General features: G+C 36.2%; 24 protein-coding genes across 30 annotated transcripts in view; 10 read left to right on the forward strand and 14 right to left on the reverse strand.

The window, feature by feature from the left end:
* Positions 1-424: 424 nt before the first annotated feature.
* LOC137393864 (solute carrier organic anion transporter family member 5A1-like) lies at positions 425-8,525 on the reverse strand. The gene is made up of 11 exons (XM_068080575.1): positions 7,826-8,525; positions 6,921-7,216; positions 6,502-6,670; positions 5,213-5,293; positions 4,649-4,781; positions 4,383-4,560; positions 3,959-4,143; positions 2,481-2,545; positions 2,186-2,314; positions 1,105-1,217; positions 425-559 (listed from the first exon to the last, which is right to left on the reverse strand). Exons 1-11 carry the CDS (start codon positions 8,523-8,525, stop codon positions 494-496), a joined length of 2,115 nt encoding a protein of 704 aa, XP_067936676.1. The 3' UTR covers positions 425-493.
* Positions 8,526-11,517: 2,992 nt separating this feature from the next.
* LOC137394767 (ATPase inhibitor A, mitochondrial-like) lies at positions 11,518-25,892 on the reverse strand. The gene is made up of 4 exons (XM_068081529.1): positions 25,808-25,892; positions 22,743-22,803; positions 18,940-19,029; positions 11,518-11,901 (listed from the first exon to the last, which is right to left on the reverse strand). The coding sequence occupies exons 1-4, from the start codon at positions 25,846-25,848 to the stop codon at positions 11,749-11,751; spliced, it is 345 nt and encodes a 114-aa protein (XP_067937630.1). The 5' UTR covers positions 25,849-25,892; the 3' UTR covers positions 11,518-11,748.
* A 10,338-nt stretch (positions 25,893-36,230) lies between these two features.
* On the forward strand, positions 36,231-49,707 carry LOC137395110 (NADH:(hydroxy)cinnamate reductase subunit CrdA-like). The gene is made up of 5 exons (XM_068081908.1): positions 36,231-36,387; positions 47,233-47,418; positions 47,654-47,746; positions 48,832-48,975; positions 49,402-49,707. Exons 2-5 carry the CDS (start codon positions 47,292-47,294, stop codon positions 49,629-49,631), a joined length of 594 nt encoding a protein of 197 aa, XP_067938009.1. The 5' UTR covers positions 36,231-36,387; positions 47,233-47,291; the 3' UTR covers positions 49,632-49,707.
* LOC137395109 (exosome complex component RRP4-like) lies at positions 49,665-67,293 on the reverse strand. Its single transcript, XM_068081907.1, has 8 exons — positions 67,171-67,293; positions 60,794-60,954; positions 59,123-59,233; positions 58,311-58,446; positions 57,047-57,181; positions 54,753-54,926; positions 50,330-50,458; positions 49,665-49,839 (listed from the first exon to the last, which is right to left on the reverse strand). The coding sequence occupies exons 2-8, from the start codon at positions 60,910-60,912 to the stop codon at positions 49,762-49,764; spliced, it is 882 nt and encodes a 293-aa protein (XP_067938008.1). The 5' UTR covers positions 60,913-60,954; positions 67,171-67,293; the 3' UTR covers positions 49,665-49,761.
* A 733-nt stretch (positions 67,294-68,026) lies between these two features.
* On the forward strand, positions 68,027-77,678 carry LOC137392740 (transformer-2 protein homolog beta-like). 2 transcript variants are annotated; one of them, XM_068079062.1, is made up of 8 exons: positions 68,027-68,112; positions 71,087-71,181; positions 72,308-72,349; positions 72,937-73,117; positions 73,260-73,376; positions 73,533-73,651; positions 75,305-75,525; positions 77,070-77,678. In XM_068079062.1, exons 1-8 carry the CDS (start codon positions 68,098-68,100, stop codon positions 77,087-77,089), a joined length of 810 nt encoding a protein of 269 aa, XP_067935163.1. In that variant the 5' UTR covers positions 68,027-68,097; the 3' UTR covers positions 77,090-77,678. The 2 variants fall into 2 exon arrangements, with proteins under 2 accessions (XP_067935163.1, XP_067935164.1); XM_068079063.1 differs by having other exon boundaries at positions 75,311-75,525.
* A 148-nt stretch (positions 77,679-77,826) lies between these two features.
* Positions 77,827-86,461, reverse strand: LOC137392739 (sphingosine-1-phosphate lyase-like). Of its 2 annotated transcripts, XM_068079061.1 has the most exons (13): positions 86,443-86,461; positions 85,707-85,987; positions 85,380-85,529; positions 84,578-84,680; positions 83,683-83,802; positions 82,735-82,897; positions 82,057-82,208; positions 81,576-81,675; positions 81,334-81,448; positions 80,090-80,211; positions 79,857-79,959; positions 79,408-79,526; positions 77,827-78,192 (listed from the first exon to the last, which is right to left on the reverse strand). In XM_068079061.1, exons 2-13 carry the CDS (start codon positions 85,951-85,953, stop codon positions 78,076-78,078), a joined length of 1,611 nt encoding a protein of 536 aa, XP_067935162.1. In that variant the 5' UTR covers positions 85,954-85,987; positions 86,443-86,461; the 3' UTR covers positions 77,827-78,075. The 2 variants fall into 2 exon arrangements, with proteins under 2 accessions (XP_067935162.1, XP_067935161.1); XM_068079060.1 differs by lacking the exon at positions 86,443-86,461 and having other exon boundaries at positions 85,707-86,407.
* Positions 86,462-90,444: 3,983 nt separating this feature from the next.
* LOC137395040 (kinesin-like protein KIF2A) lies at positions 90,445-111,751 on the forward strand. Its single transcript, XM_068081826.1, has 18 exons — positions 90,445-90,571; positions 92,423-92,517; positions 94,298-94,375; positions 94,553-94,567; positions 94,741-94,792; positions 96,467-96,589; positions 96,979-97,135; positions 97,223-97,326; positions 99,744-99,906; positions 100,370-100,460; positions 102,231-102,386; positions 107,083-107,300; positions 107,465-107,622; positions 107,939-108,030; positions 110,321-110,512; positions 110,928-111,029; positions 111,168-111,294; positions 111,385-111,751. Exons 1-18 carry the CDS (start codon positions 90,508-90,510, stop codon positions 111,453-111,455), a joined length of 2,058 nt encoding a protein of 685 aa, XP_067937927.1. The 5' UTR covers positions 90,445-90,507; the 3' UTR covers positions 111,456-111,751.
* A 113-nt stretch (positions 111,752-111,864) lies between these two features.
* On the reverse strand, positions 111,865-120,697 carry LOC137395042 (cytotoxic granule associated RNA binding protein TIA1-like). Of its 2 annotated transcripts, XM_068081830.1 has the most exons (11): positions 120,364-120,697; positions 118,935-118,992; positions 118,529-118,616; positions 117,898-117,973; positions 116,028-116,133; positions 115,619-115,708; positions 114,757-114,841; positions 113,708-113,849; positions 112,853-113,031; positions 112,387-112,441; positions 111,865-112,112 (listed from the first exon to the last, which is right to left on the reverse strand). In XM_068081830.1, the coding sequence occupies exons 1-10, from the start codon at positions 120,589-120,591 to the stop codon at positions 112,414-112,416; spliced, it is 1,080 nt and encodes a 359-aa protein (XP_067937931.1). In that variant the 5' UTR covers positions 120,592-120,697; the 3' UTR covers positions 111,865-112,112; positions 112,387-112,413. The 2 variants fall into 2 exon arrangements, with proteins under 2 accessions (XP_067937931.1, XP_067937930.1); XM_068081829.1 differs by lacking the exon at positions 112,387-112,441.
* A 1,024-nt stretch (positions 120,698-121,721) lies between these two features.
* On the reverse strand, positions 121,722-159,615 carry LOC137393445 (mini-chromosome maintenance complex-binding protein-like). The gene is made up of 13 exons (XM_068079998.1): positions 159,520-159,615; positions 148,561-148,646; positions 142,507-142,680; positions 142,222-142,323; positions 141,423-141,585; positions 140,463-140,643; positions 138,286-138,416; positions 133,853-133,973; positions 133,604-133,724; positions 125,675-125,840; positions 122,886-123,019; positions 122,498-122,653; positions 121,722-122,100 (listed from the first exon to the last, which is right to left on the reverse strand). The coding sequence occupies exons 1-13, from the start codon at positions 159,575-159,577 to the stop codon at positions 121,912-121,914; spliced, it is 1,782 nt and encodes a 593-aa protein (XP_067936099.1). The 5' UTR covers positions 159,578-159,615; the 3' UTR covers positions 121,722-121,911.
* A 333-nt stretch (positions 159,616-159,948) lies between these two features.
* On the forward strand, positions 159,949-173,094 carry LOC137393865 (BTB/POZ domain-containing protein 16-like). Its single transcript, XM_068080576.1, has 16 exons — positions 159,949-160,043; positions 160,135-160,201; positions 160,282-160,450; positions 160,719-160,878; positions 160,971-161,122; positions 163,048-163,218; positions 164,326-164,481; positions 166,467-166,651; positions 167,401-167,531; positions 168,561-168,680; positions 168,920-169,008; positions 170,001-170,083; positions 170,763-170,840; positions 171,554-171,649; positions 172,166-172,354; positions 172,471-173,094. Exons 1-16 carry the CDS (start codon positions 159,949-159,951, stop codon positions 172,537-172,539), a joined length of 2,010 nt encoding a protein of 669 aa, XP_067936677.1. The 3' UTR covers positions 172,540-173,094.
* Positions 173,095-174,493: 1,399 nt separating this feature from the next.
* LOC137395024 (BCL2/adenovirus E1B 19 kDa protein-interacting protein 3-like) lies at positions 174,494-183,405 on the forward strand. The gene is made up of 5 exons (XM_068081810.1): positions 174,494-174,853; positions 175,173-175,296; positions 179,081-179,227; positions 180,356-180,514; positions 183,029-183,405. Exons 1-5 carry the CDS (start codon positions 174,796-174,798, stop codon positions 183,072-183,074), a joined length of 534 nt encoding a protein of 177 aa, XP_067937911.1. The 5' UTR covers positions 174,494-174,795; the 3' UTR covers positions 183,075-183,405.
* On the reverse strand, positions 183,396-200,790 carry LOC137395023 (eukaryotic translation initiation factor 3 subunit I-like). The gene is made up of 8 exons (XM_068081809.1): positions 200,662-200,790; positions 199,579-199,759; positions 198,927-198,992; positions 197,698-197,847; positions 196,837-197,084; positions 195,004-195,093; positions 192,789-192,955; positions 183,396-183,562 (listed from the first exon to the last, which is right to left on the reverse strand). The coding sequence occupies exons 1-8, from the start codon at positions 200,662-200,664 to the stop codon at positions 183,481-183,483; spliced, it is 987 nt and encodes a 328-aa protein (XP_067937910.1). The 5' UTR covers positions 200,665-200,790; the 3' UTR covers positions 183,396-183,480.
* Positions 200,791-204,991: 4,201 nt separating this feature from the next.
* Positions 204,992-225,119, reverse strand: LOC137395041 (solute carrier family 49 member A3-like). Of its 2 annotated transcripts, none has more exons than XM_068081828.1 (12): positions 225,041-225,119; positions 217,647-217,799; positions 216,793-216,951; positions 214,801-214,906; positions 213,333-213,446; positions 212,726-212,823; positions 210,312-210,446; positions 210,053-210,167; positions 208,351-208,505; positions 206,471-206,628; positions 205,932-206,032; positions 204,992-205,689 (listed from the first exon to the last, which is right to left on the reverse strand). In XM_068081828.1, the coding sequence occupies exons 2-12, from the start codon at positions 217,770-217,772 to the stop codon at positions 205,523-205,525; spliced, it is 1,434 nt and encodes a 477-aa protein (XP_067937929.1). In that variant the 5' UTR covers positions 217,773-217,799; positions 225,041-225,119; the 3' UTR covers positions 204,992-205,522. The 2 variants fall into 2 exon arrangements, with proteins under 2 accessions (XP_067937929.1, XP_067937928.1); XM_068081827.1 differs by having other exon boundaries at positions 224,982-225,109.
* Positions 225,120-225,266: 147 nt separating this feature from the next.
* On the forward strand, positions 225,267-250,666 carry LOC137395316 (glutathione hydrolase 1 proenzyme-like). 3 transcript variants are annotated; one of them, XM_068082214.1, is made up of 18 exons: positions 225,267-225,394; positions 227,638-227,731; positions 229,393-229,486; positions 230,134-230,169; positions 231,262-231,364; positions 232,097-232,248; positions 234,767-234,887; positions 236,216-236,283; positions 236,979-237,052; positions 237,707-237,921; positions 238,941-239,019; positions 241,389-241,519; positions 241,657-241,745; positions 243,430-243,582; positions 243,842-243,965; positions 247,408-247,534; positions 247,894-248,007; positions 250,328-250,666. In XM_068082214.1, exons 2-18 carry the CDS (start codon positions 227,692-227,694, stop codon positions 250,489-250,491), a joined length of 1,884 nt encoding a protein of 627 aa, XP_067938315.1. In that variant the 5' UTR covers positions 225,267-225,394; positions 227,638-227,691; the 3' UTR covers positions 250,492-250,666. The 3 variants fall into 3 exon arrangements, with proteins under 3 accessions (XP_067938315.1, XP_067938316.1, XP_067938317.1); XM_068082215.1 differs by lacking the exon at positions 230,134-230,169; XM_068082216.1 differs by lacking the exons at positions 225,267-225,394; positions 227,638-227,731; positions 229,393-229,486; positions 230,134-230,169; positions 231,262-231,364 and adding an exon at positions 231,677-231,700.
* On the reverse strand, positions 250,605-256,077 carry LOC137395317 (small ribosomal subunit protein uS10-like). The gene is made up of 4 exons (XM_068082217.1): positions 255,948-256,077; positions 252,868-252,979; positions 251,219-251,292; positions 250,605-250,845 (listed from the first exon to the last, which is right to left on the reverse strand). Exons 2-4 carry the CDS (start codon positions 252,968-252,970, stop codon positions 250,663-250,665), a joined length of 360 nt encoding a protein of 119 aa, XP_067938318.1. The 5' UTR covers positions 252,971-252,979; positions 255,948-256,077; the 3' UTR covers positions 250,605-250,662.
* Positions 256,078-258,699: 2,622 nt separating this feature from the next.
* On the reverse strand, positions 258,700-268,053 carry LOC137393746 (ras-related protein Rab-37-like). The gene is made up of 9 exons (XM_068080432.1): positions 267,921-268,053; positions 267,354-267,515; positions 266,861-266,971; positions 265,222-265,266; positions 264,505-264,571; positions 264,326-264,378; positions 264,047-264,169; positions 259,967-260,043; positions 258,700-259,684 (listed from the first exon to the last, which is right to left on the reverse strand). The coding sequence occupies exons 2-9, from the start codon at positions 267,474-267,476 to the stop codon at positions 259,594-259,596; spliced, it is 690 nt and encodes a 229-aa protein (XP_067936533.1). The 5' UTR covers positions 267,477-267,515; positions 267,921-268,053; the 3' UTR covers positions 258,700-259,593.
* Positions 268,054-268,388: 335 nt separating this feature from the next.
* LOC137393639 (cytoplasmic dynein 2 intermediate chain 2-like) lies at positions 268,389-279,447 on the reverse strand. The gene is made up of 12 exons (XM_068080279.1): positions 279,342-279,447; positions 278,299-278,359; positions 278,052-278,136; positions 276,277-276,415; positions 274,898-275,030; positions 274,455-274,636; positions 273,529-273,665; positions 271,498-271,577; positions 271,176-271,351; positions 270,533-270,690; positions 268,928-269,136; positions 268,389-268,760 (listed from the first exon to the last, which is right to left on the reverse strand). The coding sequence occupies exons 2-12, from the start codon at positions 278,355-278,357 to the stop codon at positions 268,628-268,630; spliced, it is 1,491 nt and encodes a 496-aa protein (XP_067936380.1). The 5' UTR covers positions 278,358-278,359; positions 279,342-279,447; the 3' UTR covers positions 268,389-268,627.
* An 8,617-nt stretch (positions 279,448-288,064) lies between these two features.
* Positions 288,065-288,829, reverse strand: LOC137393866 (uncharacterized). Its single transcript, XM_068080577.1, has one exon. The coding sequence runs from the start codon at positions 288,827-288,829 to the stop codon at positions 288,065-288,067; it is 765 nt and encodes a 254-aa protein (XP_067936678.1).
* Positions 288,830-294,151: 5,322 nt separating this feature from the next.
* Positions 294,152-415,945, reverse strand: LOC137393867 (uncharacterized). The gene is made up of 26 exons (XM_068080578.1): positions 415,868-415,945; positions 411,678-411,731; positions 410,494-410,579; positions 401,989-402,079; positions 384,336-384,545; positions 365,821-365,891; positions 362,704-362,859; positions 361,073-361,202; positions 357,307-357,353; positions 355,526-355,598; positions 342,151-342,295; positions 335,565-335,663; positions 332,991-333,087; positions 329,802-329,907; positions 326,781-326,926; positions 326,048-326,154; positions 323,730-323,798; positions 322,701-322,848; positions 321,493-321,623; positions 321,297-321,403; positions 318,652-318,795; positions 313,097-313,227; positions 312,951-313,010; positions 311,810-311,943; positions 311,502-311,609; positions 294,152-294,714 (listed from the first exon to the last, which is right to left on the reverse strand). The coding sequence occupies exons 1-26, from the start codon at positions 415,932-415,934 to the stop codon at positions 294,525-294,527; spliced, it is 2,907 nt and encodes a 968-aa protein (XP_067936679.1). The 5' UTR covers positions 415,935-415,945; the 3' UTR covers positions 294,152-294,524.
* Positions 415,946-419,233: 3,288 nt separating this feature from the next.
* LOC137393556 (proto-oncogene tyrosine-protein kinase Yrk-like) lies at positions 419,234-433,746 on the forward strand. The gene is made up of 12 exons (XM_068080158.1): positions 419,234-419,349; positions 419,761-419,967; positions 424,392-424,488; positions 425,006-425,104; positions 425,253-425,353; positions 426,726-426,875; positions 427,654-427,818; positions 428,112-428,233; positions 429,134-429,268; positions 430,361-430,514; positions 432,452-432,583; positions 432,788-433,746. The coding sequence occupies exons 2-12, from the start codon at positions 419,781-419,783 to the stop codon at positions 432,994-432,996; spliced, it is 1,551 nt and encodes a 516-aa protein (XP_067936259.1). The 5' UTR covers positions 419,234-419,349; positions 419,761-419,780; the 3' UTR covers positions 432,997-433,746.
* A 4,264-nt stretch (positions 433,747-438,010) lies between these two features.
* Positions 438,011-460,152, forward strand: LOC137395097 (asparagine--tRNA ligase, cytoplasmic-like). Its single transcript, XM_068081890.1, has 13 exons — positions 438,011-438,210; positions 445,529-445,683; positions 445,809-445,904; positions 445,984-446,104; positions 446,255-446,373; positions 446,451-446,537; positions 446,749-446,892; positions 447,344-447,499; positions 451,573-451,830; positions 452,552-452,665; positions 454,743-454,874; positions 455,025-455,156; positions 459,900-460,152. The coding sequence occupies exons 1-13, from the start codon at positions 438,156-438,158 to the stop codon at positions 460,029-460,031; spliced, it is 1,701 nt and encodes a 566-aa protein (XP_067937991.1). The 5' UTR covers positions 438,011-438,155; the 3' UTR covers positions 460,032-460,152.
* Positions 460,153-463,881: 3,729 nt separating this feature from the next.
* LOC137394869 (sodium- and chloride-dependent glycine transporter 1-like) lies at positions 463,882-490,683 on the forward strand. Its single transcript, XM_068081642.1, has 15 exons — positions 463,882-463,933; positions 469,059-469,233; positions 470,102-470,233; positions 471,114-471,257; positions 472,272-472,434; positions 474,644-474,776; positions 476,349-476,483; positions 477,000-477,103; positions 478,333-478,457; positions 478,643-478,755; positions 480,010-480,147; positions 484,660-484,759; positions 486,054-486,154; positions 487,294-487,476; positions 490,117-490,683. The coding sequence occupies exons 1-15, from the start codon at positions 463,889-463,891 to the stop codon at positions 490,270-490,272; spliced, it is 1,947 nt and encodes a 648-aa protein (XP_067937743.1). The 5' UTR covers positions 463,882-463,888; the 3' UTR covers positions 490,273-490,683.
* Positions 490,684-494,757: 4,074 nt separating this feature from the next.
* LOC137393751 (docking protein 1-like) lies at positions 494,758-496,871 on the forward strand. The gene is made up of 3 exons (XM_068080438.1): positions 494,758-494,925; positions 495,318-495,530; positions 496,160-496,871. The coding sequence occupies exons 1-3, from the start codon at positions 494,823-494,825 to the stop codon at positions 496,726-496,728; spliced, it is 885 nt and encodes a 294-aa protein (XP_067936539.1). The 5' UTR covers positions 494,758-494,822; the 3' UTR covers positions 496,729-496,871.
* Positions 496,872-507,148: 10,277 nt separating this feature from the next.
* The window catches only part of LOC137393253 (L-proline trans-4-hydroxylase-like), a 12,313-nt gene continuing 10,285 nt past the window's right edge, over positions 507,149-509,176 (reverse strand). Inside the window, exons 6-8 of the mRNA XM_068079714.1 lie at positions 508,842-509,008; positions 507,921-508,035; positions 507,149-507,641 (exon numbers count right to left, since the gene is read on the reverse strand). Coding sequence (XP_067935815.1) covers positions 507,522-507,641; positions 507,921-508,035; positions 508,842-509,008 — 402 coding nt within the window. The 3' untranslated portion in view covers positions 507,149-507,521. The remainder of the gene's footprint in view (positions 507,642-507,920; positions 508,036-508,841; positions 509,009-509,176) is intronic.

A 509,176-nucleotide genomic window follows, 5' to 3' on the forward strand; every position in this document is an offset into this window, starting at 1 on the left:
TAGTCTATGGTCCAAACAAAGTTAGTAACTGACTGTTACCTCTAGTCTATGGTCTAATCAAAGTTAGCCACAAACACTTACCTCTAGTCTATGATCTAATCAAAGTTTGTAACTGACAGTTACCTTTAGTATATGTTATAGTCAAGGTTAAGTGTTAAAAGTTCCTACCAGTATTTGTTTTGGTAGAATATCAGTTGCAACTGATGTTCCTAGCATGAGCAAGGTCATTCAAGTACTGCACAGACAGATTTATTATCGTTTGCAATATTTGTGTGAATAACTACAGATGTACACTGAAGAGCATTAGTATAACGAAATTTCTGATCAAGCTAAAATGTTTAGCATATTACGTGTATTTTAGGCAAAAAAGAATTCATTGGAATGCATTATTGCCAGAGCTTCGAACCACCAATCCTATCATATGCGTCAATCTTGGAAGCAATCCAAAAATGCCATCTACAGCGTATTCTCACTCGTTGTGTTACATTGACTACTACAATCTGTTGCCTTGCTCCTCAGCCGCTGCTTTTTGCTGAATGGTAGAAGAAACTTTGGGTAACTACAACAAAGGAAGACAAGACACTGTCATAAAATGTTTTATCAATTTTTATTTTGTCTAGACATAAAATAACTGCAAACTGTAAACTAATTATTCTGAAAGTAGTGTAAAAAGTAGGAGAAAAATAGGTTGTAAATACTTTGAATCCTGAAAGATTCGAGCATATATCTTTTGTGCAGTTACAGAGGGCCTTGACTTGCGAGGTTAACTCATATAGTCAGATCAGGCTGCATGACATTACACTGTTGTCAAAGCCTTTCAACTGAATCGAGCAGTCTAACATAGCCAGGGTACTTAAGATACAGGAGGGTATGTAAATGTATGCTATCAATACTAAAAGCCACAGTACATGACTCTAGGGTTGTATAAGCTGTTTGGAATGAGTAATAGCTAGTCTTGTTCTACTGATAATGCAGTCATACATATGATGAGTTCAGACATTAATCACCTACAGATTGCTTCACAATTTCCCTAAAAAAAGTGTCTTGTCAAACTTATGCATTCAAACAGGCAGCAATTGGACATGCTTTATGCTGTGTATCTACCTTCTCATCGTTTGCTTTTGGTGTTGAACTGCACTTGTTTTCCTGCCTATAGGCTATATACCAGGCCAGTATGTAAGTGAGCATGCCAATGAAGTGCAATCCAGCAGCAATTCCTGAGAAAATATGAGCAAGAAGAGTTCGTCAACTACTGCAGAAGTTAAGTACATTCACAGTTAGTTCTGAGGCAATCAGAGTGCGGTTTATTAGACCTGTGATGATCGCACTGCTGACTGGTACTAATGAATGTAAGCCTAGTAAATCGGTAAACAATAAACCTGCCCGGCAGCATGTAATTCTAATTGCTGTACGTATGTCTTATCATTCTAATTATTATTATATACAATATATTATTATAAATATAATATTATGATATATATTGTAATAATATTTATACATAGCATAAAAATGATAATATTAATATATAATATTATTACTATATTTACATTCTAATTATTTGTATATATAATACATATAATATATTATATATACAATATTGTATATATATTATATATAATATTATATGCATTATTAATTCTAACTGCTATATGTAATATCCATCAACATCTAAAAATACTTTTAAATGCTAGCATGGCACCAGCTTATCATTAACAGCTGCATGCCGGGCACCAAATTTATCTTTTACTTTGAGAAATGTAATAAAAAAAGCACCTATTATTAATCATTAGTAAAAATGAACCAAGTGGTGACAACCACCAGTCTGTTGATGAAACGTTGCAAGTTACGATACAGAAAATCAGCAGATGACTGCATCACTCTGAAACTTGTGTTGTAGAGATTTCGACATTGCACACAATGCTTCCTATCTAAGTCGGATAGGCGAGGCGGAATGGAAAAAGCCAACAACTCCTAATAAAATAAACTTGATAGAGTTAACCTTTTGCGGTGCAACACTTGTACTATGTGCATATACTAGATGATATACATAATGACGTGGCATTATACAGAGAAAGAGAGAAAGGTTGCAAAGTTATTGCATTATATAAACGGTATAAGTTCAAGGCTCATATTCATTTGTATTATACAGAAAGTAAGAGGAAGCCTATATTAATACAATACTTACCTATCAGTTTATATCTGAACCATTCTACGTCGTGTATCAGACAATTCTTTCTTTTTTTACACTCAAACTTCCACCATAAACATGTTGTATCAATCACCGAGCCAAACACAACAGGTGCAGGAAGTAATGCTGCAAGATATCTTATGCGTTAGCAAAGAAATATCGACTTTTCATAGACTGAAATTTCAAAATTAACAGTGCATAAATGATAATTGTAGACAAGTTGTTGTACAGCAGTACACACACTTACCACAGGGGAGTGTATATACTGTTATACAGCAGTACACACACTTACCACATGTTCTGATGAACACCATCTGTATTCCAAGGCTGAATGGCCTCAAGTCTTCATCGACACATCTATAAGAAGCCAGAACTAGACTTTTCAACAAAACCATTTCTGACATATTAGGTAACCCATAGCACCTGCAAGGCCTATTATAAGTTTTCCTTTCCATTAGAGACAATCCATAAACCAGGGGCTTTCAAGGTGGGCCAGCAGGTAGATGGCTCTTGTTGTGGTCGTGCATGTAATTTAAAAAGTTTCCATAAGGTTAGCTTCTATCATTGAACACTCCATTGTAAGCAAAAAGCCTGGAATGGCACCAAATATCTATAACTCTCGATCAACTTGTCTTGAATTACTGGCAGCTTCAATATGAAGATCTGCTGCTTACTCAAAGAGTCAGATAATAAATATACAGCACATTCCCTTTCAAGTTTATTGACCTTGACATATATATATATATATCAAGGATGAGCTATGTAGCTCAACTATAACTACATAGCTTATAGTTACATAAGCTATGTAGTATAACATATATATGCATGTATATATATATATATATATATATATATATATATATATATATATATATATATATATATATATATATATATATAAGTACGAAGACGGAAAAAGATTTTAGCAACAGTTTATGACTAAAAGTTTCATACTGCATGCAGTAATCATCAGATGCTAATGGAAGATGCAGTAATCATCAGATGCACATTAGCATCTGATGATTACTGCATGCAGTATGAAACTTTTAGTCATAAACTGTTGCTAAAATCTTTTTCCGTCTTCGTACTTATACAGGCTCGGTGGACCACCTTGAGCACTATATCAGTGAAGTCTCAACCATTATCTGTATATATATATATATATATATATATATATATATATATATATACCAAACTGTATGATTGACCTTGACATATATATACCAAACTGTATGATGATAATCATTATGTTTTTCGATGCTGCATATTTGACAGGCAAGAGTGGTTGTAGACCTTTAAATACTCTCAGTGTGCCGCTTGCTTAAAACAATGTTGGCGTGAGATGCTTTTGATCAGATGTACCAATCCTAAGTGTTCTTGTTTAACTTCTGACCATTTTACCCGAGCCTTCTCAAAGACTGAAAGATTTACATTCTCAGTGAACTGCGTTCTTCCCTAATATAAAAGTTAACATACTTCATGGCAAAAGTGGCCATATCATACCTCATGATAACAGTAATCTTACCTTGTGATAGCAGTATTCATACCTCATAATAATAGTATTCATACCTCATGGTAGCAGTATCCATACCACATGATAACAGCATGCATACCTCATGATAACAGTATTCATACTAAATGATAGCAGTATTCATATCTCATAATAATAGTATTCATACCTCATGGTAGCAGTATTCATACCACATGATAACAGCATGCATACCTCATGATAACAGTATTCATACTGAATGATACCTCATACATTCATACCTCATGATTACGGCAGTCATGGGAGTCTTTAGAGCAGCTACGAAGAAGCAGATGGCGAATACTAATACCATGAATGGAACAAGGGTACGACATATATTATCACAAGGCCCTCTCGTTGCATAGCTAGTGAGTCCCTGGCTCATCTTCTCCTCATATCCGACAGTTTCTTCAATGCATCTGCAACTCTGTACAAGAATGTCTTCAATATTTTATCATTTCTACAAAACAAACTCGTAACCAAGATGATTACAAAAATGTACATAACATATTTTAAAAGGCTGTAGATGGGTTTGTGGCTGACTGCTCGCTGCAATCAGTCATATTTGAGGCACTATTGAACATCTCAAGTATGTGATAAGATGTCTATGTTGGAACACATGATACAATTGTAACAGCTATAAGCAGCTATAACCTTTATACCAACCTCAGCAGTACTGTTTGCTGTAAATCTGCAGCCAGCATGACAGGCACTGAAGTAAGTTAAGGAGTTATGTCCACATACTGGATTATATACATAGTCAGTACATCTGCAGTCGGAGTTGCACCGCCTTGTCAGGTTTGCAGAATAAGATTCAACATTCAACTCTACTATTGACTCCCAACTGTAAAAGCAATTTCAGTGAACTTTTTTAATAAATGTAATACAGTGATATATTATAAGCGTTTTAAATAACAGGTAGAAAGACATACCTTAAGCCGCCTCTGCTTAGGCGATAGGGAGAAGTTATACCCGCAATTGCAGTATTATTACATCCGATAAAAAAAGCCAAAGAGAAACAGGCTAAGCCCAAGATACTTAGAATCACTGTCAGTCCAAGGGCACCTAAAAATAATACATTGTGATGTTTGTTACAAAGCTACCAAAGTTTTTGAATAACGACAAGGACTACTACAAAGATTGCTAAATAAGCTGCAATGAAAATCGATATACTGTATCCATATTGATAAACCTGCTCAATAAGCTCATGGTTTAAACTATCAGACTGACTGAGTACCACAAATGACTGGTAATAAACAGTTCTACAGTTTTAACATTAAAACACATCTATTACGATCTGCTGTTTTACTTCAGTAAAACAAACACAAGAACTACAAGAACACAAGAACAAGGGATAGGAAGTGGTGGAGAACCATGACCACCCATGTCCTCACAAGGCGTGATACTGAGAGAAAGAGAAAACAAACACAGAAATATAAAAATATTTATACAATATATGATATTAAAGGTGAGTGGGTATAGTAAAAATTCTTTACCTTTGATAGACAATCTCATCCTTTGAAGTATAACTCCGGAGCTGAGAATACCGAGGACAGCACCTGGAATGGCCAGCGACCCTGCAATGCCATACCTTATATTACAAATGGTTTGGTACATGCAACAGCTGAGCTGTATCGGCCATCGCTGTATGAAACTGAAACTATGCTACATACTGCTACAAGAAGCCTTAAGGAAATAGCAAAACCATTTCCATTATGATGTTAGTTAGGGATTTGAAAATTTGTCACAGATGGTGCATGCCTAGGAACTTCAGTTTGTTAAATTTTTAGAGCAATGAATATGTTCGGTACTAAAAATGCTACTACACGCTGTTATGCACAGCAGATGATATGTAATATACGTATAGAGTAAACGCCTGTGAATTTGCTTCTGGTCAGTTTCTTGGCTAATAAAGTGATAAAACAAGTTACCATTTACTAGAAAAGATTTATATATTATTACGGCTTGTTGACAGCAATTGTAATCATGATGCAGCTACGATAAAGCATTTGATAAATAGTTTACAGTGAATTTTAATTGCAACTTATAGAATTATGAAAATGAAAAAGTTATTTTATATTGCAGTCATTTTTATAAATTACTTGCTAATGTGTAATATGCTTTTTAATTAGATAGTTGCTGTGTTATTTATATGTATGTACACACATATAAAACTATAACATGAATTTGAAACAGCTTGAAACTGTAAATCGTTTAATATTCATTAAAGCAAAATGATGCTTTAACAAATGCAATACAATTGTTTATGCATCCAACTTTTCAATATTTTACATTTTATGATGAATAGCCCGAGATCAAGGCTGACTTATCAGCTACTAGGCTATTGTGTACTTTTACAAAAAAGTGACGCAATCACCGTTTTGAATAACAGAATAAAACCTAAAAGCAGCAATAACATTTATGAAATATTTAAAGATATTTTCCAGCCCCAATAATCAGAAGTCTAGTGGCTTGTTTGACTCATAGATACCTGTATAAAGGTCACAGATACCTGTATAAAGGTCACAGATACCTGTATAAAAGTCACAGATACCTGTATAAAGGTCACAGATACCTGTATAAAGGTCGCAGATACCGTATAAAGGTCACAGATACCTGTATAAAGGTTCACAGATACCTGTATAAAGGTCACAGATACCTGTATAAAGGTCGCAGATACCGTATAAAGGTCACAGATACCTGTATAAAGGTCACTGATACCTGTATAAAGGTTCACAGATACCTGTATAAAGGTCACAGATACCTGTATAAAGGTCACTGATACCTGTATAAAGGTTGGCCTCACTAGTCCTCAATTGGAACTGAGTTTCCAAGTATTTTGGCATGAATGTGAGGAAGCCAGTCACTATGATCATCTCAAGAACGGTGGTAACCATGAGCAGCATGTAGATTGGATTCCTTAACAGCTTCATCAGCGCCTTGGGAAATTCTAAAAAAACGTTTCACTATTGGGTGACGGCAGCATTCCTGTGGAAACAGCAAAGATATGTATATATCATCAATAAAGACAACCAAGGAACATACAGACAGATATCAGACTGATGCAGACTAAACATTCACTAAACTATTTTGTCATATTGTGCCACTCTGTCTACGATTGATTAAACTCTACTAGCCTGTGATTGTGTGTTTTCTTTTCAACACTGTGGATGCTCTCTCCGCCTTTCCGCGCTGAAGATTTACTTGTGTTGAGTTCCCAGCCACTCCGATGTCATCAAAACTTTCTAGTTCCATGTCATCATTCTTGGGCGGAGTAGAAAGTGATTTTGGAAAAGTGAAAAATGGCAGAGCCGAAAGCATAATCAAGCTGCCGAATATAAGAAAACCAACCCACCAGGCGCCGACCCACTGCGGGTCTGACGGCGTCAGGGTTGGGGCTATTTCAGAAAGGCTGGCAAAATCAACATAAATTTCGGTCAGGGCTGCGCCGGCACCGAATCCTAGCACCGGTCCGAGAGTAGAGGCAGCATAGACAAAAGCTACAAATAAGTAGAGTGTTCTAACTACCCACTTTGCTATATGCGAGTACAGTATACTAAGACTCATATTTTGCTTTGCATAAGCTGAAATCCCCCAGACTTCAAATCAATGAGGGAGTTGAAAGTACTTAGAGAGAATGTGGTAACTAGCCCAATACAATACAACGCTGTCATTCAAACTAGTTAATCTACTAAAGCTTAGCTGCAAATGAGAACAAGTTGCATTATGTAATATTATGTTATATTATGTTATATTATGTTATATTATGAACATGAATCTTTACTATATTCTTCTTTACTATAATAAGAACAGTGTTCATCCATCCGTCTGAAGCCGTGCTAGGAATGTTAGGAAAAAAGATTTCACCACATGGGAATCAAACCCAGATACTCGCATTCCCAACCAAGCGCGCTACCACTTCCCAACTCAATGGCCTGTCCATATCTATGAATAATTGTGTACATGGTTATTACACATGACAATCTCTCATGGCACATGGGACTGTCAGCGTACTAGAATATATAAGTATATATATATATATTATAATTATACAATATATATATATTATAACATGATAGTGTGCAGAGTTGATAACTCTGTATACTCACCGATGTACTGAGGAGACTTTTTCCTCGTAACGTGATTGTCAATATAGGATAGAGCGATAGTAAGAATAGGGGTGCTGCCAACTCCAATTACTGTTTGAGCAGCAATAAATATGACGATGTAGAGTTCTGACCCAGTTTTGATTAGATCAGTTTTGCACGCTTCTTCCAAAACTGGAGTAACCTTTGACGTTTGTAGACAGGTGTCGCCTATAGTGTCGTTACGTTTTTGAGGTAGAAATATAGAGTATGCCGGTACTATAAAGTGCGGTAGGGAAAATAAACAAGCACCCATACCTACTAGCAAACTTCCTAGACCGATTACTACCGGAATGTTTTTATTATTCCCTGCATAGCTAACAAATATCACCGCTATAGTCGCTCCTATCTCATAGGAGCCCACGATCAGTCCAGTTATCGAGCTGCTAAACTCAAACCTGCGCTCAATGCTCGTGATAATGCTCGGCAAATAGCTAGCAGATATAGAGCCATTTACACAGCTGAGAATGCATATAAGAATGGTGAAAAGTCGAATGTTAGCACAGGTTTGCATGCACCGAGGCTGACAAGCGCCTACTCCACAAATATATTGCATTCTATCATCTCCTAGGGACTGCTTGCTGCGAAGGGAATTCACACACTTTTTTGCTTCTTCTTTATCATTGGAAGAAAGTGCAGACAACTCATCAGAAGAGGCGTCCATTAAATTTGTCACTAAAATCAGTGATGTGGTGATAACGTTTTACAAATACCTTCAATACTGACACTGTAATTCCTCAAAATAGTCTAGCTAGCTTGACACCATTCTAATACATTGTTTAGAAATCTCAGTCTTCCTACCTTGATAGGCACGAGCAGGACTTGCTGTACTCCTGAATGATTTTATGATGTAAGTGTAACGCTCAAGGGTGGTTCACCATTGTTGCTAGAATTGCTATCATCATGTCGATTGCTATACATATGTAGAAACAAAATTTACCAAAAGGATGATATGATAGATATGGTAAGGATGGTAGAATGGTAAGGATGATAAGGTAAATATGGTAGCTGGGATAAAAATAACAAAAATGTAATTATTGCGTTGGTTTGAAGGAATCATAAAGCATTAAATGTTTGCTGAACTACTTGGAATATGCATTACAATTTGTTTTGTTCAACATGAATAAAAAACAAAGGTTTAACTACCAAATTATTTCAGACTTCAACCAATCCAAATAATTTCTGTATTGATGCTGACCTTGTGCTAATAGTCAGCAATGAGTTACTTTTCGTACTTAATGAATTACTCATGACAGTAAAATGAAAGAGGGAGGCCTGCAGTTTCTAAATGTTAAAAAAATCGTTCAGATTTTGTGTTAGGAATGAAATGAAAAATACCCGTAATTATTATTACATTACTTTCAAGTAAGTTTTATATTAGATAAAAAAGTATTTTGATAATTAAAATTTAGCCAAAATTAAATTTATGGTAATACATTGGAATATCAGACATATGAGCATCTTTGAACATACAACAATCAATTAAAAAGTAGCTGTGTATTGCATGTTAAAGATCTTTTGTTGGAGTTCACTAATATTAGTTACTAAATTCATAAAAGCAGCTGTTATCATCAAATATGTTACATTATGAAGATACAATATTAAATAAGGCTCTATGATTATTATGTTTCATAACTCAAAACCTCTAACTAGCTTACTTTTTAGCAATGCATTGTCATGATGTCAACCTGGGGAGAGATGTCCTTGAATGATGATAGGTGGGTGATGGCAGTAATTCTTAATAATAACGGTTTAAATAACAGTTTCAGATAGTACACAGATTGGCGAATAGGCTCTAGGAGAGTAATCAGCAAAGGCAATATATAAGGCAAAAAGCAGGAAATACTTACACAGCCCTGTATTAAAAAGGCCACTACTTTAAAAACAGGTTACAACGGGATTCTCTTGGAAAAATGTAAAAGCTGGTACTAAGATATTGATGTGTAGTAGTACTTATTAACGTCTAAAGTACTTATTAATGTCTAACCTGGATATTGTGGAGAACTCAACAGTACATCATCCCATAGATGACAGTAAAGATAAGGCACTGCTGAAGAGTCCAGTCATATTCCAGAGACGTTCCCTGGGCTGAGATGATTACCAAAACAGCACAGTTTTGACTGTCAGAAAATCGACTCAATGCACAAGTAGCTAGTAATATGTATGCAAGATTGATTTGTTGACAACAGGAGTCCTGAGGATTAATGCACACAACGTCACAACGTGAAGCGATCTCAATTCAAATATACTGTAAGGAAATGAATTTTCAGATTTCAGCATAAAAGAGATTTTCTTCATAAGGAAACTGCTCCAATGTATAAATTAATATATAAATATTAACGAGTTATATAATACATGGAAATACGGCTAACCTTGAGGCACGCTATTCTTGCATTTCAGCATCTACATGAATCAGGTGCAGCGATCTGAGATAGTGATAACTTTAGTCTGTTTTAGCAAAATCCATGTAACCTGTGAAACACCGTAGCGATTATACTATATAATGATTCCCAAATAACTTTTTGTCAAGCCGATAAATATTTTCCTTCAGATTCTTGAACTTCATTCATGTTTTAGCTGGCATCAACCCAAAAAAGTCTTTGCAAGTCAGTCACCCGATTTGCTACACAGTAAAATAAGCTTTTGCGTATACAACAGCACAATCTTACATTCAAAACATCATGAAAAATATGGCATGATACACACTATGAGAAAACACATTGAGCAAAGTGCCATAGATTAAAACATAATAGCAGCTCTATGATGAACCTTGCAGTCTGTCCAAAGGTGAAATAAAAGTTTGTGACTATTTACCTTTCATTGCGTTTGCTATGTTTGTTGTTTGTACTAACATGTCAACTTCTAATGGAACTGGTTAGTCACCAATGTTGTGACAGGTGTGCACTCAGTGATGAGTCAAGACTCCCATCTCACAGCTATTGTTAGATGCCAACCGTAGCAGGTTGTAGTAATAGTAGACATCTAGCCAGCAAATCAACAGAGTGCAAGGAGCAACTACCAATGACCCCCAACAATGTACTGCAATGGACAGATGCTAACACCTACAGTTGTAGGAATATACAAGCACATTAATAGAGCATTTCATGAGTACTTCTAGCCAAGCCTTGCATGTGGTGCAGCTGGAATGTGTCACGGCACCAAAAATTTAATTCGACACAAGACTTGCTATAGGCAGCAAAGGGTAAATATTTTTGTTCTTTCCTCCTTCAATTTGGACTACATCTTGTCAGCCGCAAGCCAGACCAGCACTCGAGTAGCAAACATTGGTGAACGTATGTGATACATGGTTTCCATAAATAGGCAATTTTTTTAATGTAATACAAAAATAATGAGCAATGTTTTAGGCAGTATAAATTTAATAGTAGTTTAATGATGAGAATTAGTGGAAGATAGTAGAATTAATGATATTATACATGTACACAAATGCCCACAACAAATATAAATACCTTAGAAATTCACTTATAGACAATTGCTGCAACCGATATTAACTTCCTTGGGATCGAGCAGTTCATATGGCTTGGAGAGGCTGAGAAATTTAACTCTTTCACAGGAAATAGGTTTTCATGCTCATAGTTACTAATTTCATTATCACTGTGCAGTAGCAAATACTTGAGGCATGAAAACAGAACAGAGAGTTCATTTGATAGCCTAACACATCCAGTGTTAGGGTCACATCCAGTGACCATGTATTTCTGAGAAATAACAGCACACAAAATTTGAACTCACTTTCAGTAAAAATATTACAGCGCTAGAGTGCACACTGAAACATGTACATGACAGGTGTCTGTAGCCTAAGCGACAAGGAAATGAAGACACTAGTGTGCTATTGTAACTGTTGGGTTAAGAATAAACTTGTGACAGAGGAATCAAATGTCTTTAGTTTCTTCCATGTCCTTCTTTAGTCTATCCAACTTTGTCTGCTGCCTCTTCAATTCTTCAGTTAGCCGACTGATCTCTGCTTGCTGATGGTGTACTGCATCCTCCACGTGGTTGTGAAGGGCCTTGAGCTGCTGTGCTTGCTGTTAACACAGTAATCAACATTACATCTTACACATTTCAAAAAAACGATGTATGCATGGTAAGTTTAGGACTGCTGACAACATCGGAAGTGAAATCACATCTTTGAGATTCTTCAATTAGTTATGGCAACTTAAAATTAACATAACTAATAATAATAATACAATAACTAACAATACTAACAGTAATAACATACTAACTAACCCATTTGTTACATGCAGAATTAACTACATGATTAGCAGAGATGTAACGCGATAGGTTTACAAATTTTATATATACCTAAATAACTTTTTCATATCTTGATTTGTGAAACCCAAATTTACATTGATCTTGCTGGGGTGATACATTTAAATGCTACCAACTACTCATATTTACTGTTACCTATGTAACAATACTTTTTATAAACAGCGTAGGCAACAAGCCCTAACTGAAAGGCAATTTATATATCCTGAAGATATTCCATAAATTTTTTTGTAGATTTCAGAAAGTATCGATATTTTTCTATCATTTGCAATTGCTTTTGATGTTTGAGGTAATCTGACAGCCAGAATTTTTAAGATTAAAATCAACAAAATGCGGTTAAAATGCTCAGAAGAAAAGTACATGCAAAATGGCTTCAATAGTTGTTACCACTGTGATAGTTGATATCAGCTATTGTGTTCGTGTTACAGCATCATGCGTCTGTCATGTTCATGTTCTGTCAGCATCATGTTCTGTCGGTTTCTTTGCAACTATAGATGTCATAATTGTACTTGGTTGGTTTTGTTGATTTTAATGTTGAAACATCCTGGCAGTCAAACCACGTCGAGCATCAAAAATAATCACAAATGATAGAAAAATACCTTCTGATGAAATTTAATACAATTTTGGGCAAACTCATTTTTAAGAATGGCGAAAATAAGTGATTCCAAATGTGCACTCCTTGTGATATTAACCGAGTTAAATAAAACCAAACTGACTTTACTGCCCCACGTGAAGTGAAATCAATACACATTTCAGCATCATTTGATAGAAAGTTTTCGCATTGTCCAACGACAAAGAACATAGCAATGGCCACACACTGATGCAGTGTGTATCTAGTGGCTGTCAATCTGGTCGTATAACTACTAGTTTACTAAATGATTACTTTTCCATAAACACTGATTGCTATTAGTTCAGCTGCACTATATACCTTAAACAGATGCTGCCTCATTCAATAGTTTTATAAATCACAAAACTTGCAGATAGTATTGCTCGTCTGTGATTAATAGTTTAGACAAACTTTTAGTTTGTTAAAAATATCTTTCTTGACAGCAATGCAGAGGTACTATTAGTATTATTGGCGTAAGTGCTAGAATATATTGTATTTTTCAATATTTTAAGCCAGAACCACTTTTTAAAGAGAACCTGTCATGATTGTGGAAAATCGATTATCAAAAATGTTACAATTACTTTATTATGTGAAACTATTGGGTATAAACCAATTTAGTTTATATTTCTAATAACACTTGCAATGCCAAATGCATCTTATTTTTAAATTGGGAATTGTCTACCCGTTCTGTCCTATATGTACAATGTAATTGAATTTAGGTGAGGCCACCTACATATATCAACAAAATTAGTTAATGCAATTGGAGCTTAATATTTGTTGAGTAAACATCTAAAAACTCTGATCTTCCATCTTCGTTTATGATTCAACATGCTTTCAATTTGTATCGACTGAAAAAGCGTTTTCTCAAGCAGTTTCAGTACATGCGGGTGAGGTTAAACTACAACGGTAAGATTCTTCATGAAATAATTCTAAAACCTTGGCAAGCAGGTAACACAAAGTTCTCGAAGAACTTTTTTTTACATAAAATAAGTTTTTCAGGCTATGTAACAAGTTACCAGGCTTTAATAATGAATAATAATAACTCCAAGAATCACAAGTACAAACATTCAGTTTTAGTTAAAAAATTTCGCCACATTGTCACGAAACAGATAAAATGTAATATAATTGCATAGAGTAAAACGCCTGCGAATTTATTTCTAGTTAGTTTCTTGGCAATTATATCAGCTAATGAAGTGTTAAGGCATATTCCTAGTGAAGGTGAAATACATTTTTTAATCAGATAGTTCGTGTACTACTTGATCTTCATGATGGCAAACAAGAATCCTATAGTACATTATAGTACATGCATTGTATATCCTATAGTACATGTATTGTATATCCTATAATACATGTATTGTATATCCTATAGTACATGTATTGTATATCCTATAGTACATGTATTGTATATCCTATAGTACATGTATTGTATATCCTATAGTACATGTATTGTATATCCTATAGTACATGTATTCACACTACAACATAAATTTGAAACGGTTCGCTTGTTTGAAAGTTGAAATAGCAAAAATTGTTTGCTATTCGTTAAAACAAAGTGATGCCTCAAGAGTCCAAATTTAATCTGGCATCATACAGAAGCTTCAGCTGACTGTTCCGCTGCAAAGCAGTTTTAAATGACCTTACAATAATCGTTAAATGACCATAACCTATTGTAACTTGAGAAAAAGGTAATGACCATAACCTATTGTAACTTGAGAAAAAGGTAATGACCATAACCTATTGTAACTTGAGAAAAAGGTAATGACCATAACCTATTGTAACTTGAGAAAAAGGTAATGACCATAACCTATTGTAACTTGAGAAAAAGGTAATGACCATAACCTATTGTAACTTGAGAAAAAGGTAATGACCATAACCTATTGTAACTTGAGAAAAAGGTGATGACCATAACCTATTGTAACTTGAGAAAAGGTAAAACGGTAACCAAGTAAAACGTAATAATCAAGCGAAACTGCTCCTGAAGAGAACAGCAGTAAAACTATAAAATTTGAGCAAATGATTTTTTCAAACTGTGTAGCAATTTCCAACGTGCAACATCCAAAATTATTCAAAATATTACAATTTTGTATGAAAGAATAAAAAGCTACGAAATAAAAAAGTAAAAATAATCTCTATAAATAAATCCATTATTGTCAGTGTGTGTCTGTCTGTTAGTCTGATTGAACATGCGTTTCCACATTTTCTGGCCGATTTCATCCAAACTTCACACTCATGTGCTCTGTACCTTTCGCCAGGTTGGTAAAAATATTTGGTATCAAAACTCCATCTGGTTCCTGAGAATCAGCACCTTAAACACCCACCTGCAGACTATCTGATCGAATATGAAATTTAATTTAAACTCTATGCCAAGTAAATATGGTAATCTATGTTGTGTATTTTGTTACTCACTCTACAATCAACAAACTTATGTATTGCAAAGCCTCACTTTTAATTACCTGTCTCTAAGATAAGGTGACAATAAAAACCATATTGATTATTACTTCAACAAGTCAATTTTACATACCATTTATATTTTTACCTAGTTCTTTATAATGCATTTGTTTAATATTATGTTTTTGGGCTCTGGAACAAATTAAAATGTATTATTATAAAAATACTAGCTGAATGCCTGGCACTGCATGGGTACTAAAAAAGTTTTTGCACAAAAAATTTATTTTTAATCAGCATATACAACATTTACCATTCTAACTTTTAAATGGTGTTTGTTTATTTCTGTGTACTGTGTTTATTTCTCTGCACTGTGTGTATTTCTGTGTAATTCATACTGTACCAACTTCAGTGCCTACTACAGCTCTATACTGATTACATTAGTCTTAGTGGTGATGCGAGTTATAGCAGTTTTCTTCATATACGGGCACACATTTTTCTTCTGGTATGGCTTCACGCATAACACTAGCTTAAAGATGTAGTTGCGTCAAAAAAGTCAATTTAATGAAATTAGGACCCATAAAAGGCTAAAACATCAGCTACAATTTGATGCCATTTTTGTCTTTGTAGACCAACCCTGTCCAGAGATATATGCGTTTGAAAGATGCCCTTTTTTAAAAAGCTCACGTTCTAGCGGGTGCCTATTTCGTGACGTCACAAGCAAGATATCTGAAACGAAACCACGAGCGATAAATATGAGGTCGCTTCGTTAGCCAATCATGAGCGCGAAATCTTTATATAGGCCGTAATAAATGTTATCACTCGTAAAACGCGTTGTCTGTGATCTCGAAGAATCTCATCGTTAGAGAATTCTCAACGTTACTGATTCAACGCGTTTCAACAATTACTAAGTTATACATAGTTTTGTATAGCGACTGCGACTCAGAGTTATTAGAGCAACTTTTAGTAAAAGATTGGAGTAGACAGCCTATGGCTGTTGACAGGCGTCAGCAGCGTTTTGCTGCAGAGGAAGACAGAATGGAGGTAAATTAACTTACAGTCTTCTATACTTGAGTAAATATAATATTTTTATAGTCATAAATACATTTACTAATTAATAAAATGATAATTCTTTGCTATCTCCAATCATCGTTTCATAGCTTATCTGCCGTTTTACCTAGCTTTAATATTTTTTTCGAATTTTCTTTGGTAAATTAGAGTCATGATTACCAATTATTTTCACTCGTAGGAAGTGGGTAAAATCGATTGATCATTGCAAATCTTTAATTTCCAGAACCAAAGCTTCGAATCGTTGGCTTGGCTTGCTTGTGCCTTTATTAAATGTTTATTCGTTTTTAAAATTACACTCGCAATCTATTTAACTCCCAATTTGGAAGCTGTCAATAGATACGCTTTAGAACGACATATCTATGAATGACATATATTTATTGCATTTTTTTACTGATTACAGAATGTTTATGTCGTCCCACCAGCCGAAGAAGCTTTGTCAGTGTGGAAACTGCCATAAAGTGGAAAGAGAGACTTGAATGCGTGCTGCATAAGCCATGATGTTTTGTTTGAGTTTGTTGCAGTAGATGAATTTGTCTTATTGTATCAGCTAATACTATCTGAGTGGCCACGACTTGATGAATATTTTTAATAAAAGTTTTATGCCGAGATGAAAATATTTTTGCTTGTAAAAATTATATAATAAAATAATATTGTTGATGATAATGCAAAACATGATTTGCAGAATATTGTAGTGAATTGGATATGGTATATGGATGTCCGCAGAACTGGAGAAGGTGAGTTCAAATCCAGTTTGCAGCAGACTTCTCATCCTTAAAACTCTATCCCTGTCTATATTCTTTTCAAAGACGTGGCTTGCTTATTTCACTTCGGTAGTATTCGGTAAGAATACTACTAGTAAGAAACTAGTACGTAGACGGTGTAGGCAATGATATACAGCCCTGCCCCAAGGATAGGCGACAGGCATAATGTGGGCGGGGCGTATAAGAGGCTGTATATCGTTAGTATAATGGGTAGCTGCTGATACAAAGACCGCGTTCTAGATAGTGACTTGACAGAATTACCGTAGACCGGTAGAATTGGTAGTCGGTACCCAAATGTTTACACAACATTTGGAGAAAGTGAGTAGAACAAATTTTCAATTTTCGTTATTTGAGGCCTTTGAAACCCGCATAATAATGCATCTGTAGCAGGATTTAAAATTTTATTCTAGCCAACATGAGCAAATACAAACTAAGATATATGCCAATAGAGCCGCGTAAGACTAGACCTTTATCGCAAATAGCCGATGTGAATACGAGAGATAGAGACAGGTTGCCTAACGCGTGACATCATTTTGGGCAAGTCTGGGCACGTTTTTGTGGCCTGAGCGTTTTTACGGCGATCGGATTTTTTCAGTTTTAATCTTCAAATATCTTGGCAATGCGATCGCGTAACACAACAAACAACATATCAACTGATAGAGAAAAAAATGCTTTCTTTTAAGATCAACTTAAATTTGACGCAACTACATCTTTAAGTGTTAAGCGTGAAGCCATAAAAGATCAGCAGATATAACGAGTATGTGCTCAATTTATTCCGTAGTATAGCCAGTTGGAAAGTGTGGTGTATTGGATGCCTGAGTGTAGAACTGGAAATTCCAAGTTCATATCTGGTGTGCAGCAGAGTTTTCATCCCTTAAACTTTCTCTCTACATCTGTACAGACATGAAGATTTATTTATTCACTCCAGCATATGACAGCGTCGACAGGGCAAATATCAGAATAGAATTACTTTGTATGTCAGGATTTCACTGCAGGCCTAAATACTAATTAAGCTCAAAAAATCCAACAGAGGTCCAACAATCGGGTTAAACCGCTACATTTTTCTTTCTGCACATCCCAACTGAGTAAAGAGGCCTACACTTCTATTATGATGCACATCATATTCTCTGGCTAAATGTGAGTACTTTGAGGAGATTCATACACTGATAATAGAATTGCTGTAGCGATTAAATGCGTAGAATTCAACAAAAAATAATTTATTTGAAGCTCAATTCTTTACAAATTTATGTTCATAAATCGTTTAAATTTTGGATCATTTTCATTACACCTCTAGCAATAATCAGAGGTGACTAAAATTTCATCTGGAAATATGAAGACACAATAGTGTTTAGACGAACTCTCATCTGACTGAACGCTCTCATCTGACTGAACGCTCTCATCTGACTGAACGCTCTCATCTGACTGAACGCTCTCATCTGACTGAACGCTCTCATCTGACTGAACGCTCTCATCTGACTGAACGCTCTCACCTGACTGAACGCTCTCATCTGACTGAACGCTCTCATCTGACTGAACGCTCTCATCTGACTGAACGCTCTCACCTGACTGAACGCTCTCACCTGACTGAACGCTCTCATCTGACTGAACGCTCTCATCTGACTGAACGCTCTCATCTGACTGAACGCTCTCATCTGACTGAACGCTCTCATCTGACTGAACGCTCTCATCTGACTGAACGCTCTCACCTGACTGAACGCTCTCACCTGACTGAACGCTCTCACCTGACTGAACGCTCTCATCTGACTGAACACTCTCATCTGACCAACTTTCATGTCCATAACTCCTATCACTGAACATATAGTCTACATTCTAATGATGTCTCTGAAAACATGTTATAGCCAAGTTTGAGACACACAAGGCTTCAGCATGTACCTGTAGAATCTACTGAATGTGGTATAAGATACAGTATATGTCAGCACAGCGTCCAAATATGTGTTCTTATTCTGACTTACTAGCTTTCTGAAATACTCTTCTTCCCTGGCAGCCTCTAGCTCTCCAAACGCACCTCCAGCCTTTCGAATGGAACCACCACCACCGCCTCCCTACAACACATACAAAAAATTACCAAACATCTGGCATGCAAATATAATAAACAGTTTCCTTGCCAGCAAGACATGTCAACAACCAAAGATAACCGGCCAACAAATATGTCATGAGTTCATCATTTCTAAAACCAATTAGCTCCACGATTGAACAACAAATACATAGAATAATGTTTCAATAACAAATGTGGGCATTAAGGACTGAGAATGAATGACTGCAGTATATAATATATATCATTCAGTCGTGAAAACAATAATAATATCACATGGCAAATAGAATCTAGCTTGCGGCAGAAGACCAGTCCAAGTGTATTTCACTACCTTACCTACTTACATGAGACTTATTTACTTACATGAGACTTATATACTTACATGAGACTTACCTACTTACATGAAACTTACCTACTTACACGAGACTTACCTATGACTTACTTACCTACTTACATGAGACTTATTTACTTACATGAGACTTACCTACTTACATGAGACTTACCCACGACTTACTTACCTACTTACATGAGACTTACTTACTTACATGAGACTTACCTACTTACATGAGACTTACCTACTTACATGAGACTTACCTATGTATATGAGACTTACCTACTTACATGAGACTTACCTATGTACATGAGACTTACCTACTTACATGAGACTTACCTATGTATATGAGACTTACCTACGTACATGAGACTTACCTACGTACATGAGACTTACCTACGTACATGAGACTTACCTACGTACATGAGACTTACCTACGTACATGAGACTTACCTACTTACATGAGACTTATTTACCTACATGAGACTTACCTATGACTTACTTACCTACTTACGTGAAACTGATGGTTTTCAACTCCCCACTCCAATCAATCAATGCAGACTAATATAGAAACATAATATACACACCTATCCATGAAAATTCACAATGGCCCCCTTAATATAAAATCTGCTTCATAATACCTAAATTTGATTACAGGTAAGTGTGGATGGTTTGCTGGAGTTCCTGTGACTAGCTTAATTTCCTGTAACCAGACATGGCTGCTGAATCTAGGTTTCTAGTTCCTTCTGGTGTACATCATTCCACATCACATGCGCAGAATTTTAGCATTTAGCATAGTTTATTATTTTTTACCAAATCAAACAGCACCGAATCGCAATTTTGGCTGACCCAGAAATATGAAATTTTCAATTGTGCATGATGTGCACATTTTTGGTATGCACACTCATATGAAGCGCTGCACACGAAAGCATAAAAATTTAACAGAGCCTCACGTAAAATTCTCCTGTTCAAAGCATATTAACACATTTGTTCAAAGTGGCAAGCTTAAGAATTAAAATATACGAGACTTGAACGCTTTATTCCTCCAAAAAACATTCGATGAATACAGGAGTGCGATTTTTTTACCGTAGTCGAAGGAGCGCTTGGTATTTGATGGTTATTTGAAACAATAGTCGAAAACCTCAAAATAATATACTTTATTTAGCAAAACAGCAAAAAGTAATAACTCACAAAACAATTGTTTAGTAAAATGCATTAGCAATAACAAAAATTGCTATTTGTACTGATAACTATTGAAAGATTGGAAATTATTCGTTAAAGGTTGACTTGCAACAAAATTCACATTACAGTTATTTGGTATCAAACGATTCACCATGTCTTACTCTGCTGTATTGTAGGTGCAAAATATGTGGGAATGTGATTATAAGCTTTTTTAAAGCTCAAAAACGAACAGTTAATCGCCGCCATCATGAAACCGCCGTAGATTGGAATCAGTTTATTTCTCTGACGTAGTCAATCCATTGGGTTATTGTTTCGACACGTGATTTTATCACGTGAATTGAATGGCCAATAAAAGGCTCAATATAAACCTTCTCTTAGCACTAGCTTATGACAAACACTTCGGGGTCTACCGAAAAGCCCATATCAAATATAGATGCTCGATACGTTACAGTTTTGTTTCAGCTTGATCTAATCATCTAGTCGTGATCTGATCATGTGACCCATATTTCCTGCCAAATAGCGCAAGCAATTTTTGCAGAGCTTTTCGACTATCAAAGGTGACCAAAAAGCTCATCATGTTTATCAGAGGATGATATGCATTCCTTCCAGTTGAGGTTAAAAACTTAAATAAATTTTTATGGTAGGTTTTGAGATATCATTGCTCAAAGTGACAGCATTACAATGATGATGAAATAGACGCATAAGGACAATAGACGTGGTTTTATTAAATGTGTGTATATTTGTGAAAATATTTCGACGAATAAGGTTGCATGAAAGTGTAAACAGAAACCATTCAGTAAACCGTAAGCAGATTCCAATCAACGGCGTTTTCATGATGACTGCGATTAACTGTTCGTTTTTGAGCTTTTAAGAGCTTGTAATCACATTTCCGCATATTTTGCACCTACAACACAGCAGAGTAAGACACGGTGAATCTTTTTTCACACGTGGTTCAACAAAAAGACAAACATTGATATTTGTATATATAAATAGAGAACCTCGTATTCAGTCAAATTTGGTACCAGAAAGCTAGTTGTGAGCTAACTGACGAGTGTTTTTTGTTTCAGTAGAGTTCAAGTTTGAGTATATTGACCCTCTTGTTACCAGACCTTTGGCTACATCGCTGCTGGAGATTCGGTTTTTGTAGCGTTTAAAGGTATTGTTTTGTTTTATTCATTACTATTTCAAACTAGAAGTTTATGTTGTAGGTTTCTAAAATATTTCTGCAATGTTCTAAAATGCTAATTTGCCATCTTGGAAGCCCAATACAGAGTACCAGTAAATAGCAGTGAATAGTCAAATAACAGTTTTGAAGTTTGTACGCATTTTAAATGTATCATGCTTGACATGAAAAATTTTCTATCATATTAATGTGATTTCATTTTGTACACCGTTGCTGAATTTGGCCGATGGCAGAAGTCATTCGCAGTCTCGAAGAACTGTAAAGTAATTATGATAACAATCGGCTTCAACAATGTCAACGAGGGTGCACAACACCAGTTACAAGCCTTAGCAAAGTTCTGCATAAAGTCATAAAGTCTAGAGTATGAAGTCATAAAGTCTAGAGTATACAGTCATAAAGTCTAGAGTATAAAGTCATAAAGTCTAGGGTATAAAGTCATAAAGTCTAGAGTATAAAGTCATAAAGTCTAGGGTATAAAGTCTAGAGTTTAAAGTCATAAAGTCTAGAGTATTAAGTCATAAAGTCTAGAGTATAAAGTCTAGGGTATAAAGTCTAGAGTATAAAGTCATAAAGTCTGGAGTATAAAGTCTAGAGTATAAAATCATAAAGTCTAGTGTATGAAGTCTACAGTATGAAGTCATAAAGTCTAGAGTATAAAGTCTGGAGTATAAAGTCATAAAGTATAAAGCCTAGAGTATAAAGTCATAAAATCTAGAGTATAAAGTCATAAAGTCTAGAGTATAAAGTCATAAAGTCTAGAGTATAAAGTCTAGATTATAAAGTCATAAAGTCTGGAGTATAAAGTCTGGAGTATAAAGTCTAGAGTATAAAGTCATAAAGTCTGGAGTATAAAGTCTGGAGTATAAAGTCATAAAGTCTAGAGTATAAAGTCATAGAGTCTAGGGTATAAAATCTAGCGCTACGATATTCATGATTAGATCACTCATTTTTTATATTCTAGCATCCAACAATTTTGCTAACTACTGCTTTATCACACTGATGAAAGGACTAAAAACAAAGATTTTACCTTGCCTTCACCAGATCCAAATTGGCCAGTTGACATCGCACGCATGGCGTGAGTGGTCATACTAAAATAAACCCCACACACGTTAGAGCAGATATTATATATTATGACAATATATATGACAATTATGACAATAGTACAGACAAGTTGAGATTTAAAGAAATGAAGGTGTCGGTTTTTATAAATATCTGCTTCTATTACAGCTATCAGCTAATACATTTTCAAATTAAAAACCTGGAACTTGTTTTAGGTTTTACACGGCAAAACGTAGAAAATAAACAATAAGAAAAATATTAGACTAGATTGTTCTTGTGCAAGAGGAATAACGGATATGAAATAGATAAAAAGTAGAATAATCAACATTCTTGTACTTTTTTGCTAGTCAATGTCTTTTGTCAGACAACGTCCAGATAGGAATTTGGATTTGTAAAGTTAACTGACATTACTTGATACAAATAGAAAGTCAATGTAAGGAAAGCATGATTCTCACTTTAAAAATAGCCAAGGTTTCAACGATCTTGTGATGTTAATGGCACGGTGGTCAAGGTTTCTTTAATTTGTCCTGGGAATGCTTGAACTGTATTTAATTTTAGTCAGCAAATATATTTTGTATTTGTTCGACAGAAACTGTGATTTCTAGCCAGATTTGTCTACCTCCCCATGAAAGTTGACAGCGGTACGAATACACAATTTTTCCTTCCTCTCATAACAACCTCAAGTTTGTTTTTCTAGCTTAAACTGAGATATTCAAGTTGTTGTAAATTCTTTGAAAGCTATCAATATGCCAAAGTACACCTTTAAAGATCAATGCATTAAAATTCAAATGTCATCATAATGCAACAGAAGGTCGGAAAGATGCAACAGACTATTAAAAAACACATACGAGTTATAGGACAACTTGCTTGAAGCACTTTTTAAAGCAAAGGAACACGTTTATAAACAGCGATTTAATGCCTTTTTGATTTCTAATATTTAAAAAGAAAATTAATTAGATAGCGGCGAGATCTATTAAGAAAACAGCCTAAATAAAAAGCACTAATCATCAAAGACAATAACAAAAAATTCTGCTGGCTCCTTTCCACAACTATAGTAGATAGTTCAAATACCCTTGTCAGCTATATTGACAGCACTGAACTAACAAAAAATGGTTTCAATTAGCACCATTATAAAAACAAGCTTGTTTTAAATTGGTTTTCGAAAGAAGATTTGATGATTGATGGAGATAATAGATATTTACTTGGCATTGTTGCTACCACAGGTTAAACATTTCGCTCTATTTTTACCAGGTCTTTACGACTCAACAAAATGTAGGCCTACTGTTGAAAAAAGTTGGAGGTAAATTACTGCAGCCAAAGCTTAAAATTGAGGTTTCAGCAAATTAAAATAGTTATAAACCCTATGTTAAGGTACGGCCACACGTAACGATTTTTTCGTTGGTTCCGACCGAAATTACGAAATGAACGAAAAACACAGAATTATTCAGCCGAAATTCACAGAATTGTCAGAGCTGTACATGCACACCGAAATCGTCGACGAAATGCTTTTAATTGGCTTAGCAAATTATTAGCAAGCACGATTCGAGCAACTTTCGAACCAACCATCATTAAAACATTATGTGACAGATTCGAGCTTGAAAAAATAGTAGACAACTCATCTTTAAAATACCTGGCCTGACAACTGCCTAAAGTTTGTTGGTTCAATGAAATAAGATGCAGACTTCAATATTGTTGTTAAAAACAGACAATTAACAGAAACTGAAGAAACTATAAGTGCATAATTAGCTATAAATAAACAACCACATTTTCAAATAAATTTTTGTTATTGAGAACAGGGTAGACACGAAAAAGACAAATAATTTAAATATTGATTTTTTTCGTAAAAAATCAGTTTTCTTGACTTTTTTATAATTTTGCAAAAATCAGTGTTCTTTGACAAGCAATCCATTTTTGATGAGTGTACAAAATTTGCAAACACTCTTCTGTCAAAAACTAACAAGTGTGACGAAGATAATTGACTGCAAGTGCAATACTTTGGCATGAATCTATAGAAGTATATGAGACTTGAAGGTAGGACATAGGAGTTTATTTAGTAAACTTCACAATAAGATTAATTGTGAGGTGGCAAATGTAACTAGTGGAGTGTTTTCTCAATATGGTGTTTAATAAATTACATTATCACATGAAACTATTTACTGCAAGCAGCTCAAGTGCAAATGCCGAAAGCATCTCTATCTGAGTCTTGTTCATTCAAAAACATGAAACAGGCTAGGTACTGAACAAACAGGTATACTGGTATTTATATTGCGCATGGTCAACTGCATCAATCACACAAGAAAAATGTGCTTAAATATGTCATATTGTCTTTTGTGAATTTGGCTCTCATTCGTACATGTGGTGAGAGAAGAGAGTCATGACATACAGCTTGCGCTACAAGCGGGCATTGTTACATAATTGTGGTTTGCCTTTGTTATGTGTTCATTACTGGCAGTAAGCCTTACTCTTATGTCATTGGCTGTGCCCCTTTTGTCTATCTTGTGTTGTTTGAGATTATGGTATGAGTAGGCACTCACTTCTTCACTCGCAATGGTACAATAAAGTCATATAGTGTACAGCACATTTCAGCACAGTACATTGTGTGACACTACTAGTAACTCTACTGCGCTAACTTACATGTATCTCCCGCTGTATAATTTTATATCACTGGTGAATGCAAGAAATATAGAATTTGTCAAATTAAAGCTAGTACGTCATCGTACTGAAAAGCGGGTTCATCACCAGCCAGATGTGCAATGTAATACACAGACAATTTCTACGAGCAGAAAATCATAAGCATTGAAAAAGATTGATAAAAATAAAAACATTCCATTTTTTCGCAAAAAAATAATAATTTTCCTATCTTGATTGAGAAACTCATCATATCTAATCAAACAGTAACTTATAGTATTTGCTCAAAGACCACCATCATCGACATTCATAAGGGTCGCCTTCAGCTAACAATTCACACACACTTATGACGTATTATCAACTATTACAATCATGCCTTAATTTGATGTAACTCAGAATAGATACCTTATTGATCGAAAACATCGAGATATTTTCAGCATGGCCATCTTGACTCGCAGAACAGAACTGCCTCAAAGCTCAATGGTGTGAGCTACCCGGTATGTATTAGCCTACGGTCTAACGGTTACCGCATAGTCGGAACGTCAGACCTAAGCTACATCGACGTCTGGTAACTGGACCTTTGGGCGACAGTCACTAGGGCGACAGACACTTAGGCGACACTTTCGGTTCGAAAGGCGACAACTTCAGACGGAAAGGCGACACGGCAGACAAACCGGCGACAATTCTAGACTAAAAGGCGACAAATTGGTTTGCTGTTTGGTTGAAGGCAAGGTAATATACTGACAAACTATGAGATGCTGTCGTTGTGTGCTATGCTTACGTATATTTTTGAAACGAAGCCTTGAAAGTGTTATTGTTTTTTTACAGACTTTTTTATAAATCGAAATTGCAACATGTATTTTTAAACGCCATTGGTGGGATTGGGATTTCTCTGATTATGCTAGCCCAGACAATTAACAAAATATTAAGGTTTTTTTTCTAAAAATGCATCTAGCTTATTTAATTAAAACACCAAAACTTGTTTTTGTATCAGCATGTTTGTTCAAAACTGTTCGAAAAGTCACGTTCTCGGCTGAATTGTCGACAATCTTGTCTCTGATTATTAAAACTTTAGAGTTATCCCATCTCTGATTGTTGAAACTTTAGAGTTATCTTACCTCGAGAAGAAATAGTTTTATGGTTTCGATCGTCAAAATTCACAGTAGCTGGGAGAAGAGTTTGCTTTTTGTGTGAGGTGAAAAGACAATTCCCTATTATTGTAATTTCTCATTTACTTGTGGAATTAATGATTTCCTTATCCTTGTTTCTTTACAATTATGATAATAATTCAATGTCATTATAATGCAGACTCAATAGGCTAAATTGCGGTTCACACTGATCTATGTTTGTTAAGATTTTATTTGAGTATGAAGAGTGAAGGCTTTTTTTGACATAGGTGTCTAAGATATATCCATATTTTACTAACTTCTGCAGCTTGTTGCAAGAAGACTAAACAGCATCACAGAAAGCTTATGGAGAAATGATCCATTCCAAAGCATAGAAATCAACTGGTCCTGATGCCATATTACCCTACAGTCACTTGAGATATTTGACCGAATTACCCTTGTCACAGATCCCGATGGCACACACAACCTGTAGTTTGAGACAATGAGGAGTGATCAACACCTCAAAGACCTTTTGATATATACTCAGTTGCAGGTTAATGCTGCCATGTACCACATCGTATACTATATTTTGCATTTTAACGCGCACTATGAATCTTTTTATATGCGACTATTTTAACAAAGGACAGACTTCAGAAAAGATGGGAATATATTACATAGACAGCCATTGGCTTGAACTTTAATAACAACTTTATTAAATAGTGGTGTAGGGAATTTCCTGCAATTATTTTTGTGTATGATTGGAAGTGCAAGTGCATTCGAGCACCTGCGAGTCACTGTGTACAATTATACTCCTGTAGTTCAAATTATCTTTTCATGTAAGTTTTAGAATTAGTAGAAAGTAATATTCAGTTGCCAATTTATAACCGTGAACCTGATCTTGTCATTCTAGATAGGAAAGAGAAGTTCTATCGCTAGATGGGTTTATCTACATAGTATCAATCAGTATAAAGTCATTGTAAAAAAAATTAATGCTGCAAACTATTGATATACGTATTTTTGAAAGTTATATATGATAAAAATCAGCTTTACTATTTGTATAAATATACCAAAAAGCAAATTTATTAAAATGTATAAAGCTAAACTCATATGTATGTATTTATTTTCATACTGCAATCAGAACAAGAATATACATTAATTTGAGATCTACTACTGAGGGTCCTAATACATGATGCATGAGCCAAAGATAGTATAATGACTCATCAACAGCGATATGCTAGTGACTCAAGAATGCATCGCTTCAAAGGGGTTGAAAAAGTTGGTACCTCTATGATGTCATAAATTAGGCGGTAAGGAATCTCAGACTCTTGCTACACTGATAAGCAACTTGCCAGTTTTTCCAAGCATTCAAGGAAGGAAGTGAAAAAGAAAATAGGTATTGGCTAAATGACTATTCAGCGTGTTGACAGACTCTAAAGTTAAATTTGTGGAAAAGGATGAACAGAAGAATAGTTGGGCGATTAATGACAGATTAATCTCAGCAGTTTTTTTAAATATTAACTATCTCAATTAAATAAATATTTGGTACATTCATTAATACAATAGGAAATTCTACTGTGTGTAAAAGAATAATGTAATCAGATTAATGAGGATATAAGCATGTAATAGATGCCAAGGAAATAAGGTGGAGCAATGCGTAAAAAGTATGCTAATGCAAGATTTCCAATCTGGGCATCAATAAAGTTGGTGTCTTGTTAGTGTTCACTACTAACTCACAACAACATAACAGGCCATAGCAGGACTTAATACGTGTATTTTGAATTAATCCTGCCCTCAGAATTGTCGCCTCAATGTCCAGAATTGTCGCCTGTTTGTCCGCTGTGTCGCCCTTCCGTCTGAAGTTGTCGCCTTTCGAACCGAAAGTGTCGCCTAAGTGTCTGTCGCCCTATTGACTGTCGCCCAACCGTCCATAATTCCGACGTCTAAGGTCATGGCAGTTGTTAGCGATGACTGCAGTTTGGAAATTGTCACAACGCTATAAGTTGAGGACGTAGTAGTACATGTACATACATAAGACTTTATTTACTGTTTTACGTTATTTTTTTGTTTATTTCACATAAAATAATAATTTTTATAATAGGTTTAAATGGATTTTTTAAATGTTTTATCGTCATAACCTACTTTTTTAATTTGTTATTTTCAAATGTGTCGTTTTTCTTTACGCACCTTTTATATTATTAGATTTCAGAATCTGCTAGCAGCCAAAGGTCGAGCGTGTAAAAACTTTTTACACGGACAGTCCTATGTGGCGTTATATTCAGTAAAAATTGCGTCTACATTCGGTCAGACAGTCACTAAATTCTATTACCTCTAAAATGGCCAAGGTCATTTATCCACGTAACAATTTGAGCGCCATCTTGGTCTATGCTACATGGGCACGCGCTCTTTTATAGTAACCTAGCAACATTGTACAACATTTAATCTCAATGAGCTTGTGGGTGCTTTTATTCATCTCCAATCTTAATCAACCTATATATCAAAGTCAAGATAAAGATCTACATGTTCATTTTGTTGTATATGCAGGTGTCTCTTGTGCGTCTGACTATGTTGCAGAAACTTGGGCTAAGAAAGCCAGATAGGCTTTGGGAGGCAAAGCCTCTCACACAGGCTGGCAAGATTATGTAGCTTTCTCAGCTTATTGATAAAGCTAAGGAATAGCTGACTAGATATGGAGAAGGGTGTATAAGGGAGCATTCTTCTTCCTGCTACAGGAGAGCGAAGTTGTGGTGAGTGAATACACAACACATTCAACCTATATATGAAAGTCAAGCCAGCTAAAGATTACAGATTCTAAGCTATAATTTTTTGTTGTAGATGGCTATTGGCATGGTTTCAACAATTGGCAGACAACTCTATATGGGCGCTATATAATTTGCAATTCTTATCAACAGATGTTTCCACTGGATTTAAGGGTATCATTGGCATCGCTCGAGTTACCAGCCCAGTGAACTTTAGCTTTAAAACTTATTGACTATCTAATAAGAGATCACAATAGTTGTTTACATCACCAAGAGCAGAAAACTGGCCAAAACTGTTGTATACATTTGACGAAAATCTTGCAACCTAAATTGCTTTGTTCTAAAAGTGGTTGGATTGGCCTCGAGCTTAGATTAGCTTTAGCTATTGCGCCAGTAGGTCGTAACACTCAATATATCTTGATTTGTGTTATATTTATGTGTTATTTGTTGATATAGACCAAAAGCAAACTATAAATCTTAACTACAGTATGCTTGACCGCAAAATTTATTTGTGATTTTGAAAATAAATGATCCATGCATAGAAAATGAGCCAGATGCTCAGATGCTAATACAATGTCTAATAGCATTATATATAAAAAGTATATAATAAATTAAACAACTAAACACCTTTGAACTGTACAAATTGTATGCATATATAAAGCAAACTATAAATCTTAATTACATTATGCTTGACTATTAAATATTTTGTGATTCAGAAAATAAATGATCTATGCATAAAAATTAATGAGCCAGATGCTTTGATGATCCTAATATAACGTCTAATAGCATTATAGTATATACAAATTATATAATAAATTGAACTACTACATGCCTGCAAACTGTACAATTTGTATGCATATATATATAAAGAAAAGTCTTAAAAATAAATACTAACTTAAACCGGCTATAGACAATTTATGTCACAGCGGCATAACAGTTTATTGTCCTCTAAATAATGTTTTTGTAGCATTATGTCTGATGTTCACTTTATGTAAATCTAGGTTTCTTAAGTTGGCAAAGTGGTGCTGTCTTAAATCAAAGTATGTTTCAACCACTAAAGCTAGTAGTGAGAAGTGATGATTATCAATTCCTACAGAAGTGTCAGTACAATGTTGCTTTAATTCAAATATATCATAGCGTGCAATCTCTTCTTTTACACACTTCAGGATCTTGGGATATTTCAAACATTGATTTGCTGATGTAGTCGCCATCAGATACTTTTTGGTGCATAGAACAGTTGATGACAGCCGATTAGCTTCCCATCACACTAATGTAATACAGCCCCAGTATGACTATCTATCTTATCTATGAGTAACTGATTGCATTAACTCATCTACTTAACACTATCTATTCAGTGCCTTTGCAAGTCATGTAGGTATTAGGGATTACGTGTATGTCACAATTTCTACTTCCATAACATTTCCATAATTCATTTCCATATTATTTCCATAACATTTCCATAATTCATTTCCATATTAGTTCCATAACATTTCCCTATTTTATTTCCATATTATTTCCATTTTCATAATTCATTTCCATATTATTTTCATTTCCATACCACTTGCGTAATTCATTTCCATATTATTTCCATTTCCATACCATTTCCATAATTAATTTCCATATTATTTCCATACCATTTCCATGATTAATTTCCATATTATTTCCATTTCCATAGAATTTCCATAATTCATTTCCATATTATTTCCATTTCCACAATTCATTTCCATATTGTTTCCATTTCCATAACATTTCCCTATTTTATTTCCATATTATTTTCATTTCCATAACATTTCCATCATTCATTTCCATATTATTTCCATAACATTACATAATTCATTTCCATAACATTTCCCTACTTCATTTCCATATTTCTAAAATAAAATTTCCATATCCATTTCCGTAAAATTATGGAAATATTTATGTTTATGGAAATAGATATGGAAAAGTAAACATTTTCATAATATGTTTAGCGATCCCTGGTAGATATTGAATTGCTTTAAATAATAAGCACATATTAGAGTGATAAACTATAATCATCATTTCTTTAATATGAGCATTAATTACTATCTTAACTGGAAATTCATGATCCTTGTTTAACCATTCTCATGGCTGATGTTATTGATCTAGTCAATCATTACGATTGATTAGCACAAAAAAGGGTCGTGGTCTAAACGCTCCTCGTTGGCACCGGAAACGCTCGTGTTGTTATCACCATTGAACTTAAAACCCCTGGAATGGCAATCACGTGACTTTTACGTTGATAATAATACGTAAACGTATGCGCCATATTGGAGAGCTAATCGAATGCTAGTTCCGTTTGTAAACAAACGGTGAAAAATGACAGAAATGTACATGTTGAATAGTTATTTTCCAGCTGGGTGTTAATGAAAGCTACTCCTACACAGCGTTTAGAGTGCCCTGATAGAAGAAAACCTATTTATAACATATGGAGTAGGATATACCAAATGATAAGTAGATGTATAATAGATTTTCGTGGACCATGTTACTCATACAAACTGTTGTATTACAAATGCATAAACCCAGCAAATGATATATTCAGGCAAATAACAACTGTTCCATTATATTAAAATTTATATTACATATGCATAAATGCATATGGAAAAACTTAGCACATGAAGTATTTCGATAAAAACAACACAGAGGTATGCTGTCAAAACAGAAACTGTTTTCAAGAGTTAAGTGATAATAGCTTATGAATGTATGATATGTATAATACAGTATCTGTAAAAGATGGAATGAACTACTGCAACAACTAAACGGAAATTAAAAACCGTTGTAATAGAGAACAATCAAAATAATGCAAACAAGGAAATGCAGGAATTAGTGTAATCAGATGATTAAACTTATACATACACGTTACAGAAACTGTAAAAGGAGATTTGTATAGAAGTGGATATTGAGCCAAGGTGCATCAGTTTCTTAGAACTAAATTAGATTAGGAATAACAGCACAACAACAGCTGCAGATGAATATTACAGTGATTATATTGTTACTGGCCTTTAAAAAGTACTACTTTAGTATTGTATGCCACAAAGATGCACCTTGCAGTTTGAGTGCAGGATTTTAGCATAATGATGCTGTCGGAGATCATAAAACGACTGAATAAAGTTTTTCATCAATGACGCAGTGGATGGATATGCCATCTGCCGTATCCGTAAGGTGTTTCCCAAAGCATAACACATCACTAGACCTTACACTACTAATAAAATACACCACACAATGGAGTGGATCTGGCTTTGTATGAATACGAAAGTATTAATCTGCAACTAGCAGGATCCTGATGACATCGTCTGATGGACGCACCAATCCTCCATTGTTTTGTAGCTTGAGTAGAGTATAGAGATGTCGGTACTGGATATTTGACTTAGTGGTAACCAGCAACTGACGGCCAATGTCACGACAGCACTTTAGTTAGCTTTTGCACAATGTAGCCAGCTATATAGACTATACTGCTACCTATAACAGAAATTTGACATCTGAAATCATTGAGTTCCACAAACTGATCAACTTCTGGAGTAGCCAGTATGATGAGAATCTCGTTTTGAGCAGTAACATTACCTGTCTTACTAGCATCTGATTCTGCACCACATTTGATGATAAGTTTGCGAAGGTAGCCTTAAACTGAGTAACAGTAGGATTATTATTCCAACCCCCTAAACAAAAGCATCAATTATAACAATTACATAAAATCAACAAAAATGAATGTCTTATTCACATAAACATAGTACCCTTAATAAACAACCATACAAGTAATAAAATAAATGAAAATAAAACCGCTCAAAATGCTACCATATCGCTATGTAAAATGAAAATGTAGCAATTTTCACTGGAAGTCATTCACACCCATCTTAGGCATAAAGCTTAATGGTTGACTTGCAACAAAATTCACATCACCGTTATTTGATATGCAAAGATTCACCATGTTTTACCCTGTTGTGTTGAAAATCGATGATTTTTTTTAAATCAAAAAAATCGATTTCTATTGTTTTATTTGATTTTTTTTATTTAAATCAATTTTTTTTGTTCCAAAAAGATGTTTTGTGTTCTAAATTGCAAGTTATTGCTATCAATTTGGAATTTATGATTTGCAGGAGTATTATGTAGTTTTATTACAACAACTAGGAAATGAAAAAAAACATTTACACAGTTAACATTTGATAAAAAGGACAGCATAATTTATGCGTTGGACATTAAATCCCAGAAACAAAGATGAAGAATCACAGAGAACAGATCACACAACTGCTAAGCTGCAGACATATTCATAGGCACTTGCTGTGGCAGCTGTCACTGTTTTGGGTGCTGTTTGAGGCTTCTAAATTTTTTTTAGATATAGCTACTTTAAGTTGAGCAACCTTGCAGCACTGTGCTTGACAATATGGTTTTAAATTTAATCATTGAAAAGTATCATTCAACATTGAAAAATATTACCTTTAAATGGCTTCAGTCGAACGTTTTAACCTGCTGTTAAAACATGGATCATTGAAATGTTCGTTGCAGATAAGTGCTCAAGGATCAGGCTTATTCACTCTTCTGCGGTTGCGATACCATTGTAAATAACGAGAGTTCTCAGTTGCTTTGTTTGGAAATCTAAAAATTAAAATGAAACTGTAGTAGTTAGTTAGCAGCAGTAGTAATAACAATAGTATTATTACTCTTATCTCCTTACTGCTAGCTAGATCCAGGTACAACAATAAATAATATTATAAGCATGACAAACACTTCCTTCAAATATAAATATTTAGAAATAACCTAATGGGTTGTAGTTCCAAAATATTAATATAGAAAAAATTCAAAATTTAAATAATAAAAAACCTTCGTTCTGAAGGAAGAACATTTCACTCACTAGCTTATAAATTTATCTAATCACCGACAAAATACAGTCAAACTCGTACACTCAGTAGTGACACTGATCGACTCTCACTCACCCAGTATTACCTCGTATTACCTCGTAGAATTCTTCACGCTAAACCACCTAGGGATGTAAGGGGCGTGCCTCAATTAGACCCAAATGGATTTTTTCTTTGTAAAACAATGTTCCAGTAATTGGTTTCATAATTAGAATCTATGAATTAATGTTACATAGAGGTCTGCAATTTAAGGTCTCGTATTGTCTTTGGTAAAAAGCTATTGTGGAAGAGTGACCTGTTTGTTTGTAGAGTGATTGGAACTTCGTGTCTTTGAGATCTAGTTTGTATAAAGTTTGTTGGTATGGTAATGAGCTTGTCATAAGATTCTGTGAGTGCAGGATGTATATCTTCTTTGCTTAGTACTCTCATAAGTAGCCTCATTCTTTGTTGTTGTCTTCTTTGTTGTAGTGGGATCACTCCTAGCTTGTTTATAGCCTCGCTTATGCCTCTTGTACCTTTCAGGTTTGCAATAAACCTGATAGCTTGGTTCTGTACAAGCTCTAAGTCTTTGATGTCACCTTTATGACTAGTGTAGTGACAGTGACTAGTGTAGTAGAACTAACTAGTGGCAGTACTAACTAGTAGTAGCACAACTATTAGTAGTCGTAGACTTGAGCAATAGTAACAGAACTAGTAGTAGAAGTGACTCACTTGTGAAATGTCATGCCTTTTCCTTTAAAAGTCCATTCTTGCGGTTTTTGCAGTTCATGGAATAGCAATAGCACTGTGCACCTACACCCTTATCTCTCGCACATAGATTATTAGTAGCAATCTCAGTAGTCTGTTCCTTTGATTGAGCGGTGTATTCGTGACCTTCCATAGCTGTTAAATCTGAAATTAGATTTCTTTCTCACATTGAACCACAGGTGTCCTTTAGCGGGGATATTGCCGAAGCCGAGACCGGGCCGTAGTCTACACACACAAAAACAACAAAGGTCCACGTAGTTATGAGCAAAAACAAAAGTATCCACTCAAATATCTCACCAATCCGATGAGCAGTACACACAAAAACTAAACCAATCGACTGAGCCACACATCATGTCAAAATACTCCAAGTTTCAAGTCATGTCGTACACAACTCACCTTATGGTTTGTCAAAACTTGTCCCAAAGTCCCTGTTAATTTGGGACTGTCCAATATGTTTTAGAAATGGTCGCCGCTAGCCTAACGTCCTGATTCAACATCTTAGTAACTATCGGGGTATTGCTGAGTGCTCCCGATCTTTTTGAGTCTCTCCTAAGCATGCAAGAACCAATCAAAATCGGGTTAACACTATTGTAAACAAAACTTAAGAGGGACTCAAAAGGATCGAGAGCACTTAGAAATGCCCCGATAGTTACTAAGATGTTGAATCAGGACGTTAGGCTAGGCTAGCGGCGACCATTTCTAAAACAGATATTGGACAGTCCCAAATTAATAGGGACTTTGGGACAAGTTTTGACAAACCATAAGGTGAGTTGTGTACGACATGACTTGAAACTTGGAATATTCTGACATGATGTATGGCTCAGTCGATTGGTTTAGTTTTTGTGTGTGCTGCTCATCGGATTGGTGAGATATTTTGGTGGATACTTTTGTTTTTGCTCATAACTACGTGGACCTTTGTTGTTTTTTGTGTGTGTAGACTACGGCCCGGTCTCGGCTTCGGCAATATTCCCTCTAAAGGACACCTGTGCATTAAACACAATGAAATTAACTTGAACATTAACTGATAATGGCGTCGACCGGATTTCCGTACTCGCGAATGACCTTTTGCCATTCCAGGGGTTTTAAGTTCAATGGTTATCACTTTAGGAGTCTAAGGAGATGTAACTTTATGGATAGGCCAATGCCATTCCAGGTACTGTACATTTAATTGTAATTCCAGGTAGTTAGTGTAATTCAGTGCCTTTTCAACTTGGTTAGCGCCAATCATAAACGTAGCCTGTTAGCAATACGTATAGTAAATGATCTAGCTCTACGGCTCTTTGTTCGGTTATTGTTGTTTTATTGGGTTTTTGTGGCTCAGGCTATTTTGGCGTCTGCGGTTAACGCAGATGCGGGTGGTTGCAAGGGTAACCGGTCCCAACATTTACAGTAAGTGGATAAAGCCAGTTAAGTGGATTGGGTAGAACTGTAAATGTTAGCCTATTGGCCAGTATTTGGTAGTATGTAACTGAAAGAAACGCGGAACCGGTCTATTACTACAACTTCGTGTAAGTAAATACCCTTATTAAAACAGTTATGACTCTAACTGCCTTTATGGCGCCAACTGCATTGCCCCTACATTGTACATTACACGTATAGGTATTAGATTTACTTTAACGAACTTGCTGTGAACATGCAGGTGTAGCCTTGGTTTCTCCATGACCACACAAATGTAAGCAGTTTTTTATGCAGACCTTTCATTCACGACTACAACTAAAAACCTTGTCCACTATGTTGCTGCGAAACAGCTTGCTTGGTTTACAGATGTATAAATAATGCTCGTCAGTAAAAGAAACAAAAAACAAACATGCGCATTCTAGGTACTGGTTCTATGGCCTTACAATATTTTGTTAGCCAATAACAACCTGGATCTGTAATTTTGAACAAATAATGCGCAAAATGTTAATGCCACGGGCTAGCCGGGTCACGAACTCAAGGATTTTCGCCACGCTCCTACAAAACAAAAACAACAAAAACAAAATAATCCTAATAGAGCTCCATCATTAAACCCCGCCCATATGATAGCCGTCGGCTATCCTTGGGGGCTGTATATCATTGCTATTATGAATGCAGTAATATTTTATATCATGTTAAAGATTGCAACAGCTAGGGGCTTTAATGAGCATTTTTAATATAGGCCATTGTCATTAGGCTATTACGCTGAATGAGTTATCACAACTTGAAGGTCTAGTAATCCATGTTGTATTGTTGTTCAATATTTGGTATTTGTTGTATTATTTACTTAGTTTGAGTTAGCCTTATTTCGTATCAATTATGCATAGACATCAATATTGTTTATATGTATTGCTGCTTTCTATGCTGGAGATAACCTGGGAGTTATGGGTAATAAAGTACTCTTCCGGTTTCTACTTGCTACTGTAAAACGTTAATATATTCAGTACTAATGACAATCTGATAATAGCTTATGATTAGGGTCGCATCTAATGAATACAACATGGTGGCAATGTTGTAACTCATGCCTTAGTTATTATGGAGGGAATCGTACCGCCATCACTGCTAATCTTCGATCTAATGACTTGTCTTCGGAATGGCGTCGCTGGAAGAGAGCGTTCACTGACTATCTGCTAGCAATAAACTTGGTTGATGCTTCAGAGTGTGCAGAGAGACGTAAATTAGCATTGTTTAGGCATGTGGGGGTGAAGATGTTCGTGAACTTTATGGTCAGATGGAGTTCATGGCTTTGGTTGATGGGGAAGATCAACCTACTAAAATAGATGAGGGTAAAACAGGTCGGAAATCGAATGATGTTCTGGCCAAGTTTCAGAAATACTGTAACCCTAGATCTAGTATTGTTGTCAGCAGATTTGAGTTTCATAAATATGAGCAAGATGGAACAGCTATAGATGTTTACTTGATGAAACTTAGACACCTGGCAATTGGTGCGAATTTGGTAATCAACGAGATTCACTTATCAGAGATAAACTTCTTTTTGGTCTGGATGATACCAAGGTGAGAGAAAGGCTTATGCAAGAATCCGATAGAACCTTTACTTTAGATTATGTTATCAAAGCTGTAAGAGTAAACGAGGTCTCCAAAGCTGGAACTACCACAATGAAATCAGACACACCTGAGATAAACGCTGTCCGTGCCAGGCTCACTTATGACAGTTATAGTAATAGATAGTCCTTTGGGGATAGTATCAAATGTTCCAAGTGTGGACAAATGCATGGATAAAGTAAATGTCCAGCATTTGAAACAAAATGCAATAAATGTGATCTTAGGAATCATTGGGCTAGTGTGTGTGTCGTTCTAAAAGTAAGCAAACTGTTCACGAGCTGCAGGACACACATTCAGAGGACAGTTCTAATGATGCAGCTGAGATTTACTTTGGGGAGATTTCTCAGGTTGATAATGTGTAAACAGGTTCTTGGTTAGCCAATATCAAAGTCCATACTGATACAAAAAGGAGTCAGTTAATCAGGTTCAAATTAGACACTGGAGCCTCACTCAGTGTTTTTGGACCTAGGCACTGTGTTGGTAGTCTCAACAAAACTACTAAGAAATTGTATGGACCTGGTCGTACACCACTACGTTGCTTAGGGGTGATGTCATGCAAGATGAGTGCTGGAAAAGAGACTATTTCTGAGGAAATTTATGTAATAGATAAGCAAACGGCACCATTATTAAGTAGAAAAGCTTGTGAAAGTCTAAAGCTGGTATCTGTAGACCATAGTCGGTGTGAGATTGGATCTGTGGAAGTAGATAGCTGTCTGTTTCGTGGACTGGGAAAGGTAGACCGAGAGTATAGTATCTGTTTAAAGTCCAATTCTACTCCTTTTGCCATTCATGTCCCCCCGACCTATCGCCTTTCCCCTCAGAGCTAAAGCTGATGAAGCATTAGAGAAAATGCTCGTTGACAAAGTTATAGCCCCTATAAAAGAACCTACCCCCTGGGTAGCACCAATGGTCGTAGTACCTAAGTCTAATCAAGAGTCAGTGAGAATATGTACTCACTACACTGCTTTGAATAAACATTTACTTCGGGAAGTACATCCGATGTCTACAGTAGAAGATAGCTTAGCTAATTTGGAACGAGGCACTGTGTTCTCAAAAATCGATGCAAACAGCGGATTTTGGCAAATCCCTCTGTCCAATGAGTCTAGTAAGCTTACCACATTTCTTACACATAAAGGCAGGTTTCGTTATATACGACTTCCTCAAGGCCTGAACAGTTCCCCAGAAATATTTCAAGCAGAGATGAACAGAATTTTGTCTGGAATTGAGGGTGTAATTATACACATGGATGATGTGCTGGTCTTTGGGAAAGACAAAAAAGATTATGACAATAGATTACAGGAAGTGCTTGGGCGGATTTTAGAATCTGGCATGACACTTAATAAGTCTAAGTGTCAGTTTGGGGTGCCACAGGTTCAATTTCTTGGTCATATAATTGATAAGACAGGAATTCATGCTGGTCCCAGGCTCCAAGGAATCATGGGCTTTCCCACCCCCAAAACAGTTACAGAGCTTAGAAGTTTTCTAGGTCTAGCAAATCAGTTCGCAAAATTTTCTAGTAAGTTAGCTGAAGTAAGTAAGCCCCTAAGAGATCTTCTTCATGCAGATGTTGCAAAAGGAGGATGGTATTGGGGAGATAGTCAAACCATGGCTTTTCAAAACGTGAAAGGCCTGTTTAAAAAACCACCGGTGCTTGCTACATATAGCTCTACAAGGCAGACTTTTGTGACAACGGATGCCTCTAATCATGGGGTAGGGGCAACTCTCAGTCAGATTCAAGAGGATGGAACAAGAAGGCTAATTGCTACGGCCAGCCGATCTCTTAGTGAAACTGAGCAGCGGTATGCTGCTATAGAGAAAGAAGCTCTCGGAGTTTGCTGGGCTATGGAGAAATTCTCGAAGTATATTCTGGGCATGAAACGGGTAACCATTGAAATGGATCACAAGTACCTCATTACACTATTTGGAGATAAGTTCTTAGCTAGACTCCCCGCACACATTCAGGGTGCCAAGCTTAGACTTCAGAGGTATGACTATGTAATTACTCATATCAATGGAAAGCATAACATATCTGCAGATGCTTTGTCGAGACATACCTGCACTAAACCAGATTTATTAGACACATCTAGAGTTGAAGAGATAGAACACTACAGTGCTGAAATAGTTCATCTCAATGGATTAGATCGACGTTTAGAAGCCATGTGTAAGGAACAACAAAATGATGAGGTGTTGCGTAAGGTCATATCATATGTAGAAGAAGGTTGGCCATCCTATCTTTCTTCTGTTGACACAGTTCTAAAGCCTTACATTGATCAACAAGCCTTTTTAAGCATCAACAAAGGATTCCTAATGTTCGGAACACGCATTGTTATATCCCTTGCCCAGACGTTGGAATGTGCTAGCAGGCTTGCATCAAGGCCATCTCGGTATCACCAAAAGTCAGTCTAGAGCCAGAAACTGTGTATGGTGGCCCAACATGTCAAAAGCTATTGAGACTATGATAAATCAATGTCTGAAGTGTAGAGAAGAAGCCGCTAAGCCTATCGAACCTCTTAGGCCCACAGCTACACCTGAAAGACCTTGGTAGGTGTTAGGTTCTGATCTCTTTCATTATAAAGGCCAAGTATATTTGATGTTAGTGGACTACTACTCAAGGTTTCCTGAAATAGCTTTGCTGGGAAATGATAGTTCCTCAAGAGGTGTCATGGCACATATGAAGAGCATGTTCTCCAGACACGGTGTTCCCGAGTGCCTTATTTCTGATAATGGCCCCCAATATTCGTCTACAGACTTTGCCCTGTTTGCTAAGGACTATGATTTTACACATGTGACTAGTAGTCCTCATTACCCTAGAGCTAACGGAGCCGCTAAATGAGCTATACAAACTATAAAACGTATGTTAAAGAAAGAGGATGACCCTTATTTGGCTATGTTAGCTTATAGATCTTCTCCACAACAAGGACATTACTCTCCAGCTGAGCTGCTAATGGGGAGAAAACTACATACAACAGTTGTTACTCATCCAAATACTCTGAAACCTTCACTGCCTGACCATGATGCCTTCAAAGCTAGCAATGATGCTTATAAGTTACACATAAAGGACAATCATGACAACACTAAAGTGAGACTGTTGAGGCCTCTTGAAAGGGGCAGTATAGTTTAAATTCGTGACAATAGACATGAGGGTGTAGTACAAAACCCTACCAATGACTGTATGAGGTCAGTGTCTGTGCAGTGTGACAACGGTCGAGTTTTAACATGTAACCGATCTGCTATTAAACCCTTATCTAATGATGAGCCTTGCACTGTTACATGTTCTGGTCGTCAATCTAAACCGCCTCGATATCTAGCTGATTATCAGTATAGCTAGGCTGTTTTGAGTATATACAACCAATTGGTGGTATGATTCAATGGAACACTTTTACACGTACTGTTCACTATGTTATGAACCTTTTATGCTAACTGTTACATTATAACTCAGTGTGTTAAATATTGGGTATGATGTAAGATGCCAAATGTTTCATTTGGTTCAGGGTTCTTTGTTTATGTTTCTGATAAATCTTTGGTTTTCTTGGTTTGCGCTACTTGTATTGATGGTATCGATATAATATTTTATTACCACTGTTGTATGTTCAGAAGCTTTAGTTTGAGCCGAGTATATAACTGATAGGGAGATGTTGCATTATTTACTTAGTTTGAGTTAGCCTTATTTCGTATCAATTATGCATAGACATCAATATTGTTTATATGTATTGCTGCTTTCTATGCTGGAGATAACCTGGGAGTTATGGGTAATTAAGTACTCTTCCGGTTTCTACTTGCTACTGTAAAACGTTAATATATTCAGTACTAATGACAATCCGATAATAGCTTATGATTAAGGTCGCATATAACGAATACAACAGTATTTACAGTGAATAACCAAAAACTTATGAGAAATACATCAAGCAAAAAATTTAAAAAAAGTTACACTGCCAATTAATACAATAGTGGCTTAAATTTTTCCCAAAATCTTTAAAATGATTGCATCTCTTTGTTTGTCCAGCAGTTGTGGGTGGGAAGAAAATTTGCATCATCTACTTGAAGCTAAACTTTTTCGCATTTTGCCATTTTCCTTTGTAAGAAAATTCTGTGTCTTTATACTTTTTCTCCGTACTTGACTGATAATAAACGGAATTCGTAGCTCAGCGTTTCTGCAATGTACAAAGCAGGGTAAGTTTTTCCTGAGACGTAACTACATATATTCAGCAATGCAAAAAAAAGTTAGGTCAGCAAACACTTTGAAAAGTATTGAACGTTCAGAAGATAAATCGTTCCATACGAAAGCAACAATCAGAATGCAGCCCGTTGAGCTAATGAAGCACATATTTTTGTTAATTAAATGTTAATTTTGTTTTTGCATGTATTATAATTATGGTTTGTTCATGTCATTTGTTCTTGAATATATATTTGTAGCATTTGATAGGTTATTATATAACTTTTAAGCATGCAAGTTTTTGCATGTAAAAAGCATGTATATAAGCATGTATAAATTCGGCTTACAATGGTGCGATGCTCATGTCTCCTCTATTGCATATGAAAAGCCAGTTTGGCTGCAAACTGTAGCAAACATCAATGAGTGCAATTAGTTTTAACGCAACATTGTTAAATATAGTTTTAAAGGGTTATAGGGTAGCCTCTGTACGCACAACCATGTTCGTATATACTGTTATTCGTAACACGAATGTTCGCAAACAAGGTAGCATCTGTACTTACCAAAGTTTGTAGAACACGCAAATCAGGTTCTGGAACGAATATTTGTTTTAAAGGATAATTGTTGATCGAATATTCATCAAAGATTATTAGGTAATAAATAATAACTTTCATAATATTTTAAATTTAAAAGTGAGTTTAGGAAGAAATTTTAAGATTAGTTATTAATAGTCTCTAGTCTTAATACTCATAGTAATGTGACCCGCAAGAATAGAGGCGTTTAATACATACATTAATGTCGTAAATAAGACCAGAGGATTTTACTACAGTAAAGCGCCACACTAAACTAATGGTGTTCGTACAGATAGTAATGTGATATAAAGGACTGCATGCATTTAATACAGATAGTAATGCGACATACAAGACTAGAGGTCTTTAATACAGATAGTAATGTGACACACAAAACTAGAGGTCTTTAATACAGATAGTAATGTTACACACAAAACTAGAGGTCTTTAATATAGATAGTAATGTTACACACAAAACTAGAGGTCTTTAATCATAGATATAGTAAACCCTAGATTGGCGAATAGCTATCATTACAATGGAGTAAAAGTCAGGCCTATAATTGGCTGTTGTTTTCACGACGTTACGTCGTAGTGATGTGCATCACAGCATCAGAGCCTTCTATTGAGCAATAAGTTTAGTAGTGGAAGCACGCTTGTCCAACTAGTTTTTAAGTCATAAACGTAACAATAAGACCAAATTCTTAGTGAAATGTCATCAGAAGAGACCAAAACACCCCAGGTATATCCTGAATTGCCCATAACAAGACAGAACTTCAACTCAAAACAAGAAGTTCTCAACAATATCATAAGCTATCTATGCAGATTAAAGACACCAAGCTGAAAGCTGCTAGTGGAAAATAATAGGAAAATCATCATCATTTCGTCATTGGTTTTGAGTCAGCAGCCAAATCTGTACATGACATTGCTCAATATCTTTTCAGCAACTACCCTTACATCAACTACTTCCTAACCTTTAAGATCAACCAGGATCACATTGAGTGATCCTGGTTGATTGGTGACCAGATTGATAGGCCGAATATGTATTGCTACAGAAAAGTGCCTACGTTCACACATGGAGAGCTATGGTATCACACAGAGAGCTTTTAAACAAGTAACATCACAGACAATAACATATATGTCTTATTACATAACCTCAATCAAGGTTTTACATGTACAGTGCATGCCAACAGTCTACTCAAAACTATAGTAAATCGCTATACTAAAATCAGAATACACTATGCCGCTTCAAAGCAGGAATCTAGTTCAACCAACCATAGACAAAAACTATCTGCTTCTAACTGCTTCCAACTACTTGTAACTGCTTCTAAATCTCATTTGATTCATTAGTTTGTTATTAGTTTAATTTCTATTTGGTCACTCTTTGTATTATCAATGATATAGAAGCTTCTAAATCATTGGTATTATTCATTACCGTGTGTGTAAGATTCTTGCCTTTCTCATCCAAAGGCATTACAGTCATACTTCGACTTACAAGCTTAATGCATTCAGAGACTGAGCTCATATGTCAATTTACTCGCATGTTGGTGCAATTTATTTATATATAAAACAATTAAATATATATTGATTGGTTACCATACTCTAAAAATGCAAATAAAACACTCAAAACAATATATTGTAACAGAAAGAACATGTTGGTTATTGTCCTAACTTACCACATGCTTTCAAAAAGCAACAAATAAAAAATAATGCAAGAAATGTGATAAATTAAAATGTAAAATTAAATACATACAATAGCAGCTAACGCTAGCATTTGCCAGAGAGGGAGAAATCAGTTATTCTTCATTACAACAGTTGACTTTGATAAATTTGGATTTTATCCAAGTCTTAAAAGACAAACTTAAAAGCAAACATATCTCAAAAGCAATATAGCTCAATCACGCATACATATTTTTCAATAATTTTCCGTTTAATATCAATTATCATTCGCTTTTTCTTTGCATTATCTATCCTTTTACTGGCAAACTTTCGGTCTACGCATGGTACTTTTAATTCGCATAATTCAGCACTGAAAATCGCGCACAAATAACATGGTACAAAAGTATAATCTGAGCAGTTGAAAAATACAGAGTGATGCTGCTCTCATAAAACACCTCCGACATACTTGGCAACTGATTCATGTGCTCGTATCTCAAACATGGCTCGTGTGTTAAAACTTGCTTAAAAGCTGGCTCGTACCTCAAGTTTCTCGTATGCTAGGGCACTCGTAAGTTGAAGTATTACTGTGTATAAGTTTTACATATTTTCAATAAAATATGCAGTCTCAGATGCACAAACTATGGAAAAAATGAGCAGTTTTTAGTGCTAAGTCAATAGGAGTTAATAGATCAGCTGATTCGCTTTGCACATCACCATGACGTTTCGTCATGCTAATTATAGGCCTCACTTGTTTTGATTATTCGCATATCTAGGGTTTACTATATCTATGTCTTTAATACAGATAGTAATGTGACATACAAGACTAGAGGTCTTTAATACATATAGTAATGTTACACACAAAACTAGAGGTCTTTAATACAGGTAGTAATGTTACACACAAAACTAGAGGTCTTTAATACAGATAGTAATGTGACACACAAAACTAGAGGTCTTTAATACAGATAGTAATGTTACACACAAAACTAGAGGTGTTTAATACAGGTAGTAATGTTACACACAAAACTAGAGGTTTTTAATACAGGTAGTAATGTTACACACAAAACTAGAGGTCTTTAATACAGATAGTAATGTGACACACAAAACTAGAGGTCTTTAATACAGATAGTAATGTGACACACAAAACTAGAGGTCTTTAATACAGGTAGTAATGTTACACACAAAACTAGAGGTCTTTAATACAGGTAGTAATGTTACACACAAAACTAGAGGTCTTTAATACAGATAGTAATGTGACACACAAAACTAGAGGTCTTTAATACAGATAGTAATGTTACACACAAAACTAGAAGTGTTTAATACAGGTAGTAATGTTACACACAAGATTAGAAGTAGTAATATTATTATATTGGAAGCACTGTATTAATTATTAATTTAGCGTGTGCAATCACGAACAGGGTACACAGTATACGGTAAGAGCAATGGGAATGGTGGGAATGGCGTAGCCTTGTTGTTGGATGCACTTGTCTACAAGCTTGCGGTTGCAATCTTCATGAGTTCAAATCCAGTATTAAGCGCATTTTTCATTCCCAGAGTTTAATCGCTATAGCTGGACAGATGATATCCTGTGATATTTATATAGATTGACCAACTGATGTGATTTTTCAGTAAAGCTAAAAATGACTCATTAACTTTCTTACATTAGCTCTAATCTAAAGCTTTCAACAAGTTTTCTCTCATTCATTTGGAACTGTATTTGTTAATCATATCGTAACTTGTATTGTGTATCGTAACTTGTATTGTGTGACTAAAGCGTGACTAAGCGACTGAAATTGCACATGTCGCACCTCTTCTCTCTGTAGCCGACTTATCATTTTCAAAGACTTGACACCTTTTGAATTCATTAGAGCAATGTTGGCATAATTTTTTGCATTGCAGTTTGCATTGAATAATGTTAAAATGTATTTTTTCGCAAATACATGGATAAATCTGCTGTGACTTGATCAAAAACAAAAAAATAATCAATAATGATGTGCCAGTCATTGGGCAAGTGCAATAATAGAGAAGATAGTATTGTATTTTTTCATAGAATTGCAAATTGTACAAGATTATGTAAAACTATCAACAGTCTTCATGTTTTCCATGTTTGCAATATATTTTTTTGTATTGCATTCTGTTTCATTTAATAGCTGTTTGCTGCGTTGCACAGTTTAAAAGACAGGATTTTATCAAGTGTTTTTGCTAGTTACTTTTTTGGAATGAATGATGTTGTATCAGTGCTTTACTGTCTGTTTACCAAATAATAGACAGATGATTCTAAACGTTTAGTTATTAATACCAAAGTAATGTAAACATAACACTCTTGTTATCAGATAGTAGCGCTGACAAGGGCCAAGGGTAGTAGTACTATAGTACTATACCCTTATTAGTGAAGTGTAGTATAGGATACTAGCTGTGCGTTAGTTCTGCAAACTATACTAGGTTCTGCAAACCTAGTAAAATCTACTTTACATAGGCTTAAAATCTGGCCAACTTTTTATGTGGTAATAATTCTGGATTGATCATGCCTTTTATATATACATGTATATTCCTTTTGAAGAGTAAAATGTGTAATATTCAGCTGCTTTACGTAATCAGGTATTAAACGTGTTACTGTTGTGTCATGAAAGAGCATCTAGCACATGCCTGGCTTAGTTTTCAATGAAAGCTAGATAACTAAATATTTCAAAGATTTGCCTGCTTATGAAAAATAGTCAGGTCTAGGTTCAGTTCCCAGAATGTTAAAAGCTCTCTACAATGCCACAAGGAGGCCATCATAAAAAGCTTGTATTTTTAAAATGTTATACGTTTGCTTTAATTCTAAGTTAGTGCAAATGTGTGCTAGAGCGTTTCTGTAATATACGCATTTCCAGTCAAGCAGAGCGATGTTTACCGCAATAGTTTGTATGGTTGTTATATTTAGAAATTAGTGACGCATGATTATTCCAAACTGATTTGCTGCAGTCACTGGCCTGCCTTCTTTGCTACTCACTGCTAAAGATCGCTACAAGTAAGGAAGTAACATGTCCGCTACTGGATTAAGAGCTTGCTTGCTATTAGGAAGTGCTCGAGAGCCGAGACTTGCTACTCGAGTTCTCACATTTGTGACATCAGAAATGAAGCGGAGAGGATGGGAATGTGATATTGTTGGTAAACATATAATAATTTCACTCCTTTTTGAATAAAGAGTTATTTTATTTATGCTCAAGTTTATTGCCAGCTTCACTTGAGGAAAAAACAAGCGGGTACTCACTATAACATCAAGATATGACTATAGAGTTATCAAGATAACTCTATGATGATAGAAGGGTGAGTTAAATCCCTAATTTGTGGTTGGCATTAGTTACTAATGACAGATGTGGTTATCGAACAATTTTTTTTACAGATCCACTTGAGGTGAATTTGCCAGTTTTACAAACACCCGTTTTCTTTTACAAGAACCCAGATGATGTTCCTCCAGTACTAAACGATATTGCAGGTTTGTGTACCATTTTGAATTTGAAGCAGAGTTCTGTGGTGTTAAAAGTAATTCTATATGGCACCGCAGAAGTTATGTAAAGCGTTTATCGGCCACAGTCTACGCTAGCGAAGATCTGTGAGAGTAACTGTGAGAAGAAGTTTACCTTCCACCATACAACACATGAGAATTACGAGTAACTCTTGTTTTGCGGCTTTGCCAACTATGAAAGCATGCAAATCTTGTGACACACAACAGCTTACGTAGCTAGAGCAGAGTTACTCCTTTTTGTGCTATTCAACTTGATTTTAATCAGTATAATATATTTATTAAATAAAATAATAAATCAAAGAATGCAAATACATGTTTGTAATAAATTTGTTGCAAGGCATCTGCTTACTCTTCAAGCGTCGAGACATAGTGAGAACCTTATAGCCATATTACCCGTAATTTAAGATAGCATGATGCAACGCTTTCGAATAAGCGCCTTTCATTTTAAAATACATGCTACATAGCAAATAAAGTAGTTAATAGCTGAAACGCTGTTTTGAAAAGTTGGTAAAGTTTAATGTGCTGTTTGACATGATGTATTTAAAAATTTAAGGAAAATTTATTTGGAAATTTTAACAATCCCTTTTTCCAATATTTTAGGTTACCTTTAATTTCATATTGCCCAATAAATTGCATACAAAAGAATGCAATTTTTTTTCAATTAGTATTGGAATCAGTTGACATATAACAAATAAAAAACTGTAACTGCAGCAACCAGTGATTGTAGATAAATCCTAGCTAGTTTAGGAATCTGTATAGACATCAGGATAATTCCTAATGTCCATACTGATTGTATGGACATCTGATAGACTTGTTGTTGGTGTGTGCTTGGTGTGTTGTTGATGCGTTGTTGGTGTGTGCTCGGTGTGTTGTTGATGCGTTTTTGGTGTATGCTCGGTGTGTTGTTGATGCGTTTTTGGTGGTGTTGATGGTATTGCTCATATTCTGCTAATTAAACTTGGCCAGCCTCACGCTATATGCTATACACATATACATATCTTGTATACATTGACGCTATATACATTTTCACTGCTCGTTCAATTCCGCTATTGTAGCCAAGATCAAGGCAGCAGATGCATTTGTGATCATAACATGCGAGTACAATAATTGTCTCCCTCCAGGACTGCTCAACACCATAGCCCATTTCTCTCCATTCGCGTATAGCAAAAGAACGAGCAGTATAATCTGTTATTCTGCAGGTAAGTTCTTAGTAGAAGTCCATCAAATTTGATGTGACAAATTTATGAAGATGCTAGAACATGCCGGAACATCTGGCATGGAATGTTTTTAGCAATACATTTATATTTGCTGTGTGGAAAGAATTAGGGAACTAGAGATTTCTCCCTAACTTTTTTTAAAGAATCGGTACACATTTTTGTATCTATCGTCATCTTCATGGATAGAAGACTCATGCAAGTGTACAAGTAAACAAGCAGATGTTGCTACTATGCATAAAGTGGTGATCCAGCTGGCTGGTGGTCTGTTTTACTTAAGGCAAGCAAGACTAGAGGTGTTTGATATGGATAGTATCTTCCAGTAGCGCAAAATAAAAAACAGACAAAAGCGCGTTTGCCGCAAGCTTAAACTAGTACATTAATTTTTATCGCAGGGAATTCTATTTTTAGGCATGTATGGTGGCATAAGAGCAGCGATGCAGGGCAGGTGCTTGCTGGGGGAGATAAATACTGTCAGCATACCAAATGTGTTTGGCATGCCAAAGGTTCAGGATACACTGACAGAGGATGGCAAACCGTTGGATGATCACCTTGTTAGCGGGGCTGAGAAACACCTCAATGAACTTGAGTGGTACACAAGAGCCCTGAAGGTGGCCAGAGATTCTGATGCCAGCCTATAAATTCTCTTTGCGTTTGTATCAACCAAATGTACATGAAAGTATATCACAAATATATTTGTAAAATCTATAATTAAAATTTTTGTCGTAGTCATTGTATAGTATAGTGCTGGCTGGTCCTCAATGCAAGTCTTCACATTTCACTATCCAATCTCTGCCTCGTTAAGCTTACGATATCTCTCTTCGCTTCGGGCTTCACCATCTCATACAACTGAAAATTAATGGGACGAGAATCACATAGTGTATGAAAAGTTGCAAGGTTTTTATCAGCAACATTGTCACGTGCAGACAGCGCGTACACATTGAATGATCTCTAGGACAACTGATTCCAGTGCTTTCCCAAGCAATACCAATTGATTATACACTCCCCATGCCAATTGACATCCTGGTTGCCCGCACACGGCCATTTGTGACAACTAAAAATGGTGGAATACACACAATTCTTGGACGTTTTTTCACTACAATGAATAGTTATAAAAATTAATACCTTTTAAATAATCACTCAATTTTGCAGTGAATTTGTGCAAAAGACATTGTTTTTCTAATTAGAATTGATTTTTACTGATACTTGTTGCTTTGCAAGATGGTTTGAATATGAGACATCACAGTCTATGGAAGACAAGCGCACCTCCATAAATTGCTAACACAAAAACTAAATATGTGCCGTATTAGGAAACCGTGACAAGCACAACAATATCTACCTGGTATTGTGAAGATGCTTCATAGGCATAGTAAATACTTGTATCATATAGCATCATCTTGTAGTGGGCAAGACAAAGTATCGAGTTCTTCATTCGCACAATAACCTCTCTATTCTGCTCACTCACTGGCTGAAAAACAAGCATAAAGGTTGCAAGTCATCATGTAACAAAATAACATCCGCTGCTGTCGACTGACTCATTGGTGAGAGTCTGCTCGTAGCTTCCTATCTACCATATACTGCCACCTAACCCTTTCGCCGGGTAAATGGCCCTGAACAATGGCCGAAAGTTGTGTAATTTTTTGTTGCCCATTCAATAATGTCGGTATTCTATGAACATGCATGGCTAATATTTACTGGATGGTTTTGTATGTGATGCTCTCTATTAAAGTAAGTTACCTTGTTTGGAACTTTTCATAAAACCCTGTTCAGACACAGTCCAATAATTGACCTGCATTGCTACACTATTGCAATTAACCATAAATGCAGTGTGGACAGTGGTTAGAGAACTCCAATCTCTGGAGTTCTCTCCAAATCCAAAGATTGGAGTTCTTCAACTACAGCATACTCGTTATACTTGTTAGATTCCGCTACAATAAATTCTACAAATTACTTCCACTTGGCTCAGTAGGAAGGAAAAAGTAATCGAAATATTCTATCGTGGTATGTATCAGCAGGTGGTGTGAAGTTGGACAAAGAGTGAGAGGAAAAATTGTAGAACGATTAAGGCTGGTCACCAATTAAGTCAGCTACATTTTTTCAACCATTAAAAGGCTATGTGATTATATATGCTTCATTTTCTGATCCCTCAGTAGTAACTGGTGTATTAGATCCAGTAGCATGAGTATTACTTGTATTGGAGTTGCTATTATGAGGCACTTTTTTCAGTATTCGCAACGAAAACACAAGCGAATATAGTATTATCATTGTCCGAGCTACCATAACCAAGACTTTTTTCCATAAACTCAAATCTTTAGGGTTTAAACCGCTACTATCATGTAAATTATTATTGTATTGATCAGTCAAACAATCGCTGCCCACCACAAGATCAAATAAAATTTTTGTTCTTTCATTTCAAAAGCCAAATCGCTTGCTGACTGGTTTTGCCATTTGACATCTTTGTAATAGAATCGCGATTTTGTATTTGTTTGGCTTGTAGCAAAAAGAAATACCTTTCAGATAATCATTTCATATGTCATTTATTAGTTGAAGATAAATATCTTAACGACAATATTTTGAAGGTAGCAGTGTTCATGTGCTTTTTTATTGTTGCTAGGCGATGGCTTTATTAACTTTTACCGAAAGTTATGTTTATGTCGTTTCCCCAGCAAAATGGATAACAGTCAACAAAACGAGCAACCTAGGAGGATAAATCAAAATGACTGTCCATGAAAAATTTGATGATTACAAGCTATTCGAATACATATTCTCTATAGTAAACATGAAAAAGTTTCAATCAATGGACATTTGCACTACAAAATATTGTGTTGAGCCCTGAAGAAATAAAGATTGAAACAAGTTTTCAGTTGCCCCTTGCTCAGTTACCGTAAAACCTCTAATTGAACTTAAAATTGTAAAACGTACATTCAATTGCACATAAAAAGCTAGTTTTGGCTGCAAACTGTAACACACATATCAATAAGTGCAATGAGCTTTACACAACATTGTTAAATGTACATGTAGATCTACTATATAAACGGCAAAAAAATCTGTCTGTGTGTGTAAGTCCACCTTATAGAGCAGTCTTTCCTTTTTCCGATTCGGTCGTACGAAGCCTACTGAATTAATATGAGTAGTAAATAAATCGATAAAATTAAATAAAATTTACTACTCATCAAATAAATTAATGAGTAGTAAATTTAATTAGTAAATTAATATTTACTGCCAACGGAAGGTCACGTGAGCGTTCGTCTTTTCCGGCCACCTAGACAATAGTTTTCGCTTCGAAAATTACCTACTAAATGTCTACTTCTAAAAGGTAAGTACTTCTCATTCAATGTTGTATCGTCTGTGAATTGCCACATCTGCACTACTTAAAAACATTGCATCTTCCACTGTTGATGATCGTAAACATGTTCATTTCCTTCCGCGGCTGAGTTACTTTCATTTTTTCCAGCTACTACAGAACTTGCACGGGTACTGCTACTGCATTTTACCTACTAAATTTCTACTTAAAAAAGGTAAATACTTCTCATTCAATGTTGTATTGTCTATGAATTGCCACACCTCCACTACTTGAAAACTTGGGATTTGCCACTGTTCGTGATAGTAAGCATGTTCATTTCCTTCCGCAGCTGAGTTACTAATTTTTCTCCAGCTTCTAGTAATGTAACTTACTACTACAGAGCTTGCACGGGTACTCCGAGCGTTGGAATAGGCGACCGTGAGAAGAAAGAGGGCAGCAGGTATCGACTTACTGTCACCCTACTTTAGCCATGGCCAGTTGTACGTTGCCTGCTCAAAAGTAGGCACAAGCCGAAAACTGTTCATACTCCCGACAGAAGAACAAAAAATGTCTATCCGCAAGTGTTGCGTTGAATTAACATTGTGTTATTGTTATGTCATGCTATGTTCTTCATGTTCTGCTATACCTATATATTATCCCCATGCAGCATTTTCTGACACATTTATCAGTAGGCCTATATATATATATATATTTTCATGCATTCGTTTTCTTTATTGTATCTCATAAAAAGGCTATCATGTTGGCATATGTTTTATTATTGTCAGGCGCTAATGCTGTATCTGCCTTAACATTGTACGGCCTGTGCTGTTATACATATAAATTTTATCAACACAGCCACATTACTGCTGCACTGTTTCCATATACCATGTCAAAACACAGGCTATAGACGAAGAACTGGTGAGCCATGATTAGTGTTTCCAGCATGTAGTCTCCATTTAATAAATGCAGGCGATAGCAAAATATTTTGTAGAATCTCTTGAAAGATGCGAAATTTTTCAATACTGCCAGTTTGAAGAACTTCAGTTTGCCTAGAAATGTCAATTTCATTATCAGTTCTCTGTACAAAAATAGGACAACTCCAATTTGAGTGGTTTGAGACTGATGCATTGTAGACTAGCTGTAAAACACATTGCAGATTTTCATTGTTCTCCCCAACATTATTGACATGTATAGCTGCATATGTGCATGCATAGTCTGAGCAGGCCAACAATTTCAGTAGACTTCATATTTGGAGTTTACAGTACGGCAGACAACGCTCAATAAACCTTGCTGTACGTGAATCTGTTTCCATGTACGGGTAATGCAGCCAGCAGTTCGGGTTTAGGCCATGGCATCACTCGGGGATGCGCGTGAGACCTTTTTCGCCCCGAGTGCGGCGGGAGTTTCCAGGCGTGGCGCTCCGGAAGAATGAGTTACCGAGTGCAAGGTGATTGATTGTGAGGCGATTGATTGCGAAGCGATTGATTGCGAAGCAATTGATTGCGAGTGCGAGGCTATTGATTGCGAAGAAATTGATTGTCAGTGCGAGGTGATTGATTGCGAGTGCGAGGCGATTGAGTGCGAGGCGATTGAGTGCGAGGCGATTGAGTGCAAGGGCATCGATTTTGAGGCGATTGACTGCGAGGCGTGTGCGAGGCGACTGATTGCGAGTGCAAGCGTGCGATTGTCAATTGCGAGGCGGGTAAAAACTGGTCGGCCGAGTCGGCGACAAAAGCACGCGATCCTTAACTGCAAATATAGACGGGTATGAACGGATGCACGAATCTAGACAGATGAATCTAGAATATTTACTAGATTTTACACGGATCTAGCTGTAGAACACATTGCAGATTTCCATTGTTCTCCCCAACATTATTGACATGTATGACTGTATATTTGTACGCATAGTCTAATCAGGGCAACAAGTTCAGTAGACTGCATATTTGGAGTTGTTTTACAGTATGAAAGGCAACCCTCAATAAACCTCTTGCTGTATGTGAATCTGCTCCCGTAGACGGGTAATGCAGCTAGTATAAAATAAAAGCATGTCTTCAAATTTAGAATGAAATAAAATTAAAATTGTCAACAAATCACAAAAATGGACACAGGCTATAATCTCATCGCAGGTCAATTGCAAACAATAGATATCAACTGGTAGAGATATTTCTCGGTTTCTCGATGCATATTTATTAAAAGAGCTTTGACAAGTTGGAGTTAAGTTAGCAGATTTATTGTATCCAAAAAGGTTTAATATGGCTCCACCGGAAAAAGAAAGCAAAATATAGGCGAAATTACCTTCGCCTGTAATAGGGCTGAATTTATCTTCCGAAAATTCTGACGAGCCATTTGAAAAATAGACCGCCAGCCTCTATTTGAACACTGCCTCCAATTGACTCCCACTAATAGAGGAAGGGTCGAAAAATTACCTTGCAAAATATTTCACTGTACAGCAAAATGTTGTGAGACAAGGATAACTTACGTCAAGTTGCTGTATAAAACCTCCCTCAGCGCTTTCACTAGTCTGGAGCGGGCAAATCCAAATATATCCATTATTGCCTAGTATCACTGTTGCACCACATGGTAGGTTATGAAAGTGGTTCTTGCATCTTTTTATAAGTGAGGGGCTAACTTTAACAAGTATCCCCTGTCCCAACTACAACAAGAGGCGGTCTTTACCTTAACATTTATCAGGCAAAATAATAAATTGGTTATTTTAGCTAGAGACGCCTTGATTCGGAATATGCAAGCTTATCCAGATTCTAAGCCGATCCACTGATTCTCACTGAAAACTAATCAGATCCAACCTTTCTGTGTCGCATAGTTGGCTGTTTCTTTTTTTACAGATAATATAAAGAAATTATACCTGTACTTGGTCTTTTTATATTTATGAAAAGAGATATATTTGAGTGCTAACAAATGGTAATAAATGGAAGTATTACTCTGCATTCCTAGCCTGTAATTTCCAAATGAGAATGTAAATGAGAATTATTATGACAACATTATTAATATCATGATCCATCTTATATCGTCTACTAAATTTATTAGCTATGCCGCTTACTTATGAGGAAATTATTTGGACAAAATCAAAATTAAGTAGATATTTATATCTGAGTAATAGCAACTCGCAGTTATATTAGTGTGCTAGGCTAATATACTATTCCTATAACCAATACTGATGTCACGATCAATGGCTGCTGTCGACTATTCTAAAGTTAATTATTTACAGCATAAGTTGTTCCTATTAAAAAATCACAGAGAACTTATAAATAGTAATTGGATTTACTTGACTCATTCCAACGAGAGGCGACTTGAAAATAATTAATTTACGAGCTACCTATGTATAACAAGGCAAAAATTGTAGCAAGTAGTTGTGATTTAGTGAAGGGGTTAGTACGGATGACCAAACTAATGCGCCATCTCGTAGTGTTCTTCAATTTGTCAAATCGATTTCATGCTTTCATTCAAGGCTTACTCGTTGTGTTAGAAATGAATTGGCAACAGCCAGTATAACCCTCTCATTTTCCCGGTGCTTCTTCTTTAAAGTCCACTGATGTTGGTATTAATCCACATGTTTCTACCTAGCTACTAAACCCAATGATATATGTCGATAGATTTCTGGTGCAACTAGCTATATGAAAGACACCGATCAGACAAGAGAATCTTTGCGCGGCTCTAATTCTTAGCTAGCCCTGATCTCTCTATACACAAATGTTTAGCAGTCCGAGGCAAACTCTGAACATGAACATACAAATTCATAGAGTAGCTGAAAGCAATAGGATGGTCAGAATGTAAAAGCAGTCTTTCGAAACATAAAACAAAATTTTTAACTAAATTTGGTGTTCTGATAAACATCTTTACCTTTTAACCTTATACAATATCTGACATGTACGATGTACTGCGGCTAAACTAGGAACCTGACACACTATCCATAATAGCAATAGATGTTATGCAGTGCAAGCTCCCTGAGCAAATCAGTCTAAGTAATACACATAGTCTGGTTTCTATTTCCTGAGCCACCTTGCTTGGCATGTAACGACTTAGTAGATGCAGAAAACCCTCTTAGACACAGCTCATCAAATGAATGACTTGTCACTGAGCTAAATAATTCAAATCTCTCTGCAATGAGCACGAACTGTACTCATGCTACCACAGAAATCAATGAGAGTGATATAAACGATATAGTGATATATATATGTGATATATAGGCATAATATAATAATCTCCTTTGGTTTTCCTCAGCAATGCTAATAATTATCATTGATGGTGCAAAAACCTGTGGAGTAGTAAAACAACATATTCGATAAAGTGTTAAATTGGTGTTAAAATTGGTTAGCTTTTAAGTAGTCCATATGTGGTCTACGATAATGATTATGTTCTATGAGGTAATTAATCTAGATTAATTGGAGCATCACATAAAAATATTTGCCATATTTATGAGCTATATTTAGATTTTAGGTGAATTTTTTAGGTGTAAGTCTTTCTAAATACTGTTTTTTAATCTGCAGCATTATCTAACCTACACAATAAAACCTTTTTGAATCTCTTGGCAAAAGAGTTATAAATGGTTGATAAAGGTTTAGTACTTTAGCAGACGGATAGCGATACTAGTACATCAATCTTTTATACTCAAACTTCATGCTTCTCTCGCCATTTTTGACTTTGTAATGCTGTCATTACTTCCCAGTAAACTTACAAACTAGATACCTACCATTCATTCTTTCTACCTTTTTATAGTAATTATACATACCGTAAGTACACACATATTAAACTTACTTTACCATACTTAAGGCTTCGAGTATGCAGAGAGAGTTGTCCGTCACTGAAGATTGACTGCACCTCAGCACTAATGAGGTCACCTTCAGATAAATATTCCCTCATCATTCGTTCATCCTCCTCGCTTCGTTTTCTCTATTTAAGACATAGATTGATGTAACACAATTAAATCACAAACATCTATCAATTCAGTGCAACATATCCAATTAGCACAAAACCTATGCCTAAGCAAATGGATGGTGGCTCAACTATCAGAAAGAGAGAACAGAGGGATCGGAGCAAGCACTGTGGAAAAGAACAAGAGATAGGAAATGGTGGAAAATTATGATTGCCAGAGTCCTCACAGGACATGGCACTTATAGAGAAAGAGGTAGTGCAAAACAAATTTGCATTTTGTTCAGTGATCAGCTGTGACACGGAAAGTCTCGTAAGAAATTGCTCTCTTTGAACTTGATATAGAACTCTAAACTACACAAGGCTTGGCGTAAACTGCCTTGTAATTCTGCTCTTACATTTCTAATGAAACAGATAATAATAATTATAAAAATGAATATAAAATCATCAAAAATTATTAATAAATATGTTGAGATTGTCTTCAAACTTTCTGTTCATCATAAGAAATATCAGCAGCAAAAGAACATTAAATAGTTGTCAAGTTTTCATAATGACAACAACGGCCAAAACTTCCATCGTTGTCGCCATAACAATTCTTTTTGAAATAATATCTTTTTGAAATGTAATATCAGCAAACACCTAGTTTTTTAAATGCAATGATGAACAAATTTTTAAGTCATCTCTTTGAGCATAATATGAACTTAAAGTTGGATCCCTGCAACCTCTTGGCTGATGGTCGTGTATATTTAGAGCAGAGTGTGCCATGAGGGAAGTAAGCGCAAGGCAGGACATTGAAAGTGATCTAACATCTAATGATGTTGCCTATCATTGCAAAGGGTACCAAAAGGTTGCAGCCAAAGTATTGCTGTCAAAGTGTGAGTATGTGAGAGAGGTTACTATTGTGAGAGTTCATATGACTCCAACTAGCCTGGCTAATATCTTCCGCTAATAACACCATTCTGAGGTGATTAGACTGGTTATAACACCATATGTAGGTTACTGGTAAAGAAATTCCCAAAGAAATACAGTTCTATATTTTAATAATGGACTCCTGCAAGTAATAAGCTAACATACATAATTCTTCTTTCACAAGTGTTCAAATAGTCATAAACTATAGCATATACGGTAACCGGGTACTTTACCAACTTACCAATTCTCCTCCTGGTAGGTTCACACATGAAAGCATCAAAGCTGAATCGAGCATGGCGTGAGCGTCTACTTTCCATCTTTTATTACCTACTTCTGTGATGCGTCCAATAACAACATCTCCCACCTCACCAACATACCTAATATATATGGTAGATATTGATTGAGAAACAGAGCACGGTATGAATAGACAGAGGTTTTGGAGGACTAGGTTTCCTCGACAGAGATATATAATGAGCCGGGCAGTGTCTCCCTAGGCCGCTTTGCTTGAAACAAAGTGCCGGGTTTAAACAAACGTAGGTAATTATCTTACAGCACCAGTAAGTTAAAACATGCTAGAGCCTTCAGTTTCTTGTCAAGTTTTAAAACTATAGCTCTAAGACATTCAAGGATAAGAATTACCAATTTCTGATAACGATGAGCTCATATATAACTTACAACATAACTCACAACTTATAACAACTTACAACTTACATATGACTCACATTTTTACTCATACACGGCTTATATATGACTCATATAATACCCATATACAAATCGTATATACCGTACCTCATATGACTAGTATATAAACTGGGCACTATTATATGAAGGAAAAAATTAAATGACGCAAGTTTAATAGCCCGAGGATCATTCCATCCATAGTAAACTCTTACTTGGAAAAAGAAACATTCCTGTCATAAAAATGTCAAGGAAAGTAGCCAATTTGTGAATCTCCATTGAATATAAAAACATTTATTACCTACAGTGACAATTCCATTTGATCCATCTTTACCATAGAACAGTTCAAAGAGCTATGTAGAATCAGCAACCAACCTGGTCTTCAGAGGACGAACATATATGAGCTTGTTGACTCTCTCAACTCTGCCAGCAACTGAAGCAAGGATTCGGCTGTCATCCGCATCATCAAAGTAGGTACCATGACCTCTAGCAATGGAATTTAAAAGATGCAGTACCATTAGGATTAAATCATATAAGTGCACAAAGTCAAATACAGTGAAACTCGGATAACTCAAACTTCAAGGGTCCGAGCAAAAGTGTTCGAATTATCAGAGCGTTCAAGTTATCAGAGCACTGTCACAAGTCCATGTATTTACTTATTTATTAGTAGATACATGTACATATACAATCTATAATATAAATCAAAAGCACAAATGGCTTGTTTCAAATTAAATGCTTCTAATGTAAAGTTTAAAACGTTTTTATCAAAAAGTATAGAGATTTTTCTATCACTTGAGATTGGTTCGTTGTTTGAGGTGATGTTATTGCCAGGACGTTTTTTAGATTGACATTGGCAAAACTTGATCGTTGTTGAAATGCTCAAAAGAAAAGACATCAGTACATATACAAACTATAATATAAAGCAAAAGCACAAATGGCTTGTTTCAAACTTAATGCTTCTAATGTAAAGTTTAAAACGTTATTATTAAAAAGTACAGAGATTTTTCTATCACTTGAGATTGGTTCGTTGTTTGAGGTGATGTTATTGCCAGGACGTTTTTTAGATTTACATTGGCAAAACTTGATCGTTGTTAAAATGCTCAAAAGAAAAGACATCTTTTTCTTTTGAGCGTTTTACCCACGATCAATTTTGCCGATTTTTCTTGAAGTTTATGCAAAGATTACCTCACTTTACCTCGCTTCTGAAGGGCGATCGCTACGCGGATGTTTGGTATAAATCAAATTTCACCAAACCTTTAGAAAAGTCGTTGACAAAAATATTTTGCCGATGGTGGTAATAACGACGCTTATGAATTACGAAAAGTTGAGGTTTACCTCTATGGCTTGGAATAAAGTGATTTTCTAAAGCGATAGCAACCGTTTCGGTAGTCGGTGGGCAAAAAACAGTTCGAATTAACAGTGTTGAGTTCGAGTTATATAGAGCCATTTATCATTGCGTGGGAACGGACCAAGCAAATCCATTCGAGTTAACCATGTGTTCGCTATATCCGAGGGCGAGTTATCCATGTTTCACTGTATCTCAACTAGTACACCTCAACTAGTATACCTCAGCTTGTACACCTCAACTTGTACACCTCAACTAGTATACCTCAGCTTGTACACCTCAACTAATACACTGCAGCTTAAATTGTTTTTAGATTACCTACGCATAGATTATACACAAAAGAGCACATGTGTGGCATTTGAATTCCTGAATTACAGTAATTTTTGCTTGGCTTGGGGTGCGCTTTTACCACAATTGTATTACTAGCTGCATAATCTCCAACATAACAGAGTCAGGCATACACATACTATTGCAAGTGCTTGGATAAAATCGTTCAATAAAAATTAAACATTTGAAAATTAAGACATTGGCAACAATATCAATCATACCTGATCAAGAATTGAACTTGTTTTGATCAAGTATAATAAATATTACGCAGGTGAAATACAACCGTGGTAAAAGTCTACAGTACTCGGTATTCCCAGGCAACTAGGCCTACTAACCAGAGTCATACCTTGAAATTATGAGCTCTTATTTCTTACCTCATGTAGCCCGACTCGTGAGACACGACATCCCCAGGATTGACTTGGTGCATCCGCTTATCCATTTGTGGGACGGCATCTTGCAATCTATTAGCCGCTAACCGTATGTCAAACTCCATGCAGAACTTTGCAACTTTAAGTTCAGACAAAAATATCTACAACTAAAATATGGTAGCCACATGAGAAAATGAAAAAGACAGCATTACCAAAAATACACAACAATAATTCTAGCAATCACATCAAAATTTTCCATATGCTGCCAAGCATATGGTATAATATAACATAACTTCTCAAGCGATGTCAAAGCAAATTGTAGAATTTGAGTGCAAAAGGCAATTTTCTGGGCTTCCTAAACAGCCTAAAGGAAAGGGAATTTTTGCCATATAGGAAATATACAACTAGCAACACTCAAAGTGTAGCTAAAAGGATCGAAATTAAAATCATTCTCTAAATGTTAACCACCATGGCAGATCTTTGACTAGCAAGTCTAGTCGTTATATCTTTGCAATTGTCCTTTAGTAAACATCTTATTAGCATCTTCATCCCAAATGATTTGTGCGTTACGGTCTCATGGTAAATCAAAATAAGTAAGGAGTCTTAGTACCCTTGGTGAGTACTAATAAGTAGAAGCAGGATGAGCTAAAAAAAGCTGATTGGAAAGACTTTGCCTGTTGGGGAACCTGAGAGGTGAGTCTTGGCTCTTGATTGAATTTTTGTGTTGATCTGACCGTATGTTAACACTGTCATTTGTTTAATGATTGGTCTTGCTGCAGACCTAGCTAGGTTTCTGGCTTCTTGTGGTTGCTGGGATGACTAATCGGAGCAATTTGGACCTGCACCCCTACATAGCTGCGTTTGGATGGAAATTTGGCTGAGGCTGGATGGAATGGAGGAGGAATTTTGAGAATCTACCCAATATATGGAATGGTATAGGTACTGAGCAGAACGACCAGTGATACCTCAAACAAGACGACAAGAATGTCTTATGAGAGTCTACACTATGTAGGGCATCTGGACATAGATGAATGCATTAAAAAACCAAAAAGGACTGTTTTCTGGTCAAGTATCAATAGTAAGATCAGACAGCTGATCTTCATCAGCATGGTATGCTTGAAGCATGCAAACAGGCAACAGATGATGGCCATTCAGCCTCATGAGGTACCCACACTGTTATGAAATAAAGTGGGAATGGAAATCCTGGAGTTTCAGAATTGCAACTATATAGTGAATGTTGAATTCTACTCCCATTATTATGAGCTTCAGATGATTCAAGGCAAAACTGCCAAGGATGTGATTAGGACACTAAAATCTACATGTATATCTGCAGTAAATGGCGCCAAAGATGTGATTAGCACACTGAAATCTATATTTGCAGTGAATGGCATTCCCATGGATGTTGTTAAAATTATGGACATTATGTTGAAACAGTCAATGAGTTTCTAAAGAAAGCAGTTAACTTCGATTTAAACATATACCAGTCGCTTTTAGCATATCGCCAGTTCCCAGTGGCTAGATTACCATACAGCTCTTCTGAGATGCTTAATAGCCACATCAGAGGATACCTTTCATAAACAGCAAAAATGATGAAACCTAGAGTTCTTGCTGCTCTGGAGTCTTTTCAACAACAACAAAATAAGCAAAAGTCATACATGGCAGGCATGCTATTCTTTAGAGCCGTTGAAAGAGGGTAGGGAGCTAGTTGGTATTCAATGCAAACCCCATTGAACAGAAGGTGAGGCGATTGACAAGACTCCAAAACCAAAAACATATATCATGAACACGCGTACAAGCCAGCTGAAGAGGGGCAGAACTCATTTACGTCTTCTGCTTTTAGACAACAAAGGGCGAGTCAGGACGTGACACAGGATGCCCTCTCAAATACTTCAAGATGCCATTCTTATGATGAAATGCAATCCTCACCACTGATGGGTGCGCTTACACCAAACCCATGGAGAAGTGTCTGAACGAATAATGGCACCCTTCCAAAAAGGTACAGTAGAACCTCAACTTACGAAAGACTCCGCATACAAAGTTTCCAAGTTACATAACATTTCAGTCGAAATATTGCTCCGACTTATAAAAAATGTTTCTAAATATAAAAGGCCGAAATGCCTTTCGTATTTAGAAAACCTAAAGGCGAAAAGGCCATTCTTGTTGGGCCTACTTGTTTCATTTTTTTAAAAAGCCAAAAAAAAACGGAGAAGCAAAAATAAATCAAATTCAATTTTACTGTGAGTGCTCATTTTGAATTTACTGTGTATGCTTTGAATTTAGTGTGTGTGTCGTCACTCACCCGTCGTCTCTCACCAGTCATTTTCTTACTCTCAACTGTTTACCGCCTACTCTCATTATTGAATAATTTAGAGTTATTATATATCACATAGATAGTAGGAGAAATTTAGTCTCTAGCAATTCAAGCTCAGTGTTTTCTGCATGACATAGTTTTTTTAAATTGCACTGATGTAAATAAATCTTTATACTCATGTTTTCAAAACATTTATTTGGAATAAAACAGAACCAAAACAACAATATAATGCCTACCTCTTCTGACAGCTGTCCTACTCCCCTCGGTCTTCGCTTAGCCTCAATTAGATGGCCAACCCCAAAGGTAAATAAACTATACAATTCGTAGTGTCTATTCATTATGTATTTCTTCTTGCATCTTTCATGTGTCCTTTTTCTATTTATTATTCAGTAATCTAATTATAACAGGTAATTGTTACAGGTTTTAACCATTATTTATAATTTAAACAAACATTGTGGGAATTTAGTGAGGGGTTGGAACAAATTCTAGGTTATTTATATGGTATAATTGTTCAAAGGTGTTCTAACGGCTTCTAGAATGAATTAAATTTGTTGATAGAGATCTTACTGGACAATGACTTTAAGATAGCCTAGCGGATTGCTAGCTTCACCTACTTTTTGTGAATAGTACCCTAGGAGACTTATATTTCGCTAGTATTTAGTTTCGTGAGTAGTATACAGAGTAAAATTTCGCTGCAATTTAATTTCGCTGCAATTTAATTTCGCAGCTCTGATGAGTGCGAAAATATAGTGATGTGAAAATAAATGCAGTGGAACTAACATAATTAGATTTCTCAGGTTCAGTTCAGTGATAAGAAAAAAAATTCAATTTGGGACTAGTTTGTAATTGTGAACCGCAGGTAGAATGGTGTGGGCAAGATCGATAATGCAATTTGATCGCTTGCTGCCATTTGTTTCTTGGACTATCAATGAACATAGCTATTTAATTACGCGTTTTCGTTCGTTCGTTATGATAGTTTAGTTTTGCACATGAAATTTTTGCGAGAGGATGACTTCGCGAAAACGCGAAAGTTAGATGAAGCGAATACATAAGTGTCCTAGGGTAGTTAGATGTCCTAGCAGTGCCTAGGTTTCTGGTTTTTAAGAGGACCTAGCTGCCAATAGCTAGCCTCATCTATCAGTGTAGTAGTTACTTGTTTGGTCTTGAGATGGCCTAACTGCTTAAACCTAGTCATATCTCCCTATTGTATGTAAGTTCCTTGTTTGAATTCCTTTTCTTCCATTTTCCAATTTGCCTATTTTTACAGAAAAGGGAGGATATTATAGATAATATAATTAAGAGCTATCATTAGGGCCAACTTTTTATTGACCTCAAAATCAGAAAAAATCGAATTTATTGTTTTGGAAAATTGACTGACTTTAAATTTAAAATACAGTACATACTTTTCTAATTAACAAATCAAGCTGTCTAAGCGTAGTTTGAAAACATAACATTAATACATGTAGCTACATATTGGATGCATTGTAATATACTTTCAATTAGAAATGTTTTCTGGTTTTAAATTTCTGTATTTGGTCAGAAGCTTTCCTAGCATTGAAAAGCTCCTTTCTATAGATGCTGATGTGGGTTGGCAATTTGGTAAAAGGCTGTATAGTAACGAAGATATATCTTTCCTTGACATAGACATTATGCTGACATATTCATTTTCTCGCAGCTGCTTGGCGATATATTCTCTTATCTTACATTTGTCGTCACCGAAATTCAAGGCTTTTACATCTTGGTAAGCTTGAGTAACAGTGTATTCTGAGCTCTCCATTTTGTGACTAGATTAGCTAGTCCTGCATATTGGAGCTGTATCTCCAACAGCTGTTGAGCTAACTTTAGATGCTGAACACTTGCTTTGGCTCTCTCTCAACCATAATTCCACTGCCATCAAAGCTCTTCACGATGGTGACAACTTGCGGCAATTGCTCTGCATAATAGTGTGCTGCATCCAACCAACTTGCCCATCTCGTAACAATGGGCTCAGGGGGACTACCAATTTCGGCAAAAAGAGCTTTACTTGTTTTATTTTTCACAGTAGCAGCTTCAACTTTTGCAATGAGTTCATCAACAACAATGAAATGGCCTCGGGCCTCCATAGAACAATTATGCAGCAAGTGTGCAATACAAGTGACATGAAAGAGGTGTGGATACAGCTGCTTGAGTGTTTTGCCTGCAGCCTGCATGTATCGGGCTGCATCCGATAAGAGCAAGCAAAAATCCTTCTGGTCAATACCTAGAGATCGAATAGCATCATCCACAGCATGACATATCAATTGACCATTTGCTGAGCATTGACGAAACTGGCAATCAAACATAAACGTAACCTGTGGTTGACTTAGAAGACCAAATAAAGATATTCAAATACTGCTTTCCTGATATGCCGCTTTCATCAATTAATATAAATATCTCTTTTCCACATAAACATTCTTTCAGTTTCTCTGCATCTGCACTAGCTAGTTCACCAACTTTGTTTCTACACATTGTTGCTGAAGGGAGACTGTGACCAATGTTTTCAAATAACTTACGCAGAGCTTCATTGTGTAGCTTGTGCAGGGGTATATTCGCAGACAAGAAAGCATGCATTACTTCCTCAGAAAAATCTGAAAGTGATGCTGGTAAGAACTTTTGGATTGACTGGTTTGGCTGTTCCACTTGTTTCTTATGCTTAGCTGTTTTCTAATAGCTTTCCGCAAAAAATCGTTTAGAAGACTTTAACACACAACTGCAAAGTTTACAATACAGCTCATTGCCTGGTGTCTTGGTGAACGCGGTAGGAAACTCTCTAACAATCTGAAGAACCTTCCCATGAGCTGATTGTTTAGCTTTTGGCATCTTTGCTAGTGTAAAACTGACTGCATACTAGTCATATAATTGGGCAGTGCACCCTATAAATACCAACCAGTGACTTGAGCAGGGTTTCATCATACCAAGCTGACTCATCCTATACATAACGAATAAAGCAAGAGGGAGAACCCCCCCCCCCTGAATTTCCTATTAGGAAAGGAGAATACCCAAATACCTTAGTAAGGAGAAATTCTGAATTCCCAGTATGCATAAATAGTGAGAATTGACTCCAGAATGCAGAAAATGAATTAAAAGATAAAAATTGACAACTTATTGACCTTATAACTTGGCTACTAATGTACCTACGATGCTCATCCATGGTATTTTTGTATTTCAAAGTGATTCAAACATGTAAAAAATTGACTTTGTTGATAAAAGTTTGCCCTAGTTATCATCCCAAAATGGTACTTGCACGCTACTTCCAGTTTGGATAACGGTTTTGTTACGTTATGCGCTAGAATACACATTTGAAAACTGGCGATAAAGATGAACTAACCCTCATACCTGAAGACCTAAACCGTAGTTAATTAGGGCTAGCCTGGCATTTAGGTTCAGTACAGACAGTCATAGCAAGTAAACAATACTAAATGTACTATAATATGACATTATGTGCCCATCCAGTGGGTCACATACATACCTGCCAACTCTCAAGCATTGGGCGTGAGACTCACGCAATTGACCCATGCCTCACGCATCTCACGCCCATGTAACGCAATTACCCCTTTTACCCAAGCAAACCTGCTTTTGTTGTCCCAATCTTCAAGTAGTAATCATATAGTTACTACTAATAAACATCTATGTATAAACATATTTGTGGCATTCTCATCTATCAATAACCTCTACATTCACGACATGTGGTTTCCATATGGAATTAGATTATCTTTCGCTGTGGTGTTTTTATAGCTATGAAAATTTACTCCACTTCTCAAATCCTCGCGTTTTCATTGCCCCCAAAATAGACTCTCACTCCTTTCCCACTCCAGGATTGGCAGGTCTGGTCACATAATCAAAGGCAACAGTATTATCTGTCAAATTTACTTCGAGATAAGAAAGAAAGTTGCTGTAGAAAGCAGACTAGTTTTTTTTGTACAACACGAAACCGAAAAACTTCATAAAAAACTGACAGCGACATAGCAGCGCTGGTGGTTCACCAATAACGTAGAGGTTTTTTAATTATAAATACTACTATTTATAATAGGAAAAATAATTTTAAATGTATTACATTTATAAAATTGTGGCAGTTGCTTTAAAAATTCATTGGGATCATCGAATAATTTGGTGATGTGATCTGCAATACGGTTGAGAAGCAAAATGTCACGCACTTTCTGACTCTCTTCGAGTTCAGCTCGGCGCGCCGCATGAAACGTAAAATGAACTAATTTTACTCGCTAGCCGTTGTTGTAGTTTCAAGTTATTAGTAATTATCTACTCGTGTTTGTAAGTACGTACCCTAGTATAAATTAGCCCAAAGCGGTGGTAGGATTTATACAGAGCTTTGAACCACTAGTAGTCTTTTATCTTAATCAATGATAGTAAACGAAGCAAGCAGTTTTTTTCACCAACTACTTGTGAATAATTTATCAAAAATGACACGACTGAAATAAGAAATGTTTATTAATACAAAAATGTACGATAAACTCATTGTGAAACAGGATACATGTACAATCAGGCCTGCCAACTCAAGAGTGGGGCAATGCGTGAGATTTGGTTTTGGGGCAATTGATGTATCAATGATAGTATATATGAAATTATGGAAATTGGGGCAAAAATCTCACGCATCTCTCACGCATTTTCGTTTTTTCTTTGGGGTGATTGCGTGAGTCTCACGCCCAATGCGTGAGAGTTGGCAGGTATGTGTATAATATTATATAGACAAGCTATTTTTTTAATTTAGGCAAGTTTTGGTATGAATCGCCACCTTGGCTACTTCTAATGCGAAACACTAGCGTAGAAGTTGCTTACTCATATTTTTGCTTATCGAAAATTCGTGACAAATCAATAGTCCTGTAACATAAATATGCACGTAACACGTCATCAATTATGATTAACAAACCGCGTCGTTCGTGTTTATTCTACACACTCAGACTGTATAAAAGCATTGTCCAGCGGCGCCATTTCTTGTTTTTGCCAATTACCTGATAAAAAAGCTATGAGTGACCGTGAGGTAGGGAGCTGTTTCGGTTGTCGAGTAATTATTATGTAAAATCGAATAGATCTATTTTGTGATTAAATCTTTCATTGTTTGATAGAATGTTGCAAAAAACAGTGCAATTTTTGGGGTTAAAACAAATTGGAAAAACTAACACTGATTTTTAACTTTGCGTTATTAAACAATGTTTATTATCTTATATTATTTTAATGAAATGCAGCTTTTAGGCCATGGCGAGAAAGCGTATCAAGTTGTAATATACTAATCAATACATACTAGGATGTAAATAATGATGATCACCGTACCCACCTGTAATGTCTATCGACAGTGCGTTAAAAGAATTTTGCAGTAGCTAGAAAGAACGCTCGTGTTTAATAACTTAGGAAATTATTTACTGTTAGTTTGTTTTGTATGCATTCAAGATACCATTTACCGCATCGTGTGAACATTGTGAATGTAAAAAAATGTTGTCGTTGTGTGGTCTTTTAATAAAATCATCGGAGACACAAAATTCAGTAAAAAAAAGTATTAGAGTGTCGTTTTCAAAGCTAAGAAATGAGGCAACCAAGTGAATAAAGTACAAACATTATGATTAAGCAAAACCTTAAGTTAACAAAATAATATAGGTAAACATGCATTAAGTAGGATAGTGTAATAAAACACTTTGTTATAAATATAACACTGCAGGTGATCTCGATTTATATTATTATACTTTTGTGATCTTAGATATACTAAGCAACAGATCAACAGGGCAAATTGATGTTTTTTATACCTATATTGCATGCCTCGTTCATTTTTGCTTCAGTTTTCCCTGTTTTACAATTTTAGTTAGTAGGTTTAGAAGAGAAATAAGACTTAACTGCATAATATTTTTATTAAACATTAGGAGTCTTCGTTATTCTAGCCGTCTGGCAGATTTCATTGAATATCAATTCCGGTCTGTATTTTTATTGCTTTTTGTCATTATTTAGGTGCGACGTTTGAGGAAAACTTTTGAATTTGTATATTTTCTATGGAGCTAATATTTTAATTATGTAGAAGCGTGTAAAGAGTTTTGCTAGCAACCCTTATGCTGATCATAGTTATAGCATTGGTTATAGCATCATATGCTCATCATAGTTACAGCATCGCTATTTGGCAATATATTTTTATGAATCGTTGTAAGACGTTCATAATCGACTCAAAATTTGTTACTGAGTGTGGTTAGCAAGAGTTACTTATTTGAACCATGCATTTTATTGGTAGTCTTTTCATGAGGGTGTGATGTAACCCTTACTAGCGTAAATAATCCGAGAACGTTTGCATCGACATCTTTTCCCGTTATCACTTATGGTTGAATTTACGTTCATGCTTACAGTAATTTTATGTTAAGGAGTGCACGTTTTCAATGGAAATTTAAGTTCATTTTTGTCCATTTTTTAAACTGCAAAGTCTATGCTGCACAAAAATTTTGCATGTGTTTAGAATAAAGTGAAAGATAATATATATATATTTATAATGCCCCAGATACCCCTATACTCTTGGTTTCTCTCTCTCAAGAGTAGCAAAAGAGAAAACAATATTTTTAAGACTAACTTTGAAACTGTAATTATTCAAATAGATTTTTAAAGAACTTGCGCCGGTTTGGCGCTTTGTTATATGGAATAATCAATTTTCGATGTAATGTAAAAATTGTAAACTTCTCCCTGTACCATTTTTAGTATAGCTGTTATATTTTCTTCCTACTGTGAGCAATTTTAATGAAATGCTTCCTTTTTGCTAACTAGTGGGAGTTTTGTAGGTGTCCTATCGTTCATCATAGGCGAGGCTCAATTGATGTCACAAATATTTTACTGGATTTTTGTCCAAATGTTTAGGTTTGTGTAAAATAGTCCCGCTGTAGCTGCATTAGAATATAAGCGAGTTTTTCATGACTACATTCATTGCCATTTTAAATACTATTCTAATCCAGAGAATGTGAGCCCTATCAATACGCAGCATTCTAGAATGCAAAACAGTCTGATGAAAATCTTTGTGATCGAATAAGATTTTCTATTCCATAACTTTGAAAACAACATTGCATAATATAGTTGAAAGACATGCTCATTGCCTTCTCTTAAAAAATGCAAAGAAGAGGCTGATACAATTATCTAATTATTCCTTATACATTGGTTTGATATCTGAGCATTCTTATTAGGTTGTAAGAGATAGTCTGATGAATTTCCAGCCTTTCTAATGTGTGCTCTAGGATAGTTGTATAGTTTTAGTTACGGGGATCATTGATCCCAGTCTCTTTATGCCTCTGAATCGTTTACAATGTCTTTCGGTTTTCGTGGTCACTCGGATATGTGATGGAAAGACACTTTTCCTGAAGGATGAAATAACATTGTCACCTAATTATATTTTTTCATATTTTTCCTAGTCTCACTAAAGTCAAAGCTAACAAAGACAGGCATATAAACAAGATAAGTGTCAAACATGACATCAACACAATTTCAGTCAATACATATCAGCAAATTTCTTTCTAACTTTTCCAGATTTTGACTGAACTAGTCCTGTTTAACTAAAGCATTAACCCGAATTTGTCATGTTCAAACTCGCAACAAATATGAGTCAGTCTTATGTTATGATATTTTAATAAGTTGAGAGGCAAATAATGTGTTAAAACATCAAATGTTTCAGAAATATAGAGAAACCTTGAGTGAGATTTATTACAAGACATTTATTTGTTCACTACTGTGAAATATTAAAGATGACGTCTGGTGTCATTGTTGCAGGAAAAAATGAAAACCTAACTTACTCACAATTTTGTCAGGTTTCTCATAATTATCAAGATGTGAACCAGAACGAGCATCTGTCTATGCCCATCACTGACACTGAGTTTTTTGAAGTTATTAAGAAATATTGTTATAAAATATATCAATGCAGCAATCATAGGATTTTACCCGTTTTTTTCAATTTCACAAATTACTATTCAGTCTTAATATGTCTAACCTATATGTGTTTGCAGGACAGAAGGTCTGTTAGCCGTTCTAGGTCGCGTTCATTATCTGCACGGCGTGAACGATCAGGTAGTCGAGGAAGAAGATCATATACTCGTTCAAGGTAACTTATCGTCTATGTATTATCCTGAAACTTATGAAACTCGGTGCTTAACGTTTATGAAATTTCATACGTAGTACGAAGCAAAAGCTTCACAAATTCTTTACATTATCTAGAATTTATGTTATAGGAGCGTCTACTGTAATTTCTAGTATTTTTCATCCTACATCCATAATGCAAATGTTAATTAAGATAAGTACCCCAAGTTATTCTATTTGTCACAAATTCCTGGGACATTATTTCAAACGATTAGTCAGACTGACAACTATCTCTAACATAAAACTTAATATAGTGTTACTGTGACACTCTAGACATCATTTTTCGGAAAACTTGCTAGTCATCAGATATACGCATTGTGCTACATCGTCCGCTTCAAGTTGTAGCAACCAATCTCAGGCTACTCCATTTGTTTTGAGTTTTTATCTTCCTGTTAGTGCCATCTAGTTTCAACCTGTGAAAAGTCATCCCACTACCCAATACTGTAATGCATTCCACATACAACCGACAAGTTTGTAGAGACTGGCTTATGGCCATGGCTAGGTAGGGTTTTTCACTGTTTCATATATTTTTGCTAATCAAGTGTGTAAGCAATGGAAAACAGCATATTTTTGAAAGGTTGCATGTTGCAACTTTCCAATATGAAGCTATTCTCATTTCTTGAAATGAAGTAAAGCAATGCTTAATATCATTGCTTTAAATGAAATGAAGTTTTATGCTTTGGAGGCATGGTGCACTGTGAGTTTCCACTCACTATTTGCAATAATTTGAAGAGTCTGAAATGGTTGTCTCTATGGTATAGAAAACCATTTACAAGGGAAGTTTGATATGTATCGGCAGTGCAAATATGTAAGGTGTTGCATTTGTAACTTGCTTGCATTGCAAGTGAGGCGTATATTAGAAGTGAGTCAACTGTAAAATGCATACAGCAATTTCCAAGTCAACAATAGATTACAAATTGTGGAATCACCCAATTACGTATAAAAAAAATCACTTGAAAAAACCTAAAAACGGGATGCTCCAAAACATTAACACATTCATTGTTTTCTTTCATAGTTTTTTTGTTCAAACAATATAAATAATAACTCTTTTGCTAATTTATTCATAGGAAGTCTTCCCCGTCTGTTTTTAGATCTCGAGAGAGATTGTCCCGAAGCCGATCGCCCAAAAGAAGGTATATTATCAAGTGATGTCTTACTCTTCAATCACTTTGTTTTCTAAGTTGAGTTTTGCGAAATGTTTATGCCGTATTCTAAAAAATACATTTAGTACTATACACCAGTTACCCTGATATATTTTATTATGGTATTAATATGACTCCTCCTAAAAGGGCTTATCCATGCTAATAGTAGTACCATACTATTTCATACGGTTATTCATGCTAATAGTAGTACCATACTATTTCATACGGTTATCCATGCTAATAGTAGTGCCATACTATTTCATACGGTTATCCATGCTAATAGTAGTACCATACTATTTCACACGGTTATTCATGCTAATAGTAGTACCATACTATTTCATACGTTATCCATGCTAATAGTAGTACCATACTATTTCATAGTTATCCATGCTAATAGTAGTACCATACTATTTCATACAGTTATCCATGTTAATAGTAGTACCATACTATTTCATACAGTTATCCATGCTAATAGTAGTACCATACTATTTCATACAGTTATCCATGCTAATAGTAGTACCATACTATTTCATACAGTTATCCATGCTAATAGTAGTACCATACTATTTGTTAAACAGCTACTCAAGAAGCAGAAGCCGAAGCTATGGCAAAAGTGGCAAGCGACGCTCAGGCAGAAACCATTCCCATTCACCTATGTCCAGCAGACGAAGGCATAGGGGCAACAGGGATGACCCTGACCCTAACAGGTGCATTGGAGTGTTTGGTCTTAGCTTAGACACTCGTGAACGGGAAGTAGAGGTGGGTGTCGGCACACTGAGCATATAGGTAGTTTGTACATTTCTACAAGTCAATCTAGGAATGCTTTGTTTGATTGTTACAGTTTACAATTGTTTTTTCAAAATCCACACATCGATTTCATGTGTTATTTGGGTCTCTACAGGATCATTTTTTGAAGTTTGGCAAGATACGACATTGTCAGCTGGTTATTGATAGACACTCTGGTCGATCACGCGGTTTTGCCTTTGTGCACTATGAAGAAGTGGAGGATGCAATTGAGGTAAGCTTGCATGGATGCATTCAACATTTTTCTCATGAAGTTGTTCATGATTATTACAAGTTTTCCGATTGCATTTTACAAAAATTATGAGTTGCTAATTTTGAAGTCAATTTTCTAAACAACTGAGCAATTGTTGTTTATTGATTATCATTTTAGGCCAAGGAACAAAGTGCAGGTGTAGAGATTGATGGTAAACCGATCCGAGTTGATTACTCCGTAACGGAGCGAGCTCACACACCGACTCCCGGTGTCTATCTCGGCAAACCGACATCGAGGTGAGGCGTTTTATGCAAAGCTCTTGCACTGGACGAAAGTAATTTAGTGATCCAAACTTAAAGGTTGACTTGCAATAGAATTCACATTACAGTTATTTGGTATCAAAAGATTCACCGTGTCTTACTCTGTTGTGTTGTAGGTGCCAAATATGTGGAAATGTGATTACAAGCTCTTACAAGCTCAAAAACGAAAAGCCGCCGTAGATTGGAATCTCTTTATTTTGATGACGTAGCCACGAAATTTGGTTATTGTCTTGTCACGTGATGTTCTCACGTGAATAGAAAGGCCAATAAAAAGCTCAATATAGAACCTATCGTAGCACTAGTTTATGACAAACACTTCGGGTTTTACCAAAGACCCCGTATCAAATATAGATGCTCGCTACTTTACAGTTTTGTTTTGGCCTGGCCTAATCAGCAAGTCATAATCTGATCATGTGACCCAATACTTCGCAAATAATTTCTGCAGCGCTTTTCGATTATCACAAGTGACCAACAGGCTCGTCATGATTACCAGACAATGATATGTACTCGTTCAAGCTAAGGCTTAAAAAAATTAAACGAATTTTTACAGTAAGTTATAGGATATCACTGCTAAAAGTGACAGCATTACGATGGCGATAAAACAGACGCGTAAAAACAATAGATATGGTTTTATAGAATGCGTGAAGTACATTTGTGAAAATATTTTGACGAATAAGATTGCATGAAAGTGTAAACAGAAACCATTTCTCACAACTACATCACATTTGAGCCGTTTTGGAAAGAGAATCCAAACCATCCCGGTCTCGTGTGGCTGCGATTTTCTGTTCCTTTTTGAGCTTTTAAGAGCTTGTTATCACATTTTCACATATTTTGCACCTACAACAACAGAGTAAGACATAGTGAATCTTTTCATATCAAATAACTGTAATGTGAATTTTGTTGCAAGTCAACCTTTAAAATTTTTTACTGGGTTAGCTATCTTAGCTGTGAGCTCATGTTTAGACATCACTTTAATTGTAGTCCCAATATTTCTGTATACCCAGGTAGTTGCTGATTAAAACATCCGGTCAAGAATAAATTCTTGTTTCATGTGTTTGTGTATACTGACTGATCAACTTCCTTATACTCTAGTCAGTTGTATTATGAAGGCTGGTTTATATTCCATCACAAATGCTTAGTCTGGTGGCCTAGTTGATAATTCAGTGGTTTCCTAATTGGTCAATTCGAATCGGTAAACAAAGGCTGTCGGGGAAAGAACATCTGTATTTGGTTGTCATATGTCACAACAAACAAGCAATGCACTGCGATTTCTAAATCCAATTCTTTGCCAACCCAGATTGTATCATCGTGATTATGTTTAATGGAGTCTTATGTGAAAAGCATTATAAAATGGGTTCAATCTAGCACCAATGTTTGGTTTGGAAGAATTAATTGGAAGCATGTGGCAGTCATTTGCTACATGCTTTTCGATTTGCAAAGCTCTCTTATTGGCTGGTTGGTTTTTCTGACCATGTGATGATTGTAATCATTTTATAGGCAATAATCATGGAATTGTCAATTCATGCATTTTTTTCAAAAACACATCTAAATGTAAGCCAGTCTTGTGAATTATTCTTTTTTTGATGAGTTAACTGCCTTTGGCACACAGTAACTGCATGTGGTATATAGAGACAGGCCAAGCAGAGGCTATGGTGGAGGCAGAGGCTACGGAGGTGGATATGGTGGCGGTGGCTATGGTAGCTACGGCGGCGGTGGAAGATACTCTGGAGGTTATGGAGGCAGACGGCGATCTCCGTCACCCTACCGCAGGCGTTCCTATGACAGACGTTCCCCATCTCCATACAGAGGCCGGCGATATTCCCGCTCAAGGAGTAGATCATACTCTCCCAGTAAGTGTTTTACTTACTGTCCTATGCAATCATCAGTTCTAATGTCACCACTTAGACATTGCAGACTTTTTAAACTGCATATTGCTGCTGTGAATTAGACACTTGTCTTAGATCATGAATTTAATTAACTGCTAACATGACAAAATTAAGACTGATTTCTTTTAATACAGTTGTTCTAGCTAAAAATATATAGGCTGTTTAGCCCAATTCGGTTAAGAGTGTAAAATGCTTACACACAGCACCACTAAATCTGATTTGATCTCTTGTGAGTTGTGATCTCTTTTCTCTTGTGAGTTGGCTTACTTTTAACTCCTATAATTTTATTGACCAACTTCGTCCGTGTAGTTATCCTACCATTAAAACCTATAGAGTTCAACAAACCATGGCGCGAAAAATTATGTCGTTTTGATGTTTGCTTTATGTGCCAAAATTTTTGTATTTTGACGCAAATGTTTCTACAAAAATACATCGTATTTAATTTTATTCGTTCCACTGCCAAAAAACTTGGCGATCAAAACTTGATGCAATTAACCCAAATTGTGGTCGTTAGGTTTTTGATCGTGGGGTGGCAATAATGATATATCTAGGTAAAATATAAACTATTTTATATTTTTTGTTATCACTTGTTATTTTTTACATTTTATTTTTATTAGCCCTTTCCCTTACAGTCCTGCAATGTTTCGGGAGGTTTCTTAAGACATATGTATAAAATTGAATATTTGTTGACGTTTTATGAGGAGAGAATAGTAAGTAGAGGTTTGATAGCGTGTAAATTCTTAAACAAGACAAAATATCATAAATGTTAGTTTTGTTTTTTATCCTTTTATTAACTTGGTCTTCTAAGTAGGTTCTACAAACTTAAAAAACAACTCAATGTTAAATGACAGCTTACAAACTTCCTAAATTCTTAATATAAATCCTTAAGCATATTACCAAATGGGGAAATTGAGAGTTGGCAATGGTTTACTATGTTAAACAACTTGATAATGTCGACTTTCAGTCCGTTAAGTCTAAACGTGTTAAGCAAGGCTGTAGTTTTCATATCTACTCACACCAGTGAGTTTCTCGACTAATGCCCATGTGCAGTTTAATAAATCCTGAACAAAAATTACTGGTGTTTTAACAGTTCAGGTTCGTCTGTCAGATTGTCAGGAATAAGCAACCCATTGAATCCCCGAGCAATTATAGAATCTTGTGTGTCAGCCTTTAACTTTGCTCTGGTTTTTTTAGGGCGATACTACTAAGCCATTGGTCCAGTTGTAAAGATTTCATGTCTGACACTCGCGTCAGCGTTCTTTTCTCCCAAGCCCGGCGTGAGGTATAAACCAATTAGCACATTTCATTTTCGTCACAAACATTCAAGACTTTCTCAAGCTCGCCTACCCTTGTGTATATGATATGTTCAAATTGTATTCTGTAATTCGCAACACAAATGTATTTTTACTTGGCTGAGCTCTATTATGATCTGTATTTGGTTTTCTCTCTGTACATACATAACAATGTAAATTCTCTCACATCTGACACATGTTCTCTTGTTATCTTAGCCAGAAATGACATGAAGTAAGAAACTAGAAGTTGAAGAATTTGTTGAGAATGAATTGAAGAGAGAAAATAATGAAAATTATATGAAGACAGAATTCTGAATAAGGGAGGCTCTGAAAGAGAGTTGGAAGAACTCTGGAGCGAAGACATTTTTGCGCATTGATGTATCGCTTCTGTGGCGAGGCAATGCAGGTGTTTGTAGAAGCACTGAATGCAATGTCTGAGAAAGTACTTTCTCTTCATCTTCTCCCTTATTTCCCATACAGTTGATCAACTGTTGAGATTTACTTACCCCTGTTAGAGCAACCTGGCAATATTGCGGTGAACCCAGACCAAATCAAATTTAGGTAGCTCAAATCCCGTTTGGTGTGCTTGCAGAGACTAGTAGAATCCTCATATGATAGTGGATATCTTAGTTTATAAAACAACAAATTCTAATGCATGCGCCTCGGTCATGTCGTTACGGTTAGCAACCACCAGCCCTTATATCTGCACCATTTTTAGCTAGGTAAGTATCTCTTATCTACATACAACACACAGACGAAAGAAGGTAAGCTAGCTAAACTAGGATGCATTTGCATATTTAAGCTGGACTATAATTTCAGCTCGATTAGCTACGTAGCTGTAGGAATATTTTCCTCGTATAAATGTAACAATAATCTTGGATAAACTGATTGTATGGTAAATGATTGTTATTTAGGCTTGTTGTGCACAGGTATAAAAAGTCATTCGTTTAGCAATAAGCAACAGGCCTAGCACTGAGGTATTCCACGATCTGCCAGTATTCGATGGAATGATATGAATCAATGAAATAAACAATACATATGATTACAAAAATCTAGATAAAGATCAATAATAAACTGGACAAATAGTTGGTCCTTTTTTCTGTTAGTTGATATGACAATCAATAATCTTTTGAGAGGAAAATAATTAATCTTAACCGGTAAAACCTTTTCATGAAGTGAAGTAGGACACATCAAAAAATTGGTGAACAACAAGATAAGACATTCACATGTAGACTTTGCTAAAGTATTCTTTGACAAAATCGTCAACGATCGTTTGGTCGGGTATCTTGGCAATCATTCCATACATGGCTGCTGCTTGACCAGCTTTTGGTTTAACATCCTAAAAGAAAGATTGTTGTCATAATGCCGCATTTAAAATAATGGCAGGCAGAGTTGAGCACTTCGTAGATCTAGTCATCAAAGCTTACATAAGGCAAGACCATTCTTTTTGGTCCAAAGCATTTGTATCCCTGGCCTCACTACACAAACTGAATCTATGCTGCGTTCTCAGTTTTCTTTGTAAATTGGACTCATTTTAAAATGAGGTCTGTCATTTTGAAGCTCACAAAAAAATGATGCTCATCTACAAAGTAAGCTTTTTCCCCACCAGGCAGCATTCATCGTTTGCTCACTTAACGATGTGATTGCACCATTGAGGTCATACAAATGAAATTAAGACCAATATATAAGACTAAAACATCAGCTACAATTTGATGTCATTTTTGTCTTTGTAGACTAGCCCTGTCCAGAGATGTAGCGTTGGAATGAGTCATTTTTTCAAACGCTCAGGTTCAAGTGGGCGCTTCATTAGTGACGTATATAGTGAGCGCAGATGAAAAGCGTCTATGCGATAAATACCGGTACATGATCTTTTATTTAGCCAATCATCAGCACAAAATTGTCGTGTAGGCAGTACTGACATCAAATTTTTAAAATTTGGTGCAACTAGATCGTGAAAGCTACCTAATTAAAAATGTGGCCATTATCTAATTGTAGGATATTAAATACCCTAGGACACTGATATTTCGCTAGTATTTAGTTTCGTGAGTAGTATACAGAGTAAAATTTCGCCTCAACTTAATTTCGCAGCTCTGATGAGTGCGAAAATATAGTGATGTGAAAATAAATGCAGTGGAACAAACATAATTAGATTTTTCAGGTTCAGTTCACCGATAAGAAAAATTTCGATTTGGGACTAGTTTGTAATTGTGAACCGCAGGTAGAATGGTGTTCGATGATAGTAATGCAATTCGATCGCTTGCTGCCATTTGTTTCTTGGACTATCAATGAACAAAGCTATTTAATTTCGTGTTTTCGTTCGTTATGATAGTTTAGTTTCGCACATGAAATTTTCGCAAGAGATGAAAATGCGAAAGTTAGATGAAGCGAATACATAAGTGTCCTAGGGTAATTTAGAATTATATCAATGGCTACTCAGTTTATAAGGATTGCTCTATTATAAAAACAAGTTCGGTTACATAATTCTATGTGCGATTCTAGACGTTCCTTAACAAGTAAGTCCGATATATCGCCTGTATCAAAGATTGTTACCTACCCAGCTAGCTTGGCATGCAGCTGAAAGGCTCTCTAGTAATGTCTTCTCTTGGCCAATATGCTGCGGTAAGATTGAGAAATGTATGCTATCTGGTAACTGTTGCCTTTCCATTCTCCATCCTATGGTTAAAAAAAGTTACAGTCGATTAGAACAACTACATCCAACTGATTCATACATTTTTATTTGTAAGGTTGAGGAATAACTGGAGACTACGTCATATTTTCTCCTGTCTTTAGCAAATGCTAGTAGCTCATCTGGAAAGCTTCAATGGTGTACAATTATACAAGTACAAGAATGTGTTACTGCCAATTGGCGTGATGATGAACGCTTTGGCAGACAATCTGTAAATGTAGGCATGATGCTGCTTTATTAACAAATCAGAATGACTTCTACATCGTACGCGTTGGTACAGTATATATTGTGTCATATATATACTGATTAATTAGTACCTTTCTTCTCCATCTCATCAGCAACTACCAAAATATGCAGTTGTTCTGTAGTCGATCTGATGGCGAAACAGTTCATTACTGGCCTTCCAATCACCTCTATTCCCTGAAAGACAAGTGGGAATTTCATAGGCCTCGAAGGAGCTCAATTAACAGTCCAATGAGAGTTCTATCAAACATTTTTTATTTGCTATGGTACAATACAGATTTGATAGAATGATTAATAATGCGCAAACCTTAATGCTATTTGCTCCATCTATCAAGATCTTCACAGTGTCTTGAAGCTTTTGAGCAATTTTCATGTAGCCATCTTGTCCAAGATGTTTAAGAGTCACCCAAGCGGCAGCCATTGCAGCCCCTGTATCCACGGAGGAAACAATAAGCATTGTAATATAACTTTTAGTGCACACCAGTAAGATACGCCGTTCAACAGCAGAATGGATTCACTAATAAAATTGCTTAGCTTTTTAAATATCAGCAACTATGAACAAGGATAAATTAGACAGGCACCATAATGGATGACTAGAGACGTGATGCATTTTTTTAATAACTCAAGCTGATACACATTTTTGCAAATATCGACATTTGCCATATAATAAAATAATTGAATGACGACAATAATAATTTGTATTTTCAGCCGAGTACAGACAAACTAGACTGTTTTGTAAACTTTTAATTTAACCGTGAAGGGCAATGGATACAGTAATAAGCTAAATCAGGCGTGCGGAAAGACGAGAGCGTATGACCAAGCCTCATGTGCATTGTGTAGGATTTGTAAAGAGCAATGAACTTTGGACTGGTTTATGAATTTGTGGCAAAGCAAAGGTTTGTAAACTTGACATATCACTTGTGGACTTTGGATTATTGCCCTATCTTAACTGAAAGTACAAAAAATGTGAGAAAACAACAATAGTGAGACTTGTACACATGTTCTAGTTTATAGCAATGGGTATCAGATCTGGCCTATTATTTAGACCCATTGTAAATAGAAGTTTTCACTTCTAGGTTTTAGTTGTGCTATAGGGTGCATTACTATTAATTAGGCGACGAATTGTGGTTTGCAGTTTGCCATGATAAAGCAACAGCTGCACATTTGCCAGACTATGTTTGTGTGCAAACACAAGTACAGATAACTTCATTTCTAGGACTAGTGGTCATATGGTAATACACATCAGTTATTCTGATAGCTATTACTATAACAGCAACTTAGCAGTGGTTTTGAGCGCAATGCAAATTGTCTTTAGTTTTCACTTTCTAATTATTGCTGCCATGCAGAGTAGGAGGCTTGAATGTGCAGTGATTAATAACAGGTTATCATTTAGTCTCAACTATTAACAGTAACAGCTGGAGACATGCAGTTTAGTTCATCAGGTATCCTAAAACTATTGAAGTTTGTCTCTAAAAGGCTCAAATATGGAACACCGTGAAGGTGGCAGACAGTTGGGAATGAACGCTAAGGAGTAGGTGTATATTCACTCACCACTTCGAGTACCAGCCATTGTGGTGGAACCAAAGAGACCTCCTGGCCAGGCATTGTAGGTAAAAAGCTGATGCTTTCTAATCTCTTCTGTTTTGTAGACAACAATGCTAGCACCCTATAAGTTACACATCATGGTTAGCAAGTATCCTTATAAATTGTAGGAGTACATTTTAAAGCGTTCATTATGTTGAGGAAACTATGCGACGCCTTACAACTTAGAGCAGTTGTACAATTAAACCCACCTTGGGAGTGTAGCCGAACTTATGGAGATCAGCAGACATTGAGGTCACTCCATCACATCGAAAGTCAAACCGTGGAATGTCCATTCCTAGCTTATCCAACCTGTAAAGAAGCAATGAGGCCAGTGTGCTATGAAAGGAAATATTTCCCATGCTAAGGGTAATCAGATGACACAAGTTTGTAATTGGAGAAAATTCTAAAACATTATTTATAGATGACTGTTTCAGCGCTCAGTTTGTTTCAGACTCTTTCCACATCCTAGTATATTCTACTGCTGGAATTGCACACCCCTGTCACTGGTCTGACTACATTTGTGAACTCTGGGCTGCTGTAGCCACTTAGTATATAGTAGTCATAATATACTCGTGTAGAGTTGTCACCCTTGCTTTGAATATTCACAAAGCGTTGGTAGTTAAGCCTATAATCCTCGTGTTGTGCTTATGAGAGAACTTGGTGACTATCGAAGAATAAAAAGAGACGAACCAAGGCAGCATAAATCCTCCGTAGCAAGCGTCTACATGAAAGGGAAGGTTGTGTTTGAGTGCAAGTTTTCCTATGGCCTCTATTGGGTCTATGATTCCATGAGGATATGAGGGGGCAGAAGCGGCTAGCATTATTGTGTTGCTTGTGATACCCTGGCAAAGAAACACTCAGTTAGAGACAAACCAAGTATCAGAAGAACATGCATTCATTCATGGTAGGGATATGGAGAGACTGCTGTGATGCAGGCTCTAATGTGTTTGAACACATGATTCCATGGCATTGGGCCTAGATTAATCATTTGGTGTTTGCTCAGAAGGTTTTTACAACACTTGCATCTCATTGGCTAATTAAAAAACTTTTGCACGTGCGTTTTTCAATCCCGAAGCGATATGTTGATCACTAAAACAATTTAGTAGCCAAGATACAAAGTAGCCAATACAGTGGCAAGTGTTCTAAAACATGAACTTCTCAAGGTCAATCCGTTGTCCAAATCATCGTTCTAACGTGACGTTAACAGTTTAGCTAATGACAATGTCGGACAGCGATTTTATAAATCACCGAAAATATTAACACATGCTATGTATACTGTATAGTGTTACTATATGAACACACGCAATAAAAATAAAGACACATTCCAACACTAATTACGAGATAAACAGCTGTTGTAAGACAGCAAACCTGCTCAAGCTTGTCAACATCTGCAGCGTACTTTGCGGTGAGCTCAGTGTGCACAACATTAAGGCCAAAGTACATGGCAGCCTTTTCAAAAGCAGGGTGTATCGAGATCGGTGCAAGAATCTCTGGGTTTTTTATATGAGGTTTGTATTTCCGAGCCATGTCTCTGTAAGAGGGTTGAATCATGCCCAGTAATTTGTTAACAGCTCTTACTGTACACGCTAAATACAAGCATTATGCATTTTTACAATTAGAGAACATGCGGCCAATTACTTATAGACATGGTTCTCATCTGACATGTCAATGACCTATATTAACGATCCTACATGCATAAAAATGCACAGAGAAAGTTCTTTTATGATCTGCACACGTACTTTTTGAAAATGCATCATTTTAGACTATTTGTCTGGTTGATTGCAAATCTATTGATTATACAAGAGCGCTACGCCCTTGTCTCCATTCTCTGCAATGACTTCCTATATGAAATACTTCAGAACACGGCTAATATAATACTGATAGACTCATGACTGCCTCATTAGCATTCAGTGCTTTTTTCTATTCATTTCAAGTTTAGTTTTACTACTAAGGTGAAAGATTATTTACTTTCAGTAAGTAATATCTGATTGAATTTACCAAGATGTTGTTCAACTAGGCATTTACCTAGTAGTGTCAAATTCCACTGTTTTATATAACACTTACACCAGGAAAGGAGATGGATACGATGAGTTGTAATCATAGATATAGTAATCATAGATATATAGGGTTTACTATATCTATGGTTGTAATAATGAAGCTGTAGCAGGAGGGTACTTGTGAACAGCAAATAGACTCGTGACACACCGAGTACAAATAAACTCTAGTTAAAACTGCATGAGATCTGTAATATACGGTGATATAAAGTCAGATACATCACGAATTAGCTAATGACAAGCAAAGATTAACTTGGCATACCTATAGGCTTTGACAGCCATGAGGACACTTTCTGTACCTCCGGATGTTAAGGATCCACATGCCCGACTATCAGCATTGAGCATTGATGCAGTCATAGAGATACACTCCAACTCAAACTTTCTGTAAAATTTAAATGAAATCCAAACATATTTGAAATTCAAAAATAAGCCTCACGACAGACTACCTTCCTTGAAAATGTGTTGGCTCAACTCTCCCATCCCTTCGGAATGTGTGTCACACGGAGACACTGTCCTCAGAAGTGTGATTATCATATATATTTCTTCCATCCAACAATAATAGAGCTCTCTATGTTAAGCGTGCTCACTTGAATCTGACCAGCAAAGTCTCAAGCCATTTACAGACTCAACAAGTCTCAAGCCATCTACAGACTCAACAAGTCTCAAGCCATCAACAGACTCTACAAGTCTCGAGCCATCTACAGACTCTACAAGTCTCAAGCCATCTACAGACTCAACAAGTCTCAAGCCATCAACAGACTCAACAAGTCTCAAACCATCTATACAGACTCAACAAGTCTCAAGCCATCTACAGACTCTACAAGTCTCAAGCCATCTACAGACTCAACAAGTCTCAAGCCATCAACAGACTCTACAAGTCTCGAGCCATCTACAGACTCTACAAGTCTCAAGCCATCTACAGACTCAACAAGTCTCAAGTCATCAACAGACTCAACAAGTCTCAAACCATCTATACAGACTCAACAAGTCTCAAGCCATCTACAGACTCTACAAGTCTCGTCATCTATAGACTCAACAAGTATCAAGCCATCTACAGACTCAACAAGTCTCAAGCCATCTACAGACTCAACAAGTCTCAAGCCATCTACAGACTTTACAAGTCTTAAGCCATCTACAGACTTTACAAGTCAACATACCTGAGCGATGGAAATGCTACGGGGTTCAAAGCATTTTCATTCATAAACATGGCCTGGGAAATCTCTACAAGCTGCTGATGGTTTGCGGAGACATCATGCTGCTCTGAAAAAGCATGAATCAGTTCACACACCCTGCAATGACTGGATTATACAAGCAAGTTTAGTTTGTTGAGATAAAGTCTAAGCCCAAAAATATATCTGATGAGTAGATCAATTTTTCTTGCTAAAATGAGTAATTTAATTAAATACTCTTCAGAATTTTTACGGAAGACCTCAGTTTCCTACTAAGCTTGCTTCGCCATGGTTAAATGTATCACATAACGAGAGCTTTTGAACATAACTAATCAGCAAAAATGAACTGATGATTTTATAAACATGTGACATGCAAGTAAAACTATGCTAAGGTAAGCTAGTAGTGAATATGAACAATACTCTCAGGAACAGTACTCACATGTACAGCTTTACACACAAACATATATATATATATAGCATGTTTTAAACTTCTGTTCCGTTAGAAAGAGCACTTCATGCAACACTGCAGTTGTTTCTTCCATGAACAGACACTCAATGGTCAATACCCCCATACTGTACTGTACTGACAGGTATGGTTGCACATGTACATGGGAACACAATGGGTCTCAATTTAATGCGGAGATCCCCTGTAAAGCTATTCTTTTACCATAAATTTCTCTGCATGTCAGATGAGATGAAAAGTAGTGGCAGTCGTCTGCTCCAAAAATGAGCACTTGCACCAAGCACTTGATTACACCATGACAGGTAGTGCAGGTAAATCATTGCTTACCTGAAAACATCATAATAGCTTCCTCTTGCAATTTTTGCATTTTCCCATCAGGGTCCAACATGTATTTATATGCAAAAACTTTATTGCCTATGTCTGCCTCACCCTCCTTCAACTCTTTCAATTCTTGCATCACTTGCTCATACGGAAGTCCTAAAAACAATTATGAATACATCATCTACCCCCGACTATGACAAAGAATCATACATAGAGGTACCCACAAATTTGTCTAAAAAGATAGAATGAAATGAAGGTATCCTAAATAATGCAAACAAACTAGGCACTAGCATTCATGACGGAAATTAAAACAATAAATTCTGGTGAGCTCACCCTTTTCTGGAATTGAAACTGTAACAGATCGCTTCACTGCGTCATCTGTAAACATCTTATTCACAAACCCAACAACCTCATCCTTTATGTATGCTGAAACGAGTGTGTTGACTCCGGGCAAACTGACAAACTTGTGTAGCAGTTGCGACACTACTGCCCGAGTGCCTCCATTTTGAAATTCAACCAACATATTCCATAACAGCAGAGCTAATGAAATAGTACCAATCACTTCAAGAAATGCCACCATTCTGGCAAATGTCAAAGATGTTGTTTGAAGAATCCTGCAATCATACATTAAAATTGCAGAAATAATCAATGATCTACCTAAAAGCCCCATACATTCAATTTCGTGCTGAACCATTAAGACTTGGTAAAAGGCATAACCCTAGCTATGATGTACAACAAATGAAACTCAATGTTTGCTGTGAACTTCTTTAAAATGCAATGTAACCAGTAGCAGATCATAATTGACAACTATGCAGATTATAGGAATATTTGTGTAAAGCAAAACTCTTTCAGCTACCAAAACAAGATTAGTGAAATGCACGACTGTTCTGCGGTACCATCTTTGAGTTAATTACAATATTTGAATGGTTTGTTACTAGACTACAGTAATTTATTTACAAACGTAAAAGTTTGGCGGTATTATTAAACGAGATTTCAAAACAAAAAATGATATAATTAAAAGTAACTGCGATAATGAACCCCCACAATTGTCACGAAGGTTGTGACTTACTACTGCCGAGAACCCAAAGAGAGTACAAGGGTGAATTCATTGGCTAGCCTGTGTGTTAAAGAAATAACCGAGGCAGCCGAGCGTTCAATCCAAGTGTTAAACGTCTAACGTAGCGCTCGAACATATGTTTACATTCGTGAGGTCAAGGGCAATAATTATTTTAGATTTCAGGATTATCTTCTCTGATATAATGTACATCCGAGTTACAGCGACTGCAATAATGGAGTTGCCCACTCACAACATCGCTGGCTCACCTTGGGCAGATAATTTCTTACTTTTTGGATGGAGTGTCTTTGATTTACTGTACATGTAGAGAGATAGATAGATATGAACTTCTTTATCACTGATCAATGTCATTTTAAGCAAATTGGACCATAAGATAAAAAATTTACACGTGTACATGTATTTATAACTGCTATATTCAATGATTTACTTTCCAAATTGTTCATTACTTTACATACTTGATACTGCATTCAGGATATACATTTACAAACAAATTGCTGTAAATGATGGACACTCAACACACTTGCTGAACCTTAGTATAACGTACAACTGGTAAGCATGTTATTTGACAAAAATAATATACTGCCTATTTAAACAATATGCTTTTTTTAGAAAGTGAATTAAATCAACACGGAGCAGCCCACGAATGTACTATTGTTTTGCATGACAATGATATAGAACATGTGGTAATTGGTTTGTTTGAGTATGAAAAATTTTAGATTAGCGTTTAGGTTAAAAGTGTATTTAGTACAAATCCAAGTCAAAGTTAATTAGGAGCATTTTGGGATATTTTTGATGCACCACAAACACTAATAGAAAAAGGTAACAATTATATGTGTTCTGTTTGTTAAATGAAACAGGCTAAGCATATTTATCTGTTTAATATGGTTTTGAGCATGTGTATTCCAATTTTTTAGTGAAAAACTTCAATTTTGCATTGTTACTCACCATTATTTTAAACTACCACTAGAAGCTATAAGTTGCTATAATTTTTGTGTTTGTTCAATATACCAAATACCATAAAACATGTAAGCCTTGAACTAAAACTCAACTTGCCAAACAACACAGAAGAGTGTGGGTATTTCACTCAATAAATGAAACAACACAGGAAGGTGCTGACATTGTATTTAGTAAAGCGAGATCAAGTAAAGATGCCAGGATTTACAAGTTTCCTTGCGAGTTTCCCTGTTAAGGCGGATTCACTTTTTAGCTTCTTCAGGTGGCACATCACATCCGCATTTCTATTTTTAAGATAAACTAATACCGCAGCAACTACATGGGTTAAATGAGTTTTTAATACAATTGTGTAGAATTTTAACTAAATAAGTTAACAGTATTTTGAGCTGCTCTAAATAGCTGATAAACTTTTGCAATACAGGAATGATCGCAACTAATGATAATTACCGGTATATAAAAATTACAGAATCTTAGAATTACAAGAGGTTATAAGAGGATTATTAGACATTTACATGTAGTTGTTTTAGACATGATTGAAATTTCATTATCCAGCTTCAAAAAACAAGTGTAAAAAACAAAATTGTGTAAAAACAATTTTACACTTATTTACTTTCATAGATATAATATAGTTTGCTAATCAAATCTGAGTCAATAAGTGAACTGTATGAATTAAAATCTAAAACTAAACTAAGTGCCTTCAGACTTGCTGCAGCTCAAAAAGCAGCCCTATTATGACGTTAAACAAATTTCTCTCTGGGTGATACAAAGACTGTAGCATATCATATAAATTCTTTCAAACGCCGCTTTTGCTCAGGGTGTGATCAAATTCTTAACAAAATTATGTCATCAAATTTTAAATCTCTTTTTGGTTTTGTTACAATCTTCACTTTACAAACACAGGCACATTTAAAAGCTTTTAGTTTCATTTACAGAAACGATAAAAAGTGATACAAGTAAATACATACATGTAGAGTATAAATTAAATGTGTGTCGCGGTATCATGCGTGCTGGAATCTTTATCAAAGATTAGTGATAACATTTTTCCTGCTAGTCATGCTTAGTAGGAAAGGAATGGTGGGAAGGAGCTCAAGAATGTTGCAAAATAGATAATGGGATTTCGATTGAGAAACAAATTATAATAGATATAAAACCACTAGCTAATAAAATAAAATTTAATTACTACACCATAACCGATAATGGCACGTGTATACATCAAAATAAATTTAATTAGTTCTACGTAGGCCTATATATAGTGGATATATATGTAAAATAATGCATTGCACCCATAGGCTTTTAATAAATATTTACTAAAATGAAAATAAATAAATTAAATTAAAAAAGTTGTTTTCTTTTTTCCTTTTTTTCTCACTAAAATAAAACAAGAAATTATTTTTAATTTACTATGATGATGCTTGCGCCAGTCTGTCTAATAAAATTCTAATTCTATTGCAAAATGAGAACTTGAATTGGTTCAAGCAAAAATGAGAAGCGACAGTACCTTTTCTGGTAGTATACGATTTATTAAAAAACATAATCTCTTATGTCAATGTCATATTGACCAGATTCAACCTTTTCAATAAACCTTTTATCTAACTTATATTGGTGAGCCTCGTGTGTATCTATAGCATGTTCTTTCATACAGCTAGCGACACTTTCTGATTGTCCTAGTCTGAAAATCCATTTAATGCCTCCGGATAGTTTCTAATATATCTATTAAAGACTTATTATATGGCCAAACCTGACAGCCGTATTCAAGAATTAGCCTCACAACCGTTTTTTATCAGCAATCAGTTTGGTCTGATAGGAAGTATTAAAAAGACTTCTTCTTATTAAGAACACGGCCTTGTTCCCTTTCCTGACAGCTTTTGATATATGTTCATGCCATTTGAAATTATTTTCTATAAAGACGCCTCTTACACTGTTGGATTGTGGGATAGGAGGGCTATTCAGCTCTAAAGTAAAACTGGGGAAGTACTTCCCAACCTCCATATGAACACATTTGGTAGAGTAAAAGTTGGACAGATCTCATTGGACAGACCAGTCACACAGTGCTGTTATGTTATCTTGTAGACCAGCAGCCCCTCATTCCGTAATATTCATGCCTAATAGGGTGTCAGCTGTATAAAGTCGGTAGAATGCGCCCTTAACAGCCAGGGGCATGTCACAAAAATCAAAAACAGCAGGGATGAAAAACAGCAGGGATGTTTCATCCAGTGATGTAGTGCTACCCTAACTCTCCCTAACTAAGTTATGGTTAGAAAATTTGCGTTTTCTAATTATAATTAGGGTTAAAAAAATTTAGACTTTGCCAATTCTCAAGGTATATTATAGCTCTATTTCATTGATTCAAGTACACTAATGTAATTATAGTTGACATTCAATGGTCGACGCTCATTTTTCATATCATATACATGTACATGATTTTGAAGCCCTGTAGGCTTTGGCAGACCCCACTGGGGGCCCCCAGCTGTTCTAACCGCCACTACGTGGCGACGGAGACGCGTTGCGACTCTTGGTTGCCTACATCCACTGATCTCAACTTTACAGCTATGGTTAAAAGACTCCATCACTGGTTTCATCTACGATGAAACCAGTGATGTAGTTTTTTAACCATAGCTGTAAAGTTTTTTAACCATAACTGTTTCATCTACGATGAAACATTCATTCTGATTTTTTTCCAGTTGAGAAATAGCTTCTCGAGGCGATTGTGTTAGAAACACTTCTATGTAAACATGTGAACTTGATTAAGTGTTTAAATTTGGAAAAGTTTTATTGTCTGTATAGGCTCAAATGAGTTATTCAACGTTCCAAGCTTTGTTTGCCGAGATAAGACAACTCCGTATTACAATGATTGAAATTGTAGTTCTTCGTAACCATGACATTATTTTTGTTGCCAACATTTTTTGGCATAAAACGTCATCAGATTTTTTGAGGGAAATTTGAAAAAAATCAGCCGTTGCGCCTTATTATTAGCAACAGAAATTTGCGACATAACAAATTGTTGCATAGCTTTTTTGCGGTAGACCATTCATTGATTCATTTTGTGAGCGAAAATATTTGAGTTTGGACGCCACTAGCTCCATACGTCGAGCTTAATTTTTCAATATGCCAATAGCAATACCCAGTCAGCTTGCAATAGGTTTGAGTGTTGACATACAAAGATCTGACGGTAAGTCATCTCCTGCTTCAAAATTTCATGTAAAATATACAGCCGCTCTTATTCATCGATGATGACTGCTTACATAGTTTTGTTTGTCGCGTTGTCATCAGACGGTCTTTTTTCCGTGTACCCTTATCTTGTACTGTCATATTATGATTATATCTTAATTTTAAAATAGTGTTTATTGCGTTACCTATCGATATCTTTAGGGGGTGTTTTTGTGTCCAAGTGTATTCAACCGACTGTGAATACTTTATAAGCTTTGCCACTTTTTGGCAAACCGAAAATTGATTATTCGTTCACCAAATATTAAAATGCTTAGTTCAATTAAGGTCTTTGTACTTCATGATCGACCTACTGCAGCGTATGCCCATTTAACTCCTGGAATAAGAACTCATAGGGATGGTGTGCTTAGTTGTTTTTTGTGTTCCTGAAGATGCTAGATGTCATTTATGTGATAAGTTAAATCGTGCAACCGATGAGTAAAAATATTTTACTGTTAAATTCTTTTTTGTATATAGTACTGTGTTATGCAGGCTTGTATTACGAAAGTGTATGGCAAGCTTTTTGTAAGGTTTGTGAATTCTTAGTATGACACCATTTAGAAATGTGTTTGTTGATTGGAGGCTCGCTGATACTAATCATGCATCCATTGGGTACGACAGAAAAGGGGTTGTAGACATCACTGTTTGGCTCATGGCTTATGAATCTAGTGCATCTTCACCACAGGTGTCCTTTAGCGGAGATATTGCCAAAGCTGAGACCGAGCCGTAGTCTACACACACAAAAAACAACAAAGGGCCTCGTAGTTATGAGCAAAAACAAAAGTATCCACCCAAATATCTCACCAATCCGATGAGCAGCACACACAAAAACTAAACCAATCGACTGAGCCACCCATCATGTCAAAATATTCCAAGTTTCAAGTCATGTCTTGCACAACTCATCTTATGGTTTGTCAAAACTTGTCCCAAAGTCCCTATTAATTTGAGACTGTCCAATAACTGTTTTAGAAATGGTCGCCGCTAGCCTAGCCAAACATCCTGATTCAACATCTTAGTAACTATCGGGGCATTGCTGAGTGCTCCCGATCCTTTTGAGTCTCTCTTGAGGATGCAAGAACCAATCAAAATTGGGTTAACACTATTGTAAACAAAACTTAATAGGGATTCAAAAGGATCGGCAGCACTCAGCAATGCCGCGATAGTTACTAAGATGTTGAATCAGGATGTTAGGCTAGGTTAGCGGCGACCATTTTTAAACAGATATTGGACAGTCTCAAATTAATAGGGACTTTGGGACAAGTTTTGACAAACCATAAGGTGAGTTGTGCAAGACATGACTTGAAACTTGGAATATTTTGACATGATGGGTGGCTCAGTCGATTGGTTTAGTTTTTGTGTGTGCTGCTCATCAAATTGGTGAGATATTTGGGTGGATACTTTTGTTTTTGCTCATAACTACGTGGACCTTTGTTGTTTTTTTTGTGTGTGTAGAATGCGGCCCGGTCTCGGCTTCGGCAATATCCCCGCTAAAGGACACCTGTGATCTTCACGGTAAAACTTGAAGCCGAATTTAGAGTTTTGAGAATTTCAAATGATATGAAAATATCTTTAGAGTGCTAGTATAGAATTTAATACCAACTATTTGTTAATATTACTCACATGTTTATCATTAAGATAGTTGACCTTCACCATAGATAAAAATAAACTTAACTTGCAATTTCAAAAAATTATGCTGGACATCCGCAACTATGCTATAATTTGACTTTCTTTTCATACTGATATGAGCAGTAGTAACTTTTGTATCAGTTAATTTTAATAATCTAAAATAGTTAAGAAAGACATGTTTGTGATATAGGAAGAGTTCATTCTGCAGTCATCAGTGGAGTGAGTGAGCAAAGTTCATCTGTCACAGTTGAGTGGTTTGAACACAATGAAACCAAAGGGAAGGAGGTATGCTGTCAGTTTATACCTATTCAGTATTCATCTTTTAAGAACAATTATCTTTGACTGATGCAATTAGTATGCTCATACAGTAGAATTAATTTATGTTGTAATTTATTGAAAAAGTTTACTCATCGGCAAATGTTTGTTGAAAATATTTCATTTGCTTCTTATTTTTCAGCTTAAAAATGATTAAAAAACTGGTATTTTAGCTCTAAAGCCCTGAATGCAATTAACTCTACAGTAGATTGTCTCAGTATAAAATTTCATAGTAGATCTTCACTATCGTAAGGATGACACAAACATTGGATTTCAGACATTGTTCACTTGTACTTATACATTTCACTTTAGTTGAACCGTAGAGATACAAGCTGTACACTTTTTGATCTTAAATGAAACATTAAGTCTAACTGATTCTTTAAGTCTGTTCTACGTCATTGGCTGTGCATAGTAATGCCAACTCCTAATACTAAGAATGTGGAATGCATCTGGCCAATTGATGTGTGAAATGTCATCGTACATCTTTTCACCTTATGAATCATCGGAGCAGGCAGTGCTCCATATATAACTGCTAACCCAATTTACTAGGGTAGACTATTGGCTCCGGCGATCAATAATGAATCATGATAAGAGCAACCCACCCTATACAGCACGGTTGCTCATAGCAACTCTTTGCTGCCCCTCAGGCATCGCTTAAATACTTCTTTCCTAAATCTATTCTATCTACTCTCCTTTTACTTTTGTTATTATGTGGCTACATCCAGAAAAGGTTATAACTGTTTGAATTGCTTCGTAGAACAGAACAAACAAGATTACAGGAAAGTTGCGGATAACATATTCTATGGTCATTAAGAATATAAATACACTCATACCTCGACATACGAGAGTATGTACCAACAAGCGGCAAAATCGAGTTACAACCAAAATTTTGAGCAAGTCTCTGCTTTGGTATGTGAGAGAAAATTGATTTACGAGTGGGTTCTCAATGCGGCTACCAAGCGGCCAAGTATGCAAGAGGCTGCTTTTGATAACGGCATCGCTTGGTCTTTCGCGTCCTATCGGTTTTAAAAAGGTCAGGTAAAAGTTTAGTGAAAGCAATAAACGCAAAGCCAGAAAAAGATAAAATAATTAAAACGAAAACAAAATTAGAGTCAAGTTAGTAAAAGATTAAAACTTAGGTTTACGTGTGCGTTTAGTAGGCTAAATGTGTCTTTATTGTCTAAATTCCAAGTGTATGTGATGTAGCGTCACAAAAGTCTAGTGTAACGAACGCGTTTGTGGTAATGTTGCATTTCATTGCAGAACATAACCGCTATATAGGTATTTGCTACTTCGTGTGCTTAGGTAGGAAATTACAACAATTAAAAACAAGTTTTTCCATCATAATATTTTGTTTTAGGTGGTTTTTTTCATAGCATAAAAACGGATTAATTTGTATTTAGTTACTTTGTATGAGAAACATTGCTTTAAGATACGAAAACATTGACATATAAGCTCAGTCCTGGAACACAGTGGGCTCGCCGTAAGTCGAGGTATGACTGTAATACGGATTCATATTACTATATGTTTATAAAGTTATTTACAATTATCAACTTATATGTTTATCCAGAAATAGACACTACGAGTTTTTTCAAAATCAAACACAGCTGCTGATGCTTTTGATTCAAGAAAGTACAACAAGATACAAGAAATCTTGACTGATATACCAACATGACTAACAAAACCAGTTAGCATGCAAATCACTGTTGTTGTTCGCGTTATATATCTTGTGCTTTATATGCCCTTTTAGCTGGATATTGAAGCAGTCTTGAGACTAAATCCACATCTACAGCAGCAATCCACAAAGGAAGCAGCACCAAGGTTAAAGGTAAAAAATATTCCAGTCTCACCACTGAATGCATCAAGCCAGCATAGCTACAACTTTTATTATGAAGAAAGTTTTATATTGCTGGGCTTATTCCCTTTTTGACTTTTTGACTACGTACTTCTTCATCACAAGTACGATGCAGTGCAGGTTTTCAGAATATCTGTTGAAACTTTATAGGGAGGGACGAGGAAGGTGAGTAGAACTGTGAACGCTTTCTACTTCACGCATCATATTGAATGTTGGGTTTTGGCTGTTTCCTGCTTGTGGAGTTGTGTGTTCCTGGTATTTGTCTCAACTTTCCGAATTGCCTGTCTTGTATTAAATTATTCTTCTCTATTGATGGTATGCTTCCTTCTCATTTTTAGAGACCAAAAAGTATTGCAGAGCCAGTGCCAACTCCTGCAACAGGAGGGAGAGGTGAGTTGTCATTCTTTGTTGGTACAATCGAGATTTCATTTTGTCGTGTTTAAGGGAGTACAGCGAAGACTGCAAATGGTGAATTACCTGCTACCCTTGGACTATGTGACCCAAATGTTGGACAAATAGATAAAATAATCAGAAATCGGCTACGCAAACATCTGCTTTGTCAGTGTGTGTGTGTGTGTGTCATCTCTTTACACTGATGATTGTAGGCTAAACAGCGTGTGTGTGCATGCCATCTCTTTACACGGATGATTGTAGGCTAAACAGTGTGTGTGTGCGTGCCATCTCTTTACACTGATAATTGTAGGCTAAACAGTGTGCGTGCATGCCATCTCTTTACACTGATGATTGTAGGCTAAACAGTGTGTGCATGTTAGTGCTGGGCACGGATAATAAAACTCGTTGGACTCGCGGGTTCATCTTCTCGAGTCTCGGGTAATAGAGATTTTGAGCATTTCGATCTTGCGGGTTCGGGTTTTGACTTGCGAGTTTGGGTTTTGTTACAGTACCGCGGACAAAAACTCAGTCCATTGCGCACTAAACAGTGTTTAATACCTGTTAACCCTTTGAACCCTGACCTTTTTTATCAATGCGTGTCAGTAACCCTGGGCAGTCTGTCCAACAATCCGAAGTTTTTAAACTTTTGGTATATGCATCTGAACGTGCTCATAATACAATGATATTTAGTAACACACTAGTAAAAAAAGTCGGGCAACCCACAGCAAATGTCATCAAACAGAAAAAACAGTACTTTACCATTATTCGGGCTAAGACTATAAAAGTTTGTACGATTTAAAAAACTCGTAAAAACATTTACAATAGCATCATATCCATTGAGCACATGTTCATCATTATTTTATGACTCAAAATATACTAGAAAATTGTAATTAGTATTATAAAGTTCGTTATTTGCATCACAATCATTCATGACCTACTAATAAACGGGTCGTGTCAATTTTTTCGCAATATCGTTCAAATAAAATTGGTTATTAAAACGAAGGAAGTAGGTAAAGATATTTGAAAACTCTTACGAATGGAAGCGAAATTTCTGGCCTAATATCTTGTGCAAAAAATAATTTAATTGGTTTACGCTGTTACTTAGAAACGGCTTTTGTAAACAAACCCATGGGAATGCCGAAATTCCGGCTGATAGAGATTCTGATTTCTGACACAGCCTGCGCCATGCCTGAAAACTGACTGTTGGGTTTGTAGGCTAAACAGTGTTTGCGTGGAGCCCTTTCTTTGGACTGATGATTGTAGGCTAAATTGTCTAATTTAATCCACTAACCTAAACCTCTACTACTATTATCTTTGGTGTCGAGGTCTTTCTTAATCTTCATCTGACTAACACTTTAAAATCTTGTGTTTTGGTATACATGTAATTACAGAAAATTCAGGTAAAGCAAACGATCAAGCGTAGTGTGTTAGTGTTACACTGTTGGATTCTTGTCTTTATTTCAGATGAGAATGGCGTTGCGTGTGATTCTTTTTTTGTTTTACCAATAATTTGATACTAGTTTAGCATGTGGGTACTAGTTTAGCATGGGTAGATGTCATACTTACTATTGCTTTACTGGTTATTGTTTTAGCAGAGCTAGATAGCAAGACCACCAGTATTGGCTGGTAGTAGTCTACTAACACGCATAGGCATACATATTTTCTTTGCAGTTCCGTCGGGTATCAATCGTAAAAGTTACATACCAGCGGGTAGACCAGCTAGTTCACACAGTGTAAGGAAGGAAACTGCTGAAGAGATACATGCACCTCCTACTGTCAAAAAGGATATTCCAGGTAGGTAATGGCATGTTCTATCATCTTGTGAAGGGCTTAGTATACATGGGAGGGTTGTATGCGCTCAGACAGCCGCAATCCTTGTAAGGCCGCAGCAAAGAAATGCACATTTATTAACGAGTACAGGATTGCTGGTAAATGGTGTTTCTCTATAAAGCGTGAAGTCTAGTGTAGATGAACATCGGTGTTTTCTATAGGAAATTAAAATACTTTGTTTCTATTTTTGAAGATGGCCGTATTGTTTTTTATCGTTCAAGATGGCCGTTTTTCCTTCCTTCAAGACAGCAGTTTCATTTTCTATCATTGATGTTAGCTCTTCCACTTTTTTTCCTTAAAGATGGTTGTTTCACTTTTGATCCCTGAAGATAATTGTTTCCCTCATCTTGTAGCTAAAAAAGTGAATTCTCGCAAGTCGAATGTTGTAAAAGAAATTGAAAAGATACAGGAGCAGCGAGTGCAGCGACGAGCTGCCGCTAGCAACAATGCTGCCGCATACTCGGGAGTTGATAAAAGTCATCCACATTGGCAGTTCCTCGACATGATAGAGTAAGCTGATACAGTACTAACTAGAGAGTTGTCTCAACCTGACTGTAGCACTGCTGCGCACTCAATGTTGCTTACCATGTTTTGTAGAGAATACCGAGACAGCCTTGAGTTTAACCCTCTGCGCATGGATGATGTGATCGAAGACCATCAGATTTGTGTTTGCGTGCGCAAACGACCGCTCAACAAAAAAGGTAAACTCATTTCTTTGTTGTCATACTATTCATGAATTTGATTAAAACATTTTGAGAGTAGTGATAATAGTAGTGAGTAGCTGGGCCCACACGCCATACCTATATGTATATGATAATAGTAGTGAGTAGCTGGGCCCACACGCCATACCTATATGTATATAATAATAGTAGTAAGTAGCTGGGCCCACACGCCATACCTATATGTATATGATAATAGTAGTAAGTAGCTGGGCCCACACGCCATACCTATATGTATATGATAATAGTAGTGAGTAGCTGGGCCCACATGCCATACCTATATGTATATAATAATAGTAGTGAGTAGCTGGGCCCACACGCCATACCTATATGTATATGATAATAATAGTAAGTAGCTGGGCCCACACGCCATACCTATATGTATATGATAATAATAGTGAGTAGCTGGGCCCACGCGCCATACCTATATGATAATAATAGTGAGTAGCTGGGCCCACGCGCCATACCTATATGTATATAATAATAATAGTGAGTAGCTGGGCCCACACGCCATACTTATATGTATATAATAATAATAGTGAGTAGCTGGGCCCACACGCCATACCCATATGATAATTGACAGCATGGGCCGAGGTCAGGGAACATTGTGTCAAACCCAGAAAAACCGTTTAACTTATAAATTCATATGCTTTTTATTACTTACAGTATTCCAATAGGAAATCTTGTTAAATAATTTATTTTGAATGCTGCTCAGAAAATCTAACAGATTGGTTGTGGAGTTGAGGAATGTGCCAAGTTGGTTACTGAAACCTTTCTTAGCTGTTCACTGGGTAATTACTGAATGTTATACTACAACACTGGTATACATAGTATCACTGATATCAACCAGTACAAAAAATATAGGTTCTTCCTTATATAATCTCATGTTATTAGTATAAGCGCCTCAATATTAAAGGTTGACTTGCAACAAAATTCACATTACAGTTATTTGATATCATAAGATTCACCATGTCTTACTCTGTTGTGTTGTAGGTGAAAAATATATGGGAATGTGATTACAAGCTCTTAAAAGCTAAAAAAACGAACAGTTAATCGCAGCCGCACGAGACCGCCGTAGTTTGGATTCGCTTTCCAAAACGGCTTAAATGGGACGTAGTTATTACAGGATGGTTTCTGTTTACACTTTCATGCAACCTCATTCGTCGAAATATTTTCACAAATATACTTCACGCATTCAATAAAACCATGTCTATTGTTCTTACGCGTCTGTTTTATCGTCATTGTAATGCTGTCACTTTTAGCACTGATATCTTATAACTTAACGTAAAAATTCGGTAAACTTTTCACCTTAGCTCGAAGGAGTACATATCATTGTCTGATAATCATGACGAGCCTGTTGGTTACCTGTGATAATCGAAAAGTACTGCAAAAATTATTTGCGAAGTATTGTGTCACGTGATCAGATTACGACTTGATGATTGAATAATGCCGAAACAAAACTGTAAAGTAGCGAGCATCTATATTTGATACGGGGTCTTCGGTAAAACCCGCCGAAGTGTTTGTCATAAACTAGTGCTACGATAAGTTTTATATTGAGCTTTTTATTAGCCTTTCAATTCACGTGAGAACATCACGTGACAAGACGATAACCAAACTGTAATGACTACGTCAGATAAATAAACAGATTCCGATCTACGGCGGCTTTTCGTTTTTGAGCTTTTAAGAGCTTATAATCACACTTGCACATATGTGGCACTTACAACACAACAGAGTAAGACATGGTGAATCTTTTGATACCAAATAACTGTAATGTGAATTTTGTTGCAAGTCAACCTTTAAAGTGAATGATTTACCTCGGTCTCGACTGCCCAAACATTCATGTCTGTATCAAAAGTCAGTTACATTGCATGAATTCTCTTTTTTTTGTCAAAAGCTACGACAATGAACATAAGCTGCCTTCTCCTTTTGCATTTTGCATATAACCCCAGGCATATCACGACAAGTTGTTTGTTTACAATTGATGTCGCAAATTTGTGGTATTAAAGCATATATAGTAATTATTGTCTTGAAAATTGTATGAATATAACGGTGCTTGCAAAATATTTTCAAGTATGAACCTAAAGTTCTTGAGAATACTGAGGGCTATTATTTCAAGTAATTAGTGATGCAATCTGTTAGAAAATAGTTCACACGCTCTCGTGCTAAAAACATAGAATACTGGTAGTTTTTCTTTCATTTGCAAATTTTGATGCAGGCCTCCAACACAAGAGTTGTGTTATTTTTAACAGTTTAGTGTTTTTATTTATGTACTGCCTTTGCTTAAATGTTAAATCATATTCTAAACCTTTTGTAAGCTGGTTGCTTGCCCAGAAAGAATTTCTCCTCAAGTTTTGACTGTTTGTGAATATGTCTTATCATGCATGAGTGATTTGACACAGAGGTGACCAGGCGAGATGTAGATGTTGCAACAATTCCTACTCGTCAGAATGTTATTATTCATGAACCAAAGCACAAAGTTGATTTGACGAAATTTCTTGAAAACCAGAAGTTTAGGTTTGACTACGCCTTTGATGAGAATGCTGACAATCAGATGGTTTACAGGTGAGACATCTGCTTGTGCTGCTTGGGTGTTCTTATAAGGGAGAGATAAGAGAGTAGTTGTGAGTGTAGAATCGGTCACACCGAGTCTTATCTGTCTTGTATTTTTACATCAAAGAGTTGTGCTCCTGTCACTCAGGGAACTCTGCAGCTTTTATATAGGCTCACAAGGCTCTATATACGTTCACGTTATACTTTATATGCTAATCTAGTGGAAGGAGAAGGCTCGTGGTTTGTCTTATTTCAAGCGCAATAGCTACAAGTGCTTTATAAGCCAGCAATATTATAGCAGTAGTATAACTAGTAACTGGTTGGTTGCGCTGTGTCTTTAGAAATACAGAATATTCTTCTCTATGCTATGGGTAAAGTAGATTTTCTTAGTTCATAGATTTTCAAAATTGTTCACAAATTTCTTCATAGTTTTTGTATTTTTGTGTTATATTTAATCTCCAGTGTGTTCTTGAAGGTACACAGCTCAGCCCCTCGTGCAGTGTATATTTGAAGGTGGCATGGCAACATGCTTTGCCTACGGTCAAACTGGCTCAGGCAAAACTCATGTGAGTTGTTTTATTTTGGCACCAAAACCTCATCTTGTTCAGTAAACTATCCATCATTTCAGCGTTCTCTTTAACATGAATAATGCTTCGTTCATCAGCTAATATGACACACTAGCATATATTGATGTTTTAATGGGTTTGATATCTGTTTGAACCTCTCATTAAAAATCTCTTTTATTTAGCCGCGCCATGCTACAGATACTCGAGCTAGTCTTACCATAAATGTGGACCGTTGCGGGCTAATAGACCTTAGCCTGTGGTCCATCACAGAAATTTTAGAAATGTGATTTTTTTTAATCGTTAATAAAAACAAAAATGACATATCTTCATCGGCAAAACTGACTTATAACCTTATGGCACCCACACCACTTTCGCTTGCCACACGGTGTTCACGTCACTAACTGGCATGCGCCACATGAGTACCTGTTCTCACATGCTAGTCATGTTCTCAGATGACTAGCATGTGCCACAGGACTGGCATGCACCACATGACTAGCATGTGAGAATATTGTTTTCTTGCTTCTCAATCTCTCTAGAAAATTCCATGTAACAGCAATGGTCTTCCTAAAACGGTATACAAAAACTAGGACGTGTTGTGAGTTTTACTAACTCTCCAGATTCATGTGAGTTTTAAAGGAGCCTTTCACGCTTTTTGAACATTTTTCAAATCATGTAGTTTAGTATTTAATCTACAATGTATATATTATTATGTATTATTATATTATCTATAATGTATATATTATTATGTATTATTATATTATCTATAATGTATGTATTATGTGCCTTTCCAGTATGACAATTGCTGTTATTAAATGAAGTACGCTTGAAATTTTTTTGTCAAAAACGTTATTTAAAATGGTTATGTTACAATTTAACTCATCCTAGTGGAGTAATGGCAAGGTTTTAATCTAATCGGAACTCGTGCAATTTCTGTGCACTGGTCATTAATCAGAAAAAAATAACTTTTAGTAAAATTAATTTATAATAATAATAGTCTTCTCATTACTATTCTTATTCCATTGAAACAACCCTAAGATATTTTACAAGGACTACAAGTATACACGCTAGATAATATTAAATTGAATTTAACTAAATTGAAATCCTATTAAATCCAAATTAAACAATTGAATTGAAATCCATGAATTGTATAGACCTTTGACATAATTGACACATTGTTTAGTTCCAGCATTGCAAATTTTTGCTCACCTGTTTGTGAGTTGTCGATGTCGTTACCAAACTGTTTATAAAGGCGCAGCCTTATTACTCAGTCTCTTGCGTTGTTAGTGTACAGAGTGTTTGCTCACCCGATACAAAGGTCAACCAAGTGTCACCAAGGTCAACCAAGTGCTACACGCATGGCTTTTGCTTTGCATGCTTTTTCAGTCACCTCTTTCTAACTTCATGCATTTTGGAAATTTATCATTGTACATTTTAAAACAAACCTTTTTACTGCAAACTGTCAAACTTGATGACTTGCTTTGTATACTGTGAAGGAAGTATGGCTTGTCATATTATTTACTTCTAACCTATGGTTGAGGTTGTCTAGACAATTTACTGATAAATGATGTTAAAGGCTTTATCAGTTGTCAAAAGTTCTCAGAAAAGTGCGAGATTTGACTTTTGCGTTGCAGGACAAGAAGTAAAAAAAATAAACTTACATTCAAAACTCTCGACTTTACCATGCACATAATGCTACTTTTTTACGGTGTTCTCTGCACTGCTTGGTCAGTAACAGTCAGTCTTCACGCTCTTCTTCTGATTGGTCTGTAGACGATGGGAGGAGAGTTTGTCAGCAAAGGTCAGCAGAATTGTGAAAAAGGAATTTATGCCCTGGCCGCTCGGGACGTCTTTAAACTGACTCAAACCAAGTACAAGTCTAAAAATCTTCTTGTTAGTGTCTCATTCTTTGAGATCTACAGTGGAAAGGTGGGTTACATTCTGGAAAGTCTGTTCTACTTAAACATGTAGACCTACAAATGGTGTGTTCACTGAATTTCCGTATGAAAGTACGCTATCTATTGTGCATGTACACGGATGAGAAGTTATTACTAAGATACCTAGAATGATCAAAATATCACATATTGGCATACAGTGGAACCTTGATTCTCGACCATCTCGGTTTTTGACCAAAAAATTTGAGATTTGTTCCTCTTGTATCTCAACCATAAATTTGGTTCTCGAACAAACCGGAATGTTTTGAATTAAATGTTCGGAACAGCTCCGGAAACGGCGTGTTTATACGTTTAACGACATTGTTATGAACCACTTTCGGAAGGTTCTCAAACAAAGGGAGAAGTTTCGCATCATTAATTCTTTACAAAGAGGAGCCATCTGGGAGGATGTCGCCTCTACCGAAGGGATTTTCTAGGGACACAACTCCTCCAGTCGAGTTACCCTAAATTGTTTTGGAGGGGGATTCTTCAAAGATCTTTACAGCAATGGCAAGTAAACGTGCCATTGCTGTTTCTATTTTCTTTTTCACACGATTTTTGATGTAACTGATCTGTTGCATTTTTTTGCTGTTTCATTATCAATTTCTGCGATTTTTGGTATTGTATCGTAACCTTTAATGTTTTTGATGTTTTAAGAGCAAAGCAGGGTTGGCAAAAATATCATGGCGCTGATACATATCATGATATCTATTGATATTTTTTAAACAAATGACATTTTTGAAACGAATTTGAAGCTACTTTGAACTTGCATGGTGTTTACATTGTGATTGATGTATTTTATAGGTTGCATGAGACCATACAACCTATAAAATGCTGCTACAAACCTATAACACAAAACCTTCTGCCAGGCATAGTGAATGGTGTATGGAAAGTTGTGAAATGTGGAAAAATGTAGAAGTTTACCTGTGAAACTAGCAAGAGATTCTGAAAGACAGAGTTATATCATCATATTTATAAATTTTATACTGAGCCAGAATCCTCTGAAGCTATTCATTACAAGATTTTTACAGAAAATGATGAGATGAGTTACTCTGTCATCTCAGTGAGTCAGTGTAATGCGATTACAATTCTGTTTCTGGGTGTCAGATTGTTTAATTCAAAATCATAGATTATGAAGTTCAAAGGGTTTTCAGCAGGCTTGTCTTCTAATAAGGCAATAAAATATAACAGTTTAACATGAGATGAGATTATCAAATTAGTGAGATAGTACTGGGATGAAGGAATACAATTTAGATCTGAAAAACTCTTCTCAACTCAAACACTAACCTTAGTCTTTGTTTGTCTGTGTTGAGTAAGCCTAATAGGCCCCTATGCAAGTATTTGATGACTTTGGGTGTTATTTAGCATTTCTAGGCTGTTAGCAATAGCTGTAAAGTGAAAACGAAATGATAAGATGAATATTTTTCAAAAATATCGATTTTTTTTGACCCAAAAATATATCTATCGGCGATATATATATCGATGATATATATCAAGCGATATATCAAACCGACCCTGGAGCAAAGCATATGAAATGTTTACTTTTTGTTTTCTTTTTTATCATCATAGATAGAAAATATTTTATTAAAGTTAAACACGATCTACAGTATATCTACCCGTTTTTATTTATAGTATACAGTACAGTTTATGGTGTAAAATGTTAAAAAATGCTTTACCGGAGTTGTTAAATCGACTTGGAACAGATAAAACATACATACATTAATTCTAATGGGAAAACTTGTTTCGGATCTCGAACAACTCAGTTTTCGAGCAACCTTCTGGAACGGATTGTGTTTTAGAACCGAGGTTCCACCGTATTATATTTGTCTATCATCAGTTACTACACTAGGCTGTTCCACCGTATTATATTTGTCTATCATCAGTTACTACACTAGGCCTATGTTCCACTGTATTATATTTGTCTATCATCAGTTACTACATTAGGCTGTTCCACTGTATTATATTTGTCTATCATCAGTTACTACATTAGGCCTACATGTTCCACCGTATTATATTTGTCTATCATCAGTTACTACACTAGGCTGTTCCACTGTATTATATTTGTCTATCATCAGTTACTACATTAGGCTGTTCCACTGTATTATATTTGTCTTTCATCAGTTACTACACTAGGCTGTTCCACTGTATTATATTTGTCTATCATCAGTTACTACACTAGGCTGTTCCACTGTATTATATTTGTCTATCATCAGTTACTACACTAGGCTGTTCCACTGTATTATATTTGTCTATCATCAGTTACTACACTAGACTGTTCCACTGTATTATATTTGTCTATCATCAGTTACTACACTAGGCTGTTCCACTGTATTATATTTGTCTATCATCAGTTACTACACTAGGCTGTTCCACTGTATTATATTTGTCTATCATCAGTTACTACACTAGGCTGTTCCACTGTATTATATTTGTCTATCATCAGTTACTACACTAGGCTGTTCCACTGTATTATATTTGTCTATCATCAGTTACTACACTAGGCTGTTCCACTGTATTATATTTGTCTATCATCAGTTACTACACTAGGCTGTTCTACTGTATTATATTTGTCTATCATCAGTTACTACACTAGGCTGTTCCACTGTATTATATTTGTCTATCATCAGTTACTACACTAGGCTGTTCCACTGTATTATATTTGTCTATCATCAGTTACTACACTAGGCTGTTCCACTGTATTATATTTGTCTATCATCAGTTACTACACTAGGCTGTTCCACTGTATTATATTTGTCTATCATCAGTTACTACACTAGGCTGTTCCACTGTATTATATTTGTCTATCATCAGTTACTACACTAGGCTGTTCCACTGTATTATATTTGTCTATCATCAGTTACTACACTAGGCTGTTCCACTGGATTATATTTGTCTATCATCAGTTACTACACTAGGCTGTTCCACTGTATTATATTTGTCTATCATCAGTTACTACACTAGGCTGTTCCACTGTATTATATTTGTCTATCATCAGTTACTACACTAGGCTGTTCCACTGTATTATATTTGTCTATCATCAGTTACTACACTAGGCTGTTCCACTGTATTATATTTGTCTATCATCAGTTACTACACTAGGCTGTTCCACTGTATTATATTTGTCTATCATCAGTTACTACACTAGGCTGTTCCACTGTATTATATTTGTCTATCATCAGTTACTACACTAGGCTGTTCCACTGTATTATATTTGTCTATCATCAGTTACTACACTAGGCTGTTCCACTGTATTATATTTGTCTATCATCAGTTACTACACTAGGCTGTTCCACTGTATTATATTTGTCTATCATCAGTTACTACACTAGGCTGTTCCACTGTATTATATTTGTCTATCATCAGTTACTACACTAGGCTGTTCCACTGTATTATATTTGTCTATCATCAGTTACTACACTAGGCTGTTCCACTGGATTTCATTCAAACACCATTAAAATATGAACTTGCGCAAAATTTAGTAAAGTTTATTAGAAAGTATTAATATCTTTCTATTATTTGTGATTGTTTTTGATGTTTATCTGATTGCAAGGATGTTCCAAGATTAAAATCAGCGGAACTTGATCATGGTTAAAATGTTCAGATCAAGTGAAAGTGTGAATATGACATCTATAGTTGCAAAGAGACAGAGTAGAGACGCGTAATGCTGCACCTTGAATGCAATAGCCAGTGTTGACTATAGCAACGATTATAACTAGTGATGTCATTACGCATGTATTTTTTCCTGAGCATTTTAATCGCGATGAAGTTTTGTGAATTTTAATGTCGAAACATTCCGGCAGTCAGATCACCTCAAACATCAAAAACAATCTCAAATGGTAGAAAAACACCTATACTTTTGATAAAATCTACCAAAATTTGATATAAGTTAAATATTTTAAATTCTATTGCTCTCATGCCATCTAGAAGTTATGCTCACATGATGATAATGCTCGTGCTGTTTCCTCAAGACAGCTTAGTCTTAGCACTAAGATTTTTGAATTGATAATTTTTTGCTTGCAGCTGCTACTCATATAAGCATTGTGTGTGCGGCCTTTTTGACAACACGGACATCTGCGCAAACCATATTATTATTATTCCTAGACAATATACCTAGGTAGTTATCAGTATTGCTGAGAGGAAGACCTTTGTAGGGATATATTGACACACACATGAGTATTAATTTATGTCTATAATTAATTTATGTCTTTAAACTGTTAACATAATATGTTGGGAATTGGTAGACTATGAAATTATGAAAATTTAAATGTTGGTAAGTTTTTAAAGCATTTAAAATTTTTAATTTGCAAATACTTATTATGTAATTTCACTTTAATAAAGATGCCATTTGACGCTATCAATGTTTCCATTTTTCCAACGATTGCGAAAGTTTGACCATTATTATGCCAATGTTCATACCCAAATCTGTCTGATTTCTATAAGTGGTGCATTAGTAGAGTTCTGTGTGAAATCAATTATCGCTAAAGCAGTGACCCTTTTTCCCTATCAAGACAAAGGTTACATTTTCAGTGCAGCAGAAGATGGTATGGTTTGACCATCAACCTGCACATTCTGTGGAAGTTAAACATGGCTTCATTTGGTCCAATAACATGTCAGTCTACTCACTGACTGTATTGGCAGAGGAAACACTTGCTATTCACTCGTTTGGATAACCTGAACAACGCTGTTCGTAGGTATTCGATTTGTTGAACAACAAGCTGAAACTGAGAATTCTTGAGGATGGTAAGAACCAAGTGCAGGTTGTGGGGCTCAAGGAGGAGTCCGTATCAAACTCAGAAGATGTCCTTAAGCTACTCAATCATGGTACTCAAGTTCGGACCTCTGGTCAGACTTCCGCCAACCAGCACTCCTCCAGATCTCATGCTATATTCCAGCTCATACTCCGCAAGAAGTGAGCTATTCTTATTTTTACCTTCGCTGTTCGTTACTCGTTGTGTCTAACGTTCCGCATCTTTGTTGATTTTAGTTTAATTTTGTTTGTTTTAGATTGGATTTTTAAGGAAATATTTTATTCGTGTTTGGCTGTGGTTATTGGTTGGTGTATGTTTTGGCTAGTGTGAGGAACCAGCCCCTGCATGGCAAGTTTTCTCTCATTGATTTGGCTGGTAATGAGAGAGGGGCGGACACTTCCTCTGCTGATAGGCAAACTCGCATGGAAGGGGCGGAGATTAACAAGAGTCTTTTGGCTTTGAAGGAGTGCATACGGGCTCTTGGTATGTTTTAACTTATTATAGAGAAGATAACAAGGTGGCCTGGTTATGCCTTGCTTGAACTTGACTAGTTTTTTGGTTTTTATTGCCACTTGTTTTTACAGGTCTCAAGTCTAGTTTATAAAACAAAATTTTGTGCGACACAAAAACACACTAAGACACTAAAAAACAGTTGCTCTCCAAATCTCATGATTTCAGAGTTATCCACTAACTTATGAGTGGGCAACTCCAAAGGAGATTGTTGAGAATTCACGTGATTTGTTTGTTATTGTCTTGTCAGTATTAATTCAACATGAAGCAATGTTGTGTGACATTGCAGGTAGGAAAGGTGCCCACTTGCCATTCAGAGCCAGTAAACTTACTCTTGTCCTCAGGGATTCATTTATCAGAGAAAATGCGAGGACCTGTATGGTGAGTGTAGCTTACCATCTAATCCAAAGTATTCAAATTAATCAAGCGCGCTTTCTCTCTGCTCTTATTCTGCACATCAAGAATTAGCTGCAGAAAACTATATGTAAAATTGACAATTTTTTGTGTCTCAATGAGGTTATTATTATTCTTGCCTTGCGGCTTGCCTTGTGTATTTCTTTGCTGAAGCCACCGAATCAGTAAGAATGAAATTAACAGTCGGATTCACAGATGCTTGACATTACCAGTGATTGTATGGCTGTTAGCTGTTCGTGAGGTCGTTTCATTTCACCTGCTAATAGAACCAAGTTTATTTTGTGTTACCTCACATCCTCGTCTTTTACAAACTACTGACTATTATAAATTGCCCTGATTGTGTACTGAGTCTAGGACTAGATAATGAGATAGTAATTTTGAGATAAGTTAAGAGGAGCGCATACCTAAAATGTCAACTTCAATTGAATTTCTTTCACTTTTTTCTAGACAGCTGTCTATGCTGCAAAGAAAATAATAATAAAAATATTGTATGTCTCAAATAAAGTTAAACAAAAATATACCTTTACTATAAATAGAACAATGTCTATTCGTCCATCTATTCGTTACCAGGGTTAGAAATTAAGATAAAGGATCTCCTTCAACGCGACTCCAACTCGTTACGTTCAGTTTCGTAGAGCAATACTCCAACACCTGCCCCCAATTGATCGCCTTTCAGTATTTCTGAATAATTGTGCACCTACTTATTCTGTGAGCATCCTCGACATACCTGACAATCTCTCATGGCGAACTAGACTGCTAGAGTACTAGTATGTTTAATTGAGATCTCCCTATATGTTGTTTTCTCTCCCAAGTGCCGCAAGAGAGAAAATGGTATTTTACAGACAACTATGAGACTCTCATTATTCAAATCAATTTGAGAACTTGCATCAACTTGACACTTTATTATATGGAATTTCTTATGCAATACGAAGCACCAACTCTACAGTTAACATAACTGTTATTTACATGATAGGAAGTACACTTTATATGAGCGTCCGCTGTAATTAGACTAAAGGGAAGTGTTGAGAGTATCTGCTAACTGACTCAGCTTAATTTAAACCCTATTCTGATATTTTTTTAATTCGCAGCTCTAAAGTGTACAGAGAAAAATAATTTTATATCTCAAATGTATTACATTAAGTGTAGGATGACAAGTTTTTACTAGTAAGTATTTATTTGGTTGTTTAGTACAATATCTTGTGTATACTTCACACATTACAGTCAGTGGTTGGCACCAGTGTCGTATAGTTTCACAGAGTCCCGTGACCAAAAACCGGAAACAAAAAGGCTTGATTCCAAACAAACCCGATCGACATACTGATCTCTAATGGAAGATTCTTACCTCGCTCTCAACATCTCACTCTTTTGCATTTACTTTACTTTATTACAAAAAATCATTTGTAGTTTTTTGTAGGGAATTTTGTCCTTTATCAAATGGTGTATAATACAACAATCAATTTCAGAGCGACTGCCAATGGGAGTAATTTTTGTTGGTTAGTGTTGCGGCCTTTTCATTATAACTTACAGAAAACAATAGTGGGTGCGGCTTGTTTGTTTGGAGCCGTGCCAGCTCCGTTATACGCAACTGTTAGCAGTGAAACTCTGTTAAGTTATACATCTCCCTACTGTCAGAGTCATATAGCTTTACAAAGTTTCGTGACCAAAACCGGAAACAAAAACGTCCGATTCCAAACAAGCCCAATCGACATACTGATCTCTAATGGAATATTCATACCTCGCTCTCAATACCTCTCTTTTCTGCATTTATTTTACGTTTTTACAAAAACATTACTAGTAGCTTTTTGTAGGAAATTTTGTTTTCTTTCCAATGGTTCATGATACAACAATCAATTTTAAAGCGACTGCTAATGGGAGTAGTTTTTTGTTGGTTAATGTTGCGGCCTCTCCATTATAACTTATATAAAAATAGTAGGCGTGGCCTGTTTGTTTGGAATCGAGCGAGCTCCTGTATACGCTTCTGTTGGTCGCAGGACTCTGTGAAACTATATGGCCCTGGTTGGCACCATTCATCTGTCTGCATTCTATTCTACTTTTTTAAAACTTACAGGACTTTTCTTCTGAACAATAAAAGTAGAGAAACACATTGTTTTGTGATGTATGCCTGAGACGGCATATACATGCCTCATGTTGATCCCTTGATTGTAAAGATTTCTGCTGATTTTAAACTGTCAACCTACATTAGTATTCCTGATGTTGAGGCATGACCTGTTACTAGCAATGTGTTATTCTAATACAGATATCAACGATTTCTCCTGGCAACCTTTCGTGCGAGCATACACTGAATACCCTACGTTACGCTGATCGAGTCAAGGAGTTGGGCACTGAGGGCTCCTCTGAACCGTCCAAGATCTTTGATGACTCTGCCTTTGCCGGTGGCAGTGTACAGTCTCCTCATAACAGCGACTTGGCACTCCTCAAGACCACTAATGTTAGTTGAGCTCGTCTTTTCCTTCCATTCTTGGGTTTAGTTATCGAGAAAGACTGTGTTATCTGAACAAGATAAACTTTCTATGCTGCTAGAATTGCGCTGTAGTAGCAATGATTAAACTGGAGACATGGTTGACCACCAGCTTGTTATTAACTACAGGAGGTTTTTAGTATGGGTCAACTAAACTTGACCTACATTTGCAATGCATTCCAGTCATTCGCTCCTGTATTCGATGATTTCATTATCTGATATGTTACTGTATTGTCAATGCATTTCACAGGTAGGGAGTGCTGGAAAAGGTCTGTATAAGTGTATATTAAAGGCTAAGGCTCATCTTATGTCGCTGAAACCTACGTCTTTACGTTAGCGCCATGGTTACTAGCTTATTATTGAAGTTCTGTGCTGACCCTTTTAGGAAGAAGAGGTTTCAGATGATCGTCTAAACTTCTTTGAGGTCATTACTCACATGCAAGAGCTTGAGGAAGAGATCATCGAAGATTACAAGTCTGCCAGTGAGGTAAGCAAATACTTCTTTAACATTTATTACTCATTTGCTGACAGTAGGCTTGTTTGTGACATTAGATGATAAGCTTTGTCATTCCTCGTCACTCACTTCTGAGATGTATCGACTTTACGTATTACCTTATTTGGGCAGCAATGGCAGAGTGAAGACAAGAAGCTATTAAAGACAACAGATAGAGTTGACTATGATGTAGAGTCATTTTCAGGTCACCTCAGTGAAATGCTAGATGCCAGAATCAAACAGCTCACTTCCCTCCGTAGTGAGTAACCATTGTTGTACTTGTGTTATCAATACTTTTATGAACTCATGCTCACAAGTACCAAATATACACCCGGTATTCGTGTTGCAGACAAAGTTGCAAGTTTCAGAGAAGATTTAGCCAACGAAGAATCAATCAGCAAGAAGTTCAACAAGAAGTGATGATGATGAAGGGTCAAATACTGGTCACGTCATGCACATCATTTCTTCAGTAGATGCGTGACAAACTTAATCATTTTTTGATTCACTTTTATTTGAGCGACTCACTTTCTACCGAAAATGGAATTATTTATTTTCGCAACTTTGCCAGCTCTTAAAATTTGTTGCAGTTTGGTTTTTACCCGCTCTACTTTACTATTTTGGCTCGTGCATGCATAGGTTCTTATTTAAATTTTTATGTGATGTCTTAAACTGTTATCTTCTTGTACATATTATAGTATTCTATACAACTGCTACAACTCTGCTTTTTGCTCAGACACAACGCAAGCGTGGCACAACTACAAACAATTTATTACGCATTTAGGGAATTCCATACTAATACTATAATCAAGGTATCATATTGATGTATAAATTGACAGCACAAAATACGAAAGTCACAAAAATATCTTGTGATAATAACACTAGTTTGTATGGAAATATATTATTATATAAATATAATCAGGCAGGTTTAGAATGCTGCCATTGCAAGCTATATTTAGAGTAGCGTACAAAAGACGCCCGAAGGAACAAGAGGTTACAAATGGCAGGCTCTTCTGGCTCGGCTGAACTCTCTATCAGTCTAGCTAAGATATCCAAAAGGCTTTACGCTTCCGGTCACCCCTATAAAGACAGAGAGTTACTAGTGTTTGTAGTACTAAAATATGCGTAGGACTTGGCAAGTCTATATAAGACCGCAATAAAAAGCAACAGGCTGAACAAGCAATTATCGTCCCTTTAGCGGAGTAGTGTAGGCAATGCACAGCTCAAACTATGATTAAATATTTGTAAAGAAATGCAAGCTCAATAGAAAATTGGATGGTTTTGTGTATCATCGTGAAGAACTTAAATAACAAACTTGGAAGCATTGGAGATATTATAGGAGGTCAAACCTTACCTCCCTGCTTCTAACTGTTTCAGAGATTTAATATCCATTGCCATACGGAAATGACCTGAAAGTAAATGTATGAGGTATTTATAAGACCCAAAATTTCAAACTGAATTTTATCAAATTTATTAATTGCTGAACTTTTTTTATAAAGGTTTATGGTTATTTATTTTAGCGGGCAGTCATACATACTAGCGCTAGAGTGATTATCAGTCTAGAATTTGAAATTATATTTTTTGTGGCAGGGCAGGCCCGGTTTGTTAACAGCTTCATTTAAGCACTGGAAAATCTGCTTGCCGAATTGAATTAAGCTGAATTAAATTTTATTATAGAATTCTGAAAACGCCTTAAAAGGTCTTGTGGTAGTTTTGAGCTGTGCATTGTGTGTCCTGTTATGACATAACCCAACTATGTTTCGTCTGTTCAATTAGAACCAATGAAGAACCCAGTTTACCCAAAATATAGGGTCACTTACCCAGCGTTGAGAGCTGCATAGTTATTCAGTGCTTGTAAGTGGTCTGCGCTTACTGCTGGATTGACTGGATTAAAGCTGTTGTAGCCCTGCATGCCAGTCGTGTTGGCTAGACCCGCACCTGCAAGGTTGTATGCATTCATACCAGCCAGTCCGGGGTATGTGCTCAGTTGACTTAGGAGCTAAAATGCAACCAAATATAATGGATTAGAGCTTGTAAAAGGCTTATGTGATGATATTTTCTGTAGTGAGAAACGAGTATTCTTTGCGAGTTTTTTCTGCGGCCAAAATTGTAAGTGAGAGAATACAACTTTATTTCGCGACAAACCAAGTAGAGTTGTAGATGAGTGAGGTACTTGCAGGTATATTTTATTTATTTTCTGCACTGTCTTACTTTTAATCTAAACTGAAAAATATTACTAATACAACTACTATTTGATACTAAATTACCATGATGGACAGAAAGTATATGCATGCTTAGTTATGTACGTGTCAAAACAATATTTCAAAACAAAATATGTAAATATATAACCACTAACAAAAGTAAAATTAAAACATCGTGCAGATTGTTTTGCAAAAAGTTCTCACGCTGTTGCCTCATTTTGAGGATTTTAGTGGGAAAATCTCTGATCTAATCTACACTGTAGCCATGCTAATACACTAGCTACTAGATTATAAATAATTTATCTAAGCTGAGCTGCTGCCATTAAGCAATAATTCTTCTATTGTGGTAGCATACTACAGGCGTAAAATGAATTTAAAATCTTCAGCGGTTCTTCTAATGAAGCGCTCCATTGTGAACCAAAACAGCATGCCGACGAGAAAGTGCTGTAAGTAGACCACGAGGAGTTATCTTACCTGTGGAGTGTAGTTCGGGATTGCGCTGGCACTGGTGGTCTCATTGGATTCTTTACCCCAAGAGCATTTGACAATGTATGAGCCAACTTCAGTGCCATTCACCTCTACTATGGCCTTACACGCTGACTCTTTGCTGTCAAACCTAAAGAACAACAAGTAATACCTGACAGCTACTTCGGTGGTAAGATTAACTCCAAACAGAGAGGGTTGCAGTGCTCCTGAGACTAAGGCAGCCAAGCATGAGATGGAATAGGGGCTGGGCTGAAAGAGCCCTCAAACTAGAACATTTGTCACAATAAGCTATCGATAGCCTTGAGGGAAACAAGTTTGTAATAACTTTCGAAGTAAAATGAAATATCTCAGTAGTGTTTAAGTCATTTAAAACAATTAAGCGCCATTTTTTAGCTGGACTGTCATGAAAAAGTATAAAAATATTCATTGAAACTTTTTTTTATTACATAATTTGGTAGACTAGTTTCAATGTTGAAAATGATATAATTTTGGCAACACACTGACTTTTCTTTTTCTAAAAAACACAAAGTGTGGCAACTAGGTTCGCTGTGATGACTGGCACTGCCAGCATCCAATTTTCTACCTTTCATAAATTTATCTACTACTTCATAAATTCTTATAACCCGAGTGTTAGCTCAGTGATAATTGACAGCAAAGTGTTAGCCTTCAGTATAACCGACCATTAAAATGAGACTAACAAATTGAATACGTATTCCCATTATTAAACACTTGTTGTATGGCCAGCAATATCTATTAACAAAAAATCTGCAGTTTAAAAAACAATTTTTCAATTGTTTTCTTCAAAAACTCAACATGGGTTCCAAAATTCAATTGTATACCTGTAAAGAGGTACGGTATTCAGCCTACCCTCACTATATCCTTGCTTTTTAGCGAGTTTTATTACCCATAATTATTACTCTACTAGATATGATTTGGGAACTTTTGAAAGCTGGTTGCAATTTTTGAAGAAAGTTCAAAATAGTCATTATTATAGTTTTATAGAATTGTATTAAATCTCATAAATGCCTATTACCAACCTCACAAAGGCAAATCCTTTATCCGCAAAGACTCGCACTTCCTGGATGTTGCCATACGGATGGAAGGTTTCTCGCATTAGCTCTTCTGCAAGTATATTAACTATTCGTCTTTCGTGTTGTAAAATCTGATGCACTCTATGCAATTCACACTACAGTCTCATCATAAAGACCTTGTCCCAGTGACGATATAATGCCTAACATAAGCTAACAGCGAGGTCTTCCTGTACTCCATTCATGAAATCAGAACATCTTAATTTTATTAGTCAGCAGCCTACATTCTCCTGCAAGTCTATGAGCTTAGCTAGTTGAAGTCTTCTCTATCGCTTCATCGCTTTCTATGAGAGTCTAAGAGCGCTGCATGCTTTACCATGAGACTAGAGCAAGAACTATGCTTTACCATGTGACTAGAGCAAGAACTATGAACACATCATTCTATCTATTCAGTTCTCATTTCAAAGAACAAAAATCTAAAAGATTTCTTTTAATGTTAGAAATCAATGTCTGAGAGCATCATGAAGTTGCCTAACACCGGTCTGGCTGGAGGTTAAGCCACTGTGTGACAGGTGTCAGTAAGTGGCTGCACAGCTGTGATTAAGAGGCTGCGTTGGTGACTGATTATCAAGCGAGCAAGCTTTGTGAGTAAGTTAGCATATATATTATTTTGATTATTGTTATGTTAGCATATATATTATTCTTATTATTGTTATGTTACCATATATCATCTTATTATTATTGTTATGCTAGCATATATATTATTCTTATTATTGTTATGTTACCATATATCATCTTATTATTATTGTTTTGTTAGCATATATAATATTGTTATTGTAGTAGTTGGAGGACGGAAATGCGAGCTGCTCACCAGAAAGGTGCTGCTGGATGCCTCCTATGTATACAGTGCAGTTTGTGGCACTCGACTGTTTAAATACCTCGTCGTAGTCAAGCTTTGTTGCTAAAACAGAAGCAAATATTTCACACTATTTGTTAGCATTGAAAACACTTTGATTTTATGTTAACTTTGTCGACTACACAAAAAGTAATCTACGGAGTAAATCTAGTAGGTAAATCTTTGGGATATGAAGAGAACCTGAATGCATTAAGTTGCCTCAGAATATAAAAATGTTTTACTCAGTTTTACTCTGATAATTTTTAACCAGATTTCATAGAATACCTTTCTATTCATTGATAAAGATTAGTAAATAAAGTTATATTTTGGGCTCGTTCTAGGTCAAGGTAGAAAAGTGGAGTCTGCACATGTGCATCCTACTCACTTGGTTTCTCTATGGCTGTCGGGGGCTTCCGTGATGCCCAATTAGTTCGTATTGCCCTGCTACCGATCCAGGCTCCATTCATCTCTGTGATTGCTTTTTGAGCATCCTAGAAAAAATATCTTTTTATGTTTTCATCTCAGCCATAGAAGCTTTAAGTATATCAGACTGTTCAGTAACTAAAAGTTATTACACAGAATCACCTGCTACCGCTAGTCACGGTTGCCACTGCATCAAGAACAGAACATAAGACGGCTAAGATCGCTTGAGGTTAGTTATTTGAACTTTTTAGTTTTTATCAACAAACTATATACTTTAGCTAAATGATCTTTACAAATGAAGTAATTAAATGAATTAAAGGAAATGATGTCAATCGAGAAGGATTTCATTGAAGCTCAATATTAATATCAAAGTTTCTGTCTTTCTATCTTTTCTCTTTCTATCTCCCTCACTCTCCCTCTCCTTCCCTGCCTTTTTCTCCCTCCCTCTCCTTCCCTGCCCCTCACTCTCCCTCTCCTTCCCTGCCTTTCTCTCCCCCCTCTCCTTCCCTGCCCCTCACCATCCCTCTCTCTCTCCCTTTCTCTCCCTCTTTTCTTCTCTCTCTTCTTCTTCTCTGCCTCCCTCACTCTCTCTTTTACTCTTTTTCCCTCTTCCCTCTTCCCCTCTCTCACTCCCTCTCCCTTCCTGCCTCTTTTCTTCTTTCTCACTCTCTCTCTCCCTTTTTCTTTCCCTCTCCCCCTTCTTTCCCTTTTTCTCTCTACTAAGCTTTTTTGTCTGAAACAATTTGTTATAGTGTCCCTCTACATACTGTAAGTAGGTATTTGGTGCCAAGAAACTTTGTAAAATTGATATTTTTGAGTAGAAACTTCTTCTGCAAGCCAAAACAACTCGACTAACCAATTCACTCCCGAGAGCAGCGCATTAAATAGTAGACAGCACTTGCTGCTTAAGCAGCCCCTCATGTTATTTCACAGTTTAAAAGAAACAGATTGCATGAATTAGTGAGTTGCGTGTGGACCAGTAGTGAAACCCTGCAGCTCGGCTTTAAAACAATAATATATAAACAATGTTAATAATTTAGCTGAGCGGAGATATTAGCCATTAACAACAAACAATCTAACAACTGAATGTTATGGTTGCTTTGCTACCCTTCGTGCACTAATATTCACCTATAATAAGGTCAGCATGGATGAGGTGGAAATTAGCTAATTGGACCAAATGAAAAAAATGCTTGCTTGTTTCACACCTTCTCTTCATTGATGATAATTCAAAACAAAACTCGGAGTCTATGAGAGGAAGGTGCTGTGCAGGTAGCGACTAACAGCACGCTGTGTAATATCGATAATGGCCGCTGGATGAAGGTTATATCTGAGTGGCCATTCTTCACATTCTCAATGCGTTTGATAATTTTATGGAATTTAGTGGTTTCTGAAATTTATAGTCAGGTTACGGCTGAAGAATTGTATTGAGAAGTTAGATTTACTCAGCCTACGAAGAGAACTGTAAAATCTATAGACTGAAGTTTGTATTTTACGCCTCAGACCAGTTCTGGAAGGATCTTGTGTAAATTCTTAATTCCATTATGTTGTGACAAAAAGGATACGCGTGTCATTTTTCTCAGATTGTTTGTTTTCCCTTCATCAGCTTGATTTTGTTTACTTTAGCAGTTATGTGTTCATATGTTTATAAAACTCTATCAGAGCATTGATCTAGCATTTGCCGATATGCCATCTTCCCTATATAACTAGAGATAGCTTTAAATCGATGCTTGACAAGTCGCTGCCTCTCTGACTTATTAGCTTATATAATGACAGTAAATGCCGATAGAGTTAAATGGAACACGCTGCCAGTGTCAGCTGTCAATTTACCATACCTCTTTATTCACAAATGTTACAAATCCATATCCTTTACTCTTGCCAGTTTGAGTGTCTTTGATGATCTTCACATCGCTGCAGACAGATAAATGGAACATGAATAATTAATCATTCTGCTGTATTTATGCTGTAACAGGGTATGAAATGCAGGATGTCTCTTTCTATCAAAAAGTCAATACAATTGATGTCATTTAGTAAAACTACTAGTGTCATCGATTTTCTTTTTGAGAACAAAAAGATACAAGTTTGCAATGTAACGCATGGTTTGTAAACCTGATATGAGCCGGAGCCTAATATAAGACCGGTGTTTGCACAGTCACACATACCCTATGTTTGGCCCAACGCTTCATCTCATATCAAAGAGATCTTCACAAAACGGACGACAATTCGCTCAGTTTTCTCGCACAAAATATTGACAATAATTAACTGCAGCAAAAAACATTGGCTGAAAAAAGGTAAAATATATGACTATGGGAAAGTGAAAATATATGATTATGGTAAAGGTAAAATATATGACTATGGGAAAGGTAAAATATGGGAAAGTGAAAATGAAAAATGTGAAACAAGCTAAAGCGCGAATTTATTTCATGAAAAATCTTAAATATTTAAGATTCTAAACACAAAACTTACGAGATCTCTCCGTAGCAATTAAAAGCTTCACGAATTTGTCGAACTTCCAGTTCTTGACTAATATCACCGACAAATATGTGGTGGTGATCTGCAACAAGTAGGGGAGTTTGAGTCTAGGTGAGTGAGACTGTTCCACAACTAGTTTGCTCACAGCAAATCAGCCACAATTTCTGTATTTCCGCATGAGTTTTACCCGCTATACTTGTATATATAGTTTGATGTACAAATATGCATCTTCATGTATATACTTGTATGTATTGATGCTTCCAGCCAATTTCCTAAATTCTTAAGATCATTGTTACCGAAGTTAGCTAGGTTTGAATTCTAAATAATACGTGATAGAATACGTGATGCCAACTATTATAGCGAATAGCATGTCAAGATAGAGAGGAGAGCAAGGATTTACCAGTAGTATCAACTTTCTTCAGCTCCTTGCCATACCCGGACCAATTCATTCTCATCGACTAAAATTGACAGAAACATTTAAGCAAGTTTCCTATTTAACATCAGTCCAGCAGAAGGAAGTAAACATAACTAAACTCAGATCTTGAAGATTAAAGGAAGTTCAACTCGTACAAATGAAGTCTGTTTAGGATGAGATCACTCATCGCCTGGCAACAGGTGCTCTCAATATTGCCCAATTCTACTGAAACAACGCGTATATTACATGAACAAATCGACGTTTGTTTCAATACCCCCACATGGTGAATGGCTTTGATAAAGAAACATTATTTTAGCTAATTGAAACCTGCCGTGCAAGACATTCATCTTCATTAATCCGCTTGAAACAAGTGACTCCTTCACACGCCCCGCGCTACCTTAACAAATAAGAAATGCAGGCTAGATTACGTACTGTGCCACTAAATAAATGCAAGGTATAGTCTTGGTCATGCTTTAACAACTTCTATAGCTAGCAGCATAAATTCAGTATAGAATAAACACAAAGTTTAAGAAAACATGCATATATCTAGAAATGAAGGTCAAATCTTTGGCCCGATAGCTAGGACGATTACAACATATCGAGATTCAAAATGTGTAAATGCTGTAAAACTACAAATACAAAAGTAGAGATGATTAATGAGGAAGATACAAAGGGAGAGCAGATCTTTTGTTAAACTGGAATAAATAGTTAAAATAACAAGCAATAGATAAACTGACAGCAAAATTGCTTTCTCTTGGCTCTAATTGGTTGGCTAAACTGAGTGTCCCGCCAAATGTACACAGGACGAACTTAAGGCTCGTTTCGTCTCTAATTTTACACAAAATATTTCAAAACAAAATTTTTCGTTCGGTCAAATCATTGATTGAGTCTATTGATCTAAAATCAATCCAGTTTAGAAAAAGCGTTTGAGGAGACGAAGAAAGAACATTGAGATTGTTACAGAACTTTCTGGGTTTACGAGCGGGTAGCAGCTGAATGTTAGGCAACCAATGTAGTATGAGCAACAGGTAGCAGAGCCTCATCATACAGAGAGGTAATAAGAGAAACAGAAAAATAAAGAAAATCACCTCCAGTTTCCTTCTGGCTGAATTCAAAAGCACATATCAGTTACATTCAGGAGAGAACTAGGACAAATCAGAATTTAAGTAATACAGAAATAGTAGACGGTAGCAGATGACGCGCTGCAATACAATGCTGAAATGCAGCAACCATGGTTCAATCGTGAGAGCAATTGTTGCGCAAGATACGAGCAGAGTTTTTCTATTATTCTGCACCTCAAGAACGTCTCAAATACATCAGTATTGCATCCTTGATATCTTATCTATTGACCATTTGAATAAAGCATGACAGTGAAAAATTCACACACGCAATAGTAATCAAACTAAAAACTTACCAAGAGACCATTGATGTTCGCGAGGTTCTGCAGGCTGCCCATACTCGTGAGGCTAGATAGATTATGGTCTATGAGGTTTGGCGTGGAAACCTGAGGCGCTCCTGTCAAGGCTCCATTATTGAGATTTGGTAGCATTGATGTTATACTGTTTTGTGTTTGCGCAGCAGGATTTTGCGGCATCGGATACAAGTATGGATACATTAGCGATGTGGTGTTCGGAGAAATCATTTTTGCTAGGTAAAGTCTTCTAGAATAACCAATATAAATACAAAACTCCCAACAAAGATTGAATGCTTTTTTGTAAGTGTAAGGAGCCTACTCGAACACAGGTCTGTAGATGTGTAAGCACTAGGCAAGCTTTGAGCTGCTTCTCCTATATAGCTAATAGCGCTGTATGGCTATCTGAGCTCCACCAATAAACTGGCCGCTTAGCTTCAAGTCTCCTTTGTGTGAATTTAGTCAATATTAGTATTTTTCTTGCTTCACTAAATTGATGCGATCAATTCATCTATCCTGTCATTGGTTTAGAACAAGGTATCGTTGTACGCTGAGAAAATTTGACAGCCATTCATTGCAGGTAAACATTATCTTAGTTCAATTCATCCTTGTTATCATAGCATAGAATGATTGCAAGCGCAGCTAGGATTTCTAAGGCATCGCTAATGGATTCTGCTCAGGCAGCTGAAAAGGCATTCAAACAATTAAAATGTTTTAGGTTGCTTTATGCTCTCAAAAATCACAGCAACTTTAAATAAAAAATGCTAGTTAAAACGGATGGCGTGAATTATTAGCACTTAAATTTACACTAAATATTATGCTCGTATAATGGTGTCCTTGACTACTAAAACCTCATAGCTCTTCGTGTTGACTTAAGTGCGCTGGGTGTGTAGGTGCATTTATAGGATGGCTTGGTCTTCAGCCCTCATTACAATAGACTATGCGTCAGTTCTTGGCACCATGCGATGTAGTTTCACCTGATCATTATACTTCAAGCTTTGCATCTTTAATTTTTAACTCCTTCCAACATGTATTTTTTAGGTTTCTTTTCCATAAGTGACATATTGTATATGAAGAAACAAAAATATAAAGAAACAGCAATGACTCTACAATCTATAACTAAGCAGGGAAATCTAATAAACAGAACATTGCGTGAACAGATTCCCCAGACAGGTAATATTTCATCTAAATTCTTTCAAAAGATAACTATTAAAGAAATTTTGACGGCCAATTCGTAAGACATTTGATGCATGAGTAGAAGCTGATATGAGAGACTTGCTTACAGACAAATAATAGGAGTTAATAGAATGGCTGTCTGTTGCTGACTTTAACCGTGTTAAGGTTAATAAGGTAGACAATGGTAAGTTGTGCAGGAAGCAGACTATAATGTGCGTACATAACCTGAGTATGAGTAATTGCATAACGAAATTAGGACAGGAATCAGAGAATTCTAGCCATGGTTAGACTTGAGGGGATTATCATCCACATAACACTGTGAAATATTGTAACAATATATAAAAAAACTAACAGACTTGTAAAGCAACAACAATATTAGCTATGAAGACGTAGTTTCCTCTGTACTTCCATCGACTTAGCCTTAGACCACAGGTCAAGATTTAGAGTTTTTTGCCCATATGAAATAGCCAATATTCGTGACAAAACAAGCAGACGCTGAAAGTCCTCTACTGTCATGTCATCCTTATTCTCTTGTCTGCATTTGACGAAATCTTCTTGGAGTTCCTGTCAATGCAAAGGAGGATCAAGTAAATGTGTGACTCAAGTGCATCACTTTAAATATCAAACTAATAAAGTTTGATTTGACTAGAGGCAAGTTATATTTGATATGCATTGGTTAATGTCAGTTTCGTAAAGGAAAAAGCCCTTCAATATTACAAAATATTTTTGAGCAGTCGTAGCACTGAAAGAGTTGTATATCTCTACAACTTCCTCTGATGTAACCTATAAACATAATAGTATCTATTAGGAGAGGTGCTTTGCTCATGCCTGCTATTTAATGCAACGTTACCAGAATATGCTGGACTACAGCACTTCATAGCTCATATCAAGGTCATTCAAAATAAAATAAGCAGAAAATTTATTTAAAGAAAGAGAAAAAGGACGCGCTGAGGAAAGCTACCTGTGCCATATTGAGTTCATACTCGATGTCTGGGAGGAGGGTGAGATAGAGGCGTATGCTGTCAAGCAGAACAGGACTGAGGAAGACTTTGATGGCTTCGTGTCTTTCTTCTATGCTCCTGTCTTTGCTCAACTCCAGGGGCACAGTAACATCAGACTGCATTAGATGGTTGTAAGACAGCCATTTTAGAAAATGCAAAACAACACTAAAGTGCAGTCTTACACCTTGACCACACGTCACATTCCTGCTATGCTGGCACACAGATAGACAGACATTTAAATAGATGAATACAATGTTTACATCATGATGTTACGCGATCATAAAAGCGGAAACACAGGCCTATGAATGTAGGAAAACAATAGAGTGCACCTTTGAGGTAGCGACTCACCGTGAGAAGTGATTTGCCCTCTGACATCGTAAGCACTCGCACGTCTGTCTCAAAATTCAGTGGATGAAACTTGAAATCATATGCAACAGTCTGCCACTGCATAAGATTGCCCAAGGCAGTGAGATTTGTCACCCCTGCAAACAAAAAGTGAACAGTGAGACACAATACATACACCGCCTTGTGTTTAGACTCCATATATTAAGGAGTGACAGAGAGACATTCGTCTAGAAGCAATATCAGTATGCTTATACATCAATATGATGACTTTTACTTATCAACAGAAAGACTCGGAGTTTTCTGCTTATGAACCCCACAGCATGTGCATACAACTTCCTATACACTTATTAAGTGCCAGAAAGGGCCACGCGACTAATCAAGCGTCCAGAGCTTTCCAACACCAGCTGAATATTGAAAGGCAGGTTACGATCAACAGAAGATGAACGTGTCTGGTTTACAATGCTGATCAATCAGTCATATAATATGAGGCAGACATTATTCAAGTTATACAAGGGCTGAAATAGGTCATGCGACAGAAGTGAGAGCCAATGACTCCTAAATACATAGTTGTAATTCTGCTGAAATAACAGACTTCAAATGGAGTTGTTTGAGGAAGCAGTTTTCACTCAAACTCATTAACAAATATAAACTATATAAGAAGGTTCTAGACTTTGCTAGTAAAACTTATGGCGGGACATGACCAAGCCATGTGGTTTTCAAATTTTTATTGTTCGACAAAAAGTTGATCGTAAGGAATTGACCTATATAGTTAGTGAATGTGGACATTACCCAGCATAAAAGTCACTGTTCGGCAAACTAACTGTGTGACACTTACCTATTCTTGAGAAACTTTGTAAACGAATGCTCTACACATATTGTTGTTAGTGCAGACAACTCCTTATTTATTCAATTCTATTTTATAATTTCCATGAAACACCAAATATTTAAATGCAAGCACTATTAGAGTAAATATCAGTCTAGAGAGATGGTGATAAAAAGCCTATTAAAAACACTATTAGGCATCTCAGCATAAGTAAGACACCACCAGATCAATTGTGTATAAATTTGATACAGAGACAAATACACCGAATAAAATATTTCTTTGTGAAAAACTGCAGCGTATGATTCTGAATAAGACAGGCTAAAAAACACTTTCACAATTATAGCATGGTCATGCAGCAAAACGCTAGCACATAACCATAACTGTTACGTACAACTTTTATCGTATTTGCTAGGTAAATCAGACACGCTGATTCCGATTTTGTACTCAAAATAAAGATTGGTCCACTAACTTTCAGAGTAATGAAGGCTTTTTTACAGCGTTTTAATATCGGTCTCGAAAACAACACAATCAGTACAACAAGCTCCGCCCATAAATACGTGACGTATGCTAGCTTTTCAGGAACGGAAGTTAAGGATGTTTAGTCAGATTTAGAATAATAAAGATGGGCGTCTTAAAACCCACTATTATCTAAATTCAGCCTTCAAAATAATCTCAGTCTTTTACGAAAGGTAGATGAGCTATTTAAAATCGCATATATAAAAATGAGCTCAAAAAAGCGCGATAACAATGCTAGCTTGTGATAAAATCGCACTTTTTTGAGCTCATTTTTCTCGGCGTTCAGCCTATTAAACATCCTGTAACAAGCTACGAGCAATTTTAAATAGTTTATCTACCTTTCATAAAAGACTGAGATTATTTTGAAGGCTGAATTCAAATAATAATAATGGGTTTTAAGACACCCATCTCTATCATTCTAAATCGGACTAAACATCTTTAACTTCCTTTCCTAAAAAGCTAGGTTACGTCACATATTTATGGGCGTAGCTTGTTGTGCCGATTGTGTTGTTTTCGAGACGGATATTGAAACGCTTTAAAAAAGCCTTCATGACTTTGAAGGTTAGTGGACCAATCTTTAGTTTGAGTACAAAATCGGAATCAGCGTGTCTGATTTACCTCGCGAATACGATAAAAGTTGTACGTGACGGTTATGGTTTAAAGTTCACGGTTGCGTTATAAGTCATTATGCGTAACGTAACAAGCTAGCCTCAGATGTAGGTCACGGCTCTTTTTATGATAAACTACTAGCTTTACTAGCTAAAGTTACTCAAAATCGGCGGGTAACTTTTATTACCCAGGTAACTTTTAGTACCCGTGCAACGTCAGTCATTCAGTGGTGAGTATATAAAATGACATCTGTTACTGACAATGACTGGTTAAATAGCCATTGTCAGTAACAGATGTAATACATATGTCTGTGTGTATATATGTCTGTGTGTATATAATATATATATGTCTGTGCATATATATATATATGTCTGTGTATATATATATGTCCGTGTATATATATATATATGTCTGTGAATATATATGCCTGCGTATGTATATATATATATATGTCTGTGTATAATTATGTCTGCGTATGTATATATGTCTGTGTGTATATATATATATGTCTGTGTGTATATATATATATATATATGTCTGTGTATGTATATATATGTCTGTGTATGTATATACATGTATATATGTCCGTGTATATATATATGTCTGTGTATATATATGTCTGTGTGTATATATGTCTGTGTGTGTATATATACGTATGTCTGTGTGTACTGTGTATATATGTCTGTGTGTGTATATATGTCTGTGTGTATATATATGTCTGTGTGTAACCAAACTCTGTCTGTCTACAGACTTGAAAGGACCATAAGTCATTCATAAATCAAATGAATGTCACTAACAAAAAGGAATACGGTTCAGAAACCATAAACAAGGAATGAGGACTCACCCTGCGTGTCGAGTTGACCCGGTGACATGGCTGTCTCATCGAGAATAAGTTGAGTTCTGGCAGGCAACTGCAGCACACCAGATACAAGACGGTTGGCTTCATGGTCTTTGGCCGGCACAAATGTCAGCTTGTTAAGATTGTCGAGTGTAAGGGGTAGATGGTACAACTGCACGAGAGGGATAGATTGTCGAGTGTAAGGGGTGGATGGTACAACTGCACGAGAGGGATAGATTGTCGAGTGTAAGGGGTAGATGGTACAACTGCACGAGAGAGATAGATTGTCGAGTGTAAGGGGTGGATGGTACAACTGCACGAGAGGGATAGATTGTCGAGTGTAAGGGGTAGATGGTACAACTGCACGAGAGAGATAGATTGTCGAGTGTAAGGGGTGGATGGTACAACTGCACGAGAGGATAGATTGTCAAGTGTAAGGGGTAGATGGTACAACTGCACGAGAGGGATAGAATGTCGAGTGTAAGGGGTGGATGGTACAACTGCACGAGAGGGATAGATTGTCGAGTGTAAGGGGTAGATGGTACAACTGCACGAGAGGGATAGAATGTCGAGTGTAAGGGGTGGATGGTACAACTGCACGAGAGGATAGATTGTCGAGTGTAAGGGGTAGATGGTACAACTGCACGAGAGGGATAGATTGTCGAGTGTAAGGGGTAGATGGTACAACTGCACGAGAGGGATAGAATGTCGAGTGTAAGGGGTAGATGGTACAACTGCACGAGAGGATAGATTGTCGAGTGTAAGGGGTAGATGGTACAACTGCACGAGAGGGATAGAATGTCGAGTGTAAGGGGTGGATGGTACAACTGCACGAGAGGGATAGATTGTCGAGTGTAAGGGGTGGATGGTACAACTGCACGAGAGGATAGATTGTCAAGTGTAAGGGGTAGATGGTACAACTGCACGAGAGAGATAGATTGTCGAGTGTAAGGGGTGGATGGTACAACTGCACGAGAGGGATAGATTGTCGAGTGTAAGGGGTAGATGATACAACTGCACGAGAGGGATAGAATGTCGAGTGTAAGGGGTGGATGGTACAACTGCACGAGAGGGATAGATTGTCGAGTGTAAGGGGTAGATGGTACAACTGCACGAGAGGGATAGAATGTCGAGTGTAAGGGGTGGATGGTACAACTGCACGAGAGGGATAGAATGTCGAGTGTAAGGGGTGGATGGTACAACTGCACGAGAGAGATAGATTGTCGAGTGTAAGGGGTAGATGGTACAACTGCACGAGAGGGATAGAATGTCGAGTGTAAGGGGTGGATGGTACAACTGCACGAGAGGGATAGATTGTCGAGTGTAAGGGGTGGATGGTACAACTGCACGAGAGGATAGATTGTCAAGTGTAAGGGGTAGATGGTACAACTGCACGAGAGAGATAGATTGTCGAGTGTAAGGGGTGGATGGTACAACTGCACGAGAGGGATAGATTGTCGAGTGTAAGGGGTAGATGGTACAACTGCACGAGAGGGATAGAATGTCGAGTGTAAGGGGTGGATGGTACAACTGCACGAGAGGGATAGATTGTCGAGTGTAAGGGGTGGATGGTACAACTGCACGAGAGGATAGATTGTCAAGTGTAAGGGGTAGATGGTACAACTGCACGAGAGAGATAGATTGTCGAGTGTAAGGGGTGGATGGTACAACTGCACGAGAGGGATAGATTGTCGAGTGTAAGGGGTAGATGATACAACTGCACGAGAGGGATAGAATGTCGAGTGTAAGGGGTGGATGGTACAACTGCACGAGAGGGATAGATTGTCGAGTGTAAGGGGTAGATGGTACAACTGCACGAGAGGGATAGAATGTCGAGTGTAAGGGGTGGATGGTACAACTGCACGAGAGGGATAGAATGTCGAGTGTAAGGGGTGGATGGTACAACTGCACGAGAGAGATAGATTGTCGAGTGTAAGGGGTAGATGGTACAACTGCACGAGAGGGATAGAATGTCGAGTGTAAGGGGTGGATGGTACAACTGCACAAGAGGGATAGATTGTCGAGTGTAAGGGGTAGATGGTACAACTGCACGAGAGAGATAGATTGTCGAGTGTAAGGGGTGGATGGTACAACTGCACGAGAGGATAGATTGTCAAGTGTAAGGGGTAGATGGTACAACTGCACGAGAGAGATAGATTGTCGAGTGTAAGGGGTGGATGGTACAACTGCACGAGAGGGATAGATTGTCGAGTGTAAGGGGTAGATGGTACAACTGCACGAGAGGGATAGAATGTCGAGTGTAAGGGGTGGATGGTACAACTGCACGAGAGAGATAGATTGTCGAGTGTAAGGGGTAGATGGTATAACTGCACGAGAGGGATAGAATGTCGAGTGTAAGGGGTGGATGGTACAACTGCACGAGAGGGATAGATTGTCGAGTGTAAGGGGTGGATGGTACAACTGCACGAGAGGGAATATGAAAGAGTGCACCAGCCCATAACATGCAGAATATTATCATCTACATCTATGTATCTGCTTCTGATGAGAAGGCAGCATCGATCAACAATAAAAAGAACAGTCCTTGATTCAGGTCAAGCGAGACAAGTTGCTGTGTTTAAGTTCTGAGACTCGTAATTAAACCATTGCCAAGCCAAGACCAATACTCATGAGAAAGCAACTCCAAGTCTCATGATATGAGTATATATGTACGCTGGCTTCTGAATACAAGGCTATGTGTGAGAGATTCTTTGATTATGGAACGTATATTGTAATAGAGGGCCTTCAGGAGAGCTCAGAGGCAATTGTTACAATATATTCTTCATGATGCAAGATTGACTTTGATTTCAGCTTGAAAAGGGCAGTGCCTCAGAACACAATGTACACGCACTCATATTTTCAAGAGTGTCAACATCACATATTTTGTAATAAAGTAGTATATAAACTTGGTATTTCAAGGTAACAATGGCATGCCAAGAATAGCAAACTATAGTTTCAGCCAATAAAAGACAATGCAACAAATCACGATGCCAATAAAAAGCAATGTAACAAATCGAAGCACAAATAAAAGGCAATGTAACAAATCGCAGAACCAATAAAAGGCAATGTAACAAATCACAGCACCAATAAAAGGCAATGTAACAAATTGCAGCACTAATAAAAGGCAGTGTAAAAAATCGCAGCACCAATAAGAGGCAATGTAACAAATCACAGCACCAATAACAGGCAATGTAACAAACCGCATTGTCAATACAGCTGTATAAGCTCATAGCACTTTGTTTTTTAGCTCAAGCGGCTCTCTGCATACAAATATATGTCATCTTTTCTATTCATTGCGCAACTGAGTAGAGCTGGACTGGTATGCATTAGAGTAAGAATATAATTCGTGACGAGGAATTTTCTCAGATGGATTCTTTTACTATAGTGGGATTCGCTCAACACTGCGACACTAACATACTGTTTACCAATACAGTAATACTTCAACTTACGAGTGCTCCAACATACAAGAATCTTGAGATACGAGCCAGCTTTTAAGCAAGTGTTAGCACTAACATACGAGCCATGCTTGAGATACGAGCACGTGAGTCACTTGCCAAGTATGCCGGAGGTGTTTTATAAGAACAGCATCACTCTGTATTTTTCAACTGCTCAGGTTATACTTTTGTATCGTGTTTTTTGTGCGCAATTTTCAGTGCAGAATTATGTGAATTAAAAGTACTGTGCGTTGACCGAAAGTTTGCCAGTAAAATGAAAAATAATGCAAAGAAAAAGCGAATAATAACAGTTGATATTAAACGGGAAATTATTGAAAAATATGTGAAATACATATGCGTGATTGAATAATGCTAGCTCAGCAACTTGACAGAAATGGGTCTATCCATAATCACCATTGTTACAATTAGAGCATAAATTTAATTATAAAAGATTGGTATTGCGTTTAAGATGATTTTAAATCAGATATTTTCTTAGAGCTCAACAAGCTCTTTCAAAAGATGTATAATATGTCACACCAAAGTTAATTTTTACTGAGAAACCTCTTAGTTATTGTGTCACTCGCGTTACATCAGAGAAATATGCATTTTGAAGAGCTAGTTGCTTATCCTTAAAACTCTCTGATTTGTTGGGAAGCAAAATTATAAAAACTTATTTGTCTTATTTTAAAGAAGCCTGCTGACATATGCACTAAAATTTTTCCAGATATTAGATGGTAGTGGTGAACTACATGCTTGTAAACATGTCACCGCTGTTACATCCGACTGTCACCATCGTTACGCTTCTTATATTCTGTAAACTTATAAGTATTTAAGTTCACTGTAATGAGATCAATAATGGTATTAAAGCTAATGATTACAATATATATATAGACAAGCCTTAACTTGAAATGTTTTTTATTGGTTTCAAAGTATAAAATATAATAATATAATAGTTATAATACATGACAAACATGATTAGGCTTAAATAACGTAAGATGAAAAAATGAATATTGATCATGTAATTGTGAGAATGTACTAACAAAATGTTTTAGATCATTCTGCATGCTCTAAATCTTCTGTAAAACATTACTGACCTCTTTTAGAGAGAGTAGGACAAGACAGTGACTTGGCTATATTATGAAATTCTACCCATGATATATTTTTTGTATTAACAACAAGTGTTTTTTGGCTTCACTCTTTAAAAAAACTGCACTTTAGCTTTGAGGGCATCTACTCTGTTTACCACTCCTACATAATGCCTAGAAGTTTATTTTTTCCAGGCAGCAACGTTAGCACAAAATCCCCTTCTTTCATTGTGCTTGCTAGTTGTTTGATGGGTTCGGAATTGCACTCACTTTCTGGGTCACTGATTGCATGGTCATCAGGATCTATGTAAAAGTTAAAACTTTCCAATGGCATACTTTTACTTTTCTATTTTGTTTTATTTTATCTTTCCTCATCTCTATTGCCATCTTCTGACAATGATAGTCCAACTGTCATTGCTAGTTTATGGACAATCTAGCGACATTTGCTTGGGCTGTTTAGAAGTGCTCGATCAATCTTTTTACAGCTTTATCTTCAGATTGTGGGTTGCCAAATTGGGAAGTGGTGGCTACAAAAAATGAATATAACTTTAATAACTTTTTTTACAAAATACATGAAACATTAACTTGAAACATCCATAATGTATGCATATGTAGTAAAGCATTAAGTTTTTTGAAGAAAATAAATGAATGTACATACCTGGCAATTTTACTTTCAAAAGTTTTTTCTCGATCTCTGTATTGCTCAACTCTAATTCTTGCTTTCTCTCGAGTTTCCTTCAATTGACCTTCTGTAAGTTGAGCTCTTAATTTTGTTCTGCTCTTTTGATTTTGATTAGAGCAGTCAAATATTGAGTCTATTGTTTTGAATATTGACGTATTTTTCACGATATTTACGCATCTGCTCTGCAGATGTTGTCTTACCCATGTTGAAAGCAGAAATGACCAGCAGACTTTCCACCTAACAATATTCTGTTTCAAGCACTTGTTACAAGTTGCTCCCATGAGTAGATTTGATGAAATTTTGAACCATTCTCAGTATCCGAGTCTCAAGTCTTAGTAATACATTTGTAAGATAGGAACCGTTTGCTAACTTGCTAGAAGCTTGTTAAGTTCCCACAATGGCTTAAATTTACAATATAATGAATAACTCATACATGAGAACATCAACAACACCACAAATTACTGTTAAATGTGAAATTCACTCAAATTAATCCTATAGTTAGATAAGTTGAGGGGTGTAACAATGGTGACAGTGTAACAGCGGTGACGCAAATTTCGGAAATATGTGCAATTTTTAGCAAAACTGAAATTAGTTATAGGTACAGCGTATAAAGTTAGCGTTGAAAACAAATTACTACTAATTTTGAACTAATAATACAGGTGTAGTAGAAACTTATTGATGTTTCCTGTCACCATTGTTACTCAAAACATGCCAACCTATAGAAGAGCCCCACACCAATAGATCAGTGCACCGATGGCCAATTTATACATTAACGGACAGCAAAGCCATTGTGAGATCCATTACAGCTAGATATTTGTGTTCAGAGTAATATGTATACCATGTACAAGCATCTCTATCTTGCCATTATGGCCATAAAGTATTTTGTGCATATACACTAACTTTAGCAAACTATTAAAACACGATAGAGGAGCACTACCCCCACAATTATTTTCCATCTTAGGGTTTGGTATGTATACTTCATATGTGAAGCATTATTTTAATGAAATTACTGTTTTGAAATTTTTCCAAAAAATCCATTTATTTATGGATAGGCCCAAATACATCCACAATTATCAAACAGAAGGATAATATTCAGGGCATTTAGTTCGCAAAAGGACTAACGATAGTTTATAAACGGCACAGCGATCTTCACGACCGCTTATGGAGAGACTGCTCAGACATTGGTTAAAAGATAAACAATTGGCCGGTGACAGCGTACTGAAACGATGCTATGTGAAAAGGCCGGGTGCTATCTATCAAAACTATAAAAATAGACATTCGGACAAGTTGGCTAGTGGTCGTGCATTAACCCTTTGTGACGACACCTGTGTTCGTCCTAACCGCAACATGTTGAAAGGGCGACAAAGGCAAACGTCCTTAGATAGGTTTATTTTAAAACGGCTGGCTGGTCGTGAAAACGAAACAAAGGAAAAATTAGCTAACCAGCGAGAAACTTCAAACTATGAACGCCGAAGAAATTTTAATTACGTTAAGTTGAAAATGAAAGTTTGCTTTTAGGTTTGCTTCTAAGTTTGTCTGTTAAGACATTGATAAAATCCAGATTTATCAAAGTCAACTGTCGTAATGAAGGATAACTTATATCTCCCTCCCTGGCAAATGCTAGCGTTAGCTGCTATTGTATGTATTTAATTTTACATTTTAATTAATCACATTTCCTTGCATTATTTTTAATTGTTGCTTTTTGAAATCAGGTGGTAAGTTAGGACAATAACCAACAAGTTCTTTCTGTTACAATATCTTGTTTTATTTGCATTTTTAGTGTATGGAAACCAATCAATATATATTTAATTGTTCTCTATATAAATAAATTGCACCAACATGCGAGCAAATTAACATACGAGCTCAGTCTCGGAACGCATTAAGCTCGTAGGTTGAAGCATGACTGTATATTCACTAAAAGATGACCACCCGGTCTGACCAGCCGCTTCAGCTGCCCAATCAACACAGAGGTGTATAGAAGGAGCGAATTGGGCATCAAAGAAAGCAGGTAAGGCAGCAATAGAATAAACATGGCTGCGGAACTGCTGAGACAGAAAACAGGAAAGCAAGAAGACAAATTTCCTAATTCAAATATTTTTGATTAAAGCACGGAACTATAAAAAATCCACTGCATCTCAAGGCATCCCTAAGAGCTGAAATTATAACTTGTGGCAGATATCAGAATTTTTAATCAATTGATAGAGTTATAGAAAGACTGGCTAGAAGTAAAGAAATGAATGTGTGACTCATGAACTTAGTCAACAGTGAATGAGGACAGTGAATGAGTCAACAGTGAATAGTTAACAGTGAATGAGTCAACAGTGAATGAGTAATAGGAAAGAATATCCAGGTAAGATTAGTTGGCAGCAAGGATGCCACAAGTAGTGACATCACCAAGTATTACGTAAGATGAACGATTGTTTACAAGATTCGCCTGTTCAATGGAGAGTGAAACAATATGCATGTTTTATCAAATGGCTGGTTGATACTGTATATGGAGGCAATGTAAGTTCTGGTCAAACGTGTATAAACATTTGAGCAAGTTGAAAGAAGCAACTAACGCTTGAAATGACATTAGGTTGATGATCACACGTAAAACAAAACTCTCAAGTCCAACATGCTGCAGACGGACAGTTTCACAGGAATACGGCTCTATAGGAACATCAACAGTAAAAGATGATTTAACTATAACATGATAAATTAGTCAAGGCTGATAAATGCTTTGAAGTCGACTCACATTAGGAACAAAGCTTTGCAGAAGCTCAACAAGAGATGACGTAAGAGGGCTGACAGCTGACGGCACCCTGGTTAGATTGAGTGTCAGCTTGCCGACAGCCACGCTGCCTTCCCTCTTGTACCTAGGAGTAAAAACAAAAGTGAGCAAGCAGACAGAAATAGTACAGAATCTGGCTCAGCGCCATTAGTATCAGCATCACCAAATACAGAACTATGTATATATAATAAGGTAAAAAAGAAGACAACTCACACGGATGAGAGGAGATGACAGAGGAGGTATTCGGCTGCCAAGCTGTCACCGCACAAGGCGTGCTCAAGAACTGACAAGAGGTCTTCTCTGATACTTTGACTTTCGCGCTGAATTTTCTCAGCTGAAAATGACAACAAGATGATTAAATTTGACTGACTCACATGTCAGAGATGTGAGGTGCCAGTGCTCTAAAGGCCTGTCTACACACACCAACATGTCAGAGATGTGAGTTGCCAGTGCTCTAAAGGCCTGTCTACACACCAACATGTCAGATATGTGAGGTGTCAGTTGCTCTAAAGGCCTGTCTACACACCAACATGTCAGAGATGTGAGGTGTCAGTTTCTCTAAAGGCCTGTCTACACACCAACATGTCAGAGATGTGAGTTGCCAGTGCTCTAAAGGCCTGTCTACACACCAACATGTCAGATATGTGAGGTGTCAGTTTCTCTAAAGGCCTGTCTACACACCAACATGTCAGAGATGTGAGTTGCCAGTGCTCTAAAGGCCTGTCTACACACCAACATGTCAGATATGTGAGGTGTCAGTTGCTCTAAAGGCCTGTCTACACACCAACATGTCAGAGATGTGAGGTGTCAGCTGCTCTAAAGGTACAGGTCTTGAGATACTGCTCTTGAGGTACAGTCATACCTCAACATACATTTCAATTTATACAGCCAGAATGTATGTCAAATAGATAGAACTGGCTTGTATCTCAAAGGTTTTTTGTATCTAAAGGCAGAAACTTGCTGCAATTTTGCTTGTATTTTGCTTTTCTCGACGTTGGGGAAATCGTATTTCGAGGTATGACTGTACAGCCATATTTCGACTTACGAGCTTAATGCGTTCTGAGACTGAGCTCGTATGTCAATTTACTCGCATGTTGGTACAATTTATTTATATATAGAACAATTAAATATATATTGATTGGTTTCCATACTCTAAAAAATGCAAATAAAACACTCAAAACAAAATATTGTAACAAAAAGAACATGTTGGTTATTGTCCTAACTTACCACATGCTTTCAAAAAGCAACAAATAAAAAATAATGCAAGGAAATGTAATTAATTAAAATGAAAAATTAAATACATACAATAGCAGCTAACGCTAGCATATGCCAGAGAGGGAGATATAAGTTATCCTTTATTACAACAGTTGACTTTGATAAATTTGAATTTTATCAGTCTTAAAAGACAAACTTAGAAGCAAACCTAAAAGCAAACTTTCATTTTTAACTTAACGTAATTAAAATTTCTTCGGCGTTCATAGTTTGAAGTTTCTCGCTAGTTAGCTAAATTTTCCTTTGTTTCGCTTTCACGACTAGCCGGCTGTTTTAAGATAAACCTATCTAAGGACGTTTGCCTTTGTTGCCCTTTCAACATGTCGCGATTAGGACGAACGCAGGTGTCGTCACAAAGGGTTAATGCACGACCACTAGCCAACTTGTCCGAATGTGTATTTTTATAGTTTTGATAGATAGCACCGGCCTTTTCACATAGCATCGTTTCAGTTACGCGATCACCGGCCAATTGTTTATCTTTTATCCAATGCCTGAGCGGTCTCTCCATCAGCGGTCGTGAAGATCGCTGCACCGTTTAGAGACTATGGTTAGTCCTTTTGCAAACTAAATGCCCTGAATATAATCCTTCTGTTTGATAATTGTGGATGTATTTCTGAGCTAGCTCAATCACGCATACACCTTTCACATATTTTTCAATAATTTTCCGTTTAATATCAATTGTTATCATTTGCTTTTTCTTTGCATTATCTTTCATTTTACTGGCAAACTTTCGGTCTACGCACAGTACTGCATTCACATATTTCCGCACTGAAAATCGTGCACAAAAAACACGGTAAAAAAGTATAACCTGAGCAGTTGAAAAATACAGAGTGATGCTGTTCACATAAAACACCTATGGCATACTTGGCAACTGACTCACGCGCTCGTATCTCAAACATGGCTTGTATGTTAGTGCTCACACTTGCTTACAAGCTGGCTCGTATCTAAAGTTTCTCGTACGTTGGAGCACTCGTAAGTTGAAGTATTACTGTACTGGACGATTCAGCACGCAGGTCTTGGCCTTCACACGGATGAGGTTAATTCGTACTGGTCGATCTATTTGTCAACACGATGGATTATTGACTAGGGCCAGTGTGCGTAGTCACAACAAATACCTACACTAAGCGCCGCGATACATTTCGTGTATTCAAGCATTAGACGGTTGAGAGTGAGTTGAGAGATATAGAGAGTTGAGAGATATAGTGAGTTGAGAGATATAGTGAATTGAGAGATATAGCGAGTTGAGAGATATAGTGAGTTGAGAGATATAGCGAGTTGAGAGATATAGTGAGTTGAGAGATATAGTGAGTTGAGAGATATAGCGAGTTGAGAGATATAGTGAGGTTGAGAGATATAGTGAGTTGAGAGATATAGTGAGTTGAGAGATATAGTGAGTTGAGAGATATAGCGAGCTGAGAGATAAAGTGAGGTTGAGAGATATAGTGAATTGAGAGATATAGTGAGGTTGAGAGATATAGTGAGGTTGAGAGATATAGAGAGTTGAGAAATATAGCGAGTTGAGAGATATAGTGAGTTGAGAGATATAGTGAGTTGAGAGATATAGTGAGTTGAGAGATATAGTGAGTTGAGAGATATAGCGAGCTGAGAGATAAAGTGAGGTTGAGAGATATAGTGAATTGAGAGATATAGTGAGGTTGAGAGATATAGTGAGGTTGAGAGATATAGAGAGTTGAGAGATATAGCGAGTTGAGAGCTATAGCGAGTTGAGAGATATAGCGAGTTGAGAGATATAGTGAGTTGAGAGATATAGTGAGTTGAGAGATATAGTGAATTGAGAGATATAGTGAGTTGAGAGATATAGTGAGTTGAGAGATAAAGTGAGGTTGAGAGATATAGTGAATTGAGAAATAAAGTGAGTTGAGAGATATAGTGAGTTGAGAGATATAGTGAATTGAGAGATATAGTGAGTTGAGAGATATAGTGAGTTGAGAGATATAGTGAATTGAGAGATATAGCGAGCTGAGAGATAAAGTGAGGTTGAGAGATATAGTGAATTGAGAAATAAAGTGAGTTGAGAGATATAGTGAGTTGAGAGATATAGTGAATTGAGAGATATAGTGAGTTGAGAGATAAAGTGAGTTGAGAGATATAGTGAGCTGAGAGATATAGTGAGTTGAGAGATATAGTGAGTTGAGAGATATAGTGAATTGAGAGATATAGTGAGTTGAGAGATATAGCGAGTTGAGAGCTATAGCGAGTTGAGAGATATAGTGAGTTGAGAGATATAGTGAGTTGAGAGATATAGTGAGTTGAGAGATATAGTGAGTTGAGAGATATAGTGAGTTGAGAGATATAGTGAGTTGAGAGATATAGTGAGTTGAGAGATATAGTGAGTTGAGAGATATAGTGAGGTTGAGAGATATAGTGAGTTGAGAGATATCGTGAGTTGAGAGATATAGTGAGCTGAGAGATATAGTGAGTTGAGAGATATAGTGAGTTGAGAGATATAGTGAGTTGGGAGATATAGTGAGGTTGAGAGATATAGTGAGTTGAGAGATATCGTGAGTTGAGAGATATAGTGAGCTGAGAGATATAGTGAGTTGAGAGATATAGTGAATTGAGAGATATAGTGAGTTGAGAGATAAAGTGAGTTGAGAGATATAGTGAGTTGAGAGATATAGCGAGTTGAGAGATATAGTGAGTTGAGAGATATAGTGAGTTGAGAGATATAGTGAGTTGAGAGATATAGTGAGTTGAGAGATATAGCGAGCTGAGAGATAAAGTGAGGTTGAGAGATATAGTGAATTGAGAGATATAGTGAGGTTGAGAGATATAGTGAGGTTGAGAGATATAGAGAGTTGAGAAATATAGCGAGTTGAGAGATATAGTGAGTTGAGAGATATAGTGAGTTGAGAGATATAGTGAGTTGAGAGATATAGTGAATTGAGAGATATAGTGAGTTGAGAGATAAAGTGAGTTGAGAGATATAGTGAGTTGAGAGATATAGTGAGTTGAGAGATATAGTGAGTTGAGAGATATAGTGAGTTGAGAGATATCGTGAGTTGAGAGATATAGTGAGCGATGGAAATACTCAGCACAACTTATTATAAACTACAACATCTAGAGTGGGAATTAATTAAATTTGTAGATTATTCGCCGACTCCTTTGTGTCATGTCGATATATTTGTATGCAGAGGTGCAGATTGTATGCAGATTGTAAGTCAGGTTTGATTGTGTACTAAATGAATGCGATGCACAACTGATGAAATGACTGATGACATGGCAAAAATTTTTTTTAACCGATCGCAGCCATTGCCATCACGGTCTGCAGCTAGTATCCTGCGTATCAACAAAGACATTAGACAAGTGATTACTATAGCAGTTAATCAGGAGGCCAGTAGACTACTACTTACTTAAAACAGACGTCGATGATGTGATGAGAGGATTGCTAGAAGCTATGTTGGAGACATGAACAGCGTGTAGCCTCGGAACTAATGACGGGGGTGGGTGGTGGGCTTTTAGCTCTTCAGCACTAAACATCTCACTGCCAGACAAAGTAGGAAGGTTACATAAATGACACATGAGACAAATCGGGAAAATTGGCGACCTGAGCATGCCTCAGCATTTCATAAACAAATATCTCTCAACCCTCAGACTACCAACAAACCTTAAATCTGAGAAAACTACCCTACAGGATGAAAACATTCGATGGCTATAAAAATTCGCGATTTCACGAACAGTCAATTCCGCGAATTATTAATTTCCGCGAACAATTAGTTCTATTTTTAATCACAAGAGAGAATAACTACTGCCTCAAATTAAAAACTAGCCTCTAAGCATAAATGCTAAACATAGTTGAGTTCCAAAACCTTTTTAAAATCATTGCCGGGCTTTGAACTAACCCCATTGCCAATGCATCACATTTCTTTACAAAATTATTCAAGGTTGTCACAAGATATGCAGAATGGCGTCATAGCAAAAATAGCCGCTAGGCAGAAGTACTAAACGTAGCCGAGTTCCAAAACTTCTTTAAAACCATTGCCGGGGCTTCGAGTTTTATTGCCATTGCATCAAACTTCTTTACAAAATTATTCAAGGTTTTCACAAGTTATTCGGCATGGCTTCATCATTGCAAAAACCTCTCCTACAGTCCTTTTACATTGAAATCAACTCCATCAATCCCTAATACCGAAGTTGAGGACGTTAACGATTCTGATCTGGACATTATGGTATGTATTTGATTTGCAGAGCAGATACATTTTTCCATAACTGCGTTAGTTAATTCCTTTGTTTAAAAACTGATCGCTTTTATTAAATACTTCAGCTATTGTTTTTGTACTCCCTTAACACTTATTAATATTTTTTTCATTTTTGTGTTTACTGCAGATTGAGAATGAAACAGCCTATTCCGATTATAAAAACTAGAGACAAATAGTAATATTCATCAAGGCAGGAATATTGGCAGAGAAGCAACCAGTCAACCTAGACCCTTCATCGACAACAACTCCTTGATATTGCTGCAGCAAACATGATTAAATTATATTTCATGTATATATATATTATAATTTATTAAAAATTTGAGCGTACAAATAAAATATTTCAAATACAAATAAAATTTTACAAATGATGAATAGAGTAAATATGAACAGTTTAGTCCATATGGCAGTTGTCTAGCAATAAAATTAAACTGGTACTCTTGATAAGTGAATACTAGCGTATAATGGTGCTCTCTGACTAATTATTTTGGTAATAGCAGCTCTATATCGCTGTCACTGTCTTGAGTAAATGTTAAAGACGATTCTCTCGCTACTACATGGCTGGTAAGGAAGTTATCAATTTCAACTCTTCTCGTGGCTTACTATTGCAAAGTTCTGCCGGTTGGCCAAAAATTTGTGCTCGGAAAGGCGTTTTTGTTCCTTTTTGAAACAGATATATTCTCCTCGTTAGCAGCTGCGGTCACTTCTACCTCAATTTCAAGACCTCCCTGAATGATTGGCGATCTTCTAAGAATGACATCTACCACCCTTGCAGTCATTATGCATCCGTGTATGATAAAAAATCTCTCTCTCACACTAAAACAAATAACGAAGCGGTAGAGATGGAAAAAATAAATATTGTGTTTTACCGAAGAACTGAAGTAAAATTCAACTAAATTAGTAAATGGTTTTGAAAAAAATTCATTACTTACCACAAGTTCTTGGTTCATCAGAGGCCTCCAAATCGATGACTATTCGTGAAAACCTCTGAACGCAGCAAAAAATGTATAGCTTCGCATGATCGACTCGTAGTTGTAAGCTAAATAGAAACCGAAACATGCGGTGTGCGCATGCGTAGGGTTAACTCTATTGCTAACCGCAATAGAGTTAACTTTTCCTAGAGAGTGACAGTGTTCAGTCACGAATAAATTAATCCGCGAATATGCTTGAAAAAGGCATTTGCGCGAAACTTAACTCAACGAATAAATTCATCCTGTAGGGTATAACAGGTTCCTTTATATCTTGTTGATAAACTCGCAGAAAGACAAATGTAAATATACCAATAGATGCAAATATAAGGAAGAAAATTGATGCCCAAGAAAAAAGCTACTGACTCAGATGAAACTAGCCCTAGAGAAGGGTCTGTAGAGATGATTCCATAGACTTCGATTATGCTGTTCAGTTTCATTTTGTTTGCAGCACCGTCATACAACTTGACCATGACCGCTGGGCCAGTCTCTCCCGGCAACGGAAAGTTCATAGACATTCTTGTAGGTAATGCAGTGTTCTGGGATTCTACGAAAGAATACAAACAAGTACAGGGCAGATAGCATGCCACCCGACCGGGTGTGGGCCAATAAATCCACAGGCTATGACATGCATGGTTTATGGAACTGTAGCAACGTTTTGAGAAATCTCACAGCCCTTTTAAATGCCATCAGTGGAAGCATGCAATTCTCAGTCACCATGGGAGTGATGACACCAATCCCAGCATCACACTACCTAGTTGACAGGACAAAGGACTGCTGCCTTGAAGTGGATAACCATGTGAAAAACAAAATGATATAATAATAATCTCGGTCTAAGGGCAATGACTGACATGAATTTTCATCAAATTCGACAGTAACTTTTGTCAATTTAATTTTTAGTTGATGTTAGATCTCATGATTAAACAGGAAGTAAGCAAACAGGAAGTAAGCAATACCACCTCGTAGGGGTCCAGTTATAAACAGGAAGTAAGCAATGCCACCTCGTAGGGGTCCAGTTATAAGCAGGAAGTAAGCAATGCCACCTCGTAGGGGTCCAGTTATAAACAGGAAGTAAGCAATGCCACCTCGTAGGGGTCCAGTTATAAAATTTCCTATCATGATACCTGTACCCATAGGTTATATGGTTAGCCTAAAGTATTGCTTCATCACAATAGATCGATGCCATACCTCAAAACATTTGTCATTAGAAACAATGTATGAATGTGCAAACATGCCCGCATCAATTCAAATAAAAATACTTGCAATTCTTATTGGTGCGCTTGGTTTGTTAAACAGGAAAAGACCAACTCAACCATTAACGAGTACCTGCTGCTCCCACGGTGTCTTCCGAGCGAATTCTCTTACTAGACTCCCATGTATCACCTCCTCCAACTTCCATCTCAACAGTCTCATCCTCTCGACCTCTCTTATAGTTGGCCGCTTTGGATGAACCTGCTGCTCGTGGGGAGAGACATGACGCCTTGTCCTTCTATAAACACCAGCGGCTGATAGTAGAGCGCAGTAAACAGGAGGGATTGGTAAAAGGGTCTTGCAAGGCACAAGTCACTCAGCTATCAGTGCTGAGCAGTTCAGAGCTATGCAACTGTGGATGCAAGGCAAGTGTTAAGGCTCATCTGCACTGCAACCTGGGTAATGCAATGACACCGTCTCATTATTACTCCAGGACGATTTGAACCATCCTAACCGTATGTTCAGCAATATTTACTCAGCCTAACGAGGTTGTCTTCCAACTATGCACGAGCCGAGCCGTAAAACAATATTGTCATCTAATGAGAATTGGGTGTTAAGAATAATGAAATGGCGAATTGCTTAAAAAGGAATCAGCTATCTACCATTTATAATGCACCAAAAGAACAGTAACCCTTAACATATTGTTGACCTTGTCCATTAACAGTGAGAGCACTTGGGTGTAGTTGTATGCAGTATGGGTTTACAAAACATACCACATAAGCTCTGCGTAGCTATCAATGCGATGCTGCGCCAGATCTGTGTACCAGCACAACTTGAACAACTGAAATACGGCTCTAATACGCCATTGTTACGTCGCAGCATATGCAGACCTAAATGAGAGGCGGAACGAACAGTTCAGGACCACATAGCTTACCTGTTTCACCCATGAGCATTCAGCAGGTACAGGCACACAATAGAACACTTCCCGATCTTTAGACCGTGCTCCTTGAAAGTTTGGGGTAAAATTTGATTCGTCCTGAATAACAAAACAGAAAATGTTAACTAATAACCCAGATGGCAATACTATATGGATTGAATACCTTGTAATAACATCCTGCTGATAAACACTGATTGCATGAAGCACAGCAGGAGATAGAAATAGGAATATTTTAACTGGTACATTAAAATTGTAGATAAAGCACACCAAAATAATACATACTGCTACATCTCTGTATCTTCCACAGCAAAGCTTTTTCTCTCCCGTCGACACATTTTCACTTTCAAATGTGTCATAATAGTGCTCAGGGTCAAACATATCCTGCACCATACACCGAAATCGTACCAAACTGTTTGGCTTCAAATCATGAATCGGAGTACAATTTAAACTTGGCACCTAAAATGAGAATTGACCAATACTCTGAGTGAGGATTTACAGCTATGAGTGGCGGACTCAAACATAAAATTATAGACTCGAATGAATGACGACTTTGCAAAAGGCAGTCATACAAGTTCAGCACTTTTTATTGAACTCTAGTTTGACATACAACCCTTGTAGACACCAGGCAAGCGGAATGAACCAGAGAAATGCAGAGTTATCAAATGATCTCATACATGGTTGAAAATTTTTAAAGCTTGACAACAAAATTCACATTACAGTTATTTGGTATCAAAAGATACACCATGTCTTACTCTGCTGTGTTGTAGGTGCCAAATGTGTGGAAATGTGATTACAAGCTCTTAAAAGCTCAAAAATGAACAGTTAATCGCAGCCATCACAAAAACGCCATAGATTGGGGTCCTTCTCCAAAACGGCTCAAATGGGATGTACTTGAACATGATGGCTTCTGTTTACACTTTCATGCAATCTCATTCGTCAAAATATTTTCACAAATATACTTCACGCATTCGATAAAACCATATCTATTGTTTTTACGCGTCTGTTTTATCATCATTGTAATGCTGTCACTTTGAGCACTGATATCTCAAAACCTACTGTAAAAACTCGTTTAATTTTTTAACCTTAGCTCGAAGGAGTGCATATCATCCTCTGATAAACATGACGAGCCTGTTGTCACCTGTGATGGAGGTGACGGTTGAAAAATACTGCAGAAATTGTTTGCACCATTTGACAGGAAGTATGGGTCACATGATCAGATTATGACTAGGTGATTACACCAGGCTGAAACGAAACTTTTAAGTAGCGAGCAACTATATGGGTCGCGATCACAGAAACCATGGTTAAGTCGCAAATCACGAAGTTGAGTTATTCGACTTTGAGGTTCCACCAACTGAATTTCTAATATTGGTAAGGATTTTTGCAACTGGATCAATCAGAGAGTGATCTTTCTGAATTTGAAGTCAGTTTAGCCAATAGAAGTATTTAACCATCCGAAAAAACCCCTTAAAGCCATTGCCATGCTAAACAGGAAGTACTGAAAAATGGCGTCCGATAAAAGAAATCGTTCCTTTTTTGCCAAGTTTAAAGATATCTCTGACATTTTGGACACTTATAATGAGTAGTTTGGTATTCCAATTGATTTCAAAAGCAGTGTAAGTAAAATGAATGACGATATTTTCCTAACGATTCTTATAAGATTATTACAATATTTAATTATTAGAATAATTATTCGATTTTATAAGATTAATATAAGATTTAATTATAAGAATAACTATTCGAATTTACAAAATCAAGTATATAATGACCGATGGTGTGCAATATGTTACTGTTATTATTTTTCTATAGATTTTGTTGATGATACTACGGATGTGCCCAATATCTGCGGTACTGCCAAGCCGTTTTTAATATCTTGCAAAGTTCAGTAATAAATTTTATTATAGATAAACAGCTATTTTTATGACAACCAGCTAAAATATGTTTGGATTTTTAAATTTAGCATAAGTTTTGGGATATAAATACAGAAATCTAGGTAAATATCACAACTTCTTGATATTGGTTGCTATGACGTTTTGAAATGTAAACAAAATTGTGCATTGGTTTTCGTTCCTCAAACTTTAACATCAGTTTTCTCAGAACTATGTTTTCGCAATAATGGTAAACATGCATTCAGTCTATTGACCATAAAATCTGCTGTAATTAAGCTAGAACCTAAATTTTTTTTCGAAATAACTGTGAGTGTTCTCCTTCTGCTAGTGTAGATAACTCCAAATCTCACACACCCGACTTAACCATGGTTTCTGAGATCATGACCCATATTTAATACGGGTTTTCCGGTAGAACACGAAGTGTTTGTCATAAACTAGTGCTACGAGAGGTTTTATATTGAGCCTTTTATTGACCTCTAAATTCATGTGATAACGTTACGTGTCAAAACAATAACCACAATGTTTGAGTATGTCATCGAAAGAAAGAGATACCAAACTACGGTGTGTTCATGATGGCTGCGATTAATTGTTCGTTTTTGAGCTTTTAAGAACGTGTAATCACATTTCCACATATTTTACCCTACAACACAGCAGAGTAAGACACAGTGAACCTTTTGATACCAAATAACTGTAATGTGAATTTTGTTGCAAGTCAACCTTTAAGCAAATACTAAAAAGGTACACCAGTAAACATGCACCATGACAATGTCTGTTCGACAAGCAGTTCAGATACGCTTGTTCAAACTTCAACGAGAAATACAGTAGACTCCTATACAATGCGAATAAGGCGTTCAAAGAATGTCCATGTTATATGTCCATGTTATAGGTCTTTTATTTTATATGAAATGTAGAATACTGTAAATACATGTCAATAGTCTAATCCTTTCCAAGATGGTCCCCAACCCTTTAACTATACAGTGAAAAAACTAGACATAACTTTTTAATTTCATGGCTGTACAGTAAATGTGGTATCATTGGCTTGTATCAACAACTTTCCCCATTTTATCACTTACACATGATTTCGGGTCCGTGATTACAGTAATTTTACATCAAGTTAGGGGAGCGCATACCTCCAATGTCTATTTAAACACATGATTTTCACTTTTATATTTACTAAAAATATTTACTATAATAAAAGCCGTGTCTATCTGTGAGTTTAAAACCAGGGTCAGAGGTTAGAATAAAAGGTCACATTCAACGAGACTCCAGCTTGTGACATTCAGCATGGTAGGTCAACATGTGAATGTAGTTATAGGAGTGTCTTGTGTATGTAGTTGTAGGAGTGTCTAGTGTATGTAGTTATAGGGGTGTCTTGTGTATGTAGTTGTAGGAGTGTCTAGTGTATGTAGTTATAGGAGTGTCTAGTGTATGTAGTTATAGGAGTGTCTACTGTATGTAGTTATAGGGGTGTCTACTGTATGTAGTTATAGGAGTGTGTACTGTATGTAGTTATAGGAGTGTCTACTGTATGTAGTTATAAGAGTGTCTACTGTATGTAGTTATAGGAGTGTCTACTGGATGTAGTTATAGGAGTGTCTACTGTATGTAGTTATAGGAGTGTCTACTGTATGTAGTTATAGGAGCGTCTTGTGTATGTAGTTGTAGGAGTGTCTAGTGTATGTAGTTATAGGAGTGTCTACTGGATGTAGTTATAGGAGTGTCTACTGTATGTAGTTATATGAGTGTCTACTGGATGTAGTTATAAGAGTGTCTACTGTATGTAGTTATAGGAGTGTCTACTGGATGTAGTTATAAGAGTGTCTACTGTATGTAGTTATAGGAGTGTTTACTGTATGTAGCTGTAGGAGTGTCTAGTGTATGTAGTTATAGGGGTGTCTACTGTATGTAGTTATAGGAGTGTGTACTGTATGTAGTTATAGGAGTGTCTACTGTATGTAGTTATAGGAGTGTCTACTGCATGTAGTTATAAGAGTGTCTACTGTATGTAGTTATAGGAGTGTCTTGTGTATGTAGTTGTAGGAGTGTCTAGTGTATGTAGTTATAGGGGTGTCTACTAGTGCTGGGCACGGGTAGTAATACTCGTTGAACTCGCGGGTTTATCTTCTCTCGAGTATCGGGTAATAGAGATTTCGGGTATTACGGTCCTTCGGGTTCGGGTTTTGACTTTCAAGTTCGGGTTTTGGAACACGGATCCGTCGGGTAGTGTTAACAAAAACTCGGTCTATTGCATCCTGCGCTGTTAGTCTCGGACGACAGGGCATCTCTGTGTCATTTTTGCTAAGGAGGCATGACAATGGAGTTAAACGAGTCTTTACTTTAATAGATAGAATAAAATATATCATACCTTATTTACTATGCCTATTAGAAATATTGTAGTCAAGCAGTGATTACTTGTCATTAAAAGGTGAGAAGAAATACTTACATCACATTTTATTTGCGCAATTAGCCAAATCGGCTTCGTAAACAATTCTATGCCATTTTTAATACGGCGCGTGTTCGCTATCACCGATAACACATAGGTCCTTAGTCTGTTTCCGCTATCGCCTTGTTAGAAACAGCTATCAGCGTTGATAGTAGCGGTGAAAATTTAATAACTCTGTTTAAATTGATTACCACAGCTAGCTATGATGGATTACATAATTCATTATAACCAAGTTTTACTAAGCCAACAAGCCTTACTAACGGAAAAAAGCCGATAATGTAAAGTTTTTTATGATATTTGGAGCACCATCTACAAAAAGTCAGAGGTACATAGAACATGCTTAAGTATTAAGCTACCATAGACCCTATCTTCTGCCACCTGTTGACACGAAAATGCCCTGTAGCCCCAGACTATCTTGACTGTTTAACAATCCACCTGTTAACGCTGCGAGTACGAATGTCAGTCAATAAAAACTGTGAAAAATGATAAATAAATTGAAAAGAAATATAATTGCTTTGTAAATTTGAAGATATATCTATTTAGAAAATTTAAATATAAAATCCATATCAATAAACCCGATACCCGAAAAACCCGTAGGCAAAAAATACCCGAGCCTAGCACTACTAGCTACCCGATACTCGAAAAACCCGAACAGAAGGGGACGGGTCTAAACCCGTTGACCAAGAAGTACTCGTGCCCAGCACTAGTGTCTACTGTATGTAGTTATAAGAGTGTCTACTGTATGTAGTTATAGGAGTGTCTACTGTATGTAGTTATAGGAGTGTCTACTGGATGTAGTTATAGGAGTGTCTACTGTATGTAGTTATAAGAGTGTCTACTGTATGTAGTTATAGGAGTGTCTACTGGATGTAGTTATAGGAGTGTCTACTGTATGTAGTTATAGGAGTGTCTACTGTATGTAGTTATAGGAGCGTCTACTGTATGTAGTTATAGGAGTGTCTACTGTATGTAGTTATAGGAGTGTCTACTGTATGTAGTTATAGGAGTGTCTACTGTATGTAGTTATAGGAGTGTCTACTGTATGTACTTATAAGAGTGTCTACTGTATGTAGTTATAGGAGTGTCTACTGGATGTAGTTATAGGAGTGTCTACTGTATGTAGTTATAGGAGTGTCTACTGGATGTAGTTATAGGAGTGTCTACTGTATGTAGTTATAGGAGTGTCTACTGTATGTAGTTATAGGAGCGTCTACTGTATGTAGTTATAGGAGTGTCTACTGTATGTAGTTATAGGAGTGTCTACTGTATGTAGTTATAGGAGTGTCTACTGTATGTAGTTATAGGAATGTCTACTGTATGTAGCTATAGGAGTGTGTACTGTATGTAGTTATAGGAGTGTGTACTGTATGTAGTTATACGTGTGTACTGTATGTAGTTATATGAGTGTGTACTGTATGTAGTTATAGGAGTGTCTACTGGATGTAGTTATAAGAGTGTCTACTGTATGTAGTTATAGGAGTGTCTACTGTATGTAGTTATAAGAGTGTCTACTGTATGTAGTTATAGGAGTGTCTACTGGATGTAGTTATAGGAGTGTCTACTGTATGTAGTTATAAGAGTGTCTACTGTATGTAGTTATAGGAGTGTCTACTGGATGTAGTTATAGGAGTGTCTACTGTATGTAGTTATAGGAGTGTCTACTGTATGTAGTTATAGGAGCGTCTACTGTATGTAGTTATAGGAGTGTCTACTGTATGTAGTTATAGGAGTGTCTACTGTATGTAGTTATAGGAGTGTCTAGTGTATGTAGTTATAGGAGTGTCTACTGTATGTAGTTATAAGAGTGTCTACTGTATGTAGTTATAGGAGTGTCTACTGTATGTAGTTATAGGAGTGTTTACTGTATGTAGTTTTGTGACTAAGTATGACCAAAAATGCTTGATCTAAACACGCAATGTATACATGCAAATAAGCAAAGATCTTTGTAGAACATCAATGCAACGTAGTAAATGTTTGTAGCTATACCACAAACATATCAATACAAACCCATTGTTTTGTGTCTTCAGATTCAAAGATCTTTTGATTGAAGAATGCTGAAACCTTATTGGCATATTCATCAGGAGACGACTGTTCTACAAGACATATATCACTGCTCACATGAGTTACTGAATCTAGGAAAAACTTGAATGGATAGCAAAATTGGGGCATTGACAGACGGTTTTTACATCTGGGACAATTTGAAGCAGCTAGGAAAATGTACTTACAACCCCTTACAAATACATATAGCTATATAGTCATCTATATAGCTTTAGTTTCGTCACTTATGCATTGGTAAAAATTTTGCATTTGCATTTTGGGAAGATACAACCCAGTATTACTACTACTCTTTGGACTGCGCGGAAATGATGCAATTCGTAACAGCATTTCTCAATGCATTTTATTTCTAAAAATGAAAACAGGTTCGGCAAGCCCAACTCTAAATAACGACAGAGTAAAATAGAAAAGCATTTCTAAGGTAAGCAAGTCTTTGTCAGAGGTGGGCACTCGAGTTAACGTGCTTTTCGAGCAAGCCTTAAGGCTCACTTCACAAATGAATTGAAAAGAATCGATTCTCTGGTATCTTTTTCTTACTGTAGAATTGGATTGACTCTGAGCATTCTACCAGTAAGAACTGAGTCTTAACTGTCACCATATAATAAAAGAAGTGACTCGACTCTCTATTTTTAATAAGCAAAACGACTTGCGTTAAAATGCACCAATCCTTCCTTTATAATTACTGCATTGATGGCAAATCCATCACTGAGAGTGATGTCCTAAGTAACACAATCTATTACGTGATGCGAGCCAAAGCAAAGATATCAGCGCAGTCCCGTGTTGCCACCCGCACACATTTTTAAAAGACTTTGACATCACTGCGTATATTTTATTGGTCAATAATGTGGACTACGCGCTAGCTTTACGGTTTGCCTGTGCACTGACAATAAGCTTATTTACAAACTTTATAGCTGCTCACGAATATCGTTCATTCTACCGAAAAGCCTTTATAACGAATCACCTTTGTATTTATAAAAAAACAACAATCACGAATCGCAGTGTTATTAGATACACCCAAAACTTTGCCACAATAAATTGAAGAAGTTGGGTTATCATTGTGTCAAAAATGAACCAATTGCATAGTTTTTCTTTACTCACAAAACAGCATAAAGTCGTGGTTTCAATTTTTGTTAATTTCCGGTTTAGGACGAATGAAAGAAATATTGTAAACAGCAACATAAACATATTTCTGCTAGTGAAATCCTTCAACACTGCACCAATGATATTTTTGGCTATAACATTTCTTTATTAGATAATGTGTGTCTGCATTTTGGTCAAACTGCAAAAATGATTTTGTTTGCAGTCGTTTTCACTAAACTACAAAATATTGAAGGTTGACTTGCAACAAAATTTACATTACAGTTATTTGGTATCAAAAGATTCACCATGTCTTACTCTGCTGTGTTGTAGGTGCCAAATATGTGGAAATGCAATTACAAGCTCTTAAAAGCTCAAAAATGAACAGTTGATCGGAGCCATCACGAAATCGCTGTAAATCGGAATCAGTTTATTTCTCTGACGTAGTCATTACATTTGGTTATTGTTTTGACAACTTACGTGATGTTCTCACGTAAATTGACAGGCCAATAAAAGGCTCAATATAAACTTCTCGTAGCACTAGTTTATGACAAACACTTTGGGTTTTACCGAAAACCCCGTATCAAATATTGATGCTCGCTACTTTGCAGTTTTGTTTTGGCCTAATCGTAATCTGATCATGTGACCCAAACTTCGCGAATAATTTCTGCAGCATGTTTCGATTATCACAGGTGACCAACAGGCTCGTCATGTTTATCAGACAATGATGTGTACTCCTTCGAGCTAAGGTTAATTTGATGAGAATTGAAATTAATTGAGTCATCTTTAAAGCCTTATAAACATCTTTGGTCTTTGTGCATTGTAACTCTGTTCTGCTGCAAGGTGTCTAGTGATAAGCATTTTATAAACATTGAAATATTTTTTTAAATACTGTCAGATATGCAGGTCTAATTGTGACGCTCTCTTACGTAGACATGCCTATTATTATCTGGTGCGTGAGGTGTGTGTATAACAAGTACGAAACTACATAGTTCGAGAGCAGTAAAATGAGGAAGGGGCACATAAAAGACACCTATGCTGACTATCAAAAGCACCTGTTCTCCAAGACACTTCACTGTCAGTAAAATTTCACACATCAACAATAGCAAATGGATGAAGCAACAAAAAATATAGGTTCTATAGCACACAACCACGAATATTATAAATATATAGGTACAAGGTAATTGATTGTTGAAAAACAACGCAGCCATATTGTTTATTGTTATGGATTTCCGGATTTAGCGAGTCAGTGAGATTCGATTCTGTGGCTTGGTGGCCGTGGACCCACAACTACTGGTTAGTTGCCCTGTCTCCCACAGTAGTCTGCTTTTGCACTAAGGCTAGCTTTCTTGCGAAGTCTCGCAAAAGCTAGGACAGATTTGTTGTGTTAGGATTTGGACACTCTTGAATTGGCAGAGCTAGGAAACGTTTCTGTTTTGTTTATGTCAAGACGTATATTTATTCACTCTTTTATTACATACCGTGTTTCGGAGATTTAATTGCTTTGCGATATTTTGCTTGACTTTCCTTTACGATATTTTGTAATAACGGTAACTCGGGTAAGCTAACTTTTATATGATATCTCTATATGGTACTTAATAATAATAATTTGACTTGTATTGATCTTGATCGTGGTGTTGTTCTTTGGTTATTGCTACTGAACCTTTAACGTAGGCTCGTAAGACAACCAGATTAAATAATCACTGGGAAAAGGACCCCAATTACCGAAGTGAGAATTGTCTGCTCCTAACCAGGGCGAATTCCATTTCATTGGTGGCAGCAGTGGGATTCCTTATTTCTCAGTGTTATAATCATTGTCTTTACAAAGTCGTTAGGTTATAACAGTAGCAATCTTTTAATGGCTGAACAATTCTTGCCCCATTCAATTAATACTTCTGTTAGTCCAACCCAATCCAATGTTTATGCGAATAACCCTTTTGTTGATTTGAATCACCAGCCAAATTCATTCACTAACCCTTTTGTTGAGTATCCCATACCACAGGAAGTTTCTACTAATCCCTTTATCACTCATTCGACTGAGCCATTTGTTAACACTAGTGGTGTGAAGAGCAATGATCGGAATGATGGTGAACATGTAAGGCAGAGTAGTAATGATGCAGAGGTATTCATTGATAAAGCTTACCGTAAGTACTGTGTTCAAGGTAGGTCTTTTAGTAAGTCAGTGCCTCCTCCAGTTCCTCCTAGGGTCCGGCCTTCTCACTCTACTGCTATTCCTAGAACTTTGATTAATGATATGTCACCCGTTCCATCCATCGATTTCAGCCCTTTAAACACAAAATCTCTTCACCTCAAATCTAACACTCCAGCTTCTCAGGCTCCCCTTTGGAACACCGAAGAGGTAAGCTCCAAGCAACTGTTAAAGGAACTGGTAGACCAATTCACTACAGCTGTCCAAGAATCACGGAATGCTAGCTCTATGACCTCTAAGGTTAAGCTACTGCCACCTCGATTCGATGGACATGGCGATGTACACCTGTTTATAAAGCAGTTTGTAGAGGTCGCTAAGCTGTGTGGGTGGGATGACCAAGTTGCCCTGGTGCAGCTGCGGAGTAGCCTAGAAAGAAAAGCTATGGATTGTGCCAGAGGAGATTCTCTCAAAGAGGTGTTTAGTAGGTTATTGGCGATGTTTGGTTTGACCCCTTTGCAGGCTCGAGAGAAGCTCCATAGTCTCGAGCGCAAACCCAGTGAAAGTTATCGTGCCTTTGGTGATCGTGTTGACCAGTTAAGTCAGTTGGCGTATGGTGGTCTTAGTCCTGAAGTAGAGAAGCAGTTGGCTCTTGAACATTTTGATCGTGCTATAGCTGACCCAACTCTCAGGCGGCACCTACTTGCAGTCAAGCCGGAAAAGTTAGAAGATGCCATACAAGCTGCTGAAGAGTATGATCGAGTTGGGCCTTCTCCTATGATGATACTAAATCAGCCAAGAGTAGCACCCGTTGTAAAAGATCAGGATCGAATGCCTCAGCATTGCAGTTGGCCTAATGACACAGAGAAGGTGTTAGGTCGTTTAAGTACACAGTTAGATTCTATATCCCGTCGTCTTGAAGCATTAGAAGGTCTTGCTATGCCTAAGCAGAGGAGTGGGAGAAACTGTTTTTACTGCCAAGAACCAGGTCATTTTAAGCGTAGTTGTCCACTCCTGAAGGCAGAATCTGGTGTATCAGGAAAGGCTGATGGATCCGCTACCACTAACAAAATGCAGGAAAACTAGAGACGTCCATTTCCTGGTCTACGGGAATGGGGGATGGACGTGATTTAAAGTCCCTAGAGTCTGAAGCTCCACTGCGTTGCAATGCTACTGATGACCCCATTCAAATCAATGTAGCTTCTTCCGTGTCATCTTTGTACTTGCCAGGCAAAGTGGAGCGCCTGTCTGTTTTATTTCTCATAGATAGTGGTTGTACTCTTAATTTGCTGGCTAGGAGGGTGTTTGAAAAGTTGTTGCCTGATTGTAGGCACAGGCTCGAGCCATTCCAACATCAGGTGGGAAAGCTGGCTGATGGATCAAGTTTGCAATTTCTCGGCCAACTTAACCTGACTGGCCGTTTACGGTCTGAGTTTGTTGAGTTATCTTTTGTCATAGCAGATATTGATTCAGACGCAATATTAGGAATGCCTTTTCTGCAAAGCCAAGACTGCCATGTTCGATTTGCAGACTCTATCCTGTCCATCAATGGACGCCAGTTGCCTTGTACGGATCGGCACGGAATCGAGTTGGCTAGCAAGGTGCAGGTCATTCATAATGTTATCATACCCCCTTACACAGAACAACTAGTTCCATGCAAATTGTCGAACCCTATTAGTTCTGACATTGGGATGGTGGAAAGCTGCAGCACTGCTGCGTCTTCGGAAATAGCATTGGCTGCGAGCATTCATTCAATAGATCGTGGAGGAAAAGTTTTGGCTAGGTGTGTAAATCCTTGTGGTTGGCCAATCTCACTGCGATCGGGTTCCCTCATTGGTCGCTGTAATAGTGTGGCGGGAGCGCAATTAGTGGAAGATGGCGAAGTTGTTCAAGTCCGCGAATGTGTTGCAGGCGTGCTACCTCATCAGGATGGTCGTGCGAGTTTACTGCCGGAGCACATAGAATCTTTGTACCAAGAGGCCACTGTTGCATGTTCTCAGCCTCACCAAAAGCAAGATATCCGAAAGTTGTTAGTCTCTTACAGTGATGTTTTTTCTACTGGAGATAATGATATGGGATTGACGAAATTAGTATCTCATTCAATACCAGTAAAAAGTGGTACGAAACCTATTAAACAGGCACCACGTCGTTTAGGGACGGAGAAGGAGACGGAGGTTGATAGGCAGATCCAAAAGCTGCAGCATCAGGACTTGATAGAACCAGGACAAGGAGCTTGGAGCTCACCTGTGGTCTTAGTCAAGAAGAAAGATGGCAGCTGGAGGTTCTGCATCGACTACCGCCGCTTGAATGCTGTCACTGTACATGATGCACATCCGCTCCCAAGGATTGACGAAAGCCTGGAAGCACTTGCAGGTAGCCAGTACTTCACTACATTAGATTTGATGAGTGGGTACTGGCAGGTACCATTAGAGGAAGATGCTAGGGATAAGGCTGCATTTTGCACTCGTAATGGCTTGTGGAGGTGGAAGGTTCTGCCTTTCGGGTTGACGGCGGCACCTGCCACTTTTCAACGGTTGATGGAGCGAGTCCTACATGGGTTGCACTGGAAGTCACTACTCCTTTACCTAGACGACATTATCGTCATAGGGAACAGCTTTGATAATCATTATCAAAACCTGAAGGAAGTATTAAGTCGACTTCGAGCAGCTGGGCTGAAGCTGAAACCGGCCAAATGCCATCTTTTTCAAACCAAAGTTGCGTATTTGGGTCACGTGGTAAGCTGTGATGGTGTGGCGACAGATCCTGATAAAACTGCTGCAGTAGCTAACTGGCCTGTCCCCCGGGATTTGTCAGAGCTACGAGCTTTTCTTGGGACTGTTGGCTACTATCGCCAGTACATACCAAGTTTTTCCAGCAAAGCCCGACCCTTGAATGTACTCACCTCCAAGCATGTCCAATTTAAATGGACTACGGAGTGTCAAGACGCTTTCCAATCCCTGAAGCATTCGCTCATGGTTTCACCTGTGTTAGGATACCCGGACCCTTCCCTCTCATACACTCTCGACACTGACGCGTCCCTCGATGGCGTAGGCGCGGTTCTGTCTCAGGTGCAAAATGGTCAAGAGAGGGTCATAAGCTACTATAGTCGAAGTTTGTCCGTACCTGAACGGAACTATTGTGTAACAAGGCGTGAGTTATTGGCCGTTGTGAAAGCTGTGACACACTTTCGGCCTTACCTATATGGTAAAGAATTCAGAATTAGGACTGACCATGCTTCATTGCTTTGGCTTTGTAGGAGGACCACTCCCTCTGCCCAAATTGCCAGATGGCTGGAAATCCTAAGTGAATTCAATTTTATCATAGAGTATCGGGCTGGAAGTAAACACGGAAATGCTGATGGACTGTCCAGGCAAACCTGTCACAACTGCAAACAGTGCGACAGAATCACACGCTTGAATGGAGGGCCTAGCATGGATACGTTATGTAATGAGATCAAACAGCAACAGTGTTATGGGAAACCGGTAACTTTTAAAATTACTGGTGAACGGCTGTACGCTTTTAATATAGAGTCGACTGGCAGTTCTGACTGCATATCTCCCTGCAGTTCTGTTAAAAATCATCTCGATGAGGTACCATCAGCTTTACCTGTTGACTTGATACCTCCTGTTGACCAGGGACTATCTAACCAACCAGGAAACCATGGTTGTAGTCATCAGGACTCTGCTGGAGGTGATGACCATGCGTCCACACTGGTGGAAAAACAGAAGTTGTCGGAGGATGTAGCAATAGTCTATGATGCTGTTCTCAATCAACAAGAGCTTGATCAATCGATTGTCAATTTGGGTAGTCCTGAGTTGAAGAAACTTAGCACGATGCTCTCCCTAATGAGAATAAGAGAGGACGGTGTATTAGTAATTCGACTCATTCATCGTAATAGACCACGGGAAACCATAGTTTGTCCAAAGGATATGAGACAGCAGGTTATGTGGTCTACTCACACCCTTGCTCATACAGGAGTTTGGAGAACTTTGCACCGGTTACGATTGACCTGGTACTGGCCAGGGATTACCGCTGATGTGAGACGAGTAGTGAAGAGTTGTGAAGTTTGCCAAATCGCAAAGACAGGTGGGCTCAATCCTTCCTCAAGCAATGGACCGCTTTGGGTAGGACGCCCTTGGCAAAAAGTGGCCGTCGACCTAGTTGGACCATTACCTTTAACTGCTAGAGGAAATAAATGGATTCTGGTACTCACCGATCACTTTACGCGATGGCAAGATGCGTTACCCATACCAGATGCAACTGCCCCTATGGTAGCGGAAGTCCTTGATAGCAGGGTGTTTTGTTATTTTGGGTTACCAGAAGAGATTCACAGTGATCGTGGATCTCAATTCGAGGGTGACCTAATGACAGAACTGTGCGAGTTGTGGCATGTCGCTAAAACACGTACAACCCCTTATCATCCGCAGTCCAATGGAGTAGTTGAGCGTGGTAATCGCACCTTGGGTGATGCCCTAAGAACCATGTTGTTGAGCTATGCGTATGACCAAAGTAGTTGGGATATCCTGCTCCCTCAGGTCATGAGAGCATTCCGTGCAACTCCTCAGACAAGCACTGAGGAGACTGCGAATTTCATGATGCTCGGCCGGGAATGCAGATTACCAGACCAACTGCTTTATGGTACTCATTCTCAACAACTATCAACAAGGACTGAATATGCTTTAGAGCTAAAAACTCGCCTTGAGTCGGTCCACAGTCTTTTACGGCAGCACCAGCAGCTGCCGATAAGATCTGCGGATCATCAGGAAGAGTCTAGGTTCAAGCCTGGTGACCTTGTTTTGATACAAAGTAAACGTAGGAGGAAGGGGTTAAATCCTAAACTCCAACCAAAATTTGAAGGGCCTTTCTCAGTCCAGGAGGTATTTGGGAATGGGACATGCAGGGTGAATGGACGCGGAACAGTTAATGCCTCTCGCTTGAAACTGTTTAGTCCGTGCTCCGCCTTAGCAGGTCAGCCTACCCTACCTTCTCAAGAGGCTGCAGTAGACAGAACGAGACCACGAGATCTAAGCTGTCCTGCTTCTCCTGGTGCAGATGCTTGGTCTGATGATGGTAGCTCATCTACTGGTGCCTCGTCGGACCGAAGTCGGCCACCTAGCACGTCTCCATTACCCAGTGGTAGGATGGGGCGTGTTCGCACGAGGCCTGCGAGGCTTCACGACTATGTCTTATTTTAAACTATTAGATGAATATTAACCTTATACTTAACATTATTAAATGTAAAGGGATCTGAGGAATATCATCAGTTTAAGACATACTGCAGGTAGCTTCCTGTACCCCTATGTATATCATAGATAGTTTTGCAAACTATTACTATGATATGCATCACAAATTGGCTTAGGGTGCAGGTGAAATTTTTGTTTGTTTGTATATTGTATGTTGTTGTTTCTTTGTGTGTGATAAATTTATTTATGTCAGGTTATCAATTGAACATGGATGTAGCTGAAGAGATCGAGCGGTTGCTGGACGAACCCGACAGTCGGGCTGTCGCTGACGCAAGCATGACAACCGGTGGTGACCCTTCTTCAAGCACGACTTGCCTCGGTTTGCCAGCAATAGCTATAGAAACCACAGCTCCACATAAATCTAAGAAAGCGGAGAAATTGACAGTCAAACAGTATATCGTGAAATCTACACACTTTAAGATCCATGCTGCAAAAAAAGACAATACTTGTTCTCTGTGCCAATATGATGGCAAGCCAGAAGACCTGCAGGGCCACGTCAGTGCCCACTTCATACGGCATTTCTGCCAATGCGGATATTCAGACCATTTGAAGGGTACGGTAAAGCAGCATATTCAGAAGGAGGCTACTAAGGAAAATGATCCGCATATGGGCTACCGCCATTGTTATGCTGTGGACATCATGTCATTTTCAAAATTCAAGGCCGAATTTAACCTGCCCAACGTAACATTCAATGGAGACCAGCTGCTTCCTACCAGGCCACAAGATGCTGTGGAGCTGAAGAAACGGAAACGCCCTATGGCTACCGAAAGTCTTTCGACGCCTATTACCTCCAGTGACAGGGACATTACTCTTCATTTGAAATGTGCTCGTCTGGAAGCCGAAAATGCTCAGCTTAAAGAGACATTGCTTAGAGTTCATCAACATCTGTCCGACCTGGAGCGGTCTCAGGGTAGTGTTTCTGCGGCTAAAACCATAATCGAGTCTCACTTAGACTAGCATCCGGGATCCTTGGTCTTTCGATGTTTCTTTTTGTCCTGCTATGCAACATCTAGGGACGGAGAATGTTATGGATTTCCGGATTTAGCGAGTCAGTGAGATTCGATTCTGTGGCTTGGTGGCCGTGGACCCACAACTACTGGTTAGTTGCCCTGTCTCCCACAGTAGTCTGCTTTTGCACTAAGGCTAGCTTTCTTGCGAAGTCTCGCAAAAGCTAGGACAGATTTGTTGTGTTAGGATTTGGACACTCTTGAATTGGCAGAGCTAGGAAACGTTTCTGTTTTGTTCATGTCAAGACGTATATTTATTCACTCTTTTATTACATACCGTGTTTCGGAGATTTAATTGCTTTGCGATATTTTGCTTGACTTTCCTTTACGATATTTTGTAATAACGGTAACTCGGGTAAGCTAACTTTTATATGATATCTCTATATGGTGCTTAATAATAATAATTTGACTTGTATTGATCTTGATCGTGGTGTTGTTCTTTGGTTATTGCTACTGAACCTTTAACGTAGGCTCGTAAGACAACCAGAGGGAAACAGTCCCAACATCGACAAGTCCGAACCTAGACAAGTCCCAATCTCGACAGAGGTTGGTCCGAATCTAGACAAAGGTTGGTCCGAACATCGACAAAGGCTGATGCAGTTTTACAATAATTTAATTTTTAACAAATAATAAATGTCTTTTTGCAGTTCTATCCTCACTTCAAAAAATAAAAATCAAAGCTACTCACTGAAGTTTAGATTTCAAATACCGGTAAAACATTTTGCTAGCTTAACAGTCAACCATATTTATGATCGTTACTTGTTTTAGCATTCGTTCTACACGTATATTTAGGTTGGGCGAAATATTGTTAGGCCTACATAAGCTGGGGAGTACTGCTTCAAATGGACCACAAGATATTTTTGCGCAAATAAATCTTTTACATATAAATCGCTCATTTATTATGAAAATAGTAGATGGTAAAATAGTAAAACTGCTGTCGAGATTGGACCAACCATTGTCGATATACAAACTCGTCGAGTTTCAAACCAGTCGAGGTTCGGACTATAAACCCAACCAGATTAAATAATCACTGGGAAAAGGACCCCAATTACCGAAGTGAGAATTGTCTGCTCCTAACCAGGGCGAATTCCATTTCATTATTAACGAATTGCACATAAGTACACGTTACTGTCATTTACAAGACATATCAAGTAGAAGATATTAGTTGTTCCTACTAAGAATATGTTATTTAGCTACTCCATCTATCTAAACTGCAAACTCATACGCTTCGTTATGAATTAACGCTGAATAGTTAAATATGAAATGGCAGACCATAGCTTATTTTCCCAAGTAATTCACCAACAACAATCGTAAAATGTCCCACACAATATGTGCAGCTTTCGCTTACCGAGTAAGCAAAGAGTATGTAATGCTAAGATATTGTTTAGAGACTGTCGTATAATATCAATATATTCAACCCCTAAACGTAGATACCAACTTAAATAGTTGTCGACGTATGTAAGTGGATCTCCTATCCAATCACCAATGCCCGGCATAGTTCTGTCTAGTAATTCGAATTTCGCAAGACAATACTTGTTGTCACGTTGCCTGTAAATATCTGTGGCGCGAACAGTCCAACGAGGTCTAGTTCTATTCTTTATATTACTATGGTGTCATGCTATTCTAAAGAGTTCAACAAGCGAACGTGAATCATAGTTGCCTCGCTAAATGTAAAAGACCAATTACATTGCCGTTGTCATAGTAATGAATACGCCCGTACTCTCTAAGTGCCGAGTTCGTTAGGCTTTTCATCTCCAGAGTCCATCGGTATCGGTATCGGTATAAATAGATCCTGCAGATATTCATATGAATATATGAATATCTGGACAACATCATTTGGACAAGTAACTGATTTAGGCTAACGGCAATGGCTTATAGTGAAATTGCTTCGTACAATCCACCAACAGCATTCTTACCAACTCCTGTAGTACAAGTTCCTCGTCCGGTTGTAGACCACGCAAAGTACGTACTGCATTTTCTTTAATGATCAGATATTGCCAGTAAACACTTCCAAGGTCGACATTCGGACACAAGGTTGTATATTTTGTTGTAGATATTTGGTAGATGCTCCGATAATTGCGTTAAAACCTGTACGAGCTGACGGTGTGCAAGAACAAACGGTGAGTGACTATTCACTATAATCGCATAGTTGATTTACATTATTTAATGTTTACTGCTTACGTCTAAGATATTTTTTTAGATAAAGTATTCTAAGCGGCACAGAACAAGATTGCAAGTTGGTAACACCAATCGCTGGCGCTTACCTCAATCTTTACTAAGTGATTTGCTAGGAATCTCTCAAGCTTCACGAGCTGTAAAGCAGCATGAAGCAAAGCCATTTAATACTTCGTATGTTAAAGTTTGTACAGGTAAACTTTTGACCATAATCTGTAAAAGATTTTTGGCAATATATTGCTGTGTTCCTGTTGTTATACTAGTAATAAACCTTACCTTGCCAATTTTAAGTTAAATCCTTAAGCCCTACATTTGATTCTATCATTACCCAGTATTATATTATATATTATTATCATATCATACATTATTATATATTATTATATGTTATATTATTTCATGTTATTATGTTATCGTTTTACATCTTAATGTCATAAATTATTGTTTTTTGGTACTATAATTCAGCTGAAGGTCGGCATAATTTCATGAATGAAAATGCCAATGAAGACATTCCACAATCTTTTAACAACACCAGCACTGATAGAATGCCATCACAGCCTCTACGATCAAGCTTTCATGGATCTCGGGCTAATAAATCAGCACTTGAGACACGCACAGCTCAAAGGTAGAATATTAGTTTGTGCATTATCACTCAGTGACCTTTTCAATAAAGGTTATGTTTGAATCTTCCAAATAAATGATTTTATATCTTTGTAGTGCACCGGTCTGCTCCCGACTTCCTAAATCAGCATCGTCTTCATTTTCAAAAATAAGCTCGTATATTCCGGACAGAGCTCGGCCGTCTACAACCCGAGACATCTTCTTTTATCACAGCAAACATGGTCGAGATCATCATCGATCGGCTCCAGGTGATGTGCTGTATTCTCCTATACACAAATGAAGCTTTTGTTTGTGTCCATTTTGTATATATGTACCTGCCTGATATCGTTGTCTTAGTGTTTATTTGAACATCAAATAAACACCTCCTTTATTACGGTAGTGTTTATTGGTGGTGTTCAAACAAAGGTGGTGCTCAAATAAAGGTTATACGATATATTAATAATATTATTCAAGGTAGACAATATCCTATTTACAGCTGGAACTTCAACTCCCTCTGATTTGAAGTCACTAAGGTTTACATCCTATCTATTGCTTTCAGATTTGTCCATAATGTGGTTTACAATCTAACCTGAAGTCTTTAAAGCGTTTTGATTAATGATGAGAATACTCTTCATGAACACCGTATGACAAAATAACAGCCATTGTTATGGCGTATTCTAACTTTGAAACATTAAAAGCGTCTTTAATAATTGAAAACGTTATGTCCATATTTCAATCCCAAAGCCTGACGGTTTTTTCTTTAAAACTTTGAAAGCGACACCATTGCAATAATTAACAGTACCACGCTCAAATTTTATAATCAAAGCAGTTCCTTGTTTAACTCTATCTGATGCTTTGACACATATGAAAAACGGTTTAGCAAAATGCTGAGGCCGATGGCATTAATGTCGATCCGTTCGAAGGAGAGTGCAAAATTTAGGCGACATTAGCATCGCTTTACCCGTAAAAGGATTAAAATTTTTCTTCCCAAAATTCTGATGAGCAAGTCAAATGAAGCGCCACCTTTTTTTGAACACCACCTCTAATTAAACGACACTATAGAAGAAGGGCTAAAAAATCGAGCGCCATGGCATTCAAATAGAAGTTTTATGGTAACTGTAGCGAATCAAGAAATTCAGTATGCTTACTTATTGAGCTTTTGCAATTTTGCTGTTAAGCAAAGAAAACCTGCATCATAAGAGTGTATTGTATGACTCTGTCTGTGTATTTTGTTTTTATATTTGATGGCTCACTAAAACTGCTTTATATACTGCTAATTAGAGCCAATTTAAAATAGAATAAGTTGTCTTGATGGACAGATACATATTTCAACAAGGCTAAACCTCAAACACAAAGCAGCAAAAACAGTAAACAGTAAAATATTGTCTTTTTTGCTAAAGAGTGTTTTATACATGAAGTAGGGCTATACTAAAACTTGGTGTGTGTACAACTTTTAAACAGTTTTTATTCTTGCTACTTGAAGTTCCACTCGACTAAAGCAATCCTCAGTTAATAAATACTAAGACGTACTAAGTGATTATTACTGCTTATGAGATTATAGCAATTGAAATCGTAACATGAAATGAAGAGATTATAGCCACCTACATAAAGAATATATTGAACTCAAGATTTGAACTAGTATCTGAACGCAAACATGAAAGCAAAGTTTACGTTACAAATTTTAATGGGATTACACGATATAGCAGCCTGTAATTTCTATTTCTATAACTTTGCAACAGTAATGTTCATATCATGTGACTTATCATTCATTGTCTGAGGATTGCTCTAGCAGAGTGAAACTGGAAGTATAAAAAATAAAACTTTGAAAGTTGCGCATGCACCGAATTTTAAATGAATAAACAGAAAGTGCCATCAGGTAACACTTATACGTACTCAACTAGTCTAGGTATGGTATCATAGACGTCATCAGCTTACAGCAGGAGTAGGCTATTACTAGCAAAATTGTATTGAAATGTAGCAAAATAGTCGTCGTAAATCATAAAAGAAATGGACCGTTATTGTTCCAATATAGTGATCTATGCGCACTCGTAGCATTACTTGGAGATTCAATATTTTTGCAAATTCTTTCTTGAAAAAGTACACATTATATAAATATTCGAAGATTTGTTCTATAATTTTTACTATTTCATTAGGCTTTGTTTGTATACTAATTTATACTGTCTGTATTTTACAGATGTTCTGCTACACTGTCTGGGTACTGACTTTGAGCTGCACAGTGCTGTAGTGAGCAAATCACGAGTTCTTTCGTCACTACTAGTAGAAGCTGAGGCTATGAAACCAGAACAGACTGTCTACTACAAGTCAGCAGCCAACTACACTCTTGACACTCTTGTTGACTCAGCAGGTAGGCAGGGCTTTCATCTTCCAAACTATTCTATGTCTAAATATTGAACCAATCTATACCTAACTGTATACAGACCTGCCCTATGTCTAAAATATTGAACTGATGTAAAACTGCGTACAGACTTGCCCTATGTCTAAATACTGAACTGATGTAAAACTGTATACAGACTGATCCCATATGTCTAAATATTGAACCGATGTATACCTAACTGTATACAGACCTGCCCTATGTCTGAAGATTAATCTGATATATAGCTGTGTATAGACATGTTCTCTGGTTTAATATTGAGCTAATCCATCGCTGTATACAAACTCGTTCTACCAATGTAAATGAGATTGCTCTATAGAAGTATACAGACCTGTTTTATAGATCTTTATAGGACTTATTTAGTGATGTTTAACCTTGTTCTATGGGTATATAAAAAACTGGTCTATAGCTGCGTGCAAACCTGACATAAACTGTATGCAAGTCTAATATGTAGACAAGTACAGTAGCATAAATACATGTTCTTCTTGCTGTACAGTGTATATGTAGCTGTTTAAAGATTGCATTAGATCGTTAGGTAGATACATGTAGACTCGTGCAACACTGGCCTGCATGAAAACTGTTGTTGGTACAAACATCCGCATCTCTCATACCTATAGATAAATGATAACTTAGCTGTACATTTTGCTTCGTACACCTTTTCTCCCACTTATCTTGCGCAACTGGTATTCAACTGGAGTAGTCTATTGTTGATCGGGCATATCAAACAAGAATATCATAGATTATTGTTATCAGTTGTTTGAAAACAATTCCATTAGATGAGTCTGCTAGATTATCAAAATATTAGATTATCCATTCAATAATAGTAGTGTTCAATTGGCTGATCAGTAATCATACTCTGTGTCTGATTTGGCTGTCTTCCTTACTGTAGGTAATATTAGATCAATCAGTTGTATGTTTCTAAAACAGCCTGCACGGTAGAGTATACCGAATGGTGCTGATGTAAGTAATAAACAGTCGTGCTTCATCTCGTTATGTCTGAGTGAAATGATAACTAGTAGGAGGACTAGTAGAGAGAGATAAGTGTAATGTTTCTATAATGAGTCACTGTATCCTTATCAGAACTGCCATATGCAAACGACGAAGGAGACTACGAGATCACAACTGACAGATCTGAGAGACGTGACATCAGCCACCCTGCGCACATATCTAAACTAAAGCGTGGTAGTGTTACTAACATCGTCTGGCAACCCAGCGACAATTTTATCAACAAAGATGGCAAGTACATCATATAAAGTTCTTATGTGCTTGGCATCTGTTTTTGAAAGGGCACATAAATCTAGATTATGCTTAAAAGATTTCATCCTAGTTTTGTCGAAGGCAAGGTGTTAAAAGAGATGGGACTAAATATACGTATGTAGGTGCATATTTAAATAAATACATTAAATGCCTGCAAACTATCAATTTAAATTCATCTTTTATATGTATTGGCAATGACAAGCTTTGTCTTCAACCCCTCTATATAAAACCAATATAGATGATCCAATGTACAGCTTGCCAATTTAGTTTTTTTAGTAAATTGTATTCAACTCGAGTCTACTGCCTTATGGCAAATGCAGGCATCCTTCACGCCAATAGAAACTTTCTTTTATTCTCACTGACAGTGTGTACAGTAAGCTATAGTTATATTTAGTTAATCAATAATCAATCAATATAATTTGATATAATCAGTGAGATATTCTAGGAGTCAAACAATATGAACTGTAAGTAATATAATGACAGTTAGCTAACATGACATTACTAAATTGGCCACAAGTATCACAGCAAACATTACAAACAGATGTGACAAAAAGGCTGCTAACGTGTCAGAGACTTTGTGATAAATGAGTGTAGCGCAAAGGTGTAAAATTCCAGTGCCTTCGCCTAATATGTGAATAATTGATCTCGCTAATAAACACATAGCGTTTTATATGTACATTATAAAGATAATGGTTGCTGACCAAAAATACACTTCGAATCTTTGATCAAAAACCCAAGTTATGGTTCAGGAGTTAGTTATCATAGCGAATAAATAGTTAACCTAGTAGTGTCAAATCTGATTAGAGAATGTGAGAATGTAAATAATAGATAGAACGAGAGCGATAGGAGCTGTTTAAATGCTAGCCTCAGCTCTGTAGAAGTTCATAAACTGATACTTGCGATAGAATGACCTTTGTCAAAACCATTTTCACATAGCACAATGAAGATTTTCAATGTTCAACAAACTTAGCGTCACTCTGTTGGAAAACCTTTAAAAGACGCAACTAAATGCTAAGAGAAGCTTCTAGATAAATGATCAACAAAACTATTTTTCATAAAAGATTGATGGCAACTTTCCTCACAGCCATCGGGCATCTCATCGGACAAGTTCTTTTGCCATTTATCGACTGTCTGAGCCACTGAAAATTCTTTAGTCAACTTATCGATACAGTTGCATTATTATTGGTTAATAATTTTGTTTGCTGCATCGCTATTGGTCGGTATCATAGCAAACACTAGCGGTATCGCTGTTTAGCATCCTCTTCACTGGCAGCGTTGCTTCTGCCCATGCACTATATATATATCTACTTTGTGTTATCTAAATAGACTGTGATATGTTATAACTGGATTAATATCCTAACCCATTCGCCTTAGGACCATGCAACATCATGTCATGCGTAGTGTTGCCAAATTTCTGCACCTCTGGCTGTCAAGTTATTTTCAGACATATCTCCTTGCTGTGTATAGCACAGGAGTAATTGCAGGCAATAGATCAAAGTAGAGATTAGCTGGCTGCGGTACAAGTACTCCGCACCCCACTCTATCACCAATTCCTTTATTTACACAAACTCAAGTTTTTTGTTTTAGGTGACATTTGATATTATTGTAAACTTTAGTTACCTTATTCTTTGTCGTTATAACACCTCCTTTATACCCTTCTATTGTTTCAATGCTCGTGGCCCTTTTACTATAATAGGTCTCGCATTTCTATATGTGGCTATTCTTTAGCATTGTCTTATGGGAAAGATATTATCCATAATTTAGACCACAAGAGTGACTATAGAATAATACGCGGGTGTATAGCTCTTTGGTATGTGCAGCCGTCAAGCATAAATGCGTATTACCTAAAAATGAAAACAACAATGCTATAAATCCATTGGGAAACCATCTAGGCAAGCTCTAATTTTACCCAACCGTCTCTAAAACTCTACAGAACTGTATACGAATGTCTTATTGTATTTCAGCGATTGCTATAGCTCTTGGGAACTTGTATCACACAAAATACCAAGTTGATGTTCACAGCTTACCTTCCGTACTGCTGGCTGCGTGTGAGCTGGACTTTGCGGAGCTAAGGCATTATTGCACCGTTGAAATGAAAAAGTGCATATCCTACAGCAATGTTTCAGCCATTTACACTTCTGCTGTCAAGGTTGGTTATGCCATATGCCACATTCATGGCTTCCCCATACAGTTTCTATTGCCTTATAATACTGTATTATATTGTTGATGGTGTTTATTGGAATAAGGCAGGGTTCATACGAACATGAATTATCTACATAAACTTGGAGCAAAACTCATTTGGGTCAAAACGCTGAATCCATAAAGGTTTTGTTGCGATTAAGCAATAGTTTGTTAAAAAAGAAGATGAATATGATTGGGTAGTTCTATGCTTTGTCTCTTAGGTAGTTCTATGTTTTGTCACCTTTTGAATAGAGCTAATTAGATTCTAAAGTGTTAGTCGTTCGCAGGAAAGTATCGATGTTCAAGTTTACGCAGAATATATCTCGAGTTTTTCTTATTGTTAGCTAGATCAATTAAATGTCGGAGCTAATGACATTTAATATTGGTCGGACGAAACGATCAAAGAAATTTTGGTGAGATGTGGCCGCCGAGATGAAGCTAATGCCTCATTTTATCTTTCATCTTCTTGGATATTCTCTGGATGAACTAGGCATGAGAGAGTTAATCTCTCTCTCTCACTAAACAATGCCCTAGACTGCAATGCTTGTAGCAGTATTCATGTCAGCTCTGAGCAGCTGCTAGCATGCTGTTTTGTGCTGTCGGTCTATGAACATTGGTGCTACTTGGGTATAGCTTTGCTTAGGGTCAGTGTTGGTGCATATGCCTGCCCTTTTGATGTAGTCAAGTATGTTAGACTCAGTGTCTGCCTGTTGGTAGAGTGGTCAGCAGAATTTGGTGAACTGCTGCAATCGTTGGTTGGAGCTCAACTTAGTGCCAGTCATGGTGACTAAAATACAACTGCGTGACATTCCCATGTCTCTCATGGAGTCTGTTCTCAAATCATCCAGGTGAGTATCACTCTCTCCTCTTTATCTTATTAAGTACAAGTTAATGATGCTTTGAAAACTGTTAACGTTAGTGCATTTTTATTAAACTGGCCATGCAGTGACATCATCAGACAGTTTCCACTGCAGTGTAATATTATAACAGGAAATGCATTAGCTCATATTGATCTTCCCAGCTTGTTCTATTATTTTTATGGCTGAGCAGCTGGTAAAATGAGTACCTAAAATTGGGATTAGGTAGCTTGTGAACCGTGACCAGCCTTCACACTTCAATGTTCTTGAGAATCTCAGTCTTGTTAGTCAGCACGGAGTTGTCCTACCAATGCAGAGTTTCATTAATGAATCAGCAAATTCTCAACATTCATCTCAATTTTGCCTTGCTGGTTTCAGTAAACATATAGTAACATTATTGTAAGATTTTAGTCCTTTGCAAGTAACTGTTGATAAAATTTGGTTTCTGCTCAGAGAATAGCCTTTGTAAAAGGAGCCAATCAGTTCCTACAGAACCAGTTGTATATTCCCATCAGCTCACAGCGAGCCTAACTATCATTTTATTAAAATTTTAGAGATGCTTTAGCTGGTCGAATGAAATGCCTACAGACAAGTATTGATTATTTCTAAGCTCGGTTATTATTTGGTGTTTTTGTGTAAAATGGTTATTATTTTATGCGCACAGCTCTAGTCTATCCCACACTTGTGTTTATGCGCTGCTCTCCAAATGTTTGCAGTCATCCTCTCTCCAGCATTATGTCTGCACAATAAGTTTCTCAATGCACTAAATGACAGCTGGTTTTGCTTGGCTGTATTTCATGGTCTATGTAAAATAGTTAGCACACTTAAGCATGGCCCCTAGTTATAGATATAGTATACCTGTATTATTATATTGCGTGTTGATATTATATTGCTTTTAAGTTAATGTTGAGTAAGTGCCTGAATTCTTCAACTTGCGAAGTTGCAGAGTGGACACACTAGTTGAACAGTAGATGTAGTTATAACTAGTAAACAGGATGAAATCAGTGGTTTTCTTTGCAGGTTATTCACATACTCAGAGTATCACTTGTATTTCTGCCTGTCGCAGTGGCTCTTTCTCAGACTAAACCCTCAAATTCAACTTCTGCCAACACCAACTAATGTAATCACCTACTTCAATAGGTGAGCATTGAGCACATTCTATGGGTTCTGTCTACTGTATCACACTCCGTTTAGCATTGTTATTATCTCTGTCTGTAAGGCCAATATTGTATTGACCGGCAGACACCTGCTGCTGCATGCCACATTATTTTCTATTATTGCTTCCTTTGAGACACATCAACTGTGTGATTATTCCTCAGGTTTGCTTAAAAAACTACTTTGCTCGTTCAAGTGAATATTCTTATTCATATCTTACCTAGTTTGCCGAAACAAAGTTCTTTCCTGGAGACTAGCGGCCAGAGCTATGTACAGCTGTTTGACAGTCTGCGACTGCATGGCATATCTGAGAGTGAGTACCCGTTTTAGGTTGGCATACTTGATAGTGAGTACCTATTTTAGGTTGGTATATCTGAGAGTGAGTATCTGTTTCAGTTTGACATATCTTAGAGTACCTGCATGGTACGCACAGTAGTAAAGATCAATGACAAATGTGAATTGCTGTTGTTATGGTTATTATTATGTTATCAACTTGGGTAATATGAAGTTTTAACGGTTTGGCCAACTCATTGTTACTGCAGAGTTTTTTGTCTTAGATTTCTGCAGAATTCTTTTGAAGATGGTTTGATATTCATCGCAAAAACAAGTCATACTACCAAAATAATTTTGATACCAAACTTGTTTAAATATTACAAACAACACAAACAGAATCTTTATTTATAGTCATGCTAAAAATATGATATAGTAAATATAACTTGGATTATCATGTTTCATGTGTTGTATGTAGCATGGCTGAGTGAAGGGTGAGAGATCTACAACAGACAAGAAAAAGGTTTCTCACATGCAAGCTAGAAAACATAAACAAGCTATCACAATTTAGCTTTCATCAAATATAGAAGCGCATATGCTAACAATAATAGCGCATATAAAAACAGTTCATTGTTCTAAATTTTTTAAATACATTGTCAACAACGCTTGAATATATATCATTGCACAAAAACAAACTGAACAGAGGCAATTGAGAAATGGGTATTAACATAAGCTATAATATGAAAAGGTTATTACTGTATAAAGTTGGTAAAATTCTAAACATCGCACATCCTTTCATGATGTTGCAGACTATGAAGGGGTGACTACAAAGCTCAGTGTCTATTGGAGACCTCATGTGTATTGTTTTGCCTTTTACATAAAATGCTGTTCTTCCAGTCGCACGTAGCAGCTCATATTAGTATAGATATACTTCAGACAACCAGCCCATCATAAAGTGTTTTTAATTGAATGCACATGGTAACCAATGGTTTACAACTCTGAGTTCCCTCAACACAGTGCGTATAACTGTTTCAGCTGCTCAGTTTGAAAACATCAGGAGGATGAACATGCTACCACAAGAGTCGCTGGTTTCATTGCTCTCCGAACACTACTCCGCTGTGAGTAAATCCATGCTCTGTTGCCTTCTTTACTCAGTGGACAGTGTTTAAAGACAGTCTGAACACGGAGGATGTTTTATATTTGCTGGTTCATTTGGTACTCAGGTGTCCCACCTGGTCAGATCACATCGTGGCTAAATGCTTTTTTTGTCTTTAGTACATGTATTTTTACTGTTTGTTTCTGAAAATTTCAGAGAAGCCTCTCATATTCCTAATGGCCAATCACAGTTCAGTTTACAACATGTTTCTGTTATCTCTGCCCACTTGTTTTTATTACCTCTGCCCACATGTTTTTATTACCTCTGCCCACATGTTCATTCTTAGTATAATATGACCCATTCACCTAGCATATATTACCCAACTCACTCTGTTTGTGACTTTAAAATACCATTTTCTGGCTTAGATACAATCTTAGAAAATTCTCCTGTTTGTCACTCTAAAACATACTTTTATGTAAGTTCACTAAAAATTACTGCATAGAATTGCATAGGAGTTGTTCTCTCTTACCCAATATTTGTAAGCATCTCTTTGTCGCTTCATGTTATCGATATGGCATGACCCTAATACAGCAGCTATATGAACATTGCTAGTAGTACAATAATCTAGTATACACTATACAATCTGGTGAACAATCTTTTTTACTCTCATTTATTTCAGAGTTATCAACTTTATTTTATAGCTACAGTCGGGAGGTGACATGGCCCTGATGAGGAACTTCAACAAAAGTGCAGTTAGACAAGGTTTTGTTATTGAGGAAGTAAGTTTTCATCTCTCGATGCCTTCTGGTTGAATATGTGATAATAGCAGGCCTAATCTGTTTTCACCTGCCTCCTAATAGATTTGCATATGCTGAGACATGCAGATGCAGAGACATGCTGAGACATGCGTATGTGCGATATGCAGGTTAACTGATGGAAACCTAATGATGTGTGTCTCTGTGTGTCGGACTGAACTTGGCCTTAGACATTTTTTTGTGTGCCTTGACTCAGTGGGTGCTGACCCATTCTGAAAGTTGTTTTAAACTGTGACCAATTGTGATGCATAACACTGTGTTTCTATGGACCATTAATGTTAATTAAAAATATTAAAAAGTGTTGTGTTAATTAGCGGCCATCGTACAGACAATTTGTTTCCAGCATACATAACAATTGCTTGAGGCATTTTTCAAAGATAAATAATATGGTATAAACAACAGCATGCAGATGAGTTATTAGATGCAAATATTGGCTACTAGCAAATCCTTAAATTGTCTCAGAGTATCAGCTATATTTTCAAGGCTGCTTCTCAGATTCTGAGCTAAGATCAAAACATGGTTAAGGGTGTTACCTTCTCATGAGAGTCTACTTTAAGTCTTTATTTACCTAAAGTGTAGTACTACAGAAGATCTGTTATAAACAGAAATGGCCCAGGCGATATCAATAGCCTCAATAGCATCTGATGCCCCTGTACTATTCATGTATACCTTTTTAGGAGTTGCCTTACCATTGTGAGATAATGGCTCTTCATGGATTCCATTTTCAATTGAAGACTACAAAGACAGGATCTACCTTCACATTCTACATGCAGGTATAAAAATTTAATGAGCATTCTTCCTCTACAGGCTATCATAAGGCTGGTGAGGCCTATCAAAGGGTTTATCAGTTGAGAATTTGCAGCTGTCTGAAGGTTTTCGAATCTTACACAATAAATGGATTGGCCTATTTTATTGAGTGAATTTGTAGTTTTAGTGGTTATTTGAAGATCAAACCTGAATAACATGAACTTCAGGAAATGCATCTATTAATCCAATCACTTGGTCATCAAATGTTAGAGTTGACCACCTTTACGCACTTTAAGTGACAGTGTATCTACTGGGGTGACACCATATCAATAGTTATAAAGTGACAGTGTATGTACTGGGGTGACACCATATCAGTAGTTATAGAGTGACAGTGTATGTAGTGGGGTGACGCCGTGAGACACCAACTAGCTATAATAGTCCTGATTTGCTCTCATTTAGAGGTTTTGTTAATGCCCCTTGTTTGTCTTTATTGATTGATATGCTTTCAGGCTGATTGTCAGCCTAATCAACTTTTTTTACAGCGATTAAAACCAACGGACCCAGTGCTGTCATTCAGACAGTGTGAGCGACAGACATTCTCGATGAGGCCTGACAGAGACGTGAGTTATTGCATTTCAGTTCAGACGTACTCGGAAGGTATTCAGCGACTGCATACGACTGGCATGGAAACTCAACGATTTAGTCTCTCTGGCAAGCATGTTCGCAGCAAGGTACGCACGCGTGTTAATTGCTTGTTTAGGCTGTGGGTGTAGCTTCTTTCTAACAGCACTTCTCTTCTCTGAGTTGTGAAATGACATCAAATAATCAAACTTGCCATCTTTTCTAGGTGTTATCTTTAAAGGACCTCCGGCCTCCACTCTATGTCACCTTTGCTATTCTCTTCCCTCAATCCTGACCTGCAGCCATTTTGTGTCAGCAACGTCGCTGCATCTATGCTGCCAGCATTGCTGCATCACCTGTATAGTCAGCAAAATGTATGAGAAGAAAAAGGAGTTCTCCGTTTTGCTACCTCACCACTTTGGTTTATTGAATTTTGCTCGAGTTGGATAAATGATTATTTTACTTTTGGCTTTATTTCCTGGCAGACTATGCTAGCAATCCAGTTCTGCCTAAACTTGCGTCACTTGCTCAATTTCAGCTGGTTTTTGAGTGACATCGCTTGATCCTCTTGCTCAACTGTAATATCAATATTTTTGTATTATTTTTATAGTAGGTCTATATCTGTTGTACTCAGAGCTGATCACATGAGTAGAACTAAACAATTGAAATCCTAACGACATTCCAAATAATCCTGAATGGAATTGCTTCAGTAGATTGAAAAGTAAAAAGCTGTACCTACTAACAAGACAGTAACTATTCTGTTGCTATTTTATGTTTTTGTGCCAAATTATTTTTACTAACTACTATTTGGATTTATGCAAAAGTGTCTTTTTGTGTATTTTAACCCACTTCGCTGGGCCTACTGGCTGCTGTATTTGATAATTTAATAAATGCATTGATCTAGGCTGCTAATTGAATATATTGCAAGTTTGTTCTGTAGCTATTTTACTTACCGAGTACTTAGCAACAAGTTACTATAACTTAGCAACAAGTTACTATAACTTAGCAACAAGTTACTATAACTTAGCAACAAGTTACTATAACTTAGCAACAAGTTACTATAACTTAGCAACAAGTTACTATAACTTAGCAACAAGTTACTATAACTTAGCAACAAGTTACTATAACTTAGCAACAAGTTACTATAACTTAGCAACAAGTTACTATAACTTAGCAACAAGTTACTATAACTTAGCAACAAGTTACTATAACTTAGCAACAAGTTACTATAACTTAGCAACAAGTTACTATAACTTAGCAACAAGTTACTATAACTTAGCAACAAGTTACTATAACTTAGGAAGCAACAAGTTACTATAACTTAGGAATCAACATTAAAATATCTACTATTGCATTCCTCTACATAATATAGTTAAGATTATAGGAATAATTTTCCATCGGTACTCTGAGCATTATCGGACCTCCACAATCTTTTTCAAGAGTTTTCTACACAAACTTTACGGTGTGACTCCAACACCTAGCTCTAATAGTATAGATATAGTATTTTTTATTTACGACTGTGCTGATAATTGAGAGCGTTGTTATTTGTGTTAAGGACTGCAGAATCATTCTGATACTCATCATCACCTGGCTTAAACTAGTCAACTCGTGAAATTTGATAACTTCTCAACAAAGTCTGCTTCTCATAATGCTATAAACATCTATTTGCACATGTTTTTATAGAATTTTGCTCGCTTGGCTCAATAGTTAGATTTTAGAAATCTACTTGACACTCTGCTATTTTTGACGGTCACACTGAGCTACAATGTAGTCACTCTCATAAATTTTCAATTAATGAGAGTGGTTACAACTGCTACAGAGTGTTTTTAATCACAAAACAAAATGGCAAGTTAGAGTAGAAAGAACACTTGAGCAAAAACTTTCTAACCACTGAAAGTCAGTAAGAAGTTTCGTTTGGGGCTCATTCTACACTATGTATGTTGATTTTGTTATGTTGCACGTTTTAGCTTTGTATGATTATAAAAATAGACGGGTTTGTGTGACGGGGTTTGCGTGCTTTACGTCGAGATTAATATTGAAACCGGCAAACCACAAATTTGTCGCAAGATAGAAGCTTTTGGACTTGTCTGCACAATGACCAAAGCATAGAAATACCAGCATATATCACAATACGCGCCTCTTTGCTTGTGTTGCAAAAAGTATCGAAATGTATAGGTGAATTGACGGCGGCATAATTGGCTAGTGTACGTCAAACCAAAACAACAACAAATCGACCCAAGTCACATTGCTAGTAGGACAGCTGTACGTCTCGGTTTAGTCGTAAGGCAAGCTTGCTGTTGGCAATATCCTCAAGTGTGTCTATGCACTTTTTTGCATTTGAGGACGACAAAATAGGTTAAACAATCAAATTTTACAAACCATTGGCACACGCTTTCTTTTTAATAATTGATCAATCTACACCAGGTTTATCCTGAAACGGATTTAACATAGAATATAGCTTGTGATACGGATAGTGAGCGCCATTTACTAATATTCTGTATTGAGAACAAGCTACAGACGTGACTAGACTAATTATTTACTCTCGTCAGAAATGGCGGATGATTGTTCCAGCAACCATAGTGGAGCCACATCTCCTCGGAGCTTAAATGGTAATTATGATTAGCATACTCGATTCAAGATTTACCCGCTTTCCAGCAAAAAACGTTGCTTACAATAGATTTTATAAAAGTCGTTTATACTACACCATATCTTACAATAGAAATCAGTTAAAGGAAAGGATGTTATTTGTTGTAGTCTTTTATCATTCTTGGTTGTCGTGTTTTTTTCGAGTTGCAGACAACAGAAAGTTTCTTTCTGATTAAAGATTCTGAGCTTGGAAACACAGAAATGACTAATATTGATCTTGAGAACTTCCCATACTGTTTGACTGCTGAATGTTTGTGCCATCTCATAATGATGTCATTATAGATTCGTGGGTTGAGCTAACCTCTAGCTTTGGAGAATCTTCCCCTACTCCAAGTCTTGTGAAGATGTTAGGTGATGCCCAAAAGGAGTCTGGCCAGGTTTCTCCAAAATCAACTGGAACAAATAGGTGATTTTTTTCTTTTGATTCATAACGAACCCGCTAAAATGAATGATAAGTGTTGTACTGGTTACAGTTTATAGTGATGCTCTCATCTAGAGGGGATTTTATGCTCAATATTTTTAAGGATTCTTATAGTAAGTAAAAAAATAGCAGCTTGTCAGCTAAAGAAATAGGCATATAACAACAATGCTGAAGACCTGGTCATTATCATTGTTGTTATATTATCATGTTTATTGCAAATGGGTCTATCCATAATCACCATTGTTACAGTTAGAGCAGAAATTTGATTATAAAATATTGGTATTGTATTTAAAATGATGTTAAATCAGATACTCTTTCAGAGCTCAACAAGCTCTTTCTAATGGTGTATAATATGTAACACTAAATTCAAGTTCATTTTTACGGAGAAAAATTTTAGTTAGTGTCACTCGCGTTACATCAAAAAAGTATGCATTTTGAAGAGCTAGTTGCTTATCCTTAAAACTCTCTGATTTGGTGGGAAGCACATTTATAAAAACCTTATTTTTTTATTTTAAAGAAGCTTGCTGACATATGCACTAAAATTTATACAGATATTAGATGGTAGTGGTGAACTACATGCTTGTAAACATGTCAACACTGTTACATCCAATTGTCACCATCGTTACGCTTATATTCTGTAAACTTGAAAGTATCTAAATTCACAGCAATGAGATCAATAATGGTATTAAAGTTAATGATTACAATATATATAAATAAGCATTAGCTTGAAATGTTTTTTGTTGGTTTCAAAGTATAAAATATAATAATAATATAATAGTAATAATACATGACAAACATGATTAAGCTTAAATAACGTAAGGTAAAAAAATGAACACTGATCATGTAATTGTGAGAATGTACTAACAAAATGTTTTAGATCATTCTGCATGCTCTGAATCTTCTGTGAAACATCACTGACCTCTTTTAGAGCGAGTAGGACAAGATAGTGACTTGGCTATGTAATGAAATTCTACCCATGATATATCTTTTGTGTTAACAAAAGTGTTTTTTTGGCCTCACTCTTTTAAAAAACTGCACTTCAGCTTCGAGGGCATCTACACTTTTTACCACTCTTACATAATGCCTAGAAGTTTTTTGTTCAGGCAGCAATGTTAGCACAAAATCACCTTCTTTCGATGTGCTTGCTAGTTGTTTGACGGGTTTGGAATCGGACTCACTTGTCAGGATCACTAATCGCATGGTCATCATGATCTATGTAAAAGTTAAAACTTTCCAATGGCATACTTTTGCTTTTCTATTTCTTTTTTCTATTTTATCTTTTCTCATTTTTATTGCCATCTTCTGACAATGTTAGTTCAACTGTCATGGCTAGTTTATGGACAGTGTGACGACCTTTTCTTTGACCTTTTCTTTGAAAGTACTCTGATCAATCTTTTCACAGTTTTACCTTCAGATTGTAGGTTGCCAAATTGGGAAGTGGCTGCTACAAAAATGAATTTAAACTTGACAACTTTTTTACAAAATGCTTGAAGCATTAACTTAAAACATTCATAATGTACGCAAATGTAGCAAAGCATTAAGTTTGTTGAAGACAAAAATGAATGTACATACCTGGTAATTCTACGTGCAGAAGTTTTTTGCGATCTCTGTTATGCTGAACTCTAATTCTTGCTTTTTCTCGGGTTTCCTCCAATTGATCTTCTGTAAGTTGAGTTCTACTCTTTTGATTCTGACTAGTTTGGGCAGTCAAATATTTAGTCTATCGTTTTGAATATTGACGTATTTTGTTACGATATTTACGCATCTGCTCAGCAGACGTTGTTTTGCCCATGTTGAAAGGAGAAATGACCAGCAGACTTTCCACCTAACAATATTTTGTTTCAAGCACTTGTTACAAGTTACTACCATGAGTAGATTTGATCAAATTTTAAATCATTCTCAGTATCGGAGTCACAAGTCTTAGCAATACATTTGTAAGGAAGCAATTGTTTACTAACTTTCTTGAAGAAGCTTGTTGAGTTCCCACAATGGCTTAAATTTACAATATAATTTATATATAACTCTACATGAGAACATCAACAACACCACAAATTACTGTTAAGTGTGAAATTCACTCAAATTTATCCTATAATCATGTAAGTTGAGGGGTGTAACAATGGTGACAGTGTAACAGCAAAACTGAAATTAGTTAAAGATACAGCATTGGTTAGCGTTGGGTTAGCGTTGAAACAAATTACTGCTAATTTTGAACAAATAATACAAGTGTAGTTGTAGCTGTTACGCTTTCTTTAGTTAAATTATTCTATTTTAAATAAAGACTTTGTAAAAATAATGGTTTCAAACAGCTATGAGTAAAAACGTATATAGACAGATGTGTAACTGTATGAGCTTACAGATATCGAATCTGCACAGAGAATCATGTCATATCTTTAGTTCTAAAAGTTATGGTTTTTTTTATAATTTAAAATACAGCATTACTGTGCTGTGTACTCTCTAGTCATCTGGTGAAACCATTAAGTAGCGCTGAGTGAACTGGGGAGTTCACAAAGGCTCTATTACATATTTATATTCCCATGTCTACACAGTATTTGCATCTATCACTAGATGAGTGCTCTATTAACACATGTTATATAACATCTTATTGTTCTGTATTGAAGTACTGGTGGCTCATACTGTACTTATAGCATTCCTCATCCCTCTTATCAACTCACATTCCTCTCTGGCACCTGATGGCTATAAAATTGTTACATAATTCATGAGTGCTCAATTGTTGTTTTTGTTTTATAAAATATGTTAAATAGGTTTTTGAATAACTGATATGTTTTGATGTCATAAAGTTTTGGTCATTTCCCTCGCTATCTCTCCCTGGTAGTGCATTCATTTTAAAGTGCAGCAACTGTTTGTAGACTTTAAGCTGTTTACTACTGCTCTTGTGCAGCCAGTGAGTTAAATTCCACGGAGTAAAATTGTTTCAAACATAATTTGGTAGTATCATAGTGTCTGACTCGCGTGGAGGCTGGAGTTGTAAAGACGCGTTTTTGAATCTAAAGATTTTGTTTAACTCGAACTGTTTGTACAACCGGTTTGTTATGTGCTAGCTGGGAATAATACTTGTATCACTCAACTGTTGCTCAGCAATGTAATAAATGTTTCCCTCAGTTATTGGGCCGTTAGTCTCTTTTCAGACTGTTGCAAGACTTGTCAGTATTTTTATTTGATTTACATGCTGCCAAATATTTAATAATTCTATAAGATGCGTAGTTAAGATACACAGATATGTTGTTATAGTACACAGATATGTAGTTATAGTACACAGATATGTTGTTATAGTACACAGATATGTTGTTATAGTACACAGATATGTAGTTATAGTACACAGATATGTTGTTATAGTACACAGATATGTTGTTATAGTACACAGATATGTAGTTATAGTACACAGATATGTAGTTATAGTACACAGGTATGTAGTTATAGTACACAGATATTTAGTTATAGTACACATATATTTAGTTATAGTACACCGATATGTAGCTATATTACACAGATATGTAGCTATATTACATAGATATGTAGCTATAGTACACAGATATGTAGCCATAATACATAGATGTGTAGTTATATTGCACAGATATGTATGTAGCCATAATACACAGATATGTAGCCATAATACATAGATGTGTAGCTATAGTACACAGATATTTAGCTATAGTACACAGATATTTAGCTATAGTACACAGATATGTAGCTACATTGCACAGATATGTAGCTATAGTACACAGATATAACAATAGTGTTATTGCTGCAGCTCCAAGAGCTCACTTGAGAGCCCACCACTCAGTGCGAACAGCGGATCTTATGGCAGGGATGCAACTCAGAGTCATACTGTACAAGTCGAGCAGTTGACGGAGAGGATTCGTGATTGGTCTAGTCGACCAGAGATTGTGCCTCCAAGGTGAGCTAACATAACCTAACAACGCTGCCAGTGTTTGGTGAATGCCAAGTGTAATCCCTTTACTATTTTAATGGCCCGAAAGAATGAGTCATAAAGGGCCAGTCAAATGCATTCGAAAGCAGCAATAGACAAAGTGCAGGAGACAAGCTGCCACACAAAATCCTTGGAGTGAAATAGGAGTTGGTCTGTCAGCTTCCCGCTTGTCATAAAACAATGATTGTGTGACCTCGCGCTATGCCTAGCCAATAACTAGTGCTTGTTTATATAAATTATTTATTACATATATTGGTGTCAATATTGTATTAATTAAATTGGTAATAGTTAACATAGTCGTAATGCTTAAAATGCATATCAAATATTATGCCTTTTTATATTATGGATTATGCCTTTTCGTTTATGTGGTTTGGGGATTCTGGCATCTTCAGTTGAAAAGTAGCAGTCCATGAGTAAGCTCCTCATTTGTATTCTCTGGTTTTTTTCTTGACTCGCCGAATAAAGTGTTTACTTGTTACAACCTCTCACTTTTCACATAAGGACCTGTTTCTGCTTGTCATTTGGCTTTTTTCGAGTCTGTGACTGGCACTTAAAAACTGAATAAGACTGCTTCACGGTTTACAGCAGTGTTTGACGCAATTGGCTGCTAGGACCGGTACGGCTGGCGCAATGATTCTCAGAGATTGCTTTTTCAAATAATTAAATTAAAAATAATAACAAAGTCTTTATTATAGCATATAGTTGCTCAATATTATAAAAATGGAATCATTGAAAGAAATCCAGTTTTATTCAAGCTTTGTAACATAGTAGAAATATCAAGGACAAAAAATTATGTATCTCTCATTTTATCTTTAGTACGTTCCAACCTGCAGGGTGCCAAAATTTTGTGATTCATCTGTGTACTAGTTACTCTGTGTACAGTGGAGGTTCTGACGTCATAGTATGTGCCTTTGTGTCTGACTTACTTCACGTAGTAGTTTATTGTAGGTATTAATATTTTAAACAAAACATATTTCCATCTACTACATAATTACGCAATCCTGTAACATGTGGTCACTCGCTTTGTTTTTATCAAAACGGTGAATAGCTTGGCTTCCTTCCATGTGTCTAGCAACCTTTGTTGTAAAATTCTAGTGACTACGGCTTGAAACATGATTATGAGCAGCCTATTAAGAAGAAAAAGCACCCATTGAGCGTGCGTAACACACGGGTAATGAAAGATGACTGGTTCAGCACAACGAGCATCTCCACACTCTTCATTACGCACTCAGCTTGCATTGTGATTGGACTCCTGTGAGTTTGCCTGTCTCCTAGCAACAATGTTTTTAAACATAGAATACCATATGTTAATTCATCAATATAGTGTCTAGTTGAATTGTACCATTCACCACCTGGGTGATAAATCACGCTCTGTAGCTAGGCATTACTTCTATGTTATATTTTTTTAAAGTCTGGTAGTCGATTTCACGTACATGTATATTGTTTCTAAAGGTGTGTCATGCGAAAGGTGTGAGTCAGTTTTTACCGTCTATTAAACACGTGCATTCAGATCATAAGTAGGTTTGGTAAGCGACTATCATTACCTTCAACTTTTGAAAACATTTGTTACCGTCTTCGACTATTATTCGGAAAAAATGGTCAATGATGACGTTGATGATAAACAGTTTTTCATAATTATCCAGTACGAGATCAGTTTGAAAAGCATGTTCTCCAGCTTAACAACAGAATAAAACTGTCATGGCCGATTGCCAAGGAGTTTTAAATAAAACGATATGAATTTTGAAGCGTGCCGTTCTTTAGCCTCGGATGCCAGCCAACCATCTAGAGTTTAATTACGTCACTGTAGAAAGCCTTAGTGAAACGGTAACCTTCAGAGTAGAGTGACGCTGCGTATACTCTAGCCTAGCCGATACATTTTGCTACGAATTGGATCTACTGATCAGAAACTTGCCGAATCATAAGTCGAGATTCCCCTTGCTTCTGTTCAATTTCTAGATGATTATTAGATTATGCTATCCAATCAGAAAAAGACCTTAATACAGAGCGACTGTAGTTTCATGTAATCATGTAGATCAGTTTTATTTTATCACATTTGACAGTATTTTTAGTCGTTGAAGTTTAATATCAAGTCTTGTCGTACAGAGTCCAATAGATCTCTGTTATCACAATCAACGCTTAAAACTCTTCCAGCTTTTTGAGTGCTCATAAACACTTTAGTTACAAATCATTATCGATAAAAAAGATACTACCTGCAGCAAGGTTATGTCAATATGTTATGTTAATATGTTATGTCAATATGTTATGTTAATATGTTATGTCAATATGTTATGTTAATATGTTATGTCAATATGTTATGTTAATATGTTATGTTAATATGTTATGTCAATATGTTATGTTAATATGTTATGTCAATATGTTATGTTAATATGTTATGTCAATATGTTATGTCAATATGTTATGTCAATATGTTATGTTAATATGTTATGTCAATATGTTATGTCAATATGTTATGTTAATATGTTGTCAATATGTTATGTTAATATGTCATGTTAATATGTTATGTCAATGGGCAACTTCCTGTAATATATCTGAAAATACTACAAGAAATGCCTTGAAGTTAATGATGTAATTAAAAGTAACTATTTCTCTTCATCGAGTTGTTAAATTTCTTGTTTTTAGTATTGGCCACTGAAATTTATTGCAGACCAGCTAATTGTCATAACGAATTACTTCTCCGCGCAATAACTTCTGGCACATATACATCTACTACATCAAAAAACCTCTTTTAGTGAGTTGAAATATTTATGAATAAATTTGCCAAACAATTAACAGGAAATGGATAATTGATGAAAAACAACTGTGTTATGTTATTGTTCAGTTGACTGTCCAATGATAACTTACGATTAGCACAGGTACAGTCAGTGAGCAACAGTATACAAAGGGAATTTGAAACTTACAAAGGGTTTGTAAAACTGCAATGCGTATGTGATCCTCAATATGCATCCAAAAGAGGCCCACATGAGGCATGATTGTGAAAGGGCATTGACCCGATGTTGATACTGTCAATCAGAATCCTCTTTTTTGCAACGTGAACATTCTTGTCTTTTTCCATCCATTCTATGTGTGGCAGAACCCTGTCATGCATGTTTTGTATTATAAGTAGCCTTTTTATGGTAAGTCTGGCCGACCACATACTGTCCTATTTGTGTCAATCAGTGGAATTACATCTTGACTGGTCTGGCCGAGTTTCACTGCGTGTCATCGATACAGCAATTCCAATTCTATGTAACTGGCATGTTTTTGTTAGTTGTTATTGAGTTAATTTTGTGTTTGCTAAAGTTTTTATGCTATGGTTAGTAGATATAACTTACTAATCATAGATCAAAGCATATCGGTACTATTTATGGCTCTGCTCAACCTCATATATGAAACTCCAGGACAAGGAATAATATTTATGACCAGAATGCCTCCGCGTGCTCTATACAATATACTGTGTTATATGGCACTGTTGGTCCTTGCACATCGCAGAGCAGCATCTACATTGTCTTTAAACAATTTCAATTTTGCTTCATGTTTGCCCGCAGGAGGGTAATGCATGTAGGTCAAGGAGATTAGATGTCAAATTAATCAATAGCTGTGATACCCCCTCCTTAGAATACATAGATTAGGGGATGTTGAAAACCATCCCTTGATATCATAATTGCTGTCACAAGATGATTTCTATTAATTAGAAAGCCAGCAGAATTATTATTAGCTGGACTTGTTTGTGTAGTCAAGTTGAATCTCAATTATATAATGTAATTTTAGAGTGGGATTTTATTGCAACAGAAGTCCGAGGGTGATCCGAGGCTAGGAGTATTTGTAGTGAAGAACGGTGAGAAACAAGTTCAAGGTCGGCACCTCTACTACCTGTATGATCAGTTACTACTGTACTAGTAGTCGTTAGTCATCAGCCACTACTTACATACAGGCAGCAATATATTCTCTTAAACAGCATGCTAATATCTTTTCCTAAGAAATGTTCATATATTTTGTACTGTTCATACGCATTACTATTTTACCCCAGCTTATTTAGGGTGTGCAATCATATTTATTGGACACCGTAATATTATTATCGCTACTGAAATTTTTATCACTGGTGAAGGTGGTCAACACATGAATAATACAGTTCGAGTAAAAACGCATATCGTGTATTTCATTGGATAGGACCTCATACAAGGATAGCAGTGAAAACAGGAAAACATCGCTCATTGGTTGCTTTAGTAGTCAAAGTCAAAATCGTAATAGGAGGAGTCAAATCTGTGCACTCTGACATAGCCATCTTCTGCTCCACTGCTGTACCTAAAACGATTCAATCAAAATTTTGCAAAATCCATCTATAGACCAGCCATCCAGCTACAGGCAATAAGAAACTATACGCATGAGTGTCTTACAGCGAGACAAACAACTTTTGTCAAAGGAATTTGACGACCCATGAAACCATTATGTGGGCCAACACTGTTGACATAACAATGGAGAGACAGACAAGGCTCCAAAGAGCAGCAGTGTTTGGCACATTGCGGGCTGCTACGTGACATCCACCACGACTAACTAACTGCCTTCTAGCACCATTTCCCAAACACTGCTATTAAAATAATTGTGTACATGTGCGAGGTAGCATACGTAAGAACTGCGTTGAAGTGATCTAGATAAGTGAGCCCTACATGGGGCCGACTCCTATTTTTTCTGACACCTGGCCTGCTGCCAATACAGCATCTATAAATGTTACCATCCCTAGAATTTCATCTTATAAGATGGGAACAGCACCTAACACCCCTGACCATGCATTCTATGTAATTTCACATAAATTCTGCAGTCTAGTATATGCTAGCCTACAAATATGTAGCAGGTGTTCAAGATGTGTGCTACAATTTCAAATGACCCTTCAATTGGGGTGTTGCAGACTCTAACGACTAACAGCTTTTTCACATAGAAGGTAATAGCAACAGCACAAGCTTGTCACAAGATAATCAATACAGTTGTGTGTCGACAGCAAACAGCTGCTAAAACCCTTGCCAAGACTGATACCTTGCTGCACGCTATATTCATGAATGTTAAAAAGCCCGATGGGTTGTTTGCTTTGGCTCCGTGTTTTCATGCATGTCTACAAAGATCTTAAGGTGAGATAATAGAAACATTGATAGTTGATCGGACAACTTTGTTTAATTTGGAGTAATGCATTTCTGAACATATTTGTTGATAATTTAGAGTACGTGCAGACCAATAGTAACACCTCTGCTCATACCTCATGTATTCGCAGACCAATAGTAACGCCTCTGCTCATACCTCATGTACTCGCAGACCAATAGTAACGCCTCTGCTCATACCTCATGTATTCGCAGACCAATAGTAACACCTCTGCTCATACCTCATGTATTCGCAGACCAATAGTAACACCTCTGCTCATACCTCATGTATTCGCAGACCAATAGTAACACCTCTGCTCATACCTCATGTATTCGCAGACCAATAGTAACACCTCTGCTCATACCTCATGTATTCGCAGACCAATAGTAACACCTCTGCTCATACCTCATGTATTCGCAGACCATTGTTTGTGACTGAAATATCGCTCAAGTAATAAATTGCTAAAACCAATAAAAAAGTGTGTGATCTGCCAACAATGACTTGTCCTGCATTATGTCCAAGCTAGCAAACATTCACATGAACTGTAAAACTTGATTTATATGTGTTGTAATGAATTTAGCGACAGCTGTTGCTTAGAACCAATTTGAAAACATCATAAGTGGCTGTTACAGGCCAGTATTCCAAAAGTTATGTTAATAACAAACAAAAAACTTTTGATCTGTCGATTTCTTGCAAGAACCAAAAAACCTAATCACACTAGACCTATAACGTTTGAAAAACTTTTAATATTAAATATAAATATTCTTCATTAATCTTTAATAAATAGACAAATCAACATTTGATACCCATTTCGATTATCTTGGTTTTTTTCAATTAGTTTCAATGAAACAAAATGGTTTGAACGTTTCTTCTTTCTATTGGGTGAATGTCTGTGAATCTTATTTAGTCAATCTCCATGCGTGTATACGATCCATAATGGTCATAGGAAAAGTTTACCAGAAGCCATGTAAATAGTGTTAAAGGTTGACTTGCAACAAAATTCACATTACCGTTATTTGATATCAAAAGATTCACCATGTCTTACTCCGCTGTGTTGTAGATGCAAAATATGTGGAAATGTGATTACAAGCTCTTAAAAGCTCAAAAACGAACAGTTAATCGCAGCCATCATCGTAGTTTGGAATCGCTTTATTTGGCTGACGTACACCAACAGTTTGGTTATTGTTTTGACACGTGATGTTATCACGTGAAATTAAAGGCCAATAAAAGGCTCAATATAAAACGTCTCGTAGCACTAGTTTATGACAAACACTTCGGGTTCTACCAAAAAGCCCATATAAAATATAAACAAATATAAATGTTTGCTACTTCACAGTATTGTTTCAGCCTTGTCTAATCATCTAGTCGTAATCTGATCATGTGACCCAGACTTTCTGCCAAATCGCGCGAACAGTTTCTGCAGTATTTTTCAACTATCGCAGGCGACCAACAGGCTCCTCATGTTCATCAGAGGATGATATGCACTTCTTCGAGCAAGGTTAAAAATTGAACTAATTTTTATGGTAGGTTTTGAGATATCAGTTTTCAAAGTGACAACATTACAATAATGATGAAACAGGCACGTAAAGACAATAAACATGGTTTTATTGAATGTGTGAAGTATATTTGTGAAAATATTTCGATGAATGAGGTTGCATGAAAGTGTAAACAGAAGCCATCTGGTTCAGCTACCTCCCATTTGAGCCGTTTTGGAAATGGATTTCAATCTACGAGGTTTTCGAGATAGCTGCGCGATTAACTGTTCGTTTTTAAGCTTTTATGAACTCGTAATCACATTTCCACATATTTTGCACCTGCAACACAGCAGAGTAAGACATGGTGAACTTTTTGATGCCAAATACCTGTAATGTGAATTTTGTTGTAAGTAAACCTTTAAATTTTTACGCTCTTTCTCAGCATGACACATTTTCGATACAAACCTTTACTTAAAATTTTATTAAAACACAAATAGATTAACATCTGATGTTAATATTTAATATGACGTAATATTGGACATATATAATATACATCATATGCCATACATATTATATATCATATATAATATATGATTGACACGACATAATATAACATGTGACATATTTTGATCAACATATGACGAAATAACTTGTAATATACGGTATCCTCAGTTTTCCAAATCATTACAGTAGTGTCAGTGAAATCATTGCAGTATTGTCAGTGAAATCATTGCAGTATTGTCAGTGAAATCATTGCAGTATTGTCAGCAAAATCATTGCAGTATTGTCAGTGAAATCATTGCAGTATTGTCAGTGAAATCATTACAGTATTGTCAGTGAAATCATTGCAGTATTGTCAGTGAAATCATTGCAGTATTGTCAGTGAAATCATTGCAGTATTGTCAGTGAAATCATTGCAGTATTGTCAGTAAAAATGGTAAAGCTAGTAAAGACTAATAAAACACATAGAAATATCAACTGATACAAAATATACATGCTAAGTTTAAATTTCACGTGATATAAGTTGTAAGTTACGCTGCATGTCTCTATCACTACCTCTCCATCTGAACCCATGCAATGTGAAGCCTACACATAAAGATGTCTTTAACATGAAGCAATATGAAAATGTTTTTACTGATTATTATTTTAATATGTTTTTTTACATAATCTTTGTTAAGTATTTATTAGTACATATGTACTTAATTTATTATCATTTGTTAGGATTATCTGGCTGTTAAACAAGTTAAATGAATTCCATACAGTGCATACAGTGACTTATACAAATAGTTAGTGCTTATGACAAATAGTTTTAACATCAGAACAAATAAACGTCGTGTATAAACGTTGTGTGTATGTGGATCACATTTGAAAGGCAGTCGTCGATGCTCAGCGAAATATTGGGAATGTTTGACAGCTGCAAACTTTCCCAACGTGTCCGCGCTGCTTTTTCGATGCCATCGATTCAGTTCACACAACGGACGATGAACACCGAAAGAAAAACGCTGACAAACGGCGGTACAGTATGAACCAGCCTTTAGAAATATCAAAAATTGTAATTAAAGATTGGGGTCAATATGTGAAAACACAGAAATGCATGTATTAAATATGCTCATAATGACAACAGCAATCATTCAGGGCAAAATATCGCCTCATCAAAATGGCCCTAGTGTTTAAACTAAAATAAAGCCAAAGATCATGGTATTAATAATACACAGACAGTGAATAGGCATCAATACTAGTTAGGTCAATGACACATCACAATGCGACTTCCCTGATAACTATACTAGTTGTGTCAGTCTATTGACATGCATCACCGCTGCTATGGGCTGTTTGGCAGGATCTATAAACTTTAGCAAAATCTTAATATTCGAGACGATGATTATTACTATCTATGATTATTACTACTATGATTATCACTCTTAACATAATCCAACGAATCTTGACCCCAACTATTATTAATTCTGGCATTAATTTGTTTAATTTCACTTTTTAGAGGTCTGTATTGTAATGTCACCTTTTAACCTGCAAGTACTTTAATAAAATGATGAGATTGGGCTAATACACCAAGCAGGAAATTGTGTAAGTTGAAGTATTGTATCAATTGACTGTTTCAGTACAGGTTTAAAGGTAGCTCTATTGCATAAATATAGCCAGAATTGTTGCACGACTGACAGCTCGCATAACCTCTGGAAAGCTATGAATATGAGAGTATGCCAGCACCAGAATTTGCTCAGAACAAGCTGTTTAACCCTGTTGGTGCTGAAACATTACTCGACAATTGAATTTGTCCATTCATTGCCAAGTGCAGCTGCATTTAGGAAAGCCCATTTAATTAAAAGTTAACTGACAGCACAATTTGTTATTGAATTAACAGCAGCTGATAACATTACAAATTGATGTTTGCATGATATTTTTGTGTAACTTGACTAAATACCACGTTTTATTAGCATTTTCAAGCCATGAAAATGGATAGAAAGTTTCGCGACTTTTGCAAGATATCAACCGGAACCAGCTGCAATGCTTTCTAATTACCATAAAACCTCTAATTGAATGCCACCTCTATTTGAAGGCCACCTCCATTTGACCGCCACTTTGACTATCTTTGATCTTTATGAACCCATAATGTCAAGTGATCAGTCAAAAAATGTCCACAAAATCATATTAATAATGAATTGTTTACATTAATAGCAATTAATTTTCTCGTCCAACTCCAAAGCTTCTCACTTTTTTTTTAAAACCTTGAAAACAACGCCATAGAAATTACTATTGTCTCAGGCTAATAGTAGCTTTTTGTTTAACACGGTCTTAATACTAATAATAATACTTAATAATAGTTTTGGGCCAAAGGTTACCTTTAGCGAGCGAACTTTTACGTGTTGCATTTGTGCTAAATGCAGCGCGTAAAAGTTTTGCTCTGCCAAACAATTGTTTGGACGTTAATATCGACTAGTTCAGCAGTGCAGAAGAAGAGTTGAGGCCAGAAGACATTGTGGAAGGTATTGGACAACTTGAAAATGTTCGTTCCATCGAAAGCAACAATCAGAACGCAGCTATCCGAGCAAACGATGGAAATAATATTGTTTAAAAAACCTTAATTCTTGTATCTGCGTGTAATATAAGTATGGTTCATTTATTTCACTTATTCCTGTATATATATTTGCATTATTTGATGGATTATCGCTATATAACTTATAAATATGCTGATTTATAGCATGTTATTTAATAACATCCTTGCGGCTATCTTAACACGGCTTACAACGGATCGATGCTTATAACTCCAATTCCATTGCACATAAAAGGCTAGTTTTGGCTGCAAACTGTAGCAAACATATCAATGAGGGCAATGAGCTGTTACACAACCTTAGTAAATATAGATTTAAAATAAAAATATGGCTTCAAATTTAGAATGAAATAAAATTTAAAATGCCAACAAATTGTAAAGAAGGACACAGGCTACCATATCATCGCAGGTCAATTGCAAGCAATAAATATCCACTGGTAGAGATATTTCTCAGTTTCTCTATACATATTTATTAAAGCACATAAATTACATAATTTTTTTATTATATATTTCAATACATCAGAGTTTTGGCTTTCGAATGAGCCTATATTTAATACACAAAGAATAATAGAACTATGAAAAACGGGGTGTCAAAAGTATGTCCTGCAAAAAAAAACACTTGGTTCAGGTACTCAAAATGTGGCATCATAATTCTCATTTAGCCTTAGGTCGTCAATCCCTTTCGCTGCCATTGAGGCTGCGTTTTTTCTGTGACATTCGGTACTGTTAAACCCGGAGAGCGCTAATAATAAACTAACATCCTAGATAATCAACAATGCCCGCGATCGTGCTAACGCCGACCAATACAAACACATGTTCTGGGTTAATTAATTATGCTTCAATAAATGTACTGTCGTTGATAAAGGTAATGAAATCACATCGATTAAATTATGACCTGCGGGTTGCGTGGCCCTAGGACTAAATGTCAATCGCACTTTCGCGAGATCACGCAATGCTTGAAATTAATTAGTCTCAGTCGTCACCCGTAACATCGTATTAAAAATAAAGAGCTAGTGCATAATATCATCGGGAAAATATAGTATGGTTCTTGGAGTCTGAGGTACTTATCATAGAAATAATATGTACATTGAGAACTAATGACACTGATTCCTTTATCATCTTCATTCGTTTTCTGGAGTTGTCCTACCTTCGCCTGCCACTAGCGTCATTATCGTCACTTTCGTAGTTGATAAATAAGCGGTAAGAGCACACAACAACGAATATGAGAATTGTGACGTCACAATTTTCGAGACTATGCCAGTAAACTTTTTCGCGGTAGAGCTCTGGGGAAAATCCTATAAACACCAACCAATGTCTGTCTCACCATGGCAAACAATAGCTCATTCGAAAGCCAAGACTCTGATGTATTGAAATGTATAATAAAAAAATTATGTAATTTATGTGCTTTAAGAGATATTTGAAAAGTTGGAGGTAAGTTAGCAGATTTATTGCATCCAAAAGAATTAACATCGCTCCAACAAAAAAGAGAGCAAAATATAGGCGACATTCACCCCGACCGTAATATGACTAAAATTATCTTCCAGATGTTCTGACGAGCCATTTGAAAAGTACACCGCCAGCCTCTAGTTGAATGCTGCCTCCAATTGACTGTCACTATAGAGGAAGGATTGAAAAATAGAGCGCCATGGCGTTCAATTAGAGGTTTTACGGTATATTAAAATTGCTTGTTGTATAACCTAGATCATCTAAAAACTGTTCAGAATCCTTATTCACGAAAGCAGTGCATGCGTTGAGAGGATTTCAACAAGTAAGCTTCCAGATAGAGCTAATTTTTACCGACTTAATTTTGCGATTTAAAAATTTTTTAAACTTTAACATTTTTTATTGGTGCAAAGAAAAATTTTTGCTAGCGCACTTCACAAGATTTACACATAAACCAGTTGGTGTATTTCTATAACCACTGCTAGAAAGTTAACACGGGACGTATAAATATCGAGCATACTTTTCCAGTATTTGTGGCATCATGCATTATAATTATCTGACATGTTGTGTAACCAAAACATGTAGTGTGGCGACTAGATGTGAAAAATCTGGCAAACAGAATCATCATTTAATCTCACATTGGTCAATTGTCAGCATTGACATCGTATAGCATTCGAATGTTTGGCTGAAAAAATAATTGCCTTATAGCACAGCTTGGAGCTCATATCGCAATTGTTCTATCTTTAAAACTGGTTTTATGCTTTACTAAAATCAAAATGAAAATATGATTATATTGTTACAAACATATGTAGTTTTAAATTGCTATTAGTTAACCTTTAAATCAATAAAGTTAGCTACTACAATTGTATTGTGTAGTTTTATCTGTTGAATAATAATAATAATTTATCTCAATTTAGACTCATGATTCAGCAGAATTTAAAGTTTGAGTAGTATTTTATTTGAAAGTTTAGTCAACTTCGGTCAAATAAAAAATGACTTCCTAAATGTTCCACAACACTTGATTAACGTTGAACTCAGCACAGTAACATTCTTCATGAAACAATCTCAGAAAACCAGTATCATGTTATTTTAGACGCATGCTTTCTCTTATACAAAATAGGAATTTTAGAGCATATAATCTTTTTGGCGGTCATTAGTAACGAGGAAAAAATGAAGATTAAATTCCTATGTCAAATGTTTGGTTTAGGTAATTTTTTCTTTTAGAGTCAAGAAGAACAGTCATCCCACGACATACGAGCATCTGAAAAACCGAGAAATTTGAGATACGAGCCAAATTTCAAGCAAGGTTTTGTCTTAAGATACGAGATAAGTTTGAGATATGAGCATATGAACATAGAGTTATCGATGCAGACGTTAGGTGACCGAGTATGCGTGAGGCCGTTTGCTAGAACAGTATCGCTCGGAATTTTTTGTCGAATCAGTTTGAAAACGTTTCAAAAAGGTTAGCTTAAAAGTAAATGTGAAAATGATTCAAAAAATGAGGCAAAAAGACGAAAACCAGAAGATAATACAAAATTAAAACGCAGCAAAATTGGAATTAAGTTTAGTGTAATATAAAACTCATTTTTAAATGCCTTTTTAGTAAGTTAAATTCATTTACGTTAAATTTAGAGTTTGTGCTATGTTAGTGTCTCAAAAGTGTACTGCACCAATTGTGTCACTGTCAAGTCTCTCACACCGCTGTTAGCCGCTACTATTTATTTCGAAATTAAGAGCTCCATGCAGTACTGTACATAATAATGTCACATTTTGTTGAAGATCATAACCACTAAAAAATTATTTGTTACTTTGTGAATGTAGGTGGTGAATTATTACAATTAAAAACCCGTTTTTCTATCGTAATATCCCATTTCAGGTGGCTTTTTTCAGAGGGTGGGGAACGGATTAATTTGTATTTAGTTACTTTATATAAAAGCAATTGCTTTGAGATACGAAAGAATTTACATGTGAACTCTGTGCCAGAAGACATTAAGCTCGTATATCAAGGTATGACTAGCACTTTTTATGAAGATAAATGCACACCGGTAAGCAGTTGATATGTATTCGTTTACTCAGCAACACATTGGCTAATTAAAATTATAGTGTAGAATATGTGAAGGAACACAATAGAAAGCGCATTTTTAACGAATTAAAATCTGTTTGCGACCATTATAACGTAGTTACAAAGGTAGTCAGCAAACTTTGCTTTTACGGAATGCAAGTAAAACATCAATCACTTGTTGTAATGTTATGTAAAGATCTATTGAGTGTTTCAGCTTCTAAATGGGCCAACAGCCAATATTGATTATACGATATGTTAGATTATTATTAGATAGAGAATATCCTATATTCTTTATTATACTTAATCTCTCATGAGGAGATAACTCCAAACTCGACAGAAACAGGCGTAATGTCTACTTACTCTTCTCCATTGGGATTGAAGGCAAGACTGTTGATTGGACCGAAATGTCCTTTCACTCTGCCAAACTCTTCTTCAAAAATGAGATGATAAAACCTCGCCTCAAATTTTCCACTCTGCTTTGCTGTCTGGGTGACCTCCATCGCTTCCTGACCACCTCCCAACACAACCTACGAGAGAGAGACAAGCTATTAAATGTATTCACAGGCTACAACTTCTTCACGTAAAATGAGATCATACAAGTAAAATGTATTATTACACAAGTCACACAAAAATTGTTGTTGTTGAAATTTTATAATACATTCCATCGAAGTAACCGGTAATTAAAAGTGGAATATTCAGCACGTGGCTTGAAATGAATTCTACCAACTGATAATTACATATGGATAAACAGCTATAAAATGTATTTCTGATCTGAACAAATGAGGAAAAAAGCGTTTCACACTTCTAAAAATTCAAGAACGATCATGAACAACTAGTAGGCAAAGTAGTAGGTGTGTGCAAAACCATTTAATTTAGAGTTTGACAGCTATAGAAAGCATGTCAATCACCCATAATTTGGTTCCTTCTACCATTATAAGATGAGAATTCTCATTTTTCGATTTAACCACATCTATTTATACATGACAGGAATCAAACCTAACTTGCCATCAAAATTATTGATTTAGAAAGCAGATCCTAACACACTTGCTAAACTGATCAACTGTGGTACAAGTTTCATGTTTGACCAAACTAGTAGAAAACCAGAAGAAATGAGAAAGTAGAACAGAGCTGTAGTCTTTTAGTGTGAATAACTAGAAGCGCGATTGCAACCTGCTATTCTAAAATAATACAAGTAGCAAGTCTATCCTAGCAATGAGCTCTACCTGAACTGAAAAAATATTCCCCATTGCTTAAAGTGGTTCAGTTTACCGTTCTTCTCAGCAGTGGTTCCATTCACATAATGGAGCTAGACATTCAACAATATTACTAGCCATTATATCACATACGTACCCTGTTAGCAAACCATGGTAGCCAGCACTCGGACAAATAAAATAGAATAACTCTTCTCATAAACATTTTGTTACTAGCAATTGTCTTTGAATTTAAAAAGGCAGCACCTTTCTTGAAACAACCCTAGAACTTTATAAAACAAGTCATATACTTCGTGAAACTTGTATAAAACAAGTTTCACGAAGTATATGACTGACGTATGTTAAGCTATAACATAAGTACACAACATGAAGTATAGAACTTGCGTTATCTTTTATATAAAATAAGATATTTGGATTAAATAACCATTTTACCATTTTACCATTTATCAACAACTAAAACAATAACGCTTGGATTCCAATGTTGACCATTCAGTTTCGCGCACAATTATTTTCGTAGGGTTGAGAAACAGTTACAATGTTATCAATATGTATAGATTGATCCACTGCAAATCTTTCGAGTCAATTTCTTTGCATTTTTATCACTTATTAAAAAGATGAAAGAAGTTGTGGTGTAATATTTGAATGTTGTTATAAATCTTTTTCAGGACATCAAGTTTGGTCATAACGGCTGCAATCACGATGCTTTTGCGTTTAAAACTTTAAACAGTTGAAAAACAATTTACGATGGACTTTGACAGCAGTATAGATATGGATATAGTATAGATATGGATATAGTATAGATATGGATATAGTATAGATATGGATATAGTATAGATATGGATATAGTATAGATATGGATATAGTATAGATATGGATATAGTATAGATATGGATATAGTATAGATATGGATATAGTATAGATATGGATATAGTATAGATATGGATATAGTATAGATATAGTATAGATATGGATATAGTATAGATATGTATTTATTAAAAGTAAAAAAGAACCATTGTTGTACTGATAGCTGTTATCAACTACTCATGATGGTCAAATAGGTTATTCAATCAGATTTCAAGCGCACTATATGACTTCTGTGATAGTATGTTAGAACTCTATAGTATTTATAAATATGTTACAAAGCTATAGAATGAATTTTACACAGTTTAAACTATTAATTTTTTTGCCATTCAATAAAACAAATCGATGCTTCCCCAAAGTTTAAAGAACCGAGTCTCGGCTGACCGTGTAACGAAAGGTGGGACTGTTGGTCTCGCAGCAAGATAGTTAATGAGCATGAGAAGCCTGACGAGTTGCTGAAGGTAGTAAAAGACATAAAACAAGATCATGAGCCACATACATACATGATCATGGATCGGAGATATTGCTGCAGAGTTGACAGGACGGGAGGTTTTGTAGGTCTTCATGTGGGTTAGAGTGGCAGCATCAAACAACTACAACAATTTGAAGTGGCAAGAGTTCAACGAGACCTTATCAGATGACGGGTTATTCCAGTCATTAAGTATTGCGTGCATGATTGAATTCTCTCAGATGGCATATTCTATGACGGATAGAATTCCCCATGTATTTATCAAACAACCCTACTGCGGTCAAACAGACTGAAATTTGCTCTTTCAAGACAAGAATACCGAAGGCTTGTGAGTCGCCTTTTAAAATACTTGTGGAAGTCAGTGATAACAAGGAATGACAAGCGAATGGTTCTATACTATTGCGTAGACATGTGTTCACTTTTTAAAGCAAACAAAGTATTACTACAAGTTCTGTGTGTAACAACAAGAAGCAGCCAGAGCGCTGGAGACATTGCGGAATGAACCAAGTAAACTAAAGTAAACTAAGTAGCTAAGAATTCTCATGAGAGAGAGAGAGAGAAAGAGTGCTCATAAGCCTGTGGTCTTTAAAAGCTAAACAGACTAGTATATGGTTTTCATAAAGTATAATTGCCACTCTGTGCTATTTAATTCAAAGAAATGTCTCATGGAAAATTATACAAATGTAGGCCTGATATTTATTGAATGGGTTTAAGTTTGGCTCGCACCAAACAGGGTTTGATTAAATTTGATATTAATCAAATTTAATATTAGAGATTAAATTTGAGATAAACAAATTAGAGAGATATTAATCGATAATACTTATGTAAATTATTAACATGTGTTCGTTTTTACATGGAATATTTCTTAATTCATCTTTAATTATCATGGCAAGCCTTTCTACTTTCACGCATCCTTTGTACTTTTCACCTCATGAGAACTGCTAAACATTTTTATAATTTTGGTTTCACATTGTTTAAACAGTTGATCCAAGGATGTTTGCTTGTTACTTTTTATGATTTCTTGCTTTAATTCTAGGGAAGTCATTGCCCGGTTCTCTTTTTACAACTACCACTTACACTAGTCTTCTTGGAGTTCAGATTTTAAAAATAAAAAAGGGGAAGACAGGAGGCATTATTTAATATTATTCGAAAAACATAGAACCAAACTATTTGAAGGAGACCTGCATACCTACAAACTGAGTTACAAAACTGTCAATTTGAAAACTTTGGATGGCGTATTCTAAAAATTACTTTGTGGAAAATCTAAGTTTTTTTAGTTTCAATCCTGAAGTAGCCAGTCATACGAATGGTTGATTATTTTCTGTATGGAATTCATGGAAATTTGCAAAGTTCGACTGTGGATAAAAATATTCTCTTATGTAAATGAGTTACGGCTGATGGAGATAGTGACACCAGTATTTATTTAAATGAAGATTGATTTAGGTAAGGAATGTAGTCTTTTAATCAACTTTAGCGTATTGTAGCGAATCATAATAATAGGATATGGCTGAAACCTGATGATTAGTAGCCATATCTGGCGAGGAAAATACACCATTTGTAGATTAAGAAGGTTCTTTGCTTGTTTTAAAGAGCAGTTAATGCAACAATATGCATTAAACTGCTCTTTAAAACATCCTAGTAGTAGCAGAATGTAGTCAATGTGTGCATCCTCTTACACATACACTACATTCTCATTGCAAACTATACAAGAATGTGTGACTAAACACATTCGTACTCAAGTCAAGGAACAAAACAAGTAATCTTATGAACACAAGCATATAAAATAAAGTTTTGCTTACAAAATATCACATAAATATAATAAACATACTAAACAAACTAAGCAATAGAATTACTTTCGGCAACTGACCTTAGCATATGTGTCTTTCGAAGAGGTAATTAGCATACTGCCATCTTTAGATAGTTGCAGATCATTAATCTTAGCCTTATGGTCCTCATACTTAGTGATGACTTCCTCACGCATCTTAACATCCCATTGCGTCAATTCTCCCCCATCATGACCAAATATTAGGAATTCATCGAGTGCTCCCCAAACAGCGGATGTGATTTTACTCTTAGACTTTGGTAGCTCCATCTTTGATAGAGGCTTTTGTTGGCCTAAAGAATGTGAAAAGAAGAAATAGGAAACTAAAGAATGAGATGAGAAGTAGCAAGCAAGAGAAAACCAGAGCAGATGCGGTTGGCATACCTATTTATATCATCAATCTATGGCATTGTAATCAAACATGTTTTCATTAAAGAAAGCTAAAATTCCAAATCACGTCATTCTGTGTCTACCAACCCTTATTTTTTAGGCAAACAAACAATGAATAAAGAAAACTATTTCTTCAAGTAAATATTTTAGGTCACACGGCTATGCAAGACTTGAAAAGTGATATTTTGTGATAAAATAGCTTTTAACGAGAAACACCCTTTTGAGTTAAATCTCTAATCACGCGTCGCAATGATCCTTTTGCTCGCTCTCATCCTGTAGTGACCAACCAATAAACAAAGCCATCTACATCTATGTACAGGAGAAACTTTGGCAGCCCTTTGCTAGGCCCAAGTATCACCTGGCTGTACACTTTTGACTAAGGATATGACAGCTTCCAGGTATTATTAGAATAATTTTCTTTACCAAATCAATATCAACAAACTACATGGAAATATCACAGCGCCAAACTACCGGAGGAAACAGGAATCTACAAGCAGAAGACTGGAAAAGACTCACTGATTTGAGAGCTGTCTCTGCAGTCATATATGACACACAAGCAGGGCTTGTTCATTGCCCGGTCAGTTGTGTACATAATCATATTGCCGCTGTAAGAAAATCCGACTGATCTCACGGCCGACTCTGTAGTGAGTGTGTCGATGCATTTACCTGCAAGCAACAAGTCTATTACTGAAACCTTCAATTGAACAGCTTTATCTTACATTTGAGTTAGTGTTTTCTTGTTTTACAAGTTGAAAATCGGATCAGGTCTGTCACATTTGTCTGACTTTGAATGTACAGGGTGAAGTTGGTAGTCAGAAATGAAGACGGTATAATGTGCAAACCAACAAACAAATTAATTCAAACGATGATATAATGCACTACACGATACAAGATTGGTAGAGATACTGAATTGATACACTTGCAGTTAGCTGAAATACTGCTAGAGTACCATTGAGCAAGCAAAATATATTAGATAAAAACAAATAAGTGAGGACATAACTTCTATTAAGCCCATAAAAAAGCAAATACATTTTGTTCAGTTACCGATTTTACAGATTACAGATTTTTAAAATTATGCATTACAGATTACAAAATCTTTTAAAATAGTCCTTCAGATGAAATTTTTTCTTAAATCGTGACAATAAATTTCAGTAGGAATAATTAATGCTTTAACACGTACCTAATATAATATATGATAGACTTCAGAAAAGAATAAAAGAAATAGGAGCAATGAATAACCACCTAATTAAATAAATATAATTAATAATATAGAACGTGTGTATGTTATTAACCGGATTGTAATGTACATTTTTTAAAACAATAATTATACAAGCTACCATATATGGCTATAGACATTGAACTACGGTGAAGCCAACGAAAAAGAGCGCACAACTCCAACAAAAAATCAAAAGCAGTCAATCGACCTGATTAGCTTTATAGTTTTAGGCTTTCTTATCCAAGCTATTAAATTACACCATTAATTTGTAACTATGATGTCCTAACCTTAGACCAAAATTCTTTCCATACGAGTCTGGTGAAGACAGTTCACAACTACCATTATTCAATTTCATGCCGAAACAATTCCGTTGAACTAGTAAATGATATCTGTGCATTGTTTTAAATGTTTACAAAACTGCTGCTACTGGTTTTGTGATAAGGAAGTGTACAACAGTTCAGCTGATTATCTCTTAGTGCGGAAGGTGATGAATCAGTTCATCCAAAGCAATCAGTTACGCTAGACAAACCTGTACTGCAGTCCCAGAGCTTGCACGTGTTGTCTGCAGCTCCTGATAAGAACCTTGCAGAATCCCCTGACCACAGGCTAAGGAATTCACTAAAAACACTGAGCACAAAAACATGGCCAACTGTAGCGCCCCATTTGTAAAAAGCAATAGATGCTTGATGCATGTACTTCTATCAGAGAGTTTGTAATAAACTTGTTCACCCAAGTGACTCGCGAGGTTAAAGAATTAGAACAACAAGTATGATGCGCCAAAAAAGTAGGAATAACCTAAAACTAAGTACCTAGCAAAAAAGCTCTGACTCAACTAAGCAGAAACATTTGACAATTGTAAAAGTGGAAACCGCGGGAAGCCTAAAGAAATACATAAAACTACTCAGTATCATAAAACTACTCCATATCTTAAAACTACTCCATATCATAAAACTACTCCATATCATAAAACTTACTCCATATCATAAAACCTTGCAGAATCCTCCATAGCAATTAAACAAATTAGTTATGATTCAATTTGACACAGCCTGAACAAATGTCAATCTTGGCAGCATCTTAGACTTTAAATGGAGGAGTAACGGATCAAACTCAGGCTGACACCAAAATATAAATAAACATGCTAATAAACTAAATAGAATTCCCCCAAAGACACTCAAGGATACAACTAACATCTATGTTCCAGACAGCTCCGTTGTGACCGTTAAATGTGCCAAGCCTCTCTCCATTAATAGAGAACCAGACATTTGGGGCATGGTCCTTGCCAGCACTGAAAAGCAAGTCGCCTTCCCTGTTGTATTTTATCTGCGTGATTGCACGCTCGTGCCCGTGAAGCATTATCGGCTTCTGAATGTTAAGAGAATTAATAGAATATAAAGAGATTAAACACCAGAGAATGAGATGTAACACAACCAAACATGATGATTAAACAAAGGATTACTGTCCTAGAGCTAGCATTACCTTCAATGATAATCGTAACTCGAGTACATGTATCTACAAATGAGAGGTCAATCGTTTTGTTAGCTATTGTATCTGAAATTATGGACTGCGTGGACTGTGGTGGAGTAAAAACAAGGATTATCATTGTAAAAATTAAAAATGGATGTCACCCAGAGACAACTGACTAAACCTGAGGCTAAACTACTGTGCTGTGAGTCATGTAAGCATAAAATCTTGGCATTTTGTGAGGAACTAAGGATCTATATTGCATGAACCAATGACTTGCAATGCAATGTTTTTAGTGTGTTTATCTAATGACATGAACTCAGCCTGCATTCAACAGAGTAACAACCAGTTTTGAAAGTATATTTTTAGGTTTCTACAAAATTTCAGATCTGAAAATTTGTTCACTTGAAGGATCTGCTAGCCTAGCACCGCATTAGGAGTTAAATCAAAACAAACAATATGACCAAAGCACTATCTAGTAAATGCAGATTACCGGGGATAAAATGCTATATCACAGATAACACAAAAAAGTAGCACTATTATTTAAAGTACATTTGCTATTTATTGCGCAGAGGGGAAGGTGAAACATATTTGACATCCTAGAATCCAATGATTCCAGTGTGAGCCGAAGGCTATCAGACATGCAGACATATAGATGTTAATTAGGCTCTGGAAGATTCTCAAATACCCTTGAAATACTCTTGATACAAGTACAATAACTGATCGTACGACTAGTGAAATAGAATGATAGTATTACCAAGTCATTAAAAAAGTGAAATGGTTAGAAAATCCTCTCCACATACCATGACTGTTTGACGTTGATGTCTGGATCTAAGCTTCACACTCTATTGCAACAAATCTTGTGAATAGAAAACTTGATAACAGTAGCCAGCAACCTAAAATTCATAGCTGACTCAAACAAGCTGACGTGAAAAGCAGTTTAAGCTAGAGATGCCCCGATTCTAAATTCACCAGCCGATTCAGATACCGATCCGATATACCGATCCTAATTGAAAAATAATCCGATTCAGATCTTTTGTGTTGCATAGATAGTTCTTCATTTTATTATGCAAATACAAACATAATGCAAAGAAAACATGAATATTCTTGTATTTATTTGTTTGCATTTATGGAAAAAATATATATACATATTCACATACCGACATACCGTGCATGTAGTAACAAAACAGTCCATGTTTCTTGTAATTTGTAAATAAAGGTAATTACTGTTTGTGGTACAGTTCTATCTGTGATAACGAAGTCCCTCTTCTATTGTTGGATGAACTGCTGTGCCTGTACAAGTTTAGAGCAAATCAATGTTTCTTTTAATTACCGTTAGTGATTCAATTATCTCAGTAAGACGTCTCTTTCTTCCATCATTATCAATGTAGCCAAGAGTACTGAAGGGGGATTGACTTGCCACAGATGTTGGAGGACAGGCTACATACCGATACGCCACTGGGGTTACCGTTTTTTGTACAATACAAACGATCTATTGTATCGTCAGGATCAAGAGAGTGATAGATAACTTTATGCGTCGACTGTTTAAATTACTTTCGTAATGCTAGTAAATAGAAATATTACACTGCGTTCTTTTCTCCCATTTTTGTTATCTTGTTCGTGATTGCCTGCAATAAATCCTATCGCTGTAATTGAGAAATACCACACTTTTTGTTTACGTTCTGGCTAAAAAGTTTCCTTCGCTGTGTTGATCAGGCTATAGACATGAAATAAATTGTGTGGCAGGCCTGATATTCATTAAGTAAAAGTGAGAAGCTCACAGTTGATGATGCTTTTTTATTAGTATAGCAAGCTAAAATACAGTTTTCTGCTAAATGGTTGATCTGTAAAAAGTATCGGAAGGTTCAGATTTTTTAAGAAAAGATCGGCCGATACCGATTCAGATACTTGACACCCATATCGGCACCGATACCGATACCAAAATCGGGGCAACTCTAGTTTAAGCTACTGAAACATCTACAGTGCACCTGGATGCACAAGCATGGGTCAGACCAGCAAGTCACCATCAATCTTTTTGTGCTGAGTTGAAGCAACATCTTCCAATCAAATGCACAATACATACTGAGTCAACTTTCAGAGAGTATATACTGTAAAACCTTTATTTTAACGATATGACGCTTTATTTTTTAACCCTTCTCTATTAATAGTGGCATTTAATTTGAGATGGCATTCAAATAAACGGTGGCGTGGTATTTTTCGACTTAGTCGCCAAAATTTTGGGAAGATAAATTGAACCCTTGTTGGCGAAACGATGTTGATGTCACCTATATTTTACACTCTTCTTTGGGAGATCAACATAAATGCAGTCAGCCTCAACATTTTTACTAAACTGTTTTTCATACACGTTGAACTATCAGACGGAATTAAACAAGGAACTACTTTGAGTATAAAATGTTAGCGCTGTGCTGTTATTAATTATTTTGATAGTATCACTTTCATACTCATAAAGAAAAAGCCGTAAAGCTTTGAAATTAGAAAACAGACACTATGCTTTTAGTTTTTAAAGACGTTTTTAACGTTTTAATGTTAGAATACGCCATAACAATGGCTGCTATTACGTTGTATGGTGTTCCTGAAGAGTATGATCATCGTTCATCAAAATGCTTTAGTCTTCAGGTAAGATTGTAAACCCCGTTATGAACAAATCTGAAAACGGTGGATTTGGTTTACACCTTATTGATTTCAAATCAGAGAGTAGTTCTGATGATTGTGACGTGACGATCAATCTTTTCAGGTACATCGTCACTAAAACCATGACATAAACAATGAAAAAGACTAATTGTTATTGAGGTAACCGAGTCATTATGAGAACTATTTTGTGAACACTTTTCAATTTATCACCTTCTATTATGGGTTCGAAAAATCAAAGAATGTTAAAGTGGCGAGAAAATGGAGGTGGCGGTCAATTAAATGGTGGCGTTGTATTTTTCAACACTTTTATAGTGGCATTTTATTAAAGGCGGCGTTCAAATAAGAGGTTTTATAGTAATTGTGAGGTAGCAACTGTAACAGGTAGTTTCCCTCACTACTCCATTTAATAAATGACATTATGACATCAAACTTTTTGGTACAATCAGCTCAAGTGCAAGCATTGAATGAGTATTCTTCACCTTTGGTTTCATTCCTGGAAAATGAGAAACCATTCAAGTCGTAGAGTTTTCTTAGTTGTTTAGCATTACTATGAATCACCACTGGTGGTGATCCCGATCGGACCATGAAATTTGTACGTTTGTGCGCTTTTTTATTTTCTACGAATGGTAAGCTACTCCAACAATTAATAAAGTTGTTAAAATAAGCAACTTAGCATCATCAAGTGAATAGAAGAATGTTTAACATGGCGTCCCTAAAATATGTATGCAATGATTAAAGCAGAGCTCAGTTTTTACAATTTATATCTCTCAAGCTTGCAACGATAGTGGCTTTGCAACAACTTCAAGAGAACTATCTAGCCGAGCAATAATCAGTTAGCGCTAGCCTTCTAATTACTAAAAATTAACCTACAATGTGTAATTTATAATGGGAATGCTTTAAGATGGTTGGAAATGACTTTGTAGCGCTTTTCGGCAGTAACTACGCAGGTTTGATATTTTTGTACTCAAATGAAGATGCAGCTTATGAGCTCTGAAACAATCAAGCTATAAAACTCAACAGTAGTATAAGCCTAGGAGTTCTATTCTGTGTAAAAATTGTTTTTGTCACTATAATTAACAAACTTGTTAGTTGATACAAAAGGCTATTTCGATTAAAACAGCCACTAATACTTTGGCAATGTGCAAAAAAATGATTCAAACCAGTCAGCATCAAATAAAAGCAAGCGTGAATTGGCTCAAAAACCTTGTGCAGTGCCCTTTCTCATAAAACTATATTGAGCTGGTGGTATATATGCGATGCCAAAAACTTGGATACAGGAAAAACACAAATAAAAAATATGGACCAAACGTATCAGTATTGGGAAACTTGATTCGATCAAACTTTGGAAAAAGTATCACGACTATTGCATTAACGTTGGTGTTGCAGCTAACTTTCAGACATTTAATACTCAGCAAGATTTTCTAATACGTGTAGATGTATTATGGGAGGGCCAGTCGTATAATTATCAATGTATATGTATTACGGGTTTCTTATAAAACGGATACAAAAGCACAATCGTGCTATCACTTGCACAAATAATTTATTTAAACACTTCTATCAAAATGTTGGCGATCAATCACTGCTGAACCTAACATTAACTTATAAATTATTAGACATGAAACGAAAATGATGGCTAGTCAACGTGAACGATAAAACAAGACCGCGCTCGAAACATGTCAATGAATTACAGACTGTGCGTGAAAACAACTAATTAAATTCGTGGATCGTAGGCTACAATTGTATTTCAACATTAAACCAACTAAAATGGAATCGCGTCGAATTTCCAGTGTGACGATTTAGCGTAGACATCCAACTCCTCGTATTTTCAAGTACGTGTTGGCATACATGCCTTCAAATAAGTACATGTACATGTATGTCACGAATAAAGCACCCGCTTGAATCTGAGCGTTTCAAAAAATGATCTCATTCAAACACTTCATCTTTGAACAGGGCTACTCTACAAAGACAAAAATGGCATCAAATTGTAGCTGGTGTTTTAGCCTTATATTAGTCTTAATTTCATTTGAATGGCACCAATGGTGCAATCACATCCTCAAGTCTATTCACTCAGTGGCTAACAATCCCAATACCTGTCCAATGTACATAGAGCCGTACTTGTTGGAAGGGGATGATCAACAACTTTAGATGATAATTAAGCTCTTGCTGGGATTACTTAGCCAAAATTTATGATTTTTTTAATGAATGAGTATAGGAGAAGTCCATTAAGCTGAATTTTAACTTTTTTGAATGATTACCATGCAAAATATGATTTATCAGTTCCTTTTTGGTTGTACACATAAAAGTTAATATAACTAATGAGCACTGCTTACAAAATTGTCCAGCATGTCTGCCACCTACATAATAGTGCTAATCAGAGCAATTTTCATCGAGCTACTTAAATGCCCCGAATCCAATACTCTGGAGAAACTGTATATATACTATATTCTATAATAATTGGGCTAATATTAAGCTAGTGGTACATCACAAGCAGAGCTTTATTGAACAGGGATAATGGTCTGTATTGTCAGCATGATGTAACCATGCATCAGATGAAAATCAAACAAAATAAAAACTAGGAAAACCCGATATATCTTGAGCCAAATGATGCTATAAAATATTTACAATTCAACCATAAATATGAATGATAACAAATCAGTTATATAAAAGTGAAAGATTGCCCTTTATGAGCAACTGATAGAATAACACCAAAATATATGAGTATGTTATAAATATAGTCTTATTTGCATGCGGAGAAGCATACAATAGCAGGGTTATCTACATGGGAAAATAGAACAATAAATTATTCTGTACTCGTGTGATGTATTATACTATGTATGTGATAGGGTCTGCATATAGAACATACTTGTGCGCAGTGCTATACTGCATTCTTTGGTCAGCGTATAGTATATAATATTTTGCTCTTCTGTTATAAAAAGGAAGCAAGAGCAAACTAGCATCCATTATAAAACGAGCAATCGAGGACTAGAAGGTGAAAAAGCTAACTCGTCAATATCAATTGGTACCAGAATTTGTAGCAGGATTGTCGGAAGAATTGAAATCTAAGATTCGCTCTGCAGCAGCCTCCTGTTCGGCTCTCATGCGTTTATAGCTGGCTTTGAAGAAGATGATGAATGCAGCGGCAGCAAGGAAGGCCATGGAAATAAAGAAGACGTTGGAGTCTACAAGACATCAAAAACTATTGAAAAAACTCGAGTCAAGCTGCTCACCTTCAAAATTATGGTTTCTGAAATTAATTGGCTGTTCTTTTTTACCAAACTGGTAATAATAATTGAGAAAAAAATAATGTCTCGCAAACTCCCAAACTTCATAGCGTCAAACTAAACTATATAGAAAATGTTCATACTTCATTGCATTACCCTATAGCCTTGCGACGTTAGATATTTAAGGTAAGAATACTCACATATGAAGTCCTGAGCAGCCACATTACCAGAGCAGGTCGCATTTGGTATGTTGACAGCTGTAGATTGCATTACTAGCAGGTAGATAATACTTTGAATCTGCCTGCAGTGTAATAAACATAGGCATACAACACAGTGAACTGCGTCATCAGTTCAAAACGTAAAGTAATAAGAGATTGATTGGCTCCACCAGCAATGATATGCCTCAAAGAATCATCCAGGATACAAACATTAAAAACCAATGCACTTACAAAAATGTCTTTAGTTATCAACTTGAAGACAATACTTGTAGAGATACCATCTAAAGATTAATAGCTAAAAATATACAAGCTGATCATCTATTTGGAGGTGTTGTCAAGATGATAAGCGGAAGGTATTCTGATTGGTTAACTGCGCTTGGCTATTTATATCAATGGTAGCTATGCCATGGCTATTCATTCCAACCATCAAACCTGTCAGAGTGAGTGAGAGGCATGCATCAGGTATGTACTTATCCTGATATGTACTTACCTTGATATGTACTTACCATGATTGTACTTACCCCGATATGATGATTAAAGCAGAGCTTGTAGCCTCTGCTACAGGATAAGTAACTTCTACTCCAAGTTCAAGACACAAAGGGTAGAGGCCAAACCCGAAGAACCCAAAGGCACCGACTGTAACAGCTACCAAAGCTTCCTGATGGGAATACCTGATGACCTGAACGACACAATAGCAGTCAGTTTTAAAAAGGGAACTCTAATTGTCCATCAGATAGGCTAAAAGGTCAAAAGGTCACTGTCTAGCTCACATCATGATAAGCTCATGAAATGAAGAAGTGATCAGTGCAAAAAGGACTTCTTTCACAAGAGATTGCTGCAGATGATGCATATGTGTATAATGTGATGCGATGAAAGCAAGTATGCGACCAAGCAGACGAGCAATCATAAAAGTGGACATTTTGATTACATGGCAGACTTACACTGGGAATAGGCAGATGTAGATCAGACCACTTACAAAACATTGCCTATTCATGTTTAATTTGGCTTGACTTTCACACACTTTGACTTTCGTTTCAAGGTATTCCGTATGTACACAGATTTTTATAACTTCTAGTGAGGTTTTACAGCAAGATCACTTATAAGTGTTTGCAATGGCAAATATGTAACCAAAAACATTAAATAAAAGTTGCTAGCTAAGCCTAGTAGGTAGTAACTTACAATAGTGAAAGCTAGCAGGAACTTACAATAGTGAAAGCTAGTAGTAACTTACAATAGTGAAAGCTAGTAGGAACTTACAATAGTGAAACCTGGTAGGAACTTACAATAGTAAAAGCTAGTAGGAACTTACAATAGTGAAAGCTGGTAGGAACTTACAATAGTGACACCTGGTAGGAACTTACAATAGTGACACCTGGTAGGAACTTACAATAGTAAAAGCTAGTAGGAACTTACAATAGTGAAAGCTGGTGGAAACTTACAATAGTGACACCTGGTAGGAACTTACAATAGTAAAAGCTGGTGGAAACTTACAAGAGTGACACCTGGTAGGAACTTACAATAGTAAAAGCTAGTAGGAACTTACAATAGTGAAAGCTGGTAGGAACTTACAATAGTGAAACCTGGTAGGAACTTACAATAGTAAAAGCTAGTAGGAACTTACAATAGTAAAAGCTAGTAGGAACTTACAATAGTGAAAGCTGGTAGGAACTTACAATAGTGAAAGCTGGTAGGAACTTACAATAGTAAAAGCTAGTAGGAACTTACAATAGTGAAAGCTGGTAGGAACTTACAATAGTAAAAGCTAGTAGGAACTTACAATAGTAAAAGCTAGTAGGAACTTACAATAGTGAAAGCTGGTAGGAACTTACAAGAGTGAAACCTGGTAGGAACTTACAATAGTAAAAGCTAGTAGGAACTTACAATAGTGAAAGCTGGTGGGAACTTACAATAGTAAAAGCTAGTAGGAACTTACAATAGTAAAAGCTAGTAGGAACTTACAAGAGTGAAAGCTAGTAGGAACTTACAATAGTGAAAGCTAGTAGGAACTTACAATAGTGAAAGCTGGTAGGAACTTACAATAGTGAAAGCTGGTAGGAACTTACAATAGTAAAAGCTAGTAGGAACTTACAATAGTGAAAGCTGGTAGGAACTTACAATAGTAAAAGCTAGTAGGAACTTACAATAGTAAAAGCTAGTAGGAACTTACAATAGTGAAAGCTGGTAGGAACTTACAAGAGTGAAACCTGGTAGGAACTTACAATAGTAAAAGCTAGTAGGAACTTACAATAGTGAAAGCTGGTGGGAACTTACAATAGTAAAAGCTAGTAGGAACTTACAATAGTAAAAGCTAGTAGGAACTTACAAGAGTGAAAGCTAGTAGGAACTTACAATAGTGAAAGCTGGTAGGAACTTACAAGAGTGAAACCTGGTAGGAACTTACAATAGTAAAAGCCGCAATACAAATAATGGCGCAGGTGAAAAATATTTTGCAAATCTCTTCAAACTTCTTAGTCTTGTCAGCGAGAGCTCCGGTGATGCCGGCTCCAGCCAGCCCAGCCCCTATGTTCACCGCGCTGCATATACCAGCAAACGTGTCTACCAAATATACAAGGTAAAACATCAACATACCGACTTGCATATAGCTGAGCAATAGAAATGACCTACACAAGCTTCCAATAAAACTGTAGTTCTAAGTTCTGTAGTTCTAACGCCAAGGAGTAGGTAGTAGAACTATTTAGCAGTGCGCATTTCACGAGAAAAACGTGCTCATTTCACCAGTCTATGGCATTGTTTAATTGCCAAAAAGGTTTGTGTAATTAACGTAGACAGTTTGAGGCGTAGACCGATTTACAGGTATGAAAATGTGGTACACAGTTTATCAGCCTACATTTTTGTCCAATTACCGAAGGTTTTTCAAATTATCTAGAACATCAGCCAGATTTCTTTACATCTTATCTACAAGATAGGGCGTTACTACAATGCCCCTTTATGACAAGAATAGCCTATTTCTTTATTTCACTCCAGTTTGCATAAAACTTCCAGACGCGTGAATGCCAACACTTGCTTTCTGTTACATATCGCTGTCAAAACCATTCTACATTCACAACACAACCAACTTTCAAACTGTATATTACACGGCAGCTTGCCGTTTTACTTTTAATATTGCATTTCAGAGATATAATAAACATATTTCATTATAGCTGTTGTTAGTTAAATTACGTACAATAGTTTAGGTCTACAGCTTGAATTAATATTTATTTTATTATTGTAAAACATAAGTTTGAGAAAATCAAATCATAAATCAATGACTTACTTTTTAACAACTTTGCTAGGGAGCGCATCACTTGATTAGCTATCAATGATCAAATCTTACAACGCAAAAGAGAGGAGACTAGACTGCGCGACCTTTAATAGATATTGTATACTTATACCAGATATTGTAATATAAACAATTTACCAATTACTCGTATACCTGGTTTCAACCCAACTTTACCTCAAAAATAAATTGTTAGTTACGCTTTTTTAGAGTCGTGCTCCCTCAAATTTATTTTATATCATCTCAAACAAGTCTCATTTACATTATACTCTGTCAATTCCTGCTGAGAACTACTTTTTTAACAACCAACAGTACCCTTTCTTTTATCTATAATTACTTTGGTCGTGGGCTGTATGACAGTGGAATTTCTAGTTACTAATATTGTTTTTGCAAGCAATAGCGAATTTTTTATAAAAATCACAAATTTGAAATTTAAATCAGTGACTGACGTAGCTAATCATCATGCGTTGCCAGTCAATCTTACAGTTTAACCGTAAAGTCTGGCTGGTGTAGAAAGAAACATATTCATATGAATGAACTGATGCAGTGTTTAAATTAGATGGTCACATACTTTAGTTCTAAGATCAAAGATCTTAATCAAGATCTTAACATCTTAACAAAGATCAGTAATGACAGCGACAGACATTAACCAATAGTTGCTCTGACACGCATGTATGTGGAATTAGTAAATAAGTCAGCGTTTGTCAACAACTGTAAAGCTCTCACAACCATTGTTTAACAATTCTTTGCGCTTAAAAAATATGTGAAATAGCAAATATTATGTATAATTACTATGCTAAGAATGTTGCCAACTGTAAGAACCAACCGGAATAGCCATAGGGACAAAGCATTTGTTGGAGGAGTGTGGTGATAGCCGTGTAGAGCGCGATTCCAGCTCCGCAGCATGCCACTACCATCCAATAGTCCTTAATTCTGACAATCTAAAGGAACAGCCAAATACAGACTTATAATAATAATCAATCATTGCTAGAAAGTAATGAAGGACCGTGTTGAAAAAAACAAAAAGATAACAAAAGCAAGGGAAGACAACAGCTGCACAATGTAGCAAATACTAACATACGCACCTGCTTGAGTCCAGCCACAAAGCTCATCGACTCTTCTCCAGCGCTGGCAGAGGGAGGTGTGCGTGGCTTGGATGATGTAACGACAACCAAAGCCAAGACTGCTGCCAAACCAGCTGGACCACAATTGACTGCAAGCTATAGAACACAATTAGTCTTCAGAGTTAATGAATTTCAGCGAATGTGAAAATGGGCAGAGTGGAGACACTGAGAGGCCTCTACCAGAGTAAATGCTTCAAACACTACATAAGATAAGACATCCTGTTAATGATTATGAGTAGGCTCATAATCATTAACAGGATGATGACAACTTGGCAGATTCTGCTCACCAGTTAAATATAATCAGTTTTTCATAGTTCAAACGTTAGACTCAAATCAATTAAATATATCGTGTTACATAAAAATCAAATAAGTAACTAAATCAGAGACCAAAATCTGAGGCCGCAAACAAACTGGACAACTTGCAAGGTTATTGTATTGCATGCCTTTGCCGGTCCAACGTTGCTACGCACAGGCAAGTGCAAACTTGCCTGAAGTAAGCATAGCAATAATAGTTTAAAAATAAAGTTTTAAATTAGCAAATGAAACATAATAAAACTAGAAATTCCATGGCACTGTAGTGCAGTAGGAGTACTGCAATGGTAGCTGCTATGGTAGCTGCAATGTACTGGGTGTTATTATGTACAACAAATAGCAATAATGAGAGGAAAAGATTATACAGTTAAACATTGATAACTCAAACTTCACAGGACCGAGTGAAAGTATTCAAGTTATCAGAGCGTTCAAGTTATCAGAGCACTGTCATAAGTCCATGTATTTATTAGTAGATACATGTACATATACAAACTATAATATAAATCAAAAGCGTGAATGTTTTGTTTCAAATTAAATGCTTCTAATGTAGAGTTTAAAAATTTTTTGTAAGAAAGTAGAGATTTTTCTATCACTTGAAATTTGTTTGTTGTTTTATGTGATGTGACTGCCAGGACTTTTTTAAATTAAAATTGGTAAAACTTGATCGCTGTTGAAATGCTCAGAAAAAAGACATATTTCTCATTTAACCAAGATCAATTTTGCCGATTTTACTTGAAGTTTATGCGAAGGTCACCTCGCTTTTCCTTGCCTTCAAAGGACCATCCCATCGCTAAGCGGATGTTTGGTAAAAATCAATTTTCACTAAACCTTTAGAAAATTCGTTGACAAAAATATTTTGCCGATGATGGTAATAACGAAGCCTACGAACTACTAAAAGTTGAGGTTTATCTCTATGGCTTGGAATAAAGTGAGTGGTAGCCGTTGGGCAAAAAACTGTTCGAGTTAACGAAGTTGAGGTCGAGTTATCTGAAGCAATTTATCATTGCATGGTAACGGACCAAACGAAACCGTTCGAGTTAACCATGTGTTCGAGCTATCCGAGGGCGAGTTATCCATGTTTGACTGTACCACATTTTCGTATCTGTAAATCGGTCTACGGTCTATGCCTCAAACGGTCTACCTTCATTACAGAAACCTTCGGCAATGGGACAATGCCATAGACAGGTGAAATGTGCACGTTTTTTTCGTGAAATACGCACGGCTTTATTGTTCGTTCTACTATCTGTCGCACGGCTTTATGGGAGTTTTGTTGGCTGGTCTTAATTTTGATTAAAAAGGCTTGTCAAATTTTAATGGCGATTTTAGGCCAAATTATTCTTTCTAGTTATGTATAATCTGATCAGATGGGTAAGTTTTAAGATATTGCCGGCACTTTTCAAAGGCTTGGTAACATGTTTAAATAGGTTTATGTGTTTTGTATCATTATTATACTTAAACGACTCCACAGAAAAATGGTTAAATTTTTTGATGGGATTTCAGAACAAGGGTTTGGGTATGGCCATTGACGGATAATTTTCCGGAGTTGTGTGCGCATATGCATTTATTATAAGACTCCCAAACACTCGCATGGCTCGTGTTTGGTCGTGAGATAATTTATAGCAGAAAATATGGCAAAGAATAATAATAATTTTTACTAAAATAAGGGTAGTTTTCGTCTGTCAGAAGCCAGTCAACAGTTGGAAAAAACATTGCGTCGCGTAGGTTTTAGACTCGCAGCTTTCAGAATGGTAAAACAACAGCTGCGACACTCAACTGCTCCCTGGCATATGGAATAATCGATCCGAATAATTGTATGCATGGTTATTACAGCTGACGATCTCTCACAGCACATTAGATGGCCGAGGTAGGGTTACTATTATTGATGTTACTACTGTTATATGCTGCTTATATGGTGCTCATTATTACTGTAATCACCAGCTGCTATAACAGAGCAATGGGTTAACACACTCTGGAGTTATTAGGAGTTAATACTACTATTATTGACAGTATTCTTATTCCTCAACAACATACAATAAGATATACAGAATAAGGAGGGGGCCTACCAAAGTTTGAAATTCTCTGGCGAGAACTGCGTCATTCTCTGTGGGACGGACAATTCCTGGTGAGAGAAGGCTGCCAACTAGAATCCCCAGAGGGTTAGCTAAAAAACCAACAAAGATAATTTGTCTCCTTTTAGGACTCGTCTTCTCTTTTTTGAGAGTGACCAACTACTACACATAATTTCACTCCAACCATGCATCCTCAGACAGTCAGTACTGTTCGATGATTCAAGTAATTCGAGAAATTTTACCAAAAAATATATCCACGAAATATTACTTATTAGAAAACTGACTTTGAAGTTATCCATCAGATGTATTTTTGCATCATTCTATAGATATAATGTCTAGTGCTATATACTGTTCAGGCATGTACTAATGTATTCAACTGGACTCGTTACATATATTCTATAGATATAATGTCTAGTGCTCTTGTCAGTGTTTGTCTTTAGTATTTCCAACCTAAATTGTTGAAACAATATCTGCACATGTTATCATCTTGGATCCATCTCTGTGTCTACTGAGAGCCACTCCCTCTTTACAACTGTTCACTAGTGAGGTTATTATTTGGCGCCATACAGTCACCAAATCGAGAGCAGCGCTGGTTGCTTACCCATAGAAGCGATAGTGTTTGCCAGGGCACGATGCTCCTCCGGAAACCAAAGAGCTGCAAGTTTTGTTGTAGCGAACATGTTGTAAGGTTGAGCAATGGCTGCTATACTCTGACCTAAATATAAGCCAATAGAAAAGATAATGTGAGACAAGAAAAAAAAGTGACTTCTAACAAGCAAATATAAAGAATGCAATGGTGATAACATTACATATAACATGGTGGTAACATTACATATAACATGGTGGTAACATTACATATAACATGGTGGTAACATTGCATATAACATGGTGGTAACATTACATATAACATGGTGATAACATTACATATAACATGGTGATAACATTACATATAACATGGTGGTAGCATTACATATAACATGGTGATAACATTACATATAACATGGTGGTAACATTACATATAACATGGTGATAACATTACATATAACATGGTGGCAGCATTACATATAACATGGTGATAACATTACATATAATATGGTGGTAACATTACATATAACATGGTGGTAGCATTGAATATAACATGGTGGCAGCATTACATATAACAAGGTGATAACATTGCATATAATATGGTGGTAACATTGCATATAATATGGTGGTAACATTGCATATAATATGGTGGTAACATTGCATATAACATGGTGGTAGCATCACATATAACATGGTGGCAGCATTACATATAACATGGTGGTAACATTGCATATAACATGGTGGTAGCATTACATATAACATGGTGGTAACATTACATATAACATGGAGGTAACATTGCATATAACACGGTGGTAACATTCCATATAACATGGTGATAACATTGCATATAACATGGTGGCAGCATTACATATAACATGGTGGTAACCTTACATATAATATGGTGGTAACATTACATATAACATGGTGATAGCATTACTTAAAATATGGGGGCAGCATCACATATAACATGGTGGCAGCATTACATATAACATGGTGGCAGCATTACATATAACATGGTGGCAGCATTACATATAACATGGTGGTAACATTACTTAAAATATGGGGGCAGCATCACATATAACATGGTGGCAGCATTACATATAACATGGTGGTAGCATTACATATAACATGGTGGCAGCATTACATATAACATGGTGGTAGCATTACATATAACATGGTGGTAACATTACATATAACATGGTGGCAGCATTACATATAACATGGTGGCAGCATTACATATAACATGGTGGTAGCATTACATATAACATGGTGGTAACATTACATATAACATGGTGGCAGCATTACATATAACATGGTGGTAGCATTACATATAACATGGCGCTAGCATTACATATAACATGAATATATAGATAGGCTCCAGATATGCCACAAGCTTTATCAATAGAACTAGAACTATGATAGAGTTGAAAATATAAAGAAGACATTCGACTACCAAAAGTTAAACCGTAAGATAAAATACGCACCGATGAACGTAACTACTATGAGTGTGTCAGGAGGAATTACTCCTGGATACGCGCTGAGCAGCTTGATAGCGGCTCCAACAAAGTTTAACCAGGCACCAGCTATGATCTGTAACAAGTTAGAGTACTAGCGGTGATTTGTTGTGGTGGTAGAATAGCATATGATGGGCTATAATAAGATCCTGAACGAGTGCTTCCTCTAATCTAGAATGTCTTAAAGAGCAGCCGAACCTTGGATATAGAAAATTATGTTTTGGTGCACTCATCCCTGTTTAAATCAGCTGAACTAGAAGATGGCAAATTGAACCCTTCATCAGATAACACAAAGTACTGATAAGGCAGATTATGTCATGTGACACAAGAGAAACTCAGCCAGTCTACACTATCACTCGCTGGTCAATGAAGTATACTAATCCTATTAGCAATGGTTAGCAGCACTTATTGTATGACAGCTGATTCACACCAAGTCCACACCCTTTCATGAAGCACACAATCTGCATACAGCACGATGTTGTATCTGAAACAGGGCCCTTTCAAGTTGGAACCAGGCGACAGACTATTAACCGTAACGAGTAGGTTTTGTTTCAAGGAACAAATTATTACATTTCGATACTTATAAGAAAGACTAAATAAGCATCTGCATGTCTATTGGCCATTCGGTAAAGCAGAGGTCCTCAAGCGCGTCACCACTCGTTAAGATGCGGGCAGACCAGTACTAGTTCCTCAGTACTAGGGTCTCAGGAAACAAATAGCACTCTGGTTCATAAGTCTAGACTGCTGTGCATTAACATAAAGCAAGGCTATCTCCCTTTCACACGACCTTCATGTATTATTATTTTACAATTGTCTTTATTCCTGTTGTATCTGCGTTGGCTGCAGCAGAACTATATTGTCTATGTTTCAATTTACCGTACAAGTACATGCTAGGTTATTGGATTAAGTGATGCGCATGGTTTAAATAGAGAGTGATATTTTATCAAAGGATGCCACACTGAAAAGTCGATTAATGAAAATATGCAGAAAAGTTCACCTAACCAACCTGGATACTATAAAGTTAGTTGTGCGCTATGCAGTTCTCAACTAGTAGGTACAACTACAGGCTATATTAATAATACATAAAGTATGTCAACACATTTTACCTTTAAAAGACACAAATGGTCAAATCATTAATTTTGGTCAATCAAATATTTTCAAACAATTTACCAATGTAACAATGCTGTTCAACTTAAACAACTGTGACCAGACACTTTCGAAGTAGATAGTTTAAGTCTTGCCAGCATGCATATCTACTGAGTAAAAGATTAGTCAATCGAAAATTGTTCCAAATGCGCAAAAAGCCAGTTAAAGCTTTCACCTTTACATCTCCTTTTCCGCAAGAGGTACAATAGAACTAGAGCACTGTGCTTATTGCAATAGTACAGAAGAAAATAGAGAAGTGGGTGGGCAACTACTAATTTATTGCTTCTTTAAAATTATTAATATCACAGAATTCACAGCTACTCAAGCCTAGGTTTTTGACTTCCAGTAAATATGATTGTCAGTAAAATTGAAAACCAAGGTTAAACAACTCCTGTGAAAATTTGATGAAATGAATTCCTATTATAAATTCTGTCACTACCAATTTCGGTGTCACTCGCGATGTCTTTAACATTACTGAAAACAAATAAAAATTTTATAAATATATGAAGGCTAGTATTTTCATAACTTTGTTCTGATAAGCACTTTTTTCCATGTGTATAAGACCACCTAGAATGAAAAAGTAGGTAACACATGCATATGTCAGACATTCTCTAAACTTAGCGAACCTTCTAGACATTATCCTTACGAAAGTATAATACCTCTTTCAAGGGTTTGCCCAGCACACGCAGCAGATAAGTTCTGTGTAGTAGATTAGTGCAAGTTATTAGACATGTAAATGGCCAACCAACACACGTTTAGTGAGGTGAGAGCCAAGATGACGTAGTCAAGACATGCACACATTCATGCTAAGCTCACCCCTGCACGAAGACCCAAATGGTCTAAGATGAAAGCGGACACCATGCCAAAGACGACTGAAGCTACCATATAGACCATGGCGAGGTAGTTGACAACATCAACACTAGTGTGGTAGAAAGTAGCGGAAAGATCGGCTATAGATGCGTAGGATATCCATATCTACAATATATTCAATGAAAGCCATGAAAACGCATATTAAATTTTTGAAGAGTTGAAAAGTTACTGACAAGCCTCTTCAGCTGATGAGAGACCACTCTATAATAAAGAGGCAACTCTATGATAAGGGACAACTCTATAAGGAGCAACTCTATGATAAGGGACAACTCTATAAGGAGCAACTCTATGATAAGGGACAACTCTATAAGGAGCAACTCTATGATAAGGGACAACTCTATAAGGAGCAACTCTATGAAAAGGGCAACTCTATAATCAGTGCCAACTCTATGGAAATGACAACTCTATGATAAGGGAGAACTTTATGATGAAAGAATATTCTAGGAAATTAAAACATCAGTCAGCCTTCTGAAGTAAGTTATACCGACTTTAATATTAGGGCAGCACGTACCATGTCATATTGCATAACAGTCTGAGACAATGCGAATGTAGTTAAATCGCAGGCCATTGAGTATATCTCACAGCTTGATAACCACATTTTCAATGCTTCCCTTGAAATCGTAGAAAAAGTGATAGTTACATCGCAGAATGGCAGTTATTTAGCAAACAATCTGTTTGCCATGATAGAGTTAAACCAGACATAATCATACGTTTGTCCAAATGTTCAGCTAAAATTTGATAGAACTGATAAAAGGAAAAACTGTAGAATTTCACTCTGCCATGACATTGAGAGAACCTACCATAGCATTGGAGCATTGGAGAAGCGAAAGCACAAAAAGTATAAACCATCGCCTTTTGTATAGTTTGAAAGTGGGTGGCTCATAGTTAGTAGAGAGGGCATCTTCATCCTCCTCGGGCTGACCCATTTTGTTTTTGACGGTCAAAAGGTTGCTCTATACAACAAAGAACAGGTAATTTAGTGATAATCCATAGTGCCACAGTAGTTTCCCTATTAGCCGAAATGTTCAAGTGTTTGTGGAAACACAGAATGTTATTATTCTCATAGCTCTTATATATCATTAAACTCATCCAACTAGTAATGCAGATAAAAAAGACTACAGTTGAGAAGTGAGCAGAATATTTGTTAGATGTGTCTGTGCTATATTTAGCTATTAGAAGATATCTGAGTTAAGTGTTAGGGATACACCTATGGCTGTGCATGGCTACAAAGCTTAGCCTAGTAACACCTACCGGTAACTTAAATAAAAACTAACTAACAGAAAGCACATGAACACAACACTCAGCGTGATGTCATTGTTTTATGTCAATGTCAAAAATGTCAGAGAAAAAATCGGAAGAAATCAATTGCAACTTTGAATCAATTAAACTATATAGACTTAGCCAGACTACTGACAATTAAACTATATAGACTTAGCCAGACTACTGACAATTAAACTATATAGACTTAGCCAGACTACTGACAATTAAACTATATAGACTTAGCCAGACTACTGACAATTAAACTATATAGACTTAGCCAGACTACTGACAATTAAACTATATCGACTTAGCCAGACTACTGACAATTAAACTATATAGACTTAGCCAGACTGACAATTAAATATAGTGCAGAATGTTGGCTTTATGGCTTTACCCCTACATCCTGATGTATTTAAGCAATCACGGTGATGTGACTAGAATGGACATTAAATCGTTACTCAATACAGTTATGGACACACACTTGCAGATTTGAACACCACTATCGTACAACTCCACACAAATACAGATATTGAGTGACACCAAAGTAGGGCGCCACAGAGACTTCAAAGTCTCATCTACACAGGTGTGCCCTGCCACCATTTGGTGATACCATCAGCCTAAATGTGTTTAACCTCATGACTCAAAACATTAGAAACCCTAGCCGAGACTCCTTCTATAACCTACAGACGATGCATAACTGCTGACTTCATAACTGCTAACAGTTTAAAAGACGATCAGGCTAAACATCAGGAATATACAAGGGGTGTTAAAAGGGTATTGGAATTGCTGTTTTAGTTATTGTTTTATTAAAGTAATTAAAGCAAAAAAGTCACAAAATTCTCAGTTAGTGATCTAAATATATGGATCACCCTCAAAATACTCTGTTACTGTCTATACATGTCTGCATCGCTTATACCACATGTCTATGCCATATCTTAAATCCTCTAGTCTTAGGTTGTTATGCACATAAGTTTTGCAAGTTTGAATAGCCAAAATGACCATGAAACAATCTCCTTTTGTTGTAGATTTGGTCTTCAGAAACAAATGGATGGTCCAAAACAATAACACAACTATGTTAACCACTCTTTGGTATTCTAGGCCCTTTGAGTGTGACGTTCTCATGTGCAAACACCATGAGTTTGCACGGTATTGTTCAGGTCTCCTGATTATCACATAATCCTTTGAAAATTTCAAAATCTTTATGTGTACATTAGCTGTAACAGTGGTACTTGCAGGTAGGTACTTGATGCACCAGTTCCCTAGAATCAAAGAACAGTACCAGCAAAGTCTTGACTAAAAGGCTACACATTCGAGCTTTTTTAAGGTGAGGAGACTGTCATTGACATGACTGCGTTTTCGTTTCAGGGTCATACCCGCACAACCATGATCGATAAATCAATAAAGTTAGGATCAGACTCTTGCATTTCTGGCCATTCCTTGCAGACCGTCACTTTACCATCCTTTTGATCGTCACTCAGCAGCTATAGAAAAAACATATCTGAGACATGTCTCATACTCAGATCTTCACTCAAAATGGCGTGAACTTATGCGATTGACCAACTACTACCATTTTTAAATGCCTCTCGCATAGGATCATCCGCTTCTTGCCATCACTGTCCTTCACCATAATAACCGAGCTCGCTAACAATGTAACTCAATGCCGTGGGCCACTGAAGTGTACTACACCTTAGAGATATCCTACTTTTAGTGTAAGTCTAGATGTATTGTTTAGTTCATTATTGTACTTTTTATTTGCTACTGTGCTTTTACTGCTCTTCGCTTAATAAAGATAGGCATTAGCCATTTATACAACAGGCCTTGTCTCTTAGCATGGGAATCTTAGCATATAAAAACCCTTGCGGTTGATAATCATAAAACTTAGGCAATATTAATTGTTAGGCATCAAACGGCACCAATGTCCCTTAACTAATTAAATGTGTTCTATCTCATACAATTATATATAAATGTGCTATTCTTACATTAAGTTTCACTCGCTAACAGTTTCAGTTATAGCCAATCATATTAATCTGTACAATCAACGTTATAACCAACTTGCTGTTCAGTTCAACTCATTATACAGCTAAATACATGTAAAATCAAGCCTGTAATATTATTTTGCAGAACCTGCATATTTTATTGACATATAACCATAAGAAATTACAGATGGCAACACCAAAATATAACTCAACAGGTTATGGGCCCAGGAGCTGCCTACATTTCGATGGAGAGATGCAATCATACAATATATATGAGACCAGAATTTTAAACTACCTCTACTCTTGTGACACTGAAATGCCTGAAGCAATTCTTTCACTGGGTGTAGATAAGCATATTCAGAAAACTTTGCCGATAAGAACAGAAGGGCATACGCAGAGCTAGTACAAGTGCTAGATGACAGATCTCTGCAACTCATCATGAATGACAATGACAATAAATCTTGTGACAATGGCTGTAAAGCTCGTGAAACCTTAAAACAACATTACGCTAGCACAGAAAAACTGAGAATTATGGCATTATATGAAAACTTACAACAATAGTAATGTGAGAAACTGAGAATGTAGCAGATTATTTGATGAGCTGAAAAAGCTGCCACTGAACTGTGATTGGCAGATGAGAATATATCAGACAATCTCACTATCGCTGTTACTAAAAGGGCTACCAAAACATTTCTATTTCGTTGTAGACAATGCTCTTTCGTTGTAGTACATACTCAAATTTGCACAGTAGAAACACAGAGGCTGTGCATGCCCCTGCACATAGCACAGCAATGGCTTCAAATAATTATACTATTTACAAACAACCGCATCATCAATCTGCAATGTCTGTTAAAAACAACCAGCAATGTTTGTCCTATGGATGTACTGACGGACACAAATCAAGGGAGTGTAGATTCGAATCAAAACTCCGCTGTACATACATAAACCAGGAAACATAGAAGACACTTGCTGTGCTAAAAGGAACAAGGGTTCATGGGCACCACCACAGCAGACTACAGCCAATGCTCTGGCCGACTACTCATTTACTACCAGACCAGCATGGCGAACGCGAGTACCCCATCTAATAGTAAAAATGTACACGACCAACTGCTAGTAGATTGTAGAGCTACATGTCCCATCATTAATCGCACCGACAGCTTTATATCTTTTGACAACAAATTCAATACTAAACAACATTACATTCAATTAGCAAATGGCTGCCAAAGCAATAAACTGACAACAGCTAAAGGTGTGGCTGAATTTCACATCACTGATTCAGATAGCAACATATGCAGAATAAAGCTGACTAACACCTTACTGGCACCCGAGTTTCCAACTAGTCTATTCTCGGGGCGTGCTGTCACTGACACTGAAGCTCACATTATATTCACCAAAGGACAGTATGTTTAATGTCACGTAATACAAAATTCAACATAATCAGACATAAGCAACTTTACTTCCTACCAACATGCAGCACCAACACGACATTATGTGTACGAGCCATAGATGAATGGCACAAAACACTAGGCAATATGAATATTGATGATATCATTCAGCTACAATCTGCGACTCATGGCACAACAGTTACCAACAGCAATGCAGGACGCAGTTGTACAACCTGCAAAAAAATCAAAATGTTTTGACAATCAGCTTCATATGCTGATCCACCAGTACAAGCTACAGAGCCTTTGGAGCAAGTACAAAATGAGTATGCGGACCCATAGATCTAGCATCACAGGCAGATCACAAATACATCAGTAATTTGGTCAATGAGTGTTCCAGCATGCTTTTCATATACTTTTTATGTATTAAGGACAAAGCTGCAGAGCGCTCAAAAAGTTCATAGCTGACGCCGCTCACATTGGCAAAGTAATTGAGTTACACAGCGATAACGGTGGAGAGTATGGGGGCAATACATTCGAATCGATTTTACACGACATCGGAATCAAACGCACAACCATCGCTCCATACTCACCATACCAAAATGGAAAATCAGAGTGCTCATGGCACAGCTTGCTGAACATGGCCCGATGCCTCTTTCTGACTCCAAATTACCCAAGTCATTTTGGTCATATGACGTACAATATGCACAATACTTTCGAAATTAATCAGACCAATGCCGAACTGAATCAACCACTTATGAATTATTCACCAACATAAAACCAAACATGAAGAACATTCACAAATTAGGTTCACCTTGCAGCCTACGTCGAAACTAACAAGCAAAACCTTGATCAACGTCGACAACCCGACACCTTTCTAGGCATGAATCCATTAAATCAAGGCCATTTCATTCTCAGTAGTAAGAATAACAGTATTCTCACATCATGCAATGAACACATTGACAACAAGCCGCTGCAAACTAGAAAACCAATGCATAGACTGACAACATCGAGGACACAATCCCTATCCTACCTCACAATAGTCAAAAGGCAAATCTTATACAATCACAAAAACAGGAACAGACAACATCTACACAAAATACCGGCACCTTACAATCGCCAAGACCTCAGAGGAATACCAGACAACCTAAATACCTGGGTGATTATCAGCTGTTCACACACGCCGATTAGGCCTGCGCTGTTTTGAAATTTTTACTCACTTCATATGAAGAAGCAACCAGTTCAGAAGATGCAGATAAATGGCAAGCAGCCATAGACAAGCGCTCTCTGACAGCAACACCTGGCAAATCATGACACTATCTGATGAACGAATTGAAATCAAAGATTGCTGGGTCTACGCGATGAAACAAGGCAAAGGTGGTGAAGAAGTACAGTACAAAGCACGGTGCGTAGCGCGTGGCTATTCCCAGATACAGAGCATTGACTATGATGACACGTATTCACCTATAACACGACTTACATCGAGACGCACACTTGCAGATCACCGCGAATGAGCAAATCCATCGTCATCAGCTAGATGTCTAGAGGGCGTACTTCCACGCTCTAATCAACTAAGAGATCTATCTTGAACAATCTCCAGGTTACAAACAAACATCACCTGATGGAAGCTACTAAAGATGCCCGCTCAAAAAACACTCTATGGGTTAAAGCAGAGCCGTAGTAATTAGCACACATCCTTGACAGACTTTCTCAAGTCACCAAAATTTACCTCGAACGACAACAACATCTGCGTTTACTCAAAGATTGTCAACAACAATGAAGTTATGACATTCTTCAGGATAGATGACATCATTATTGCGAGCAGTGATTTACAACAGATCACCGAAGTAAAACAAGCTCTACACAATCAATTTAGCATGGATGATCGCGGAGAATTGAAATGGTTCCTCTGCAAAGACTTCAAGCCCTTTTTGAACAGATATCAAATAAACCAAGAACATTACATTAACTCCATACTTACGAACTTCAACATGACCGAGTGCAATCCAGTAAGCAAACCAGCAGACAAAGGCACATAACTCCGAAAGCAACTGACGAGGAGTACCAAGCGTTTTTAGCTTCAATGTTCCTGTACAGACAAGTTATCGGTAGTCTCATCTAACTTATGACAACAAATAGACCAGACATCAGCTGGGTAACATCTAAATTATCTCAGTACCTCGACAAATCTAGTCTGCCAAACGTTACTGCTGCAAAACATCTATTTCGATATCTAGAATATACAGGATTCTACAGCATTACGTTTACGCCTTCAAATGAAACTTTCACATTATACATTGACTCTGACTAGGCAAGCGATACAACTGATCATTGATCAACTAGCGGTTTTATAGCTACACTAAGTGGAGTACCAATCAGTTAGAAGACTCGCAAACAGCCTACAATGGCTCTATCTTCTTGTGAGGCAGAATATATATGTCTCCGACAGAGAGCACAAAGGAAGCATTGTATCTGAGAAGCTTCTGTACATTACTAGGTATTCATACTTCAGGAGCTACACCGCTATACTGCAACAATCAAGGTGATCTGGCTCTCGCAAGCAACACTTGCAGTAAGCACAACCGTGCAAAACATATTGACATTCGCTACCACTTCAAAAACGAACGAGTTGATATCGATTATCGCCATGTACCATCTGCCAACAATCTTGCCAATATACTCATCAAATCGCTCCATGCTGCAACGCATTGTGAAGCGATATGTATGCTCCAGATTGAGGGGACATGTTAAGTATCAATCAAGACTGATATCACTTAACTAATTAACTGTATTCTGACTCATACATTTATATCTGCATGTACTATTTTTACATTACGTTTTCCTGCTGATACCTTCGGTTACAACCAATCATCTTAATTGTTACAATCATCATTATAATCAGCTTTTTGTTCTGTTCAACTCGTTATACAGCTAAATACATGTGAAATTAAACCTCAAATATTATCTTACAGAACTTGCATATTTTATTGAAAACTAACCATAGGAAATTTAAGATGGCAACGCCAAAGTAAAACTCAACATTAATTAGCACTTAATACCTGATGTGCTGGTACTCTTGTGGTTAGCTGTCTAACTTGGGCAACTTAGACTCTTGATGGCCATAATTGAGCATTATATACCTTAAATGAGCGCTTATAAAATTGTATCAATTTTATTAAAATACACCAGGCAATCCACTGCATAAGATATAACTCTACCTTGCTTGAATTGAGTGCAACATTGTGTCTATTCTTTATAAAACCCACACGACAACAGTAAAAGTGTAAAAACGCAAACACTAGTACATGCATTTACTTCACAACAGTTTGTTACGCACAATAAATAACTATTGTTTAAAACAAAACGCTTTAAAAATCTGACAACAAATGGCGTAAAAGTAAAATGAGTTTTACAAGTTTGTTTAATCTGATCTTCTGCCCATTTTCATTTATGTCAACAAAGTGAGATGACAATCCTCGCTATTGGTTAGATTTCGAACTGATTTTATTATACTTGCCTTATATAAAGGTTTAAACAACCAGAAAAATCTTAAACCATAAGAAACTATGTACGTACTAGTTTTGATGGTGGTAATAACAGCAATCTTATCTATAATGAACTCTGAAAAGTTCAATTATCTATGGATGTAGCACTGGGAACCAAGTTATGTTAACATGTGGCCCTCTCGGGCTTCACTACACGCCCGTTTTGGTTTTGAGCTTTAACTTCACTCGGTCAAGGCTTTGCCAAGATTCCCCTGGGTCAGGGTCAGAGCCATATAGCTTCACAAGGTGTGAAGATATACGGCGAGACTGATACGGCTCTGACCTGAGCGAGCTAGCGACATCCGTTGATTTCTGTAACAAGCTAGGCTATAAAATGGTCCGAACTTTGTTCGTCCTTCGAACGTCGTACATTATAATACGTTAGGTATTTGTTCTATTCTCATGTTAAATATGATTTAAAAGCACCATAATAATTGTATTAAATTATTGACGTATCAATTGAGAAATATGTGATATACGTAATTATTTCTCAATAATTATAGATATTGAACATCACATAAAAAATATGTGATATAATTATTTCTCAATAATTATATCACATATTTTTTTTATAATTATACAAATAATTGCAGATAAACATCTCACATCTACAATTATTTGTCAATCGGATTTGCGATTTTGAGCTGGGTAGATGTTCTTTTCAAAAAAATTGTTCAAATTAATTTCGTTTCATTATAAGTCGTCAGCTTTGCAATACAGTAAAATTTCTATCATTTTGGTTTAGCTTCCAAATTGCAGGAAATGGCCAGGCTGGCGTGGTTGTAAAGCAGTGTCTTTATATGCTGCTTTCAATTAAAACATAAATCATAATCTAGTGCTATTTAACATAGCATTTAATCTATACTGATTTTCAGTTGTAACATCTTTTTTCAATTTACATATTCTCGTTTTGTTTAGTACTGCACATACAAAGTGAAAATCACTTGTTTGTTGGTTTGCATGGATGTGTTATGTTAGTTGTGCCCGATTTCCTGAAATGTTTGACTTGCGCAAACTAATTTTAGTATAGAAGCAGGCCTGCCAACCCAATAGTGGGGCAATGCGTGAGATTTGGTTTTGGGGCAATTGACGTATCAATGATAATATATATAAAATTGTGGAAATTGGGGCAAAAATCTCACGCATTTCTCACGCATTTTCATTTTTTCTTTGGGGTGATTGCGTGGCTCTCAGGCCCAATGCGTGAGAGTTGGCAGGTATGTATAGAAGAGCCTCATCAATCATGCTTACAACATCATTCCAACCCTAATATCGAAATTTGTGACAATGAAGTTAGGCTGCAGTCATTAGTTCCTTCGATTGATAGAAACTATTTGACAGGACAAGCCTGCTATTTGTAGACTTTGGTATATGCACTTATTGGTCTGAAACATTAAATCGGTGGAAATCTGCAAACAAGAAATGTAGCCAAATGTTCTAAAGTCTGCTCATCTTGGCAATATTGTGTTGAGATAAATAAATTTAAGAAGATAATTTTGAGTACTGTATATATTATTTATGGAAAATACGATAATTAAAATCTTTGTAAGTCAATTAGCAATTACATAATTACAATTGATCAAAAAGAAAAACTTGAAAGCCATTTTTAGCATTTCCTTATTAAGGGAAGTTGTGTTTTTCAGTGCTGAAAGTGCTGTTTGGACTGTAGACTTTTCTTCAATATTCAATGTACTTCTAATATATCTACATAACAGCATTGTGTTGGTAAGCTAAGCTTAAAGATTTTGCAGAAAAATTAAGTTGGTAATATATATTACTTATTAGAAAACTGACTTCAAAGTTAGCAATCCGATGTATTTTTGCCTCAACAATGTTGAGCCTTCTCATTAGTTGCTAAAGATTACAGATTAATTGAGAAGTCTTAAAATGAACAAACTGTGCAATAAAATGAGTCGTGAAAGCATTTGAATTATAACCTCATGGCTAGGTCACAATTACTGCCCAATCATATAACATAGCCTGTGTTCCATCTCTACTTTGAAGAAATCTTTTGTGGAACTAAACTGATTTTGAATACCAATTGTACTAGTTCAGCTTTTAGGATTAAAAATGTCTGCATTTCCAGGTTGTGTAGGTTACATTTACTAAATTTAACTATTGTAGTAAGATAATAGTTGACATTTAGTGTGCATAGCAGCCGTGGTTAGTGCACTGGCATATAATCAGTAGGTTAGTGGTTCGAATCACAGAAGGACCACTGGTGATGTTAGGAAGGGCATCCAGCCACAATTGCTCCTGTGCCAAATCACATGCGCAGATGGTCACCGTATATTTATGTCAGGATTAATCTGGTTTGGAATAAAGTACCATGCAGCAGAGAGGGAATAAATCATGATAATGGAATTTAAAAAAAGTTAATAATGATACTATAACTATAGTAGTTGACCTTGTAAGGTTTTATCTCCCCATGTTATTCATACATTGTTTTAAATCAAGACATTTTTATTTTAATGGCTGGTTAGCAGAAAGAGTTGTTGTCTTAACTATTATGAGTAAATGTCTTTATTGGTTGATGCTGAGAATTCAATAATAAATTTGATTAATGATCACTTGTTTTAGCCTATAGTTTATTTAGCCTAATAGTTCTTGGTAAGCTTTTTTTTACAGGATCTGGCTGGCGACATTAGGGTACAATTGAATTGCACAAGCAAGCACTGCAGTATGGACGATGGTACAGATCAAGATCAAATTATTCAAAATGGTAGGTTAAAAAGTCAGGATCTACTTAAGCCTCTCACGTTTCTTATCAAACTCTTATATTTATGTAGCAATTATTTTGCTGCTTCAGATTTGCTGGTCTTTCTGCAATAGCAGTTTTCCTCAGTTTCCTCTGGGTGTCATTGCGTTAATGATTGCATGAATGTTATAACAAAACAAAGTCATGGACCTTCTGACATCTATATATAAATTTCAGTGTTTGTCTTTCTGTTAAACCCCGTTTCCAATTATAGCAGTTAAAATTTATCAATGAAAAATCTACATTGCACTGAATTTGATCCTGGGACCTCCGGATGTTGAGGCAGCGATCTTAACCATTAAGCTACACGAAATACAATGGATTCATTGGGCAAATAGTCGTTACATTGGTTAAGATACTCGCGCTTAAAGCGCTTGCTTTGGTTAATAACTAGCACTGTTGCCTGTTACAGTTGTTAAGCCAGCCCAAAATGCGGCCATTCTTTTAATAAAGATTTTAGTAAAGCTCTAGCTTTCCAGGTAAGTTATTCAAATTCATTAGGTAATTAGTCTATTACCTGCGGAACGCCGGGCATGTACATGTATTATTTTTGGTATTTTATGCATGTTTAACTAATAACCCTGTCAATGGCATCAATGTGGTTTTGATTATGTTGAGAAGATACTGTTCTCTGTGTATACTGTTCATTGCTTAACTTACTAATCTGGTTGTTGTACTTGAGGATGGTTATTCCTTTCTCATGGATAGTTATTCCTTTCTCATGGATAGTTATTCCTTTCTCATGGATAGTTATTCCTTTCTCATGGATAGTTATTCCTTTCTCATGGATAGTTATTCCTTTCTCATGGATAGTTATTCCTTTCTCATGGATAGTTATTCCTTTCTCATGGATAGTTATTCCTTTCTCATGGATAGTTATTCCTTTCTCATGGATAGTTATTCCTTTCTCATGGATAGTTATTCCTTTCTCATGGATAGTTATTCCTTTCTCATGGATAGTTATTCCTTTCTCATGGATAGTTATTCCTTTCTCATGGATAGTTATTCCTTTCTCATGGATAGTTATTCCTTTCTCATGGATGGTTATTCCTTTCTCATGGATAGTTATTCCTTTCTCATGGATAGTTATTCCTTTCTCAATGGTTTTTATTCCATTCTCTTGCATAGTTATTCTTTTTTTAATGGTGAATATTCCTGCATTTCTTTGAGCTAGTGATGGTGATTTTAAGTAATTAGTATATTTATGAAATTACAAACAATGGCTATATAAGTTAACTGTTTGTTTTGAGTTATGAATGGTAACTCCAACACTTTAATGCTCTCAAAACAGCAGAGTATGATCCCTTCTAAGAAATGGTTATTCTGTTCACATGGATAATTATTCCATTTTCAAGGACAGTTGTAACATTTTCAATGATGGTTTTTTCTTGCCACAGAATAGTTATTCCTTGCCGAGGGTAGGGTATTCTTTGATTAAGTGTGGTTAATTATTCTTTTTTCGAGGATAAATGTTTCTTGCTGAAGCAACTAAAGAATGGTTTGGAAGTCAAGTTGAGGTTTGTTCACTGATATTCATAGGAACTGTTAGTTATATGCAGCTCCTAGTTATAGTGATTGCTAGAAGAGAATCGAGCGCTCATAATGTTGTGTCATGCACATTTTAGATTCACTTGCTCAAAAAGACGAAGTTGATGAGGCAGCTCATTGCTCAAGAGAGGGTCAATCCGCTAACACTTCTCTGACTGGCCAAACTGATAGGTCAGGAAGAAGGCAGCATTTCTTTCACTCTTGTTCCATTTCACCTTTTAATTTGTCAAAAAGCTCTAATACGTACCTTTATTGTGAATAGCAACTCTGAGCACAGATGGTTTCTTTAATCTATGTGTATTGTTAACAACGGTAGACTTCAGCTTCCTCCGCGATGGGTCGAGATAGTACATGTGAACGCTAATCACTAAAATTTTGCACAAATCAAAAGTACTCTCGTTTCAAGTACGATTATTTAAGGAATAATCGTGGTGACTATGATGATCTATGTAATAATCACATGGCTCTAGGAGGCTTCTCAATGCAGTGTAAAACAGGCACCGTTACTGCGCGCAAGTGCTGCACCTGTATCCTTTCCGCAAAGCATTGGCTCCTATTGTAATTGTTACCTTACAGCGCCTGTTACCCAGACCAAAGACTTCCCACTACTTATGATTGTTTTCTATACCTCTCTATGGCTCTTAAAGCAGTATTTTAACAAATATAGGTAGCATCTTTATTAATACTTGAAAACCTTTTGTTGTTATTTACTATTGCTGAAGCATGTCGGTTTATTATCATGAAAATAGCGTTATCGCTCCCACAATTCTCTGCGCTTTTATGTTTATTTTCCTCTATGTGATTTTTTATATTTCTAGTGGAATAAAGTACATGGGCATGTTTCAAATGCCAAGGTAACTGGTAGTATCTTGCTATCTATGTTGTTACTTCTAACTTGCTATGAAGGTTTATGTTGTGACACAGGATGGATGCTGTTAGACCCATAACAGTGGTTGTTTACTGAAAGGATGGGGGTTGATAGCTGATTTGCCATTCAATACCATCAAAAACTCTTAATATAAGCTTCATGCTTTGCAGTTTCACACTAGGTTGGGTTGTCTTGTTGCTGTATTAGCTAAGCCATGGTGACCTCTGCTGCTTCGCTGGTTGCTCCCTTTGCTTACCACTTTTTAGAGTTTTTGTTTTGGCACAGCTGGTCAGGTCATCAATGGAACTCTGATGTCAAGCGCATAGATATGACCATTCCCTAATAATTAATGCAGGTTTTTGCCATAGCTGCAAAACCTTGGCTATTACGAGAAGACAAATTTCTATTCTTCTAGATTTATGCTAAGACTATTCCTTTAGGTAATATATAAACCAAACCATCTCATTATGTCATAGACTTTTCTGTCATCTTTAGCAACTAGCCCATCAAGTAATGGTGAGAGTGGGTGTGTCATTTGCTCGCGTTCTTTACCAAGAGAATTCAGGTAATGTGTGAAAGAGGGGATATCATCTAGGCAAGATGGCACTTTGGTACACTAAATGGTGCGTGTTTAAAGCATACAGCTAGGAAGTAAAATGAGTGCAGAACTTGTGGAGGGATTATTTCCATCGGTGTTATAGTATAATTATTCTTAGAGAAAAAAGGTCAAAGTCATAGTAAATGATGCTTTTAAATGTCTTGGACATTTCTAATAGGTATAATTAGATATACTGTATGAACTATAAAGCTGCCTAATACGGTACCAGTTTTTAACAAAATGTATTTTTTCTTGGTGCTTCAGCTTTCAGCCCAACTTTCACCATAATAGCTCGAGAAAACTCCTTTTCTGGCACTTATTATTTGTCTTTGTGTGCTAATTATTTGTATGCAACGTTTAACACCTTTTTTGGCATCTTCCTATTGGTTCTTTCTGCCGTCAGTTGAGACTTACAACGTGTAATTTACCTGTAAGACTGGCCTTAGTGGGTATGCCATAATCAGGTCTGTTGTCTTGCAGTCGGGATGTGAATGGAGTTCGTGTTGTTATTGGGACAGGAGTCCTAGTAGCAATACTGTCAGCAGTTGCTCTGGTTACAAGCTATGGTGTAGGAGAGAGTGAGGTGAGTAGTTAGGATTGTTAAACAGTGTCCTGCTAATCCACAGCAGTTGCTCTGTTTACAAGCTATGGTGTAGGAGAGAGTGAGGTGAGTAGTTGGGATTGTTCAACAGTGTCCTGCTGTTCCACAACAGTTGCTCTGGTTACAAGCTATGGTGTAGAAGAGAGTGAGGTGAGTAGTTAGGATTGTTCAACAGTGTCCTGCTAATCCACAGCAGTTGCTCTGTTTACAAGCTATGGTGTAGGAGAGAGTGAGGTGAGTAGTTAGGATTGTTCAACAGTGTCCTGCTGTTCCACAGCAGTTACTCTGGTTACAAGCTATGGTGTAGGAGAGAGTGAGGTGAGTAGTTGGGATTGTTAAACAGTGTCCTGCTGTTCCAGGTGACGCTTGGTCTTGGGTGCGTTTGCTCTTCGTTACTAGCTTAGTGTTACTGTATTTAATTACTGTATGATTTCTTAAGGGAATTTGGATATGTATTTGTAAATTTAAGAACAAGGGCTATCGTCATGAACTATGTGTCAGTTCTGAGTTCTAGATCGCAACTTCAACACTTCCATGCTCTCAAAATAAGCAAAGCTCATTTGTGTTAGCCATCGTCACTGTTCACACAACTCATCAATGTTTTATGAGACGATAAGAGGTTTGTGTTGATTCTGCTACTCAGTTGGAAGCTGTGTGCCGTCGTATGTTTTCAAAAACTTGATATGGTTGAAAAATGTAGTCTCGCTTGCGCAGGTAAAGCTGACGGGGTTGGTTTCCACAGACTCAGAAGTGTGTGCGGAAATGGGAGCTGACATCCTAAGGAAGGGAGGCTCTGCAGTTGACTCTATCGTGACCACAGTACTGTGTAATGGCCTTGTGAATATGCAGTCGTCTGGTATTGGGGGGTAAGAATATCCGTTAGTTTTTTAGCCATCAAAGGGTATGATCCTCTTGCTCCTGCATACTTCTGCATGTAGGTTTTGCAGCGTTAAGGTTTTGTTCATGTTGTAATCATGACTGTGTTATGCAAAATAGGCTGATTCAATGCATTAACCCTGAGCTTTTAAAGTCGTCTGCCTCCTTATGTGAATCTCTTAGAACAGTTGCCATTAAAAACAGTTAATGTACCAGCCAACAGCCACTCTGACTGACATATGTAATGGATTTATTCCTTATGGTGCCAATACAAAGGCAAACACTATTGCTGTATTCTAATGGAACACTCTTGAGGTAGCTACATATTAAAAATGTACTGGTATGTCATCTATCTAGTTTGCTCGTTGAACTGGTCATTATACTGGTGTGCTTGCTTATTGATATATTCCTAAGTTGCTGCTTTGTGTTCACATGCTCTCTGATGAGTCGCTGCTTCGTGTTTACATGCTCTCTGATGAGTCGCTGCTTCGTGTTCACATGCTCTCTGATGAGTCACTGCTTCGTGTTTACATGCTCTCTGATGAGCTGGTGAATGTTATGAGTTGTTAGATTACTATGTAAATAGAAATCTTGGAACAGAAAAGATTTGCTAGAGAAAACAAATACTTTCATGAGTAACAGCTAAATCAATGCCAGGGACTGCGAGTTGAGGTCGTTCTAGACATCTTACAAGAATTCTCACATTGCGATCGAACTAATATCCACATATAAAATAAATTGCAAGTCGAAGAATCATAGCTCTAAAGAATTATTATTATCAGGGTCTGTTCTATTCACTGGTAGAATATAATTATGTGATTATTACATTACTGATGGTACCATCATTACATACTGATGGTACACTCATTCTACCAATTATTACTTTGCTCCTAGGAGAATCTTTTAGAATAGTAAATAGCTTAGAATGCGCAATGCTTTGCAGTGCAGCTTGATGTGCTGTCAACAGCAAATCAGGGATCGCTAAACATATTATGGAAATGTTTATTCTTTATGGAAACGTTTTACATTTATGATGGTAGATGAATGACTAGTTTTAGGTTAAAAGTTGTGCTTAGCGAGCAAAACTTTTGTGCTTAGCATTTGTGGAAAAATCAATCCGTAAAGGTTTTGCTCTGCTAAAAAAATTGTTTGGACACTAATATCGACTAGTTCAGCAGTGCAGAAGAAGAGTTAAGGTCAGTAGACATTGTGGAAGGTATTGGGCAGCCAGAAGATGTTCGTTCCATCAAAAGCAACAATCAGAATGCAACTGGCCGAGCAAATAATGCAAATACTTTGGCTTCGAAAACGTTAATTTTTGTTTCTGCATGTAATATAATTATGGTTCGTTTATATCACTTGTTCATGAATACATGTTTGTAGCATTTGATAGATTATTGTTATATAACTTACAAATTCGCAGAATTATAGCATATAATTTGATAGCATCATTGCAGTAATCTGATCTTACAATGAATCGACTCTGGTAATTCCTCCTCTTGCAGATATAAAACTAGTTTTGGCTGCAAACTGTAGCAAACATATCAATGAGTGCAATGAGCTTTTAAGCAACATTTTTAAATATAGATATAAAATAAAAAGATGTCTTCAAATTTAGAATGAAATAAAAGTTTAAAGCTATAAATTGACTGTTTATATGTGCCAACACCTGCAATATGTACATAAATAACATACATGTATATAGAAGAAGCATCAAGCATAATTTGTTTGGCTATAACGCACTACGGTTGTGTGATTATGGACTATGGCTGTGTCATATATTATGGCTATGTCATTATGGAGTGTCTGTTAGGAGTTTGATGGAGTAATTGACACTGTACTTGGGTTGACTTCAATACTTCACTTATTTCTGAGTAACATGATTATAAGTTTGTTTTATTAGTTATTTTCTATACAAGTTTTTGTTCGAATGATTTGCTAGTGATAAGCATTGTTATTAAAATTTAGCTATTTCTCCTGTTTGTCTGACAATCATTTCCTGTCATACTTATTGCGTTATTTTAATGAAATGATAGCTAACCATTGCCCATTCATTTATACTGACTACTCTGCTACTTGTAGCATAGCTGGCTATATTCTATATTCTCTCGAGCTATTTGTTATTCATTTTTTCTCTAATTGTGTGAATATATGCAATGCTAGGTCATGAAAGGAGATTGCTGTAGTGATAAAGCTACAAAAATGGTTTGACACAAAATGAGAGTTATCTTCTTTTACCAGCTCTGTCATTTTATCACAAAATAGTTTGATCTTCCTTTGTATTGAAGTATTATGTCTATTTCACCGATAGAGTAGTAGGTTCCTGGTTAAATTTTTGATACTTCTAATTGCAAATGCATTTTATAATCTATCCACTCAGGCATGAGATAGTTTGTATGGAACAATACATCTCTTTTATTAAAACCTCATTAATCTTGGTTACTTTATGTTTCTGTACAGTTTTTCGTATACCGATATGTCCATCGATTCATCAATGATTTTATTCAGAGATGGCTTCATTATGATCAGAGACCACAAGCATAACCGGTCGATAGCGATAGACTTCCGAGCCAGCGCTCCAATGGCAGCCACACCTGACATGTACCACAACTCCTCACAACTGCAATATGTGAGTACAGCGCTTCAGTTATGCGTCATACTAGCTGTAGCGTCCAATGTTTGTTAGAGGAGACGATCCCGGCATTACATATAAGGGTACCTTAGATGACCCCTCATATACAGTGACTGCCAATTCAGCCATGCCTTGTATAGTTTTATGAACTGACTCATCTGATAGAATGCTCTTCATCAATGATGACAAAATGATGCTTGTATAAAAGTATAACAAGAATTATACTGGTCTGTTTGAAAGTATAAAGACTGCATTGATTAGACTGCTAGCTGTGCTGTTGGTACGGTGAGTTGTTTCGAGAGTCGCAAAAATGAAACGAAGCTCAACTCTCTCTATATGATATACAAATATACTTAGTCATACATATTTATATAATCATACATAGATAAAAAATCATACATGGATGTGTAGTTGTACTGACATACATAGTTGTACATGTGTACATAGCATTTGAAGATACAAACTTGGAATCATATATAGATATGTAGTCTTGCATGGATTCATAGTCAAGCATAGATACATAATTGTGTATTGATATATGGTTATACACAGATAAAACATAATACATGGGTACACACTCTTGTCATACGTGAATACATAGTGAAACATGAATATTAATCATACACGGACACAACGAACTTGTTTAAAGATGCGTAGTAGTATTTGGATTTATATATATGGTATACATGATTGTACACTGATAAGTGGTCATGCATAAATGCATAAATTTGTCTCTATATATCTATATATACATCTATCTACCTGAATATTTACACGATGAACAATGCTGTTTTGCTGCCTCCAAAAGCAACGATTATAGGGTTATGAATGAGTAACACTAGAATACAGCAGGTTGGATATACAGCTAAATATATATATATAAATATATATATATATTTATATAGATATAGGGTGTATAAGGACATATACACAGTTTATAAACTTAATCCAGAGTGTATAGCGTGTATACAGAGTGTATGGTTTGTATACAGACTGCATTTAAGCATATGGTACAAGTACAGATGTGTAGTTAGTGTGTAGAAGTATATAGAAAAGATATATAATAGAACTCTATAGAAAACTGTACAGTACATGTAAATTTGCTGGGATTATCTATGATTATATATTGAGTGTGTAGAAATGTACAGCAAAGGTATAAGAACATATAGCGATGTATATAGAAGAACGTTGTGTGTAGCCTATAGAGCAGTGTATAAGTGAATATTTACGCGTGTGGCTAGTATATAGGGAGAAGTATATTGTAAGTGTCTTGTATAACTGCAGTCAACTACCATGTTCTCTATTCAACTAATATCTGACTACAGGGCCCCCTTGCAGTAGCAGTACCTGGGCTAGTGGCTGGTCTAGCAAAAGCTCACACGTACCACGGAAAGTAAGTCTTCTGCTCTTCAATGCTCACATTGACTCTGTTACTCCTGTAGTCACATGTCAGTGATCTTATGGTGTTGGAGTGAATTATAGCCAATAGTAACACTGAATACTCTAGTGCCTTTCAGGAATTTGTGTCCAGTCATTACTAACTAATGCTAGTTGAATAAAGTAAACAAGCCTGGACACATTCTCTATGAATCCATGATGCCGATTTGGAGTTGTGCGCACGTTGAGTTACTGTGTGTTACTGTGTTTCAATAGACATTCGATAAGATTAAGGCGTACTCCGGTCTCATCAAATCGAAATAGGAATGGTTGAGTGTGAAAAATACTTGAAATGGAATAGCTCTGGAATGGAATGGAATTTTCTTGCATATTATTCGCAATAGCCGTTTTCATCTGTCACAAGCCTGAAAAATTCAGTAAATATTTCTGAGTGATAAAACTTGCTGGACTTTCAGACTTGCTGTCCCCATGTTGTGGATCACAGAAACATGCAGACCCATGTCATGGAGACATGGCACATGACTGTCATTAGCAGGTTATCACTAGATGCCTGATTCACCTAGATAGTATACAACTAAAAAAGTAACATACCATGATCTGTACATACCTTGACTAACATATCATGATCTGTTCTCATCGTATACTTGTTTTAACCATTACCAGCTAGCACTTTGTTCTCACATTTGGCAGGTTGGAATGGAAGACCCTGGTGAAACCTGTAGCTGAACTGGCACGTGATGGATTTCCTTTAACAAAAGCATTGAGTAAGTTCTTTGTTTTTTCAGCCCTGAGTTTTTGTTGAATCAAAGTGACTAGACAATGTGGCTAAACAATGTGACTAGACAATGTGACTAGGCAATGTGACTATACAATGTGACTAGACAATGTGACTATACAATGTGACTAGACAATGTGACTATACAATGTGACTAGACAATGTGACTAGACAAAGTGACTAGACAAAGTGACTAGACAATGTGACTAGACAATGTGACTAGACAATGTGACTAGACAATGTGACTAGACAATGTGACTAGACAATGTGACTAGACAATGTGACTGGACAATGTGACTGGACAATGTGACTAGACAATGTGACTAGACAATGTGACTAGACAATGTGACTAGACAATGTGACTAGACAATGTGACTAGACTGCTCATGGCATTATTATGTAACAGATCCAACAAATATTCTATCAACATACACTTGTTTTGTCAAAATCACATTATTGGGAGCAAACAACCTTGTAATGTGATGAGGTGTTGGTAGAAGGTCATGGAATGTTATACAAGCGCACAGTAATAATGCGTGTAAATAATGACAAAGTTCACCATCACAAGATCGGTGTTCTCAGGCCCTGTGTAGTCCTCTTTTGTATCTTCCTATGTTATTATCAAATGTTTATGGTATTGTAGGTACGTCCCTGGATAATGGTAGAGAGGGGCTAAAAAGCTACCTAAATACAAGCGATCAAACACTATATTCTATGCTAGTAAACCCAGCGACAGGCTTGTCTAGGGAGGTCGGGACAATTTTGAAAAGAGCAGATTATGCGGATGCACTGGAAATGATCGCTCAAGACCCTAAACTATTTTATGACTCTAGCATCAGTGAAGACATTATGAACTCGGTATGTACATGCATTATTTCCTTATTAGCTGCATTATGAACTCGGTATGTACATGCATTATTTCCTTATTAGCTGCATTATGAACTCGGTATGTACATGCATTATTTCCTTATTAGCTGCATTATAAACTCGGTATGTTCATGCATTATTTCCTTATTGGCTGCATAATGAACTCGGTATGTACATGCATTATTTCCTTATTAGCTGCATTATGAACTCGGTATGTACATGTACTATTTCCTTATTAGCTGCATTATGAACTCGGTATGTACATGCATTATTTCCTTATTAGCTGCATTATGAACTCGGTATGTACATGCATTATTTCCTTATTAGCTGCATTATGAACTCGGTATGTACATGCATTATTTCCTTATTAGCTGCATTATGAACTCGGTATGTACATGCATAATTTCCTTATTAGCTGCATTATGAACTCGGTATGTACATGCATTATTTCCTTATTAGCTGCATTATGAACTCGGTATGTACATGCATTATTTCCTTATTAGCTGCATTATAAACTCGGTATGTTCATGCATTATTTCCTTATTAGCTGCATTATGAACTAGGTATGTTCATGCATTATTTCCTTATTAGCTGATACTTGATGTCGTATAACACTTTAAAGCATCTGGAATGCTGGATGCTGCTCAAGGGCTGCTGTATGATACACAATAGTAGTGGATGCTGTGTCTGATCTAACCTAGTTTCAGCCATTATATTTGTCCTAAATACAAGTGAAGACAAAGTAATAAATGTAAAGGTATGCGAGCACTCGCCAAGTACATGTTATTAATGATTGCGTTAATGATTGTACTCATGAACATGGAAGGCTGGGTGCAGAATAAAATTTTTTCTGTGTGATATGCGATGAGCTGACAATTTTTAGAGGGTTATTAATCAACACATAAGATACAGTTATCCAGTATATATTAGTATATAGATTAGAGGTATATCTTTATTCACTATGTATTTGTGTTCTGCGTGTTGCCATGGTATTTGGTCTTCTGTTGCAGTTGGGTGGTGTTATGGCTGCTGAAGACCTGGTTTCTTACAAGGCTAGATTTTCTCCGGTACTGAAAATCTCATACCACGGTGAGTACTCTGTGCTCCCATTGCATGGTTAGGCATTGCGTGTTGTTCTACTGTATGTATGTAAATGTATTTTAATGCTTCATATTAACTACATGTTTACTCCTTATATTAACTACATGTTTACTCCTCATATTAACTACATGTTTACTCTTCATATTAACTACATGTTTACTCCTCATATTAACTACATGTTTACTCCTTTTATTAACTACATGTTTACTCATCATATTAACTACATGTTTACTCATCATATTAACTACATGTTTACTCTTCATATTAACTACATGTTTACTCCTCATATTAACTACATGTTTACTCTTCATATTAACTACATGTTTACTCATCATATTAACTACATGTTTACTCTTCATATTAACTACATGTTTACTCCTCATATTAACTACATGTTTACTCTTCATATTAACTACATGTTTACTCTTCATATTAACTACATGTTTACTCCTCATATTAACTACATGTTTACTCCTTTTATTAACTACATGTTTACTCATCATATTAACTACATGTTTACTCCTCATATTAACTACATGTTTACTCTTCATATTAACTACATGTTTACTCTTCATATTAACTACATGTTTACTCCTCATATTAACTACATGTTTACTCCTTTTATTAACTACATGTTTACTCATCATATTAACTACATGTTTACTCATCATATTAACTACATGTTTACTCTTCATATTAACTACATGTTTACTCCTCATATTAACTACATGTTTACTCTTCATATTAACTACATGTTTACTCTTCATATTAACTACATGTTTACTCCTCATATTAACTACATGTTTACTCCTTTTATTAACTACATGTTTACTCATCATATTAACTACATGTTTACTCATCATATTAACTACATGTTTACTCTTCATATTAACTACATGTTTACTCCTCATATTAACTACATGTTTACTCCTCATATTAACTACATGTTTACTCCTCATATTAACTACATGTTTACTCTTCATATTAACTACATGTTTACTCTTCATATTAACTACATGCTTACTCTTCATATTAACTACATGCTTACTCCTCATATTAACTACATGTTTACTCCTTATATTAACTACATGTTTACTCCTCATATTAACTACATGTTTACTCCTCATATTAACTACATGTTTACTCCTTATATTAACTACATGTTTACTCTTCATATTAACTACATGTTTACTCTTCATATTAACTACATGTTTACTCCTCATATTAACTACACGTTTACTCCTCATATTAACTACATGTTTACTCCTTATATTAACTACATGTTTACTCTTCATATTAACTACATGTTTACTCTTCATATTAACTACATGTTTACTCCTTATATTAACTACATGTTTACTCCTCATATTAACTACATGTTTACTCCTTTTATTAACTACATGTTTACTCATCATATTAACTACATGTTTACTCATCATATTAACTACATGTTTACTCCTCATATTAACTACATGTTTACTCTTCATATTAACTACATGTTTACTCATCATATTAACTACATGTTTACTCTTCATATTAACTACATGTTTACTCCTCATATTAACTACATGTTTACTCCTCATATTAACTACATGTTTACTCCTTTTATTAACTACATGTTTACTCTTCATATTAACTACATGTTTACTCCTTATATTAACTACATGTTTACTCCTCATATTAACTACATGTTTACTCCTCATATTAACTACATGTTTACTCCTTATATTAACTACATGTTTACTCCTCATATTAACTACATGTTTACTCCTCATATTAACTACATGTTTACTCCTTATATTAACTACATGTTTACTCTTCATATTAACTACATGTTTACTCCTCATATTAACTACATGTTTACTCTTCATATTAACTACATGTTTACTCTTCATATTAACTACATGTTTACTCCTCATATTAACTACATGTTTACTCCTTATATTAACTACATGTTTACTCCTCATATTAACTACATGTTTACTCCTCATATTAACTACATGTTTACTCCTTATATTAACTACATGTTTACTCTTCATATTAACTACATGTTTACTCTTCATATTAACTACATGTTTACTCCTCATATTAACTACATGTTTACTCCTCATATTAACTACATGTTTACTCCTTATATTAACTACATGTTTACTCATCATATTAACTACATGTTTACTCCTTATATTAACTACATGTTTACTCCTCATATTAACTACATGTTTACTCCTCATATTAACTACACGTTTACTCCTCATATTAACTACATGTCTATTCCCACAGCTTTAATGCTTGTATTGCTGTTTCACCCCTCCATTTAATCTAATGTAATATATAATGTAACATGTAATATATTGTAGAATCACTTCTGGAAACAGTTGGTCCTCCTGCTGGTGGTGTGATCCTCTTTCACATGCTCAAGATACTGGAGGGTTACAATTTCACTGCTGCTGACAGCGAATCTGATCTCATGTACCACAGAATGGTTGAGGTTGAAGTTGAATTTATTCGGTCACTTTAAATCGATCACTTTCAATAGGTCGCTTTAAATAGGTCACTTTAAATAGGTCATTTTTATTGTATTGCGAGCTGCATCATGTCTGTTATATTTTGTTATTGTTGTTTCAGGCGATGAAGTTTGGCTTTGCCGCTTTTCCAGGCAATGTTGACTTTAAAACATATGTTGAAAGCTACAATTTCACAGACACCTTACTCCAGTATGTATTCTTGTCATCGTGCCATGGTTTACACATTCTGTTATATTATCATGTGTTGTCATTGATTGTTTCTACTTACTCACATCACGTAAAACCTTTAAAAATGTGCGCAGTAAAAGGGATTCATGCGCAAGAACAAATACATAACGTAATATTATAATACAGTAGCTCCTACAATTAAATAATTTGTTCCGGGAACGTTTACGTTATTGTGATTTTACGTGATACGAACAGTAAAATTCATGTACATTGCCTAATTCGCTCTAAGATCTTCCTAAACATATTGATTTGGCCTTTCGAAATGGAAAAAACTAGACTTAACTTTTTAATTTATTGACTGCACAGTAGCTGTGGTATTATTGGTTTGTGTCAACCACTTTTTTCCTTTCTCTTATCACTTTCACTTGGTTTAGCGTCCATAATTATGGTAATTGTTCAATTAGTTATGGGAGCGCACATCTACCATGTCAATTTACATTGATTTTTTTCATTTTCTTTTTTAAACAGCAACGTCTGCAAAAGAACAATAACAGAAAATATTTTATATCTCTAAAATGAAGCAAAATAAAATAAATATTCACTATAATTAGAGCGGTGTCTGTCTGTCCATCTATTTTTTGCCAGGGTTTTGACGATATTCTAACTCATGACATTCAGTTTTGTATATCGCCACTCTAACACCTGCACCAATCAATTGCTTTCAAGTGTTTTTGAATAATTGCATACACACTTATTACACTTACATTATTCTCCGTGCTTTATTGACACCTAATCATCTCTTATGTTGACCTATACGGCAAGGGTACATGTCATGTATATATAATAGAAATAACCTTATACGCTGTTTTCTTTCCTATGTGCAGCAAGAAAGAAAACGCTATTTTAAGACTAACTACAAAGTTCTCGCTGTTCAAATCAAAATTCAAATAACTTCACGTTATATCAAATTTTTTACATAGTATGAAGCAATACCTTTACATAAATTCTTTACGTTATGTGGAATTTATGTTATAGGAGCGTCTATTGTATAATATAACACAGGTATATAGCAAACAGGTGACGGTATAAAAACCTTTTCAGACGAATAGTGAGTTAAGGTGATATTGAGAAATCAGCAGCTGGCTAGACCTACAGAGCTGTAGCCATAGAATGTGTAGTAATAAAGAGTCATAGAAGTGTGGCTGACACTGCAGACGATCATTTACAATTCCTTCGCAACTGTTTAAAGCTGTTGTCATTGTTTGATGCGACTCGCTCAAGAACAGCTAGCGATAACGCTCGACTCCCTCTATTATAGTCTATAGCAGTCTATGCTCATCAAAAAGCACTGGTCTTTGCTTAGCTAAGAGAATGAACTCTGATAGAATGGTGAGATTTATTATGTGTGGAAATTGTAAAAACTGTAGCTTCTGAGTTTCTCGTGATAGATGAAGAAACTAAAAAGGTGTTTACACTTGCGGCTATTCAGTAGCTTTTCACTACTTTTGGCTTGTTGGCGATGTGGAAGGCACCAGCTAATAGGGCTGGGTACTTTTCAAGTATCAGAACTAGCATATCTTCAACTCTAACACACTGAATCTGGAATATGGCTTCACAGTTGCTTCAATCCAGAAGTAGAGAAGTATGATTAGCATCTATTGTATTACTTTGATATGGCTCCATGAATATTTTTTGCTTATTACAGGTCAGGCCATTGTGCAGAGATACGGGACAGGATAACAGATAAAGTTACCCATGGGATCGAGTACTATGATCCAATTTACTCGGCAAGTTCACCCGCTGGGACGAGTGCTGCATCAGCTATAGATCAGAATGAGCTGTTTGTCTCGACCATATCGTAAGTCTATCCTTGCTGTCTCGTAATGTAAGCGTTCGCAGCAAATTTTAATACAAGTGCCGCCTCATTAGAGGTCTAGATTTACTAGTGTCAGTATTGAATGTTAGCTTTTCATCTAGTCTGAGGATTTCATTCAAAATATGTTTGATTCTCTTTTTGTGTTGATAATATTCATCCCAATCTAGATGTGACTGAGGCAGCAGCAGACACATCTGGTCAGTATTGCCGTGTGGTATCCAAGTATGTCACGCGTTTGTAGAACTCTTGGAGACGTATTTGGATCTGGTTTAGTTTCCAAGAAATATGGAATAGTCTTGAATAATATCATGGCAGCCTTTGATTATAATTTCACAGGCATCACACCGACCTTTCCTGTAAATAAGGTGAGCACTAGCAAACCATTTTCCATATCTGCACCACTGTAGTAACATTGTAGCACCACTGTAGTAACATTGTAGCACCACTGTAGTAACATTGTAGCACCACTGTTGTAACATTGTAGCACCACTGTAGTAACATTGTAGCACTGCTGTAGTAACATTGTAGCACCACTGTAGTAACATTGTAGTAACATTGTAGCACCACTGTAGTAACATTGTAGCACCACTGTAGTAACATTGTAGCACCGCTGTAGTAACATTGTAGCACCGCTGTAGTAACATTGTAGCACCACTGTAGTAACATTGGAGCACCACTGTAGTAACATTGTAGCACCACTGTAGTAACATTAGAGCAATTGTGAAGTTTTGTCATCTCATCATAGTCATTGATTTTAACTAGAACAGTGACTGACCCCATCACACTATTGATCTGTTGTTTATTCTTTATAAACTACCTTAGAAAGCTGACAGCTATTAATGATGTGCTCGTTTAACATTTCAAAGACCATCAAATGTCACGCAGAAAGAACTTAGTCATACCATCTTGGACATTTTGTCTGCTATGATTAAGATGTGCGTTTTTCGTTGTCTCACTCTAGCTGCAACATCTGCCTGTTGCTTGCTGAACTCCGTGTGCATCTACATATAACAATACATGAATAAAGCGAAGCCACGTACCGTTGTAGTAAATTGCTAATGTAACAGAAATATTAAAAGATAATATTCGTGACAAATTATGAATAAACGATGCCTTTTCTTTACAGTGTTTGTGTCAGCTTTGATGAAGATTCAAGTCTATCTATAAAATGTGAATTTCTGCCACCAAGTTGTTAGTTACTGTCTATAGTTCTTGTTGGTATCTTAATATTTATTTTATTGCAAAACTGTCTTTGATGTGTGGGTGCTGTACTATCTCCCCGACAAGAGTTCATGAGTACTATAAGTCATGCTGGTCTCTATCTGCACGAGCCAATTTCAGTCACAAATCTAGCAGAAAGGAATGGTGTAAGTTTTATGGAATCAAAAAGATGCATTCGACTCAAATGTTAATCGAACATTAGTATAGTTTCACTTAGTTTGCAGTATATATAGCATTGTATAGTTTGCAATTCTCAAGATGTGTTTTAAGATCAAACATAGCACCCCAAAAAACACCTGGTAGGGTATTTGTAATTAGAATTACAGTGTGGGTTTGTTTGAGCACATTAGGCTCAACATAATTTAGTGGAACAAAAATATTATTAATAGTCTAATGGTTGAGCGAAGACCTGCAAGTTTGGTAAAATTTTATTATACTAGGTGAATGCCCGGCGTTGCACTGGTAATATACAAATTTTTTAAGCAGAAAATTTATTTTTGATCAACGTGTACAACATTTACCGTTCTAACTTTTAAATGACGGTGTTTGTTTATTTTTATGTTTGTGCCCAGCCAATGCATAATTCAAATATTTGAAAGCTCGAGGCATAGCTAAAACAGATTGTCGAAAAAAATTTCTTACTTAAGCTACGCATCCGTACAAGATTTAAAACAGCTTATAAACAGTGGCAGGTAATATAGTTGCCATTGGCCAAGTTTCTTTATATAGTGGATTTGATTAACTTAAACTAGTAACTTAAGCTAGTCTAAATCTTTACTATAAGAGCCGTGTCCATCCGTTGGAATCAGCGTTAAGAAAAAACATTGCACCTCACAGAAATTGAACCCGCACAGTCGGATGCATGGATATGAAGCCAAGTGCACTACCACTAAATCATGTAACCACCTTGCCATGCTTCGACAGAATTGGAGTGTAAAAATGTATGTCTGGACGTGTATGCTTAACTTTCAGTGTGTGTATTTTAACCAATCGCCATAACTGATCACATGACAGACCAACAAACTAACACTTAGATATATACATGTATATAGATATAGGAAGCACCCAGTTCTGTGTATTATGAGAGAACTACATATAGAAGAGAAATGCTGTAGCTATGTCATGAGTAGTCTCCGAGCATCTCCGAGTAAATGTTCATTTATTTGTTTAGTAAAAAACTTATTATTCATTATCACTATTAATTTAAGTTTGACATAGTTTTAAATAATGCATTTTTTCTAATGCTACGTTTAACTATATGTAGTTGTCATAGTTTTGGGCTGTTGGACTTATTTAGTGCAAGATATTCCTTGACTTGGACTTGTGGAAAAGCTTTTTTATGCGGTAAATCTGGCCTGTCAACAGTTTGTTCATAGTGCCTTATTTCTCATTAGTGCACTTGCCATGTTATCATGAGAGCGTGATTTAAAAATCATTCCTCACATTTCTTGTGCTACTTGATGACAGCTATGATCAGGTTAACTTGTTAAAGGTTGACTTGCAACAAAATTCACATTACAGTCATTTGGTATCAAAAGATTCACCATGTCTTACTCTGCTGTGTTGTAGGTGCAAAATATGTGGAAGTGTAATTACAAGCTCTTAAAAGCTAAAAAACGAACAGTTAATCGCCGCCATCACAAAGCCGCAGTAGATTGGAATCAATTTACTTCTCTGACTTACTCAAACGGTTTGGTTATTGTTTTGACACATGATGTTCTCACGTGAATTGAAAGGCCAATAAAAGCCTCAATATAAAACTTCCCGTAGCACTAGTTTATGACAAACACTGGGTTTTACCAAAAAGCCTGTATCAAATATAGATGCTCGCTACTTTACAGTTTTGTTTTGGCTTGGCCTAATCGTTTAGTCGTAATCTGATCATGTGACCCTACTTCCTACCAAACAGCGCGAATAATTTCTGCAGCATTTTTTGACTATCACAGGTGACCAACAGGCTCATCATGTTTATCAGAGGCTGAGATGCACTCCTTCGAGCTAAGGTTAAAAAATTAAACGAATTTTTACAGTGGGTTTTGGGGTATCAGTGCTCAAAATTACACCATTACAATGATGGTGAAATAGACTTGTAAGGACAATAGACATGGTTTTATTGAATGCGTGAAGTATATTTGTGAAAATATTTCGACGAATGAGGTTGCATGAATGAGTAAACAGAAGCCATTTTGTTCAACTACGTCCCATTTGAGCCGTTTTGGAAAGGGTATCTAAATCTAATCTATGGCAGTTTGGTGATGGTGGTGATTAATTGTTCGTTTTTTCTTCATTGCACACCAAATGTGCCCCTCTGATTACATTGAACCATTGAAAAATCCTGTGCACAATTATAATCATAATTTCCCTCGGTGCAGGGCTTTTATATTTGCACATTGACACTCGGAGTCCTTTCTACTCAATAAATCACTGTTCGATCATTCTAAATATACTAGAACTCCACAGTCGGTGTGACAATGTTTCATTCGTAGAGAGATCTACGGTTCAACCAAATACATGTACATGTATAAAGATTTTTCAGTGTAACAAAACTTTATCCTATTTGATGAAAAAGAACTTGTGCTGTTCTAGGACAACATGGTGAAAGGTGGGCGGAGACCAAGGTCAAACATGTCACCCACTATATTCTACAACCAAGAGTTCAGGTGTGGCACACGGGGAGCAGTGGGTGCCTCCAGTGGCCTTAGGATTATTCCTAGTAAGCATGCTTTACTAAACCATATAGAGTTATGCACTATTGGCAGGAGCTAAGTTAGTATGAGCTGTTATAGTAGTCAGCATTACAGGTTGATGACTTTAATAAACCTTACGTCGTTTATAATACAAATATTCAATGTAAACTCACACTTTACATTTGCTGTGTGGCTGTAAAAATCAGATCATACATTTTATTATTGCAGGTTTTGGACTTGTTTTCTTCCTGTCTGTCGCCACCCCATTCATTCTGCATGTTTTATAACGCATTTCATTTCAGAATCTGTGATATAGCTGAAACACAATTGCAAGTTCTTTTAAACACACCAAGCCTCAGACTTCAATACTGTTTGTCAATTGCAGGTATATTGCAATATATTCTTGACATTTTGTCCTTTGAGAAAAGTGCGGAAGAGTCAATAAAGAAAAGACGACTTTCACATCACTTGATGCCAAACAATATTCTCTATTACGAAGGTGACTATGGTATATATTTTATTCTTGATAAAAACAACCTTTTTGTAGACAAGTCAAATCTCCACTTGTAATTAATTACCATAAACATTTTTTTTCTAATTTGAAACAATTCTGAATTAATCCTTCACGCACCAAGTTTCCCGAAGCATTATAGTTTTGTAAACCAGTAAAATGTAAACATTTCTCATTAACATAGATTGGTTCTGATGCTCAAAAAATTTTAAACAGGGCTCTACAAAAATGATTTTATGTTTGTGGACACAGTCAAAGGCCAGTGAAGTGGTTGTAATGGTAAAAAATAAGGCGATACTTTTGTTAGAATGGGAAAAAATTACATGTAGTACATGTATCTGGATTAATGCTTTATGAAAAATTTATGAAGCCATCTAATAGGTAGTTGTTGGAAGTGATGCCAAAAAAGTAACTTGATACTTGTGAATATAATAAAGGTAGATGTCACAATTAAACAAATGTAAACTCATATGTGCAATTGAACACAATGCTTATATCACCAAGGCTACACTTCCATATCCATTAATGTAAAATGACAAAATAAACCTATTAGTATTAGTGATTGTTGCTTCACTCATTTTATTTCGTTAATGCCTGTTAATAAAATTGAGTTGTTTACCTTATTTTACAATGTAATATGTAGCACATAGAAACGAAATAGAATTTGTCGTGATAAGAATACTACCGAATGGCTGGCATTGACCAGGTAATAGGTCTTTGCACAGAAAATTTATTTTTAGTTGACATAACAAGTTACCGTTTTAATTTTTAAACTTTAAATCATGAGAAAAGTGTTTTGTGCAGTCCTAATCAATTCTGAGAAAAAATAAAACAACTGCATAGGTGTTAAATGTGAAAGAATTAGCAAGTAATGGCTACACCAATGATATACAGCCCCCAGACATGGGGGGCTGTATATCATTGGCTACACAAAGTCTGTTTTGCTACGATTACAATGAAAAATTATTTGATAATGATGCAATTAATACAAACTGAGAAAAAATAAAAACCATGAATATGTTGAATTAATAATAATTAATGCATCGAAGTGTGTGTGCGCGCGCATAAAAGGGTTACTGCTGCAGCAGCAGCTATTTATCAAAGCCTTGAATACGACGATACTGGTACCTCTCCATACTGGTACAAAGGTAAAAATGAGATATCGGACTGTCTTTGTCTGATACTTATTCTGACTGTTCGAAGAGAGAATGTATAGGCTATTCCTACTTTACGAAATACAATTGCCTACATGAAAACTATTTAACCTTTACTTGAAAATTACAAATTTTAAAAAAAGTCACGAGTAATTGTAAAAATACCTTTTAGAAATTCCTAAGAAAAATGAACACCAAAGGTAATGTTAATTAGTAGTAAAAAGTGCATATTTAGCATGTGCAATAGCAATAAGGATAGAATTCAAAATGTAAAGAACAGCCTAGCGGATATGCACACCTATTATTAGATTTGTTAGTTGAATGTCGTTAGTTCCAAATCCAATATGTAGGTGATTTTTCTTTGTTAAAACCAGTTAGAGTAAAATCTATAGATAGATATAGGGTTTATTATATTTATGGCTAAAACTTATCGCTATATTGCTCACCTTATCACTATAACTGGACAGACCACTATAGCTATAACTGGACAGACAGGTGGCAGACAAACTAAGATTTATATACATGTATAGACTAGCCAAATACCTGGGTATTAAAAACAGTTTATAAGCAGTGGTGGTAATGTACATAGTTGCGCGCCGTTAGCCTGGCACATTGCCAATTTGGGTAAGCTAGTACATGTATCCATATTGCTACACTTACTAATAAGAGCAAGCGGTAGGTGATAGCGTAACGCAGAGTGTTATGCAAACTGAGTAACGGCCATAGACCTGTTAACTATACTTTTTTGCTACTTTATTTCTATGAACCCTTACAAACTACATTTCCATATACATGCATTTAGTATATATGTGATATATATGGTCTACGGTAACAGCTCATATCGTCCGAAGCAAACATTCCATCGTGCATAACTTTAATTGGGTAATCGTATGCTGAATGGAATCAAAGTTTCTATGATATGGATTGACAAGTTTTGAGATTTTATTACATGTATAGATACATAGTTGCTCAGACATGAGAAATCGGTGCATCAAAGTTCAACTTCATTACCTAGCGAGTTGGTAGCCATATATTAGATATGGCATTTAATGGGCTATGTGATTCTGATCAGCAAGTTTTAACTAAAGTTATCGGTACTTCAATACAGCAATTGTACTTATTTTGATAAACATTTGTTTGTTTTGTTCTTACAGAAAACTTTCCTGAAAAAATAGTACAAGCTCTACAGGCAAGGGAGCACACTATGGTGATGGCAGATCCATTAGGTGTCATATCTTCTGGATATAAAACAGATAAAGATCTGTTTGGACTAGGAGATCCAAGGAAATGGGGAAAAGCTGTAATAATACAACCATGATTATTTTACTTGGTTTTCTTTTGGAAATCTCATGTCTTTATCTTTTGCTACCTTATTTTTATGAACCTTTACAAACTACATTTCCATATACCCATTCCATATGACGAAAGATATTTCTCAACACAGCTTCTGTATTTTATTATACTCAAATAATAAAAAAAAATCCAGAAACTAAGCATCAGCGATGGTAACTTCAACCTCTACACCAGGCTCAATGCTGATGGAGGTGATTTGCTTAACTATCTCAGATGGAGAGACAAGATCAATCAACCGCTTGTGGATCTTCATCTGAAACCTATCCCAAGTTTTGGAACCCTCACCACAAGGAGTCTTTCTTGTGGTGATTCTCAATGTCTGAAATTCAAAATGTCACAAAATCGACCGTCATTCATCACTTTGAGTATGGAGCCATGATAACGGTATATACCAGAACAATTAGCAAAACAGAAACAACTCCGACATACTACAGTACTTCAGTGAATATTGACATTCATTCACCGTTATAAAGATAACTAACCAGAAATACAGAAAACCATCACTAATGATGATAAACTAAAACTATTACATTTAATGAATTGCACACATTTGGATGTTTGTATTTGATTTTCATGGCTATGATATCTACTGATGGAAATATATTTTTCTAGCAAAGATATATCGATAATCTGCGACAGATTATCGACATAGACCAAATGCAATTTAAGTTATGAATAACACGGCCAAATACCTTTGTGGGCATTCTCACTGGACCTTTAACCTTCAACTGCTTGTCCTTGGCACCCTTTATCAGATCACCGCACACTATAATACAAAGGTAATGCAGCATTAGAACAACAAATAACTGCAGCAACTACATGCATGAACCTGCGACCCATATGAGAGCACTACCAAGATAGCAAAGGTATGGTTGTTTTCAACCTAATATGCCGACAGCGAAAACAAATACAATGAATACAAGTCTTGCAATAAACGTGTTCCTGTCTCTTGAAATCTAAGCTAGCCCTGTAGTAGACAACAGTCATATTTTACACAAGTTTTAACAGCAAAGATATCTGTTTTAAAACCATGTTTAGCTCAGCCCTGACTCATCTAAAAAAAAGTAAATGGACACAAACGAATCAGGTTAAATACTCATGAATAAATAATTTAGAAACTTGGTGGTAAGCGTAGAGGTGGAACGAGACACGAGACGTCTCGAGTATCGACCTGTCTCGTCTCGTCTTAACTATTGCCAAACTCGAAACAGGAAATAGAACTAAAGCGCATGCGCACGGTTGTTAAAATATGGCTTCTTGCGGTAGCAACAACTCCCATATATTGTAATGGATTGCGGGCAACTGCCTTTAAAGTTATACCCGATCCGTTACTACCGGTTGCTATTGATTATGTTGGCCACTGAGTCTAATCATGTAGTCCGGACAACGGCCCTGTATATTTTAGTTCGGTTCTGTGTCCTTAAAACGGATACCGGGTCGTATCTAATTACTCTTCGGATAATCCAATTCAATAAATAAGACTTGCGGGTAAAATGTCTGTATTTTATCGTATCGTGTCTAATCACCAACTGCCCGTCATAAAATTCGGGCCTCTCTTACGTATATACTACCAATCGCGGGTAAAACTTGCCCGGACACGGAGAAACGAACGAAAGGCCGTGTCGACCATAGTCCGTGTTCGGTTAACAATGACGCTTTGTTAGCTCAATATAAGAAAATACATGTGCATGTATACAGTAATCAATATAATTTCTTGAGTACAATTCAAATATAATTCACATACTACAGTTAATACACAAACAAAACTTAAAATTAATGAAACGATAAGAATGAAAGTGTTATCGTGTGTTCTTTTAGTTGCGGTATTTCTTTGTAGAGCGACGGCTATCGGTTTCATTACACATTACATTAAAAAGTAAAAACTATTCAATAGATGGTAAAAATATACATGTACAAAGCAATATGTTTATAATAATTATGATCAATCAAGCTCAAAATTCTTAGAATATATAACTTCGGTATTTTAGAGCTGTTTGTGTCACTTGTTTACAAAAACTACATGCATATCACTATTAAAATGTTGTATTTGAATCGTCTACACCAGGTGAAAATTCAATTTCAAAATAGTTTTATTAATTTTATATATACCAAGTAGCTAGTACTTGTGTAGTAAAATCATCACCAAATGCTCATTATTTTACTGTCTCGTGTCTCGAATTTTTACAAGACAGTGTCTCGAGTCTCGAACTTAAAAAACCTGTCTCGTTCCACCTCTAGGTAAGCGTGCAGATAGTCTTGGCTACTGCTAAAAATAAGATACTTTCCTGACTCACGAGTTTCAATGATATGCACACTGATACTGGCACGCATGAACACCAACCTTTTTCTAAGCTTTTAACATTGCGACTGGTAAGGGTAATACGGATTCTATGAATCACTGGCTCCTCAGCAGGCGCTTTACCATCTTTCATTGCGTAAGACATGGTGGGGTTCTACAAAGGTATTTTTTCGTCAGGACAGAACCACAAGGTATATGTATGCACTGAATCTTGAAACAACATCGCTACGCATTACACCTTCCATGAAACACCCCGCGTTGTTACTTGATGAACAAGAGTGGTTTCCAATGAAAACGGCCAAAAAAAACTCTGCTTAGCAGTGCAAACAGTTAGATAAAACCTGGTTCTGTTAAATGTTGCGAGCGTACACAAAGTGTAAACTTTGTAAAAAATGAAGGATAGGACTGCACATAGAGCATGCTCATTTCAACTTTCGAATAAAGAGAACTGGTCTGTTTTGGTTGACATAAGTCTATCCAAAAGCATTTTTACACAGCCGCCCACAACCTGGGAAGGAGACAGCCAACTTAACATGATGTGACCCACAACCAATGTAAAAATAAGCAAAGCATGATTTATTCCACTGAGCACATGTTACACTTTTCAGCGCTTACCAATAGAGTAATCGACGATATATGATCACTTACAAATTATCTTATTTAATGCAAGCAATATCTTGCAGTGTCAATGGTCATTTTAAAAAAACTGCAGACTATTTGTGATTAATACAACCTTTGTTTTTATTGGAAAAGGTAAACGATTTAAAAACTCATGCAGTAGACGTATGGTGTTCTTTATAAAAACAACTCGATGTTCCAAATGTTAAAAGGAATCATAAATCATAAAACACTATTAATAGATTGAATTTCATGAGCAACACCTCTTCATTCAGCGATATAACAAATCTGTTGAATGAACAATTCAAAATTCATTTAAAACCGGTCCGGTGACTCAGTAGATGAGCATTGACCCCAGAGACTTATTCAAGCATTTATCCTAATCTATTGACATCCACACTAATGAAACAAACGTTACTAGCAATGTCTACATGCTTATTTGTTTCCATTGAAGTCAAACATTCCTTTAAGCTTCGGTAACGTAGGCATTTAATAATTTTGGCCACTGGGAAAATGTTGATCGTTTGTAAGTTACTTTTTACTCACTGCATTAATAAGTATCCTAGTTGGTTGAGGATTTTTGCACAAATGTTGTAACTGTCTACAACTAATGGCTGTAATTACGAAACTTTTTATACTTTTTCTGTTGCATCGTTTTACAGCATTCTAAACTCTTTTAATACCATGAAACAGCATATTGAAGCGATTCACAACTCGTTTGGTACATTATTAGTGCAAATATGGTAATAAATAGATAATTGACATTAGTTGTTACGCAGTATCGAAAAGTAACTTCTTTCGAGATAATATTAGTAACTCCAGCAGTTACGTCAATATGCTTTATGCTAGGCGTTGTCAAAACCGGAACAACCGATGCGGAAATATAAAGTAACTGAACATCAGGGTTGGCTTGGTTTAAACTGAGTGGTTTAAACCAGCTTGAAAAAAAAAACTGGTTTATATGGTTTTTCATTATTTTTTGTGTGAAAAACATAATATTTTAAGCTCCTAGTGGTTCATGTGCGGTAGAAATGCAATTATATGTAATTATCAGCTGTAGAAGTTTATTTAGGACACAGTAGTAAATTGACAGCAGAGCTCAAGTTGAAACTACATGAAATCCTAGCACAACACTGAATTAGTGAATTTCCTTTTCAATTGGTTTTATCAAGTGATATGACGATCGCTTTACTGATGAAATATAAAAACCATACGAAATATACTAATCCAATCATCGTCTCTAATAATGAATGAATACTTCCTCAAGTCTGGCCAATGAGAAAGGATTACTTATAAATAGAAATTAAAACAATAAGAGCCTTCTGGACAAAGCTTTAAGTTTGCAAACTAATATTTCATTTATTGGGCACAAGCTAAAGTCGTTGGATTGTTAGAATTCAGTTTATCAAGTTTGTTGTGTTTTGAAAAGTTTTGAAAGGGGAAGGTTTTACGGCAAAACGTAATAGGTGTGCTGTCGTACTGCGAGGTCACGCGGATAGGCTTAAAGCTCACGTAGCAAAATGTCAAGCTGAAAACACCAATTTAGACAGTGATGCTAATATTCAGGTGATAGAAGTTGAGTCATCTGCCACTGCTGCAAACACTAGCAATGCATCTGCATTATTGCTCTGCTCTACACTACCACACGACTAATCACTGGGATTAAAGTTCCTACTTATACATAGAGCTGTATGTAAAATATTCACTAGTGTGATAAGATTTCTGCTCTGTATTTCATCGATTATGTTGGATTTAAGACTCATTCTGAAATTTCCATGTTTTCTCTTTTTTTTCCCCATAAGAACTTCCACAGTACCATCTTTAACAGATGATTCCACATATGTATGTTCAGACCTGCCAACCCAAAAGTGGGGCAATGCGTGAGATTTGGTTTTGGGGCAATTGATGTATCAATGATAGTATATATAAAATTGTGGAAATTGGGGCAAAAACCTCACGCATTTTCATTTTTTCTTTGGGGTGATTGCGTGAGTCTCACGCCCAATGCGTGAGAGTTGGCAGGTATGTGTATGTTCAATACTCAATCATGCAGCTATAGTAAGTGATGTTAATTAGACTTAAAATTGCAAAAACCTTGGTAAAATTATAAAAACCGGTTTAAACCAAAAAAACCATGGTTTTTTCCAACCCTGCTGAACATGCACAATCGTACGCTTAGGTACTGTCTTTCATTTGATGTTTCATTACGAAAAACAAGCACACGTATATCTGAATAAAAACCAGTTTTACTGCCAGTTTTAATTGAAAACCCTATTACTTGCAACAAAAATCCTAATCGAAAATAAAACAACATAAAATGTTAAACCATACCAAACAAACTTCAACTAGCACATTTGCGTTCAGCCACGATTCATTTAAAATGTTTACGACAGGAGGGTCATCTATATAGATGATCGGAGTGATGTGTTATGAAATTTTTATAGAGTGAGGCACATTTGACAAAAATTTTAATAATAACATGTGCAACAACTGTTAAAAATTACCTTTCGTCCGGTCGACGTAATCAATAAGAACAGAGGTGAACCAGATCTTGCCTACAAGATGTAGGAAATTTAAACCACGTTTCTCTAGCTTACTTTAGCGGTGAAAAAGGAAATCGAACGTGAAATTGTGTTAAGGTGCGAGACATCTAAAGATTGTACAATGAGTTATGTTACTTAATGAGAAGACAACTCAAAATAACAAATTTAGCTTTTTTTCTCTTTGTTGTTGAATGTCCATTAATTTAAAATGTTTTGCTACAGATTTTATTATAAAAATTAAACACAGTTTAATAGATAACACTGCGTATAAGCTTTTCATAAAAATAAGCAATTCTTTGAGTGCACCAAATTATCTCCAATTGGGTAGTTTTTCACTAGTATAGCCAACGCTCTAGTAGCAAAAAGGTACTGCGTGTTATACCATAAGGTAGACAACTCTAAGCAACAATTCTCTGTAGCAATGGCTGCCCTAGCTAAAAACCCATCATGTTATCAACAGCAAAAATCAAAAGTTGGGCCTGTCAAAAGAGCAATGGCTCTTTTGACAGGCCCAACAACAGAGCTGGCAATGAGCCTACTTGTACGAACACTAATCTATTCTGGCAATCAACTAGTTGAATTTTGCGTCCACAGTCAATTCCACTTTTCATTATTAGAAATTTGGCTCTAAACTGACAAACGTGGTGCAAATCTCATGAATCTGTGAAAGTGGAAAAGGGGAGGGAATTATAAATATTTTTAATAGAACCTACTTGTTGTCAGTAATTCTTTTACCTGCTGAACTTCTTCTCAGCTTTTCATTTATATTTCTCTTGTATAAAACAAGCTCACTAATCATACTGTACTTCCTACCTTGGAGCACATCACGCTGTAATAAAATAAGTTGGCAATAAGTACAACATAAAGTTCCCACCATTGTCATCCTGGAACAGAGCTCTTGAGATGGAAATGGTGGCTCTGAAGAGGGCCGAGACGGGAGAGTGGAATGAAGGAAGTTACTATGGCGCCTTACAGTGCTTCGCGTTACGTGTTCACAACTCGAGTTGTACAACTCGAGTTGCCGTGTTGTACAGCTCGGCCTGGGTTTTTGATGAACTCGAGTTGTGTTACGCAAAACTAACACAGGTTCGTAAAGAAAGCATTATGCTTAGCTAACCTAAGCACAAGGGGTGATAATGAAGTCACCCATCTACATCAGCTTGAAGGTGGAAAATTTTGATGAATAAAGCCATTCAAGTGTTTGTATCAAAAGAATCAGAAGCCTTACTTGCTTGTCAGACATCTTCAAGCACTAGCCAGATATTGTAGTAGTGGACAAGGAGGGCAAGAGGAGTACTATAATAGATACAGCAGCGCCCAATGAATACAGCAGTCAACAAAGAGAAGGAGAAAGTGGAGAAATATCTCCCATTCGAAGAGGAGATTGAAAAGTGCTTGGATGCAAAAATGACTGCAACTCCAATAGTCATTAGAGCATTGGATTCAACTAAACCTGCACCTCAAATGTAGCCCAAATACCAGCAACAATTAACACAAGTGTCTTGAAGAAAAGTGTGTTACTGGAAATGGCTAAGATCTTGAGGTCAGTGGTCAAACTCCAAGGTCTCTAATAAAAGACCTGACTTGAGTAAACATTGCCACCAATTGAATTAACCGGAGTGAGGACACAATTTTTATATATTTGTGTACATATTCTGCGCTTAATCTACCTTTTGGCCCAATTATTGAGTAAACTTCTGTAATGCTGTGAAGCATCTGAGTGCAGTTATCACTCTCAGAGATTCAACACTAGGAACATGAGACTATATAATATACAGTAGACATAGAACACCTGCTTTCAGTGAGCGTACTTGTTGAGTTCCCGACTTTAAAAGAATCACTGCTGCCGTTAATTTTTGCATTGCATTTTTTAATTTGTGCTGGCTTTTAGTAGAATTTAAACAAATAGTTTACTTCCTATGAAAGCATCAAAATGTTTTCCTATTATGAAATTTCTACCACTTTTAAAAAACAAGACTCATACAATTAAATTTATTCGAAGTGCCACTCACTGGATCTGGTCTTGTATAATATCAACAAGATAACCTTTGTGTACTCCTTGTTCACTTACCTATATGTACCTATATTTCCCTTCCACAACAACCCACAAGTTCAAATTGGCAAAAATATTGACAAACTATAGGCTGATAATAACCTCAATAATTACAAAGTTATTCAAAGTTTTTATAAACCAATTATTCGGTTTGAGAATTGTAATCTATTTTAAGACTGTGTTTGCATTAAAATTATGTCCTGCAACTTCTGTAGTAGGAAGTTGTCCTACCTCCTAAGTCACTATCCATTTTATTGGCAATGAGCAGTCCTCTACTTATCAAGAATGGACACAGTTCAAAATGAATGAGCAGGTTACAATTTATCCAGGGTGTATGAGAAGAAAATGAAATGTGTAAGAAGTGCGCGAGTTTATAACAGGTGAGAGTTACTTGGTGAGAATATGTGAATAGTCATAAGACAAAACAGACTGCACAGGTGTTAATCCCATTTCTTGTGTGCTGTATGCATCGCTGTATGAGTAGGATTTGTTAAAAGTTCTGCTGCTCTTCTCATAAGAAACCGACTCCGGAAATACAGCCAGAGATCCGTAACGGGAACTCTTATTGTTTGTTAGCTGAAGAAATAAAGACATGCCGGAGTTGAGAAAGTATTACTATATTTAATTTTCTTACATAGTAAAAACTAAAACAGTGGAATATACCATCTATATATAACCTACACTAACAAATGTACTATGGTCTTATGAACAATAAGGTAACAGTCAGGGTGTCGCCAGCAACAGCTTCTCTAGTTATATTTATTTATTACTGGAATAATTGTTTTAATTCTGCTACTTTGTGCTGAAAAAACGTTTCAGAGTCTGTAATAACTTCAGGAGCTGAGGCTCTATCGAGTCTCCTAGGGCTATGTTTGGAAACTTTGAGTGATCGTCTAAACGTAGGAAAGTTTTGGTCAACGTATAAGTTGTGTTTGCTATTTGGCCATGACCTTGGTCTCACCTTGCTGGAGCGAGGTGATATGCCTGGACTAACATTCACACTATTGATCTCCTTTGTGTGCCAAGATGATTCCCTAGATACCGCTGGTGATGCCTGTCGGCTGGCTAATGGCAGCGTGTTGAGGCGAGTTCTCTCATAAAAATGTTTAGCTCTTTCTTCCTCGAGTTGTCTCACCTCGTCCGCATAATATTCCCGTTTGATGATTTTAGGTCTGTAGACCGGTCTGCTTTGAATCGCCTGCATCCGCAGAAGGTGGTGATTATATTTCCTCTCCCACAAGTAGCGATCCTTACTGCTTGCATTTTTGTTGACGGATTCTAGTTCTGGCTGAAAATGTGGTTTATGCCAGAGATTGCGACCTGCCATGACACGTCATACACAGCAGTTTGCTACATGCAAAAAGAATGCAAGTCAATTAAGGAATGGTTAGCTGTAGGGAGCACCACTCTATCCACTAATTCTGCAAGCTGTTATGTCTCTCTTTACTAGTTCATATACTATTAAATTACTATGTTAAAAATGTAAATGGTTTCAAATTCCAGAATCAGATATAATGAATCGTATCTTGGCACTGAGAAATGAGTCCTTTTTCATCAGCAACATTTCGACTTGCTTTTGAAGCTTTTTAGAAGATTTGTGCCATCAGATTCTGCTGGCGGTGCGTGAGACTTTTCGTGAAGTTGCCTGAAATATAACAGCCTTAAATCTGATCCATACACTAAAAAATAATATTGTTAGTCAGCTCAAAAAACTAGTAACTGAAAGGAGGAAGTTGTCACGTTACCAAAAGTTTACACTACAAAACTTGCATCAAATAATTTAACTTTCGTGCTATGACAGCAGGTGAGTAATAATATCAGCTATTCTAATCGATAAAACAGATGGTCGCAACTCTTCCTAACATCTGCCACCTAATCCACTGTCCCAAGTATTACCATAATATACTGGGTTACGTGATGAACTCACTTGGCTAGATAGAGAAACGCGCTGTCAACATTGGCTCCAGATTTTGCACTTGCTTCGGTGAAACCGGCTTTGTTTTCCTACAAAAGCAATTTCACACAAACCTACATGTAGCTTATACGGACCACTCGCAGGTACCCTTCATGACAATGGCTAATGGTTCAGAGACTGTCAAGCGCTGCTGATATATTGCTCAACTACCTTTCTCATTTCTTCTATCAACACTTTGTTTCTAAATAAATAATTAAAAAACAATTGTATATAATATTACCCTTCAACTGATGAACAAATATTTGTTTGCTAAAAACAAAAAGACCAAACCGATTTACTACAGAGAGTCAACACTTTTATCTTTCTATTTTAATTATTTTTCTGTAAAAAGCTTGAGTTTTAGCAAATATGTTTGTGTGGCTCAACTTTTCCCTGCCGCGAGTATCAAATGAAGTCATGATATTAAATGAAGCATCAAAGAAAGTGTTTGCAGGATGGATGTTTAGTCTCATTACAGTTAAGAGTAGATAATTCCCTTAAATGCAACTATTTATTTAATAGACAAGACTTGCAGCTTTAACATGGTTATCAGAATTGTAACAAAATTTTGGTTTGACAAACAATCCTTGGATATATCATGCAACCTAGTTACACTTGTACATAGTTGGTAAGGAGAGACAACACTAAATAGATATGCTACATCTATGTATTGTGCACCATACGTAGATGTAGGAAGATGAATAAAACAAACCCCTACTAACACAACAACTAAATTGTTGTTACTTGTGATGCATCATTTTAAAATATCTCACAAATATTGAGTTCAAAACTATTCAAAACTCCATTTGTATATATAAACTCATTTTGCGATTATAATATTTAAATAGTCGTAACTTGACAGTGTTAGACTTTTCCGTGGTAAGTTTTGTATTTTTTCACCTCTTGAAAAAACTAAGTCGAAATATACATAATCCTATGCTTTTTAGTCAGTCAGCACAACTCACAAAAATTTCAGGGAGTGAATAACTCCCTCTCTAGTGTGAAAGCTAGCCTATGCTAATAACTACTACAGCAGTTGCAGAGTAGCAGTACAAATCACAAAGAAGACTGACAACTAACATGATAAGATAACTCTGTGTTGCTAACCAACAATCAAGTCTTTTCATTATAGACAAGAGCCAACAAGGGTTATTAATTAAGGGATACAGGCAATCGTTATTCATGTCTTTTAGTTCGCCTTCATACAAGTTGTCTTCTCTGTGCTTGATGCATAAAGTCCTTCTGAGCCACCTCTAAAGACTGTCTTAAATTTGTCAAACAAGTAGGCTGAACCCTTGGTAGTATTACATACCCTGTTTTACACAATTTGTATAGTCATTCGAAACCACGATAACTTGGACTGTTTCGACCATCAATACCCCTTTTTGCATGATTCAACATTTTAAGTACGTGTACTGGCAAAACTCTCTCTGATTTATTTTAGTCAACAAAAACCACAAGTTAACACTTCATGTACTTTTCTGTACATATTAATAAAACCAAGATAGTGACAGGTTTGGTAAAATATGCGTATCGAGTTTGTTCAAAAAACTATTTTTCATAATACTTTTACGTCTGTTACGTTCTCATCTGCTATGGGCACATTCGTACCTGCAATCTATATTTTATATAAACGGTTTACTCCCTCTTGCTGAACATCTAAGCTGATATACTATTTTGATACCCACTCTAATCATTTTTCAAAAAAAACGATCGCCACAAAAAACCCAGTCATATTTAGCATCTGACGCACTTGGACTGTCTCTGCATGCGTGAAACTGAGGAGTGTTTGTCCAGAGCCACTCAACTGTGTACCAACTGATTACATCAGTAGAGAAATTTCCTCCAAGCTAAGTCTGCTTTATTTCTGCAGTAGTTTAATAGTCTGGAGATGTATAAAGCTTCACGATTTTGTACAAACTGTCATGGATCGACATCGTATGCTTTTTTCTATTGGTTTTATCAAGTCATTTTCTTCCCATTAAAAATAGAAGCCTCGTTTTCATGCTTTTGGGGTTCAGCATAAGTGGTCTCAAATCCTTTAGATGAGGGTTACAAAGTGAAAACTAACTTTCATACCTCAAACTGTTTTTGCAGCCAGAGATCAGGGCAATCAAGTGAGTCTCGGTGTTTTCTGTTAGGTTTCCACGGACTGCATTTTGCTATGTAATGCAGCAAAGCGTACGAGACCTTCTCAAAAGCCATTAATTTGCACGTAATTATTTTCGGTGCTGATCTAATGTATTTGCTCAACATATATTTTTTTCATTTTTCCTTTACAACACTTGACTGTATTCAATTCATGTCCAGGCATTTCTTAAAATTATCAACTACATCTGATACCTTGACACAATATTTAGAAATGTGTGATCAGCCCTACAATCAGCGCTGCTGGTCACTTGATGTCCAGACATTCCAGCTAGTCTTCCTGGTTGACTATGGTGTTATTCAACAGGTTTCAATTATTAGATCTTGTACCTGATTATGTTGTTCGCTATAACGAGGTTGGGCTCTGAACAAGTTGCCTACAGAAATCTATTACTGACACTGCACTTCCTTACTCCTTGAGTATCAAGTACTCAACCCCATTTTTCCTCATCTACAGCAGTTTGAGTATTGAGCTATGCAGTAAGATCAATGTGTCAACGCAATAGATATTTATGAACCTCCACAAATTAGCGTAGAATTGTAATTTGTTAAGGTGGTTGCAGTGATGAAGATGCTGAACAATTTTTTGTTGTAGTTGTTCCTATGTAAGGAAAGTTAACTGCTACATGACTCCATCAAATTCTGTCTCAACGAGTCATGTCTGCAACATGACTCGATTTGCAGACATGACTCGATTCTCAAATTTCTGTCTAAATCACCCACAATCTTCTAGATTACCAACAGGCCATTTTCTGGAACCAACTCCCTAATACTATAAAAACATAGAGAGGGTAGCCAGTTTAAAAAAAAACTTAAATTACATTTTTTAGCAAGTAAATAAAACCTAATTACTCATAAAAATTGATCTTGATGACGTGATGACGACAAGCCCGACGCCATGACTAGCCATGCTAATGCGTATTATGAACTTCATCACTCTTCCAGCTTTTCTCTTTTGTTTAATTACTATTGTTGATGAAAATCGATCGAAAAATCAAAAGTCAAATCAAACACTATTGCCACACCCTTCCCAGATTTCATCCATAATCTCTCTATCAGTTTATCTGTCACTCAAAATAACAGAGAACCTCTATCTTCTATAATGTCACAGGCTATCTTCACCAGTGTTCCAATTTAGAAAAGCTCAAATTTTAGCTTTACAGAACTATTAATGCAGTCTGAATCTCGGCAGTTTGTTACAACATCTCTATATGACAAAATATGCCTATTCTAATATGATTTGTGATGATTGTACGAAAGGTGACGGATGAGCTCAAAGTCTGTTTGTCTGGTGTACTTCAATTTGAACTTCGGGGAAACAGCTTGAAAAAAGGGTAAAATGCAACTAGAATAGGTGTTGCGAGAGCTGCTTATGTTGAAACAACCTATGATGGTTTACATTGCAGACAGATGGCCAGTAGATGAGCCTTCTGATTCTTACCCTTTGTGGACAGATTGTCATGACATACCAACTGGTAGCTTGTCATTTGTAACCATGCTCTAGTTTGTCCAAAAAAAAGACAAAAACCAGTGCTATTTTAGAAATGTGACTTTTACAAAGACGGCGTTAGCTCTGGCCACACAGCTGGTTAGAGAACAAGCTTTGAATAATTTGATCAGCAACATTGGACATTGAGTGTAGCCTGTGAGCGCAAGTGGGAAGAAAAGTGACTTCAAAGCTATTTGCTACGCAAAATTTATTCTACCGTACACCACTTGCTTTACAGTAAAAACTCTCAGTTGCCAAAACACTAAATACTTTTAAAGAGGTAAAGCTTTGGCTGTAAAATGACTTGCACGTATATCTATGACAGCATACCTTTCCACTTCTCATCTTAAACATGTATTGAGACTCTAGTGACAGCAGTGATATCAACTATGGCCACAATTTTACGCTGAACTAACCTGTGCAATTTTATTACCATCTTCCTCAGAGACCTCTCGAGATGAGTCAAGGTCAAGCTTGTTGCCAAGCAACATGATAATAACATCAGGCTTAGCGAGCTCTGACACTTCCGTTATCCAGTTCTGGGCAAAACAATGTTATGACACAGACCATGTGTCTGATGGCAGTGTGATAATACTACAGTTCTCATTGCATTTGATATTTAACTAATCAAGCAGAAGAATATACTGTAAGAGGTATAGAGGTTATATGACTATAAATATGAGGAGTTCAAATACCTTTATGTTGTCATAGCTCTTCCTATTGGTTATATCATAGACCAATAACAGAGCTGCAAAAGTGCAACACTCATCTAAGATATAAGATGTGATAATGGTTGCAGTTTGTTATAACAAAGGTTACTTTAAATGAGATCTACTGAATGACCTTGTCATAGAGGATGCGGTGACACACTGACCTTCAGCGTCTCTGTAATAGGCTCTAGTTATGCTTCGAAATCTCTCCTGTCCAGCTGTGTCCCAAATCTATAAAATTATGTAAGTTTAATCATGTACCAAGCGTTTACTGACTGCTATGTAGGAGGGTTTCTAACTGATGTTCTGCGATACAGACAAATATACAACTGTTGAGTCTTGAGTCACGCTTGTTTAAGATGCAAACTTCGAAGTCAGCAATTCTATTGGCTAATAGATTGAAATAAAGGCTATGATTTGCTGCTGCTCTTATATTGTATTTTACAGTCTGCTCAGGGGTCAGGTATCTCTTACACAACAGAAGACAAATTACATGCAATCATCAACATTTTACTGTTTATTGCTATTTCTGCTGCAGTCTTTTTAAGCTGCATAACAATTATTGTTATTATAATAATAATAATTATTATTATTATAGTAATGACAAGTAAGTCTTGATGACAGCAACGAAGGGGTAAGTATTGATGACAACAATGAACGGGTAAGTCTTGATGACTTAAAGACTATACAATAGTATTAACTCAATCTTACCAATGAGCTGCATGGTTTCACCGTTTATTTGGTTTTTCTTTTTAGTAAAACTGCTTTAGCTTACTATGAGCTTCTCTGATGAACAAACTTACAAATTCAACATGTAAAAATAAAAAAAACATGAGTAGAAATAGTTATGATAGCAAATAACTGAAATAAGTATTGCAAACCTGTAGTTTAACTTGTGAGTTGTCATCCACATCTACTATCTTGTTCTGTAAAAAACAATTAGAGGAGAGTTAGTCCATAGATATATATACCATAGACATATATATACCATAGACATATATATACCATAGATATATATACCATAGATATATATACCATAGATATATATACCATAGATATATATACCATAGATATATATACCATAGATATATATACCATAGATATATATACCATAGATATATATACCATAGATATATATACCATAGATATATATACCATAGATATATATATATAGGTTTATATACCATAGATATATATATATACCATAAATATATATATATAGGTTTATATATCTATGAGTTAGTCACAACAAAGGCTGGCTGATTAGAGCATGGCAGAAGTTAATAAGAATAAATGTCAGGCTGTCATAAAATTGTATGATTGCTTTTGATTGGCTAGTAATTAATACGATAAATAAAAACGTATTTACAGAGGAAATAGGCAAACAGCGATGAATATCGACGTGTGGGGAAACAGCTGCATGTTGATTCTTAAGTACGCAGAGAATGCCGAGTAGTACAACTGATGAAAATTATATTAAATCAATCGCCCTATCAAATTTTAATATGTACTGCAAACTCCACTGGGCATTCATCCAGTGACCAAGATTAGTGGCGATAAAATTATATTGGCTACTGTGCAGAGCAGATGAATCAATGTGTTCCCCTATCATATGCCTTGGCAAATTAACTAGACCTAGACCTATTAACTTTATAGTTAATACATGTAGGTCTATGCTTGTAACACATAGAGACCTGCTTTTTAGAGTTTCTAGACAGGAGTAAACAATCATCTTATTCTAACAGTTCCGTTTGATACGCATCATGTGAACCAAAATGAAAATTTACCATAAGACTTAAAATGAACAGCTGTATTTGAGTACCATCCTCAGAGCAGTCATAAATGAACAGCTTTATTCAAACAGCTGGAGGAGATGCAAGTCAAGAAGTAATAATAGTTGTATACTGCAGTCCTCTCAGCTGAATGCAATTGGCAAAATGCAATCTTTACTATAGTAAAAGCCGTGTCCATCCTTCCCTCTGTCTGAAGCTACGGTGAAAGGTTGCAATAAAGGAGAGGTACGATTGAAGATAATCTCTCATTCGTAAGAGATTTGAATGAGAGAAATTGGGCCTAGCAGCTCGACATTTTCATACATGGGCTAATCGTCCGCCTCCCAGCACTTGCGAATAGTTGGGCAGATACTTAGATATTCTCTGTACTTTATCGGCACACCTGATCATCCCCCCGTAACACACTAGACTGGCGGGGCACTAGTTTACATAAAAGCCTTTTGAACCTGTGTTTTACCTCGAATGTCTCAGTGATAAACACATAGAGCAAGGAGTAAGAACAGTTACGATTGTACGATTGGCAATGACAGCAGATGCAATGACAAAATAAGCCAGCTTCCCATCCTGTTTAGTATTCCATCGGGAATTTTTAGTTTTCTTGCCATTAAAAACAACAGACAAAGGGCTGGCACATAACTTCCACTCTGCTGTCTCTTTGCTCGGGGTACCTAGTAGATTCTATTGGCTACATAATAATTCTTTATAATGGCCTTCATGCAATACTCACAGCGTAACCGACTCCTACGGTCGCTGACAGTCCTCCGTCACAATATTTGTCTTGGTCAAACCTCATCAGTAGCGAGGTCTTGCCTGTCTCTGAATCACCCAGAATTATTACCTGGAAGTAGTAGAGCTTTGCTGACCAACAAGGATGAAAGACATATAATCAAGCACGATCAATGTATTTCCATGCTTCAAAAGGGCTCAGAGGTGCTCGCTGCCAACGAATTCGCACCCTACCATTTCAACAATTCGGAGTTACGTGGAGTATGTAGATTTTTCTCAGATTCACAATGTAGCCTTCAAAACAAAACTTGTTAAATTAGACTCACTTTCTCACAGCGAATAACTTTGCACAAATTTAGCGAAGTGGAATGATGTCAAATGCGTTAGGATTTTACCGCTTCTATGATTCAAAGGGGAAGCAAGTCCGAACCCATTCGAAGCATGTAAACACAATGTAAGACATGTTCAAGCAGGCACTGCATGTAGTCACGTACCTTTCGGTTGTTCAGCCCATTTCCTTCGTCTTCACTATCAGAGTCAGTGCAGGTCTTACAGTTGAGATTAGTGTGTTTTGTGTCAGCATCGAGTGTTTCTCTGGGAGTGTCACCATGATCCATTGAAAAAATTGTTGTTTGTTTCAGCAAAGTTAAGACTGTCTGCAACAAAGCGTGAGATTTCAAGTGTGGAAGCCAGCTTAGGCTTAGTTAATATTTTAAGGGCAACTTTGTGAAAACAAGCAAAGAGAGTTATTTTATTGTACATTATATGAATAGTTTAGGCCCTACTTATAAAAATGGTGAGCCAGGTAATTTTGTGGAATGAATTGTCAGCAGGAGCTTAGAATACTTGGAGTGGACACATTTCATGCTATTGAGAATGCATATTCTTCATGAAATAATTATAAATATATAATGTGAATGGTCTGACGCATACCTCAACAATAAACACACACACAAGCACGCACACACACCTTATGAATGGACAAGTGCATCTCGTGGAAATGTGCATACACTTATTATGTAAATACACGTGAAAATACCTTGCAAATAGGCTACACATACCTTTTGAAGGGTGAACTGTATCTCACATTGGCATCACTCATCAATGAATAGCTATGTCGGTCTGAGCAAACTTGCAAGAGTCTGGTCACAAATTACAGTCTTCAAATCAATAAAAATTAACAATTGAACAGCCGTGCCGCTGAGTAAGCGCCCGCCGTAGGATGACACGCTGATAAGAGGGGCAGCGGTCAGCTACTCGACAGCTCCTTTGAGTGTGGCGCAACAGATTATATGAAGCTTGACGAAGGGATAATTACTGCTTGAAATGCAATTAGCCACATTTACTATGGAAGAGGATCAATATCTATATATATGCAAAGTCAGGTCTTATATACAATGCTGATATGTTAATCAAAAGAGAAGCACGATGCATACTCATGGGGCATCTTGTTATTCAATCACATAACATGCCTGATATCATTGTCGATGTCGATTGCGAACAAATAAAATAACAAAATTAATGTGGAAATGCAACAAAATGGACGGTCTAGGTAAAATGCTGCAGTATATGAGAAAAAGAAACTTAAAAGTAAAGGCAGCTGTGTATCAAACTTGAAATAAGACAGATGACTAATATATAGCTGCAAGCCGTTCATCGAATAATCAATTATGTGAAGGGAGCCGCTCCTGTCCCACCAGTATGAAAGATTACAGGTTAATTACCCAATAGAGTTACAGTGTAAGGCCTAATTACTCTAGATCGACAACTATTCATGAGAAGAGACGTCAGCGAGCTTGTTCAGCAGTTCTCTCTCGGCAGCGGATTCGACGGTCAGCTCATCATTCAGTCTCCAAACTTTGATTACTCCGAGTGCATCCCCCGAGGCCATGAGATGTCTCCTTTAACAGATGACGTTGATATACAAATCCCGAATTGCCAGTCAGAAAAGGAAGTAGAGTTCAAGTGACATGTCAGGGGTAATAGCAAGCTGTAAACCAAACCTAAGGGTAGGATAACTCAAGAAGAAAGCACCGGGGCTGAATTGATTTTGAACATTAACTCTTACTGCTTAGAGTTGAACTCCATGGTGTAGATGGACTGCTTGGTAGGGCTGGCATCCAGTGACTCTACTGGGGTGGTCTCGCTCTTCCGCAGGTCATAGATGAGCAGTTGGCCATCTTGTGTGGTCACGGCTAGAACTAGCGGACGAATAGGAGACCAACGAGCGGCATACAGATAACCACACGCCGGTTCAATAACCACCAGAGGTTGAGTCTGTAATAGAGTGCAAGGGTAGAACAAGAGGCTAACACTACTATAATGGAATAAAAAAGTTGGGTAAAGGGCTAACACTCGACTCAACAAATATGTTTCCACATTGATGGAACATTGAAAAAATGATACGATATTTTTACTAGAAAAACCTGCTATGAGAAAATTTGCAGACCGTAGTAAAATTGTGACTGATGCATTTATTATCATAGATCTAGAGTCTAGACAATTTGAACCTTGCTGGCAAAAGCAGCAACAATATATGTACAAATGAGATCTTAAAATATAATTATTCACAGACCTGCAAAGAGCCTGATAGCACAACTTTTTAGTGATAACATTTGCAAATGGGAGAGTTTTGTTTTATTAATACAGGAGAGTATTGTGTACATTGATTATGATGAGGTGACCACAAGAGAGGATTTCATGCTGTACAATCTTCTTTATAAGATCTAAAATCGATAGCGTACTTACTAGAGCTAGAGCACTTGCATGCGCAGAGAGACACACAACATCGTGAGATGAAGACATGGAAGAATAGTTAAATAATGGAGGCTATTCTAATATAATGTATACAAAATATCTCCAGTTGCCCAAAAACATTATCTCCCAATATAATGATGCGAAATGCAACCATTTGGATATACCTATAAATTTCAGTAAGTGGTTTGTGAGATCGATACAAGTCATAATGGAACGATGGCTATGCTAGTAGCGGCATTACATTGCTAATTGAAATTTGATAACTTTCTGGTAGTAGCAACAGATCTGTGAAGATAGCTTATGGTTTGTAGTGTAAGTAAAAGACTTTGTATATATTGTAATATACATCGAGTTTAAATGAGAAAGGAGAAACAGTTGAAAGAAAATAAACATTAGATAATTTCTAGACCTATAGATCGTTTGATTTTAAGATATCCACTCGTTATGAATGAAAATGCTGCGCGCTAAGGCAATTTACAAAGTCAATTAATCGTTTGACATTTGACCTCTTCAGAGAGGTGAGCTGACTTCCACCATAGAGATGTTGAGAAGCTTATGCGACCTCTACCTTAGCAATCTTTTGAACCCATTTAAAAAATCATATATAAGCAGCAAAGGCTTCGACATGTTTTTTAGCCAGAAAGAATGTTTTGTTTATAAGCTTCAGCGAGTTACCAATATGATGTTTGAGATGCTTAACAGTTTAGCTTAATGACCCCCAGAGCAAAAACCTAAACATATTAGAACAGATTCTAGTTTATTTCACGCCACATTTTAGCTGTTAATTTGTTACATTTCGAAGTTAAATCTTCAATACCTCCAGCCTGCTAAACATAAACACTGTAAAAATGATGAAAGCTAGTAATAGATATAGTATAAAACAGCCATCCGAGGGCATAGTGTGCTCTGCACTCACCTGTAAAACACTGTGTAGCCGGAGGGTCGTATCTGAGCTGCAAGAGAGAAGAAGGTTTCGGTGGTGTGGAGAGCCAGCCATTGAGTAAACAGGCCCGTGGTGGGGAGAGAAGGTGAATTTGACAGGATCGACCAAAGGAGTTGACTGGCTGCCGTCACCTGCAATATCAGCTTCTGAAAATTAGCGTCTCTAAACTAAAAAATAGCGCAGAATAGTGAGAGTACATAAGCTCAAAGCATTTACACAGGCCGATATAATATCTGCATATCTATCGAAGCCTTGCGGATGATCCAAACTCTAGTCCAAAGCCAACTACAAATGGCTCAGTGCAAACAAGATTAAAAACAGATTTGGCTCTGATAATAGTGAATACTGAAGAGTTTAAAGATAAACTTGCACAAAACTTTAGTTGATTTTATCAAAAATTATCGGTATTTTTCAATCATTCGCGATTGTTTTTGATGTTGGAGTTTGATGTTTTAACCTTGATCAAGTTTAGTCAATTTTAATCTTTAAACATTCAGGCATTTAGATCACCTCAAACATCAAAAACAATTGAAAATGATGAGAAAATACCGATAATTTCTGATGAAATCTACCAAAATTTTGTGTAAATTCACATTTTACAATTTTAACCACTGACCTATATCTGTGTCTGTGGCAAAGGAACATTTAAACATGCCACCAGATTCAGCACCCATGTAGAACACATCCTCATCAATGGAGCTGAAGCTAAGAGAAGTGACACCCATTTCTTGGTGTTTTTTTGAAGACTTGATCTTGACAGACCGAGGCATGTGCTTTGCCAGCAACACGAAGCTGAAACAATGAAAGCACAAAAACCTGAAGCGAAGCTCTGAGAAAAAAGTTACCAAAATTAGTAAGTCTACACAGAGTAATGACAGAATAGTTAGAATTAAAATTGAGAAAGTTTTATGAGAAATGCTCATAATATAATTGCTTACCTCTGAGTAAGCACTAATTTATGCTTATCCGCATCCAGCTTCCAAATAAGAATTTTGCCATCCATTCCAACAGAGAGCACCTAAAAATAAGCTGGTGAAGGTGCAGTTCCAGGCAAAACAGGAAATAACACTGCAAACCTTAGAAGTGTAGTATTTGTACATTGAACACCGAGTGTAGTAGTACCATAGTAGTATACCATGGGAGCCGCAACTGTTAGCTATTCCTCTACACAACCAGATAGTACATGTCTAAGAAAACTGCAACAGTTAGAAGAACAGGGAAACCCAGAGGGGTAATAATAGGAAAATGATATGATGGGGAGATAATAAGAGGATAGGATGGGGAGATAATAAGATGGGGGAGATAATAAGGTGGGGGAGATAATAAGATGATAGGATGGGGAGATAACAAGACGATAGAATGGGGAGATAACAAGATGATAGGAAGGGGAGATAACAAAAGGATAGGATGGGAGATAATAAGATGGGGAGATATTAAGATGATAGGATGGGGAGATAACAAGATGATAGGATGGAGAGATAATAAGAGGATAGGATGGGGAGATAATAAGATGGGAGAGATAATAAGATGGGGAGATATTAAGATGATAGGATGGGGAGATAACAAGATGATAGGATGGGGAGATAAGATGATAGGAAGGGGAGATAACAAGATGATAGGATGGGGAGATAATAGGATGATAGGAAGGGGAGATAACAAGAGGATAGGATGGGGAGATAATAAGATGGGGGAGATAATAAGTTGGGGGAGATAACAAGTTGGGGGAGATAATAAGATGGGGAGATAACAAGACGATAGGATGGGGAGATAATAAGATGATAGGATGGGGAGATAACAAGAGGATAGGATGGGGAGATAAGATGATAGGAAGGGGAGATAACAAGATGATAGGATGGGGAGATAAGATGATAGGAAGGGGAGATAACAAGATGATAGGATGGGGAGATAAGATGATAGAATGGGGAGATAACAAGATGATAGGATGGGGAGATAATAGGATGATAGGAAGGGGAGATAACAAGAGGATAGGATGGGGAGATAATAAGATGGGAGAGATAATAAGTTGGGGGAGATAATAAGTTGGGGGAGATAATAAGATGGGGAGATAACAAGACGATAGGATGGGGAGATAATAAGATGATAGGATGGGGAGATAACAAGATGATAGGATGGGGAGATAAGATGATAGGAAGGGGAGATAACAAGATGATAGGATGGGGAGATAATAGGATGATAGGAAGGGGAGATAACAAGAGGATAGGATGGGGAGATAATAAGATGGGGGAGATAATAAGTTGGGGGAGATAATAAGTTGGGGGAGATAATAAGATGGGGAGATAACAAGACGATAGGATGGGGAGATAATAAGATGATAGGATGGAGAGATAACAAGAGGATAGGATGGGGAGATAAGATGATAGGAAGGGGAGATAACAAGATGATAGGATGGGGAGATAAGATGATAGGAAGGGGAGATAACAAGATGATAGGATGGGGAGATAAGATGATAGGAAGGGGAGATAACAAGATGATAGGATGGGGAGATAATAGGATGATAGGAAGGGGAGATAACAAGAGGATAGGATGGGGAGATAATAAGATGGGAGAGATAATAAGATGGGGAGATATTAAGATGATAGGATGGGGAGATAACAAGATGATAGGATGGGGAGATAAGATGATAGGAAGGGGAGATAACAAGATGATAGGATGGGGAGATAATAGGATGATAGGAAGGGGAGATAACAAGAGGATAGGATGGGGAGATAATAAGATGATAGAATGGGGAGATAATAAGATTGGAAAATATTAAGATGATAGGATGGGAGATAACAAGCTGGGGAGATAACAAGATGATAGGATGGGGAGATAATAAAATGATAGAATGGGGAGATAACAAGAGGATAAGATGGCAAGATAATAAGATGATAGGATGAGGAGATAATAAAATGGGGAGATAATAAAAGGTGACATGAGATCGATGATTTTCAAAAGTGAATTATGCCTACATTATATCTGACTCTTTTCCCTGGAGCTCTCTGCCAGAGAACCTTAGAGATGGGCTCATTATGAGACTCGTCTCCCTTGCCTGATGTTGCCACAAGCATGTCAGTATCTCTGCTGTAATCCCACACCATCACCTCCCCTATCAACAATATTCTATATATAACTGAAGGTTATGATAATTTTGAACGGACTCTGATAAAAGTTCTAGCTAGCAGATCAGTTGCGCACTCACTCAGTCTGTGGCCACTATAGCTCTTCCATAAAGTTACAATATAATTCCTACTCCACCATTTATAGTCGAAGTAGTCAATGCTGTACATTCAAAGGTTAAATAGGTCTATGAATTTTGTTAAAGCGACCGAGGGACAAATACCGCAAAGTAATTTCCTCACAGATTAACTTTTAATCAATTGGGATGTTTGTTTGTAGGAGAAGGGGTCAATGAGAAATACAGATTATTACCATCTTTGCTATGTAAGCCAACTATAAATGCGGTCAACTAAACACTTTATATATACACATGTACATGTATGTATTATTACCATACAATTTTCCACATCAAACCTTGATTGAAAAATCTAATACTAGTCAAGACATCAAATCCAACTACAGAATACTTATGAGTACTTTGTTATCAAGCATTTTTCCTTTCGCACTAAAATATTTTTTCTATTGATTAGTGTGATCCATATTATATCGTCTCCACAATGTCGCAAAAATCTGGTGCAGTTAAAACAAGTTTTTTATGGATAATTCTTTCAAACTGAATTAAGTTTAATCAAAACAAAACTAAAAACTAAGTAGTAATAAGCTTTACTAAAATAGATAAATTTGAATACAAAAAAGTTATCAGTTTCCACAATTCTTGCAATACAACCCTTTAAAATGCAACGGCAACTAACTTTCATGAAAAAGAGCAGGAACTTACCATTGAAGCTGCCCCCAGCGATGAGCGCTGGTTTCACAGGGTGAAAAGCCACAGTTAGTAGACAACTAGCTGTGTCTATGATTGTATCCGGTTTGTTCCCAGTAACCACTGACTTGTTAACATTCCAGGAGCACAGGCTAGCCTTATGCACACACCAATCCTCGTGATCAAACCTTCCAAATCTTCAGCTCATAGCTAAGGAACTTCAAACAGTTTCTAGGGTGAGTTTTCACTAAGATGAGCTACTTTGTCTAAGACTGTAGAGATCATTGTTTTGAGTTAGACATATGATTAAGACTCGGGAAGTAAAAAAGAGAACCAGCATGTTGCCAAAACCATTTTCTGGCAAAACTCTCATGTACATTTGTCACTAGAAGTCACTCTAACTAAACAACTGAATTAGCGTTTCCTGTCATGTCAAATATCTGCAGTCAAAAGGATACGAGGCAGCCACAACAGAGCCAGTAGAGTTCCAGGATAGACTTGTGACAGAAAGTAGGCCATTGTGCTCTTCATTGCAGAGTGTGTGTACCACGCTGCACTTTCCAGATTCCAGCTCGGCTGCCGACACATAACCTGCAAAAACCGATAAACCTGCGAACACAATTCAGCCAACATTGGAGATGAGCTCACACGGTTTGTTCATAGCTCAAACTTTACCGGTTTTATTTTACCGTTGATCGTCTCATAAACTTATTGGCACTTATTGCTGTTTTGCTCTGTCTGTCAATAAACATTGACATACTATCTAAGTCAAACATGTTTCCATGTGACGGATGATACGGATGTGGAGTTGTGCTCACTTTGAGTTACCGTGTGATAAGCGTTTTAATGGACATTTGCATGATGCGGATTAACGCCGGCACTTTGTTAAAAAAAGATTGTTATGCCAAAGATTATAGTGGTGAATTCAGAACAGCTAAAGAAAGAATGACTGAAGCCTAAGAAATGTTTAAAAAAGAATAGCTTGTGTGCTTGTGTTCCTTACACATCATTCGCAAGTACCATTCCCACCAGCACGAAACATTTGGGAAAAATTTGCGAGTAACAGAACTCACTTGACTTGCGGACTTTTGCTGTTTCCATCTTGTAGATGACACAAACATGCGGACTACCCACATCATGGAGACATGGTGATAGACAAACATGTGGACTACCCACATCATGGAGACATAGTGATAGACAAACATGCGGACTACCCACATCATGGAGACATAGTGATAGACAAACATGTGGACTACCCACATCATGAAGACATAGTGATAGACAAACATGCGGACTACCCACATCATGGAGACATAGTGATAGACAAATATGCAGATTATCCACATTATGGAGACATAATGATAGACAAACATGCGGACTACCCACATCATGGAGACATAGTGATAGACAAACATGCGGACTACCCACATCATGGAGACATAGTGATAGACAAACATGCGGACTACCCACATCATGGAGACATAGTGATAGACAAATATGCAGATTACCCACATTATGGAGACATAATGATAGACAAACATGCGGACTACCCACATCATGGAGACATAGTGATAGACAAACATGCGGACTACCCACATCATGGAGACATAGTGATAGACTAATTCCAAACAGATGCTGAACAGCTAATAATGCATTGTTATCTTTACCAAACTTACTCTAGAAACCAGCTAATTTTAGTTAACTTACATGGTTATTACTAAAAATATGGCAAAGAAAAAAACCTAATACGAGTTTGACCTCTAAACAAGCATTTGACCATATTTTTAGACCTCTCACTATTCTCTCAAACCTTTCACAATCATCTTCTATACATTACCATCAAATGCAGTGCTCTGAGTGTTTCTATTGAGAGCTTTAGAGATCATTGGTTCGACTTGCTTTAGGAATTGCAGGAGTGCATCGGAATCATCTTCTTCAATCAGTTGATAGCTCTTAGTATCTGTATCCGTCTGCGCCTAAAAGTACAGTCAAATGGCTACAAGTTAATACATCCTGAGATCTGCTTTGTATGTCAAAACCATATAGTGGAGCAAGTATTCCTATGAAAATACATTGTAATTCATTCCACAGCATAAAACCCTGCAATAACTCCTCAACAAACCTCCTGTTATTAGCTACACATAATATTAACACAAATGCATTTTATAAAACTATATAAATAGCTAAATGTAAGACAAGTTATATGTTGAAAACAGAATTAACTGAATAATCTTTACTATAATAAGAGTCGTGTTCGTCTGTTTGTCCGAAGCCACGCTAAGAGCGTTAAAAAAAGATCGCTTCACACGAGAGTCAACTCCGAATATTCAGACTTGCAGCCAGACACGCTACCAACTGCCCCACTGCATCACCTTGCTGTATCACGGTATGATTGTTAGATTATGAATGAGGGTAGGAAAAATGCCTCGCATGGGAATCGAAACCAGATATTCGTCTTAGCGGCTAGGCAGACCATCAACTGCACCACTCTACTGGCTTGCTGCATCGGGGAATAATTATACAGATACTAATGACGCACAATAATCTGTCACGGTGCACGGGACTCTTAGCGTACTAGAACTTAATAAAGTGATGTTTTTATTGTTACTTCACTTTCAAGACACACAAAAAGTGCAGACAACTCAGATTGACAACTCAGTGATAGACTTGCTCTAATTTAAACTAGGTGAAGTTTAAACGAATTTACCTGACCTATTTTTAGTATTCATTCTAGTTTGAACAATCTCTTTTTAATTTTCACACGCATCTTTGCTTGCACTTAAAGACTGCAATGCTTTGAAAAGCTTCAAACATATGTTGAAAATTACTTTGAGTGTAGAGTCAGCGATTTGTTGAAATTTTATGTCACATGTTGGAAAAATCACATGTTACTCCAATTGTACAGAATAGTTCTGACTGTAGAAAACATTGTTATTCATATTGCTAGGTAACAGACAAACATTCTCCAAAATAATCAGACAGTTAGGAAAAAGCTATTTTATTTCAAGAAGAAGCGATTATTGTATTGAGTGACAGCAACGGGAGTGAAGTGGGATTCTACCTCTTCCTCCTCAACGTATCTAAGCTTAAAAAGTTGTCCTAATAGATGCAAATTGATTGGATGGAGATTAGTGGATATTCATTACAAGTGGATATTCAAAACAAATCTTAGAATATAGATATACAAAGTCTGTGTCTGGGAATTGTCATCACACCAGTATCTTTTCAAAGTATAAGACAAAATTGTAAAGTATTGAGAGCTGAACTGAAAATTTTAAGAAGTTTAAATGCCGGAGTTTTAATATAACTTCATCAAAGTTTGGATTCTATAATTAATTAAAACTCAGCAACAGCAAAATCACTTATAAGCCGCAAGACATAAATCTGTAATGCACGCATCATAAAGCAGAGTTATCTATGATGTGTGTATTGCAAAGCAACAAATCCGCTATTCATGAACCAGAAAACACGATATTTGCTATGAACGTGTCACAAGTTGTTATGACTGCTATGCATATCCACAAAACATCACAACTCCATTGCCAATGCCACAAGACACTATTGCTGCCAGGTATATTCAACAAGAGATCGTATATGCACTCTCAGACTTACTTCTGCATTACGCCTTTTAAATGACTGTGCAGCAACATCGGAGGTTTTCAATAGACGTGTTTGTGTAGATGTGCTTGATGAATCTCTGCATAAAATACAAGCAAAATAACTTCATTAACTTTGAGAATAGCCATAAATGGTACTTGAAATTTTGAAAAAACACAAGTCTTACAACTATTATAATTCTTATGAACAAACTCTAGTGATACATGCATCACTAAACAAAAAAGTAACTATTAAGTGTTACCTTTCCTTCCTCCAAGATGAGTTAAAAACCACTTCGCCAACAATTTCATCAGCAAACATCTCTATAAAAGGATACCCAAACTCAAAGAAACTGAAAATATATTTGTATAAGTATTGGTATTATGTTATTTGAGTACAGCTAAAGCTTCACCTAGTAGAGAATTAGTTACATGTATATCTGAATTACTCAAGGTTGCAACAGGAAAATGAATTAATATTTCATAAAATAAATTCCTTCGTGAACACAAGTAAAGGTGCGCTTGAACATAAGAAATGCTTAATCCATGAGATGCCAATATCAATTATAGCTAACTGACAGCAACCATAAGGTACTTCCTAAGTAATACAATGCATGTATTCTACAAAGAGCTGTAAACTACTGTTAAAAACCACTGAATTGATAAACTCGTTAAACATTAATTTTCATTGCATCGCGTGCTCCAATAACGTCAAGTTAATTTTTAAAAAGACGTATCTTTGTGTTTACCAGTCGAGAAAAATAACTGTTTTTGGTCTTACAGCACAAACAAAAAAGACAAACATCTCGATTTAGCTACTTTGTATATTGTGATAACGCGACCAGACTGCTTGCATATCAAATGGTATTCAAATCTTTCACAGCGTGACATGGACTAATGAGTTGAGTCAGCCTATCGTTGCTTAACATGAAATATTTGAAAACCCGATATCATTGTTCTAATATTTTTTAATAATTGTATAGCCTGCTATATATTACATAACAATAGAAGCAAGGGTCGACTACGTTTTCTGAAATTGGGTATAGCTTGACTAAGCTAACGTTGAAATGAATAACAAACAGAAATGATATGAATATCTACAGAAGTGATATGATCCCAAAATCCGATTTTACAATTGCTAAAGTGTATACATGTACAGAAATTTATCGTTAAAAATTATCAGCAGCATAAACCACCACAAGTTAATCAATGGACAAAAACACACGCACACCCCGATACAATCATTGGGGCTAATGACCTAATCCTACAAGAATACCAATACGTGTATAATATAATTATAAAATACCTGTTTTGTTTTACTTTGCAGATCAGTATGTTCCAGGTAAATTAAGGCGTTAGCAAAACATAAACAATATCGTCGGTTTTGTATTCTAAATTTCAGTATACATGTGTGTAGATGCTTTCCAAATGAACACCTCCAGATAACATCTGTGGAAAATGTTGACATTGGATACACACAAAAATTCCCCATCTAACGTGTAAGAATTTAAAGACCGGGCGGAACTTGAACATTTACGAAGGGATACAGCGGTTTTAACACAGACTATATATGTACAATCACGTTTTACAAAGCAAGAGCAGTCTCCTTATAAAAAGTAAGACTCGCATTACGACGTATAGCGACGTATTACGACGTTCTATAGTCGTGGAACTCTGGCTAGCCGTTACCGTACTCCAACTTATAGAATTATCTCCCCCTAGAGTGATAACTGCGCCATCAACAACACGAGCGTTTTCGGTGCCAACAAGGAGCGTTTAGGCCACGCCCTTTTTTTTGTGTTAGTCAATCGTAGTGATTGACAGAACGATAACATCAGCCATGAGAATGATCATGAATTTCCACAGATGGCTGATGATGGCAGAAGAAATGATGATTATAGTTGATTACTCTAATATATGCTTATTATTTAAAGCAATTCAATACCTACATGCCTTGCAAAGGCACTGAATAGATAGTGTTAAGTAAGTGAGTTAATGCAATCAGTTACTCCAATGATATACAGCCCCCACACATGGGGGGCTGTATACCTTTGGTTACTCATAGATAAGATAGATAGTCATACTGGGGTTCTAGGTCTAGGTGTTTTAAGAACCTGTAAATCCCGAAATCGGGCAAAAGAAGGCCGTTGAGAACTTTATTTAAAAATAGTCAATAAAACATAAAATTATGGTAAGCCGCGCAAGTTGCGCGATGTTCTAGGTAAAAAACTATTCATATAAAACCCGGTGTTTGCACATACAGCTGAAGGAGCACCCCCCGTAACCAATCTTGTTTTCATTGGGGTTGTATTACATTGGTGTGATGGGAAGCTAATCGACTGCCATCAACTGAAAGTATTGACATTGTATGGTGATAGAGTGATTCATTGACACCATAGTTCACAAAGAGCCCTTGCATGTAATATTAGATTTCAATACATATCAATTAAATACATAGACTAGCTTGAAGCAAAGATGTCCACTAGTTAGTGGACATCTTTGCTTGATGTAAGCAAACAAAAAGTTTGAAAGTTAGAGTGACAAATGTTGTTATATGTTAGATAAAAATAAATTATACCTAATTATACTAAATTATAATTATTTAAAAATAAAATAGACTTTTTTATTATTTTATTTATTAAATAATTTTTTATTGTAATCATAGCTAAACAGATTATATTTAGCCATCACTTGCTAATTATTTCACATTTACATTTAAACACATTTGCAGTTTCATTTTTCTTCCTAATTCATTTCAACTAAAAACTTCTTCCATGATATGTAATTTAAAATTTGTAGTTGTTTGAAAAAGCTTGAAAACATTTACAGCTGTTTTATTTTCTCTTCTCTCTTCATTTATTTCAATTACACAAAACACTTCTCATAATATGTAGTTTGAAAGTTAAAGTGGCAAATGTTGTTATATGTTAAATAAAAATAAATTATAACGTACTTAATTATACTAAATTATAATTATATAAAAATAAAATAGACTCTTTTATTACCTTATTTATTAAATAATTTTTCATTGTGATCATAGCTAAACAGATTATATTTAGCCATTACTTGCTAATTATTTTACATTTAAACACATTTACATTTCTTTTCCTAATTTATTTCAACAAAACACTTCTTTCATGATATGAAATTTAAAAGTTGTAGATGTTTGAAAAAGCTTGAAAACCTTTACAGTTGTTTTCTTTTTCCTCTTAATTTATTTGAACTGCTTAAAAATATTTTCTCATGATATGAAGTTTAAAAGTTAGAATGGTAAATGTTATATAAAAATAAACTTTCTGTCCAAAGACTTTTTCATTACTCGAGCAACTCAGGTAGTACAGCTCATAGTTGATGGCAGTCGATTAGCTTCCCATCACACTAATGTAATACAACCCCAGTATGACTATCTATCTTATCTATGAGTAACTGATTGCATTAACTCACTTACTTTACACTATCTATTCAGTGCCTTTGCAAGTCAAGTAGGTATCAGGGATTACGTGTATGTCACAATTTTCATTTCCAGAATTCGTTTCCATATAATTTCCATTTCCATAAAATTTCCATAATTTATTTCCATGTTAATTCCATTTTCATAACATTTCCATAATTCATTTCCATATTATTTCCATTTCCATAATTCATTTCCATATTATTTCCATTTCCATAACATTTCCATATTATTTTCATTTCCATAATTTATTTCCATATTATTTCCATTTTCATAACATTTCCATAATTTGTTTCCATATTATTTCCATTTCCATAACATTTCCATAATTCATTTACATATTATTTCCATTTCCATAACATTTCCCTACTTCATTTCCATATTATTTCCATTTTCATAACATTTCCATAATTCATTTTCATATTATTTCCATTTCCATAAAATTTCCATAATTCATTTCCATATTAATTCCATTTCCATAACATTTCCATAAATCATTTCCATATTATTTCCATTTTCATAACATTTCTCTACTTCATTTCCATATTATTTCCATTTTCATAACCTTTCCCTACTTCATTTCCGTATTATTTCCAATTCAATATTACTTCCATTTCAATAACATTTCCATATTATTTCCATTTCAATAACATTTCCATATTTCTAAAATAAAATTTCCATATCCATCTCCCTAAAATTAAGGAAATATTTATGTTTATGGAAACAATGATATACAGGGGGATGTATATCATTGGCTGTATATCATTGCTGTATGGGGCTGTGGGGGGCCCGCATATCATTGAAGGAAATGGATATGAACAAGTAAACATTTTCATAATATGTTTAGCGATCCCTGGTAGGTATTGAATTGCTTTAAATAATAAGCATATATTAAAGTAATAAACTATAATCATCATTTCTTTAATATGAGCATTAATTACTATCTTAACTGGAAATTCATGATCCTTGTTTAACCCTTCTTATGGCTGCTGTTATTGATCTAGTCAATCACTACGACTGACTAGCACAAAAAAAGGGTGTGCCCTAAACGCTCCTTGTTGGCACCGGAAACGCTCGTGTAGTTATCACTCTAGGGGGAGATAACTCTATGCTCCAACTTACCTATGGTGTGAGCCGCAACGCAGCTGGTATTACTAAAACCAGAGTTGCTCACGCCCAATAGATGCAACAGCCATGTTATTCTGGGCAAATAAGCATAACAAGGCCGCGAGGCCTTGCAAACGTTGAAAATAAGTAATTACTAATAATTAATATTACTATATATATTATATGTACTATTATATATGGTATAATTAGATACCTTCGATCACTGAATTATACTACTCCTAAAATGGTCAAGGCCATTTATCTGCGCAACAATTTAAGCGCCATCTTGTTCCATGCTACATGGTCACGCTCCCTTTTATAGTAACCTAGCAACGTTGTACAACATTTAATCTTAATGAGCTTGTGGGTGCTTTTATCCATCCTCAATCTTAATCAACCTACATATCAGAGTCAAGATAAAGATCTACATAGTCATTCAACCTATATAACAAAGTCAAGCTAGCTAAAGATTCTAGGCTACAAGTTTTTGTTGTAGATAGCTATTGGCATGATTTCAACAATAGGCAGACAACTCTATATGGGCTCTACATAATTTGTATTTCTTATCAACAGATGTTTCCACTGGATTTAAGGGTATCATTGGCATCGCTTGGGTTACCAGCCCAGTGAACTTTAGCTTTAAAACTTATTGACTATCTAATAAGAGATCACAATAGTTGTTTACATCACCAAGAGCAGAAAACTGGCCAAAACTGTTGTATACATTTGACTAAAATTTTGCAGCCTACATTGCTTTGTTCGAAAAGTGGTTGAATTGGCCTTGAGCCTAGAATTGCTTTAGCTATTGCGTCGGTAGGTCCCAACACTCAATACATCTTGATTTGTGTTCCCACAACCAAACATGAGCAAAGCGATTGTTTGGGAGATTTATGGTAAATGCATATGTGCACACAACTCCCGAAAAATTATCCGTTAACGGCCGTGACCAAACCCTTGTACTGAAATCTCATCAACAAATTTAACCATTTTTGTCTAGAGTCGTTTAAGTATGATAATGATAAAAAACACATATAAACATATTAAAATATGTTACCAGGTCATTGAAAAGTTTCTGCAATATCCTAAAACGAACCCATCTGATCGGATTATACATAAATAAACAGATTAATTTGGCCTAAAATCGAAATAAAAACTTGACAAGCCTTTTTTAATCAAAATTAAGACCGGCTCATGAAACACCGATAAGGCCATGCGACAGAGAGTAGAACCATTAAGTCATGCGCATTTCACGAGAAAAAACGTGCACATTTCACCAGTCTATGACATTGTCCAATTGCCGAAGGTTTCTGTAATTAACGTAGAAGTGCTGAAAAGTAATTGTTTTTTTGCCGATTTTACTGGACTCTAACATTTTGGACACTTATAATGAGTACTTTGGTATTCCAACTGATGTCCAGAGCAGTGAAAGTAAAGGAAATGACGATGATGTTTTTCTAACGATTCTTTTTCTATTTCTATTGTACCGATTTCTATCGATACAACATATAATTAACGTAGAAGTACTGAAAAGTAGTCGTTTCTTTTTGCCGGTTCTACTAGACTCTGACATTTTGGACACTTATAATGAGTACTTTGATATTTCAACTGATGTCAAAAACAGTGAAAGTAAAGGAAATGACGATGATATTTTTCTATCGATTTTTATAAGATTAATACAATATTTAAGTGTAAAAATAATTATTCAATTTTATAAGATTTAGTTATAAAAATAATCATTCGAATATACAAGATCGAAGTGTATAGTGACCAATGTTGTGCAATATGTTACTGTTATTATTTTTCTAAAGATTTTGTTGATGGTACTACGGCTGCGCCCAATTTTGCAGTACTGCCAAGCCGTTTTTAATATCTGCAAAATTAAGTAATAGGCCTACATTTTCCTATAGATATACATCTATTTCTATGACAACCAGCTAAAATCTGTTTAGATTTTTAAATTCAGCATAATTTTTTAGATCTATATAAATACAGAAATCTAGATAAAGATCACAACTTCTTGATATTGGTTGCTAGAACCAATGATATACAGCCCCCAGCTATATATATATATATATATATATAAAATTGTTTCCTCACCCCGGATACCCCGTATGGGTGGTAAATTCTGCTCTAACTCGGGTCTCCTACCAGAGACCTGGGAGTTTGAGCACTCGTCTCAAGATCTTAGCTGTTCCCAATAGCGCACTTTTCTGCAACTCACCTGAGTTGATTGTTGTTGGTATTTGGGCAAGCCACATTTTATGCGCCGGTGTTATTGCGCCCAGTGCCCCAATCACTACTGGGATTACGGTTGTTCTTACATTCCAGCATTTTTCAATTTCTTCTCCAAGAGGGAGATATTTTTCTACCTTTTCTTTTTCTTTGCTGGCTATATTGTAGTCATTGGGTACTGCTATATCTATTATAGTAGCCCTCTTGTTCTCCTTGTCTACCACCACTATATCTGGTTGGTTTGCTAGGACATGCTTGTCAGTTTGGATGTAGAAGTCCCAGAGGATCTTAGCGCGGTCATTTTCATTGACCTTACCAGGAGCTTCCCACCAGTGTTGTGGTTTATTAAGGCCATACTCATCACATAGACTTCTATACACAATACCTGCGACATGATTATGCCGCTCAGTGTATGCGTTCCCTGCTAGCTGTCTGCATCCACTGATGATGTGTTGGATGGTCTCAGGTGCATCTTTGCACAGTCTGCATCTAGGATCGTCTCTAGCCTATATATCGTCTATATATATATATATATATATATACATATATATATATATATACATATATATATAATGTATATATATAGCAAATAGTTTGAGCACTCTTGAGGCGAGTGCTCAAACTCCCAGGTCTCTGGTAGGAGACCCGAGTTAGAGCAGAAATTATCACCCATATGGGTTAAACAGGGTGAGGATACAATATATATATATATATATATATATATACAGTTAAACATGGATAACTCGCCCACGGATAGCTCGAACACATGGTTAATTCGAACGGTTTCTTTGGTCCGTTCCCACGTAATGATAAATTGCTATAGATAACTCGAACTCAACACTGTTAACTCGAACTGTTTTTTGTCCAACGGCCACCGAAACGGTTGTTATCGCTTTAGAAAATCACTTTATTCCCAGCCATAGAGGTAAACCTCAACTTTTCGTAATTCATAAGCGTCGTTATTACCACCATCGGCAAAATATTTTTGTCAACGACTTTTCTAAAGGTTTGGTGAAATTTGATTTATACCATAAATCCGCATAGCGATCACCCTTCGGAAGCAAGGAAAGTGGTATTCGTTAAGAGCAACACTCCGAGGCAGTTCAATTAGAAGTTTTACGAGGTTTTAAGGTACATTGTATATCACTCTATCACTCACGCTTTTTGAATGGATACTTATTGAACGTACATGTATTCTGTGTTTAGGTCAAACGATGAATAGTTTTCCGACGTTGATTCCGTGTTGAATCAATGTCGGAATGTTGAATGTTTAAAACGTCTTAAAAATTGTTGTAATTAAACGCATATGTTGTCTTAGCTAAAAAAAACTATTCATCGTTTGACCTAAACACAGAATACGTGTGTACATTCAATAAGTATCCATTCAAAAAGCGTGAGTAATATACAATGTACCGTAAAACCTCGTAAAACTTCTAATTGAACTGCCTCGGAGTGTTGCTCTTAACGAATCCCAGGTAAAGTGAGGTAATCTTTGCATAAATTTCAAGAAAAATCGGTAAAATTGATCGTGGGTAAAACTCCCAAAAGAAAAAAATGTCTTTTCTTTTGAGCATTTCAACAACGATCAAGTTTTGCCAATGTCAATCTAAAAAAACGTCCTGGCAATAACATCACCTCAAACAACAAACCAATCTCAAGTGATAGAAAAATATTTATACTTTTTGATAAAAATGTTTTAAACTTTACATTAGAAGCATTTAATTTGAAACAAGCCAATTGTGCTTTTGATTTATATTATAGTTTGTATATGTACATGTAACTACCAATAAATAAGTAAATACATAAACTTGTGACAGTGCTCTGATAACTTGAGCGCTCTGATAATTCGAACACTTTCGCTCGGTCCCGTGAAGTTCGAGTTATCCATGTTTGACTGTATATATATATATATATATATGTATATGTATATATATATATATATATATATATATATATATATATATATATATATATATATATATATACTAGCTGTACTACCCGGCGTTGCTCGAGAACCAAAATTTTTTAAATAATTTTGGACATAAGTCATTTCCACACTACCCAGGAGGTATAGCGCATTACCCATTTTTTAAGGTGGCGAGTTCCCCAGTAGGCATATAAACCACCAAAAATGTATACATTTTTATGGTAGCTTTATGAATCTTCATATGCAGCACATAGGTGCTACCTAGATGTTGTCTCAGTGATTAGAAATCACTTTTTACATATTTGACTTTTTATCTTACATGCTTCTGAGTCAACCTTGCTCATAGTGTTCTATTGTTGTATTAATATTTTCCCTTCACTATTACTATATACCTTTTCCCTTCACATTTAGGACTTTGTTTTTCTATCCGTTATAATAAAAAAGTGTTCGCAAACAGATAAATGATAAAATTAGAGTTAAAATATGTTAAAACAAAGAGTTAAAAAAACATTAAAAAAATTTTAAGATATTCATATAAACAAAGAGAACTTCTTTAAATAGAAATGATTGAAGAAGTTATTTAAATTCAAAGAACTAACGTAAAAACCATGAATGAAATGAAAGTTTTGTAATATTTGTAGACATGTCATTTCCACACCACCCAAGAGGTAGACAAATGATCTACCCTAAGAGGTATTACCCATTTTTCTAAGGTGGCGGGTTCCCCAGTAGGCATATAGACCACCGAACATGTATACAATGTTTAATATCTCAAGAATTTTATTGTTGAAGTTTATTACATGACAATGGAAATATAAATTCTCCAAAACATTTCATGAGCAAGGCAGTTTGTGCCAATCTAAACAATTTACAGAAAAAATAAGACATCAGTAAAGGTGTTTAAACGTGAAATAATTAGCAAGCAATTGTTAAATGTAGTCTGTTCTACCACAATGATTGCAAAAAATATGAATTGATAGAAATATGATATACAAAATGAAAAACCAAAATATCATGAATAATAACAATGAAAAGTTACTGTTGCTGAGGAAGATGTCCTTGAAAATTTGACGAGCATACTGCTAGTGTATCACTGAAGCGCCTGAGGGTAAACAATGTTCTTTATCTGACTGAATGGCGAGAGAATGTATACACCGTTTTTACTGCCTACTCGGGATAGCGCAACATACAACTGTCCATGAGAAAAGCACGGTGTAAGGAGGTGAATGCCGACAGTTTTTAGTGTTTGACCTTGGGATTTGTTGATAGTCAACGCAAATGACAGTCTAACAGGAAACTGAATACGTTTAAATTAAAACGGCACATTTGTCGGAATTAGTGGTATTCTAGGGATAAAAACATTTTCACCTATCGCAGCTTCGGTAAGCACAGTAGCACAAATAAGATTTGGGGATAGATTTTCGATGATAAATCTTGTTCCATTAGAAAGTCTAGGTAAATCCAAATTTTGAAGAAGCATAACTGGGGCACCAACGCATAGTTGAAGATTATGAGGAGGTATACTGGCAGGCTGTAAGGAGTTCAAGAATTCTGTAGGATAATTGACAGCGTCATTCTCTTCAACAACACAGTCTATGCTGAGGAATGAAGTCGTAGTCCCAGGAATTTTTTCAAGAAGTAGTTGATTGATGTGGTCAACAGTGTCATTTTTAGGTGCCAGAATTACCCTTTCTTTCAGCCATTGGTGCTGAAGATAGTTTTCGTGAATATTTGGGTACACTTTTTGTAGTAAATTGTCTTCTGTGTCTACAATAAATCCGCAATTATCAGGTAGAGAGATTAGCCCATTGTTAACTGGTAGCTTTCCCTCACCGATATTTAAAAGTTGTGTAGAAAACTCTCCCAAAGCTTCATCCCCTCCCAGATGTACTCTCATATTTGTCGTTAATTTACAAACTTCTACACAGTGCCATATATAAAAATCCTTTAAGCAAGCTTTGAGTTCATCAGCTGGAGTTCCTCTAGGTATGACCGGTAGGATTTGACGAAAATCACCAGCAAGAAGTACACATTCACCACCCATAAGTTTGTCACTGTTATAAAGGCCTTTGGACATGCGATCCAGAGCTTCCAATGCTGCTTATGGGCCATTGTGCATTCATCTCAAACAATTAATTTTGTGGTCTGTAACAATTGAGCCAATCCAGTACCTTTACGGACGTTGCAAACAGGAGTCTCCAGGCGTCCTATATCTAATGGTAGTTTAAACATGGAATGAGACGTTCTTCCACCTTCCAGCAACGTAGCGGCTATACCTGAAGATGCGACTGCCAGTGTGACTTGTCGGTTAGATCTGATTTTAGCACGAAAAAGATTGAGCAAGAAAGTTTTACTAGTTCCACCGATAGCGTCCAAGAAAAAGATCGCTTCACGCTCCTCATCCACAACTTTTAAAATTTTTTCATAAACTAAATTCTGATCAAATGTAAGGTTTGATTCGGTGCTGCTAACAAATCTATCTAACTTTGCCAGGTCATAGTTGTTTTCTCGTAGCAATTCTGTCTGTGGAAGCAGGTCTAAATCTCTGCATGACGATGTGAATCCGAGTTGCTCTAGTCTCTTACCAGAAATGTTAATGACTTTGTCTTCTAACAAAATCAAAGCTTTGTTGAAAATTTCGGCTGTGAAATCTAAAGAGATCTGCGGTTGAAGTTGATTCAATTGTCTGCGTACATCATCACTCATGCTTTTTTATGATCTAGCCATAATTGTTTAGGATCAGAAGGATTGCAGCTAATAAGAAAAACAGCAAACAGATTACGCAACCGAGAAGGTGAATCTGAAACTGAAGCTTCCTGAAGAGTGTTGTGCCACTGTCTGTCATCTTCTAGAAATTCTCGTTTGAAACATGCCTCCTTAAATGTTGAGCAAACGATTCCATCGACAGTTCGAAGGGGATGAAACGAAGTAGGTCCTGTAACTTTGTGTAGTAAAATGCGCAAGTGAAAACATTCTACGTTTGTTGGATGAACGGTATGTACTCTTCCCAGCTCATCTGATGCACGTATGTGAGGCCAGTTTTCAACAACTTTTCCTTGTTTTCTAGATTGCCACTTTTTCTGTGATGTCTATGTGTAGTAAGAAGGCATTTGATGATATAGTAGAGTTTGAGCAAACTCATCGTTTTGGCATGCTTTAAAAAATTCTGTTAAAGTAGTCCTTGGTGGTTCCTGTGCACGTTGTTCGATGTTCTCCTCATTGAAGTATACTCGCTGTCCATTTTCCAGATGTACACTAGGGTGTGTTACTGCAGGATGTCTGTGATGAACTGGCAAACCTAAAATCCTCCAAACAGCCTCATTGCTGGAAATATATAACGATGCTGTACAGAGTTGGGTCCTCCTCGTTATCTGGAATTTCTGCAGATATTATTGAGTCGACCTGAAATGAGCGTATTTTTTTACCAGCTATAGAAGAAGATGACAATGAGGCAGACCTCGTTTTTGCCATTCAATTGGATAAAGGAAACATTGAGCATCGCCAAATTTTTTTCTCTTGGTTAGCAAGTTGAGCAGTAGTTTCACTTTTAGCCCAAACACTTTAGCTACAATGTCATGTCTGTCGTGAGCTGCTTGTCCATCTAGGAGAGCTTCTTTGATAACCGTCCATTTTGGATTGCATGTTAATGTTATAAACAGATCTGGCCTTCCATGTTGTCTGACATAGGTCATAGCATCTTGGACATACTCATGCATGTATCGAGGGCTTCCGGTGAAGGAAGAATGACTAATTGACCGATTTTCTGTGTATCATCGTTTAGCATAGCGTCTCTTAAGTGAATGTAACTGTCAGCTCTAAGTCTTCTTTGGTTATGTCTAATATAAGCCAATCTTTCACTTTCAATTTTTGCGTACATGTCTGTCAGAAATTGATGGAGCAGGTGTCTGCATCTGATTAAATGGTTTGATCCTGTGTTTCGTATCATTATCCTAAAAACATAAAAATCCATGGCAGATACTGTCTTCCTTTATGCTTCATTACCTGTGTTTGGGTCCACCTGCCTAATTGTAAGATGATATCCATCTTGTCCTTGCCAGTATATGATTGGGTACTGTAGCGCATCGTAGGATATATGCGTTTCAGAAACTCTTGTAAGTCCTGATTGTCACTTGTGCAACACGATATCTCTCTTATCAAAGTCCTGTCCTACAATAACAATCGCTGGTTGTCTAATTCGGGTGCATTATATCTTCGTTCATGTTCTCCAGCTGGCCGCCTATCTGCACAAATTACAATTTTCAAACTGTCATCTGTTAGACTTTCTATGGATATTTTAAATTCCTGAACGTAGTGCCGTAGTTGTTGTAGCGATGAAAAAAGTCTTGCAAATCATGGAAGATGCTATGCCTGACACCTGAGACAATTTCACATCTTTGATTTACTTCGTCATCAGAATTTCTCTTAAAGCTCCAAAAGATGTCATCTGAAAACAATTGTTATATTTGCGAATGTTAGATAGAAAGTGGCGAGAATATGCATTATCTCCAATCATTAAACTTTGCAACGGTTCAGGGTGTGCAGTAATGAGTGGTATTTTGACTTTTCCATTAGCGCAGCACATGCCTGGAGCTTCGTCCTTCCACTTGAGTGCTTGACAATGGTGACAAATTTTATTCATATTTCCTATCAAACAAAAAGACTCACTCTCATAATTAAAGGAGCAGTCATACAAAAATGCTGCATTAAACTTTTCTCTCTAAGATGGGCATCTTCTTGCGGCAATCCTCTTTCGATCACACTCTAGTCTTTGAGCCCGTTGTTCGTCAGTCTCTAAAGATCTTACAGTTTCAATCCGCCCTTGATTACACGCTTGTCTTTGTGCACGTTGTTCGTCAGTCTCCAAAGATCTTACAGTTGCAATTCTCTCTCGATCACACGCTTGTCTTTGTGCACGTTGTTCGTCAGTCTCCAAAGATCTTACAGTTGCAATCCTCTCTCGATCACACGCTTGTCTTTGTGCACGTTGTTCGTCAGTCTCCAAAAATCTTACAGTTTCAATCCGCCCTCGAATACACGCTTGTCTTTTTGCATGTTGTTCGTCGATCTCCAAAGATCATACAGTTGCAATTCGGTCTCGATCATACGCTTGTCTAGAATGTACATATATATATATATATATATACATATATATGTATTTGATTGCATATGTATTTGATGCATTGATTGAATGCATTGGGATTTACGAACATATAACACCACATCTTGTAACCAAGCGCCTAAAGATATGCTGGAACTGCTGTACTGATGGGTTGTGGTTCCAGCCTCTTGAAATAATAATAGATATCCTTTGATGCAATTGGGAATAAAATGGAAGTGGTGCTAAAATATGGACTGAATAATAATGATTAATCAGTTTTATCGATCATAGACTCATTGAAGTGGGGTACTACATAAAATTTCATTTTTGCTGGGCATCTCCTGGCGCCTGGAAACAGTCCACCAAGTATACCATCTTTCTGGCTCTTCCTCTTTTCTCAAAAACCTGATGATAAGAAAATTAGGTAATCAAATTATTAAAAAAACATATAGATTAGGATTTGTGGTCTTCTAGTCAGTTATAATTAGAGAACCTTTTATTGATAAAGAAAAAACTGAAAGTTTGACTTTCTACCTTTTAAACATTCTTATCTACTAACAGAAGTTTGCTTTATTGAAAAAACTTGCTCTAGTGATAATGATAAGGATTGCAGTTACTAACAAAGTTTGTTCCATGTAACTGGCACTCCTGATCTATGAGAACAGTGACTGTTGTTATTTGAATTTAGCAGCGCCAGTACTGACCTACTTTGTCTCCAACACCAGCCAAGATGAATCAACCAGCAGTACAAATTAATTCTAGTAAAAACAGTCAACGATAGTGATGTGTAAAATAATAAAAATCAGGTAAAGGTTCACTAAAGGCTGGCTGTGAGTAGTAGCAGAAGCAAGCTACTAACCAGCTATTAGCAAGCTACCAACCAGCTACTACTAGCAAGCTACTACTAACCAGCTATTAGCAAGCTACTACTAACCAGTTGCTAGCAATTAGCTACTACTAATCAGCTAGGAGCAAGCTTCTAACCATCTGCTAGCAAGCTACTAAACAACTACTACTAGCAAGCTAATACTAACCAGCTACTACCATGCTATTGCTAACCAGCTATTAGCAAGCCACTACTAACCAGTGGCTAGCAAGTTACTACTAACCAGTTGCTAGCAAGCTACTACTAACCAGCTACGAGCAAGCTACTACTAACCAGCTACGAGCAAGCTTCTAACCAGCTACTAGCAAGCTTCTAACCATCTGCTAGCAAGCTACTAACCAGCTGCTAGCAAGCTACTAAACAGCTGCTACTAACCAGCTACTAGCAAGCTTCTTCTAAACAGCTACTGCTGTACTAGTGCTACTAATGCAGGAATAAAACGCTAAACTCACCTGTGAAATGATATATCATTAACCCTCCGTGTTTTGGGGTTGTCGTAGCAATTAGTGGCAAAACACTGATTTCCAGCAGATAAATGAGTTTTTTTCTTGGAATAACTATGATCCATTTCACTAATTACAGCCGAAGCCCATGTAGCAGTAATCAAGATGGCACTTAAATCGTTGCACGGAAGTTCATTGGTTTAGATAGGCCAATGCCATTCCTGGGGTAGTATAATTCAGTGCCTTCGATGAACATGTTTATGTGGAAACTCAAGACATTAATCTAGACCAAGTTCTAATGCATTCATACGTACGCCATGAGTATTATAATATAAAACCAAAATATTTACTCTTCTACCAATATTAATGAGGATAAACGCATTACCCTGGTGCATTAGCTAGATGAAAATAAAGCATTAAGGACCTATTCATTTAAATACATGTATTTATACAGAACTAGGTGACAAAATAAACATGTAATTTTGAGAACTCTCCTCTGATTGAACCTCATTGGTGTAAGTTCTAGCGCCTGCCCTATGACCTGGATATTAGTCATATTTAATGTGTAGCTTCCAACCATTAACAAGCAACCAGAATAGGAAAATGTTAGGATTTAGTCAGTCTTGGATTCTAACACTGTCAAATTATATTATTTAAGTTCAATTTGGCAGTTTGGAACATCCATTTAAAATGACATCGGTGATCAGTCTTGTCATGTTAAAATCTTGTTTTATATTACATAGGTAGTAACATAGATATAGTAAACCCTTATATAGGGTTTACTATATCTATATATAGGGTTTACTATATCTATATATAAGGTTTACTATATTTATGGGTAGTAACAATTCACTTGAATGCCATACCAGTAGTCAGTAGTCAGTCTTCAGCTAACTAAAAAACATGCCATAGTGGGTAAAATTGGCCCAAATATATTTCAAAAACAAAAATATCTGTATTTGTTGGTGATAGTAGCATAATTAAACAGTAATAACAAATAAAATATATAGTAGACACACAAAATCTTTGCAGCCTTTGATAGTTAAATGTACAAGGAATTGAACAAAAGTGTCTTGTGCAAATTTACCACGGATGAAAGCGGATTGAACCGATGTAAAAACCATTATGAAAGTGACATAAAAAGCTTTGCTTATTTGAACTCAAATAGCCTACAAAAAGTAAGAAACCACTAAAATTTATCTTAAAATATCTCACAAAAACATATGTGCTAAAACAACGTAAAAAATTGCATTAGAGAGTATTTAAAATATGGTACTGTAAGTAAAGATTGATTCACTACTGTCCTTGTCATTATTTTATTCTCAATAAAGAGTCTACGAAATAGTTAAAAACATGCAGTTTTTTTAAGCTCTTCAAGAAGAGCTTGCTTTTGTGATGCTTGAAACCTATCAGCTTTGAGTGTCTCAAGGCGAGGCAGTATTTGGGTCATTGAGGGCCGTGCCAACAAGCTCTCGAAGAAACAATGCTCCAGCACAGCACGCAAACGTTCGTCAACATCTTCAGACAGGCTCAGCCTAAATTCATACCGAGTTTATGAGAAAGAATGCCAGTATGATAAATCAGGATGAACAAAATGATAGCTGATCAAATGCAGTTTCTTTAAAATTAGACAAACCATGCTTTGCTTACAAATAGTAGAGCAGGAACAAACTTATCTTTCAGTCTTTTCCTTCGGAGGGTGGGCTACTCAAACTAAGATGTTTTATAGTCAGAAATTTATGCTGAATTCAATTATAATGTTTCTACACCTATGTGTTTGCACATTTCTGAGCTAGATAGCACTTTCGAAATGGGAGGGGGCAACTCCAAGTTTGGTTGGAAAACCTTACATATCAGACAAAAAAAACTATTTTATAATTTCAAAAATTAATAAATGCTTTTATTTGAGATTAAGTGAGTCAATTCTCAGCATTCCTTAACCCGTGCCAAGGATGCAGCAAGACTGCTTGTTTCACTGTCTTGATTAGTCTGTGAATGAAACCCTATTCAGAGTGACTAAACTTCGATATGAGACAGCCAAACAGTATTCAAACAGATGTTTGATATTGGAAGAAGAGAGCATTCAATGTGAAATTGCTTAAAAGGTGCTAAGCATTGAGAACTTTGATGAGAGTTCAGACTTGTTGTCATTATGCCTGTTATAAAAAGTATTGTAACAAACTCATTATGGAAAGAGCTGAGAAAAGACATGAGAAGAGACAGAAAGAATGTGATACAGCAGAAGAGGTGAGATTAGATATTTATTTATAACTTTACAAATTCATGATGATTTCTCCATGATGATGGTACTTTGGTGGAAGAAAAAGAAAACATTTTCATTTTTGTCTGCACATTTTGTGAACAGCAAAACTAACTCTTTGCAGTTTACGTGACCAATAGCCTACAGTTTGGACATAAATTTATAGATAAATTACATGTATGATCCTTCCTTGGTTTTTTGCATATGACCACACAAACTACGCTAGATATGGCACGCTGTACTATGCAGAGATGACTAATCTTAAAGTATAGCGTAGTAAGGTGTATGAGGCTCTTATGAAGAAGGGGTATTTTACTTATCAATCACGACATCACTGTCCATTCAGCTCTATCGCTTGTGATCAATCTATTGAGCAAACAGTTAAAAGAGGCTCAGTCTCATGGTAGAATCATAGGGTTTACCACGAATCATCGGCCTCTCAATGCTGGACTATCTCACCCAGAACGAACAGCTGTACATACAGACACGAAGAAGATGCTAGTGCCTGGTGATTCAGATGCAGCAAGTTATGAGATGCGTGAAAAGGCATGGAAGGCTGATGAGGAAATGAGGGAAGTCATGAAAGACTCATAACAGCAAGAATAAATCCGTTTGCGTTTCAAACCACCAAGCTAGTACATATTACCAGTGGTGCAAAAGCCTCCATTGAAGTAAAGCAGGATCTTGAAATGGCAAATGTGATAGGAGAGAAACAGCTTTCAGAATTTGTCCAGAGGAGCTTAAGCACATAGAGATTAATTTCAATGCATCCATCAAGTCAGACAAGCTTAAAACCTTCCCCACATTACTATCAGCTAAGAAAAAAATCAAAAGAAAAAGTCTTAGAGTGTTCGCACAGACTGTTTGAGAATTTGTTAGTGATCAGCCAACAGCGTAACTCGGATTTGAGAAAAGTGTTATCATTCTCTCTTGGCAACGTCAGCTGGTCCCTGGCTAACTCTGATGGCTCTATATTGAAGACTGCCAAGTCGGCTCTGATGGCTGCTGTTGAGGAAGATGTTGATGATCAACCATCAATTTATGTTAACCAGGATCAGCTACCAGTCTTGACGCTGTTGTGGTTGATGCTATGGCCGAAATTCAGACCCTGAAAGCTCCTCCAACTTTTGGCATGGTTGCAAGTCAGCTTTTGCAAGGGATAGTTAGTACTGCAAACGTATATCACACATGTTGTGTAGATTTTGTTTGTGACACATACCCTGATATCAGCATTAAAGGAGGTGAGAGAAGTCATAGAAGTGTAAAAAGAAGGCAGAAGGTTGCTGTGTTTAGTCCGAACTAATCAGTGCCAAAAAGGTCTGAATTTTTAGCAGATGGCTCAAACAAGACTGCTTTAGTGAAATTTTTAAAGGATACATGGAGGAAGTCAACTGTGAAGCAGAAACTAGATCTTGTAGCAGCTTTTTCTCAAGAATGCCACATGATCAGCTAAGACCTTGATGGATCAATCGCTCTAAGCGAAATAGATAGTTTGACACCAGGCCATGAGGAAGCAGATACGCGCATGTTATCACATATCGCAAAAATAATGAAAGACAAACCCAGCTCAAAAGTTCTAGTCCAGGACACAGATGTTTTCCTTAGCTGTCTATCTCTAGTGAATGAGCTGCCATCACAAAAACTCATTTACTGCTGTGATAAGAAGCAGTTGAGATATGTAAACAGGCTGTCTGTCTACTGTCCTCACACCCGAAAGATGCAAAGCACTGCTCGGGCTCCATGCTCTAAGTGGATGCGACAGTGTAAGCGCATTCTATTTCAACGGGAAGATAACTTTCAAGCTGCTAAAGAACAATCTTGAATTCTGTAACACACTGAAATCATTGGGATCAGATTTTGAAGTGGATGGGGCAATAAGATAATCTATTGAGACATTCATATGCAGATTATATGGTGAAGAGACAAATTCCATCAATGAAGCAAGGTATAAGATCTTCTGCTCACCGTCTCGCACATCCCAACCAAACCTACCACCCACACTAGATGAGTTAAATCTCCATATATCTAAGGCTGCCAATCAGGCCGCGATATGGAGAAGAGCCAAGCAAATCATCATCCATGCCCCATCCCCCAGCAACATGGATGGTTTATGGAAGATGGAAAGCTTAAAGCCAGATGGATAACACAACAACCAGCACCTCCTGATGTGCTCGTGGACATGTTTTGTCAATGCAAAACTGGGTGCCAGGCTCGTCGCTGTCAGTGCAACAATACAGATCTCAAGTGTACAAACATGTGCAGAAGCAGCTGCTGTAGCAATAGAAATAAAGAGGGTGGAGATGAAAGTAGTGATGCAGAAGACTCAGATGACTGTGAATTAGAAGGTTAGTATTTGTAACGTTAGATCGTAACCAAAGGTGCACTTCATGTTTGATTAGAATACATAATTATGTGTCATACCGTATAAAAGACTGAATAATTGCGATTTCACTTGCATAATACAGTAAACAGTTCAACATAATAAGCATTAATGGTGAATATATGTATACTAAAATGTTATATATACATGGTCTGAGTCTTTAAAAATACTTTTCATTTTGTTTTCCAGATCTGTAATGATATATGAGTTGCGGAAAAACAAGGACAAACTGTAAAGCTGCCACAATATCAACCAAACTGGGAATACATAATATTATATAATACAATTCTAATATTATAATATTTGAAGAATAAATATTCTAATGTTATCAGAATTGATTCCAACTTAGGTTATTGCTAATTATTTAGTATCTATATGCTATTTTCATTATTACATTGTTGGTAGAAGCGCATGCAACATTACAGACATTTATTTAAAATAATATATTAATTAAATTACTCAAAAATGAACAATCTGAGAGGTGTAGAAACCATATATTTGAAATCAGCTCAAAATTCTGATCTAGATGCCACTCTTATCACATAGCCCACCTCCAAAAGAAATAAATCACTTTTTTGACAGCTTTTTGATGCCCTCCTGCTCTACTAAAACCACTGATATGAGTTAAACCTCTTGGATTTCCGCTATATAAGACTGGTGATGCAGTATGGCAAATGACTGCAAGTGAAAATGAGAAGTGAGACCTTATATGTGCATGGTGGGTTATCCATTGCGGGAAGATGTGGCAAAGGTTTTATTAGTGCCGGTAGAAGGAAATAATTAAAAGTCAGCAAGCTAGTCAGATTACTTGTGGTAGTGCGAGGCTGCCTCAGGAGAGGATATGGCTTTCTACCTTCAACAACCTGACTAGATAAGCTCGACTGTTATTTGCAATGTGATGTTACCATGGATATCTCCCATGCATACCATGTAGATGTTATGTATTTCTCCACTAGTCACATGTGGGTAGCTTCAACTATTTAAAGCAGCCTGTGTTTAAATAGCAAGTTTGCAGTGACTGCCTACCTGTTACAGTAATACTTCAACTTACGAGTGCTCCAACGTATGAGAAACTTGAGATACGAGCCAGCTTTTAAGCGAGTTTTAGCACTAACATACGAGCCATGTTTGAGATACGAGCACGTAAGTCAGTTGCCAAGTATGCCGGAGGTGTTTTATGAGAACAGCATCACTCTGTATTTTTTCAACTGCTCAGGTTATACTTTTGTATCGTGTTTTTTGTGTGCGATTTTCAGTGCAGAATTATGTGAATTAAAAGTACTCTGTGTTGACCAAAAGGTTGCCAGTAAAATGAAAGATAATGCAAAGAAAAAGCAAATGATAACAGTTGATACTAAACGGAAAATTATTGAAAAATATACAAAATGTGTATGCGTGATTGAGCTAGCTCAGCAATATGACAGAAATACATCCACAGTTATCAAACCGAAGGATTATATTCAGGGCATTAGTTTGCAAAAGGACTGGCCGTAGTTTCTAAACGGTGCAGCGATCTTCACGACCGCTGATGAAGAGGCTGCTTAGGCATTGGATAAACAATTGGCCGGTGACAGCGTAACTGAAACGATGCTATATGAAAAGGCCGGTGCTATCTAGCAAAACTATAAAAATAGACATTCGGACAAGTTGGCTAGTGGTCGTGCATTAACTTTTTGTGACGACACCTGCGTTAGTCCTAATCGCAACATGTTGAAAGGGCGACAAAGGCAAACGCCTTTAGATAGGATTATTTTAAAACGGCCGGCAAGTCGTGAAAGCGAAACAAAGGAAAAATTAACTAACCAGCGAGAAACTTCAAACTGCGAACGCCGAAGAAATTTTAATCACGTTAAGTTAAAAATGAAAGTTTGCTTTTAGGTTTGCTTCTACGTTTGTCTTTTAAGACATTGATAAAATCCAAATTTATCAAAGTCAACTGTTGTAATGAAGGATAACTTATATCTCCCTCTCTGGCAAATGCTAGCGTTAGCTGCTATTGTATGTATTTAATTTTACATTTTAATTAATCACATTTCTTTGCATTATTTTTTAATTGTTGCTTTTTGAAAGCATTTGGTAAATTAGGACAATAACCAACATGTTCTTTCTGTTACAATATCTTGTTTTGAGTGTTTTATTTGCATTTTTTAGAGTATGAAAACCAATCAATATATATTTAATGGTTCTATATATAAATAAATTGCACCAACATGCGAGTAAATTAACATACGAGCTCAGTCTCGGAACGCATTAAGCTCGTAAGTCGAAGTATGACTGTACTTAAATGGTATGCAGGTATGCACTTTCATGACAGCCGGCTAGCCAACTGAGTTCTGACCAACTGACATGCCCAATGCTGCTTTAATTACTATGCCTTCACTGCCTTGATAATAAACTGGATGCTCTCCCCACAAGTCACTGCCCATGAACACTGCCTCTATTAGAGTGATGGGGAGGCAAACGAACATGATGTAATGTACACTATGTCTTGAGTGAGCAGTTATATGATTCGCATCTAGTCTACTAATTACATCTATATATTTTGTAGAGACAAAAAGAGGACATGCAAGAGCAAGGACTCCAAAAATAAACGCCCATTTTATCATCCAAGTACAAAATTCAAAATACTGCTTTTGGTATGCTCTTGTGCTCAGCGGGCCACAAAAAATAAATCCTATACACAGGTGGAGATGTTTTTAAGGCTTTAAAAATCACTCATTTCAATCCTCTTCAAAAAATGACAAATTCTTGTGTATCATAGATCATGTAATGATCAATTCAATATTCAAGTCTGAAAAACCACAATTCAATTTACAATTTCTTCGCTATATTAACTACAACGAAATGGTTCAACTCAATTCACCCATAGACAAAGTCAATGCGTTATCAATTCTGACCAAAAAAATTGTTTTATGGCAATCTAAAATAACAATAAACCTTAATCACTAGCTTATTTACGCATATTAGCTCAGCCCTTTGACTTTGTGCATAAATATTAACTCTTTCACTAGGAATCTTTGACTTGTTTGTACAGAATCAAGTCAGGCCAAAAATATTTTGCTGACACACACTTGGTATTTTTGCTGTAAAAGCTAGAGTTTCCATCATAGAGCTTTAATTTATAGTTTGTTGGAATCAACAGCGAATTTCGAACAAGAACCAATAAATTTGGCAACCAGAAGCAATGTTTAAAATTTTTGGTAGTTTAGGGAAAGCAGCTGCAAAAAAGCTATCATTTTCAGTTTGACCAAAATGCAGACCCAAATTCTGTAATGTAAAAATATAATTGTAAGAAATATTTTAGGTGTAATGTTGAAAAATTTCACTAGCAGAAATATGTTGACGTCGCTGTTTACAATTTTATTTTTATCCATTCCAAAGCGAAAAAAAATGGAAACAGTGATTTTATGCTGTAATTTCTGAGTAAATGAAAAACAAACTGTTTTTTTTAGCTAAATGACAATCTAATATTCCAAATATATTGTGGTAAATTTTTGGGTAGATCTGTTAATTCGGTGAATCATGATCAATGTTTTGTATAAGTACTAAGGCATTATAAAGGCTTTCTGGCATAGTAAGTTATACGCGCAAGCCATTACAAAGGCTTTGTGTAGTGAAGGAATTAAGACGAGTACAGTAGCCGCTCCTATAACGTATACCTCATATAACCTAAATTCCAAATAATGTAAAGAATTTATGTAAAGTTTTTGCTTCGTACTACATAAAAAATTTCATATAACGTAAAGTGTCAGGTCGGGGCAAGTTCTCTAATTTGATTTGAATGGTAGCATATTTCGCCGCACCTGTGAGAAAAACCAACATACAATTACTAGTATATCTACTATATACACAACTTCTATGACATTCTAGTTTGTCATGGTAGATCGTCAGACGTGTCGACAATACAGAGTTTGTTAATAAATATTTTAAGGCGATCAATTGGTGCAGGTGTTACAGCGTTGGTCTACCAATCTGAATGTCGATAGTTATCCTTTAACCTAACCTTGACTCCTGGATACAGATAGATGACGAACAGATAGCCACCATTCTTTTTATAACAAAAATATATTTTTGTTTTGTTTTATTGTAGATGTATAAAATAATGGGAAAAAACAAACAAATCGTTGCGAATGGACGTCGATTGGTTTAATAAACTATAGATGTGCGCTTCCCATTAACTTAATGTAAAATTACTGCAGTCATGATTTATAAAAACAGTGAAAATTGATCAGAAAAAATAAAAAAGTTGTCGATGCAAACCAATAATACTACAGTTATGGCACAGTTATCAAATTAAAAAGCTAAATCTAGTTTTTCCTTTTTGTATGGCCAAAGGAGTGGGTTTGGAAAGATCTTGGAACGGATTAGACAATTTATATGTATTTTACTGTTCATATAACGTAAATTCCCTATAACGTAAATATTCCTGGAATGTAGGAGCATCTACTGTATTAAAAAAATACAAAACAATAAATATAAGCATGACAATTAAGCACAAAAAACAAACCTTTCTTGATGACTAGTGCATACACCATTTTGCCAGTATGCAGGCAAATCATAGAACTATGCTATATATTAGTACGTAGTCCATATTATCGACCAATAAAATATATGTAACGATATCAAGGTCTCGTGAAAACGGCTGTGGCTGGCAACTAGACTGTACTAACATCTCCGCTTCGGTATGCATCAAATAACAGACTGGTTTACTTAGGATATCACTGTCCTTGATGGATTTTCTGTCAACGCAGTGATAATCATAGAGGTGAGATAGCAATAAAAGAAAGCATTCTTGCATTTTGACTCGAATCGTTATAATTGTTGAAAATAGAGAATCGAGTCATTTCGTCTATGGAGACATTAAAGAACCGATTCAATTTAATTTTCATTGGTAGGATGTGCCAAGTCAAATAAATTCCACAGTAAGTAAAAGATACCAGAGAATCGATTAATTTTATTTGTGAGTTGAGCTTCAAGGCTTGCTTGAGCAAGCGCGTTGACTTGAGTGACTTGAGTGCACTCTTCTCTGTAACAGAAGAGTGCTACCAGAAAAAAAGGAGAATGTGCACTTATGCCTGGTATGATAATTAATTCTGGGAAGTATATAGTAATGGTGACGAAAATACAATTTATAGTGTACATTAATAGAGCAACGATGTCTGTGGAGTTGAAGTTCGCCACAATACTAAACTACATCCAAACCTCCACTTAGAACAACCTTAACCGAAACCAAGTTTAGATAAAGTTTGATATGAAAGACTGAAATTGTAATGATGTGTATAGATTTTTAACTCAGTTATTAAAAGCTACAGGAAGGCTAACATTGCTATTTAGATTATCTGTACTAACACGGGTTGACTATATAGCATAGCCATTCATGGTACAATAAGAGACAATAACGGAATAACTGACAATGAAGATAAAAATGCAAGAGACAGTATGGACAAATTTGAGACCTTGTTTAAATTATTGAAAATTCTTTTAGATTTGGTTAACCATTGCATTAGATAATTATTTCATTACCGACATTGAATGTAACAATTGTGTTTTAGGAACAATTTCAACAGGATATTAAAAAAACTAAAACTTAACTAGATCTAACTTCCACATTGTTGAGTTTTCCTATGAAGGTTTTAATCATAAATGTTTTTTTTTGTGATCCAACTTTAAAATAATTGTGCAAGAGATGGAGTAAAAATGGAGGGAACAAAAGTGACATTATCGGCTTGAGCGAAAATTTTAAGCATAATTAAGAAACAAAGGTAAGTCTCTAAAAGGATGTTTGGTAAAAGGATATTTAAGAACAATGCATGATATGTATTACAGTATTAGAGCTTATCTACCAAAGGCAATAATTCTCACTGATGTTTTCGATGACAATGTTAACAAGTCAAACATGGGTGTCTGTATGTGGTCCTTTCAAAACACTCACTTTATTTGCTAATTCCATTCATGATAAGCATACTTTGTGTTTTTCAAAGTTACTGGAAGCAATAAGCCTGTCACTGTGATAGTTTTTCTCAAATCTAATAAAAACCGAAACAATAATTGAAAACAACTTCGAATGTTGAATTGGCAAATATACAACTAGTCCAATTGTTTTTTAATGACAGCGAGTTTGAATATTGTAAACAACGACAACATCAGTTTTTCAATGCGACCATTTAAAGTGCTGCTTTTAGCTTTGATGCGAGCATTGTTACCATGAAATATCAGTATAGGTAGCTTAGGTATAGGTGATTAGAATGGTCTTGAGGAGAGTAACTTTTGGTGTCCAAGCATAAGGCGCGTAAAATTTTTAAGAATGATCACCAAGCCTCAGGTTGTTACAAGTAAAAATGGAAGTCATGGGAGCAGAGGGATCAAACAGAAAAAAACGTTGAATCGAAAAAGGAAGAGGCGAAAAAGCAGCCACAGAGTGACTTACGGAGCCAACCGTACATCGGAGTGGTATTACGGTTTAGATCACAACAGGTCTTTTAAAGTATTTGACTCATATTACGGACTTTTGATTTAAACAGAAAGCATAGAGTATCTGCAGATGCAAGTAAAGTGCAGTTGAAACTATTTTACTGCGGTTAAACGATATAGTAGAGTAGGAGGACATCAAAAAGCTGTCAAAAAAGTGATTTATTCCTTTTGGAGGTGGGCTATGGGATAAGAGTGGCATCTAGAACAGATTTTTGAGCTGATTTCAAATATCTGGTTTCTACACCTCTTAGATTGGTCATCTTTTTGAGCAATTTAATTAATATATTATTTTAATTAAATAAATGTTTGTAATGTTTCATGTGCTTCTATCAACAATGTAATAATGAAAATGGCAAATAAATACTAAATAACTAGCAATAACTTAAGTCGGAATCAATTCTGATAACATTAAAAATATTTATTCTTCAAATATTATAATATTAGAATTGTATTATATAATATTATGTATTCCCAGTTTGGGTGATATTGTGGCAGCTTTACAGTTGGTACTTGGTATTCCGCAACTCATATATCATTACAAATCTGCAAAACAAAATGAAAAGTATTTTTAAAGACTCAGACCATGTATATATAACATTTTAGTATACATATATTCATCATTAATGCTTATTATGTTGAACTGTTTACTGTATTATGCAAGTCAAATCGCAATTAGTAAGTCTTTTATACGGTGTGACACATGTATTCTAATCAAACATGAAGCACACCTTTGGTTACAATACCACTCGAATACTAACCTTCTAATTCACAGTCATCTAAGTCTTCTGCATCACTACTTTCATCTCCATCCTCTTTATTCCTATTGCTACAGCAGCTGCTTCTGCACATGTTTGTACACTTGAGATCTGTATTGTTGCACTGAAAGCGACGAGACTGGCACCCAGTTTTGCATCAACAAAACATGTCCACGAGCACATCAGGAGGTGCTGGTTGTTGTGTTATCTATCTAGCTTTAAGCTCTCCATCTTCCATAAACCATCCATGTTGCTGGGGGATGGGGCATTGATGATGATTTGCTTGGCTCTTCTCCATATCGCGGCCTGATAGGCAGCCTTAGATATATGGATATTTAACTCATCTAGTGTGGGTGGTAGGTTTAGTTGTGACGTGCGAGACGATGACTTCCTCCATGTATCCTTAAAAATTTCACTAGGGCAGTCTTGTTTGAGCCATCTGCTAAAAACTCAGGCCTTTTTGGCACTGATTAGTTCGGACTAAACACAGCAAACTTCTGCCTTCCTTTCACACTTCTATGACTTCTCTCACCTCCTTTAATGCTGATATCAGGGTATGTGTCACAAACAAATCTACACTACATGTATGATATACGTTTGCAATACTATCTGCTGCAAAAGCTGACTTGCAACCATGCCAAAAGTTGGAGGAGCTTTCAGGGTCTGAATTTCAGCTATAGCATCAACCACAACAGCGTCAAAGACTGTTAGCTGATCCTGGTTAACATATAGATTGATGGTTGATCATCAACATCTTCCTCAACAGCAGCCATCAGAGCCGACTTGGCAGTCTTCAATATAGAGCCATCAAAGTTAGCCAGGGACCAGCTGATGTTGCCCAGAGAGAATGATAACACTTTTCTCAAATCCAAGTTACGCTGTTGGCTGATCACTAACAAATTCTCAAACAGTCGGTGCGAACACTCTAAGACTTTTTCTTTTGATTTTTTTCTTAGCTGATGGTAATGTGGGGAAGGTTTTAAGCTTGTCTGACTTGATGGATGCATTGAAATCAATCTCTTGGGTACTTAATCTCTTCTAGACAAATTCTGAAAGCTGTTTCTTTCCTATCACATTTGCCATTTCAAGATCCTGCCTCACTTCAATGGAGGTTTTTGCACCACTGGTAATATGTACTAGCTTGGTGGTTTGAAGCGCAAACAGGTTTATTCTTGCTGTTATGAGTCTTTCATGACTTCCCTCATTTCCTCATCAGCCTTCCATGCCTTTTCACGCATCTCATAACTTGCGGCATCCGAATCACCAGGCACTAGCATCTTCTTCATGTCTGTATATACAGCTGTTCGTTCTGGGTGAGATAGAGTCCAGCATTGAGAGGCCGATGATTCCTGGTAAACCCTATGATTCCACCGTGAGACTTTGAGTCTCTTTTAACTGTTTGCTCAATAAATTGATCACAAGCGATAGAGCTGAATGGACGGTGATGTTGTGATTGATAAGTAAAATACCCCTTCTTCATAAGAGCCTCATACACCTTGCTATGCTATACTCTCAGATTAGTCATCTCTGCATAGTACAGCATGTCATATCTAGCGTAGTTTGTGTGGTCATATGCAAAAAACCAAGGAAGGATCATACATGTAATTTATCTATAATTTTATGTCCAAATTGTAGGCTATAACACGTCATGTAAACTGCAAAGAGTTAGTTTTGCTGCTCACAAAATGTGCAGACAAAAATGAAAAAGTTTTCTTTTTCTCCCACCAAAGTACCATCATCTTGGAGTAGTCATCATGAATTTGTAAAGTTATAAATATCTTATCTCACCTCTTCTGCTGTATCGCATTCTTTCTGTCTCTTCTCATGTCTTTTCTCAGCTCTTTCCATAACGAGTTTGTTACAATACTTTTTATAACAGGCATAATGATAACAAGTCTGAACTCTCATCGAAGTTCTGAATGCTTAGCACCTTTTGAGCAATTTCACATTGAATGCTCTCCTCTTCTAATATCAACCATCTGTTTGAATACTGAATGGCTGTCTCATATTGAAGTTTAGTCACTCTGACTAGGGTTTTATTCACGGACTAATCAAGACAGTGAAACAAGCGGTTTGCTGCATCTTTGGCATGGGTTAAGGAATGCTTAGAATTGACTCACTTAATCTCAAATAAGAGCATTTATTAATTTTTGAGATTATAAAATAGTTTTCTTTGTCTGATATGTAAGGTTTTCCAACCAAACTTGGAGTTGCCCCCTCCCATTTCGAAAGTGCTCCCTAGCTCAAAAATGTGCCAACACATAGATGTAGAAACATTATAATTGAATTCAGCATACATTTCTGACTATAAAACGTCTTAGTTTAAATAGCCCACCCTCCAAAGGAAAAGGCTGAAAGATAAGTTTATGTTCCTGCTCTACTAATAGTACGATTAAACAATTAGTCATTCACCTGGAGGTGAGATGTATTTGGTTGTCTCACCGAGTACACCTAACGGGTAGTCAAAATCTGAAAATGATATAGGGAGGTGTAAATAAGTCGATACCTTTGTTATTAGAGGAGTCACTGCTCAAAATTTCGCCGAAGGCTTAATAGATTTAAGATGCTGAAAGGCAGTGAAGTGTTTGGAATGTGCCACAGAAGGCTGCCCAACCAGTAGATAGAAGCTAAGCAATAAATTTGCGACTAGGGATGCTTTTAGCAGGCCTATTCATCCGAAAATATAGTAGATGACGGCTCGAACTCCTACTTGTGACTGAATACAAGTTACCAGCCAGGCTTAAGAAAATTACTATCACAGTGAAACATTTGTTATGTATTAGATGGCGTGTTGTATTTGCCAATACAGTGCAACCTCGGTTCTCGAACACAATCCGTTCCAGAAGGTTGGTCGAAAACGGAGTTGTTCGAGATCTGAAACAGGTTTTCTCATTAGAATTAATATGTATAAGTTTTAATTTGTTCCAAGTCGATTTAACAACCTCGGTAATTAATTTTTTAACATTTTACATCATAAACTGTACTGTATACTGCATACTATAAATAAAAACAGGTAGATGTAGATCCTGCTTAACTTTAATAAAAGATTTTTTATCTGAGGATTAAAAAAGAAAACAAAAAGTAAACACTTTATATGCTTTGCTCTTAGGACATCAAAAACATTAAAGGTTACGATACAATACAAAAAATCGCAGAAATTGATAAAACAGCAAAAAAATGCAACAGATCAGTTACATCAAAAATCGTGTGAAAGAAGAAAATAGAAATATCAATGGCAGGTTTACTTCAATCTTTGAAGATGAATCCTCCTCCAAAACAATTTATAGTAACTCGACTGGAGGAGTTGTGTCCCTAGAAAATCTCTTCGGTAGAGGCGACGTCCTCCCAGATGGCTTCTTTTTGTAAAGAATTAATGACGCGAAACTTCTCCCTTTTTTAGAACCTTCCGAAAGTGGCTCCTATCTACGTTAAACGTATAAACATGCTGTTTCCGGAACTGTTGCGAATGTTTAATTCAAATGCGCATGTTCCGGTTTGGTCGAGAACCGAATTTATGGTCGAAATCCGAGACAAACTAATCTTAAATTTTTTGGTCGAAAACCGAGCTGGTCGAGAAGCGATGCGTTCGAGAACTGAGGTTGCACTGTAGTTGATTACTAGGCGAGGTGAATTGAAGCACTAAACACTAATGATATATTTATACATGAGCATATTATTTTATTGGCAATAATTTCATTCCAAATAGAAATGTTTTTCAAATTATGCCATACAACAATAAAAAAAACAGAAAAAGAAAAAAAGGCAACAGTTAGCCAATGAGATCGAATTAATGGTTTGACAAATAGGGTTTAAAATACCTTTTTCTAAGAGAATGGATATTAGGTGGAAGATTGTTGAAGCAGCTGGCGATATTTTCAATATAATTGTTAAATGGGGTATGAAATTTGTTAACATTACATAAGTTGAAATGAGTTGAAAACCTGTAACTGTCATGTAAAAATGAAGACACAACCCATGAAAGATCTTGAAACCTTTAATTTAAGTAAAATAAACATTTAGCATAGGTAAAATAAGAGGCAAAGATTTGGAACGATCATTCATTGGAATAAGATATACTGGAATATGATGAAGATGTTGATTTTCAATTAGTCAAAATGTTCTTTTTTGTAACAAAAATAAATCATTTGTGATAAATCTTGGAGTTAGATTATAATAAATGTGTATACCATAAATAATATGGCAAAATATAAACCGATAAGATGCAATGACAGATTTTGGGTCAATGTATGGCCCGCAAAACTGAAGCATAATCAATAACTTAATAACCTTATTACAAATTGTGTCAACATGATTACTCCAAAAGAGTTCATCTTTCATAAAAAATTCTAGCGATGTTGTCCCACGTCAAGTGACAGATTGGCTGCTAAACTTAAGAGTAAAGCTATTTCAAAGGTTTTTATTTGTGTTTTAAAGAAAATGCGATTTGTGTAAATTGATTGTCATGCGATTTGAAGTACACCAGTGGCTGATAATTGTCATGGTGAGATTGCAGTTCACCTCAAGAAGTTGCATGTTTTTGTGATGACTCACATTTTTGGAATAAGCTGAGAAGATCATTTATATATATCTTTCTAGCTGTGCTACCCGGCATTGCCTGGATATCAAAAATCAGCTTATAAACAATGAGAATTAGTGAGAGTTGCCTGCCACATCCTAATAACCTGGCACATTGCCAATGGAAAATTTGAGTAAGATTACTAATAAGAGCTACAGCTTTTCATGACGTTCCGCCATCACATTACGTCGTGAGGGAGAGCCGTAGCGTATGTGCTCCCATATAGTGACATATATCACCTAATGAACACATCAAGCTCGTGTGGTTGAATTGGTAAGGTGGTTGGACTGGTGATCCGGAGGTTCCGAGATCAAATCTTCTGCGATACAGATTCTTTATTCCAAGAATTTAATAGCTATAGCTGGTACTACACACATACCAACATTGAGAAATATATATACAGTGCCCACTCAGGATACGATTTTGATTCGTTCCAGGGTTGGCATCGTATGATGAAAAAATTGTATGTAAGGGTATAGCAACCATAGTAATTGTATAATGCAAACATTCCCTGGTAAAAGTCGACAAAATTTCATGGAAGTGCCGTAAATATTAAAAATTAGTAACAAAATGGTATGTCAACCTTAATAACTATAGTTACCAACAGTAACTTTATTATATTTAGTGGTTATGATCTGCAATATAATGTAAAGTTATGATGTACCATGTATTACCAACTATTGCCAGCAAAAGTTACTGAGCATGGTGGTGAACCAAGATGTAATAAGATGTAATAATGTTATGGATCATATCAAATATACCAAAACATGACAGACCATGGAGAGAGAAAGATGGTCACGGTGGTGGACGGGGGAAGAACCATAGTGAGAAAAAAGTGAAAATGAAGCCGAAATGATGTTGCGATAGTGAGGGACGGCAGAAAAAATAACCTATAACATATAACCTATGTTTTGCTATACAGTCAGCAATTGGTCATCTAATTTCCTTAAAGATTGACTTGCAACAAAATTCACATTGCAGTTATTCGATATCAAAAGATTCACCATGTCTTACTCTGTTGTGTTGTAGGTGCAAAATATGTGGAAATGTGATTACAAGCTCTTAAAAGCTCAAAAATGAACAGTTAATCGCAGCCACACGAGACCGCCGTAGTTTGGATTCTCTTTCCAAAACGGCTCAAATGTGATGTAGCTGTGGTAGATGGTTTCTGTTTAGACTTTCATGCAACCTAATTTGTCGAAATATTTTCACAAATATACTTCACGCATTCAATAAAACCATGTCTATTGTTTTTATGAGTCTGTTTTATCGTCATTGTAATGCTGTCACTTTTAGCAGTGATATCTTATAACTTACCGTAAAAATTCGTTTAATTTTTTAGCTTTAGCTTGAAGGAGTACATATCATTGTCTGATAATTATGATGAGCCTGTTGGTCACTTGTGATAATCGAAAAATGATGCAGAAATTATTTGCGAAGAAATGGGTCACATGATCAGATTACGACTTGCCGATTAGACCAAGCCGAAACAAAACTGTAAAGTAGCGAGCATCTATATTTGATACGGGGTCTTCGGTAAAACCCATAGTGTTTGTCACAAACTAATGCTACGATAAGCTTTATATTGAGCTTTTTACTGGCCTTTCAATTCACGTGAGAACATCACGTGACAAGACAATAACCAAATTTCATGACTACGTCAGAGAAATAAAGAGATTCCAACCTACGGCGGCTTTTCATTTTTGAGCTTTTAAGAGCTTGTAATCACATTTCCACATATTTGTCACCTACAACACAACAGAGTAAAACATGGTGAATCTTTTGATACCAAATAACTGTAATGTGAATTTTGTTGCAAGTCAACCTTTAACTAATCTTCCTTTTACATGGAGTGGCACTATGTAAAAAAAGTTTTGTACCTGCCACCAGAGAGAATGAATGAACGAACTTGATCCAGAGACTGTGTTGCTGAATATGGGACTTCACCATACTGAAAGATTTCCCATACAGTGACACCGTATGCCCACCTAGAAGCACTCCAAAGATGTATTTTGAACTCATAGGCACAGATCAGACATGATAGGCCATAGCAACAATATGTAATCTAGTAAAATGACTAACATTAACCAAACACAAATGTGAAAACAAAGTATTGCTACTAAAACAAAGTATAAAGGCCAAAGGATAAACAGAAAACATGAAAATTGACTAACAACAGTCAACTCACACATCAGTCGCAGAAGTGAATGTATTCTCAGTGAAGACCTCGGGTGCCAACCATCTGAAGGGTAGACATTTTTGTGTGTTCACCCGATAGTATTCAGCATCCCCAATGTCTCGCGCCAAGCCAAAATCAGCAATCTATGTAAATGAATGCCAATAGAAGGATAATAACAATACAAAGAATAACACACTTGTCAATGCATATGGAATTTTCACTGTCACTACAGCTAACCAGTATAATTTTGTTTAAATTTTACTTATAGGTGATTTTGCTGTCCTAAGTTCGTACCATATTCAAGCTCTTAAAAGTATAATAATAAGATGTCCATTTCTGAAAATATCTTAATCGTAGGTTAACAGCAAGATAGTGATACATTATCTTGATAACATATTCAGTTGGTATGAGGAAATGAATGATTGTAAGTTTTAAATGAAGATACAGCACATTTTTGTTTTGTACACCATGTAGAAAATGGCATTACAATCAGTAAATCGTTATGTCGAAGATTTAGTCGCGTGATGGGGTGCTTACCAAAGCAGTTAACTTGTATATGCAAACATTTGAAGACTTAGAGTAAAAACACAAAACAGTGATTGATGACATAATAATATTAGCATAAAAGACGGGTTATCAAGTTTTACAACGAGTCTTTAATGCAACAACGAGTCTATAAATAGAAAGTTTTCGTAAAAACATTTAACATGTTAAACCAACAGTGCAAAGAAACAATGTTTCACTTTCTGATCCAATACTTTCTTACTAACTGCAGGAAAATATGATAAAATATTCAGAAGAGTTGCAAGGGTAAAACCAGTTCACTAATTTGTGGATTGATTAACAGATCACATTTTAGGGGTATTCCTAAGTATTTGAGATAATAAAGATGCTTGACATTTATTTTTTCTGTCTTTCCAACATTACTTAAAATTTACATCAACCTGTTACTGACAGTTTGTATCTCAAAATCTGGAATTTATTTGCAAAAGAATGTGCTGGCATTTTTTTAAACAATGGGAGTAAGTTAATTCAACAGTTTCATTGGGTGTCAGTAGTACCTCAAGTTATCACACAGTTATATAACCTAATTCCTAGTGCTCGAACAAAAAGTTCTCAGGAAAAACTGAAATCAACCTGAATGACAAACCTTGCATGATAGAGTCTCGTCTAAAAGGATATTTCGGCACGCCAAATCTCTGTGAACGATCTGAAAAAGAACACAGTTACGTCTGGAGACTAGAGAGGTGATAAAAGATGGAAGACCATTAATATGATACTGCTCAGAAATAAAACCTTTTTGCTGTGAAGAAATTGTACACCTTCTGCCGCTTCAACTGTCCAAGAGTAGAAAACACCTTTGGCTAGCTCATTATCTAGAGCTGGGATGGCCTGCATTCTCTCACTCAGCATATGCTTCAAGTCACCTACATAATAAATTTTAAATTATTTGCATTTTCAAATCATCATTTAATGCATTGACTTGTTTTCCATCCATTAATTAAATCACAACAAATATTTTTAGAACCAAAATTTCTGTAAACAAGTCTGACCCAATCAGCGAAATATACTTTCACCAAAATTGTCCAGCATTCTTAAAAACCCTTTACTTAAAGGTTGACTTGCAACAAAACTCACATTACAGTTATTTGGTATCAAAAGATTCACCATGTCTTACTCTGCTGTGTTGTAGGTGCAAAATATGTCGAAATGTGATTACAAGCTCTTAAAAGCTCAAAAACGAACAGTTAATCGCAGCTATCCTGAAGACGCCGTAGGTTGGAATCCCTTTCCAAAACGGCTCAAATGATACGTTGTTGAACACGATAACTTTGGTTTACAATTTCATGCAACCTCATTCGTCGAAATATTTTCAAAAATATACTTCACACATTCAATAAAACCATGCCTATTGTCCTTACATGTCTATTTCATCATCATTGTAATGCTGTTACTTTGAGCACTGATATCTTAAAACCTACTTTAAATATTCGTTTAATTTTTTAAACTTACCTCGAAGGAGTGCATATCATCCTCTGATAAAAATGAGGAGCCTGTTGGTCACCTGTGATAGTCGAAAAATGCTGCAGAAACTGTTCGTGCTATTTGGCAAAAAGTATGGGTCACATGATCAGATTACGACTAGAGGATTAGACCAGGGTGAAACGTAACTGTAAAGTAGCGAGTATCTATATTTGATACGGGCTTTCCGGTAGTACCTGAAGTGTTTGTCATAAATAGTGCTACGATACATTTTATATTGAGCCTTTTATTTCACGTGATAATATCACGTGTCAAAACAATAACCACAATGTTGGAGTAGATTTTCGAAATAAAGAGATTCCAACCTACGGCGTTTTCGTGATGGCGGCGACTAACTGTTTGTTTTTGAGCTTTTAAGAGCTTGTAACCACATTTCCACATAGTTTGCACCCACAACACAGCAGAGTAAGCCATGGTGAACTTTTTGATACCAAATAACTTTTATGTGAATTTTGTTGCAAGTAAACCTTTAAGGCACCTAATGTGTATCAGAATCTCTGTCCTACTTAATTTAGGTGATCAAAACTACATGTAATCTAATAAAGTTATTGCCATAAAAACTTTTGCAGAATACTATGTCACATATTACGATAACACATTCTAGATGTTCAGTCATCCAATGCCTCCTCAACTCTGTGAAGCCGGCACTTTCTGACATTGCAAAGTTCATTTGCTTGTTGCAAGGCAGCCAATAACAGTAGCTAAATAATTGTTTTAGAAATTCTTCATAAAATACAATCTATTTAAAATATATTCAAAATATTCTTTTTATTTGGGAGTTGGAGGCAAAAAATAGCAGTGAATCATGTGATTTAGAGTTGAATGACCCTGATTTTTTGTAGCGGGTCAAGTGATTTACGTGGCAATGAAAGTGATTCTTCTTATCATCACGATACACCTTTTGCAACTACTAGTAGTAGTAACAGTAATAACAACAATACTGCAATGTGGCCTACTAGTATTGCTTTTAATAATAACATGCTTTCTACAAGTACTTTTGATCCAATTGTGCCTTCTACAAGCGCTTTTGATCTCAATGGGCTTTTACGAGCTGTGTGATGGTTTCTGATTTACCTTCTTCTACCTCTTCTGCTGCAACTAGCAGTAGTTGCAACTACTACTGCTGCAACTAGCAGTAGTAAAGAAAAAGATGGAGGTAAAGGCAAAAGGCCTGCTGTTCCTACTGTTAGTACAAGAGCCAAACAACCTAAAGAAATTACTTAACAACTTAAAAAATCTACTGCACCAACTAAAAAACAAAATCACCTCCTGAAAGAACTACTAAAAGGAAAAACTGCCACTAGTTGACAAGTGATTTGAAGTCACCAATTGCTCCACAGATTCCAGTAACAACACTTGACTTTCAGCCTGCTAAAACCCCTTTCGGCCTAAAACCTCATGTAATTATTGACACAGAATTAGACCATGAAGGAACTTTTATCTTTAGATAGCATTGACTATCTTGTAAATCAACAATCTTGTAATCAACAACTACTCCGAGCTGAGAGACCAAATCAATAGGCCCTTTAGAAAAAAGTATTGGTTCGCTAGATGACAAAATGTTACAAAAGAGAAATTTTTGAAAACATTTGACATTATTTTTTCTGGCATTGATAGAAAGCCATCAATTCTTGATTACTGGTCTACTTGTACAATAGTCTACACTCAGTCTATCAAAGATTTGTGCCTCGTGAAAGATTCAGGATCATCTACATACTATTCAATGATGCATGCCATTGACTCTGTGGGGCAGTAAAAATAGAACCTTTTATCACTTCTCCGTTATTAAAAAAAACTTTCGAAAAGCCTTTTATTCTTTCCAAAAAACTCACTCGATGAAGTGGTGATTGGTTGGAAAAATAAATGAAAACACAAACTTTACAACGCCTCTAAGCCCAAAAAGCATCCTCCTAAAACTCTTGCCTAATGTGATTTCACCACAGGATATGCGATCAACACTCTCACATATTTTGGTGAGGATACCAGTTATTTCGCAAACCTAGATAGGAGTGCAGGGCAGCCTGAAATGATTTTTGAACACCTCCTTAAAGCCATCACATTTTTGCTTACAGGCACGACACTACATACAAACTTATCAAGTGTCTTCTCCGACGAAGCTTTCATTTTACCGGCATACTCAATCTAAACCGCATCAACTTCCTCCTCAAACTTGATGAACGTTCTTTGAACTACTGCCAGCAGCATTGGCACAACGAGCTGGGACAAATTTTTGCACTGGCGCAGTGTGACAAAAAGCATGTTGTGAGTTTTTTTCCTAAAATTGTTATTGGAGACGTTTTAGTGCACTGAAGAAATGGTGACAGAAGTATTCCTTCAGTAATCATTGACTACAACCTCTTGATGAACAGATGTGACAAGATTGACTAAATGGTCCACTACTATGGACATTACCTAGTGCTAGGCAAGGGTAATCAACTCATTGAACTCATGGATTTATCTTCTCTCGAGTCTTGGGTAATAGAGATTTTGAGCATGTCGATCTTGTGGGTTCGGGTTTTGACTTGCGAGTTCGGGTTTTGTCACACGGATCTGTAGAGTAGAGTGGACAAAAACTCGGTCTATTGCGCCCTGCGCTTTAAACGTGTTTAATAACCCACCTGTTAATCTTTTGAACCCTGGCCTTTTTTGTCAATGCGTGTCAGTAAATCTGGGAAATCTGTCCAACGATCCAAAGTTTTTAAACTTTTATTATATATATTTGAACGTGCTCATAATACAATGATATTTGGTAAAACACTAGTAAAAAGTCGGGCAAGCCACAGCAAATTCCATCAAACAGAACAAAACAGTACTTTACCATTATTCCGACTAAAAATATAAAAGTTTGTGCTACTTTAAAAACCCCTCAAACAACATATACAATAGCATCATACCCATTGAGCACATGTTCATCATTATTCTATGACTCAAAATATACTAGAAAATTGTAATTAGTATTATAAATTCTTTAATTGCATCACAATCATTCATGACCTACCAACAAACGAGTCGTGTCAATTTTTTGTGATATCGTTCAAATAAAATTTGTTATTAAAACAAAGGAAGCTGTAGGTAAAGATATTTGAAAACGGTTACAAATGGAAGTGAAATTTCTGGTCTAATATCTTGTGCAAAAATTAATTTGGTTGGTTTACGCTGTTACTTAGAAACGGCTTTTGTAAACAAAGCCATGTGAATGCCAGAATTCTGGCCAATAGAAATTCTGACACACCCTACGCAATGCCTGAACCGACAGTTGGGGTTCAAACTTCAAAGGGTTAAGGCTGCAAGCACAAATATAAGTTGTTAGAAAATAGTAAAAAAACAATAAATAAATTGAATAAAATTATAATTGCATTGTAAACTTTAAAATATGTCTGTGTTTGGAAATTTTAGACATAAAACCCATATCAACAAACCTGATACCCGAAAAACCCGTTGGCCAAAAAGTACTATTTGTGCAATGTACTACCATCTACCCGATACTCGAGAAACTCGAATGGAAGGGGACGGAGTCTAAACTCGTTGGCCAAAAGGTACTCGTGCCCAACATTAGTATTACCAACGAAAAAGCCAAAAGTGGTAGAAAATTCTTTTACCGAAGCTTCAAAATAGCCCAAGTCAATGCTTTTACTTTGTACAAACTTTTAAAGAACCTTCCCACTCTAAGCTCCAAAGAATACAAAAGAGCATTGATCACACAACTTCTTGAAAAAATGGCAACGCTGAATGAGCCACCTATTAATCACTGTACACCTAGACACCCCACTTCCGCGCTCGTTGGTTGAGAGGTTTCATAACAACAAACACCTGATAGATTACTGTAACGAGGACAGAAACTGTGTGGTATGCAGCGCACCCACAAAGCTATCAATTTCGTTTGCACAGGCTGCTTTGACACCAAACATTTACATCCGAAACGCTTTCAAAATTTATTAATTACACAGAGCTCCACTTTAAGTAGAAGGCATTGTTTATCATTCATACTAATCTTTTTACACTTGATTTCACACTATTTTTACATTTCACATTTGATTCTTTTTTCTTTTACGCCTCTGATTTTGCTTTTTTGTGTGGTTCTTTTCCTTTTACCTTTTCAAGATTGAGAGGCATTTTCCTTTGGTTTTACTCTTCAAGATGAGAGACACTCATAGATTTTGTTTTTCTTTTTTATTCATGGGCAGGTAGCAAGAATTGGTTCATCTTTTCTTTTATTTCACGTTCTTGGATTGAAAAGCAGATTGGCAGACCAAACCTGATGTGCTACTTCTCACCATTGATTTGCTACTAACCATTGATGATCACTATAGTTACTTATGATTTTTTTATGAAAATAAGCAAAAATAAAAAATCTAGCAAAAAACACATAAAAATCAGGCGAAATCCTACTCTTAACTCCACATAGTGGAGGATGGAAACATGGCCTCTGCAGTGCAAAATAATGAAGCTACCATGATGAAAAGGTTTCAGTGCGCACTATGATGAACATGGCTAACATGAGAGGTCATAACACATGTGTAACACTAATTTTTCTGCTCTTATAGCTGATAATCTTCTGTATTTTAGGAGCAATTTAAAAAAAAATTTCTCTAAACCATTTTTTCCCTACTTTTATGTCATGGAAGAATTTAGTAATGCTGACTATTTTATACACTGTAGAAAGGAAATTTTGTGCTGAATAAGATGCAATTTTCAATTTGAAAATACACCATTTACTTGTAAAGTTATGAATGATTATATATGACCACGTCAATTTTGAAAACTTTTTCGAAAAATTATATCCGACTTTAAAGAGATCACTTACGTACCGAAAGGACAAAACTCTGTTGCCAAGATTGGCATGCGATCAAAACAAACAGCTTGAATTGATACAATGTGATCATGATGACCAACCATGGCCATGCATGTTCCTTCAACAACTAGTTCTTTCAATGTGTCGAATGATGCATCATCTACAATCACAGATCTATATTACAAACATCTCCATATAAAGCTCACCTGATTCTATCTAGCTTTTTGATAATGGCAAATCTGAAATGTTTACGCACCTGATAGTGGCTGTATGCAAGAGTATCTCTAAATTAGTCACAACCTAACTAACAATGCACGGCGAATATTCTACAGCGCTAAGTACCTTTGCAACATCAGAGCATGCAAAACACTTATTATCCTGTATCAATCAAATAACATTTTTAATGCTATGCTAACATACTAGCCTTACAATTGTCATACAAAAATGTATTAACAAAAAGATAATTCTTGTACAGGAAATGCTCCTACAACATATATAATTCGTTCCAGGAACGTTTACATTATTGGTATTTTACGTTATACGAATGGTAAAATACACATAAATTGCCTAATCCATTCTCAGATTTTATCAAACTCACCAAACTTGGCCCTGCAAAAAGGAAGCAGCTATACGTAACGTTTCAGGTTAATGACTGTATAGTAACCATAGTATGAGTTTGTATTGACAACTTTTCTTATTTTACTTATCCCTTTACGGTAATTACGATAGTTTTAGGCTAAGTTGAGGGGAGCGCATACCATCAATGTTAATTTACATCGATTTTTAAAATTTTATATTTTAAGGCAGCAAGGTCTATTGTGCAAAGAAGAAACAACAATTATTTTATATGACTAAAATAAAGTAAAACAAAAATATATCTCTACCATAAAAAGAGCGTATGTTTTTTCGTCACATCTGTTACAGGTTTGAATAAAGGATAACTTTTGACGAGACTGCAACTCGTGACATTCAACTAGATATACCGACACTCTAACACCTGCACCAATCGATTGTCTTTAAGAATTTCTGAATAATCAAGCAGTTACTTATTTTTAGTGCTTTATGGACATAACTGATGATTTTTTATGGCGAACAGACTGCCAGGGTACTAATATATACATGTACACGAGAGAAAACCCCTATACGTTGTTTTCTATTCCAAGTGCAGCAAGAGAAAAAGTGACATTTTAAGGCTAACTACGAGATTCTTGTTATTCAAATCTAATTTTCAGAATTCTTTTTTCGTCTTGACACTTTACGTAATATGAAATTTTGCGTAGTATAAAGCAAAAATTTTATATAAATTCTTTACGTTAAGTGTAATTTACTTAAAAGGAGGTTTACATTATAGAAGTGTTTACTATACTACAAAAGTTGCTGATAGCTACACAAGCAATTATCATAAGAGAGAATTGAGGTTCTTTTAAATATATTGCAAATACTTTAATTAGCTTTACACAACTTAAATCTTGATCTTAGAGAAGCCCAATCTGTTTTACACTATCAAACTTTTCATGGTGCACAGGGGTGTTTGGTAGTTTGACCCTAATGATCAACAGCCATGAGATCAGGAGGATCAAGTCAGCAGAGTGGTCACTCATGCTCATGAATGACATGCTACACAAGGTTCCAATACATATGCCATTCATTGAACAAAAAAATGAAATCTGATTTTAAAGAAGGCTCCACACATTAAACTTATATTAATATCAACAAAGAATTCATAAACATACTACAACTTGAACATAAAATGGTACAATCCAGACTTTGACATATATATTACCAAAAAAGCTCATGTATCATAAGATGTCTACATCAGTAGTGTCTAACTACACTGCAAAGCCTGTGAAGTGAAACATGACATATTTATAACTGTGCTTGATGGAAAGTTATGGACTATACGATAAGACTAGCATGAAGTAATTTAATACACATTTGTGCTTATTAGATACCCTTTCAAGGTGTTATTCTTACAAAGAAGAATTTACAGAAGGGTCTCCATATAGTCAGAGAAGAATCTAAGTAGTTAATTTAGTTAACTGTTGCACCTAATGTACTGAAGATTCCTAAATTAATAAACTGTTAGTGTATTTTATAAGAATGGCCAGTTGTTTACAATGCAAAGTCCCTTTCATGAGGTTATTTGCATTTAAAAGTTTCCCAGTAAGTTTTTATAGTTTTTGTTTTAATTAAAAATTATGTTAAATTATTTTTTACTATGTAAACTGATATGAATAGTCAAACTACATATCACAACAGGCAATTTTTAACACAAGCCCAATATATCTCACAAAAACAAAACTTTTCAATGATTTCCATTTTTATTAGTCCAATGATATTGCATGATATTTTTCACAGAATACAGGTAATAAGAAAATGTCAAATTTTTATAGTTTTGCACATTACCAGACGTCGAAAAATGTTACAAAGGACCGATTTGTGAAGCATTGAAGTGCGGTAATCGAGCATCCCATAGGCCATCATCATTCATTCCAAGGTCAAACTGTAAATTTGGAACTGGGATGAAGCCATATTAGGCTCACTTAACCACAGCTTCCGGCATATTCGACGATTCCATACATAATCAGTAATTGAGAAAATCAGAATAGGAAGACGATGTAAAAAGACAAAAGCCTATATAGAAGATGGTAAGTGTCAAACCTCTGAGGAGTTTGGCAGCCACTTGAATCTGTTTATTCTGAAGAGTTAGCACAGCTCTGCGTACTACACCAAAATTTCCTTCACCAAGTAACTCATGAAGTTGTATTCTACAATGGAGGCATTAAAGTTTCATGTACAACCCAACAGTATCGGGCTTCAAGCTAATCACTATACCCCTATTACTACTTATTGATACCTCTTTCGTTGCACTCTAAGAAGCTCCAGTTGTGGTGGGACAGCAACATTAAACTTGCGAGATTTAAGGAGAACCTTGTCTGCATCTCCATCTAGCTTGGAGAACTTCACGCCGAATGATTCTTGAGCTGCCTATTCAAAAGACAATTTCTTATTAATCTATCACATTTGTACAGGTTTGTTTAAAAATATACATAAATAACCTAAGTACCAAACTTTTTGAAACAATCTGTCTGAAAAGTGACAAGGGAGGTCTATTAAATGCTAAAAATAAAACCATTAAAACTGAGCAACAATGTGAAATAGCAACAGACTTTTAAAACAGTGCAAAAAGTTTACTTTTACAAATTTAGATTTGGGAACAAATTAGAAAAATCGCAATTTGATAGCTCGTCGAAAAACCAGCCAAAAGCTTCTGCACACGCATAGAGTAACTCTACCACAATGTTTTTGCAACAGTAAAATGAGCAAGACTTCCTGTAAATGGATTAAAGAAAGAAAGTATAGCATCTTTTTGGGTTTGTACTGAAAACTTAGAGAATGAGCAATGTATGAGAAGAAAAAATGATGTTCATAAATTAATAAAATATGTTATAAATCAAAAAGCACAGTCTCTAATTGGCAAAAGTATCGAAAGTGATCAGGGAAAGTGAACTAATAAATGCAATGACAATAAGTCCTCTCGCTAATTCATGGTTCAGCTTTCGTGCCTTCAGTATTTTGCGGATTGAAAATATTCATCAAAAAATTGAAAATTAAAAAAAAACTAAAATGCATAAGCACCATTGTAATAGCAGTCATCACGGTTCGTTGTTTTCCAATTCCGTTTTGTGAAGTGCAAAAGTTCAACGTGCTTTTGACAAACTTTATCATGCCTCTGAATGCCATCAACCCTCAAAATTACCTAATGAGCTTAAGAAAAATAAGAAAATGCTTACAATCAATAAGAAAGGAATTCATTAAATATGAATTTATCGGTTGCTGTTTTGCGAATTTTTGATTTTTATGAAAAGCATCAGATCAGTCTTGTTTAACCGCAAAAATTTGAGATTACTAAAGTGCCTGCTGTTGAAATCTGTACAGGGACTGTGTTTCGGATGACTGAGAGGTGAAATCAGAAAGCCAAAAATCAACGATGTTGAGCTAGGGCAAAGGGTCAAGTACTTTACTCGCTAGTTTTACTAACAAATAAGAAATATGCTGATTTACCTCGACAATGATTCCTGGTTTAACACTGCTTGTTGTAGAGGACTCTGAAGTGATTCTCTTAGCACGATTGAAATGAGAAGCCTGAGGTCCTGAGTATGTAAATGCCGACACTGAAGAACCACTTCTAGGGGCATCATCAGATTGAAAACTGAAATTGATGTTAAAGACTTGGAAGACAATAGCAAACTATGTGTGTCTAAGATATTACTGGTCATGCAGATTTCACAATTCTAGATTTTCTATAATGATAGATTCATTCAGAAGATACAGATGTTGGCTTTAGCTAGAATTGTTCATATTATCATAAGCATTACCCAGCTAGAGTGAATGTCAAATATTTTTTGGGCCCACAAGACTTGACTCGAGCTAATCTATTGCCATATGATGCAAACCAATCAGCAATCCAAGACAAAATGTAATCAATCGACTCCAGCACCATCAATTTTCTTGTATGTCATATTGGAATGAGATCAACATAAGCAGTCTTGTCGGCTTCACGAAAGATAAAGCATTTTTAAAGCGAATGTGCACATATAACTTATGGTAACAATATTTAAAACAAGCAATAGGCAATTTTCCACAAATGTTTTCATTTTTAAACAAACTGAAATTAAATTATGATATTCATCATACATGTAAGTGTATCTAGAGAAAACTGCTCTTGAAAACTAAGAAAACTGCATTCACATATTTATGTTAGCTTTAAATTGGAAACTGTGGTTAGGCAAATTAGTTCAATCTATTATTTCAGTCTATTATTATTATTTCAGTCTATTACATTGAGTTATGTCTGTATTGATTCGCTAGAACTTAAAGCGTGAGAGTTATATCTAAACGGATCCAAAATTCCAAATAGTCTATTTCACTTATACATCCCCGCATGCTATGTACGGACTGTTCCGGACTCACTCACATACAACAGACACAATGATAGGCCTAGATAGGGTAGGTTTGACACAAACTTCTCACAGATGGGATGCAAATATATTACATCATTTTACCAAGACCAAACCTAGAGATAAAACTTACCTGACAAGCCGAGGAGAAAGAGAGCTGATAACCTCAGACTCGCTAATGGGCTCTAAGGGGCTGCTTACGCTGTAAGAATTTACATTATAGAAACTTGAATGGTGAGCATTGCGTGCATGATAGAATTGTCATGAACTCTCCATATATGAAACTCAGTCATAATCACAAGGTGAATCACAACTCATCATTTTAGCCATTGTTCAATCCTGAGTCAACTAGCTCATATACTGAGTTTTGATGCTCCAAATACATTTTAAGGAGTATACTGATTCCTTGAACACTTTGAAGCCTAACCTTAAAGTGAAACCACAGAACGGTAGTAAAGGTGAGCGCTGTAGAGACTGCGACAGCGAACACTAAAAACAATTGCTCTTGTGATAGTATGACATATTTAGGTCCATTGCGCTTACTACTGTTTGTCGTCCAATCGAGATGCTAGAATTTCAACTAGCTGAGAACAATAGAGAGCGAGTTAACCCTATCAAAAGTGATGATTATAAGGCGAGGAAATTTCAACAGTCAGCAGATTGTGATCTGCCTCGCGAATCGGCGTCAAACTCTCACTCATTGACTTTACGAAACAGTTGGCTTAAGAAACTGCCCCTTTGGTGCCGTAGTGGTGAACCTTGAGTCATAAACACGGTAATGCCTTGAGAATCGGTTTTCCTTCCAACCTTGACTGGTGCGACTGCAGCGTGTCAAAAATTGCGCATTAAAGATATGATTGCGTCAAAAAAGTCGATCAAATGAAATTAAGACCAATAAAACGCTAGAACATCAGCTACAATTTGATGTCATTTTTGTTTTTGTAGACTAACCCTGTCCAGAGATATAAGCGTTTGAATGAGATCATTTTTTGAAACACTCAGATTCGAGCGAGTGCTTTATTCGTGACGTAATGTGTGATACACGTGAAAAAAGTCCATGAGCAATAAATATAAGATCTCTTCTTTAGCCAATCATTAGCACGAAACTTTTATATACAATGTAGGTCATGATAAATGTTATCGCTCGTAAAACGCGTTGTCTGAGCAAAAATTATCGTTGCTAGAGATTTTACTCAATCGTGCATCGACATCGTCATTTACTGAACTATTTGACATCGTTAATTTACTGAATTACTGTATCTGTATTACCAGTTCCAGCGAAGGTGAGTCAGAGTTTTCTGAGCATCAGGTGGTAAAAGAATGGGGCAGACAGCTTATGGTTAGAGCTGACAGGCGTCAGCAGCGTTATGCCGCAGAGGAAGATAGAAGAATGGAGGTACATTTACTTTTAACTTTGAGTCTCTGATATACATACTAAACTAAAGGTAATAATTTTACTAATGAATACATTTACTAATTAATAAAATTATAATTTTTTGCTATCACCAATCATCGTTTCATAACTTTGTTTATTGTTTCACCTAGTTATAATATTTGCTTTAAATTTTCTTTGGCAGTTTTAGCTAGTAGATTAGATTTATGATTAGAGTTTACGCTTAATTCTCATTTGCAGAAAGTGAGGAAAATTGATTGATCAATGCTCATCTTTAACTCCCAGAAACAAAAGCATAAATACGCCAAGCCAACAATTCAAAGCTCTTCGAATTGTTGGCTTGGCGTATTTTTGCTTTTGTTAAACAATTGGTCATTTTGAAAATTACACTCGCAATCTATCCAACTCTGAAATTGAAAACTTTCAGTAGATACGCGTTAGAACGATATACATGTATATGAATGACATTTATTACATTTGTTTTATTGTTACAGGATGCTTATGTGGTTCACTAGCAGAGCAGTCGTTTGGGTCTGGAAACTGCCATACACGGAAAAGAGGGACACGAATGTGTACTGCACAAACCATGTTTGTTTTATTACTACAGTAGAGTAATTTGTCCTATTATATGAGCTGAAACTATGTGAGTGGCCACGACTTGGATGGATGTTTTTGATAAAATTTTTTTTGCCAAGATAAAAATTTTTTGGCTTGTAAAAATTATATAATAAAATAATAATGTTGAAGAGAACGCAAAAAGCGATTTGCAGAACATATTGAATACATCATAACCCCGTTGCCATCTGTGCTGACATCTTGTTTGATGGATAGAGGGTAATCAGAGCTGTATTGACAGGTACTTTTGCATAGCTCGACTTAATTCCAACAAACTAAATATGAAGAGCTCAAAAATATTTATGCTTCACGCTACTAAGTGAAAACAGCTGAGTCCACAATCCGCCAACCATGTGCAAGAATGGCTTTATTCCCACTTTAATGTTTAATGTCAATGGAAACAAGTCAATATAATAAGAAAAGTAAATAGGATTTCTTTATACCTGGCAGTGGCAAGATTTCTCATTGGCATATAACCGTCAACGTCTTCAGTTATAGAACTAAGTGAAGTAGACGGAAGCGTGGAATATGCAGCCGAATCTTGCATTTGCTATAATATAATATCAACAGTTTTATGACAACAAAGAACAGGTGAACATATAGATGCACTCATTTCATATTTACTGTTATATAAAATAACACTATTCAAAGGTGCATTTACACTAGTAGGCCAAGTGTGTAGACTTTTGCGATTACACTACGGGTGGTTAGTTATAGAAACTCATTACTTGGCATAAATGTGCTGAGCTATATATATGACCACTCTACACAGGTGCTTAGCCATAGTGCATTTACTTGATTGCAAAGTAACCAATAACCAAGTGGTTGATATTCAATGCAGGTTTTCAGTTACAGTTTGGCACGATAGTACAGCCTGACAAAATGTAGTTGTACACAATATTTATATTGGTTTCTGTCAGCTAATGGCTCGGGCTTTGAAATACTGACTTGTCAAAGAACAATGCTTGAAGATATACTCATTAAAAAAAAATCTTGTAGAAATGATATTATAGATTGATATTATAGATGATATCATTCATTGCTGCATATTGTGAATAATTCGAGTTAACATTCACATGCGACAGAATTAAGGACACCAAAATGGCAGAATAACGGTGACAATTTGATGTTTATAAATAAGAAAAATTGTTTTGTCATTCACACAAAACAACCTACCCTAAATACAGATACAATCACTGTATGGCGGTATTTTATATGAAACAAGATGGATGCCGAAGTTGCAACAAGGGTCAGAACAGTTGCAATTATAACAGGTATGTAAAAACTGGATTCTTCATCTGTGTAGCCAACAAATTCATGTTCTACAAAAGAGAATAGCACCAATTTTATGGCTTGAAACTACATCCACACAGCTACTTTTCTTAGAGCGACTGAGATAATTTTGCTTTACACCAGCAAAAAAGTATAAGCCAACGATTTGATTCCACAAAAATGTTCAATTTCTGGATGTCAAAGGGAACTAAATACAACAAAGAGCAGTAAACAACCATGTATATTTAAAACAATCGTATGAGATATGCAATGTGTTTTCATAAACCAATGATGTCTGAATCCAAATATTTTTTCGTAAAGGAGTAGTTGATCATCAAGAATGGCTGTCTACTTCTAGACCACAGGCTTTTGTTGTGACTTTTAATGACCGCAGGCTTGAGCACAATAATTCAATGCTCAAAAATGTTGTTTGGTGAGCATTAATCTTTACTCAAATTGGTTGGGTCTTCAAGGACTGACAAAGTGAGTGCCAAGGTTTCGAGCGCAAAAGAAGAAATGGCGAGTGATAAAGAAAAACTGAGAGATAGGAAAGAAGCACCAACAGGGGCTACAACAGTTCACCTTCTTGTTCTTTAGAAAGGAGGGGAGCATGAGAATTGTCCTATTAAATCACGAGAAGCTTGAAGAGGAGAATGTAGCAGTAATGAATAAAATAAAAAATGGTGCGGTAGATGAGCTGGGGGAAGATAATAACGAAGGTAGTGTTGTTCACTGTAATAAGTCGACAGTAACAAGCAATTCAAACATGATTGGTTGGTGCAGTTTCTAACTCCTACTGACATGCTGGTAGTGCCTGTTACCGCCCTATTTAGTTGACACTAACACGTACATGAATATCTATGTAGCATAGTTTAGTAAAACTATGCTGATGGGTGTGGTAATAATTCCGCTATGAGTTGAAGCTTTATGCAAAAACGCAGTGAGAAGAAAAAAAGTAGTGGGAACCAACTACAAGTAAATAAAAAAGCAGGTGATTAATTGAAATATGACAGTAAGAAAAGACAATGACTGGGCGGCCCATTATAAATTTGTGTTCAGCTCAACAAGACATCTGCTTGGCAAACATATATGTAAGCAAACTTTCTGCACTAAAGAGGTATTGTGTCTTTGTCAAGCGCCTTAGCAAAAATTATCTCAATTCAGGCCATTGACTTAGTCTGGTCTGACACATAGTACTCTGCTGTAAGGCTATGTGACCTAAAGCTGATGAAATCTCAAATAATAAAGACACAGTAACTTAAAACTACATTAATAAACCTACCCTCTAGAGGATGGGCTATTGATTAGAGGTAATAGGCCAGAGGATGACTTATTGGCATTACATATTTATAAGGTAAAGCAACAAAAATCTTTATTATTAAATACTATTATATTAATTTATCTTTTGCAATTAATTTTGGTTGGCACATTAATTTCTTTTATATAGTTTTATACAAGGCATTTGCCTTAATGGTATATACTAAAACCTTTATCATCGATTTTAGGCCTTAAAATGGATCAAACAAAATACAATGTGTTCTATGAAAAATATTTGCTCCTACATGAGACAGTTTCAACATGGAACGCAAATATTGGAATAGATTAACTTCATATGTTGAGGTTTGACTATACTTTTCCCAAGTCTTTTGAAGTATAGATTTGCTATTTTCATTTTAGACTATTAGTTTGGAAGCCATATTACTTTTGTAAACGTGTAGCAAGCTTCATTTGTGCACGAATATTAAGGTGTTAACACACTGGCTAGGTAATAGCACAATATATATTGTAGTGATAGATAGTATTTCATATTGTAAAGGTTTTGTGCGACTTTCACTTTCCTCCACTAGTACAAGACATGCACTAGTACTAGTGCATGAGTACAATACATATATTTCTGCTTAGTTCATCAAGGTGTACAGGAAAGAATCAAGTAACAGGCAATGAACAGGCCCAGAACAGCTCTGCTCTACTAGACAAATGTCCGGGCTTATATAGCTGCTAAATTCCACCCCTGTTCTGCTTGGTTAGACCCGACACGACTCGGTCCAGCTCGACTCGGTCTTCAGTCGGTACGGCTCTGGCTTGGCTATGCTTGACTCGGCTGTACATCGGCTTGGCTAAATGCAAGGGGACGCCATCCACCACAATATTACTCAGTGCAGAACTTGGATAACGAGAGGTAAACTATTGTACTAAGCACTGCTGAGTTTTATCTTAATCTTCGATGATGCAAACAACTCCGATTTCAAAAATATTCAGATGAAAACTTTCCATAGAAATACTTGCTAATATTGATACAGTGGACCCCCGCCATACGACATTAGTTTGTTCTGGTTTTGGAATCATACGGGTGAAAATGTCGTATGGAGGGATGTAAGAACTTATAGTGATTATCTAATGCAAACTCCCCGGTAAAATAAAAACAAAATTTTATATTCTCACTGCACAAATAAAAAATTAGTAACAAAATACTATAGTAACCTTGGTAACTATAGTTACCTATTCAGTGGTTATGACCTGCAATAAAATGCAAAATTATTATGTACAGTACAGTATGGAGTTATCGCCTTTGAAACAGATGTAGCTAACAGCAGTATGAAAGAGACTTGAACACGCAACGCGTTCAGTATACTAAATTTTTGTGACATTATGTAACATCATATAAACTTTGAATTTACTGCAAGCATGAACAAGCATAAAAGCCAACGAAGGCTAATGGAATTACTAGGAAGCCACCATTTTTTGCTCTAGGCATAATTTCTTGCTGGAAACCTTTTTCAGACTTTTTAGTAAACACATCTTAAATGTAATCGCGCAATTAATCTGTAATCGTAAATTACATCTTTATTGCACCATAATTATGGCTCTCTTGTCTAAACATGACATTTGGGTCTATCACCGGTTGACTACGTGGAAAGTACCTACCAGGTGCTATCATGAGTTCTTTCACAAACAGTCCAACAGCTGTTCGAAGCATGCAGGCTACAAGTGCACCACGCCGCCTGTCCACTATTGTCAGATCAGAGTGAAGCTAAAACAAAACTGACAGTTGTAAATGGTTAATGATTATGAAATAAGCGGAAGCGAACACTGCCAGAGAACCAACCTCAAGACTTTCCATTCGCCATGATCAAAATGGCAGTCATATTTTCACAGTAATTCCTTCAAGTCTAAATAAAAAACCAACTCGTAAAAGAAGGACAGCAAATACATTCAAATTTAATGCAAATTTCGGTATCGGCATCTTTACAAAACACCACGATGCAGTTAAAATGTGTATTTGGAAAGCGTCTAATAAAAATTATAACAAATATTATAAATGACAATATTATATAATATGATTATATCATATATTATGATGACAATACTGTGTAGTTAAAATAACGCAATGAAGTATTTAGAGCAAATATCATTCCTATGGGGAATGGTAATAGTTGCTACAAATTTGCCGTCGCAGTTTTTCATTTTTTGCTAAAAATTTTACGCTTGAGTCATTTATGAATTTTTGAAGTTGTCCAAGTCAACACAATGAAACGTTGCTTACGCTATGAACAGCAAATTTTCATAAGAAAAATGACAAAAATAATCAAATATATCTCAATCACATTTAAATTCTTGCAGATTGGAGTTTATATTTGTTTTGTGTTTACTTAGACGTAAAAACTGCCTAATGAGAGTTTGAAGAGAGATAAATAACAAAATCAGGTTCAAAATATTTGCACGCTAACCAAACAGTCGTAAAGCTAAGGCAACTTTCTGCAGCATATTGACAGCACTCTGCTCCAGCTAAATCCATAAAACCATTTGCAACATAAGAATTTGAGATGTTTGTCTTATATTAAATAGGATTTTAGACAATATAATATGTTTAGCGGTCATTAATAATGACAACAAAAAAGCTTAATATGCCGATCGATCGGCTGCGGCTAAATTATTTCTGAGAGTCAACAAGCAGTTAAAATGTAATACATGCATATAGAACAATCGTCTGAGTATTTTTTGTTGCAATTGTATCAGCTAATAACGTGATAAGGTAAGTTACCACTTACTGGAAGCCATTGAAGTAATGTTAGATTTTTTTTAGAACATCAAATTTGGTTCTAGCAGCTGCAATCAAAATGTGATGTTTCGCAAACAACTGATAAACGACGTATAATTTTAATTACAAAATAGAGCTATAAGGCAAAAGAATTTTTGGATTGTAGGTATCTTTAAAGATTGATTTGCAACAAAATTCACATTACAGTTATTTGGTATCAAAAGATTCACCATGGCTTACTCTGTTGTGTTGTAGGTACCAAATATGTGGAAATGTGACTACAAGCTCTTAAAAGCTCAAAAACGAAAAGCTGCCGTAGAATGGAATATATTCATTTCTCTGATGTAGTCATGAAATTTATTTATTGTCTTGTCGCGTGTTCTCACGTAAATTGAAAGGCCAATAAAAGCTCAATATAAAACTTATCGTAGCACTAGTTTATGACAAACACTTCGGGTTTTACTGAAGACCCCGTATCAAATATAGATGCGTGCTACTTTACAATTTTGTTTCGGTTTGGTCTAATCGGCAGTTATCGGTTTAGTCGTAATCTGATCATGTGACCTAGTACTTCGAAAATAATTTTTACAGCACTTTTCGATTATCACAAGTGGCCAACAGGCTCGTCATGATTATCAGACAATGATATGTACTCTTTCAAGCTAAGGCTAAAAATTAAACGAATTTTTATGGTAAGTTATAAGATATCAGTGCTAAAAGTGACAGCATCACAATGACGATAAAACAGACGCGTAAGATCAATAGACATGGTTTTATTGAATGCGTGAAGTATATTTGTGAAAATATTTCGACGAATAAGGTTGCATGAAAGTGTAAACAGAAACCATCTACCACAGCTACGTCACATTTGAGCCGTTTCTCGTGTGGCTGCGATTAACTGGTCGTTTTTTTAGCTTTTAAGAGCTTGTAATCACATTTCCACATATTTTGCACCTACAACAAAACAGAGTAAGACATGGTGAATCTTTTCATATCAAATAACTGTAATGTGAATTTTGTTGCTAGTCAACCTTTAAGAAATACTCGCAAAAGAAATGCGAAATATTTCTTCAATCAGATCATTTGTGTTTTACACAACTTTCATGATGGCAAAATATATTTTTATAGAAATTATAAATATGCGACAACATAAGTTTGAATTATTTTCAAGCAGTTAAATGTTTAATGCTGTTTGATAATGAGAAATGATGTTTCCGAAAGCTCTAAGTACTAAATATAATTTGGCACTCAACATAAGCCATGGCTGACATATTGGACTGAGGAATGGCTAAATTGAATTACTTTTCAAAAAATGTTGACAACTTTATTTTTTAGTAAAAACATCGGCGTGAAGGCGTGTTTACACTAATGATAGATTTGATTATGCACCTATGTTGACTGATACCAAGCCATTGGCAAGTAAGGATTAAAAAGACAAACCTCTTATACTCAACCATTTTGAAATATTAATAACTTATTTGCTATAGAGAAATTTGATGCCATAATTTGGAACTACTGAGTAGTAATTGTAATTTTCAACAAACACATGCATTGCATAAATATAGAATATTTTCATAATAAATAAAAACAAGTAGATGTGCCACCATGTACACATACAGCACATTGATTGGTCCTCATAGACGATTTTGTTGATCCAAACAGTCAGCTGTTAGTTTTTATTATACATATATCTCGTTGAAAATGTTAGCAAAAGCGTTGTGATGCTTCTTAGCTTTTCCTTACGCTTTTGCTGAATCATTGGCTTTTCCAACAGCTTTTTCTATCCATTAATTCTCTGATGAAATAAAATCAGTTGATATTTTGCCATTCAAACTGAACGCACCTCGAAACTTAAATTTATAACATCAGCGATTGTCAATTATTTCAGCTCAAAAAAAATCTTTTGCGGATTCTGAAGGATGTTGATAGTTTTTGAGCATAATTTATAATAGATTAAGTTGTAAATAATAGCCTCGCTTTTGTGTAATTGATTTGTTTAATTTACCAAGCCCCATTTCTCACACTCTTATACAAACTCCTGAGCTCAAATGGTATCGATATTCACACATACTTACTTTCCATGAGAGTACCTTAACTGGGCGTGAAGAAGCATGTGTTGTGTTAGTTCGTAGATTGAGGAAATTTGAATCAAGCAGGAGAGCTTTCGGAAACCTGTGAATGAGACAATGAAACATAATTATGTTAGATATATGATGAGCGATCAGATGTTACATGTGAAGAAAGCAAGCAAGTACATGATAGATGTAAATACATCAATGATCAGTTGTATTATTGACTGTGATGCTGGGAAACTGCTTTTTTGCGGTCTGCAATATATTTCACGGAAATCCTTTAAATGCAATTCAGAATGATATCCTTTATGGCAATTTAACACATAAAAAAGTATGTCAAGTGAAACAAAAACCATTGATAACCTATTTAACAGATACACTGCATCACAAAGTAGAAGGTTGGTAATACATAAAAGGTTAGATAAAAATGCCATAAACATCAATAAGACTAGCTGGAGTTTTTAATAAACTCAGGTTTAAAAAGGCGAGTGAGAAACTTCTGCCTCCTTCCCTATTACTGTCAATCTCCTACCCTCTGTCTCTTCCTTGGCTTGGAATTATCTCAGTTAAAAATAAGTGGCTATTACTAGGTAAAGCTGTCGTTACAAATCTGGACTACATTATCATTTGTGAAGTAATAATGTATATAAACTGCTCAAGACTGCTCTATGACTGAAAGTTTAAGCAGTTGAGAAATAGCATTGAAGGAGTTACCCGCAAGGCAATTGGCACAACTTTTGATGTAGGCTGAGTAGTTGAACAAGAACTAAGCTGTGAAACAAATCTTTATTCATTGCATTAACAAATAATTATCTAGCAACTGCAAACTTACCATTTATTTAGAAATTCATTTTTGTGTAAAACCTGTGTGAAAAAATAGTTTTATCTATGAACACAATTTTGGTTTGCAAACACATTGATTGTGCTTATACAAACATGCTGAACAGTAATGAACTGTACTTGGTGAGCAATTTTTTTGAAGACATTCAAGTTGTGTCCAATGATGCTGAAGCCTGATAAAGTTGATTCAAAAACCTGTGAATACAGCCATTCCCATATCCTATAGAAGTACTGGAACAACTAGCAAAATTTAATTGGTTCTTAGCAAAGATATCCAAAACCCAAGCAGCAAATGCAGTCTATGAGCAGAACTGTGACCATTACGAAAAAATGAATAGGCACTCATAACACTCAGGCCAATAAACACAATTTTAACTGTGCATTTTTAAGTACCCACTGATGCCCAGACGTAAAACGCTGTGGTTGCAGTAAATTTCATTAGCAATGCAGTAGCAAGCGTGTTACATCCATGCAGTATGCAGCATAAAATCAATACAACTATTTTCTAATTCGCAGTAAGAAGCCTTAGTGCAGTGAAGGTATTACTTATTGCACAATATACAGTGCAATATATGCTTGGAGTGTTGCTAGTGCGCACTTTGCAGTGTTACATGCAGTAGGAACTTGCGTTACACTGTACACACACGCACAGCACATTTTCGTGAAAACTCATCACAGAATCAAGTATCGATTTGATTTTGACGCAACCACAACGCAATTGCGAGATCTGAATGCTGCTCAAACTTTCTTATGAGATGGCATACAAATTGATCACAAGGAGCATGTTTTATATAGTTGAAATGATAATCTATGATGGTTTTAATATATAATGTTAATAGGAATACAAAACCAAAACTCCAATTTCATTGGAATGCTAAAAGGGCACAACTCCCTATTCCGAACACCTTTACTGTTGTTATAATTTTTCCTTAAAATTATTTGAACTGCACAAAGCATTTTTCTTGTGATATGAGCTTTAAAAATTAGAATGGTAAATGTTGTATATGTTAAGGCTTCTGCGCAAAAACTTTTTTTATTACCCGAGCACCACCGGGTATTCATCTAGTTTAACAATAAATTCAATATTGCCTCCTTACAATACTAAATTTACACTCAACATAATTTTCAGTTGAAATAGAAAATTTTTTAAAAATCTTAACCAATTAGTGAAACAAATTTATGTGTCACACAGACGAGTACCAAAAGTTGGAATCAAAAATTGAATAACTCAACGTCCACCTACCCACATAACTAAAAAAAATTTTCTTTGAATTCTTAATAAATGTTTCTTTTTTTGAGTTCTTTATCAATTTTACTTGAACATTTTTCTGTCAGACTCGGCACCCAGACTCGGAAAGTTTAATCAAAGCTTGAGGACTCATGGCAGTGGATAACGAACTGGAAATAGGAATACTTGCGTACAGAAAACAGTCTAAAATGTATCGAGTTGTAATCTATGGTTTTCATGGTATGAATACTTTTATAACCAATTGCACGGAAAACTCGTGAAAGATTTCATCAATTCTGCTGATCACTTGAGATCTGGTAGTTGGGAGGGGGGTGCCTCTGAGCAATACATGCATGTATCAACAGTGGATTACCAGTCAGTTCCTTGACTAGCTAAGCAATTTTTTATGTGCTATTATACAAAATCACTATCTGGTACATGTATGTAGTAAATGACAGCATACAAGGTACAATTGACACAAATTATATACTATCAGTAATAATATATACTTAAGAGGTGGGGGGTTGTCAGGTCCAAACTGGTTTTTTGGGTCACTGAACCCATGGCTAGACCATCCATTGTATAACAGAATACCAAACCATAAGTACCTGTAAATAGTAAAAATATAAGCTTAACGAGGCAAAAACTTGCATTATGTTTGGTAAAGCCTGTTTTGCTTTCACATTTCTGTGTCTAAGAGCTGATCCTTTAGCAAACTAAGTTTGAAGTGTGACAGAGAATTTATTACAACTTTACACAGTAATAACTTCTTCATGTTCAGATTTGTGCTAAAAACAATTGCAGATTTCTTTTGGTTTTTATTTTGCAATTTATGTGCAATGGAATGTTGAATTGCTGACAACTTCCAAATTTAATTACTCAGCAAACAATACTTCTTATAAGCCTGCATAGTAAAAACTAAAAAATTGGGTCGTTATAGTTCCAACGCAGCTGAAAACAAAATTTGTGTAAAGGTTTACTTGCAACAAAGTTCCCATTACAGTTGTTTGGTATCAAAAGATTCACCATGTCTTACTCTGCTGTGTTGTAGGTGCGAAATATGTGGACATGTGATTACAAGCTCTTAAAAGCTAAAACACGAACAGTTAATCGCAGCCATCGTGGAAACGCCGTAGATAGGAATCCCTATCCAAAACGGTTCAAATAAGACGTAACTGAACAAGATGGCCTTTGTTTACACTTTCATGCAACTTCATTCGTCGAAATATTTTCACAAATATACTTCTCGCATTCAATAAAATCATGTCTGTTGTCCTTACGCGTCTATTTAATCATCATCGTAATGCTGTCACATTGAGCACTGATATCTCAAAACCCATCGTAAAAATTCGTTCAACTTTTTAACCTTAGCTCGAAGGAGTGCATATCATCCTCTGATAAACATGATGAGCCTGTTGGTAACCTGTGATAGTCAAATAATGCTGCAGAAATTATTCGCGCTGTTTGGCAGGAAGTTTGGGTCACATGATCAGATTACGACTAGACGATTGTAAAGTAGCGAGCATCTATTTTTAATACGGGCTCTTCGGTGAAACCCGAAGTGTTTGTCATAAACTAGTGCTACAAGAAGTTTTATATTGAGCTCTTTATTGGCCTTGAAATTCACGTGATAACATCACGTGTCAAAACAATAACTAAATTGCTTGAGTACGTCAGAGAAATAAATTGATTCCAACCTACGACATTTTCGTGATGGCAGCGATTAACTATTCGTTTTTGAGCTTGTAAGAGCTTGGACTCACATTTCTACATATTTTGCACCTACTAGAAATTCTACTGTCATACAGCCTACGACCAAAGTGATATTGGAAAAAAGAAAGGGTACTGATGGTTGAAAAATGCAATATTAGCAGTCAAATGGCACTGTAGTGCAATAGGATAACTGCAATGGTAGCTGTAATGTACTGGGTGTGGGTGCTATTATATACAACAAACAGCAATAATGAAAGGAAAAGATTATATGTTTATATCTCCCCTGCAATAGGAGAAATGCAATATTGGCCAATATTAGAAGTAAAATGCACTGATATTATTAAAATAATCAATATTATTAATATAGTAATAATAGAAAACCAATGCACAATTTTGTTTACAATTCCAAACGTCATCGCTAACAATATCAAGAAGTTGTGATATTTATATAGACTTTTAGAAAATCTATTTAAAAAAGTGTTTGGTCATGACAAACAGCAATAATGAAAGGAAAAGATTATATGTTTATACCTCTCCCCCTGCAATAGGAGAAATGCAATATTAGAAGTAAAATGCACTGATATTATTAGAATAACCAATATTATTAATATAGTAATACAGTAATAATAGAAAATCAATGCACAATTTTGTTTACATTTTAAAACGTCATAGCTAACAATATCAAGAAGTTGAGATATTTATACAGATTTTTAGAAAATAACTGCCCATCATCGATGTTGTTAGTGTGATTATAACATTTCAATAGTCATCCAAACTTATAATTAAATATTGTAATAATCTCATAAGAATCGTTAGAAAAAAATATCATCGTCATTTCCTTTACTTTCACTGCTTTGGACATCAGTTAGAATACCTAAGTACTCAAAAGTTTCCAAAATGTCAGTTACTTTGAAATCGGCAAAAAAGAAACGATTTCTGTACTTCTACGTTAATTACAAAAACCTTCGGCAATGCTATAGACTGGTGAAATGTGCACGTTATTTTTTCGTGAAATGCGCACGACTTAATGGTTCTATTCTATGTCGCTCGGCGTTTCCTTTGCTGGTCTTAATTTTGATAAAAGTAAGGCTTGGCCAGTTTTAATAAAGATTTTTGGCCGAATTAATCTGTCTATTTATGTATAATCCGATCAGATGGGTTAGTTTTAAGATATTGCGGTAACCTTTCAAAGACTTGGTAACATATTTAAATAGGTTTATATGTGTTTTGTATCATTATTATACTTTAACGACTCTACAAAAAAATGGTTAAATTTGTTGATGAGATTTCGATACAAGGGTTTCCGACGTTGTTGATGAATAATTTTTGTAAGTTGTGTGCACATGCATTTATCAGAAAAACTCTCAAACTTCGCTCCGCTCGTTTGGTCATGTGAAAACTCTCAAACTTCGCTCCGCTCGTTTGGTCGTGGGACAAGGCACCAGAGTAAGATGTGGTGAACCTTTTAATACCAAATAACTGTAATGTGAATTTTGTTGCAAGTCAACCTTTAATGGGTTTGATGAAAACCAAAATTAAACTAATATTAAACTTTGCTCACTTTCAAGCTATTGCAACAGCAATATACATGTATTATGTTTCATATCCTTCGTTTTTCGTGACGTCATTCTATCGTCGTCTGCCATCTTTATGGACAACTTTTATTGTTCAAAACACGAAGCTTCTGCAATTAATTATTTCAAACAATGCTTTTGTTTGCAAATATTTTAGTATAAAAGCAACACCGAAAAATACTATTAATCAAGAAAATGACGATCATTTTCTACAAAGATGGTGGCCTTTCCGTGGACGAGCCCATGTGCAAACTGGGTGATGACGTCAAAAAAAAACAATGGATTGATAGACAACAGCAAGCACATGGCTTACGGTATTATGTATAAGCTAAACCTTAAGGTCACAAAGCCAATGGAACATTATAGCTTTGTTGGCTAAGCATCAAAAGCATGGTTACCGAAAGTCTCGACAACATGTTGGCAGACCAAGCCTGGGAAACGTGCAGTCTAGATTCACAGCTAGACATTTCTGCGAAACAATCCCAGACAAAAAGCGTAAAGTCTGTGCCTTTTATAACAAGAACGGGGGCGGCGAATACAATGGAACACCCATTTCAACATGGTGTAAGAGCAGTGGTGTTAGACTCTGCCCAAAGGAATGTTTTTAAGCATTTCATACATAGACAGCAGTAGTAACACATATGTAAATGAATATTTTTATACAAAATAATTTGTTAACAGAAATAAATTTCAGTTCAAGCTACATTGTATTATCAGGTTTATAGAATTCCGAATTTATTGAACTTTCTGAAAAAGCTAGACGGTTTTTAGTCATTTTGGAAAACTTTTACTCGAAGGAAGGGTTAAAATGTTCTGAGTCAGACGAATTACCATTATTATTATAGCTTATGGCTTGTTATTACTGTTAAAAATAAATACTCAATGTCACAACTGCTATTACCCAATCGATAATCATCAGAAGTCCATTGATCTAAATTTTGTGGAACCTACATAGATGTAATCCTTCTGATCATTGTCATCTTTTTCTCTCCCTCCCTCTCTCTCTCTCCATTTTATTACAGATCATAACCACTAGATAGGTAATTGTTACTTTGTGGGGCTAGATGGTGGATTAGAACACATTTTTTCATTGTAATATCCTGTTTTTGGGTGGTCTTTTTAGAAGTAGGAACAAATTAATATTGTGTTTAGTTATTTTACATAGGAAAAATTGCTTTCAGAGATTTGACATACAAGTTCGGTGCATGAAAGCTGTATAAGAAGATTCTCTCGTAGTCAGTTGACACGCCTCAGACCGCACTATAGCTTTGTTTTGATTGCGGCTTTACAGGACAATCTGTTGTTTGCCAACATGTTGTCTGGATGTTTCTCAAGAACATTCCGTTTCGCTACATCCTTGAATCCGAGTCTAAGCAATCCCCAATTTCTCATTCCCTCACAGAGCTATGAGTAGAGCAGTTGTCTGGGAAGCCTGTCTTTTTCCATGCTGTGTACATGGCCAAGCTAACGAGGGTTCCATTGAAGGCAGGCTAGCACTTCTAAGAACTTTTTTGTTTGTTACCTCGTTGTACCACTTTATCCTCGGACATATTCCGTTTCGCTACATCCTTGAACTCGATTCTAGGCCTTCCCAATTTCTGGTTCTCTCACAAAGCTGTGAGTAGAGCAGTTGTCTGGGGAGCCTGTCTTTTTCCATCCTGTGTACATGGCCAAGCCAACGAAGGTTCCATTGAAAGCAGGCTAGCACGTCTAAAAACTTCTTTGTTTGTAACCTTGTACATCTTTATTTTCGTAATGTCCCTCAGTGTACGCATGTAGTTTCTTTACCTGAGTTTTGTATACTATCCAGCTTTCTGATCTATAGAGTAAAGTTAATAGAATCACTGCTCTGTAAACTTTACACTTCACCTTTATGGAAACGCGGGTGTTGTTCCACAACCAGTCCTGGAATTTGCCAAAAGCACCGCTTGCTTTTCCCATTCTGTTATGAAGTTCTTTGTCAATCTTCGAGGAGCTTGAAACAGTGCTGCCTAAATAGATAAAGTCTGTTGTCTGAACAATCGGCTCTTGGTCTATGGTGATTTCTAAAGGCTCAGGAGGAGCTTGATTGGTTAATACATGCATTCTGTTTTCTTGATGTTGATCTTCAGGCTGAACATAGCTGCTGCCCATGAGAATCTATCCACCAGCAGGTGTATGTCAGTAGCACTAGGCGCCACCAAAGCACTGTCATCGGCAAAGAACATTTTTCACATGAGGTATCTGGTGGTGCGTGTTTTTGCCTTGAATTGGGATATAGTGAAAAGGTCAGCTTCATGCCATGTCTGTATGTTGTCTTTCATGAATATCTTTGAATGCGACTTAGAGCATTGCAGTGAGATAAAGTGAAAACAACGTTGGAACTAGGACACACCCTTGCTTCACACCACTTGTTATTGTAAATCCTTGAGAAGAGGCTTTACCTTGTACTACTTTAGCTTCCATACAATCAGGCCATTGTAGAATGCCTAAATACTATTTTTGTCAGCTGCCAGCTGTAAACCCTCTGCTTTCTTCTCCAACCATTTAGGCTTCATATCTCAAGTGTATATCTGATTACAACTTCTAGCCTTGGTAAGTCGTGCGGTGTTAGCACGAGTGCTTAGCTGTAAGTTTCATGATTTTGCCTTGTTGTGGTCTTCAAGCAGTGTGTTGAGATGAGCATCACTCTCGTCAAACCAGTCTTGATGTTTCCTCTCTGGTTTCCCCAAAACCTCAGCAGCTGTTGCGTATGCCAACTTCTTCAGCTTACCCTACTTATCTTCAATGCTTAGTCGTTAATCAGTAGTGTAGTTCATGATCTCATTCATCTGTTCCTGAAACCCTTGAAATACAACCTGGTTTCTTAGCTTCCTCACATTTAACTTAATAGGTGGCACCCCTTTAATGTTCCTTGTAGGTCTTTTCAGAGAGAGTGCAACTTTGGATAATGCCATGTTGTGGTTGGTTCCACATTCAACACATCGCATTGCTCTGGAGTCCATTATGTCTTTTAGATCTTTCTTCCTTGTTATCACATAGTCCAGCGGTGCCAATGCTTTGACCGAGGGTGCATCCATGTAGTTTGATGATGTTTCTTGTGCTTGAAGACAGTGTTTGTGACATAGACCTATTAACTATACAATGTATAGTTAATAGGCCTATGGTTTGTGATGACAAGACTGTGCTCCGAGCACAATGCCAGTAATAGTTCTCCGTTAGAGTTGGACTTTCCTTTTCCTTTTTTCCCAATTACTCCAGCCCAGTTTTCGGTTTCAGTCCCAACTCTAGCATCAAAGTTAATAGCTATAATCAGCTTATCTGTAGTGGGCACTTCTTTTAATGTTTCTCTAAGCTTGTTGTAGAACTCCTCCATTTCTTCATCAGTGTTGGTCATTGTTGGAGCGTAGGCACTCACTATTGTATAAGCAGATTACTAACAGTAATAACACAGACAGTAAAGTCTACAAAATAACTATCACATGGACTGATAGTATAAAGCGCGTATTCAATTATAAAATTTGTTGATAGATGCTTAAATAGAGAAGAAGATTGGGAGTCATGATTTTATCACCACATTCTTGGTACACAATGACAAGTTTTAATATTATCATTACAGCAAAATTCCCAATAGCCTAATAATGAAGCAACAAATTGATTCGACAAGTGAACTGCCAGTGAAAAAAAATCTGAGCAATATTAAACTTGTCAAGTTTAGATATAATTCGCTGATCCTATTTCTCTCGTGGACTATATCTCCAAGTTTGCTAATTATCTTTGTGAATATTATAAAACAACGTGATGGATTCATTTAGTCAATGTGACTCACTTGACTAAATGCTCCACAGCTGGATCAGCTTGATATACCATTGTGCATGATATATTGTAGTCACTAATCAACTCTTGATCTGATACTTTGCTAGCTATAAATTCAACATCCAGAATAGCCTCTGTTTGAAAGTTGCTCACAGGGTCTACAAAACAACAATAGAATTCACTTCAATGGGCAGTTTCATAACATATTGCACACCAAGTTTTAACAAGTTGACACCCTATGGCAAAAATGTGTGACTTTAACATGAGTAGAGCTTTGCGATAAGGAGATTTGATTGCTTGGTGGCTATTTTGAAGGTAGATATTTTAAAAATCACCACCATTTAAACAAATAATTATCACCAATCGTATAAATGATATCATCGTGTAACAGCAATTCATCTAATACCTGACAATTTTCAGAGTGAACGATACTGGAGCTAAAACATACAGGACTTCTAGTCTTATAATACAATCATTCAATGACTTTCCAAGCATACAGGCATTTATGAAATGTTTCTACTTATCAAGATAAAAAAAAACTATCTATTTCAAGTTCAAATATGCAAATACAGGCTGCACTCCTATAACGTAAATAATTTGTTCCAGGAACGTTTACGTTATAGAGATTTTACGTTATAAGAACAGTGAAATATAAGTAAATTGCCTAATCTGTTCCAATATTTTTTCAAACTCCCCATTGAACATACATACAAAAAGGAGAAAACTTGACTTAAACTTTTTTAATTAGTGGGCTATACCGTAACCGCAGCCATATTAGTTTATATCGACAATTTTTCTCCTTTTCATTATCAATCTCAATGGTTTTTTAAACCAAGATTGCGGTAATTCTACAATAAGTTGATGGGGCGCACATCTTCGACGTTTGTTTACAACGATTTGCCTATTTTTTTAAACAGCAAAGTATACTAAGCATAGTAAAAGCAATATTGAATTGTCTGGTGATTTTTGGAAATCATGAAGCTCTACATATGAGACAGTGAAACAGGTGTGAACTAAAGAGCCAAATGTAATGTTTTTAAATTGAAAATGGCGATCTTAGTTGGCAGTCAAAAGACGATCATTAACCACATCGTGTGATTTTAGAACGGTGTTTGTGCCAACATTCTTTATTGCCAAGTTGGCTTCTGACAACCTGAGTTTTGCTAAAATAGTTTTAAGGATGGCTCTTACAAAAACAAGCAGGTATATGTTTTTTGCCAAAATGTGAAAAATTAGCAATTAAAGGTTATCAGTAGAGTGTATTGCGAATGCGGAAGTTATTTCAGAAATGTGTTTGTATACAATCGCATAGCTAAAAGCATACATGTATATGCATATTATTCATGTCATCATAGAATAATGTATGAACTTAAAATTTGAGGTAAATGTTTTTTTTGCACAAGTAATTAGATTCTACATTATTTTATTGGCAAATTTACCAGTTACTAGCAGGAAGCTTGGCGAATCGCAAGATTTCTTTTATTTGTAATCATATAGCGGGCATGTGTGGTGTTTAAGAGTCTGGTTCTCAAGAACCAGATGATGTGTAGAAAGCAAATATTTTTGTTGACCTGGCTGAAGGCGCAAAGCAGAATAAGTTTGGATGAAATAGACCAAAAATTATATTATGGAAATGTACTCTACTAACAAACAAACAGACAGACATACACACAATGACAGAGTGGGATTTATTAATACAGATAACAGTGGCACATGGACATTTCTACTGTGCTATATAAGAACTATAATACAATTCAATCCTAGATATGTGCATATACAAGGGCTATAAATGTCTGTCATGATATACAAGGTTGTGATCAATTAATGACATCTTTAACCTTTGTTTTGTGTTTAAATTTATTATTGTGTTATTTTAAAATTATTATTTTGCACTTCAGTATTCATTTCAATTGTATTTGCTACTTTGACGAGAACTATAGCTACCCTATCACCTGGCAAAACCCAGTTTGGTGAAAATGAAGCCAGGATAACCATGATGCCGGTTTTCAACAGAATCATGGTGATCCTGGAGAAAACCAGCATCATCATGATTCTGGTAACGTTTGGGAAAAATATTGCACCTATTATTTAGCAACAAACTCCTATCGAAAATATTTATTGTATGTGGGATAATATTAGCCATACATCGATATAAAATCATGTAGTTTTTAAAACAAAAAGCAAAATGTGACATATAATATACATTAAACTTGGGAAAATTTCAGCCTGTGGGCCACATCTGGCCCTTTACATCCCTATTTGATCCGCAAGGCCAATTGTGAACAACATAAACAAGATAAACGTGTCTTAAACTTTTATTTGAAAATATTAAAGAATAGAAAAAGCATGATATTATTATGCTTTATTATTTATCTTGAGGTGTTGACTGATGTTCTAAAAATGAATCAACGAGATTGACCAACCAGAAGCTGAGATATAGCCAGCCAAGCACAGGTCTACCAAAAAACATAAGTGTTTTGGTAATCATCAATATACCGTACAGGATGAATTTATTCGCGGAGTTATATTTCGCGAAAATTGTCTTTTCATGCATATTCGCGGATGAATTTATTCGCGGCTGAAAAATGCCACTCTCTAGGAAAAGTTAACTCTATTACATCTAGCAATAGAGTTAACCTTACGCATGCGCCGCTACGCGCATTGCGCGTTTTGTTTTCTATTTAGCTTACAACTACGGGTGGATTGTGCTAAGCTATAAATTCTTTGTTGCGTTCAGAGGTTTTCACGAATATTCATAGATTTGGAGGCCTTTGATAAACCAACAATTTGTGGTAAGTAATGAGTTTTTTCAAAACCATTTACTAAATTAGTTGAATTTTACTTTGGTTCTTCGGTATAACGCAATATTTATTTTTTCCATCCTTATCGCTTCATTATTTGTTTTAGTGTGAGAGAGAGATTTTTCATCATACACGCAAGCACAATGACTGCAAGGGTGGTATGTCATTTTTAAAAGATCACCAATTATTCAGGGAGGTCTGGAAATTGAGGTAGAGGTGACCGCAGCTACTTACGAAGAGAATATATCTGTTTAAAAAAAAGGAACAAAAACGCCTTTACGAGCACAAATCTTTGGCCAACCGGCTGAACTTTGCAATAGTAAGCCACGAGGAGAGTTCTGATGATAACTTCCTTACCAGCTATGTAGTAGCGAGAGAATCGCCTTTAATATCTACCCAAGACAGTGACAGCGATATAGAGCTGCTATTACCAAAATAACTAACCAGATAGCACCATTACACGCTAGTATTCACTTATCAAGTGTATCAGTTTAATTTTATTGCTCTAGACAACCGCCATATAGACTAAACTGTTTATATTTACTCCATTCATCAATTGTAAAATTGTATTTGTTTTTGAAACATTTTATTTGTACACTCAAGTTTGTAATAAATTATAATATATCTATACATGAAATAAAATATATGATTTAATCATGTTTGCTGCAGCGATATCAAGGAGTTGTTGTCGATGAAGGGGTTGACTGGTTGCTTCTCTGCCTGGTTGCTTTGCTACTAGGTTGACTAGTTGCTTCTCTGCCAATATTTCTGCCACGGTGAATATCACTACTTGTCTCTAGTTTTCGTAATCGGAGTAGGTTGTTTCATTCTCAATCTGCAGTAAACACAAAAAAAAAAATTAATAAGTGTTAAGAAAGTACAAAAACAATAGCTGAAGTATTTAATGAAAGCGATCGGTTTTTAAACAAACGAATTAACTCCTGCAGTTAATTATAGAAAAAACGTATCTGCACTGCAAAACAAATACATACCATAATGTCCAGATCAGAATCATAATCGTCCTCAACTTCGGTATTAGAGATTGATGGAGCTGATTTCAATGTAAAAAGACTAGGAGAGATTTTTTGCGATGACGAAGCCATGCCGAATAACTTGTGAAAACCTTGAATAATTTTGTAAAGTTTGAAGCAATGGCAATAAAACTCGAAGCCCAGCGATGATTTTAAAGAAGTTTTGGAACTCGGCTACGTTTAGTACTTCTGCCTAGTGGCTATTTTTGCGATGACGCCATTCCGCATATCTTGTGACAACCTTGAATAATTTTGTAAAGAAATGTGATGTATTGGCAATGGTGTTAGTTCAAAGCCCAGGCAATGATTTTAAAAATGTTTTGAAACTCACCTACGTTTAGTATTTATATTAAAAACCAACCTAGCGGCTAGTTTTTAATTTGATGCAGTAGTTATTCTCCCTTGTGATTAAAAATAGAACTAATTATTCACGGGATTTTATAATTCGCGGAGTTGTCTGCTCGTGAAATCGTGAATTTTTATAACCAACGAATATTTTCATCCTGTACGGTATGACGTATAAAATTGACTTGTGTGTCATTGGTCAATTAAGCCAACAAATGCGCTCTCCTATAACAATCACGGCGTTTTAATTGGTTTAATCCCTGGAAGTATAGAACAATCAAATTGGGCCTAACAATCATTGCTTTGAGAATTCCAAACCAGTCCCTCTGACGTGCAGATTAGTTTTAGCATAAAATAATTACACGCATCTATTATTTCGCAACATTCCGTTATCTTGCTAGTTCAGCTCAGTTTTGTTGTTCTCCTACTTAGCTTCCCTATTCAGACTCATCTTTAGCGTTGTTAAAATTTTTTCAACTAATAGCAATGAACTAACCCAATAGTTTTTTTAACTAACTTTTAGCTAATAAGTGGAATCAATTACATCAATTTCGGTTATCATTTGGAATTTTCTACAAATTATATTAGTTACATCATTTATTTTATACGCAGCTATATTATTATTTTGTATAATTGCATTATGATTATTATACTAGTCATAAAAAATAATCATAGAAAAGATAATAGATCAATAGAAAAATAAAAGTTATCGTTTTCTTTTCTTACAGCAAGAGCAGCACGGTCAAGTTATTCTTTTTAAAATTATGGCTGTAGTGAACTTACAGTCTGTTAATAGTGACGATAATCATGAAAATCAACTGAATGCTGCAGTAGATACACAGTAGAAAAATGATGAATGAACAAAAATTCACATTTTCATTTCTTATTCTAAACGAACTGCAATCGCGGATGTCGCATATAGACTAGACAAGCGCCGTTCGTTGAACAGAGGATCTTCGGAGCATATTCGTGGAGCTCGAGTTAAAATTTGAAGCACAATAGTCAAAATCTGCTCTTCTGTTTTGAAAAATCATGGCGAGGGGTTGTGGGCAAATGCCTTTACCACACAATGTTTGCTTGATTTTCCTGAGAAACCAGAGCTAGTCTGTAAATTATTTACTATCGCGAGAAGCGTTTCACATCTCGTAGCCAAAACAAACATTATACGTAACGGCGGTAAGGGTGCGCAACTCCGGCACATGAACATTAAGTCGATTTCATACATCACAGTTTTCGGGATTTTCGAAGGGTTTTCCTCTGATTCTTTATTAGGTAGACCTGTGTTTGGTTAGCTATATCTCAGCTTCTGGTGGGTCAATCTCCTTGATTCTTTTTTTAGAACATCAGTCAACACCTCAAAATAACTAATAAAGCATAATAATATGGGTCGCAATCACAGAAACCATGGTTAAGTCGCAAATCACGAAGTTGAGTTATTCGACTTTAAAGTTCCACTAACTGAATTTATAATTTTGGTAAGGATTTTGATAACACATGCTTCTGGACTAATCAAAGAGTGATCTTTCTGAATCTGAAGTCAGTTTAGATAATAAATCACTATGTTTCCATGGTGCGCAGTACTGCGAAGCAGCCCCCCTCCGAAGTCGAGGGGATTGTACGTTTCCATGCTGCGCAGTGGTTTTCAGAATTTCAGCAAATTAGCCAGAGAAGAGAAATTGTATAAATCGAATCGCCTGATGGAGAAATAGAATCGATCACGGATACCGAACGTCATAAACGGTCTTTTTATGATTCTGTCGTCATTATACTTTTATTTACAATACACATTCACAAGGTTTTACAAACCTAACACACTTTTTACAAAGTAATATATTTTTAATAAGTATTTTTAAGTAATATATTATTTATACGTTAATTTAGGACTTGCCACCTATTTTTCGAAATGTGTTGGCATCGATAACAAAGTCCAGGAAAGTAATCACCTCATCATCCTCGTGAATGCAGACCATAATTAAATTTAAGTGAAAGAAGATCGGAAGAATAAAAAAACAAGATTAGCAGGACAACCTTTGTACTAGTTTATGGCCTTCGAAGAATCCGTATCCACGGCATGAGAGCTATGCGCAGCCACTGCGCAGTCGCTGTTTCTTTGCTGCGAATTTGCACTGGCTTCGCACTGATCAGTGCGCAGTGATTTCAGTGCGAAGACGCCGTTTCCATGATTCGGAGATAGCGCAACTCCGAAGCACTGCGCATCATGGAAACATAGTGCTTGTCTTAAAACCTCGGAAAAACCCCTTAAAACCGTTGCTATGCTAAACAGGAAGTACTGATAAATGGCGTCCGAAAAACGTAATCGTTTCTTTTTTGCCGATTTGAGGGATAATTCTGACATTTTGGACACTTATAATGAGTACTTTGGTATTCCAACTGATGCCAACAGCAGTGTAAGTAAAGGGAATGACCATGATATATTCTTAACCATTCATATAAGATTTTTACAATATTTAATTATAAGAATAATTATTCGATTTTATAAGATTTGATTATAAGAAAAATAATTCGAATTTGCAAGATCAAAGTATAAAGTGACCAATGATGTGCAATATGTTACTGCTATTATTATTTTTTAACATTTTGTTGATCATACTACGGTTGTGCTCAATATCGCGGCACTGCCAAGCCGTTTTTAATATCTGCAAAATTAGGTAATACATTTTCTTATAGATATACAGCCATTTCTATGACAACCAGCCAAAATCTGTTTAAATTTTTAAATTTTTTTGATACAAATACAGAAATCTAGATAAATATCACAACCTCTTAATATTGGTTGCTATGACGTTTTGAAATGCAAACAAAACTCTGCATCGGTTTTCGTTTCTCAGACTTTAACACCAGTTTTCTCGGAACTAGGTTTTCGCACTGATGGTAAACATGCCTTCAGTTTATTGACCATAAAATCTGTTGTAATTAAGATAGAATCAAAATTTTTTTTGCAAAATAATTGTGAGAATTTCCTCCTTCTGTTAATGCAGATAACTCTAAATCTTATAATCCCGACTTAACCATGGTTTCTGTGATCATGACACATATTATGCTTTCTCTATTCTTTAATTTTATTTTAAAAAGCATCACATTATTTTTGTAAGAACATATCGCATGCATGGGTGAAGATTATCTGCTAAGAGTGATGCTAGCTCGGCCACCCTCAAGATGTCGGCTCATGCTAAGGAAAAATTGATAACGAACGCCGTGGTTTCAACAAGAAATAGAGAGCAAATTACTTTTTTACAGATTTTTTAGAAAAGACATGTTTAATCTGTTTTACACAGGTCGCTGTGTTTAAAAATTACAAATTGAATCGCTACTACACGACCAATCATGAAAAAAAAATCTGAGTGATGAAAAGCGTGAAATGGAATCTGTGTTGCTAGCAAAACTACAAACCCTTAACAAAGACTTTTGACTAGCCTCTATACCCGCAGAGAGGCAGTTATCAGGACAAGCTATGTCATTCTGCACCAAACCACCAGGAAAAGTAAGCCATCTTTTTACGGAAAGTTTATTAAGGAGTGTTAATTGGACTCATCTGTACTAATATGCCTGAAGCAAAGGGAAGCATTTCAGGCCTGTATTCCCTGGGGCGGCTTAGGCAGCCCCAACTTTTTAGTGATTTTCAGCGGCTAAGTACTAAGAATTGCAGTCTAAGCTCAGTCGCTCGGAATTTCGAACAACTAATTTACTAGCAACTAGCATTTTAGCGTCTCCGCGGATCGTGGTGATCTCGCAAAATGAGTGATAAGGTGAGACTTTGTTAAGACTTGGAAACTAAAATCTATTGCTTATAATGGGGTGTGAAGACTCCTAAACTTGCATTTTCCTTACCATAACATAACCAAATCAAAACATCGATGAGGAACACTATGGGGCAGGCTTGTCTAAATAATCTTCTTATATTACACATATATTAAAATGTTGAAATATATACAGAATCACTTGTGAAATATTTCCACCATGGACACATCGACAGAACAAAAGCTATTGTAATAAAGTAATAGCTTTTGTTCGTCAATATCCTTTACAGAAATATGTAGGTTCATAAGTTTTATATCGTTCGTTGAATAAAGAAAATGTTTTGCCTACTATTAACCAAAAACAGTATAATTATGTAGATTTTGATGCTTAAAATTGATTGCATTTATGCATAATTCGAGGGTTTTTGATGCTTAAAAGGTCTAGAGCTTTGGGGCGGTGCTCCAAACCCCGTTAGGGGCTTATACACCGTCTCCCAAACCCCCAGGTGTTTATAACTAGACACCTAACATTTGCAGCCGACCAAACTTGCAACCAGGGAATACAGGCCTGGCGCATTTCAGTCTCCCGACGCATTGTAGCGAGACAGGTTGAGGAAATTGTAAAAACCTTTAAGCTTCAACTGAAGAACAAAGTGGCCTGCTGGATGAGAGCTGCGATGTCTGTGAGACTGCCCAGATGCTCATCTTACGTTAAATACCGAGGATTTCCAAATTACGGGGGAGTTGGCAGCCATGCAGTCGATGAAAGAAACAACAACCGGTAATGACTTGTTCAGCAAGGTAAAGTCATGTTTGGACATGTTAGAACTGAAATGGGACAAGCTTGCAGGAGTGACAACAGATGGTTTTCCAAATCTAACGGGAAAAATGTTGGACTTTTAAAGAGAATGCAGGAGTGACAAAAATTAACCATGTGCAAAAATGAACAATTTTGCGTTATTATATACATCAGGAAGTACGGTGTGAGACTGTTAAAAGTAGCACATTGATGTTGTAACTACAACAGTTAACTTCATCCGAGCAAGAGCATTAAATCACAGGCAGGTTTGTTACCTTTTTGAGATAAATGACATGGAATATAGCGACATAAATTATCACTGCACTATTAGGTGGCTAAGTCTTGGCAAGGTACTGAAAAGTATCTTGGACTTGAGAGACCGGATTCGGAATTCTGTGTCGAAAAAGGTAATGACATCCCAGAACTTTCGAATAAAGACTGAGTGCCAGACCTTGGAATTGCTGTGGATGTGACTGCACTAACAAACTAAATGTCAAAATGCAGTGCAAGGGCCTTTTTGTGCATGAGCAGTACAGTGCAGTAAAAGCTTTCAGGAAAAATGTGCATCCTCTCTTAAGCTAAGTCAAGGAGAGCATTCTGACCCCCTTGCTAACACTAATGGAAGCCAAAAGGCCAAGAATCACGTCAAAAAGTAATCATCTGTATTAGAAGCCCTGGATACAGAGTTCTCAAGACGGTTTTAAGATTTCAAAACTATTGAGAGTGAAAAGCATGTGGTTTCTTCTCCATTCAACTGCAGTGTGAATAATGCACCAAGTAAAGTTCAGATATAACTGATTGACCTGCAGTGTCACACACTTTTGGCAGAGCACTCTAGGTCAGCCTCACTGCTGGACTTCAAATCTTCCCTAAAAGAGAAGAACTTTCAAACCTGAGGAGGCATGCTAGAAAATTTTAGTTCTCTTTGGATCTATCTATCGCTGTGAACAGACATTCTCAGCGATGAAGTTCAACAAATCCAAATACCGGTCTTCTGATGGCCACCTTGCAGCTGTATTTCAGATAGCCACTTCAGAAATGTAGCCAGATTTCAATGCCCTTGTTCAAGCCCAGCACAGACTGGATCATTTTCAATGAAGAAGTAACCTTAGGTGGAACATTACAATTTATTTTGTGTTGTCTTGCTAGTTTTGTGTTGTCTTGCTAATTTTGTGTAAATTTGCCGAGTTGTTAGTGATTTCGGGAGATTACCAATTTAAAACGAGTTGCACCGATTCAGTAATTTAGCTTTAATAGTCGACTTACGTCCCAAATTTTCCATAACCTAATATAAATACTTACAGATAATTTTATTATTATCAGAAACAGCTATTCAAAATATTCAATTTAGAGCATTTTACAATGTAAAAAAGTGGGCAGCTTTCTGACAAAATCAGGTTTCTCATGTGGCCCCTAGTCAAAATCAATTACCCACCCCTAACATACATCCTTTCTACCTGCATTCTTGCCTTCATCTGTGTTGCAATACACTAAGTTTTATGCATGTTTGCTTTACAGTTATTACATGCACATGTATATTTCATTTATGCCAATTATGTAATAGACTTCACAATGTGTTAAAATAAAAGACCACGGTCCAAATACCAGTAAAGTTCATGCCAAAATTTAAAGTTGAAATGTATTAATTCTCACAAAAACACTAAACTAGGGTAGTATTATGTGCTATGCAGAGGTTGTACAGTGAATAAATATAATTGCAAAGGAGAACAATCAAAGATGAACTTTCATAAGGGCTTAGTAAACTTTATCAAAAAATATCAGTATTATTCATTGTTTGCGATTCGTTTCTATTTGAGGTGCTTATGTCCTGACATCCAGGATGTTTCAAGATTGAAATCGACAAAACTTGATCACGGTTAAACCGTTCAGATTAAAAAAAAGTGATTATATGATGCCTGTAGTTGCATGTAAGAAAAAAGAACAGCAAAATAGAAAAGCATAACACTGCAACTTGAACACAATAGCAGATATCAATAATGAGAGAGACAGGCAGCCAGTGACGTCATTTGGTGTGTATTTTTTTTTAGCGTTTCAACTGCAATTAAGTTTTGTCAATTTGAAGCATCCAAACATCCTGGCAAGCAGATCACCTCAAACATCGAAAAATATCGATACTCTCTGATAAAATTTCCTGTAAGTTCATCTTTATAGAACATCTTTCATATGTTGTTGCAATAATGAGCAATCAAAGCTTGAGAAAGGCATCCTTTATATAACATTCAGAAAATATACTGCAGAACAGGATGCACAGATAAAACAATAACCTGCACGCCAATCGTTAGGGTATAAATTGCTCATGACAAAAATCAAAATTAACTGTTTAAAATCAAGTTAATAAATATACGTTATGTTTTGTATTCAATGCCATTATGGACTAATTTTACAACATTAGTTTATACATCTTGCTTCATGTAAGACTTGTACTGATAATGTAGTTTTATTAAACTGAATTCTAAGCTAAAGAAATTAATTATGTTGGCACCAACAATAAAACTCTGTGATACTTCCTGGGCACCACCAAAGAAATTAAAGATTTTTGGGATTGATTCACCGTGTGTATATCTTTTTAGGCAACATTCATCATACCAGTCTAGCTGTGCAGGATGTCTAAAAGAGTTGTTCAATTTTTAGCTATTGCGCTTGGCCAAGCTCTGCAGCCTTATTTCCCTCATTCACTGCAACCAAACAAATTGAGTCACTCTCCCCAATAATGAGAGAATCATTGCTCTGCCACTGTGATTAATGTCTCGAAAAAAATCCAGTGTTCTGATCATGACTTTCTCTCGCAATAAACTTCGGCCATGCCCTCAGGAATTTTTACCTCTGAAGAAACTACAGAAATAGGTCAAAACAAATGTTTGACATCTGTGATACAAGTGTGGGGGTAGTATCCCATGTATGAAGCTTTTCGTAAACTACTCTTCAGTCATTTCTAGGATCAGAGCAATCAGACCTGCAGCACATTTCGAGGCTACCAGCTCTGTCCCAATATTTTCGACAGTTTCTGTGTCTTTATTGTAAAAAAAAACTGCCGCGTCTCTTTACTGCTCCACAAGAATCAAACCACTTAAGTCCGATGGCAAAAATAAATATTTGATAAAGTTATATGTATTGAGTTGTACTGTATTATATACATATAACTTTATCAAATATTTATTTTTGCCATCGGACTTAAGTGGTTTGATTCTTGTGGAGCAGTAAAGAGACGCGGCAGTTTTCTTTCTGTATTGGCTATTCTGTATCAGTTTTCTTTCTGTATTGGTACCGATAACGCTACCAAGATCGAGCCGAGACCCGATCCGACTCTTAGTAGAACCACCAGGTCGGCTGGTGAGTCGGCCTTGCGACCGAGGGACTGGGTTTACTGCATCACATGGACTATATAAAGAGGCGCCTAAGCCAGCGAAAGACAGTGAACCACTGGCAGTCTCTGCATACAATTCTTTTTAAGCGCACACATATAATACAGTACAACTCAATGTGTGCGCTTAAAAAGAATTGTATGCAGGGACTGCCAGTGGTTCACTGTCTTTCGCTGGCTTAGGCGCCTCTTTATATAGTCTATGTGATGCAGTAAACCCAGTCCCTCGGTCGCAAGGCCGACTCACCAGCCGACCTGGTGGTCCTACTAAGAGTCGGATCGGGTCTCGGCTCGATCTTGGTAGCGTTATCGGTCTGTCTTTCTATCATCTTCTCAGCCCTAGGGCAAGCGATCTGCCGCCACATCATGATCCTCTCAAATATACTCATTTTTAGCTCTAATCTTTCTCATTCTCTTCACCTCAACTTTTTGGTACTTTACAATGTCATCCATTCGTGAAAGATAGATGTTATTTAAGTCGACTTCACAACATAATTAAACTGGAATTAATGGCATTGGCTTCAAGAGGTCGGTACACACATTGATGAAGCGTCATGTTCACGCAAACATGTTGGCCTATATTATTGGAGAAAAAACTGATGAACTGTTATTAGACGAAAGAGTTGATTTTAAATTAACCTAATCTTGGTTTCATTTGTTTTTCATTTCCAGTACAGGCTTCAGTGCAGTTCCAGTGCAATGTTTTTCAAACGATGATGACAAGGCTTCCCTTGACCAATTATTTATATTTGGGCAAAATATTCTTACCTATAACAGATAAATTAAAGCATCTGGTGAAAGTTTAGCGGTCTAGGAAACATTTCAATTGGAAAAATATAAACACAGCATGTTAGTTATGCATTTCGTTAGTATGCGTATCCAGGCCTTTCTGCCGTCCCGCCCACAGGTTTGGTATAAAAAATAGCAATGTTTTATAAATTATAAATGAAAAATGTTTAACTGCTCAAAAGCGAATACATTTGCGACAAACTGCTTCAAACTAGCACAGATAGATTGTTGAAAGTCCAGTCGGAACAATTTGCACTTTATTGTTTGCACATTTTAGCATCTCATATAATGTCAAATAGTATAGCTGTGTCTATAAATGTATTTTAACAAGAAGCATTAACTGGATCGTGATAGTGTTGATTTTGGTCATTCTAATATGCACTAACACTGGAGTTAATTTTGTGTTATCATATACTAACGAAGATTCAAGTCTAAGAACTTTGAACAAGTTCGTTTATTTATAGATCCAATTTATAGACTTACCAACAACAATAGGTATTTCAGCTCTTTGGAAGCCAATACTGTTCACAGTTTCTTTTGATGCTTCTGGTACAGACTACAATATCACAAAAGTTAAGGACGTTTCTAAGTTTAGTTTTATAATTTAATTATTATTGGTGTCAAACTGAGAGACACGTATTATGGCTTGCATGATGATAGGTATTTTTATGTAAAGCACTGATCAATAATGAAAAAATTATTTATATAAAACTAAAATTTTCAACTGACACTTCAACCAATGAAAATTAGACACGTACAAAAACTATGAATGTATATACTCTCATAAAATCTTGTAAAATAAAAAAGTTTTCGACAAGTCTGTATTTCTAAAAACAAAAATTGACCAATCACGATCATTGATTCGGGAGTAATCACCAATCATAGTGCACTGTAGCATCTCACATTTTGAGAAAAATGGCTACGAAGTTGGGATTTTTCAATCTGGTTGAAACTTTCTAGGGCTAGTAGATAGTTGTGAATAATCAACAGAGAGAGTTTTTAGAGTGAGTTTACAGATTTACCCCTGCTGTTTGCGTGTGATTGTAAGCTATTTTTATACCGCATCATGCATCTTGCAATCGATGCACACAAAAGAGGAGCACAGGCCTAATATTCAACACACAATTAGCTATAGAGTAATACCTTGAGATATGAGTGTCCTGACATAAAGAGCAATTTGAGATACGAGGATAAGTTCGAGCAAACTTTTGCTTTGACATACGAGACAAATTTGAGATACAAGCATACGAGACAGTTCTTGATGCGGTTGCTAAGGGCCGAATATGCAAAGGGCCGCTTACAAAAACAGCATCGCTCGGTCTTTCTTATTGGATAAATTTGAAATGTTTCAAAAAGCCCGGCTAAAAGTGAAGGTGAAAGCAAGTCAAAATGTGAGACAAATAGAGTCTAGCTGGAAGAAGAAATGTAGAAAGATTCAAACTTTTCAATTGAGTGTATAGTGTGCTAAGTTCATATACGTTAAATTGAAAGTTGAAGTAGTGTTATGAAAATGGAGTATATCAAAGGTGGTGCTGTCAAGTCTCTCATTCACTGCAATTAGCAACTACTAACCGTCTTGGAGGTAGGTAATCCATACAGTACTGCCACATTTTATTGCAGATAATAACCAATAGATACATTGTAGGTATACGTTACTTTGAAATAGATGGTGAATTGAAACAAATAAAAACAGGTTTTTCCTTCGTAATATCTGGTTATTAGGTGGTTTTTCAAAGGAGAGGAACAAAATAATTTGGATTTAGTTGTTTTATATATAATTTGATTTGAGATACAAGTGAATTCACATAAAGGCTCAGATGTGAAAAGCAATAAGCTCGTATTTCAAGGTACTACGGTACCAAGGAAACACATAAGGTCAACAGTAACCATCTTAAATATGGTATTTTGAATAAGCCATGAACTATAAACTACTATGGAATCAAATAAATGACTTGAAGCTAAAATTGTTGAGGATGCATTTACTGATATACTTTGAACTATTGCATCATAATAGAACTTGTGTAACATTTTCTTTATAAACTTTCATCAGATTCTGTGTACGTGTAAATTTACCAGCACCAAATCAGATGAGAAAATTAAAAATCTGAAAAAGGTTTATTTAATAAATTCAAAACATGACAAGTTTCAATTTTTGCAAATTTTAGCCCAGCAGTTGTGAAAAATAATAACTTAATGCTGATGCATAACTTGATGTTTCCAAAAAATTGCTCTAGCCAAACAATACACATTTCAAGGGATGTTACCTGTTGAACTTCAGGAAATGTGCTAAAGGGAGTTTCATCAGAAAGCTCTACAAACAAAAGTACAACCTGTTATTGTGCGCTAACAACAACACCAAGCAATACTATAAAAATTTGAATGACTGCTATAGCCTAGATGATGGCTAGCAAGGATAGGCAACAGGAACACGCCGTAAAGTAACAAAGAACTAGATGCAATGTTTGTCCCAAGATTTGGCGGCAGAGTATTTCCAGCACACATTTTGGAGATAGTCAATGAAGATAGTACTGGTGAAAGACCCGAATTTTTAACAATTGTATTTCTTATCTTGTATATTTTATTGAATACCATAGAAAATTTGTTGTTAAAATCTCAAAGTTTGTATGTGTGTTTGTCCAGCTACAGCTATTAAAATCTTTAAATTAAAATTTCGCATTCTGATGGACTTGAACTGTCGGAGATTGCAACCACAAGTTATAATTCCCACGCACTCTACCACTGAGCTATACAATGTGATTGATCAAATATGTTATCATATACATGTATGCACACGGTGAATGATGTATTACTTGAAACTCTATGATTTTTATTAACTGTATGAAACACAACGCTTTTTCGTGTTTTTTTGAACTTCTATTTCAGGTTTTTTACAAGGTTAAATTGCTATATCGCAGTCAAGGGCAATTCTTTTCATGCGGACAATTGTATTATCTCCGTAGGAAAAGCCTCGACATTCTCCCTCCATTCGGCCAAACATAGGCAGGAAGATATCTCATTTCTACATTTATACTAGTATCGAGAGGTACCAGTATCGTCGTATTTCCAAGTTTTGATAAATAGCTTCTCATGATATGTACATGTAATTTGAAAATTAGAATGGCAAATGTTGTTATATGTTAAACACAAGCCAATTTTTTGTCCAAAGACTTTTTCACTACTCGGGCAACGCCGGGTAGTACAGATAGTCTATATGTAAATCTCCAAGTTTGTGTGTGTCTGTATGTGTGCAGTTTGGTTTTTCCAGCTATAGCTATTAACGTTTAGGAATGAAATGTCCATTTAATGCTGGATTTGATCTCGGAACCTCTCAATGACCAATATCATAGCTTAACAATTAAGCTACGCGAGATTGATAGATTCATTGTGCGATATATGTCGCTATGTGGGTGAAAATACACATAGCATTACGTTATGACACAAATAGCACTAAAGCTTGCTCTCAAGGCTCTTATTAGTAAGTTTGGCAACACTAACTTACTAAAATTGGGCATTGGCAATGTGACAGGCTAATGGCAAGTGGCAGGTAACTACATTACCTGTCATGGTTATAAGCTGATTTTTTAATATTCTTGCAACGCCCAGCGTTCCGCTAGTGAGACAAATAGTAGTTGTTCAAGTGTATTGGTTTGACTATTTGTATAAAATTGTCCCAGATATGGCAGCTACTAATATTGCTAGTAAACAAGCTACCCAGGTCATACATTAATACATAATCCTCAATCGCTGTAAAACACTTGACTTTTTCAGCAATGACTTTTCATTTAAAAGTAATGCTAGCCTCACTGCGAGTTTTTCAATTATTATTTATTCTAAAAGTCATTTCTTAAATTGTCTTAAATTTCAAGTTCTTGTTAACAGTAATTTAGAACAAAAATGAATGGACAGCTTCATCCTTTACTGCATTTGGATTGTTGCAGTAATAAACCATTAACTCTAGTTTTGTTTAAATAGCAATAATTTTCTCACTTCTTCCTTTAACGTCACTATCAATCGTAGAACCAATGACTAACGAATTAAAGTTATATACCGAAAAACCTGTAAAATTTGAATGCCATCTTCATTTGAACACCAACTTTATTAGAATCTCATTTTTATTTGAGCGGCACTTTGGGAGAAGGGTTGAAAAATTGAGCGCCACCCTTTAATTAAATGACTCTTTTTTTAAATGCCACTTCTATTTGATTGCCACTATATAACATTTTTAATTTTTACAAACCCATAATAGCAAGTGATCAGAAAATTGTCCACAAAACTGTACTGATAATGACTCGGTTACATGAATAACAATTAATTTGTTCATTGTTTCTGTTCGTATCGAAGTCTGTTTTTCAACATCAAGTCTTCACGGGTTTTTTCGATAAAACTGTGAATGCTACACCATATAAATAATTAGTAACTGTATTAGGCTAATAGCAACTCCTTTTTTTAATGCGGTCTTGACAGGTCAATATATGTAAAAAGAGTTTTTGTGTTAACGATGGAATCTGGGCTACTGCATTTTTTTCTAAGCTATTTTGATTACACACAGTTTCTCTTTATTCTAGATGTATTCTTACGTGTTCTAAAATGCATCGCATGAAAGATTTGCTCCGCTAAAAAATTGTTTGAATGTTAATTTCGATTAGCTCAGCTGTACAGAAGAGGAGTTGAGGTCAAAAAACACTGTGGAAGGTATTGAACAGCCAAAAGAATATGAAACGGTTTTAAACGATGACAACAACAATCAGAACGCAACTGGCTGAGCAAATGACGCTAATATTTTTGTTCTAAAAATATTAATTTTGACTTTAAAATGTTAAATTTTGTTTTTGAATGCATTATACATGTGGTTTGTTAATGTCACTTGTTCTTGAATTATATATTTATAACATTTAATAAATTATTATTACCAAATAACATATAAATTTGCAGATTTACAGCATAAATATTATTTGATGGCACCATTGCGGTAATATGAACTCGGCTTACAATGGATCGATGCTCGTAACTCCTCTTCTATCACACATAAAAAGCCTGTTTTGACTGCAAACTGTAGCAAACATATTAATGAGTGTAATGAGCTTTTATGCAACCTTGTTAAATTTAGTTATAAAATGTTTCTTCAAAGTTCAAATGAAACAAAAAATTTGAAAACTCCAACAAATTGCAAAGCAGGCTATAAGACCATTGTAATCTTATTGCAAGCATTAGATATCAACTGGTAGAGACATGTATCAGTTTCCTCATGCATATTTATTTAGAGATTTATGACAAGTTGGAGGTGAGTTATCAAATTTCTTCTACCCAAAGGCATAATGTCGCTCCGTCCGAAGAAGAGTGCGAAATATAGGCGACATTTGATTCGCCGGTAAATGTGTTAAACTTGTCTTCTCAATATTCTGATGAGGCGTTTGAAAAATACGATGCTACCCCTTTATTTAAAAGCCATATCTAATAAAGTGCCACTCTAAAGGAAGGGTTGAAAAATAAAGCACCATGAAGTTCAAATAAAAACTTTATGGTAAATAGTTATATACAAATAATGAATTAAAGTTCACAGTGAATATAATACTAAACACTAATTAGCACAATAAATTTTCACTTTCGCTTACTTTTCATTTCACTCATGCAATATCAAGCATTTATGAAACATGAAGAATGCTGAACTGAGAGGGAGAGCAAGCATCATATCTCTTTGGTGCATTGTGGGAAATATTTCGGCTAATAGCATATCAGCATCTTTGTTATTTCAATGTATTCGGCACACTAACTGCCAAATTCCAACTTCGAGATAAATTCTTGTTGATATCATATGACAAAATAATGCCGTATGGCGAGGGGGAAAATCATCGTGTTCCACATTATAAGGCGAAAAAACCGTGTAATAGGGACATCATAACCGGGGTGCACTGTATTATGGTACTGAACATTTCCTCATGGCCAGTTGTTAACCCTCAACTATCGCGGCACAAAACGTAAAACAGTCAGTCTGCTTTGCTAGCCTGATATATTACAAATAAGTAAACTTACCTTTAATTCCACTCCTTTCTACGTAGCATACCACACCATGGTCACTGTTATATGAGAAGGAAAGATTGTGGATAAGCATTTTTAGATAGCCAGTTTTGTCGAAGACTAGATCCATGTCCGTACTATTCAGCTACATACAAACATCAGTGAGTAACGGCAATCAGCCAATCCACAACTAAGCCTTATGAAGATGATAGCTAGTTTTATCATGGAAATCCCTCATGTAGTTTTAGACTAACTGTGAAACCTTTAAGGATTAGAGCAAGAGCGATTAAGAATGGGCGCAACTATTATTAATTGTCTATTAGCTCTCTATTGAATCTAATACACTGTAAATCTGTTGCATTAAAAATTTGCAATCAATTTGGTTGAACACATATCTTTGTATCATCCATTGATAAGGAATCAGTGTAAAATACGATTCTTAACATAAGAGGAAGCCTTATATAGTAATTTTGTTTATGGTAGAATTAGCCCTATCAAAGATTGTTCAGCGCTTAGAATTAGTGATATACAAAAATATCAACTCCTATATCTGCTAAGAAGCCATTCATAATAGTTTAAAAATGAAATTAAAATGAAATATATTTTAATACGGACTCGTACAAGCAGCAAACGTTGCTGCTGAGTTTAATGAACACTTGTCAATAGTGAGTAAAATCACATCAAACCTTATACTTGGCCGGATCTGTCAACTGACATGACTGGGCGGACTATACGCCCTTGCGCTTCTCAACAAATGATTTCTAGGTAAATTGCTGTCTCTCCTAGTTTGGGCTAAATTATAAATCGTCGTAAAGAGACCAAGTCATATATTTGGAACAGGTGGAATGCTAAACATTGTGTGAGAGAATAAATGTAAAAGATCAAAACAGATTTCTACCTAAAAACCTTTGATTGCCAACACACTTTCATCTTGGGTGAGATGTTCTACATAAACCTACATTTTGCATTTAGGTTGACCGCGTATAGTGCAACCATAATCTGATAGATCTCTAGCCTGTTCATATATAATTGATCTTTCATATCACTCATGTAAAGCTTGTCTGGAGTGTAGGTCACCCAATATACATTTTGTGTAGTCAACCATCATTGAGCCATTAGGTGATGCATTTATTCAGTAGATACATCATGTTGCAAGACTCACAGAAAATGCATGACATTCATACTGGATTGCTCTGGCTAAAAATGCATATACTCAATGTGTATATTCAAAAATGTAAAATGTAAAACTTGCGCATCAGATGTGAAATGTTTGTATTAGCCACATCCAGCGTCTAGCGGTACCTTTTTGTACATAATTTAATAACCAAAACAGGTGCAATCGTGGCTTGATTTTGGGAAGTTTTTCAATGTCATTTCAGATAGGAAGCACTTCTACTGAAGCTATTTTAAAAACATGTTTCTTAAAAAAAACCTTATTGTGAGCAATATATGGTTCTCATGCCTTTCATGTCCAGTGATTGGGTTGTTCTAAAGAATATAAAAGTGCCAAGTTTTTTATGACACGGCTTCAAGGCTTTTAGCATTAGCAATACTTAAGATGACTCAGTTGACAAGTGAGCTATTGATCTAAAAATAGCTGAGAACAAATATACCCATATACATGTAAGTTACTGTAGGATACATACATCTATACGCGAGCCATTGTTATACACAGCCCATCGTAGTGAGCTGTTGAGCAAATTAAATTCTGCAGTGTCCTCATTCCGCAATACACATCCTGCAGCAAGCGGCTGATTTACAACTGCTACTGTAGATGGACATCCAAAGTATCCGGAGGGATCCTAAAACCATTACCACATAATAGCAGTCTTATTAATGCATGAGCACGAGTTACTAACAAGTGAGCTGCGCAGGACTTCTCTCAAACTCAATCTATAGAATAGTAGCTGCGTTAGACAATAACACTATGCTTTGCTTATGCCCAGAGAGTCTGTAAATATACCTTCAGCTGTGATTGAGAAATATACACCCAATAGTATAAACATTTCACTTGAATAGTTCAGAAGACTTCAAGAAACTTACAAGGATAAGCTCATGCTAAAGTCGTACATGCTTTGCATTACATTTGGACACATTAGCAAAGTAAGATGACACATGAATGAAGGCTGGGGAATTGTCAATGCTTGCCACTGTTGCTCCTACTGCAAGCTATGGTACCAGTTACAACGAGTCCATGTTAAAAGGGGTGGGTTGAGAATTTTAATATCCTCAAACAGCAAAAACTGCCGTATACTTAGATTTATGACAAAATCAAATAAGCCTGGTTCCCATATACGTCGTAAAGCAACGGCGACAGCACTGCAGGCTATTAGCGATGAAATGGGAAACTACGCATCGGGTACCGCCGGTAGTTGCCGGCGGCAACGCAATAGTTTAGCGATGTTCACATTTTGCAAAAGGCCGCAGGCAAAACCTTCCGAAATGCACTGTACAGGTGAAGGTCACCATTATAGAAACGGCATGGCGAGCAAACATTTTATTTGATTACGCGATTATGTTTAGCGATGCAGCTTATGTGAACAGATGCCTCCGAGCCTAGCGTCGCAAGCGTTTTGCTGCGCAAGTTACCGCTGGAGTCTCGCAATCGATATGGGAACCAGGCTTTAAACATTTGATAACTCTGGTCTACACTTTCATGCAACACACTGTGGAAATGCTAATGGCCATGATGTGTCCTGTATGTGCACATACCAAAAAAAACTACGTTGTTTTTTTTCAAATTTTGTGCCACTAAAAGTGAAAACTTTTTCGTATGTCGTTTGTGTGATAGTTAAATAATTTTGATGAAAATAAAACATTAAATTAATTCAACTACATTCTTACTTCGACTTACGAGTGCTCCACATACGGTAAACTTGAGATACGAGTTAGCTGTTGAGCAAGTTTTAGCACTAACATACGAGGCACTTTTGGGATACGAGCACACGAGTCAATGGCCAAGTATGTCAGAGGTGTCTTATGAGAGCAGCATCACTCTGTAATTTCAACTGCTCAAGTTATACTTTTGCAACGCGTTTTTTGTGCGCATTTATCGATGCAGAATTGAGTGAATTTTAAGTACTGTGCAACGAGCGAAAGCATTCGGACAAGTTGGCTAGTGGTTGTGCATTAGCTCTTTGCGACATCTGTGTTTGTCCTTTTTGAAACATATTGAAAGGGCGACAAAAGCAAAGACCCTTAGATAGGTTTCCCTTAAAACGACCGGCTGATCGTGAGAACGAAACAAAGGAAAATTAGCTAAGCTGCAAGAAAAGATTTAAAACTACAAAAGCCAAAATTTTTTTAATTACCTCAAGTTTACAATAAAAGTTTACTTTATGTCTGTGCGTCAGAACTCAATTTTATCAAAGTCAAATTTATAATGAAGGGTAACTTTTCTCACCCTCCTTGGCAAATGCTAGCGTTAGCTGCTATTGTATCTATTTTATTTTACAATTTAATTAATCCCATTTCCTTGCATTAATTTTTATTCTTTACTTTTTGAAATTATGTGGTAAGTTAAGACAATTACCAACATGTTTTTTCTGTTACAATATCTAAGTGTTTCTGTTTGTGTTTTTCAGAGTATGAAAACCAATAAATATATACTTAATTGTTCTATGAATAAATAAATTGCACCAACGTGCAAGTAAATTGGCATACAAGCTCAGTCCCATATGCATTAAGCTAGTAAGTTGAGGTATTACTGGAAAAGTATATTTTGGGGCCACATTAGACATTTTCACTACAAATAAAATTATGCAAACATCAACTTGTCAAAGTTCTACAGGTTCTTAAAATGCAATAAACAAAAAATACAGATAAACAGCATGCTGGAGAAGAAATCACACAAAAGTTGTCCAAATGTGACAGTTTCAAACTGCTAAGACTTGCCGTTCTAGTACCTTTTGGCATTATAGTTTACAGATAATAAGTTACTATGTCAAATTCACAGCTGATTTTAACAGATTTTTAAACTTCACTTCATGCAAGGCATCCTGACCAAATTGACCATATTGCAGCGATCATACTTCCAATTTATAGAACAAAATATTTCTGTTTTGCTAATTACTGAAAATACCAAAACTCTAACAAAACAAGTTTATTTCAAAAATATGGAAATAGCAGCTTACAGTAAATACTTTGATTTAGTTACCAAGCAAAATGAGTGTTGATGAAAATAATGAGCGGATATCATTGGAAACAACTTTTGCTGACAACCTTTCACCAGAAGTTGCATTATGAATTAGACATTCATAACGTTTCGGGGCAAATCTAGCAAATTATCCATTACGTGTGTATTTAAACAACTTATATTTTCTGTATGTAAAACCTACTACTTATGACTTATAAAAATCAACTACCGCTATGAATTCTTATTAAAAAAAGAACAGAGAAATGACCCGATTGATTAGCACTTGATTAACCTAGTTTCCTACATATAATTTAATTTAGTACATTTGGTTTTATACATGTACAATAACCTAAAATATATATTGTTAACTTTTTGAGCTAAGCAACAAATTAGAATATATCTGTGAAGCTTCTTGTATACTTCCTAAACTGTCATGTTAGTAAAACATCCCACCCTATGTGGGAATGTCACACGATCCATAAAAACTACATAGAAGCATTTTGGTTTTTATCACACTTTATGACTGGTTGTCCCCATGGGTGAATCAAAACTTTTCATCGTGCCAATGACAGCAACTGAAGGTTAATGAATTGCTGACAATATAATAGATTAAAAAGGTAACACATACCGAGCTTCCATAATCACAGCTTTGCAAAAATCCTGCAACTTTTTCCAGATTTGGCTCAAACTTGACACTGGCTACAACATTCCATTCGATTGGTATGAAAACAAAGCAAAAATGATATGATTTAGATGTTTGCCACTGACAAAGGTGTCACCTCCATGTACTAAAATGTATCCTAAGCATGGAATGAGAGCATAATCTAGTTATTATCTTTATAATAACAGATAGATTAGCACAATGGTGGAAGCACATTGGTATGTGGTTTTACTTGCTTGGCTTAAAAACTACAAAATATAATGCATATCAAAACATTCGATGTACATTATCTTGAGAATTTATCTTTGTCATGGATTCAATAAATAGAAAGTACAGTGCACCATCATAATATGATTACCCTGATATACGGATTTTTCACCTTAGGAAATGGAACACGATGAACTTTTCACCTCACCATACAAATCTTATTCAACTATATGAATTCAACCAAATTATTGAATGAGTTTAAATTTGGCAGCCAGTGTGCTTATTACGTACGTCAATTTAACAAAGATACTGAAATACTGTTCGCTAAAAATATTTTCACAACACCCGACAAAGATGCGATGACCGATTTCTCTCAATTCAGCGATTCTTGTGGGTAAAACGGTAATATTTCCACTTTAAAACCAGTAAAGTTGGAGTTGTGATCCCTTTAAACAGAAGTCAGTAGTCAGAACCCTTTCCTTAACCTGCTAACAAAAACCCATTTCATTGCGAAAACAGAAGCATTTGGGGTTTTTGTCAAATTAGGTTGAAAAGGATTTTAAACAGGTCCGTTAAAAGTTATAGTGAAAACATAGACAGAAACTGATAAAAATTTAGTAAATTTGAAATTTAGTAAAATAGTTAAAAATACATACTAAAATTTAGCTTCAAATGTGTGATTAGTAAGCTTAACTTATTTGAGGTGAGGTCAAAGTTTATGCTATACATACGTCTGGCTTGAAGGCAAAAACTCCCTGCAGTACAACTGCACATGGTACATTAAAATGTTACATTGTATTGCAGATCATAACCAGTAAATACAATGTTACTGAAGGTAACTATAGTTACTATGGTTAACATACTATTTAGTTACTAACTTATAATATGTACAGCACTTATATAAAACTTTGACTATTTTTACTGGGGGATGTTTGCATTATATAATTACTATGGTTTCTATACCCCTACATACGACTTTTTCATCATACGATGCCAACCCTAAAAAATCATACACACAGTTCGTGCTCAGCTGCCGACAATACCACTCAGAGGAATGGTACCAAATAGTCCGCATTAAAGATGTGACTGCGTCAAAAAGGTCAATTTAATGAAATTAAGACGAATAAAAGGCTAAAACATCAGCTACAATTTCATGTCATTTTTGTCTTCGTGGACTAACCCTGTCCAGAAATAAATGCGTTTGAATGAGGCCATCTTTTAAAAAGCTCAGATTCCAGCTGGTGCTTCATTCGTGATGTAACGAGGGATACATGTGAAAAGAGTCCACGAGCGATAAATATAAGATCTTTTTTTGGCCAATCATCAGGGCGAAATCTTTATATAGGTCATTTTAAATGTTATCGCTCGTAAGACGAACGATAATGATGTCGAAGATTCTGAGATGTCGAAGATTCTTGTTGTTAGGAATATTACTCTACTACTAGTTAGTTGCGCGCATCGACTACTAGTAGATTCTAGTAGCTACATGCATCGACATATTTATTTTACATTATTTATCAGACAGGTTATGGTTAGAGCTGACAGGCGTCAGCAGCGTTATGCTGCAGAGGAAGATAGGAGAATGGAGGTAAATTTATCTTCAACTTTGAGTATCCTATACATATATTCTAAGCTAACGGTAATACTTTTAGTACTCATGAATACATCTACTAATAAGTAAAATTATAACTTTTTGCTATCACGAATCATCATTGCATAACTTTTTAATCGTTTCATAACTTTTTATCGTTTCACCTAGCTATAGCATTTTCTTTGGCATTTTTAGCTAGTAAATTAGATTTATGATTAGAATTTGTTTAGTGCGTGAAAAGTGAAGAAAATCAATTGATCAATGCTCATCTTCAACTCTCAGAAACAACGCTTCGAATTGTTGGCTTGGCGTATTTATGCTTTTGTTAAACATTTATTCATTTTGAAAATTACACTCGCAATCTATCTAACTCTCAAATTGAAAGCTTTCAGTAGGCACGCGTTAGAACGACATGTATATGTGAATGACATTTATTGCATTTGTTTTAATGTTGCAGGATGTTTATGTTTACAAGTCCACTAGCGGAGCAGTAGTGTCGGTCTGGAAACTGCCATAAATGGGAAAGAGAGACACGAATGTGTGCTGCACAAACCATAATATGTTTTGTTTGAGTTTGCTGCAGTAGTTAGCTGTAGTAGTTTGTCCTATTATATGAACTGAAACTATGTGAATGGCCACGACTCGGATGGATGTTTTTAATAAAAACTTTGTGCTGCGATGAAAATTTTTTGGCTTGTAAAAATTATATAATAAAACTAGAAATTCCACTGTCATACAGCCCACGACCAAAGTGATATTGGAAAAAAGAAAGGGTACTGATGGTTGAGAAATGCAATATTAGCAGTCAAATAGGATAACTGCAATGGTAGCTGTAATGTACTGGGTGTGGGTGTTATATACAACAAATAGCAATAATGAAAGGAAATGATTATATGTTTATATCTCTTCTCCTGCAAAAAGAGAAATGCAATATTGGCCAATATTAGAAGTAAAATGCACTGATATTATTAGAATAACCAATATTATTAATATAGTAATAATATAAAACCAATGCACAATTTTGTTTACATTTCAAAACGTCGTAGCTATCAATATCACGAAGTTGTCCCACGACCAAACAAGAGTGAAACGATTGATTGGGAGAATTATGATAAATGCACATGTGCACACAACTCCCGAAAAATTATCCGTTAACGGCCGTCACCAAACCCTTGCAACGAAATCCTATCAACAAATTTAACTATTTTTCAGTAAAGTCGTTTAAGTATAATAATGATACAAAACGCATATAAACACATTTAAATATGTTACCAAGCCTTTGAAAGGTTGACGCAAATACCTAAAACTAACCCATCTAATCGGATTATACATAAATAGACAGATTTATTAGGACGAAAATCGTCACAAAACGCTTGAAAAGCTTTGTTTAATAAAAGTTAAGACCGGAAATTGAAAAGTCGAGCGACAGAGAATAGAACGATAAAGTCTTGCCACAAATCGCCACAAAACGCTTGAACAGCTTGGTTTATTAATAGTTTCGACCGACCTACGAAACTCCAAAAAAGCCGTGCGACAGATAGTAGAACTATTTACTGTGTACTGTTTGTCTACTGTTAGAGGCGTAGACCGATTTACAGGTACGAAAATGTGGTACACAGTTTATCAGCCTACGGTTTTGTCCAATTACCGAAGGTTTTTCAAATTATCTAGAACATCAGCCAGATTTCTTTACATCTTATCTAAAAGGTAGGGCCGTTACTACAACTCCCTTTTATGACAAGAATATTTCTTTATTTCACTCCGGTTCGCATAAAACTTCCAGACGTGTAAATGCCAACGCTTGCTCTTTGTTACATATCGCTGTCAAAACCATTCTACATTCATCACAACACAACCAACTTTCAAACTGTATATTACACATCAGTTTGCCGTTTAACGTTTAATATTGCATTTAGATTTACATTTGCAGAGATATAATAAACATATTTCTTTATTGTTGGCATTGTTGTTGTTAGTTAAATTACGTACAGTAGGTTAGGTCTACGGCTTGAATTAATGTTTATTTTATTATTGTAAAACATAAGTTTGAGATAGTTAAATATTTATTTTATTAATATTTATTTCTGTTACATATCGCTGTCAAAACCGTTCTACATTCAACACAACCAACTTTCAAACTGTATATTACAATATATTTTACTTTTAACATTGCATTTCAGATATATAATAAACATATTTGATTATTGCTGTTGTTAGTTTAATTACTTACAGTAATTTAGGTCTACAGCTTGAATTAATGTTTATTTTAACCAACAGACAACTTTCAAATTGTATATTACACGGCAGCTTGCCATTTACTTTTAATATTGCATTTCAATATAATAAGAGATATAATAAACATATATCATTATTGCTGTTGTTATTTAAATTACGTACAGTAGTTTGAGTCTACAGCTTGAATTAATATTTATTTTATTATTGTAAAACATAAGTTTGAGATAGTTAATTATTTATTTTATTAATATTTATTTCTTTTACATTTCTGTTATTTAGGTTGCGCCTTTTTAGAGTCGTGCTCTCTCAAATTTATTTTATATCATCTCAAACAAGTCTCATTTACATTATACTCTGTCAATTCCTGCTGAGAACTACTTTTTCGACAACCATCAGTACCCTTTCTTTTTTCCATTACTACTTTGGTCGTGGGCTGTATGACAGTGGAATTTCTAGTGATATTTATATAGATTTTTAAAAAATCTGTACTACGTAGTCATTGTTCTGTAGTCATCCAAACTTATAATTAATTATTGTAATAATCTCATAAGAAAATGAAAAAATTGAAATCGGCAAAAATGAAACGATTTGTGTACTCCTATGTTAATTGCCGAAACCTTCGGCAATTCGACAATGCTATAGACTAGTGAAAAATGCACATTATTTTTTCGCGAAATGCGCACGACTTGATCGTTCTATTATCTGTCGACCGCCGTTTCAATTTCCGGTCTTAACTTTTATTAAACCAAGCTTTTCAAGTGATTTGTGACGATTTTCGTCCTAATAAATCTGTCTATTTGTGAATAATCTAATCAGATGGGTAAGTTTGCAAAGAATTTCGACAATTTACAAAGACTCGGTAACATATTTAAATAGGCCTATATGTGTTTTGTATCGTTATTATACTTTAACCAATCTACAAAACGATGGTTAAATTTGTTGATGAAATTTTCAAACAAAGGTTCGTCTCATTGTTGATGATGAATAATTTTCGTAAGTGGTGTGCACATGCATTTATTATAAAAACTCCCTAACTTCGCATCCGCTCATTTGGTCGTGGGATAATATTGTTGAAGACAATGCAAAACATCATTTGCAGAACATATTGAATACATTATAGCCCTGTTATCATCTGTGCTGAAATATTCTCTGGTAGATGGATTTATGAAGTGTAATCAGAGCTGTATTGACAGGTACTTTTGAATAGCTCGATTCAATTCCAACGGACCAAATATTAAGTTCAAAAAATTTTATGTTCCACCCTACTAAGAAAAACAGGTGAATCCACAAATCGCCAACCGGGTGCAAGAACGGTTTTATTAATCCTTTACCGGACTCGGTGAGTTAATTGATTTCAACGAACTTGACATTGTTTTACACTCACTATTTCGGTCAACTAATAAAACCATTTGTTTTGTACTTAAATTAACTAATATATAATGGACCAGTATAATTTTCTACAAATTGATACTAATAATGACTAGATAGGATAGACTATACATGACCTTTTGGAATGCAGTTGGTTTCGCCATATATTCGAACATATTATTTCCAAAGATTTATTTAGTAGCTGGTTTCCGGTGTACGTGTAGCAACTGAGAACTTAGTTGATACAAAGGCCGTGATGAAATAAGCTAACACGACGACCTAATTACCGTAGACCGGTAGAATTAGTAGTCAGTACTCAGATGTTTACACAGCATTTAGAAGAAGCTAATATGACAAGTTTTTAATTGTTTGAGACATTTATAATAATGTATCTGTAGCTGCATTTAAAGTTTTATTCTAGTCAACATGAGCAAATACAAAATAAAATATATGCCAATAGAGCCGCGTAGGACTAGACTTTTATCGCATTCTCTGTGAATACGAGAGATAAAAACAGGTTGTATCACGCGTTACATCATTTTGGGCAAGTCTTGGCATGTTTTTTTTGGCCTGAGCGTTTTTACCGCAATCAATTTTTTTCGATTTTAATCTTCAAATATCTTGACAATGAGATCGCCTAACACAGTGTCGTATAGTTTCACAGTCCCGTGACAGAAAACCAGAAATAAAAATGCTCGTTTCCAAACAAACCCGGTCGGCATACTGATCTCTAATGGAACTTTTGTACCTTGCTCTCAATACTTCACTTTTTTGCAAAGAAAGAGATCATGGATTTAGACCTGTACAATACCATTTAAATAAGCAAACATTTTGCTTTCTAAGCATGTACAAGAAGTGTGGTTTCCGACCATTTTCAATCTGATTAATACCTGTCTAAACAAGAACAGGCGCCAAAATAATTTGCAAGGCTCATTTGAGCTTTTGCCTCATAGACGCGATTGCGGTTTGTATATTAAAATGGTAACTTGCTGGGCAGTTAGGTGCACAAACCGATCTGAAGCTGGTTTGCAGTTTTTTTCGGTTCCCTCGAGACAGTTCATTAAGAAAAATATGGGTTCAAAATGTCAGTAGGTTGGACGCAAGCAGCAACCCAAGAGCCCCAAAACTTCTAGAGCCAGGCAACGCAACTGTAATCTGTGAGGTGAGTCTCCCTTTTCGTAATAATAAAAACAATAATAATTCTGATTTTTTTATACTACTTTTTTTTCTGGAACAGTAATGACATTTAGCTAGTTGGTGTTTTAGACTAGAGGGAAATTAAAGAAAGAAATGAGTTAAGTATCATTGATTTGGATGAATTGTAGATTAAAAACAAGTCTTTATCATCACCACCACTATGACCATGACATGGATCACATCAATATATGTTTCAAGAAGAAAATCAAGCAGCAGCCTTAGGCCTGCAATCATACTGCTTGTACATGTACTTACTGGCCTGATTTTATGTGCGTACCGAAAATTATATGATATACTAGAAATTCCACTGTCATACAGCCCACGACCAAAGTAGTAATGGAAAAAAGAAAGGGTACTGATGGTTGTCGAAAAAGTAGTTCTCAGCAGGAATTGACAGAGTATAATGTAAATGAGACTTGTTTGAGATGATATAAAATAAATTTGAGAGAGCACGACTCTAAAAAGGCGCAACCTAAATAACAGAAATGTAAAAGAAATAAATATTAATAAAATAAATAATTAACTATCTCAAACTTATGTTTTACAATAATAAAATAAATATTAATTCAAGCTGTAGACTCAAACTACTGTACGTAATTTAAATAACAACAGCAATAATGATATATGTTTATTATATCTCTTATTATATTGAAATGCAATATTAAAAGTAAATGGCAAGCTGCCGTGTAATATACAATTTGAAAGTTGTCTGTTGGTTAAAATAAACATTAATTCAAGCTGTAGACCTAAATTACTGTAAGTAATTAAACTAACAACAGCAATAATCAAATATGTTTATTATATATCTGAAATGCAATGTTAAAAGTAAAATATATTGTAATATACAGTTTGAAAGTTGGTTGTGTTGAATGTAGAACGGTTTTGACAGCGATATGTAACAGAAATAAATATTAATAAAATAAATATTTAACTATCTCAAACTTATGTTTTACAATAATAAAATAAACATTAATTCAAGCCGTAGACCTAACCTACTGTACGTAATTTAACTAACAACAACAATGCCAACAATAAAGAAATATGTTTATTATATCTCTGCAAATGTAAATCTAAATGCAATATTAAACGTTAAACGGCAAACTGATGTGTAATATACAGTTTGAAAGTTGGTTGTGTTGTGATGAATGTAGAATGGTTTTGACAGCGATATGTAACAAAGAGCAAGCGTTGGCATTTACACGTCTGGAAGTTTTATGCGAACCGGAGTGAAATAAAGAAATATTCTTGTCATAAAAGGGAGTTGTAGTAACGGCCCTACCTTTTAGATAAGATGTAAAGAAATCTGGCTGATGTTCTAGATAATTTGAAAAACCTTCGGTAATTGGACAAAACCGTAGGCTGATAAACTGTGTACCACATTTTCGTACCTGTAAATCGGTCTACGCCTCTAACAGTAGACAAACAGTACACAGTAAATAGTTCTACTATCTGTCGCACGGCTTTTTTGGAGTTTCGTAGGTCGGTCGAAACTATTAATAAACCAAGCTGTTCAAGCGTTTTGTGGCGATTTGTGGCAAGACTTTATCGTTCTATTCTCTGTCGCTCGACTTTTCAATTTCCGGTCTTAACTTTTATTAAACAAAGCTTTTCAAGCGTTTTGTGACGATTTTCGTCCTAATAAATCTGTCTATTTATGTATAATCCGATTAGATGGGTTAGTTTTAGGTATTTGCGTCAACCTTTCAAAGGCTTGGTAACATATTTAAATGTGTTTATATGCGTTTTGTATCATTATTATACTTAAACGACTTTACTGAAAAATAGTTAAATTTGTTGATAGGATTTCGTTGCAAGGGTTTGGTGACGGCCGTTAACGGATAATTTTTCGGGAGTTGTGTGCACATGTGCATTTATCATAATTCTCCCAATCAATCGTTTCACTCTTGTTTGGTCGTGGGATTATGTATGATATGTTTGATAAATATTTAACAGAAACATTTTGAAGAGCATTGGTTTACCCTGACTAAGACTGAGAAAAGACGTTTGAAACCCAGAGCTATCTCTACTGTATTTGCTCACAAAAGACCACACCCTCAGACAGAGAGAGTCAAGAGGCACAAGGCCATAGAAGGCTGACACCAAAGCAGTAGCAGCCATGCATCTCATGCAGTTGCTTCACCCACGACTAGCTGCCTTGATTTTCATGAGTCTGGCAATGTTGGACAGTTTGGTGAGGCTTGGTGGAATTTTAATCAAATTTCATGTTACATTTTAACCTGTTACAAAGATTTCCTCATATTGACTACAATTTATTGCCATGCTCTATTTTTTCACATGCAGCCAATTCAGCAAAGTGGTACGTATTTTAAGTGTGTAGCTGCTGTGTGCGTGTGTGGTAGATATGTTGTTGATAGGGTTGTTCATGAACTAAACAACAGTGATAGGCAATACATCATTTATTTGTATTTAGCTTGATTCAATTTATCCTTCAATTTCATTATTATCACAAATTCAAACTATACCCATTTATCCTTTCACATTTACATATGGGTGATTTTTCCAGGCATAGCCAAAAGATGGAAGCAGGCAGTCGGGTGTCATTTTACTGGTTGCTCAATGTCAGCTTTGGGCTTAAAGATCACCATAATAGATATCATTGCCAAGGCGAAAGCACTCGGACTGAATGTCATAGCAATCACCTCAGACATGGGTCCTGATAACCGGAGTATGTGGAGACAGTTTGGAGTCACCAGCAAAATTAACAGTCTAGTTACATCCGCGGTAATTGAAGGCAGTGCTACTGAGTTCATAGCTGATGTGCCGCATGTCATCAAAAACCTTGCCAACACTTTCCTGAATCACAGGCCAATAACTCTCTCTGCTACCACAGTCAACAAACATCATCTGCCTGCGAATACAGTGGAGATAGGTCACGTCGAGGACCTCGTTAGATTCCAGGAAGATAAAGATCTTAAACTGACACCTTACCTTAAAGTTAGGCGATCTGACTAACAGCACTCACTTTAGAAAGATGAGTGTTGGCAAGGCACTGCACATATTTAATAACTCAGTTGGTGCAGGCCTGCAGTATTTCGTCGAGAAGGAGGGACGACCTGTGTCATACCTGACCACAGCTTGGTTTGTCAAAGCCCTTGACAAATGGTTTGATCTGATGAGCAGCCGCCATCCTGTAATGGCTCTCTCCGCGAATAACCCTTCGATGTATACTGCTGCACTTGCATTTCTTAGTGATTTTCTCCCAACTGTCTAAACCTGTCAAATCGGACAGAAAGCAACATGGAAGCCAGTACAGGCAGGTATACAACTATCTACAACCGCTGTTTTGATGTAAATCACTCGTAGATTCTGGAAAGTTGCAGTTCCTGTTAACATCAGGGCTGACACAAGACTGTAGAAAATCTTTTCTCCGTTATCCGCAGTAAAAACCCTGTACCATCACCCCGTGACTTTAAATATGCTTTAAAAAATATTTGTATCGCTCAGTATTTAAAAGAAGTGAAAACTGGAGACTATGCGATTGATGAGCGTCAGTATTTAGCGGAGCTTCTGCCTGCTAACTTAATGCCTTCGGTCGATGAAGACCCTACCGTTGAGATTCCATCAGCATTCACAACTGGAAGTGTTTTATGAGAAGCTGAGCAGCAGTCTCTCTATTATCTCGGCGGACACTGCGTTCAATCGTTGATGAAACTGTGCAAGACCTGCACAGACCAACTCCGTGTTGCGGACAGCTGTCATCAAAACCAATCAAGGTTCACCCAGCTCAATAATTTTAAAGATGGTGCCCTTTTGAGTTCTTTGCTGAGCTTATGAAATGGGAGGTTGCTGTACGTGCCTATGAGGCAAAAATTCATCTGCCAAAAATAGCTGAAGCATTGACCAACCATTGCTTAGAACTCAGCGCCGGCTGCCGTGCACTGACATCGATAAGCTGCCAGCATCAGCTAGGGCATCGTCTGGCGAAGAAGTTCGTAATGGTACGTCTGCACTTAATGTGTAGAAAAGCCACTGAAGCGCTGAAAAAATGGATCGTCTGTGAGCTTTGGGAGTGCTTCAATGGCAATGCGAGATCTTGTGCGAAGAGTTGGCATCATCAGTTAACTCTTAGCTTAAAGCCTCTGTTGAGGAGCAGAACCGAAGAGCGCCCTCTAAGCCGAATGTTCTTTTCATTAATCGCCCTGTCTATATTTTCTTATGCTTAATATTTTTCAGCTTAATATATTGTCAAAATATTAGTAGTATCCAACTGCTCACATGAAACCAGTGTTGTGAATGCTTTTTAACAAAATTCCAAATTTTATTGCACTATTACTTTGTTTTTGTGGTTTGTCACTGCTACATAAATTATATTTTTATTTAGTCGCGTGCAGATGATCTTAATATCTGTAACTGCTTGCCTGAGCCTGGTTTTTGCATATGTATTGCGATACTACATGTATATACAATATGTTTTGCTTAATAGATCTTCAGCTGATAGTACCTTGGTGTTTGTGAGACGGAGAATTGAAGGAAATGTATCCACAAGCAATATTCAAATGAATATTGCTTGTGGATACATTTCCTTCAAGTTTACTATATTCAAATGAATATTGCTGCCAGCCACTATGTCATATCTGATTAGTCGCAGCATCCATGGTTTTTACACAAAAATTAAAACGTAATTCCTTTAGAAACCCAAACAGCAACTGGTTGCCGATACAAAACCTATCAGTACTCGAGCTGTAAATCAATTTAGGTAAGATGTTTTTCAATTTAGGCCTTGAAAGGGTTAGTTTCTTAAATAGAAAAAAATTATCAATAGCTTCTTGTAGGGAATTTTGTCCTCTTTCAAATGGTGTATAATGCAACCATCAATTTTAGAGCGACTGCCTATGGGAGTGATTTTTTGTGGTTAATGTTGCGGCCTCTCCATTATAACTTATATAAAAATAGTGGCCGGTTTGTTTGGAATCGAGCGAGCTCCCGTATGCGCTTCTGTTGGTTGCGGGACTCTGTGAAACTATACGGCTCTGGCCTAACACAAACAACATATCAACTGATAGACAAAAAAAATACTTTCTTTGAAAGTCAACTCAAATTTGACGTAACCACACCTTTAAGAATTGTGATCTAACCAAACTTTTGAGATTCTAAAAAATTAGTGAGTAACTATTTAGCTTATATAATGTTTAGCAAAATTGTTAACATAATAATGCATGTATAGCAAAAGTATCAACATGCTAAGAGCAAACTTAGGCTAAGAAAGTAGCCTGGTGAGAAAGGTTTGTTGGGTGAGCTTGGATATAGCTTTGCAGATGATTATTGGTTAACATCATTAGGAATAACCACGTAGACTACTGAATGATGACATGCAGCAGCCATCTGCACTCAAAACAAATGTCCAGTTTACAGCGATTGGTTAGAATAAGCGAGTCTGCAGCGCTTGAACTACTAGAAGCACGCTTAAAGCCTGGAACCCATATCGATTGCGAAACTCCTGTTGTAATATTACGCAGCAAAATGCTTGCGAAGCTAGGCTTGGTGGCTTATGTTTACATAAAGCTGCATCGCTAATAACGGCATAAAAATGTTTGCTCCCCATGCCGTTTCAATAATACTGACCAGCACCTGTACAGTGCATTTCGGGAAAGTTTTGCCTGCAGCTCTTCGTGAAATTTGAACAGCGGCAAACTCTTGCATTACCGCTGGCAACTGCTGGCGGTACCCGGCGCGCAGGTTCCTATTTCACTGCTAATAGCCTGCGGTGCTGCCGCCGGTACTTTGCGACGTATGTAATAGCGCGGTATGCTGCTCTAAGGTGGCTTTTAACTCCTTAAGATTTCTTGAGAGAGAGGGCCGGGTCTTATAAACATTTATTAGCAAAACTGTCATGAGTACTGACAGGCTAACAAGACTAACAATGATCACTATCTTAGTAAAAAGTCAGCATTCCTTTATATAGTGTTGGTAGCATAATACCCTACAGGATGAATTTATTCGCGTACCCTAGGACACTTATATTTCGCTAGTATTTAGTTTCGTGAGTAGCATACAGAGTAAAATTTCGCTGGAACTTAATTTCGCAGCTCTGATGAGTGCGAAAATATAGTGATGTGAAAATAAATGCAGTGGAACAAACATTAGATTCCTTAGGTCCAGTTCACTGGTACGAAATATTTTTCAATTTGGGAATACCGTACTGTTTGGAACCGCACCTCTATATAAGCTGCATGTGCTTTATTTTCCAAAAACGATAATAAAACAATACATAAGCTGCACCTTACTATAGGCCGCAGAACTAAGGACTGCTTTTTAACGTGGCAGCAACTAAGCCATTTAAAACGGAACAGTGCAGAACGGCACAGTTTCGTATTATCCGACGCTTTTTAACTTTGTGCCTAACGGGACAGTACCGTGAGGCATTGTTTCGTATTTTCTTTCACAGCTAGAAGTGCACTAATTGGAGATTCCCCGTTAGTGCGCCCTAGCGGTGAAAGAAAAAGCCACAAAATAAGCCACAGTGATTAGCCGCACCCTTGTAGGCCTACCTATAAGCCGCATGGCTCAAATCATCAGAAAAAAGTAGCGGCTAATCGTCCGAAAAGTACGGTAGTTTGTATTTGTGAACCGCAAGTAGAAATGTGTAGGCGAGATCAATAATGCAATTTGATCGCTTGCTGCAGTTTGTCTCCTGGACTATCAATAACGTCAAGGTCACTGCCGCAGTGACTGATGTTGTACTAATATTAGAATTCAAGTATTTATAGCACGCGGTGGCCATGGCCCCGGGTTGTTATTGCTTTTGGTTGGTAATAAAATTCATCACTACAATAATTATTATTCAATTTTATGACTTTCCCTACCAGACTGTCATCCTCATCAGTTACAAATTCAATGGCAAAACTAATATCATCACCTTCTTCATTTGTCTAGGCTTTTCCAAAAAAACTTATTATCTTAATTTGTTTTGCCAAGCTGCTCAGTCGGTGTATTAGCTATAATGAGTTTAGCAAAACTTGCCCAATGAGCCAATCACATACGAAAATTGTCTGCATTTCTAATATGACGATTTTATTGTGAATATCAATAAAGAAAGCCATTTATTTTTGCGTTTTCGCTCGTTCGTTGTGATAGTTTAGTTTCGCTCATGAAATTTTCGCGAAAGGCTGTTGCCGCGAAAACGCGAAAGTTAGATGCCGCGAATACATAAGTGTCCTAGGGTAGTTAGATTTCACGAAAATTGCCATTTCATGCATATTCACGGATTAATTTATTCGCGGCTGACCACTGTCACTCTCTATGAAGAGTTAACTCTATTGTGTTTAGCAATAGAGTTAATCCTACGCATGCGCACATTGCGTGTTTCGGTTTCTATTTAGCTTACAACTACGGGTCGATCGTGCTATGCTATAAATTTTTTGCTGCATTCTGAGGTTTTCACGAATATTCATAGATTTGGAGGCCTTTGATGAACCAACAACTTGTGGTGAGTAATGAGTTTTCTCAAAACCATTTACTAAATTAGTTGAACTTTACTTTAGTTTCGCGGTAAAACGCAATATTTATTTTTTCCATCTCTACCGCTTCGTCATTTGTTTTAGTGTGAGAGAGAGATTTTTCATCATACAAGGAAGCACCATGACTGCAAGGGTGGTAGATGTCATTCTTAGAAGATCACCAATCATTTAGGGAGGTCTTGAAATTGAGGTAGAAGTGACCGCAGCTGCTAACGAGAAAAATATATCTGTTTTAAAAAAGGAACAAAAACGCCTTTGCGAGCACAAATTTTTGGCCAACCGGCAGAACTTTGCAATAGTAAGCCATGAGGAGAGTTCTGATGATAACTTCCTTACCAGCCATGTAGTAGAGAGAGAATCGCCTTTAATATCTACCCAAGACAATGACAGCGGTATAGAGCTGCTATTACCAAAATAACTAGTCAGAGAGCACCATTACACGCTAGTATTCACTTATCAAGAGTACCAGTTTAATTTTATCGCTAGATAACCGCCATAATGACTAAACTGTTTATATTTACTCTATTTATCATTTGTAAAATTTTATTTGTATTTGAAATATTTTATTTGTACACTCAAATTTGTAATAAATTATAATATATCTATACATGAAATTCATTCTCAATCTGTAGTAAACACAAAAACGAAAAAATATTAAGAAGTGTTAAGGAAGTACAAAAACAATAGGTGAAGTATTTAATGAAAGAGATCAGTTTTTAAACAAAAGAATTAACTAACACAGTTGAGTATGGAAAAACGTATCTGCATTGCAAATCAAATACATACCATAATGTCCAGATCAGAATCATTATCGTCCTCAACTACGGTATTAGAGATTGATGGAGTTGATTTCAATGCCAAAAGACTGTAGGGGAGATTTTTGCGATGACGAAGCCATGCCGAATAACTTGTGAAAACCTTGAATAATTTTGTAAAGAAGTTCGATGCAATGGCAATAAAACTCGAAGCCTCGGCGATGATTTTAAAGAAGTTTTAGAACTCGGCTACGTTTAGTACTTTTGCCTAGCGGCTATTTTTGCAATGACACTATTTGTAAAGAAATATGATGCATTAGCAATGGGGTTAACTCAAAGCCTCAGCAATGATTTTAAAAAGGTTTTGGAACTCAACTACATTTAGTATTTATGCCTAGCGGCTAGTTTTTAATTTTGAGGCAGTAGTTAGTCTCTCTCGTGATTAAAAATAGAACTAATTTTTCGCGGAATTGACTGTTCGCAAAATTGTGAGTTTTTAAAACCATCGAATATTTTCATCCTGTAGGGTAGTCATTAATTATACTGTATAATGAGCCAAGCACAAGATACAAAAAGGACACAAATAATAAGTAATGCTATTACAATTTTGTTGCAGGCACAATGGTCAGACAAAAAAGGTTAACACTGACGCAGATGGCAACTGTCTGCTTTACAAGATGTGTCCAGGTGTAATGGTGGATTCAGTGCAGTTATTATGTAAATGAATGCCTTAAGAAATGAATGCTAATAAAACGTATGTAGATCGGTTACACAATCTTCTGAATGGAATAATAGCTGTCATATAGAGGAGATATAGCAATATTTCAATGCTGAGATAGACCCATCTCACACGCATATGGGAACTTTATCTACTAGAAGAAAGGCTTTAGCTACTAGAACAAAAACACATGGCCAGACTTCCCTAAAAACAGCGATTGCAGTCCGATATGCAGTGAAGATCATGACGTGTAACGATTATAAGCACAACTTTTCCAAACTATTGCAAGGTGGTGGCATGGTTGAGTGGTAGTGTGATTGGCTTAACATCTGTTCATCTGAGTGTACGGGTTCGATTCCGGAGAGATGCCATTTTCATTCTTAATGCTCAGACAGAAGAATGGAGTCGGCTCTTATAGTACAGACCAGGTGAATGACCAGCATTGCATGGGTATTAAAAACAACTTATAAACAGTGGCAGGTAATAAATTTGCTATTGAGTAAGTTAGCGCAGTGCATTTTTGATCAATTGATTTTGAATTGATTTTGATCAATTCCAGGGTTGGCATCATAATGTGAAAACATCATAAGTAGAGATATAGTACTTATATAATGCAAACATCTCCTGGTAAAAATCAACAGTTTTATATAAGTGCTGTATACATATTAAAAAATGGTAACAAAATATTATGTTTACTATAGTTACCTACAGTGACTTTATTGTATTTAGTGGTTACGAATCTGCATTGAAATGATACAATGCAATGCGCTGTGTAGTGCGTACTGTAGAGTTTTTACCTTCAAGACAGAAGACAGAGGTATGTATAACATAAACTTTAATTTTTAATAAAGTTAGCTTAATAAAAACACAAAATTAAAGCTAAGTTTTAGTTGTTAATTTATTTAACTGAATTTCAAATTTTTATCAATAAAATTTTATTACCTATTAGTTTCCGGCTTCTTTTTTAACATAATTTTAGCCAGTCTCCCTAAAACCTTTTTTAACCTAATTCGACAAGCAAGCCCGAATGATGTTGTTTTTATAATGAAGTAGATTTTTGTTAGCAGGTTAAGAGAAATCGTCTGACCATTGAATCCTTCTTTTTGAAGAGTTTATAAATCCAGTTTTGCTAGCGGTTTTAGAGGAAAAATATTACCGTTTTACACACGATAATTGCTGAACAGAGAGAAATCAATCATCGTGTCTTCTTCAGGCGTTGTGAAAATATTTTCGGCAAGCAGTATATCGGTGTCTTTGTTATTTTGACATACGTAATAAGCACACCGACTGCCAAAATTAAACTCGAGAGCAAATTTTGTTGAATTCATATGGTGAGGTAAAAAAATCATCATGTTCCACTTCGTAAGGTGAGAAAAATCGTATATCAGGATAATCGTATCCTGTGGGTTAACTGTATACGTATTGCTAAATTTGGTGATAAGAGTTGTGAGAGCAAGCTCTTGTGACGTTGCACGTAACACTGAGTCACTATGCGTGTTGTAACCCAAATAATGGCTATCTGCGCAATGACATTGTATCCCATGTAGCTTAATGGATTAGCAGTCACCTTGTGAATAGTAGGTTCCGAGATCAAATTAATCCTCTGCCACACAGATTTTTCATTGCTAAATTTTCATCGTTATAACTAGACATAGAGTGCACAAAAAATCAAAAATACAAACATTGAGTTATCAATGCAAACATAGTTATCGGTGATGGTGTCAATAGTAATTGAAAATGGCACCGGAAAAACCTGATACACTGTTCACAAGCATGTTGACACTGGGTAGCACTGCTAAAGTTTATATCAGCAAAAAAATATAGTCAAACATGGATAACTCGAAGTTCACGGGACCGAGCGAAAGTGTTCGAGTTATCAGAGCGTTCGAATTATCAGAGCACTATCACAAGTTCATGTATTTATTTATTTATTAGTAGATACATGTACATATACAAACTATAATATAAATCAAAAGCATAAATAGCTTGTTTCAAATTACATGCTTTAAATGTAAAGTTTAAAACTTTTTTATCGAAAAGTATAGAGACTTTTCTATCACTTGAGATTGGTTTGTTGTTTGAGGTGGTGTTATTGCCAGGACGTTTTTAGATTAAAATTGGCAAAACTTGATCGTTGTTGAAATGCTCAGAAGAAAATACATCTTTTTCTTTTGAGGGTTTTAACCAAGATCAATTTTGCCAAGTTTTTTGGAAGTTTGTGCGAAGCTACCTCACTTTTTCTTGCTTCCCAAGGGCCATCGCTAAGTGGATGTTTGGTATAAATCAAATTTCACCAAACCTTTAGAAAAGTCGTTGACAAAAATATTTTGCCGATGGTAGTAATAACAACGCCTATGAATTACAAAAAGTTGAGATTTTCCTCTATGGGTTGGGATAAAGTGATTTTTTAAAGCGATAACAACCGTCTCGGTAGGTGTTGGGCAAAAAACTGTTCGAGTTAACAGAGTTGAGGTCGAGTTGTCTAAAGCCATTTATCATTACGTGGGAACGGACCAAAGAAACCGTTCGAGTTAACCATGTGTTCGAGCTATCCAGGGGCGAGTTATCCATGTTTATGGTATAATGTATATGCTATTGGCTTTTTCAGAATTGTGCATTACGCAATTGTGGAACTAAAAGTTCAAATGACCGTTTGTCTATGGAGCTAGAGACAACAAAATTTGAAATCATACTTCCCAACAGGTGCTCAATAATTTCTGGAAATCAATTAATTTACACTTGCAGTACAGATCATTGATGTTTTTTATCTTATTTGCGGTAAACAATGAAGCGTTTAATTTTATGAGCGATTCAATGACGCAAAATATATATATGGAATACTTATGCAATTGAAATCAGTTTTAGCATTAAAAATCCTAAACAGTTTTGAGATATAAAAGTAGCAAGCTCCTTACATGACTCTAAATGCTTACCATATATGTAACACTGCGCAACACAATCATTTGCGAATTCGTCGAAGGTAGTATTATATACCCCAGGGTCACATAGTGAGGAATTATAGGTGCACATTATTCCATACCAGAGCGAAGTGCATTGCCGGTGAACACATTTATTGTTAGATACAGGAGTGTCCATACATTGTCTGTAGATCTCAGTGTCAATATCATCAAAAGGACAGCAGCCTAAAATCAAATGGAAGCAAGTTCAACATTCTGTAAGAAATTAGAAGTCATTTGCTTCGCCTATAAAAGTAATAGATATTTCTAGTATTCCAAAAGACAGTAGTTGTAGCTAGATTAAGTTGATTTGACAACCTGTATATCACTTGACAAGAAGATTCTGTTTTTTGCATATTTTGGTATTTGGTAGATTATGGCACGCGCACAAATTGAATACAATGCACACCTGAATTACGGTATCTCTGATTTTATGGTTTTTTGCCTTATGATGTGGAGCACTGGTTTTTGGTTCCCTCATTACGGCGTTTTTCGCCATACGACATCAACCGAAATGTTTCTCGAAATTAAAATTTTGCAGTCAGAGTGATGAATACATCGGAATCACAAAAAAAGTTTTTACTTTGGGATGTTTGCATTAAATAGTTACTATAGATTTTTATACCCTTCTATACGACATTTTTGCCTTACGATGCCAACACGGTAACAAAATAATGTTGTATCACGGGGGCCCACTTTTCAGTACATACAAATTCTCACTGAATTAGCACAATTTTCAAAGTCTCAGAGAAGGTGAGAGAGTGGCAGAGTTTAAACACTTGAGAATTTCTCAATAACAATTTATTCTCATTCGCCGTGCATTTACAACAAAGCTGGGCAATGATTTATTACCACATGTATGCTAATGCCCAAGGCTTTTGAAGAAATTTTGAATACAGTCTAATTTCTGTTGCACGAAAAATCATATCAAGAATATAATTATAGATGCGTTGTGATTCCTACTTATTCTGCACACATCTTCAAGGAAGGTAAATGTATTGTGTTATTCCTAATACTAGTTGATTGATGTATTTATTTTTGTAGTATTATATTTACTGTAAGCGGTGATGCACAACTTGAATTGAATTGGTCGGACAATAAGGAAAACTCTAAGTCAAACACGATGTAAAACGCAATGGCAAAACTAACCATAGCCAATACAATAGAAGAGATACTGTGAAACCTGTATTTGAACGTCGCCTTTATTTGAAAGCCAATTATAATTGAGTGTCACTGGGAGAAGGGTTGAGAAATAGAGCACCACCCTTTAGCTCAACGTCACTTCTACATGTATTTGAACGCCATTTCTATTTGAATGTCATTTCTATTTGTCCACAACTATTTGACATTTTAGATCTTCACAAACCTATAATAGCAAGTGATCGGTAGAAGTGTCCACAGAAATGTGCTACTAATGACTCCGTTACATCAATAACGATTTGGACAATGTTTCTGTTCATATTAAAGTTTGTTTACCAACTCCAAGTCATTAGGTTTTTTGTTGAAAACTTTGATTGCAATACCATAAAAATAATTGGTAATTTTGTCAGCCTTATAAGAGTTCTTTGTTTTTAATGCGGTCTTGAAACTTTGACGTATGTAAAAAAAAATTTGAACAATTATAATACTTTGGACAACTTGTGACAGGCGCGCATCTGACTGAAAGTTTATCATTTATTTCGACAAAAGTTTTTTTAGATAGCAACTTTTTTAGGCATAAAGGTTTGCGCCGCAAAAAATTGTTTGGACGCTAATATCGACCAGTTCAGCACTGCAGAAAAAAAGTTGAAGTCAGCAGACACCTTGAAGGTATTGAAGAGCTAGAAGAACATAAAATGATTCCATATGAAAGCAACAATCACGTGACCTGCATGCCAAGAAACGATGTAAATATTTGTTTCAAAAATCTCAACTTTTGTAAGAGAGTATAAAGTGGGGGACTCCAGGACAGACCCTGAGTTTGGTCCGGACAGACAAGATCTCCCAAAAATTTATAAGAAAAAAATCTTAGGAATTTCTGAAAAGTTAAAGTCACAAATGCTTGCCTCAATGTTTAAAGGATTCGTATAGGAGTATAAAGGAGCTGTACAAATACGGCAAGCACAACTAGCACTTAGGTCCTACAGTTGTGTGTCTTTTATGGCAGCCTGTACAGTGACTACCCAACAATTTTATCGTTTTTATTCATTTTGTATGTTATGTAAAATACAAAATACCTAATAAATGATTGACAAATATTTTAAGCTGATAACTCACATTCCAATCTATAGTAAACATTTCCCTTACAACAGTTTAAAACAATCAATTGATAAAAGTACATTAGTGGCAGTTGCCTAGCAACCACATTCCAATCTATTGATCAAGGCTTAAAGGATTCGTATAGTAAAGAGAAAGATTTTTTGTGTGATAAATATGGCACAAAATAACGATAAAATTGTTGGATACACCAAGACCGGTATCACAATGACAGTCACAGGGGTCTATAGACCACCTAAAGACGGAACTGTGAGATGGTTGAAGTCACAAGCTAAAGCTCTGGACTAACTGGAGTTAGTAGGTATAGCAAAGAACAGCTGCAGCGATTGGTAGAGAAACCTGAATTGACAGATATACCCGTTAGCGAGCTTAAAGATATTGCGAAGCAGTGGACAAGACGAGAAGAACTAATATCAGCGATCCGCAATAAGTTGAATAGGTTTAAAACCAAGCAGTTGCTCGATATTTATCCAGAAGGTAAAAGTTTGAAGCGAGCTAAATTGTTCGTGGCGTGTTAGACACCATTCCCAGCGAGAATTTAGCTAATCTTCCCAATGCTTTAGGATACCACAAAATGAAGAAAAGTGATTTACTGAACAAGATTGCTGGTGTAGCTATGGAAAAGGAATAATCCGTAAAAGGGTGGTTTAAGACTTTTTACATACCGGGGCTACCTAACCACAATGATGATGATGGTAAAAGGTTTGTTGGATCATTCTTAAGGTACTAAAAAAATACTGTAGCAAATATTGTTCGTCGACCAGAATTCAAAACAGGTGTTAAAATGCAACTAATTCTTAATATAGAGTTTGACAAAATTAATGAAAAGGCGAGAGAAACGCAAGTAATAACACCATATTTCAAATCAAAAAACCACATCATTCTAGAGTTTACAGACTTGGCTGATGTCTACAAAAGCATGGGTGAAGAAATTCAAGTTCAGATAGGGAAGTATAACAAGTACGGATACCGTCTAGATTTAAAATCGATCATTGTATTAGACATTTTGGTGGACAAATACGAGCCATTGGGTGATGGCTCTTGGATCCCATTACCATCCAAGTTAGCCAACAAGAATGCTATCGTTAATCCAAAGAATGAAAATGAACAATGCTTCAAATACGCGGTGACCATAGGACTAGACCCAGCGGATGTTCATCCGGAACGAATTACTCAAACGGTGAAAGACAACTCCAAAAAGCTATGTTGAAATGGTGTCAACTTTCCAGCTAAAAAGGAAGACGTGATTGCATTTGAAAAAGAAAAAAATGTATCAGTCAATGTTTTTGCTTGGGATAATGAGAAAAGAATTGTATATCCTAAATATTACAGCCAGAAAAAAGAATTAAAACGAGTCTTTGCGCAAGAAAAATATCTAAAGTTACTGCGAGAACAAGTGAAAGACTTGAATGAAAAACTGGAAACAGAAAAGCAACAAGTGAAAGACTTAGAATATGACCACCACTTTGTAGATCAAGAAGAAATTTGTCAACTGAAGCAAAATTTAATAGCAAAGCTTGAGAAAGATTTGCAAGAAAAGGAAGAACTAATACCAGAAGTAGAGAAAAAGTTAAAAGACTACAAGGAAAAGGAAGAAACCCTGAGAGTGGTGAACTTAATTTTTATATCTCATGATGGAAAACAGCACTATTGTTAGATAAAAAGCATGAGTAGACTGCTTAGCATGCAAAAAAGCAAGCGCAAAGAAGCCACGCACATTTGTTACAATTGCATGAACCTATGACAGACTAAGGAAGCTCTAATAAATCATCAAAGATGGTGCTTAGAAAATGATCAGGTTGTGCTCAGGTTTCCTAAAATAACTGAGAAAATTAAATTTAAAAATTATAAGCATTCTATGAGGGGTCCTTTTTCGATTTATGCGGATTTTGAGAGCTACTTGAAGCGTGTACATTCTTGTGAGCCATCACCGGATGAAAGTTATACAAATACTCAACAACATCATAAACCAATGGGTTTTAGCTTTAAGATCGTAAGGGTGGTAGGTAAGCATGATATGATTACGTATATCGCTAAGAATGAAGATCAAGTTGACAACATAGGACTGGTGTTTGTGAGAGAGGTGGAAAAAGAAGTCAGGAAATTATACCAAAAGCATAAATTTAAGAAGCTGATGATGTTTGGAGAGTTTGAAAAGCAATTGTACAAGGCTGCCACGCATTGTCACATTTGTGAAGGAGAGCTTAAAGATGAGAAAAATGAGCGAAAGAAATATCACAAGTGTGATAAAAATTTTGCCCACGATAGAGTTGTCAGAGATCATTGTCATCTTACCGGTAATTATCGAGGCGCGGCTAATAACAAATGCAATCTAGATTATCAGATACCCGAATTTTACCCGATCTTTTTTCACAATCTTTCTGGCTATGGCGCTCACCATTTCATCAAAAGTTTGTGAGCTGATGAAGGTGAAATTAGTTGGATTCCCACCAATGAAGAAAAGTACATATCTTTTTCTAAGAAAATATTAGTTGATGAATATCTAACTAAGGATGATAAGCATGAACTACAACAAGAACTGATTGTTGCGTTTATAAAGTGTTTAAACCCTAGATTACCGAATTGGAATGAGAAAGCGAAAAGATACATAGGAGTGGTGAAACAGCTGCATCATCTGTCAAATAACAATAAACATTACATGTTTTGGTTGACGTTAAATGGAATTATAAAAAGTGGTATATCAATTGCGAGACAAAAGGAAATAGTAAAAAAACTCCAACAAGACTTGTCGGATAAAGATGAAGATTATAAATTTTGGTCAAATGTAATTGAAGTCGTGTCTGGTGACAGAGAGCTTGAGGAGTCAGAAGAATTTTGGTCAGGCTTGGAAGAACATTTTGAAGCTAGCATACTGAAATTTAAAGAAGAAAAGAATGTTCAAGTTTATCGTCAACTGCGATTTTTGGATAGCTTTAAATTCATGAGCTCCTCGTTAGACAAATTGGCTGCCAACCTCCAACCAGAAGACCGTAAACAGCTCAAGAGTAAATTTTCCGGAGAAAAGCTAAAGCTAGTTTCTAGAAAAGGAGTATTTTCCATACGAATGGTTTGATAGCTTGTTTAAGCTAGATGATACACGTCTACCGCAAAAAGAAGAGTTCTGGTCGGAGCTGAATCTAAAAGAAATATCTGATGAGGATTATGAGCACGCGAATAAGGTATGGAAGGAATTTGACATGAAGACATTTAAGGAGTACCTTCAATTGTACTTGGAAACCGATGTGCTACATCTGGTTGATATCTTTGAACGCTTTCGAGACGTTTGTATGAAAGAATACGGTTTAGACCTTGTTTGGTATTATACAGCTCCAGGGTTGTCTTGGGATACAATGTTAAAAACCACAAAGTTAGAACTCGATCCGATAACTGATCCAGACAGGTTGTTGTTTTTTGAGCGATGCGTTAGAGGCGGTGTAAGCATGATCACTACTCGTTACGCTAAAGCGAACAACAAGTATATGAAAAATCATGACAAGAGCAAACCCGACAGTTTTATTGTGTATTTAGATGCCAACAATTTATACGGCTGGGCTATGAGTCAATTATTGCCAGTAGGTGATTTTAACCCTTTGACTAGGTATAAGCCCGCCCCCCAAAAACAACCGAAATTCATGTAATTTATTTTCGAAAATTCAATAAAATCGATATTTGATGAACATGCATAGCTCAAATCTTAAATTTATTTCTATGAACAAAATTTTTTGTACATATACATTCATTCACATGTCTACTACTCAAAAAAATTACAACCGTGTGCAATTGTCCCTGTATGAAATGCTTGGAAGCATTTTTTTTCGGTAGAGTCAAACGCTATAACGTAGCCGTGCGAGCCACCATAACGATCGTTTTCTCTGCATAATCCAAGTATATTAAAAGTCCAAAAAGTTCCCATCACTTCTATCGTTTGAAATATTTTTATTGTGATCAGACAAAAAATCACTAACGATCGCAGGATAAAATAATCTTTTATTTTACCGTTTTGAAAGTCGAGCCGATGTTGACTGGTTTTTCCAACTTTTAATCTTTTCCAAGGAATCGCGATTTGTTTAGCCTTTAGCACAAAGCAACGCCTCTCAGATAATCGTTTCCTATTGTAAATCATCGACCCATATATTGTTGATGATATTTAAAACTTACTAGTGTTCATATACTTTGTTTAACGTTACTAGGCGACAGCTTTATAAACGTCTACCGAAATAGACATAAATGTCGTTTCTCCACGCAACCGGTAAACGACATTCTGGTCGTTTCCCCTGCCAAAGGGTTAAGTGGATGACTGAAAAGGAGCTCTTGAACTGGGAAAACATGCCGTGCGTGTTGGAAGTTGACTTGGAGAATCCTAAAGAACTTCATGATTTACACAACGACTACCTGTTGTGTCCTGAGAAAAGGATGATAAACGGAGTGGAAAAACTTGTTCCAAATCTCGAAAATAAAGAACGGTACGTTGTACACTATTCAGCGCTCAAGCAAGCCTTGGATCACGGTCTCAAACTAAAAAAGGTTCATAGGGGTATTACCTTTAGAGAGAGTGATGATTTAGCTAAATATATTGATAAAAACACTAAACTCAGAGCGGCGGCTAAAAACGAGTTTGAGAAGGACTTTTTTAAGCTCATGAACAATTCCGTGTTCGGCAAGACCATGGAAAATATTCGAAAGCATCAAAATATTAACCCAGTATCTACCGAAGATCAAGCGCGGAAGTTTATCGCTCAGCCTAACTACCAAAGCCGTACAATAGTTAGTGAAAACTTAATCGTGGTTCACATGAAAACGACGAATCTGAATTTTGACAAGCCCGTTTATCTGGGAGCAGCGATTTTAGATATTAGTAAGACCTTGATGTACGACTTTCATTACAATTACATAAAACCCAAGTACGGGGACAGAGCCAAGCTGCTGTTTACAGACACAGACAGTCTGATGTACTCATTACAGACAAAAGACTTTTACGAAGATATTAAGGCGGATGTACGGGAAAGATTTGACACTAGCGGATACCTTGAAGACCATTCATCAGACATTGAGACTGGGGTGAACAAGAAAGTAATTGGGATGTTTAAGGATGAAGCCGGGGGTAAACAAATCACAGACTTTACGGGGCTCAGAGCCAAGTTGTACTCGTATGTATTAGAAGGATGTAACGATAAAAATTGTGTGATAGACGGCACAACTCACGTTTGTGAAAAGAAACGATGCAAGGGTGTTAAAAGAGCTGTTGTTGAAAACCGTATCACCTTTAACAATTATCTGAGTTTCATGAGGACTAAGAAAGAAGCCTATCGTACCATGACGGTGTTCCGTAGTCGCAAGCATAATATACACACGGAGAAAGTTAACAAAGTAGCACTATCAGCTGATGACGACAAGCGAGTGATCATGGATGATGGAATACATACACTGGCTTATGGACATAAGGATTTGGTAGAATAAATGGAAAAACTTGAACTTAGATTGCGAACATTATATCGTGACAAGAATGATGAACAATTGAAATGTTTGATAAGTTGTTATGAACTTTTTGAGTTAGTGCATCCTCCAACATATGATAAACCTAGCGACGTTTAAAAGGAAAGCCAATGGTTCAACGAGAAAAAGCATCATCATTAACAGAACTCGAAATTAAAGCGAAAGAACACGGAATTGAAGGATTTTCAAGAATGAAAAAAAAGTAACTGCAACAGCTGTTGAATAAACGATATCAATAGACAATATAGTATTACCGAATGAAAGCCTCTCCAATTTCCAGTTGATGGATGCTGTGAAAGCTTTAAAAGTTCACCATTTTCGAGGTGTTTTTATGCGAGATGCATTACCAAAAAAGTCTCGTTCTAAAGAATGTGGAATATTAAATTTAGATGGATCTGATGGTGATGGAAAGCACTGGGTAGCTTGGTATAAAAATGGTAAACAAAAGTTTTACTTTGGCAGCTTTGGGTTGAACCCTCCGGATGAAATTGTATCCTACTTAAAGAGTCCTATACGTTGGAACGCAGAACGAGTACAGCCTAGTGACCAGGTATTTTGCGGGCACTTGTGTTTGTACATTTTGAAGCAGCTGTCCAAAGGTAGACAACCACAAGAAGTGGTGAATGATATGTTTTAATAAATGACAGAAAACGGGGTGTACAAATTTGGTGGAGAATCAGGTCGGCGTAAGAGCGGTCTTAATATCTCTAATGTTGAAGCTAAGTTAGACAACTATTTACGTCATGATGGAGCTTCATCAGCAACTGGTACATTAGATATGGGAATTAACAAAGTGTCTAGGGTTGTTGATCCAGATGATGCCCAGGATGCAGCAACTAAAGCTTATGTTGATGACAAAGAGATTACACTTGAAGAATCTAAAGGAAAAGATTACATTTTAGCCAGTGGGGAAGACAAAAAAGTGGTTGAAACTGCTGCCAAACTAGCAGACATAGCAACTAGGGCTTATGTTAATACCGTCTGTGCATATCTTTATGAATCTAAAGATGAATCTAAAGGAATAGATTATATTTTAGCCAGTGGGGATTACAAAGAAGTGGTTAAAACTGATGTCAAACTAGCAGACATAGCAACTAAGGCTGATGTTGAAGCTAAGTTAGACAAATACTTACGTCGTGATGGAGCTTCATCAGCAACTGGTACATTAGACATGGGCAATAACAGAGTATCCAGAGTCGTTGACCCTGCTGATGATCAAGATGTAGCAACCAAAAAATATGTCGATGACAAAGAGATACGGTTGACAGAGTCTCGTGGCAAAGACTATATTTTGGTCAGTGGGGATGATAAAACCGTGGTTGAGACCACAGTTAAGTTGACAGATGTGGCTACAGCTGTTGAAACAATGATTGATGGAAAGGCTGACAAGATCACCGATTCGAGAGGAGCAGGACATTTTGTCTTAACTGGTTCTGATAGAGAAGTTGTTGCACAGGAAAAATACCACCAAATACACACGCTGCTGGCTAATCAGATCCAAGCTTTAGAAAATATAAAGCTATACGATTACAGTGCTATAATATGGGGGCAAAATCACGGTGAGGCAAACTTTTTCAGTCCCATAGAATTACGCGCTGATCGTAACCTGACAATCACACGAATTACTATAGGCATAAACTGGAAGCGTAATGCTTCTAATGTAACTAAAAGTTACAATAAATCGATACAGCTTGTAGTAGATAATAGTCCTGAAAACTACACTCTCAGTCCCCCTGCTAACACATATGTTGATGTAAATGTAAACAAAAGGATAACGGCCGGATCACATTACTCTGTGAACCTTATTAGCCCCGGTGGATATGGGTATTCATTTGGTCAAGAGCACAACTGTTATGGGGTGTGGTGTAAAATCTGGTATAAGTACAACTAAGTTTTATAAGCATACGCTTACAAAACTAATACAAAAAACTATTACAGTATTGCACCGAATATTGGAATATTTTTAAATGGGCTGTTTGGTCCTAACAGCAACCCACTACCAACCGGCGAAACTGCACTTCCTTTTCTTAAATACACACCATCACCAGCAGATGTCAGAGCGTGTGGAGGGCCAGTTGCTTTCCGTAGGTACAGACCTTCTCCATCTGTCTCCATGGTACATAGGTATCCACCTTTTTTTAGAAACAATCCGGATCCAGACTTACCAATTGCCTTTTGCACACCAGCGCTTGCTGCTCCAGAGAGGGCCCTTAACCCAAGGCATCCCAAAATTCCAGGTAAAAATCGAGTAGCGAGCCCCACCAAAGTGATAAGAAATCCACCTTCAATCTTTTTGTTAGCTTTGAGCTGAACAGGACTCATCGAGATTGTAACACTTTTTTTATTGGCTGCAGCCTTTTGCATGGTATTTATTTGTGTTTTAGTCAAGGCGATGACATCGTCTCCATCTACCAAGTCCTGATAGCTAAACCTAATTGTTATGCGATCATCACTGTCAGCAATGGCATTGCGGATCTTATCCTTTTGCGCTTGCGAAATGGTTATCTTAGTTTGTATGTATGGCATTTATTATATAGTTAAATTTCTCGCAGGTGGTATCGAATGGTTACACGCTCTCCGCGTAGGTTAAGCGTTTCACCATCCTGGTCAGTAATGGTGGTTGTGAGGCTCTGGATGCTTCTGACGTGTACGGGTAGGTACACAAGGTTGTAAGGTTTTTCAACTATTTTGTGGCCTGGGTCCACATTGGGGAAGAAGGAATAGATGACTGGCAGCTGACTACCATTTACGTAACTATCGCTGATAATGTCAGCATTTATGAGCAAACTGTTGACCTTTACAATGTCTACTACATTTTGTGACTCGGTGTAGGAAGCTTGATAGCTTCCAGCTGTGAACCCCAGTGCTTTAGGTAAACCACCTTACTCTGGAAAAGTTACTCGGTACCCATGCTTTATTTTTAAAATAGTTTTGAGTGTCACAGAATTGGCTTGTACAGTGATACCGTCTTTGTCATCACCTAAACGTTCAAGTTCCCTTTTAATAGCTGAGTTGATCTGCTCAATGTCATAAGATCCTGTCGGAAGACTAAATTTTCGTTGAGGCGCCCCAGTTTGAGATGTCCACCATATTTAGTGCCGGGTCTCATCAATGTTTGGAAATGAATAATACGTTTCAATGTTGTCAAGTGCCATTTCATATCGTTTTTTTGGATCAAGGTTTATGGGTGGGTTAAACGTCGTGGTTAATCGTGTTTTGTTATCACTCACAAAAAAGACATGGATGTCTTTGGAGCGGTGTTAGCACTGATTTCTTTCAGTAGATCTTCCATTTATTCTATAACAAAAAAATCATCAAAACCGCTTCTGTACTTGCCATTGGACATGTTACTGGATAGGTTAATGGTAACAAACCCGTGAGGTATTTTCCAAGCTTTAGAGCATAACCTCTTAAAATCATCTTTAGACATGTCCCCACCCACATGGTCATTGTAGATGTGGTTTATGTTTTTAGCATCTTGTGAAAATAGACAAAAAAAGTTGGCATTCTCTCTGATGGTTGCCGAGGAAGCTTAAAGTAGTTCTGAGAGAGGTAAAAGCAGTTAACGTTGCTGTTTTTTCCTCATGTGTAGTACTTTTCACATTGGTTCTGCGGTTCTAGCATCAAGTCATCAAAACACCATTAGACTGTTTGCTTCTAGGTCTATGTCTTTAGGGTCGGGAACATCATCAGCTGACTCACAAAACTGGCAAGTAATAGGATAGTTTTTTTATGTCCTTTAGCCATTGCCTCCATCACTTCTAAAGGCTCGCACCCAGACTTTATGATTTCATCACGATTTTAATACACACTAACGATGTCTTTTTTAGACAATCCAAGATCATGAGCCCGTTGTAAAATCTTATATTCAGGTTGAAAAAGGCTTTTGCCATATACATACAGCTGGTTGTAGTCTAACCATCCCGGTCTAGCCAGCAGATTTGTAAGCAATGTGGTTTTTCCGCATCCTGATTTGCCGACTATCACACCCCTTATACTCTTAGGTAGAAGCGAGTTGTTGTGTCGATTTAAAGATGATCTCCAAGATAGATCGTATACTTCCATTTACTATATAATAAATGTATTGCTTAAAGTGTAAACGTTCTACTAATATGCTTCAACAAGAGGAGGGTGTAACTAAAAACAGTCGCGCAATGCGATTTGGTAATTGTACCGTTTGCGGATCTAAAAGGACTCAGTTTATAAAACAAGGTAAGGGTGTATTTAATGATGCTATTAACAACCTTCCGTTTGAGATACATATGCCGGGTCACAACTTTCTCGGACCTGGTACTAAGTTAAACAAGCGGCTAAATCCTGATGGTACACCAAAGTCTTGGAGTCAGCCGGTAGATAGAGATGACGCTATTGCATACGAGCATGACCTTTGTTATGCAAAACACTGTGACACTAAAACTCGCAATGAGATTTGTGACAAGGAAATGCTCCAGGCGTTAGACGCCATTGTAGACCCTACTTTATCCGAGAGCTTTCATCGAAGTTTAGCTCGCACCGCCATTAGCGCTAAAAGAAGATTTGGCTGGGGACTTGAAAAAAAGATAAAATAAAATGGACTGATGAGTTAGCTGAACAATTACACAAGCCCGTTAGACATAACTTTGAAAGACATAGAGTTTATGTGGAAGGTATTGACGACACATGGGCGGTTGATCTGGTCGATATGAGTAGTTTATCAAAGTACAATGGTGGTGTTAAATTTTTATTGGCTGTGATTGACGTTTTTTCCAAGTACGTGTGGTTGATTCCGTTAAAAGACAAGACTGGTGAAGGAGTGGCGCAAGAGTTAAAAAAGATATTTATGCCAAGAAAACCTAAAAAGTTGTGGGGGGAAAAGGGCTTAGAATTCTACAATCAATGGGTGCAAAGTATAATTCCGTTGTATTACACCGAAAATGAAGGAAAGTCTGTGGTGGTAGAAAAATGGAATAGGACGATGAAAGAGAGAATGTAAAATATTTTTTCGCTAATAATACGAGAAGATATATCGACGTTTTACCTGAGCTAGTCAAAAACTATAACAACACCATTCATTCGTCTACAGGTATGACACCCGTGGAAGCCAGTAAGCAACAAAACGAAGATCTTGTCAGGATGAGGCTTTATCCGTTGTTGAAGCCTGCGAAAAAGCCAAAGCTAAAAGTGGGAGACACTGTTCGAATTACGAGGAAGAAAGGAACTTTTGAAAAAGGTTGCACACCTAGATGGACGGAAGAGTTATTCAAAATAATGAGTATTCAGGACACAAACCCAGTTACTTATAAAATTGCGGGGTTAGACGGTGAAGACATCAAGGGATCATTCTATGAGCCTGAACTACAAAAATCAACTCAAGATACTTTCCGTATCGGGCGAGTAATTCGTAAGCGTGGTAACAAGTCTTTAGTAAAATGGTTAGGATATCCTGAGAGCTTTAATTCATGGGTTGATACGGAGTCAATCATAAACCTAAAATTGTAAAACGCGATCACGTTCGTGTTTTCGGGTTATAATAAACATGAGCTTTTTAAAAATAAAAGATCCAAAGAAAAGAGACGCGATTGTTCGTGAATATCTAAAAACAAAACGTGACATCCAGGAAGCTAGTGAGTGAGCGATTAGGAAAAATTTCTACTCAAAGAAACTGGGAAGATGTTTTTAAACCCGTTGTAGACTCGCAACGGGTGGTTTCTGACAATCTTACAAATGTTGTTGATGCTGTCCGTGAAATACCTCGTGCGCCTCAAGTACCACAACTAATGTATGAAGACTTTGTACCAAGAGATACAAGACGACATCAGCTGTATGGATCGATGCCATCGTCTAGCTTTATGCAAGCTCTAGGATCTGACAAAGATCATGACACCGTTTTTGGAATTAGAATGGAAAAAGATGAACCATACATAGGACGATTACCGGTTGAGATTGACAACAATGATATAATAATTGAAGGAGACTGGTATAAGGGCACACCTGGTCTGTGGGAGCTAATACAGAGTAAAGATCCGCAAGACGATAATTACACAGCAAAAGACTTTATAGAGTATGCTAAAATCCTTTGGGCTACTGATGCTATGAAACGAGACAATGACCCCAGCGCTAGACATCCAAAGTCGAACAGAGGAGCTAAGTGGGCTAAAATTGTTAAACCAAACTGGGAAAACAAATCTTTTCAAGGTAGTGGTACGGTTTTTCTACCTCAAGACCCTACCGCTTTAATTGATAGGTTAGAACTGCTGCGAGCGAGCAGACAGGCTGGTAACACGGGTGTAATCAATGAGATGGTTAGCATCTTAGACGAACTCTTAAGACGTAAAATCATTAAAAAGAGCGAGTACAAAAAGCCATCTCTTGCCTTATAATAAAAAGATGATTATAATACGAAACCGTGGATGGCCTCTCAGACGAGGCATGGGAATGCATAATCATCCTCCTAGAGGCAAAGGGCTTTTTAGCAACATTGCCCAACTAATGGGTCAAGCTATCAGCAGCCAAACCGCAAAGACTTGCATCTAATGCCGCTAAAACGTTGTTAGAGACTACCGCTAAAAAGGCGGATGATGAAGCGGGTAAAAGGATTGTTGACGCTGTATCAAACACTATATCAAAGGTAAGACAAAGAAGCACACGACCGGAGTCCTAAAGCAAAATTAGAAAACATGATTGCCAGCTCAATTACTAAAGTCACACCTAATCCTTCATTAAACAACCTCATTTCTGGCTCCGGTAAAGGAAAAGATATAATCGCTATCGAAAAACTTGCCCGTAGACTTAATGGAAGTGGATTAAAGATTGTATAAAAAATGTATATAATAAATGGAGAATATATTAAACATCACAGCGCCTGTTGAGAGAGGCGAGCTTATTGAAGAATACGAATACCACGAGTACGAACCAATTACAGGAACTAACCTAGACAACCCTGGTGAAATCCGTATTAATATCGAAACTCAAGATATTTTTACGCATCCGAATGAGAGCTATATTCTTGTAGAAGGACGTCTCACAAAGAATGATGGAACCGCCTACGCAAATGCTGATGCGGTTGCATTAATCAACAATGGTATAATGCATCTATTTAGAGATGCTAGGTATGCTCTGTCTGGTCAAGAGATTGAGTCTGTGCTCTACCTCGGTCAATCAACAACTATGCTAGGTCTTTTAAAATACCCCGATGACTTTAGCAAGTCTCAGGGTCTCAACCAACTGTGGTTCAAAGACACGGATACAACCGCTGTCCTTGCTAATAATACTGGATTTGCAGCGCGGCAAAAATATATAGTACAATATCCAAATCCCAAGGGTACATTTCGCTTTAAAATTCCTCTAAAACATATTTTTGGGTTCGCTGAAGATTATGACAAGGTAGTCTATGGTTTTAAGCACACCCTTACGCTAACTAGAGACTCAAATGATAATGCGATATTTAGACATACTGCTGCAGATGCTGGTAAAGTTACGCTAAGCAAAATATCTTGGTTTATGCCTCATGTAATGCCAGCGGATGCTCAAAAGTTTCAACTCTATAAAACCATTGAAAGCAAGGCTCAGCTCGATGTAGGCTTCTGCATGAGACAATGTGACACCATTGCAGTTCCTCAGACCACTAATTTCACATGGAGGTTAGGGGTCAAGTCATCCTCTGAAAAGCCTCGGTATATAATTGTTGGTTTTCAGACCAATAAGAGCGGTGATCAAGAAACCAATCCCTCATTGTTTGACAACTTAAATGTTACAAATATGCATGTCATGCTAAACTCAACAAGATATCCCTTAATTGACTCAAACACTTCGTTTGAAAAGTATCAGTTTAGTCGTGTGTACGGTGATGCTGCAGCTTTCCGATCTAAATTCTATGATTTGGATGAGCTTGTAGGCAACTCCAACATTACACCTGCCGAATACGCTACATTACATACGCTGTTTGTGCTTGACGTTAGCAAGCAAAGTGAACGACTTAAAAACAGTGTCACTGACAATCTTATTAAAGCGCGGTTTGGAGCTAATGCTCCAGCTGACACACAGGCTTACGCTGTGGTAATATCCGATCGTCTAATAAAATTCATATCGGATGGAAATAAGATGTCTGTAGTCTCCTAAATTTGTAATATTTTTATACGCTACTGTGTATAAAAATTATAGTTCTGTAACATGATTTTTCATCAGTCGCGACATCTTTCTCTCCATTATTTCAACTTTTTCTTCATTTGTACGAAGACGTTTTTTTGAGTTTTAAAATCCTAAAGCCTACCAACATCAGCAGCTGAAGAGCGCTCATCGCTGTGTTCATGTATTGAATATCACTAGTGCTGGTTAACAGACTGTCTATGCTTTCCATCGGCAAGAACCCGCTTGTATTTGCCATTTATTTTACACGAAAAACGAACAGGTTTATGTCAGTTAGTTCTGCTAAGTATTCGAGGCTGAGAAAGGTGGTTTGTAAAAATCGCAGTGATATCTGTAGTGAGGCAAAACCATCTTTAAACTATTTTTGTCTCGTTGTGTTTTTGTAATGAAACATCACTGTAGCTGATCCATTACTGTTTCCTCGCACCGCCGCAATTTTATATTGACCCCTCAGAAAGTTTACGGGTTGCTTTGCGCTATCTAAAATCATAGCCTTTTTGGTATACATATCATAAGAGTAATATCTAGGAATAGGAGTTGTAATATCGCGGGGTAAATCACCTCCTACCGGACCTAAATATTCAGACGTTCCGCTTTTTGCCGCCGTTAAGGATGAATTAGCTGAGAAACCCTCGGTCACATCTGTTACAACTGAAGGGGTTTTCACGGTTGCTAAAAAGTCAACTGAGTTATTAGTAGTGTAAAATATCGACAACCCTGTACCAACAGCTATAAAAACGGCTGCAAGTAATCCTATAGCGATACACGCGGTTTTTTTATATTTGACATTTATTAAACATTTAGAGCTACTACAAGCTCAGCGCGGGTCATCTTATGATAATCGTTTATTCCTCGATCTTCAGCCATCCGTCTTAGTTCCTCCATTTGAATGCAAGGTAGAAATATGCATTGCTTATAAAATCTAGATTTTCCATAGGCGGTAGGAGTTATCAGCTGAAAATATTTTTCAATCATTTATTAGGTATTTTGTATTTTACATAACATACAAAATGAATAAAAACGATAAAATTGTTGGGTAGTCACTGTACAGGCTGCCATAAAAGACACACAACTGTAGGACCTAAGTGCTAGTTGTGCTTGCCGTATTTGTACAGCTCCTTTATAATACTAAAAAACTGTTGTAAAGGAAATGTTTACTATAGATTGGAATGTGGTTGCTAGGCAACTGTCACTAATGTACTTTTATCAATTGATCGAGGCTTAAAGGATTGGTATAGTAAAGAATAAGACACACAACTGTAGGACCTAAGTGCTAGTTGCGCTTGCTGTATTTGTACAGCTCCTTTATTATACTATACGAATCCTTTAAGCATTGAGGCAAGCATTTTTGACTAACTTTTCAGAAATTCTTAAGATTTTTTTCTTAGAATTTTTGGGAGATCTTGTCTGTCCGGACCAAATCCAGGGTCTGTCCAGGAGTCCCCCACTTTATACTCTCTTTTGTTTCTGCATGTATTATAATTATGGTTTGTTTATGGCACTTGTTCTTGAATATATGTTTGTAGCATTTAATAAGTTATTATTATAATTAAGTAACCAATAAAGTTAGGTTAAATATAATTTTTAGTATGTATTTTTAAATATTTTACAAAACTTCAACCTTGTCATAGGCTAACATTTTATTTCCTCTTTTGTTCCTAAAACTTTACCGCTCTAACTGGACACACGAACGACAAACAAACAATGAGATATAGCCTATATAAATAAGTAGAAAATATGCGCTATTCATACATACCAAGAGAAAGCTGGTGATCATCGCAATAAGGTGCATATTGAAGGCAAGAACTTTCCTTTGACACATTGAATGGCACTGCTCGATCATCTTCCTAAAATAGGACAGCAATGTAACATGAAGTTGAAGTTTTTTCTGTCAATGTTTCTACATACACCATCTACACAAATTTGGCATGCTCTGAAAATAACACAATTTAGTTAGCTCAGGATGTATTGGAATTCTAGAATCTATTGAGCATATGCCATATTAATGCTTATTGTTATTACAAGCATGGTAATAAAGATAGAGGCTAAATGATGGCCAACTCTATCATTCAGCCTTTTCATAATTACACCCACCTGAATGCCCGGCACTGCACAAGTAATAAAAACAACTTAAAAATACAGCAGATACTCTTATAACGTATACCTACTATAAATACATATAACGTATACCTTCACATAAATTCCAGATAACAATTTATGTCAAGTTTTTGCTTCGTACTAAATAAATTTTTTTCCATATAATGCAAAGTGTCAAGTCGAGTGAGTTTTCAAAATCGATTTGAATGTTAGTTCATCTCCCAGCACTTGCAAAAGAAAAACCGATGTGCGTTTATCATTATGTATAGCTATTATATATAACTTTCGTGAGCTTTTAGTTTGTCGAAATGGATCGTTAAATGTGTCGAAAGAAAAGAGAATAGGATAGCTGCGCAATTCTTCATAAATACACAAGCGATTGAGTGGTGCAGGTGTTGCAGTGTCTGTCTACCAGTCTTATTGTCACGAGTTGGAGTATCGTCGAAAATTATCTTTATCCTTACCTTGACCACAGGATAGTGATAGACGAGGAACATGTAGAACTGCTTTTTATAGTAAAAAGATTTTTTTGTTTTGCCCTAATGTTGACGTACAAAATTTTTTTTATTAGTTTTACTTTGCAGAATAAACTTTGCTGTTTAGAAAAATGAGCAAATCATTGTAAATGAACGTCGAAAATGTGCAGGTACTATCAGCTTGTTGTAAATTTACCGCAATCATGGTCTATAAAACCAGTGAGAATGATCATAAAAATGTGAAATGTTGTTGATGCAAACCTATGATTTTGCAGTTACGGCATAGCCTACAAATTGAAAGAGTTACATAAAGTTTTTTCTTTGTGCATGGCCAAAGGGATGCGTTTGGAAAGATCTTGGAATGGATTACGCAGTTTACATGTATTTTACTGTTCTTATAACGTAAATTCCCTATAGCGTACATTCCTGGAACAGATTATTTACGTTATAGGAGCGTCTACTGTATTTGTTCTTTCCAAAGTTTCCATCTTTATTCATTTCAAGCTTTCATTTTTGGCATTAGTTTCAGTTTATTCTTAGCAATAACTACTAGAGAGTTCTACAGATTACCGTAAGTCCTCATGCTCAAGCCGCGCGGCTTGTCGTTGGCCGCGGTTTCTGGTTCAAGGTCATAGACCACGGCTAAAGGCCATTCTTTTAAAACTTACGTGGGGCTCAGGGCGGCTTCTTGATAAATGCGGTCTCTGCTCAGCTCCCGCGCTATAACCATAAAATCGCATTCATGATACACTTTTATGTATGGGGTTTTTGGGGACCTACTCGTTCATTTTCATGGTCATGTTTGTAGAATACTTCAGACTAAAGAAGTATTTATCGCTCTAAGTCGAGATAACTTCGTGACACACGAGTGAGAGACAAGTGGTTGGGAGCGTGTTAATACTTGCTGACATCCAAGCAGAAACTATGGACCAAACTGGTTCCAAAATATGACCAAACGAAGATTTTATTTAGTTTGAATTCAAGACATTGAATTTCTTGGGTGTTTTTTTGGGTATTTTTTTTAAAATAAATTTAAATTCCACACGAAACTTCTATCTATGATGAGGTATGTTTAACTCACTACAGTCATAGGTTATTAACACCTTTTCATTCTTGACCGGCATCTTTCCATGAACATGAACCCTCTAATAGCGCAATAAAAATCTAGCTGAGACATGGCAAGTGAGTTCTTGATGCAAGTGTTCAGGAACTTTAATTCGAACTTGGAAGTAAAAGAAAATTCTTTTCACATGTACTGATGTAACCTGTTTTCTTATTCAAGAGGACGGGGGTATAGCGAAACCCGTTTCAACACTCTCGCTTCCGAAGGCGTCAAGGACGACAAAACCTCAGTCGTTAGCCATGGTCTGTGGGCATATGCGGCTTGTTGGTAAGGGCGGCTAGATACCACAGACGGCTTGTTGGAGGATTATGTTTTCCTTTGGGAGTCATCTGTGAGCACAAACCGCGCGGCTTGGGCATGAGATGAGGACTTACGGTATTTTAAGAATTGATGTGAATGTTTTTGTTTAATTTCTTGCATTAGTTACCTTCCTTCTTACTATCTTATGAAGGGGCTCTACTGGACGAGCGATACGACATCTGTTCAATCCTTAAAGTTAGTACCTTATTAATTAACAAACAATATGGTAGCAGTCAAAACCAAGATTAATCTAAATGAATAGACAGCTTATTAGCGAATGAATAGACAACCTATCGATGATGAGAGCAACCTGTTCAAACACAACTAGCAGTGCCAATCCGGCAGAGAGCACCACCACCAAGAATTTATCTATTAGGTAACTTTGACTTCCCTGATCCTGGTCACTAGAGAAGGTAAAGAGCCAAATGGCTGAGATACAGATATGCCAGTAGAATAAACAAACATCCTGACAGAACAGATGAATACCCTAAAGTATTCTCTCGGGGAACAGGCTGAAGATATTATTCTATCACATGGTTTTCTTGCAGATACATTACATCTTACTGGGAATGTTTGATCACGATTTCGATGTAAAAACTGATATTATCGTTGAAAGAGCCAGTTCAACAAACGTGTCATCTCTATTCTACATCAGTTCAACAAACTGATTTAAAATAGAGACGGCATAGATGTATTCATAGAACAGTATTCTATGGTGCTTTAAAGAAAGAACTGATCAGACTAATCGTCATTGGAGTAGATGATGGCCAACTCAGCGATCAACTAGTCTGAACCTGATCTCACTCTGGCTAACGCAGTTTAGATCAGCAGATGGTATGATGTTGCGAAAAAGGCAAAAACTAATGTGCGTCCTACTACAGATATAGTGGAGCATGAAGTTCAACCACAGCAAACTGAAAGCTAAAAGTAATCTACCGTACTTTTCGGTCTATTAGCCGCTACTTTTTTCTGATGTTTTTAGCCATGCGGCTTATACAAGGGTGCAGCTATTCTGCGGTTTTTCTTTCACCTCTAGGGTGCATTAATCGGCATTAGAATCAACGCTAAAGAAAATTTACGCAAATAAGCAGACGTTTCTTTTTTATTAAGCTAACAAATTTATCAGGATTATAAATAATGCATTATGGGACCCAAACGAAGAAGTTCGTATGAAGCAAGTTTCAAGCTGAAGGCCATCGATCTTGCTATTCATGAAGGAAACCGTGCGGCTGCACGCAAGTTTGACATCAATAAATGTATGGTGAGAGGCTGGAGAGGGCAGCTTGAAGAGCTCATGCAATGCCCAAAATCAAGGAAAGCTTTCAGAGGACATAAAAGCAGGTGGTCTGAACTCGAAAATGTCTTGGAGAACTAGGTAAACATTCAGAGAGCAGATGGCAGAGGTGTATCTACCGTTCAGATCCGACTTAAAGCCCAAACAATAGCGCGCGAAATGAATATTGAATATTTCAAAGCGGGGCCGTCATGGTGTTTCAGATTTATGAGACGTGAAAACCTGTCCATTAGGGCACGGACCACTCTCTGCCAGCAACTTCCCCCTGACCATCATGAAAAGATTACAAACTTTTACACATTCGTTGAAAGTAAGATACCAGGGCACTCCATTGGACTAGACGAGATCATAAACATGGATGAAGTACCACTTACATTTGATCTGCCTCTGACTAGGACGGTTAACAAAACTGGCGAATAATCTGTGTTGCTGAAAATAACTGGCCACGAGAGGGCACACTTCACATGTGTGCTGGCCTGCGCGGCGCCCGGACAAAAACTTCCGCCTATGATTTTCAAGCGCAAAACTATGCCTAAAGAACAGCTACCGAGAGGGATAGTAGTCAAAGTTAACGCAAAAGAATGGATGATTGAAGGGCTGATGAAGGAATGGTTAAGCGAGTGCTACAGCAAGCGCCTGAAAGGATTTTTTCACAAGAAAAAAGGGCTGCTTGTTTTGGATAGCATGAGGGTGCACATCACAAATTCAGTAAAAGAGATGTTCAAGAAAACAAACTCAATTCCAGCTGTAATTCCTGGAAGTACAACAAAGTATTTCCAGCCGCTTGACATGAGTGTGAATTGGGCATTTAAAGCAGCACTCCGGGTTGAGTGGGAGACTTGGATGACAAGCGGGGAGAAGTCATTTACAAAAACCGGCCGCATGTGAAAAGCATCATTTTCTGATGTCTGTCAGTGGATCCTAACAGCGTGGAGTTCTGTGAAAAATACCACCATCACCAACGGGTTTAGAAAGGCAGGACTGCTTCGTAAGCCTTCGGAGCCAACTTCACCGGAGAAAGATAGTGACACCGAGAGTGAGGCAGACATGGACAGATGTGATGAAGCGCTGATGAGATTGTTCAACTCCGACACTGAAGAAGAAGACTTCATGGGTTTCAGCGAAGATGATTAATGTGAAGTGGGTGAAATAAAGTTACCAGTAAGTAAATACGTACTGGTTATTTTCTAGTTCTGCGGCCTATACAAAGGTGTGGCCTATGTATTGTTTAATTATTGTATTTTTTAAATAGAGCGGGTGCGGCTTATATAAGAGTGGGACTAATAGCCCGAAAAGTACGGTAAGCAATTCGATGTCTAAACCAAATGTCTAAATGACAAACCAAATGCAAGAGGTGGAGGTGCAAATGTGCATAAGAAATCTGAAATATCCAGCCAGCAAGCCAAAATGTCCATGCAGTAAAAAGTTGAGACATTGAGAAAAAATTTGTAGCAACAAGCCAACTCAGGTCACTGCAATCGCTGAAAACGAGGGCAACACGTCATTCATTGATGAAGTGGAATCTCAGAAGTAGAATGAATGTATAGCCTTGAAAAGCAGATTTACAGATCAGATTCGGTAATAACACAAAACGCCTCATAGTTCAAACTTGAGTCTGATGAAAAAACAATTTATGGAATGCAGTCGTATCATGATGACCAAAGAAATCTGCAACTATCAGACAAGAAACTGTTCGGTCAAGGTAACACAGCTTAGCCTGCCCAAGGTAAAGCGAAAGCAAAGCTCAGTATCAACAATAAATCTACTTATGAGCGAGTTTATGGGGGTGAAAAATCAGAATACAGATGTTTCGAGTAAAAGTGCATGTACGAAAATTAAAATTTTTTGAGTCATCAACAAGCAAAGCATGCATCCAGTAAAAAATATTTTGCAATTACCCAACGCCACATGTATCAGAGTTAAAACTATTCCTTGGATCAATGAATCAACTAGGTAAATTTCCTAGAATTCCTAGCTAAATGAAACTCCTAGGATTTCCGACTTGTATAACCAAACCACTACATGCATTACTGAGTCGGAGGAAAAATGGACCTGGGATATCAACATGACACAAGCTATGAAAAACATAAAACAGAAACTCTCCAGAGCCACCTGTCATGGATGGTAGGATGTGAAAAAACCTAATCATCACCATCATGTATGCTGCCTCAAACCAAGGACTAGAAGGCATACCATTTTAGATACACACTGATGAGTCATGCCATCACATCATGTCTAAACCGAAAAGTCTTAATGATACAGAATCTAAATGGCCGCCTATCGAACTAGAAGCATTGGCTATAGCATGAGCATGCTCCATGTTTGAAATGTATATTTTGAGACATTCAAAAGTAGCAAGCAAAACAGATCACAAAACACTCATACCAGGCGCACTCGTAACATTTCTTATCCGGGTGCCCTACCACTGAGCTAGAACGGCATATTGATCGAAGACGTCTTCATATACTGCATATCCCATGCGCATGCTAATTATTTTAGCCTTGTGTTCACGCATTACGATGCCTCTGTTGAGAAGTATTTTGGGACCTAAGTCTATGCGACACAATGCTTTGTTTTTTTCCTTACAGCTAACTTACAGTATTTCGCCGGCGATATCGACAATAATTCATTTCGAAGGTAAAATTTGGCGATTTGTGTACTGATTATATACGTTATTAAAAGATATACATCGCTGAACTTGCTATGGCAAGTTATCCGTATCTGTTATACGGTATATCCGGTACCCGTTGAAATAAAAACTTTTTGCAATGATAAAACTAATGCTAAAAATTTAAGGTTCTCTAACATACATACTGAAACTTCTTTCAAGTATGTGTTTAGTAGACTAAATTCAATTAAGTTAGATTCAGCGTTTATGTTAGACATCTGTCTCAAAAGTAAAAACTCTCCACGTAGTACATCGTAGTATTATACTATCTTGGGCCCGCAGATCATAACTACAAAATGCACTTAAGTCATTGTAGCTACCTATAGTTACTAAGGTTAACATAGTATTTTGGTACTATTTTAAATGATGATGATTTTTACTACTAGGTGATTGCATTAGACTTATGACTATTAACCCTTTGGCTGGGGAAACGACAAAAATGTCATTTATCGGTTGCATGGGGAAACGCCTTTCATGCAGCTGTCGTTAGACGTTTATAAAGCGGTCGCCTAGTAACATTAAACAAAGGATATGAACGCTAGTAAAATTTAAATATCATCAACAAGATATTAGTTGATAGTTTACAATATGAAACGATTATCTCAGAGGCGTTGCCATGTTCTAAAAGCTAAAGAAATCGCGCCTCCTTGAGAAAAATGGAAGTCGGAAAAACCAGCCAACATCGGCTCGACATTCAAAGTGGTAAAATAAAAATTTATTTGATCATCCGATCGTTAGTAGTTTTTTATCTGATCAGTATAAAAAATAATTCGGACGATAACAGTGATGTAAACTTTTGAGCCTTACGAACTTTTGGGCCTACAGAGAAAACGCTACGATGTAGCATTGATGACTCTTCCTTTCGGTAGAGTCCAACGCTATGATGTAGCGTTGGACTCTACCGAAAGGAATGCTTTCATTTCATACAGGGACAACTGTACATAGTTGTAGCTTTTTTGTAGTAATACATATGTAAATGAATGTTTATGAACAAAATATTTTTTTAATAGAAATAAATTTCAGTTTGTAAAAATACCGGTTTTATTGAGTTTTCAAAAATAAATTACATGACTTTCGGGTGTTTTTGCGGGGCTTTAACACAGCCAAAGGGTTAATGACTATGGGTTTCTATACTACTCTACGTATGTCTATAGCCAACAATATTAGCCTACATGCCAATTTTTGCATTTCAACACTGAAACGAACTGAAATCATATAATTGTATACCAAATAATTTTTGATTGTAATCGTAGCGAATAAGACTATATTTAGCCATTACTTTCTGATGATTTCACATTTACATTTAAACACCTTTACCTTTTTATTTTTCTTTCTAACTTATTTCAATGAAACACTTCTTTCAAGTTATGAAATTTTAAATTCACAGTTGTTTGAAAACCTTGAGTCGTTTTATTTATTTTTAATTTAGTTGTCCTGCACAAAACTTTTTCCTCCTGATATGAACTTTGAAAGTTACAGTTGTTTGACAAAGTTTGAAAACCTTCACAGCTGTTTGTATTTTTTCTCTTAATTTATTTCAACTACACAAAAGGCCACAAAACACTTATATCATGATATGTAGTTTGAAAGTTAGAATGGCAAATGTTGTTATATGTTTAATACAGATCAATTTTCTGTCCAAAGACTTTTTTATTACCCGAGCAACGCCGGTTAGTACAGCTAGTATAGTTATAAAATGAAAATGTACTTTCAAATTGAAAATGAGATAAAAAACTTGAAAGCTCCAACAAATGGCAACACAGGCTATAAGATCATCATTGGTTAATTGTAAGCAATATATATATATAAGCTGGTAGAGACATGTATCAGCTTTTTCGTGCATATTTATTTTTAAAAAATCTACAAATTGAAGGTAAGTTAGCAAATTTCTTGCCACAAAAAGGGTTAATATCGCACTTCCCAAAAGAGAGCACAAAATATAGGCTACATTCAATTTGCCCATGAAAGGATTAAATTTATCTTTTAACCATCCTGACGAGGTATTTGAAAAATACCGCGCTACCCTTTATTTGAACGTCACCTCTAATAAAGCGCCACTCTAAGTGATGGGTTGAAAAATACAGCGCGTTAGTGTTCAAATAAAGGTTTTACAATAAACGCCAGTACTCCACCAGTTGAATGTATTATGTATTATCAACATCACAATAAGAGAATTTAAAAATAAAATTTCCTTGTATCAAGCACATTTAATTTAGTTATCTAGGGTGTTACGAAAATGATAGCTTTGGAGGTTAGCGACCTTAATTCCTCGGTGTGCTGGAATAGTGGTAGTGAACACTTACCAAGTGGCCAGTGTTAACCAGCATGTCCGTCCATGAGAAATATTCCGAGAGCTGTCTGTAGCAAAACACTATGTCATCGCTATATGCTACAACAATGCATATTACATGTGACAAAAGAAAATTATGCTTTGGAAATGTGAACAGCCATATACCATGCTTTGTTGAACACGGCAGTCTTAAATTTAATACAGATCTTTCTTAAAACTTCACAAAAAACTCCATCGGAGGAGTTTTATTAGCTTTGTGAAGCTTTTTTTCCTTTCAATTAATACAGAATCTTCAGCTAAAATAGTCTTCTAATCAGTCTATAAACAATATCAAATATAGAAGTTGAATGAGTTTCTATATGGATCATTTAGATTTGGTTACAACGACATAGATACAGTTCCTGGCACACAGTTGATCTCTCTAAGGTGGATACATTAGAAGATAACAAGGGACAAGCATGCAATAGACTGATACATTACCAGCACAGATCAACAAAAATTGCAATCCAACTCTAGAGGCCAATTTTATCAAAATTCAAGAAAACCAGCTCTGAAGCATTGATGACTAGTTAACAAATGGAAGCTGTTGGAACTCAAGCAGGTGAGTAGCAGTATGGCAGGTAAAACTGCTTAGTTTTATACATGATAAAACTGAGAAGCAAAAAACTAAGTGAAAATGGGAATTTTTGTAATTCAACAACTTGGGCACAGCTTTGGCATTGCCATTATAATTACTTCAGGCTGCATCAACAAATAGAGCAAGATATTGTACAGCCAAATAGAAAGATCAAACGTGTGAAGAATTATGTACCAGCAAACAAATTAAGACAAATATGTTAATATAAACCAAATCGAAGTTGTGTTCAAGTCATTTTTAGAAATGTCGAGACTTACCAGGAATTATGCCTTCCACATATGCTGAGTGGCAGAGCCTTGTATGTTTTATTTTGTTCTTTGAAAAAATAATTTGTGGGTGTGCATTAACTTCAAGCAATTAATTCAAATTTTTTGAGTAAGTTCAAATAGAACTACTTGAATCAATATGAACAAGCTTTATGTCAAAAGCAAAATGAATTTGCCAATTATCTTCATTTATTTGTCAAAAATGTTAACATGTCATATAAGAGTTATCAAACTTACAATTTTATTTCAACAAAGAATGTTCAGACATCTCTAATGTGTTAATTACTTTCTCACCTATTTTGAAGGGCTCGTAAGGTTCTGCATGAATAACATCGGAATGAAAGTCACCTATAAAATATACAACAATAAATAATGAACACCTAGCTTCTTAACCAATCAGTTTGCATGAATTCAAATGCTCCATATTTAAGCTATTTAGCTTTTTGGTGGGTTGCTAACAAAGTGGCTACTTGAGTGTGCGAGTGCATTCAAGCTACAACTAACAATTAGAAACAACTTCATCCATGAGAATAACATATATTGCAACAGATTATACCGCATAGAGCCTACATGAAAAAACACTTGCATATATCAAATTACGGGTGAAATGTCTGAGCTCTTCCTATAACTTGGTAAATTTATAGTGACAGGAAAACTTGAACCTACCAAGTTAATCCTTGGCAATTTTTATATGTCGAAACTCAAAATATTACAGAAAAGATTTATTTATTTCCACTTTTTCAAAGCTATAACTAAACTAAAAGCAAAGAATAAGTTAACAAAGTGGGTCAGTAAATAGTCGTTTTTATTGTCATACTACCTTTACATTACAGGTCAATTGAGTTGCTTTGGCAATACAGAAAACAGGCAGTGCATACATGTAAGCCAAAGTTGCAGTAAATATGTGAAGCTCTACACTCTACAGACTATACACAAACTTTAGCCTAAATAAACTTTTTAAAGCAGCACAACTAGTGTGTATATACATAACTAGCTGTAGTACCAGCCGTTGCCCGGGTAATGAAAAAGTCTTTCGACAAAAAATTGATTTGTATTTAACATGTACAGTGCACCCTCGAGATACGATTACCCTGATATACGATTTTTTCACCTTACGAAGTCAAACATTGTGATATCTTCACCTCGCTATACGAATTTTATTTCACCATACAAATTTGAGAAAAGTTTCGCCTGAGTTAAAATTTGGCCGTCAGTGTGCTCATAACACACGTCGAAATAAAAAAAGACACCGAAATATAGTTTGCTGAAAACATTCTTAGAACGTTTAAAAGAGACACGATGATCGACTTCTCTCATGCCCGCGTGGAAAATTTCATGTAAAATACACAATCGAGAGCAAATATTCATTTGTAGCGTTATTATAGCTTTTACTATAAACTTTTAAGTCAGCATACGTATATAACTACAACTATCTACATTTAATTCGTTATCTATGGAATCTGAGACCGATACAAACGTTACAAAACAAAGGAAAAATTATTTCTATGTCAACAAAGTTGGACGTCGTAAATAAGAAGAAGGGACCCATATTATTAACACTGTCAAGGAATATGATCGCAACCAATCAGCATTTGCAATTATTATTAAAACAAGAACTCCATTAAAGCAAGCACAAGAAAGAGCTTTCGACTGAAGATTTGAATGAGCTAGGTCATGCACGCAATCAGCATTCAAAAGGAGCAACCATTTAGTAAAGGCGAGGATGTAGAAGATACAGAAAATCCCACTTTCGCAGAAATATTTCAAGTGTATTTCAAGTAATTTACTGATGTGGACTGGTACATTAAAACAATGCATGTATAATATATATTATTCATCTCTTGTGTGGCATGTTTTTCATATTTTATTTGTTTCCTTTTGATTTTATGTTATATTTTCTTGTTTAACCATGTCTTTGCATATGGGCTTGTTATCTTCTACGTGAATACAATTCATCGTATGTATGTAACTCATAAAACTAGCTACTCAAGATAGTTGACGCATCCACATTACTTTCTGAAACTTGGTAAAGCCCTGTCTCCCCAATAGGGTATAAATACGTACAAACTTTGTATGTATGGTTACATTGATTCTTGTGCACATTTCATACAAGACAAACCATTGTACCACATTCTCTGGATCCTTTTACAAGCGCTAGCTAGCAATTTTCTGCATTGCATCATCAATTTTTCTGTAGAAAAAGTAGAAAAATTGGACAGGAATGGACAACTTCTTTTAGCCTGCTAAAAAATTCCAATTCATTACGTTTTAAATTTATTTACAAGTGTACAGCACCATAATTAGCATTGATATGTTTTTGCCTCCTTTCTGCTTTACCCGCTACACGTACCAGCTAAAGCCACGTTACTCCAAAGGTATGTACGTCCAGTATAGAAAATATAATTTTATTTTTCTTTTCGGTAGCCATTAAATGGTCAAGTGAGCGAGAGGTCGCTTTCTATAACTGCATCGCTCGGCCTTATTGAATTAGGTTGAAAAAGGTTTCAACCAGATAGGCTAAAGTTGATAGTGAAAGTGTTGATAGGAACTGCTGAAGGATAAAATTTCGTGATAAAAATTTGAAATTCAGTAAAATAATTCAAAATACATACTAAAACTTAGTTTTAAGTGTAGGCTTAGCAAGCTAAACTTACTTGAAGTGAATTCAAAGTTTATGTTATGCGTACCTTTTGAAGGCAAGAACTCCTTACCGTACGTACTACATTTGGTACACACATTATAATTTTGCGTTTTATTGCAGATCATAACCATTAAAATACACTAAATACAATACAGTTACTGTAGGTAACTATAATTACTAAAGTTAACATACTATTTTGTTGCTAATTGTCAATATGTACACATTTCTATAAAAAAAATTGATGATTTTTACCAGTGGGTGTTTGCATTGTATAATTACAATGGTCTCTATACCCCGATATACGCTTTTTTCACCATACGATGCCAACCCTGGAACGAATTAACATCGTATCTCGAGGGTGCACTGTAATAACATTTGCCATTTCAACTTTCAAACTACATATCATGAGAGAAGTGTTTTGTATAGTTAAATTACCGTAAAACCTGTAATTGAACACCATGGCACTCTATTTTTCAGTTTTTCCTCTATAGTCGGTCAATTGGAGGCGGCATTCAAATGGAAACTGGCGGTCTATTTTTCAAATGGCTCATCAGATTTTTTGGAAGATAAATTTAGCCCTAATTTTGGGTAAGCGAATGTCACCTATATTCTGCTCTTTTTTTGGTAGAGCAATATTAAATCTTTTGAATGCAATAAATTTGCTAACCCACCTCTAACTTGTCAATGATCACTCAATAAATGTGCATCGAGAAACTGAGAAATATCTCTACCAGTTGAAATCTATTGCTCGCAACTGACCTGTGATGATATTATAGCTTGTGTCTTTTTTTGCAATTTGTTAGCATTTTCAATTTTTATTTTATTCTAAATTCGAAGACATATTTTTATTTTATATCTATATTTAACACTGTTGAACAAAAGCTCATTGCACTCACTGATGTTTGCTACAGTTTACAGCCAAAACTAGCTTTTTGCGTGCAATAGAAGTGGAGTTATGAGCATCGATCCTTTGTAAGCCGTGTTGAGATAGCCGCAAGGATGCTATTAAATAACATGGTATAAATCTACATATTTACAAGTTATATAATGATAATCAATCATATGATACAAATATGTATCAGCGTTGGCATTTGTCCAGGCAAAAACTGTTTTTCCCAGGGCAGCGGGCAAAACTGGTAAAAAAAGGGAACTGGTAAAAACCGAGAACAACTGGGAAATATTATAACGCCAAAACTTTTAATCTAAATATTTTGCTAAACAATGAAATTTAATAAAAATGGAAAATTGGACCAAACAGTTGTGCGACTCCATATTTATATAAATCAATAGCAATGGAAATAAAATAGTGTTTAAAATTGGGAAAAATTAGAAAAAAATCAACACCCAAGATACGGGCCAACGTTAAAGGTTGACTTGCAACAAAGTTCACATTACAGTTATTTGGTATCATAAGCTTCACCATGTCTTACTCTGATGTGTTGTAAGTGCCAAATATGTGGAAATGTGATTACAAGCTCTTAAAAGCTCAAAAACGAACAGGAAATCGCTGCCATCACGAAACTGCCGTAGATTGGAAACTTGAATTTCGTTGCAAGTCAACCTTTAAATAAATTATAACTATCATTGGAAAAAACGAAGGACAGTCAGGCCTGCCAACTCTCACGAATTGGGCGTGAGACTCGCGCAATCACACCAAAGAAAAAATAAAAATGCGTGAAAAATGCTTGAGATGTTTGCCTCAATTACCACACATTTTATATATACTATCATTGATACATCAATTGCACCAAATCTCAAACATTGTCCCACTCTTGAGTTGGCAGGCCTGGAAGGACTACAAGTTTTTTCTTAGAAGCAGAAACCAGAACCAATTATCTTTTACCTGATAGTGCTAGGCTATTTAGATCGAAAAGATTAACAATTGAAATCCATAGCACTACAATCTGCATTGTTATTTCAAGTTAAAATGTTAGGCAATATTAACTTAAGAGCTCGGCTCCTTGTAGCCCGCGAACAATGGCACGTGTTGCCGTACTTGTAAAGTCCTTGTCAAACAATTTTTATCTACCTATATGTAACATTGTTCATTCTCGAGTATAAGAAGATTCTTAACCTGCAGCTATAGTTCTTATCATTCTCGTCTGCTCAACTCAGCTATGATTGCTAGACGGGCGGATAGGGAATATCTCCAACTATGTCGGTGACATGGAGCGAATATCTCGTTTATTCAAAGCGAGACTGATTACGTATTAGGACTTGAGTAGAACATAGAAAAGTATAGACAATCATGTAAACATTACATCGTTTGATAGCAAGCCTCACTTTAGGTGGCGGCGTACGTTCAATAAATTGCATGCACTTGCATTAAGCTGAATTTTTTTTACAATTTTTGAAGTTTAGAACCATTACTAAAAAAATATTGGTTAGAGGACTTTTATATTAGTTTAAATTAATAAAGAAGTTTAAATTCTAATAACAATTAAAACCAATTTTTATTCAAAAAACGGAATTCAACAACTATTCGATATACAATTTAGAGTTTTTTTGAACATTTAGGAAAAGAAAACTTTCAATATATAAAAATCACCAACGAACCAAAAAATGGACAAGTATAATTTTTGTGCTCAAGTAACCATAGCTACATTTTGAAGTGGTTTTTTGGAAGGTGAAAGTTGGTGTTTCCGTAATTTGCTATCAATTGGAGGCGTGGCATTATAGCCGCCACCGCTAATGAGCTATGGCGTCATTGTCTAAACTTTTTTAATCGTAAACTCAGATTCGGACGGTATCAAAGCAGTATAGCTTCACAAACTACATAGGGTATATGTAAAGCTATTCGGCTCTGGACGGTACGTATTGAAATCATAGACCTATTAACTATACATATTAACTACCTAGATATTAAAGTATAGTTAATAGGTCTATAATTGAAATACTTATAGGTACTTGTTAGTAATCTTTTATTTTGCTGATAACAAAATAACAAGAAGCTTTTATTTGCAGGCGTCTTATTAAATAAAATGAAAATTGTAGAAGTATTCTGAATGCAAGATAGTAATAAACAGTTTGTTTAGTTTGAGATTGTGTAAAAATTAAGAGAAAATTCACATGAGAGGATGACTTCAAATAAGTTATGTAGGATAACTTATACATGTTCAAAAATAAATTAATTGATGCTATTTACAGTACAAGGGTTTATGTCTGAAGACTAGATTATTTAAGAGACTAGACTAGATTAGATTATTTATGAGTATTGATTGTAGCAAGATTAATAGTTAGTTTATAATTGGATGACTGTAATATGGTCTCTGTATCATCTGTCTGTGTGAAATATACTTTTTAAGCATTTTGCTGGTGCAAAACTCTGAACTGAACGTTTTGCTTACGTTTTTTTATCGTGTACCGTTATAGACCATTGGTCAGTAACATTTGCATATCTATTGCATATCATTGTTTTATCGAACATTGGTACATACTTCGATCGTATTCGGTGGAAAAAATATTGTAGATAATTTGTAAAGAATATAATTAAACTGTAGTGAATTTTGTAATGAAAGTGCAATAATTGTATCCAATTGTACTGATACTTTATTATCATGGTCGCTTTTGATTTGTAGGTTCACTATTTTGATTGTATTTTCACTATTTTGTTATAGTTTCATCGCGCACATGAAGTACATGAATACGGAATTCCATTTCAAGCACTTTTGGAGCAGTCATTCGCTAACTTGATTTGGTGGTGTGTCACGTCGACCAAAATATGCGATGACTCGTCGAGACACAAATGTCGAATAATCTCATTAGTTGAACTTGTAGCTCGCAAGGCGGGTTAGAATTATCTCAATAGCCAACTGATCTGGCAAGAAACTTCCTGGTATATACCCAAACATTGTAAAGCGGTAGTGCGTATTGGTTGGTAACGCTGCTTTTGTAAATTCTCGTGCTACACAACTATAATTATAACTAGTCTTTGATTTCAAGTGTGCCATTTATTTGTGCTTGAGCAAATTATTAACATTGTTGTGGCTTAATATTTGTAGCTATTAAAAAGTGCTTCAAGCTCAACTGAAGTGTATAGGTAACTTGTCACTTGAATTTTTTTTCAGTTGCCCGTCTTTTTAATTACGTATTTTACGTGTTCGCATCTTATATTATTAATATCGATTTCCTTATTCCATATTGGTCATATTTTCAATTATGGCGTGAATTCTTAATAGGTATGTTTTGATAGATGCATCTCATTACCTTTTTGTTTTGCATCATGTAGTATGTAGTTTTTGGATTTGTGTTATTCTCAACATTTTACTTGATGATTAGCGATGGCAACACTTGTTTAATCGCGGTATTTTTTGAGCCGCGTGGGTCTAGTACTAGGTTTTGGCTTTGCTTCACACTTGTGTATTTCACAATTGCAAAGCAGAATTTGAGAATTGAAGATTTTTATATCTCAAGTTGTATGATGTATAATAGTGCTTAATAATTTCATTCGCTATTTCTATTCAGTGAAACAATGCTGCCTACATTGTTTTTTATGGGGTAGGAAAACGTTCAACATAGCATTTGCAGTATGCTAACTCGAACTCAACAAAATTACATTTAATATTCGCATAATAATTGTTAATGGAGTGTAATATAAGTATACTATTCATTAGTAAATCTAATCCCATTAAAGGTTTGTGTTAGTGCAATGATTTAAAAGTTGTCTTAAGTTTTTGTGCGTGCATCCTCACGTTTTTGTTTAATCCGATGATTCTGCACAGTTACTAACTAAACATTTGCTTATTGCGGAGTTGGGAGTGTGACTTTTTTACTATCCACGGTTACTTTTTACCTGCTGTTTGTTCTGAAATCTAAAAGGCCAAGTTTTGCGTTACGCATGGACTATGCAAATATGCTCTTTAGTTCCACTCACTATGCAGCTGTATAGTTGAAACCTAATCTGCTATTGATTTTTCAGCAAGGTGTTTTTGTCAGTCAATAGAAGGTCATTAACAGCATTGTTTGAGATGGTCTTTTTATTCGTACTGTTGTTTCTAACTAGTCACAACTATATTTTTACACCCCATTAACACAGCAGTAAGGCTTCATTCCTTAAGAGATGATGTTTAGTAAAATGGTTCCGCTTCGTTAACTCGCAGAATGGTATATTTAAAAAAAAATTCACAATAATTATCATATTCCATGTAAATGTTTGATACACCTTTATATTCTGCTGAGTTTTTAGCGATAAACCATTTCTGCTTTCAGAGGCTGGTTCGTAGGGAGTTTTTCTGGCCATGGTGTGACAGAGCTTCTTTATAGGCTGCACCATAATTGAGACGGACTCGTATTTCTTCTTTTCTATTGCCATAATTTTTTTTTCTGGTAAGTCTCTTCATGTATCACTGCAAGCGTTTCTGTAAATAGCACGCTCTATTATGTTGACAACCACTGCTCTGTTTTGCATTTTGCTGGATTGTCTCACCTGTTAGTTACATTCGCTCAAGCCAACTAGGCTAGAGTTGTTTAGGGATGTTATTTATTAACATAATGTAAGCTTTATTGTGACGCGTTATAGATGCAAAACAACTATTATGGGTATGGAAATAAGAGTTGTTATATTGTGTGATGCACTCCTTTTTGCTAATGACGTCTCCTAGCTGTGTACATGAATTGTTTGAAGTGCCAGATGAAAAGTCTAGCTCTACTAAATGTCACGTTGTAAGTGCACTATACATCAACATTACGAATGGGTTCTCACTTGTTGCAGTTCATACCATATTGTTCTTGCTGTAGAAAACTATTTAACCACAGACATGGGTAACTGTGTAACCAAACAAGATAAAAAAGAGAATGCAGCGGGTGGAACCGAAACCGGCTTCACTGACATATCTCCTAGTTCTAATCAAGTGGATGGAACTGTGCGAACAACTTTGAACACACAGATGTCATCAGCTCCTCCTCCTGTCTCGCCACCCCCTCATTCCCCGAGACCTACACCATGTAAGAGTTTTTTTCTATCTGAGTTCATTGAGTCCTGTTTAGGGCAGCATAACTGATTAGGCATAACATGAGGCAAAACCTTATGTTAGGACAGCTATGGATGGGTAAAATACAACTCAATGCATGCTTGTTCAATAAGCCTGATATCTACTGTATAGTCGACAAGCTATGTTAGTAGTAACTTAGATCTCTAAAGGCAGTGTAGATAGCTGAGATGGGCGGTTGCTGAGGCTGTTGGGGCATAGCACTGTAGCTGGAATAGTGATGAAACCCGCTGTGTGCATTTTGACTAGTAACGAGGAAGTAGCGCAGTCAGTCAACTTGAATAGATTAGGCTATTGACACAGCAATCTGGTCTCCCACCTATTGTACTTTGACAACTTCCTTCGCTGCTGAGTGCTTGGCGTAAGATTGTGTCTAAAAACTAATTGATAGCATTCTGCTGCAGCTCACATCGCTTCTCAGGATGGTTTCTGCTTGATGTAATAGGGCAGTGATGATAATGTGTTGACTTGCTTTCAGCCATGCATTTAATGCAGCTGTGGCATGAGTGTTTTGCAATCTTTGCACAGATAACTTTTTCAGATTTTGGTTAATGTCCTAACCTAAGTTATATTTTTCTTTGGTTTGCCATCTTGACATTGATATGTTTATGTGCTGCTCACTACAAATGATTACAAACACCTACGAAATTCCTCAAACATGTGAAGAACTAAAAACTGAGTTGCTTTTATATAATTAACGCTGTGTGTTTTTGTGATATTCAAATAATTTTAATGAAAACGAAAATCTAATCAGGAATAAACTTTGGCAAGTTTTGAGCTATCACCATAGCTACATCATGTTGTTCATATTGATAAGCAATGGATACTGAATAGACATAAATACTTTAACAATTCGTACCTGGCAAATCATGGTTGATAATAACACACTCATAATTATATTGCTGGTAAGGTGTACTTTCATGACAATTATTAGGCTATCTTAAACAAAGATCTACAAAGGCCTCAAACAAAAAAAATCGTGCATTGCGTGTATCGCAAAGCTTTTTAGTTAGTCAAGTGGATAGTTGGCCATGTAGCCAGACTAAAATTAGTTCACTTTGGTCATTGACCTGCAGTGTTAAACATTTCCCAAAGAAGTTACTCCTGATTAAAATAATGGTGTTTCCCCAGTAGCCAGTTTTTGTAAAACGAGTAGAATTTGCAGCTGTCACACCTGACATGACTGAAATCTTGCAAAGTGGTTGTTCGTATGCAAAGGAATAGCGGAGCTCTCTGTTGGGTTGGTTACAGCTCGGATGGCGTTTTGTTGGTGTGTAAGGCCAATTTGTGTTGGATTAAAAACATACATGTAAAAGTATCAATGTCAAAAAGCGCTGTCACAAATATAGAAAAACCATAAATAGAAAAGCATTTTTTATGCATATTAGTTGTGCTGGTGCTTTTTCAATTTTATATTTTTGATGGTCTTTGTGACTTTTACAAAAGCAGTCTTTGTAAAAGCATAAATCATGCGGTGAGTTATTGCTAAAAGTCATCGTGCTGCAAGCTGCCTGGTGATGAGTTCATATTATGTACTGTTGGAAGCAATATGCAATGTAAAAAGATTTGCACAAAATTTAGTGAACGATTTTTAATTGTCTTGATTATGCTATAAATATAAAAAACGGAGCACAAAGGCCTATCAACGTCTGCGGCGATTATGTATGCTATATTTGTGTCTAGCTTTGCAATATTTTGCCATAGTTGCAAAAAGATATCCTTATTTTATTTTCTACCCTGTTTTATTTGCTACGTTGTTCCATTGCAAGTGTTAGCCACTATCTTGCCAATTATATGAACGAGACTTGGCTGTTGGTTCAATATACGCTCACATAAGTATGGCATAGTTAGTCATAGTTGCATGAAGTTGAGGAAGGAAAGGTGAGTTTTTATCATGATAGTATTTGTAGATTTAGCTTTTCATTGTCACCCTGAAATATCAAATCAGTAGTGAGTCGGAATTCAGCGGAGAAGACTTTCTAATTGAGCAGACTTTTTTGACAGGTTAAAATACCATTACATAGTTTTTTTAGAATATTGAATACTGTTACATGCCACCATTAAGAGCGATGCTGTAACTTTCAGCGAAAAAATCATTTGCGTTGTTTAAATCATGAATCATTGCGCATGTTCATAACAAACGATAGAAATGATTCTCGTTGCTGTTTAGTCTGTGAAATTATTGATTGGCTGTCATCAGCAGACTGCTTTTTCCAACTAGTCGGGCATGTGACTATAAATTATGTGACCTTTCTAGCATTTTGTAAGGAGGCCTTCGCCTCGCAAAATAATTGTCTTGGTGTAGGCATGAGTTGGCTATAAAATGTTGGAGACTGAAAAAAATGTTTAATATGTGGTGCCACCAAGAAAAATCAAATAAATAAAAATTTATTAGTGTAAGGTAAAAAGTATACAATAAAGACATGAAACTGGTAAGTTTAGGTATACATCTGATTTATTTTGACACATTATATTCTATTATAATTTTAAACTTGGATGGCTTTATGTTTTTATTCTACTTCTAATTAGAACTGTTGGTGTTTTAGGAAAACTTGGATTGATTTGGTGGCTAATTTACCGGAGAACAATGTCCTCCATTTGTAGTAAATAATTAGCCTGGATATCACTTTACTTGGAATTTTTAATAAAAACATACTAAATACATCTGTTCAGCGTTAGGCTATCGTCAGTCGCGACTAGAATCAGTAGTTGTGATAGCAAGTCTGATCTTGATAACGTCTTTGGTTAGGTCGTTATGACATTTATGGCAGCATTGTGGTTGGCAACTGTATGAAAACTGGTAGGGAGACATGGAGGCATTATAAAAAAGCTGTTGGTAACCCAGAGGCACTTGACTGGCGGTGACTCCTAACTAATTCCTCATTTATGGTTCTCATTTTTGTTTTGGCATTCAACAAAAAATATCATTTTGTTGATGATTACTAATGCCAATAAAAGGTTACCGTACGTACGTACATACATACAACACTCGTTATACATCCCATCACTCCCTGCAGATGTGTCAACCAGTGTAAAGCCTAATACACTTTACAATACAAATAGCCTCATTGTGAACGCAACTTCTTTAAGGTAACTACTCTTTTTTTTTAAACAAAATTTGAATCTGAGTGGGCATCAAAAAATGTAGCTATTCATTTCTTCTTTAGTTTGGGCCGCTGCGTAGCGGATAGCGCAGTATCAGGCTGTGATATATAATTGATATCTACCAATTAATCATTTGGAGTTGATGGTGTGTGTCCTTGGTTGCCACTATCGCTATATAATGATAGGTTTTGTGTGATGGTTGGTCAAAGTGAGCAGGGCACCAGCGAGGCATGGCACTCACTAGCTTCACGATGAGCCGTAAGCAAGCAAGGTTACATTCACCGATTAGGGCCGATGGGCCTTCTAAAGGAATACATACGCTTAGAAAATATTTTCACAAACAACTTTCTTCGTTGCATAATTATAAAAAGAACGTGCAGCAGCAACCTTCTGTTGATTACACCAGCGCAGAGGTATATTCCGCAACATACAAGAGACTCGAGGTTGTGCAACGTATGTATTGGCACTGTTGTTGTAGTTTATCTTATTCGGTCGTACCAAAGTTGTATGTTGTATCTGCTGTTGTTTCATTTGATTTCGTTTTTGTTTTCAGGCTGTAAGTTAAATTCTGTTGCCTACTTAAATTAGTTCGTTATTCACTCGCGCAACAAGTGCGCCCAAATCCATTAAAACGCTTTGCCTCTATCTATCTCCTGCTGGTTATCTGTTAAACTCATTTGTTTGAATTGCTTATCAGTTATCACTCTCAGTCGAGCAGCCTAGCAGCAGCTTGGCACTAGTGCGCTTGCTCTGAGTAGGTGTGCCTTTTAAAATTGTAAAATAACCTTATGTTCATGTTTCAAAGTCAGAAGCATAAAAAATTGTCTCATTGAATATAAAATTTTGCTGTCATTTTATATTCCATGAAAGTATCTTTAGCCAAAGACTCACTGCTTGCATTTAAACAAAAGCGCAATTTCATTGGATCTGTTTCAGTGGTTCTTGTTAACTGACCTAGTTTATGCCATCCCTTTTGTTTTCCTTTACATTGCGGAATTGCCATCGACAAGTTATCAATTTGATTCTTTTAAATAAGATCAGTCAGTTCATTTGAACTCTCAACTAATCTAGCCCAGATGTATGCTAATAATTGAATGAGTTTAAAAAGAAGCTGATTTGTTGTTCGTTCAGCCAATGAGCTAGAGCATTTAAGCATTTGTCCACGGATGAGCAGCAAAATGTCAACAAATTTGGCAGCATGCTGCAGCAGACTTGGCAGGCGGACATGACCTGACCTCAGCAGCCTGTTGTTCATTAGAAGGCTTTATATTTTAGCTGCCAAAATCGTCTCAGCCTTGTATGATTTCCAAGCAAGAACTGATGAAGATCTGTCCTTTAACAAGGGTGACCGTATGATGATCGTAAATGACAGGTCAGTTTGTAGTGCCGGCATATCAGATACAGCATCATAGACACCTTCAGCGTGAGTGATTGCGGTACAGCTGTTGTACGATTATATATCTGAATAAGAAAGTATTGTAATGGGCCTTTGATAAAACTGCAAGTGTTTTTAGAACCAGTTCAATTGGCTCTTTAACAGTCTATGTTGTAAAGATCTGTCCAACTGGCCTCTAAAAAACAATGTCAAAGAACCGTTCGATTGGCCTAATAAGCTAGAAATTTAGATAAATTATTTCCTTGTAATGCATTGCAACCATCCATAGCCAAGCTCTTTAATTTCTTACAAACTTGGTAAAGTTCGCAATTACTTGTTATTATTTACAATTATTTGTTGTTATTTACAATTATTTGTTGTTATTTACAATTATTTGTTGTCATTTTACAATTTTTGGTAGGACGATCATATAGGCTATATTTACTCTAAGAATCATCACTACAATATCTTTAAATTCGTAGACCTAACACTGATAGACATTTATGCTTGACAGTGACCAGGACTGGTGGTATGTGGAACATCTGACTACTAAGCTGCAAGGCTACATTCCAAACAACTACGTGGCTGTGGAAAGCTCTTTGGAAAGTTATGAGTAAGTGTTATTGCACAGCCATGACTCTGGGGTAACGCTGCTAGTATCGAGTACATGAAAATGTGCATGTTGCAGTCAAAGAATGATTCTCGATGTTGTTCTGACGAAATATCCCTGTTATTGCTTGACATTTCAAATGGTCTTTTAGTTGGTTCATGAAGATTAACCGAAAAGATGCGGAAAAATTGGTGCTCAATGATGCAAATCCATTTGGAACATTTCTCATCCGATCCAGTGAGACCGCTGAAGGTAAGCGCCTATGTTATAGGGTCAGCGTAAAGCACTAAGGTGTCTGCATCTAGCCACACGGGTCTCCTTTTTCTACCCGCTCATTATCATAGTCAATGTTCACAATTACCTCTAACCCCGGCCATCAAAGTTTATTATTTCTGTCATTCTTGACAAGGAGACCTCAGTTTGAGAAATGGCATTTGGTAATTGATAACAACTGCAGGTCTTATCATATCCTCTCTCCTTTCACACAACTTGAGCTATTGTTTCCTATAGTCTCCATGAACATTCACTGCTGGCTCTGTGTGCTTCGCTGCAAACACTTCTAGGTGCATTATAACAGCATGGTCTATGAGCTATGTGACCAGGCGATGCCACTTCCTTACCTTGCTAAGTTATTCCAAAAAGCTCTGATGTTGGTTTTTAATGCCAACTTTTAACAGCCAAGTATGTTTGTTATTAATTTATGTTAGTTTATATTTAAATGAACTTGTATTTAAGGAATGTTCTTTAAAACATTGCAGTTACACAATTTCCATGGCTGAGATGGATTTTTTCCTTAAAAGCTTTAATTTGTATTTCTTTAATCTGAAGGTGCTACATTGCAGTTATCCCTAAGTAGATAGCCTCCTTATGATGGCATGTACATGTAGTTACAGTAAGTTTTCATTCTTTACAAAACTGGCATTGTTGCAATAAAAATAGAGCGGTCTATAACCAATCTGTAAATGTTGTGTGATTTTGCAAAGCTTTAGCATGACTGTCGACCACTTCTTCTTTTTAGAAGACACCAATAAAGACTGTATGTATTCTTGTCAATTCCGCTACATGATTACTCACTTTTTTCTTGTCGAAAGATTTTTATATGAATTTTCTAAGCAGTGCTCGTTGATGTTAGCTTTTTCTGATCCAATCATGATCCTCGAGACTATTATCGCACTCGCAGCTTTTACTTATGTGTGGCAGAATGACCGGATTTGTTGCTGGCTGCATGAAATTGGGAGTCGGAAGATCGTGTTGCATCGCGGAAATCACTTCATAGTCAGTTTTTCAGCAATCTAAAAGTTTCTCGGTTGTAATTTTAGCATTAGTAGTTTTGACTCGTCGAGTGATATAACCCGGTCAGTCACCATCAACCTACTCAACTATTATGGTTTTCTTTTTTGTCACATCAGCCCAGCCACAACTTAACAACTTTCTGCGTCTCATTTGTTTGGGCAATTGCTCAGCTTTTGTAACTGGCATATCTTATTCAATGAACATTACACGAATGGCTGCATCACTTTGAAATTGTTTGGTGTCACTTCCTGTATTGCACAATCTTATTTCTTTGACAAACTTTTCTTGAACTATTTTGAAAGTGGTGAGTCAGTGCATTTTTTCCTTTTAGGGCAGTACTCCCTGTCAGTCAAATATAATGATCCAGCCAGAGGACCAATTGTCAAGCACTATCGAATCAGAAATATGGATAATGGTGGTTTTTATATTAGTACAAGAATCACTTTCAAGACTCTGGATCAGCTTGTCAAGCATTACTTGGGTAACAAACATACGTATATATGTGTGTATATTGCCTGAGAAATGCTACGGTACATAAAATTGTACCTCAACCATGGTGAAATCTCTCCTATAAGTAGCATTGAAATTATGGTCTGGAGTGATTATTCAATTACTCATTGTCCTGTCTTGCTCATTGTTTTTGTGGCTTCCTACGTTATGTATCTATCTTACGCATATTCCTCTATTAGCCCGGCTAGGCTTATTACCGAATTCAAATTTGACGCCCTCACATTTCCCTGGTAAGTGACCGCATCTGTTGGACCTGTCAATCTGAGGGCTTGAAGTGGAAGTAAAACCTCTTGTCAATGATTCACCAATCCATTAGTCTTTCGGGTCCTGGTTCTACCTCCAGACGTAAAATGTGCATGAGAAACATATTTGTGACTGGCACATGTTAGATTGGTCAAGGCTGTTGCAAAACTGAAGTTGGTGAATCTGAGGGCCATTCAAGTGTAAATTATGGATGATGATACCAGTTTATGGGCTCTTCCTGAAGCTTTTAATCTGGCAAAGACCTGTTTTCATCTAGCGCCAGAACCGCAACTATAAAAAGCTTCTATGCTCTCAAGTACCATGTATTACAAAGTGTACATTATCTATTAAAATACAACCGAACATAGGCAAAAGTTCTATTCGCATTTGTGATATTAACCCATCTATCTACTGTTATAAGCCAACCAATAGTTTTATTTGCTGTTGTAACGTTAAGCCATAGATTTACAGTTACAGTATAAATATTAGATATTATCGTATTAAAGGAAATGCTGATGGGCTGTGTTGCAAGTTGAGTAAGTCCTGTCCAGCGAATGCCCCCATACTCAAAGACCTCTCTCACGCGACTAAAGATGACTGGGAGATTCCTCGCTCTTCCCTCAGGATGGAAGATCGTCTTGGTGCTGGCCAGTTTGGTGAAGTCTGGAAAGGTAGACTTCCATTTCTCTGTTAATTTTTTTAGTTTTGTCTTATTTGCATATCAATGTGCAGAAATCAAAATGCTAATTTTATCAACACATTGTTATCGGCAGTCTCTGAGTCATACCTCACAGTTCTTTTGGTTACTTTGGTATGTAAAGACACGTATTCAATTTGAAATTATGTTAACCATTTTTGTGTCAAAAGGCATCTGGCTTTCATAGCAACGGTGAAAGCTGACAGGGTTTACGCCTTTAGTTCTGGAGGAAATCTATAAATGCTAATGGCAGTTTGCACTCTATAGGTACTTGGAATAACTCTACTGATGTCGCAGTGAAGACATTAAAACCTGGTACCATGTCTCCTCAGGCTTTCCTCACCGAAGCTGCTATAATGAAAACATGTCGACACAACAAGCTTGTGCAGGTGAATATTCATCATAGCTAAGTTTTCCAAATTCTTGCAAAATAAATTTTTCAATAGGATTGTACCAGATTGGCTCTCTTGATTTCTTCGTCATAGCAAAAGGCATGCTGTGTGTCATCTGTGTGATTCATTAAACCCATATATAGATTTGCCTGACGAATGCATGTTTTCATAAAATGTAATAAATCACTAGTTGGTGTATCCAGTCAAGTGAATCGAGTAGAGGCATCACTATCTAGTAAGAACCCGGAAACATCTATCAGGAGAATGGGATGAGGCAGCCATGATTAGCCCACCAGCTATTTTAATCTTTTGTGCATTATACCCTTGAAGTTGTAGAAAAACAACTCACCATTGTAGTTGACTTGGGATTAGCCTTTGGAATGCTTTATAGCTTTGCTTTTCACAAGTCTAACGATATTAGTCATGCATTTTTGTTGAAGGGTTGCGGACACAATTGTGAACATGCCAAACCTTATATTATTACTTTTTCATATGGTTAACGCATCAAAAATTTAGCGTGTTACCCAATGCCTTAGATTTAGTAGTATTTCTTATTAACTTTTGTAAAAGACAAAAATTTTATCAGTTTTCTCATCTCAGATGTTTCACTTTCATGCTAACTCTTCTCCATTATCTCATGGCAACTGAATCTGCGGTAGTCTAATTACAGATTCATTGACGAGTTTCAATTTTTGAATATTTCCATTCATTTGCTTAGTTCTCTCCTTGAAATAATCATAATAGTAATGACAGCTAAATAACAGTGATACCCTCAAGAAAGATGTTTGCTGTTCATATAAACTGCCTGGCAATACAATAAATTTTTCGATAAGTAATCATTTACATGCAAAGATGTCTTGACGAGACTGTGTCAAGAGGGAGTTGTCTTCTTTGTAGCTGTATGCTGTCTGCTCCTTAGAGGAACCCATCTACATTATCACAGAGCTCATGCGCAACGGGGCCTTGCTTGGCTACCTCAGAGAAAATGGTCATAAGATACCTTTGCATCAGCTTATTGATTTCGCAGCTCAGGTATGTCTCATTGGCTGAGTGCCTTACCTGCGTGAAGTAATTCGGCGTAGATGAAATGACGTTCTCTTCATTATTGTGTATCTTCAAAATATCTATTTGTGCTCCTAGTCAACAAATTTGAGGTAAAACGTTAAGTTTTACCAAAGGGTTTTTCATAGATTAGTTTAATTATTAAAAAGTAAAACAGTGCCTTTTAATATTTTTTCAAGTTTATTCTTAGTACTGTTATCTAAATTATCTAATTATCTAAAATATCAGTCATTTAACTATCTGAGAAACTTTTACTTTTAATGACAAAAAATGACATGTTCACATTACCCAGTGCACCTGTCCACATTACCCACCGATGGTGGGTAATGTGGACAATTTTGGGGTTTACGAAATGGTGGATTCTGGAAAAAGTATTGCTTGTATTACAAAACATGAAATTAAGAAAAGAGAGCCAACAAACCCTGCAAGCTAAAGATATAATTTAGAGTATTCTAAAGTAAATAGAATAGTGGTAACTGTAACGAAAAGAAAAACTGTCCATATTACCCACTTCTCCCCTACTGTTATCCAAAGCAGCACAAAACTGACAAAACTTCATTTTTTCTTCCTAATTTTTACTATAATAAGAGCCGCATGCGTCTGTCTGTCCGAAGCCACTTTAAGCCACTACAATTGATAGGAAAAAACATTACCTTGCACAGAAATCAAACTTTGAATAACATGAAACATTTCTGAATAATTGTGCAGTTACTTATTCTCTATATACGTACTTCATCGGCACACTTACAATCACTTATAGCGCACCAGATTACCAGCTAGTATGGACTTGAAGCTGAAGGCTACAATTTAAAGCTTGAGAACCTCTGACCTAAAAGTAAATGAGTGTAAAGGAATTTTATGATCAGTTTCACAGCAACTGAACCAAGACACACTGGCAACTATCGACTGTCTTTTTGACGTTTTCTGATAACTGAATTGACATGTTCCCAAAACATGTCATTGATGCACATTACATGTATGCATCACTTTCAAAAGAGATCTTTACATGTGTTTTATCTCGACTTTACTTCGGTGATTGACTGTTACTGATTCTTGTCGTAGGTGGCAAGTGGGATGGCTTACCTCGAGCAGGAGCACTACATCCACCGTGATCTGGCGGCAAGAAATGTGCTCGTTGGTGACAACAATATTGTGAAGATTGCTGACTTTGGTATGGCTCGACTCATTCAGGATGATGAGTACAATGCACAACAAGGTTGGTCTGCACTCTATTATATGCTGCTCGTTATAAAGGAAATCGAAATATATCTAGAATAGCTTTTGGGAGATATAACTTTAAATTGATGTTGTTTTTGGCATCTTTCATCATCCATAGAGTTATTCTCTGAGCATCACTTGGATAAGCATAGTTTTAGAAAGTAATTCTTCTAAATCGTATTCTCTAGTTCATGAAGTAAAGTAGTTGAATCGGCATTTTGAGAATCACCACTTTTACAATAGTTTGCTGAAAACACTCTCTGTTATTTATCCATTTCATCATCTTACAGTCTATTACTTGTGTACGCTACATATTAGCAGGCATGCGCTTACTACAAAACAATTCAAGGTGCTTTTAAAAACTTAGAATTTTCCCACGACCAAACACGATCGAAGCGAGTGTTTGAGAGCTTTATGATAAATGCATATGTGAACACAACTCCCGAAAAGTATCCTCCCAACAGCCATTTCCAAATCCTTGTACCGAAATCTCATCAAAAAATTTAACCCTTTTTCTGTTGACTCCTTCAAGTATAACAATGATACAAAACACATATAAACCTATTTAAATATGTTACCAAGTTGTTGAAGTGTCGACAATATCCTAAAACTTACCCATCTGATCGGATTATACATAACTAGAAAGATTAATTTGTCCTAAAATTGCCATTTTAACCTGACAAGCCTTTCTAATCAAAATTAAGACCGGCCAACAAAACGCCCATAAAGCCGTGCGACAGATAGTAGAACCATAAAGCCGTGCGCATCTCACAAGAAAAACGTGGTTATTTCACCAATCTATGGCCGAAATTATCGGATTATTAGAATATCGTTTGTTGGTCTCTCTCGGAAGAGTATAGTTCATATTGGAAAAAGTTCATTTCCTGTTACAACGGTAAAATATTGAGAATAGTAACTTTGAGATCTTGAGATTAGATTTTACTGAACTATACTTTTCCCTATTATTAGGGAAACTGAAAAATTTCCGTACCTTCAGTAAAATCCAATTTCAAGATCTTAAAGTTACTATTCATCGGCTCACACAAACCAACTCTCAATATCTTACCGTTGTAACAGAAAACAAACTTTTTCCAATATGAACTAAACTCTTCCCTCTCTCGAGTTCGAAACATTAATGACTTACTTGTTAACAACATTGCTAGGGAGCGCATCACTCGATTAGCTATCAATGACCAAATCTTACAACGTAAAAGCGAGGAGACTTGACTGCGCAACCTTTAACAGAACACTGCACTTATCTAACAAAACTATTTCTATTTTTTTCTATATGAATTTTTTCTAAACACTTTATATGTCTCCTTTTCTATAATTCGATTATTATATATTTCCTTTGTTATTCGTTCATATACAAAATACTCTACATATATAGGGCCTACATATAAATCTATTTACAACATTATTCTATATCATATACCATTATTCCATTGCTATTACTTTATATACAACTTTACATCCCCCATATACTTTACATTCACAACATTCCTAACATTTTTCTATACTAACACATCTAAAGTAGAACTTTTTCACCTTTATATATCTGTTTATATTACACTACCAAATACAACTGTACTATCAACAATTAACCAATTACTCATATATGTACCTAGTTTCAACTCAACTTTACCTCCAAAATAAATTGTTAGTTGCACCTTTTTGGAGTTGTGCACCCTCAAATTTATTTTATATCATCTGGAACAGCTCTCATTTACACTATACTCTGTCAATTCCTGCTGACTACTTTTTTAACCCTTTTTTGTCCAATATCACTTTGGTCGTGGGCTATATGACAGGGGAAATTCTAGTTATTTAATACTACATTTTTAGATTAGGAATCAATTTTTATATTATGACCCAACTGCAAGGTCGCCTGACTGGTGAGCTTAAAGATTAGTTTATTGGTTGTTTTTCTGACAGGGTCGAAATTTCCAATCAAGTGGACTGCTCCGGAGGCAGCTATGATGAGCAAATTCACTATCAAGTCTGATGTGTGGTCATTCGGAATACTTCTTGTCGAGATCATAACCTATGGACAGATACCTTATCCAGGTAAAAGAGAACCTTTCTATTCTTTCAGCAAATACTCCATTCATGGCCATTACTTTACTGTTTTTGTACTGTTGTTAACAAGTTGTGCGAATTGAAAGATTTAAGCTGGGACCGTCCAAATAGTTTTTAACCATGATTGTATGTGGAAATGGCCACTCTTTTTTAATTTTATGACAGATGTGTTCAAAACAAGAATTGTTGCAGGCATGGCTAACCGTGAGGTATTGGATCAGATTGACAGAGGCTATCGTCATCCTAAGCCTAAGGATTGCCCTGACCAATTATATGACATCATGAAACAGTGCTGGGACAAAGATGCGCAAAATCGACCGACTTTCGATTATCTTCATGGTTTTCTCGACGACTTCTTCGCTGCCACTGAAAGCAAATACAACGAGACAGATGGAATGTGAAAATCCCAACTTCAGCATATTTCTTGTCATTTTTCTTACCCACAATTCCTTTACAAATGTTTTTCATTAGTGATATTATCTACTAACCGTATTAGTAAAGCTTTATTATTACTGTTACTAGCAGCCCGCCCTGTTTTTTGTTAGAAACATGTTTAGCAGCAGCCGAGCAAGCGCATAGCTGTTACAGAAATATTGTGCGAGCAGAACATGTATTTGGTAAACTGTTGTTCAACACAGATATTATCCTATTTTGCATAAGTACTTCAGCATGGCCGTTCTGTTATCACGCTTTCTGCTTAAATTGACATCCGGAACTCAAATTCTAATCATCCATTTGCTGTAGATTGTACGAGATAACTTGACATTTTTAGAATAGAAAAGGAGTTGCTTATGTACTGATGCCAAAATCTGACAATCCTGTCCACATGGAATTATATATCATGTTGGTTAAATGCACACAGATATTTATTATACTCTCTCGCATTATTATATATTGTTAACAATTCTTTTTATATTTTCATTTTACATTTCATGAACAATATCAGCTTTTGTATTAAGCTAGTTCTGAATAACTGTCTTCATTTCTTCGTATATGCTAGAGATTTTATAATAGTTACTACTTATAAAGGAAAGACAGATTTTATAAGAGTGGTGATTCTTTAATGGTTGAAGATATTATGTACAAGTCTCTATGAGTCTATAGGATGTTGCCTGAAACCAATTGAATATAATCAAAGACGCCATTGTTGACGTCAAATTAGCAGGTTTTGCTGCAACCATGAAGTGATGAAACCAGCCCTCTCATTCTCTACTGATACAGAACCATCTAACTAGGACTTGACATTCTGGCCGTCTATATCTAAAGATTTGCACATGCTACATGGTCTTTAAAAATGTGTGGCTGACAATTAATGTAAATTAGATGTTGAAAATATGTAAAAGTAACAAGTGACCCCACATAGACTACGTAGACCGAGTCTTTTTGAGGCATATGTTCAGTAAGGTAGAAAAAAAATTGACAGAATGAAGTTAGGTGAAATAAACAGACTTGTAAAGCGCATATTTCCGTTTATGTCTATGAGAACAAAAGGGAAGACATGAAAATAATAGGCTGGTTAAAAGACCATGTATAGTTCAGACATTCAATAGAGGGTTTAGAGAGGGATGAGGTGTATTTACACATGTACTGAAGAGCTCAGAGCCTGCTAAATAGCTATAGTAGCGTGAGTTTAGCAAGATGTTAAAATTGGGTCAACTATGAGTTGAGTTGGTTTGCATTTCTGGTGCAGGTACTGCACTCAATCTGATCAAGTAATGGGTTCTATATTAAACCTACTACAACATTAAAAGGAGAGGAGAGAAAAACTATCAAGTAATGAGTAAGTAAAAGTTCTGATATTTTTGGGAGTTGTCAGCATTCATATTATTTCTTTTAGGAAATTTTTATAATAGCATCATCATCGAAGCTTCCATTTTGGATGAATCCAACATTTCCATTCCGCTCTATTTTTTACATATATTTCACAAGAATTTCTGCAATACTTGCCAGGAGTTCATGCAAAAACCCTTTTGTTATTTTAACTAGCTATGATATGCTTGATAATAAGTACAGGTTTTCCTAAGCATACACATGTGCCTCTTTTAACCATGTAGAGACAATATACCGTATTATATATATTATATATAATATATATTCAATATATATATATATATTGAATTAAACTGTTTGTTCAGTAAAACTTTAAATCAGTCTGCATATTATAGCTATGGTCCGCACCTACTTTCTTCATACTTGTCTTGATGGCACTTATATCTCCTAATTTTAATGTACCGGTAATAGAAAATATTTTTGAATTCTACTAATGATAATTTATACTATTTGGCTCTGTGTTTATCGGTCATGGCTGGTATCTATTTCATTCACACGCACCACAACCAATAAATACTAGTTATAACTTTTTTCAACAATATTCTGAGGCAGCATTGCATATTCAAATTAGTAATATGGTTCCAAGTTCATTCCTACACACTTATTAGTATACTAGTGCTGCTCTAATTACGGTATGCGGTATGTTCTTAGCAGTAGAACGTTAGGCAGAGCTTTCACAATGCATGAGACGCTTAGTATTCTTGTCCATTCAGGTTAAGGTGTAAATTTATGTATGAGATTGTGTGTGAATAGATATGAAGGCTATAGTTTCTACTATATCGGTAAGCGTGTCTCAATGGGTCAGCATACATAGGGGAGCTCTACACTACCTTTAGCTGACCAAGTTGATTGACACTTGCTTAAGGGATAACTTCAATCCATAAGCAAGTCAAATCCATAAGAAGTGGTTCAGGTGTCCCATAGCAGCGACTCTTTACTACATGTACACAAGTTGGAAGAAACAAGGGTAGATAATTCCAAATACCACCCCCAAGGGTTTGCACTAAGCAACTGTTGCTGTAGTAACAACATACAACAAGTAACCAGCTACCTTAGTCTATTAATTGCTTACTTGCTGTAGAATTTATATTCAACATAGCACACAAATGGCACAAGAAGCAAGGGTAGATAACTCCAGATGAATACAAAAGCCGCACTTACTAGGTGTTGTTGTAGCAACAACTAGTACAGCTACAGAGCAACAAGTAGCCAGCTAATTAGGCAGCATGTTGCTCATTCCATTAACAGCTTGCTTGCTGTGAAAATAATATTCAACATGGCATATTCATACAAATGTTTACATTATTACACCTATTACAAGAACCTAGACTAGGTGTGTGAACAGATAACTCCGCTATCGGAAGATTATGATCAATCTGTTAATTTACCATCTCACTATCACAAGGCCAATATAAAAACTATGAAATCGAGAGTAGTTACAATAATATTATTTTGAACAAATAAAAACAAACAAAGTACAGGATGACATACAACACTGAATTACTAAATTATTGATCTTCTTTACTATAAGAAGAGCCGTGTCAGTCCGAAGCCACTATTGGAGGTTCGTAGAATGGATTGCGGTGTATAGGATTTGAACTCATGACTTTAGGCTTTGTAGCCCAACATTCTTACATTTCAGTTAATTGTCCGTCTTGCGCTGGGTAATCATTCTGTGGATACTTATTCTCCGTACTTTATCGGCACGTTTGATGGTCTCCCCTAGCACACTGGACTGTCAGGGTACTAGTATTTATAATAATGATTTGGCATTACTGGTAAAGATGAAGATAGTAACATCAAATTAATTTGTTTGGCAGTTCTGAATACATTTGTTTCTCCAATTTCATAGTTGATGTCCAAAGACAACTTTGATTTAGTGTTATTCTAGAATAGTTCAAGTACATCTTGATGATTGGTCCATTATTTCTGCCTTCTGATTGGTCAATTACAAGTCTAGTCTATCAAAATTACCAAACGATACACAAAAAGATTAACTATTTTATAAAAACCTGACAAATAAATATTAAAATATGCATTAGGAAAACTAGGCTTTCCCACTCATTAATTTCCAAAACTGAGGCCAATCTTGAACAATATATGCACGTGAAAAATAATTATCGTAATGTATTATTTTCTTGGCTTGAAGTTCTTCAATCCTTTTTGGTGTATTTTCAAGGCATTGATAACACATTACCAAATAAATCCTGTTCCCTCTCAGTGACTGGTCTAATTACATTGTATTAGCTTTTTTCCACTCAACAGATAATCACACATAGACACTGTGTTTATATTGATGATTAATTTCTTCTTCCAATTCATTTTCATCTCAGCTATAACAGGTGTGACATGTAGCTGAATAAATAGTGAAGGTGATTTGAGTCTTTAATTCAGAAAGTGATTCTTTTGCCAGCATGACTTTTATATTAGGTTTATGTTATGGTTATACATGTATTATAAAAATATATAATATTATAAATATTATATATTTTCAAGACATATAAAGTGCACACACTGCTCTGTTGCTTTTACTATCTTTGACAGCTGTATCTGACTGAAGTGTGCCCAGAGGAGTCACTTCAGATGGGCCTTCAGACATATCTTCAGATACAGCTGTCAAAGATGCCAGGAAGCGTGCTCCTCATACACCACAGAAATGTCTCTACACAGTGCTCCACACACCATCCAGACACCCGCTTATTGATACTGAGAAAGCAGTGAAAGCCAAGACCCCCCCAACTATAAAACCTAAATCCCTTTATGGCTTACCTCTCCTCCATTCTCTCCAGACTCATCATCGAAGTGAGACTGATGAGTTAATTGTCATGTCTCTACTCCTCCCTTTTCATTGCCCCCCCCCCTCCCCTCCCTTGAATATAACTAGTTCAGCCAAATATGTGGCTGAAGTAAATGCATTTGCTGTCTAATAATTTAAAACGTTTTTACGAAGAAGCACGTTGGGCATGTTTTACAGTTAGAGTAAAAAAAGATTGCAGAATGGATGAAAAGTGAAAAATAGAAACAAACTGAACAAAAGTTGAATATAATGCAAGAAAAGCCTATAAAAAGGAATGGGTCCAACTATTTTGGACAGGCTACCACAGAACTCCCATTCACGGACGCTATCCCACTACTGCACCATGCGGAAGCTTTTGCCTGCTGTGTTTCCACCCTGGGCCGTTTTGCTTCTCCTTAGAACAACCTGGTAACTTCGAGCTCCCCCAAAGTAACCATATTGACACCGTGCTTAGTGCGGACGCCCGATCGACACGGGTAGGCCTGCAGCAGAGCCCCTGCCCTCAAACCGTCCACCAAACCTAGCCTCCAAGTAGCTGGATTACAGGAGTACGCCACCACTCCCAGCTGGCAAGTGCAGCATTTCGAAGCCTATTTGTATAAAACGTTTTTCTTTTGACCAATCATTTAGTTTGAGTTCACAACGTTATCCAATAGCGGAATAGTAGGTCTTGGTTGGTTGGCAAAACATAGCCTGCGCGACTACAATGAAGATATTTTGATAAATAAGTTTGGTGACTCCAAACATGCTTATTATGGTTCAAAGTATTTTTTCTTGTTTCCTGCGTGTATATAAATGAACGTTGCATCAGCGAAATTAAATTCTTTTGTATGAATCGCACGAGCTAATAATTCAGTTTTATATTCAAATCATAAATATTTTGTTTACAAATATACAATTTAGGGTGTTGCATAATATTTTGCGTATTTTGTAATGGCTGAAAGTGGTGCTGTCACTGACGGTTTGAAGGACTTAACATTGACATGCAGTAAGTCAATTTATGTTACCATAAATAAGACGGCGTATTTGTCGTAGCATAACGACTAATCGACGCTCACAATTAGAGTGTTATTTTGTTTATAGTGTTTTATTGTGATCGTTACGATCATATGGTACATTTCAATGGCTTTCCGAGAGTTGTACTATCGATTGCGGTAACAATTATTTGTCTACGCGTTGATTACATAGATCTTACGAAATAAATAGATTAACAAGTTAAATAGTAATTTGTATCGAACCATTTTTTGTTAAATATAAAAAGGTCAACTGACAAACCGTCTATACATTCTCAACACGTATCGATAGCAAAATTGTTGATGTTTTTGTAACTGCAGCAGCTAACCTGTCTTATGGAGAATGCATTTCATATATGTTAACTATGGCATTGATTTGAGATTGACTGTTTGTTTCCTTTTTGTAAACAGCCTATTGCAATGCTTACATTACATTATGCTTGATGCAATGACTTGGTGTTAGACTATGTACATGGACTATTGAGTTGCGTTTTGAATTTGAATAAAAGTACTAGTGATCTGTTGCTTACTGAGTGTTTGATAAACATACCACATCTTATGGTCTATTAGTTCACCAACCAATGTTCACATCTAATTAGTGGTTTACTGTTATTTGTTGCTGTCTTAACAACTAGCTGTAAAGTGAGGAGTTGGGTAAGTGTCAAACAATAAAAATAGTAATAATTATGCACAACATGAGGCTACGCAGTTAATACAACATGAAACTAATCATTCAAGTTTTAATTCAAGAATAATAGAATTTCTGTAGTCAAGAATGTGATTATGTAAATTGTGCAGACATTTATTTTTAAACTTTTGATTAAAAAGTTTTAAAATATCGCTGAGACATCGCTTTTAATCGAATTATTGAATTGACTTTACTTGATAGAAACTATTTTAAACTAATTGTGTCGAAGATATACAGGGTTTTGTTGTATACTGCGTTCAGCAACCATTGATCGTCGCATGGCCTAAAACTTTCTTTCTGGGTGATTGGTTTGACAAAAAATACAAATGGTTAAAAATGGAAAACACCAATGAAAGTGACTTCTTTGTTAGCTTAGTCAAAAAAAATCTCATAAATGCAAATTACAAGCATTAAATACTATCTCATTGCAGATATGAACTTGTAGAACTAGCTAGCTAAAAAGGACTTTCTAGTAGGCTGAAATTATTCACACTTTACCCAGTGACGTAGTTACCGTAGTTATAAATGGCGTTTTGGACATTCACATCATGAGCATCAGACATTAGGCAAGTAGGTACTGAAGAATAATGGCTATAAGGTATGAAATGTGTTACTACAATGACATGAAGTCGCACTCAAACTTCACCGCTAAAAGGTTTTTAAAAAGTAAGGCTCTGTTTCAAAGTGCTGAAAATTTTGCAAATTTGTGCTCGCTAACCAAAAAATAAAAGTGAAATATTGCTAATTTTTATGCATAAAACCCCAAATGGAAATCTTGTTTTTGCTTTTAAAATTGTTAAATTTGTTTCCTAAAAATTTTAGTTCAAGGACACTGGCTTTACACAACCAATTTTCCTACAAGGAAATGCATGGATAATGGAAAATATATTTGTAGCTTAGTCAATTGACTGATAATAATATTTATCTAGGTTTTCTTGAAAATGAAATTCTAGGAAATAAGCTGTTTTCATCCTCTGCAGTAGCCCAACTCATAATTTTAAAATTGATTGGTTAGTGACTTCATAAAGACAGTAGAACGACTACAGCTAATAGATTGCCAGTTCATATAGTAGTAGTGTAGTAATCAACAACTGTAGCTAAGTATTAGTCAGGTAAACAAAGGTAACTGTATGGTCACACAAAAATCTAAATACAGTCAAACATGGATAACTCGCCCACGGATAGCTCGAACACATGGTTAATTCGAACGATTTCTTTGGTCCGTTCCCACGTAATGATAAATTGCTATAGATAACTCGAACTCAACACTGTTAACTCGAACTGTTTTTTGCCCAACGGCTACCGAAACGGTTGTTATCGCTTTAGAAAATCACTTTATTCCAAGCCATAAGGTAAACCTCAACTTTTTGTAATTCATAAGCATCGTTATTACCACCATCGGCAAAATATTTTTGTCAACGACTTTTCTAAAGGTTTGGTGAAATTTGATTTATACCAAACATCCGCTTAGCGATCGCCCTTCGGAAGCAAGGTAAAGTGAAGTAATCTTTGCATAAACTTCGAGAAAAATCGGCAAAATTGATCGTGGGTAAAACGCTCAAAAGAAAAAGATGTCTTTTCTTTGGAGCATTTCAACAACGACCAAGTTTTGCCAATGTTAATCCAGAAAACGTCCTGGCAATAACATCACCTCAAACAACAAACCAATCTCAAGTGATAGAAAAATCTCTATTCTTTTTGATAAAAACGTTTTAAACTTTACATTAGAAGCATTTAATTTGAAACAAGCCATTTGTGCTTTTGATTTATATTATAGTTTGTATAAGTACATGTATTTACTAATAAATAAGTAAATACATGGACTTGTGACAGTGCTCTGATAACGTGAACGCTCTGATAATTCGAACACTTTCGCTCGGTCCCGTGAAGTTCGAGTTATCCATGTTTGACTGTAGTTATTTTTAGAGAGATAAAATTGTTGTTTACATTATTGTTATTATGATTACTTTACTAGTATTAGTAAATGTACAAATAAAGAAAACCATGCAATTTTTATCAACAGTAATATAGGATTTTGCATGCTTTTGCTGCGTTAGAACAAAGGAATTATGCTAGAAAACGGAAAACAAAAATTGCGTCAGCGAATCTCAGCTCAGGTAAATGTGATTAGGTCATCAGCATGCATTTTAAATGCCTTAAAAATTGATTTTGGTTATATACTGTCAGGTCTAGCTATTTTAATGCTAACTCATTTGGGATTGATCACTCGCTTGCTGTGTAAGAAGTGACTCAAATTTCTATGTTGATTAGCAAATGTTTTTTGGGTGAAGAAACAGTTGAAAATATTTTTATTAATTTTTATTAACTGCGACACATTACAGTACTAAATACCGCTAAACTTCTAATTGAATGCCATGGTGCTCTATTTTTCAATCCTTCCTCTAATAATAGTGGTGGTCAATTAGAAGTGGCGTTCAAATAAAGGCTGGTGTTGTATTTTTCAAATGGCTTGTCAGAATTTTGGGAAGATAAATTAAGCCCTATTACGGGTGAAGCGAATATTGCCTATTTTTTGCCCTCTCTTTTCAATGGAGCGATATTAAATTTTTCGGATGCAATAAATCTACCAACTCACCTCCAACTTGTTAAAGATCGCTTGATAAATATGCATTGAAAAATCGAAAAATATCTCTTCCAGTAGATATCTATTGCTAGCAATTAACTTATGATGATATTATAGCCTGCGTCCTGCTTTGCAATTTATTCGAGCTTTCAATTTTTATTTCATTCCAAATTTGAAAACATATTTTATTTTATAACAATGTTTACCAATGTTGCATAAAAGACCATTGCACTCATTGATGTTTGCTGCAGCTTGCAGCCAAAATTATCTTTTTATGTGCAATAGAAGAGGAGTTACGAGCATCGATCAATTGTAAGATCAGATTACCGCAATGATTCTATTAAATAGTATGCTATAAATCTGCAAATTTATAACATATATAATGATAATCTATCGAGCGCTACAAAGATATATTCATGAAAAAGTGACATAAACGAACCATACTTATATTTCATGCGGATGCAAAAATTAACGTTTTTAAAATCAAAATATTTGCATCATTTGCTCGATTAGCTGCGTTCTGATTGTTGCGTTCGATAGAACGAACATCTTCTGGTTGTCCAATTTCTTTCACAATATGTTCTGACCTCAGCTCTTTTTCTGCACGGCATAACTTGTCGATATTAGCGTCCAAACAATTTTTGGCAGAGTAAAACTTTTACGCTTTGCATTTAGCAAAAATGCAAGGCGTAAAAGTTTTGCTCGCTAAACGTAACCTTTGTACTGTCGTAAATGTAAACGATTTTTACATACATGTACTTTGAAGTATAAAGACTGCGTTAAACTTGTAAGGAACTACTATTAGCCAGTTATTAGACAGTTATTAATTATTTCTATGGTGTTGCTTTCAAAGTTTTAATGAAAAAAAGCTAAAAGCTTTGGAGTTGGACAACGAAAGAATTGATTATCATTAAGGTAAGCGGTTTATTAGTACGATGTTGTCGACACTTTTCTACTGATCCCTTGATATTATTGGTTCATACATATCAAAGATTCTCAACGTGGCGTTCAAATGGAGGTGGGGTTTAAATAGAGAGTGGCGCTCTATTTGTCAACCCTTCTCTCATTATCTCATAGTGGCGGTCAAATAGCAAATAGAGGTGGTGGTCAAATAGAGGTGGCAGTCAAATAGAGGTGGGGTTCAATCAAGGGTTTTACGGTATATGTGTGGCACTTACAATGATCAGCATGACAGAGTGTGAACGAATGCATAACATATCCTTTTCATATTAATGTTCAAAACAACTGACCATTGATTTAGTATCCATATATATATATATACAGTCAAACATGGATAACTCGGCCACGGATAGCTCGAAAACATGGTTAATTCGAACAGTTTCTTTGGTCCGTTCCCACGTAATGATAAATTGCTATAGATAACTCGAACTCAACACTGTTAATTCGAACTGTTTTTTTGCCCAACGGCTACCGAAACGGTTGTTATCGCTTTAGAAAATCACTTTATTCAAAGCCATAGAAGTAAACCTCATATTTTCGTAATTCATAAGCGTTGTTATTACCACCATCGGCAAAATAATTTTGTCAACGACTTTTCTAAAGGTTTGGTCAAATTTGATTTATACTGCTATACGATTAATAGCACGGGCTTGCCGGGTCACGCGCGCAAGGATTTTCGCCACGCACATACAAAACAAAAACAGCATGTTGTTTTGTATGTGCGTGGCGAAAATCTTTGAGTGCGTGACCCGGCTAGCTCGTGACGAATAGTTTTTTGACGTTGATTCCGTGTTGAATCAACGTCGGAATGTTGAATGTTTAAAACGTCTTAAGAATTGTTTTTATTAAACGTATACGTGTCTTAGCTAAAAAAAACTATTCATCGTTTGACCTAAACACAGAATACGCGTGTACATTCAATAAGTATCCATTCAAAAAGCGTGAGTGATATACAATGTACCGTTAAACCTCGTAAAACTTTTAATTGAACTGCCTCGGAGTGTTGCTGTTAACGAATCCCAGGTAAAGTAAGGGATTTTTCTTTGGTAACTTTTTCTTGAAGTTGCATAAACTTCAAGAAAAGTCGGCAAAATTGATTGTGGGTAAAACGCTCAAAAGAAAAAGATGTCTTTTCTTTTGAGCATTTCAACAACGATCAAGTTTTGCCAATGTCAATCTAAAAAAACGTCCTGGCAATAACATCACCTCAAACATAAAACCAATCTCAAGTGATAGAAAAATCTCTATACTTTTTGATAAAAACGTTTTAAACTTTACATTAGAAGCATTTAATTTGAAACAAGCCATTTGTGCTTTTGATTTATAGTATAGTTTGCATATGTACATGTATCTACTAATAAATAAGTAAATACATGGACTTGTGACAGTGCTCTGATAACTTGAACGCTCTGATAATTCAAACACTTTTGCTCGGTCCCTTGAAGTTCGAGTTATCCATGTTTGACTGTATATATATATATGTCAATGAGACATTTATTTTAAGAGTTTTTTATGTTTTCTTGACGCTGTTTTCATTTGGGGGAGTTGCTCTTTGGCTCATGAACAGGGTACACTGTGGGGGAGTGTAGCGTGTTCATGTTGTATATTTCACACTGGGCTAATTCGTTTAAAATAAGAACTAATTTGCATCAAAGCCATCATTAAAAGACATCCATATTTCAAATATTAAGGTTATTTTAAATTTGTTATTCAGATTCACATTACTATTTGAATTATCATGAAGAGTATGTTCAGTGCATGTACCTCATAGATAGGCTGCAAGGGAATGTAATTCTCATAGATTGATGCAGTATCAATCTCCATCAGTGGCTAACCTAAAACAAGCCTGGACAAAGTTTGAAAACAAATGTCTGCCTAATTTACATAATCAAATTTTTTTACTACAGAAGTTCTATTACTCCAATCAAAACTTGAATGATTTGTTTCATGTTGTATTAACTGCGTAGCCTCATGTTGTGCAGAATTATTATAGTTTTTATTATTTGATACTTACCCAATGCCTCATTCTATAGCTAGTTGTTCTACACAGCAATAAATAACAGTAAACCATTAACAGTTAACACTAGAAGACCATAAGAGAGGTTAGTTGCTGCCAGTTGCAACAACAACAACAATTTTGCTATCGATACCTGTTGAGAATGTATAGACAGTTTGACCTCTAGATCCAGCAAAAAATGGTTTTATACTAATTAGTATTTAATCTGTTAATCTGTTTATTCTAAGATCAATGCGTGATAAAGATCTACGCGTAAGATCTAAGTGAGACAAAGATCTATGCGTAAGATCTATGCGTGATAAAGATCTATGCGTAAGATCTATGCGTAATAAAGATCTATGCGTAAGATTTATGTGTGATAAAGATCTATGCGTAAGATCTATGTGTGATAAAGATCTACGCGTAAGATCTAAGTGAGACAAAGATCTATGCGTAAGATCTATGCGTGATAAAGATCTATGCGTAAGATCTATGCGTAATAAAGATCTATGCGTAAGATCTATGTGTGATAAAGATCTATGCGTAAGATCTATGTGTGATAAAGATCTATGCGTAAGATCTATGCGTGATAAAGATCTATGCGTAAGATCTATGTGTGATAAAGATCTATGCGTAAGATCTATGCGTGATAAAGACCTATGCGTAAGATCTATGCGTGATAAAGATCTATGCGTAAGATCTATGTGTGATAAAGATCTATGCGTAAGATCTATGTGTGATAAACTTGTTGCATGTTTTATCAATAATAGAGTGTCCCTCATCGAATGATTTTGAAAAATATTACCATTACTGTAGGACTTATCAGTTTGTGCATCAAAAGATCTCTTGCCACAAATTAACCCACCCATATAGCTATTGCCACTTACTACATGTGTAAATAGCAAATTCATTCCAAGTACTTTTCACCACATTATGCTTAAGTCATCATAATGCTATTCTATTGACACTCGGGCTAAGTATATTAGCTGGGCGTTTTTGCTTTACCATATTCTATCTGAGTTTGTTATAATAAATATGAGTATAAGTCTACTGTTTATTTTGTAGTTTACACTTCTGAAAAGAAAGGTAATGATGACACTGGAGATGGTACAAAGGAAAATCCCTTCAAAACTGTAAAAAGGGGTGTTCGAGAGTCGCTGGACAAGAATGGGGAAGTTTACAGTGATGCCAAGCCAACAGAAAACGGAGATGCTCCAGCTGTACGATACTAGCAATAGTTCAATTTTCTTTTTGAAATATTAGTTTTGCTACTTTATTGAATGGTTTAATGGTGGATTGAATAATATTGGTCTGTATAATTTACTGTACATGTATTCTCACTCAGGAGGAGTATGAACTAGTCGCGAAGGCACAGATTAAAAAATTGACAAAAATCTGCGCAAGGGAGAAGGCGAAAGAAGCTGAAGCCGATATGCGTGCTGTAAGTGTCTGCTATTTTAGTGAATTTTAGTTTGTTATTTTGTCTCTGCGTTACTGTTGTTTATTCGCTGCCTTTGCAGCAAGAAAGTGCAAAACGCCATGAACAGAATCTTGAGGCTGCGAGATCAATTACAATTACTGAAGACACGTCGTTGCCTGAAGCCGTTAAGATCAAAATTCGGGATGCTGAGCAGTATCGGGGTAAGATTTGTTGCTTGGTCATTATGCCATCATAAATGAGACATTTACATTTATCCAATTGCATAAGAAGTAACAAAGGTTTTCTACACACTCTAATATGCATTTTTTAAACCATTGTTAAACCTGATTTATAAAAATACTTGTTTACAGGAAAGAGGATTGCGGTAGAAGCCTGGGTACACAGGCTAAGACGTCAAGGCAAAAGTCTTATGTTTCTTGTTCTCAGAGATGGGTCAGGGTACCTGCAGGCAGTTTGCAGCAACGCTATGGTTCGTATATTTCCTTTTCATTTTGATTTCACTTATTCTATATTGAAGCAGACTGTAACTTTTCAAGTTTATTGCAGTGCCAGACATATGATGCTGTCAGGCTGACCACGGAATGCTCAGTAAGGGTGTGTGGCACACTGGAAGAAGTACCAGCAGGTCAGAAGGTCAGTGTCTCTCGTATTTACCTTTTGCTCCTTAGAGTTTGCTAGAAAGGTCATTCCTTTTGTGTCGCTATGAAAGCGTAGGAATAATTTTATTGTTTTTGTTTAAGAATTGATGAAAATGGATTACCGGTATAGTTATAAACAAATATTTAGGATATTGAAGCTACCTGTAATATCCCCTTATCTCCACAATGTTCTGTTGGATTTGCAGGCTCCAGGAAACCATGAGCTGAAGGCTGACTACTGGGAGATGATAGGGGACTGCCCACCAGGTGGCGCTGACAGTCTTTTTAATGAGGAAGCCAGTGTGGATATGCAGCTCACCAACAGGCACATAATGATCAGAGGAGAGAATGTATGTCAGACATTTGGGCCAGAGAACTTGCTTTTTACGTTTGTGTACATTTCAAAGTAAATGTGATTGACTACATATGTGCGACATATCTACTTGTAAGGTTGAACCTCTTACAAGTAAAATGAGTCGCTCTTAAGATTGGGTGTCGCGGTTATACCTGCCATAGCTCAAGCAATGGCTGACAACAGTCGCTATCGTAGTAACATAGATCGGTCTCTTTTAGAACTGCAAGGAAAATATTTGTGATGGAATATAACAATGATTGCTATTAGCCGGATATTATATATTTTTTTCTGTCCAAGTAAGTGTATTCTCTAGACTGTATAACTTACAGTGATCTCTGTGTGATATCTTATGACAATGCCTAATAACAGTTTTTCTCTTCACCGCCGATACAAGCTTTATACAGCCATGTGCAAACTTGGATATGCATGCAGAGCATTGTTTGTAGACATCAAAGATATTGAAGATGCGTTCAGTAGCCACTCAGTGCCTACGGCAGCACTACTTCAGCAAGGGCTATTTTGAAGTCTGCCCACCAACACTTGTGCAAACCATGTGCGAAGGAGGCTCAACTCTTTTCAACCTCGACTACTTTGGCGAGCCTGTGAGTTTTCTTAAGCGCATCACTACTTGGCAATCTCATATAGATTTGGTTTTTGTGTCGATCTTCTCCCCCTTTCATTCTCTCCTAGGCTATCTCCTTATGCTAGTCTCACTCTTTGTATTATCTCTCGTTAGAGTAGTATGTCTGCTTCAGGGGCCAAACCATGTCAATGGCTTAAAAAACCTTGATGATCTTACGCAATAACTTACCTAGTAACTTACCTAGTAAATTGTTGTGTAAGGTTAAGTTAATAGGTAAGTTAATAGGTAGGTTACCTAGTAACTTGCCTAATAACTTAGCTAGTAAGTTACCAATGACAACACTCGCCTCTACTATGCAGCTAGTAGCCGCTCATATTTCACTCGACTTCACTCAAAGCAGATAGAAATTTTTAGAAAAATTTAAAGACTTTTACGTAGGATTTGTGTTTCACTTTGAAACCTGCTTTTCATGCTTTTGTGAATATTGTTGGATGATGCACAATATTCCATGGGTAATATACAATTCACAGAAAGAACCAGCATGAAGTTGAATCTGTCGTGTGCCAGACTCTGTTAAAGATTAATTTGCACAAATCTCTAGTAAATTTTATCAGAAAGTATTAGTATTTTTCTTGACGTTTGACGTGATCTGATTGCCAGGATGTTTAAACCTGACCCTAAAAACCTGATTATAAAACCTGATCACGATTAAAACATTGAAATCAATCCAAAGTGCGATTATGACGTCTATAATTTCAAAGAGACCGACAGAATAGAGACCCGTAATACCGTAACACGAACACAATAGTCGTTATCAACTATCACAACGATAACAACTATTGATGCCATTTTGCATGTACTTTTCTTCTGAGCATTTTAACCACATTTTGTTGATTTTAATCTTGAAACTTCTTGGAAATTTGATCACCTCAAACATTAAAAACAATCGCAAATGATATATAACTATTGATACTTTCTGATAAAATCTACGAAAATTTTGTCTAAGTTCATCTTCAAACCATTGCTTACTACAAGCCGCGTAGCGCGGTTCGACACATCATTTGTGTATGGCAAAGAGCTGCGCGTGACGGCTTTCGCAGGTAGGCTTAGTAGAAGACGATTCTGGTCGGTGAGTAGTTAATTAATTAGCCTATAATATCTTTAATTAAACGAAAGGAAACAATATGGTGGTCCCGTTGAGTGGAAGACATGTTACAGCCTACTTTAAGCTGAGTTTTACTTTGTCAAATCGTTTTTTTATCGCAATTTTCACTTTACGATGACCAGCCTTGTCAGACGCATTACAGCCACCAATGTTTCACAAAACCAGATCAATCGACTTTTGATGATGCTCTATTTACTAATAGTGCTAGTGGCAGTAATTATTTTATTTTTTAACAGTTATAATAATAACAATTATAATAATAATAGTTATAATAATATTTCTATAACCCGCAGTAATAGTGATAACTCTTACTACTCGAAGCATGCAAAAGCATACTCACTGTAGTATGGAGAGGGAGTGGAAATGTTTTGAAGCTCATTCTTCATCACACTGGACCTTTATGGCATTGACTGATGTAAAATTTTCTTCTGATTAATTTGGTATCAAAATATTTTTCATAGACATTGTGTATCAAAAGTTATGACAACTTATGTATATGCACCATTGCCAAATATTAAACCAGAACTGCCACGAACAACTGTTATCGTTTTTTCTAGGTAAATCAGACACGCCGATTCTGATTTTGTACTTAAATAAAGATTGGTCCACTAACCTTCAAAGTCATGAAGGCTTTTTTACAGCGTTTTAATATCGGTCTCGAAAACAACACGATCGGCGCAACAAGCTCCGCCCATAAATACGTGACGTATGCTAGCTTTTCAGGAACGGAAGTTGGGGGATGTTTAGTCCGATTTAGAATGATACAGATGGGTGTCTTAAAACCCATTATTGTCTAAAGTCAGCCTTCAAAATAATCTCAGTCTTTTATGAAAGGTAGATAAACTATTTAAACTTGCTCATAGATTGTTACAGGATGTTTAATAGGCCGAATGCTGAGAAAAATGAGATCAAAAAAGCGCGATTTTATCACAGGGTAGCGTTGTTACCGCGCTTTTTTGAACTCATTTTTCTCGGCGTTCAGCTTATTAAACATCTTTTAACAATCTATTAGCAATTTTAAATAGTTTATCTACCTTTCATAAAAGACAGATTATTTTGAAGGCTGTATTTAGACAGTAATGGGTTGTAAGACACCCATCTGTATCATTCTAAATCGGACTAAACATCCCCCAACTTCCGTTCCTGAAAAGCTAGCATACGTCACGTAATTATGGGCGGAGCTTGTTGTGCCAATTGTGTTGTTTTCGAGACCAACATTGAAACGCTGTGAAAAAGCCTTCATTACTCTGAAAGTTGGTGGACCAATCTTTATTTTTAGTACAAAATCGGAATCAGTGTGTCTGATTTACCTAGAAAAAACCAATAAAAGTTGTTCGTGGCAATTATGGTTTAAATTTTACTGAATATTTAATTGCGTCTGAGTAAAGAATTAATTGGTTAGGAAGAGTTAATACTTACATCTTGTGTGAGAGCAGAATGGAGCTTTTGGCATGTGCAAGTCTTTACATTCCATCTTGTTAGGCTTTAGCCCTAGTATGAGAAAAGATGTTTTTTATTGTGTCTGTTTTGAAGAGATATTCAAATACCTACTCGTACTATTTTTGTGATGAATTGCTTTCAATGCTCTGCTAAGATGGCAGTATTCCTCTTTTTTCATGCCAACCAGTTTTCACATAATCAACTTCGTTATATTTCATTTATCCAGTTTTCTTTGCTCCAGACTTGCCTTTGGTTTGTATAGCACCAGAAACCTGGTATTTGTTAGGAACTGAACTCTCATATTCTTGGTAAATATTTTCATCCACGAAAAGCCTACTTGAAACATCTCACCACATGTTATCAAACGCTTAGATATTGAGGTGTGAGAGACTTATCAGATCAACTTCGCTCAGTGTCAGACTCCAGCGATATTTATTACTTCCTCTCGTGTCAGGCTATCGCATCCTGTTTCATGCTTGATCTGTCTTATTGTCGCCCATATACACAGTTTTACACGTGTCACCAGTTTGACTTTTAATACTAAATCTTTTTATAAGGTATATACACTGGTGAATATTATAAATGAAATGGCGTGTGGGAAGAAACTATATTGTAGTGGTAACCAGTAGTAACCATGTCAACAAATACACAAATTGTGACCATGTCATCACAAGCTTATTTATTAAGCCGAATGGCGCAGGCCTGGCATACATGCGACTATCAATCTGTCTGTAGTAGAATTATAGGCTCATCCTGAAGTAGTATTTAACAATTATAGGCTATAGTTTGATAGCAGGTCTATTATATATAGAGTCATCTATAATAGTTGTTAGTTGTCAGCTTTCGCTGACTAATTTGACCTTTTCATTGCCTTTCCTTTGACAAATGAACTCGGAATTGACCAATTACCTTTTAACGCTCCTTCCTTTTTTTTTGTTTATTCTGATCTCAAATTATTTTTGTATTCGATAGTTTTTCTAATGAGGTGATTTAAAGTCTCATGAAGACCTCATGTAACAGTAACACAAAGCAGGATAAAATCTTTATTTTATAGATAGAAAATAGTACCATAGTTGTTCCATATAAAACAGCTAGAATCTATTTTTTGGTGATTTTTAGTTTTGTGTTCGCCATTAAATATTTGAAATCTGACTAAACTTTTTCCAAAAAAAAACACAAATTCTCATCTTTTACTCGTCGAATCATATGAGTGCTGTCTTTGCACGCGACAGCCAACAGTAAAGATCTGATGATTTCATAATTGCAAGTGATCACTTGTATAGGGATAGCTTGGCTTATAAGGGATGGTAATATATTCTCTAAGCAGACATTGACGGCCTTCAGGTTGGACTGATGTTTTGAATGTTGGTGTTAGATAATAGTCAATTGGCTGATGTATGTGCTGGTCTTTAAGCACTTCGCTGTTTATTAATCATCATGTACTCCTACCATCTCTATATGAAGTGTCATTCGTTAATGTTTGACAGGCTTATCTGACTCAATCCTCTCAGCTCTACCTGGAGACAGTCATGCCAAGTATGGGTGATGTCTTCTGCATAGCGCAGTCGTATCGTGCAGAGAAGTCACGAACTCGTCGTCATCTTGCCGAATACACCCAAGTGGAGGGTGAATGTCCATTCATAACTTTTCCTGAGCTCCTTGATGCTATTGAAGATCTTGTGTGTGACACAGTAGACCGAATTCTCAAATCTCCTTACAGTCAGCTGCTATATGACCTTAACCCGGTGAGTTGCAGCGCTGCTGCTTTGGCTAGGGAGTGTGCATTTTGGCCAGTTATACCAACTGTTTCACAATGCCATGATTGTTCCTAGATGTCGTTTAATTTTTATCGATTTGTTGTCGTTGGATTGACGACGGTTCATCGTCATTGCTTCCCATTTTTATTAGTTTGGATGCTGTAGGATTCCTTACGTGTACTCAAAAAGGCTACAGGGTGATTAAATATCGAAAAATATCTTTCTTTGACTGTGGTATGTGTTGAGTCATCTTTTCTGCCTCTGCTTATTCATAAGTTTGGAGTTATCTTCTATGTGACGCTCTCAATAAACATGTCGATTAGACACTGTAATCAAAGAAGGAATCCAACAAAACTATTTTTCGCAGTAAAAATGCATCTGTTCTACAGCGAGTGTTCAGTTATTTTATCCGAGCGGATATTTATGAAGGTAATTATCTCAGGCTAGGATTTGTAATGGTGCTTCGAAATGCATCTTAAATGCTGTCAGGGAAGCTTGCAAGACTCGATATCGTCTACCTGCATTTACTCCAATCAAAGCATAACTACTGTAATTCTTCTACAATTCTTTGGGGTGTGATTTGGAAGCCAAACACATCCAATTGTTTACCATTACAAACAGGGAATCCCAAGTAGCCTTGTTAATGACCTCTACAGATATTTGTAAATTCTAACGGCCAAGGTGGTTGAAGAAATTTTCTTTCTTCTAGGACTTCAAGCCTCCAAAAAGACCTTTTAGACGAATGGCTTATGCTGATGCAATAGTCTATCTTAAAGAGCATGACATCAGGAAGGATGATGGCACCTTCTATGAATTTGGAGAGGCGAGTTGTTAACATGGTACTTCCTCTCGGCTTTTCAAAATGATAAGTATTTGTTGTCAGCTGTATGTTGCCTGTTAACCCTTTGGCTGGATTAAAGCCCCACAAAAACACCCGAAATTTGTGTAATTTATTTTTGAAAATTCAATAAAATCGGTATTTTATGAACATGCATAGCTCAAACTGAAATTTATTTCTATGAACAAAATCTTTTTTACACAAACATTCATTTACATATTTAGTACTGTAAAAATAACTACAACCATGTACAACTGTCTCTGTATGAAATGCTTGGAAGCATTCCTTACGGTAGAGTCCAACGCTATAACGTAGCCATGCGAGCTACCATAACGATTGTTTTTTTTCTGTATATTCCAAGTATATTAAAAGTCCAAAGAGTTTACAATACTTCTAACATCTGAATTATTTTTATTCTGATCAGACAAAAGATCACTAACGATCGCAGGATCAAATACATTTTTATTTTACCATTTTAAACGTCGAGCCGGTTTTGGCTGGTTTTTCCAACTTTTATTCTTTTCCAAGGAGGAGCCATTTCTTTAGCTTTTAGCACAAAGCAACGCTTCTCAGATAATGGTTTCATATGGTAATTCATCGACTAATATCTTGTTGATGATATTTAAAACTTACTAGCGTTCATATTCTTTGTTTAACATTACTAGGCGACAGTTTTATAAACGTCTACCGAAAGCGACATAAATGTCGTTTCCCCACGCAACCGATAAACGACATTTTTGTCATTTCTCCAGCCGAAGGGTTAATCATATAATTTTCATTCCTAGCTTGTGTAAGATATGTAATCCACAGACGAACATCATGCTATCTACTGCGCAAGTCTTGTTGATTATGTTCTCATACTCTGTGGTAACCTGTTCGCAGCTATCTTGATTGGGCATATGGGACACATTAATTTGAAATTAGAGATGCCCTGATTCTAAATTCACCAGCCAATTCAGATACCGATCCAATATACCGATTATTATTAAAAAATAATTTGGTTCAGATCATTTGTGTTGCATAAATAGTTGTTCATTTTATTATAGAAAATATAAATATTAATGTATTTGTGTGTATTTATTTATAAAAAAAAGAGATCTATACATTCACATACTGACATACCGTGCATGTAGTAACAAAACACAAAACAAAACAAGCATGTAGTACAAGAAACACACTATGTTTCTTGTAATTTGTATTTAAAAATAGTAATTACTGTTAGTGGTACAGCTCTCTGTGATAATGAAGTCTCTCTTCTATTGCTGAAGGAACTGCTGCGCCTGTACAAGTTTAGGGCAAATCAATGTTTCTTTTAATTACTGTTAGTAATGCAATTCTCTCAGTGAAAAATCTTCTATCGCTCTAAATGTAGCCAGTCATACTGAAAAGGGACTCACTTGCCAAAGAGGATGGAGGACAGGCTAAATGTGTATATAAATACAATAAAAGAGAAAAAAAATTACATTCACAACGCAAATAAACCCAATGAGAACAACCCAACAAACAGCTATGTATCGTCAGGATCAAGAATGAGATAGATAACTTTATGCATCGTCTACTCAAATTACTTTCATAATGATAGTAAATAGAAATATTACACTGCATTCTTGTTTCCCTTTGTTATCTTGTTCGTGATTGGCTTCAATAAATCCCATCGCTGTAATTGGGAAATACTACGCTTTGTGATCACGTCCTGACTAAAGCAAAAAGGTTCCTCAGCTGTGTTGATGTTGATCAGGCTATAGACATGAAATAAATAGTGTGACAGGCTCGGGATTCATTAGGTAAAAGTAAGAAACTTGCAGCTGATGATCTTTATTAGTGTAACAGGCTAAAATATTGTTTTCGGCTAAATATTTCGGCTAAATATGGTGAAAAGTGTCGGAAGTTTCGGATTTTCTCAGAGTAGATTAACCGATACTGATTCAGATGCTAAACACCCATATCGGCACCGATACAGATTCCGATACCAAAATTGGGACAACTCTATTTGAAATCAAAAAAAGATAGTAGTTTTTTAAGCTGTTTGTTTATAGCTCACAAACATTTATGTCTGTGTCAGGATATCCCAGAGGCTCCTGAACGAAAGATGACCGACCAGATAAATGAGCCAATCCTTCTCACAAGATTTCCGGCACCGATAAAATCTTTCTATATGCCAAGGTGTAAGGACGACACAAGAGTTACAGAGTCGGTAAGGTGCTACATATTGTGTAGAATGACCTGTAGGGGCTCAGAGGAAAGCGTCGTTACAAATGATGCTTAAGAGATTTGTAGCAGTATTCAAATGCCCTCTGTCATCAGGCCAGCCGTAACACTGCTCACGGATCTGTCCCCATTGCAGGTTGACCTACTCATGCCTGGTGTCGGTGAGATTGTCGGAGGTTCCATGAGGTCTCACAATATGGATGAGCTACTCGCTGGCTATAAGCGAGAGGGCATTGACCCAACCCCTTACTACTGGTACACTGACCAGGTATGGTTGGCTATGTCATCGTAACAACTTGATACACTCTGGTGTCTCAAGGCTGGTTCTCCAAAGCTAGTATACTAAGTTAGCTCTTTTTACTGATGTAATTCAACCTTTGTCTTTTCTGTATAGAATCACAGATAATCAGTCATATCGTGTTCGGAGCTGTATCAACTGATCATTCAGAGCAATGTTATCACCTGATCAGAAAAGTTGTTGAATTTGACAAGATTGCTTGTATTTACGTTTTACTTTATTGGCTCATTGTGATACGATAACCAATCAGAAAATACATCAACACCCAGCGAGCGTGGTTTCATGTCATCCTGTACAACAATCAGTTTTACTTTTAAACCCGTTCATTGGTTTTTGTTAAATCTTTTGCCCATTTGTTTTTACAAACAGTCATCGTAATTCTAATTATTCAAACAAAGTTAATCACCTGCTTACAGCTAATCTTGAAATCAAAGTAAATTCTCTTGAGCAGAGTGTTGATATGCTACAAGAAGTTGATCAAACTTAGCGGTTAATTGGTTAACTCGTCAGTCTTTACTATAATAAGACCTGTGTCCGTCCTTTCATCTGTCCTTTCATCTGTCGGAAGCCATGGTTAGAGATTACAATAAACGGAATTACAACTCGAGGCAATCAGCTTAGTAGACTGACACTGTGACACCTGCTCTGATCGACTGCGTTGCGGCGTGTCAGAACACAGTAGACGCTCCTGCAATGTGAATAATCCATTCCGGGGACGTTTACGTTATACAAACAGTAAAATAAATGTAAATTGCTTAATCCGTTCCAAGATCATCCAAATTCACCCTTTTGGCCCTTCATAAAGGAAAAAACTAGACTCAACTTTCTTCATTTAAAGACTACAATAACTGTAGTATTATTGGTATAAAAATTGTATCAACAACTCCTCTCCTTTTTATTATCACTTTCACTCGGTTTTTGGTCCATGATTCCAGCGATTTTACGATAAGCCAAGGGGAAGGCACACCTTCGTGTCGATTTACATAGATTTTTTCTTTTTTTTTAGACAGCAAAGCCTCTTCTAAAAAGAAAGATTACTTACAAATATTTTATGTCTAAAATTAAGGGTAACAAAAATATCTTTGCTATAATAAAAATGGTGTCTGTCTGTTCGTCTCTTTGTCACCAGGGTTCGAGGTTAGGAAAAATGATAGCTTTCAACCAGACTCCAATTAGTGACATTCAGCTTAGTATACCAACACAGTAATACATGCACCAATCGATCGCCTTTAAGTATTTTTGAATAATTACGCAGCTGACAATCTATCACGGTGGACTAGACCGCTACGGTACTAGTCCCACGACCAAACAAGAGCGAAGCGATTGATTGGGAGATTTATAATAAATGCACATGTGCACACAACTCCCGAAAAATTATCCGTTATTGGCCGTCACCAAACCCTTGTAGCGAAATCCTATCAACAAATTTAACTATTTTTCAGTAAAGTCGTTTAAGTATAATAATAATACAAAACGCATATAAATCTATTTAAATATGTTACCAAGCCTTTGAGAGGTTACCGCAAATTCCTAAAACTAACCCATCTGATCGGATTATACATAAATAGACAGATTAATTCTGCCAAAAATCGCCACAAAACGCTTGATCAGCTTGGTTTATTAATAGGTTCGACCAACCTACGAAACGCCAATAAAGCCGTGCAGTAGATAGTAGAACTATTTAGCAGTGCGCAATTCAGCACGAGAAAAACATGCTCATTTCACCAGTCTATGGCATTGTTTAATTGCCAAGAAGGTTTGTGTACTGTTTGAGGCGTAGACCGATTTACAGGTACGAAAATGTGGTACACAGTTTACGAGCCTACGTTTTTGTCCAATTACCGAAGGTCTTTCAAATTGTCTAAAACATCAGCCAGATTTCTTTACATCTTATCTACAAGATAGGGCGTTACTACAACGCCCTTTTATAACAAGAACATTTCTTTATTTCACTCCAGTTTGCATAAAACTTCCAGACGCGTAAATGCCAACGCTTGCTTTCTGTTACATGTCGCTGTCAAAACCATTCTACATTCACAACACAACCAACTTCCAAACTGTATATTACACATCAGCTTGCCGTTTAACTTTTAATATTACATTTCAGAGATATAATAAACATATTTCTTTATTGTTGTTGTTAGTTAAATTACGTACAGTAGGTTAGGTCTACAGCTTGAATTAATATTTATTTTATTATTGTAAAACATAAGTTTGAGATAGTTAAATATTTATTTTATTAACATTTATTTCTGTTACATATCGTTGTCAAAACCGTTCTGCATTCAACACAACCGATTTTCAAACTGTATATTACAATATATTTTACTTTTAATATTGCATTTCAGAGATATAATAAACATATTTCATTATTGCTGTTGTTAGTTAAATTACGTACAGTAGTTTAGGTCTACAGCCTGAATTAATATTTATTTTAACCAACAACCAACTTTCAAATTGTATATTACACAGCAGCTTGCCATTTTACTTTTAATATTGCATTTCAATATAATAAGAGATATAATAAACATATTTCATTATTGCTGTTGTTAGTTAAATTATGTACAGTAGTTTAGGTCTACAGCTTGAATTAATATTTATTTTATTATTGTAAAACATAAGTTTGAGATAGTTAAATATTTATTTTATTAATATTTATTTCTGTTACATATCGCTGTCAAAACCGTTCTACATTCAACACAACCAACTTTCAAACTGTATATTACAATATATTTTACTTTTAATGTTGCATTTCAGAGACATAATAAACATATTTCATTATTGCTGTTGTTAGTTTAATTACTTACAGTAGTTTAGGTCTACAACTTGTATTAATATTTATTTTAACCAACAACCAACTTTCAAATTGTATATTACACAGCAGCTTGCCATTTTACTTTTAATATAGCATTTCAATATAATAAGAGATATAATAAACATATTTCATTATTGCTGTTGTTAGTTAAATTACGTACAGTAGTTTAGGTCTACAGCTTGAATTAATATTTATTTTATTATTGTAAAACATAAGTTTGAGATAGTTAAATATTTATTTTATTAATATTTATTTCTGTTACATATCGCTGTCAAAACCGTTCTACATTCATCACAACCAACTTTCAAACTGTATATTACAATATATTTTACTTTTAATATTGCATTTCAGAGATATAATAAACATATTTCATTATTGCTGTTGTTATTTAAATTACGTACAGTAGTTTAGGTCTACAGCTTGAATAAATATTTATTTTATTGTTGTAAAACATAAGTTTGAGATAGTAGTAGATTAGGTCTGATTTTTATACAACCTTTTGTTTTGCATAATTGACCTTTTGAATTTAATTTCAAAACTATTTGACAACTACCATGGACATACAACCTCCCAGAACATTACGTCGTCGCCTTTTTAGAGTCGTGCTCCCTCAAATTTATTTTATATCATCTCAAACAAGTCTCATTTACATTATACTCTGTCAATTCCTGCTGAGAACTACTTTTTCAGCAACCAACAGTACCCTTTCTTTTTTCCATTATTACTTTGGTCGCGGGCTGTATGACAATGGAATTTCTAGTAAATATAATAGAGATAACCCTACAATACGAAGCGCAAACTCTACAGTTAACATAACTGTTATTTACATGATAAGAAGTAGACTTTATATGAGTGTCCGCTGTAATTCAACTACAGCGAATTGTTTAGACTTTATATGAGTGTCCGCTGTAATTCAACTACAGTGAAGTGTTTAGACTTTATATGAGCGTTCGCTGTAATTAAACTACAGCGAATTGTTTAGACTTTATATGAGTGTCCGCTGTAATTCAACTACAGTGAATTGTTTAGTCTTTATATGAGCGTCCGCTGTAATTAAACTACAGTGAAGTGTTTAGACTTTCTATGAGTGTCCGCTGTAATTAAACTACAGCGAATTGTTTAGACTTTATATGAGTGTCCGCTGTAATTCAACTACAGTGAAGTGTTTAGACTTTATATGAGCGTTCGCTGTAATTAAACTACAGTGAATTGTTTAGTCTTTATATGAGCGTCCGCTGTAATTAAACTACAGTGAAGTGTTTAGACTTTCTATGAGTGTCCGCTGTAATTAAACTACAGTGAAGTGTTTAGACCTTATATGAGCGTTCGCTGTAACTCAACTACAGTGAAGTGTTTAGACTTTATATGAGTGTCCGCTGTAATTAAACTACAGTGAAGTGTTTAGACTTTATATGAGCGTCCGCTGTAATTAAACTACAGTGAAGTGTTTAGACTTTATATGAGCGTTCGCTGTAATTCAACTACAGTGAAGTGTTTAGACTTTATATGAGTGTCCGCTGTAATTCAACTACAGTGAAGTGTTTAGACTTTATATCAGCGTCCGCTGTAATTCAACTACAGTGAAGTGTTTAGACTTTATATGAGCGTCCGCTGTAATTAAACTACAGTGAAGTGTTTAGACTTTATATGAGTGTCCGCTGTAATTGTGCAAGACTGGAAAAACAACAGACCAATCACAAACAAGAGTACCTGATCTTTAATGTGTTACCATTTTGTCCTTAATTTCAGATTTTTCTAGCAATGTAACGCTTATTGTGTGTGCATGAAATGGGGGCCATAGGTTTTGACTGACCTTAGGCTATACCAAAGGAGGTTGTTGAGGGGCTAGTCAAAGGCCCCTTATAAATAGTGCTTATACTGACTACTTCCTTCTGCAGAGAAAGTATGGAACATGCCCTCATGGAGGTTACGGAATGGGCTTGGAACGCTTCCTCACATGGATTCTCAACCGCAACCATATACGAGACGTGTGTCTGTACCCTCGGTTTATCGAAAGATGTACTCCTTAACCAACCATCTGCAAAGCATCTTTCATTTGCTTACATCATTTCTGTCCAACAGTGCTTATATTGTGCACATGCCTAGCACTACACGTATCTCTGTTCATCAATAAATGTCAGGCTATCGGGACCTTCTCAGTTTTCTATTTGCACCAAAAGGTGCTTATTTGTGAATTTAATTTTTACAACATACGCAATAGAATAGTGTGAGTTGAACATGTCCTACTGCAATATGTGTTACTGTTCCATGCCGTGAGACGTGCTTAAAACACAACTAGTTTCTGACCGAAATGAAACCACCTGTTAAGAGTTGTTATTGGTTTTATGGTACAACTCAGCAAGTCTCTTTATTATTGTAGAGTGTAATTACAGGCACTTCATTTGAAGCACCCACTCAGCTTCAATACTTCCTTTTGTGAACCTTCCATCAATATGTGTAACCTGAAAACCTATCGTTATCAAAGGCTATCTGTGGAATGAAATTGCAATTGATAAAGAATTTGGTTTGGCTTTCACTCATTCAAGGAAATTGAAGGTCATGGCACCACAGAATAAGTGCGTTTCTTATCACACGAATGAGCTACAATGACAGGAAGTAACATTGTATATTGCTATAAGAAGTTCCATTCAAATGACGCTGTGATTTCGAGTATTCATGAGAGGGGAGAATATATTTTCCTTAAAGTGGGCTTACAAATATAGAAGCATTAACGTGGTGTCTAGGAATATGGCTAGGAATGTCTGCAAATGTAGTGTAGCTTAGCGTTATTCCATAATCATTTTAACTTGCTCGAGTCCAACAGTAGAAATGTGGTTACATAATTAAACCGGATCGATAGTAGGAATTGTATGCGTGTGGTTACTGAACAACATCCGCACCTGTAACAGTTGACTTGCATTGGTATGATTTCACTAAGTTTAGCAATTCTAACAAAATGAATCAATTATTTAGGAAGACATAACATTTATGTCTCTAGTTAAGTTTGTGTATAATTAGAAGTAAATTATATCAACAAGATGGTGTTGGCAGTTTACTGTAAAATTGCGTGTAGCACATGTCTTTCATACATGGGAATTTTCCATGTATGCCTGTCGATATCTAATATTGATGTTTTTTTAATTAGCAAGTAACTTCTTCAGAGTTGCCTGCAGTCATGCTCAATTCCAATATCAAATCTATGCTTTATCTTGTTGTAGTAAAGTTGAAGCTGTCAAGCAATTGCATTATGACAATAAAGAATGATATCAAGGTTTAAAATGAAGCAAACAATACTTCAAAGTCTGGACCCGAGAACTCAAAAATACGTTTTTCCACCTGATCCTAACGAATGAGGAAACTCATGGCTTCATGGGGCATATACATACTATCAGCACAATTCTCAACTTTTAAATTGATTGGCGTATTAGTTCTAGAGAAACTGTCAAAATACTGGGGACATTTCTAACTGACAAGAAAGAATAAATTGCTGTCGTCAGAACATTGGGTTCTGATGGTGTTACTGGTTGAAATTCTTAGTAATGAAGATAACAAATAGACGAACTAACTAAAAGCAAACTAACGCTTCTCTCCAGCAACAAGAGTTTTACAATAGAACTATTTGATTTTCTATTCATAAAATATACGCATTCTATTAAACTCGGTGTACATCAACCATAATGCTTCTTCAGTTACTTCTAAAACATCACTTCTTTGAAAGAGCGTGGAAAAATACTATTTACTATATTTGATTTCCGGTTTTTTCATTGAGTTCTACAAGCTTGAAGCTTCCATATAATATTCAGTTTAAAGGAATTGTGTTATTCTAAGTATTCTCACAGTAGATTGAAAGTAACTAACACAGTCTAGGGTCAGGGGTCTTATTTGTGTATAAAAGGTTAGGCTTGAAAGTTTTAACCAAAAACTTCGAGAGAACGCCACATTGTACAGCTGAACAATATGCCTTTTGATCACTCGAATGCCAGGCAGATGTAGACCATAGAACTGCAGCAGAACTTAAGAACATTCCAGCACTGTTAAGCTGTATTGGCATGCCGCTGATGAGCTGTTCGCTTGAACTCTTAAACAGACTCCGAGTGCACTACCTACTTGAGTAAATACATCTCATCTCTGTAATAGTTGGTGCCAAGTTAGAGATATGCAACCTACAGGCTGTATTTACGCAGCTGGAACTAGCCATTGCCTCTTGCAGTCTTTCACCAATTTTAAATTCGATACGTCTTAAATTACAGCAGCTGCGTGCTATAACTGTGCAATGATACTATCATACAATTTTACCAGAGTTGACTATACAAAACTAAATTTACATTTCACATTTATGAATCGTCGCTAATAGAATTATATACGGAATTTACTTTCTAGTATTATGTTTCATCAAAAAGGTTTTTAAATAAGTTAGTTACCATACTAAGTAAGTTATGGGTGTATCTACTCGGTATTTATCACATCTGATCATGGTTGAAATATCAAGCTTCTGCATTATAGCAGGCTTTGAAATTGGATATTTTATTAAAAACATTCTGTTGTTTTAAAAGTTTGTTAGCCAGTTCTGGCTCTTTTTTAGCCTTTTACCTTTTCTGTATTACATGAGCCCACTGCTCCCATGGCAACAGGTGTGATGCTAGGCCTCGCTCTTCTATATTTGGTATCAAACTGATATTGGAATGTATTGTTTAAAAACTATTGTTTTGTAGAAATGTGAATTTATTTCAAACTTTCCAGAAATCCTTGCTCATTAGCAGTTTCTTGCATCCGTCAAGTAAAATATTCAAGGTAGCCAAGATGGTTATCTCTCTACTTCCTGTTATATTGTCAGCCATTATAAGTTACTCCTTCTTTGTTATAATCCTTCCAGATCGAGATGATTTATAACGGATACAGAGTTCAGTAAATTCATATTTAATCCGCTTCTCCAGGAAGGTCTGCATGCAGTTTTCAGCTGCCTAACCCATTATTCTAGTCAATATTCTGAAGAGTTAGGGAGCTGTAACCAATGACTTTTTCTCCGAGTTCCTTTCGCTTCTCTATTGCATCAGAGTAGGCAGTTTTATAGCTGAGATCTGCTGTTAATGCAGAGCTATTTCATAGACTTATTTCTCTTAGTAGAGTAACTGCTGATCAATTTAGCTGCATAGCATGTGCTCCTCATTCTTACCATAGATTTACAAGCAAGTTCGGCTGAAACAGCTAAAACATAGGGGAAGATCTTTAGTTATTTGCTTGTTCATGAAGTCACTGGAAAATGGCACCTGATTTTTTCAGCATCACAAGCCATGCCATTGACAAGTAACTTGGCACTTACAGCTATAACACTGCGTCTGATACATTTCTCAGATGTCTTTCTCAACTTCTATCAACTGAGCATAACTTTTTCAAATCAACATTAAGAGAAAACAAGCCAGCGTATTTACTACCCGCCTAAAAAGAACAGAGCAATCTTCAATTTTATCCGAAGCCAAAATTCTTGTCTCCATCAAGTGCTAATATCGTGCCTTTGGCTGAACTACAGTCTTACAGACTTCTGGGTATCCATTCCTTTATTTTAGTCTTTTAATTTCTTGCTAAAAATAATTTAATAAAGGATAATTGATTTAATTCCTGCTGGCTCAACCAATTTTCAAATATCCTCTCTTACCAGTCTTTCAAATTCCATTGCCCAAACAATAAATTGGTAAAACAGTTAGTTTTATGTTAACACCCATTATAAATCAGGCACAAAGCCAAGTTATTGACTGAGTTATCCCTTGCCTTTAGTATTATCCATGTGAATGGCTGAGAGCATAATTGAATGATCGGCTAATAGGAGCCGAGTGTAGCGCAATAGACTGCCTTTAGGATAGAAGAGTACTGGCCGCTGAACGATACAGTCATGACTGATGCTAATGAAACCCTCTACCCTCCCATCCCGGCGCAGGTAAGATAATCATTCATCACGATTAGGCAGAATTGAGCGAAGACGCAAGTTTTAAACATCAAGCAAAGTTTTCGAAGGAATTGTGCAAAAAAGGTCATATCAAATTGTTGCCTGCTTGATTGTTGTATCAGTTCGTTCTCTGGTCACTACATATTTCTGAAACCTTTTATATATATTATAGGATATGCAACATCCTCGTCTATTTTTATATGTCAAGGTCATAGTTTTTCAACATTTATTTAAGAAAAAACTACTCAGAGCGATACTGCTTTTAGCATACCACCTTATATATTTATCATTTTTAAGTAAAGTATGCATTTTTTCAACAGAATTCGTAAATGAGATATCTTACCTGCTGCTAGTGACAGCAGCACTTTTATCTAAACTTTGATAGCTTGACCAAGGGAAAAACCCTGAGTAGCTCCCCTTAAGGCTCTATCAAGTTTATCTTGAAAAATACGCAAGAGCATACATGGCAGCGATTTGTGTAAAATGTAAATAAGATTTTATAAAAGATAGAGAAACATGCTTGCTGTTAGTGTTTATAACAAGACTACCTTTCTTGCTTCTCCAGCTGAATATCATACTCTCTACTAGCTTAATGTTAAAATTTCTTTCAGCCTAATGAAAAATATATAATATACATTGATATTTTTGTGCGGAGAAGTCACCGTTTGTATGCCATGTACCAATCCAGGCAGCAAAAGTCACCCGTGTTACGCCGTTTTCCTATTTTGGCTTGAACTGTATAGTAGAGGCGCAAGAAAAATGGCATTAGATTCTCCTCTGATAAATTTAAAATTGTTTTCACCATGCACTTAGCTCTCTAAATCACTGCTTGCAGTTATTAATAACACCAGTATGTTGCTGCTAATGCTGTCAGTATGCCCACACTCTAAAATGTAACTTACCTTTTAAAAGGGTGGTGGTAGGTTAGACATTTAATATCATAGGTACTGGGAAACTAACGATTTACTTCTATAAACCCCTTTGAGTTTAACACAACTCTGATTTTGCCATCACATCAATTTGGTAGCATAAAGTAATTATCATAGAATGGATGAATGAAAGGCACCTATATCAGTGTTATAGCATCGTGTATTTCTCTCTTTATTTCTCTCTCTCACACCTCAGTGACTACTCGCAGTAAAAACACACTTGAAACAGTTATCAACTTGCATGGCACGAGATTTGGATAAACTAGCTCAGCGGGTTCGCCCTTTAAATAAAAATATAACCTTTCCTAAGGGACTACTCTTCGTAGAGGGGCTTTAGTGGCATCCAATACATTGACCTAGTGATCACTCTAAGTTGTGCACTGCTAGCCATCGTATCGGTAAAAGTGGTTTGTTAATTACACATCTATTGTAATTACTTGCAGGCTGGCTTGGGAAATTTCCATTGATAAGTATATTTACCATTAGCTGACTCTAAGTATAATATATTCAATCAATACGTTGAACAATCGCCGTCGACACTATGCAAGCAGATTTGTTTATATTCATGAATAATGCTTTATAAAGCTTTTTTTTGAAAGTATATCAAGCGTAGACGCAGTTAAAATAATTATGAGTACAATATATTGCGGAAATCTATTTGTGTATCTACGGAGCTGTCGAGAATATTCTATTTACAGACAGCTTCAAAGGCCCGTAAGGGTACTGTGGAAAAGTTTCGCACTAGTAATATTAGCTGTACAAATATGAATTTGAATATATTTGTATAGTAATTTCAGAAGGAGTGTTTGCTGTCTATGAACAATCAGGTTGAAGTCTTCACTAGACAACCATATAGGCTCAGGTATACAATCAATAAATTAATAGAGTTAACCATATAGACTCAGGTGTACAATTAGTATAATAATAGAGGTAATCATACAGACTCCGGTGTACAATCAGTACAATAATAGAGTTAACCATATAGACTCAGGTATACAATCAATACATTAATAGAGTTAACCATATAGACTCAGGTGTACAATCAGTATAATAATAGAGTTAACTATATAGACTCAGGTATACAATCAATACATTAATAGAGTTAACCATATAGACTCAGGTGTACAATCAGTATAATAATAGAGTTAACCCTATAGACTTAGGTGTACAATCAGTATAATAATATAGTTAACCCTATAGACTCAGGTGTACAATCACTACAATAGTAGAGTTAACCATATAGACTCAGGTGTACAATCAGTACAATAGTAGAGTTAACCATATAGACTCAGGTGTACAATCAGTACATTAGTAGAGTTAACCATATAGACTCAGGTGTACAATTAGTACATTAGTAGAGTTAACCATATAGACTCAGGTGTACAATCAGTATAATAATAGAGTTAACCCTATAGACTTAGGTGTACAATCAGTACATTAGTAGAGTTAACCATATAGACTCAGGTGTACAATCACTACAATAGTAGAGTTAACCATATAGACTCAGGTGTACAATCAGTACATCAGTAGAGTTAACCATATAGACTCAGGTGTACAATCAGTACATTAGTAGAGTTAACCATATAGACTCAGGTGTACAATTAGTATAATAATAGTGGTAATCATACAGACTCAGGTGTACAATCAGTACAATAATAGAGTTAACCATATAGACTCAGGTATACAATCAATACATTAATAGAGTTAACCATATAGACTCAGGTGTACAATCAGTATAATAATAGAGTTAACTATATAGACTCAGGTATACAATCAATACATTAATAGAGTTAACCATATAGACTCAGGTGTACAATCAGTATAATAATAGAGTTAACCCTATAGACTCAGGTGTACAATCAGTACATTAGTAGAGTTAACCATATAGACTCAGGTGTACAATCAGTACAATAATAGAGTTAACCATATAGACTCAGGTATACAATCAATACATTAATAGAGTTAACCATATAGACTCAGGTGTACAATCAGTATAATAATAGAGTTAACTATATAGACTCAGGTATACAATCAATACATTAATAGAGTTAACCATATAGACTCAGGTGTACAATCAGTATAATAATAGAGTTAACCCTATAGACTCAGGTGTACAATCAGTACAATAGTAGAGTTAACTATATAGACTCAGGTGTACAATCAATACATTAGTAGAGTTAACCATATAGACTCAGGTGTACAATCAGTACATTAGTAGAGTTAACCATATAGACTAAGGTGTACAGTTGATATGTGAATATAGCTGAAACTCATAGCATATTACTTCTTCTAAGAGATACGTATTAGCAAAAAAAACTTTTCTTGACTTTTGCTAGCAAATTGCTAGAAGTTGTAAGTTATCCTAGCATTTACTATAGCATCATTAATGACTCATGTAGCTTCCAATGCAATGCAGTTGGAGTTTTGCCATGTTTTTGTGGTAGCACAACTCTCACTCAAAAACTGCATTAGCTCTGTAAAATGAAGGAGTTGATTTTAACCTTTTTAACTGACAACATGACAACACTAACAATATTACTCTCACCTTGACAACAATGTGACAGTGATACGTGATTACTATCAGCAACAGTACACGAACGAGTCCTCTTACAGAAATACGTGCAGGCCTTAGATTTCTACTGATCCAATCACATCCGTTCAAACTAGCCTCCGGTGTTATCCTTTGTACTCTCTTTATATAAAAAATTAAATTAGCTATAGGGCCTATCCTATGAACCTTTGTAAAAATGCAATATAAAAAACTATGATTCTTGTCTTTATTAATAGTAGAGCATTTACACATTATTTAAAATATATGTCTTTTTTTGCATCATTTTACTCAGTGATTTAAGGTTAAGCCCAAACAGAACATTATACTACATCTCAATGCTGCAGATGCTGCTCACTATATGCGAACACCAAACTAAACATGCAGGTATGGATAATTCACACCTGCATGTTCATCTTGGTGTTCGATATCGTCTGTGGTGCTGCTAAGATGGCCGGTAGCACTAGATAACGCAGTCATTTGGCCTCCTATGTTTGGCTGTCTGCAGATGGTCCTCAGTGACACCAAATTAAAAAAAATTTTTTGTCATTCTATACCAATTACATGTATATGTTTATTTTGCTGAAACATCCATCCAAATTGAGCTCATAAAAGCTAGGCTCTGTTTATTGTGCGATATCAGGGCAGCATCACAGGTCAGCACTCAATTTCTGAAAAAATTATATACAGAAATTCAAAAGTATGCAAACAATGAAAGTTCCTTATACCCAGCTCTGTGCAATACTAGTATTAGTATCCCCATATCCTAAACATCCTAGCTCTATGCACTACTAGTGTTAGTATCCCCATATCCTAAACATCCTAGCTCATACGTTTGCAATTCATTAGCTACGAGGAATGAGAAGCCTTAAAACTGACTTCTATTCACTAGCTCAAAACCAGATTGACAAATATGATTTGCTATTGTTATACAGTTGTATGCTTTGACAGTGTCTCCACAATTAGATTCAAGTTTAGATGCTCATGTTTATGATTGCAATTGTCTTCTCTGATTAGGAAAAACCTTAACAATAAGGCCGGTTGCAGACTCCGCTAACACTGACCAGTACAGGTCACTGTTAGCGGAGTCAAGCTAACACTGACCAGTACAGGTCACTGTTAGCGGAGTCAATCTAAACGTCACTTTCCACAGAGGTCAAACTTTAGTTGAATTTATAATCACCAACTTTATGTTTAGGATTATCTTTCCTCTGACTTAGTTGGCAAGCTGCCAAGCTTAGTTTACCCATGATAAGGCGTAGTGACAGTCTAGTATCAGATAGAAAAACTCTCACGTTATTTTCTCATTCAGCACACGGGTCATTCCACTCTAGTAACTAGTAAGTACTATTCTTCAAACATTTAAAAAGTTAAGCGGCTACTGTTGGCACAGGTGATAGCATGCTGGTCATTCTCATAAACATTCCCAGAATACTGCTCAATGATCCGGTTCGTTGTGGGCTCTTACTGCCAGTGCTTGCTGCCAGAGCCTCTTGCGCATAGCGAGCAGCCAACAGGTGTCACCAGTCATAGGCTAAGTGTTTATTTAAATGCTGATAGCCGGAGAGGCAGTTAGTTGTGTGACAGTTTGGTAGGTGAGCGGAGCTTGAAAATATCTTCTTGTCATCTTGGTTATCAGGAGGGAAAGGACCTAGAGATGGTTAACAGCGACGATGTAGAAGAAGGCTCGGTGGAAGCGCAGGAACGAGGCAACTGGACTGGCAAATGTGACTTTTTTATGTCATGTTTGTCATACGCTGTCGGGCTTGGCAACCTCTGGCGGTTTCCGTATCTGTGCTATAAAAATGGAGGAGGTAAGACAACCACCTCTGCCCACTTTTTTAATCTGTAGCTTGTTGTATTGTAACACAATAAGATATTATGAAGAATGCTCAGCGTATAGTTATTGATACGAGAGTTTTGCTGATAGCTGGGGATTTGGAAACTATAACAAAACTTATCCATTTTTTATAGGAAGTCATTACAGCTGATTTATTGAAGCTCTGCTAGGCACCTAAATAGCTGCCTGATGCCTCCCCTCACCAGCTGCATGTTATAACGTTATAACGATGCCTTGAAATCAATATAAAACCTACCTAAGATTACCGGTAGATGATCACTTGAACATGTTAGATATCTTAGCACGTCTCAGCATATTAGCATACATAAACTTCAATAAAAGTGTTTACTCTCTGATCTCTTTTTATCAAATTGTTAGAGACGGTAGCGATTGGTACAGCAAGCAAGAGCTGAACAAATTCTCTATATTTGAAACATATCTTCTCTTGCTCGCTGTCTGTTCATCTATCACTCTGTCCAGCGGTACACTCTGTCCTACAGTACACTCTGTCCGACAGTACACCCTGTCCTACAGTACACCCTATCCGACAGTACACTCTGTCCTACAGTACACTCTGTCCTACAGTACACTCTGTGTTACAGTAGTCTATCCTACAGTACACTCTGTCCGACAGTATACTCTGTCCTACAGTACACTCTGTCCTACAGTACACTCTGTCCGACAGCACACCCTGTCCTACATAACACTCTGTCCTACAGTATACTCTGTCCTACAGTACACTCTGTCCTACAGTACACTCTGTCCTACAGTACACTCTGTTCTACCGTATCTTCTGTCCTACAGTACACTCTGTCCTACAGTACATGTACACTGTTTTCTAGGAGCGTTCCTCATTCCTTACTGCTTGATGATGGTCTTTGCTGGCATGCCTCTATTTTTCATGGAGTTGTCATTCGGTCAGTTTGCAGCTACTGGGGTCATCAACATTTGGTCCATCAACCCTCTCTTCAAAGGTAAGTACCCGGATACACTTGTATTCACTGCGTAACCAGTGACATACCCCTTCACTTTCCTTTGCTCCTTTCCCTAACTAAGGGATGCCAATAAGATTTTACAGCCAATATTTTAAATTTGCAGCCAATCGCTTACAACAAGACTAATCAATAATCAATTATTTATAAAATTTCTACTGATATTAACAACCTCTCTTGAGTAGGCAACTGTTTAGTGAAAGTAAGGAATTGTAGCACAGCCTTTCCGCTTGTATCAGACAACTATTTGCAATAGTTTAGCTATTTATTTTTCTTTCAAAATGGTTTACGGTTGTTGAGTTCACCAAAAAACCTTTACATTGTCCAGTCATTGTTTGAATTTCAATATCATCCATTACGTATTTCTGTATGCATATGTAATGGGACGTAGACATACAGTCCTGTCTTCCCAGGAAACTAGTCAGCGGGCTATAAAAAACAATTGTATATTATGGCAGCTGTTAACCTGCTCCTGACATCAAAGCTCTTTGAAAAGAATATAAACTCAAGTGTCACCATATTCCATCTCTACATTTCTATTTCAGTTTTTGCGGCTACTGATTTGTCCATAAGCAGTAGATTGAATTACTTCACTCATTTGGGCTGCAGGCTGTTTTATCATTGCCGCTGCCTTTGAAGTAAAAGTTTATAAAAAAGTATAAGACTTCGATAGCCCTTGATCATAGATGATCGTTCCTTAAGTTGTCTCTCATGCTAAATACGCTCCCAATGCATAGAAATCTCAGGCTACATTGAAAACTTGTAGAACAGGCATCTAAAATTTCTCTGTTTACAAGCTGTTTACAAACATTGAATGTTAAGAGGTCATTATAGCTTGTGATCCTACTCGTAATGCTTTTAGGAATTGGCTATGCCATGTTCACCGTCTCATTCATGGTTGGAATTTACTATACCATGGTAATCGCGTGGGCGTTCTACTTCACCTTTGCCTCATTCGCCAAAGATGTGCCTTGGAAAACTTGTGACAACGAGTGGAACACAATCGGTAGGTGAATGACCCTGAGCCGCAGACACAGCTGAAGTAGAGAGCTATGGCATACATCCTGTCTATGCTTACCCAGTTAAATCATACAGCGTGTAATGATGCCGAAACCATGGCCAAAAAAGGCAGCGAAGGCCAAACAAGAGCACTAATACATAGCATTCAGTGTTAAATTTGCAGAAACATCCTTAGGTAACCGGTACTGTAATTAGATTGCCAGACTAATGAGCTAGTTAGCCTGTGAGTGTTAGAGCGCGTAGGCGGGTGGGGGTTATGCATAAAGCTGTCGCTTATTCTATATTTAGCCTCAAGAATTTACTTGACTGCGAATAGGGGCGGGCTGGTAGGTCTGTTTGGAACCCAGTGAAATTATGTATCAAGCCAAATTCATCAAGGATATTTCACATTATGCAAACTCATTCACTCTGCGACTGCTTGTCTTCGATACAGCAAAAAGGCACCTTAAAATACATGTAGTTGACATTGATAATAAATGCATTATGATCCAGTTATATAGCATACGCGTATTTGTTAATAGCACCTTTGTACATAGTTGTATAAGAATAACAAAAGAGTAACAGGGATATCATTCTTGTGCTCAGCGCTGATTGAGTTTGCACTGGCTCAACACTTGTGCGTTACGATACGCAAGACCTTTGCCAAGTTTCTTTTGTAACGTAGCTTAGTGTAGGAGCAGCATTATGCATATTGGAAAACATCTTATACTCTTTGACTGTTAGCGGTGAATGGAATTTTGGGTGAAAACAGCATAAATCAGACCTACATAACGAAAGCTGTTTAACTAGATACAAGGAGAAGCATGAATGAAATATTTGCCTTTGATTTTCTGAATTTGAATCCCCTAGACATCTGTAAACACGCTGTATTCTATGGCAGTTCTAGGTTTGACTATTTTATTTCTTGTGTTTTCATGAGAGGCTTGGCCTTCGGTCTAGGTGCTCACTAATGTGATCCGGTAGTGAAATGTTTACATATTTACACTCCATTGGTTAATAGCATGCAGTCAGCCCGAGCAGTTTCGCAACTGTTCATCATACAATGGCACGTGGTTCAACTCAACCTGCTGGACTGCGCTCAAGGATGGCGAAGATGTCTACCAGGAATATACTCTCAAAGCCAATGCTACAGGGAGACGTTCTGCCAGCTATGAATATTTCCAGTAAGTTCGCTACAGTACAAGTTGAGGAACCTTTTTACAAGAGCTCTCATTGGTCGATTTAACAAAGTCAACTTAATTATGCCTCACGAAAGAGTTTTGCGATGTTAGCCTTTTCCATGATATTGTAAATGAATACAAACAAGGAAAGTGCGCACCAAGTCTCTAGTTAATTGTGTTTCATGGGTGCAGCTGGCAGCTATCCAAATCTAATTCAATTCAGTAAGTCACGGAAAAGTGTTTTCCGCTAGCAAGCTTGATCAGTAGTGATGGCTTGGAAGTAGTGCAATGGATATTACTAATATCATAGTAGTGTACTATTTATATATATAGTTGGACCACACCTAGTATCATAGTGAAAACAGTGACTTGAAGTATAAGAGCTCACCATGATCAGTATGGTAGCAAGAGATGGTGGGCATGTCAAAGATTTGGTTATGTGATGGTGTACCGACGACTGCAACAAAGTTTATAACCAAGTGCAGTTTACAGTGTGGCTGAAGAATAATCAACACGCCAGTTTTAGTGTTAAGGGATCATTGCAGAGTTCCACATCTTTTAACATTTAAATAGCTTCAGCTTTCATTCATTTTTTTCTTTCCAATGGATAAGAGTATGCCAAGTAGCGCGCGTGATTTGCTTCTGAACAGAGACTTGTGATGTTACGTATAAACACACTTCTATGACGCATATCAGTCTTACAGCATTTGGACAGGCTGACTGGTCTTCATGTAACCCTAAATAAACTCCTGATGTAACATTGTCTTGTGTATAGTTAAGCCTGGTTCCCATATACGCCGCAAGCCCCGGCGACGGCACCGCAGGGTTATCAGCAGTGAAATGTGAAACTAAGCGCCGAGTACCGCCGGTAGTTGCCGGCGGTCAACGCAAGAGTTCAGCGCTGTTCAACTTCCGCGAAGAGCCGCAGGCGAAGCCTACTCAAAATGTACTGTACACGTGAAGGTCAGCACTTTCGGGACAGCAGCGTTATGGGAACATTAGCTGCCAAGCCTAACCTCGCAAGTGTTGTGCTGCGCAAGATTACCGCCGGGGTCTCGCATTCGATGTGGGAATCAGGCTTTAGCGTGCTATCTTGACTAGCAGAGTTAGTGAACACTGCTAGTCAGAACTATATATCACACTATATCAGCGTAGCAGGCCTTATCAATAATAAACATTCTCATGAAATCTGAGCAAATGAATTTTAACATTGTCATAGGCAGCTATATAAAGCATAAAATAGTATGAATGATAAAAGTTGGTTAACTGAATGGAAGAATATAAGGTTTAACAAAGACCTCCACAAAGTTGTCACGATACGTACATTACAAGAAATGATATCTTAGATCTATTAGATCTATGAAACAATAAACGTTAACGACAGACTAGTTGCACCATACCAGGTGACTCTAGCCATAGTCTACCAGGATGTTGGCTTTTAAAATTAAACAGAAATACATCCAGTCTGCTTTTAAGATTTGTAATATTCCTTGTATTCCTTGAGAATAGGTGGGTGTGCAACAGCTCCGCATATTGTATGGATGCCTGACTGTAGTTAACGGTCAGGCAAGGCGAAGGAGTGTTAAACTGCTAGCTCAAATGAGATGACTTTTTTTCATTGCTGTTCTAAAGTCGGCAGTTCTAGTGAACCAGCTGCGAAAGCTGACATTTACCTTAACTTTTGCCCTTCTTCTAATCCTCTGTAATGCCCTATTGCACCCTTTACACCGCATTATTCTTATACCGAATGTAGCAAATAGGTCGATATGTCCTGGACTTCACTTAGTCATTATCACAGCCCTTGACACTTTGCACAACATAAACAGATGTTGACAATATTAAAAATATTTTATGGGACTGGCAAAATGGGGAACATGTTGACTAATTCTTCTCTCATTTGTGACTTTAATCCCGCTTATCGGTTGTTTGTATGATTCTCAGTGTCCAAAGGTTCATTTAACAGCAGGAAGTTATTTGTAGTCGCTAAAACATTCAGCGTGATAGTCACTTAATTATTACTGAATATTCACAGGAAGTGAGAGCAACTCAGTTCTGACACATACAAACTTGTTTCGGTTATGCTTTTCCTGCTGGGGACTCTCCATTTATTTTATGTTTTTGTCTGAAATATAATGACCATATTTGTTTAGGCATTTTCAGGTCACTATAAATCTTGCTCGTTCTTGTTTAATGCAGCCGTCGTGTTTTACAGCAATCGTGTCCTGGCTATCTCGGACAACATAGATGAGATGGGGTACCCTCAGTGGGAGCACGTCTTATGCCTCCTCCTCTCCTGGTCTATTGTTTTTCTCTGCCTCATCAAGGGAATCAAATCATCCGGAAAGGTAGCCACTACTTGTGCTTCTGGTCTGTCTTGCCATAGAGTTGGTACTGTTAATATTTATGGAGTTATGCTTCTTGTCAATTTATTATAGTTTTACACTTATTAATAGTATGTTTCTCTGCTGCTAGCAGTGATTATAGAATAAGGATACACAGTAAACTAAGATGCTGTGAGTTCCTCGGCTCACAAACCTATGTGAACATTTAATTTCAGAAAACATAATTTAAATGTAGCAAGCTAAAAGAATTTTCTCTAGTAGATAAGTAGTAATCGTGCAGGTATAATGGACGCCATTTGAGAAGAATGATTTCTTACAAGCACTGTAATACTAATACTAATACTAATTCTGTAATACTAACTTCTTTTTTGCCTTACAGAGTCAAAAGAAAACTGTTTACGACATCAAATTATCAAAGCTCAATGTTTTATGTTTAATTTACATTGATGTACTCATCAAGCTAGCTTCTGTTTATATGATTATGCTGGGAGCAAAACCAGCATAATCATATGACCAGCAAGCCCAGTGTAGAAAGTATACAAGAGAGAACAACTTCATCAGCTTTATTAACTCCATAAAAATGAATATATATGGATTTATCTAACACACAGAGCTAGGAGTGGTTACTCGACTTTTGACTGTTTGCATTTTACAGTTGAGTGATTGACTATTGCCTTTAGTTATGTATTAACTTCCGTTTATTATGTGTACCTTATGCCCGAGGCATAATGCATACTTGATTAACACATAAGTATCTGAAATGCAGGCCATTGAAATCACCCCGATTGAACTTTACAAAAAATATTTTCGCATTTGTTTAGACTCATCGGGCTATTAAAAGAATACTTTAAATAACCTACTTCTCTGATTATTTTTACGGTTAGTTAATAGATTGATTATTATTTGCTAATGTTGTTAAACCAACCATTTTTGAACTAAGCAGCTCTATGTAACCTGTATAGGTGCGCTGGTTAAAGGGGTGTATGTGCAAGAACTTCCCAAGTGCTTCACTCAATTGCTTTTAGTGTTGTTTCGCTATACTAAATTTTTGAGCTAACTTACTCATCATCATCACCAAGACGCTAGCCGATGGGAGACAGCTATCAAATGAAGGCGCTGGCGCTTTCAGCTTTTTGGCAAGATTTCTGTCACCTAGCATACTTTGTTGTACAATCGGTCATTACCTCCAGCCACCAAACCGTTTTCAGTCATTCTATATCTTGTGATTTTCCAGCAACATGTTACTATTTGGTTATATAGACTCAGATGTACAGTCAGTACATTAATAGAGTTAACCATATAAACCCAGGTGTACAATTAGTACATTAATAGAGTTAACCATATAAACCCTGGTGTACAATTAGTACATTACTAGAGTTAATCATATAGACTTTGTTGTACAGTCAGTACATTAATAGAGTTAACAACGTAAACTCAGGTGTACAATCAGTACATTTATAGAATTAACCATACGGACTCAGGCACACAATCAGTGCAATAATAGAGATACCGATATAAACTCGGATGCACAATTAGCGCTAGCTGTTTATACTTCATACTACAATTCTCTTGCAGGCTGTCTACTTCACGGCCTTGTTCCCTTACGTGGTGCTCATAATTCTCCTGGGCAAAGCTGCCACGCTTGATGGAGCGATCAATGGCATCAAGTTTTATGTAACTCCCAAATGGGAGCGGCTCGGCACCGCTGCCGTAAGTTGTACTCTTGCTCTCAATGCTCTGAGCAGCTTGCTAATGGATGTCTTCACTCCTTTAATAGTCCTAATTTCGGATCAGTCAGCGATACACTGGCGCCTGCTGAACTTTGCCTAGAGGTTATTGGAGCCATGATAAAATAAAATGTGGGTCATTTTTAAGACCTCCCTACTTGTATAGTAAAAGTTTAGATCGGTGGTAAAAAATTTAACAAGTGTTGGCAATAAATGTCTACATTTACAACTCAAAGCCATCAAACATGCTCTGTTTTTATTGAAATCTCTTATGTACATGCACGGTGAACTTACTTGCTTTCATAGGTCATGTTATAGGTCATTTTATAGGTCATTTTATAGGCCGTTTTTAAGTTTTCTTGTTCCTAGAGAATGAGCTGGCTTCAAAACGCTGACAGAGAGTATTTGACCAGCCAGCTTCCTTTCAAACATACCCATTCACAAATAAATGTATTCACGTTGAGTCTCCTATGTAACTGTAGCATATATTCTTACACAGGTTTGGGGAGATGCTGCTGTACAAATATTCTTCTCTCTCTCACCTTGTTGGGGAGGACTCATCACTCTGGCCTCATACAATAAATTCGATAACAATGCTCTGCGGTAAGTTGTTCCTCCTTAGGGTTTGACAACCGCAAGCATTATCCGCTACGCCCCTTCTTCTCCAATGGAACTGCACCACACTTGCTCTTAAGTATGTTTAGAAGTGTCAGGGCGTAATACTCGCAATAGCAGTTGATGACCTCATCTTGGGATAATTTAAGCTGTGGAAGTCGTGAGTTCATGCCGCGTCTGGAGTCTACTTTTCTAATCGTAAATTGTAATGGGCATGCTCCACTTTTCAACTACAACTGTAATGTTGGGTGACATTTTTACAGCTCTGAAACAAAGTTTACAAAGTGACATAATTTTTAGCAACTAGATTAATAAGGATAGAAAAAGGAGTTGTCACCCCATGTAGCACCCTAATCCACACCTCCTGCTTGCCAACTTCGTTTGCTAAGTCACTACAACTTACATGGTCATCTTTTGGAGGTGACTGGAAAGATGTCATTGTCCTTGACCTTTTGACCTGCTGACCCGTTAGCGCACTCTTCAAACAAATTGTTTGCTATTAACGCTGCTGGTGAAAGTTGTTTTGATAATAAGACTTTTCTGTTGGCAGTATAGACTTCCAGGTTGTTTCAAATTTTACTGCTGTATTCAAATGCTTCACATGAAATCTTTGTACTATATTTTCTCTCTTAGAGTTTTAAATAAATTAATAAGTATTTTAATTCTTACAATTTGCCTTTTCACTTGCAGCTCTTGTCAGTTTTGTTTTGTGACAGATTGTTCACATTCTTGATAGCTTGGTGATTGGTCACTTGTTTAAAAAATCAAAACTTTAATAAAATAAGGCAATGGAGTGGAAAATCGCAAATAACTTGCAAAAACAACTAAAGTTTACACCAAAATTGTTGTTGGTTTCTCCAAGGACTATTTAAAACGTTGTAACTCCAAGTTGATTTGTTTGAGCCAGCCCGTGAAGACTAATGGGGAAAGACAACTCTGTATTATTTTAAATGGTGTCTGAAAACATCTTTGAGATCTAGTAGCAGTATTTCATCAGAGTTGAATATTAGCTATACTAGTAAATGAAATAAAACTAAAGTATAATAACAATATAATTTGTTGCAAGTGCCATACTAGTCAGCTTGTACTAAGCGTCAGACAAGATTGAATATTTTGTAAATAAGCTCCATCCTCCACGCAATTGACAAAAACACTTTACTATGCAAATCTTTAAATGGGAACGTTTTGTGAGTTTACATCAAAGTTTATTTATGCAGAGACTCTGTGGTGGTAACGCTGTCTAACTGCGGCACCTCCTTCTTCGCTGGCTTCGTAATCTTTGCTATTATTGGTTTCATGGCTGAGCAGCTAAACATGGACATAGAAGACGCAGCGGTTGGAGGTAAGACCAATATTAATTCTCATATTTTCTGTATTTTCTGTCAGATTTCAGCTTTGAAAAGTCTTTAAAAGCTGCCATGAGGTAAAAATTAACAGTAGGACAAAGCAAGGGATACATAGGTTTATAGTGAGGTAATGTTGGAAGAGCTGCTACAGTTGTATCTAATCATATCATGATTGTTGCAGGTGCTGGCCTGGCTTTCGTTGCGTATCCTGAAGTTGTCGCCCAACTTCCAATTTCTCCTCTTTGGTCTATTCTCTTTTTTCTCATGCTCATCACACTCGGCTTAGGAACTCAGGTAATTTTAAAGTACTCACGCTACACGTAAAGAAAAGTCTGAATGTGAATATGATTTATATAGACTTCGTCAAAGACCTGTTTAGATTAAGTGGCTTTTGCACGAATAACTTCACACCTCTTTTACCAATCACAGACCGCTCCTAGCAATTCTCTCCACAAATATTGGCCACCATATATAAATACATATGCATGTCTAAATGTAGATATAGACTGTACAGTCGTTTGTTTGTCTCTTATTATAGCAACAATCACCATCATACTAGATTTGAACTTTTGACTTTCAAATCCCTAGTCTACTAACAAACGCACCTAACCACAAGGCTAAGCCGTTCTTACCATTCCCATCACTATTACCATAAACTGTATATCCTTTTCACGATTGTACAAGCTAAATGTGAACTTTTTATTATTAATTAAGATTACCTTGTGCATTTGTTGTTTTTTTGAAATATTTTTCTAACCAAATTTTTTTACCATTACCCATTTTTTCAATTTGTAATTTTCAAATGTGCTGTTTCTATTTCAAAAGTGCCATTAAACTCATATTTCTGGTTTTGGTAAATCTGTAAAAACTAAATGCTTTTTACGAACAAACCAACTGTATTATCTGGAATAAAAATTGTCCCTAAATTTTCTCTGCATTCAATCAAACAAAAAAAGTCTGATATCTCATTTTTACGTTTGCACCAGAATTGAGAGGTACCTGTATTGTCCATCAAAACTTTGAATACAACGAGCTTCTGCTGCAACAGTAACCTTTTTGATACACACACACTTCCATTTACTCATTGTTTATTTTTTCTCTTAATTTGTTTGAACTTTTATTCAAAAACACTTTTCTAATGTTATGAAGTTTGAAAGTTTTAATGGTAGACGTTGTATATGTTAAATAAAAAATGTTTTCTGCACAAATACCTTTTTATTACCCGAGCAACGCCGGGCATTCATTAGCATCATTAGCAGATATAAACAATAAGTATATTTGGGATTTGTCTCCCTTGCCTGCTCTGAGAGGCACTGGTGAGGCTTCGATAGCCAAAACAGTGCTGTCTGTAGCATGAGTATATATAAATATATATATACAAATAAAATATATATAGAAATATATATAAATGAAGTATATATAAAATATACTATAATTTAAACATACAGAGGGAAAATTTGGACAATTTCTAACCAACCTAATCTATCTTTAAAAATATATATAAAAAAATACATATATATATTTAATGTGTATCTCACTTTGTTCTAGATGACGACAGTCAACACTGTGCATACAACTATCCTAGATTTGTTCTCTGACAAGTTCAGGAAAGGCCACAGACCAAAGATAGTTCTTGCCTGCGTCTGTTTTATAAGCTTCCTACTCGGATTAACTATGACTTGCAACGTGAGTAGATACGGCGTTCTCCTCACTGACTCAACACTTTCACAACTATTGAACTGGATTTAAAAATTATCTTGCGAAACTGTTGGTAGATTTTATCAGAAAGTATCGATATTTTTCTATCATTTACGATTGTTTTTGATTTTGAGATGATCTGACTGCCAGAATGTTTTAAGATTAAAATTGACAAAATTTGATCACGGTTAAAATACTCAGAAGAAAAAGGCATGCTCAGGCTTCCACAAAAATGAAGTCAGTAGTCGTGCCAACTGTTCATAAGTAATAAACATACGGTCTCATCGGTAGAGGGTATTTATATGTTTACACAACATACAGAGGAAAAAGTCGGACAATTTCTAATCAACCTAACATATCTTTAAATTATTTGAAACATCAATAGAATGTATCTGATGCTATATTTGTGAAGTTTTATTTTAACAATTCAGAGCAAATACAAAATAAGATATATGTCAATAGAGACGCGTGACTGAATGCTATAGCCGATGTCATAACGAGAAGAACAAACAGGAAACGCGACTACTGACATAATTTTAGAGAAGTTTGGGCTTCTTCTTCTTCTGAGGGTTTTAACTGTAATAAAGTTTTGTTAATTTAATCATGAAACATCCTGGCAGCCAGATCACCTCAAACATCAAAAACAATCGAAAATAATAAAAACATAAAAACATATCAATCCTTTCTGAAAAAATAAACTAAAGTTTTGTGCAAGTTCATCTTTGAAGATAAGCTTCACCTGTATTAGGATTTCCATTTTAATCATTCATGCGGACAAGAGCGGGTGGTACACTACCATACCCTCTACTTTTTGGTAGAGTAGAATGTGAAACCAGCCTATTTCTAATAGTTATCTCCCTCCTGAGGGTTGAATCTGTAGTCTTGATAATGCTCTCAATAAATCTGTAACTGTTTCCTTAGACTTAACGATGATGTATAAATAATCTGGTGCCTTCGCTCTCTATGCCAGTTTGTAAGCTGATCTCTAGTAGTTTGGAATTTTAATCGGATAGCTAAGATAAGCTGTAGTGAGTTCTGCTGGGCGCAGAAGGCAGCATCGTGATCTACCCAGGGTCAGCCTGCTTCTCTCACCTAAATAAACTTTCACATGCTTCTAAACAACCCATCATTTAATTATCTTGAATAATGTCCGCCTAAACCCATCAGATGCCATCAGTTCTCTCTGTGGATGATGTAAATTACGTATTTTGACAACTGTTTAAATTTTCATGGCCTGCATAACTTCCCATGGGGACCAAAAGAGTTTTTTGTCATTGACACCAGTGTTGCAAAAGTTAATTTGTTCATTATGACTTGTTTGATCTTGGAATTCCTTGCTGGCCATAACCTCGGTTTTACAGCGTTGGCAGCGTTAAACTCTGTTTACTGACCTCCTGTCGCAATGGGACCACTCGTTACCGTATTTCAATAGCAAAGAGTTTTGCAAATAGCTGTCAGTATGCAATGCTGACCTACATTCCATTTGTATTGACAGTTTTTTAAGAATCCGGGTCAGTTTTGTGCCAATTTATTTTGGGAATGGAAAATGCCTTTGGATACTTGCAGCTAATAATAGAAACTCTCTGAAAGGACTCTAATGGCTTATTTATTGCTTGAAATTTCAGCTCTCTCACCCAGTCAGCCTTTTCTGTCTCATAGACCTTATCCTCAGCAACATATTTATAGTGATATATAATCATGTAGGCTACCGTATATACACGTATATATATTATATTTACATATATATACTATATATACGTATAAAATAGCTGAAAGATACAGTAAGTGCAACTATTTTCAATAACTACTATATACAGTCAAACTCGGATAACTCGAACACTTGGTTAACTCGAACGGATTTGTTTGGTCAGTTCCCACGCAATAATAAATTGCTTTAAATAACTCGACCTTAACATCATTAACTTGAACAATTTTTTGCCCAACGGCTACCGAGACAGTTGTTAATCACTTTAGAACATCACTTTATTCAAAGCCATAGAGATAAATATCAGTTTTTAGTAGCTCTCAGGCGGGGTTATTACCATCATCAGCAAAATATTTTCGTTAGCGACTTTTCTGAAGGTTTGCAAAAATCAAATGTTACCAAACATCCACTTTGCGATGGCCCTTTGCAAACAAGGAAAAGCGAGGTAACTTTCGGATAAACTCAGAGTAAAATCGGCAAAATTGATCTTGGTTAAAACGCTCAGGAAAAAAAGATGCCTTTTTTCTTAGTGTTTTAACCGCAATCATGTTTGGCCAATTTTAACATGAGGACATCCTGGCAGTCACATCACCTAAAACAACAAACAAATCTCAAGTGATAGAAAAATATTTATATTTTTTGATAAAAAGTTTTAAAAATTTGCATGAGAGGCCCTTTAACTTGCAACAAGCAATCTATGCTTTTGATTTATATATAGTTTGTATATGTACATGTATCTACTGATAAATACATGCACTTGTGACAGTGCTCTGATAACTTAAACGCTCTGATAACTCCCGTGAAGTTTGAGTTATCTGAGTTTGACTGTATATACGTAGATATGTATACGCATATATATATTATATATATAAATTATATATATATTATATATACACGTATATATGTTTCGCGCTTGCTGCTCGTCAGGCTGTGATGAGTCACAGCCTGACGAGCAGCAAGTGTGAAACGTATATAAGTATATACGTTGTATATATACGTATATATATACGTATATATATATACATATATATGTTGTATATATATACATACATGCATATATATTTATATACGTATATATATATGTATATATATACGTTGTATATATATATGTATATATACGTTGTATATATATATATGTATATATATACGTTGCATATATGTATATATATATATATATATATATATATATATGTACTGTCTATATCTTTAATGAAAAGATGCTTTTTGCTAGATAATTGGTTGTTGGTGTGTTGTAGGGTGGCATGTACATGCTAGATAATTGGTTGTTGATGTGTAGTAGGGTGGCATGTACACGCTAGATAATTGGTTGTTGATGTGTTGTAGGGTGGCATGTACATGCTAGATAATTGGTTGTTGATGTGTTGTAGGGTGGCATGTACATGCTAGATAATTGGTTGTTGATGTGTTGTAGGGTGGCATGTACATGCTAGATAATTGGTTGTTGATGTGTTGTAGGGTGGCATGTACATGCTAGATAATTGGTTGTTGTTGTGTTGTAGGGTGGCATGTACACGCTAGATAATTGGTTGTTGATGTGTTGTAGGGTGGCATGTACACGTTAGATAATTGGTTGTTGATGTGTTGTAGGGTGGCATGTACATGCTAGATAATTGGTTGTTGATGTGTTGTAGGGTGGCATGTACACGTTAGATAATTGGTTGTTGATGTGTTGTAGGGTGGCATGTACATGCTAGATAATTGGTTGTTGTTGTGTTGTAGGGTGGCATGTACATGCTAGATAATTGGTTGTTGATGTGTTGTAGGGTGGCATGTACACGCTAGATAATTGGTTGTTGATGTGTTGTAGGGTGGCATGTACATGCTAGATAATTGGTTGTTGATGTGTTGTAGGGTGGCATGTACATGCTAGATAATTGGTTGTTGTTGTGTTGTAGGGTGGCATGTACATGCTAGATAATTGGTTGTTGATGTGTTGTAGGGTGGCATGTACATGCTAGATAATTGGTTGTTGTTGTGTTGTAGGGTGGCATGTACACGCTAGATAATTGGTTGTTGATGTGTTGTAGGGTGGCATGTACACGTTAGATAATTGGTTGTTGATGTGTTGTAGGGTGGCATGTACATGCTAGATAATTGGTTGTTGATGTGTTGTAGGGTGGCATGTACACGCTAGATAATTGGTTGTTGATGTGTTGTAGGGTGGCATGTACATGCTAGATAATTGGTTGTTGATGTGTTGTAGGGTGGCATGTACATGCTAGATAATTGGTTGTTGTTGTGTTGTAGGGTGGCATGTACATGCTAGATAATTGGTTGTTGATGTGTTGTAGGGTGGCATGTACATGCTAGATAATTGGTTGTTGATGTGTTGTAGGGTGGCATGTACACGCTAGATAATTGGTTGTTGATGTGTTGTAGGGTGGCATGTACACGTTAGATAATTGGTTGTTGATGTGTTGTAGGGTAGCATGTACATGCTAGATAATTGGTTGTTGTTGTGTTGTAGGGTGGCATGTACATGCTAGATAATTGGTTGTTGATGTGTTGTAGGGTAGCATGTACATGCTAGATAATTGGTTGTTGATGTGTTGTAGGGTGGCATGTACATGCTAGATAATTGGTTGTTGTTGTGTTGTAGGGTGGCATGTACATGCTAGATAATTGGTTGTTGTTGTGTTGTAGGGTGGCATGTACATGCTAGATAATTGGTTGTTGTTGTGTTGTAGGGTGGCATGTACGTGCTAGATAATTGTTGTTGATGTGTTGTAGGGTGGCATGTACATGCTAGATAATTGGTTGTTGGTGTGTTGTAGGGTGGCATGTACATGCTGCAGCTTATGGATACGTACGCAGCCACATACTCCGTCCTTGTTATTGGCCTCTGCGAGTGTGTCGCCATCGCCTGGATTTATGGTTCGTGTTTCGATACTCGTTGAAAGATATTCAAAATTTTGTTTAATTTACTAAATGAATGCAATCATACAACTGTGCTTTGAATGCCCATGCTTTGTAAAATTGAGTTTATATTAGGCAATTATTAGGCACGTGTAAGCACTTGTAAGCACTTGTCAAGCCTAAACTCAAATTAAAACCAAATCAACTAGAACCTCATTAATTCCATTAGCTGTGCTCATCATGATTGCCAGAGATCTGTTTGCGCTAAGTTTGACTGTCAATTTACCAATAGGAAATTATGGTTGTTCTCTAGTGATCACACAGTTTTCGTGTACGTACATGTCAAGTACATGTCAGTACATGTCAGTACATGTCAAGACCTGCTTATTGTTTATCTTTACAACAGAACAAATATGCCAAGCATTAATTTTGTATGATGAATTCTATCAACCAGCATATTTGTTGCTATTATGATTGATATCCGACAAACTACTGATGTAAACAACAAAATTGCTTGTCCATATACATGTATGTCGCATTTGTCTCCAACTTGACTGCAACAGTTACGCATTCAAGTCAAGTACTAGTTTTAACGCAAACCTACCTTTGCTTTTACATGTAAAAGAACACAGTCTATACAATATCAACAGAAGTATGGCATCTTGTAGTAGATTACTATGTCTGTGAGATGATATAAGATTTTCCCAACATGCTGATCTAGTCCTGGCTGTGCGAGCAGCAACTCATTGAAAAATATAATAATAACAGTGTCCTTGAATAGTGCTAGAGAACTGAACATAAACTAGCAAAGAGCAGGAATGTGTCTTCAGAAAATCATACAGCCCAGCTTCTAGCAATCCTTTTGTTTAATGGGTGTTATCACCATAAAGTAGTAGTAGCAGCAGTCAAATATAGAGTTGTTTGAAATAAAATCATCAAGAGACCCTGACTAAGGCAAACTTATGAAATTAATATAGGTGAACATGGTTCTGACTTACAGCAACTGAACATTGAAAGCTCAAAAGAATACAGGCTGCTGTCTGTATTCCATATCCAAGAATCCATCTCTGATTGCTGCTTTGAATCGTCCGCAGTTATTTAATTATTCAGCAGATTTAATGGAATCTCATAACTTAATTGACGAGAGATGACAACTCCTGAGTGACAGTTTCCTGTTTGTTCTGCTAAAATAACACACAGAATCAAAGTATTTGTATAGCAATTTAGATGTGGTGAAAGTTGAGAATTTAATGAGCATTAAAATGGTAATCTGAGTGTTTCTAAATTTGAAAAAATTGACTTTTAATTGTAGGCTGGCAGCGATTTGGAGATGACATCAAGTTGATGCTCGGACGGAGTCCTGCTTTATGGTGGAGAGTGATGTGGCAGGGAGTTACTCCACTTCTCATGTTTGTAAGCTGAGCATGTTTATACATTATATAGGTTTCCATATTACAAACACATAACATATTGCAACATTGAGTTGTCTTCTCAGAGTTGAACAACTCTACTCTTTGCACTATGAAAATCATTTGATACTAAGATTTTTAAAGTGCAAATTTTAATGTTTTTCTCCCATTTTTACTTGGTCTGACTCACTCTGTTTTATGGTCATACATTGATGAGACACTTTCACCCTGCCTCTGATGCTTGCGCTATTTTAATTTAACTCTCCTGACAAACATTCTTTGCACGAAAAACTAAAAATAAATAACATTTTTGTAAGCGGTAAGCAATGATGTGTTCAATTCATTCTTCCATGGATAGCTGAGCTAAAATTTAATATAGAATTTCAAAGGCTAATGAGATGTATAATAGCATTGAAGTGTTTCATTGTTTTGTATCTTTATACAAACCATATCGAGCAAACCTATAAAATATGTTAAAAACCACTATTGACTAATAGCAGAGTACAGCACAAACTGTTGCATAAAAATTTATTCAGCACAATTTTAAATTACCACAAAAAATTTTACCTCCAGTTAAGTTTACTATTTTATAAAATAGTGAGCAGGAAATAGAAAATTGACCTATATCCCAATTTTTACAAATGCTTATCCCTTCGCTCTAGATTAGATCTAATTATTCAGCTTGTTAACCTGAACCCAGTGCATGTGCCAATACAAAGTATGACTTTACTTTGGCCATAGTTCTAGAAAACTAGATTTAATGTCATTTGTCGGATCCCTAGATTCAGCGGATTATAGTTTGGCAATTTTCCTTGCTAGAGATCAATCACTAACGGAAAGTTCAATTTTACTCAACATGTAGAATATCAGTCATTAGTCATAAAGCTTTTTTTTTTATGGACAGTTGTGCTTTGCTTCAAGATAAACCTTATACAACAATTTAGACATTTTTTTATAAACTCTAAACTTTTTGCTTTCACATTAAGACCTGCTAAGAGCGGTGGTGAAAATGTGTGACACGCGTCTATTAATTATTGCTCAACTGACTTGCACAATCCTCTTAAAGAGTCTCATAGATTTTATATAATTGCTTGAGATTCTTCACTGAAAAAGTTTGACTTCATCAGACTTTGCCTTTTGTAGTTCATCCTAATCTTCACATTTGTTGACTTTGAGCCAACTAAATACGATGGAAAAGTTTTGAAGACTTGGGCTGATGTGCTTGGCTGGTGTTTATCTCTCTTCTGCATGTCACCCATTCTTGTTGTCGCTGTCTACACATTCGTTATAACAAAGAGAGCTAATCCTGAAGCAAGCATTCGTCAGGTTAGTGGCATTCAATAGTTATTACGTCTAGAACTATGGGTTGTAAGACTGTTATATATATTATATACATATATAATATATATTATATATTATATGCATGTATGTAATACTCATGCTACAGACAGTACTGTTTCAGCTATTTAAGCCTTATCGGTGCATCTCAGAGCTGGCAAGGGAAATAACTCTCATTGCCAATGAAGGTTGACTTTCTGCCATGAAACAACTACGCTGCCTCAAAAAAGCCAATGAGCGACACAAGAGTACTAATTACTTTATTAGCAATAGTTTCATATTGCAAAACCATAATCATCAGATAAAATTGCTAACACTAAAACATCGCGTAATTTTTACATTGTATTTTATTATTGAGCACTTTTACACAAGAGACTGCAAACACTGCCTCTATTATATATATTTATTATATATGTTATATATATGTAATATATACATTTTATATGTAATATATATACACATGTATATGTCTATTATAGATATATTATATATGTAACATATATGATATATATAATCATGTATATGTTTATACATATAAAAAAGTACATCGTAAAACAGTTGTATATCTACTAAAAAGCGGGCAGTCAGGCAAACAGGCGAACTTACAAGCGCCCTCTGGCAGCAAGAGAAACTCTGACAACATCAAAACAGTTTGAGAGTTGATATGAGGGCATTGACTGTTCTGAATCATTACAAAGCCTTCCAGCAGGGAGTCAGTGTTTTATGGATTTATTTCTTTAAATGGATTAGGGAGATCGTATTAGGATAGCTTCAAAAGTTTTACTACTTCAATTTCTCTCCCAAGATATTCTACATAAGATGGTTTCCTGAATGTACCTGTGTACCAGGGGACTCACTGGGTTGGCCAATGTACCTGTGTACCAGGGGACTCACTGGGTTGGCCAATGTACCTGTGTACCAGGGGACTCACTGGGTTGGCCAACCAAGCTAGTTATTAGTCATCACCTGTTTCAAATAATGTATTTTTGCATTCGGAAGAAAATGCTAATGATGTGGTTTAGTAGCTTCCATGCTGGAGGTACTTTGTATAAACAGAGGGTGTCTATTACTTGCTTTTAAGCAAATGTTCTTTTAGCGTGAACAGAGTGGGCCAAATAGAGTTCTCACGCTGGAGGCTGGTAGTTTGAGTCTTGGTTGCTCCTAGTTTAGGCCAAAAGTCTTTTCTGATTCTCAAAAGAAGTTGAGGATCTCTGCGATCAGAGACTTGATCAAGTAAATTAGAAATCTGTAGCGCCTTGACGACCTCATTACGCAAAACTTCACCGTACAATAAACAACTAAAAAAACTCACTTTACATGAAATTTGAGAGTGCTAATCTGCCCTCAAAGCTGGTTCACACTGTGTCCCCATTTGTTAGGCTGTCCTCTGTACGTAAACTGATGACATTGCCAAGGTAATGTGGATATGTCAGGAAACACTTGCAGCTGTCAAGATTTATTGATATTTCACCGAGCATTCACAGTAGTCTGCGCAATGTGTACCACTTCAGCGACTGCGATTGGCCGCTACGGATCGCTCAATCTATATTTCTCTTCATGATAGTTGCTGCGGGACTAAAATTTCATTATTTCGGCGGCCATATTGTGTAATAAAAACGCTATGCTGCGGGCTCTTCGCTGATATAAACACAGATGAGTTTGTGATAGTGTGAACAGTGTTATCACAGACGAGCACCGTTGTATTGCGAGATTAACGCCATTCGTACTGCAATATAGCAAAAACCAGTCGTTAGCTTACAAGAGTTAACAGTAGCTTGTAAAGTTTTCTGATACTCGAGTGCTGCAGCCGCTACGTTGACTAGCTTTCAGTGCATGTAGACATGACTTGTAGCAAATACTGTAGCATTGTTAGATCTTCTGCGTGAACCCGTTCATAAACTCAACATAACAGAAGTTTGCAGAATATTTCCACGGCTCAAACACTCAGTATTTATATAAAACATCAAGCTTATCTATAATTTTTAGTTTCAGGTATTTGGGTGATAGGTTGATATGAACTGCACCTACAGTGGTGTGGATGTCGCATCTAACTTATATTTCGCCTTCTCATGCTATCCATATCCTGTGTTTATATTCACGGAACACACCTGCTCTGTAACGATTACGGTTAACTTGCACATATATTCTGAAGAGATGACCATCTGCTGTCTCGGTGTCTTCTATAGGCATTTCCTGTACTGTGACAAGATTTTCCCAAAAGCAATGGCATGCATTAATAATGTACTCTGATCCCACAGTTAGTTGAACTTTAGCAGAAAATGGAAATGACTAGTCATAAGGCTGTAGCTGCTTACCCTCCTACTAGCTTTAAACTATTAACTTTCTTAAAACTTTGACTACTAATCGAGACCTCAAGTCAATTACCCCTGCTAACCGATTATTAATATGGTGCTTCATAAAATTTATTGCTTTCCTAAACAATATTCATAGGATGATACAAAGTGTTTTAAAATAAGTGTAAATGTTTGTAGGATTATATGGTGCATGTAGAAATAAAAAGAGATAATTAATAAAGATTCTATTAAACTCAGTAAAATAAACAAATGGTCTAAAATAACAATTGTTTAGCCATCGTTTGATCAGAAACTTCTGTGATTTCTATCGCAGTGTTTGAAGATAGCTACAACTCCTACACCCGAGTGGGGGCCATCCAATTCAAAAGCAGCACAAGGCTACCCCTATACAGTTCCCATGGTGATTATGAACTCACAACAACCACCAGGACAACCTGCTGAAGTAGGGCTACTCAACAGCAGTCATTAACACATCCTCTTGACAACTTGTAGCGTGTGATATATTTGACACCTTTGAACAGGTGCTGCTCATTGTGGTATCGTTAGGAATTTGGAAGCAGAATTTTCCATGACAATCCAAGCATTTTATTTAATGATGACATCTAGTTATTTCTTTATTAAATCTTATTAACTTTTTAGGTTTGTATAGCAAATATCTATCATATTAAGAAAGAAATTCATTACCAATTATGGTTAATAATGCAGAAATTTTTATATTATTAAATTTATTTTTGCTTGTCTTGTTTAATGCATTTTGAGAGTTGGAATATATTATAGTATACTATAGTGATAATTAATGAAATGAATTGTTCACAAGTAATCGTCATTAATTTATTATTGTGTGCTAAGGCGTTGAATAAAAGTCAATGCTTGCAGAGTCTGGAGTAGACTTGTCCTTCTCAGTCTCATATATGTGGCTAGTAAACTTTTTGTACTAGAAATATGAACGCTCTATGTGCCCTGCATGACTTGGTCAGTCTATTATTGCATTTCAACAGCAAATGTCATGTTAGTTGCCAACATATATACATGTAATTGCCTGTAGTCACCAGGTCTGATGGATTGCCTAGTTTCCTTCAATACATTGAGACATTATAGCTAGTTTCTCAGCTGCATGATCACATATCCTTTTAGCTTATGTCATCTTAAGAAAAGTTACATGGCTAGTGAGCACTGCTAGGCTGTTGGCTCACTGAATGACGTTAAAGTGAAATAAAATATGGTAATCAAGGCCAGTGACAGCTACTCTGTGCTAGTCACAGGGAAACCATGGATACTCGCTGGTGCCATTCATCACCTTGCTAACAGTCAACTAACAATCAACAACATTGACTGCCACACACATAGACATTTAACTGCAATACCTAAATTCAGCGTATGACATCGAATCCAATAATTATATTTTTATCCCATTTCACCTCCTTATCTGTCACAATAAAGAAGACTCTATGAGATGTTTATTGAGAACATGACTCGAGCAGTCATGTAGCCTCTCACAGTCCTTAGAGTCCAGTTTTTAAACTTTATGCTAACAGCATATCTATAGTTTCAAACTATACGTATAGTCACTGAGTAGGGACAACATCCCACGTGCAAGTTTGATCCCATAATGCAGTGTACACTAGACATCGCAATTCCTATTCGTGATTTGGAATATTTATGAGCTCGTAAAGCAAATAGTTGAATTGTGCGCATTGGTTGTTACCAAGTTTAATAAAATCATGTTCTTGAAAAACTGCTACTTTATAAATTTGAAGATTTTTTTCTTTGTCGAGAGAACTTTAATATCAGTTCAGTAAACGGATTCATCTGCCCCGCCTATATTTACCTGGTTTATAAGCACTGTGAGTATTGCATCACGATTTTACTAAACAATATGATGGACATCGGCTCAAACCCGTGACCTGGTAGTCTTACTTTTGTCATCATTTTTTAGTTGTAACAAATTGTTGTATCACTCGGTTTTTATACAAAATCACTATTATATTGTGCAGTCCTTTGGGTTAAACAACCCGGTGGAAATATTTAGATAAAAAACTTAACTTTGGAAAGAATTTAGTGTTTTCATGCCTTTTATTTGAAGAGTTTTGTTATTTGGACAACATCCGTTTGAGAACACACCAATCATCTTCGCCAATCCACATTATACGGTAAAATATTGTTGTGCAAAAGCATTTTTTTCTTCCAATACGCATAACTTTATTCCCTATTATTTTATTGTCTCATGGTCTAATTTGCTTTGAACGACCTTGACCTTGACCAGTGATAATATAGTTCATATCTATCTATCTGTCTGTCCATCCGTCCGTCCGTCTATCTATCTATCTATCTATCTATCTATCTATCTATCTAACTATTTATCTAACTATCTAACTATCTATCTATCTATGTATCTATGTATCTATGTATCTATGTATCTATCTATCTGTTAATCTGTTGGTCTATTTATATATCCAAAGTGTATATAGGGTCCTCGAGCAGTCTGCTATCAGTCAATAAATTACAACATAGTTTGTTATTGTACCTATCATATCAACCGTACGATATTTCTGCAACATAATCAAAAACTCCACCTCAAAGCAACAATTTCTATGATACAACTCATAAGTTACGATATAAGGAAATGCTAGAGGATACAAACATCATTGGAATGCATAACATCCTTGTTCAATAGTTACTACGTGCCACTTGACAAAATGACTATAAGTAACTTGTCTGGTGAATCCGGGCGCTTTTGTATTTCTGTAGGACTGTTGATCTGTTTGTGTCATTATATGTCATGTCCATGATGGCATGCAGCTCAATTTTCTGAAAGAATGATCTTGCTAAAAGGAAAAATTGCGAAACTGATTGGTCTAAAATGTTTCACAAGATCGACATTTGTCAATTAGCTCCATGACGTCTTATTCTATGCATTGATGACGTAGTAATAGCAGTGGCCTTGTCTGAGCTATATTAAAGTCACTACTGCAGCATGAACTGCAAAATTATAAAATGTGTATTTTTTTTCTAACGTATATATTCGCTTTTCTAACTTTTAATTTCTCCATTTAAAAAAATAATTTGGTATCTGAAATAATTGATCACTGCATTTAGCCAAACCAACAACATCACCACAAACCAATACTTACTGCAACCTTTAGAAATGAGTTTTTAGAGTCAACTTTGTTCCTGAGCAACATTTCCTAATCAGGATCAATCCTTAAAGATGTATAGCAACAGTTGTATTCACCAAATTTCTATTACATTGCAAGTTTGTACTAGTCTGATATCAATCTGCTGCCATATGTTCACTAGCCTTCTGGAGTATTAACTTTTTACCACTAAATTTTATTGATACTGAACATGCCTACATAGCGTTTAGCAATGCATATTCGGACGTATTTGAATGCAATGCATATATTGTGAATCAGATGTTGCTATACAAGGGAAGAAAACTTAGAATTTGACAAATGCTAGCATACTAATCCATACTAACAATTGTCGTAGCTGTTTTTGTTTGCAGTGTGTACTTGGTAGAATTTTTTTTATGCTTCTCTAGTAAGCAGGTGTCAAAAATCTTTTTTGTAGCACATTTTGGGTTCAAAATAAAAATGATTCTTTATCGGAGTAACTGAACCATCAGATATTTGTGTCAACATCTTCACTAGGAGAATAGAGCATACGGACTATCAGTTGATTCAAGGGGAGAAAAGAACAAACCTAACAGTCATAAGTTCATAACCCCTATTTATATGGCAGACATAAAATAAATATTTGGGTTCACAGAGTCTTTTGATGGCTGAAAACTTAAAAAATGCTGGTGATTAAAACTACTTAACATGCAAATGACAAAATTGACATGCAGATAGCAAACTTGACATGCAGATAGCAAACTTGACATGCAGATAGCAAACTTGACATGCAGATAGCAAACTTAATATGCAGATAGCAAACTTGACATGCAGATTACACAAATATGATGCTTTTAGCAAACTTAACACAGAGATAGCAAACTTAACAGTCATATAGCAAACTTAACATGCAGATAGCAAACTTAAGATGCAGATAGCAAACTTAACTTGCAGATAGCAAACATGTGATGCAACATGCATTAAACACAGTTACGGAGATTACTTGAAAATCTTATTACATGTTCGAGAAACCTTGAATAGATGCTTGAAACTAGCCTTAGATTGGTTAAACATTCATGAGTCATCTTCATTTCTTTCAAGGTTATTTTAAGCTATTAATTAGTGCTCAGGCTATTTGTGTCAGAACTCGTTTCCTGTTCTGCACATAAAATCAGTTTTTTATTCAATAGTATAGGAAATCTTATAACCACAGCCTGAAGAAGTAGTTGTCCCTATAACTAGCGTTCTGAGCCATATTTTATTATACCATAGGATGAGATGAACTTAGCAGCCGTTCTAAGCGAGACACTTAGTTTTTACAGCGTATTATCCTATGTACACGTTGGTGTATGTAAACAAATACTTTTAGTAACGATTATTCACACATTCTAAAAAAATATGCCAGCAAACTCAGTAAATTAATTTCGAAAACATTTTAATCATTAAAATGAATCTTATATGATTTGTTGAAGTTTTCGTGCGTCCGATATGACTAAGAGAAAACAGAATGAACATTACAATAGCTCACACTTGACATGATGTAAACAAGCTACTGTAAGCTGCTGCTAACTTGCTATAATGACAATTTTAACGTCAAGCTTACGCTTCAGCGCGCCTCCTATGATAAACAACTACAACGCTAAGAGCCTAACTAATTGGTGACATAATATTCTATTTATAGCGCAAGGGTAAGCCGAGCTATTAGGCGTGTAACTACAGTACAGTGTAACCGTTAGAGAGCTATGAATCAGAGGTAGATCCTTCGGTCATGCGCAGTGTATCATGGCAACTGGTTACGTTACAAGAGTATGACACGCATGAACAATATCTATGCAAATCTCACCATTCTGATAGCAGTTGAGAGTCAAGCACTATCTACATCAGACGCATAAGTTACTACAGCAATATGTTACTACAGCAAGCTTTTAATCGTACTGCAACTTTGAAGACCGCGAAACAGCTGAGGAGGAAGATAGAGAACGAGGATGTATACAGCCAGACAAAGAGAGGTTAGTTTACTATACTTTTCACAGTTTTTGCTCTGAGATGACTTTAGTTGCCTGTTGGCCTTCTCAGTAGCCGTCTCAGAAATCACATCAATCGTGTGCCATGTCATTGATTTATACTAGTTTATATTATTATATATTGTATTGTTACTTTATATTATTATATTTTCTTTGAAATGTGATAAAATTTCAAGGCACTGTTTATCTCTGAAACGCCTGAAAACATTGCTGGCTTCTTGCCACAAATTCATTCTATTTTGATTGGTTCAAGGAAACAAAAAGTAACTTTACTTTTATCTCTTGTTGCCTCCCCAAAGCTTCCAATGAACTTATATTTCAAAATTTTAAAGTTTCAAGTTGATTTTTATCCATTTGTTTTGCTCTGTTTGTTGTAGCTCATGTCTTTCCAATCGTCGTTGTCGAAAACGAACAGGCACGCAGATGTGAGCTGGCAGGGCTATACGAACTGTCCGTGAACAGCTGTGACATTTCCATACAAAACATAGAGAAGAAGCAGGTGCTCTATTCCTGGCCATACCAGTACATACGCCGCTATGGTCGGACTTCAAAAAACTTCCAATTTGAAGCCGGCAGAAAATGCGCATCAGGTAAGACGCTCAGCCAGCTGATTAACTGACTAGAGTTTGGCTGATAATTGGCAGCACAAACCTGGATTAGTCTTCGCGAGCAAGCATTTTATTTGCTGATAAAATGTTGGCAACCTCTCAAAAATTAAATAGAGCTTCTTCCAAGCCGATGAAGTTGTAATGCAGCATATTAAATAGAGCTTCTTCCAAGTCGATGAAGTTGTAATGCAGCATTCAGCAAATCAGTGGTTGAGTACTGTGAATAGCTTCAGATCTTGAATGTTTCCAGGTATCAAGTAGGTAAGGACTTAGGCAATGATGAAATCGGTACTCATACACATGAAGCCTTGAAGAAGTGAGTGACTTTGGTGGTTATGACTGGAACATATGTTCGTAATTCATGAATTGCGAACATATTTGCAGTCTTCAGAGTTGTTGTTGTGTAGAAAACTGGTCAGCTCTACTTGTGTAGTGATGAGAATTAATGGAGTGCAATATGTGAATAATAACATGACATGTTTGGTTTCTCGCGATGCATAGCTGGTGTCACTCATCGATACGCTCCTGATTAATATTAATGATCGTGCGTAGCTAGTTGCTAGGTCAACTAGTTAAGTACGTATATAATAGCTGGCTTTCGTCTTTTCCAGGTGCTGGTCTCTTTTCTCTAATCACTGATGACGGAGTTGGAGAGCAAATCTTTACGCAAGTCAGAAAAAGATTTGACATTATCCGCGAGAAGCTGGCCAACCACACGGCTGGTAGCTCATTCGACGAAGGCTCGTCAGAGGACGAGACATCCACTCCAGACCTACCTCCCAGAAACTATAAAGACGAAACTTTGAAATCTCTTTTCAGGCGTAACAAGGGAACTAAGAGCTTAGACTCTTGTGACACCGAGACATCTCGTCCCGTGTCAAGTAGCACGGGCATGCGGCCTCGGCTCCCTAGACAGACCAACTGCTATGAGGAGATAGCTATAGAGGAAGAGACACCTTTAGAAGCACAAACTAAGTCACCATCTTTTTTTAACAACTTTATCATACAGAAACAGGGAAGCAAAACCAAAGCGCAGCATTCGCTGTCGAGCGCGAGCTCGTCAAGTGAAGAGAGTATGACAGATGACACCATTTACTCAGTTCTCTGTGACGAATCAAATAACAGAAGATCAGCAATCGGACAAAATTACAGCGTAGTAGATCGCAACTCTCTGCGATAACCTGTAAAGACATATTTTTGGTTTTTGTATTGACAGATGATATTTTATTTATACACGCAACAATCATTCATTTTGATAAAACTTTATTCTTGTACATAAATGCCTAGCATTATATGCAATACAAACTCCTACCCTTTCCTTCACTTGAAATCTGCAATAGAACAAGTAATGTTTATATGTCACATTTGCTCCAAAGATCTGTTTTCTCAGAGCGGCAGCCATTGCTGCAGCAATATCTACTTCAACTCCAGACCAAGATATCGGTATGATTATAGCTGAGCTATGAGTGTCAGTCAGCAGGGAGATACTTGTTGCTTTAGGTGTAACCTGTAGCCAATAGTAAAACTGTGATGAGATGAACAGGATAGATATTTAGGTTTAGGCTTGCTTAATAACTTTTTTAAGCGAGCCTCAACCTTGGTCAGTTCCTGATAGACAGCGAGTCAGTTCTTGATCGACACCAAGCCAGCTCTTGATTCACAGCGAGTCAGTTCATGATTGACAGCATGTCAGCTCATGATCGACAGCAAGTCAGTTCGCCATTGACAGCAAGTCAGTTTTATATTGACAGTGTATCAGCCATGATGAGCACACATCGAAGTGTTACAACTAACTCTATGTTTTATAAGGCAATGATATATTTTGGTAATGCCTGGCTCAAGGGCCGAATTTTGTTGTTAAAAAAATTTGGTTTCGCATCGTTAGGTGTTATCAGGTCACCATGGAGACAACTAACATGGCAGTCAGAATTACAGCCATCCCTAAAACCTTCACGGGTATCAGAGACTAGGCATATTTACAAGTCTAAACAAAACATATTTAGTCAGATTTCCTGTGTGAACTAGGAAGTACCTAAACCTGCATACATGATAAAAGTATATTATATTGTGTAGGCGTAGAGAGTACAGGAGTAGAGTGTAGGCTAACAGAAACAGTGGTTACACCTCCACTCTCCACTATAAACTTGCGGAAGTTGGTTAAATGAGATGGTGATTCAGTCCCATAGAATGAACACATCTATCGTTTCATAAACAACTTATGATGCGTGCAATAACTCACAAGCATGGCTTCCAGTTTTAACGTCATATGATGATAGCATATGCGAGTCTGAGACCTTTCTTAGCCCTAGCCGTATGTACCGAAATCACTTTGACGAAAAATGTTAGGCACTTCCAGACTTATACAAGGAACTCTGAGTATACATATGGGATAGACTGGGCTCCACAACTCACTGAGTTGAGACAGTCTCTTCGAAGTATAGCCCTGCTGACTGGTGACCTAGGAATGCTAGCAAGTTTGCTGTTTTAATGAAGCTCTCCGCTACCTCGGGCTACCTTGGGCTACATTACATACCTAGTTAGATTGTGTACATAAACAATGCTGCTTTCAGCCTACTGCAGAGATAGTCTTAGCTCACAAATGTCCTGAGCTATTAGAGAACTATGTAGAGCTTCACGATGTAGCGATTCAATCAGTTGGTAGGGATTTTTAAATCGTCTACCTTAAAAATTTAAAGAGATCTCGTCAATCGTATAAAGTATATAATCGTCTAATGGCGATTTATCACACACCTGATGATTTTCAGAATGAGCGATACTGCAACTAGAATGCATCTACCTTCCAGTCTTATGATAAGCTCATTGTATGACCTTCACCGCACACAAGCATTCAAGAAATAAATGTTTCACAAATACAAAACAGTTTCTTTTTTAAGTTATAATATTGTGATACTTAGCGACTTGTCTATTTGCAATTTCGAATCGAACCATCCTATGTTTTTTGGAAGCCGTTAAGCTCTAAAAATATGGCAGCAATATCTATTCGACTGACATCTAAAAATATGGCAGCGATATCTATTCAACTGACAGCTAAAAATATGACAGCGATATCTATTCGACTGACATCTAAAAATATAGCAGCGATATCTATTTGATTGACATCTACACTAAAAATATGGCAGCGAGATCTATTCGACTGACATCTAAATAGCTAAAATCTGATATATACTAAATATACTTTTAGTTGATGAGCACTGGGTCAGGAGGCTCCCTTTTCATCTCTCATTTGCCTCTATGAAATACAGTCGCTGTCAACAATATGAATAATGGTTGCTCCTAACTAAGGAAAAGAGGAAGTGGTAAGCTCACACCCAAAGATTTTCCAAAAAAAAATTTAAATCCTGCTCGACTATTTTGTGAACGCAATAATTGTAAACCTCGGCATCTGACATGCAGGCTCATCTGTGATCGCAAACTGGACTAGCCAATGGGCTGTCGTCGAAGGAATGCTGTACTGCCTGCCTAAAACAGTATTCACAAATAGTACCATTTTTACATATATGACTTGGAAGTGAGCCAGATTGAACCAGTGAGGGTAGTATGTGAAAAAAACATTTCTGTAGGGAAGTGCCTTTCAAGCCTGCCCAAGAAGAGGGTTACCAGCAGTGGACTGCCTGTGGCAAAAAGAGATTTGTGCTGTTTCTCCTTAGTTTATAAGTAACTATTGGGAGCGAGTGTCCTTGCCAGGACACGATACCCGGAATGGAGGCTTTGGTCAGGCAATTCGATCCTAGTGAGGCCAATGGTCTTTCAAGCACTATACATTACGGTATGGGAATGCCCTGAGAGTTACTCATAAGCACCTGGCGGCAAAAAATACGAGTGGCTTTTAAAACTTTTTTGAAACAGGACTTTATTTGACGATGTACAGCCAAATTCAAGTCACTCGTGTCACTGTTGACTATTGAACATAGAGCTCGCTATTTGGTTTTGAACATAAACTATGCCAATAATAAATAGATTTAATACCAGAATGATTTATTAGTTTTCCTGTTAGCTTATAACCACACGGCGACGCTTCTGGAGGAGGTCAGAGGAATTCTATAATATTCTAGGTGATCGTCATCTGACAAAGAACCATTTTTATCCTGTCAACATTAATGGCACTGATTTGTGGAGCTGTTCACAAGAGCCAATCGTTACATGGGTGCTGGAGAAGCTTGAAGGCCAGGCATCACAGCTGTTGCATGTTCGCGTCATCTCAAATATATTATTATTGACCGTTCTTGTGATGATTGTGACAAAATGCTTAATCTAGGACCATTAGAATTATGTATCGTATGTTTATATAGGTTTGTGTATTGTAAGTTACCCTATTATGTGTGGTAAAATTAGTATTTCAAAATGTAGCTTAATTATTATTATGCATAATATAATTGTTATTATTATGTAAAGTAAAGTTATTATTGTATATACATAGTATATTCGTTATTATGTTAATTAACAAGTGTATTTTCATTCTACGAACATAATATTTGTTGCTGTATTCAGGTTTATACTATGGAACATTTATGATACTATACAATAAATAATTTCTATGACAACAAAAAGTTAGCCTAAATGCTAGTGATATGGTTGTATATCGAATAGACACAGTACTTTCAAGTATTTGACTCATCACAGATCATGTATGTCCGGAAGGTTCTATAGCTAGTGGGTGCTGTAGGAGTTAATAGACTCAGGGAGCCTCATATAAGTGTACCATAGTGCAAGTGACTCGTCACACACCAGGTGCGCGCGTAGGCTTTGAATAATACTAAAACTGGTTTGTTTACAAACAAATTTGTATGCTTGTATGTAAATTTTGTAACTTTGTATGCAAATGTTTGCTCTACCCAATGTGTGTTGTGCCACCTATGCAAGGGCTCTGACCAATGTGTGTTGTGACACCTATGCAAGTGCTCTGACCAATGTGTGTTGTGACACCTATGCAAGTGCTCTACCCAATGTGTGTTGTGACACCTATGCAAGTGCTCTACCCAATGTGTGTTGTGACACCTATGCAAGTGCTCTGACCAATGTGTGTTGTGACACCTATGCAAGTGCTCTACCCAATGTGTGTTGTGACACCTATGCAAGTGCTCTACCCAATGTGTGTTGTGACACCTATGCAAGTGCTCTACCCAATGTGTGTTGTGACACCTATGCAAGGGCTCTGACCAATGTGTGTTGTGACACCTATGCAAGGGCTCTACCCAATGTGTGTTGTGACACCTATGCAAGTGCTCTGACCAATGTGTGTTGTGACACCTATGCAAGTACTCTACCCAATGTGTGTTGTGACACCTATGCAAGTGCTCTGACCAATGTGTGTTGTGACACCTATGCAAGTACTCTACCCAATGTGTGTTGTGACACCTATGCAAGTGCTCTACCCAATGTGTGTTGTGACACCTATGCAAGTGCTCTACCCAATGTGTGTTGTGACACCTATGCAAGGGCTCTGACCAATGTGTGTTGTGACACCTATGCAAGGGCTCTACCCAATGTGTGTTGTGACACCTATGCAAGTGCTCTACCCAATGTGTGTTGTGACACCTATGCAAGTGCTTTACCCAGTGTGTGTTGTGACACCTATGCAAGTGCTCTGTCCAATGTGTGTTGTGACACCTATGCAAGTGCTCTGTCCAATATGTGTTGTGACACCTACGTAAGTACATTGACCAATGTGTGTTGTGACACTTATGCAAGAACTCTACCCAATGTGTGTTGTGACACCTATGCAAAGTGCTCTACCCAATGGGTGCTGTATAACCTTTGCAAGTGTTCTGACCAAAGCATGTTAAATCTCGACACAATCTCGAATGAATCATCAAGGGGAGATGAATCATCAAGGGGAGATGAATCATCAAGGGGAGATGAATCATCAAGGGGAGATGAATCATCAAGGGGAGATGAATCATCAAGGGGAGAGCGTGCTGCCCATCCTCATTTACTAGAGTTTATCAAGCATATCAAATTCATAAGCTATTCATCTGGAACTTTCTACTCTTTACAAATGAGACAAACGATGACTGCTAGTACAAGTAATTGTTAGTATAAATTGATTCTATAAATTCAGCATATTATCCTCTAATGTTTATAATATGACTCACTAGCGTGTGCTAATACGGTTTATGGCATGACTCATTATGACTCATGAGTTGTACCGCTGCCTCTGTATTAAAATGGGCACGATTAATTCTATGAGTAACATTCATTGAGGTTGCCTCTATTGCCGAATCTGCATAAATCATCAAAGTTATTTTCACTAACCTCTGTGTGAACTGAACTGCGACAAAAGCAAATACCTTGATGCTTGAATGATCAATAGGTTTTGGAGCAGTTAATAAAAATGCCTGGCAAATAAATGGAACTACTGCTAAATAATCTAACCATAAATTTGTTGATTTTAAATTTATTCGGATTTAAAACAATTCATATGCAGCTGTAAACTAGCGAACAAATGACAGTGGTGGGCTATCTTCACAACTCCATCATTTCTAAGTGTGACTACAAGATTGTATAACTCTTCTAAAAGTCTTGTAGATTACCGGATTATAGATTAATACTAGCTGTGCTACCCAACATTGCCCGGGTAATAAAAAAGCCTTTGGACAGAAAATGGATTTTTATTTAACATATAACAACATTTGCCATTCTAACTATCAAACTACATATCATGCTAAAAGCGTTTTGTCTGATAAACTATGAGAAGTAGTGAGAGTTTTTGCTGTTGGCCTGCGCGCTATTATAGCTAGTACGTTTAATAATGTGAGCGAACAGCTTCTCGTGATATTATGCTATGACCCTGTCGTACGCAAAGCAGTTAGGTATTTGCTCTCATATAATGACTTATATTGGCTTGTTAGCAATTCGATTCCTGTAGTCTAGTGGTTAGGGTATCAGACTGGTGAATGGCAGGGTCAGACAATCGAATCTTCTTCGGTACGGAAACTTTATTCCAAAATTTTAAGACCTATAGCCGGAAAATCAATCCTACAAACATATCCATGAACATACTTTGAGAAATATACAATACTAGCTGTGCCACCCAGCGTTGCTCGGGTAATAGAATGCTTTGGACAGAAAGTTGGTTTGTGTTTAATGTATAACAACATTTGCCATTCTAACTTTCAAACTACATATCATGAGAAAAGTGTTTTGTCTTATAAACAATAAAAAGTAGTGAGAGTTGCTCGCTATTAGCCAGTTTAATAATGTGAGCGAACAGCTTCTCGTGATGTTATGCTATGACCCGCGTCATATCATAGTAATATAGTAGGCCTTAGCTTATTTTAATCAGAGACAATATTAATTTCTCTGATTGGTATGAGTAATCACCAGGCCATTCCAATTGGTGAAGATTGACATCTGCTACTGTGGTTATTATGTACCAGTTTCAGTACTAAAAATTTGGTAATAATATATAATAACTGTTATCTGTTATTCAATCTTTACTATGTATTTTGAATAGATTATTCAATAATCTATTGTAATCAATAATTCTTGATTTTGTCTTTTCATTTTGTCCTCCTTTCAGCATGTCAAGGAAAACATTGTTTTTATGATTACCGATGCCAATAAAAAGTTATACACATGCATACATATTCTGTTGTTCTTTCACCAACATATATTAATCTCAAGGGTCGATATGTAGCATAATTATTGTTATGCATATTATTATTGTTGTATGTAGTACATGTGCGAGCTGTACCAGACTGTCAGTTTGTCTCGGTAACACGGCGAAAAATGTCAGGGTGGGCTAGTTGTAGCATCTTTGACTGTTAACCATGATGTTGGTGGTTCCAGTCCTGCTTAATGCCAATCTGAAAAAAAGCTCTCAGCGAGCTTTCAACTTTAAATTGCTGGGTCTTTTAGATCTAGATCGTAATTTGGAGACCCCATATACTACACTGCCATAGTGAGAATGTTAAAGATCCACCTCTGTCTTCCACACACTGGGCAAGTGAAATGGCTACCTGGCTCTGTCAGTCTGGACGTATTACGAAATACTTCCCTTAAAGTTCATCTGACAGTTCCAGAAACGGTAGATACTGAGAACTGCGTCACCTCTTCTCTACTATACTGCCTAATCCAAGCATCGCTAAGATGCAAGTCATTGTCGACAGACAGTCAGATGTAGAACATGTAATATCATGTGTAGATTAAGGAAATAGTGAGTCGAAAACGAAGAAGTGATTCTTGTTTGCATAATCACACTGCAGCAGATGTTTCTCATAAGTTGAGTAGGCTTGACAAATATCACTGACAAAAAAGAATGAATTTAAATTAATTAATTTCACCTGAATATGTCTGTAGTTTGTGAATAAAACACCCCAGTGAGTCAATGAAATATTAATAATTGAAAAGAGCTGTAGATATTGGCCAATGCACTAGGGCTTGTATGAGCCAACTGATTAAACTACCAACTCATGATGAAAAGCATACCAGAGAGGTTGTAATCAACTAGATTATAATTGATCTGGTATGATTATATTGATTTGTGCTCTAATACTGATTCACAAGGCAGTCTGTGCATCTGATAAACATTCTTGTTGAGCCAATGCAAATACTAAATACACATCATAACATTCATCTATTTGAGATGTATAAAAAAAGTAGAGGTTTATTAAAAAAGTAGAGATGTATAAGAGAAGTAGAGATGTATAAGAGAAGTAGAGATGTATAAGAGAAGTAGAGATGTATAAGATAAGTAGAGATGTATAAGAGAAGTAGAGAAGTATAAGAGAAGTAGAGATGTATAAGAGAAGTAGAGATGTATAAGAGGAGTAGAGATGTATAAGAGAAGTAGAGAAGTATAAGAGAAGTAGAGATGTATAAGAGAAGTAGAGATGTATAAGAGGAGTAGAGATGTATAAGAGAAGTAGAGATGTATAAGAGAAGTAGAGATGTATAAGAGAAGTAGAGATGTATAAGAGGAGTAGAGATGTATAAGAGGAGTAGAGATGTATAAGAGAAGTAGAGAAGTATAAGAGAAGTAGAGATGTATAAGAGAAGTAGAGATGTATAAGAGGAGTAGAGATGTATAAGAGAAGTAGAGATGTATAAGAGAAGTAGAGATGTATAAGAGAAGTAGAGAAGTATAAGATAAGTAGAGATGTATAAGAGAAGTAGAGATGTATAAGATAAGTAGAGATGTATAAGAAAAGTAGAGAAGTATAAGAGAAGTAGAGATGTATAAGAGAAGTAGAGATGTATAAGAGAAGTAGAGATGTATATGAAAAGTAGAGATGTATAAGAGAAGTATAAGAGAAGTAGAGATGTATAAGAGAAGTAGAGATGTATAAGAGAAGTAGAGATGTATATGAAAAGTAGAGATGTATAAGAGAAGTATAAGAGAAGTAGAGATGTATAAGAGAAGTAGAGATGTATAAGAGAAGTAGAGATGTATAAGAGAAGTAGAGATGTATAAGAGAAGTAGAGATGTATAAGAGGAGTAGAGATGTATAAGAGAAGTAGAGATGTATAAGAGGAGTAGAGATGTATAAGAGAAGTAGAGATGTATAAGAGAAGTAGAGAAGTATAAGAGAAGTAGAGATGTATAAGAGGAGTAGAGATGTATAAGAGAAGTAGAGATGTATAAGAGGAGTAGAGATGTATAAGAGAAGTAGAGATGTATAAGAGGAGTAGAGATGTATAAGAGAAGTAGAGATGTATAAGAGGAGTAGAGATGTATAAGAGAAGTAGAGATGTATAAGAGAAGTAGAGATGTATAAGAGAAGTAGAGATGTATAAGAGAAGTAGAGATGTATAAGAGGAGTAGAGATGTATATGAGAAGTAGAGATGTATAAGAGAAGTAGAGATGTATAAGAGGAGTAGAGATGTATAAGAGAAGTAGAGATGTATAAGAGGAGTAGAGATGTATAAGAGAAGTAGAGATGTATAAGAGAAGTAGAGATGTATAAGAGAAGTAGAGATGTATAAGAGAAGTAGAGATGTATAAGAGAAGTAGAGATGTATAAGAGGAGTAGAGATGTATAAGAGAAGTAGAGATGTATAAGAGAAGTAGAGATGTATAAGAGAAGTAGAGATGTATAAGAGGAGTAGAGATGTATAAGAGAAGTAGAGATGTATAAGAGAAGTAGAGATGTATAAGAGAAGTAGAGATGTATAAGAGAAGTAGAGATGTATAAGAGGAGTAGAGATGTATAAGAAAAGTAGAGATGTATAAGAGAAGTAGAGATGTATAAGAGAAGTAGAGATGTATAAGAGAAGTAGAGATGTATAAGAGAAGTAGAGATGTATAAGAGAAGTAGAGATGTATAAGAGAAGTAGAGATGTATAAGAGAAGTAGAGATGTATAAGAGAAGTAGAGATGTATAAGAGGAGTAGAGATGTATAAGAGAAGTAGAGATGTATAAGAGAAGTAGAGATGTATAAGAAAAGTAGAGATGTATAAGAGAAGTAGAGATGTATAAGAAAAGTAGAGATGTATACGAGAAGTAGAGAAGTATAAGAGAAGTAGAGATGTATAAGAGAAGTAGAGAAGTATAAGAGAAGTAGAGATGTATAAGAGAAGTAGAGATGTATAAGAAAAGTAGAGATGTATAAGAGAAGTAGAGAAGTATAAGAGAAGTAGAGATGTATAAGAGAAGTAGAGATGTATAAGAGGAGTAGAGATGTATAAGAGGAGTAGAGATGTATAAGAGAAGTAGAGATGTATAAGAGAAGTATAAGAGAAGTAGAGATGTATAAGAGGAGTAGAGATGTATAAGAGAAGTAGAGATGTATAAGAGAAGTAGAGATGTATAAGAGAAGTAGAGATGTATAAGAGAAGTAGAGATGTATAAGAGGAGTAGAGATGTATAAGAGGAGTAGAGATGTATAAGAGAAGTAGAGATGTATAAGAGAAGTATAAGAGAAGTAGAGATGTATAAGAGGAGTAGAGATGTATAAGAGAAGTAGAGATGTATAAGAGAAGTAGAGATGTATAAGAGGAGTAGAGATGTATAAGAGAAGTAGAGAAGTATAAGAGAAGTAGAGATGTATAAGAGGAGTAGAGATGTATAAGAGAAGTAGAGATGTATAAGAGAAGTAGAGATGTATAAGAGAAGTAGAGATGTATAAGAGGAGTAGAGATGTATAAGAGGAGTAGAGATGTATAAGAGAAGTAGAGAAGTATAAGAGAAGTAGAGATGTATAAGAGAAGTAGAGATGTATAAGAGAAGTAGAGATGTATAAGAGGAGTAGAGATGTATAAGAGAAGTAGAGATGTATAAGAGAAGTAGAGATGTATAAGAGAAGTAGAGATGTATAAGAGAAGACTCTGTACATTTATAAGGAAGACAAGCATTCACGCTTTATTAACTGTTACAAAACCAACTCACTTGAGTCTATCAACCAGCTAGTTATCATTATGTTCTTGATGTGTAATCATGTAGATTTCCTCATAGAAGTTTTGCAGACTCATGATGGTTTATTAGGATTTGCATCTATTTTAAGCCAACATTTATACCCATCACTCTGCAATTGTTATGATTTTCCTGAATAACCTCGTAAATCTGTCTGTCAGAAAATAGCTAGTGCACAAGAAAGCAAATGTCACCTTGACCCATTAAGCTCACCATCTCGACACACCAAAAAGGGAGCATAGTGCTAATCACTTATGTATGTGCTGTGTTTATTAAAAATGAATTTGCATGAAAAGGCTAGTATAACATATTGAATACTATGTATGTATTTACTGTATTCATAGGATGACAAGTTGTGCAAAAAGCCAAACCAGTTTTTAGCCCTACATCTATTGGTTAGCATATACAGTGGGTATGTGAGGCACCAAATACCTCTCACTAAAGAGCTATCATAGAGCTAAAATAGAGCTATCTTAGAGCTAATCTAGAGCTATTAGAGTGCGATTGTAGAACTATCTTAGAGCTATCATAGAGCTATTCTAGAGCTACCATAAAGTTATTATAGAGCTATTCCAGAGCTTTCATAGGGCTATCCTAAACTTATCTTCGAGTTTCTGGCAAGCTATTATCAACTTCAGGTCCTGCAAAGAAGTTTCTGTTTCTTTGAATCTCTTTAGCCATGGCTGCAACTTGACTCTGTTTTATCACTGCATTAGGTAACTAAAATACAAAGGGATATAGTTCTAGTTACTAAGCAGTAGCAGCACTCTGCATAAGTAAAGTAAAAGAATTGATATCAGAGTACCAAAATATTTACATTATTAAATGCTAAATACTATTTTCCAAGAAAAACTAATATGACCTTTGCTATTCCCTTGCATGATACTTCCAGCTTACATTTTTGAATAGAATAACAAGGGTGGATAGTGGTAAGTGTATTTAGCCTCTCATTGAGAGGCAGCATGCGTGAGATATACCGGTGAGTAAGAGAAGACAAACCATGTGCAGAGGAGTGTACTGTGGATGATGATGCTTTATGACTGGGTTGTTACTTTTAGTGTTATAAGCTATCAGATATGCCCATCGTCGTCTGTCGCTGTGATTCTGCTCACTCCTGTAAAATTATATATTCAGTAAGGAGATCAAATTACAGAGATGGACAATGGTCTATGTACGAATGGATGAGTTTCGTGACATGAATGGACTATGATCCACATAATAAAGATAGACCGTGATTCCCATTTCATGATGGGCCATTGTCCACATAGCGTCTAAAGGTTATAAAGTTCTTGTAGTTCTTGTACCATACTTGACAGGTGTATACAAATGTGTCACGCGGCTATTATATGTTAGCAATAACTATACACATTGAGAGTTGTTATGGCCACAGTCTACAACTAAAATGTCCATTTACTGAGTATCAAGTCAGCATATAACATTGGGTGTGACCCAAACTCAAGCAAGCCTTACAGTTTTAGACCAGCTCACAAGCCAACAACAATTTTTCAAGCAAACAAATGTTCAAAAGACGTTGATGTTCATAATCAGGATTTCAGTTCACCTTGCCAACCTGCAGTATACACTCACTCTGTAGATACAATACACACAAAAACACTCTTCAGGCAAGATAGATATTATCTTGTAAACTTTATTGTGAGTTGTCACGCCATGTCAAAAAAAAAGATGAACCAATTTCCATGTTGACCTTTGCATTGGCTTATTATGTTTCAAGAGCTCAGTACAAATGTTAAAATGTAAAAAAAAAGAATGTTTTAAAAAATCGTTTTAAAAACTGTTAAAAACTCTGTTTTTAAAAAAGTAAGTGGCTACAAACATGCTGACTTCAGTAAACAGCAAGCTGTCAGGTGAGGACAATTTCAAATAAATCTTATGCAGGGTCAATTCTAGATAGCTCTTCACCTATGCAGTATGTTTGAATGGAAGAAGAGGCCGTCTCCAGCTTTCATCTCTACGTGATGAAGTCCAAGGGCATCTTGCAGCTGCTCAACTCTCTCCATGTCAGCTCCTGCCTGGTCACCCACCCGCACATGCTCTATTCTGCCTGCCTTGTGTGATTTGGGAATTACCTGGGGGCAGCGAATACCACTCATCATGTACTATATTATATGCTCTAAATATAATGCGTTTGTGAGTGCTTGAAACGACATGTTTTATGGCTACAGTGATTGTTACTGTTAATGAGTTTATTATGGAGTTGAGTCTTTTTATTGGGCTGTTCCAACTGAAATCAAGGT

Source organism: Watersipora subatra, chromosome 4, assembly GCF_963576615.1.
Source record: "Watersipora subatra chromosome 4, tzWatSuba1.1, whole genome shotgun sequence".
Lineage (NCBI taxonomy): Eukaryota > Metazoa > Bryozoa > Gymnolaemata > Cheilostomatida > Watersiporidae > Watersipora > Watersipora subatra.

What these genes read in the sequence shown, in the direction of transcription:
- LOC137393864 (XM_068080575.1), bottom strand. Translation starts at nt 8,525, where the DNA reads ATGGACGCCTCTTCTGATGAGTTGTCTGCACTTTCTTCCAATGATAAA. An exon ending in GATGAGATTGTCTATCAAAG is followed by an intron (nt 4,782 to 5,212) that starts GTAAAGAATTTT and finishes TATTATTTTTAG; the next exon opens with GTGCCCTTGGACTGACAGTG. An exon ending in CAGCAAACAGTACTGCTGAG is followed by an intron (nt 4,144 to 4,382) that starts GTTGGTATAAAG and finishes ATTCTTGTACAG; the next exon opens with AGTTGCAGATGCATTGAAGA.
- LOC137394767 (XM_068081529.1), bottom strand. Translation starts at nt 25,848, where the DNA reads ATGGCCATGCTGAAAATATCTCGATGTTTTCGATCAATAAG. An exon ending in TTGGATCTGGTGAAGGCAAG is followed by an intron (nt 19,030 to 22,742) that starts GTAAAATCTTTG and finishes TATGTGTTGTAG; the next exon opens with GGAGGCGGTGGTGGTGGTTC. An exon ending in AAGAGTATTTCAGAAAGCTA is followed by an intron (nt 11,902 to 18,939) that starts GTAAGTCAGAAT and finishes CTGTGTTAACAG; the next exon opens with CAAGCACAGCAGCTCAAGGC.
- LOC137395110 (XM_068081908.1), top strand. Translation starts at nt 47,292, where the DNA reads ATGTCCGCTACTGGATTAAGAGCTTGCTTGCTATTAGGAAGTGCTCGA. An exon ending in ATGGGAATGTGATATTGTTG is followed by an intron (nt 47,419 to 47,653) that starts GTAAACATATAA and finishes TTTTTTTTACAG; the next exon opens with ATCCACTTGAGGTGAATTTG. An exon ending in TATAATCTGTTATTCTGCAG is followed by an intron (nt 48,976 to 49,401) that starts GTAAGTTCTTAG and finishes TTCTATTTTTAG; the next exon opens with GCATGTATGGTGGCATAAGA.
- LOC137395109 (XM_068081907.1), bottom strand. Translation starts at nt 60,912, where the DNA reads ATGGAGTTTGACATACGGTTAGCGGCTAATAGATTGCAAGATGCCGTC. An exon ending in GTTCGTCCTCTGAAGACCAG is followed by an intron (nt 58,447 to 59,122) that starts GTTGGTTGCTGA and finishes CATATATATTAG; the next exon opens with GTATGTTGGTGAGGTGGGAG. An exon ending in ACCTACCAGGAGGAGAATTG is followed by an intron (nt 57,182 to 58,310) that starts GTAAGTTGGTAA and finishes TGTCTTAAATAG; the next exon opens with AGAAAACGAAGCGAGGAGGA.
- LOC137392740 (XM_068079062.1), top strand. An exon ending in AGATCATATACTCGTTCAAG is followed by an intron (nt 71,182 to 72,307) that starts GTAACTTATCGT and finishes GTCTGTTTTTAG; the next exon opens with ATCTCGAGAGAGATTGTCCC. An exon ending in AGCCGATCGCCCAAAAGAAG is followed by an intron (nt 72,350 to 72,936) that starts GTATATTATCAA and finishes TTTGTTAAACAG; the next exon opens with CTACTCAAGAAGCAGAAGCC.
- LOC137392739 (XM_068079060.1), bottom strand. Translation starts at nt 86,067, where the DNA reads ATGGTTCAGCACGAAATTGAATGTATGGGGCTTTTAGGTAGATCATTG. An exon ending in AGTTTCAATTCCAGAAAAGG is followed by an intron (nt 85,530 to 85,706) that starts GTGAGCTCACCA and finishes AATTGTTTTTAG; the next exon opens with GACTTCCGTATGAGCAAGTG. An exon ending in AGTTCGGCTACACTCCCAAG is followed by an intron (nt 81,449 to 81,575) that starts GTGGGTTTAATT and finishes TGTAACTTATAG; the next exon opens with GGTGCTAGCATTGTTGTCTA.
- LOC137395040 (XM_068081826.1), top strand. Translation starts at nt 90,508, where the DNA reads ATGCCAATAGCAATACCCAGTCAGCTTGCAATAGGTTTGAGTGTTGAC. An exon ending in TGACATACAAAGATCTGACG is followed by an intron (nt 90,572 to 92,422) that starts GTAAGTCATCTC and finishes TTTGTGATATAG; the next exon opens with GAAGAGTTCATTCTGCAGTC. An exon ending in GGAGTGCATACGGGCTCTTG is followed by an intron (nt 107,623 to 107,938) that starts GTATGTTTTAAC and finishes GTGACATTGCAG; the next exon opens with GTAGGAAAGGTGCCCACTTG.
- LOC137395042 (XM_068081829.1), bottom strand. Translation starts at nt 120,591, where the DNA reads ATGATTTCTCCGAACACCACATCGCTAATGTATCCATACTTGTATCCG. An exon ending in GACAGCCATAGAGAAACCAA is followed by an intron (nt 115,709 to 116,027) that starts GTGAGTAGGATG and finishes CTTCTGTTTTAG; the next exon opens with CAACAAAGCTTGACTACGAC. An exon ending in TCCCGAACTACACTCCACAG is followed by an intron (nt 113,032 to 113,707) that starts GTAAGATAACTC and finishes GTTGCATTTTAG; the next exon opens with CTCCTAAGTCAACTGAGCAC.
- LOC137393445 (XM_068079998.1), bottom strand. Translation starts at nt 159,577, where the DNA reads ATGCCGGGCATTGGTGATTGGATAGGAGATCCACTTACATACGTCGAC. An exon ending in AGACACCGTGGGAGCAGCAG is followed by an intron (nt 140,644 to 141,422) that starts GTACTCGTTAAT and finishes ATTCTTTCGTAG; the next exon opens with AATCCCAGAACACTGCATTA. An exon ending in AGGGCAAATCACTTCTCACG is followed by an intron (nt 122,654 to 122,885) that starts GTGAGTCGCTAC and finishes CATCTAATGCAG; the next exon opens with TCTGATGTTACTGTGCCCCT.
- LOC137393865 (XM_068080576.1), top strand. Translation starts at nt 159,949, where the DNA reads ATGGCTTATAGTGAAATTGCTTCGTACAATCCACCAACAGCATTCTTA. An exon ending in CCGGTTGTAGACCACGCAAA is followed by an intron (nt 160,044 to 160,134) that starts GTACGTACTGCA and finishes ATTTTGTTGTAG; the next exon opens with ATATTTGGTAGATGCTCCGA. An exon ending in GTATGTTAAAGTTTGTACAG is followed by an intron (nt 160,451 to 160,718) that starts GTAAACTTTTGA and finishes ACTATAATTCAG; the next exon opens with CTGAAGGTCGGCATAATTTC.
- LOC137395024 (XM_068081810.1), top strand. Translation starts at nt 174,796, where the DNA reads ATGGCGGATGATTGTTCCAGCAACCATAGTGGAGCCACATCTCCTCGG. An exon ending in ATCTCCTCGGAGCTTAAATG is followed by an intron (nt 174,854 to 175,172) that starts GTAATTATGATT and finishes ATGTCATTATAG; the next exon opens with ATTCGTGGGTTGAGCTAACC. An exon ending in AAATCAACTGGAACAAATAG is followed by an intron (nt 175,297 to 179,080) that starts GTGATTTTTTTC and finishes TTATTGCTGCAG; the next exon opens with CTCCAAGAGCTCACTTGAGA.
- LOC137395023 (XM_068081809.1), bottom strand. An exon ending in CGAAAGACACATATGCTAAG is followed by an intron (nt 195,094 to 196,836) that starts GTCAGTTGCCGA and finishes AAATTGTTGTAG; the next exon opens with TTGTTTGATGCTGCCACTCT. An exon ending in TATCTCCGATCCATGATCAT is followed by an intron (nt 192,956 to 195,003) that starts GTATGTATGTGG and finishes TCTCTCTCGTAG; the next exon opens with GTTGTGTTGGGAGGTGGTCA.
- LOC137395041 (XM_068081828.1), bottom strand. Translation starts at nt 217,772, where the DNA reads ATGGGTCAGCCCGAGGAGGATGAAGATGCCCTCTCTACTAACTATGAG. An exon ending in ATTTGGGTCTTCGTGCAGGG is followed by an intron (nt 214,907 to 216,792) that starts GTGAGCTTAGCA and finishes AACTTGTTACAG; the next exon opens with ATCATAGCTGGTGCCTGGTT. An exon ending in GGCTGCTCAGGACTTCATAT is followed by an intron (nt 205,690 to 205,931) that starts GTGAGTATTCTT and finishes GATGTCTTGTAG; the next exon opens with ACTCCAACGTCTTCTTTATT.
- LOC137395316 (XM_068082214.1), top strand. Translation starts at nt 227,692, where the DNA reads ATGGACGATGGTACAGATCAAGATCAAATTATTCAAAATG. An exon ending in GGCATGTTTCAAATGCCAAG is followed by an intron (nt 230,170 to 231,261) that starts GTAACTGGTAGT and finishes GTTGTCTTGCAG; the next exon opens with TCGGGATGTGAATGGAGTTC. An exon ending in CAGTCGTCTGGTATTGGGGG is followed by an intron (nt 232,249 to 234,766) that starts GTAAGAATATCC and finishes GATTTTATTCAG; the next exon opens with AGATGGCTTCATTATGATCA.
- LOC137395317 (XM_068082217.1), bottom strand. Translation starts at nt 252,970, where the DNA reads ATGTCTTACGCAATGAAAGATGGTAAAGCGCCTGCTGAGGAGCCAGTG. An exon ending in TGTTAAAAGCTTAGAAAAAG is followed by an intron (nt 251,293 to 252,867) that starts GTTGGTGTTCAT and finishes TTTGTATTATAG; the next exon opens with TGTGCGGTGATCTGATAAAG. An exon ending in CAGTGAGAATGCCCACAAAG is followed by an intron (nt 250,846 to 251,218) that starts GTATTTGGCCGT and finishes TTTGAATTTCAG; the next exon opens with ACATTGAGAATCACCACAAG.
- LOC137393746 (XM_068080432.1), bottom strand. Translation starts at nt 267,476, where the DNA reads ATGGATCATGGTGACACTCCCAGAGAAACACTCGATGCTGACACAAAA. An exon ending in CCGTAGGAGTCGGTTACGCT is followed by an intron (nt 265,267 to 266,860) that starts GTGAGTATTGCA and finishes TGTTTTTTACAG; the next exon opens with AACAAGATAGTAGATGTGGA. An exon ending in GCGTTTCTCTATCTAGCCAA is followed by an intron (nt 259,685 to 259,966) that starts GTGAGTTCATCA and finishes GTTATATTTCAG; the next exon opens with GCAACTTCACGAAAAGTCTC.
- LOC137393639 (XM_068080279.1), bottom strand. Translation starts at nt 278,357, where the DNA reads ATGTTTGCTGATGAAATTGTTGGCGAAGTGGTTTTTAACTCATCTTGG. An exon ending in GGAAAAGAGTCAGATATAAT is followed by an intron (nt 271,578 to 273,528) that starts GTAGGCATAATT and finishes GCTTATTTTTAG; the next exon opens with GTGCTCTCTGTTGGAATGGA. An exon ending in GGCTACACAGTGTTTTACAG is followed by an intron (nt 269,137 to 270,532) that starts GTGAGTGCAGAG and finishes ACTCTATTACAG; the next exon opens with ACTCAACCTCTGGTGGTTAT.
- LOC137393866 (XM_068080577.1), bottom strand. Translation starts at nt 288,829, where the DNA reads ATGTCCAAAGGCCTTTATAACAGTGACAAACTTATGGGTGGTGAATGT.
- LOC137393867 (XM_068080578.1), bottom strand. Translation starts at nt 415,934, where the DNA reads ATGCAGATTGTAGTGCTATGGATTTCAATTGTTAATCTTTTCGATCTA. An exon ending in TGAAATACCTATTGTTGTTG is followed by an intron (nt 342,296 to 355,525) that starts GTAAGTCTATAA and finishes GTTGTTTTGTAG; the next exon opens with ACCCTGTGAGCAACTTTCAA. An exon ending in GACAACCCCCCACCTCTTAA is followed by an intron (nt 333,088 to 335,564) that starts GTATATATTATT and finishes TCTCATTCACAG; the next exon opens with GTTTCCGAAAGCTCTCCTGC.
- LOC137393556 (XM_068080158.1), top strand. Translation starts at nt 419,781, where the DNA reads ATGGGTAACTGTGTAACCAAACAAGATAAAAAAGAGAATGCAGCGGGT. An exon ending in TTCCCCGAGACCTACACCAT is followed by an intron (nt 419,968 to 424,391) that starts GTAAGAGTTTTT and finishes TTTATATTTTAG; the next exon opens with CTGCCAAAATCGTCTCAGCC. An exon ending in TGAGTACAATGCACAACAAG is followed by an intron (nt 430,515 to 432,451) that starts GTTGGTCTGCAC and finishes TTTTTCTGACAG; the next exon opens with GGTCGAAATTTCCAATCAAG.
- LOC137395097 (XM_068081890.1), top strand. Translation starts at nt 438,156, where the DNA reads ATGGCTGAAAGTGGTGCTGTCACTGACGGTTTGAAGGACTTAACATTG. An exon ending in GGATGCTGAGCAGTATCGGG is followed by an intron (nt 446,105 to 446,254) that starts GTAAGATTTGTT and finishes ACTTGTTTACAG; the next exon opens with GAAAGAGGATTGCGGTAGAA. An exon ending in CAGTTTGCAGCAACGCTATG is followed by an intron (nt 446,374 to 446,450) that starts GTTCGTATATTT and finishes AGTTTATTGCAG; the next exon opens with TGCCAGACATATGATGCTGT.
- LOC137394869 (XM_068081642.1), top strand. Translation starts at nt 463,889, where the DNA reads ATGACTGATGCTAATGAAACCCTCTACCCTCCCATCCCGGCGCAG. An exon ending in ACCCTCCCATCCCGGCGCAG is followed by an intron (nt 463,934 to 469,058) that starts GTAAGATAATCA and finishes CTTGGTTATCAG; the next exon opens with GAGGGAAAGGACCTAGAGAT. An exon ending in CTGAAGCAAGCATTCGTCAG is followed by an intron (nt 487,477 to 490,116) that starts GTTAGTGGCATT and finishes TTTCTATCGCAG; the next exon opens with TGTTTGAAGATAGCTACAAC.
- LOC137393751 (XM_068080438.1), top strand. Translation starts at nt 494,823, where the DNA reads ATGTTACTACAGCAAGCTTTTAATCGTACTGCAACTTTGAAGACCGCG. An exon ending in ATACAGCCAGACAAAGAGAG is followed by an intron (nt 494,926 to 495,317) that starts GTTAGTTTACTA and finishes TGTTTGTTGTAG; the next exon opens with CTCATGTCTTTCCAATCGTC. An exon ending in CGGCAGAAAATGCGCATCAG is followed by an intron (nt 495,531 to 496,159) that starts GTAAGACGCTCA and finishes CGTCTTTTCCAG; the next exon opens with GTGCTGGTCTCTTTTCTCTA.